At 41.8% G+C, this 432,415-nt stretch overlaps 3 protein-coding genes across 11 annotated transcripts; 1 reads left to right on the forward strand and 2 right to left on the reverse strand.

Moving 5' to 3' along the window:
* The first annotated feature begins 342 nt into the window (after window positions 1-342).
* RAP1GDS1 (Rap1 GTPase-GDP dissociation stimulator 1) lies at window positions 343-160,266 on the forward strand. 8 transcript variants are annotated; one of them, XM_077815042.1, is made up of 15 exons: window positions 343-373; window positions 50,535-50,645; window positions 92,055-92,177; window positions 100,171-100,296; window positions 121,795-121,941; window positions 131,871-131,999; window positions 136,289-136,414; window positions 145,143-145,286; window positions 145,563-145,694; window positions 146,222-146,356; window positions 147,928-148,053; window positions 150,468-150,607; window positions 154,917-155,043; window positions 156,543-156,671; window positions 159,585-160,266. In XM_077815042.1, exons 1-15 carry the CDS (start codon window positions 358-360, stop codon window positions 159,710-159,712), a joined length of 1,839 nt encoding a protein of 612 aa, XP_077671168.1. In that variant the 5' UTR covers window positions 343-357; the 3' UTR covers window positions 159,713-160,266. The 8 variants fall into 8 exon arrangements, with proteins under 8 accessions (XP_077671168.1, XP_077671169.1, XP_077671170.1 ...); XM_077815043.1 differs by having other exon boundaries at window positions 150,471-150,607; XM_077815044.1 differs by lacking the exon at window positions 343-373 and adding an exon at window positions 624-937.
* A 6,428-nt stretch (window positions 160,267-166,694) lies between these two features.
* TSPAN5 (tetraspanin 5) lies at window positions 166,695-282,788 on the reverse strand. Of its 2 annotated transcripts, XM_077815051.1 has the most exons (10): window positions 282,361-282,788; window positions 248,003-248,167; window positions 247,858-247,911; window positions 193,273-193,323; window positions 181,639-181,785; window positions 179,559-179,729; window positions 177,280-177,405; window positions 173,237-173,284; window positions 172,969-173,085; window positions 166,695-172,232 (listed from the first exon to the last, which is right to left on the reverse strand). In XM_077815051.1, exons 2-10 carry the CDS (start codon window positions 248,093-248,095, stop codon window positions 172,167-172,169), a joined length of 873 nt encoding a protein of 290 aa, XP_077671177.1. In that variant the 5' UTR covers window positions 248,096-248,167; window positions 282,361-282,788; the 3' UTR covers window positions 166,695-172,166. The 2 variants fall into 2 exon arrangements, with proteins under 2 accessions (XP_077671177.1, XP_077671178.1); XM_077815052.1 differs by lacking the exons at window positions 247,858-247,911; window positions 248,003-248,167.
* A 65,948-nt stretch (window positions 282,789-348,736) lies between these two features.
* EIF4E (eukaryotic translation initiation factor 4E) lies at window positions 348,737-392,887 on the reverse strand. Its single transcript, XM_077815053.1, has 7 exons — window positions 392,847-392,887; window positions 379,005-379,111; window positions 375,924-376,019; window positions 366,096-366,159; window positions 364,019-364,132; window positions 356,413-356,552; window positions 348,737-349,799 (listed from the first exon to the last, which is right to left on the reverse strand). The coding sequence occupies exons 1-7, from the start codon at window positions 392,862-392,864 to the stop codon at window positions 349,685-349,687; spliced, it is 654 nt and encodes a 217-aa protein (XP_077671179.1). The 5' UTR covers window positions 392,865-392,887; the 3' UTR covers window positions 348,737-349,684.
* Window positions 392,888-432,415: the final 39,528 nt, after the last annotated feature.

Consider the following 432,415-nt stretch of genomic DNA (forward strand, 5'->3'; position numbering starts at 1 on the left):
TCTAAAACAGAGCTAATTACCTGGCTCGATGGGCCTTCATGGCTCTGCCTAGCTACGTCCTACAATGCAAGCGCTAAACGTTATAGGAGGACATATAGGATAGCATGGCCAAATGTTATATGCAAATCTCTTCCCCACACATTTTCTCTGGCGGCCTTAACATATCTGTCAATATGATTTGCAAATGATAAGACACTAATAAATAATAACGCATACAACATGACAACTGCTCCATGACTGAGGCTATGGGTGAGGAGCTCTGCACAGGGACTGGGCTGGGCCGGGCCGGGCCGGAAAACTCCTGGCGCCGTAGGGATCTCTGGCCAGGAAGAGCTGAGTTTGCCTGCAAAGCCCCCTATGGGTTCCTACCCAGGTATTCATGCTAAACAGCAGCCGGCGCGGATTGACACGGCACGGGCACGGAGTGAAACCCGATCGTCCACGGGGCGGGAGCAAAAGCCGGAGAAGCAGCGACTTCTGTGTATCCGTGCGGCTGCCGCGGCCTCGGCAGCTCCTCCTCCCGGGTCTCTGGGTGCCGCTGGGCCGGGTGTCTCCAGAGGAGGGCCTTGCCCGGATGTACTACACACTGACTCATAATCCAATCGACACCGCCGCGGCAGGCAGCGAGACACACACACACACACACAGAGCCGGGCTCCCGCTTCGCTCTCCGCCTCCCCTCCCCGACAGCAGGGGCCGGCCTGGAACGCACGTAGCCCCCCGCCCCTGCCGCCGCGCGCACCCCGAGGCGCCGGGGACGGGCACTTGCTGCCGGGCTGCTCCCGCCGCCGCCGCCGCCCCGCGCTAGCCGCCGCCCCGCCCCGCCCCGCCGGGTCCCCGCTGCTCCCGCGTGTCCCTCCCCGGCCGCTGGCTAGAGGCGCAGGCAGCTGCCCTGAGCAGGACCCAGAGAGCGGCTCTCCTCCGGGCAGGAACATGGGTAAGTCCCCTTCTCCCGCGCGGTCTAGCCCGGCTCCAGGCAGCTGTCCCCCAAAGTTATCGCCCTTTCGCGCGCCTGCCTCTGCCCCCGCCCTCTCTGGCATTGCTCTGCCGCACCGCGGGGCCGGGGAGACGCTCGCTCCTCTCCAGGCAGGAGGGACGGGGCCATGATGCCGAAACAGGTCCGCTGCTCCTCTTCCCCTCCCCCCCGCCCCCCCTCCGTGGCTTCTGTGCGGCTCCCTGTTTTGCATCCTCTTCCCCGTCGCACTGTCCCTTTGCCTCCCGAGGCCGGCCCCTTGCTTCCCTCCTCCCTCTGTGTCGGACGGGCAGGAGGAGGAGGAGGAAGACGACTTCATGCAACTTCCTCAGTAGCTTCTGTTGTCTCCCCTGACGAGGCTCCGGGTGCAGATTGCTTTTGCCAGGGCTGTGCAGGGAATGGGGGGGTGTCTCCACCCAGCCCCGGGGTAAAGAGCACAGCTGTGGCCACGGGGAGTGTAAAACCAGAGACCAGTCCATGAAATAGGCGAGCAGGGACTTGCTCCGTACTGGACTAGCGGGGTGTTTACAGGGTGTGTTGTGACTGGGCTGAGCTCGGTACCTTGGTCACGTAAGGGCTGGGAACAGGGGTGAGACAGCAGGAAGCTGAACATAGTAATGGCACCTTTTTTCTGAACTTAAAGGGTTTCCTTATTTTCTAAAATCACCCTGCAAAGTTTCTGGGGGCTCCTGTGATATTGCCAGTTAATCCGTCAGGCTGGCCTTAGGTAGGCTGAATGTCAATTTAATAAACTGAATGTACTCCTCAAATATAATTTGTTTTACAGTATTTTAATACAGATTTCTTAAGTAGAAATCAAATTCTGTAAGTATTAAAGGAGAATTGGAGCAAGTGGCCATGTAGGTCATTCAACAGACTACATTTCCCCCACTTTTGTTTATGTAATAGACAGTTGGGATCATGCGTTACAAAGATTATTTGATGTTTCATTCTCACCTATGGTGTTCCTCTGCATACTTTTTGGAACCCCAAAGATCTTCATATTGGGCCCACCCTACTATTTTTAAGTCACCATGTGTCTAGTGAAGAACTGCAGTCATATTATCTGTCTGCTAACTCCCAAAGCTTGTAGGCTGATGGAGACCTCCAAAAGAAAACCCACACTGATCTGGAAAGTAGTGCTGCCTTACGGCCCAATGGTGCAAGTGCTGAGGACACTGTATCTCCTTGGAAAAAGAAAAGGAGTACTAGTGGCACCTTAGAGACTAACCAATTTATTTGAGCATAAGCTTTCGTGAGCTACAGCTCACTTCATCGGATGCATTCAGTGTATCTCCTTGGGCTGCACCAGGAATTGAGGATAGTGTACCTCTGCCAGAGAGGCAGTTATACTGTAGTCTAATACAGTGATTCTCAACTGGGGGTCTGGGAACAGGTTTCAGGGCGTCTGCCAAGCAGGGCCAGTGTTAGACTCTCTTGGGCCCAAGGCAGAAAGCTAAAGCCCCAGCGAATGGGGCTGAAGCCAAAGGCTGAGCAGTGTAGCTTTACAGGGCCCCAGACAGTTGCCCTGCTTGCTACCCCCTAATGCCAGCCATTTTATATGCCATTTGTTGTGGTACAGGTGAGCCATGGAGATTTTATAGCATGTTGGGTGGACCTCTAAAAGAAAAAGATTGAGAGCTACTGATCTAATAGTCTAAACACAGGATAAGGAGTCAGCAATTCCTGAATTCATAATCCTAGATTTGACACTGGACTCCTGCTGTTGCTGCCTTAGATAAGTAACTGGTTTCTTTTGAGACCATATAAATCTTTTGCCTTTTACTAGACAAAGATTTTCATGTTTAGAAACAACCTCTATACCTTAGTTTCCCTGTCTGTAAAATGGGGATAATGGTTACTTACCTTTCAGGGCTGTTGTGGAGATTATTTCACTTTTATAAAGTGCTTGGAAGAGGAAAAACTCTATGTAACTGTTAAGTATAATTAATTCTTTTCTCAGAGGCTGATACTGAACCTCTGCCTTGACATTGTGGTAAGGTTCTGGATGTCTCATTTAGCTGAGATGAAAGGCCAACTCCTTGACTACTTACTAGGTGATTTTTAATGACACTGATCACAAGAGTAGGGATATTTATCCCAGTATCATGACCAAAGTGCTAGTGCAGAATAAATGCTACATTCTACTCTAGAAAAGGCTCCATTCCAGTTGTGAGTGAAGTTGTAAATTGCTTGTATAATCTTTCTAGCCAAAGATTGTTGCATAATTATGCCTTTATTAGCAGTGATAAAATGACCAAAAGGGTTTCCCTTCAGAGTCTGTCAAGGATGCTCCTTAATTGTCCAAAGGGGTTGCTGTTGAGCAACAGAAGGAACCCACTTCACTTATTTTTTCCCACCCCTCCACACATCTGGATCTGATTCTGCTGCTTTTCAGGTCAATGGCAAACTTACAGCCTCCTCTACAGCAGCTCGTGGTGTTCTGAGGAGCCAATGACCAAGATGGAAATCAAAATTGCGTCTCTCCTCTGGTTAGCCAGCTATCTGTTTTCTGTTACATTTTTTAGGGCAAATGATGACTTTGGATGTTTACGGTCTCGTGATTAAACTCACAAAATCAGTACAGTAGCTTCCATTGCTCGATTCCAGTGTGCTCTCCTGTTTTTACTTGTGCATTGCGTAACTGTTGGAAATACTCAGAAAGTAAGTATTGAGGATGACTTTTTGCAGCACTAGATCTCTTCCTCAAGCTTCTGTTAACTTGGTAAATCATACTTGAGAATCAAGTATTTGTGGCAAAGAGTACTAAATCTGTTTTATGATTAAACATACTGAATATTCTACACTTAAGCAGGTTAGAATGGGATTAGTAGATTCATACACTAATGATGTAAAATGGAAGCCCTGGAAAACATTCATATTCCAGTCAAAAGATTTGTGCCATTAAAGAGATTCATGTGTACATGTGAGACTGTGGGAGCTCTGCTGTTAGAATGCCTTTCCTATCTCAGAGGCACCAACTGATTATTCCTCTGGCAATGATTTGCTTCTGCAGGATTGAAGTAATACTTGTCCTTCCCAAAATTGTGCTTTTGTCCTTTGGATTTATATTTAAAATGATTAATTCAGACATTATTTTAAAAAATGTTTGATTTTTAGCATTAAGCATTCCTTTTGCATGGTAGGTTTCTTTAGCTGTTCTTGGAAGTACAGTACAGCACTTCGAGTATTTTGGATGACACTCACTGCTATTGTTTTCTGTGCCTTTCTAATGAACATTACTTGTGCATTTTTACCATAGTATCTCTGGTTTGCAAGGCATTTTGTACCCAACTGTTTCTCTTTATCTTATTTCCTGTACTGCAACTTTATGTTGTCTCTATCTTGCATAGAGACTGTATTCTAAAAGACTTTACTATAAAACTTTATATGGTATTTTATATGGGTACAATTTTATTTTTATCATGTATATTAATTTCTACCTGCAGATTAGGCATTCTAGATTGTAGACTTCAGCTGCAAGTGGGGGTCTGCATCTACATTTCTTAAGTCTTTCTACAGCACTCAAAACAATAGCATCTGTATGTCTCTTAAAAAACATACACACAAAACATCAATTCTCCTGTCTAGATGGCTGGCTTAATTAAAATATTGCTTATTTATCTGTTCTCCTTTTGTTACCTACCCTAATCCAATGCTAAAGAGAGACCTGAGTGAATAGAGATTTATAGTGCCAATTTCAGGGCCCAGTTCTTCCCTGCCTAGTCTGTACTCATTAATTCAGTGTGTGTGTTTCCTTGCAAAAATGTACAATGTGCTAAATATGTTCAGGAAGTGTCAAGCTTCAGGTCAGCCTGGTGGTTGAGCTATAACATATGAGATCCAGATTGTGGATGGCACAGATTGGCAAAGATAGAGTCCCTGTTTTCAGGAGGTTGGTTTTGTGAAAGCTTCCTTCTGTTCACCCTGTAGAGGGAGCTGAAGTGTGTTTCAGGTGAGGCTGTAACAGTGTGACTTTGGGGAAGAAAGGGGAATGGGACAAACTTTTTTTTTTTTTAAAACACATTTAATATAGTGGCAGGAGGGTGGAAGTAGATGAAAATATTCTTCCATCCTGAGAAGGTTCTTTTTGCTACTCCTCTCAGTACTTGCACATGCTATAGTGGTGATAATTGGTGTTGCCAGGCTGGAAAAGCAAAATATTTGCACTGCATTCATAATAGAGCTAAGAGGGTTAGCAGCCAAACTCTTCTACAGCTGCCAATGGATTTAACTCCACAGGTTTGTCCACTGTCCGATGACTATGGTCGGTATCCCCCTCCTTCGCAAAAACAAACATTATTTTACATTAATAGTTAAGAGAAGTGCTCACAATTCACCACGAATTAACCAACTTTACTCAAGAAAGGTTGAAAACTTGTGTATAGGATTCCCAGGTTACACTCAAAATACACTGAGAATTAGAGGGGGAAAATCCTCATGTCTTACTTTTTCTGCTTTTCTGGTTTATTTTCTTAACTTTTTTCTATGATGTTCCCAAGTCCCTCTTGTCTTCATAATTACACTTTGCTTTTCCTAGTTCTCCCTCTATATGCACTTCCCCCAAAGGGTTTTTGTTCTTTTCTATTTTTGTTTCTCTTCTTCGTAGCATGCTCATTTCTATTATTATTGCTTTGTTTTCTTCAGATTTCATCTGATCTTTTGCTCCCTTTTTTTTTTCTCTCTCGGTTTTTATTTCGATTTTGTAGATAGACATGCATTCCTTGCTGACTTCTTCTTAAACTACTTCTGTATATTCTGTTCTCAGGACACATAATTTTTGAATGAAACCTTTAACCTAATGGTATAGACAAAACTATTAGGCGTCTTTAAGAACAAAAGAATGTAAACAGTGGTTTCAACACAGGAACAGTCCTGATTAGGGAAGATTAGTCAGAACTAATCTAACCTCTTTGGCTTCTTCAGAAGTTCAGAACTGCAGGCTTCCATGAAATTTTGTTGAAAGGGGGGAAAAAAAAAAGATACAGTCTAGAACTAGTTATTTCAGTGTCAGCATTTTAAAGATTCACATTTTTTTTGCTGCAACTGGTCTTTGCTTTGGGAAATGACAGTACAGCCTACTATACTGGTTGATGCACTCTGACTAGAATAAATACGCTGATTTTCTTCACATCTAATTGTTTTAGCAAAATATTTTACAAGGAAAAAATATTTTTTGTGTTACTTGTATGAGTTTGTGCATTAACCAGAGATAGCAAATGCTGACCCCATTTTATAGATAATAGAAGACTCACTGTCCACCATAGACTAGCCTATGCATGCTATGCCTTAAGGAAGTGAGAGCCCTTGCTATCTATAACTTTGGAGGCATTCATTACCTTTTAGGTTGTCGCTTGTTTTCTGTTGTAAGCATGATTACGAACCTCTAAGTTCCTAGAAAATAAAACAAAGTAATTTTTCTTGAAATGTTGATGTGTGTTCTCTAGCTAAGTCAGAACTTTTTAATGACAATTCGAGAGTTACTCAGAAAAGGCATTTTTTCCCAATAAGGGATTTTGAAAGTGCTATCTTTCTCTTTAAGTAGTCTGATGATTTTCTGTTAAACCCCCTTTCTAAAACAGCATCATCTAGAAATTTTAGATTTGTTTCAATCACTGTTTCTGTAAACTGTTTCACTGTTTCTGAGCTTTATTCCATGGGTTTATTTTTGGCAAGTACGTGAATTTGGTAGCGCGCTGTCACGGACCATGAAATCTGGTCTCCTCCTGTGAAATCTATATAGTGTAGGGTAAAGCACACAAAAGACCAGATTTCACAGGGGAGACCAGCATTTCTCAAATTTGGGGGTCCTGACCCAAAAGGAAGTTGCAGGGGGGTCACAATGTTGTTTTAGGGGAGTTGTGGTATTGCCATTCTTACTTCTGCGCTGACTTTAGAGCTGGGTGGCTGGAGAGCAGCAGTTTCAGGCTGGGAGCCCAACTCTGAAGGCAAAGCCACTGCCAGCAGCAGCACAGAAGTAAGGACGGCATGGTATGGTATTGCCACCCTTACTTCTGCACTGCTGCCTTCAGAACTGGGTGGCCGGACAGTGGTGGCTGCTGAGTGAGGGCCCAGATCTGTGGGCCGCAGTAAGGGTGGCAATACCATCCCATGCCGTCCTTAGTTCTGTGCTGCTGCTGGTGGTGGCTCTCCATTCAGACCTGGACTCCCAGCCTGAAGCCACTACTCTCCAGCTGCCCAGCTCTAAAGGCAGCACTGCCGCCAGCAGCAGTGTAGAAGAAAGGATGGCAGTACCACAACCCCCCCCTACAATAACCTTGCAAACCCCCCCCCCACACACACACACACACCCCTCCTTTTTGTGTCAGGACCCCTTACAATTACAACACCATGAAATTTCAGATTTAAATAGCTGAAATCATGAAATTTATTATTTAAAAAATCCTATGACCTTGAAATTGACCAAAATGGACCATGGATATGCTCAGGTCCTATTGATAAGGTAGAAATTTAAAAAAAAAAATGGAGTTACACTCTTTGGAAAGTTGAACTTTGGACCAAAAGGAGTTGATTTGTTTTACAGAATTTACAAGTGCCATAGATTTGCCCATTAGAACTTGTAAACACTGTAAAACAAATGGCTGTAGTTCAAGGAGGCTTCAGAGCTTTACAGACATCCTGTAAAATCTGTGAGCCAAGTAGCTCTGGTTTAGGGAACTTTTACATAAACCCCTGGTGATCTTCTAAAACTCCTTAAGACAAATAGCTGTGGTTCAACTAGATTATGTGCTTGGCAGACACCCAGAAGATCTGGTTAACTTCATAAACCAGGTAATTCTCATTCATACTACTCCAGCCTGGACAGAGGACTCCAGTTCAAGATACTTCTAAGATCTTCTGGCAAAGCCAGGATATATTGTCAACTTCACCATTCGGGTCCAGTTGAAGAAATGTGAAAGGTGGGCAGACAAAGAAAGCATACCTTACATGTCTCAGACTTGAATCCCTTTGCAGACTCCGTTGTTTGTAATCCCTGCAGTGAAATGGATAGGAACCAAAGAAACTGTAAAGGAGTATTTGAACATCCAACTCTCAAAGTATATCACAAATAATTAATTTTGGAGGCATCAGAAATACTGTTACAGTTAAAATTGAATTGAGATTTGCACTTAAAAGTAGTTATTAAAATCCCTCTATTTCCCAGTTTCCTAGTCTCCAAATTTGGCACAAGAACTCTTCATACAGCAATTGAATTTTCAGTGAATATTGAGGAAAATATTTGCTAACTTTTGTGGAGGAAACATTTAAAAATGCCCCATTTTTGAGATTGCCCTGTTTTCCTCATATTTCTTCATAACCACAGTCCTTGCAAGCTCCAAATTTCTCCAACACGGTCTAACAATATCTTCAACATAGGCCAATTCTGAACTTCTATTAAAATACAGAGAGTTATTTCCCAGGTCAGTGATAACGTAATTGAGATTCACCAAGATCTGACAATGAAAACTTTTCAGTTCCATCTGCTACTTCCATTTTCTAACACCACCAGTCTGCCTTCTTGACTAGCTGCGTCACTTTGAAGAAAAAATAAAATTTTTGAAAGTTTTCATTTCCATTATTGGTTGAAGTTTTTCTAGTGGCTCTGTGTCAGATTCAGCAAATCACTTAAATGCATGCTTAAATTCAGTTAAGTCTTAAAGTATGTGCTTTGTTGAATTGTGGCTTCTATCTTTGACTCACCAGTTTTCTGCTGCACATATCTGGGAACCACGTTGCGCAGCAGGGAGTATGAAGTTGAAATGAGAGAGAGGTGGCTCTGAGGGATGAGCATCAGAGCATGGATGTATTGGAGGGAACAGCTTGAGGGAAAGGTCTATGGGAAACAATGACATTTGAGCTGGCTTTTGAGGAGACAGGTGGGATTTATCAGGGTTGCTTGGAGACCGGAGAGGAACAGGCTTATGTGTGGGGAAAAGGGATCTCAGAGGATGAGAGTTCAATATGTCTGTTAAGGCATGGGAACGCGAAAGGCTCCCCTGGCAGGAGATGTGGTCTGAACCCAAAGCTGATGAAGTTTTTTTGTTTTATTTGAAGATTATGGTGGAATTGTTTATTTTATAAATAATTATGATAGTGTGTTGTCATGATAGTTCAGCAAAACTTGAAAAGACTAAAAATTCTGAAACTTCATTAGTTAAGGTTGTGAATGAATGAATATATATATATATATGTATAACCACATTTGATATGTATTCGCACACCATGCCTGGAACAAACGGGACCTAATTAGAATATTGTAGATACAACAAAAAACTCCTAAATATTTGAAAGTCAGGGAACTTAGAGATCAGGTTTCTCAAACAGCCTTAACTCTTCTTTGCTTTCCCACCTTATCCCTGACCACACAAGATCTGTCCCTAAGATTCCCTTACATCCACATACCATGCCTCTTCTACATCTGCATTTCCAGTATAAGCTTCATACTCCATTGTCTTGTTGCATTGTCTACATACTAATATTGGAACTAATACATAAGAGCCACCAATCAATAAGCAGACCCTCCAATTCCTTTTCTCTTTTCCATCTACACCTACAGTACCTACCTGCCAGAATAACCAGTTACAGCAAAATAAGTTGTCCCTGTCCCACCCCATATTCCTTAGAGTAAAGAGACCCCTATTTTCACATCTTATGCTTCATATTCAGTTTGGAAACAACATTTTTTCCTATCCACCATTCCATTATCTGCCACAGTGAAACTACCTCATCTGCCCTTCGTAACCAGACTGAAAACTGTACTGCACTCAGGACCTGTAGAATTACACAGTAATTAGGGACAGATTCTGCAACAGACACAGTTGAACTATGTAGCAGGAAACTGCAAATTTTGCAGTCTCTTTTCAGTTAGGTTTGCCAAAACAGCAGCAAAATAAATACAAGCAAAAATTAATTGAACAAGTAAAAAAATGTCGTCTTCCCTTCCCATTCTTCAGCCTCTTTCTTTTGGAGCCTGTCCCCCCCGTCCGTCTCCCTCCAACATACTTAAACTCCATGGCTTACCTATGCCACATCTGTTTTTCCACATATAAAAGCCAGGGCCAGTGTTAGGGGGTGGGAAACAGGGCAATTGCCCAGGGCCCCATTCCACAGAGGGCACCGCAAAGCTAAGTTGCTTAGGCAATAACTTCAGCCCCTGGTGGCAGGGCTTCAGCCCCATGCGGTGTGGCTTTGGCTTTTGGCTCTGGGCCCCAGCAAGTCTAATGCCAGCCCTGCTTGGCGGACCCCTTGAAACCTGCTTGTGGCCCCCTGGTTGAAAACCACTGCTTTAGATCAAAAGGAATGTTTTGTCATGCAGGCATGTCGTGTGTGTCCTACTTTCCAGCTGCCACCCCCTATTGAGAGCATGTCTAGCGATGCTTCCTGTCTCTATGACATGGGCAGCACCTGATTATCGCTTCTGACCTGTCACATTACAAGTCACAGGGAATATTTTAAATTAGTGGGGAAACAGAGTTTCTAACCTTAGAAATGAACTAAAGCATGTCTGTCAGCACTAGCTGCACCCTGACCCTGTCTGTGGTCTCTCTGACTTCACCCCCAAAGGTGTTAGCTTATGCCCTTGCCTTTTCTGTGGCATGGAATCCTGCAGTTCTCCCTTTCTTATACCAAGTGCCAGGCTACAGCATGCTGTGGATCGACTATGCTTCCCCAGTAGCCCAACTGGGTTCCGCACCTGCAAGTTTTCCCTTCGGGAGCTGTGACCAGTGGTAAATACAGTGACCCAAAGCAGTTTTCTTAAACCAATGTGGTGTTTAATCTTAACAGTAGGAACAAAGAATAAGAGAAAAAGGAATTTAAAACAATAAAAGGGCTAAGTGTATGTCTATCTTTTCTAAAGCTTACTGCCCCACCCCCCACCCCAGAAGTTTAGGAAGACCTAACTTCTCCAGATCCCCAACCCCATTTCTGTGTCTGTGGTAGTCTGTTCTCTGGGAACAGCTCCCTCACACCTCTGGACAGAGTGCCTGTTTAACTGTTTCAAGTCCGTTTGATCAGTTGGCTCCCAAAACTGGGAAAACAAGTCTTGTAATTTGGCTGGCACTTGAAAGTAGCATCTTTGCAGCTTAAAGCTCAGGCATTGGCTATTATGACCCCTGACAATTTTACTGAGCAAGGGCTTTCTCTGGGGTCATTGTGCTGCCCTCCTGTCAGTTCCCCAAAAAGCTTTGCGATGAAACTAAACCAACATATGCACATACTGTTGTAAACATTCCAGTAATCCAATATACCCATGCAAGAACTATCCTAATAACCAGAGCACACCCAATACTCAAATTATTACAGATCAGCCCCACATCCTTCACAATGTATTTATAAAAAAATGCTCCATTCCTATTATGTGCTATAAAGAACAATAAAGACTGCAATTAGTATCCGGGCGCCATTGTGTTAGGCACTGTACATATTTATTAGAAGACATACCCTATAGAGCTTACGATAGAGTTTAAGAGAAGACCGTTCGTGTGACCAACAAGAGGAGAGAAGTGGGAAGGAGGCTGAGGACAACAGTAACAAGATTATGCACTAACAGGCCAACAGTGTCCCAAACTGCTGCCTCTTTTTCTTAGATAATTGCTGCTGCTTGCTATTTTTTTCCATTCTGATGTGGGGAGCTGTTTATAAGGTCAGGGTGTAATTCTACCACCATTGCCATAAAGCTGCAAAGTACCATGGCTTTGACTGTTCTTACAATATTCTTCTACCAGTGCCTCGGAGCTCTAGATGAGATTAGCGCTCCAGTGTGGTAGGCTTTTCACAAACACAGGGCTCTGATCCTGATCCATAGCTTTAGATTGCAGTAGCACCCAAAATACACTTTTCAAAACACATAGGAAGACAGTCCCTTCTCCAGACAGAGTACTGTACTCACGTTCTCCAAAACAGAGACAACAGTCATAACTATTTCACATAGAGGATGTGGGGAAGCTGACATGTGCATAGTGTATTTTTTCATTGTTAATTTCATACATTTGAAAAATGGCTGAAATACTTGTATAACTATGTCCACTTTATTGTGGCTGCTTCACAGTGTTGTGAATGTGTCCAGAGTCAAAGATGTTTGTGTTGAGACAAGTTTATTTAACAGCCTGCCTTGATTTTTCACTCTGCTCTTTTCCTTTTAACATTTTTCTTTTCTCTTACCTTTTTCCCCCTCCTGTTAACTCTTCCCACCTTTCATCCCTGTTTCTCCTGTTCCTTCATATCTCCAGCTCCATTCCTCATGGCCCAGTGTTCTCCTTTTAGGTTCTCCCCACGTTCTACCTCCTCCCAGTGGTCTTTCTATCCCCCTCCTCCCAGATGTCTCCCACTCTCTTTTCTTTCCCTACGTCTACCCCCTCTTTCCTTCTCAGGGTTCCCTTTCCCATTCCTGTGGGTGGGTTTCCCACCTCTCATTCTACCCTGAACCTCTTAACATCTGACCCTTCCCTTTCCCTGCAGTCTCCTCTTTGTCTTCACCTGACATTTTTTCAGTTTTCAAACACTGAAAAGAAACCAAAACTTTCTGATTTAAAACAAAATTTTTAATTTCGTTTTGACAGCAAACCCCAGAAAACTTCCTTCAGCTCTAAGCAATATTAACTCATGTTTCAGTTTTGCCTCCTTGGATTAACCTAATATACTAATATATCAGGCGGGAATATGTGAGGATATACTTTATATGAAAGTAACTATACAAAATTAGGTCCCAGTCCTACAGTTGATGCTACATCGCAGACCCTTGTGGCCACATGGAGCCCTCTCTGAGTTCCACTGAAGTAACTGGGATTTTGCCCATACTGACTTAGTTGTGGGAACAGAGCCTTAAATTGTGTTCTGCTGATGATATCATGCAGAATGCTACATCTCTAATTTCTTCCAAGATATAGCTCAGAACTGTGGAATCTTTTGGTCACAATAATGAAAATTTGAACCCTGGGCCAATTTTGACCATCAGGAGCATATTATTGTTATTACATTTCCTTATTGATAAGTGAAGGAAGCTAATCAAAATCAGTATAGTACAGGAAATAGGGTCAGATTTAGATTGTCATAACATGACATTAAAAAAAAACCAAAAAACCCAAACCAAAAAAACAAACAAGAAGTTCCATAAAGTTCGAGGGGGAGTTTTGCTTAAAAATTGATGGAATGATCTGGTTTATAGCAATTTGTTACATCTATTTAACATTCAATTTAACATAGAAGAATATTCAGATTGTTAGAAGATATCCTGGAAAAGGAAAGAGGTGGCATAGTATCAAATTATTAATATACACACAGTGACCTTTGTTCTATCTTGTAGTGGCATAAGGAGAAAAGAAAAATCAACTTTTCAGGAGTCGGTGTTTCAGCATCCCTTTTCATGTCCATGTAGATAGATAGTGGCTTTTGATGTCTGATAATAGTAAGGTCACATATGCCCACAAGGTTTCAGGGACTTCTCTCCAGGGCTGCTACGCATAATATTTCCAACAACACATATCTAAAGAATGTAGATATAAGGCTCCGAAGGCAGGAGACTTTGAGAAGGGCAAAAAGTGACTCTGTCCACTTAATTAGAATACATTTTGATCCTCAAAGTTACTGATATACTTGTCTGTCTTTCCCAAGACAACAGAAGTCCCCTTTGCAATGGAAGAGTAAGAATCTTGGCAATTGAGGGTGGGGGAAGCATGCTGAGAAGCATTGAAAGAGTTCTCCTTTGATTATACATTTTGTCCATAAGTTTGAGTTCAGCATCCATGCCCAACATGAAACAGATGGTTAGATAGATAAATGGCTTAGATAACAAAGCACTTTATGCTAACAAGGGGTGGATCTGTTGTTGTTGTTTTAATGTATTTGCAATTAAATAGGCCTGTTGATATACATCTATGGATGTGAGTTGTACTGTTGTTCTAGCATGCTCTGGTACTTCAAATTCTAAAAAAGCTTGCAGTAATTCAAAGATGACATATTTTAGGAATCATGTAAGCTTAAAATTGCCAACCTTTCCAAGGTCAGAATCGGAAACCTATATAATTTTAAAAAACCAAACAAAACATTTTTTGGCTTCACAAAGAGAACTGGTTAATTTCTTGAAGACTGTTATGGGCTGTATGTTTCATAAATTGATCATTTTTTGGCAGCTTCTCTGAAACACACTGCTGTTTGACTTATATTATTTTTTAATACTGTTTCTCAAAATTTATTCTCTTTAAAAGGACCTTTAGCAAATCTGTCTTGAAATCAGAGGTACGTTGATGAGTCTTTGTTCAGATTAGGTTTAGGCTGGGCTTGGAGTTACAGATTTAATGACTAGGTGAAAGGTTTGGTATCAGATTTGACAACTGGAAATCTTGTAAACTGTTCTTATGAGATTTTTGCATTAATGCCAGAAATCTTGAAAAAGCAGCCAAAATCTTAAGATTTTTAGACACATCTAAAGTGGAACTAGAAAAATAAGCAAAAAAAAAACAAAACAAAAAACCAGGCCTCCTCTGGTTTTGGCCATAACCTGGACACAAAACGTGAAGTAGTTCTGGTTTTTGAACCCCTGGCCTAGACATTCAAAGGTATTGAGATTATGAGAGGTTCTGGTTTTTGCCTTTCTCAGAATTTTATATTGTTTTTAGAGATCATCTTAAATAATGGAAGTGCTTAAAAATAAAATCTGAGTGGGATCTCAGTGGGATCTAAGCACTTATTTAAAGTTAAGTATATTAAGTGACTTCAGTGTAATTACTTATGTGCTTAAAATTAAGGATGTATTTAGGTGCTTTGCTGGATCCATGACCAAGACCTGTGTTTAGGCCTTTGGTATCCTGTATTTCCCCTTTGAAGGCCTGAACTCATGTCTTGGCAGTTATGTGAAGGAGAAACTGACTTGAAGCAATTGATTTAAAATGTAAAAGTGGCAAATATATGATCAACTGAATTTTAAACCATTTTGCCTAAAATAATAATTATAATATTTAAATCTATGGTGATCTTCTGTAAGTGAAGGAGGATATCTGTTTTTTTCTTTAAACATTAATTTAAACTGATTAAATTTAGAAATTAAATTAGTTAAATTAATTTAGAAATATCAGTTAATCTTTAATACTGGATAAGAATCAGTTTCTTCCCAATGGCTGTTTACTGGAAACAGTACAATAGTTCCTGTTTAAAATTTTTCATTTTCTCTTTACTGAAAGCTGCTATAGTTTCTAACTGAAGCTGGTTGTTAGTAGCACAAGATAATGCTGGTATTACTTCCATGTGTGTTGTATAATTTAACTGTATATAAACAGTGCAGTCATTAAAGCATTACTATAATAGTAAAGTGTTCAATTTAATCTGCATTAACTGATGCACAAATTAAACATGCAAAAAAAAATCACATTTGCCTGTTCTTGGTATATAATATCGACTACATGCAAAAGGGTCCATTAACCTAGCAGTCAATTCGTTGGCTGCATGTTGTCTTCACACAGAATTAATTAAAGTTCTCTTCAACTAGTTTCCCAGTTCAAAAAGCAGATAGAATTTTATCCAACCATATCTATTGGGCACAGACAACACACTGGGTAGGTTTTTGATGTTCAGAGATATGTGTTCATATTACAGCAAAAGGGTGCCACACTTAAATAACCCTGATCCTGTAAAGTGTTCCATGTGGGTCGCCTTTTATGCCTATACTAACCCTTTGCTGGATCAGGATTGTGGTTTGTGCTCCAAATTCTGCTTGGTTACTTAACATCAGTATAAAGAAAAGGAGTACTTGTGGCACCTTAGAGACTAACCAATTTATTTGAGCATAAGCTTTCGTGAGCTACAGCTCACTTCATCGGATGCATACCGTGGAAACTGCAGAAGACATTATATACACAGAGACCATGAAACAATACCTCCTCCCACCCCACTCTCCTGCTTGTAAGAGAGTGATCGCTTTAGATAAGCTATTACCAGCAGGAGAGTGGGGTGGGAGGAGGTATTGTTTCATGGTCTCTGTGTATATAATGTCTTCTGCAGTTTCCACAGTATGCATCCAATGAAGTGAGCTGTAGCTCACGAAAGCTTATGCTCAAATAAATTGGTTAGTCTCTAAGGTGCCACAAGTACTCCTTTTCTTTTTGCAAATACAGACTAACATGGCTGTTACTCTGAAACTTAACATCAGTATAACTCCACTAAACCCAGTAAAGCTACCCTGCCTTTATGCTGGTGGAAATAATTTAGCCTTTGTATGCTTCCATCTGAGACATTCTTGCTGGGTGATCTAGAACAATCTGAGGGTAATGTAAAACTGTCAAACAGGAGGGGGTCCGATTAATTTGTCATGGAAGATCTCTCGTAGTCAACACAGCTAATAAATAAAAGCCAAGCTTCTTTTGACACAGAGACATTTATCTTTATTTACCTCTCTCTTTTGGCATAAAAATATATATCAAATGAAAGTTTTACTTGTGCTTCATAATTTAAAACTTTTACATATTGCAGCACTTCAATGCTCTGAAGCCAGATCAGTTTTTAAAAGTTTATTTTGTCATATTTGAAGGAACAGAGAGCCCGCAACTAAAAATTGCTTTCTGTTCATTAAGCTGTCATAACCCCCCCCCTCAAAAAAAACAACAACAAACAACCCCTACTTAGATTATTTGAAGAATATTTCAACATTTATGAACTGAAATACAAATGGTTGTTAACTCAGATTTGGTTCAAAGCCTATTTGCTGCTTCTAACTTAAGCAAAAGCTATGGGCCTAATTCCAGTCTCAGTTCACTTTTGTTACTTGTGATTTACCCCAGTATAAGGGTGATTAGAATCAGGCCCCAATTCACTGTTGGCCTGGATCACCCTTAATCATTTAGGTTCATGTAAAGTGATGTAAAACTCTAACCAAGTCAGAATGGTAGTGTTTTACAATCACATTGCAGTGGTGTAACTGACTACTCAAAGTGCAAGGTAGTGGAATAAAGCCCACAACGTTTTCATGATATCTGAGATGGATTGAATCAGTTTGGAAAAGTTTGGTTCCGGATACTCACTCTTGTTTAGTAGCATTAGGATTTGTGGGCACCATCTTGAGTGCTACCAAAGACCCTCATCTCCCACTGAAGTAATTGAAAGTTGCAAGTGCTCTGAATGTCAAGGAATCAGCATTACTGTGGAATCAGGCCTTGTATTCTTAAAAGCTGTGGTCTCTGCAGTGCATCATGGTGTCAAACACATATATGAGTAGGGCTGACACTCCATGCATTAGGGAAAAAGGGTACACGTACTTACTGTGGGTGACAGACACACAAACAGGGCCCTTTTATATAGAAGATGTAATACTGATCTCTACCATACATAGCACTTTCCTCTTTACAGTGCCTTATAAACATTAAAACACCTTCTGAGGCAAGTGAACAAAATATTATAAGGAGGACTTGTGGCACCTTAGAGACTTACCAATTTATTTGAGCATAAGCTTTCGTGAGCTACAGCTCACTTCATAGTTTTCTTTTTGTGAATACAGACTAACATGGCTGCTACTCTGAAACCTGTCAAAATATTATACTCATTTTACATATAGGGTAACTGAGGGAGAGGGGTTAAAGGGACCAAATCAAATTTAACCCAAAATGTAGGTTTTGTAAAGACATGTTCTTACAAAATATCAGAACAATACAGCCAATTAAAATAATAAATAGGAGATTTTTGTAAATGCAAAAAACTGAAATCACCCCCTGCAGTGTTTGCAATTTAAAGGACTGCAACATCCTGTTAGCACTGGAGAGCCATAAAGAGAAACTGTCAGAAATAAAAGTGTAAATTGACTAATTTTTTTGTCTTAAACTTTGATGTGCACAAAAACAAACAGCATAACTAGTGAATAACATAGCATAACTCTTAATGTTTTAATAACCTACCCTAAGGTGTTATCAGTTCCATAGTTAAGGAAATTCGCTTCTAAGATTTCAGTGTTTAACCTGATACTGCCTCTTTAAGTGGCTTGCTGAACATGCCGGGGAAGTCCAAGTCTGAGCCAGAATCAAAAATAGGAGTTTGGCTCCCATTCCTATGTTCAGACGACAACTCTCTGCCTAAAAATGTGAAGGTATCTGCTGATTTCTATAGTTATTTCATTATATGCATATCACCAAGCACCTGGGATGTTTTTAACCTGTTTTCATGTGAATTTGGGGAGTTGCTAAAGGTTAATCAGCTTTGTTTATAAACAGTTTACTTCTGTGTGATACAAACATTCCATGCCATCTGTGTCATGTACCTCATTGTCTCATATAATATTTTGACTGTAGATTCTTACCATAAAGCCTACAGTTAAAAATCTGTTGTAACCTCTTCTTCCAAATTTTAAGTTGTGCTAAAGCTTTTTTTAGCTCTGTCCAGTGGGATATGGGACACATTCCAAGTTACCAGTATGTTGGAGATGCTTCCTTTGGCTAAGAAATGTCTTCTCAGGCAGGTGTATGTATGGAGATATTAATGCATCATGCTGACATTTGAAAGTGTGAACTTAATTGTAACTTTCAGTGTTTATTTTTCATCTGACGACTATAATGCAGAGTGTTCTCTGTGCTCCTGTTCTGCTCATCATGGCTTCCCACGGGGTCATAGGGTTTGAGCCAGAGGACTTGTTAATGTTAAGAATCTTCCATCACACTCAACAGAATTTGCTATTCCCCAATGGCAAGATATTAGCTTCCATGGTTTTTCTAATCTGATTGTCCTTTCCTGTACATGAATTCCAGTAGCAGTGGAGAATGACCTTGAGCAAATGCAGGACAAGAATCTCACAATAATAAAAATAAATATATTTAAAGTAACCAGGGGATAAAATTCTTGATTTTTAGATGCACAATGGAATCCTCTTCTCGTAAAGCACTGGGGATTTTTCTCTCTCAACCCTAAACTTACTACAGATTTAACTAGAACAGAATAATGTTTACTTGGTAAAATAGCCCTTGCTCCTACTCACCACTGCAGGAGTGGTAGCAGAACACACGCAACTGTGGGTGTGGGGCTTGTGTATATGTTTGATTATCCACTATTATGCACCTTGCATACTCATTTGGCTCTATGCAAAGTGGCTGTCAAGCACTATCTTTCCAGCATGGTAGAGTTTGCACTCACTCTGCACAGGTGACTGTACAAGGTAGTGAAAATCAAGCCCTACATCTTCAATTCCCAATAATAGAAGCAAGACCAGCTTGTCTCCTCTTCATCCTGTGCCAAGATCACTTTTATGAAAGCCAGAGCAGATAAGCTCCTATTCCTTCCCTCTCAAGAGCACATTCAGTCAGTCTGACCTTGTCTACAGTGGGGATTTACCCCAGTTAGAGTCACTGACGCTAACACTTGTAGGAATAGGCAAACCTATAGACTGCAATTGGAACAGGTACAGTTGGTCAATTCCAAAAGTAAGCTGTATCATTGATTATAACAGTTGTGCCTGTCTATACTGAGGGGAGACTAGAGTTTGTGGTCTTTTAAAGTGTAAACTGATTGCCAGTTAGCTCACATTAACAGAATTGTAAATGCTAGTGTGAACATTCCACAACATTTTCTCTGTGACTCTAGGCTGAGCTCTAGGGTTACTCACAAAAAATTGTGTCCTGAACAAATGTATGTTGAGTATCCAGGCTAGCATTTACAATTGTGCTAGCAAACATGAGTTAATTGTGTCCTGATTTCACTTGGGTTAAATGACTGCCAAACTCTGGTTTAGACACACTCTAGCAGTTTACTTCTGGATAATTGCAAGATGGTTGAAATCTGATGTATTCAAGGCCTGAGAGGCAAGCTTTCCCCTTATCCCATTCCCTCACAGGAAAAGAGAAATTTCTGCTCTACTAGATCAGAGGATAACAACAATTTCCTTTGAATACAGCATTTAGCACCACCGGTGAAAGAAAACTCCAGTACCCCAACGGGATTAGCACAGTGGAACCTGAAGAGTTACTTTGAATATAAGCAAAGGAGTACTTGTGGCACCTTAGAGACTAACCAATTTATTTGAGCATAAGCTTTCGTGCATCCGATGAAGTGGGTTCTAGCTCACGAAAGCTTATGCTCAAATAAGTTGGTTAGTCTCTAAGGTGCCACAAGTACTCCTTTTCTTTTTGTGAATACAGAATAACACGGCTGCTACTCTGAAACCTTTGAATATAAGGGGACTGAAAGTCCATTGAAATACAAGCACTTTGAGATTTTTCATTCTGCATTATAAATGGCATTTCACCAGCCCTGATCCCTAAAGATATGTAGGCACTTGAGTACTTTTGGAATCTGAGCCAGTATAACAAGTTTCTTTCTTTCTCTGTGTACATTTTTTTGAATTACTGTAACTATGTAGTCTAGTCACAAGTGTGGAATTTGTGCACTAAAAAAGAATAGGAGAATTATCAGTCTGGATATATAAAGTGCCCAGCCTCAAATCTGACATCATGATCAGTGCTTCTTGAGAAGTTGCTTTATAATGGAGCTATGGATGATCTATCCTCAACTGCAGTTAAAGGGAACTTTAAATCATCAGCTATTAATACCAAATTATTCATCATTGTGGCCATACATACATATTTTAAATGATGCATATCAGGGGAGAGGGACGATTCTAGATTACTTGTGCTTGTAGTCCAATATTAACAGATTTTTAGGCTTTTCTGATAAATTTTACTCTCAGGATCAATATCTGATTGCATTAATTAGCATTACCTCAACCACCTTCAGTGGGATGCTTTTATGAATTAATAAAATGGAGAGGAATATTAAGATCTCACCAACGCAATTTTTCCCTTCTTATATGCAGCTGCTGGAAGTAAATGAATCACAGCAGGCAACGACGCTGCATTGACTTATGCCTGCTGAAACAGAAGCATCCTGGTCTTTTCCCATAGATTCATCAGACCTCTAACATGTCAAGAGTAGTTATAATTGACATCAGTGTCTGCCCCATGCTTTACAAGAGTCCGTCTTTTTATTCAAATCGTGTCTTATAAGCTCTCTGTTGTAATATGTGACAACTTCTAAGGCTCTCCCTTCCTTCCATTTTCAGTGCACCAGTTATAACTGAGAACAGAAGTTTTGAGAAAAATAATGAGAAAATTAAAGTTTGTAGGAGGGATTGTATGATTTTTTCCACTGAATGCATCCGATGAAGTGAGCTGTAGCTCACGAAAGCTTATGCTCAAATAAATTTGTTAGTCTCCAAGGTGCCACAAGTCCTCCTTTTCTCCTTCCCCGAACTGTGGCTCCTTTATGCCACTCCAGCAGCATATATGGGTTGTGAAAGCCCCACAGCTGACAGAGGCACTGGGTAGGGCTGCCGTAAACAACCTTCTAAATCTCTCGCAAGCCCTGGTGCAGAGGGCATATGAGGGGTGGGGCCGGGGACCTGTTGGGTTCGTCTTCAGACTGTTAATTGATACAAAGATTTCTGTGCTGCTCTGGGTGGTGGAGTAGCACAAAGGCAGCTCCTAGGAGTCTGAAGTAAATTAAAGTAGTCTCTTGGTTCTTTCCTAAGTTTTACCCCAACCCTCACTCCCATCCACACAGAAAATTATCTGACGGAAGTTCTTTAATCCTTACCCAGCTGCGGGTATAAATTAGAACCCAAGTTCTGGTTTTACTCTGGCTGGGAACCTGCCTATTTTGCAGTGAGTGATTTTTGCCTACCTCCTCAAGTGCTGATAGACCTCCAATGCCCTTCCTACAATTCTTCCTGAAGACAGCAAGTTCTTGCATAACTGACAGGGGAAAGACACGTAGAGTGTCTCAGCACAAAGAGCCATGAGATAGGCTACCAGGCACACATGGGCTAGTACAGAAAGAGTAAGAACACAATAATGCAGATAGGGGCTTGCTGTGGAACACTTGCACCCGACCTAGGCTAATCCATGTGCCAATCACTTGGGCTAACTGCAGTGTAGAGAGAGCCTAATTTATGGTATGGGCTGCAATAGCCCCTGTGACAGTCCAGAATTGGGCTTACGGTCACCTTTGTCCTCCCCCTTCTGAACTGTGAATTCTATGATCAGTACAGAAGCTCAGCCCTAACTATACAAAGGATTGTCAATAGATTAGTAACATCCCTTTTTGGGGTAGTCGACAGAGAAACGTCCTGGCATAATTATACCTGTATAACTATATTGTCATACTTATATCAATATAACTTTTCTTATTTGTGAAGTAGGGTGCCTTTTTCCAGTTTAACTTGTATTGTTTTGGAAGCAATTTAAGCTAACCCGTATACATACACAATTATGTCAGTAAATTTCCTTGCGTAGACAAGCCTTAAGTAAACAGCTAATACCAGGACTTGGAACCATCGAAAATCTGTTGCTCCCAGACATATGCCCTGATCCTGCAAACACTTATGAAAATTAATTCAATATTTTCATTAATGACTTGGATAATGGAGTGAAGAGTACGTTGATAATATTTTCAGATGACACCAAGATGGGTGGTGTTACTAGTGCTTTGGAGGACAGGATTAGACAAATTTCAGAATTGCTCTGAAAACAAGATGAAACGCAACAAAAGATGTGCAGAGTTCTATGCTTAAGAAGGAGAAACCAAATGCATAAATATGAAACGGGGAATAACTGGGTAGACTGTAGTTCTGATGAAAAGGATCTGGCCATTGTAGCGAATCACAAATTGAATGAGCCAACAAGGTGATGTAGTTGCAAAAAAGGCTAATATTCTGGAGTGTATTAACAGGGGTGTCATATGAAATTCTCCTGCTCTGCTCAGCACTGGAGAGGCCTCAGCTGGACTGCTATGTTCAGTTTTGGATGCCACACGTTAAGAAAGATGTAGAGAAATTGGAGAGGATCTAGAGGAGAGTAACAAAAATGATAAAAAGGTTTAGAAAACCTGACCTATGAGGAAAGGTTAAAAAAACCTTTCAGTATGCATAGTTTTGAGAAAGAAAAAGGATAGGGGACCAGTTAAGTCTTCAAATAGATTAAGGGCTGTTATAAAGAGGACAGTGTTCGATTGTTCTCCATATTCACCTGTCCGAATTCACTTACTGCTGGTGGCATCTCCGGCTGGTTGTCCTGGGGATTTGCTCCAGCCAGGCATTGCGCCATCCCCTGGCAGTGCCTCTCCCATTGTCCTCCCGCCTTGCGGACGCCTCTCAGTCTGGGAACTTCAGCCTCCTCTTCATGACTCGGCCCTCCAGCTGGGTCCCATCAATGTTACCTCTAATTTTCCCCACACGTGTGCGGAATGAATTTTGTTATGTGCACCAATATGGTGGGTCCAAGGGGTTCAGAGTGTGAGGGGGGCTCAGGGCTAGGGCAGAGGGTTGGGGTGGGGTGGGGGTGGGGTGAGAGCTCCCTCTGGTGTTGCAGGCTCAGCCAGGGATGAAGGATTTGGGGTTATCATGTCCCCTGTCAGTCTTTTCTTCTCCAAACTAAACAAACCCAGTTTTTTCAATCTTTCCTCATAGGTCAAGTTTTCTAGACTTTAATCTTTTTTGCTGCTCTCCTCTGGACTTTCTCCAGTTTGTCCACGTTTCCCAAAATATAGTGCCCAGATCTGGACACAATAATCCAGCTGAGGTCGTATCAGTGCTGACTAGAGTGGAAGAATTACTTCTCATATTTGACTTACAACACTCCTGCTAATACATGTTTTGCTTTTTTTTGCAACAAAATTATATTGTTGACTACATATTTAGTTGGTGATCCACTATAACCTCCACATCCTTTTCTGCAACACTGATTCCTAGGCAGTCATTTCCCATTTTGTATTTGTGGACTTGATTGTTTCTTCCTGAGTGGAGCACTTTGCATTTGTCCTTATTGAGGTTTGTCCTTGATGGTGAGGTTTTTAAGTTTTTGTTTTTTAAAGGTGTAAATGTATAGTTTTCTTTTATGGGGTTGTATTTTTTTTTCCTGTTTGGTTTGCAAGATTTTCCTCTTACAAAATACTATACATTTGCAATGGTTATATACTTCATCTTATTCAGTCAAACATTCATCCAAAGTGGTCTTCAGTAATACTTGAGTCCTGCAGCACTGGGATTATGATTTACCCAGCAGTTCATGTGGACTGAAATGTGTTGTCTGAAAACATCAGTGTCCCGTTTATTGCACTGACATAATTCTAAGTAAATAAAATTCTAAATGCATCCTAAAGGTTAATGATCACTTAGAATTTCAGTCGTTATACAGAATACCAGAGACTTTTTTGGTTTAAAAGTATGGTTACTATGGAGCGTTGAGGACCATTTTAATTTCATCATCTGATTAGACTGCAGCTTTGAGTCAGTCTTGTATGTAAGCTTGGTAGAATTCTTATCCTCAGGAGAGCGTCTAAGATGATCATAACAATACAGTATATCCATGGTGAAGTGGTATATCCTATGCATTCCTAAGTGAGAACAAATAACTGGATTAATAGATAAATCTTTTTAATAATAAATATTTGCCAAAGATGGGCACTAATCTCTGTAACACCAGATTTAAAAGGTATTTGTAAGAATTCTAGAGTTCCTTTTTTTTGCCCTAAAAGCTTCTAGATTTGTGTTACTGAGACTTGGCAGGAATTTTAAACATCCCAGGCCGGTTGTAAATGACTCAGACACCGATTTCTAGAGTTTACAACATGGGGCATAGCAGTCTGCCCAGACGGTACAAGTTGCTGGATTGGGGCCACAGTATTCAGTACTGTCACTGCTAAACTGAAGGATTGATGGCATTAGGTGAACAGGTATGGTCTTACTTGCCAAGAACTCGTATCATACAGGGTTGACTTACTCCTTCATACCCTTCATTGCCACCGGAGAACTTTATCTCCCTTTTCTCCAGGCATGAGGAGATTCTCACTTTTCCATCAGTCCTTCCTTGGTTAAAGGAAACTGTTGAATTGCAGATTGTAAAAAATATTTTTCAGTCGATGGAAAAACAATTCTGATATTCCGTTGCCTTTGCATTCCCTCTGTTCCTTGGATGGAAATATTTCACTCACCGTAAGTTTGTAAACAAATATACACAAATTCATCATCATTACCATAGATCACATGAATATGGCAACTAAAGGATCTTTGTGATTCCAGTACACATTGCTAACCATCTTTTTATAACAGGTTTTTCTCTGGAAGCTGGAAACAAAAGTATGAGTACAAGTTGCAAATGATTTCCATTATAATTTCGTGTTTTCAGGCACGCACAGATTTCTAAAAAGATATTTCTTTTGGGCTGAAACTTTCCATGTTTAGTCTCAGCCCACGGGTGCATTTTTCTTATTGAAAATTTGAGATACCTGGGTAAGCTTTTTGCTTATCAGAAAAATATTTTTCCATTAATTTTTTAGACAGGAGAATAGCAGAACCACAAAATTTTGACCGATGAAACTTTGCATGCACACAAATAATCTGCAATTAGGACTAGTGCTTGTGCCAGGTTTGATGGGGGAAGTTAAAAAATAAGAAATTAAATACAAATGAAAAATCACATCAGAGAAATCGGCATGAGCAGCAGCTAGGATTTTAAGTCTGATGAAACCCTGCCTCCTTTGTGACATCATTGCAGTCTCTCTGCATGTTTCAGTGAAAATCTTCCCAAAAACCTGCCTTATTATCAAGGACAAGAGACTGGAATGGGAAAAAAGTAGTGTATGAGCTGATTTTAGGGTGGTAATTTTGTTGGTGGGTGGGAGAATGGAATTGCACCTTTTTTCTTCTTTTTTTAAAGTAAAGTATAAGTGTTAGTGATTTTGTGATCTGGAGAAATGTCCACTGGACAGTGAACTGATACCATGAACGTCACTCATGGCTGAAGCAGAATTTTCTAACAATCCTGATTCACAGAAGGGAGAGCGCCACGAGGTGCTTAGTACCAGGTTTCTGTGGTGTACACCAAGTCAATTAAACTACTCCATGTAGATAATGAAAGTGATCTAATTTTTAATGAGATATTTGTGAGCTTATTCTTTAAAGTGTTCATTTGCTTTTCATTGCTCCATTGTATATTTTCTTTGTGTGCTGAAGAGAGGGAAAAAAATGGAGCATATACCACTCCTTCTGTGTACATTTTATTCTCTTTCTCTCTTGAGGTTCGCCAGAGGTATGGGGGTACTAGCAGAGCTCTCGGCTTGTGAATGTCTACGTGTTTCTCACTTCCTTGACTAAGTGGAGGATAGGTTTTTTTTCATGGTGGTAACAAGGCAACTGTGCTAACTCAGACACCATGATGATATCTGCCATATAAAAACCGACATAAACTGGATGTAGGGGTATAGGGGATTGCTTGTTTGAGTGAATTGATTGATCTTGGGTAGCCATGGAACAAAACTTATGCTAGCCTTGGAGGAATCTGTTTTCTTATCCTCCTGTCTGGCAAATCAGTGCCGTGTGTTGTAAGATATTTAGAAGAGTCAGAGTTCAAAAAGGAACTAAAGGTTTAAGAGCCTAGGTGCTTTTCAAAATCCCAGTAGGTGCCTAAGTACCTTTAAAAATCTGGCCATAAGTGCATAATTATGGAGCCTGCACTGAATCATCATCATGCTCTGGCATTAGGTAAGTCTTTTCTTGACGTTTTTAAAGTTCAGGAGCTTTTCATAGCTTAGATGATGTTTTTCCATTGCTCTGTCTGCTTTGCGATCTGTGTTAGATTGCTCTTTGGGTCCTAATCATATATGTTATGACTTTAAAAAAGATTATAGTAGTTTATTTTAATTAAGACCTTAGAAAGGATCTGTCGGTTTATTTGAAAAGATTGTCAAACAGTGGGTGACAAAGTTAAGCCCCTCTTTTTATTCAGATCCCTCCTAAAAACTCAATTCTTTTGTAATGTCCACAGGTTGTGAATTCATAACCGCTGAATATATATATTTTTAAAATTATTTTCTTTGGTGTCCTTTTTACAAGCCAGAACTCGCAAACACTTACACACATGAGTACCTTTACTCACAAGAGCAGTCCATTAGGATTGCTAAAGTACTTGCAGAATCAGGCCCTAAGTCTGTCTTTTAGGCTCTGACCCTGCAAAGACTTAAGTATGTGTGTAATCCCATTGACTTTTACAATTGACACTTGATGCCATTGGAAGGTGCAGGGAGGGAAAGGCAGCCCTAACCAAACTTTAGATTCCGCTTATCCATATCTGAAACGGCTCTGAGAGTGCTGCTCTGTTACCCCAGCACCAGCCAGACACTGCACCAGCTGCGGATCTGGCAGGACACTGGGTGCTCCTCCCTGGACCCTGGTGTGCCCACTCTCTGCTGCTTGCCCAACACGCGCCCTACTCAGGGCAGGGGTGAGTGGCAGAGAGATAGCTATACCAGTTTTGCACTACTTAAGGATTCCCGTGTCAGAGGGAATCCTCTGCCTCTTTTGAGCACTTTACTGGCTGCCTTGCACTGGGTGGGGGCGGGCTGAGGACGGAGCCAAACTTTTCAGTGCTACATAAATGAAACATACAGTTCACCATCACCGTCACAGATGTTGTTTTTTGGCAGGTGAGATACCTTAACACTCAAAACAGTTCTGAGATGATTTTTTTTGTGTCATTTAAAAGTTCTTTGATTTGCTGTCTAGTGTGACATTAATTGACTGTTGCAAGTCCATTTTCATTGGCCTGGAAAACAGATTCTTACTCTATATGCTAATTTTTTTCATTTTTACTTTTTATTTGCCTAATAAGGACATTAGACAGCAGTAGACTGCACAGTCTGAAACAAGTTTTGGGTGGTGGTTGTGTTTTTTGGTTTTTTTTAAACAAAAAAAACAACAACCCAGTAGTTTTGTTTCAAGGATGGTTTCAAGTTTACTTACGTGTAAACTTGCTAGAACCCTGCCATCTGTACAATATTAGATGCATATTTGACACACACACACACAAATCTGCCAAATGGTCTTGAATACTAAAACAGTTCAAAGGCTCTTTGTGTGGTAATGTTGGCACAGTTCCTAAATGACCAGATGGAATTTTATTAACACTTAACAGGACAGGGGCCTGAGAGCTTGTTTCTTAACATTTACATCTGAAAAAGCTTTTATAAATGTGTCAGAAAGCGAATACTTTTTTCCTAATATGCAAAACTATATAACTATTTTTCCGTCCATACTAACACAGATATAAATGCTTTTTAGACAACAATTTTTGGTTATATAAGGTCAAAAATGAGGAGATTTATGAGCAGGTTTCCTCTAGGTAACTGAAATCACTGGCATTAATGAGGAAGCAAATAAGTTTATGGAAAAAATGGCAAATGTTCATTATTATAATTTTGATCATGGTAATTCTGCAAATATCGCAGCTTCTTAGCAAATTTAACAGCTTTTTTACACACACAATTAGTGAAGATGTTAAAAGTAATCTTTAAGGGTTAAAAATAGCCTTTCCAATAAATACATATAATGGATCTTTCATTTTGATTTCTGTAAGACAAGTGACATGAAATATCAGTAATTAAGCATGAAAATAATCTTGTTGTTTTCCTGACATGGGTATATCCATAACCCATTCTCACGGCTGGCAGTGTGCGATTTTTAAGGTTCTAATAAACATGCATCTTGATCTTGGAAGATACAGGATTTTCTAATTTGTAATATGGCTCCTGCAACATGAACCTACACTAACGCCTAGTACCATGACATGACCACGTCAACCTCAAACATTCAAAAATCATTAGTCTGATCACTCCAAAATCATGGGATTGGCTTTAAAATCATGAGACTTAAAAAAATAAAAAAATAGATAAAAATTGTGTGGGTTTTTTTTTAATCTGCCTTTTTGCTTTTGACCCTTTAGGGCATAGGTGGGCAAACTATGGCCCGGGGGCCGCATCCGGCCCTCCAGAAGTTTTAATCCAGCCTTTGAGCTCGAGCTGGGGAGCGGGGTTCAGGGCTTGCCCCACTCTGGCGCTCCATCTGGGGAGCAGGATCAGGGGCTTGCTGCACTCCACACGGCTCCCAGAAGTAGCAGCATGCCCCCCTCCAGCTCCTACGCATAGGGGTAACCAGGGGGCTCTGCACACTGCTCCTGCCCCAAGTGCTGCCCCCGCAGCTCCCATTGGCCAGGAACTGCAGCGAATGGGAGCTGTGGCCTGGTGCCTGCGGACAGGGTGGCGCCTGCAGACAGGGCAGCGCACAGAGCCGGAGGGGGGACATGCCGCTGCTTCTGGGAGCTGCTTGAGGTAAGGGCCACCCAGAGCCTGCACGCTCCTGACTCCCTCCCATGCCCCAACCCCTTGCCCCAACCCTGATCCCCCTCCTGCCCTCAGAACCCCTCGGTTCCAGCCTGGAGCACCTTCCTGCACTCCCAACCCCTCATCCCCAGCCCCACTCCAGAGCCCTCACCTCCCCCCCTGCATCCCAACCCCCTGCCTCAGTCTGGCGCTCCCTCCTGCACCCTGAACACCTCATTTCTGGCCCCACCCCAGAGCCTGCACCCCTAGTTGGAATCGTCACCCCATCCCGCACCCCAGCCACCAATTTTGTGAGCATTCATGGCCCACCATACAATTTCCATACCTGGAAATTTGCTCACCCCTGCTTTAGAGAGGTCTTGTGTTAGCTGTTCAAGCTTTTCTCTGCAACCATAGGGACTAGAAATGTGCTTTTGAAAAATGAAAACTGAGACATGCATGCAATATCTTGATTACAGCAACTGGGTCTTTATGAAAAACAATAAAAATCGCAAGACTTGTAAAAAAAATTATAAGAATTGGTGGCACTGGATCTTATCTGGCACATCCTATGAGGAGTCAGGATCCAGCCCCATATTTGAACAAAGCACACTTAGTTAAACTGATAGCCTACAATCAGCAAATGTGGCTATGCGAGGTATTGTGTAGAGTACCTGTACATTTATATAATTTCTACACTAAAAGTTTTTTTAAGAATACATTAAGGGCCTGATCCAAAGTCAATGAGTGTGCTTCCAAATGAAAAAACAGTATTGCCAACCCTCACAATTTTACCATGAGCCTTACAATATATGGTGTATTTCTTTGAAGCCCCAGTTCCTGGAGTTTGAGAATATGTCAGAATCATAGAAATGTAGGGATCCTGAGAGGTTGTCTAGTCCATCCCTTGTCTACACTTGAAACAGTACATCTGCAGCACTGCAGTTGCGCCACTGTAGTGCTTCAGTGTAGATGCTATCTATGCCGACAGGAGGGGTTCTCCCTTCGGTGTTGGTAATCTACCTCCCCAAGATGAGGTAGTGAGGTCTATAGAAGAATTTTTCCTGTTGACCTACAGCTGTCTACAGGGGGACTTAAGTCAGCTTAACTGCGTTGTTCAAGGGTGTCGATTTTTCACTGAGGGTACAGGCCTCAGTATTAACCTCCCACAGATTCCCTAGTAATAGCCAGGTTTGGGGATAAGCCCTGGAGCCTATACTAGAGAGACGCAAACCCAGAACCCCTCATAGTCCTTAATAGTTTTCTGTGGGCTAATCTTTACAAAGCAATCTTACAGCGATTTTTCTGTAACAAGTCCCCTCCTGTGGCTTTTCACACAGTGGGGGTGACTAAGCCTAATACACTACATACGGAAGAAAATAATTTTACATTAGATAATTAAAAAAACAACAACTCTGGATTGACCTTGTTATGCAGAATACTTATTTCTTTGGCATGTCACTCATAGTGCTGTGTTATAACATTCTTCAAAAGTCAGTTCAAACCTAGCTTCTTTTGTTACTTACGTATCATGTTGCTATTTTATAGTAAAAGGCAATATCTTAACTTCATTTGGACAGGACTTTGAAAAATTACAGGGAATGAACTTGGTGCTGCTTTAAATTCAATTGAAAGTAAGGTCTGCAAGAAAAACATTCAAGCAAATGTCAGGCACTTGTTACAGCATATAATTTGGAGGCAAATTCAGGAGATTTTATATACCATAGCTTGGGGGGAAAAGTTTTCCCTTTATTTGGAGACCTTAGGCCTTTTTAGAACAGTGTTTTCATAGGTGTTGGCTCCATCTGCCTGAGATAGGGTTATGTATTTGTAAAATTTTGTTTCAAACGATGCAAGTAAATATTTAATTTAATCATAGAATCTAGTTTTGAGTTGTATGACTAAAACAACACTCTATGGCCACCATCTTCACACAGAGGCTATACCTAGATTACAATTTTAGTTGTGTTGTACATCAGGTTAACAAACATGATAGTATATAAATATTGATGTGGACAAATCATCACAATTTGTTTCTGTTGGTGCTTCACAATAGGGCTCAGTTTAGGCCAAGAACAAACATATTGTCCTTTAACAAACATTCACAAAAATATTTGTGTAGTGCTTAGATTAGCATTTGCAGCCCTGTTAAGTAACCCCAGTTAATTGGCAGCCAATTAACCCAAGTTACAACAGGTGCAAAACACTTAGGGGAGGCCTACACTACAAATTTACCTTAGCACAGCTGCAGCGCAACTGGTAAAGACACTCTAAGCCAGGGCTCAGTAACCTGAGGCACGCATGCCAAAGGCGGCACGTGAGCTGATTTTTACTGGCACGCTGCTGCCAGCTGGGGTCCCAGCCACCGGCCCCGCTCAGCCCACTGCCGGTCTCATGTTCTGTCCGCCGGCCCCAATCAGCCCGTTGACGGTCTGGAGTTCCCGGCGCCAGCCCCTTGCCAGCCAGGGTCTCAGCCGCTGGCCCCGCTCAGCCCGCTGCTGGCCTGAGTGAATGGAACCCCAGGCCAGCAGCGGGCTGAGCGGGGCCGGCGGCCAGGACCCTGGCTGGCAGGAGCCGGCGGATGGAACCCCAGACCTGCAGCGGGTGAGCTGCTGCCGGTCCGGGGTCCCAGCCACCAGCCTCTTGCCGGTCTTGTGTCCTGGTCACCGGCCCCGCTCACCTCGCTGCTGGTCTGGGATTCTGGCCACCCAGCCCCCTGCCATCTGGGGTCCTCACCGCCGGCCCCACTCAGCCCACTGCCAGTCTGGGGTTCCGTTGGGGACCCTGTAAATGTAAAATATATTACTGGCACGCAAAACCTTAAATTAATGAAGACTTGGCACGCCACTTCTGAAAGGTTGCCGACCCCTACTCTAAGCCAACGGGAGAGAGCTCTGCCATTAATTTAATAATCCTACCTCCCACGGGAGACAGTAGCTATGTTGGTGGGAGAGCTCTCCCGTTGACATAATGCTGTCTACACAGTGGGTTACGGTCAGTATAACTACGTCGCTCAGGGGTGAGTCAGACCCCTAAGTGACTTAGTTATATCAAAGTAAGCATGTAGTGTAGTAGACCAAGCCTTAGGCTAGACAAAGCTAGACAGAGACCATATGGAACAGAACTGAAGGTGTTTCCAGAGAAGAGAAACGCAAGAAATAGAAGAAAACAGATCCAGCCTAAAGAAAAAATCAACTCTTAAATATTTTGTATTTAAGCAGTACTATTTTTTCCCTAAAATACTCCTTTTCTTGTTACTTTCTTTCCTCAGACTTGTTCACTGCTTCTCTCACCCCTCTTGACTTGATACAATGTCTTCCTGCTTCCAAGATTAAAATGCTTGAGGCAGAGAGAGGTTTGGAGAGGAAGGGAGAAGTGAAAGGAAAGAAACAAAAGAATGAAAAGAAAACTCAGCCCAGAGAGATAGTAGTCTTGCTTAGAAATGCAGTATTTTCTGTTCTGTCCAGTGCCCAAGTCCCTGCTCCACAGGGTGTTCTGTTCCTCAGTGTGATATTGAATAAACTTATCCAATGTCAATCTATCTTTAAATATTTGTACTACACCAATTGGTAGTACAGGCAAGGTTGGTAGAACCACATATTTTCCAAGCTACCCAACACTTCCCATTTTAAGACCCTGTTTTCAGTTGCTTATAACTTTGCCAAACTTTAATGAAATTATCCATGCCAGGTGTGTGCCTCAGGCAGATTGTTGTTGTTTGGAAATTTCAGCAAACTTCAGTTCAGACAATGCAGTCCTTAATTATATAATCACATACTATTTTTTCCCATAGGACTCCTGCCTCATTCAGTGCATAGAATGTATCGCTCTACAGATGTATCAGAGTTGTGTAGTGAAGGAGATTGTCTATAGGATCCCTGTCTTTTGCAGAAGTTGGAAGGTGTGTGGTGAATGAGGCAGGGGATTGCAGGAAGAGAAAGGATGATCTCATGGTTAATATAGTTGAAAGTTGTCCTGGAGAATTTGATTCTATTCCTGTCTCTGTCACAGAGTTCCTGTGATGCTAGTCAAGTCACTTAAACCACACTTGTGACAGGTGGTAACTGATTGTGTGTTACTCATTTTCTGAGTGTCCAGTTTGAGACCCTGAAGTCTCATTTTCAGAAGTGCTGAGCACTCGTAGCTGCAACTGAAGTCAATGGAAGTTTGGGCTTTGAACGAACCAGGTGCTATATAATGCTAAGTACTCTTTATTTAAAAAAAAAAAAAGAAAAAAATCAGGTCCTACACATCTTAAATTGGGCAACCAAAATTAATGGAAAATTTTGACCTTAATACCTCTGTACCACAGTTCCTTATGTGTGTGAAATGGGGATAATGCTACCCCCTCATCTCAAAGGGGTGTTGTGAAAATTAATTGATTCATGTTTGTGAAGTATTTAAATACTATAGTGATGAAAATGCCATAAAAAACCTATAAGGAAACTAATAATTCTAACTTCAGAGCAGGGTGCAGTGATTAGTGTGCAGTAAATAAGGCTTGGGGCTGCATATTGGACAAGGACTTCGAAGCTTTAATAATGTTCTTTTAATTTAGCGTGTGTGTGTGTGTGTGTGTGTGTAAAATAGTATCTGTAGTATCAGTGGGTCATATAATAGCTATGTCCTGGTCTACACATGGATTTTGTACCAATGTAACATTTTTTAGTTAGGGGTGTGATTTTTACCAGAATAGTTAAATTGATACAATCCCTAATGTGGACATAGTTACATCAATATAACTTATTCCCCTACATTTATAGGAATAAGTAATACCTTTATACTGGTATAATTGGATCCATGTTGGGGGGGTTTGAGCCTCATGGGTTCAAAAATCATAAGATGGGTTTAAACATCATGATTTAAAAAAATACATTTGTGGCTCTCTGTTTGCCTTCTGGTTTTGTACGTTGATATGTGTTTTCAAGCTTTTCTCTGCATCTGTGAAGGCTGGAAACTTACTTTTAAAAAAATGCGATATGAGATTGTCAGATATTCACATGACTATGAGCTGGGTCTTTAAAACTAACACTAAATATCATGAGACTCATGGTGGAATTGTGATAATTGGCAACACTGGTTTCACTATAGCAGTTCAAACCATTGGAAGCCAGTATGAGGGCTACCATTTTGTCCAACACCTGCTGGGAGTGAATGGAGAGGCCTGAGAGGTAAAAGGATGAATTTCTCCAGCTTCAGGTAAAGAACTTGTAGCTGGGGCTGGAACAGATTTATATCCTCTGTGGATTGGGCACAAATGGGGAACACATAGCATGTATTGATCAGTGAGTTACATACTTCCACTGGACAGATGTAGCAGCATCGATTCTGAGGCCTACAGCAATTTAAATCCTGGAAGAATTCCTACTTTTAAAAGTGCAATTTTGCCAGTATAACTGTGTCTACAGCAAGGGCTTCTGCCAGCACAGCTATTTTGGTCAGAGATCACACCTCATCACATCCCTCATTGACATAGCTATGCTGGCAGAGTTCATAGTGTAGACATAGCAGGGTGGATAAAAATCAATGATTTTTTTTTTTAATAAAAAAAATTGGATTTTTTTATTTAAATCAGATTTTTTTGGTAAAATGCTTTTTGAGGAAAAACCCTATCTAAAGATAGATTTAATTAAGATGCATTATAGCTCAAAGATATTTCATCATGAAATAGAGATTATAAATTCTAATTCTATAGTATGAGACAATATATTCATGTAATGTTTAAGAAAAGTCTTATAAATGAATTCCAATAGTTCATGGATTAGGGACCCAGTCTTATGGGATTCCAGGGGCTTTTGTACAGGTTATTTAGGTTAATCTTTCTATCTACCCAGTGGGACTCAGTGCTCAGTCTAGAAGATACCATCAGAAATGCTTAGTTTTGCAGTTCTCAAACTGTGGATTTGTCTCTCCAGAGATAACATGCTTGTTAGCAGCAAAAATGTTTTAAAATAAATATATAGAGGTGAGAAATAATAGACCTCAGCCCTATTGTCCCTCTGCAAATTTGTGTACACATAGTCAATCCCTTACCTCCCTCTAAAAGTGCAAAGTTTCAAAAAGTTCAGTGAATAGAGGATTTTTAGGGTGGAATAGATCTGGACAAGGAGAAGAAGTCTGGAGATAAATGTGAGAAGGGTGGGACAGGCAGTAGAAACAAAAGTGAAACTATTTGAGCAGCATATTCCAGAAGTCTTGAGGTCTTTCTGAGTGTAGCCTTCATTGATTTGAGATCTATCATACCATTCTCTCACTGGAAGGGAAAAACCTATAATGGCAGCAGGCTGGAAAGGGGCCCAGTCTGGGAAGAAGAACCATTCAAGAAATATATGTTTGCTGATGATGTTTTAAAGAAAGTCACACCAGTGAACTGGAAGTCACTTAAGCACCTGGATTCAGAGACTGTTGAAGTGGTAATCTCACTTTTAACACCAGTAGCTCCTTCTGCCAGTGTAGAAAGAATATCATCTTCCTTTGGACTAATTCATTCCAAATTGAGAAATCGTTTGGGACCTGAAAAAGCAGGAAAGCTTGCTTTTCTCTTCCAGATTATGAACAAACAGGAAAATGAAGGTGAAGACGACCGAGTTAGCTGCAGAAGCCAATATTTTAAATTTCTCATGTTGACCTGGATGACAAAAACCTGCTTGTTTTGTTAAAATATTATATGTTTGCTGTTGAAGAAAAAATCCAGAATACATAACGTTGTTGTTCTAGTTAAATAAAACAATTTAAATGTCTGTCTGGTGGTGATCTCCTCCTAATACAGCACGGCAAGAAAATCCTCCAAATATTAATGATTAATTTGTTGAATTGGAGATCGTTCACCTCCCAATGACTTCATAAATATCTGCTTCAATTAAATGAAATGGCAAATGAAATAACCAAACAATCATTCATTTTTTGATATAGCTGTAAAACTAATCTGAAAAGTTTTCAAAATAAATCACTTTAAAAATGTATAGTGTGTACCTTCTAAAAATGAAACCTACAGCTATCTCTGAGTTGTGAAGAATATGTATTATGGTTATAACAACCAACAAGAATGCACTTTTATGTAGAAATCCATGATTAAATCGAGGCTTCCTGACTAATGATTTAAATTAATTTGATTTAAATCAAATCCACCCTGAGACATACCCTCAGACTCCAAATATATCAGAAAAGTCTCTTTTGTCTGCAGCAGGCTGCATAGCAGCTAGGCATTTCATGTTAGTGCCTGCACTCACTGAAGTGTTACAGTACGTCTTTATTATGGCAAGACAGTGTGGGTTCCCTGCCCAGACTTTGTTCCCAAGAGGAAAAGAAATTGCTGTAAGGAGCTTCTGTTTTGCTGGCTCTTCAAAATTCTGGAGATGCTTCCCAGAAATGGAAGGACACTGAGAAGTGTAAGGGGGCTGATAATTTCAAGAGTCTCTTTAAAAAAAGGAAAAAAGTAATAGATGATCTAAGTATTTTCTGCAGAGGACGAGAAAAAAGACAGGGTGACAATAATAAGAAATTATTGCAATTGTAAGAACCACCGTAGCCTTAAGTCTCAGAATTGTTTTAAGGAGGTATCAGAGATAGTCACTTTTTACTGAAAATAAGGGGGACAATGTATTCGCCCTTCACTCAGCGCTTGAATCCTCCTTCTTGGAAATGTTGACTAGTCCTGTTTCAATGCGTTCTGTTCCACGTCTCGTGGATAAACCATAGAAACTACCGGTGATGCTGTTTTCTTATGTGGCATTTCTCCTGCAGTGGATGTAGTTGTTTTCTGAAATCACATTAGATCTTCCTTATCCACTGAAGACAACGTTATTCCCAATGGGCAATTAAGAAGCCTTTTCATCTAGAAGAAGCCCCAATTAGTTATTTTCTGTTTATGCACTCTACTCCTTCAGGGCTATATTAGTATGGCTCGGTGAAGATCAGGCAGCTAAAAAAACAATTAAAAAAAATTGTGTACTAGATCTGTTCATGAAATTTAATCTAGGACTCATGGCAACTAAATATGAAAGAGCAAGATATCTTTCCACACACCAGTAAGAGAGCTATATCTGTTGATCACTTCTCAGTTGAAATTAGGATTTTTTTTCTGTTATTCTGTACCTTTTAAGTCAGACTGGTTCTTTGAGACTCTCTTGGTCAATCAAGTCTTAAAGCAGTTTGCAGAGCCTCTGCCTCCTTTTTCATTTAAATAAAAAAATCATACGATAATTCTTCTAAGGCTTGCTGCAAAGCTTTTGAAATCAATAAAAGTTGTTCCATTGGTTTCACTGAGCTTTGGTCAAAGTTTCTAGACAGTTTCCTTAGGACAATTCCAGATATACATTGCTTCACTTTAAAATGTAAAGAGGATAAGTATCAGGTCTTTCATAACTTCTATGGAAGAAGTAAATGCTTCAAGGTTATACAAAATCTTTCGCAGCTCATTCTGATTCTCTGAGAGACAGGGTAGGCGAGGTAATATCTGTGATAGCCTGGGACCGACACTGTGGCAACTATGTGGCATATTCTAATATTTGACCTTTCCAATCCAGGACTAAATGGAAAGAAAAAGGCTGCTAAAATTTGAAATAATTGCATTATGTGAACCACAGATCAAAGGGACCTGTTGATAGTATTTGGGGTTGGTATTTTTATTATCTTAGTTTTATTACTTGATTTTGACTACATTAAAAGTCAAATTAACACAAAGAATTAGAGGAAAAGGCCTTCCCCAATTCATCATAGTCAAGTATCTCTATTCCCACTCATAAAAGAAGTCCATCATTTTCACTACTGTCTCTCTCCAGTCATCAATAGGAACTACCAAGTCAGTTCTACTTAAATACTCCTTGATTTGTGTCTGTGTCTTCTAATCCAGTGTTTTTCAAAGTTCGGGTTGCAACCCAGTATGCATGTCAGGCACTGGGTCACTGTGGTCAGCACCGCCGACAGGGACGTTTAAAGTCCCATCGGCGGTGCTGACCAGCTAAGGCAGGCTAGTGCCTTCCTGCTCCGACACTGCGCTGCGCCCCGGAAGCAGCCAGAAGTGGGTCCGGCTTCTAGGCAGGGGGGCCACGGGGCTCCATGCGCTTTCCCCACCCCGAGCACTGGCTCTGCACCCAGTCAATGGGAGCTGGGGGGGGAGGAGGGAGAGGTGCGTGCGTGCGAGCGAGAGCCGTGCGGAGCTGCTTACACACCTCCCCCTAAGAGCTGGACCTGCTGCTGGCTGCTTCCAGGACTCAGTGCAGACCGTGGTTCCAGGACAGACGGGAAGCCTGACTCTGCACCCAGGCTGTGCTGCTGATCGGGAGCCACCAGAAGTAAGTCCATGCCCCAATCCCGTGCCCCAGCCCTGAGCACCTCTAAACCCAGAACCTCTTCGTACACCCCAAACCCGTCATCCCCAGCCCCACCCCAGAGCCTGCACCCCCAGCCCAGAGCCCTGACCCCCTTCCATGCCGCACCCGCCCCCTGCCTCAGCCCTGAGCCCCCCTCACACTCAGAGCCCCTCCTGCACCCCAAACTCCTCATCCCCAGCCCACCTCAGAGCCTGCACCCCCAGCCCAGAGCCCTACCCCTTCCACACCCCAATCCCCTGCATCAGCCCAGAGCCCCCTCCCACACCCTGAACCCCTCATTCCTGGTCCCACCCCGCAGCCCTCACCCCCGCACCCCAACCCTCTGCCTCAGCCCTGAGCCCCTCCCACACCCCAAACTCCTCATCCCCAGCTCTGTTGGATCACGGGCATCAACAATTTTCTTCAACTGGGTCCCCTGAAAAAAAGTTTGAAAACCACTGTTCTAATCCACTGTTCTTAAAATAGAGAGGGTACAAAGCCACAGTGGTAGAACTAATTAGTAGTAATATATGTATATATCATATGGAATAAAGCAAAACCAGAATTCTAGAACAAAGAGGAAATTCTGCAGCAAAAAAGATACACACATAGCAACATTCCAGATTAACGGTAAATGTGCAGGTTTGGTTCTGTCTAGTTTTCTGTTTTGGTTTTGAACAGAAACTGACTATACAAATGTTAACATGTTTGGGAATGGCTGAATAACAACCAAAATAATTAGACAGCTCACTGCTCAAATAGCAGTGAGCCATTGAATGTCATTATTTTGGGGTAATAAAGGTGAGGTTCTGTGGGTGATTAAGGTGTCAGAAGAACAGGTGCTGAACCAAACAGATAAATGAAAGAGGAACAAGTCACCAGGACCAGACGGTATACATCTAAACATTCCGAAAGTATTTAGGAATGAAGTGGCTCAACTGCTAATGATAATATGCAATCTCATTAAAATTAGCTACTGGAGGACTAGAGCAAGCATTGTACCTACTTTAAAAACAAGTGCAAGGGGTAACCCTGCAATTATAATTCAATAAACTTTTCTTCATGCCCATCTAAGTTGGTTAAAATGGTAAGTAAAAATAGAACTATAAAACCACCTAGATGAACACGATATGACAGGGACAAACCAGCATGGTTTCTGTTGAAAAGTCGTCTCTCTGAAACAGACATCAGTGGGATTACTCATGTGCTTAAATTAAGCATGGATTTAAGTGCTTTGTTGGTTGGGGGCCAATATGCTCAGAACATTGCAGGGTCAAGCCCTTTAGAGAAGTGATGAATGAGAGGGACATGCAAGAGGAATACCAAATAACGAATGGTACGGTGAAGGTAAATTGGACATTTTTATTTGCCCTCTGGGACTTCCAATTAAACTGAAAAACAGCAAATTTAAAATTGATAAAAGGAAAGTTTTTACACAGTGCATAATTAACCTGTGGAAGTCATTGCTGCCAAGGTACCATTACGTCCAAAAACCTAGTCAGATCAAAAAGGGATTAAAAACATTTATGTAGATAATGAGAGCATCCACACTTATATCAAATAGAATAAAAAAAATAAGAAATATAAGCTCTTCTGTTTCAGGGCATAAACTATCCACTCACTCCCTGAGGTTAGAAGGAAAATTCCCCTATTGTACATTAATCCCTAATTTTCAGATAACGTTTTATTTATCTTCCTCTGAAGTATCTGGAGCTGTTAGTAAGAGACAGGATACTGGTTGAGATGGACCACTTTTCTGATCCATTATATCAGTTCTAATGTTCTTGAGTAGTCTGACCACAATGATATACTTTTTCTCAAAAACAACAGTGGTGAATCAATCCTGAATTTTCTATATAACTTGATTTGTATTGAGTTACTTGCAAGTAAAAATAAAAAACAGAGTCCATGCACAAAATTACATAATTCCCAAGAGAGAGAAGGCAGGTGATATCTTTTATTGGAACAACTTCTGTTGGTGAAAGAGACAAGCCTTCGAGCACACACAGAGCTCTTCTTCCTGTCTGGGATAGGTATTCAGAATGTCACAGCTAAATACAAGGGAGGAACTGATAAGGAGTTATCACAAGATATCATTTAGAGTGAAGTGGGCAATTTACAATAATAGAATAAAGAAGAGTTAATAGGATACAGTTTGTTGTAATGAGTCATAAATCCAGTGACTAAAGTCCATATTTTTTAGCGTCTAGCAGAATTATGAATGTAAGTTCCCAGGCTCGTCTTTTGAAGGTGTTGTGCAGGTTTCCTTTGAGGAGGAGGACTGAGAGGACACATATGGCGTGATCATTTTGTGAAAATAGTTTTTGTCTGTTATCATGTTTCTATGTGAGTTGGAGAGTGTAGTGATTGCTTTCCCCTTCAAAAAACAAGCCTGAGAACTTACATTCATAATTCTGTTAGACACTAAAAATCATGGACTTAATAAAAACACTGGATTTTGAAAGGTGTGTTGTGGGGTGTATTTATCATCTTAGCAGTGGCACATATGTCTGCAGGTTTTGCACCTCTTATTATGGCAGCGGCTAGTGCTGCTTTGAGTTGATGTGTCCTGGTTTGTGGGGAGTTTGCTTCTGTTGATGAGCTTTCGAGGTTAGAGGATTGTTTGGAGACTAGAAGAGGCTGTTCAGGAAAAACTTATTCCAGGATGTGGTCCCCATCAAGTATGGGTTGTAATTGTTTAATGATTCTCCATGTGGGCTCCAGTGTGGGGTGGTAGGTGACAACTAGGGGTGTACGGTCAGAGGGCTTTTTTTTTCTTCCTGCATTGAAGCAGGTTCTCCCGACATATTTGGGGGTCCTGCTCCATGATGTGATCTATTTTGCTGGTGGAGTGTCCTTGTTTTGGTGAAGGCGTTTTAAAGTGCATTAAGGTGTATATCCTGGACTTTCTCCTTGGAACTTGTGGTATGTGAGTGCCTGATAACCGATTTCTTGTTAAAAACAACGAGGAATCTTTGTGGCACCTTAGAGACTAACAAATTTATTTGGGCATAAGCTTTCGTGGGCTAAAACCCACTTCGTCAGATGAAAGCTTATGCCCAAATAAATTTGTTAGTCTCTAAGGTGCCAAAAAGACTCCTCATTGTTTTTGCTGATACAGACTAACATGGCTACCCCTCTGAAACCTGTCACCATGCAAGATTTCTTGGTGTGTTTGAGGTGGCTGCTAGACCTGTGAAGGTAAGTATGGCGATCTGTGGTTTTCTTATATACAGTTATCTATAGGGTTGCACTGTTGAAGCTGATCATGGTGTCCAGGAAGTTCATGCCAGTGTGGGATGTTCTAGAGAGAGTTTGATTGATGGGTGATGGTGGTGGTTGAAGTTGTGGTGCACTCTCCTGCTAACAAAGCTAATGCCGCTCATGGGGCAAAAGTGCCGACAAAATACTGACAGAGAGCGTTTACACGCCTTGTCACTAAAAGCTGTGTAGTGTAGACAAGCCCCCAGGCCAGGTCTACACTATAAACTTATTTCAGTACAGCTACGTTGCTCAGGGGTGTGAAAAATCCACTCTCCCTCAGGGACATAGTTATACCAACCTAATGCCAGCAGTAAACGGTGCTATGTCGATGGGGGAACCTCTGCTATCGACATAGCTACTGCTTCTCTGGGAGGTGGATTAAGTATGCCGACCGGAGAAGCTGTCTCATCCTAATGGCATCTTTACTAAAGCGCTGTACATGAAGACAAGCCCTGAGTACATTCACCGGACCTGAAGAAGAGCTCTGTGAAAGCTCAAAAGCTTGTCTGTTTCACCAACAGAAGTTGGTCCAATAAAAGATATTACCTTGTCTCTCCAATATCCTGGTACCAGCATGGCTACAACACTGCAAACATTCGCAGAAAGAAAAGGAGTACTTGTGGCACCTTAGAGACTAACCAATTTATTTGAGCATAAGCTTTCGTGAGCTACAGCTCACTTCATCGGATGCATGCTGTGGAAAGTGTAGAAGATCTTTTTATACACACAAAGCATGAAAAAATACCAAACATTATTACCAAGCATGAGAAATGAAAAAAAGGCAAACGTTATTACCAAGGGCTAATCCCTTAAACATCTATTTCTTCATTTCCTAGCTGGCAGTACAGCTGTATAACATACACTGAATATATGGTTTACTACTTACTGGTTTGGTTTGTACCATCAGACAAACATCTTTAAAGTGGTCTTTTATGACATAACTTAAAGGAAAAACAGCCCCACTGCCCTTTGATGTCCTACTGTTTCCTAAAACATGAATCACTGCATGTTGATAGGAAAGTCTAACCACCAAGCCTGCAAAAAGAGAAAAACTGGCTTGAGTCTCATTTCCATCTGATTTGGCTTCAGTACATGTGAGACTGCTGAAGTCTCACTGATTAATTTATGAATTTCTTATCACAGTTAGGTTACACTTAAGCAGACTGTAATAGACCCATTAACTTCAGCAATGTAGAGTACCAGCCAGGAAATACATGAAATGCATTAGAGATATGTTCAAACAGAGTATGTCTTTGATTATTTTAATATTTAATATACAACAGTCACCACAATTACAAATAACTGTGGGCTTAACATATAAGGGAGAAATAACTCGGAAAGCTCGCTTGTAATAACAGAAAGTGCTGCCTTGATACGTTACTCCTAGCACTTAGTTTTAAAAGGAGATAAACATTTTTTTAAAAAGAGGCAGACCATATTTTTGAAGCAGGTTAGTTTCTGGAAAGAAGGCATGACATAAAAACAAACTGTCATACCCCTAAAATAATATTAGGAATTAATGAAATTTCACTGTTACGGAATGGCAGATGCTGAACTGCTTTGAAACCACTTCATGCCCTGACTTTCTTTCTGGTTTGTGTGGGGCACCTGTGAGATCAAGGGATAAATGACAAGAATCTTCTTTATAAACAGAATCTGCAGCTTCATACGAAGATGTGCTAATGGCTGCTTCCTGAGTGCATAGGTAGGAAACTCAGTGTGTTTTTACGGCCCTTGACCATATATCAGAGATGGTCATCCGCTACCAAAGTTTAAAGGACAAAAGGGCAATTCAGCACAGAACAAATTAGTGACTGGTAATAGGAGTAGGTCAAAAAGCAAGATGTACTGAAATGGAATGGGATATAATAGTGCTGATTTGTGTTTTTCAGTTTTTGAATATTTTCTCCATAATTGCCTAATTTCCAGTTTGCAACAGGAATCATTAATGCCAACCTGCTAAAATTAATTGGGTTTGCTGCAGAATTCAGGGCAGCCCCTCTTACTGACTGCTGGGGGAGAGGGTGGAGCAGTAGTGGGTGTGAGTGGAAAACAAAGCAGGATACTGACTCTGGGAGCAAGTAGCTGTGGGTGGAGTCAGGAATGTGAAAGTTGGGTTTGCCATAAAGACAGCTCTTGGCATGTTCAACTTCCAGCCTTTTATCTTGAGGACATGAGGAGTGACAGCCTGTGAGATTCAGGGCTCAAGGTCCGGATGACTGTTCTAATTGCACGGGCAGCAATACTGGGGCTCGGGGTGACTATATATCCCTGAGAACGGTGTACCTCTGTTTTCAGGACCTGTCCTAGTTAGGTTTTTTTTAAAAACAAAATAAAACAAAAAAGGTGGTTGGCACTGTTCTTTCGTAAACTGTGTGCCTGATGCACCTGCAGGCCAGCTCAGTCGATGAAATTGATGACAGGCTAGCTGAGCGCATTTGTACCACAAGGACCAGTCCCTCACGGTTTATTGCATATTGCCCTCTTGCCTTGCCCTGCCCTGCCCTCCTTGGCCCCACATGTCCTCCCAGCCAATACAAGCTTGCCTGCCCCATCAATTGCCAAAACTGTCCTGTGCACATTTCTCTGATATCTTACCACAACCATTCCCTATGCTGCCCTTTTCCAGGGGATAGCTTTCCTTATTTTCTTAGTGTGAGGATCTGTTCATCCTACTCAGGGCAAGCCCACTACAAACAGATAGAACTCCTCCTTTTGACAAACAGAATATCAGAGATGCAGGCAGGAAAACATGAGGACAGTTGATTATAGAAAAATAACAGGGTTTTTGCAGGAGAATATCTGCAGCTGCTTCCGTAAATGGCAGATTCCAAAGCCAGTACAGCCGCTGTAGAATTGCAGAATTCGGGTCCCTGCATAAAGGTAAGGTGGTTGGCCCTTTGGATAGAACCATCTTTTCTCGCTAAAATGTCTCCCTCATTGTGATTTGAAACCAGGCACTCAATTGACCTAGATCAATGTAAGGACTTTCAGTTCTCTGAACACAATTTTTGTCCTCCTAGGAAGGACCAAAAAGAGGGATAAAATCTCTAATACGATTTTAGACGTATTTATGTACTTCTGAGACTTGCAGAAGTGAAGCTGATTCTGTTTAAGAATTTAAATCCATTTAATAAGAGGCATGATTCTGTCTTTGGAAGAAAGAGATTTGCAGATCTATACTTTGGTCATCTTTGCATTGTTTTTTCTAAACGTTTCATGTAGGGAACCTTTTTGTCTGTAAATATGGCCTTTTGACGTTATGTCCTGAGAGCTGTGGTTCCTTCCTAATTCTCACTTTCTCTTTTGTGTGTGTTTGTGGGGCTGGGGTTGGGTAGGAGGAAGGACTGCTAAGAAAAAGTCTTCATTTTAGACCAGTGGACTTTTTACAGGAAATCAGATGATTGTATCCAGTATTTTAGACACTCTATTACATTGTACATACAGTTTCTTAGTAGTAATCTAATTTTGATGAGTTATTTACACGATACCTATCATTGTGGTATCTTAGCCTATCCAGTAGAAAGCACTTTCATCACATATTGCAATGTAGCCACATAAACACTTTTTTTAAAAATAAATCCATGTGATGTACTCTGATGCTTCCTGCAGCACCCAGGGCTGTGACTCACCTTGTTGCTACCTGCCTCCAGGGTGAGGGAGTCTTGCCTGTGCTGGCAGGGTGTTAGCTCCCTAACACAACCAGCCTGTCAGCCACTTAAGCACTCTCCTCTGGGCTATACAAGCCCTGCCTTTGCCCTGAACATTTACAGTAAATGCGTCCCAGCCCCGGAATCCCTCCAGCCCCGATCACTAGATATCCACAGAAATCCCAGATCCTCTTCCCAAAGGAAAAGTGTACCCCAGTTAACCAGTGTTATCTTAGCCCACCCAGCATTTGAGTTCAGTGATAAGTAAATTTCCCTTTCTTTTACTAAGAAAGAAAAGAGATTCAAACAGAATTAGGTGTGAGTGATAGAAACAAAACGTTACATGTAAAACAAAATCATAAGATATTAACTGGGGCATACACTTACCAGAAGTTACCTTTCCTATCCAATTAGAGAGATTCTCACCCCAAAGTTCAGTCTTTTGCAGCAGATGCTGGCCCCAAGGAGCCAGGACCATATCTTTCATGAAGCATCCCTGCTCATCAAGGTGCCTCCTCAATGAATGGGTACAGAGTCTTTCTCCACCCTCCATACTAAATTGGTCTTTTGTCTTTATTCACAGACAGGGCTATCCCTTTGCTGTCCAATCATTTCTTTTCACTGCCAGGTGGTTTTGATGTTTATAGTTTATTTTTGATGATTTTCCATTGATTTTTCTGGGTTGTTGCAACAATGAACAATTGAGCAATTAGATAATTGGCTAGCCGGGGAGAAGTGACAGCTCTCTCACACTTGAATGGGCCATTACAGAGACACATGGTTCTCTGGTGACTCATTTTCACTCTAAGACCAGAAGGGCATAATTGTCAATACATTTATATTATTCCTTAAATATTATCTGTACACACATCAATGATTATGAGAATCAATAAGTTCCAAGCTTTCAGTGAAGACCTCACATGCTAATCTTTAGGGATAAATACCATGAAAAGGGTGAATTAGGTGTAGTAAGTTTGTCAATTGTGTGATAGGCGAACCCTTTGCCAGTTGACAACAATTTGCCACTGTGTCACATTTACCAATCCGCACTTTAAAGACAAAAGCCAACGTTTTCAGAAGCATGTGTCTAAAGTCAGATACCAAAGGACCCATAGGCTAATTTTCAGTAGTGTTGAGCACCCTCAACTTCCACTGAAGTCAGAGAGAGCTGCGGATGCTCAGCATTGCTGAAAATTAGGCTGCTTGTGTTTAAGTCCTTAAATATTGATTCAGATGCTAACTTTGGGTACCCAGATTTGAAAATTTTTGCCAAAATGCATAATTTCTATATATAATTGTCTTGATAATGAAGTATATGAAACAGCAAACCACATGAAAATCTACTTACTTTGTCTCTTACTCCTCTGTCTTTAAATTACATCAGAAATGAACTGAGGCAGAATCCTTCCTTCCCTTTCCAATTTTTCTTCTTCATTTACCTGGGTATAACAGGAACAAGCAGCAACATTTTCCTAGTCCCACAAGGTCCAATGCTCCAGTTCTTCAATGCATTGTAGTGCATAGTGCAGAAAGCATAAAAATGTCTCTGAAACTAAGCACTTTTGAGGTGTGGGGGATATTTCATTGCTTTCAGATGTGCTTGGAATCCCCTTTTAATGCTCCCTGAGGTATCAGAGCATATTTTTATAAAGACAGGGTTGTTTTTCATGTTTAATTGCATAGTGGTTAGTTTATTTATTTCCCTCCTCCCAGACTCTAACAACTCCAGTGTCTTTTCTACTTACAAGAACCTCTAGAACTAGAGCTGGTTAAACATGTCAAATTCTGAACAATTGAGAGGAATAAAAGACAATTTCTGTGAAATATTTTCACATTTTTTGACCAGCTCTATCTAGAATACAAATATTTTTGCCCTCCACAGTTTTCTACTTATATGACTTGCAAATTATGAGATGACTGACATTTGTTTATAATGTCTTTATATTTATACAAAGAATAAAAAGAGTTGTCTAATTAATGCTCTAGGCATCCTTGCCACAAACTACAAAACCAAATAAAATTAAACTGTCTGCAAAACACCAGACTCCCTTCCCCCACCCACAAATCTGACTGATCTTTATAACTGAAGATTCCTTGAGATGCGCAGTATCTGAACCAGAATTTTGACGAGGCAGAATCCCTCCTACTTGCCTCATTATGTTTAAGGAGGACCATGTAGCAGGGACTCAAGATTATTATTAGAAGCAGCCTCAAATATACTGTCAACGGAAGATAGTGTTTTGCAATTGATTCTCCTTTGAATGGAGGGGATTGCAGATTGTATTTGTTCCTACTCTATATCAGTGGTGAAAAGGTGACTCTCGTGGTAAAGTGAAGTAGGTTGGTTGCTTAAAGTAAATTTTCAAGAAGAGACTGTGGACATTTGTATCCAATAAAGAGCAAAATATGTGCAATTCATTAAATACTATTGGGGCACTATCGCTATGGGAAGTTGGTTATCCAGCTAGCTTCTTTCGCAAGTTTATGCACAGTTCATGCTGTTTTTCTCTTCAGTGTAGCCAGTTGCTGGGTACAGTTAGAGAAGGGATAGATTCTGATCTCAGCTGTGTGTGCAATTTGATTGTTACTTGAGACTAGTGTAACTGAGATCAAAATCTATCCTGGAGGGTGTTGTCAGCAGTGAAAGTGGAGTGTGTGGTTTGTGTGTGTGGTTTGTTTGTTTGGGGTTTTTTTGGTTGGTTAATTGATCATTTTACAGTCTACTTAATCGGAGCTTTAAACTCTACTTGCTCATGGGAAGCAGGAGGCCATCAATTTCTGCAGAATCGAAGTTTTCATTTTATATATATTTAACCCTTAGGGACATAAAGATAACTTTCCAAACATGAACCAAATATAGCTGATGCACTACCCTCTTCCAAAGTCTACAGGTAGAAAACTCCAGTGCCACAGTTGCTGCTCACAGCTTTTACATTTGCAGCAGGTAGAAAGCTGGGGGATGGGTACAGTAGCTGAGAGACATCCCCAATTCCCATTGGAGGTTCTGGGGTGGGAGAGAACCAGTGAGAGAGAACACTCCTATCTTCAAGCAGTGTGGGGAGGTTTAAGTGTAAAGCTTCAAATTTATCAGGCACCTTCTAGAGGGAGACCTCTATAAAATATGAAGCCCCTGAGCGGAGTCCAGGAGTGGCACCCAGTTACCAGTTTCAGCAGCCTCCTCTTTTCCCAGCTGCGCAGAAACTGGGATGGAGGCAGACTTTTGACTTAGGTGTTGCCTCCAGACAGTGGGGCTCCCAATTTTTGTATCTATGTCTAGTAGATTTAGTCCTCCCACTCTAAGTGTTTGCTGAAGTTTCCAAGCTGTGTGTGTCAGTATCTGGATGGGCTGTGAGTAGGTGCCTGTAGGTAGGTGGGAGAGAGGAGATGCATTAAAAAACAGAACCACAGTATAGAGAGAAATTTTCAGGGAGGTGGGAAAAGAAAGAGAAAATGGATAGGAGGAGGTAGAGAACACAATGTTAGGATGTAGTAAGAACAGCAGATCAAATATTACTCTGTGAAAGTATCTTTTGACAAATTTCACTGGTCACTGAACAGTTTATCTAATAAATACATTTTTTTTGTGGTTGTGAATGAGCCAGCTGCCTACAAGCACCTCACCCCCTCCATGGCCTGACATCATTCTTCAGGCACTTCAGTTTCCCTCTTCTTCAGCTCAAGGCTCCTTAAACTATCCTTAAATCAAACGATCAGATGAGCTCTTCCCTGGTTCATCAACACCTCACCGTGGGGGGTTAGTTTATTAACATCAAACCATTCCCAAAATAAAGTTTTCAGAATCCCCCTCAAGTCCATACTTCCAGTCTTTCCCACAGGTGGGCTCCCAAGCCTTCCCTGACTGAAGTTTTTTCCCAAAAAAGTCAGGGTTCCTTGTGGCACTTACTTTCCCCAAAAGTATCTCACTCCCTCTTACTCTTCCTAAGCGTGCCCCTCTCTCTGTAACTTTCTGCTGCTCTTTATAGAGGAATCAGCTCCTCCATCCCCAGCTGGTTCTATTAATATAACCCCACACCCCATCCCAGATGTTGTAGGTAGGGCTAATTGGACAGGCCTGGCTAGGTCGTCACCTACTACACACCTTTCCTGCCTTGAAACCTTGCTTGGATCCTAGATAAGTTCTACAATGTTTGTTTCTTCTTTTGCCCCTTGCTAGTCTGTTGTTCAAGCGTGAATGATGGGGGGGTGGAGGGGGAGGTAGGACAAAGCAGCTGTACCACACTGTACCTCATGATTCAGGTCAGGACCGTTAGAGTGGAGAATTGTAGAGAACTACACAGTTTTTAATATTACTTATTTTGAGTAACTGTCTCTGATTGCTTATTGAGTTGGCATGGAAACTGAAGTACCACTCATGTTTTTTAAAAGGATAGTCCATTCAGACTGAGGTTAGTCATCAGCTGGCAAAGTGAAAAGACTTATATTGCAGCTGTTAACACTTATACCTTGCCTCTGAATAAACAGAATACTTGAGATGCTAGCACTGGTAGCCTCAATCACTTCTATGAGAATAAGTGTTCCTCCACAGAAAACAACACTGTGTGTTTTGGGGGAAAATGTTATTTCATAATCTGACATAGACCGTAGGACTCGTTTCCAGAAGCTTCCTTATGGATCAGTTGAATGCAAATAGTTACAGTTTGTGTAATCAACACAAACAGTGCTTATGCTATTTGATAATGTCCTTCTTGAAAAAGGCTTTTAGCCTAGCCCTTGTTTTTAACTGGGGCTTTGCGTGTGCACAATCAAGATGGAACCCTCTGGTATATGCAGAGAAAATGGCATCTGCAATTACTTTTTCTCTCCTCTGCCCCTCCCCTCTCTTGTGAATGAAAACATTCAAGAGGAGTTCACTTTCATCATTTTCTTTTTCTAAGAAGCAAAATGGAAGCAGAGATACTGCTGCTGGTTTTCCAAACCAGCTAAACTGAGGGAATACTGATGTTAAAAAAGTTGTTCAGTGACATTTTATAAATGTGGCATCTCATTCTCAGACGCAGAATGGGAAATGTATATTTAAATTAAGAAAAGCTTGATTCTATCCAAAACCTTTGACTCTAGGCTTCTCTAAATCCTCAGCACACAGACACAGCTTCCTTCCTTGTTAAACTAGGAGCCCTTTACTTTAGGGTACGTACTTGTGTTCTAAGCATATTAGCTATCAGATCGAGGAGGGCACTAATATTTCTCTTCTTCATGTTAATCAAGCAGATAATCTAAGTGACGCCTTGAAGAAGCTGAAGATAACAGCCATTGACAGCACAGCAGATAGCTTGGATGGATGCTTGGATTGCCTGCTTCAAGCCCTGGCTCAAAACAGTAAGTTTTATTGTTCCTTCAAATTTTGCGCCATATGATCAGATCAGTAAATGATGGAGGTAGTACTGTGATGTGAAGCAATGCAAGTAACGCAATCAATAGAATTGCTGGATTGGCTGTTCTATTAAAAAGAAAGTCCCATATAACTTGTGTGAGAATCAGACAGTAACGAAAAGATAAAGAAAATTATGTCCATGGACATTCACAACAGGCATAGCACAGAGCTAGTCCCTGGCATGTGGAGTAAGTTACTTTTCCAATTGAAGTCTACATTCAGAGAGCAAAGGGCAAGGTATTTCTCTTTCAGGTCAAAACCTTGTGCTTGAGTAGCATGAGCATGGCAATCAGCACTTTCAGTTACTCTGAGTAAAGGTGGCACAGGTTGCCAATCCAACCATATAGCCCATTATTTTCCTTACGTGTCTGATCACACATTCATTTCCACGATGTTTCCATTAGAAGGGAAAGATTGGCTTTCTAAGTACAGTGCAATCTTAAGTATACTGGATGATGACAGAACTAACATTGTCAAGAAGAAAATGAGATGGCTTTTGTTCCCGAAGCTCTACAGGGTCCTGTTCCACAAACAGAAAGGTTATAGGGAAAATGGAGACAGCAGTCTATAGAACTTTTCCATCTCTAACTTTCTGATCATGGGACGCTGGCAGAAGATGTGGAAGAAAGACCTATACAAGGTTTCAACTTCACATACTTTGTTAGGGCCAATATAAATAATTTGATTACATGTATTAGGTAAAATGAAGCTTCTGATTAGAATTTTTCTTTTTTTAATTTTTAAACAAAATAAACCTCTTCTATATCTGATCTCTGTAACATATCAATACTCTTCTCAAAAGCCCATATTAATCAGCTGATCTGATTTCTCTTCCAAGATGCCATTCTACAAGTCATAATTTCATGGCTGTGTAAGTGTAAGATATTTTGTGAAATTTTAACACTAGAAGCTAAACACTGCTCGAGATGCCTTATGGATTGTAACAATGTCTGCCATTCAAGAGGTAACATTGGTGCATTTTTTTCATCTTGAGTAGTTCACAGGGAGATCTTAGCCAGGAAAGTGTCAGGCGTGGGTTTTTGTTGTTGTTTGTTTTTCATCAAACTTCTCTTCAAGGAAGAGAATCCATGCTGTTCTAGAGTCCTTTGTAAGGTATCTGCAACATTTACCACCATTGAACACCTTCATGTTTAAAGAGTATGGGATAGGAAGAAGAGTTTGTGATATGAAAACATCCAAGGGCTTGGAGTTAAATGAATTGTGTACCATTACCTGTGGGGGTAATAAGTAAATCCTAGTACCCAGCTGGTAGGTGCAAAATGGTTCAGGCTGTAGATTTTGACCACTCCACAACACATCGATATTTCCTCTCAACCAGACAACCCCAGCGCTCTTTGTTTTGCCTCAGCCTGGTGCCCAGCTTCTCCTCTCAACTACCTTCTCTTCTTCTGGTCACATTCCTCTCAAGCTGGAGGGGCAGATGGAACCATTCTGAGCAGTATCTTTTGTATAGTTTACAAAATTTTACTCTAACTCCCCTCAGTTTATGAGGGCTCTTTGTGTATGGGTGCAGGTATAGATTATGAAGATAATACATGGTGATGGAGATAAATTATATGCAAATGGCTCTAATAAATTGCAGAGGGCTAAGGTAGAATTTATGGGTCACTGCAACATGGGGACTGTGTCTGTTAGCTCCCCCTTACACTGCTGCACTCAATTCGGTGTTGGTCAAGTCCTTATTATGACCCAGCCTCTGTCCCCTTCAGGGTAATGGAGAGATGGAAGCCCCATAGTGCTAGTGGAAGCTAGACAACCCTAGGTCTCCTGGGTTTTGAGCCGCCTCTCCAAAGCCCAGCCCCAGCCCCATCCTCTCCACTGGGTTGTTCGGAACAGCCAAAACCAATCCTTCTCAGTCCCTTGTTGCAGCCCGTTCCACTTCCTACCTCTCCTCCTCTGTGGGCTTCCCCAGCCTCTTGCCTTGCTTCTCCCATTTTGGCTTCTGAGGCAGCTTCTCATCAGTCTGCTGGTGTGATCCTGTCCAACAGCTTCCTTTCCCCTCTTTCTTTCCCTCTGAGATCTGTAGTCTTTTATGGTGCCCAGAGGATTCCCTGCCTAATTAACTGAATCCCAGTTACTCAGTGAGGTAACTACTCCCAGGTGAATCTGAGCTGCCTCATTTCCCCTTGTGGAGCCTGTCAGAGGTAGGCTGGGCCCCAGACCCTTTCAGAGGGCCATCTTCCTTCTGACAGTCACTTAAAGATTCTGTACTACAGTCACATTTTGACCCTAAACATTAGTAAATACAAATATTTAAGTAGCTTACTTTGTCTCTCTTCCTCTTTTTCCTCTTTCTGTTGTGTCATTCTAGTTTTTCTTACCTGATGCTGTATGTAGTATCTCTTCTTCAGTGTCTGCTTTCCTTCAATATATTTTTTTCTGTCCTCCCGCCTCCCTCTTATTTCTTTTCTTTAATTTCTTCAGATCTTCTTCTTACTTGTTTCCTCTGTATTCCCCCTGCTTCACCCTGTCTTCATCTCTTAAATCACTTGGGGCTTGTCTACACTTAACATGCTTCAGCAGTGCAGCTGCACCAATGTCGCTGAGCTGCTGTAGCATTTCAGTGCAGATACTACCTATGCCAACGGGATAGCTTCTCCTGTCAGCATAGGTAATCCACCTCTCCAAGAGGCGGTAGCTATGTTCCATCGACATAGCGCAGTCTACACCAGGAGTTAGGTTGGTACAACTGCGTCTCTCAGGGTGTGGATTTTCCACACTCCTAAGCGACATAGTTATACCAACATAGGTTGCTAGTGTAGACCAAGCCTCTCACACAGAGGCACTGCTTGCCAACACACACACACACACACGGCCCACCACTTCTCACCTAACTGTTCTAGAAGGAAGAGGAGAATTAATCCCCTGTGTCCATTCAATCCTTCTTCTCTCTACTGAAACAGCAAACTCGGTTGCCAGGAAATTAGTGCCAGTTATGGATATTTTCCCAGGGGAACCAACAAACACCCAACGGCCTTCAGATTATATCTTCCAATCCTGGGCTGGATTTGAACCAGCCACTAGGAGAAGAAGGTCACTGTACCTCATTTCTAATTCCTCAAGCCATCCAACTCCCTGAGTGTACACTGAATGTTTCTGAAAGAAAAATCACTGGATAGGTTTTAAGATTACATCATTAAAAGACAGAATAATGTTTTCCTTTTCAAAAAACCTAATATCACCCTTAATGAAATATGAAGAGTAATATAACCCATCCTGGTATCTTGGTATATTACTGAGAAACACTCAGAAATTCTAGGGATTCTTCAAATTCTCAAAACCTTACTTCAAAGCATATATGAGATAACAAGCTGCCCATCCTAATAAAGAAAAAGGTTCCAGTTTAGAATAATTACTCTGTTTTAGTGTAATTAATTTTCTAACTTGACAGTACCCCAAAGGAGCTGATAAGTTCCATTAATTTGGAAATGGAGAATTATGGGTTTGTGACACAAAGATTAATGCTTCCAACCACAAAGTGGTTTATGTGCCACTCTGTTTATAGTTATACCTGTGATGTGTGGAGAAAAGTATCTTTGCCAATGGCTAAGTATCAAAAGCATACAAGATATTCTTGCCTAGTCCAAAAGGATGTTATAAAATTTCCCATTGTATAGAGATCATCTCAGTGGAGGCCTTAAAGATACTATACATAACACTAATCCATTTTAGGTTGGAAGAAAGCAAAACCAAAATAACATAAGAGTTTGAATGTAAAATCAAACAGCAGTTTAGCAACAATGGAGAAAGCTTTCAAAAAAGACCGTGTCATTGAAAGACCATTGGACTTAGGTTCCTAAGTACCTAAATCAGTTCTGAAAATGTGGTGTAGGCACCTAAGACATTTGGGCGCTGTTGAAAAATTGACCAAATGTCAATAAAAACAATTTCTGATTTGCTTTAAACTGTGAGAAGCAACATACATTTAAAAAAAAATCCTCTTAAATTATTTGCTGGGTTGCATCTGTTAATAAGTTTGGTCTAACAGATTGCTGTAAGAGATCAAGTTTCCTAAATTTGCAGCCAGTGGTCAGTTATTAATGATCTAGTAATATATTATGACCATCCTTCTCCCTTGACCCTGTGCCTTCTAAACTTCCTCTCCAATTCAATGTCCTTCCAGGTCATCTTGGTGTATAGATTATTTGTGCAGGCGGAATGTGTGTCAAAGAGATGAGAGTGCCAGTGGTGATTAAAGTATTCACAGGCTCAGTAATTGCTGTGTAAAGAGTTTTTAAAGCTGACTGTTGTGGAGGATAAAAAAATCTCTTCCAGTGGGACAGTCTGGTGGAACGCAGGCAGCTGCCACCTAGAAAGCGGTTTGAAAATGGGACTGTTTTCATTATCAAAATGTACAGTGCCTAACAGCAGACCCCTGATCCCAGACTGTGGCCTCTAGGTACTACTACAATACAATTAATTTCTTTGTAGAGGAATTTTCTTTCTTCAAGAATAAGACTGATTGGACTTGTATTGGAGTAGATGTAAATGTGGGGCCAGATCTATGTCCAGAAGAGTCAAATCCCATGGGCCTGATTCCCCACTACCTGGCGCTTTGGGTAGTCATTTATACCGGTGCAAAGTGGATGTAAAATGCTACCATTCTCATTTAGTGAGTGCTTTACACCCATTTTACAACTGCCCTTGCTCGGCAAGTCTCCCTCATCTCCCTGCCAGCTCATTACCTCCTGTCTCCTTCTAATGCTTTCTGTACCCAAAAAATCTTCCTGAGGAAGTCTCACTCTTCCCTGACCTCTAGGAATCTTCCAGGGAACAGCAGAAGGGGGTACTACTAGTAGAGACAGAAGTGAAATGCCAAAAATATTGTTTAATACAATCTGAACACGCAAAAAGTACAAAATTAAACAGAGGGAAAAGATGGTTGAGGCAAACTCTTTTATTGGACTAACTTCTGTTAGTAAGAGAGGAGAGCTCTGTGTAAGCTCAAAAGCTTGTTTCTCTCAGCAATAGAAGTTGGTCCAATAAAAGATATTACCTCACCCACCGTGTCTCTTTAATATCCTGGGACTGACAAGGCTACAACAACACTGCATACAATAATGGCAGATCTGACAGGAGTGCCAGTGCATTGTTGTGCTCACTGCTTTTGGGATTTGACAGCTATGTGCATGTGTCCCACAAACAGACACATGAACACAATCTCAAGAGTTGCCCTGCTGGTGGAGAAGGGGAGAAAGAGAGACTGAAGCAAGTAAGGTATATCTTAAAAACTATTAAAGGTTATTAAAATAAAGCTCCAGAATAAAACTGTGGAAAGGAACAAAAAGAGTACTTATATCTTAAGCTAAAACAAGTAGGCAGTGTCTCTCTTTAAATAATAAAACTTAGACAGCAAACAAATTTAAGGATGGAATAATAGCAAATTTTGTGTACCATTAACATAAGTAGTAAGTTCCATTGTTTCATTAGTGCTTCTCTCACAGACATAGCAGAAGGAACATTTTACCTTAATAGACAATAACTGGAATGCATTAGTGTCCTCATATAAGGTCACTGATAAAACAAGAGAATATGGCCTAGTTGGGTGAGAGGAGAGGGAAGTTCCATTCTCCTCACAGAGCAGAATTGAAGTAGGTTCAAGTCAAACATCTCATCTGAGATCTAAAAATGTGATCCTCTATTTTGTGAAGGAAAGGTTTTGATACTACATCTTCATTTTAGGTCATTTTTCTTTTTATCTAGATATTTACTTATGCTTTAAAATCATGATAGCAAGTCCTTGCCTGAAGCAGGAAGTGCAGTTGGAGAACTAGTGAGCTGTACTGCAACAATATACTGTGCTTAAATAGCTCTCAGATTTGTCACATTTGGAAGCCATAGATTTGAAACTGTATCCTGGTTAAAATCTATTTTAAAGGATTAAACCTTTCCAGACCATATCATGATTTTTTTTTTTTTTTTTGGAAGTTTAGAGGAAATTTTCCAGTACTGCTCCAAAGTCTGCTCATGTTGTACAGACTGTCCCCAGAGAATAAGGCCATAATGACAGTTTCACAGCTAGTCTGTTCTTTTGAAGGTGGAATTAAATAATGTCTAGGTAGGTAGTTCAGAATATGGCTTACATAGGAAAAGTCCTATCTCATCTCCATCTAGCAAGGTCAGAGGTTTAAACAAAAATATCAATGTTTGTGCCAAAGGAGCGAGCCCCTGAATGTAAAAGGTTAGATTCGTTTCTCAATTTAGTAGTTGTATAATACATAGGAGCCTATAACAGGCTTATATAAATGAAAATTAAACTGCTATTATAGTTCAGTAATACTATGTGGCGTAGAAAGGGTCATTTTTAATGGTTGGGGGCCGAGTAATTTTATTTTTAAAACGACTAAAAATATTTAGTTTTGAGAAACAGCAAATGGGAGGCAACTCTTATTAATTGTTCCTTGTACTGCCAACTCAGAGATGTGACTCCCATTATTTTAGCTACATACCTTAAGGGAAACTCTGATTACAGCCAAGCAAAATAATCATAGTTATTAACACTGGCTATTTTATTATTAAAGAAAGGAAAATAAAACCTCAAACAAAACAATACAGCACAAACAATAAACTGGTTATGTCTGTTACAATCTCTTCTGTATGCCTCTCTGTAGAGACCTTTTAGCAGAGATTACACCTTTGAGAGTGGGCTGCATCTGGGGACTTTTCTTTAGTAAGTGAGTATATTTAGGCTTGACAGAATTCAATTTTTTTTTTTTTTTTATAATTTTGATGGATGAGATCAATGTTTATTTTTAAGTTTTTTGTTTTTATCACTTTAAATTTTCATAGCTGTGAGAAATTATGGCGTGGTCAGGCAATAGCGGGGAGTCAGGCAACAATTATGTAAGGACAGTAGACATTGAAATTCAAAAAGTTAAAACATTAGAATTTAAAACACAAATTGTCAGCTGCACATGTCAAAATATACAATGTAAGTATCCTAAATCAAGCTCTAAGTTCTCAAGCAGGAATTTTCTCTCTTTGCCTATCTGTAAATTTTGCTGATCGCAGATAAAAATATCTTTTCATTGGGTTGTGTGTGTACCATGAAATTGATATTTACTAATGTTTATGGATAAATCTAATTCTTCTAAGCCTAAGTATATTGCCTCTAAGAGGCAATATACATAATTAAGCTGTTGATAATCGGGCAACAGAACTTGTTAAAGGGAAGATGGCTCCTGTTGGTTATTATTAATAATCAAGCAGTTTATAACTGGGCAAAGTAAGCAATCTAGCTAAATCCTATGAAATGGAAAAAAATATTGAAATAGAAGAAGCCATTTAAGGAGCTTTCTTAAGTCAGGTCAATTACAAATATTAGGAATCTTAAATCCAATTAAATCCCACTACTTTGCTGTTTACCAGTGTTTAGCCCCGTCTCCTTTTCAAGAATACATGGTCTAACCATTGGTAATTAACAGGAGAAACTGTTGTCATCTTAAAAACAACAGGATTTCCATATCCCAGTGAAATCGTTACTAGAGTTTAAATCTAATCCTTGTCCGTGTCTTAGTTAACTTCTCTCACCAATCCATTTTGAAATCTTGGGGTGGTTTCCTTTGGCTGGTTTTTTCTTGAGTCTTCTCTGTTTTTCTTATCTGTCTGTGGCAGCCTGCTTGAAAAGTTTGACAGGATAAGCTGATGAGTGCTTGCTGTTAGTCAGAGTAGCAGAGGGTGTGTGAATGGGAGGGATGCTCACTTCTGAGGGTTTTTTTATATTCTTCTCTTTCCTATTTCCATGAAATGATTAGAAAAAACACTGATTTTGGGCTTGTTTAGATTCAGATTGGCTTAGTACCTCCATGGGTTGTCCTTAGGAGCCTCTTCATCTGTGTAGTTTGTTAATGTATATGTGCATTAAAGTTAAATTATTTATTGACAGATGTATTTCCTTTGTCTTTGTCACTGGAGATTCTCAAGAATATCTTTAAAGTTAGAGTTTTATCTCTGTTTATTCAATTTCTGAGAAATTTCTGTAGTTTGATTAGAGTTCAACAGGAAATGAAATACTGTTTTAAAGAGTCCAAACATTTCTGTTTTTTATAGAAAGTTTTTTAGTTCTCAAAAACAATCTTTATAAAATTAATGATTTCTTCAAGAGTCCTTAGCTTAAATAGTTATTAAAGCAGTTGTTTATTCTTTAAAACAATTTTTAGAGAGATCATTGTTCTTGTCTTCCTGACTTGAGAGAGGGAGTAGCTTGAGTACTGCTAGTAATAATTAATTCCCCATTAGTATAACTATTCGAAACTTAAATGGCTTCTTACATTAGTAATTATTTTATCAAGATCATTAGGCTCCACGCTGGTACATAAAGTATTTTACGATTTACACAGCAATGATATTAGGAAATTACAAAATACACTTTGTATTTAATTAAAATATTTGCAAATGTGCCATTCTAAATGCTTTGGCATTTCAACATTTAAGAAATAAACAAAGGTTAAATCATTTCCAGCTTCATATGTTTTTCCTAGAGGTCTTTCTGAATGAAGCATTTAGAGTAATCATAAAATTAATTTCAGCAAGGATATATCTAAAATTCTTTACTTATAAGTTTTTTCTTGGGAGCATGAAAAAAGCTCACTTTGCTTCAAGACATTGCTCTAATAACACAACCCTACAGTCCTGTCACAATCAAGTCTTTTCCTAAATCATGAATTTGTTTCTTTTCGTGAATAAGGATTAAGTTTATACCAAACTGATATTTTATATAAACGGAGGTGTCTTAGCTTTGATCAGACATTCTTATGGGTAATAAACATAGTTTTATGGCCAAGGTATACTATTTTCCTGACATTTGTTTGTCTTCAGGGTGAAACTGCAGAATTCCTTTGGTTAGCCTGAATATTTAATAAAATTAAATAAACAAAAAATATATGCATGGGCGGAAGGAAGTACTTTTCTCCAAGAACCATATGTATGAAAGGAATGACCAATATATATCCTAAGCATCAGTAAAAGCACAGGCAAGCTTAATATCCTAACAAAAATTATAATAACTTTATTAGTATCATTTTGCATTAGTATTAAGGTCTGTCCACCACAGTTGTCATAATAAAATGACCCTGGACAAGTATGTAATAGAGAAAAACCATAACTGTAGTGGTCCCTCTGTCTCAGGCTTGGAAGAAGGCCACTGTGCCTCACCACAATATCCTTTAACAGTACATAATAAGGCAGTAATTCCATTGGAAGTTTCTAGTGACATCTTAAACCACAAGACTTGATATTTTTAATAGGTTGTTCACATCATCATAACTCAGAGATGGAAGTATTACTTTATATACACTTTGGGGGTATATTTTTAAATAATAGATGCAACCCCGTACCCTACTACCATGTGAATGCAACGTTAGGGTTAACATTTTAAACAAAGGAAATACAAATTTGTCATTCTCACAGCAGCTGTAACTTGGCCATATTGCATGTACGTATGATTATCTTACAGAATATGGTGTTCTCGAACTGATTTCTGCATATGTTCGATGTGATTGAGTTATGAGTTGCTGTGGAAACAAATTAATTTCCTTACTTTCTGGTGTTTAACTGTTTAGTGTCTGACAATTTCTATTTCATTTACTTGACATGCAATGTTTAACCTTTAAGTGTGTTAAAACGTATTACAATTGCTTTTCTTATATTACCCACAATGTGTCCCATATTTAATGGGTTGGCAAGTTCTGGTGGATGTCAGAGCTCTTAAGTTCTTTACTCAACCTGCAGCTTTTTCTTCTATGCCTTTCAGTCCTTCTCTACTGGTCTTTTGATACTCACAGCCTGGCTGGAGTTGCTATGTCTTGTCTAGCCTTATGATTTATCCTGCCATTTGTTATACAAACTAACTAAAACATATACACCCACTTACTATACCAGACATGGGTGAACCAAATAGTTTGCTAAACCTAATAAATACTAGCAAACATTTGGCAAGCCAAATTTAACCAAATATTGTTAGTTGGTATTTGGCTAGGTCCCCCTATCTAGCCAATTCCATCTGAGGCCCAGAAGTGAAAAGCCTCCACAGATGGTATCTTTAGGGAACGTATTATCCACCCTCTCCCTACCATTTATAAAGAATATTCATGTAGAAAGAGATCTTTGTCTGAAGGGGTGTTTATTCATTTTTATGCATATATTGTAGTTAGTATCTGTCTCCAGCACTCGTGACTAATGCCAGTCACTCCTGGTCACTTGGCTTGGCTAGAAGCACAAAATAAAATTTAGAAGCTTAGATGCCAGGAGACTACAGGTTGAACCTCTCTAGCCTCGCTGCCACCTGTGGTCCCAGCTGCCGGCCCCGGATCCTCCCCCTCCCTACCGGAGCTTGAATGCCACAAATCAGCTGATTCGCAGCACTCCGGAGGTGCTGGGAGGGAGGAGGAGGAGTTGGTAAGTGTGGGGCCACCGGCCTGCGAGAGGCGAGGGAGGCATAGTGGGGAGCGTGGCACCGGTGGATGCTCCGCACCCACTAAATTTTCACCTGGGTACTCCAGCCCCGGAGCACCGACAGAGTCAGCGCCTCTGCCGGACCATGGATGTTGCCGGAACAGGCAGTGTCGGATTAGAGAGGTTCAACCTGTACTAATGGAAGGAGCAGAAGAGATAACACTTATTAGAAATTATTTAAAATAACAAACACATGCTACATGTCTTACTCAGGGTCAACTCTGTATTCAGTGAGACTTGTTCCACACCCTCAACGAAGCCAACTGGCATCAGTTGGAGTTTTACCTGAGTACAGCCTTCAGGGTTTATCTCAATATAATTAAGGAATAGCAGTATGGGGTCAAGTTCTCCTCAGCTGGCGTAAATCGGCATAGCACCATTGATCTCGGAGCCACGTGCATTCAAACAAGCTAAGAATCTGGCCCATTGTTTCTAGAAGAAGAATATGAATGCTTGCATTTTCCCCAACCTCCACCAAGAACTGTCTATAAATTGCTAAGCTTTTCCTAGTTTAGATTTTTATAAGATGACTGTGGTGCATGAGTCGTAGGTGACATCAGCTGCAGAGAAATAGAATCTGTCATGCACCATATAAAATGTTGGATTTTATAGAACCAGCCACAGGAATTAAACTTTATATATATAAACATTTACATGTTTTTCAGTGTTTGATATATGACTTCACTGTCAATTCTTGGATTAATTAGGTGTATGCAGAGACTAGTATGTTGTGGTCAAGAGTGAATTTTATTGATGTAGAAAAAGGCAGCTGTAAGTTATATGCCTTGCAGCTTTGTCATAGCAATCAAAAAATGGATGAGGAATTGCTGTGCCACAGAAGTTGACTCCCATGTGCTGCAGAATTATTGTGGCTCTATAAAGAAAAGCTGCCAGTAAGATTAACTTCACCTCCTAAGCTCCTAGTTGATTTTGTGTTTACTATTACTAAATTTAATTTGCGGCTGGTTTACTAACGTTAAGCCATTTTTCTGCGTAATGAGCTAGAGAAACAAGCAGCTTATCTGGTGGCTACTTTATATAACTTGGTAAAAGAAAGAAACTAAATTGTCCTCTCCTGAAGAAAAATACATCAGAGGAAACCTGGGTGGAAAGAAAACCCATTTTGTAGATTTTCAGGGCAGTTTGGTTTTGTCCTTCCACCTTACTCCCTGAAGAATGGGCAGTGAGTTCATTCCCTACAATCTGCAGGTCACTCAAGACCACTCCGATGTTAGGAAACCTGTCTGAGGCCCAGGGTCATCTCTGCGCAAGTCCTGTGCTATCTACCTACCGCATGTATCTCTCTACCATGGACCTATTTATCTATCTGTGTACTCACTTGTTCATGTGACCTCCATCATTGTAGTATTTGAGCACCTCACAAACTTCAATTGATATATCCTCACAACATCCATGAGAATCCGGTAACACCATGACAATAGAACTTTCCTAACTGCACATTAGCTCTGGAATCCATCTTTAAATGTGTTTTCACAACATGGAGGGTGTGATGCTGACAGACCAGCTCAAGTCAAAGCCACAGGACAATTCACTTGTATGTGAATATCAAAAAAGTGTTAGTGTGTGTTCAGACTAATTCACTCCTATGCTAATATAGATTAAAGGAGGTGTTGATTATATTGTTTTCATCTGTATGAATCCTGTGGGTTGCTATTACATTACTTCTACATTATGTATACCCTGTGGTTAAATAACCCTAGGTCAAAGGTGTGTTAATAAAGAGTGTATTCAGATGTTAGAACTTCATGAAAACTAATGGGATGTTACTAGTATTGTTCTCACTTATCTATTCCTAGGTAATGGCAGGCATTTGCATTATGTATATCTTTATAGCTAAGTTGCAGAGTAGCAGCCATGTTAGTCTGTATTCACAAAAAGAAAAGGAGTACTTGTGGCACCTTAGAGACTAACAAATTTATTTGAGCATAAGCTTTCGTGAACTGCAGCTTCATCGGATGTAGCTCACGAAAGCTTATGCTCAAATAAATTTGTTAGTCTCTAAGGTGCCACAGGTACTCCTTTTCTTTATACCTAAATTACTCATTAAAGACAAGTGCTAACTTCAAAGCAAGGGCCATTGAGTTCACAATGGGAATTCAGACTCAGTCTGCATTCCTCATGCACAGCCAACAGGGGTCCATGTGGGTACAGAAACTGTCAGTTAGCTGGCTGTATGACGAAGATATAAAAGATGTATTCAAGGAAAGATCCTCATCTCTGAACTGTTTGGGCACTTACAGGGAAGCATTCCAGATGCAAGGCGGAGATCCCCAGAGTTATTCTGGGTAGCCCTGAGAGACTTTTGGAAAGCTAGCAGATTACTACATCTCTGCTATCATTTGGATTTACAAACTTTGACTCACATGTTAATGTATTTTACCTGCTTTAAACTCTCAATAGCTCTCTCATTTCTTTTTCTTAGCCAACAGATCTTTAGGTAGTTTACTAGAGAATTGGCTACCAGTGTTGTTTTTGGTGTAAGATCCAGAATACCAACTGATTTGCAGTAAGTGACTGATCCTTTGGGATTGGGAGTAACCTAATGTGATGTAACTTTTGGTTTATATAACCTTTTATCACAAAGTCTAGTTTGTCTGGGTGGCAAAAGAGACTGGAGAGCCTAAGGCGACTGTCTGTGACTCCATGGTAATACTGGTATAGTGATCCAGGAGTGCACAATTTGTTACTGGCTTGGTGAAATCTAATTATAAAACAGTTGTTCTCAACCAGGAGTACGTGTACCCCAGAGGGTACATCAACTCATCTAGGTATTTGCCTAGTTTTACAACAGGCTACATAAAAAGCACAAGCAAAGTCAATGCATACTAAAATTTCTTACAGGCAGTGACCTATTTAAACTGCTCTGTATACTATGCACTGAAATGTAAGTATAATATTTATATTACAATTGATTTATTTTATAATATGGTAAAAATGAGAAAGTAAGCCATTTTTCAGCAATAGTGTTGTGCTATGACACTTTTATATTTTTATGTCTGATTTTGTAAGCAAATAGTTTTTAGGTAAGGTGTAACTTGGCGATACGCAAGACAAATCAGACTCCTTAAAGGGGTAGAGTAATCTGAAAAGGTTGAGAGCCACTGATATAGACTATACGATCAGTTTGGGGTGTCTGCCTTACTTTTTGACAGTCTGACCTGAGATTGGCGCACTCAGTTGTGAGCCATTCCAGACAGCATGATAGAGGGTCTCAGTCTATAGATCAGTGGTAGGCAACCTGCGGCCCATCAGGGTAATCCTCTGGCGGGCCACGAGACAGTTTGGTTACACTGACCGTCTGCAGGCACGGCCTCCCGCAGCTCCCAGTGGTCGCAGTTCATCATTCCCGGCCAATGGGAGCTGCGGGAAGCGGCTCAGGCTGCAGGGACGTACTGGCCACCGCTTCCCGCAGGAACAGTGAACCGCGACCACTGTGAGCTGCAGGCGGCCGTACCTGCAGACAGTCAGTATAAACAAACTGTCTGACTGATTACCCTGATGGGTCACAGGTTGCCCACCACTGGTATAGATAATAGAACCTGAGACTGTACTAGCTTTTGAGTGAATTCCTGTGGTGGGAGGGATGCTGCATGTGAACATTTCTGAAAAGTTATCAGAATTACAGTTGTGAGGGGGGTTTGCTTTTTTATATCATGTTGGAGATTTCAGTTAAAAAAAAAAAGAGAGAGAATGAAAAAATACAGAAAACAAGCAAGCAATAGCCTGCTGCAAGTCATTTTACTCACAAGAGAAGCACCCTAGTTTAGGCAATAATACTCTGATTGGTGTGCTTTTGTCTCATAGCTCTCCTGTGGCTGGCCAACAAAATACAAATGTATCTGCAAAAAACTTACGTTAACACAAAGTTATGGCCGAATGGTTAGGTGCTGAGAAATCAGGAAACACAAAAGATAAGGTTGAATGCCCAACCATAACTCTTCCCACATGCTCAGATGCATTATGATATAGTCTTTAGTTAAATGGTAATGTACTAATTTTCCAAATATAGTATGATTTAATGTTATTTTCTGCAGCCTTAGATATACATGTATCTGAAATAATCCGTAAACATAGACAAACATAAATTTCAGATGAACTGCAAACCTTGTCTGTTCAGCCCAATCAGGACACACACAATTTTGGGTAGGTTCGGTGTCTGCTTTTATTTGTATGTTTAGAAAAATATGAGGTTTGGCTCCACATTTAAACTGGATTTCTGCACATACAATAGCCTTGTAGCCAGAGGCTTTGGTTAATGGGAACTTCTCTCTAAGGGTCTTACTCTGCTCTCATTTACTCCAGATTTAACCCAGTGTATATGACAGCAGAATTTGGCTGTAACTTTAAAAAAAAAAAAAAAAAAAAGGCAGGTATATCATCTTTGTTTTAGCCATTGAGCAACTAACAAGGTTGATTAGAGTAAATATTGTATTGAAATTACAGGGTTATGGTAAAGTCAATGGCAAAACTCCCATTGACTTGAATCTGGCTAGAATTTCACCCACAAAGCTTTTATTAAAGAACATAAAATATATGTATCAGATTGTAATAAATCTAGATTTGATATAGTTATTTACTAAACCCCTAACATTGGTTCCAGGGTAATTCTGAGATTAGAAAGGTTCATTCCGTGCTAAAATACATATTTAATCTACAAAATACAGAAGTAATCCCAATAGGACAATCAAATGGTGACTGTACTTTTAGTATTTCTGTATCTTCACGGTAATTAGAAACCCAGATTACCAATAACTTTGTAGATGTTTGTAAAACAGATTTACTGGACCTCCTTCCAGAACTCCAAACTGAGGTCCAAACTTCAAATACATTGTAAAGTGGTTGGAGAGAAGAAGCACAAAACAAACGAAATGTCAGCCTTGTATTATGTTTTGAAATTTTCTATTCAGGTATCAAACATTTTACATAATAAGAATTTATATAGCCTGTCAAGGTTCCTCCCCCACTCTGAACTCTAGGGTACAGATGTGGGGACCTGCATGAAAAACCTCCTAAGCTTATCTTTACCAGCTTAGGTCAAAACTTCCCCAAGGTACAAAGTATTCCACCCGTGGTCCTTGGAATGGCCGCTACCACCACCAAACTAATACTGGTTACTGGGGAAGAGCTGTTTGGACGCGTCTTTCCCCCCAAAATACTTCCCAAAACCCTGCACCCCACTTCCTGGACAAGGTTTGGTAAAAAGCCTCACCAATTTGCCTAGGTGACTACAGACCCAGACCCTTGGATCTTAAGAACAATGAACAATCCTCCCAACACTTGCACCCCCCCCTTTCCTGGGAAATGTTGGATAAAAAGCCTCACCAATTTGCATAGGTGACCACAGACCCAAACCCTTGGATCTGAGAACAATGAAAAAACATTCAGTTTTTTACAAGAAGACTTTTAATAGAAAATAGAAGTAAATAGAAATGAAGAAATCCCCCCTGTAAAATCAGGATGGTAGATATCTTACAGGGTAATTAGATTCAAAAACATAGAGAACCCCTCTAGGCAAAACCTTAAGTTACAAAAAAGATACACAGACAGAAATAGTTATTCTATTCAGCACAATTCTTTTCTCAGCCATTTAAAGAAATCATAATCTAACACATACCTAGCTAGATTACTTACTAAAAGTTCTAAGACTCCATTCCTGGTCTATCCCTGGCCAAGCACAGCATACAGACAGACACAGACCCTTTGTTTCTCTCCCTCCTCCCAGCTTTTGAAAGTATCTTGTCCCCTCATTGGTCATTTTGGTCAGGTGCCAGCGAGGTTACCTTTAGCTTCTTAACCCTTTACAGGTGAGAGGAGCTTTCCCCTGGCCAGGAGGGATTTCAAAGGGGTTTACCCTTCCCTTTATATTTATGACACGCCCCCCAAATCTCAGCTAGGGTGAAACACTGGCTGGGATTTCTTACTGGAGCTCTAGGAAAAACAGAGTTAATAAGACACATGCATCTCTAAATATACTACCAAGTACATAAAGACTAACAATATTTTCCACATCTCAAGGACGATTTTAACCAGTTGACTCTGGGAAACTTTCACGGGAGAGTGCATCAGCCACTTTGTTAGAAGCTCCTGAGATGTGTTGGATGTCGAAATCAAAATCTTGGAGAGCTAAACTCCACCGAAGAAGTTTTTTGTTAGTTTCCTTGACGGTGTGAAGCCACTTCAGTGCAGCATGGTCGGTTTCCAGGTGGAAACGCCGTCCCCAAACATATGGGCGTAGCTTTTCCAGAGCGTAGACAATGGCATAACATTCTTTTTCAGTGACTGACCAGTTGCTTTCCCTCTCAGACAGTTTTTTGCTGAGAAACACTACAGGGTGGAATTCTTGATCAGATGCTTTCTGCATTAAAACTGCTCCCACACCACGCTCGGATGCATCTGTGGTTACTAGGAACGGTTTGTCAAAGTCTGGGGCCCTTAGTACAGGGTCAGACATGAGTGTCGCTTTAAGCTTGTTAAAGGCCTTCTGACACTTTCCGGTCCACTGAACAGCATTTGGCTGTTTCTTTTTGGTTAGGTCTGTCAGTGGGGCAGCGATTTGGCTGTAGTGCGGTACAAATCGTCTGTAATAACCGGCCAAGCCTAAGAAGGATTGAACCTGTTTCTTTGACTTTGGGACAGGCCACTTTTGGATAGCATCCACTTTGGCCTGTAGGGGGCTGATAGTTCCTTGACCCACCTGGTGTCCAAGGTAAGTCACTCTGTTTAGGCCTATTTGACACTTCTTAGCCTTAACAGTTAGTCCTGCCTCCCTTATGCGCTCAAGGACTTTTTGTAGATGTTCCAGGTGGTCTGCCCAGGAATCCGAAAATATGGCCACATCGTCAAGGTAGGCGACTGCATATTCTCCTAATCCCGCTAGGAGACCATCTACAAGTCTTTGGAAAGTGGCGGGTGCATTTCGCAGCCCGAAAGGGAGTACATTAAATTCATACAGCCCGAGATGTGTGATGAAGGCTGACCTTTCCTTGGCAGATTCATCTAGCGGTACCTGCCAGTACCCCTTTGTTAAGTCCAAGGTAGAGATGAACTGGGCCCGTCCCAGTTTCTCTAACAGTTCATCTGTGCGTGGCATTGGATAGTTGTCTGGGCGAGTTACAGCATTTAGCTTACGGTAGTCCACGCAAAAACGTATTTCCCCATCTGGTTTGGGAACTAGAACCACTGGAGATGCCCATGCACTTTCAGAGGGGCGGATTACACCCATCTGTAACATATCCTGGATCTCCCGTTCTATAGCAGTTTTAGCTTGAGGAGACACCCGGTAAGGTTGGACCCTAATTGGGTGAGCATTACCTGTGTCAATGGAGTGGTATGCCCGTTCAGTCAGTCCTGGGGTGGCTGAGAACGTTGGCGCGTAGCTAGTGCACAGCTCCTGGATCTGCTGTCGCTGCATACGCCCAAGGGTCATGGAGAGGTTCACCTCTTCCACACCACCAGCACATTTCCCTTCGTAGTAGACACCTTCAGGCCACTCAGCATCATCTTCTCCCTGGGCTGTAAACTGACAAACCTTTAATTCTCTGGAATAAAAGGGCTTTAGAGAATTAATATGGTACACCTTAGGCTTTCGGTTGGAGGTGGGGAATGCTATGAGATAATTAACAGCTCCCAGGCGCTCCTGGACCATGAATGGCCCTTCCCACGATGCTTCCATTGTATGGGCCTGGAGCGCCCTTAAGACCATGACCTGGTCTCCTACTCTGAAGGAACGCTCTCTGGCATGTTTATCATACCAGGCTTTTTGCTCTTTTTGAGCATCCTGTAAGTTTTCTTTAGCAAGGGCTAAAGAGGTTCGGAGGGTGTTTTGTAGGTTGGTTACAAAGTCCAGAATGTTAGTTCCTGGAGAAGGTGTAAATCCCTCCCATTGCTGCTTCACCAACTGCAATGGCCCCTTAACCTCACGGCCATATACAAGTTCAAATGGGGAAACCCCTAAACTGGGATGTGGTACAGCTCTGTAGGCAAAGAGCAACTGCTGCAACACTAGGTCCCAATCATTGGAGTGCTCATTTACGAATTTACGTATCATGGCCCCCAAAGTTCCATTAAACTTCTCCACCATGCCATTTGTTTGATGGTGGTAAGGAGTGGCAACCAAGTGATTTACCCCATGAGCTTCCCAAAGGTTTTTCATAGTTCCTGCCAGGAAATTAGTCCCTGCATCTGCGAGGATGTCGGAGGGCCAACCTACCCTGGCAAAAATGTCTGCTAGTGCCTGGCATACACTTTTAGCCCTGGTGTTGCTTAGAGCTACTGCTTCCGGCCATCGGGTGGCAAAATCCATGAAAGTCAGTATGTACTGCTTTCCTCTGGCTGTCTTTTTCGGAAAAGGACCCAGAATATCCACAGCTACTCGCTGAAATGGAACTTCAATGATGGGGAGTGGTTGTAGAGGGGCTTTGACGTGGTCTTGGGGTTTTCCCACTCTTTGGCACACCTCACAAGACTGGACATAGGTAGAAACATCCTTGCCCATTCCCTCCCAGTGGAATGACCCCCCCAAACGGTCTTTGGTCCTGTTCACCCCAGCATGGCCACTAGGGTGATCGTGGGCTAAGCTCAAGAGCTTGGCCCGGTATTTAGTTGGAACTACCAACTGTCTCTGAGGATGCCAGTCTTCCTGGTGTCCACCAGAAAGAGTTTCCTTGTATAAAAGTCCTCTTTCTACAACAAACCTGGATCGATTAGAAGAGCTGAGAGGCGGTGGGTTGCTCCGTGCCGCCGTCCAAGCTCTCTGGAGGCTTTCATCTGCTTCCTGTTCGGTCTGGAACTGTTCCCTTGATGCTGGGGACATCAGTTCCTCATTGGATTGTGGACCTAGGCTTGGTCCCTCTGGAAGCGATATAGGGGATGGAGCTGTTTCTGTTGACTGTGAACCGCTCTCCGCTGGTGCACTAGGTTGGGATTCAGGCTCCGGCTGAGCCTCTTGTGTAGGGTTATCGGCTGCTGCCAGTTCAGGTTCGGTGGGGCCCTCTGGTGTTGAGGTTGCAAGTACTGGATTCAGTGCTGGCACGGGGTCTGGTGTTGGTTGTTCGGCTGGTTCCGGTTCTGGGACTGGTTCCGTCTGGGTCTCTGGGACTGGATCCACTACTGCTGTTGCAGACATTGGCCTGGGGTCTGGGTCCATCACCTCTGACTGGGTCCTGATAGAAGTTTCCGGAACAGAGCTAGGCCTCACGGCTTGTTTAGCCTGGCTGCGGGTGACCATTCCCACCCTCTTGGCCTGCTTCACATGATTGGCCAAGTCTTCCCCCAACAGCATGGGGATGGGATAATCATCATAGACTGCAAAAGTCCACATTCCTGACCAGCCCTTGTACTGGACAGGCAACTTGGCTGTAGGCAAATTGAAAGAGTTGGACTTGAAGGGTTGAATCGTCACTTGGATCTCTGGGTTGATTAAATTGGGGTCCACTAAGGAAGCATGGATAGCTGACACTTGTGCTCCGGTGTCCCTCCACGCGGTGACCTTCTTCCCGCCCACACTCACAGTTTCCCTCCGCTCCAAGGGTATCTGGGAGGTATCTGGGCCTGTGGACCTCTGGTGTGATTCCGGTGCAATGAACTGTAATCTGTTGGGGTTCCTGGGGCAGTTGGCCTTTACATGCCCCAGCTCGTTACATTTAAAACATCGTCCAGCTGACGGGTCACTGGGGCGAGGAGGGTTGCTGGAGAACGGGGTGGCAGGACGATAAGGGGTCTGGAGGGTTCTTTGGGAGGTAGGTGGGGCCTTGGGCGGCCCCCGGTAATAGGGTGTGGTCTGGGGTGGTCCCTTCTGGTCTCCGCTCCAACTGCGACCAGTTTTCTTCTTCTCTGCCACCTCCACCCATCTGGCTCCAATCTCTCCTGCCTCGATTACAGTTTTGGGTTTCCCATCTAGGATGTATCTTTCTATTTCCTCAGGAACACCCTCTAAGAATTGTTCCATTTGCATTAGGAAGGGCAAATTTACTGGAGATTCAACACTTGCTCCTGATATCCAGGCATCCCAATGTTTCACAATGTGGTAGGCATGTCGGGTAAATGACATGTCTGGTTTCCACCTTAGGGCTCTGAACCTCCGACGAGACTGCTCGGGTGTTATCCCCATTCTGACTCTCGCCTTGGATTTAAACAGTTCATACTTGTTCATGTGTTCTTTAGGCATTTCAGCTGCCACCTCAGCTAAGGGTCCACTGAGCTGCGGCCTCAGCTCTACCATGTATTGGTCAGTAGAGATGTTGTACCCAAGGCAGGCCCTTTCGAAGTTTTCTAGGAAGGCCTCAGTATCATCGCCTGCCTTGTAGGTGGGGAACTTTCTGGGATGGGAAGTGGTACTTGGAGAAGGATTACTAGGGTTTGTTGGGATATTCTGCTGAGCCTTTATCTTCTCCATCTCCTCCACATACTTCCTCTCTTTTTCCTTCTCCTCCAGTTCTTTGTCCCTCGCTTCCATAGCTCTCCTGTGAGCAGCCGCTTGGTGTTGTTCTGCTTCTCTCGCTGCCTCCCTTTCTTGTTCCTTCTTCAGCCGCATGAGTTCTATCTGTCTTTCATGTTCCCTTTGTCTTTCCTCAGCCTGAAATTTGGCTAATTCGAGCTGTAGTCGAGCCGCGGATTTTGCCATTCTAACCTCTCTGTTTTTAACTAACTTTACACCCGAGGTTTAGAAATAAACAAACAAAACTTGGCTGTAAAATTTTGCTGTGCTGGAATAGAATACCTATTCTCTGATAGTGATTGTCAGCCTACAGAAAAAGACAATTCCCTTGTCTCTGCTCTGGGCCCAAATTAAAGCAAAAAACCTCCAACTACTTGGAAACCTGCTTACCCAGCCCAAAGAAAAAAAAATTCCCTTTCAAACCTGTGCTCCTTGTAAAACAAAAAAAATCAAAATCCTAAAAAAAACACCCTGCCACTTTTGTCTCCAGGCAAATGGGTAGAGCACACCCCCCCTATTTACTTTTCGGAAGAAAAGAAAACAAAAACAAAAAAACTCTGGGTTGGAAGACTGTGAATTTCCCTGCAGGAGTTAAGTACCCTGCCTCCAGGCAAAGAAAACCTGCAATTCACAAAGATAATCCCCTTTTGTCTCTGCTTGGCCACAAAGCAGGGAAAACCCAAGCTGCTTTCAGTTTCAAAGCTGCTTCAAAGCCACAGGAAAAAAAAATTCCTTTTTAAAATCTGTATTTCTAGTTCAAAAAATCTCAACTGGATCTCAAAATGATTTCAGGTTAATCCCACCACTATGCCACCATGTCAAGGTTCCTCCCCCACTCTGAACTCTAGGGTACAGATGTGGGGACCTGCATGAAAAACCTCCTAAGCTTATCTTTACCAGCTTAGGTCAAAACTTCCCCAAGGTACAAAGTATTCCACCCGTGGTCCTTGGAATGGCCGCTACCACCACCAAACTAATACTGGTTACTGGGGAAGAGCTGTTTGGACGCGTCTTTCCCCCCAAAATACTTCCCAAAACCCTGCACCCCACTTCCTGGACAAGGTTTGGTAAAAAGCCTCACCAATTTGCCTAGGTGACTACAGACCCAGACCCTTGGATCTTAAGAACAATGAACAATCCTCCCAACACTTGCACCCCCCCCTTTCCTGGGAAATGTTGGATAAAAAGCCTCACCAATTTGCATAGGTGACCACAGACCCAAACCCTTGGATCTGAGAACAATGAAAAAACATTCAGTTTTTTACAAGAAGACTTTTAATAGAAAATAGAAGTAAATAGAAATGAAGAAATCCCCCCTGTAAAATCAGGATGGTAGATATCTTACAGGGTAATTAGATTCAAAAACATAGAGAACCCCTCTAGGCAAAACCTTAAGTTACAAAAAAGATACACAGACAGAAATAGTTATTCTATTCAGCACAATTCTTTTCTCAGCCATTTAAAGAAATCATAATCTAACACATACCTAGCTAGATTACTTACTAAAAGTTCTAAGACTCCATTCCTGGTCTATCCCTGGCCAAGCACAGCATACAGACAGACACAGACCCTTTGTTTCTCTCCCTCCTCCCAGCTTTTGAAAGTATCTTGTCCCCTCATTGGTCATTTTGGTCAGGTGCCAGCGAGGTTACCTTTAGCTTCTTAACCCTTTACAGGTGAGAGGAGCTTTCCCCTGGCCAGGAGGGATTTCAAAGGGGTTTACCCTTCCCTTTATATTTATGACATAGCCATAATGAAATTTCTTTGGGTTTTGAAGTGGCCTAACGGATTTAAAAGGATGTGTTACAAATACCATTTGAAGCTTTAGGCTGTGTTTATATAATCTAATCTAATCCTATGCCCACTGGAGCGCATAGGAGCCGGAGCGGGGTTACGCCACTGCTTCCAGGAGCTGCGCGCGTGGTGCAGCCCCCAACCTGGTGCCCCAGCCAAAGTGGAGCCGAGCCGCGTTGTGCAGCTCGCAGGCCAGCTTAAAACAGCTCATGGGCTGGATCCAGCCCCCTGGCCATAGTTTGCCCACCCCGCCTTAATCGATGGAAGATTAAACAAATGGAGGAAAATAGGATAGCGCATAAACAATTAGTTTGTAATGTGGAATGCCTCCTTGCTTTGATAAGAGGCATGTCTAGACTTAAAAACATTCCTTTGCACTCCTGATCCCTGAATAAACGTTTTCAACAGAAAGAAAGAATAAAACATTTATACTCTGGAATGTCAGTGGTCTAAGAACCTACGTTATTTCAAATTGTGTCCAAATATATTTACAGGTAAAATATGCAAAACAATAGATTTTTAATCTTACTCAGAGTATTTCATGACCAGATGGAGGTAGTTTTAAATGTTATTTTGGAACATGTTGACCTTCTGTCTGAGCTTGGGTGCACTAGGAGTAATTCTATTACTTGTAACTACATGGAGGAGGTACGCTATAAGATATACGGGTCAGTATCTCAGTTGTAAATCATCATATGAATTCAGTTGAGCTATGCCAATTTGCACCAGTTGAAGATCAATCCCATAAATTTTATTCTGCCTGTCTAAAAACAAAGGGTCTTGAAGATGTCCATAAAAAAGACTGCTGGAGAAACTATAAACAAGAGGGGAACACAGAATATAGGTTTTCTACAATACTAGAGGCCTTCTGGAATATACAGTAATCAAAAAGATTATTGTTATTACAGACAGCCAGTGGTATTTCAGACACAAGAGGTTATAACATAAATAAATAACCCAGATTGACAGATAAGAACTTTGAAAATCTGTTGAGAATGTTAGTTATTTCTGGCTGTGGAATAGTCAGTATAAGGTCCTAGAAATGCCTTCATTCCTCAGCTGTGCATCAGAACAGTCTCCAAGCCTGCCAGTGAACAGGAATCAGCACGTAACTCCATAGAGCAGTGGCTCTCAACGTTTCCAGGCTACTCTACCCCTTTCAGGAATCTGATTTGTTTTGCATACCCCCAAATTTCACCTCAGTTAAAAACTACTTGCTTACAAAATCAGACATAAAAAATACAAGTGTGTCACAGCAAACCCTATTACTGAAAAATTGCTTCCCTTCTCGTTTTTACTACATAATTATACAATAAATCAATTGGAATATAAATATTGTACTTACATTTCAGTGGATGGGGGCGTCCTCAGACTTACGACACAATTCGTTCCTCAGAATTGCATTGTAAGTCGAAATTGCTTTTCCCCCAGGAATCAGTGGTATAAAGGTCAGAGATTGGTTCCTGAATTTTCACCACAGTAACGCAGATTTTTGTACTAAATTAATTATAGATAACTAATGAAGCAACATCAATGTATTTATTTGGTAAACAGCGTTCAAATAAACATATAAAATCACATATGCTTTGACTTTCCAGAACTTTTTGAAGGGCTCTGGGCTGGGGGCTTCTCTGAATTCTGGGCTGATTTCACGAGTGCTTTTTATGTAGCCTGTTGTAAAACTAGGTAAATACCCAGATGAGTTGATGACCTGTTGGAAGACCTCTACATACTCCCAGGGATACACATACTTCTGGTTGAGAACCACTGCCATAGGGGGCCTTGAAGTGATTTTTCACTCTGGTGCTCCTAATTACCTCAATTTGGACTCAGACCTCTAGTTTGGATAACTGATTTGCAGAAAGAAATGATCATTAGGATTAAGTAGAAATAGTGCAACTCATCTTTTTGGCTGTGATTATGGCATTTTTTTATTATTTTTATTTTTTAAATAAAAAAGGTGGAGAAAATAGCAAATGGCATATGGGGCTAAATTTGGTGAATGGTGGAATTGAAAAATGGTGAATATCTGTGTGATTAAATTTTCAAAAGTGGCATCTAAATTTGAGCCTGCAATTTTGCATGGTGATGCTGTGTAGGGATGTCCAATGATGCTGATACTGTGCTAGATATCGAGCAAGAAGGATCAAAAGCAGCAACCAACTTTCATAAACCCAAAAGATTTGGAGAAGTAGCATGATTGGGACTGACACAAAAATACAAATTTTAACATCAGTATCATGTCTGTCCTCAAAGTCATGGAAATCTACAAGAGAAATTAAGAAGATCAAGTCATTCCAAACTAAATGCCTGTGAAATATCTTCTGAGTCCATTGGAAAGAATTTCTTGCAACATCAGAAATTCTAAATAGAGCAAATCAATCTAAAGCATCAAATATGGCAAGAGGATGACGATGATGGACATATTTAGAACATACTTTAAGGTTTAAGGTAACACTGTAGAACAATAGAGAAAAGCCAGATGCATCAACATGACACTCAAAAGCCTGAACAGACCAGCATAAGACTAAAATAAATGGCAAACACTGGTGTATGCCCTAAACTCCTGAGAATGTGGGAGGATAAAGAAAATAATTTTGTATATGTTGGCCTAAAACTTTGAATTTGCACATGTGATGTTATCAGTTGTGTGCACACAAATGCTGTTTGCATCCACAAATGATTTGGGGTAAAATTTTCATAAGCACGTAAGTCACATTTTCAAAAGTGACTTAGGCACTTAGTCATTGAAAGCTCATTAGTCACTTTTGAAAATAGGACTTAAGCTCCTAATTCTCTTGTAACGCTTATGAAAAGGTTACCCTTTGTGCTCAAAATGGCAGAAGGAAATTTAGAGAGCAGATGGACATTCTTTTAACATTTAATAATAGCATTTTTCTAAGTGTTCATCAGTTACTTTGAGCATATCTACACTACACCTGTAAGTTGACCTATGTAAGGTTGACTTACAGCCACCACAGGAATTACCGTGGTGGTTCATGTCTACAGTACCCTCCTTCTGTCAGTGATGCTTGTCCTCACCAGGAACGCTTCCACCGACTTGAGAGGCATTGTGTGTGTGTGTGTGTGTGTGTGTGGTGGCGCAGGGGAGCCCTGAGAGCCCAGGCTCTCAGCTCCACATGGAGCTCCCCACCAGGAGCCTGACTCCTCCTCCAACTCCCTGAGCTCTTGGCTCCACATTCCCCGCTGGGAGCCCGGCAGCCATCTGGGCTCCCGGCAGCAAGCTCTGTGCCCAGGCTGCCGGGCTCCAAGCGGGGAGCCAGGGCTATGAGCAGGAAGCCAGGAGCCCAGGCAGCTGCCAGGCTCTGAGCTGGGAGCCTGGGTGCAGCTAGGCTCCGAGCAGGGAGCCAGGAGCATGGGTGGCAGTGAGGCTCTAGCGGGATGACAGCCCGAGCTGAGTGTCGAGCTTTCTTGTCAATGTCCTGGCTCCAGCAGGGAACCGTGAAATTGACAAGAATAACAGCCAGCAACCCATGTAAGTAACACAATGTCTGCAGGGACACTGTGTTGCCCTGACTACACCAACATAAGCCCTACGCCTCTCCTGGAGGTGGAGTTGTTATGTCGGTGTAGTAGGGCACTTACATCGGCAGGAACAAGGCTGTAGCGTGGACACTGACGTTATTAGGTTGACATAATCTGCCTTACGTCAACCTACTTCTGTAGTGTAGACCGGGCCGTTGTTTTGCTTGTATATACAGTGAAGCCTGTACTAATGGTGGCCAGCTAGTTGCTGTCACCTGTAGTAATGGCTAGGAAAGTCTCAGTCCCAGGAGGATTCTTTCATGTTAATTGTGCTGTGTTATGGGGTCTCTCTTGGTAAAACAGCCATAAAAATTTAGATCCCTTTGCTGTCTGCTGTCAAGTTTCACTTAATGATCACCAATAAGCCCTATTTTAAGAATCAGTTAAAGGAATTTTAAGATCAGAAAACAGCTGCGTATGTGCAGGATTAGCAAGGACTTTGGTTGTAAGAGAAACAAATATTTTGACATTGTTTACAGCTCAATGGCCAATATAGCAAACTCTTTAAACAGGTGAATAATGCACACCAAACACCGTTCTTCCATTAATACTGCACCATTTTAACTCTACAGTACTGAAACCTAATTTCTAACAAAAGAAAACTATGTTCAGTGTTTAAAAAATTAAACTACGGTGACTTAAGTTTGCTGCACCAGACATCCTGTGAGACCTGCGTGAGGTGATCAGAGGTTCGCTTAATCGTTTTGAGAGGGAATAGAGGTTAATGGTGACAGAACCTGCTTTTTTTTTTTTTTTTAAATGAAAGCTTTGCGAAGATTAATTTGTTTAGTGATCTTTGCCCCGTCCCCTATTGATTGCAAGTCCACATTACAAAAAGTAACATTTTCAATTCCTTATAATGGTTAAAGTGGGAGTATACTCCCAGGATTAAGCAAAAACAGAGCACAGATTTTCTTTAGGCAAGAAAGGTGGCATTCCTTCCATCTCAGTATAACAGTGTTAGGGAGAAACTAGACATGGCTCACTGTACCACACTTCAGTGCATACTTATTTATTTTATTATCAGGGCCAGATCTCCTGCTTCCATGGTAAAACCTGACCGGGGGGAGCGGGGAAGACGGACTAAGGGAAAGGAATTCTCTGTGGGGACCTTATTGCAGAGTCCCTGCCTCTTTGTTCTCTCTGTTCGGGAAGGGAAGGATTTGCCTCCCCAAGGATTGAGCTGCAGAGCCCAGCACGAAGCCCTGCATATCCCAAAAGAAATGCAAGAAGCCAGAGCCATCTGTAGAAAAGCCCTGTGCTCCATCTAGGCCAGCTCTGTGCCCTCAGCAGACCCTCAACTCACTTCCTGGCAGTGTGGCTCAACTGTTACTGTGCAAAAAGGGACTGCCTCTGGGCTTAGATGCTCCTGGGAACCACTTAAAGGGAAATTCCCACCATGAAGGGGGCTTTTTGGAACGCATAATACAGCTACAGGGAATCTCCATGAGGCTGGTCAGGGAGACGGCATACATCGCCCATGCCCATGTCCTTTCTTCCTTGTCACAGAGTTTAAGGCCAGAAGGGAACCCCAAATCATCAAGTCTGACCTACTGCGTATCCCAGACTACCAGTACCACCCAGGACCTGCACACAAAACCCAACAACTAAAATTGGACCAAAGTATTACAGCCCACAGGAGACTGAACTATTACATGCCACAGGTGGAGAATCAGAAGGACCAAGTGCATCAATGCCTGAGGTCCCTGCAATGGCAGGAAAGTGATTAAGATATACCCAGATAATCCAAGCAAGAGACCTTCACAGTGCATCATGCTGCAGAGAAAGGCAATCTGACCTGGGGCAAAATTCCCTCCCAACCTCACATATGATGCTCGATTAGACCCTGAGCATGTGAGCAAGAACCAGCCGGCTAAGCGAGCATACACAGCCACCACTACCTGTGCAGGTTCTCACCCCATGGAGAACCTTCTTTATGGTCCTAGGAATTAAGGATGGTGCCACAGAGGTGGGTAATGGTCCCTGTTGCATGGGTTGGGTGAGATATGGAGGATTTGGAGGATCCCCTCAGTGAAGGATTTACGGGCATAATCTGCCTCTAGTTTTTTTGGTTTTTTTTAAATGTACCCATCCTATTGTCTCATAGCAAATGTACATACCTTTAAAAAAGTTCAAATCAGATTAGTGAAGTCTGCTAAAACAACTCTCAACCTTGTGTTAAAAAATCAGCGTTTTCTCTCAAATGTTTTACTTACTATTATTGCAAGTCACACCTACAGTTATTACTGAAAGAGATCAGAGAGGGGAGCACTTTTGTTTCTGTTTGTTTGTTTCCTCTGTAGATTTTTGACCGTTCTCTACAATAGTCATTTTAACTTTCCAGAGTCAGGCAGGCCCTGGTCCTCCAAATACTGATATGCTTAAAGTTAACTTTAAAGTCTTGATAGTGGATATTTAAAAGCAGGATTAAGCCCTATGGCCCTCAGTGGTGTAGGACAATGCCTTTAAATGAGTCTATTCAGAAGGAGGAGGAGATGGAAGTGGAAAGGGACAGGAGAGCTAGCAAAGGAGAAAAAGAATGAGTAAGGAGAATAAAGCTGAAGAAGAAATGAGAGAGCAGAAGGAATGATATAAAAAAATTTTTGAATGGAAAACTAATACACGGTATGTAATTATTGAATTGATAGGGGTGCTGAGCCTCTAATTCCTGTTGACTTCAGCAGAAATTGCTGGTACTGGTGATTTGGCTCAGCATGTACAATACTGTTACGTATTTTGTAAACTGTTACATACTGTGTGTTCTATAGTACAGAAAGGAAAATGAACAATATAAACAAAGGCCTTGATCCTGCAAACATTTTTCTTCACTTTAAGGAGGATACAAGTAGGGTTTATGCACCTGTGTATACTGTGCACGTGGTGAAGCATTTTCAGGTTCAGGGCCAAAAGGCATACAGCCTGTTTTGTAGTCTCTGTGGATCACCATCAGTTCCAGTTCTTATATAACAATGAGTCACAGTGAGCTGAGGAGAGATACAGAGCGAGTGTATGTCTTTAGTGGTTATGTTTTCATTTTATTCCCGAGTGCAGTGCCTCTGCTGAGGGTCATCTAAACCTGGGCTTCCTGATGGAGAGTGAAATGAGTGAGGAAGTTAAAAGGACAGCGTAGAGTAACCGAATATGAATATTTAGATTTTTGTAATCAAAATAGTTTTACAAAATCTATATAGATAAAAATATTTATACTCGCAGTATATTTTTTAAATGTAATGGGAACAGTTTTTGATTTGAACATAACTATTCAGCCTGCCCACCCCATTCCTTGCAACCCAAGCATTGCAGCCTTTTGCTAGCACGTGAGAACTGACTAAATATAAAAGTTAAAATTACTGTGCATTCTTTGTCCGTGTGAAGGCAATGCAAACAATAAACACCTTAAAGAGGGGGAAATGTATGTGATTTTAAATGATCATTTTTAATCATTTAAGATAGATAGGATTAGTAACAGAACATTTTGAATGTAAAAAAATTTTTTTTGTTTCATTTTGGAGGAAACTTCCTGGATTTACTCAGCCAGCAATAATAAAATAATTCCTTTTATTAATTTCTAGCCCAAAAAAAGTCTGCCAAAGATTGATAATTTAAGAGTTGCTTGGAACCGAGATTTGATTTAGAAAAAAAAATCAAGTAATCACAGTTCTCTCTGACCTACAGCAATACAATTGTATCTAATGATAAAAAAGCAACTATAGACCTGAGACTATGGTTTATTCACCAACAGACACTTTTTTGAACATACTGGTTCCCACATAAACTAATGGTAGTGGGCCTCATAAACGCTGACTGCTTCTGGAAATGTAACTCCCTTGGTGCTACATTGGCTCGTATTTTTGGGAGTACCTCTGTATCAAGAATTTCTGATATGAGCTGGGTCAAAGGACCAGTTTGATGATGGATGCTAAGTTGGAGCCCTCCGGCTTAAGTTTTGTTCTTGGAAATATTTCTGATACCTGGAAACAAGGCGGCATGGTTCCAAAATGCAGCTTTGGTCACTAAAAAAAATTAATCCTGCAAAATGTGGAAAAGTTGATCTCCACCAAACATTGATGCCTGGTCAGTGATATGGCTGACCTCACAGCTACAGACAACATGGATTCCACAGAAGGAGAATGCTCAAAAAATTCAAAGCAATTTGGGCTGACGTTTTAAGAGGGCTGTGATTAATATAGATCCTGCAGCTATGTCGCTTCCCCTCTCCCTCCCTTGATCCTAAACTTACTTTGTGTATTATGATGAATCTGCTATTTTTAGTATATTTGTTGTATTTGGAAAAACTAATACAAATTATAAATATAACAATATTTTAACCAGATATTGCTTTTTAATGAAACATGAATCATGCCCATGAAATCAAAGTCTGCTATCCTTCCATAAACAAAATGGATAGTGGGAGCGGGAGTGCTTGAGCAAAGCATTTTTGTAGTGAAATATTTTTTTAAAAAAGAAAAGGAAAGAAAATACACAAAACATTGATGGAACTTTTAGCCTCTGCTGGAGGGGAAGGCTTAGATTTAGTCTGCATTAGACAAGGTTTACCGATATAGCTGTTCTGGCAAACCTTCCTAGTGTAGGACCCACTTTTTTCTGGCAAAAATATTATTTTGATGGTATAACTTCTACCAGTTTCTCAAGCAAAATAAACCACACTAGTAAAAGCACTTTTTTTGTTGGTATAACTGCCAGGAAAAAAAAGTAGTAAAAATTCACAACCTTAATCGATCCTACTATACCAGCAAAAGTTTCTAATATACACCTGCCTTTAGTAACCTATGCTTCCTGGAGCTACAGGTTAAAATCAAACAGCTTGACTCAGCAAGGTAGAGTTCCATTGGTTTTACTATGCAGATTTTTCAGCCAAGTGTTTTATGTGGAAGATAAAGAGCCCAAGATACATGTTTCTAGAATAGAGGTTTTCCCGAATAGCACTGTATAACATGTTCCTCCTCCACCGCATGGGGTATGCTTATTTCAGTGGTACTATAGATGTATAATTTGGGAAGTACTTTGGGATGAAAGTGCTATATAAGGCTTGTAGGGTGTGCTACCAGGATATGGCCAGCAGAGTAAGTGCAGCCTGGGGCAGTCAAATCAAGGTGTCTGTTATGTGACCTTTGTGAGTCTTCATATGTATTAGATGGGACTCCTGGCCTGAAGTACACAGGCCTCAGAAGCTTGCTTAGGGTTATCATTCATATGAAAGGTACCTGTTTACCTAACAGTGGCTCATGGTCTGTATTAATTGGTTACGTTGTTCACCTAAGATCAATTTGCCTGGCTCTGTATTGATCAATTATATGTTGTTACCAGTTCTTTGGAGCTATCTGCTGGTCAAGTTACGTCACTTGACTCTGCCTGATCTGCGTTCCAAGTAGACAGTACCTGGCCAAACCAGGAGGGCATCAGGCGGAACCCAAGGGGATTACTACCACCCAGACTGGAGGAAGGATAGTGCGGAAGCTAGATGGATAGAACCCAACAAATGTAAAATATTGTCATAGTACATTCTGTGTAATTTGATCGCACAGTGGGCTTGTCTACACTTAAAACACTACAGTGGCACAGCTGGAGGTGCACCCGAAGTGTTTCAGTGTAGACACTATTTTTGCCGATAGAAGATGTTCTCCTGTTGGTGTAGTTAATCCACCTCCCTGAGAGGCGGTGGCTAGATCAACAGAAGAATTCTTCTGTCGACCTATTGCTGTCTACACAGGGACTAAGATCAGCTTAACAATGCTGTTCAGGGTTGTGGATTTTTCACACTCTTGACTGACAGTGAAACAGACCTAATTTTCTAGTGTAGACCAGGCCTAAATCAGGATGACTGCTTTATTGAAATGTCTCCCAGGAAACTGGCTTAACCTAATGATACCGAATGGTAATCACTGCTGCTTAGTGAGGTAGTATTTAACAAATTCCACTTAACGGTAATGAATTTAACTAGTGCCAAGTAGTTAAATGGTGTTTATCCAACTGTTAAATTCCAATGCAATTCCTTGAATACACAATTTGCCAAATAAAGACTGTGTTTATATTTTCTCCTCAAGAGGTATAGGTCATTAATATTCCAGATAATGAAAGTTACAAGTTCCACTGGCAAAACTTTCTTCTTAAATTATTATTTTTAACACATGTATAAAAGCAAAGCAAAAACTTCTTTGCCAAAACTAGTGTTCAGAAATCAATGCAGAGTGGTTTGAAAGCTCATCCGTAACACGGCCCGATGTGCTTATGACGTTAAATATTATCTCTTTGTGTCATTAGACTTGTATTTAATCAATGCAAGTAGTGAAACTTGTCTTAAGTAATCGCACAAGGGACTGACAAAAATTGTTTGGTTTATAAAGATATTCTCCCAATATTGTACTCTTCATTTTGGGATATTTTGAAGCAGACTCGAGATAGCAGGTTGCTTAATAGAAATTTAGTAAATCACAGTACGTTTTAACAGCCTTCAGACTTGACTTGATTTTTACTCTAAACCAGATCTGAAGAAAGCAGTTTACAAAACGGACATCATATTCCCATTTTACAGAGGGGGAAACTGATCTGCAGGGAGATTGAGTGTCTTGCCCAAGGTCACACAAGTTAGATTGGTAGAAACGAGGCAGAGGGCAGACTTAGACTTTCACTCAAGTTTAGCATAGAGTAAAATTGCCAACAGTTTGATCCAATAAGTTGTATTTTCAGAGCGATATAGGTGGATAACTGGCCCAATTGCTTTCATTAGCAATTTTTCATTAGCTTTCATTCCTTGTGAAGTATGCCAAGTACTCATGTGCGTGTTTCCCCACAGAGAACCAAACAAGAGTGTGAAATTACTGAGACAGTTTATGCACACGATAGACTATTTAAAGGGTGGTTCTCACCCCCAATTCACTTTTCATCTTTGGGTAGAGTTTTTAGAGTATTAGCCCAATCTGGGTTGGTTTGTCTTTCATTTTTTAAAAATCTTGAATCTGATATTTCACTTAGGCTATGTCTACGCTATAGCTTAAACCACTCCCCTGAGCGACGTAAATTATGCCGGCATAAGCGCCCGGGTGCACTGCAGTCTCCTGCTGACATGACTTCTGCCGTTCATGGAGGTGGTTTTATTATAACGCATAGAGTGTCTTCACCAGCTGTGCTGCTGCAGCACTATACACATAGGCATGGCCTTAGAAATCTCCACTTCTCTGTTAGAAATAGGGGTGACCTCTCTCGGCTGCTGCTGAACAGAAAGCAGAACAGAAAGCAGACACTGTCTTAGCAACAGTCATTCTGGAAACACGCAGCTAACAGAAAATTCCCCCTTCCCTCCCTTTTAAGGATCCAGTTTGTAAGGGAGATGGAGAAACAAATTCCCAACAAATAATGTGTGTTTGTGGGGCGCACAGTAGCTAATGGGGGAGGACATGCTAGTGGGAACTCAGATATTTATATTTATCTCTGCATACAAAGAGGGATGATTATTTTATGGGGCAGTATTCTGTAAAAATGGATCTCTATAAGCAGGATGATCTTTTAGGTTCAGTCATGGCAAGGCTAAGTCTTCCCTTACGAGCAATATGCATTTCCAGATGAGATCCCATAATTTGTTTTATTGATGTTCTTTATGATCCACTTTTAATGTTTCTTTAGTCAGACTAGGAGCTAGATTTGGATGCACAGAGAATAAGTCAGGAGGTTAATGAAAGACAAACATGCACGGTGCTCCTTGTGGTAGGCAATGAACTGTAAATACATGTTTTTGGTTGCGTGCATCTGTGTCTGTAGTTTTATGAGGATGTGCCAGGCAATAAAATTTTCCTTGTCCCCTTCCCTCACCCAGCTTGCTAAAAGAGCAAATTGAACGCTTTCTGTCGTGTTGCATGTGGCTCATTGTAGCTTATTTAGTCATTCATCCTCCTCTCCCTCTGAGGAGTTCATGTGGGAGTGACATTATGAAGTCAAGGTAATTTTCTACGGTGATTGCAGAAGGTTTATAAAATGTCCTTGCAGAAACAATATGTACGTTTTTCAAAACAATAAATCACGAACATGGTTGGTTTAATAAAGAAGGCAATAGTGAAGTTGCTTGAGTTGCTTGTTTATAATTCTGTGGTGCACTCCCTCCTCCCTGTAAAGTTCTGTGGTGTGGGAATTATTCCATCTCTAGCCGTCTGTACTGAAGTTTATTCTAAACTCTTTCTACTAAAATACAAAACACCTTACACCAAAATAATGGTGTAACAAACTAATTTTTCGAGGGAGCAGGGACTGAATTTCAGTATTTTTCTCCTATGAGCAAGTGGCAAGTAGCAGCATTTCTTCTGAATTATCCCTCCCCCTTGCCCCTCTTTTTACACTCAAGGATGGAAGAAAGGATGCGGAGATGTAAAGAATGAAACACAATGTGAACAGAAAATACAGCTGAAAGAGAGTGAACAGCTTCGTTTGAGGGTCTCTGGTTCTTTTCTGTGGTGATTTTGCTACTTAATTAACCAGTCATGCTCTACTCTGCCATTTAGATCTGCAGCCTTAAAGACGTTGCTACTCACCCACACCCTTCATTCTTCCCACTGCAGGCACTGCGTGAAGCATGAAAAGCAGGGAAATTCACATTTTAATCACTCTGCTATGTCATTAAGAGGGTTTTGGTCCTGTGTGATCAAACATACTCTTTGTGCTGGTACGTAGCAACTACAGGGAAGTCTATGGCAGAAGGCTTAGCCTTACTTCTATTTCTCCATTTTTGCCACTTCGGTTTTTTAATATACTATTGTTGCCCCTTTTCAACCCAAGTGGCTAGTCAGAGTTTGGGGCTCTGGCGATGTTGCAGTAGGAAGTAGAAATTGATGGGAGTCTGGTATTTTCTTTGATGCAATCTTGTTTATTTACAAGGAATGTATAAAGTTCAGAAGGAACCAAGAATAAAAGGGGCAATTTCTTAGCTTACAGCTCCCAAATCTCTTGGCTTTCTTGCCTCTCCTCCTCTTTGTTCTTGTCTGTCTAGCGTTTCAGTGTAATCTCTCTTCACAGACACCCCAACTCCCAAAAGAACCCCAACCCCATCCAAAAACCCCAGAGTGGGTTCACACACACTTTTTTGTCCTTGATTGGAGTTTATGGTTACAGTTCTGTTAATTCAAGGGGGAGCTCACACCCAGCAATCTGAGGTTTTAACTCAACCCATAACAACATTTCCCCCAGCTCATAACACTATGTTGCATGCAATGGGCTCGATTTTCAAAGAAACTGTTGCATGTACATAGTAGCAACAATAGATAGGCATTTTTCTGCACTCAGCGATTGGTGCCAGTTTTCAGAAGCACTGTGCATACAGTGCATGCATACAGGTTGAAAATTAGGCCTTCAAAGAAAGCTTCTCAAGTCCGTTTACAGCAAAGGGATTTTGCAGAGTGGCTTTGGAATGCCAGGCTGGCCACAGTGTCAGATTTTTAAAGCCAGGGTTAAATAGCTTGAAGGGAACTATCTATTCGGTCTAGGCAAGATGGTAAAAAATGTTTAGCACTGGCCCTGCAGGATCTCCCTCTTCCTCAGATTTGCCTGAGAATAGGAAGAGCTGGTGTTGGATCTGCCCAGTTCTCCTTCCCCCAGCAGACCTAAGAGCAGCAGGAATGTGATCCAGCTGGATGTTGGCTCTGCCAGAGATAGTACATTGTAACGCAATAGAACCTTAATAAAATTTTACACTAGAAACATTAAAAGTCAACAAGTTTGGAAAGAGCCTAGCACATAGTTGTAAACGTGCAGGCAGTCTCTGAGCACCCCCTTGTGGCCCAGTGTGGCACTGCAAGTCCACTCCACCTTAATTTCTCCAAGTGGAGCAGCAGTAGATTCCATTTTAACAGCCCAAAGCAAGGAGAAGACAACACAGAATAACCAGATGCCATGTCCTCTTTTAATAAGGTTTCAGGCCAAGAATCCTTACAATAGACAGTTCATCACGCCCAGGGTTCAAGCCTCCCAAACTTACAGTCCACACCCAAGTCTCTGAGTCAATTTAGGCTGGTCTCCTGGGGTCTGAGAGGAGCTGCAGCCAGCCTGACTTCTGCTCTTCTCTTTCCCTTGCTCTGTTTTCTGTTCCTGTTTATATAACTCCATCCCCAGGGCAGGACAGGGCCTCCTGGATCATTCCCCAGGTGGCAGGCAGTACATTCACGGTAACCAAATAATAATTGCTTCAACATAGAAAACCAGGCTGGTCTTCTCCAACGCCTGCCAAAGGAACAAATAAGAAAGGGGGAGGTTATTACATATGTTTAAACTGTTAGCATTTTTACAGTTCTCAAATAATACGAAATATTCTTCTTAGGATTGATCTTCACTACAGGGAGATCAATGCTGCTGCAATCGATGCAGCAGGGGTCGATTTAGCGGGTCTAGTGAAGACCCACTAAATCAATGGCAGAGGTCGGCTCCGGTACTCCACCTCTCCGAGAAGAGTAAAGGAAGTCAAATGGAGAGCATCTTCCGTCGACACAGTGCAGTGAAGACACCGCAGTAAGTCGACCTAAGCTACGTCGACTCCAGCTACGTTATTCACGTAGCTGGAGTAGCGTAACTTAGGTTGACTTACCCCAGTAGGTGAAGACAGGCCTTTACTCTTCATGGCCCTGTGGGGATATCAGCCTCCGCTAGCTGTGAGAGCATCATTTCCCAAAGGCTGAGACTCTGCAAGAGGAAAAAAAAATCCAAACCTTTAGCAGCATTTAAAATCACCCTGGCAATACCACTACATAAATACGTATAATAGGCTATATGACCCCAGAACAAATAAAACAATCCAACTTATCCTTTTAGGACTCTCAGATGTCATTCATCATGTCTGACTCCCTTCCACTCTTCTGCAGATGTCTGCTGCCATATCAATCTTGGGAGGCCATAAGGCATCGATTCGGTTGGTGAGATTCATCAGCCACTCACTCCATGCTTCCTGAGGTCCCTAGCCCTCACCACATCAGCCGCTGGTTATTAGAGGGAAACCCAAGAGGGAAGGAAAACTATGTATGTTGATTTTTTTTAATTTAGCCTGCAGCTGCAGTCCTCTACAGCTCAGACCAAAGTTACAGTGCATCCCACAGGCTAGGCGGGGCCTACAACAGCAACCAATAATAAGAATCTTAACACATCTTCGAAAGTTAAGCCATGAGCTAACTTGCCTCGTTGAAGCGCTACATCACAAATTTTTCCTCCTTTCCCTGACAGCTCCTCCTGTCTGACACTTGCATCTAAAGCCACCCCTCAGAAAAGCCCTTCTTGTCTCTTTCTCCCACAGCTATTTACTGCCAGTTCCCCCACCAGCTGCTGCCTCTTCTGAGGTGGGATACCTTGCCCAGCAGACAAGTAAGAGCTGATTGGAGACCTTCTCCATTGGCACCTCCGTCTCCTGTCTGCCAGAACCATGTTGTAACTTACACGTGGCTTAATCCTTCTTTCTGAGGAACAAAAGGAATAGTAAAGCCTGGAGTAGGAGTACTGGAAATAAGCAGGCATTTTCAGGGTTATAAATAAACCACCTTTTTACGTGAGGTCAGACAATTTCCCATAGTATTTCAAAGCCCTACCAAAAGTTGTTGTTCTTTTAACAGCTGAAGTATCTTTCCAATTCCAAATGTTTTAAGAAAGCAATTTAATTTTAAAAATTAGTCCCATGCTGCAGTCCATTGATATTTTCCCTTAAATGTTTATATTAGAATGTGAATCTGATGAACTCTAAATCTCTGAAAAACTGAGCTTATTATGAAGGTGTAAAAAGGACTCTTTACTCTCGAGATATGTGCGTGATGTGATATGCATTTGACCTACCATTTGGGGATTCCTTATACAGAGGGTGCACAATAAACACGTCTGCCATTTTTCTAGATCAATATGTTTTCTGCTTAAAGTTCACTGTCCCAATACAGTGGACTCTACTCGTCTTCAGATGAGTTGATATACTCTGTACAACGGGCTAAATTATGGGGAGGACTGAGGGTGGGGTCTGCTGAGAGCTGCAGTGGATGCGTGGAGATGCTCTGTGCTTTCTATACGCACAGTGCAGCTGCAGGCCAAGTGCCACAGGGAGTGCTGTAAGTCGTGTGTGTTATATAGCTTTCCTTCCGCTCGGTGATGAAAGTAGAGCATGCATTTCCCACAGCGCTTGGTGGCAGGTACTAGCAAAGTGGGGGTGGATTGGTAGGCATGGCCATGCCGCCTGGTAGCTTGGAAGTGCTGCTGGGCATGATAACTAGCCTCTACTGTTGCCTTTGTGCTTGAGAAATTGTAGTGTCAGTACTCTACCTGGGTCATGGGAGCTAGTGCATGTGGGGATGAAGGCATTTTGTTTGGTGTTTTTTGTTTTTGAAAGGGAGAGGAGATGCAGTGGTGGCTTCAATAACGCTCCATAGCAAGAGAAGGACTAAGGTGCTATTTCTGTTTGCATTCTCTGCAGCTGATATTCAGATTTCCAGCAGAAGTCTAGTAAGCTGAGGAGTGTATTTTTATTGGTACTCACTTGCTTATCTCAATCAAATAAATCAGAGCGTATTTGCTGCATACAACTTGCCTGAAGCACCATTTAATTTTATTTCCCCACTTCTTGCAGGTCACAGGACATATTTTATTCTATGTATGTAATTTATACATTGCACAGTAATGAGTCCTTCAAACGGAAGGCCATAAAAATAAGACTGGATACTGTATATCTCAGCAATGTGTCAGGTGAAACCACATTAATGCCTCCTGCCTACTAATTGTGGCTCACATTGTACGGATCAGTAGAACTCCACATTTCCAGATATGTTTTACTGTACTTTAGCAGCTGAAATCAAAGGGGTCTGTTATCCTGTGCATACAAATGAAACTACTATCTGGAACTCTTTTCATCATTGACGTGCATTGTGTGTGTAAATCGTCTCTTTCATCCATGCATCCATTCAAGAACTTACCTGCAAAATGTGTGCAGAATTGGCCTATTTGTAACATCTTCCAAATGGATCATTAATTTTCTTGTGATGACATAAGGTTCCACATATCTGAAAACTCGCAACTAATGTGTAAACTTGTAAATAGATGAATAATAATAATTAGCACTTATGTTATGTGTTGCTGTTGAAAGTGCTGTATAAATATTAGTTAATTAATCCCTGTTCAGTAGTAATCAGATGTTATCACCATTTTAAAGATGAGAAGTCACTCTTTGGACACCAGGTGGGTCAAGGAACTATCAACCCCCTACAGGCCAAAACGAATGCTATCCAGCCCTGGAGCACCCATGGAAAAAAAATGAGTGGGTGCTTAGCACCCTCCCGCAGCCAGGCTCGCCCCAGTGCCTGCCTCCCACTGGCTTCCCCGCCAATCAACTCCTCCCCGCGCCTCCCACCCCCTACAGATCAGCTGTTTTGCAGTGTGCAGAAGGCACTTGGGGGGGAGGAGGAGGAGTGGGGATGGAGCATGCTCGGGGGAGGGGTGGAACTGGATGGGAAGAGGCGGGGCGGAGGTGGGGGCTTGGAGGAAGGGGTGGAGTAGGGGCAGGGCCTGGGGCTGAGCAGGGGTTGAGCACCCCTGTGGGAAAGTTGGAAGCTGGCACCTGTGGTTGCATATCTTGTAGTATTTGCAAGACACCCATGAGAGAGGGAGAGATTTAAAACAGCAGATTGAGTTCAGATGGATTTGTTCTGCTTTGCACAAGAACATCAATTACTGCATCTCATCTGATATTCTTAAAGAATGCAGTAACTTTTAGCATGAATGATAAAATACAACAGAAGTCCCATTGCATTTATAAAATGACAAAATAACAATTGCCATCTAATCATGTGTGTGTGGCACTCATGTTAATCTGAAATGTAAAAACATTTGACAGTAGGAAATAAACTCACATACTTAGTATGTAGTACCTCTTGCTTTAATCCCTGTGAGAATTACCACTGTTTTTCAATAGGTTATTATCCAAGGATGGAAGGTGGTCCTTGTCAGTATACAGATGTCCCTCGACAACTGGAAGGAAGGGGAAGAGAGTCCTCCTTGAAACACTTGATCCCCAACTAGGCTGACCAGACAGCAAGTGTGAAAAATTGGGATGAGGGTAGGGGGTAATATGAGCCTATATAAGAAAAAGCCCCAAATATCAGGACTGTCCCTATGAAATGGGAACATCTGGTCACCCTATCCCCAACTCAGCACAGAGAACCCAATTTCATTTCTTCTGTCCCTGCCACTGGGGCTGAAGAGGAGTTACTGCTGCCTTAGCACAGTAATTCTCAGCACACCAATGTGTATGGAGAGTGGGAGAGAAGACCAACGTCTGCATAATTCTCTCTCTCCTTACCCCACACTTTCAGATGTGTGCACTGACTACATAGCTTTCTGCTGCCCCAAGAGGAATGTATCTCCTCCACCTGTATTTCTGTACTAAGTGGACCTGCCCCATGATTGGTCAGCTCAGTGTACCACCTGTTTGTTGTTACATAGAGCAGTCTACACTAGAAGTGCTACATCAGTGTGAAAATGAGAGAGAGCTCTCCCGTCAGCATAATTACTCCACCTCTGCGGGAGGCAGAAGCTATGTCAGCGGGAGAGCATCTGCTGTCAACATAGTGCTGGTGTGGACAGTGCTTGGGTCGCTGTAACTTGTGTTGCTCCAGGGAGTGTCTTTTTCACACTCTATAGCGATGTAAACTAGATCGACTTAACCAGTAGTCTAGACTTGCCTGTTGATATTGGACTTCCACAGACCTTTTTGTCCCCTAAACTTTCATCAGGATTTTCTTATCGCTCTCTGCGTTAGTTTCCCTATCTGTTTGTAAAATGAGGATAATCCTACATTTTTAGTTACCACATAGTTGCTTTGTAAGGATTAACTGATATTAAGTGATTTGAAACATTTTGTTAGATAAACACTGTTAGATGAACACTAAAACATCAAGCTCTGCCTTGTATATAGCACGGTAGTTGCCATGAGACTTACCTTTAAGCAAGGTCTAGATTTAAGTTAAATTTTTATGTGTGCACATTTTCAAAATTTACTCTCCCCTCTTTTTTAAAAAAGAGGCTGTAATTTATTATGCAAGTGATTTTTTTGTTTTGATGTGTTTTTCAGATACCGAGACAAGTGAAAAAATCCAAAAAAGTGGGATTCTTCAGGTGTTTGCAAGTCTGTTGACTCCACAGTCTTCCTGCACGGCAAAAGTAGCTAACATCATAGCAGAAGTAGCCAAAAATGGTGAGGTTTTCCACAAGAACTTTTCTGCTGGAACATCTTCAGTTTTGCACCTCACTTGTCAGTATGTTTTATTTCATTTATGTTTTCATTTTGTAGATTAGAGATTTTTCATCTGTCTCTCTTTCACCCTTTCTGTTTTTGTCTTGTCAATATTTTGTTGCCACTAGATTTGTTTAGAGTGCATTTATCCCCTTTCTAATCCATCAGAACAGCATTTGTTTTCAGGAGTTTTCAGTCTTTACTTTTGTGTTATATGTAATTTTTAAAAATCTATTGTGTATTTTTAATAGGCAAAAAAATATTAAGGCTTTAAGATTTTCAGAAATGCATGTACAGAAATGTTTGTGTACACAATTACCGCAATAGATTGTACAAGTGTGGTAAATGAACATACGAATGACCTCTTAGGACTGGGACCAGTGACAACATTATTACCCCTTTCAAGTCCTGTGACAAAATAGTAGGATCAGTCACTCTGAAAATAGAGATAATTATTTCTGTTACAGTAGCAGCCAAAGGCCCTCACTCAGGATCAGGGATCTTTGTGGTAGGTGCCATACAACATACATATATTTGAAAAATAATCTAGAAATTCTTCTAAAATTATATTTTCTTTATAAAGAATAGTTCTCTAACCATTCCAACATGGGTGAAATTGATCCGGAGCAGAGGGCCCCTGTAAGCCCCTCCACATTCTTTCAGCTCCACTTCAACTCAGTGCTGTTCGATTTGTACTGTAGGGATGGGAAACTTTTTATAATGATTTTTTGGATCCAAGGTGATGCAAGAAGTGACAGATCTACAAACAAGCACATTATTTAGCCAGGTCATTATAGAATTTTGTATTGTTATTTATTTAAATATATAAATATATACAAATATATGCATCTGGATGGACAAGGCACCTTGCTCTGTGTAACCCTGTGGACTCCCTCAGCTGGGGAGGAAGTGGAATGAGTGCTGGAGGTCTGCAGGCAGCAGCCACTGCCAAGACTCTCTAGAAGGAATAGTAAAGGAGACGCAATTGACCGCCCTCAACCCCTGAAAATTGCTCCACTCCCATCCAAGGAGGTTCACTGGTGAGACGCTATCGACTGCAAATCATCCCATCCTTTCTGCAGATCTCTCACGCAGATTCCTCTTTCGGAAGACACTGGATTGTGAGTCTATCTCCCTCTTCTATTTTTCCTTTGGAAGGGAAGTTGCTGAAGGGAGCTGACTCAACATAGTCCATCCTCTGCCCTCTTAGGTGGATCCTGGATGGCAGTGGGACCAGGGGAATAGGTAAAGATTGACAGTGGCCCTGTCTGGATACATTTAATCCAGGTACTGAAGGAGTCAGCAGTCCCAGTTCCTGCATAGCTCCCCCGTGACCGAATCTGATGTGTGAGGCTAGAAGAGGACTTCTAGTAGATAATAGGCTCTTTCAGATCCAGCTTTTTCTGGAGCTCAGGTGGGGAATTAACAATTTGATGAACTGGTTTCTTGTGTGGAGACAGGTTGTTGATTTGCTCGTTTTGCCCAATTTGAATTGTAACGGTTCGCATTCTGTTAATGTTCATACTTTGGAAGAGAAATAAATCTGGCTGTCTCCAAGTCACTCTTTACTGTATTTGTTTAACGTCAGGATCCATAGCAAGTTTGACCAAATTGTTGTATTTTCTGTGGTAATCCCAAACATTTAACTTCTTTTCCGCTCAGTTAAAATTCCATTTAGAAAAAATGTGCTCTATACAATCAAGTTGTGCCAATTTATTTTATTAAAGCTGTCAATTAGATCTAATATTCTAAGCATGCTGTTGTTATCTGGATATATACCAGAAATAATCTGTGTCACAGTTACTGCTGCCCCTTCTCAGGGTCTCACTGAATGCACTTCGACAGGTATCAGGCCTTGGGCCTTTATCTCTCCTGGGGTTGAATTCTGCAATTCACCCACTCTTAGACCGGGAAACCATGACTGTTTGCATTTAGAACCTGCAAGCCCTTTTTCTCTTAGAGTCTGTGACAGCTTGTGTTTGCAGTGATACAGCTTCTTCAAAACAAAGCATGATTTATTCATCACCCAAACCTGCCAAGCAGGTAGAGCAAAACAAACAAACCCCCCCAAACACAATGAAAGGCCTACTCACATGCGTACTACTTACATCTTGATAAGTTTCTCATCATCTTGGCGAACTTACCTCTCTGGCATGCAGAAACAACCTGTACTGAAGCATTGTCAGCCTTTTCACTGATGCATCCTGGTCAGTATATCTCAGCTCACACAAAAAAACCTCTCCCCTTTTCTAGGGTATTTGAGCTGTGTGGTACCCTGTGATCCTAGGCTTAGCCTTGGGAGTAGTGGAATATTCTAGCTTGGCTGGAGCCAGGTAAGTAACTTCTTTCCCCAACTGATGGCCCAGTCATTGTTATCTTAACTCCTTTGAAGCTGGGTACCTGAGAAGCTCTTTTATCTGTCACCGTTTTACCTTTTCTGGGTTCTCAAACAATCCCTTTACAGCCTCCTTTGAGTTAATGCTATGCATTCAGGTAGGCAGCAATACGAAATTGAACAAGGAAATTGAGTCATACATAATACTCATAAAAATAATACAAACATTTCCCCAGTTTGTCACAATCTGTATACACCATCCTTTTAAACTCCACAACAGTAATTCCTGTTATTTCTGCTGCTTTGAATTAATATGACATCTGAAGGTTCAGAGACAGCATTTAAAAAAAGGCAAACAGGTAAAGTATTTTGTACCTTGAGAGATTGAAAAATTATTTATATATTACCTAATCTGTAAATAGTTTAAGCCTCCAAAAATCTGCATATAGCAATCTAACTATATTGCAAAATTATTTCCCAAAATAAAAATGTTCCAAACCATATAGATAAATCCACCAAACCCTATTGCATACCTTTTCTGCCTTTAATATGTTAACTGAAAAATTTATAGTCAGTGAAATAATTGACAAAATACCGTATGAACTCCCCCCTCCCTCAATTTGCCTTCCTTTCCCCCTTCCCATCCTACAACTCTCTCCTCTTTCTTCTCTGTCACAGACACCCAAGTTTCTTATCTGCTTTTCTCCTCCAAACACTCCACTGAGCCCATGCCACTCACATCCAATTCCTTACTGTTCTCCTTACCTTCTTATTCTCCTCTGGCTCTTTTTCCTCAAAATGCGAGCATGGTTTAGTTCTCCCATCTTAAAAAAAAACTCTACCCTTGACCTCACTTGCCTCTACAATTACAATTCCATCTCCTTTCTCCCTTTCTTCTCTAAGCTCATTGAATGCACTGTTTACATTCACTGTCTGGAGTCCTCTCCTCCAGTCCTAGACCCTCTCCAGTTTGCTTGCATCCCATGCACTCAACTGAAACCGCTCTCGCCAAAGTCTCCAATGACCTCTATCTAGCCAACACCCAGAACTCAGTCTTCACCCTCCTTGACCTGTCAGCTGCCTTTGATGCCATCAGCCATGCTCTTCTTGAGATCTTGTCCCCGCTTAGCTTCCAGGACTCTGTTATGTTATCTCTCTAATTGCTCCTTCAGTGTGTCCTTTGGAGGATCCTCCTCAACGCCCCCTCCAGCTTTCTGTGAAGGTTCCACAAGACTCTACCCAGGACCCCTGTAGCAGGGTGGTCATCCAGCTCTGGCCCTGAATGGGTTAAAACAGCCCTGGGAGAGCCAATAGTAAAAGCAGCCCTGGAGAGAGCTGCAGCTGGGAAAAGGTGGGAAAAGGGATTAAGAACCTCTGGGGGAAGCTGACTATATAGCTGACCACAGGAGTGGCTTTCTTAATCAGGCCTGGCAGGCCCTGATAAGAGGGCTGTGGGCCAGAAGCTGGAGGAGTCTCACTCCTGCCCTCGGGGGAGAAGGCTGGCTGCCTGAGAGCGATGTACCTTAAGTGGAGCAGTGCTGGGGAAGGGCAAAGGGAGCTGGAAGCTCCAGCCTGGTAAACTCCTAGACTGCAGGCCTTGTTAAAGGCGCAGAAAGGTACTGGGGCTGCAGAGGGGCAGCCTGGGAATAGGCAGAGGCAGCTGGTGCTAACCCCTTGCCAACGATGAGTGGCCATTACACTGCAGTCTGCCCCAGTGAGTGGGGGTGAGCTGATGACTGACAGTAGCCACTGAGGCAAGGTGGGTTTAGTGGGTTGGGGGTTCCCCAGGAGGAGAGACCCAGAGTGAGGGGGTACTGCTGGGGCAGAACCCCGAGGTAAAGGACACCAGGGTCCAGGAGGGACACGGGACCAGCGGCAGGTGAGACACCAGCCTGCAGAGTGTGCTCCATATGCTGGAGAGCTAATTCCCTGGACGACCAGCAGGAGGCGCCGCACCAGTGAGTCCTTGTCTTGCTACAGCCCCCTACTCTTCTCCCTCTGCACCTTATCCCTGGGTAGTCTCATCTGCGAACACAAATTCAGCCTCCAACTCTATGCTGACGTCTCTCAGATCTGCCTCTCTCTGCCAGACCTGTTTTCTGCCCAAGCTAAAATCTCAGCCTGTCTGTCTGACATCTTGTTGTGGATGTCTTGCCATGAGCTCAAGCTCAGCTTGGATAAAATAGAGCTCTTAATCTTTCCCACCAAGCCCCGCCTACCACCTGCTTTCTCTATCACTATGGACAACACTGCCATCCTGCCTGAGATGCAGGCTCATAACCCAGGTGTCATCTCTGACTTGTACCTCTCTTTAGATCCTCGCATCCAGGCTGCGTCTAAGTCCTTGCCATTTCTTTCTGCATAATATCTTGAAAATATCGCCTCTCCTGTTCTTCCACGCAGCTAAAACTCTTATCCAGGCTGTCATCATCTCACAGTCTTTCCTCACTCATATCCAGTCAGAATGCTGCTTCAGAAACTGTTCTCTTAGACCATCACTTTGACCACATCACCCCTCTCCTATCAAACATAAGCTGCTTGTCTTCACTTTTAAGGACCTTCAGACTCCACCTCCATCCTACGTATCGTCTCTCATTTGCTATTGAATAGTCAAAGCTCACCTTTGATCAACCTATGTTGCCAGCCATTTGTTATATTTTCAATCAAGAACTTTCATACCCCTCTTACGTTACCCCACGCATTGGGGAGAAGTCCCTGTAAACATCCACAAAGCTACCTAGTTATCCTCCTTCAAATCCCTCCTTAAAACTCTCCTTTGCTTTGTTACCTAGAAAAAACTTGACAGCAGTTCAGATGCTGGTGTGCTGATACCACTGCATATCATGCTGACCAATATTATCTCATTGTTTCCTTGTACTTCTCCATCTACCTGTCTGTATCCATCTATGGTCTCTTGTCTTATATTAGATTCTAAGTTCTGTGGGGTAGGGACCATCTTTTTGTCTTGTGTTTGTGCAGCGCCTAGCACAGTGGAGTCCTGGTCAATGACTAGCGCTCCTAGAGGCTGTGGTAATACAAATAATAAATAACCACTAGCACTTTCTTCCTCTTCAACAGTCAAGTCACATTGTCAACTGTGGTATGAAAGCTCCAGAATGAGCTTTTGGTCTCCTCCTCTGCAATCGTAAAATCAGTGTTTCAAAGGGGCGCATGTGTGCGCTCTTCATGGATTTCACAACGGCTGTGCTTTACCTCAAGATGGAATTTACTGAAAATATTTTTTCAGAAAGGTTTGTAGAATTGGGGATTGCACAATAAGCTTACTCCGTTACCTCCCTAAAAGAAACAAACTATAAAGCCAACCTGTTTGGCTTCAACTGCTGGGATCTTCATAGTCAGGGCACGTCTACATTACAAACGTAAGTTGACCTATGTTAACCACTGTTGATGTCCACACTATCCTCCTTCTGTCAGCGATGTGTGTCCTCACCAGGAGCACTTCCACCACCTGAAGAGGGGCAGGGTGGGGGCTCGCAGTTCCCTGGCAGGAAGGGGTGGCTGGCTCCTGGGGCTTCTCGCCACCTGGGGCTTCTCGCTTCCTTGCGTAGGGAGCCTCTGGGCAGCAGCCTGGCTAGAAGCTGGGGCAGCTCACATGGAGCCCTGAAATAGACAAGACAGCCAATTTCAGGGGGACAAGACTGGAACGTGTATGCCGACATAATTAGGTCAATGAAAGAGGCCTCAGTCTCTGGTCAACTATGTAACATGGCAGCTATGTTCTGTTAGGTATTTTAATGTGATTCAAGGCCTCCAGGGGACCTGCTTCATCTTCTAGTGGGGTTGCACACCAGTAGTACTGCTGCCAGCAGCTCCTTCCACCCCACGCCTCACTACATTTGTTCAGTTGAAGTGAAGTCTATTCCTCACTACAACTGGGGGGCCATGAATTCTGTTTGTCTTCCCTTCTCACATGAGTGGGGAGTGACAGTGAAATCTACTCCTCTTCCGTAGGAAGGGGTGAAGAATGAAATACTATTCCTCCCACCCCCAAACACAATGTGTGAAGCTAAGAGAGAAAACCTTCCCTTCAGTGGAGAGGAGACAGCAATTGGTTTTGTGGAGGTAAAACAGATGGGGAGGGAGAAGTTGAGGAGGAGAGAGGATGGGGTATGCAATGGAAGGGAGAAGAAGAGAGAGGGAGGATCTACCAAAGGGCGAAGCAGAGGAAGGGGAAAGAAAACAATAGATCCAATAAAGAAAAACTGGGATGAAAACGAACATGGGAGACTGAAGGAGGAAAAGAGAGAAGTGAATTAAAATGGCATGAGAAATAGCAAAAGCAAGAAAAGATAGATAAATGTCAGGGACTGACGGATGTGATCTCGGATCTTGTACATGACAGTGCACTGTGCTGACATTAGACTCCTTAGCATAGCATTTATTTACAGCTTTGCCAGATTATGTTTTAGGGTTTTTTTGTGCTGGCCATTGGTCTTCCACCTGACCTATACAAGTCTGTTTTCATCTGTTTATCGACACATGACAGTCAAAGTCTGTAAGGACATACGGACAGGTTAAATCTGCACTAATGTCATTTTCATAGGAAAAAAAGATATTGCAAGATTAGTAAACATGGATAGCTGGTGCCTACATTTCTCAGTTGTTTATAGGTAAATCCGGACCCCAGGCTAGCCAGGGAATTCTGCCTGGAAGCAGAACCATTGTAGTTCTTATGTACAAGGAAAGGGACTGAATTTGCAGGAGCCCTGCAAATGGGGTGTGCATCCTGTGCAACCCAACTCCTAGGACCAGTTCTTACCTCACAGACATCAGTGTAATTCCGTTGGCTCCAGTGGAATTACTCCTGATTGACACTGTTGTAAGTAAGATTATAGCCTGGCCCCCTGTGAGCTGGGTACATGGCAGGAGAAGGAGTATAGGGGTAAGAGAATCTGCCACTGGTTGGATCATCTGGTTTTCCCCCCATTGTGGGGCCGTATGGACTGTGAAAAGTTACTTTGGCCTCTTAAACTTCTCTAATTCCCCCCCTACTGTAGAGATATCCAGTACCCAGCTTGCTACTCAGTGTTAGTTCCCTGCGTTTATCCTTTGTAGCAACTGTTTTTCAGGTAATTGGAAATTTAGCTTCCATTTCTGCTTATATTTAATTTAGATAATCTAGTAAAACAGATAAGGCTGTTCATTTTGGAGGAGGAATGCTGCAGTCTTAAATCTGCTTAATAGAGGAGTTAACATTTTGTTTAATTTGCAAATGTGGAGAACAAATGTTGCCGATAGTCTGTTCTTTTCTCCTTGTATTTATTACTCTCAAAACATGCTCAGTGATTATTTGGAGGATGTTAAATTAGTTTCCATGAAAGTCAATTAAAACACTCCTGATTTCTGATGAATCAATGAGCAATGGAAAAAGCGTAGCCAGAATTCTGAATTTGACCATCTTGTCTGGAATCTTTTTTGATAACTAGATTGTTTTGCCAGACATACATTTATTTTCATAGAGTGAGGCAGCTACAATGCCTGCGTAAGATGGGAATCTGGAAAGGAAAACCTTTTGCCAAAGATGAATTTTTGTGTTAACTAGAAAAGATCAAACCAATATAACTCGACTTTAATTAAATATCTCTCTGTTGTTTGCAGAATTTATGCGGAACTCATGTGTGGATGCTGGGTTGATCCCTCCACTGGTGCAGCTCTTAAACTGCAAAGACCAGGAAGTGTTGCTTCAGACAGGACGTGCCCTGGGCAATATATGCTATGATAGCCGTAAGTGTGGAAATGTAACATTTTTTGTTGTTGATGGTGGTTTGGGGGGTTTTTTGTTTTGTTTTTTACTGTGTCATACAGTTATAAACTGGGAGTCATTTTTCCTCACCCCCCTCCCCCGCTTTATGTTCATTGCACCGATTAGTCTGATTTTATGGGACAGTTGAAATGTATCATAGGTGTGACAACTGTACTCTGTTTGTGTGACAGACTGGTTAAAAAAAAATACCATTTCAATATCATAATATTTCTGGACATGAGACTAAAAGAGGTTTTTTCTCTTTAACATAATGGGTAAGATTTTCTAAGAGCATATACTAAGCATGCAATTTGAGACTTAAATAGCCACAAAACTAGAATTATTTTAAATTGTGCTCACCTTTGGACCACATTGGAGGAGTAGGAAGGGAACATGTACTTCTCTCCAAGCCTCAAACAACAAAAGATATGAGTTAAAGAGGAGACTACATATGTGGATGAAAGGTATGCCCTAACTATGTTGCAAATGCTGTTGTATTCTTAAATGGATGGCCATGGTACCAGGACCATGCACGTATCTTTTTCATTTTTTTGTGGGCACAATAGGTTTTGCATGCCCAAATGTTATTGGGCTGAAATGTAATTGTGAGTTCAGTTGCAAATTATGTACATAGTGAGAGGATTTGCACAACCGAATCAGGTGCAATGTTTTGAAAATGTAGTCCCATCTTTCTTCAATCTAAATATTTTGATCATTATGGAAAATGTAATTCTACTAGTTTAACAACATTTTTTCCCATGAGATTAGATACAGCTAGGGGCCTGGGCTCCCTATTGATAAGTGCAGTGACTCCTGCTAGTGTTTGTAGATCCTATGAGTATATCTCAAGAGAGAATAAGCTACTTAAACTTGCATGAAGAGTATAGTGAAGAAGCAGAGTCCTTGGGAATGTGTTTATATTATAGAAATTATTCATACAGAATAACTAGAAGGCTATGAATGTCTGCAGATGGCAAGTGAAATGAAAACGTGAAAGCATTTTACTAGCTTGAGTTACTGTACCTTATTACTTGTATCAGGAATGTAGGAATTGTGGTTTATGTCACCTTCACTAAACTGTCTGGTATTCTGACTAATGTCTGTTCAGTTCGATTGTATTAGTAGTTTCTTCATTACATTTGTTTCTCACGCTAGTTTGGAATTTTACATTTTATGTTGCTGTACATTGCTTTATATGTGAACTCCATGAAATTAATCAGATTTGCCAATCTGGCAGTTGCATTTACAGACATCTGCTGCTTGAGGATGATAACATTTCATTCCCTTGTTTAGGCTTTTCTATAGGCTGACTGATCAACTGAACAGCTGCTTCCCAGTGGAAACTTCAGCAAGAAACTGTTGAGCTTTCTATTATGTTACTTATTTGTCAAATTGCATTTCAGGGTCAAATGTGATCAGAAAGCTCACTCCATGGATGATTTATTTCATATGAATAGACTCTGTGAGACTATTCATGTCACCTTTGTTTCCCGTACATTACTGCTTGAAAAATAATTAGGACACCAAAATGGTTCCATGCTGTAAAGTACTGTATAACTGCCCCTACATTTTGCATTGTCTGCAGCATTTGTTCAATATAGAGAGTCTTTATTAACAGTTTTGTGTTGCTCTTTTGTTGAGCAAAATTGGCACTGGTAAAATCTACAGTAGGCAGTGATGTGTTCTGTATACCAAGTGTAGCTGTTTTCCCATAGATAGTAACAGTCTTGCCTGTGTACTCAGGGAAGAGCAATGAATAATGTGTAATAAAATGTCATGTAAATCAAGATTAGTATCTTTGATTAAATTAGACTAGACTACTACAGGGCTTATTTATCACATCCATCCTGCCACAACTTATTTTATATGTGTTATCATAGCCTTTACGGGCTCTGTGTTTACATATACCAGTAGGATATTAAGTTAAGGACAAATACATTGTGTTCATCACAATAAATATTTGATACAAATATTTTCCCTTATGGTCATAATTGTTCATATTGGGAAACTATTTTCTCTCACAGTGAGTTCTAAGGTGTAACGAAGACAGAATATGCAGTCAAATATTTGTAAGTGTATCATGCACAGACAAAGTGGTTCTTTTTCCTTATATTTGAAACAAAGATAGCTGTTACCCGTTTGGTAAAAGTAATCAGTATTAGAAAGTTGTAGCACCTCTTTAATTCTACTTAATAATCTAAAGGAGTATTACATGTATTAATCTTCAGATTGAATTTTGGTGACTTTCCTAGCTAATTCCATGTAATGGCAAGTGAACTCCAGAAACTGTGATTACAGGGTTCCCTCATCACTCATGAGGAGTGAAGCTATGAGTAAGATCTGCAAGTCATCCCAAATGAGGACTGTACAGGCCCGTTATACAAAATCAAGCCCCTTCCTACTGATATCTATATATATTCCCACATATATCTATTCTAGATTGAAACCAATGAACCCTGTGCACCCTGGTGAGTTTGCAATTTATGCTTAGAGGTTTTCTTGCATGGCACAAAGTGAATCAGGCTCCCTGTGTTTTAGAGGGGAAGCAATCGTGGTGCTCTAGAAGGAAATTGTCAAGGGATTTTCATCATTTAAAAAATAAAACTTTGTTGCTCACTCCTGTGGGAAAAGCCCAGAGAAAGGGGCCCTGAGGAGAAGAGTTCCCCACATCTTTCCATTGGCATAGGAAGGGTTCCGTTTCCCCCCTACCCCTCCAGTAGAAAGAAGAGGGGAACTGCGCCCCAGAATGTGCAGTTCCCAGGGGATCTACATGAAGGCAGAGCCATCTGCACAGAACTCCTGGTTGGACAATCTATGGAGAGGTGCTGCGGAAAAATTAATGTACCATTTGTTCTTGGTAGATGAAGAGGTTTAGTGCTTCTCCAAAACCAAAGAGTGAGAGCTGTGCCTGATGGGATGGAGGAGTAACTTCTGAAAATGGATCTTGTGGGGGGGCAATCTGGCCTCTTTATTGAAAGCCTGAAACTGAACCTTGTTTCCTTTCTGATATTCCTTCCTCTCCCTCAGATAGGCACATACTGTTCCTATGGGGTTGCTTGTCAGTGCTGAGTCTTTAAAAGAACATTGAAACATTTGTTTGAGAAAAAACACAGAGGGAGAATTAAATGCATTTTACAAATACAGAGAAGGAGGGAAAGTAGGTCAAATTTTGGAGCAAGCAGCCTTGACAGTGTCCCTTTTAAGTACTTGTTATTGGCTTTGAGGAGATCTGCTTTATGTAATTCTCCTAACATCAAGGCAGCAAGCAGGGATAACTACAAAGTCGAGTGGAAGGAAGCTTTGTTAGTTCTGATGAGATATATATATATATAGTTCCAGTCTCCCTCTCACATGCAGAGATGAAAGAACAACTGAGACTGCCAAAAGTTTTGATCAAAGAAAGGGTTATTTGTTTTCAGAGAGCTTTTGAGGAATTAAAGTTTCCTGTACACTGTGTGTAAACCATTCAGTGCTGTCCTGCAGTTTAAAAACAATTGCATTATTGTTTATTTCTATAATGCTTATAAATGTACTAGTGCTTCACAGGTATAGACCGTTATAAGGCAGGTCCCTGCCCCAAAAAGCTAACAATCTAAAGAGAGAAAATGGGGAGATGAGTGGTGTGTCTCTCTCTCACACACACCTCTACCTACCTACCTCTAGCCAATTAGCCCAAATGATATTCTCACTCAGACCTACCATTTTGTCTGATCTATATTACTAACACTAAATACCCATACCCTCATCCAGTTATTTAATGCTTCTAACCTGTAATTATTTTTAGCTTATAATTAACCTCCCTACATTTCTACACCTAGTCAATTCAAACCACCAAACCTATCTTCCTGCCAATTCTGTCTTCACAGTGCTTTCTCTACACAGCAAGTCCTAGACTCTTTTCTGCTGCCCTCCTGGATTTGAATGTAACATGTAGACCCTGTCTGCACTGCCCAGGAACACCATGTTAAATATAGCTTATGCTAGAAAGGAGCAAAGATGATTTCCCTGGCCAGTGCAGAGAGCTGTCTAAGAATAGACTAGAACCTAAAAGTGATCTTCCACCATTAACTCTAGCAATCAATGGTATTAAGTTACATATTGTGCTACTGCACACTTTCTTCAGTTTCTTTCAGTAGCTTTCAAAGTCAAAAATAGATAAATTATCATATGTATAGGGACTAACCAATTTATTTGAGCATAAGCTTTCATGAGGTACAGCTCACTTGCATCCGATGAAGTGAGCTGTAGCTCACGAAAGCTTATGCTCAAATAAATTGGTTAGTCTCTAAGGTGCCACAAGTACTCCTTTTCTTTTTGCGAATACAGACTAACACGGCTGCTACTCTGAAACCTATCATACGTATAAAATTCCAGGCATCATAGGTTGCCTGACAAAAGGCAGACAGGCAGCAAACAAGAAATGTGGAGTCACTGGTGTGTTTCTGTTAGATCATTTCACTATTGGTTTTGCTTCACTAGATGAAGGTTTGCAGAAACGCAAGAGTTACTCATCAACATTCCCCATGGCAATGATCCATTAAGATGTATACATACTCCTGAACAAGTATGTTCTAATGGTTGTACGGGGAACTTGAAGCTAGAAAATCTGGGTTCTGCACTTTGCTTTGCCATAGACGACTTGTATGACCTTGTGCAAGCAAGAATTCACCTGGAGATACCACAGTAATATCTAGCACCACATTCAGGGAATACCGGCAGGGATTGGGGGTCTGTGGGTGGGAAATGAAGGAAAACTAATGATCTCCTCACAAGAGTATGTACGTGTGCCGGAGCGGAGGAGGGACAGCTGGCATCACTATGGCATGGGCTATGGTTCTGCTCTAGAATCCAGCAGATACTGAGGCACAGGGATATCCATGGGAAGCCCCTGTGTCTGTACTTCAGCTCTGGGCCTTCTTTATCCCCTTCCCCATTCTCAGTGATCACACAACCAAAACCTTGACACAACTGTCTCCGGACCCTCCTTAAAGCGGGGTCTTGGAAAAGGTAGAACATTCAGTAGGCTATATTATCTTCTCTGAATAACCTCCTACAGGTTAGCAGATACAGTGTGTCAGTATCTCCAGTGTTATGAAATGAGAATCAATATGTTAGATGAATTCACACCAACCTTTGGTTAGGCTTACGTTGTCTCTCTGAAGCTAGCCTTCAGAAGGATAATTCACTCAGTTCTTGAGTGTCTCTCCTTCCTCCTGATCCATGGAGACTAGACGGGTTGGGATAAGAAGGTGGGGAAAAGTAAAATCAATTAACAGTGTTAAAAAATGCACTAATGAACCAAGTTGGCTTCCACAGTTGTCGGGTTGTCTCTAACCTCAGCAAAGGCAGGTTGGAAACTGGAGGGAGAAAGAGCAGGGTGCATAGGCAACTTGGTGAAGTGCCTGTAAAAGGATCAGACTATTCTCATGGTTGCTATAATTACTTTAGAGCCTACAAGTTGAAGCATGAAGGGGCATATGAATGTCTAGCATATCCGGCAGGTAAATACCTTGCAACGCCAGCTATAGCAGTGCCAAGCGAACACCTGTTCTCACTTTCAGGTGACATTGTAAATAAGAAGCGGGCAGCATTATCTCCTGCAAATGTAAACAACCTTGTTCGTCTTAGCGATTGGCTGAACAAGAAGTAGGACTGAGTGGACTTGTAGGCACTAACATTTTATATTTTTATTTTTGAGTGCAGTTATGTAAAAAAAATTGTACATTTGTAAGTTGCATTTTCACGATAAAGGGATTGCACCACAGTACTTGTATGAGGTGAGTTGAAAAATACTATTTATTTTCTTTTTTAGTCAAATTTATAATTAAAATAATAATATAAAGTGAGCAATGTACACTTTTTGTGTTCTGTTGTAATTGAAATCAATATATTTGAAAATGTAGAAAAACTTACAAAAATATTTATAATTTAAATTGGTATTCTATTATTGTTCAACGGTACAATTAAAACTGCGATTAATCGCAACTGTTTTTTTTAATCTCACGATTAATTGCAATTTTTTTTTAATTGTTTGACAGCCCTATTTGAAAAATAAAAATTAGAGCACTGGCTTATGTGAAATAGAGAGAGCTGCAAAACTCATGCCAGGCGTCTTTCTTTAGCATGACTCATACCAGGAGTCTTGAGTCTTCCTCGCTCAAGCTTTTAGCTTTCATTTTTAAATGTGTCTGAAACATCCAGCTGTACTGATAAATTATATAAAGTCAGAAATACTTGCTCAGCTTCTAGCTTTTAAAACTTAAATTAAAAGAAATGTAATCCTTGTAGCAGGTGTCAGAGTGAAAGCCATGGAACTTGAAATACTCTCTCCAGGAGATAGATACGGAAAATGAAAAATTCCCCACCCTCCCACACCATAATAGGTTTCAATAGTGCTTTTCCGGGACCATCTCTGGGGGTTAGAGAGGAATTCACTCTCTGTGCCGTCTAATCCTTGGCTTCTTTATGGAGTGCTAGGGTGAATATTATCAACTGTAAGAGGTGGTTTTGGGGACATGGACCCCTGCCTAATTAATCACCGCAAACCATCAACTCATTTCACATAGGCTGTCGTCTAACAGCTGTTTGGTAGCTCATCTACTGACCTGGATGGGAAATTAACTGGTTCTCATTACTCATTTCGCAAGTCATCCATTCTTTCACTTTTGGTCGCCCTAGACCTACTCTATAGAATTCAAGACTCCTGGCTGAATTTCATATATGTGCTCTGGCACACAGTTCCCTTCCTTTTACACCCTGTGTGACCACCATCACTATGCCACTTCTTGTTAAGCTCCTCCTGCTTCTGCTACAAATTCTATGTGTTCATCTGCCTCTCTTTTGGGTATATAGCACAGCTCCATTGCCAGAAAGAGCCAAAGGACAGGAAATAAGAAATTCTTCACACCTATAATTAGACATGGAAAAATATTCCACAGATCAGGAGATGAAATTAATTTTAGGATCTGAAGCAGAGAGAGAGAGTCTTAAGAAGTATAACATATTGGAGACAGTGTACAAATTAAATTTACTACGGAAAATGGCATAACCTCTCTCAGTATCATGTGGAAAACCAGCAGAATCCTAGAACATGACCTGTGTTGACAGTCTTAGGCTACTTGTCAAATCATCTTCATGAAGGTCACCCTCTTACATGTCAGCAGGGCGCATCCTGTGGCAATGTTTGCTTTCCAGTTTTGTACTGAATCTTATAAAGTACAAATATCACCCACTAATCTATTTCTCAAGGAAATTATGAAACTGAGACCTGTTAATGAGCTTTTAACTCTTTGCTGTGAACAACTGATAGTTTTTAGGAGTTGCTCGCAGAGCTTGCCTTGCAGTTTCACTTTGTATTCTACAAGACCATGTTACTGTTAGCTCTAACTTTTCTTACGTGTACCGGATGCTAGAAGATTGTAGGTTTGTTATGATTATAAGGGAAATAACTACAGTATTTTTCCCATACATCTGCAACAGAAATGTTGCATCAGCAAGAGATAGAGATGCCCTATACATGCCAAAATGCATCTACATAGTAGTACTTAGCAATCATTAATTCATTAACCCTGAACAGTCTTGTGGGGCAGGTAAATATTATCCTCATTTTACAATTGAGAAAACTAAGGCAGAGTGATGAAGTGACTCTCCAAAGCTACAGAAGGAGCTAGTGTTGGAGCTAGTGGTACAATTCAGGAGTTCCCAGCTTGCAGTCCTGTGTACACTCTACTAGTCAGGCCTCTATATTATTTTCAGAATCTAAGAAAGAAATCCTGGCCCCACTGGCAAAACTCCTATTGACTTCAGTGGGGCCAAAACTTCTGCTAGTGATGGTATCCCTTAACAGTGACCTTCAAAGAGGAAAACACTGATCAAAAAAAATCCCCCACAGGTTTGTACCCCCTTGCTTCTTTAAAATTCATGTAGAAGGCCCAAAAATGTTTTCTGATGATTTTTTTTTTTTAAGGCAAGGACTGGGTTCTGCTTGCTTTTTACTGTAGAACTACTGGTCTTTCCTATCCTGTTTTTCCAGGAAATATGGATAACTGGAAAACTCAGATTTATGACAACCCTGATACCAAGAAAATAAAATCTGATTAAGTGAGATGGGAAGGGATTTTTTTTCTGAAAGTTTTACAATTTTTTGTGTGTCAACAGTTAACTCTCATGCTGTAAAATCAGTTGGAATTTTTTTTATTTTTAAAAATTCTTAATATTCATTGTATGCATTACAGTAGTGCCTAGAGACACCAACGAAGATCGAGGGACCTGTTATGCTAGGAGCTGTACAAACATATAGTAATAAGACACAGTTCCTGCCTCAAAGAACTTACAATCTAAATAGACATTATGGAGAAAGGATGAGAAGGGAAATGAAGGCACAGAGAGATTAAAACACTTGCCTAAGGTCATGCAGCAAGTCAGTAGCAGTGTTGGAAATAAAATTCAAATCTCCTGACTCCCAGCCTGGTGATCTATCCACCAGATCTTGCAGCCTCTCTAAAAGAAGGTTACACATTTAACACCTTCACCCCTTTAGTTAAAGACTAAAGTCTACCTACACTCTCTAAAGAAGACCTCTGAAAAAGCAAGGGAGACAAGACTTGACATTCCTGCTATTTATAAAAGGTTAAAATAAAAAAACAGGAAAAAAAATTAGGCCTTCATTAATCCTAAAGTAGCACAAAAAGAGGCACAAACTTCTCTCACCCCTCCATTTGCAATAACACTTTTCAGGTCTTGTTTTGGTCCCATTGACATAGCATTATTAGGCACTTCAATAAAACTGTCCTGATTGCCCATTCCATAGGAAAACATGGAGGATGAAGAATATACAAGCTCTCTTCGCAGTTTTCCCTGAATCATTCCATTAAGGAGGCAGGTTTGTCTCCTTGTTAAACTTGCAACCCTAAATCTTTCCCCTTGTACATTTCCATTTTATTTAGCATAATTACATGACCATAGACTGTTTTTCAAATAATACAATATAATATTTTTTTCTACAAACTTAGATACAGTTATTCAGCATCTTAAAGTTCTGTGTATTATGTGTAAACCAGACAGACCGAGTCCATTAGTCATTTATATGACAGGTGTACAATTATCCAGTTTTACACAACATATCACACTATGGAGTAGTTTGCTCTCAGACAGGCCACCTAAGTTTGCAGCTAAGTGAAATGCATGAGCTGAATTGTACCTGAGTTGCAGCTGTTAGAAAAAAATAGAAAACAAAAGAATAGTACATGGCTACTGACTTTATTAAAATATATCTCTTTTGAGAGGGGAAAATGCGTCTCATTATTATTATCTGTCTCTATTGCAGGAGCACATAGAGGCTCCAGCCAGGGATCAAAACTCTAGTGTGTTAGGCACTGTGTGTACACACACACACGAAAAGACAGTGCCTGTCTCAAAGAACTTGCAGTCTGCGTATATGACAAAAGATAATAAGTGGATGCACAAATAGATTGGGAGAGCACAAGCTAACAATGAGGGCATTATGATTTGCAGAATACGCAGTGGTCATATCATATAAAATCCCAGATCCTCAGGTACAGGTGAGAAGCACAGCTTGTGAGTATGTGCCTGTATAAAGGTGGCCTTTGAGCTCCCCTGATCCTGAGCCAGCTGTATGTCTGGCTAGTTCCCCAGCATAACTCACAGCAGTCTGAATAGTCAGAAACCTGGTCACGTCCCTTACAACAGCAGTAGGATGGTATCTTCCTGTACAGATGTCATTTACCTGGTACAGATCAGGTCAGTTTCCCTTCTCTCTGTACTGCGTTACTCCTCACATGTCAGCAATCTCCCTCTTGGTGATTGGGTGGTTTGAGGCTCTGGTGAGTTGATATTTGGCCCTCCAACAAACCCCATCCATCCTCCCCTTCTTGGGCCACCAAAATGTTCCTAAACAAAAAACACATCCCTGACCTTTCCCAGCCAACCGCTTTCACCCCTGTTGATGCAGGACTGCTTTTGCCATTCATTCTCCCCAGGCTGAATGCTTCCTTCCTTTGCCCCTTTCCCATGGTTAACCAGTCCCTTCTCCTTTGTAGTAGAGTTCCCAAACACCCACCACTACTTGGGATCGCTGTAGGGGAGCGCAGGCCCTCCTTCTATTCCAGGATGCAAGCCCTGGAGCTTACACCCTTGAGAGCAGTCTGCCCTATACCCAAGACTTCCCTGCTTCACACATGCCAGGACCACTCTCTGCTACTTTCTTCCCTGCTTGTCTGAATCCTCACTGTTTTCTCTGGGGCTTACCAAACAGTTCTGCCCCCAAACCATTCTTTACCCCTCCCTGGAGTTCCTTCTTCGTCTTCCTGTCTCCAAGCTTCCTCCTGGCTTTGAGGGGCCTCTCTTGCCACATGTCCTCCTGGGCTGCCTCCCCCACTCTCTTGGTAGAGAACCCTATTTGCATCTTGTCTGGGTCTTGATCTCCCTAGACCGAGCACAGAGTTTCCTTTATATAGTCCTGCTGTCTCATAATACTGGACTGTGCCTCCCACCAGTTCCTCTAGACTACATCCACCAGACTGCCCATGTTCTGTGTTAAACTTTGACCAGGTTATGCTTGACCTTTAGCCTCCCTTAAATGCCAGTTCACACCATTTTAGTCCATCCGTTTCCCTCCCCCCCGGTTTCCCCACTGGGATGATTCTTACACGACCGAGTACGCCAGTTCCATAACCCCAATCCTCTAGGCAGTGTGGAACAAAGTGGTCAAATGGCACCCCAGGATAAGGACCAAAATTTCCCAAAGTTATACTGGACCATTTTTACAATGTTACAAGATACTATACACGCATCTGAAGTTATGGGAAAATACCGTATCTATCATATTGTGTATATATAAAAGAATCCTAGGACAGGAAAGGACTCCGAGAGGTCATCTAGTCCAGTCCCTGCACTCATGGCAGGACTTAATATTATCTGGACCATCCCTGACAGGTGTTTGTCCAACCTGCTCTTAAAAATATCCAATGATGGAGATTCCACAACCTCCCTAGGCAATTTATTCCAGTGCTTAACCATCCTGACAGTTAAGTTTTTCCTAATGTCCAACCTAAACCGCTCCTTGCTTCTTGTCCTATCCTCAGAGGTTAAGGAGAACAATTTTTCTCCCTCCTCCTTGTAACAACTTTTTATATACTTGAAAGCGGTTATCATGTCCTCTCTCGGTCTTCTCTTTTTCCAGACTAAACAAACCCAATTTTTTCAATCTTCCCTCACAGGTCATGTTTTCTAGACTTTCAATCATTTTTGTTGCTCCTCTCTGGACTTTCTTCAATTTCTCCACATCTTTCCTGAAAATGTGGCGCCCAGAACTGGACACAATACTCCAGTTGAGGCCTAATCAGTGTGGATAGAGCAGAAGAATTACTTCTTGTGTCTTGCTTACAACACTCTTGCTAATACGTCTGAGAATGATGTTCAGTTTTTTTCAATTGTGTTACACTGTTGACTCATTTAGTTTGGGATACACTATACTCCCAGATCCCTTTCTGCAGTACGCTTTCCTAGGTAGTCATTTCCCTTTTTGTATGTGTGCAACTGATTGTTCCTTCCTAAATGGAGTACTTTGCATTTGTCCTTATTGAATTTCATCCTATTTACTTCAGACCATTTCCCCCGTTTGTCCAGATCATTTTGAATTTTAATCCTATCCTCCAAAGCACATGCAATCCCTCCCAGTTTGGTGTCATTCATAAAATTTATAAATGTACTCTCTATGCCATTATCGAAATCATTGATGAAAATACTGAACAGAACTGGACCCAGAACCGATCTCTGTGGGAACCCACTTGATAAGCCCCTCCAATTTGACTGTGAACCACTGATAACTACTCTCTGGAAACAGTTTTCCAGCCAGTTATGCACCCACCTTATAGTAGCTCCATGTAGGTTGTATTTCTAGTTGTTTATGAGAAGGTCATGCGAGACCGTACCAAAAGCCTTGCTAAAGTCAAGAGATATCACATCTACCGCTCCCCCACACCCCGCAATCCACAAGGCAGAATTAAGGTTCCATACACAAACTTAAGTGTTACTTTCTGACTTCTGAATTCTTAGCTTAACATTTTCTTAATGTAGGTTTGTAAATGTTTTAAATAGAATTAGTTCATAATCAAAACAAAATTTAGGAAACTATACACTTAGAAAATTAAAGTCTTCTGGGAATTCATGACACAGTCACGTCACTGGTTCATACTTTATCTTCAAAATTTAGACCTATTAGTAGAATCTGAAAAAGCTTTTACTAAATGGAAGTGTGATACTGAAAAAAGTCTATGATAGTAAACCCACATAATCCTTACTCTTCTGTCTTAAATCAAAGTAAAGGATTTCCTTCTTTCTCCCTGACAGAAATGGAGCATGTCTGAAATCAGCAAGTTTTAAAATATGGTTTGCACTTGACAGTTGCCCTTGCCTATTGTGGAGGGCCCTGAGGTGTTGGAGTTTCTGTCAGTCAGTTCTAATGCAAAACCAAAGTCCTGACTATTAATGGACACAGGAAATCCTGATATACTGGACACATTCCAACTGGGGGATACATTCTATCTATCAAAAATTAGCCCTAACATTCCAACTGAATGTAAAATTCTTTAAATTCTGTCTTAAATTGTTGTGTGGAGATTTTTTTAAGAGCTGCCATGTGTCATCCTGGATGGTTGCTCTTCAGTGGTGGGTGAAAAGATCCCTGTATTAAGGAGGCACTGGTCATAGTTAAGTTTGAGTTGTGTTTTGTACTTAAAACAGGGAATTGATCTGGGGAATACAGTGTAACAGCTCCAAAATTACAACCCTTACTCTGAGTACAGAACTAATTTGCTGAGAGTTTATAAGTAAATTTGTTTAGTCTGAGTTAAAATTTATTTTAAATTGGTCTTTCAAGAAATTTAGCACTCTGTCAGACTTTTTTGTCCTGAATTATTTTGCTATCAGAATAATGCAGACTCTTCAAACTTTCCTTATAGTTAAAACTCCTTGAAATCTCATGCATACATTTGAAAAAGTTACACAGCAATTAATTTAAGGTATTAACAATTGTTATAAGTACGTAGACTTATGGTGGGGCGGGGTCAGTAGCTCAGGGCACTCATAACTGGGGCCATTGTGACATCAGAGGAAACTCAACCAACCATCACCCTTCTTTTACAGCTAATTTGCATGCTGTAATTCTATTTGTTCTAATGTGGTATAAGAGAGACTGGTTCAATGTCAAGAGCTCCCACGGATAAATTCCTGGCCACCAGCTGTCATTGCAGTGTCTCCAACTTAGCTGTTTTTAAAAGTTTCATGCTTGTGTGCTAGCAAATTAAGAGCCAGTTCACCAGGACACTTCGTAAGCTTTGATTTGCTCCATGGCATAAAGTAGCCAATATGTACCAGTGAATCTGGCCTTAAAAGTTAAAATTAAAAAGCTATGTAAGGTTGATACTACATAACTTCAACTCATTAGAGGTAGTGTGTCACAAGCATAGCATTCTCTTTGGGCTACTTGTTTACTGTTTATGTATGAAACGTTTAATATTTATATGTTGTTGTTTTTTTAAGAAATCAGTTTAACTTAAGGTTTTTGTCTGATGGAGTTAAGGTTGAGGTCTCATATCAGTAACTTAAGAGTAAACACATTACAAGAATGTTGGAATTATACCAAAAAATAGCATTACAAATCAAGATTAACATTAGCTTTTCCTTAAAACCAAAAGTGTCAAAGACTGTATTGATTGATTTACTCGATAGGCAAATCAAACAAAATTATACCACCATGATCAGATCCTCACCATTCCTGAAGGGATCAAATAAAGAGAAAGGGAATTCAATACATACAGACAAAAGCCATCCCAAAAATCATTTCTCAAGTCATTAGAAAAATACTAGCCCAAACATCATAAGCTTCAGTAAGAGCTCAGACTCTATTGCACATCAGAGAATACACACAGGTGAGAAACGCTATAAATGCCTCCCTGATCTGGGGTGGGATAGGCTGGGATCTGAGATACTATAGAGAATTCTTTCCTGGGTATCTGGCTGGTGAATCTTGCCCAGACGCTCAGGATTCAGCTGATCGCCATATTTGGAGCCGGGAAGGAATTTTCCTCCAGGGCAGATTGGAAGAGGCCCTGGGGTTTTTTCGCCTTCCTCTGTAGCATGGGGCACGGGTCACTTGCTGGAGGATTCTCTGCACCTTGAAGTCTTTAAACCAGGATTGGAGGACTTCAATAGCTCAGACATAGGTGAGAAGTTTATTGCAGGAGTGGGTGGGTGAGATTCTGTGGCCTGCATTGTGCAGGAGGTCAGACTAGATGATCATAATGGTCCCTTCTGACCTTAATATCTATGAATCTATGAATCTATGAATCATGATGATACCTCTCATCCCCAGAAAAGGAGAGGAAAGAACTGCAGCACGCATTGTAAAGCTTTATGAGATCATCAGATGAAAAGCACTGTGTTAGAACTAGGAATTTTATATTATTATCAATTCAGAATAATAAAACAGCTAGTTTCTGAAGCTTGACATCTTTATAAAAAAGTGAAACTTCTGTCTACTGCATAGTTCTGTAGCAAGGTTGAATTTTGTAGCATTGAAATCACAGAATACATGAGGCCCAGAATACAAAGGTTTAAAATTACAGAGTTTTAATTTGAAATGGAATGTTAAAAAAAAACTGCAACCGTCTATCTTCTTATAATCTCATGGGAAACATAGGAGTCTAAAATAAATCAATTAAAGTCAGTGAAGCTATGACAATTTACAGCAGCTGAGGATCTGCCCCATACATTTAACAACAGCATTTTCTGAACCTTTCTTCCTTTTTAAAAAAAAATATGAGGTATTTGCATGAGAACAGAATCTTTGTTCCTTCAGAGTTGTTCTACTCCTGCTGTTTGTTTCCCATATATAGTCATAATCTTCTGTATGTCACATCATAATTATCTCCACAGCAGCCAGTTTTGATGTCACAGAGGGTTATAACTTCAGCTGAGGAGTAAGCAGCAGGAGCAGATGAATGCCTCAGGAGAAAGATCATGCAAATATGTCCCTACTAATAAAAGATAGGAAAGAGACAATAAAGAAAAAACAGTTTACGTAAGAAGAATTCTATCTTATCTAATTTAGTCTCTCTCTCTTTCTTGCTCCCTATAATCTATTGGGATTTCTAATTTGGTCATCACTGTAGTATCTCAATGGCAGTTCATGTTGAACATTTTAAAAAGCTTTTCATGATGCAATGGTAAATATCCAAAAATAGATAGGTTTTTATTCAGTGTTCCTTCAGTGGGAGGTGAGATCATAAGGAAAGAAGAATGGGGTCATAGGAAGGAAAAACTGAAGACTTAAAGGAAAACAACAGTATGTAATTTAAGATATATTCTACTCATTAACATCTGATGACAGAGTAAATGAATTTAAAAGTAAGTGTAATAAATATACTAAAATCATAATTTGCATTTCTACAGGAAGCTGCCTTCTTGGCAACTGGACAAAGCATTTGCTTTAAGCATGTGAACAGTCCCATTTAAATCAGTGCTATTACTCACATGAATAAAATTTTGTAGGATATGAATCAAGGACAGAGAAGATCAGATTTTCCATTAGAAGGTGTGGAAATCAGAAATTTTTATAACCGTAAGGGAATTCATACCATAAAAAGATTATTTTAAGGGACCCTGTCAAATTAAAAATTATATATTTATAACTAATTGTCTTATCTGTGCCAAGAACGTTTTAGAATATTTAAACCAAAAGAATATTTAAAATGTAAAATACTTTGTGGTCACAGTGCTTACTTTTGCACCTGGCAGTAATCCAGTAAAGCTCGTAAGCACATGCTTAAATGGGAGTATTCACATGCTTAAAGTTAAGGAAATGTCTTGCTGGATTGATGCCTTGGAAGATGAAGTTAAATTAGCCAGTTTCATTGTTTTTAATCCAATTGTATACTACCATATTTCTGCCCAGTTTGGATTGCAAATTCTGCAGTGGAACGTTTGAATCCAAACAGAATGCCATTTTCAGTGTTTTATTGTTGAATATTGAAAATATTTCTACTAATATTAGATTTTGTAAAGTATGGTTGTATTGTTGATTTTTTTATAAACAAATACAAAAAGTTGGGCCTAAATTATCTGTGTTCCTTTAAACAGCTTTTAAATGTGACACACACATATATATTTTTTTAAATTATGGAATTTATACTAACAACTTTATAAGTTTGTTTTACAAAGACAAATCTGTTCCGTGCATTAGTCTGTATCATCAAACTGAGTCGGTGCTGAGAAGCATCATTAAAATGTCATCCCCCACTGAGAGAGACAACAGTCCAATTCACTGAATGAAAATATTGAATCAATTATGGGGTTTTCAAAAAATCTGCTTTGAAAATGTCTTTAACGAAATGTTTGCCACATAGAAATATTGAATCAGCTAAGGTCCTCATCCTGCAAAAATGTACACGCACTGAAGCTTATACGCTGTGGGACTGACTATGCGCAAAGTTAACTATGCATATAAGTCTGCAGGATCAGGGCCTAAGATATCATAACCAGTAACTGGAGTTTGCCATTAAACATTGAAGACTAAGAAGGTAAAACCTTAGAGCAACAAAAGAACTGGGACAATGTATTCAAATGCCTCAATAAAGTCACAAACTGGAGGATCTCTCAGAGCTATCTCGAACTGAGCTATCCTTCAGCCTCTGAAGGCCTAGATTTAATATCCTTACAGGGACACTAATAAGAAATGGTTTTGTTCCATTCTATGACAGATGGGTATGTCCGCATCTTCAAACATCATTCCTATTTGCATAGCTCAAACCCCATGTTAAAGAAAGGCCCAGGGCTGGTGTTAGCAAAACTAAGACAAGCTGGGATTAAGCTGCATTGGATGAACTGCTTTAGGAACTCTTTCCCAACACCTGCCTATATTGGCTGGATCTCTGTTCTGTTGTAACCTTGTTTTCACAGGCAGTAAACTCACCCTGATGTCAATAAGCAAAATATTAGCACAAATATTTCAAACACAATAACGCTGGTATCCTGCCTTCATAGTTTGACCCAGGGCTTTAACTTCATCTCGTTCTGTCATGTCTTACGAACCATAGGCATGGCTGGTTGGATTGCACAGTTTAGCAAGTGGGGGCAGGAAGCTCAGGAGAGAATGATATAAGCAGACTCTGGGGAAGGCAAAGTGGAGCAGTTTAATTCCAAGTCTTCATGTTACTGACCTTCTTGGATTATGAGTTTCGGGATTCATTTTGGAAAGGTGAATTGTACCTGGATTTTCATTTCCACTATGTATCAAATATCTGAAAATATATTAAACCCCCTAGAAAATGAGTGACATATTTTCTAATCTTCATACATAACTCATAGTTAGTTATGCATATTTAAGGTCGATGAGAGTATACTGTCATTCCTTGTTTTTTTCTCTTGGTTAAACTCTTCCTTTGAATCAAATGCTCCTTTCTACCTCCATGAATGAAGAGGAGCAGAAAGCAGCTGATCTGGGCAGAGAGAGAAGGTTGGAAATGCAAGCTCTTTATCATTCTCTCCCCTTCCCTTTGAAGTCCCTCTTCAAGAATTGGGCTTTAGAGGCCCAGGTCAGAGGCGAAGGATAGCTGCACCAACCTCCTCTGCCTGGCAAGGATTTTTGCCATCAATTAATACTAACTCTTACGTTTAATTTATATCAGTCCCCCACCGCTAAACAGAATCCCCAGCTAAAGGATGGTCCTTTAAAGGTGGGAGTACCCCAAAAGCTGTTCAGAGGCACGAAACAGCTGTACAGGGCCTACAGCCTCTGACAGCTTCACAGAAATTCCCACGCCCTCCCCTTCCCCATCTCAGTGGAAAAATTTGGCAGAAACAGTTGCCAAGTTTCCTGTTCCATACAAGTGGATTGTTTGGCCCTTTCTTCTAATACAGCTTGAGAATTGTGCTAATCCCATGATCTGTGACAATTTCGCTTTGTACCTGGGGCTCCCTGGTTGGAGAATCATTATTATGAACTGCCATGAGCTCAGGCGAGAGTGAACTGAAGGGGGATTTTGAGGGGGCTGTCCTTTTGTGGGAAATAGGTAAGTATGCATAGTATGTCTGAGATCCACATGAAAACCTAATCCACACTAAAGCTCTATGAGCAACTCAGCAGTGAGGCCAGGCATTTAGCAGGAAGACTGAAGTATTCGCTCACCCTTTCAGATGGTCCCTTAGGGTTAGGATTGATGAAGCAATTACTGTACTGTATTAGGTCTGTGCTATTCACATTCTTGGGAGAAATAATTCTCCAGTCTCCCAAGCTGTCAGTCTGGCATCTTTAAACAGCACTAAACTTCCTTTAAAAAAAATAGTATAAAACCCTCTGTAAGCTACAGTGATGCATATTCAGCAGAGATGTGAATTCACTCATTATGCTGTTCGCTCATTAAGCTCACAGGAATAGCAAATGTTTATTTGAAAAAGTCACATAAGAAAAAAAATTCAGCACCAAGCTACTGGAGGACTGGAAGCTCCTCAAGTGTGGGAGTGCTAAACTATGAAGTAGCAGTCAGATTGAGAACAAGACATTGCCTCATGCTATAATCTTGTGTTGATGGTAAATGGCTTGGGATCTAGTGAGCATGCGTACATGCAAAGTCTGTGGCTTAGATACTGAGTGGGGAAGAGGGAAGGGAATTTGTAGTGAGCACCAAAACAGCATGCTGAATCTGGAGTATGCTATTTTTCTTTGCATTTTGAGATGTAATGTGTTGTAGTGATCTGATAGCAAGGAACTTCAGAGTTCACTCCCAGTTTTGATACAGGTTTCTTTTGTGGCCTTGGGCAAATCACTTTGGGCCAGTCCTCCTGAGCATGGAAAGGGAGCAAGAGGCAGGAGGTCCTAATTACAATTCCACCATGGTTCTTCTGCTCAGTAGGGGGTGGAGAAGCAGCTGCACCTGGTTATTTCTGGAGTGACCTCCAAAGCTGGTCACTGGTGTGGAGGAGGGATGTGGCCAGTGGATATGTGACTACACAGGTCTACCAGCCAAAACCTGCATGTAGGGGCTGCAGAGATGCACTGCATCCTGCCTCCCAAATGAAGATTCTCTCCTTGTGACCTACTACCACCACCTAAACTCCCTGCGTAGTTCCCCTCATTTACTTGAGCTGTGACATGCAGGGAGCAGTGAAACCAAGATCCTATCTGTAAAATAGGGGTAATTATTTACTACCTAATTAGAGTGTTGGGAGATTTAGATAATGTCAAGCATTTGAAGTGGAAGAGTGCTAAATATTTTAAAGTATGGTAGTGTTCAGTACTTAATTTCTGTTACAAATCAGAGGAAGAATGGAATAGAAGGATTTATGGGGCCAGATCCTCATCTGGTGTACATTGGCAGAGCTCCATTCTTTCAGTGGAGCTATGCCAGTTTACACCAGTAGAGGATCTGGCCCATGATTATTTTAGCAGGGACCAAAAATAAATGAAGCCATCCTACTTTTTTCATGTTTCTGTCTTCAAGTTTTGTATGTAAATTGATACACAAGGTATGGAACCAGATTTTCGGCCTAATTTTTATGTCAAGGGAGTTTTATACTGGTTAACTCTACTCACTTCAATTGTATTACACCCGTTTGAGATCAGAATTCTGACTTTTTAATCTGAACACAGATGAAACCCTAACATTTTATACACTCACTTCAATTAAAAATGCTCATGTAAAATATGTGAGTCGTTTTGTTGTTGGAAAGACACTGTCTAAGGAATTGGGTATATAAAGAAAAAATGTTTGAATCGTACAGCCAAGTGTTTTCCCTGCTGGCTCAGTAAATGTGGCCACCTATCTGGCACCTAATAAAGCCTGTTTTATCTTATCTTATTACATTGGACAGGGATTTCATTACTGTTTCAGTCCTCCATTCATCACTTCAACAGGGTTTGGGGATTGTTTGTTTTACATAGTCTTTTTTCTGTGTTCCTTGCTTGTCATTTATCCCTGCAAGCACACTTGGTTTGACCCCCAAACAGATTAAATTTCTCAGTTTTCCAAGAGAATTTCCATGGTTGGTTTGAGTCATTCCTCCAAAGGCATTAATCAGACAGAAGAAGCTCATAGTGGCGTTACTCTTCTTCTTTTGTTACTGTGCCTGTATCCAGTGTGACTGTATTGTTGTTCAGCAAAACACCATATATGTGGTGCTAAAATGAAAACCTGAGATGACCAGCTGTTCTGTTGCCCACCACCAAGAGTTCTTTCTCTCATCTTCAGCCTTCTCCTCTTTACTTTACTGAGCACCCTGTCGAAAGACCAAAGCAAGCTTTTATAGAATTCATGTCAACAAGAACTAAATGATTTAAAACCTCTTTTACAGAAGATTGAAGTATTTGCAGCAGTGGAAATCCATTCTCAGAATCTGAGCAATCTCATTTCATATTGAGTGTATGGAGGAGGAGATACTGGAGAGGACCTTGCAGCCTGGCTCTCAAGAACTCAGTGGGGTGGAAGAATGGGGAGAGAGAGCCCAAGAAATGAATTACAATTGAAAGGGAAAATGCTACTAAACCATTAAAAAAAATGTTTTTTCTGTGTGCAAAACTTCATTTTTGCTTTTTCATCAGGATTTTGTTTTCATTAAAATTTTCCGACAGGCTCGAATTATAACCCATCTTGACATGCCTGCTTTTGGGAACCAACTATTCAGAATATCAAATGCTGTATGCCACTGGTTACCAACCTGAGAAAAAATGTGTTAGGGTTGCACATGAATAAAGCGCCCTTTTTCTTTGCTTCCTACACTAGAGCTCTAAAAGCTGATTAGTTAGAGAGAGAGTTTGATATGAAGAATTTGACATGTTACACAGGAAGGCCCAGAGCATTTCAGCCTATTAGAAATTCAGAGTAAATCTTCATAGTGATTTTAAACTTAGGGTGGAAAAGCAAAAAGAATATGGAGGGAGGCAGTGGGATCTCGTGAACAGAGTTGGTGACTGGGAAACAAGATCCTCCCTATATCCCCTGTCATGTGTTTGGATCTGTTCTTCATTTGCTGTGTAGAACTGAGCAAGTTACTTTATTCTCTGTGCCTGAATTTATTAATCTTAATAGTGGCTAGAACAAGTTTCCTCCCAATGGTGTACACATTAGTGTTTGTAAAGTGAGATCCTTCAATAGAAAAATGCTACATATGTTCAAAGTATTATTAATTATTACCTCCTGTGGCTCTGACTCAAACACTGAACTTGTTATTTATAAAAGTATTAGTACCAGCTGATTAATCCTTTTATTGTAGGATGGTTTCTCTTTCCTAGCACTGGTCCTCTAAAATCTGGCCCACAAGTGGCCTTGAAAATGAATTTGACATCACTGAAGGGATTACACTTAACTCTGTTTAAGAACGTCTCCTTTTGTATGCTTATGGTTATGTTTGGAACGCTAAGGTGTTTTTTTATTTTATTTTTTTAAATTTAACTCTTTGTTTTACAGATGAGGGCAGGAGTGCAGTTGACCATGCAGGTGGTGCACAGATTGTAGTAGACCATTTAAGGTCACTGTGCAGTAAAACAGATCCAGCCAATGAGAAGCTCTTGACTGTCTTTTGTGGCATGCTGATGAACTATAGCAATGAGAATGGTAAACACCACTGAAAATTTGCTTTATGTCTGCCAGAAGAACCCCAAACCTAAAAATCAACCAAATATCTCAATTCCATATGTAAACTTGATATTTTTATTCAAACTAAATGTTCCCAAAATATTAGTTTCTCCTGCTGTGCAGATTCACAATACCATAAAAATAGCAGCATACTGTATAAAGTTTGTATAAGCACCTTGAATTATGTATTTACTTACCTGTTTAAAAGGGGTACACGTTGATATAGGATACTGTACTGGAAAAAATGCCTTTCCAGAGAAAAATCAGGTTGCATTAAGTCAAAAAAGGGTACTACAATTTTAAATGTGAAAATTATCCCTGTCATCTAACTTTGCCTTTTTTTAAAACATGATTACTTAAATATAAGTATAGACCAGACAGTTTTCTCTTTCATTACTTTTACATTTACATTACATTACAGTGAAATTATATATAAAAGCACTTATGTTATTCTATTTCATATAATTGGGGAGTAATTTAGATACATGTATAACACTCTTAATATCTGCAAATAGTAAATAAGTGTCTATTCTTTCTATTCAATAATAATAAATTGAGGGACTTAGATGGGGTAGGACGGTGAGGTTTAGGAAAAATGGTACATTACTGGACGTTTTTTAACATGTAAAAACATTTGATTACTGAATCTAAGCAAATATAGTCTTCTAAGAAGAGGAGTTATACACGCAAATCGGTATCTGAGTGCACATTTTGTTTGTGCATGCAAGTGAGGCAATTTACTGATTCATATTTTCACATGTTGTGCCAGCTTTTGAAAGTTGTACCCATTAAGGGAGGAAAAAAAGGCAAAAATGAGTAGAGCTAAGTAGTTCCAGGATGTGCACATGTCCCCATAATGCCATGAATTGGAAATTTAGCCAATCAAATTGCTCCCTCAAGTCCAGCACATTTCCTCAATTGAAACGTTCCAACATGGGAATATCTAGCTTCCTTACTGTAACATTCTCAGAGTGCCTGAGATGAAGCTCTTTATGTCTTTAGATAACTCTCACACTTTCCAAACTGATGCCAAAATTGTCGTACTTTTCAGGAGGTCCCCTGGACTTAAGCGCTCAATCTTTTATCCACCTACTCCTCTGACCACTGTTCTTTCATCTTAAAATCTTCTCTGTAATTTCTTTCTGGTTGGGAATAGTTTGCCTGCTTTTTGCAGTCCCATCTACCTGGAACTCTCTCCTTTGAGAGTCATCCATGTAACTAACCTCCTACCTCTTCTCCCCTTTGCTTGTTCTTGCCACCTTTATCTCTACTCTTAGCCTAATATTATGCAAGAATATCTATTTACAGTACCTCCTTGCTGCTCTTAAATTACACATTTTGCTCTTTCTACTCCACACAGTTTCTCTGCAGTGTTTTGCTCTGCTGTCTGAGAGTCATACTGTATCCAGTTCTGTGAAGTGTTATCTCATTATTTTCTCTCTCTCTGTAAAGTGTCTTGAGATGAATAGATTTTCCTACCTAGAAATTGAATTTCTGGATTCCCCTGCATTAACTGGGACTAATGGGGCATCCATTATTTCTGATAGCTAGGGAGATAGACCAATCCAAAAGCAGAGCTTTTTGCTGTCTAGAGGTATTTCATTGGTTTTGCTTCAGTGACCAGGCTCCACTGAGTTCTTCTCTGGGTAAACTAATTACAAAAAACCATTACCTATCTTTTCATAATTGTTGTTCTTTGAGATGTGTTGCTCATGTTCATTCCATTCTAGGGGTGTGCGTACCCATGTGCACAGTTGTTGGAGACTTTTGCCTGAGTGGTATCCATAGGGTCGGCTGTGGCACCCTCTGGAGTGCCGCGCTCATGTGTTGGTATATCAGGCTCTGCCGGCCCTATTCCCTCTCAGTTCTTTCTTGCCGGCAACTCCGACAGAGGGGCAAAGAGGGCGGGTAATGGAACGGACATGAGCCACACATCTCAAAGAATAACAGTTACAAAAATTAACCGTTTTTTCCTTTTTCGAGTGCTTGCTCATGTCGATTCCACTCTAGGTGACTCACAAGCAGTATCCCTGGAGGTGGGCTCGGAGTTCACAGACATGTGGCTTGTACTACTGCTCTACCGATGCCAGCGTTATCTCAGGCTTGCTGGGTAAGCTCAAAGTGAGATGTGAACGTGTGAATGGACGACCAGGTGGTGGCCGTGGAGAGATCTGGAATTGGCACATGAGCTGGGAAGGCTGCCGCCGAAGCTTGCGCCCTAGTCGAGTGGGCAGTTACAACTGCGGTTGGAGGTACCTTCGCCCAATCATAGCAAAATCAGATGCAGGTGGTGATCCAAGATGAAATTCTCTGGGTGGATACTGGACAACCTTTTCATCCTATCTGCCACTGCGACAAACAACTGTGTCGACTTGCAAAATGGCTTGGTCTTCTCAATATAGAATGCTAGCTCTCTTCTGATGTCCAGAAAGTGCAATCTACGTTCCTCCTCAGACTTACGAGGCTTTGGAAAGAAGACTGGCAAAAATATATCCTGGCTCGTGTGAAATTGTAAAACCACCTTGGCTAGGAAAGTTGGATGCAGCCGCAGCTGGACCTTAGCCTTGAAAAAACACCATATAGGGCGGCTCCGAGGTAAGTGCCCTAATCTCAGAGACCCTCTGGGCAGAAGTTATCAACAGCAGGAATGACACCTTCCAGGAGTGCAGAAGAAGGGAACAGGACACCAAGGGCTCAAAGAGAGCTCTCATGAGCCGCGTGAGCACCAGATGTCCCACGGAGAGACTGGGTCCTGGGGGTTGCTCCAGACCTTTCAAGAACTGGACATGTTATCAGTGAAGACCGACCTGCCCTGGAACGGGTGGTGAAAGGTTGATATGGCAGCCAAGTGTACCTTAATTGATGAAAGGGAGAAGCTCTGGAGCTTGATAATGCATAAGGTAGTCCAGGATTGAGAGGCCTCACTGCAGTCAGGCCTAACCCCTTGGGTCGAGGCCCAGCACATGAATTGTTTCCATTTGACAAGGTAGTTTGCTCTAGTGGAAGGCTTTCTTCTACCCAGTAGGACCTGCTGGATGTGGGCCGAGCCTGTAACGCACAAAATAGAAAGGGAAAGAACCGCTGACCACTTGTGAAGCAAAGAGGAGAGGTGCTCCGACCAACCACCATGGGTGGTAAGAAGGAACTGAGAGGGCGTATGACCGTCGCGCCTGATATACCGACGCATGTGCGTGGCACTCCAGAAGGCGCCACAGCCAACCCTACAGATACCAATAAGGCAAAAGTCTCCGATAACTGTGCACATGGACACGTACACACCTAGAATGGAATTGACATGAGCAAGCACTCGAAAAAGAGTGTAAGATCTAAGATAAACAGCGTTTAATAGTTAAACAATTATAAATACGGAATGAATTACTTCTATCCAGAAAGAAAATCGGTTCTGTAACTGGACGCAGTCAATAAACTTGACATGTATTCCCGTGAGAACAATGAGTGTCCACTAGCCACACTATTCTTGGCTTTAGCCAGTACTAATAGAGCTTTAATCTTGACATGAGCCTAAGGGCCTGATCCAACACCAGTTGAAACCAGTTGGAGTCTGTCCATTGACTTCAGTGGATATTGGATTGGGCCCTAAATAATTTGCCAAATTAACATGAAGAAATGACTTAAAGGACCAAATTTTCCGATTAGAAGTAAATACTGTGGCCTATATAACCTTTCATTGACGTTCACACAGATATTTGCATGTATAAATGGGTAGTTGGCCTGTTTCGCTCTCACAAAATTCCTGTTTGCTTGTGGACACATTTTGTTTTGTGGAGAACAACAGGTACATGTGCATTTTTCTAGGTGTCCCATGTGACCTACTTTGAAAATTTGGTCCAAAGACTATAAAGTGTTATTTTCAGAAGGGTGGGGGTTTCCTTTTGTGGGAGCGCAATTTCAGCCCAAAAAACGTACAGCTGTATTTTTGCACCGTATGTTGAACTCTGGGCACAGATCTGAGGACTTGCACTTCTTAGCTGCCCAACTGCAGGTGAAAAGGAGGAAGTTCGAAGGGCACTTACTCAGATTGCATACACATTTTCATTCTGTGCCTGCACAAATTGTGCCCACAAAAGGAGGGATATCCTTCTTAACATTTACTCATAAATGTCTGATCCTACATTGCTTGTGTGTAGCTATTTAAAAAAAAAAACTAGACAAAGCTAAAAGAAAAGAATATGGGAAAATAATTAGAAAGCAAATTCCCAGCCTTGGAAAGAGCAGTTCTGCCTGTTGTTGTATTCTTTCCTTTACCATTTCCTACTTAGCTTGCTGTGCTACAAAATTACAGGTTGGAACTGTGACGTTCCCTTCATGTTTTTAATCACTCGCACTCCTTTACGTTCTACTATCTGTCCAACAAAGAATAATTACAAAACATATGGGTCTGAGCTGCATTTGACTACCTGTGAATATCTCAACAAGGTTTTTTATAATGATTTGCATTTTATGGGTTAAAAACCATGCAAATTATTTTGATTATTTTGTTTTAAACCTTTTGTTAAAATATGCAACATTCTCAGTTCGCTAATATTCTCAGTTTCAAATAGCTTCTAAACCAAAACTACATTATTTTTTGCATACGAGAGACTCATTGCTGAAGTTATCTAAAGCGGAGTTTATCTCAAGTTGTTGGACTAAGGTATTTACCACATACGGATTTTTCAAAGCAAGTAACTGGAGACTTGCGACATACAGTTAATTTTTCTATTTTAGAAAAAGTAAAATAATCTACAATTTTTATGCATTGTGCTTATTTAGAACGGTCTAATTTGACCAGATGGACTGGTTTAGCTTGCAGCTGTAACTCCATTCATAACATTGTTCTGTAAGTTCACAAGCTAAGGATCTTGTATATGGTCCTTGTTTATTATAAAAGGAATGTGGCTTGCTTGTGTTTAGGCACGCTGTTTCTCAAATATTTCTTTGTATCCCTCTCAGTATCTCATTCTTTCATGTGTCACAGGGACATGCAAGGGTTGCCATCTCTCATAGCACTTTCAAATGTATCCTAGAAACTAAAACTATTTTGCTATTAACCCTTTGGTGCTAGAAGTCAGAGTTTTCTGTTGATGGGAGACTTCGCTTTCTACCAGCACTTGAAAATCTTGACTCCCTCTGCCGCAGTCTTATTTTACTATCTGAACTGATCTGACATAAACTGCTCCCCTCTTCACCTTGCATCTTAAGACTAATAGTGCAAGATATGTTCCATGTACAACTAGAAATAAAATGAACATGTCATATGTGTTTGTAGAGCTTTTCCTTCATGACATGACAAAGAATGGGCTGAAATCTGACGTTTATAAATCACAGAAACTCCAGTGGGGGTCCAGAGTAGCTGGGCTGCAGCAGCAGCAGTTCTGGCACCTTTTAATGAGTTCAGCATTTTCCCCCACCCCACCCCATCAGATCTGCTGTCATTATATATCTTTCTGTGTATATGTATGGGGGCGGAAGGAGGAATGGCAAAACACGGTCCAGATCCTGCGAACTCTTACTCATGTGAATAGCTCTCGCTAATGCAAGTAGTCCTGTTAGCCGCATACTCCTGTGAGCTGAGACTACTCATGGAAGTAAGGGTTTGCAGGATCAGACTGCAAACTGGGTAATTAATTTTAATTATGGTTCTGAGATTTATAAAGCACTCTCCAGATGCTTTTAGTAAAATTTGCATGTACAGTTGTTGAAGGAACCACCCCAATTGTACTTTGTTTCCTAGGCAATGAAGTTATAGGTAAGAAATGAAGTGGATACAGTGTGTGTGTGTGTACGTGCGCATAAATCTATATATAAAATCTTTTTCGTGTATAGATTAATTTCTCATTTAATTTCAGATTAAACTTTAATCCGTCAAATTTGTCTTTCATTCAGTGCCTTTGTAAAATATGTAGACGTTGTGTTATACAACAGCTAAGCCTCTCTTAATCTTGCAAACTCTCAGTCAGTATGTGATTGGAATCAATTCTTTGGGTTGATTTATGTTCGGCTTTTTAAAAAACATGTCTTGTCCTTCTCTAGAAACTGTAACTATACTAGGAATGAAGGGGAGATCGATGGTATAATCATTATGGCACCTAATAGTAATCAATATTCGAGTAATGCTTCTCTCTAAGACTTACCTTTTGCTAATTCTCTTGCCTGCTGTGGTTTGTGTTTCATTTGCATCACAGCTAAAAATGTTAATTGTGCCTGCAGCTGTAAAGATACTTAAATATAGTCAAAAACAATGTTGTCGTGTTTTTATACAAAATGAAAAGTAGCTCAGTGAATTTAAAAGTAGGTGAAATATATTTTCTATAATAGTGGAACAATAATTATCACTTAAATTTTATATCATTTAATTTTTAAGTATATTATCTAAAAATTAATATTGACATGTTGAATACCAGCAGCTGTTTGCTGGGGATTAAATTAATTTGTCACAGTCTTGCATGAGACAAATTTTCCGTTTAGGGTTCCATCAGTAACATTGATTAGATCTTTAAGATTGTTGGAAATCCTATCCAGAATCCTGGCCTAACCTAAATTAATATTTTAATCTCAAATTCACAAAATAAAGTTCTTCAATTTGGGATATTCTCCCCAGATCCCATTCTTTGGCGTTACCATGTGTGTCATGTGAAGGACACGGAGCCATTGAAATTCAAGTTTTAGGTAGGTAATTGTTTACACTGGCGCATGTATTGATTGCCGTATATCTCCTTGTATCTGCATCTGTACCACACACGACTGTGCTTTTCCTCCTCATAGAACACATAGGACTTGCTGTCACTGTGACTTCATGTAATACTGTCATACTTGAGTTGGTATGTGCTGTGGATAAATGTTAAGAGTAAGAAAAAGCCTTCAGGCTTTAAAAATTGTACTTCCTGTTAAGACAGATGGTTCAAATTTAATTCTGATGTAAGCCAACAGAACTTCAGCAGAAGTCAGGTTGCCTTACTCTATGGCTGAATTTAGCCCTGTATCTGTCACACATTGACAGAGTGTCTATTATTCTGGATCACACACTGGTGGAACTTTGGGTTGATGTTTCTGAATTATCCAGTCTGTGTTCATCAGCAGAAGAGCCTCAGTGTTGCTGTTAGTTGCTTGGCATTATTGCGCTTAATTACTGATCTGAAGACTGAACCACTTTTAGGTTTCAAAAGTCTCTGGAACTAAGAAGTGATCCAGGGCTTTTGTCAAAGGAGAAGTTGAGCGTTCTTTTCTTCAGCTATTGTACCTCTCCCTCATCATCCCAGAGCATCAACTAGAGACTTAAATTCAGTTAAGAGAATCTTCTTCTCAAAGGTATCCCCTGAACATGAGCATCAACAACTCGCCTTCAATTTCATTTTCTTCAGGGATCCCACTCACAAATTCAAGAAAAAGCATTTTCCTAAATTTAGGCACATTAGAGCCTGGCCTTCTAGTGCCAGCAGGGACAACTTCATATTCTTAACAGTCACAGAACTAAATGGAATCTCAGAAAATTAGAGATTCTACAGCAGGCCCAGCCTTTATTACAAGCAAGGCAAGGGAGATGCTTGAATCCCATGCACTCTCTGCAATTCACAAGCTAATCCTATATTGCTCTGTGGCAAAGGAGAAAACCCTCTGCACAAATTCCAGCTGAGAACAACATCTATGCTTGAATTTCCTCCCTACTGACAGTTTAGGGCCACATAAATTATAAGGACATCCCTGTTTTTAGTTGAGCCAGCCTCCTACTCCGCGGGAGCAGAATTTGGTACTGAATCAGATACAAGGCCTACTTTTTCAGTCCATACGTAAGTAGTGTCTTTGGTCCCATGCTCTTATTGTGTTTCCTTACTGGTCATCCCAACTGCCGATAATGTCAGTCAGCTGCAAGGCCTGCTGAAAGATGTATGGCTTAGTCTTCCATAAAAATAAATTAGTCCTCAGGATGCCCATTTCCTCGCAAAGGATTTATCCAGTCCTTTCCACTTTGTCTTTTTTTCCTCAGACACTGAGTACCCAGGGGAGAATAGATTGTCACTTTTCCCCCTGTTCTTCAACCCTTCCTTCCTTCAGGGATAATGATTTAGAATCTTCAAAGAGTAGGAATCTGTGGAGGATAATCCCAAATTAAGGAGAACAACAGGTTATTTACCAGTAACAGGAGTTCTCCTATTGGCTCATTTCCCCCACAGATCCATTCTGTCCCACCTGCCTCTCTATTGAGAACTACAGTCAGCTTGCAGTGGAACCGAAGGAGGGTGTGATAGTGACACACTCGTAGTCTGGAGGTAAAATTACATTCAATGCATGCGCTAGTGCATATGTTTACTTACCTGAAATTTGACAATTTCAACAGCTCTATAATGTCTGAGGTGGTGCTCTCACATATGCCTAAAGAGAACCCGGCTCTTTGGAACAGATAACCCAATAAAAGAAATTCAGTTACTGGTAAGTAACACAATTTTATTTGATTTAAGATGCTGAGCCACAATTATAATGATTCCTGATCACCTTCATTAATCTGTAACAGTTGAAGTGGCCATCTGCTTATTTTGTGCACATGATTATTGATTATTATAATTAACAAACTAATATTTTATCCTGAAGAGAGAAACTGTGAATGCAAATTCCAGGAAATTAATTAATAACTTTTGTTATGTGAGAATTATAAATAGCTTTTCTTTTAAAGATTGTGCTGATTTTCAAATTCTAACTCAGAATGTGAGAGAAAGCACCACATCTGCTAGGCTCAAAATTTGACCAATATTTTTGAGCTGTTTGTAAAATCTATGCAATTCTTTATGTACTTCATTCTGCTCTTGTAGAAATAAAATCTCCAACTGATTTTGGTTGTGCAGAATCAGGTCCAAATTAAAGAGAAACCTAATTCACTTCAGTGGGCTTTGAATCAAGCCCTTTAAAAAAACAGTCCATTATATACCTAAATGTCTTAGAAATCAAAAGTTTCAGGGAAATTGCCAACTAGCATATGGTATGTTCATGTTTACTTCATTCTATTCAACTGTGAAACAAATATGTTTTTCTCTTCTTTGCTGTGTGATAAAACATTTAACTGAAAAAAATGTTATAAATAATCAGTTTTTTAATTTAAAAAGTCATGTTCTTCCTAACTATCATAAAGCATCTTTCTGTTTGCAGACATCTAGAAGTATTAACTTCCTTATCTGTAAATACTGTAAACTTCCATTCTTGGAAAGGGATTTTATTGCTATGGCTTTAAAGGACTTTTCTCCAACTTCCATGTTTTTGTCTGTATTAAACTTTCTTTTTTCTCAAGCTCCTCATAGTCTACATTGTGACTTCATGTATTTATATAGCTTTTCATGTATATTTCAATGGCTATGTATATTCATTCTTCCCCCCCCACACACACACACATTTTAAGAGAGAGTGCTATTTAGAAACATTGGCCTGATTCTGATTTCAGATTTTACACTTAGGTAACTCTGTTGACTTCAGTGAAATAAACTTCTGATATACACTGGTGTAAGTGGGCTCCAAATCAAGCCTAATATATATTTAGAGTCTTCTGAACTGTGTGAACTCATACTATTTTGTTTATTCAACTAAATTATTTTGGTCCCATTCCTGCCATGGGAGATGCATACAAAACTTTCAATAATTTGACATGTAGGGCATACCCTCTGGCCAGATCAAAGAGGGAATTTTGGGGAGTGTATCCCGTGCCCAGATAAAGAAGGTGTTGGATCTATATCCCATGGTTGGATCAGCCCTAAAACAGAAGAGTAGATAGGATAGGTATTTAAATTTTGCTAAGCTTAGAAGTTGTGTGTGTGATATTTTAATGACTTTTCCAGCATTAATGTGAAAAATATGTTTGTGTTTCAAAGGAGATCAGTACTGCAAACAGAAATGCTAACTTGTCATTGTATTTTCTTTTTGTATAGATACCCTGCAATCTCAACTTATCAATATGGGCGTTATCCCTACGTTAGTGAAATTGTTGGGCGTTCATTGCCAAAATGCAGCTCTGACTGAAATGTGCCTTGTTGCATTTGGCAATTTAGCAGAACTTGGTAAGTCCAGGATCGTAACCCCAAACTACTGTCAAATTGTTTAACAAAGATGTTTTGTTGTTTTAAGATTAAACCAATTAATTTTAACTGCATTTTTCAGTCCTCTAAATGTATGTAAAATAAAAAGCTTGGGAGCTCTGCTTATTGTCTCTTTAGAATTTATAGCTGGTTGTCTGCCTTTGTAAACCAACTTAAATTCATCTGGGTACTTACTACAACTAACAGTTTATGTTAAAGGTATTTAATGGAACGATGTGTATTTTAAATTATCTAGGTTTCTCTCCTTGAATATTGTTACTTAGTGTGAACCTGTGGCAAAGGGCCAAATTCAGACCCTGATTAATTCCACTTAAAGTTAAATGAGGGATGAATTTGGCTCAAGGAAACGGGAATGGGAATGGGGACAGACTCGATTCATAAACTTGTCTCTCACCAGTAAGAGTATATACCATTAAAAATGTCCTAGGCTACATACTTGCATTTATAAATAATTACAAATGAGAAGAAAGAGTTGATGTCAGCTTGGCAGGTGAAATCACAACTGCATTTTAGAAAACGCATGTAAAATTTGATCAGATCACATTTTGGTCAGCTCTGTGGCCCAAATTCTGCTCTGATTCACCTGTACAATACCATCGCTTTCAATAGCATTGCATGGAGTGTAAACCAGCACAGCATTTGGCTCTATATTTTATTATTCATTCATTGTCTGTTGGTGATATTGTAGAATATCAGTTGAGTTCCAGGCATTTTAAGAACTGGTGCCCAAATTCTGTCCTGATGCAAAAAAAATCACCTGCACATGTAGCCCTGTGATTTGTGTTTGCGAAGGGATATAGCAGTATTCCAAGAAACCGTTATAAAATTGCAACGCTGAAAAGCTGGATGGTTTGAGATATTAACAATAGATTATATGGGGGGTTTTATTTTCAGACCAAGGCAAAATAATTGGAAGTTGCTAGTATCTGATAGCCATTTGGTGGCCTGAAATTATTAGATAGCTCATAGATTCATAGGGTTGAAGGCAAGAGAGACCATTATGATCAGCTAGTCTAACCATGTATATAACACAGGCCATAATGTGTCACCCAGTAATTCCTGCATCAAGCCCAGTGTATTAGTTTCAGAACTGCTTCTGGTGGACAAGTTTCCATATAACAACAAAAGAGCTATCATACTTGACACTAACGGCAAATATTAAATTGTAAATTCTTCAGGCAGGAATTATGTCTTTATATGAGTGTACGTTACACAGCCCACATGGGCCCCAATTTTTACTGAGGACTTTCAGTACTAGCCCAATACAGATAAATAAATAATAGCATTAATTATTAATAATCTTTGCTAGTCTCTCCACTGATGTCCCCAGGGCTGAATGAACAAAGAGACTGAACTATTCTCCCATCCTCAGAGGTGGTCTAGGTTTTTCAGATAAGGGTTGAGACACTGTGGCAGAACCATACAAAGGAAACTTGCTTGAGTTCTACTCTTGCTGTACCTGCACAATGAATGAATATGTTGAGTACAATCTTCAGGTCTTTATAGGTATTTATACACTGCAATAAAAGATCCCACGGTAAGGCCATAGACATTCAGGCTTGTGTTGGAACCCGTGAGGTGGGTGAGCATCTCAGAGCCCGGGTTCCAGCCCACGCCTGAATGTCTACACTGCAATTTTTAGCCCTGCAGCCCAAGCAATGTGAGCCAGAGTCAGCTGGCCCAGGCTCTGGGACTCAGTGACACAGGTTTTCTATCATAATGTAGACATACCCTCACAGTTTGGCAATAAATTAATGTAACTTTTAATAATTTAATCCCATATCAGAATTGCACTAGAAAGTCTTATGATAACTTTAATACTTCAGTTTTGCTTTGTAACCATAGGATCTTATTCTTTGGTCCTTACCTCTCAATAATATAAAGGAGACCCTGCATAATACAATTAACTCCCTTGTTTAGCATTATGTAAAACTCCCATTCTGCTGTGTTAAAGTAGAGCACAAGCCTAGTAAAAAAGGGTGGAGATAGGGTAAAAATAGGTGTTACTAATTTACCAATTTATTTGTAGGCATAAGTGGGGTGGTGGGAGTGGTACAGTGGTTCACTGAACTCAGGTAAGTTAGGCTGCCTCAGAATTAGGCAGCTCGCTCGTTTCCTCATGGAATGAGAGGCATTAAACTTGCCCTACTCTAAGAAAAGCACACCCGAATTCTAAAGTGCCACACTTTTTTAAAACAACCTCTCTCTTTGTCAGATGTGTAAATACTATCATTTTCATTTAAAAAGCTGAGGCTGGTTTTGTGGCCTTTATGGAAATTTAGCTCTAAATGAGTAATTGTGAAGCTATAAGCCCTAAAATGTTTTTCCTCTTAAAATTCCTCAACATGAGCAAAGGGAAAAGGAGACAGTGTCAAGAACTGGGAAGTAGCTCCCTTTTCTGTGGACACATGGAAAATCCTGTTGAGGGGAATTGCTGCAATACTGCAGCATGGACCTGATCCAAAGCCCACTGAAGTCAATGAGCCATATGGCTTCTTACGTAGCTGCAGCTGCACATCTAGAGACTGGAAGAAAGCTGCTTGAGACAGTCGTCCAAGTGGAAGCATTTTAGATTGGGGCACCTTTCACTGCAAAACCCAAATATGGCTATCAGAAAACACCTTCTGTTCTTACAAAGAGTCAGAGAGTAACCCCAAGAGAGTATTTCACTCAGGTCAGATACAAAACCTATGCAGTAGAATTAGTCTCTAGGATAGTTTTAAAAATGAAGAAGCCAGATTAAAGAATTAGGGAAATATACTTAAATGACAAATCATGCTGAGTTATAATTAATGAAGTTAAGGAGTTAAAAACCAGGCAAGCGAATACATGTTTTTATTTATTTATATTTTTGCAAGCATATGTGAGATATAGCCTTGGCCCAGACAGTACTGTTTTGCTTCTTCAGTGTTGGGATTTCTAAAAACTATTCTTGTGTACTTGATGACCCCATTAGAAGCCTCACAAGACGTTTGGAGGCAGAAATTGCTATTTCAGCACAGGAGATTTTGGAATCTAGAGTTTAGCGTGGTTTGGAAGGATCACACAATCCTGCAGCTCGTCTTTTAAGTATTTGTGCTCTCAAGGTTCTGATCATGCTTCCATTGAAGTCAATGGCAAAACTCTTACTGATTTCAGTGGAACATGAATGACCTCAAGAAATTCAATTTATGCTACTCTTTAGAGATATGAAGATACAGATCAATAGACAGAACTAACAGAGAAGTCGGTGTTTTCCTCTCCCCAGATTATAGATTGTGGAGTCAGGTTCTGATCACAATTAAATGGATATAAATCCAGAATAATGTCATTGGCGTCAATGGAGTTATTCCAGATTTACACTGGTGTAACTAAGGTCAAAATCTGACCTTCCCCTTTTAAAATACTAAGATTGAAATCCATTGTAGAAGCCATTCTGTACCCAGGCATTTTAAGTGAAAAAAATATATAATTTGCATGCTGAGGCCCAGATCTTCATTTGAGAGTGCACAGCACAGTGTTGGGCAGAGGGTGCTTTCCAAATCCTAGGACAACAGTGTGCTAATTAGAGCAGCCTGAAAGCTGCTGTAAATTATCCCATCTGCCAGTGGCCTCAGGGGATCATTACAGTAGCTGGGGATTGCTGGGACTCTGGTCAACACCAGCCACGTCCCCTTTACTAGTGGACGCTGCAGCCAGAGGGCAGGAGTCACTATGTTGACTCTACACCACTGGGTGATCCTCCTGTGGCCAACTATGGTCCCTTTAGAACTGTGATATGCAGGGGGTGTGGCTTAAAGCAGCCATAGCACAAGAGAGAATCTGACTTTGTGGCTTCAGCTGTGTAGATATTCCAAAGTAAACGCTACCAGCATGCAACCATGTAAATATTAATAATGTCCATACGACCCTTTATCTCGGCAATAGAAAATTCAGTACATGACGTATAATTTTTCTTTTTGGTCTGAAGGCAAACTCTCAGTTTATATCTTTGTAATTTTACTGTTGCTATGGATACCTTTATATTCTGCTGGTGCAAAAGTTTTAATAGCCTTGGACATAATTAATAATTCAGGTCAGTGCATTTTTCTTAAAGTCTTAGACATTTTTCTTTTCATTTAATGACAAGTGTAAGTATTGAAGTGTATTGCTCTTGTCTGTGAAGAGCAGTTAGCCCAATTAATCATTGTGTTGAATAAATCTGGTAATAAAGAGGAAAGAAAAGTTTGATTTGGTTTGTTTACACTCTGTTTGCCCTTTTTATTCCACAGAATCAAGCAAAGAGCAGTTTGCCTACACAAACATTGCTGAAGAGATTGTAAAACTATTCAAGAAACAAATAGAACATGACAAAAAAGAGATGATTTTTGAAGTTTTGGCTCCTCTGGCAGAAAATGGTGAGAAGTTGATCATCTTTTATTGCCATACAGTAATTTTCATTTTTTGCTTATTTGTACACCAGCTTTTCAAAAATAGCCAACTTGTCAGTAATTATTTCATACTTTACCTTGCTCAGCAATTTAACCTTTTCTGTGGAAGTCATATTAATTGAGCCATCTGATAGCAACTGGAGATGAAGAGTAATGTGAATATTGCCTAGCAGCCTAAGCATACAACTGGGTGTCACCAATTCCTGGGACATGGTCCCACCTCTATCATCAAGTCCTTCTGTGTCTTTCTTGCCTCAGTTTCTCTGTATTTCAAACTGGAATATTAATACCAACTTTTGTATGTTACAGGGCTTTATGAGGATTATTAGGTTTGTGAAATGATTTGAATATAAATTTTTTCCTATAGTGGATTTATAAGTATTTCAATGTATAATTACATTTGTTCGAATATAGTATTATTGTCATACTTATTTTAATTATTTGATAAAATTATAAATATCATGATCTAGTTACTACTAAGTAACTATTTAAATTGTGGCACTTTTTCAGGGTGTTACCCTCTTTACTTTACTCTTGGCCCTCTGCTTTAAACACCATCTTTTGATTCAGGAGATTTGGATGAGACTTCTTTGGGAGCTTGTTATTGTCACCCCTTCGGTTAGCTGAAAGGATTTTCCTAAGCAACATAAGAGACTCCATTTCCCCCTCAAGGGCTACATGACCTTCTTTCATAGTTGTGTAATCCTTGAGGAATGAAAGAACAGGACTGATAACCAAAGCAGCTCTCCTAGATCATTACAACACAAGCAGGTGATTTCTTTTTCTTTTTCTTTTTTTTTTTAAACAACTGACATTTTGGTCATATTTATTATGAACATTTTCTTGTATAAGGATATTTAAATTGTACAGCCAAAGATCAGGGCAGTCCATGAGATATAAAGTCTGGAAATGGCAGTGTAATAGTTTAATCATAGAAAGCATAAAAAGGTAGGGCTGCAGAAGACCTTTGAGAGGTTATCTAGTCCAGTCCCCTGTGCTAAGGCAGGACCAAGTGTATCTAGACTGTCACTGGCAGCTGTTTGTTTAACCTGTGCTTAAAACCTACAATGATGGATTCCACAACCTCCTGGGAAGGCTATTACAGTGTTTAACTATCCACATAGTTAGAAAGTTTTTCCTAAAATCTAACCTAAATCTTCCTTGCCGCAGATTAGGCCCAGTATTTCTTGTCCTACCTCCAGTGAACATGGAGTATAATTAATCACCATCGTCTTTATTACAGCTATTAACACATTTGAAGACTTATCAGTTCCCCCCCCTTAGTCTTCTTTTATCAAGACTATCAGTTTTTTTAACCTTTCCTCATAGGTCAGATTTTTGAACTTTTTATCATTTTTGTTTCTCTCCTCTGCAATTTCTTCAGTTTGTCCACATCTTTCCTGAAGTGTGGCGCCTAGAACTGGACACAGCACGCCAGCTGATGCCTCACCAGTGCCGAGTAGAATGAAACAATTATCTCCCATGCCTTAATACACCCCAGAATGATATTAGCCTTTTTAGTAACTGAATCACATTATTCATTCATATTTACTTTGTGATCCACTATCACTCTCTTATCCTTTTCAGCAGTACTGCTGCCTAGCCAGTTATTCCCCATTTTGTAGTTGTGCATTTGATAGTTTCTTCCTAAGCATATGTGTTGCACTTGTCTTTATTGAATTGCATCTTGTTGAATTTGTCAAGGCCATTTTGAATTCTAATGCTGTCTTCTTACAAAGTTCTTACAACCTCTCCCAGTTTGAAATCATCTGCAGATTTTATAAGCATGCTTTTACTCCATTATCCACATAATTAATGGAAATATTGAATAGTACCAGACCCAAAACAGACCCCTTTGGGACCTCAGTAGTATGTCCCCCCAATTTGACAGCAAACCATCCATAACTACTCCTTGAATATGGTCTTTCAACCAGTTTTGAACCCACTTTATAGTAATTTAATCTAGATCACATTTCCCTAGTTTGCTTGTGAGAATGGCACGTGGGACTGTGTCAAAAACTTTACTGAACTCCAGATATATCAAATCTACAGCTGCCCCCCATACCCCATCCAGTAGGCCAGTAACCCTATTGAAGAAAATTGGGTTGGTTTGACAAGAATTGTTCTGTATAAATCCAGATTGGCTATTATTTATTAGCACCTATTATCCTCTAGGTGCTTACAAATTGATTGCTTAGTAATTTGTTCCAGTATCTTTTCAGGTATCAAAATTAAGCTGACTAGGCTGTAATTCCTGGGGTCGTCTTTTTTTTCTTTTTAAAGATGGGTACGGTGTTTGCCCTTCTCCACTCCCCCGGGATCTCACCCATCCTCCAGCAGTTCTAAAAGAGAATCGCTAACAAACAGTTCTGAGATTGCTTCAGCCAGTTCCTTAAGTTCCCTTGGGTGCATTTCATCAGCCGTGCTGACTTGAATACTTATCTAAATATTCTTTAACTTGTTGTTTTCCTATTTTGGCTTGTGTTCTTTCCCCCTTGTAGTTAATATTCCTTATGTTAATACATTCGTCTCAGGAGACTTGAGTTCAAATTCTGTTTTGGTTGTAAATGCAAAAGAGTTGTTCAGGATCAGCTTACTCCCTTCTGAACATACCTGCATCTCTAGGAAAATTTAGCACAGTTTGTATGATTTAACATCTATGCTTGAGTGGAGCCTAGGGATGAGGTATCAGGTGGAGTAGGTGAGGACCGAGCTGTGAGGCAGATCTGTGTTCGGAGGATCACTCAGTACCTGCCCACTGCATGCATAGCTCTAGCCAGTGCTACTATTCATGAGTGACAAATGTATGCCCCCACACACTTCTTGTTTAGAAAGGAAAAAAATCTTGAGAGAATCCTGTGCTCTTTCCCATGTTTGGGGACAACTTCTTTCCCAGATTACACCCTGTGCCACCCTGTTTACTAGTGGGTTTCACAGGATGTAAATCAAAGCAAAATGTGGGTCTTTATTTTCCAAACATTAAGAAATGTGCATTTTTGCCAGAGACTGTCTTTTTTGTTACAAGCAATGGTTGAAATTTTTTTTTCCCTTTTTCAGTCTGACAGCAGAATTTGGTCTGCTGTTTTCATAAATGATACTTGTAATGCAGATACTTTAGTTTTTGTTCAAAGGCTGTGTTTTGCAGTCACAGTAAGACAGAGCAGGCTCTGTGCTGTTGAAAATAACATCCCTTCATGCATGTTAGGAGGTAGTGTGCTAAACATTTATGCCCCTCACTGTTAATTCAAGACACACTGATGTCTGTCACAACAGTGAGTCTGCCATCCTTGTATTGCTTAGCCGCATCTAAATGTGGTGGTGGGTAGTATGTCAGCGAGCTGAAACATTTAAATTAAGTACTTGCACAGTCAATCCATTTATTGAAAGGACCTGTGCAGTGGTTTCCAATTCTAATCACAACACACCTGCAACCTAGTATTCTGTATCCACGGAAACACCCTACTTTTTAAAGTAGCTCAGTACAAAAGTACCAATTTAAAACACTCCCAGGCCTGTCACATAAAGTTCACGCAAAGGTCAGTAGCTCCGCCAGAAACATTGAATTTTCACTCATGTAGCAAAACCTAGTGACTAAAGTAGAAGCATTACCTGGGGAGAGTCAGACCACTGATTCTTCAAGATAGGTGAAGCTGGCAGCTCCAGTCACCACCCCATGCCACAGTCCATTTCCAAATCTTATGAAAAGCAACCTCCAAAATTCCCAGAGCTTTAAAAAGACCTAAAACAATGGGCCAAGGTCATCACTGGTGTAACTCGTGATCTCAATTATTTATTTATTAATGTTCAGACTTTCCCATGGCACCAATGACTGTATTTTCCGAGCACCACAAAAACACTAACTGAAATATCCTCACAACACCTGTGAGACAGGAAAGTACTTGTTACCCCTGTTTTACCCATGGGAATGGAGAGTGACTGACTTCCCTGAGGTCACATTAGGAAGACTTGTAGAGCTAGGAGCAGACCCCAGATCCCACTTCAATGCCTTAACAAGATCATCCTTCCTCTCCCTTAAGCCTCATTGATTTCAATAAGAGAGCAGAATTCAGCCTAGTAATTTCTGCAAAAAGAACAGGCGTACTTGTGGCACCTTGGAGGCTAACAAATTTATTGGAGCATAAACTTTTGAAGGATTCTGCGTGGACTCCTCCTGAAGGTCGAAACAACAGATTAGACTTCTATGTAGATTGCTTCCGGCGACGTGCACGGGCTGAAATTGTGGAAAATCAGCATCACTTGCCCCATAACCTCAGCCGTGCTGAACACAACACCATCAACAGCCTCAGCCGATGAAGTGAGCTGTAGCTCACAAAAGCTGATGCTCAAATAAATTTGTTAGTCTCTAAGGTGCCACAAGTCCTCCTTTTCTTTTTGAGGAACAACTCTGACATCATAATCAAAAAGGCTGACAAAGGAGGTGCTGTCATCATCGTGAATAAGTTGGAATATGAACAAGAGGCTGCTATGCAGCTCTCTAACTCCATATTCTACAGGCCATTAAGCTCTGATCCCACTGATGGTTTCCAAAAGAAACTACACTATCTGCTCAAGAAACTCCCTGAAAAAGCACAGGAACAGATCTGTGCAGACACATGCCTAGAACCCCAACCAGGGGTATTCTATCTGCTACCCAAGATCCATAAACCTGGAAAACCTGGACACCCCATCATCTCAGGCCTTGGCACCCTGATAGCAGGATTGTCCGGCTATACGGACTCTCTCCTCAGGCCCTACGCTACCAGCACTTCCAGCTATCTTTGAGACACCACTGACTTCCTGAGGAAACTACAATCCATCGGTGATCTTCCTGAAAACACCATCCTGGCCACTCTGGATGTAGAAGCCCTCTACACCAACATTCCACACAAAGATGGACTACAGGCTGTCAGGAACAGTATCCCCAATAATGTCACAGCAAACCTGGTGGCTGACCTTTGTGACTTTGTCCTCACCCACAATTATTTCACATTTGAGGACAATGTATACCTTCAAATCAGCGGCACTGCTATCGGTACCCGCATGGCCCCAGAGTAATGCGAACATTTTTATGGCTGACTTAGAACAACACTTCCTTAGCTCTCGTCCCCCAACGCCCCTACTCTACTTGCGTTACATTGATGAAATCTTCATCATCTGGACCCATGGAAAAGAAGCCCTTGAGGAATTCCACCATGATTTCAACAATTTCCATCCCACCATCAACTTCAGCCTAGACCAATCCACACAAGCGGTCCATTTGCTGGACACTAATAAGCGATGGTCACATAACCACCACCCTATAACGGAAACCTACTGACCACTATACTTACCTACATGCCTCCAGCTTCCATTCAGGCCACGCCACACGATCCACTGTCTACAGCCAAGCTCTAAGATACAACCGCCTTTGCTCCAATCCCTCAGACAGAGACAAACACCTACAAGATCTCTATTAAGCATTCTTAAAACTACAATACCCACCTGCTGAAGTGAAAAAACAGAGTGACAGAGCCAGAAGAGTACCCAGAAGTCACCTACTACAGGACAGGCCCAACAAAGAAAATAACAGAACGCCACTAGCTGTCACCTTCAGCCCCCAAATAAAACCTCTCCAGCGCATCATCAAAGATTTACAACCAATCCTGAAAAATGATCCCTCACTCTCACAGATCTTGGGAGACAGACCAGTCCTCGCTTCCAGACAGCCCCCCAACCTGAAGCAAATACTCTCCAGCAACCACACAACAAAAACACTTACCTAGGAACCTATCCTTGCAACAAAGCCTGATGCCAACTCTGTCCACATATTTATTCAAGTGACACCATCATAGGATCTAATCACATTAGCCACGCCATCAGGGGATCGTTTACCTGCACATCTATCAATGTGATCTATGCCATCATGTGCCAGCAGTGCCCCTCTTCCATGTATATTGGCCAAACCGGACAGTATCTACACAAAAGAATAAATGGACACAAATCTGACATCAGGAATCATAACATTCAAAAACGGGTAGGAGAACACTTCAACCTCTCTGGCCACTCAGTAAAAGATTTAAGGGTGGCAATTTTGCAACAGAAAAGCTTCAGAAACAGATTCCAACGAGAAACTGCTGAGGTTGAAGTAATATGCAAACTAGATACCATTAACTTGGGTTTGAATTGAGACTGGGAGTGGCTGGGTCATTACACATATTGAATCTATTTCCCTAAGTTAAGTATCCTCACACACCTTCTTGTCAACTGTCTAAATGGGCCATCTTGATTATCACGACAAAAGTTTTTTTGCTCCTGCTGATAATAGCTCATCTTAACCTCTTACACTTTGTATGGAAACTTCAAACGTCTCTGTATGTGTGTGTTATATATCTTCTTACTATATGTTCCATTCTATGTATCTGATGAAGTGGACTGTAGCCCACGAAAGCTTAAGCTCTAATAAATTTGTTAGTCTCTAAGGTGCCACAAGTACTCCTGTTCTTTTTGCGGATACAGACTAATACGGCTGATACTCAAACTAGTAATTTCTGATTATCCATGAGCAAGGAACAAAACTCTCTCCCAATTCAACAACCAGAAGTTGGCCTTGGCCCTGCTCTTGCTGCAGTCAAATACCCTTAGATGTAATAGGCAAAATCCTGGCTCCACCAAAGTCAATGAGAGTTTTGCCATTGACTACAGTGGAGCCAGGATTTCACCCTGTGATATTATATACACACGCACGCACCTACCTCCCATTAAAGTCAGTGGGGTTTCTGCATTGAAAGACAACAACAGAGCCTCACGTTTTGTTCTGAAATTTTAGCACTGAAACTTGCTGTCCAAGGCCCATGGGAAGCCTAATGCAGCATAACCTGTGTGATTCTGCCCCCTGAGGTGGGAGGTCAGCATGCAAGGATCCTCCACAGGGGATTCATACCCTTGAAAATCATGGTGTACAGTTCCAAGGGGGCTCCAGTGCCAATGTGGTGAGAAGATTTGAGGGCAAGCCAGAGCAACAGCAGAGCTGGTGGATCTGTGACTACATAGATCTGCTGAGCCAAGTATACCTGCTGTTAGGGGGTGAAGGCAGTCACAGCAGCTTGAGCACTGCAGCCCTGAGTCTGGAGAAGTAGCCCGGTGGGATTAACTTCTTCTGCAGACATCCCCGCACACAGCCTTGGATTCTGACACAGAGACAGAAGCAAGCAAATTCCAAAGTAAGAGGTTTAACCGCAGCTCACTCTGTTGTGCCTGGCTATGGGAAGGGATCTCAGTACATTTTAGTAATTATTATTTATTATTTGTATTGCAATAGCATTTAGGAGCCCCAGTCATAGATCAGAATCCGACCGTGCGAGGGGTTGCCCCAAAGAGCTTACTTACACTCACATATGGAGTACTGCATACAGTGTAAGATGGGACCTGAGGAGAGTGCAATGAGCAGGACTTCCAGCTTCCTCACTTTTCCTGGATGACGCTCAGAAAGCTACAGTTTAGTGAGTCTCTTCCCTTCCTTGTTAGTCAGGACGTCTTCAGAATTTTAAAATATCTTCCAAGCTCTTTTCATAAAGACAGATTATGCCTTGGACTCTGCACCCAAACAAGGGAGTAAGAACTCCCCTTACATTCCTACATGGTCTGCTCAGACCTTGTGTCTGGGCACATAGGAGTGAGCTGCATGTCTACTTACTCCCCACCCATGGAGAAGGTGCACAGGAAGCAGGCGAAATTAGCTAGCCAGCACTGCTGAGCTGACCTGGTGGTATTGGCTAGTGGCAAACTACTGCCCCGTGGAGTGCAAGGAGAAACATGGGGCATAGCTGTAATTCAGGTGTCTCCAAGTCACAAAGCCTACTGATGCAATGTAGACACCACCCTTTACTTAGAACTGTGCCTAAAAGCCACAAATCTAGCCTTTACATAGTAAATGCTTGGGGTCAGGGACAGACTGCAGTGTTATCTAGTGTCTGGCACAACAGCCTGGCCTTTGGGTGTAACTCTAACATAAATATTAACTAATCATAGAAGAGAATAGTAGACGATTGCTAGAGAAAGATATGATGATGCCTTGCAGAGCTTGCGAGCATCCCTTGAAAATACAGTTGGTGGACCACATCGAACCAAATAGATCTTTTAGTGTGTGGCTGCAAGTTATTTACATTGTGTTGATCTGATTGTCTTATTTATCATTCAATATTTGTCTGTGGTTGGTATGAAATGCAGGGGGCATCTGCCACTGCTTTTCAAGTGTTTTTCACATCCCCAGATGAATTCAATCTTTTTTAAAGCACTTTATATTTTTCTTTCTTACAAATTATCATGTTATTGAGAATACGGGCAGCAACATTATTATTTACCTATAAGGCAGAGCAGAAAATGCTTTTGGACACTGGGATCCCAGCTCTGCTCTCAGTTATATGAGTGCCACTAATTTGGCATCTGTAGAGTCTCTCTGATGTAACAAACAGAATTTGGCCCTGGCAATTAACGTAACTTGAAACAAGAAAATAAATCTATAGTGTTTAGTCCTTTCAAGATCAGATTATTTTTACTGTGGCTGAGGCAGATGCTAAAGTAGATGACATATGAAAGTCTGCTCCCCTTACTCCATATTTACGCAATATAGCGTGTGTGTGTGTGTGTGTGTGTGTGAGAGAGAGAGACACCGTACTTCTATCATGCTCATGACTATTGTATTTGTGATATTTTTTAGATATCATTAAACTGCAGCTGGTTGAAGCGGGCCTGGTTGAGTGTCTACTTGAGATTGTCCAGAAGACTGTAGACAGTGACAAAGAGGATGACATAGCTGAGCTTAAAACAGCCTCTGATCTTATGGTTTTACTACTACTCGGAGGTGAGTACAGTATCTTTGTATATTTTGCAAAGCAGAAGAGGGTACCTATGTCACATTTTACCGTTTAATTTTATTTTTAATCTATAAAACACATTTTAAAAATTATTTTAAGGACTTGCTAGCTAGTTATTCAGTGGGCTAGATTTTGCACTCTTATACCACTGTAAATCTAGAGTAATTCTAGTGAAGTCAATAGAGTTACACAGATATAACAGAGGGAAGAATTTGAACTAACATTTCTTTTGCGTGTTGATTTTCTACACTTTTTGCCTCAAGATGAATCCATGCAAAAGTTATTTGAAGGAGGAAAAGGCAGCGTCTTCCAAAGGGTGCTTTCATGGATTCCTTCCAATAACCATCAGCTACAGCTTGCAGGAGCACTGGCTATTGCAAATTTTGCAAGAAATGGTAAGAATATGCTATCACAGCTTATGTTTGCCTTTTTGTACCCTTTCAATGTGCTGTTTCTACATAGCTATGAATCAAGCCTGTGTTGTGGTGGGATTTTTTAATTTGGTTTAGGATAGCATCGGTAGTTTTGAACACCTTTGCAGGATTTCTGAAAGATGTTAACCCTGCTTTTAGAATTCTGTTTTTTCAACATTGAAGATTCAAACACATTACTAAAGAATCATTATCACTTTTTTAGGAATTTTTCAACTCTATAAATCCTACCTCAATCAGCACTTTTCAAATATATATTTGTATTACGCTATTGGAGTTTTCAATTTTTACCTTCTTCTCTATTTCCCATTCCTTTATTGTAAATGCGTAATTGTTCCTGTAATTGAAGTTGACAATGGTGGTCAGATGCTACACTTTACCTGAACTGTAAAATTTGGAAGAGGGGGAAATTACACTTTCGTAGTGAGAAGCTCTTGTACGCATTTAAGATTGATTGTGAGCATACAAGTGACTCATCTTATCTTGTGCAGATGGAAACTGCATCCATATGGTGGATAATGGGATAGTTCAAAAGCTGATGGATCTACTAGACAGACATGTGGAAGATGGAAATGTAACTGTGCAGCATGCAGCATTGAGTGCACTCAGAAACCTGGCTATTCCTGGTAAGGCTTATGTCGCACTGCTAATCTCTCAGGGTGAATTCTGGCTCCCACTGCAAAGCCCAGAGGAAACAATGTGCGGGATGACATTGTCCCCAGCCAACCTGGAGGCAGGCTAGGGAGCATCTGTGCAGCTAGGCCACAGCCACTTCTTCATCTTTTGGGAGGGTTTGGTGGCCAGGTCGCAGACCCACTGCCTATGTTTCTGCCGCTGTTGTCCCGCAATACATCCACCCTGCGCTCCCACGGAGAGAGCTGCTGTGCTGCCTGGCTCTGCAATATGCAGGAGGAGGCTGTGGAGACCTCAATGTCACTTCCCTTTGCTCTGCAACTGTTCTGCATCATTTTGGGCTCTCTCTGGCTTATGAGGGATCCTACCTAGGATTTCCATCGTAGCAGAGAGAGCTGTTCACTTCTCTGATATACCATATCTTGCTGTAATTTCTCAGAGCTTGCGTTAGAGAAGGCCTATCAGGACATTTGATCCATTAGGATTAGTTAACGTTTGTAATAGTCTTTGAAGGTAGTGGGCCAGCCAAGTCCTAAATACTGTCATTTTTAATCGTTTGTATCAATTTTTGATTGCCTGAACATAAAAATTCACATAAAAGCCAAAGGAAATATATAATGAGTATATATATAAAACCTATACTTTCCAATGACCTGAGCCAAAAATCGTTCTCTTTGATCAGTTTACTCTTTTTATTGCATACATTTTTACTGCATACATTTAATTTTGAAAAATATTAACTTCCTGAGACTGAACATTAATACCTACTAAATTTGCATACCTTTAAAAATGCTAGAGAGCCATCTCCTGCTCACCTTATCCAGTCGAGTCGTCCCACTGACTTCAGTGGGCCAGCCTCCCATGAATATGTGCAGGATTGGTCTCAAACCAATATATAGAACCTTGGGAACCAAGGAATATCTGCCACAGCAGGGTACTTCCTGTTAAGTATTATTTAGAATATGAACTAATGTATCACTTTCATTGAGCATAGTATGGGACAAACCCTGCCCCCTCCTCACCACTTGTGGAGAGCCTCATGGAGGTGGAATCAGTGTAGTCTCACCACATGGGATGAGAGAGGATTTAGGAGGCTGCATAAGGAATGCTCACTCCCTGCAGGATATCCCACACTGCTGTTTGCACAGTGTACTGCGGCAGGGCAAGAGGTTCCCCCCATTAACCTGATCCTTCAGTACACAGCGTCTGTTCCAAACCTTTAGGGTGGAATTGTCTCTCCAGAAGGTCTCTAACTCCTGCTCTCATAGTTATTGTCCATGTAGAGGACTCTGGCATTCAGCTGAGATAGTCAGGCTGAGCACTGGAAATTAGATTTATGCATAAGAACAAAACATTCAAATTCACAGTGTCTAGGTAACCATAAAATAATGTATATAAAGTGTGTGTGTGCGTGCGTGTGTGCTCACAATGTACACATTAGTATGCTATTTTTTGGTGTGCATAGAAAAGCTGCTCCTGGACTGTCTTGGAAATGACAGTCTCCAACTTTAAATGTATCATCAAAAATGATTTGTGAGATAATTTCTGTTCTTTATTTGTGTAGTTGTAAATAAGGCTAAGATGCTATCAGCTGGCGTTGCAGAAGCAGTACTTAAATTTCTCAGATCGGAGATGCCCCCGGTTCAATTCAAGCTGCTGGGAACGTTAAGAATGTTAATAGATGCACAAGGTAAAAATAAGCAGTTCTTCATGTTCTATGATTCTCTCTCTGGTATAATCTGTTAAGGCTCTTCTAGAAGAAAAATAGTTCTTTTTTTACTTAAGTGTTAGCACAATGAGAGAAACTTGATGGTAACACCCATTGTTTCATGTTCTCTATGTATATAAATCTCCCCACTGTATTTTCCACTGAATGCATCTGATGAAGTGAGCTGTAGCTCACGAAAGCTTATGCTCAAATAAATTTGTTAGTCTCTAAGGTGCCACAAGTCCTCCTTTTCTTTTTATGAGCTGATTTTAAAATTCTGGATTGACTACCATGGACAATCGGAACACGTTTCAGACACTTACTTACTTTTCTACTTCAGCATTCTTCTAAACTGGCACATTATGAATATGTATCTAACTGCAGGTGTTTTGACCTCATGTTGTGCTACTCAGTTCCCACTTTTCTGTACCTTCTCTGTATCTAGCACTCTTAAATGGGCTGATCCATTTAATAATTGATAAATTGCCATTTCAAACTGGATAAATGTCATGTAATTTGCAGCTATCACGTAGTGGCTAGAACTGTCAAATAAAGTGGCAAACCACAGAAGGCTATAAAGAGTCTCTGTGACTCTTTGGTGTTTTCTTTAAATTCCAAGCATCTTTTTAAATTGCTATATCAAATAGCTTCCACAACCCTCCGCCACAGTTTCTGAATACTAGCCCTTGTAAAATTCACAAGGGTTTGTAAGTACAGTAGATGTCTGGTTTCCATTGTTGAATATTTACATCCTTTTACCCAATAGCAATGGATGATATAGTGGTATATTTATGAGTATACCACAGCAAATCTGTATAGGACAGCCTTACTAAACTGTACAATGGTAAACTACAATTCTGCCCTGAGTGTGGACTTGCTGATTTGCTCCTCGCTGCAGCACAGATTGGCAAGCTCTGGAAATCAGGTCATTAAGAGGGACATCAAACTACTTTGTGACAGTGCTACATCACCTCTGCACCCATCCGTGGTACTCAGCACCATCCTGAGACAGGACAAGGGCACATAATGTGCTTCCCCATCTCTCTTCTAGCTGGCTCCTGCTCCCACTGATGCTGTTGGGGGACCAGGTTGTCCACTGTTCCCCAGGCCTTGTTAAAGGCTGCCATCTAATTTCTTCACTCCTGCAGAGATGAACAGAACATGGAAGCCATTAGACCAATGCCACCTTCCCTTCAGAGGCAGCCCCACTTCCTCTGTACTTGTGTGTCCTGAGAACAGCCATCGAGGTGACAGCAGTGAAGGTAAAGATGGCTATCGTGTTCTGTGCTGAGGGGAGATAGGACAGCTGCCAGTTCTGTTGCTCCTTTTTTTCCTTCCAGTGAAGGAGGGGCACGGCCCTATCATCTTCAGAACAGAGCCAGTGGTACCCACCTTTATTTTCACTTGTTCCCCTCAAAGGAGTGATGCAGCACTCTACATACTGAGAATATCAAATAGGAGAGGAGAGGCTATATTATCTTTGTATTTGGCATTTGTTTCAACACTACTGGAATACTGTGTCCAGTTCTAGTGTCCATGTTTCAAGAAGAATGTTGAAAAATTGGAGTGGGTGCAGAGAAGAGCCACAAGAATGATTAAGGGATGGGAAAACATGCCTTAGAGAGAGAGAGAGAGAGATTCAAGGAGCTCAATCTATTTAACTTGGCAGTGAAAAGGTTAAAGGGTGACTTGATCACAGTCTGTAAGTGGAACAGAAATCTGATGATAGAGGATTCTTCATTCCCGTAGACAACAAGATCCAATGGCTGGAATTTGAAGCTATGCAACTTCAGACTGGAAATAAAGGTGCATATTTTTAACAGTGAGGGAAGTTAGCTATTGGAACAACTTACCGATGATTGTGGTGTATTCGCCGTCACTGGAAATTTTTAAATCAAGATTGGATGTTTTTCTCAAGAGATCTGCTCTAGTTCAGTCACAGCTATTGGATTTGAAGAAAGAATTAATTCAGGAAAGTCCTAGGGCCTGTTTAATGCAGGAGGTCAGCTAAATGATCACAATGGTCCTTCTGGCCTTAAAAATCTATAGATCTATGAATTGGCTTACTGGGAATGTGTCACCTTTTTTGTCTCTAGTATTCAATAATCCATAAACCACAATGGTCAAAATATTTCAAATTTTAAAGTTTCATCCAGGAAAAAAGAAAAAAAAATGTACCAGGAAAATATGTTGTGAAACTTTTATGCAATTCACTCCCATCCCGATTTTTTACCAGTTTTACTCACTGATGCAAACTGGGACTTTCCCTCTATTAGCACAGAGTAACAAGATTCTTATTTACAATTTTTCTTCCTCTTAGAAACTTTCATGCATATATTTCTGACACATGCTGAAAAATGACAACCTTGTTTTATTTTGGCTTGTATCATATGTAGCAGAAGCTGCTGAACAGCTGGGAAAGAATGTGAAATTGGTTGAACGATTGGTGGAATGGTGTGAAGCCAAGGATCATGCAGGTGTGATGGGGGAGTCAAACAGACTGCTTTCTGCACTTATACGACATAGCAAATCAAAAGTAAGTTACTGGTGAAAAAATTCAGTTCATGTGGAGAGTCTTTAAAAGAAAGTCATGCCATGCTCTATTTTCAGTTTAGAATACAGGCCTTGACCCCCTGCAATGAGATCTGCGTGAATGGAATCTCTGCCTATGGTGAGCCCCCGTTACATCAAGGAGAGTCCAACCAAGCAAATTAGCTTGCAGAATTATGGCCATATTTTGTAATGGGACTGGATGTCTCAGAAGATTGACAAATGGAGATTGACAGCCTCCGGGTCATCTATATGAATCCCATTCGGACCCATGTTGATTTAAAAGTCCCCTTCTGATGAGTGTTTGAAATAAGCCAGTGGCTTGTCTCCAGTTTCTATTGGACAGGCATTAAGCAGCTTTGTTGATATTCTCAGAAGAAAGGCCAAAGATTGATTGGACATGGAGACTTACCTGTCATCTCCTAGAAATGATCCATCTAGTTAGGATTGAGCCATGTTGGTGGGAAAGAGTGACAAGGAAATTGTATGACTAATTCCTGTGCTGTACCTCTAGCGTGTAAGAATACGGGACTTCTGGCTCCAGGGAGCCTGTCAATCAGACATTAGCACCAAGTTGAATATAAATGCCAATTATTTGATTAAAAAATGATTTGTTTCATAAATAGGAAGCCTGTTAAAGGGACACTGTCTAGGTTAGTAGGCCCAAATTTTGACCTACATATATTTATACTGTAACTTATAAATGCCAGTGGGGTAAATTTTGCTCTGAATTACACTAGTGTAAATCCATTCATGATCAATGACTTTACTCCAGATTTGCACCTGCATAAAAGGGATAAGAGAATCTTGGCCCGTTTTTTATAAAAAGTGTTTCAGTGCTATTCTTTCAGTTTCAGGCTTTCAATGAGTTGTTCAATTACAAACATTTTCTTACAAAGGTATCCTTGTGTATACTGTATAAAGATAATACTAGCTGTCTGTCAATGCACTTCTAGTCACTCCTCACCATCTTAGCTACACTATACAGAGTTTATACAAAATACATGAAAGACCAGAACCTGCAGTCCTTGCTTAGCTGTGTAGTCATATTGGACCAAAGAAAGCTCTGGGATTAGCAGGTGTGACCCCTGTTGCCAGGGACGGCTCCAGGCACCAGCGAAGGAAGCAGGTGCCCGGGGCGGCCAATAGAAAGGGGCGGCACGTCCTTCATTCCCTCTCTTCCTCTTCGGCAGCAGCTCAATTGGATTTTTCTTCTTTTTTTTTTTTTTTTCCTTCCCCTCCACCGCTTGGGGTGGCAAAAAAGCTGGAGCCTGTTGCAACCACTGAGAATTGTTCCTCCTTTTGCCAGGCCTATATTTTACCCATTGATTCAATGTGGTTCCTTGTATAAGTATGCACTGCAGGATCAAGCCTGATATTGGGAAACGCTATTTGAGAAATGTGTTCACAAGTTAAGAATGACCTGATTCACGAATGGCACTGCAAAGCAGAAACAGATGCGTGCTGTGGGCCTGATCCTGCATGATGCTGAGATTACTCAGCTCCCATTTAAGTCAGTGGGATCTGTGGGTAGTTACCCCTTTACATGGTCAGTTCTTATGCAAGGGGTATTCTCATATTTCTCCTGCCCATCATATGGTTTGTATTCAGCCTCTAAAATTAGTCAGTATTAATTTTTTCCTAGAATTCTGAATACCTTTTTTTCTCACAGTCCGCGAGTCACGTGCATTTGGTGAATTCTGCTGCTATTTTAAGAAACCATGGGAGCAGAGATGTGAGTTTTTACCAGTCTGGGTCAGAGTGACTGCATTCAAAAATGTAAAGCAAAGATACTAACACTGGCATGGAACAGCTAATGTTTGTATTAAACACAGAATTTAGCAAAAATCACTCAGTGCAGAAGAATCTCTGAGCTTTTAGAGGCTCGAAGACTGCCCTTCAACACAGTGGAAAAATGAGTTCACTCTCTTAATTTTATACTTGCACTGCCCTCTAGGTTTGGATGTTGGCATAGCTGCATGGCTCTTTACTGTACTTTCACTAATATTTTAAATTCATGCACCTACAAAAGATAAGGTGACATTTTCAAAAGTGCCTCAGTGATTTAGATGTTTAGGCCACACTGACTTTCAAAGAGACTTAGGCCCCTAACTATCTGAGTTACCTTTGAAAATGGGACTTGGGCTCCAAGCTACTTAAGGCCCTTCTGTAGAAAATTATAGTGAGAGGTTCTTTGTCTCAATTCCCAGTGACTGCAGCAGAAGCTGAAGGCACTCAGAGCTTTGCAGGAGGTCCTCAGCACTTAGTAGAGAGGAGTCTAATGAGAAGGGACTTGTTGCAAGTAAAAGAAAAATAAGTTTTTACATATGTATGTGCATTAGGTAATTCAACATTAAGTGAAGAGCTTTTTGGCTGTGAATTTCTTAGGCAGTAAGCTGAGAGCCTAACCTAGTCCCAAGTGTTTCCATTCAGTTGTTGTGTTAAGAAATGTGAAGCTTCAGCATGATTAGCTGAAGACATTTCGAGGTTCCAGGCTCATGCTTGCATTTTTTGTTTCCTTGCGCACAAAATCTGATTGCAATAATCTGGGCAAGTGCTGGAACATAAATCATTCTAAGCCCTTGGCTCAGTTTGTGGTCTTTGGTTTGTCGCTGCAGGTAGAAAGGGGAGCATTGAAGGATATATTTTATTGCATGTCCTTGTCATTGCATTTCACTTTAATCATCTTACTGATTGTAAGTAACTGAAGTAACAAATCAAATTTTCATTTAAAAGGCAGGCCACCTTTTCAAACTTCGGTGCTTAAGATGCACCTGCGAGACACAAATGCATTTGCCTGTGCAAGTACCCTGCAGTACACACAGTTACCTGATTTTGGGGCATGTATTTTGCAGCTGCGACTTACACTCAGATGTGAGAATAACTGACACACAATGTAGTATCTCCTTTAAACAGCTTCTTTCCTCCCCTTACTCTCATTTGTAACAACATCGCAGAAGCTTGAAAATAAATTGATTGGTGTTAGCTCCAGGAGAAGCACTTAACAGTGTGAGGTTTGTAGGTCCTATGAAAAAGACTAGTTAAAAAAAATAACGAAAAATAAATAGATAAAGAACTCAGAGACCGTCATCTATCATTTTATTACAAATACAAGTAAAATTTTGGACCTAAAAACATTGACAGAGTCCTTTAAATGTCTATGATAACTACTCCAAGAGCATTTAATCCAGTTAAAATTTTTGTTTCCTAGGTCTTGGGCAACAGGAAAAGTACTGTAATTCTGGTTTTAGAACAAAAAGTAATACATCGGTATTCTGTAACTTATGGTCTCATATTTATTACCAGTTTCGAGAGAACACTATTCACTTCCTGCCTATGTACTTTGTTTTTCACATTTTGCATTATTAAATAAATTGGAATACAAAACAACCTCCCTTCTCTAAAGGTCTTTGGGGTCATCCCCCAAGGACAAGAGGCATTTTGGATGATGGGGGATTGAAAACCAAGATTACAAAAGAGTCGTTCTGGGTCTCCATACCCAGAGCATAGCAAAGGGATGCTGGGTTTCAACACTACAGGATAATGAGAAGAAAGCTAGTTGACTTTGCAGATTGGCTGATTTTAAATGGGGCTCAGGGTTAGCTGGAGGGCAGTCCCTTTTAGAGCAAATTGGTCTGCAAAACACAACAGCAATGTCATCCAGTATAACCTGGAAGAGGGGTGGGGAACAGACTTAACCAAATATTGCTTAATTCAAACTTTTGGTTAACCCAACAATTACATATTATAACACACATCTGGTTAAATTATGTATAAATACATATACCAGTGGCTCTCAACTTTTCCAGACTACTGTACCCCTTTCAGGAGTCGGATTTGTCTTGCATGCCCCCAAGTTTCACCTCACTTAAAAACAACTTGCTTACAAAATCAGGCATAAAAATACAAAAGTGGCACAGGACAGTATTACTGAAAAATTGCTCACTTTCTCATTTTAACCATATAAAATAAATCAACTGGAATATAAATATTTCAGTGTGTAGTATATAGAGCAGTATAAGCAAGTCGTCTGTATGAAATTTTAGTTTGTACTGACTTCACTAGTGCTTTTTATGTAGCCTGTTTTAAAACTAGGTAAATATCTAGATGAGTTGATGTACCCCTTGGAAGACCTCTGTGTACCCCTCGTTGAGAATCACTGGCCTATACACACACACACGTGTGTGTGTGTATTACGTAACTGTACTTACAGCATACATCACAGCTAAATTATTCAATTCTGTTAATGTGTAATGCAAACTTTTTTTCAGTCCTGTTACTTTTATTTATTTTAGGATGTAATTAGGACCATTGTTCAGAGCGGTGGCATCAAGCATTTAGCTACCATGGCAACTAGTGAACACGTAATAATGCAAAACGAAGCTCTTGTCGCTTTGGCACTAATAGCAGCGTTAGAATTAGGTGAGTATCCTGATGGTTAGTTCTTCTTATTTTCCCTTTAGTCTGTGCTCAAGAGAGGCCCAGGGCTGGAAAATCCAAGCAGAAGGGAGTTTCGTGGGTAGAGTTGTATGGGATCCTGCAGAAATTTACCAGTTTGACACGATATTTGCTGTCATGAGCATGGGAATCTATGTTAACATATCCACATACAGGCAAAAACGGGGTTGCACAGATCAAGTTTGCCTTGCAGAATCTATATTACAGGAGGTGATGTGTGAACAAGAAAGGCCCAAGAATGACTTTCAGATCCTAGATAGAGTTAGCAATGACTTAATAGTTAGAAAAATCATCTTTTTACATTATAACAATGCTGTGGAGACTCAGAGATGATAAGCATGGAACCCCAGGATGTCATATTTATAATTACATTTCAGACTGGAGACACTAGGCTAGAACAATTTTTTTAAAATCACATAGTTGATAGTCGGGAGGCTAATTAAGAAAAAGGTTTTTAATAGGACCTGGTTCTGGCTACACTTGAATGTAGACATCCTAAACCAGTTTAGTGAGATCTGCTAAGATAAGACATCGACTAGCTGCTGATGCAGTCATGGGGAAGCTAGTAAAATGGTGGGTACTGCTCAGATAATGGCTGTTACTGGTTTTGTTAAATTTCTCAGCTATAAAAATCATGTATTTTTAAATTCTATGTCCTGTGTTGCTAACACCTTAAAGTTTGCTAAAGTTGAAAGAATTTTAAAAAATGGATTTTCCCTTCCACCATTTATCCTGCTTACTTGCTCTTTGTACTTCCCTCATCTTGGACAATAGAATTAGATGATTCAACATTACTTACTTTTGCCGTCAGTTTAATTTCTTGTTCTCATGTACTAGCAGAATGCTGTTGTGTTCTCCTTCCAAAACACTGCAAAGAAGCATTAGATATAAAAATAAATTTATCACATTGAAAGAGAAAATATTTTTATTCATTTTGATCTTTTACTCCCTTCCCATTTGTCTTCAAACAATTACATTTTGGGCCTAAACTAAGTTGACGGTGTCCCAATAAAACTTCGCCCAAATCATATACTCCTTAGTCAAGGCCTGATCCTACTAAGTATTGAGCACTCTCCAAAGGTGCTGAGCGCCCTCCGTTCCTTTTGATTTCAAAGATCACACCCTCAGTTTTTATTCCCTTTTAAGTCTGGAAAGCATTTAGTCAATGTGAGTTTTGACTGAGGAAGGCTAGCAGGAGTTGGCTTCTCAGTATTTAGAATGCAGAGTGGATTTGCCATCAGGATTTTAGTTAAAATATGAAACTATTTCACAAGGACTTAACATTGTAACATTAATATATATATATATATAAAAAATGAAACATATATCAGGCAACTCTTAAAGACTTCACAGCACCACTTTTACAGTGCAAGAGATAAATATTTCAGTACATGGCCAAACACTGCATCAAAAATGACTGATGATATTCTTGGATTTACAACTTTCACTTATTTGTATTGCAGTCACTGCTGAGAAGGATCTCGAAAATGCTAAACTAGTCCAGATTCTACACAGACTGCTCTCAGATGAGAGGAGTGCTCCAGAAATCAAATACAACTCCATGGTGTTGATCTGTGCTCTTATGGGATCTGGTGAGTATTTACAAGGTGCTGTTTTATTCTGCTCCTTACTCCCCCCCCCCCTTTAAAAACTAAACTTATTTTTCAGCTTGGACGTTGGGCCTCTACTAGATACACTGGGCCTAATTCTCCACTCACACTGGTTTTACATGGACATAACTCCACTGACTATGGTGAAGTCCCTCCTAATTTATAGTGTTGAGAGAGAAGGAAATCAGCTCTACCATGTGTACAGAAGGCTGTATAACAACTCAGTGCTGGATAATATTAGAGTATTTGCATCAGGGGTTTGCATCAGTTTAGCTAAATTGATTTAAATGGGTGCAACTTGTGTGTGTAAACAAGGCATGAGTCTTTACTGTAGTGGTTACTGATGATGACTGCTATATTACTGCAAGGTTCCAGGGGTGGTGGGTGATCTTTAGAGCAATATGCACAAGGCAGGATATAGAGGGACTTTGTAAAGTGCAGAATTTAGAGTCAGTGAAGGGAGACCCACGTATCACGAGCGTTAGTGCTGAAATTCACACTAGTGTGTTGCACTCCCAACATTTTTAATCCCTTTGGCATTAGTGGTTCTCTGAGTCCCTCTCCATATGAATGTCTTGGGAGCAATTCTCAGGAGCTTCTTCTACCTGTCTGTTGAGCTTCCACTTGCCCCTTTTGTGTCTGTGCATTCCTTAAGCTACCTGATTCATGGAGCATGCCCCAGAGTTTTTGCTGCATTTTTCATTCCCATGATTCTTATCACCAGGAAGAGGTGACTGTTTCTGCAGCTCTCGCCTGCTCTAAAATAAGGAAACGTGATGTTTTAGTCTTAACTAATACTTAAAGGGATGCCCCACTTTGGGACTTCAAGCCTGCTATTAACTGCAAATGTATCTTCTTCCCCACCCTACCAAGTCCTTCCCTTTTATGTCACCAATCCCGATATAGATAGGATATTTATGCTTGTAAGTTTTGATGTTTTCTCTGCCAGTGAGTGAAGAGGTTCTTGAAGTTATTTTAAAATAATAGCTGCAGAGATTTTCTGCATGGCTAAGAACTCTGTAGCTTCTAAGACCTGTGGTTTTATAGGGTATGTCTACACTGCACCTGCAGGAGTGCCCTCCAGCACGGGTAGACAGACAGAGGTGCTAGCTCTGCTCAACCTAGTGTGCTAAAAATAGCAGCATGGATTTTATGGCATGGGTAGCACTCGGGCTGGCCACCCAAGTAGAGACCATGGGGATAGGGTGGCTGGCCTGTGTAACCACCCATGCCTCAGCATCACACGGCTGTTCTTAGGGTGCTTTCGCTTGAGCAGAGCTAGCAGCATGTCTGCCGCCGCAGGCTGGGAAGCGCACTCCTAGCTGCAGTGACCACAGAGACCAAGTAGTGGAGTGACACTCTAAATGGTTTTGCCGACAGACACTGTTCTTTGTTACAGTGATGTGATATAATATTACATTTCACATCTTTGTGCTGGCAGTTACATATATATTTCTTGCCAGCTGGGAACTGGTGGTGCAATGGAGTCAGTGTGTTAAAAGAGAAGAGAATGATGACAATGGGAAATGTAAACAGTGTAACTTAAAGGATCAGAAAAAAACCCAGGGCATTCAAACCTAACACAGTCACTGTGAATGAAGGTCCTGAAGCGCCTAGGAGTCTGGCTAAACAGCGCTTTTCTGCCATTGTAACTCTGTAAGCTCCTGGAAGTTGATTTGGTAACACCTGCTTAAACATGGTGTTATCCTGGAAGTAGGAGGATAGGAAATACTTACACAGTAGAATAACTCCAGAACTGAAAACAGCTTAATTGAAATTGTTCACAGTCTACAAAAGTTGTCAGATGCATGGCCCTGGCTCTGGCTCTGCTGTCACACAGTAGGGGGGTAAAACATGCAAGATAATTGGAAGCAGGTGAACAGGAAACAAATGTCACAGAAAATTTGCTACAAGGAAAAGGAGCACGTAACCTTTGTGCGAAAAGTAGCTAATTCGAAACAGAGGTTCATATTTCTCATGAGCAGCCCAGGTCTCGGTTTAATTGGCAGCACCTGGGGAAGGAGAAATATATTTGGATCTTGTTGCTGATTTGGAGTCTACTAGAATTTCCTACCCTGCATATAAATAAAGCCTGAAGCACGTTTTTTCAAAAATGCAGTGCCTACAATTGTTTCAACAGAACTCCTGATGTACTTGCGTTACTTTTTTCCCCACCCTAAATTATGTATACAATAATGTACAAAGCAATCCATGCTAATTTCTTAAAGCAGAAGAAAACAAATGCTCACCATTTTAGAGGGACCAGGCCATGCATCAGTCAAAATGAACACACTTATAAGCAGATTAACAATAACCAAGTGATGCAATGTCTGGTAGACAACTACCCTACACACTCACCCCTAACCATACAACCTCTTAGGCAAGAGCTGTTTTTCAACAGATGAGCCCTGGCTTTGTAAGACAAGTTTAGGGAATGAGTTCTAAAGGTGAGGTTCTGGCTATAGAGTCTTCTACTAGTAACCATATTGAAAGGCATTGGGGGGTGGAATTTCATAAAGGCTGAGCATCCCACCACTCCAGCTGACGTCAGTGGGAATTGTGGATTCTCAACACATTACAAAATTAGGCCCTAGAGTTGACATCATTGCACTCAAAAGTGGTGCTGTCTGTGTGTGTGTCACTTCTGGGTGATTGCTAAAATAGGCACTCTTACCTCTCTGCCACCCACCCAGGCTTTTCTGTGCTCTGCGACATGAGTGTCCCTCCTTTTTATGGGTGGGCACCATTAACTCTATCACCTCAATTAGTGTCAAGTACAAGAGTAGAACACAAGGAAAGTGTGTCTCATTAGCAGCCCCCAGAAAATTGAGATATGTGCATAGACACATGGTCTGAGACAGCAGCGTGTGAACCCTTCGTGCTTCTGTCTTCCAGAACCCCTTCACAAGGAAGTGCAGAACCTGGCATTTCTGGAAGTCGTATCAAAACTCCGCAGCCATGAGAACAACACTGTCGCCCAGCAGGCCTCACTCACAGAGCAGAGACTCGCAGTAGAAAGCTGAGGAAGGTCTCCCGTTTCCATACAGCATCCCATCATGGATTTCACCTTTGTCCTCTGGCCTGCTGCTGCTCCTGCTGTGTTTTCCACTGTATCACTTGTGCACGCATGTCATGTTCCCACACACAGTGATGAACTGCTGTAGGTATCTGTCCAATAAGGGTTCTAAAATCCATAGGCGGTGTTAACATAAATCTGTCAGAAACAAGTCTCCACCCATAAATGTTCTATGTGTATTCTTGTTGCTTGGGCCACGCCGTAGAATGTGCATGTTGTAGGCCGATGATGATGTAAAAGTGGTACTACATGATGACTCTTTCCTCACACCCCTAACTGCCTAATGACGTTCTGCTAAATTAGGGACAATACAGGAAGCAGCAAGTCCAACCTAGAGTATTGATTATAGGATTAAATAGTAAATCTAGCTCCATTTTTGGTGCTTTGGAAACACAGGTATGAATGGAATGTATCGCTGCTCATTCACTGGTCTTGCCTAGTAATGTCAAACCCATGGTACCTAGAGGTAACAAATAAAAAATCCAGTGCTCTCACCCGTAACCCTCTGTCTTGCCCTTTTTGTATTTAAATGCAGCATTAATGCATGATGAGAAGCCCTGTCTTCAGTTTAAAGAAGAAATACAAAGGAAACCACTGAACTCCATTTTCCGCCCCTTGTCATTAGTATGTACTCTGGAGGGGGTGTCATGTGGTTTTGGGCTTTGGCCCTAGCATTTATCCCAAGGTACAATCCCTTGCTGCAGCCCAGCATCTCCCACAATTCTGCTGTGCATGCGCCCTTCACCTCCTGTGTGCACTTCCAGAGGCAATTCAAGCCTTTTCTCCAGCTTCCCACCAGATCTTCTACCTCTGCAGCAGCTCTCAGTCACCGTTCTCTGCTCCCAGCCTGTCCATTGCCCTTTTTCATTTTCAGGTAGTTGCAAGTAGCTTTGTTTTCTCCTCCTGGACTGGGTATTCAGAAGCGCTGTGGCGGCTCCCTGCTGAGCCCCTCGGCCCTCTTTTAGGGGGATGGCAGAGCAGGGCTAAGCCCAAATAGTAATCCCTCTGCGAGACATTTTTAACAGGATCCACAGAAGGCAAATTATGCCATGCCTGTTCTCAACCAGCTGACCCTCGTGCTGCCAGGGCCTGGAGATTTTAATCCAACAGGCACTTTGGGACCCCTAGCCCCCAACAAGCTGACACTCCACCACAGGAAAGCCCGACCAGGAATCAGAGCCAAACTGGGAGAGGCTCTAAGGATGAGGAGGACCTCAGTCAGCCTGCCTAGGGTGTACGTCCTGGGGCAATTCAAGACCATAAGGATAAGTCCCTAGCAGGGCACCTGGTCCTGGCCCAAAGCCCTGAAGTTGATTGTAAGTGCTCTGGGGAAAGAAACAGGGCTCAGGATCAGCTTCCCTCCCACTCCCCCTTCCTTCCAGCTTGAGTTAGGAAACTCTGGCAGTGAGTCCCCATCCTCCACCCTGGGAGGAGTGGGAGCCTATGGGAGAGGACTCCAAGGGAGAAATTTCCAGAAGGCTCCAGGTCCTGTACAAGACTAGCCACAAAAGGCCCTGCTCATGGCATAGCCGGGCAGCCAGGCTTGCAAAACATGCAAAAAAATCCAAACTGGAAAAAAAAGGCTAAGAAAAAGCCTTAAAGATATCAGTCCTCCGACTCAAGACACCTCCTCCTCTGCTGAGGGAGGAGAGCTGTCAGACTCTGATTCTGAGAAGGACATGGACAAAACGTAACAAGGTTTGATTACCCTGAGGTCCAAGGGATGGATGCTGTGATTCCTTTCTCCGGGGCTCCAGATACCCTGTGCCATTCTGGGTTGCAGATGTATTCACCATCCCATCAAGATGGTGGTGGTGGTGATGAGAACCTGTCTGGCAAGCATATGGAAAGACCCGTACAAACATCTTCCTGGGCTGTTCACCATTTCAGGGAGTTAAGGACCTGTTTCGGGACATGTCCTTGAAGTTGCATGCACACTGGGGAATGCTCTCATGCTTTCAGAAGAAAAGCCAGAAGGCACCTGATGTGTGATCCCACCTATGAGGTGACCCCTGCACACTAGACCAGGAGGCCCAGTAGCTGAAGGCACTGAGCAGTGGTTGGGCTCCTGTATTTGACCAATGTGGATACCAGATTCTGAATCTTCTGGAATCTGTCTCCTGATGGTCAGATCTCTGAGGAAGATGGCTGGAAGGAGGCGGAGCATCACTGTTTGGTAATGCTCTAAGACAAGACTAGAAACCACTACCTGGAAAGCGGAGGGACTGTTTGGCCACGTTTTTAGCCACTACCTTATCCAATGTCTCTCTGACTAGGAGAAATGTGAATTTAGAGGAGCACATGTCTTGTTTGAAGTGTCTACTTCCCAGGGATAAAGGCCATGTGTGTCCCTGGGCCACTGAACTGGATGCCCTGGCCCTGACAGAAAACGGCATAGCATCATTTGAAGCATCTTCCACAAATGCTGTTGCAAGGGAGATTTTCTTAAGTATAGACTTACTTGGTTTGTTTTCTGCCCTCAGGGACTTCAAATTCCTCTAGCCCTGACACTGTCTCAAGCAAAACAACTGGCTGCCAGAGATGCTCTGAGAGGAGCCGGAGTCAAACTGATGATATAAGAACATGTAAATTCTCATACAAAATCAGGTCAGTGATCCAGGTAGTCCGATTTCTGGTCTCAAACACTAGCAGCCAATACGAGATGCTTCAGTGGAAGATGCTAGAAACCCTGACGTGGGTACCTGTACAACATGCCCATTAAAAAGAAGGAGTTTCATCCCAATCCCAGTCAGTTATTGATTTTTTTGTGCTTCGGTAGCGCCCGGGAGCCATTGCGCTAGGTTCTGAACACACACAGACCACGCAGACAGGTCCTGCCCCAAAGAGCTCGCTCTCTAAGTAAGCAGTTAGCAAGTCACTTATGCCCAGGAGTATTTATATCCCTTAGGGCCTGGTGTAACCGTAGCTGTCATCATCCAGCTTACTGGGAGATGGTCTATAGCACTGATGATAACCATGTCAAAAAGGGAGAGCTTCCTGTACACAGAAATGGATGTCGGAGTGAACCCTCTGCTGTTTTGACTGGATCGAAGTTTATCACATTTCTGCATACCCCAGTACTTGTTGTTGCTATCGAATCATTTAGTCGAAGAGCCTCCGCTAATGAGGAAAACAATATTTCTTGCACAGATCTAAGGACTGTATTGTCTGAAATGCATTTGACTATCCATTTCGCTGAAGTCAAGTGAGTTCAAACTGCTGGAGTGAAGTTTGATTTAGGAATAGCTGTTCAGTCGATAGATAACACTGTAACCTGTACTGCTCGAGTTATTTTTATGCCTGTAGTGTCAGACATCTCACTGTTTACCGCCTACTGCAAACTAAGCTGAAAGGAGTTGGAGCTGCCATACTGTCTGCTCCTCCTAACCCTATCAAGCTACTGCATTTGACTTGTAACAGTCATACTAGATTTACTGTCTCTCAAATCATCAGCCTCTCCAAAAACACATCTGTTAGCATTTGAACAAAAAGTGTTTCATGTATCTTATCAGCCTGGCTTCGTACAAGATATTTCACTGGGAAGAACTCAGCCCCCTAAGTTTTTCCTGGTGGCAGATATTTAAGGTTAAAAAAAAGGGAGCACTTGATTTTTTCGCAAATTAAATTTCTGTATAAAGCATTGCATTAAACCACAGACTCTACTGGATATAATTTGTTTAAATAAAAATAGAACCTCCTGGGGAGTTTCATTCAGACCATGAAGGCTGCAACATCCAGCAATATGGACATAGGAACTTCGAAATGCCATCCCAAATACAATTAATAATCATGCAGAAAATGGATAATTATTAGCCACAGCCATCAACCAGAAACAGCATGTAAGCTTTTTAAATGTATAATTTAACAGTTATCAAAGGAGCTCAATCATGAAACAGTAAAGAATACACATAATACCAATAGCTCCATTAGTCAGGAATAAAGCAAGTTGTGCTGCGACCACACATCCCTCAGATGTTAAAGACCGTATGTTTTTCTAAAAAGATACACTTCAGTTGAACCACAAGTTGACGCAGGAATTGTTGGGTGAAGTTCTATGGCCTGTGTTATGCAGGAGGTCAGATTAGATGATTGTAATTGTCCCTTCTGGCCTTAAAAAGAAATCTATAAATCTGTGTTTGAATAGGTCCCATGATTAATAGAAAGGGCCCAATAAAACAGGTAAATCCTTCATGCAGCAACAGTGCTCTGAAATCAGTAGTTTATCTTCATGTCCATGTGCCTCGTCACCTACCTGACACTATCAAGGCACCTTCCTGGTCCATACTGCTGCAAGTCTCTGGTCCATGATGAAAAGCTGGTCCCTGACTAACGGTGAAATGTCATCACACAAGGGCAAATGGCAGCAACCAATTGCACCTCCACTATCGATGACAGTCTGCTCTGAAAACAAGGAAATTTAAAATGTTTGTTTTAAAAAAAACCCTGCAATGGTTTACCTACATTTTGACAAAGTCAGGATGTCAGATGAACTTTCTTCCACCTCAACGTGTCCTGCACCAGAGGCCTCATCAGTATTAAGTTAGAAATAACAGCACCCATCAGAACTTAATTAGCCAAGTCTTGTCCTAGGTCTACAGCTTTAACTTACCTGGGTTTATTATAATATGTCTACAGTACTATAGATACATGATGATGCTTTACAGAGAACACACACACAGGGAAGCTTGTGGTCTCCTAGAAGAGAGTCTAATTTAGATGAAAGTTGCATCATGGGATGAAACATGGGATGTTTTTTCTATTGAATAAAACTTAAAAGGGGGAAAGCACCCTCACCCAAATCTCTCACCAAAATCTTAGTACTATATATATTGAAATGGTCTCAACATTTGAATTTACCATTTGGCAAGCACAACTATTTGCATGTGTGAAGACAACTGTGTACACAAATGGCATTTGACAGAGGATTGCTGAACAAATGGTGGACCACAGATGTGGAGGCTGGGTTAAAATATGGCCCTTGGGGTCCCAGCTTAGCAGTGAAATTGGCTGTAAACGACAATGCTCTAGCCTGTGTTTCAAAAATAGGCATTGTCATCTCTGAATTGGAAGAATTAAATACAAACACAAGTCACAGGAAGCAATGGGGTTTACTGGGTGTCCAAAGATTTTTAAGACTCAAAGGTAAAGGAAATGAGACTAATATATATCCTTCATACATCCCCAATGGCTGAGGAACAATCTAAAGTAGGCTCAATATAAACATAGATTTCTACAACCTGAAGTGTCGGTCGCAGATATTCCAGGCAGAAAAAACTTTCCTTGTATGCTCGTACTACAATCAGAAAAGGTCATTAATACCTCCATTGTAACTTGTCACCTGTACAAGCCAAAGGTTGTTGCAACATTACAGTCACTGTAACTTGGCATTACTCACCTTGATCCTCTGTTCAGGCAGAATTCATCCTCTTCAGGGAGTTTCAGAAATTGGATTTCTTGGTATTGCCATTTCTTGATGAACCTGGAAATAAACCTTCCCCCAGCCCTCACTGGCCGCACCTAAACTTCATACTTAACTAGTACTGTGTATGCCAGTGGTTTCAAAACTTTTTGCCAGCACAACCACATTTTACTGAATTATTTCCTCCCGGGACCCCAGAAATCATGGAGTATGCCATTTTGAAGGACAAAATGGCATCCTCCCCATGGCCTGACCTTACATGCACCAGACCTGCAAGGTCACACTGCATGGAGGACACCATTTTGTAGAATAAAATGGCATCCACTGCACAGCATGACCGCGCACAAACAGTATATGTGAGGTCATACTGCATAGAGGACACCCACTGGTCTACAAAATGGCATTCTTTGCACGGTGTAACCTCATACACATGGTTCGTGTGAGGTCAGGCTGTCCAGAGCAAAATGGAATTTGCCACATACTAGGGATGACCGTGACCCCATCTGCTGATGGCGTGACCCCATTTGGGATCGCGACCCACAGTTTGGGAATCGCTGGTGTATGCACTACTGACAAAGACAGACACAAATGCTGCCAAGATGGACATAAGCATTTTTTCCGCTCTAATGGAAAACAGTTCAATTTATCTGCAAGTGATAACGACCAGGGCTATAATGGGAGAACACTAACAACTGCAGTTGTTTGAAATCCTCCCCCCCTCCTCGCCACCATGTTTTAAACTATTATACTCTTCAAAATTACTGGGATTACTTATACTCGGGATCAGTTGTGAAATTAATGCAGCGTTTGATTAGATCATAGATTTTAGGGATTTTGCACTGGACAGTATTTCACAAATCTGTACGTAAAATTTTTTTTTAATCTGAAATTTATATGGAAATATTCACAAGAAGAACAATGAAAACAATCAAGAATTTAGCACAGCTGTAAACTTAACTCATTTACATTTTAGCACGAAAACTAGCCATTCTGTATGGTTGTCCGTGAAGCATTAAAGATTTAATTGCTACCCTCAGAAAGGCCAGGGTATCCACCGGCCCTCTACCAAAATTGTCATGGTGAATCATTAGGTTCCCTCCATGCTCCGAACTACCAGATAAGTGACTTTTGAACACTAAAAGATCACTAAAATAATTAGGCTGAAGTTCCAACAGCTGTGCTAAATTGTGTCCTCTGGGATTTGAAGAGTAACAGATCATAGTTGGAAATAGGTAAAACAAGTAGACTCACGTCCTCAACACAGCTAAGTTATTTAGCTACCAGTTTCCTACCACAGTTCACATCAGAGTAGATGTGGGGGTTCCTGGTGTTTGAATGATCTTTGCTTACACCAGCCATTATTTCATTTAACAGCCTGTTCCGGCAGAATGAAAACGTAATCTTCTATGTACACTTTAGGATGAAATGTCCTAGTGATGACAGATAGGTTTGGGGGCTAAAAGTGTATTTGTACCTTTAGAGTGAAAGAAAAGTAAACATTCACCAGTAATACTTCACACAATTTTATTTATAAAATTGTAATTATCTAACAAATTGCATATAAAATGATTTACTTCAAGTAAATACAGAATACTGCACAACTATTAAAACTATTGTCCATCATTAATGTATTAAAACATTCCTAAAAATGCACCTATTAAAAAACACAAATAGCATGATCAAGACCACTTTCAATAGCTTAAAATGAATTACCAAGAAGTTGTGTTAACTTCCAAAGTATAGTCCAGTTACATCCTTTGAAATCACCACATTCTAATGCTAAAGATGACAAATATAAGCAATACATATGCACCTGAACTAGGCATTTCTTCCAGACTGAAGATGACCAGTTGGAAAACAGACAACTAAAGCTCAAGTCAAACTCTACCAGCATGCAGTTCTGTTATAGCAATACTTTCAATCAATAAGTGTAATTGGCTTTTACAATCAATTTTGCAACTCACAGATTTAAAAACAAAAAAGCAACACAAGAGAATACATTCAGATAAAAAGAAACGTTACACAAAGGTAAATACAACGAATAACCTTCATTGTACCCTATGATGATTTGAGGAGAGAGATTCTCCATGAACTAGATTGGTGTTACATACCAGAGACAGGACTGAGTCACAAATTTTGGGTCCAGATCCCAATCTCCCCAAAGCTTGGGATGATCAGATCATGGTTTTGGTTCAGGCCCATCTCTACTATGCACACAGAATGCATATGGAGACACATGGATGGAGCTTGTTGCTGACATTCGTACTGCAAAACAAAAAAGACTAATGATGCTATACTGTTGATCACCAGGTTGGTGTATAATACAAGTCACAATGACTATTTTTACACTGCATATTATTAGAGATGTGAACTCTTCTTTCTAAGCATTAAAAGTTGACAGCTAAATGGCTTTTAGGAAACAAAACTTACCAGCAGTGGCCTAGTTTAGACAACTTCAGCCTACTGGGTTAATGAGACTCAAATTAATATTTGCAATAATTTTGGCAGACAAAAAGGAGGATATGAGGGTTGGGAACCTGGATTGTGCCTTAAACAGACAAGGATCAATTCTCCTTTCAATGCAATATGAATTGGATGTGTCATTAGCATTACTCCAAAAAAGTATACGCCTAGCAAGGAGGGGGAACGGACCCCAACATTTGCATTCAGAGTCTCTCTTATTTGTCTTTGGTAATGGGAACCAATTCTATCCAGGACATTTCTGAAGAAGTGAAAACGCAGGTTCATTTTAGGACCACGCCAAGTCAAGACCGAGCACCAAATTTAGTCCTGGCATGAGGGGTGTCAACTCCCCGTGAGTTCAGCCAGGGTTGAATTTCACCCCTAGATTTTACAGTCAATACCTTTTCAGATCCTAAGCAGGCAGCACAGGGAAACGGTTCCTCAACTACCCAAAGCAAAAATGGAAAGCTGCTCCACCTTCACAACACACAGGACAGCTGTAGTTCTACATGGCAGACACTAGATGGCAGGCAATTAAAGCATTTCTGGCTCAAACCAATTGATATGTAAAGCTTAAGTGACCATTCTCCTTAATTTTGATCAGCAAACTCTCACATTGTATATCTGTCATGAGTATAAATACATATTTACGATGAATAGCAGCCATGTGCAAGAACCATTTCATTTGCATGCTACTATTTACACACCAGAACCTACCAAACCAGGTTCTGTCTCCTGATTCACTACAATTAGCATCTCTCGGAAAGGAAAGGAAAGGAAAGGAAAGGAAAGGAAAGGAAAGGAAAGGAAGGTGAAGGTGAAGGTTTAGAGGACAGAGAACATGTAAGCAACAATCTCCACCACTTCAAACTCTAAGAGCCACAGTCGATATTATGGGTCTCAAACCAACAAGAGAAAAGTGCAGGCTGAAACACAGAAATTTGGTCATGTAAGACATCGCAAATTATTATTTTTTAAAAGAGGGTATTCAACGACAAAAGGGTCTAAGAATCTGGGCAGAGTGATTAGAGGTTAGATCAGCCAGAGTGAGTGTGTGTATCTGAACTCTGAAATGGCTTTAGAACTCTGGACACAGCTGAAGCTTTCAGACCAGCTGTCAGCTAATGCCATAGCCAGCACATAACACCTCGCACATGCAAACATTTCACTCCGTAAGAGGCTACCAGAAAGCTGACTGGCGACGTATTCTGGAGCAGCTACTGCACTTTGTGGCTGGTTAAAATGGCCCTCAGACTTGCACCTAATACTACCACCTGAGGCATACTAGAAATTGCCCAGAAATATAATACCTACTGTATCTTATTGCTTTAACAAGACCCTGCTGGAAGTTAAGCCTATTTTGCCAGCATCCATGGTCTGTTTGTGACCCACCTGAAGTTTTAATGGAACTTTCCAGGAGAAATATGGTTTGCATTTGGTCAGTTCTGTGTCAAATAGATCAGGTGCCAAGGCCTCGCATGGTTTTCCAAACTGCCCTCCTAAATTCCACATGGAAGTGGGCACTCTTAGGCTATGTCTCCACGAAAGCTGTGGGAGGGGGGATTCCCCGATCATGTAGACATGCTTGCACTAGCTATCATCCAGCTAGAAGGAGTAGAAATACCAGCGTAGCTGCAGTAGCTGTCACCTGTGCTATTACAGCTATGCTGCTGTTTATAGTCGCACTAACTGGGCGATCGCACAAGCAGGGATATCACATTCACACCCCAATCTCAGAGTGTAGCTGTAGCCACTATTACACATTCCCTGCATACACATGTGGGCTTTGAACATGCAGCACAGGCAGCTGGTTCTGAACATTCAATGTGGCTTGACCACAAATGACTGCAAAAATGGGAAGGGAAAACACAACAAGAAAACCATCTTAAACAGCAGGATTAGTATTCGCAGCAACAAAGGGTTGTAGAAAAATAAAGATTGTTCTTTAGTGGTTCTTAAAACAGCAGTCACTCGGGGACCTAGAGGAAGCTTTGTACATTTTCTGCATATGCACCTGAAAGTCACGAGAACAAAGTCTCCCCCTTTTGAAGAGCAATTCCCTTCCTATCAGCACAATACTCTGCTGCTGGCATTTCCCAGAACTGTGACTTTGCAATAGGAGAAGGAAACTACGAGAACCGGCAGGAGAAGACAAAAGTCAATTACAGTACGACTGTGGAAATTCAAGTAGAAGAATGGAAGTTGTCTTCAGAAGCCTATAGCAGCAGAAGCAGCAGCAGCATTAAAGATCAATGGCAACCAGGATTCTGTAATGTGGACTTTTAAAATCAAAGCGCTGGTTCGTAATCAATGCTCTCACTAGGGCGAGAGGGGTGTATTTCCTGAATGCTGCTTCTCTGATCTCTCCACACCGCACCATTCTACAAAACAAAGTGGTAGCATCTTTAGCTCAATAAACTTTCCATTCTGTTGCCATCAGGCAAAATATTGTGCTCCCTTGAGGGTAAAGGAACAATAGCTCCCCAAGTTAAGAGGAGTGGCAAAGAAAAACGTAACACTCTGATGAGATTGAACCACCTTTATTAAGGATAATGTATTATAAACACTTTCAAAGTTTAAAAAAGTCCTTTGAAGTTGCCGTTGGTCTTTAACTGCACACGCCAAAGGGTGTGGATGCTGCTGGCTACAGGCCAGGTGGAGCTCACTGGAGATTGAGGTAACACCAAATAAAAGACAAGAGTGCAACTGCACTGCTCAGCTCTTCCAAGCCACTGAATAATGGTGCATATTGCCAGCCTTTGTGGGCAGAAACGCAGGTTGTCTCCACACAACCAGAATGCAGAAAGAGCGTGTGTAAGTGTATAGACACTCGTGTATTGCATCTCTCACAAGGGAGGTTAGTATACTGATTTGAAAGAAAATGGCATCCAAGTGTGTTCACTTTTTCTGCTCTTAAGGGACACATTGGGCCAGTCCTGAATGCTGCTAACGCACCTCCTGATAGATGCCCAGCACCCGCAACTACTTCTTGAGGGAAGCGAGAGATGAGGGCAGTCAGCCCCAGCACGACTGGGCCCACAGACACTATGCAGGGCCATAAAACAAGCTAAATGTACATGAAGTGCCCTGGCTACCCAAGTTATCATCAGGTGCACGATCACACCATTACTGAAATAAAAGCTGATCACAGACATCTAGCTGGAGTTTGATCTACCTTCCCTTCCAATACTTGTGCTATAGTCCAAACTCTATCGCTTCTTCCATTTCTTAAGGACCAAAAGTCTCGCTGTTGGTCCCAATACACTCTTCTTAGTTAAAAATATCCTTTTATTCTATTGGTTCAAGAAAGCATTTTGTTGTATTCAGACAGAGTGAGGCAGGATGGGAAACACACACAGATAAGCAAATGAAAAAAATTGCGGACTCTCGGGAAGCATTTACTATAGCAAAGCTGTCCTCCTTTCCCCCTTCCAAGCCAAGGGGATAGGAACATTCCATAATCAAGTGCATCGACCAATAAATAAGTACATTTGGATTAGAAGCCTACTGAAACACATGCAGGGATTTAAAAACAAAGTCTCTCCGATTCTAATTCCATAGCTCATGCAGGTCAGAATGAAAGAACGAACAAAAGAATGAAAATCAAAACTTCAGCTAGAAAAGGATCAAGGAACCACCTTAGAAGAAATTTTGTACAATTATAACAAAGCATTAATATTAGTGACAGCCCCAAATACATCAGGTTATGCCAAATTCCAAAGAATCAATGGATATAGCCAGGGTATTTGGGTACCTACTTCATGACTTTTTTTTTTTTTTTTTTTAAGTTAACATATATTTCATTCTCTTTTTAACATTATACACCTGAGCCCCCCCAAACCTCATGCTTGCTCAAAGAAAGATGCTGGAAAATTTAGATAATTATCCCTTCAATCTTGCTGATTCCAACCACAGATTGTTACAGACAGAAAGTCTGGAAGCGCTTGTATAAAAGTTTTTCCTAGTTTTTAAAACAATTTCTTGAAACGTACAATTGATGAGTGGAAAGTTGTTTCCTGTTTGATGGGTTTAGTTTCAGAAAGATCTGCAGCTATGTTTAGCTGTGAAAAACAAGAAGATGGTTCCTTCAGCATGTACTGAAGAAAGAAACCCTCTCAGGAACATTTGGCAGCTATCAAAGAGCTCATGACATGGAGAATAAACAGCATATCCACACACCACAATGCAACTCTGTCCCATTGACACACACCAATTAAAAAAAGAGAGTGTCCACCTGTTATTCAGAAGCAAGGATACAGTAGAGATTCATGGCTCAACAGCTTGTTGGTGATTTAAAAAAAAAAAAATTATCAGTGAGCGCAGATTTTAAACAGCCCACCCATTAGCCAACCCCAAGAAGCGAGGGTTCACTGCAGTACCAGCAGCGTAGACTTGAGACCGCTTGGGAAAGAAGGCTTCCCTGTCACCCATGTCCATATAGCTTGGTGTCGGAGTGACACACTGGAGATTTTGGAGGTTTTCAGTTGTCCAGTGTCTTGTGGCGGTTATTTCAGCAGTTTTACCAGCTGGCTCTGACAGCCTCAATGTCACTAACCAAGTTCTGGGCTAAGCATATCCCGAATATCTGGAAAAAGACGACAGTTCATTTACTGGGTGTACTTGACAGTCCTTTGGGTACAGTTTCCCTGGGTGGTGTGGAACTTTGACAAAGCAACAGGAGAAAGAAATTTGAGAAATGCAATGGCAAAAACATTATAGAAGTTGGCAGAGGGGGCATAGGAGCAAATGTAAAAACTGAAACTCCTTTAAATTCATTTTTTGTCTAAACTGACTGGCTTCCAAATCAACAGCGTGCCTTTAATCTGAAGTCAGAGACTACTAGAATTTCTTCCCACTAGCAATTTAAAAAGTGATGTTTTTGGCAGCTTGTCTAGATAAGGTCAGAAATAAGACCACCCTACAATCTTTGAAATCCACCCCAAACCCACCCCCTCCGCCCTCACCTAAGATTGCCAATTTTCATTGGACATGCTCCTGGAGGTTTCATCACATGACAGTGTTTAATTCCTGGAGATTCCAGGACAATCCTGGAGGGTTGGCAACCCTATGCCCACCCCAAATCTGACGAAGTGCAGAGTTGGGTTGAGGGCAGTCGGATAAACATCCCTCTATGGATAAACATAAAATATCCTTTAACACAATGAAGCCTCAGCTATTAACTCACCAGTTAGCTCTTATTGAAAACCACTAATTCAAGGTTATTAAACAATGAAACAGCCTCATTTCCAGTTCTCTTGTTGAGTGTTTCCCTGTTCTGCTTTTTTCCTCTGTAACTTCCTTATGAGGAATGTGTGCTTTACCTGCAACAACGCAATCCCAATGAAGATGCCAGCAACTATAGTAAGATTGTCCTGCAGCCATTTCTCAAATTGGGGGACGCATCCTTTAGTGTAGATAACAATCTGCTGGTCAACCTCCTGCAAAGGAGAAGAGGGATGAAAACACACATAATTAGCTCAACCTTCACTTCCAATTCTATAACTTGCTTCCCCAAAGTTACTCAGATCCTTACAAAATCAGGTATGATTTAAAAAAAGAAAAAAACACTAAAAAAAAACCCCCACTTACAGGTTTTTGCCTGGCATCGTAGCCACACTGAGTGTTAATGACATCCTCCTAAGGGAGAAAAAAAGAAAGACAGTGAGGAGAAGTGCTTCCAGTAATAATGGACTCCCACAACATTTTCTCCCCCTCAGCCTGTGATAAACCCCACATCCCGGACACAGACATTCTATGCAGAGGAAAGGAGGAACTGGGGAACGAGCCTTCTATTCAAATAAAATAACTTCCTGCAAGAAATGTTCATGCTTTGTCCCTGAAAAATACACCAAGGATAGGGCAAGTTTAGTTCAGAATTCATCGTGGGCCATGTGAATAGGGGATGAAGTGAAGTCACTTTGGGAGGAGCGGTGACTGTGTGTGAAAATACCTGTCACTTGGCACAATCTGGTCCATTCCAAAGGAAACATGTTAGTTTTGTAGAGCAATTTTATAAGCCCAGGACACAGGTTGTGCTTCTCCCTCAAAGGCAAGGGGAAGAGGAGAGAGAGAAGCTGTGTTTTTCTGTCACCTACCCCTTTCACAGGAGGTTATGATACCCATGAGAAGGAGTCACTTGCTATTCTCCTACTGTACTGTCCCTCACTTTAGAGCTCTGGAATGCACAGAAGGGAGTACAAACTATTCCAAAGGGCATTTCTCAGTGAGTAGTATTCCAGGGCACCACATCTAGCCTTTTTTTCTGAGTCTGTCTTGACTCCACGTACACAGATCTACTGGCGCAATGAGGAGACCACCACCGACGGAGCAAAGCCTGCCCCATCCCACGCAACCCAATCACTGCACACACTCTAGCCCTTTAGTAAGTTAATCTGAAGAGAAACATCACCCTAATAAGAAAGCTTACAATGCAGCAGCCATTCTGGGACTCTCTACTGCCAGTGTCACCTCTGGAATGCAGCCACAGGTTTCTCAATACCAAAACCCAATCATGACTGCCACTACCAGGAACGAGAAGGAACATTTAGCAGTGAGACCCTCAAGAGGTCCAGTGGCAGCCTCCCCAGCTTGCTGTAGGTGTAACCCACTCAGCACACATTACATTTCCCATTCTGTGCCCAATCCACAGAGGATATGGGTCTGTTATAGCTCCCAGGTACACAGCCTGGCTCTGCAGCTCCAGCTGTACAGATTCATGCTTTTGACTCTGAAACCTCCAGTTCAGTCCTCCGAGTCAGCCAAGATGGCACACAGAGACAGAGCTAGTGAAACACTCCCTCTCCCTACAACAATAATGTGCGGAAAGGTGATCTGCTAAGCTAACCTGGAAACTCAGCTAAGGCCAGTTATAGGTCCCAGCAGGGGTGGCATCCAGCACATTTAAAAAAAATAATAATAATAATCTCACCCTGGCCCACAACCAGTAAATTATGCCTCTTGGTATTTTCTAGTTTGTTGAAGGCACCATTCAATAAAGTCACCAGTTTCCTCAGATGCAGTGAGATCCCTGGGGCTGAGCTTTCCCCACCCAAGGTGCACATGACTCTCACCCTGCGGGGGATGGAGAATTGCTCTCCCGACCCCAGTAACTGTTGTATGAGAGAACAATGCATCGCAGTGTATTTTCAACAGAGGAGAAAGCATCACGAGAATTTGACACAGGTGGATTGTAAGCTCCTTCCGGCTCTGAATGCCTTCTGCCCTGCTTAAGTGGGACCTTCGCCACCTAAACTTGGGATTCATTCAGTCTTGCAGATTACTTGTAACTCTTGCAGATTACTTTTAACTTGTAACTTGTAAGTCTAAACAGCCCCAGTGCTTCCCTTGACCTTCATGAAGTTTCTTAAAGAGTCTGGAGGCACAAGGCAATTGTCAAGCAAAACAATGGAAGGTAAAACTTGGGGAACTGACCCTCCTCAGGAGATGACACTTCACTCCTATTTGCAAGCAGAGAGAACCCCTGCCCTATTCTTTTCAGTATATGTTGATTACACCATTTTACTAGGGCTTCTTGAATGACCGATGCAGGAATTAAACATTAGCGTTTATAAGAATTAAGTACAATATGGAAATAAATTCACCTCTTATTACTTTCTAGTGTTCAGAAGACCTATCCAACACAATGGCATAGGATGGTAATCCCCGATACGTGGGAGCTCGTTTCACATCCAGGGGTGGGGGTGTGGGGGTGTGGGGGAAACCCATCATACAGACTTTATTTGTAGACCTTTCATTCTAAAATTACAAGATTTCTTTGACTGTGCATTCCCCTTAGGATCTGGTCATATTTTGAGACACTGGATATACAGATTGCTTCCTGAAGTTATGGGAAGCTGGCAAGACATCCAAAAAACAGAGCACACCACACAGTGGCTTGTGTCTGGAAAGGGGGGATATCAGAGTTGTTAAACCTAGGCATCCTGCTACAACTGCAGGACTTGTAGCTTTGTTACAAGATGACTCTGAACACTTGTGGACACAATCTATGGAATGGAGAGATCAGTTATTTCACTGATCAATCGTGCTGCTTCTTTACAGTGAACAGGACTGAAATTTTATTTTTTAATTCTACAGTTATTGTACATCTTCCCCAGATGCCCGCCACACACACACACACACACACACACACACACAAAGATGTTGGGACAATTTTTGCATGGATTAGGTATTTATAGGGATATCGTTGGTTTTGTTTTCTAACAAGTATATTTTAAAAACTGGGTTATGACAAGCAGTTTGTGTGTATGTAAGGGGTAGTGTCCAAGTGGTACAGAAATGTAACACATTTGCATAATCTATTTTCCAGTTTGCTTGAATATGTTCAAAAAATAAGGTGACTGGTTGGATGGTGGCTTCAGATTATTGTGAATGCTTGTTCACATCACAGAGCAACTAGGACAGCATTGTGCAAATGGCAGTCACCTCTCAGGAGAGGAGGAGGACAAGAATAGCAAATGATGTTGCAAAGTGAAGTCTGAGATGGATTAGCAGGAGCGGAAAGCTTCTGTGGGACCTATGGGCCCCTGCCTAGCTTCAGGCAATGCTACAGTACTCAAAGTGAGGAAGTAAAATTCACTCATCATGGAAAGAAAGCCATTACTGACAAACTAGATGACACTAGAAAAGGTAGGTTGGTTTTTAATCAACAGAAAGACTACATAATATGTAACATTAGTCACAAAATAATCTATAGGTGCACTAATGTATCCCTATACCAAATCCTGGACAGTCAGTAACCTGTCTCCCATATTATCGATCATATCTCACAGGTAAAAATGCACCCTGAGCTTGTTTGCGCATTATAAGTGAAGCGACAACATGGAATTGTATCCATCATAAAATGCTACATAAAGTGTCATTAAACAAGCATCTCCCTCAAACAGATCATCTTCACTTCAGCTGACTGCATGATAAAGGTGCCCACCACCCAGCACACAGGCCTAGTTATCGTTAAAGCAAAGTCAGTCACACAACAAATCTGTGAGGGAAGAGAGAGAAGAAGGATTTCCAATCCTGTCTCAAATTCAATAGTAAAACACATCTAAGTTCTTTGAGGCTTTGACTGTAATGTATTCTAGATTCGCCTAGCACACTGGGACCCAACCTCGTGGTGGCCTACCACAATATAAAAGGTAAGTAAAGCAAATAATAACCAATAGACATGTCTGTTAAAAAATATTATTTCTTCTTCTAAGTGTTCAGCCTTAGAGCCTCTGGGAATAGGGGAGGGAGTGAAACAGCCTGGTACTAAACTGAAAGCAACCATCATCTAACCAAGGCCAGGCTATGACCCTTAGCTGTGCTAAAAACAACACATGCACCCAGCCAAGACAGTGATTTCCTCATTCCAATGAAAAACAGCAAGTACAAAGCCTAAGATGGAGACTTCTGAAGTCATCTCTCAGGACTGGAGATCAAACTGATGTTGACTGCACAAGGTTGAGCTGCTAGTTAAACCTTGAAGTGGACAGGAAAAGCAAGGGCTAAAATAAACAGACATCTCACTCACACACACACACACACAACTCCCCTAACAGAAGGCACCATATCGTGTGGCAGTGATTTAAGTCAGGAGCAGAAGAACCACACCACCCTCTTGGCAACGCACTCACGGCAGGATCTTTAGTACAGCATGAAAACGGCACACCACAGCGCTCTCGACTCGCGTTGGAATCCGTGCAATTGAAGTAAATATTGAGGTTCCAGTCGTCAGCTCCGAAGGCGCCACAGCACTGCCACTAGAGGAAACACACAAGCATGAGAACACTCTGACTCTGCACGTGAAGGAATGTCACCACCAACACCACACACCGGGAGATTAGAGGGTATCTGGCAATGAAGAAAAATCAAAATTCACTCCCAGTCCCATCCTGGAAAGCGGGTCTTAAATTACTGTTACAATAACTCCCTGTTAAGGATTGTATGCGGACAGAACCCACCCACGAAGGGCCAAATGTCTCAAGTAACTGAATCTTCAGTACGATACACCAATGAGCCGGACAATCAGTTGCTGTATGTGGACATGTCTCCACTGGAAGCCAACAGAGCGGCTTTGATTTACACCGGTTGAGGATCTGGTCCAGTGTTAATCTATATTAATTTTAAATTGAACTAAGCATGTATAGAAAGCGTTTGACAGTGCCAGTCAACGTCCCTTTTTCACATATATGGCACAGCACATACAGCAGCAGAGCGAGGTTCCTCCACAGGGCCTTCAGCTGTTACCTCCTCTAGGGCTGAGAAGGCAGTTTGGTTTCCATGCTCAGTTCACCTTCGGTATCTCTGCGGAGATTGTTTGCTAACAAGGAATTCAGTTATGATGGCAGTTTTTAATTACGTGGACACCCCGTTCACTAGAAATTGCACTGAGACCCTTTCATTTCACACCAGACAAAGATTTGTGGCCACCACCAAGCTAGGTCAGATCCAACACAATGTGTAAGGCTCTGCGCATCCCGTCACTTATTCACTCTCTCGAGGGGAAAAAACAAAATTATGACCTATTCAAACATGAACATAAATGAATTCATTTTGGTGGGTGGATATCCCTTGGATGGCAGTCAGCTAGCACTCAGGCCCTTAGACACACAGGGCCAAATTCAAAGGTGATGTGTAAGGATGCAGGCTCATAAGTTGAAGTGCCAGGAGAGAGGAGTGTAGCAAGAAAGAGCTAAAGAGCATAAGAATGGGGTGCTCAGCATAGGCCATTCCCTGCTTCGTTTACTTCTTCAGACAGCTCCTTGGTGTGTAACTTACACCCACTTTGATTCCCTTGCATGTCGGTAAGTGGATACATGTAGGTTTAAACTTAACTTGTACCACCTCACACACCACACTCTAAATTTTACCAACTCTCTCTAAGACAGAGAGATAGGAGCCACTTGCAGATTTCTCATGAGGAGAACTTCAATAGTGGCCCAATTCCAACTAGGCTAATTACATTCAATAGACTTTAGAATTTCCCCAGCAGTGTCACTTAGATAAGTAATTCTCCTCCTCCTATCCTGAAGCGTGGCATAGAATTCTAGCCCTGCTAACTGGATGTCAAGTCCCATCACAGAACTGACTGTATTTTCAATCAGTCTCAATAAAATAAAAAGCATTGTACGGGTGCTACAACTAGAGATGGGCAAAAATCTTTTCAGTGAATAAAGTAAGTTTGCCCAAAAAATGCATTTTGGGGGCACCAAAATTATTTGCAAATTTGGATATAATTCAGTTAGTTTCTGTCCCCAGGCCCAATAAACAATAATTCCAAAAATGCCATTTTGAATTGAGATTTTGTTTTGAAATGTTTTGTTTCAATTTGAACTCAATTTTTTTGGCTTTTCATTTTGTCAAAAACAAAAACAAAACAAAAAAACAGGAAAAAAAATCAGTTTCCATTCAAAACTAACTGAATTTTCTTTTGGGTTTTTCATTTCGGCCACTGAACTGAAAAATCACTTAGCTCTAGTTGCAACTCTTACAGTAATGAAATAGTTTAAATCTCCATGAACAATGGAGAAGTCTTCAGAAACTTCTTGTTAGGAAAGCTATGTGGTCTAGTGGCCTAGAGCACAAGAATGGACATCAGGAACTTGCAATTTCTAATTCTGGATCTACCACAGACTTCCTCAGTGACTTTTAGACAATTCACCTAGCCTTTTACTTCACTTCTCCCATCTATAAAATGGGGTTAATAACTAGCCTGACCTCAAATGTGTCTGTTGTGAGGATTCAGATCTGTCTATAAAAGTGCCATTAAGTAATTGCTACATATATGTGCGAAGTATTCTATTCTCGAGCATTTTTGTGGCTACTTGCAAAAGCCAACAGACGAGAAGTAAAAGTAGAAAAAGTCTTCCTTTAAAGTGTGAACTTTGTTTTAAAGTGACAGAGTCCAACTTACATATTCCTGTGTGAAGTCTATAAGGTTTTGCAAATCAATGTCATCTCTGTATGCTCTGATGTTATTGTTTATAAAGAAATACAGCTGGTCTTTGATCCAGTCTTTGAAAACAAATGCCAGAACACCAGCAGTGAGCTCCAGGAAGAAAATAATTCCCAGGAATACAGAAAACTATGAGGAAGAAGAGAAAAAAAATTAGAAGAAAAGGACTATTTTGCCTCTGTGGCTAAAGGCTTATTTTCCAAGGCTTACAAATAATCAGAATTTGAATGACCTGAAACTGGATGTTTTGTCAGTTTCAGCAGGCTTATTAACACATGCTCAATGTACTCCTACCCACAGGAAACTATTTTAAAAACATTATTCATAACCAGCTGATAGTACAGTTCTGTCTGGCCCTTAAAGACCAACATTTTCAAAGTTGGGTGCCGAAAGTTGGACACCTCAGCCGGGATTTTCAAAAGGACCCAAGGCAGTTAGGTGTGAATGTAAATGGGACTCCCTTAGGCCCTCCCCTCTGATAATACGATAATAAATCCATATTTAGGTACCTACATTTTCAAAGTTGTTGTGCAGCCAATGGTACCACTGAAAATCAGTTCACTTCTTTGGGTGCCAAAAATTAGGTGCAGAAATCAATCTACTGGCACCTAGGTCTGTATAGTTTGGCCTAAGGAAGCATTTAAAGCAAACACTGATAACAGCAGAAATTAATTAATGACTAAGTTACAAAGGAATGTCTGTGGAATTACTCATTATAATCACATTAAAACCAAGTAAGTTCATTACGATTAATGCAAATGCAAATGCAGTGAATGCCACAGGCATTACTAATGACATGCCACTTTCTCTGGAGTTTAAAAAATTCCACATGATCTGGATATATTACAACCCTCTCCATTTTGCAACTGTGCCTGTGATTCTCATTTTAGTATTTTTTTTTTTTTTTGTTCATTCAGATGCATTTTTAATTTTTCCTGCAGCTACTGACTAGGAAGCTATTGGCAGATGTGTTCATTTTAGAGGAGTTCAGAGAAGCAAAGGAAGGAAGGAACAAGAAAGTTACTTTAATTTTCTAGCAACACACAAGTAAATTGGAACTAGCTCAGGCTACTTTATAGAAAGGCCTTGAGAACAGTAACTAAGAACCACCTCCTCCCTCTATACAGCACTTCCACCCCAGGAGCCAAACATGGCACTGGGAAGTAGTTGTTTAGCAGGAAGCTTTTTCATGTACATTTAACAGTTTATGGTGGTGATGGCGTAGATTAGACGACAGCTTGCCAGGAGCCAAAAGGGTGAATTGGGATCACACTAAACTTGTGTAAAACAGACTAGCCTGCAGTCACACATCTTTAACTTGAAGATATGCCCCACAGGGAGCGTGGTTTCCAAAAGACAGACAAACCAGGCTGCTCAGCTCAAGATGGCGCATTGGCTGCTGGGACCTGCCTGCAGTCCCTTTCATGACTAATAGTCCAGGCCAAGGGAGACTCTGAGCAGTGCCGTCATTAAGCAGTACAGGGCTGTGTTGAATTAGTCTGGGTTGTACAGAGCCAAGGACATCTACAGGGTCCCAGGACCTCAATAAATAATCCCCTATATAACTCAATATTGTCTCTTCTGTACCATGAGCAACACCATGGGGCCTGCACTCCCACACCAACGATCACGTGGGCCACATTTGCTAGAGTATTCACAGCCCCCCACGTTATACAGGCATCTCATTATGGGCTTTCAAAGCTCAATACGTACACTATTAAAGTAGGTTCTCTCCTTTAGTGAGAGAAAGGCCACGCATTAGATTGGATCCTTATAAAAGGCATATGCTTTGCATTATGGCTCTTAACAGGATTGCATCACACAAGTTAAAGCCCAAAAACATAAGCAATTTGAATTACAGCTCTCTAATAGCTTCATTGTTTAAAGATAGGGAAAAACTGACTTAGTAGAGAAATACAACACACTTGTGTCAAATATCCCCAAAAGCATTTTACGAGACCGCCACAGTTAAGCAACAACTTAGGACATGGTTTAACTTATGTAATTGATGAATCCAGAAATTGCCAAGGTTACTTACAAACTTGAGAAGGAAGGTATTTTCTCGCAAAGCTCCAATGCATCCTGCAAATCCCAAAATGAACATGACTCCTCCTACCACAAGGAAGAGCCAAACTGGATCAAAGCCTCCCAGGTCAGTAATGGACGAGATATTGGACAGCACTCCCTGGGAAAAAAAACAATGCCAAGGAATAACAGATGTGTCTGGCCTTTTATTGTGCAATGAGTCTGCTTTTGCTTTTCCTTTAAAATACAGAGAACAACATCAAATGAATGTTCTTTGGCATGTATCAAAGAGCAAAATTAATAAGCTCTTGGATGCACAGCGGATGAAAAGATGGACATTTCCTTTCAATGCACTGTATGCACTGAAACAATAAGATACAGTGTGAACAACAAAATGTGCAGAGTGTACCATGCCGCATACAGCTATGTGGGATTAATTTGCCAGGAGGTCAAAGTAGCTAATGGGGTGGGAGGAAGATTAGTCTATTTTTGTTAGCTATTGTGAACAACATTTATGTGCTTTATATTTTGGAGTAGCAAGTTAAGTTCTTACATAAACAACACAATTACAAATGTTATGGTCTAAAAAGCCATCAAAGGCAACAGCTGACATTTCTTTAATTTGATTTTAAATGCAGAAAGTGGATACTACTCAGACATAGGAAGCAAGTTCCTCAGTTGTGGGCAGTAGTTATTATGGACCCTTCCTCCTAAAGATTTTAGGTTATATCTTGGACAGACTAGATAGCCGGCCAATTCAGACCTCAGTTAGTAGTAGTGACAAAACCTCTGCTGAGTAAGCGGAGAGCAGCTGGTGACTCAATAGTTAGCAATAAAACTTGGCAATTAATTTAGAATCTCTTAGGGATTTTAAATCAGGGGTGATGTGTCACATTATTCAAACGTAAGAGCTGTGATATGGCTCGTTGAAAACAGGATATGCAGCGTTCCTGACAGAACAACCAGAAATAACCAGCCTGCATGCCATCTCCAGCTATGGAGCAGAACTCAGGTGGATTGTGATGACAGCAGCATTCCTGAGAAGGTATTATTTTGTTTTTTCTTAAATGCTCTGGGACAGATTCTGGCTGATCTTGAGATGTGCAAGGATGAGGAGAGAATGCAGGGAGCCCTTTCCCTATTCTTGCAAGCCTGAACTAAGACTATCAGTTTTCTGGTGCTGACTTAGAGACCATAAGATGGCCGGAAAAGTGCTATGGTCTCGTACCATTCCTCCTTTCACACCACCTGGAAAAAGACTGCATATTAGAGGACAGGAACAACAACAACAAAGACATGATGCAACCCAGGGCTGGAGTACATGCTAGAACCCAATAGCATGGATGTCATCCTCCTGGAACAGATCTTTCTCTTTCCTACCATCCTCCTGCCTGGACACAGACATTATTGCCTGTCCCTTTATATATATATATATATATATATATATATATATATATACACATACACACACACACACACACACACACACACACACACACACACACACACAGAGACAGACATAGGGTAGGGCTACGTTTGGAGCTGGGGGAATGCTGCCCAGGTCAAGTACACATACTCACTGTGACCTAGGCACCCCTGTGTTCACACCATACCCCCTACTGCAATGGTACTTGTATACAATGTGTTTTTTGAAATATTATTTGAAAACAAATGACACACTGGTTAGTAATATGATTGTGAAATGTATGTGACAATGCTGCGTGTGGAATTATGGACACTCACTTTGAAGGGCTTTAAAGTCTGTGACTAAAAGGTGTTTAAACCAGTTATGTCAGGGGGAGTTGATAAACTGGTCTTCTCAAGACAAAGGGAAGAGGCCAACACCTCAAACCATGCGTGGCCAAATTCAATGGGCTGTTCATTCATAGTGGAGGTTGCAGGAAGAGAACATTTACATTGTAAAATTGCAGCAGGATGCATCACACTGGAATACACCAACAGACACCTTAATCAGGATGGAGTCGATCCCCTGGAAGAGACAGGAGACTGACCCCCAGGGGATCAATTTGACCCTTGAAATGAAATGCAAACTTTGATATGTAAGGACACACAGAAAGACTCCAGATCATCCTTCAGCTGAGGAGACAAGGACTCTGTGGTGATCCTGGCTAAGAATCAGTCGGCTATTGCTGGAAAAGGAAGATTAGTGATGAAACTATCTTGAATAAAGACTGTAGCATGTTAAGTTACGTCATAGCCATCAGAAAGTGTATTTTTACTTTTATTTGTTTGTAACCATCTCTATCTTTGTTCCTACTACTTGGTGTCATTTAACCTAAGTCATTGTATTAATAAAACAAGTTTATTTTTATTATAAACCAACTCGGTCCTATGTTTGAAGGGAAGGGTGTGTTTACCACTTATGTTACTAATAAGCTGTAATCCACTGATTCTTTTTAAAAGAGCAGCAAACTTAATATCTTCTGTGAGTGTCCTGTGGCGGGGCTGTGCCTTGCCAAGAAACATCTCTGTGGAGCATGGGTGCTAGAGTTTGAAGATCATTGCCTGCTAAGCAAGGTTTGGCGTGGGAGAGCCTTGGGCTGTTTACTGGTGAGGAAGACAGACCGGTGTGGCAGGGAGCAGACAGTCTCTAATCTCCTGCCTAGCTCACTCTTGCCAAGGCAGAATGTAACAGTGGCTCACAGCACTGGGTACCCCTCAGCAGAATGTTATACTTGCACTAGGTCTCATCAAGCAAGCGTGCTAAAAGTACTAGCATAGCCATGGTAGAACAGGCAGCAGCAAGCGGCAGCATGGTCTGGCTGCCCTGAGCACAAACCCACCGGGACTCTATGGGTAGGTTCACGGGGCAGGTAGCCCATGCCACCACTCACTACTCCCCATGCTACCACAGCTACACTAGTATTTTTAGCTAAACTAGCTTGAGACTGTCTACTCGAGCTGGGAATCACCCCCCCAGCTCCAAGTGAAGTTGTAGCCATAGTGCTAGTCTTTTTGTCAGTCACTAGGAAGACCAAAATAGACTTAATGGCGTAATATTACAGAATAATGCCAACAGTCGTCCTGGTCTGAAACAGGCTGGTTGGTGTGCGAGCTGAAACAATCATCGTCCCTTGGCATTTCCAGCAAGTTATAGAAAGCATACCACTAGGCTTGCTTCTAACTCTTATTATGTATATCCTACAAAGGAGGCACTGCAACAGCTCTCTGGATATGCCTGAAATGTAACAAGAAAACAGACAGATCCATGAAAAAGTCTAGCCTTGGAGGTACATGTGACGTTGCACTCTATATGATTTTATGAAAATATGCCGATGAGTGTGACTCTAATGTAACTGGAATATGCTTCATGCAAAAGGTCTCTGGTAAAGTATCATTACAAAGCTTATAGTCTACTGAGTGTGGTCATCCAATTTGTATAAATGTATCACTCTTGTATCTAAAACTAGAAATATGAAATATAATGCGGAGGTCCTATTGTAATTATGCAAAGTGTGAGCCATTAATGATGGCTTGGAATCTTGATGGCTCCCATTAACCAGGACAATTGGCTGTAAATGGCTCTGGTTACTTGTAAGTCTTCCTGTATACCTGTGTGCTGGCAAGTGGGTAATGAAGTCTTACAGTGACATATGATCATGTCACCTGAACTGGAATCCATTTTTAACCTGGTGCTTTTCCATTTAGAAGGAGGGGTGGGAACCCAAAGAGGGACAAAGGATTCCCGCCTCGTGCAAAAGATATAAGGGGGTGGAACAGATCAAAGGAGACGGCAGTCATGAGAAATCCCCTAGCTACCACTTGAGCTGGAACAAGGGCTGTACCAGGGGAAAGGTCTGGGCCCAGACTAGAAAGGAGTCTAGTCTGTGAAAGAAGCTTATGGGAACATCTCTGAGGATGAGGTTTCATCTGTAATCAGTTTCTTACTGTATTAGGCTTAGACTTGCACGTTTTTGTTTTATTTTGCTTGGTAATTTACTTTGTTCTTTCGGTTATTACTTGGAACCACTTAAATCCTACTTTTTATATTTAATAAAATCACTTTTTGCTTATTAATTAACCCAGAGCAAGTATTAATACCTGTGGGAGCAAACAGCTGTGCATCTCTCTCTATCACAGATTTAATTGGGGTTTGGATCCCATTGGGAACTGGGTATCTGGGTGCTAGAGACAGGAGCACTTCTTAAGCTGTTTTCAGTTAAGCCTGCAGCTTTTGGGGAACATGGTTCAGACCTGGGTCTGTGTTTGCAGCAGGCTAGCGTGTCTGGCTCAACAAGGCAGGGTACAGAAGTACCAAGATGCCAAGGAAAACAGGCTCAGAGGTAGTCTCAGCACATCAGGTGGCAGTCCCAAGGGGGTCTCTTGTGACCCAACCAGCCATAGGTCAGGAATCAGACCCTTTGCTCTAGGAATAAAAGGAAAGTTCTGCATGATAAAACAATGACCTACCCAAGTTCTGCACATACACAGTTTCCTTAAGGACCTATAGTAACTAGAGTGTTAAAGGAAACTCTGCCTTAAGAAGAAAAACTACATATAGTCTTGTGTTACAATAGCTCTTTATGTATATATATATATATATATATACACACACACACACACACACACACACACATATATACATATACACACACAGATCCCAGATGACATCTTAACACACACTAGTTCTGGGGAGGGCTAACGTGGAAGATGGAGCAGGGGTGTTCTCAACATTTTCTTTTTTAAATAAAAACTATCATCGAAAGGGTGAACATTGTTATTTAATAGCACATACTTTTTTTAATCTGATGTCGTAAGAGACTTTGGGCTTATTTAAAATCAAACCACCACAACATTCAAATCCTATGGAGATGGTCTCAGCCAAATTCTACTCTGACTTACAATATGTAAATTGGGAGTATTTCTAGTGACTTCAGTGGAGTTACTCCGGATTTACACTCACAGAAGTGAGAACAAGATATACCTCTCTGCGATCATTTTATAGCATACAAGGCTCAGTCATGCCCCCACTAAAGGCAACGGAAACAGAACCCAGCTAAATAAAGCTCATATGTATTTGCATTCTTTTCATAATCTGTACTGACCCCTAAGGACACAAAGCTAGATGCCTTTCTGGATCTTCTGGTTTAGCAGGGTTCATAAGAGGCCAGAGCTCAAAATGCTGGTCACCTAAGATCTATAATACTGTAGCTCTAATTTGCCCTAGTCTCTGTTCTTTTCCTCGCCTGTTATAGAAGGAGAGCATATACAAGGGGAGACTCCTCAGTAACTAATTTCTAACCTGTACTGAGCCAAAGACAGAAGCAGCATTACCTGCTAATATATATTGTCCCTTTACACACCAGTTTTGCCTGCCCACTTTTGGTCATCACCAGCCTTGAATGGGTGACATTGAGCTATGCCTCAGGACAGAGGAGCTCTGTGGAGCACATGCTATATAATTTGCTCTCATGTTCTTCTGTATGGTTGGATCATTTTCTCTCTCGCTGTACACAGAAGCTCCAGTTACCAACATCCTGGAGATACACAACTCACGATATACAACACAGAAAGAGGTTTTGGCAATAAAACAACAGCTTTTAGTCTGAATGATAAACATGGTTTATAAATGATAAACAAGAGGTTTGTTGTTAAACCTAAAGATATTCTCAGGTACTTTGACAGCAGACTCCTTAATGATGAAATATGGTGTAGGCTATCTTACAGCCCTCTCCTTTCCTGGACAGTTTGAAATAAGCTCTTAAGATCGTTAGTGGTACATTATTTACAAGTATATTTTGTTTGAAATAGTGGGGCAATGACTGGAGCATATTATTCCATTTTAAATCACTGAAAAGGATTGGAAGGACCATCTCATAGGAATGTCGATATATCTTTTCTATCCACACATCTGCCTGTCTGTTTTACGGTTTTCGACAGTGCCTGTCACCATAACATTCAAGCACTTCTGTGGATTTAATGGGTTATTTATGAGAGAAATTGGGAAGAGCTGTGAAGAGCCTAGCACTGACCAGCACTGTCTTCACCATATCTTTAGCTGAATGTTGGACGAGGAGTGGTGGTGTTTTTTTAAGAGGGTAGAGCAGAGGACAGAGAATCAATGAGTACTGTGTTCTAATCCTAGCTCTTTACTGATTTGCTGTGCGACCTTGAACCAGTCACTTAATATTCTCCACTTATTCAATAAATCTACCTCACAGGGGAGACAAACATTTGTAAAGAGCTTTAAACCCTTGTATTATGTAAATATGAAGTATCCTTTCCAGCAGCATGAGTAACAATAATCTACTCTGTTCTTTTTATTTCTGGCTGGTCAAGTCAGTACTATTGATATCTTAGATGTGAAAAGAAGGGGATGCACTTTTTCTCCTGACAATGCTATTGTATTTCTATCCTGCACGTGCACTGTTCAGATGTTTGCATAATATTTGCCAGGAACCAGTTCATTTCTGCAAAATCACATTTTTTAATATTTTCCCCCTCTCACAATGCCTTTGGTCCAGGGATATGTTGTAGTCCCGAAGGAGACTGAACAGGATATGTTCCCTGGCTGATCTTCAACTCAGCTGTTCGCAATATTCATCCACCCTCTTAATGGTCTGCAGTAGGTTAGAGTTCCTGGTTAACTACTTAACATCTACATGTGCCCCTGAGCCAATTCCGGTCCAAATTTGCTTCTGCTGCTGAGGTGAGGTGGAGATGGGGGAAGAGAAGAGAAAATAAGAAACTGGAGTCAAATCAACATAATGAAGTTATGAAGTTTATTTCTCACTATGCATTCAATTTCAGAGCACGAGGGTACAGGGGATGTACGCATGCAATGGGAAGACTGAGCTCATCCCTACACCACTCCAAATGGAAAAACTAAGCACTAATTCCATGGAGAGGCAGCAGAAAGAAACAGAAGGAGCCATCCCCTTCCACAAACATGGGGGAGAAATGCGTAAGGCGGCAATACATGCAGAAAAGGTTCTGGTGGTGCATCCCTCAAGGCTGAGAGGTATCAGGTTCCCAAGGCGGCCAAGCACTTCTGCAGCACTGGAGTGCCCTTACTGGGTCACTTTCACCCCTATGGTACTAGAGCAGAGGACTCCTAGATGGTGAGTCAATCTGGGAAGGGAGGCTTCGGATCTGTCCCAGACCTGCCAGTTGTCTTGCAGCTCCTTTTAATGTCTCTCTCTCCAGCCCAGCACTGTAATCTCAAACACAGCTCGGGGGAGAGAAAATCTGGCCTTTTAAGCAGGAGTTAAAAGGGTTCTTCACCACACTGCACAAGCACTGTTTGCCTGCTCCTTTCCCAGCCAGAAGGGAGCAAGGAGGAAATAGATGCTCAAGAGCCCAGGGAGGGCCCATCCCCACCCATCACTCCTCCCAACCCCAGGCCTCCAACCCCCACTGATTTAACTGTCCCTGTGACACAGTACAGAGAAGAATGCAGAGACCAGTGAGAAGGGACATCCAAGGGGAAGACAGAGGGAAATAAAACTACATCCCATGCCTTGCGGGCTTCACAGGAAAAGATTTGGAGGAGGAACCACCCTCTCGCACTGCATCAGAGGGAAAATTTTAGGGGTGGTCTGACAGATCCCCTCTCTGGGAAAAGAGAAGAACTAGAGCAGTGATGCTCAGACTGAGACTCGGGAGCCGTAAGTGGCTCTTTAACGTGTCTCCTGCGGCGCTTTGCAGCACATGATCATTAAAACGCTGTGTGATTTAATTATTAACCAATCTAAGTTATTAACCAGTCAGGATGCCTTTACTACGTTATTAACCTATTGTATGTAGTTGACAAAATAATAATACTTGGTCAGTCATTTTGCGGTGAAAATAATATATATTAAAAAAATAGCAAATGAACCAATGAATTCACTCTACTTTGGCTCTTTTGGGTAATGTTGATCACTAATTTGGCTCCTGCATCACTGAAGTCTGAGTATCACTGAACCAGGGGAAGTGGTAGTGGAGGTGGTCAGAGGAAAAGAAAAAGATTAAAATACAGAATCATCTGGAGCATAGTCTCCTTTGCAAACTGTGGACTGATCTCTCATACCCTGCCCATGCAAATGACTAGGAATCTCTGACTAACACATATATTTGGAGGGTGACGAGAAATGAAAGTATTTTCAACCACATTATTGCTTTATAATGGGGAAAATGCGTGTATTTTGATACACATATAAATCATTAAAAATTTCACATTCTTGTGCATTTGAGTAAGCGTAGGGGAGAGAACAACAGTAATTTAAATGTGCCAAATCTGTTTCATTCCAAAATTTAGGCTCTGAAAACCGGAGCACATGTGGGGGGTGTTTGCACAATTTACGTTTCCATAATTTTTGTTACATTCACGTTGGAAACACAAAAACAACAGTAACAGCAGCAGCATTTCACTAGTTACTTGGAACGGGAGGGAAACAAATGGGAGTTTAGTCTAGTTTCCTTGTCATAAAGGAGTGGAGTTCACAAAGTAAACTAACAGCACAAACAGAGAAAAGTACAATGAGATTTTTAAAATCCATTCAGATTGAAAAGCTTCAGGTGTTCTAACACGAGCTTGGACATTAAAAATTATTTTGACAGTGCCCTTTTAGGCACCAAACTCTAAATGATGAGTCACATAATTGAAATTATTCACACCACTACCCCTGATATAAAATCCAGAAATGTGCAAGAGCAGAGAGTGCGCTTTGTGTTTTGCCCAATTTGCATGCAGCGCCAGGGATAGGCACAAGATTCAAATTTCCAAACAAGGATTCAAACAAGCACTTGCTGAAAGTGAGTATCTACACAATTAACGCATCTTTCCTTCCTCATCTTTTATCTTCACTGGGATAAAGCAAAGGAAGGAAAGACCTTTCCTCAAAAATCTCCAAGAGAAAAATTCAGCAGTAAAACCGGGGTGACCGGGTGGAGAGAGGTGAACTTAGTCTTTAAGAATTCTCTCTCTCTTTCGGGTTCATTGCCTCCTTATTTCTCACAGCTCTCTTTCAGGTTCATGATTTAGGATGCTAATTTTTCCACTTTTTGTTTAGGCCTCGCCGACTGCCTGTCAAACCAGTTAACATTCACTGTCTGACAAGTGAGTTCCATTACTCCCCTAAAGGCTGCAAGGAAGGTATTGAGACTATGTAGGGAATTATTTTCTTTAAAAATGTTGTTTGTCTTCAAGTCTCCTTTAGAAACAACTGGGGGCTTAGGAAGGGATGTGAAACCACAATGCGTTCCTCACACCCACACCGCATTTGGAATCCACATAGGGACCATCACTAGAAAAACTACAGTGCATTCCTCACACCTGGCAGTAAATAAGGCTGCAATTAAATGTGCATTATTTTATTACAGCCAACCTTGGCTAGTGATATCACCCAACTTTTGGTACACTATCTGGTACTCTACTTCTTGTCATTCTGAAAAGGCTTTGAGATGTGGCAAGTTTGACTAGAGAAATGATCAGAGTGTGTGTAAAGATAATATTTAACTGGAAAGAAATTCAAATGACCACAGAAGGAAGAGTTGGATTTGCATCCCCAAAATCACAACTTACAGCAGCACAGTGATTTCTTAAACTCCAACTGTGCAAAAACTTAAGTCCGTACATAACGGTACACAGGAGCAGTGCCGTGGAAATCCGTGTCAGCGCAGACTGTAAACTCTGTGGGAAAGATACTCTCGCACTAGGTGCCTATACTGCACCCCGAACAACAAGGCCTCAGCCCTAGCTGGGGCCTTTACATGATACCACATTAAACATAAGAAACAGTCTTTCTAAAGCACAAGGTGGGTGAGGCAATATCTTTTATTGGATCAATTTCTGTATAGAAGATATTGCCTCATCTCTCTCTAATACCCTGGGACCAACAAGGCTACAACACACCGCAAACGATTCCTGAAGCACTACGCTTTCCCAAGCATGCACTCATAATGCCTGCTGAAGTCGGTGGTTTCCAGTGCACGTGTCTGAGCGAAGAATCTGGTCCCAGGACAGCAACATTTTTATTTATTCGTTTATGGAAACAAGTCCTACAGCCAAGACTGTCCAAACTGGCACGTACCTCATCTCGCTTTGCTTTTATGGTTTTGTTTTTGTTTTTTTAAACTCGGTTCTTCAAATCTATTGGTTGTTTTAAAATGAATTCATGACATTAAGTTTCTGCATCTCAAGTAAAATGTTTGCTGCAGTTTCTGACTATTCATAATTTTTAATTGGATACATTTCTCCATGAAGAGACTAATCCAGTCTCACACTAATGATCAATATTGAAGACCTAATGAATTCTTATTCTGACAGAACAACCCTTTTACGTTAGGACTCTAGGCTAAGGCCACAATTATAATAATGGAAAAATCATTTTTGCTGCTTCATGAAATGCTAAAAGAACTTTATAAAAAAAAAGCTTAACTGGGAAGCCATTTCAAAATTAAGCAAATACTACTAATTTATGCCTCAAACCCACAAAGACAAAAGGACATACTTTGCTTAACACACAGAGTAGCTCAATTTAATTCAATTAGAATACTAGTAGTAGGTAAAGCTAAGCATGTGATTACATCTTTGCAGGCTCGGGGCCCTAGCACAATACAGACTTTCATAATGCACTTCAATGCCCGTTCAAAGCCATCTAAAATGAGATCCTGTTTTAAATTGTCTGTATTCAGCAGGAAAACACATGGAATGATTAGAAGGCTCCAACTGACTGACTTGCTTCCAAGATAGGCAAATTCATTCTGAATATTTAGTGCAAAAGCTGAGCCTGGATTTCCAATGTATTATTTCTGTGTTTGTTCAGCCCCACCTATGAGCTTAGTAGTGAACATAATATCAATACTTAACACTAACATGGTGCTTTTCCTCCTCAATGCACTTTACAAACATTATCTAATTAATTCTCACAATATTCTTGTTGTCATAGGTATTCATTATTAATAAGAACAAAAGGGGAAGAAAACAGTTTTAATTATTTTGGTCTTTTACCTTGTTGCGAACCGACCTCTTTACTTAGGATTCTGACACACATTGATTTGTTTTGTACCTTCTAGTCTGGCACTGCCTTTCCTTCTCACTTTCCATCCCCAAGCAGTCTCCCAAATTTGGGCCCAGTCCTGCAAACCTTTAATCACATGAGTTAATAGGCCTATCTCTGAGAGGATAAGAGTTACCGCATCAGTTGCGCAATTCTAGTGCACATTCTAATTTTTTTATTTTTATTTATTTACTTATTTTTAAAGATAACTGAAGGGACACTATAGCTCAGTCTTGTGCTTATTTTTTTGTAAGCGTGTAAACTAATTTAAGCCACAGCTACCAGCAGTGTTGTAAATTCAGAGGCAAAAACAGAAAAACTCATTTTCATTTGGTTTGCCTCCTTTTATGAGAGTACACTATCATACCAACATTGCGTACCATTGAGAGCTCTGTGCTGTACTTTCCATGTATGCGCTGCAGTGGCTATTCTGTGTGCATCTGTCAGTTGAGCTTTCTCGCCAAAGCAGCCTCCCGAAAGATGCCAAGGTCTCCTTCTAGGTGAGGCAAGCTAAAGTTTCATTTGACAATGGGTCTGATTTTCTCTCCAGTATGGAAAGTGTGTGAATGGGTAGCGTGTGTAATATATAGCTCGTCAATTGGTCACTAACAAAAAAAACTGAGTTTATGTTATATTCAACTTACTTTTTCATTCCATGCCCACAATCCAATTCCAAGAAATGCTATGCCCAGAAACTGAAAGAAACAAGAGGAAATTCGGGTAAGAACTGTGAATTGACTGTTACAAACATTTCATATATCAATTGCCCCTTCATCTTCACCCCTCTGTCTGGGAACCTCTGTACCTCTGACAGTCACGTCAAGATTTTTCCTGTGCTGTCGGCATCCGAATACAACAGCTTCTCCTACAATTCCACAGTTAGAGAATTAACGGCTGTTTTCCTGGCACAGCAAACAGCCAGAGAACAGCAGGATAAGGGGGAAGATCCCTAAAGCAGCACAGCCAGCTTAATGCTTTCCCACATACACATCTCAGACGCCATGAACGTCACCTCCCCAACCACTCCACAAACCAACTCAAAGAAATATCTCCCAAGCCTCACATAAGCCAAGATCTGCAGCAGGACAACACAACATACCATCCTCGTTTTGCCAGTCAGCTGTAAAGAGTTGCTTTCCTTGCAACGCACAATAAGAGAAATTTGGCTAGAAGGAAGAAGCACTAAAATCCATAGTCATTACCAGATATAGTTATGTTGCCCACATAATGGCCTATCAATGGGTACATTTTTAGATGAGAACTGTCATCAGAAAAAACTACTAAAAATAATCCTAAAATAAACCTAAAACAAACATAATTTTATAGCTTTCTATTTATTGGTTGCTTTCATATTTCATGACAAACAAGCTACTTCAGTAGGCCATGCAGCCAATAAGACACCATATCTTTGCATATCTCAGAATGGCACAGCATATTTTAAAACTATTGATCTCTCTCTCTCTCTCTGCATTCAGAAAACATTCAATAAATTAAATTAATAAATGACTCAATCTTGCATTCCCAAAATATGCACGTTTCCTTTCTCAAGTAGAACTTGCAGAGTTGAGCTATACTTGTGGTTTTGGTTCAAAGAGATTTGCAAAAACTTTCTTCCAGTCTTGCTTCACATGATTTAAACACCTTTGAAGTTCTGGGTTTGTACTAACGCCAGAACTAAAGTCTATTGAGACGGATGAGGTTTTATAGAATACTAACTCAAACCACAAAATTGGTCCAAATTAATGGAAACTGAGTCAAGACTGACAAATTTTGAGTTACTATTTACCACTGATTACATCACAATCTTCATGACTTCAGGGGACAGTTGCCCATCTAAGGAATTCCTTATTCCATGGCTTATCTTCAGTACTGTATATGCCCATAAGATTAACAAGTGCCATGCTGCTTTAGGATTGTGTAACAGTCAAAAAGTTGAGGCTTTAATATAAACAAACACACACAAAATAACAGCCAATAACCAATGAGCAGAAGAACTACTTAGAAATAACAATTCCAGGGACAATGAGTTGTAATCACTACAATCACTCCTCTCTGGCAATAGGAAAATGTTGTTTTACTCATGTTCTATGGTTTCCAGGCATATTACTAGTTCAGCTGAAGTGTATGTTTGGCTGCTATGGCCTAGTGATACATGCATACCAGCTTCTTTGGTCATCCAGGAGACTCCAGAATGACCCTGAAGCCCGCACCACTTCTCACATATCCCATTGGCTGGGAACGGCGAACTGCGGCCACTGGGAGCTGCAGGAGGCTGAGCCTGCAGACGGTCAATGAAAAAGAAATGTCTCGTGGTCCACCAGCAGATTACCCTGAGGCCGCGTGCCAAAGGTTGCCAACCCCTGCATTAAAGTTATTGATATAACTCCCTCACATGACAGCTATTAAACTCTTACGCTATTATTTATTTGCAAATGTAATTCTCATGCTAGGAGTCAGTCTATTTGACCTCTGTGCAATGGCTGGAGGCAGACGTCAGGAGATCTTTGTAAATGTGGGTGGGGCCCCAAAGGGAATTCACCCATAAGAAACACACACAGCTACCCCTCAACAAAAGTAAGGAAGGGGAAGGCTACAATAAAAGCAAAACAGAACAAAAACCGCAAGGATCAACTAATTACAGTTGCAATACAGAATGAAAACAGGAAGGAAGTATACGTCCAAGTTAAAATGAGGGAACCAGAGGGCACACAGAGACTTCTCAGAGAAAGCACCTGAGCAATCAGGGGACGCTAGCTGGATATATGGTCTAAGGGGCGAAAGGAAATAGGTGTCACAGTCACAGAGAAATCCCATCACCACCACTGGTCAACCTCCTCAATAGAAGGAGCCAGACAGACAAATTTGGAGACTGAAGTCCTCTGTTTCTCCACAGAACTGATACAACAGACAGCAGTATAGCAAGCTTTCTCCACACCTGGTCAGCATGACTGGATTTGTCCTATAGGGGTCACTCTAGTAGCATTTCGGGTTATACACTTCAGGCCAGATCCTCAAATGGTATAAGTCAATGTGGCTCCACTGAAGCCCATGGAGCTATGCCAATTTACACCAGAGGAGGTGCTGCTCCTTCAAGTACATTTTAGTCCTTGGCCTCTCTGTCGAGACTGCCAACAAGGGTTCCAGTTAGTGACATGGGTGGTAGATTTTTTTGCAATATTAGAGACCTGCCCACTGGTCAAATTCAAAGCCAGTTTGAATTGGGTGGGTTACAAATCAATAACCCAGACACAAAAGGCTCTATATACCAATTCCCTGATCCACCAAGTCCCCCAACCCTACTAAACTTTAACTACTTTCCTATGCCCCTGAATAAAAAGGGAAAATGGCTGTGTACTACGACATAATACCCTGAAACTTTGCCATTTTGTGTACATATACCTGCGAAGTTACTTTTAAGAAGACATCGAGTATCAAGCTCTAAAGATAAGTAATCCTGACAATGTTTTCCTGCCATGAAGCAAAGATGAAGGGGCAGCTGGGACTCCATGCAACATCCACTGTAAAATCTATTTCAATGAGTAAATGTCATGGTAGGAATTGACTTTGTGAATTAAATGAAGTGTGCTGTAACCCAAAAGATATTGTAGGGTTCAGAGTTGAAACTCCTGTAAATGATCCATCAGGTAACCAGAATGGGCATATTAAACATCTCCTCTCTCCACGCTGCCTGCTTACTAAATGGTACCATGGAGCAGGATTAACTGCAATGTAAGATAATGCTTGTCAAATGATTAAATCTACAACTCACTAATATACACCATTCCAGCATGCCGTGAGAGAGCACTTTTTAAATACCTAACAAACATCTTTAGGGCAGAGAGATCTACAGCATTGCAATGTAACCAAGCAGAGCCTCTAATATAGAAAGAAAGGGGGGGACGGGGACGCACAAGTGTGCACACATGTGAGAGATTTTCTCCTCTGGCTTTAAAAAGAGTTCAGCTACAGAGCCAACTATATAGGCACTGGTTTGGGGCCACATAACAGTATGTTGCTTGAATGGCAAATTGATTTTCTTTGCAGTTTCTCTGCAATAAACTGATCCTGTTCATAGATTTTTTTTTTTTTTTTGGCGTTCAGTATATTTTCTCTTAAGAGCTGTGTAAACAACTTAGTATACTAATGATTTTTCTTTCCAAAACCATGCCAAGAAACTACATTTATCTATCTGGGAAAAGGGGAGAGGGGAAATGGAGGGGATTCCCCAGCACTGAAATCAACAGCTTCGTAGTGAGTTCACTTCTTACTTCTATGCATTTTCGAAAGAGGCTATTTTAGTTATGTGCCACGAGAATTTCTATAAAATGTTAACTTAATATTAACCAAAACACTCAAAACTTAGCCATGTTTTCAGAAAGACACACTGTCAAGTATTTCAGGCCCAAAATTTTACATACCATTAAAGTTGAATCATTAGCAAATGTCCTCCTGATTATATCCATAGGTTTGGTTTTAAAAATCAGTATCCCTTGCCCTAAAGGTCTAGCGATCTTGCCCTTATACGTGCTTGACACCAGTTAAAGTCAGAGAGAGCTTCGTGTGTAGGGCTGCAGAATCAGGTCCGACTGGTCCGTAATTACTATCAAGAGACATGGACACTAGCACCACACTTTACTTATGTTCCATGCGAACACGAGAAGTTGGTACTATGCCCTATGTTTGTATAAGGGGCACATGGAAAGCTTGATTTACATGGGCACCTACAGTAAACAAAAAAATCTCTCTCTCCTCTCTCTTTTTTTTTTTTTTTTTTTAAAGTACCTACCTACTTGGGAACGGAGAGATCAAGTCTTAATTCCAGGTAGATAACCAGAGAGACGTTAGCTAACAGAATTTAAGTTACCTGACAACTTTTAGATATACGGCTCACATTTCAAGCCGTGATGGGACACAATACATCAGGCCTTAAACCTGCCTTGGCCCAATGACAAGAACATTACCCCCAAGAATTCTGGAACCCAACAGAATCCATTAATCAATCACACCACTTCCAGTGCCCTGACAGGCAAGAGGGAAAGCCCTGTCTTCCATCTGGAAGAGACAATGATTAGACCATAACTAATTGTCTGCTGTCTACACCCCACCACCACACACACTAAGTGTTAGATCAGATTCAAAGTGTCACCTCCTCAGCTGTAAGCAGAGCTAGGAACCATCTGGGATGATCATATTTACCACAGTGGCTGTGACTAACCCGGGAGAGCTGTCATTCACATGGATGTTGAAATTCCCCAAGACAGCCCGCCCTAGCCTCTGCAACAACAGGCTCCAAAAGACCACTCTGGTAGCCGTGACAGGAAGTTTGGGGGAATGGCATGGCGGTCTGTACTCCACAAGGACACCCTCTGCCCTCCCACAACCCGGTCAGCCTCCTCCTAGCACCTGCCTATCAGATAGACAAACTCCTTTGAGAGCAATAGGGCCCTTTCTACATCTCAGACCAGATGCACACCCAGTACTGACTCCAAAGCTGACTTTCTTCCTCATATGGATTTTTTTTAACTTCTTTCCATATGGAGGAAGGGGCCTTCTCTGCATCAGCGTCTAGAACTTCACCTACTGACTTGCTAAAAGCCACTGGGTCTCTTCCCTTTCTGGCTCTTTCCCCTTGCCAAGCCAAAGCACCCTTAAATTCCTTACTGTTACACGGTGCTCTTTCACATATTCTTCCAATAACAATATGTGCTTTAATAATCTTATATTTAAAAAAAAAGATTCCCTCATTTTCTTCACTGTAACTTTTAAGTTCATCAAGTTCTCGGAGCACCCTACCTGTTTTGTCAGTCCTCTTTTGTTGTCATATGTTTCTACTTCATCTTCCACAGACAAACAATCCATTTTTTTTTTTTCATTTCCTCTATTTCAACAGGGAGAGAATCCACTATGTCTTATAATCCGTGTCATACAGGGCCACTACTGCTGCTGATTAATATCATGTGGAACCATACAGAGATACTGAGGCCCTGAGCTTCAAGGTATCCAATCTTTGGTTACTCCCTCCAATACTCCCTTTTTGTTCTTGTGTTTTTGTCTGTACCATATTATCTGCAATCCAAATCAGGGCCTAAGTATGCATGCAGCTTTGTGGCCAGAAAGCTCTATCCCCAGGGGCATAAGTACAAAACAAAGATTCGTCTCGTGATTTCTTTTTCTATTTATTTTTCCAATTTAAAATTTTCCTTACACTGTTGGAAACACAAAACACAACAGCATTGCCTGAATGCAGGAGAACAAGGAACTGAAGCTGCCTGGGAGCACAGCATGAAATTGATCAGCTTAGTTGCAGAATCCAACCTGTGTAACATACAAAAGTGAACATTAATAGTGAGAAATAAGTTTACATTTTTAAAATTACTTCAATGTTAAGCTCAGCTGTTAATAACTCAGAGTAAGGGGGGGGTGTTTATATATATATATAAATTATTTTTATTTTAACAATGAGCCTTCAAGTTTTGAAGGATGTTACACTCTTTCCAGACCTGGGCCAAACAATATAATCACACAGGAAGGAGTTAGTAGAAATTAAATTGATCTTTTTTGGACTGAAGTGTTGAGACTACAATTCTAACCTATGTTAAATCTGGGATGTGCCATTTGCTAGATAACATCAAGGTAGAAATTGGAACTGTAGACCAAGAATCAGATGTTTCAGCAGTATGACCTGGATATAATTATTAAACAGGGGTTTGAATCGAAACCCTAGATCCAAACACTGGATCTGTCTCAGAGGCAGAACCAAGACACCAGCTACAAGTGTTTCTAAACATGGAGTTTCAAATTCCAGATCCAAATCTGAACTTTCCCAAAGTTCAGGGTGTTTGGATTTGTCCCATTATGGAGATTGGTTCAAGCTGTGAACTCTGATCTGAAACCAGATCTTGGATTTTGGTTTGGGCTCCATCTCTAATAAGAACAGATTATGTTTAAGCATTCTAAATCAAACCAGAATATGAAATACCAATTGCTCAGAGTATAATCTCCTCTGTGATGCTTCTACTAAAGAGCCAAAAAGTACATATGAGTTACAACTAACTCTGCTGTTTTTTTAACTTTATACAGTTTGCATAAGAAAGTTGTACTAAGTCCTTGTGGTTTAAACTGGCTTTCTTTGAAACTTGAAGGGATAAAACTGCACAATGAGCACTCAGATGATGTTTACAAATACATCACTTTTGGAAAGGCAAGGAAGGAGGGAAAGACCCCATTCTTGCAAGGAGAATTAAAGAGTAGAAAAACAAACAAGATGGCTAAAGTATAAAACTATTCATAAAAAAAATCCGTATTATGGCATTTGGAAATGGCAAAAATCTTTGAAAAGCTTTGGTAAATGCTGTATTTTGTGTGCAGTTCAATGTTGCTCTGTACAGAAGTGTGAAACGGTAAATATAAATACAATAGTTTAATAAGCAGTATGTACATGCGTATTTTGGGCCAGAACCGCAGCAGTAAATTACCATAGATCCATAGACTTTAATTAGATTTACACCACTTGAGATATTGACCCTTTGACTGGAGTTGAGGCTTATTATGGTAAAATATTGTCATTAGTTGCAAAAAGTGACTAACAGAAGGATATATATCACTTGAGTCAAAGGAAACCCATCCCATACTGTAGCCTGGAACATCACAACCCCCAGCCTATAGTAAGAGTTATGAGTTGGACATTAGGAAAAACTTCCTAATTGTCAGGGTGGTTAAGCACTGGTATAAATTGCCTAGAGAGGTTGTGGAATCTCTGTCATTGGATGTTTTAAAGAATAGATCTGACAAACACTTGTCAGGAATGATCTAGTTATTATGCAGTCCTGCCTTGAGTGCAGGGGACTCGCCAAGTTGACCTACTGAGGTCCCTTCCAGACCTTCACTTCTATAATTCTATGAGTAGAGGTGGCAGGACGACTGGAACAGCATTCCCAGTTCTGCTGCCATCCAACTTGTTGGTAGGAAAAGACAAGCGCAGCCTATTCGTTGAAGATCCTTACAGAGGATCAAAATATGTATATATTGATCCTCCCCTCCAGTCCCCAAAACAGAAATCTCTGTCCCCTTCCCTCTCAAAGGCAAATGAAACGAGAGCAGGGGCCTACCAGAGAAAAGGATCAATGCCCAGACTACCCCAAGGACAGAGATACTATGGTGATGAACTACACAAGGATGCTAAAAATAAAATGAAAGCCTGTGGTAGAAGAATGGGGTTTCATCATGAAACCAGTGAGTTTCTCCAGGGATCATTTTGGGATTGGTTTGGAGTTTTCAGTTCACAACTACAAAACCAAAACTTCCAGCAAAGAGATGTGAACGTATACACAAAACACTCTAGTCACAATAAACATGCCAACCAAAAACCAGTGTATTTCCCACAACTCTTACACAAATATCCCCCACCTTGTGTGACCAATTCTGCCTTAATTTACATCCAAGCCAGTCAGCAGAATTCTCTCCACTCACATTTGAGAAAGAGAAATATTCTGCTTTCAGTCAAGCGTCAACCAACTTCACTTCAGTCACAAGAACTACTCCGGATCCATACCAGCCTAAAAGAGCAGAATTTTACCCTCTGTCTTCAAATTACTCTAGATATTTTAGAGAAAAAAGGCCCAATTTTCTCTTGCCTTGTATCTTGTATAGCCATTTAGACCTGTGCAAAATGACTACAGAAGGCGCATGGTGGCAGAGAATCAGACCCAATGTGTCTTCAATATTCCTTGTTTGGAGGCAGACCCTCTGAAAACCTTATTGTCAAATCTTTAAAGAGCAGGTTAAGGAGAACAAATATTTAGAAAGGTTTCAGAGTAGCAGCCGTGTTAGTCTGTATTCGCAAAAAGAAAAGGAGTACTTGTGGCACCTTAGAGACTAACAAATTTATTTGAGCATAAGCTTTCGTGAGCTGTAAGTCTTTAGTAAATTTGTTAGTCTCTAAGGTGCCACAAGTACTCCTTTTCTTTTTGCAAATATTTAGAAAGTCCTTTAAAATATAATATTTGGCATTATACAACAGTGGTGCAACACTTTCTACAAGATAAACTTTACAACCCTCCGCCTTCCACTCATTAATGTCAATGTAAAGCAAAAACTACATTCAAATTTCTCTCTAGCAAATCAATTACTTGAGAATAATCAGACAGCATGTAACAATACTTTATCATTTCACTGTCCTTAACTGTTTACATGCAATGAACAAAATTAACACAATAAAGACTATTGCTGTATACTTTATTCTATAATCTCTCTATTCTTCTCTCAGTATTAATTCACATGTTTAGCTACATTCATAAGCAATAATCCCTTTCCTAGCACTTCAGTATTTTCAGAGGTGGGTTGAACAATAAACATCTGAAGTTACATACATCCTTCTCTAAGTGTTATTAATCTTGTTAGCTAGCAGAGGAAACAAAGCACTCAGGTATGATCATTTCTTTGTTGTGAGGGGTACAGCACTTTACAAAACTGCATATATAGTTTAAAAAGTAACATGGTAAATAACGGTACAAAACTAAAACAGTTGTACATTGTAAGCACAAATGCAGATTGATCACCTCCTACTTCACACACAATTTTTTAAAAATTTCAGTTGACACTCTTATTAAAACAAAGGATTTAAAACAGACTACCACCAAAAGCATCACAGCTGCAGACTAAGTAGTAAAGGGGTTAGGTAATATACCACTGTCACATACCACCGAATGCCAATATGTCCTGCGTGAGGAAGATTTATAAAAATAAAACAGGCTGGACAAATCATTCCTGTACGCAGTTGCTTCATTTTACACCCTTACAATAACAATAGAATGCGCACATTCCTATACAATAGGAACAAACCAGAGCTGTAAAGTTTTGACTCAGATTAAAACTTCCTCAAAATTCAGGGGGTTTTTTTGGATCCATCTCTACTATGCATGCATGAACTTCTTTGCTATGAGTACTGACAAAAACTTATTACAGCCTTTTAAAGCAAAACTGTTGGGGCTAGTAGGCCCAAAATTGTCACTATGTCAGCCAAGTTTGTGTCACTCAGGGCTGTGAATATTCCACCCCTCTGATTCACACGAGTAACACCGACATAAGCTCTAGTGTGCACAGCACTATGACAGGGGGAGAAACTCTCCCGCCAGCATAGCTTATGCCACTTGCAGGAGTGGGTTTTTTATGCCAACGAAAGAGCTCTCTCCCGTCAGCACAGAGCATCTTCACCAGACACGCTGCAGCAGTGCAGCTATATCGGTACAGCCGCGCCGCTGTCGCGCTGTACATGTAGACACGGTCATAAACCCAGCATTTTAGACTGCCTTCATGCACACTGGGTTCTCTCTTTCCATGACTGTGTACGATATACTCTAAGCCCTCCAGAGAGCACGATTTCACTCTATATCCTGGGCACATGAATGAAACAGGCATAGAATGAGTAAGAGCAATGTACATAGTTGCATCTTAAAACACTCAGTCCTCTAGGTTTTTGTACAGTCACTTTACAGACTGTGGCATTGCTTGGTGGGATTGGTTTGTTCTAAGAAAAAAAATGTTTTTCACGGCTCATGGCTGCATGAAGGAGAATATGCAACTTTTTGAAGTACCATCAGTAAAACATGGGCCTTCTGAACCTTGGCAGTGTCCCTTTAAGTTGTTACAAGTCACTAAACTGACTCTAAAATATACTACTGCTCTAAGACAATCCTTCCCAAAGCAATATTTCTCTCGCCTGTGCTATAGCATTCATAGCTACAATACACAAGAGAAATATTTAAAAGGTGGGACACTGATTAAATTCTTCCTATAATTTTTTTCCAAGAATAATTTTTTTTTTTTTTTTGGTCAATCTTGAACTGATATGAAGCACGGGCATTCATTTCAGGTTTCTTTTAATCATTCTCCAAGAGGAAGACTATTTTGACTAAACCTGAATTGAAATACAATTTGCAATTTAGAAAACTCAGTTCATTATTCATAGACCTTCGCAAAATTTGACTTTTATTTTATAATTTTGACAGATAAGCTTTTTTTTTTTTTCATTTTTAAGCTTCCCTCCCCTTCCTCCCCCCAATTTTTATTGATTTAAATTTCCAATTGTGGGAAATTTTGGGGTCAGCCAACAAAGTGAAAAGCACAGCTTGAAAGATGACTGAGAAGGCAGCTCACCTGCCTATCCAATCAGTATAGCAGCTTTCATCTGGGCTAAAACACCACATAAAGGGAATAAGCGGGGTTAGAGCCAAGAACCTGCCTCCCTCCTTTCCCATAACTTTTCCACTCTCAGCACCAGCCGGCACAGGATTTCATTTAAAGCTGGTTAACCACAGAGGGTCACCATGGGAAAGCAAACTGCTGAGAGCATACATTATATGTTCATATAAATTTACAGATGTACTGTAATACTTATGAAAAATATGTTGGCCTAGAGCCCATTAATTGTTTTCCCTTGAGCCACTGCCAGCAGGAAAACTCCAAGCAATATGATTAGTGAAGGAAGATACCAGGGTGATTGCTACCTGATTTGATTCACATCAGAGGCAGCCATCTAAAGATGTAAAACAGGCTTTCAGATGTTAAATCTATTCTCTATTTTCATTTTAAATATACATTTTTAAAGATTTATATTTTACAAATAATTATTTCCGTGATACTTTTGATGGATTCTCCCCCAGATGCAGCCGATAAGAATCGCTCTACTCAATTTTTCACACATTTTTCGTTCAGCTGAATCAAAAGGCACAGCTGACATTGTACAGTAACCCAAACTAGAAAAACATATCTGAAAATGCTCTGAGAAAGCTGTGCAACTTCTCCCACGGGACTATATTTTTGTTTGATCCACCCAAATGAAAAATTAATTAGACCTGGATGAGACCAGTTTTAATGTAAAACTCTGTGGCTGTTCATTTATTCTTCTTCTATTATTTTTTGTTAATCTTGGAGTAGGTTGTAGATAGAGTGGGCAGCCGAACATAATTTTGAGTGCAAAGTCAGTTGTCGCTACTCTTATTGCTTTTTGAAGTTATTTAATTCAGATTGGTCGTGCAGGACATCTGTTTTCTGTTACAGATGTTACATGTATTTAATTTTATTGCTCATTGGTGGTGCAATCAATGCTGTGTTGTATGCAATACTAACTATAGGTTAGTGATGCCCTAAAGGCTCAAATCCCTGTCTTCTTGGCCATAACACAAACTAATGCATTGGAAACCAGAACGAGGAGGGTGCATTTCTGGATGAGTCCAATTTTTTTCCACTCAGACATATGAACAACAGTTTAAAACATAGTTAAAATGAGTCTAACTCTTTCCAAGCTCACAGCATTAGAATCACTTTCCAAATTCAAGTCCTAGTACTGAAACACGTACTTTATTTGAAGCCAAGATATTACAGATCTTTTTCTAGAAAACATATAGTATTCACGCACACACCTCTCTGCAGAATACAAGCAGGAAAGTTAAAAAAACATGCTTTCATGCAGTCCAAACTCCCTAACAGCACTATCGTTCTTACTGTACAAAAAACCCAGACTCCTTTTAAAAAACCCAAACGAAAAAAAACCTGGACATCAAACGTTTAAAGTATCTAACTCCCTCTCTCAAGCACTCCGCCGAAAATACACCACTTACCCAACCTTAACTTTCACCCCTTCCAGGCCCCACGCTACGCTCCCCCAGCCTTTTGTCCCTCCTCCTATCCCACCAGTCTCCTGCTCCTTCAGGGCCCCTGCATCCGGAGACTTGGGAGCGCTGCTCCACCTATCACTACTCCATGGGCTCCTACCCAAAAGCCAAACTCTGCCCTGCTACATTTCCTATCCAGTCTCTTTCCCTCATCCATGCCAGCCCACCTCTGGCACAATGCCTGAAATCAGTTTATATTTTTACAAACATTTGAAAATAATTGTAAGTTGCCCGGTATATGCAGGAAAACAGCTCTGTATGAGCGCAGCCCAAGCCATGGCCAAGAGTGGTAGGAAAGAGGGAAGAAAAAGGAAAAACGAAGAAAAAGATATGGCATTCTGTATTGCTCAACTTACAGCATTTCTCTGCAACTAGTCCAACACACAGGGAAGGGCGGTGGTCAGGACCAGGACTTTTCATTCTGTCCCCAAAAAGGAAACAGAAGAAGAAGGCAAACAAAGGAGGGCCTCTGGCGGGCCATATTGCAAGACAGGCATTTTCCCAGGTCCTTCTTCCTGCTGGTGCCTGGGAGCTTCCTGCCTTGAGGGAGAGACTTCCTCCGACTACTCTTTATGTTCTTGTTCTTCTGTCTAATGAGCACATAGTTAATTCCTTCCCTACCTGCCTCAGTGAGGGCTATTTATGTGCACCCCAATCACAAGCTCTCTTTATGGGGCCACTGTCAACTCTATATAAAGCTGCAAACTGTGATGGGAGTCAGATCCCACAAAAAAATTTCACTCCAATTTACAAAGCTCCTGCACAATGTCTCAATCTGGAACAGAGGTGGAAGCAAGCTCCATCCTCTAATTAAGGCATTTGGTACACCAAGGTCTTAGCTGGCAGGAACTGGTAGTAGTCCTATTTCTTGCCAATGAATATGCACTTACATTACTGCATTAGCTATGACATAGGTGTAAGTGGTTGCGGCCTGACACAGAGTGTAGGATCATGAAACCACTAGCAGTTATAGAGGTACTGTATCGACACTAAAGTGTGCTGAAAAGAATGCGCAGCAACTTCACTGCAGGGAACTTGGCTCAGCATAACTCAGTCATTTTGCTATTAGCCAGTGCCACATCCCACCCACCTCCGTCACCACAGACTGGGTCATTTCAACTGACAAGGCTCAGCACTCCATTTATTAGGACTGGTAAGCAAGTGCGTGGGAGGAGGAAAGCAGGGACTGAGTCACGCTAAATGAACAGGCCCACTGTAAGTGAACAACTCCACTTTCATAAACAGACCTGGACCATGACAGTTTTGTCTTGTTCTTGTCTCGTTTGAAAGAAAAATGGCTCTAAAGGTCTAGAAGAAACGTCAGTAAACAAAAATCAGAGATCACACAGGAACCTTCCCTCCAGCAAAAACATATTATCTACAGTGATATTACTGATTCACTGGGTGTTTTGTTTCCATCATCACTGGATATTAATACTAATCATACCTAGTTCTTATAAAGCACTTTTCCTCAGGAGATCTCAAAGCGCTTTACAAAGGGGTATCAGTATCACTATTGACATTTTACAGATGGGGAAACTGCGACACAGAGGCAAAATGACTCGCCCAAGGTCACTCCAGGGGCCAGTGGCAGAACCAGGAACAGAACTCAGGTCTCCTGAGTCCTTGTCTAGTGCCTTAGTAACTAGACAGGGAGGCCCAACTTTATTACACAGGAGGGCCACAAACAGAAGCACAACCTTGAGGGGGGAAGAAACAGAAACAGATTCTACATATTTTAATAAGATTTAAAGTCACCTGTATTGATTTATATTATAAGTTCAGCTTGATTCGTATGTATGTTGTTTCTGTGTACAGTATTGTCAGTTTACACCCGGGGTCTCAAACATGCAGCCGCAGTCTGCAGAGTTATTTCCTGCGGCCCACCATAGGCGCCAACTCCATCGGCAGCCAAGTGTGAAGTGATGTTGGAAAGGGGGTGAACTGGATGGCTACAAATTTTTTCACCTGATGGTCTCTGGACAAAACCAACCGAAGTTGACAGTGAATAAAAGCAGCTATCCAACAGCTGTTTGTTGGCTTAGTTGAAAGAGGCTGCTGATCACAGTGAACATGTGTCCACATCAGAAGCACCACACATCTGTCGTTCTGAGCAGAGGGGCCAAGGTTTGTCTAACCGTGGAGACAAGAGTCCCTGTTCTTCCCTTACAGAGCCCCTGGCCAAAGTTGCTCAATTCAACAAGGCATTATGGGAAGCTTGTACTGCTGCCATCTGTGTTGGAACAGTTGCAGGAATAGAAAACTAGTTTCAATAGTGTCAATTTAAATTGTGAGCATTAAACTTGCTTTAAGAAAAAGATGCATAAGAGTAATAGAATTATACAATATTAAAGATTTCTAATCCACTGCCATACAGTCAGTGAGCCTGGAATAAACTTTTTTGTTATATAAATGTTTAGGTTGACTGTCAATATGGACACTATCTGCTGGCTGAGCTAACAATTCATACTGAATTTAGACACCGTTTGCAAATTATTTTGCTAACTGTGTTTATTCCTAGTTCTAAATATGTCATCTCTATAAATTGTAATTCCTTATGGTTGCATTTACATTACCTCCTACATAACATTATATTTTTCTAGCTTGCATGAGCGCTGGCAGCTAACCCCTCCTGCTGATGCATATCAGTGAGGCAAGCGTATGAGAAAATCTCGGAGACACAAGGAGATGGCATTGTAATAAGTACAAAATGGCTTAGTGAATGGAGCAAAGCCAGAAAGGGACTGACACTGCCTTGCTAAGAACCTTCTGCTACACGGCTGCACTCGGCCTGCCTTATTCTTCCACTCCTACAGAATTGAGGAGGCGTTCTGAGGTTACACAGCTTACTTACTGGAAGAGGTGCAGACGCCAGCCAGACAACAACCTATTTCTCTGCACTACCAGCAACTGCTTTGCATTTACAGGTAAGCTCCTATTTCATTTACACAGATGGAGATATTAGCACATTAACACAAGACCTTCACTTTAGAAAGCCCTGTAGCCCCTGAAATGTTGGCATTATCTTTACATAGAGAGGAGAGAAGGAAGTGTCTTGTCTCTATCAGCTTGTGGCTAAAAAATAGAATATGTTTAACCAGTTAATGGTGCTTCCTATGTAATGACCCTTGACCTGGACAACGGATCTGAATTGGAAAGCCACAACTTCATTGAACTTAACCTAAGAAAGAGGCACTCCCTGTCACCCAGACTCTCCCATACCAGGTATTCTACAGGGCTCCAATGCAGGAGTTACACAACTCCTACCATATAACCCATAACACAGGGTACACTCTTCTCAGCCTTCCTCTTAGGACTCAGCTCGCTCTTCCAAGTCCGATCACCCACCCCTCCCCACCCACACAAGGGGGACAGAGGGTACAGGAGGGTGAGGACCTCCACCCGTGAAGGCCACAAGGTTTTCCCCTATCTCCTGAGCACAAGGCCCATCAGCAAAATCCCAGGTCTTTCACTCCTGGGAACGGTGCTTTTTAGCCTGTTAACTGCACTGGAAATGGCCAGCAGTTGCAAGAAATTAACACCCCTTACGAGTACTATCTCCGACAATTAACTCTTATTCCTTTTTTTAACATAATTGTGCCTCCAGGGTACTGCAAAGAAGATGAAAAAATCCACCGGGCCTCTGCCAATTTGGCCCCTATGGGAAGAAAAAATTTCTTCCTGACCGCAACACAGGCAACTGGTCAGACCTGCAGCATCCGCAAAACACAGCTTCAAAGCTACCAATATGGGGTGGGGAGGTGGGGTGGCTGAAACAGAGTAAAAAAAGGTTTCAGAGTAGCAGCCGTGTCAGTCTCTATCCGCAAAAAGAAAAAGGAGCACTTGTGGCACCTTACAGACGAACAAATTTATTTGAGCATAAGCTTTCGTGAGCTACAGCTCACTTCATCAGATGCATTCAGTGGAAAATACAGTGGGGAGATTTATATACACAGAGAACATGAAACAATGGGTGTTACCATACACACTGTACCCAGAGTGATCAGGTAAGGTAAGCTATTACCAGCAAGAGAGCGTGGGGGGGCAGGGAACCTTTTGTAGTGATAATCAAGGTGGGCCATTTCCAGCAGTTGACAAGAACTTGTGAGGAACAGTGCGGGGGGGGGGGGGGGGGGGGAGAATAAACATGAGGAAATAGTTTTACTTTGTGTAATGACACATCCATTCCGAGTCTTTATTCAAGCCTAAGTTAATTGTATCCAGTTTGCAAATTAATTCCAATTCAGCACTCTCTTGTTGGACTTTGTTTTTGAAGTTTTTTTGTTGAAGAATTGCCACTTTTAGGTCTGTGATCGAGTGACCAAAGAGACTGAAGCATTCTCCGACTGGTTTTTTAACGTTATAATTCTTAACGCCTGATTTGTGTCCATTTATTCTTTTATGTAGAGACTGTCCGGTTTGGCCAATGTACATGGCAGAGGAGCATTGCTGGCACATGATGGCATATATCACATTGGTAGATGTGCAGGTGAACGAGCCTCTGATAGTGTGGCTGACGTGATTGGGCCCTATGATGGTGTCTCTTGAATAGATATGTGGACACAGAGGATCCACATGGGTTGGGCTAGGATTTAAATCTATGGAAGTAGTGAGTGAGGGATCCTTATTCCTAGTTTCAAACATCTAATGTTGGTGAATGGTGGCCAGCCTAAGGAAAAATAGTTACCCCTGCCGTCTTGTAGGAATAGCTAGAGAGCTGAACATATGTACCTGAAATGGTCAGCTGTGATAAGGATGAGAGGTAACGGCTGCCACCTGCAGAAGTGCATATCTTTCTCTTCCAAACCCACACATTCCTGACAGGTTTTGACAATTGCAGGATGCTGCTCTTTATATGCAATACCACTTTCCCAGTCCCACATTGGGGAAAAAACACCTGTTGGCAGTAGGCATTGAAACTAGGACCGCTAGTTCTTAATGCACGAGCCTCTGCTGCTGTTAGTTATGGCTATAGCAGACTCAGCAACTTCAGGTGGCCTAGCCACCACCAGAAGGGTACAGAGCACCTCACCAAGCTAACGTGGGTTACACATACAAAGAACGATTCCACTCCAGGCCAGCTCAGCTGGGCAACCAATTTGTGTCAATACATTAAGTTAAGGTTTCACTGTACTCCCATATGTACTGAGTATGTGACAAATGAATGTTCTTGGCACTTGCAGTACATATGTAGGTGTTTTATTTATCATTACCAGTAATTTTTTTCATTTGTATTACTTCCAGTCTGCATCCAATTTATTCAGTACTGGAAATGCATCTTGTAAATTTCACACAGGCAGCAGAGTTTTATGCTATTGAGCCCTCAGCTATCTGACTGCCTTAAAGAGAGACAGACAATTAACTTTTGGACACTCTAGCATTTATGAGGATCTTCAATTTACCATCTGCTGCACTTACTGAAACCACAATGCCCTGTGTTGTCAGCTTTGGGTGGTTTTTTTTGAGTGTGTGCTGTGTGAACAGGTTTCCATAAGATCACAAATCTAATTCCATGACATTTGGTAAAGTACTAATCCCTATTCATAGAGAAAGCATGAAAGGACCCCAGTGTAATGTGACTTTGCATTCTTGGCATTGACATTCAATGCTGGCTGCACTCACATGACCTCAGCTTGATTTCTGTCGCTGCCAAACGGGCAGAGAAGAAACAACTGCAGGACGGTGTGTCCGTTTCCATATCTTGATGCACCAAGTGAGGCCCATTACAGTGGATAGCAGTTGCCCTCAAACCCACTTAAAAAAAAAAAAAAAGGAGGGGGGGACGACAGGGAGAAGAGGTTTTACTGATCATTTTTAGTTTCCGCCTCAGGTGATACAATGTTTAGCATCCCAAGCCTGGGCGGAGGAGAGAGAGAGAAGCAATAGGCATGAGATTGAGGGAAGAAGCGGTTTCGCTGGCCTGACACAGCATTTACTATATGGTGGCTATGTGGGAATGCAGGGCAGCAGATCTATCACACAGCTTCCAAAGCATCAGCTCTGTCCTGACACTGGCTTGGTGTTCAGCCCTACCGGCTCTCTCTCTCCTATGCACACAAACATCATGTTATGTGTCAGGAGCTATTAGAAGGGATGCGAGACAGGAACTTATGAGCCCCATTTTCTAGAATAAGTGCCAATGTCTCTCGGCCACCATAATTGCTTATATGCACAGACATGGCATTTACCAGGGGTGGGGAGAAGCAGAATGATGGAGGAGAGGAAGGAGGAGGAACACACACAAACACAGAAAATACTATGTCCCCAATGGCGAAAAGGAAGAGACATTGGAACTGATGGCAGGAGAAGTTGACTTGATCGGCCATTCCTTTAAGAAGTTGCATCATTTCTCTAGCAAGAGAGAGAGGATAAAACTAGGACTCAAGTACATATCTGGAGAGAAAACAAATGTTTGCAAACTGAAAATAAAAAAAGGTTTGTCTCAGTAGATTATGGGAAAGGATTTTCACAAACACTCCACATTGGCTTAACTCTGCTCTCACTGCAACCAATGGGAGTTTTACCACTGACTTCAATGAAAGAAGAGTTAAGACAATGCCAAACAATTCCACGCTAAACGTTGAACACTTACGAAGTTTATTGACTTTTAAATGTATGGTTGCCAGGTGTTCACTTTTCTACCAGAAAATCCAATCAAAAAGGAACCTGTACAGTGTCAGGTCATCTGGTTACCGTGGGAGAGTGGCACTGGGTCATCAATCCGTGACAGTCCCTGCTCAGCCAGGACCACCTCCTACCTGCAACTCATGGGCAGATAGGCTCCGTGTAAGCAGTTGCAGCTCCTGTCCCAGCCCCAGAGCAGAGGGAGGCCAGCTGGTGAGGGGAGGGATGTAGAGAGGACCAAGTGATGAAGAAGGGGGACAGGGGAGAGCAGTGAGCGACAGGCAAGGGGAGGGGGAAGAGAAGTGAGCAGGGGGCGGGGCCTCAGAAGAAGAGGCGGATCGAGGGGAAGTTCTGATGCTCCTGATGTCGTGTCCAGTTTTCAGAAATTAGAAAGCTGGCAACCCTATTTAAATGTAAGAGTAGTAATTTGTCTGCTCTAACATGGTTATGCCGAGGGGAGAAGAGGGATAAATTCTGGTAACAAACAGGATTTTTTTCTTCATTCTTAAACCATCAGTTTACACCACAAAAACCACTTGCACAGGAATAACAGCAGCACATTTGAAGCTTGTATCCCCTCTTATGCTTCTGGATAAGATGGCTTTGAAAAGAAATGTCACCAAGCAACCAAGACTTCTGCAAAATCAAGAGCACTGGAAATTTATTTGAAACAACAGAACAGTTTTTTAAATAAAATATATGCAAGAACTATCCAAACAAACAGGTTTCAGAGTAACAGCCGTGTTAGTCTGTATTGCAAAAACAAAAGGAGTACTTGTGGCACCTTAGAGACTAACCAATTTATTTGAGCATAAGCTTTCGTGAGCTACAGCTCACTTCATCGGAGCTGTAGCTCACAAAAGCTTATGCTCAAATAAATTGGTTAGTCTCTAAGGTGCCACAAGTACTCCCTTTCTTCTTTCAGACAAACAGGGAATGCATAAACCTGGTGAAAAAAAATCATCATGTAGATTTTTAGAGATTTAAGTCTTCCCAAATATTTAAACTGTAGCTAAAGTCACAATAAACTCATCATTATGCTACGATGAGCCTGCAACTGGCTCAGCTCAAAGGGCCCCTTTGCAGTTATTTTAAATGGGTTGTGTTTGTTATTCTGAACACTTATTCACAGCATGCAGCATTCAGGTGAGTTCCTAATAGCAACAGTGCTCATTTAATCACTGGAGTACATGTAAATGAGACTCTGCTGTATTATACGTTCATCAATACAATATGTGCAATAAAAATTGTGACGAATCACTGTGGACTAATAACCTGCACATTTTAATTAAATATCACCACCACAAACCTGGTGTGAATTATCATCGATTCACTGGCATCTACATTTGAAAGCCTCTGGGTTCCTTAAAAGACAAACACCTTCGAACAAGCAAATTAATTTAAAAATTATAAAAATATTTTTTTCTGGAGACTACTAGGGGCCCACGCCTCATGAGGCACAGGTGTGGGAATAGAACTCCAAAGGCACAGGCCCTAAATCTTACTCTCACAAGCTTTTCTCTCTGTATTTGGACACCGGAACTGGACACCATGTTCCAGCAGCTGTAGCACCACTGCAAAATCCAGAGGTAAAATAACCTCGCTACTCCTACCGAAGATCCCCCTGCTTATACGTTCCAGAATTGCACTGGACATTTCGGCCACAGTGGCAACTAAGAGCTCACGTTCAGCTGATTACAGAACACAGAATCATAGGACTGGAAGGGACCTCGAGAGGTTATCTAGTCTAGTCCCCTGTACTCAAGGCAGGACTAAGAGGTGGGCAAACTACGGCCCGTGGGCCACATCCAGCGAGCGGGACCACCCTGGCTAGCCCCCGGCCCCTCCCCTGCTATCCCTCCTCCCCCGCAGCCTCAGCGTGCCGCGCCACCAGCGAGGGAGGGGGCTGCACTGTGGAGGCAGGGGGGAGCAGGCAGGGGGGCTCACCTGCAGCCTCAGGGGAGCAGGCGGGCGGTGCGAACGCAGGCAGAGGACTCAGGAGGAGCACCAGGTGGCCGCGCAGCCGGCTGGAGAGAAGCGGAGCTCTGAAGGGGAAACTGCCACTTCTCTCCGGCTGCACGCCTGCCCCTGCTCCTCCTGAGTCCTCTGCCCGTGTTCGCAGGGCCGCATTCTGAAAGGGGCTTTAGAGGGGGGGTTGGATTGGGGGTGGGGTCCTGGGGGGTGGATAGGGGCTGGGTCCCAGGAGTGGGTGATCAGGGGGACAAGGAGCGTTGGATGGGTCAGGGGTTCTGAGGGGGGGGGGAGGGGGCAGGGGCCAGGCTCTTTGGGGAGGTACAGCCTTCCCTCTCCAGCGCTCCACACAGTTTCGCAATGCCGATGTGGCCCTCTGGCCAAAAAGTTTTCCCACCCCTGATCTAGACCATCCCTGACAGGTGTTTGTCCAACCTCCTCTTAAAAATCCCCAATGATGGAGATTCCACAGCCTCCCTAGGCAACTTATTCCAGTGCTTAACCACTCTGACAGTTCGGAAGTTTTTCCTAATGTCCAACATAAATTGTCGTTGCTGCAATTTAAGCCCATTGCTTCTTGTCCTATCCTCAGAGGTTAAGAAGAACAATTTTTTCCCTCCTCCGTGTAACAACCTTTTACGTATTGAAAACTGATACGTCCCCTCTCAGTCTTCTCTTCTCCAGACTAAACAAACCCAAAAGCAATCCCACCTACTCCAGCCAGTCCATGTGCTCAAATAAGCAACAATTCAGTTAAAAAGAGCCCCAAACAGCTGACAGAACCAACAATATTATAAGCAAGGTGAGTTGTCTCAGATCCATTGTTCAAAGATCATCCATAACACGAACTCCATGACACGTTCAAGGCCCAAACCACAGTAAGAAGAAATCAGATAATCCCACTTTGATCCAAGGTTTCAGAGTAGCAGCCGTGTTAGTCTGTATCCGCAAAAAGAAAAGGAGTACTTGTGGCACCTTAGAGACTAACAAAGTAGTCCATTATTCAATCCTATTCCCCAAAAAGGAAAGCTATAGACTGGCACAAGCAAGGCTTATTGATTCAGCAGGTAGCATTCGTCTCTCCGAGTTACTACTGAACCAAAGCATCATGACATTAGGGAACACCGCTGAACAGAGCCACCACCTTTCAAATCAGATGTCTTCTGGTTTTAAAATCCCAGTGTTTTTCACAAGATACAGGATTAGGACCAGTATCCCAGCCAAATTACCGCTGTAGTCTTTTTACTGTTTCTTTTGCTCTATGATCATTTGAAAAGATATTAGAAAAAGCAGTGTCCTATAAAACCATTGTGAAATAAAATATCTTCCGTGATAAGTATCTTTAAAAACAGTGGAAACCCCAATTCTAGCAAAATTAATTCTTCAAAAATAGAGAGAGAGAGAGAGAGAGAGAGAGAGCCTTTATGAAAAATACTGAGGATTATTTGTTACCTATTGGTATTAATTTGCAATCCTATTAATATTACTAAATTATAAGTGTACTATACAAAACTAATCATAAGAGATTAGGCCCTGAAATTGTACATGTATATCCCTTCAATTTTTGTATGTTTCGTAGCCCACCATTGTTACAAGCACCACCTAATATTAGCATTAGTGACAGAACTGGACGGGGAGGGGGGTTATTTTGCATTTCCTTTGTGCATTTAACACCACTATGTGTACAGTCAGTTAAGCTCTGCCTATAGATTGTCAGGACTGGGGCCTTGTTCACTTTCTGCTGTTCATGTGAATCTCTCACTAGCAATAGGAAATAAAAACACTTTAAAAGTAAGAAAATAGATTGCAGTGGGAATTCAGAGCCAGACTTAGAATCTGAAGTTACTTTTAACTCTACTCTTGTATAAAGGTTCTTATATCACATCATCACCATCGTGTCCGAGTGCCTTCCAGTTGTGCATTATGTCTAACATAATGCACTAACGTCTGTCATGCATGGTTCATTCTTTCTCTCATCCTGTTCCCAGGAGAGTTTTGTGTGGGCAATATTGTATTTTGGTAGGGATTTTTTAAGTATACATGTTATGTGTTTATATTAGAGAAGGAAAATTCAAAGGAAAGAATCTTGCAATTAAAGAAGAAGGTGGTGAGGTTTGTGATGGTCCTTAGTTCCTTTCAGGGTTCATTCCACAATCTCATTCAACTCATTAAAAGGATACGGTCACCTTGAAATCTAGTCACAATTTCAAACAGTACTATGTACATACACACACACACACACGCTCACATATTTATATAGCTATTAGTAGGTGCAGAATTTATATACATAATTCTTATATGGACATTATATTATCCTTTGAACACCAGCACTTTTCCAATCTACAGAATGCTTGGAAGATATATAACTGTACCTATCCATAGGAGGTTACACAGACTTTAAATCATTTGAAAGATAAACCTCAATGAAGGAAAAAGAAAGAGATTGTAACATCTGGAAATTGCAGTTTGCTATTCAGATTAAATACTGGCAGTGATCCAACTGCTACAGTCCCTGATAAAAGCTTTGAGGCTGAAAGACAGGGTATACGATTTTCTTCACCTCTAACTGACCTTAAAATAAAATACTTGTAAGAACAAAATATACGAGCAACTTTTGAACAAGCTTTTTATTAATCTGGATCAGGTACTTGTCAACTGCTGGAAATGGCCCACCTTGATCATCACTACAAAAGGTTTTTTTCTCTCCTGCTGGTTATAGCTCACCTTACCTGATCACTCTCCTTACAGTGTGTACGGTAACACCCATTGTTTCATGTTCTCTGTGTATATAAAATCTCCCTACTGTATTTTCCGCCACATGCATCCGATGAAGTGAGCTGTAGCTCACGAAAGCTCATGCTCAGATAAATTTGTTAGTCTCTAAGGTGCCACAAGTACTCCTTTTCTTTTTGCGTATACAAACTAACAAGGCTGCTATTCTGAAACCAGGTACTTTTATTAGCATTTGTTAAGGTCATGAACTTTTGCTGACACAGTAGACTGCCAGCTGATTAAGGGTCTCTATTAATCCCCACAGACATGACAGACCATGACGGCTCAATGACCTGCTGATTGTAATTTGGTGCAAGACACTTGTAGAATCAACTTGTCCCCATTTCAAACGAGACGCCTTTATTAAGAAAATGAAATAAAAGAGAGGACTCATATAAACAACTGTGGTGAAGTTGCATGATGGGCCTGACAAATCCCCACAATTTAGAACATTTTGACTAAAGAATAGTATAGTCTCGGTAAAGCCAACACAAAGAAGCATAAAGAGCAGCAGGTAAACTCTAAATTGGATGTTAAAAGGGCCTGAAAAGCAGATAGCCAAAAATGATGGTTGCGTCGTGCACAGGGCACTGGACTGGCAATCAGAAGATTGGGGTTCTCCTCCCAGCTCTGTCACTCAATGGTTGAGTGTCCTCCGACACGTCATGCATGTTCTCTCTCTGTACCTCCCTGTCACCTACCATCCTTTGTCTTGTCTAAATGGACTAAACTCTTCAGGACAGGGCTGACTCACAGGTGCTGTCTTTAATATATCACCATCTTTACTGCTCATCCAAAGGGGGTATGCTCAGGCCCAACAAGGAAGAAGATGTTAATGAAACCCTTGTTTATTGCTACATCATTAAACAATTAAGTGTGGTCCAGGATTTTGTGTCAAGTTATCACTGACTTAATCCCATTGTAATAACATTTATTAAAGATACAGAAAAAGAGGGGGAGAAGTTAAAACCTTTGAAATGTAAAATATTAAGTACGGCTTACATTTTATCAGTATCTTTTATTCCTTTTCATTTTAGCTGTAGATAATTATTATAAGGAAAACCCCCTGTTTGACAGTCTTTTAGATAGTATTAACTGTCTTTGGGGGGGAGGGGGAGGAGAGAAGAGCGGAAGTTATGAGAGACTGTCTGGAGCTCTTGTTGTTGCTGTTGCCGTTAAAGTTCATGCTTCTTCCCTGGAAGACAAAACCAAGACAAACTTGCACACAAAGGGACAGAAAAGAATAGCAAAGACAGAAAATGCAGTTTGTGTGTCTGGCATCGGCTCTCACTTGCCTCCTTGCTACTGGAGAAAAACAGGCCCAGCACACAGCGTTATCAGCCATTCAAGAGTTGGCCAACTTTTATCAGCTTCAGATAGTTTAAGGCATTCCTTTTACCTGCCTGACTGGTCCTAGGCTTACAGCAGGGTTGCAAAAGATGGAATTGCCTTGGCCAGCTAAGCCAGACTCTCATTAAAAAAGAAGTAAAGAGAGAGAGATAAGGAGGAGAAGAAATAAGGTGGGGAAGGAAAAGGAAACACAAGGGAGAGCGTGAGAGCAGGCACCGAAAGCACATATTCCAGGTGGTGTTCACTGGTTTCAGCTAAATCAGTGAAGATGTCATCGGGTCCCCTTCTCCAGCCTGATCTAGGCGGTATGCTTTTCAAGATCAAGGCAATGAAGCCCCAATGGTGTCATGGTAGTCCATGCACCACAAGTGTCCAGATCCCCAGACAAACAATGTCCAAGAAGGGAACAGCCTCATCCCCATCAAACTAACCAATCACGACACATTTCACTGGTTTCAATTGTAAATATTCCCTCCCATTTCAGCTCCTTATCATGCCATCCCGGGACTTTACCAGGTGAAGACCACTTCACACAGTTCTTTTAATGTAAACAATCCAGTCCGTGCCAATCTATTTGTCTTCAACCTTTGTTGACTTTTAAAAACAACTGTACGTAACAGGCTGCATGGGACTTTTGTTACCTTGGACAACTTAAGCACAAAACCCTTTATACAACAGTGTGGTTTCCAGTTGAGTTAGCGTACCTCAACCAAGCACAATATCCGCCTAATGCTCAAACAGACACATCTGAAACACTTTTAAAGTCATTTGAGCGAGTCATGTTGAAGCCTAGGCACTCACAAACATTTGTTCCAGGACATTAAATTTGTGGTGTGTCCTAGGGCATGAGAGGGAGTCCTAAGGTGAAAACGTTTGTGGAGTTGTCTAGATTAGCACTTACCATCGTGTTAACTCAAGTTAACTTACTGCCAATTAACCCAAGTTACAGCAGGCGCAGAAACTGTACTCTAGACAAAGCCTTTCTATGAATATATGCAATGCCTAGCAAAATGGGGCCCTGATCTCAGTTTGGACCTCAAAAGCACTGTCATACAAACAGCAATTAACAAGAAATTATTTCAGAATATTAGAAATAGGAAGCCAGTGACAGATGTAGTAGATCTAATGGACAAGCAAGGAGTAAAGGGAGCAACTGAGGGTAAAGCAATTGTAGAGAAGTTAAATTTTTTTCTTCCATCAGTCTTCACAAGAGATTATTCAGAAGATGCCCCTACTCTGAACTGACTCTTTTCAGGTTATAATGAGGAGGTATTGTCAGGATGGAAGCATCAAAAGGTAAAGAGTTGAAACAAATTGATTAATTAAACGAGCAACAAGTCACTAACACCAGATGAGGTATATCCAACAGTATTAAAAGGAATTTAAGAGTGAACCATTTGCTAATAAAAATATGCAATCTCTCTTCAAAATCAACTAATACACCGTTAGGATTACAGAATAAGGTTTACTTCAACTGAAATAATTACAAATAAAATGATAAAACATCTATATGAAAACACCACAACAGGCACAAACCCACATAGCATCTGCGATCAAATGTTATGGCTTTCTGACCTCCTAGAATTCTATGACAGTGTTAGCAAAACAATGGCTAAAGGAAAACTGGATCATTATTTATTTGAACCATCAAACCCCCTTTGATAAATTTCCTTAAAAGAGACTCTTATGGAAATTAAGGCGTCATAGGGTGAGATGTAAAGGGCTGTCATGGACCAAGCACTGGCTAAGAGACAAAAAGAAGGAGGAACAAAATGGTCAAATTTCAACATGCCAAAAAGCTAACACTGTGACTCTAAAAGGTCCTGTAGTAGGATAGATGCTGTTTAATATATTTATAAGTGATATGGACAAGGGAATGAATAAGATGATGATAAACTTTGCAGATGACACAAAATTATTTAGGTTAGTCAAGATTAGAGAAGACCGTGAAGAGTTTCAGAAAAGCTATGCAAATAGGCAACATGACGGCAGATGAAATTCAGTATTGATGAATGCAAGGTAATGCAGTTTGGAAAGAACAACTTGAACTACTCCTACACAGTGCTGGTTTCTAGATCAAGTTATAATCTACTCCAGGAAGAGACATGTGGGGTTTCACTGTAGCCAGCTCAACGAAAACCTCTGTTCAGTATTCTGCTGCTTGGGGAGGGGGGGAAGAGAGAGGAACAAAACAATAGAATGCATAAATAATGGAACAGAAAAATACAGAAAATATTACAATGCCATTATATAAACTAATGGTATACCCTCGTTTGCAATCTTGTACGCAGTTCTGGTAACTCCATCTCAAAAAAGAAATAGAAGTAATCCAAAGAGAGAGAACAAAAATAATTAGATGCATGTTAAATTTCCATGTGAGGAGAGACTATTTAGTTAAAGACAACAGAAATAAGAGGTTACATGATACAACAACAAATGGTGTAGAGAATGTAAATCAGGCACTGCTATTTACCTACATAATACAAGAACAAGGGAATATTAAGTAAAATCAAAAGGCAGTAAATTTAAAATTGGTACACTGAAATACTATTATGCACAATACATCATTTAACTTCAGAACTTATTGCAGTCAAGAACTTAGTGAGATTCAAAAAGGGACTAGACATTTATATAGAAAATGGTAACAACCACTGCATACCAAACTGAGGATTGATTCCAGACTCACTTGCAACAGGGTATGTTATAAGTAACACCATTGACTTCAGTGGAGCCAGACTGGTGTGGCAGAGGTCAAAATCAGGTCCACTGCACGTCAGTAGACATTACCCCAACAAGAACCATCACAAACTGAAAACATGCAGTAACTTTTGTTAACGCTTTTCCTCAGCATCAATATTGACTAGCTACAATAGATTTCAATCTGTCATATGTACTGTTCAAGTCTGTATGAAGTTCACAACTTCAGATTCCCACCCAATTCACAGAAAAGGAAAAAAAGAAACCAACACTTATTGGGAAATAAATTTCACAAGGAAACTCTTACAGTGGGCAGTCACTCTCTGAATAGGACCGTAGTTCTTTTCTGTTATTTTTATTTTCTATTCCAGAACATATTAACAGCAATGGAGATTTTAAAAATAGAAGCTTATTTTGATATCCCCTTTAGACACCAGCTAGTTTTAATCAGTTTCTCAACAGAGACCAAGAAGGCATTTAATGGCTGTCTCTATGTCCGGTAACATGACATTCTGCAAAATTTACTGTTCCATGAAAAACTCTTCTTTCTTCACTTTTCCCTTTGACATTATTATTAGCAATGAAGGCAAGGGGGGAAAAGCTTTTTTGCTACAAAGTTTTCCATATAAATTACAAAGTGCTTTAAGTTGCCATTACTTTCCTATCATTCTAACAATACACACACTGTACACTCCTGGCTGATAATAGGGAGCTTAAAGGAACACCATTTATTTAAACCCACACACACCCCTGCCTGAACATTTACTATAGTTACAAATAACCCCTCCAAAAATAAATCAAAAAATGGAGAAAAAATGTTTTTCCCCAAAACGTTATTTACCTTGTTCATTTGATAACACAGTTACTTTCATGGTTTCCCCTTCATAATCAGTAGGCAATTTTGATTATAAAATCACAAAAGTTGGCAAGAGACTTAAGAGCATGTTTGGTATCTGAAGCTACTTTCTACTTTTTAAAAAACTGATTGGATTTCTAGTGGACAGTGTCTCTCTAAATCTCAAACTTTTTCTTTAGAATTCTTTGAAGGGTTTTTGTTTGTATTGGTAACAATAGTAAAAAAACAAAATAAAAAACCATTCAGAGAGAAGTGTGATTTTAAGTTCACCATGTCTTTTACATACAAAGTGCTCCTGGATCAAAAGTGCCAACTCCTGATGACTAGCCCCACTGCATGTTGTTTTGCTCAACACTAAAAAGAAATGTGATAATTTTTTAACGTTTTCAACTGATGGGTTTCATTTTCCAATGTAGTTAGGGCTCTGAAAAATAATAAATAAATGAAAGTTTCCCAAATAAAAGTGCTTTTAAATACAGTAGACAAAGTAAGGAGGAATAAAATAATCGTAAGTGTGAATAAACATTCATTGGAAGGCTACTTTCCCCATGCATTCTTCTGTATAAACATAGAATTTCTCTAACCTACACTTGCCATATACACAAGACACCTACAGCATAGTAGGCACAAAAACAAAACAAGGTTTCTTTGATTCTCTGAGAATGTGCTCAATACAGCTGAAGGCAGTTTAGTTAGTGCAAACATACAAGTTAAAGTCTTAATCTTGCAAAGGGATTTAGCTGCACAGACCTATAAAGCCTCAGTCAGGGCCCCATTAACTTCAGACAGGATTCCACAGAGGCAGGAACCCTTTTCAGGAATGGGGTCCATGGAAAAACATTCTGTCAACATCCAATTGTCTATGTAGGAAGAGTCCCACTTCTACACAGCGGGACTCCTGCTCACCAGCATTCATCTAGCCAATAGTTTGCTGTATTCCCAACATAAAACTAACATAAAGGCACAGAAAAGCAGCAGCATCTCTTATTAATATAGCCTTTTGTTCACTCCCCTTCCAATACAATCAAAGCCAGGTATCTATTTCCATAGGCACAAACAATTCAGCAAATCCAAAGGAATTGCAATAGTTGGTCTAACAATGCCAGCCAAAGAGTTTTTAATAAAAACATTAAACAGCAGGAAAATGGAAAAGAAAAAAGAGGAACATTTGTTTCAAAATTCTCTTTTTCATGTCTGTGAGGTTTCACACGATACAAAAACAAAACAAAGGGTCTAGGGATAACAAGGCAAACTTTTGCACGTACAAAAATCAGAGCACAAGTTAGATATGGGCCACAGCAAGTCTTACTTGCAAGCCATCATTATAATTATTTTCCCATCTCTCGCCCCATCTCCCACGCCTTCGATGAATAGACATTCTTTGCTTTGGGGCTGAAAGCGCTTTTTCTTACAGCAAGAGCAAGTTGCATGTAATAAAAAGTTTTGTGAATGAGATAGTCTGTTCAATTTGCTTTGTTTTAATGTGATCCCAAGAATTTTTGTGCACGCAGCTCTTTTATGTCTCATGCTTACAGCATTTGACAGTTTTTTTAAAGGTTGTACTTTTTTTCTCATTAGAATAACTAAGTGAAAGAGACACAAGTTTGCTACGTTGTAAATGACCACATTAAGAATGCTGACAATCCTACTTTTGTCTGTAGACTGGAAAGGGGGCCAGTACTCTACTATCCTGAGCCAGTGTTATCTCTACAATGCAAGTGCCTTTGTCCTCAAACTGTGACAGACAATGGATCTGTTATAGAGTCACATGCACTAAAGACCCAACAATTGTTGAATGGATTTTCATGGCATGTAAATCACATTCTGCCTGCCTGACACTTATAAACTTTTCTCTCATGAACCTTGTATCTTTGCACAATACAACAGCTAAGAATGGAAGAAGTGTTAGCATAACTTGTCCTGTCATGACATTGTCTATTTTTTAGATATCTGACTCTTGGGGAGGAAGCAGGCAAGGGAGAAAGCATTTGCATCTGTGGGTGAAATCAGAGATATATTGGCTATTATAAAACACTCAGAACTATCACACTCATCACAAGTTACAGAAACATTCTAACAACGGTTCTCCCCCCCCACCCTCAAAAGAAAAAGAGAGATGCCGTCTCCAATGCAGCAAAATCTTCATTTTCAAACTGAGTTGCAGATGTTCAAAAAATAAATTTTACTATCAAATTTTGCGCTGGTCTTCATGTCAGTGGTTTATCCAATATTTCCCTTCTTCCTAAACTGTATTCTCTGTTCAATCTATGAATGTCACATTATTTGACATTGTCCACACAAGTCAATAAGTCACATTTATAATACCAGAGAAAGAGATGAGAAATATTAGGACAAATACCCACTACTGTTAAGGTTACATCAGAACTTTCAGTATCATTCCCCCCTTTTTTACATGCTCAAAATAACTTTCAGAAAAATTTATCCTTCCTGAAAGAAATGTTCCATGCTTATTCCAAGCCCAGAAGTGAATCTTGTTGGATAATCTGAGGAAAATCCCTTGTGACATTTTTAGCTATTTTTAGGAGAGAAGTACAAAGAAATATATTTATACATGGTCTACCCTTTTAGAGAAAATGTTAAGGCATTTTATTACCTGCAAAACACAAAAACATTCAAAATGTAAAACTTAATGTTTTCAGTTACGAGCTTGTGTGATTATACTGGAGCTTCCATAAAAACTATCTAAAATATTCACAGGGCCCCCATCACAACAGCATCTTTTAGCAGGCATACTCATGGCCATCTCATTTCCTATTGGGGCTATTCCAACAAAGGGAACAGGAAGTTCCATAAGTTTGCACTTACAGAGTCTGAGACACTTTTCTTGAGAGGTAAGTTTACCTCCCCACTCAATGCAGAAGTCTCAAAGCGCTCACCCTCCAAAAAACTAGATAATCCTTGGAGACTGCGTGCCTCCAAGCCAGCTCCCAATACCGGCTCCGCGCCCCTGCTCCCCACCCCAGCCTCTACAATCCCATGGCAGCATGACTCCTTGTCAGTCTACTGTCCTAGAAACCCTCTCCCCAGAGACAGTCAACAGTGTAGTGGGAGACAGCAACTATATTAATAGAGAATGAAAATCTTGTACACAGCAGCTCCTAGAAATCCAGAGATATCAGTTCTTGCAATTTTATCATGAATCTCACAGTATTCGGTGTTCTTCTTAAAGCTCCAGCTGCTGAAATTACATTATCATCATAGAAGTCTTATGACTGATGGGATGGTCTAGATAATAGTTAGTACTGCCTCAGTGCAGAAGATTGGACTAGGTGAACTATCAAGGTCCCTTACAATCCTATATTTCTATGAATCTCTTTCCCTTAAAAAGTTCCTAGCCTTTGCGGTTGCAGAGAAAACCTGGAAAATGTGAACCTTAATAGTTCAACCTTAAAAGATAAATAAAAAGAGAACACTTATTATTTCATGATTTTTTAAGACCATCTCAGAAAATCAAGGGGTCTGAGTCATGATTTTTCAGTGCTTGGGAATCACGTGGCTATGTCCACTTTGCCCCATCCCCAGAATAAATTCACTCAGGAGTAGAGGAGCTATGCTTGCCTTTATCCCCAGTTAAGGAAGCATACCAGTAACCTATAATGGTATACATCAGGGTTCAAGCCTTCTCTTAGGTGACAGGGATGTCTGCACTTTAAGGGCACAGCTTAAAAAGACACAACAGCAGCACAGATAATCCCTGTCTCAACATGGCAAAGCTCTTTACAAAACATACAATATTTAAAGACTAGCCAGTGTACAATGCTAGACATAACTTGACAAAGAAGAAAACATGCACGATTTCAATTCTGGCTTTAAAAATTAAAAAAGCATTAACGCAGCTGAGATTTCAGGGCAGGAATTTCTAGGGAGAGGTCGCTAACAGAGGATACAGCTACACTGCAATAAAAAAAAAAAAAAAAAAAACCTACAGCACTGAGTCTCAGCATCCAGGTCAATTGATGCAGACTTGCAGGGCTTAGGCAGCAGGACTAAAAATTGCAATGTGGATGTTCAGGCTTGGGCTGAAGTCTGAAGAACATCTACGCTGTGGTTTTTAGCCCCGCAGCCCAAGTCAGCTGACCCAGGCCAGCCGTAGCTATCCCATTAGCCTTTTATTCCAGCATAGATGTACCCTGGCTGACCTATATAAAAAGAGAGGCTATATCATTCTGTAGTAATAGTCCCTAACTATTGTAGTTCACAAACACTGTAGAGCTACATTTTGTAACAGTAGCGTATAACTGTGTGCACAAGTTTGTTTTACTTGCACTTCAGTAGCTCACAGAGTGTGCTAAAAGTTGTCCATACATACACAAGAAGACATGGTGCCTGCTACAAAGAGCTGACAAACCAATACATAATAAATATTAGACAAGGTACAGTAATTGAACTGGTAACATTACCAGATTATTTCATACTGCCCAGTATTTAGATATTAATATGTAAAAGCTCTTTGGAGGAGCGAACATGTATTCCTGTGTACATTGATACAAAAACAGATCAAATATTTATACGCAAATAAAAACATTGTAAGTGTACACACACAAATATATATGATGTATGCATGAATATTACATAGCTACATTAAAAAATAGTAATCTCTGTGTGTGCATATTATATATTCAAACCAGTGATGAACTGACCAGCAGGGATAATTTAAGCTGGTTCCAGGGAGGAAGGAGTAGGTGGAAAGGATTAGGAGCATAGTTTGGAACTAAATTCCACAGGGCTTTTTACAACAAGATATGTTCCTTTAAAAGGATTTTACTATCAATATTATTGAATGAAACCAGAATTTATGTGCCCGGTCCATCAGGCACCTGCCAGGACTCCAGTAGCAACAGCTGAAGCCTGTTGACCTGTATACAGGGAGGCCAGGACCCAGGGGATTACAATAATCTTAACAGGATGAAACAAAGTAGAAGATTGATTAAAAAAAGTGGGGGTGGAGGGGAATAAGAGGAGCAGCTTTGCATCAGAAAGGGAAATGCAGCCCACTCTTGTTGTGTGGAAATTTCTCTTTGTCCAACTTGGAACATCACTGATGACATTCAATTCAAACGCTTGACCAGGCAAAAACGTGGGCGAAAGATTCTAGAAGTAAAAGAACCACGAAGAGAGTGTGTTGGATGAGTGAGAGAAATCGGTATATAGATCCCAGAACAGTAGCTGTTTTGATTTTTAAGACTTTGAAGTTTTGATATGAGTGAGGGAGCATAGGTCTTCATTCATTAGTAATACTGTATATATTAAAACTTCAAAAAAAAAAACTAGTCAATCATATTGCCTCTACTAAAAAGCATGTAGAAATTTTAAAAAACACAGGACCAAGAGTCACAATGCATTCAGAAAAACAGATTCACAGAGGAGCTGAAGTCACCATCTGATACAAACTGTGGCTGGATGGCCAGGAGCTCTGAACCAAGACAGAATTTTATTCAAGCCAAAAAATGTTTCAAGGGCTTCAAGGATAATCAAGTGGTCAATTGTATCAAAAGCAGCTGTGTTGTCTTATATGAAAAAGTGCAGAAGGCAACCCTCTGTTATCATTTTATATGAGATTGCTGGCAACGCTGATTCAGTTCTGTACTGCAGTTGAAAACCATGCTGGATACATTCAGAGAGACTGTGAGAAACGAGTAGGCTATTTAATGAGAAGAAAGATAGTGTAAAAATAATAGATAAACTTTAAAGCAATAAAAATTAACATATGAAACTGGAAAGATCCTCAGACCCTTATGATAAATTGGTAATCTGCATATAAATATTTTCATTTATTAAAAAGCCTTTCTTGTCCCAGAACACACAAGAAGACAGACAAGATGTGAGGGATGTGGTTTAATTAAGGCACAACTTTATTGACTCATCTGGGAACTAATCGGCAATAACTTACGCATTGTAGGTCAGATTCCTTCCTTCATCATTTCTACCAGGTGTTGGGCTGCCACCAGTCTCCCAGGTCCCCAGTGCTTTGCTGAGATCCCACCACACGCACTTCCTATGAGGATTGAGGGGCTGAGGAAAGGGGGAGTTTTCTCCTCACGGTCATTTAGGGGATGCTTTCCCCTAAATCCACTTCTAATCCCAGTTTATCAGGAAACTAGACCCCCTACGGAACAAGAACCTGCACTGGGCACCTGCCACCTACTAAACTGAGACACCTGGAATGGTGCCTTCTGACATACCCAATTAAGTCCCTGAGCTGCTCTGGGGAAGGCAGGAAAAAACCCAACCCTGCCCCAGCCAATCTGGTGGTGAAGGAAAAATTCCTTTCTATTCCAAGAAAAGGTGTCAAACTGTAATGCCCATTCCTATACTAATCCTAAAGGTGGGAGCTGCTACTTGGGCATGCCAAGGGGCTAAGGCTAGAGGCACAGGCCTTATGTTACCTCCTTCTGAAGGGCAGAGCCATTGGGTTACTTTAACCTAAGTGGCCTGCCTATCAATTCAGGTGATGCTTCCACCCCTCCCAATTGTTCCCTCCCCATCTTGAAGCTGTTGGGGTTACATTCCCAAAAAAACCGAAAGGTATTTCACAGACTATGTACATCTTCCCCCATCTGTGCTCTTCCCAGTAGATGTATGGATTCTAGGAGACATATGATGATGGATACAACACTGGTAGATAGAATTCTTGTGCAATGCCCAATTGACTGCTACAAGATTTTTTTTTTTTTTTTTAAATGCCATGGCTGTGCAGGAGATGAAGAAAGATTACTCTCTCTTCACCACAGCATCCATTAAGGCTCACAGAAATAGTCTTGTTCCTACTGGTTGATAGCGTGATCAAGCCGAGCTGCCCCTATTCATTTATAGCACTGAGTTTCTCTTGCTATGAGGAATTTTTCCGTTATTTTCTAGATAAAATCACTTGAAACCAGGCTGAACCATCTGGTTCCATGGATACAGAGTGGTATCTTGAGGGGACAAATGCTACATTTTCTGTGGTTGAGTTTACACCAGAAGAGATTAGTGAGGTACTATAGAAGTTGAGAGTCAAGTGCCCTGTAATTAGTTCTTTGGATCCAAGTCCTTCTAGGTTATTGTAGGTTCACAGGTAGCGTGGAGACTGTCAACACCTCCCTGAAGGAGAACAGGGAGCCAGCATCATTTCAGGAATCTGTTGCATGGCCTTTATCCACCAAACTAACACAAACGATCCCTGGGTATTATCTATTTTTGCTTAATGTTACCAAAAACATTCCATTACAGGAATTCTCATGGCACCTCAACGGCTCAGGATCTTCTTGATCCTTGTGAACCCAAATACTAAGACTACTAGTAGCATCCCACATACTATCTGCTCTGCAAACAATCCTGTTTAGAAATGCTGAGGTAGGTTGGAAGTGAACACGGCAGAAATAAAATGCCTAGAAAAGGTTTCTCATTAGCTCTGCCACCTTTATTAGAACGTGCAAGTCTGGGAGGGACCCGAGGCTTTAAGGGAACTATCCAGTCTTGGCTCCCACACAGGCACAGACAAATACTTCCCTTCCCTTTAACAATCAGATTAGAGGCAGTTAATGAGTTACCAGTCCAGCACAGAAAGTACATAGAATCATAGAATATCAGGGTTGGAAGGGACCTCAGGAGGTCATAGAATCATAGAATATCAGGGTTGGAAGGGATCTCAGGAGGTCATCTAGTCCAACCCCCTGCTCAAAGCAGGACCGATCCCCAATTAAATCATCCCAGCCAGGGCTTTGTCAAGCCTTTGACCTTAAAATCTTCTAAGGAAGGAGATTCCACCACCCCCCTACGTAATGCATTCCAGTGTTTCACTACCCTTCTAGTGAAAAAGTTTTTCCTAATATCCAACCTAAATCTCCCCCACTACAACTTGAGACCATTACTCCTTGTTCTGTCATCTGCTACCACTGAGAATAGTCTAGAACCATCCTCTTTGGAACCCCCTTTCAGGTAGTTGAAAGCAGCTATCAAATCCCCCCTCATTCTTCTCTTCCGCAGACTAGACATCCCCAGTTCCCTCAGCCTCTCCTCATAAGTCATGTGTTCCAGTCCCCTAATCATTTTTGTTGCCCTCCGCTGGACTCTTCCCAATTTTTCCACATCCTTCTTGTAGTATGGGGCCCAAAACTGGACACAGTACTCCAGATGAGGCCTCACCAGTGTCGAATAGAGGGGAACGATCACGTCCCTCGATCTGCTCGCTATGCCCCTACTTATACATCCCAAAATGCCATTGGCCTTCTTGGCAACAAGGGCACACTGTTGACTCATAACCAGCTTCTCATCCACTGTAACCCCTAGGTCCTTTTCTGCGTAAGTGCTGCCTAGCCATTCGGTCCCTAGTCTGTAGTGGTGCATGGGATTCTTCCGTCCTAAGTGCAGGACTCTGCACTTGTCCTTGTTGAACCTCATCAGATTTCTTTTGGCCCAATCCTCCAATTTGTCTAGGTCCCTCTGTATCCTATCCCTACCCTCCAGCGTATCTACCTCTCTTAGGTCATCTAGTCCAACTCCCTGCTCATGAAGTGCAAGTGTGACTGTCCCTGGATATTGAGAGGGGTAGGTATAGTCTAGAGGAGAGAATGGATACTGGTGCTAAAGAATGGATGGAGAATGGATACTGGTGCCTTCACTGAAGCCCTTGGGAAACTTTATTCACTGGCAGGCATTGCATCTTGATGCTGGTTCAGACTGGGGAGCAGACTGTCAGTGCTGGTTCAAAAACTGCTCTTCTGCTGTCTCACGGGCTGACTGGCCAACGGTCAGGTGCCAAGAATTGTCTTGTAGAATCTGCTGGAACATCCCAAGCCCATTGGGCAGCAAAGTCATTAGCTGAAGGAGTGGGTGAGGTGCTGGTGTAAATATTGGATGAAAGCCTCTGCTGTCAGGAGAGTAGAACCCAATTACTGCACTCCATTCCAAGTGCAAATTCCTGGAAAATAATACAGGGAAACTCATTTTCCAGAGGAAACGAATCCCTTGTGAAAAGGTCCTACACAGAGAGCGGAAGAGAAGGAACACCTGCTTTCCTCCATGGAGGGAGGGAGAGTGGAGAGCGTGAACATGCTAGCAAGTGACTGGCTACTTATGAGACAATCAAAAATATTTGTTCAGAAAATCTTGGCAGTTGCATAATTAGCCTATGGGTCTCCATCCATCTGTAAATCCTCAAAAAACAAAACATACTCTGTTTTCATTAACTGGTGCAGTAGATTCACATACACTTGTCCAGCTTACGTGCTACAACATCTATATTACATTTTCCCAATGACATGAACAGAAGAATTAAGTGTCAGACTTCAAGAGTGCTCAGCATCCATATTGTGACCAGATTTTCAAAAGCACTCAACACCCAGGAGTTTCCTTTGAAAATCTGACCACTCATCTAGAAGCTCGTGGGTGCAGACCTCTTTTGATAATCTGGTCCCCACATTCTATGCCTAACACTTCACTGCAGCTTTCCTCTAATGAACAGTTATGATCTGAAGTGTCAGTTGTTCTTCAATTTGAATTTCTGTTTATATTTAACACCTTCCGAGCGGTTGGTGGGTAAAGGGATTGTCAGACAGAAAGGCAGTCTGATCTATTCACTGCCTCAGCAGAAAGATGACAGAACCAATCAAGTATAAGGTTACATTGCATGTACCCATATATTGAACTCTGATCTTGAGATCAAGAAATGTAATTTGGAAGTAGGAGTAAATTGTAACTGTCTCATGAGGCAGTTCTTGTGAAACATGCCTATTGCAGAGTTTAGAGGTAATGTTACAATAAGAATATCCAGATCACTATTGTAGTTATGACTAAAAAATAATGATGTTAAAGAGTTCAGTACATAGCTGGTGATTGGGAGACAGGTCCTGGAGGGGAAAGGGGACAGATCTGGATAATGGGAGAGGGAGAAGTGGAACAGAACTGACCAGAGAAAAACAAGGGGGAAGGGGTGCTAAGCAAGAGGCATGGATTCATGCGGGAACAGAGCAGAAATTCCAAGGTTTGTTTTATTCTACTCAAGTCTGAAGCTACCATTTGCCTTGTTTTTTCATCATCACACAGCAAGGAGCTTTATTAAGAAAAGTTAATAGTTTAAATACACCATTAACATAAACCTGCACTGAACACAAAACTCACATCAAAGGACTTGCTAAGCCCACCAAAAAATAGAAAATTAACAATAATCCACCTCTGCATGTAACGTATAGTTCAACAGTCCTCGACATGAACAATACTATTTAGCCTATCTACTGTGATTTTTTTTTTTTTTTTTTTTTGCATAATCCAGTTGATAAGAATGGAATTTCAGCCCAAACTCTGTGTTTTCTGTCTTGTCAGGTTATACCAAACTTTCATCATTTGTAAGTAAGTTTATACTTTTAGAACAAAAATTGAAGAAAACCTATTTTAGGAAGAAAAGCAACTTTAAGGGCATGACAGTTGATGTGATAGAGCATAACTACCAAGATGCTTTAAAGGTAATTTTTTTAAATGTCATTTTTAGCAAGTGTCTTTAGAAAGCAGAATTTCTAGAAACAGTTATTTTTTGTGCACAGTAAACACATTTTGAAGTAAATAAACTCAATTTAGTTTCATTTTAAAATAAACTATTTTTGCATCAAACCCATTTTTAATTATGAATACAAAATACCTTGAACTTTTTAAAAAATAAAATCCTATAAACTAAGCAGACTGTCATCATAACAAACAGAATTAATTGTTTTGGAAAAAATGCTTCTGCGCAAAAACGTTGGATGCTATATTTCAGCCCCTAACACACATTAAAAGCATTTATAAACCCTGGGAATTAGAGGGTTACAGTGGAAACACTTGTAGGCCCTTAATATTATAATGTAGAACAGGTATAGCTATCCCTATTTAATATAGGTTGATACAATGTAGCACATCCTATTTCAGTCCCAACCCGAAAACTGCCTCCAGGACTGACTAATACCTAATGCTTCAGAAGAAAGCAAACCACCACCATTCCTTCCCTTTTTTGTGCAATATTTTACTTAAGGGAGTGGGGAGAAGGTTGAGGGGCAATATCCTTTTTGACCCTGCAGGAGATCAGCATAAGCCCTGGCAATTTGATTATGCTTAGTTAATGCAATTACAAATGTTACTAATGATCAAAACACACAGGGTTCCAACTGCATGTGGACAGAGGGAGCCAGGATGTCAGGAAATACACACCGTGGGAACTCTGCTCCCAACATACGGTGGGGGGAACATGAGTTGTGGATGGGCAAACCGGGGGAGGAACAGGAGTTGACAGGTCCACAGAATTACTTGGATCCATTGCTCAGGAAGTGGGGAAAAGAGGCCCCGGAACCTCTGGGGCGGCTGCAGCTCTGAGGCGGCAGAAGGAGCAGCAGAGTGACCCTCCTACAGCTCTGTGTCTTGAGCTGTGTGGATGCCTTCCCCCAGGGAATTCCCCAGACATCAACCCAATTAATTCAGGCTGTGCTCGGAGTAGAGAGATTTGGCCACAAGAGACCCTTTGTTCTCATACTATAGGGCAGTGTGAAATGGAGTGACTGATCAGTTTTCTTGTGAACCCTTCCTAGTACCCCACACTACACTTTCATCTCTAATTCTTCCTCTTTTTCCAGGTACAGTAAACCGAGGGTAGGTTTTTAGTTTTGGTTGTTTTTTTGTTTTGTTTTTTTTGGGGGCAGAGTAAGTGGTTAGTTTCAAATCCTCTCCCTGCCTTTAACTTTCTGCATTGCAAACCTCCAGACTGCTTCAATCTCTGTTAAAAGGTGAAGTCCCAAAAAGGGACTCTGCATTCAACATAACAGTGGATGTACCAGTCATGAATGTTACAGAAAAACAAAGCTTTTTAGGTATTTGCTATTCCGTTTGTAACGCACCCAATGCTGAGCTGCTGCTGCACAGTGCAAAGACATCTTACAAGTTCAGAGTCAATCAAAGTATCTTACTAGGTTTTAACCTGTGTATTATCTAGGGTGACGAGATGTCCCGATTTTATAGGGATAGCCCTGATATTTGGGGCTTTTTCTTATATAGGCTCCTATTTCCCCCCACCCTGTCCTGATTTTTCACACTTTCTATCCGGTCACCCTAGAATTATCTTATTCTCAATTAAATTTCATCTGAAATTATACTGCCCAATCCTGCTGAGGGATTTAAATCTGATCATTTTCATAATTCTTCTTACTGTTTACTAATCAAACCCAGCAGCTTGCTATCCCTTCCTCTAAATTAGTAAATATACTAAACACTGATGCCAAAACAAAACCATGTGGCACCAAAGTATTCACCTCTCCCACCTCCCTGGAGAAGCCATTTACCAGGCTTCTATATCCATTTACAGAATGAGATTTTAAAGCAAGCTTTTGTTCCTCACACCATGATTCATTATTTTCTTTAACAGCAATTTGCAGAAAGACTTTGTCAAAAGCTTTCTGAGAATCCAAGTAAACTATGTTCACCAGGTTGCCTTTAGATAATATTTTATTAGCTTCCCCACCCTTGACACATCAGAGCAGAAGCTATGGTGATCTGACCAATTACGTTCTCCCCCCCCCCCCCCCTTTAAACCAGGCCTTCATTTTCGCACCCACAATTTTAGTGGCTTGGATTTCTAAGGTATTTGATTTGTCGGTGCAGTGACACTATAATAAAATGCTAACTGTACCTTCTTTACGTCGCAGGTAGTTGGCACATAAGTGATACCAAAGTTTAAAATACCTCCCTTTGACTGGATCCCAGGGCCAAAGTGAGACTACACTGTGGTGAGCCTCAGCATGTCCCTTGATTCCTATTTTAAAGAGAGGAACCACTGTAGTGGCTTTCCACTCCTTGAGAGCAGTAGCTGTTTAAGGGCCTAATGCATTTCTCATCAGAATTTACACTGTTTCTATACGTTATTTCCTTCAGTTAAGCATCCAGTGCTGGTGATTTACTGATCTTGAGTTTTTCAATTTGTGCCCCAACTTGCTCCTTGAACACTTCAATCTCTGCCAAAGACAATCTGATTTCCCACTAAAAAATGCCTCTGGAATAAAAATGAATGGAAAAAAAATCATTTCAAAACTTCTCTTCTCTTACCCTCATCCTCCTTAATTCCGCCCTGTCTGTTTGATGGCACATGGGGATCAACTGTCACATATGCAGTCTTCTAGCTTTTAACTTTCTAAAAATATTTACCTTTATTTGTTCTTCACGTCAACCTTTGACTTCAAATTTGCACTTTACCTAACATAGTTTAGATTTCAATCTATATTCTTCAGGTGTGGGATTTCCATTCACTTAACCTGCCTTTCTACCCTTTCCTTCAGCAGGCATTAACCCAACTCTCTCAGAAATTTCAAAGTTCATCCTCCCTGTGCTGCCCTAGAAGATTCACCCTTTATTAAGATAATATGCTTAGCACATGCTCATGTAATGAGGTGATGGGGCCATATAAGTACAGTACCTAATAAGAAAGTTACATTTGTAGCGCTCACTGTTTACCCATTAGTGCTCCTAAACCCACTTTGTATTAATCCTGCATATTAAGAGTAAATTGAAAGATGCCTTCTCCCTTTTTAAGACTCCCAAACAAGTTGACCAATAAACAATTTGTTTATGACATCGAACAGTTTCTCCACATCCTGCCCTAATGAGTCACTCAAGTACTGCTGAGGTAATTAAAATAATTACTACAGAAGCTACTAGATCGCACGCCCTGGTTCTCATGGGTGACTTTATTCTTCCTGATATCTGCTGGGAGAGCAATACAGCGGTGCATAGACAATCCAAGAAGTTTTTGGAAAGCGTAGGGGACAATTTCCTGGTGCAAGTGCTAGAGGAGCCAACTGGGGGGGGAGCTTTTCTTGACCTGCTGCTCACAAACCGGGAAGAATTAGTTGGGGAAGCAAAAGTGGATGGGAATCTGGGAGGCAGTGACCATGAATTGGTTCAGTTCAGGATCCTGACACAGGGAAGAAAGGTAAGCAGCAGGATACGGACCCTGGACTTCAGGAAAGCAGACTTCGACTCCCTCAGGGAACGGATGGCTAGGATCCCCTGAGGGACTAACATGAAGGGGAAAGGAGTCCAGGAGAGCTGGCTGTATTTCAAGGAATCCCTGTTGAGGTTACAAGGACAAACCATCCCGATGAGTCGAAAGAATAGTAAATATGGCAGGTGACCAGCTTGGCTTAACGGTGAAATCCTAGCGGATCTTAAACATAAAAAAGAAGCTCACAAGAAGTGGAAGGTTGGACATATGACCAGGGAAGAATATAAAAATATTGCTCGGGCATGTAGGAATGAAATCAGGAGGGCCAAATCGCACCTGGAGCTGCAGCTAGCAAGAGATGTCAAGAGTAACAAGAAGGGTTTCTTCAGGTATGTTGGCAACAAGAAGAAAGCCAAGGAAAGTGTGGGCCCCTTACTGAATGAGGGAGGCAACCTAGTGACAGAGGATGTGGAAAAAGCTAATGTACTCAATGCTTTTTTTGCCTCTGTCTTCACTAACAAGGTCAGCTCCCAGACTGCTGCGCTGGGCATCACAGCATGGGGAGTAGGTGGCCAGCCCTCTGTGGAGAAAGAGGTGGTTAGGGATTATTTAGAAAAGCTGGACGTGCACAAGTCCATGGGGCCGGACGAGTTGCATCCGAGAGTGCTAAAGGAATTGGCGGCTGTGATTGCAGAGCCATTGGCCATTATCTTTGAAAACTCGTGGCGAACGGGGGAAGTCCCAGATGACTGGAAAAAGGCTAATGTAGTGCCAATCTTTAAAAAAGGGAAGGAGGAGGATCCTGGGAACTACAGGCCAGTCAGCCTCACCTCAGTCCCCAGAAAAATCATGGAGCAGGTCTTCAAAGAATCAATCCTGAAGCACTTACATGAGAGGAAAGTGATCAGGAACAGTCATCATGGATTCACCAAGGGAAGGTCATGCCTGACTAATCTAATCGCCTTCTATGATGAGATTACTGGTTCTGTGGATGAAGGGAAAGCAGTGGATGTATTGTTTCTTGACTTTAGCAAAGCTTTTGACATGGTCTCCCACAGTATTCTTGTCAGCAAGTTAAAGAAGTATGGGCTGGATGAATGCACTATAAGGTGGGTAGAAAGTTGGCTAGATTGTCAGGCTCAACGTCTAGTTGGCAGCCAGTGTCAAGTGGAGTGCCCCAGGGGTCGGTCCTGGGGCTGGTTTTGTTCAATATCTTCATAAATGATCTGGAGGATGGTGTGGATTGCACTCTCAGCAAATTTGCGGATGATACTAAACTAGGAGGAGTGGTAGATACGCTGGAGGGCAGGGATAGGATACAGAGGGACCTAGACAAATTGGAGGATTGGGCCAAAAGAAATCTGATGAGGTTCAACAAGGACAAGTGCAGGGTCCTGCACTTAGGACGGAAGAATCCCATGCACCGCTACAGACTAGGGACCGAATGGCTAGGCAGCACTTACGCAGAAAAGGACCTAGGGGTTACAGTGGATGAGAAGCTAGATATAAGTCAGCAGTGTGCCCTTGTTGCCAGGAAGGCCAATGGCATTTTGGGATGTATAAGTAGGGGCATAGCGAGCAGATCGAGGGACGTGATCGTTCCCTTCTATTCGACACTGGTGAGGCCTCATCTGGAGTACTGTGTCCAGTTTTGGGCCCCACACTACAAGAACGATGTGGAAAAATTGGGAAGAGTCCAGCGGAGGGCAACAAAAATGATTAGGGGACTGGAACACATGACTTATGAGGAGAGGCTGAGGGAACTGGGATTGTTTAGTTTGCAGAAGAGAAGAATGAGGGGGGATTTGATAGCTGCTTTCAACTACCTGAAAGGGGGTTCCAGAGAGGATGGTTCTAGACTATTCTCAGTGGTAGAAGAGGACAGGACAAGGAGTAATGGTCTCAAGTTGCAGTGGGGGAGATTTAGGTTGGATATTAGGAAAAACTTTTTCACTAGGAGGGTGGTGAAACACTGGAATGAGTTACCTAGGGAGGTGGTGGAATCTCCTTCCTTAGAAGTTTTTAAGGTCAGGCTTGACAAAGCCCTGGCTGGGATGATTTAATTGGGGATTGGTCCTGCTTTGAGCAGAGGGTTGGACTAGATGACCTCCTGAGATCCCTTCCAACCCTGATATTCTATGATTCTATACTGTACCAAATAGATGTGTAACTTACTTAACCCTCATTCACCTTAGAAAAGGTTCCTATATACATATACAACCAAAAAAAAAAAAAAAAAAAAAAACCAGACATTCTAGGATGGGATTTGCAAAAACACCTAAGAGATTCAGAAGCATAAATCACATTGAAAGTCAAGGCTAAATTAGGCTCTTTTGAAACTCCCCCACCCTAAACGCTGGTATAAACAATGCACCTCGTTCAATAAAACTGAAGGCTGGGGGGGGGGGGGCCACTGAAGCAAGCCTATGCAAAATCTTTACAAAGTAGTAATGAGTTTAAGCAATGCACTCTTCAAAAGGATTGTTTTCATTCCACTAGGGTGTGCCCAAGTAGGGAAAAGTTAGCCTGTGTATCCAACAGCATTGTCAAAATAACAAGTCTGACAAGATTCAGAGTAACAGCCGTGTTAGTCTGTATTCGCAAAAAGAAAAGGAGTATTTGTGGCACGTTAGAGACTATCGTATCAGAGAAAGGTGGGCGAGCTTTAACCTGAATTCCTTTCTTGCCCCTTGACATTATTTCACCGTCTATTTTAATAGTGTGTAAGTTATACCAGCATCTGTCTGCTGAACTCCCAATGGCTCTCTCTCTCTAAGGGTGGTATAATTGAGGGTGGAGTGTATTTCTCCTTGACATGGAACATCCCAAGCCAAAAAATGACTACTTTGGCTCTCAGCCCTCCCAATAGGGTTTAAAAAGCACTCATACCCAGATTTACTGATAGATTTCATTTAAAAATGTGGAGGTTTTAATATTACATAAGAACAGCCATACTAGGTCAGACCAAGGATCCACCTTAACTCAGAGGGAATGAACAGAACAGGGCAATTATCGAGTGAGCAACCCCCTATCACCCAGTCCCAGCTTCTGACAGTGAGAAGAACATGTGGAGCATGGGGTTGTGCCCCCGATGGTGTTGGCTAATAGCCATTGATGGTCCTATCCTCCATGAACTTATCTAAATATTTTTTTAGCCTGGTTATACTTCTGGCCTTCACAACATCCTCTGGCAACGCTTTCTACAATTCAATAGACTGTGCATTGTGTGAGGAAGTAATTCCTTGTGTTTAAAACCTGCTGTCTATACATTTCAACAAGTGACCCCTGCTTGCTGTGTAATGCGTAGGGATAAATAACACTTCCCTATTCACTTTCTCCCTACCATTCATGATTGTAGAGACCTCTATCACATCCCCCCTTAGTCACCTCTTTTCCAAGCTGCACATGTCCCAGTCTTTTTAATCTCACCTAATATGGAAGCTGTTCCATGCCCTTAATCACTTTTGTTGCCCTTCTCTGTACTTTTTTCCAATTCTTTCTAATACATCTTGTCTGAGATGCAGTGACCAGAACTGCATGCAGTATTCAAGGTGCGAATGTACCATGGATTTATATAGCAGCATTAGGATATTTTCCGTCTTATTATCTGTCCCTTTCCTAATGCATAGCTAAAAACAACTTTAGGAGACATGCTAGCACTGAAATACGGTATTACCTGTCAACATCAAACATACCAGAAGTCCTGCTTTTGTGCGCATACGTAAACCCACAAAGAGCCCACACCTCAAATCAGAACAACTAACTCTTTGGGAATGAAAATAAAATGATACCCTCCCCACAACTCTCCCAAGTAGTGCTCTTTACTCTAATTATACATGGCTTTGGAAAAGATTACAAAGGACAGCATGAGGGCTACAGAGTGGGAGATGAGCAATCATACTGCACGTGGGGCCATCTGCCCCATATCTAGAGAGGCAACCAGGTCACAGATGAATTCGCATTGGAAGAATCTTTCCAACACACCCTTACATCTCCCACTTCTTGAACATGCCAAAATCTCACAGCTGGAGACAAGCCACTAAAAAGGGGACAGGAGACATGGAGTAGAGTTGATCAAGCAAGTGCTGAAACGGATGAACCCAGAAAGAATACTTACAAAACAAAACCCACTATGTATCAGTTTATTCTTGTAGCACTGTTAGAAGAAAGCCTTTTAGATTAATAAACTCAGATGCAGTATTCTCTCAAGCATTAGTAAGTTTTCTGTACACCATGTCATAGAGATAATCTGTACCTCTAAGTTACCTTCCTCTCAGCTTTCCCATGTAAAGGACATATGTTACATGCATCATGCATGTTTATAAAATAGGAGATGGTTTGAGAACAGTGCTGATGCTCAGAAACCCACCTTAGACCTTCAAGTGACTAACAGAGTCAATATATTAAATTACTGGAAACCGACTATGGTCTAATACGGTATCAGTTTGATATTGCCTGTGTGTGTCTGGGGGCTATATTTTACTTGGGGGGGGGTTGACTCAAATTATCTCACCTTTTTGTGTGTACATGCAGGGCAAGTTATTCTCAACAACTGTAATCAAGATTTTTTTTTAAACTAAATTATAGAAACCTATGCTTTTAAAAACACCGGTTCACCTAGTCATTTATCTCTTTGATTCAGAGGAGGAAAAACCACACTACCCTGCTCCCCATTAATACAGCTGGCCAAGCACAATGCTGTATGGAGACTTTTTCTTCCTGACCATCTTTAGGTTCATATCCCCTTAAGCAAGAAGTTCAACTGCCCTTATTTTATGTTGCACAGCTACCAACGTTATTAACTATCAGAAATGATGCGGCCCTTTAAAAAAGTTTTCTAGAGAATTACAGAAAAGGAAAGACACATGCTGCTCTGAAGGTCAGCCATTCAACTCCCCTAGTTATATTTAGTGTACAACAATAAAAAACTGCAAGTCCTAAAGCAACTGTGTGCGAGAAGCTCAAAAACAGGTTGTAGAACAATGCTGAATGACAGAGGTTTACATGGTGCTTAGAACTGCAGATCTATGGAAACAAAACATGCAACAATGAAAGGAAGCCAATGGTATAATTATAGTGACTGTACAAGCAATTTACTAAAGAGGAAAAAAAATATACAATCCTGCAGCAAGTAACCTAGCATTTAAATGGGAGATGATGGGAGAGGAGTGAAGACAAGTTAACACTAAGCAGTTAAGCCACAAATACACGTAAAAGGAAATAGATGTAATGCTTTGATTCAAATAGTGTCAACCAGGTAAGTCTGCCAAACATTCACCAAATTATCACCTTGTTGAAGAAGAGAACCCCTTTTTAATTTAAGAAGTTGGCTATTTTGAATTAGCATTATTATTAATTTAGCCAGCAAGAAGTAATAGTTGACAATGGCTAGCCAACTGCTTTATAACAATGGCAGGCTTCCACCATTACAGTCATTACAGCTGATCATTATTTTCCATTAAAAAAGCCTTCTACCCCATCCTCACCCCCTAAAAAGTTTAGTCACTCAGCCATTCCACATCAGGCTGAAGTTTGCCGTAAGCCCAGTGAATGTATGGATGTTCCTATAAATTGATCGAAATTGATTAAAGAGCAAATTCTCTCACCTTAGTCCCACAAATTTCAACACTGAGCACTTCTGAAAATCCCACCCATGTGTTATTTCTACATGAAGAATTCAGTTAAGATTGTGCACTTCAGCGCAATGTACCGTTCAATGACATAAATACCGTGCAGAGACACTCCAGTCCCCACCACAAAGACAATCCCATACCACAAATCACTCAGGAATTTAAGGATATCATCAAATCCTTCCCCATTCTCCTCCAACAGGAACTCTACATCCTCATTCCCCACAAACCTGGCCCCAGGACCTTTTACGTGCTTTGCAAGAGACACAAATAAGGGAACCTAGGTAGGCCCATCATATCTGGCTACGGCACGCTTACTAAAGGAATATTGGGAATCACGGAAAGCATCCTCAAACCCCTCACCAGACAAAGGACCAGTCTCCTCCAGGACATAACCGACTGCCACCAGAAACTCCACAACATTAACAACCTCCCGCAGAACACCATCCTTGCCACCATGGATGTCCTTATACACAGACATCCCTCACCATGAGGATATGACTGCCTGCCTCAAAATACCCACCCCAAACTCATCCATTTCATCCTCACTCATAACAACTTTACATTCAATCCAAAAAAATGGGAACAGCCAAAGATATTAGGATGGCTCCCCAATATGACAACTTTCTCATGGCCACCTTAAGGAAGAATTTTTGGGCAAATGCAGCACAAAACCAACAGTATAGCTACATACATCAATGATATTTTCATCCTCTGGACAGACGACCTAAACTCCCACAGATTTCCACCACATCTTCAACCACCACCACCACCCCCCGTACAGCAAACTCTCTCTGGAACATCCCATACCAGCATCAGCTTCCTGGACATCATGGTCAGCATCAGCAATGGAACCCTAAAGAAGACAATGGATCACCACACTTACCTTCACAGAACCAATAACCACCCTGAAACACCAATAAATCCATTATCTACACTACGGCCAGCCACTCTCATACCATAGATCATGCTCTGAGGAGAAAGTCCAGGATACAGATCTTAACATACTTAAAACTGCCTTCACCAAACAAGAGCACTCCTTCAATGAAGTAGATTGCATCATAGAACGGGACCACCCAAATACCACCAGAGAACCTGATTCAATACAGAGAAAAACAAAACCAAAAAACCCGCCTACCACATACCTTTAAGTTGTCACCTACCACCTCATACTGAAACCTATAAGGGGTATCATTAAACAATTAAAACCCGTACTCGATTGGGACCACATCCTGAAAGAAATCTTTCCTTGAACCCCCTTTTCTGGCCTTCAAACAACATCTCCCTCCCCCTCCCCAACCTCATCATCAGAAGCAAGCGCCCCACAGACCAGGACCCACCTACTCAAAATGATAGCACACCCTGCCAGAACAGCAGACAAAACTAGCAGGCGTATCTCCCCACTGCTATGAGGATCAATTCCCCTCCCACCCCCACCTCCGCAAACACCCTTTTAAGATCCATGTGTCCTTCATGCCTATCATAACATGCAGTGTGGCTCATTCAGTGCACTTAAATACTTGTATAACAACTATGTGGGTGAAACAAGACAATCACTACACTCTCAAACAAACTCACATAGAAAAAGACAAATACACCATATCACCCTTGTGTATGTGAAGCAGAACTGGGGTTCAGGTATGCAGAGTAGCAACATGATCACATGGAACTATCCAGCAGAACTTGACAATTCTGTTGGCTTTTCCTTGCTGAGATAAAACAGTTTAGAAGAAAACAGGGAAAAAACTGTGTTTAGATTATAACTTTAAGATGTGGCCTTTATCTAGAAGAAGCTGTGGGAATTAATGTGTCAGGGAAGTCTGAAGTGAAGTGGCCCCCCCCCCAAAAAACACCCTACAACCACCTCCAGAGAAATTTCAAAAAGGGCTCATTTTGATATGGTTTGATATATGACACCAAACATGTATTGGGCCATTAAATGTGTTAAGTTTGGAAACTAGTTTCAAATCATTAATGAGTAAAATGTGGGGAATTTTAATACTGCCTTAGTACAAATCTCAATGCAACCTCAACTATGGAGCTCCGAGGGTACCTCCTTAACACACACAGCATCTAGATTTTGGCAGCAGCTCCTCTGCAAGTTTTTGGCTTTTACTAGAAAAGCTGGTTCTCATGAAAATAACCAGATGTTCTATTTATGTAGTAATCTGTTTAAACAAAACACCAACACATTTCAATGGATGTTTCCATAGTGATACAAATTTTGCCCGAAGTGATTAATCCAGCGTTCCATAACATGTACGGTGAGCCTAGAGTCTGTGCATTATTGTATGTGCAATCAAATGCTTCTTTACACAAGTAACGTAAATATACTATAAACTACTGAGATTCTACACTGGCTACTGTCTGCTAATAACTGGATGGTGTAAATGGCAGGCACCATAAAAAAAAAAAAGAAGTAGCTCATGGGTAATAACTGGATGAACTCTACCCTCTCATTCACTCAGGCTGGAGCAATTGTAAAACTAAGTCAGTAAGCCAGAGAATAGGGTGCTTCACTTGGAGTTGGGAGACAGGTTCTAGTCACAATTCTACCCGACTTCTTATGTGAACTTGGTTAAATTAAAACCTCCTTGTAGATTTGTTTGGGGGTGACAGGGCAGAAACAGTTTCAAACTATTTTTTTTTGGGGGGGGGGGGAGGGAGGAATACAGTTGCTTGTAACAATGTAAGTTACTGTACCCTTGGTACAGTAAGTTACTGTTGACATGCCACAAAATTTGCTATGGTCACTATTCATGCTGGTTAAAATTAATCTAGTTTGGAAGAGCAACCTAGATCTTCCCTGCCAGATGCTCAGCTACCCTTTTTCTACTGTGCAGATATCCATGGCTGTTAATAACTGAATACAATATTCTCATTTCAAGGAAGAAAATTCTCACTCCCACCCACCCCCCTTTTTTGGGGGGGAGGGGTGAAGAAGCAGTAGAGGGGAGCGGATACACACTGACTTAATCTCCAGCTTTTCATGAATGGCTCATTCATTCACAAGCGGAATATCTATTACACCACTAGACAGCCCAGCACCATCCAACTGGCTGAGGCAATGTAACAAACATTTTATACTATTTTACCTACCTAGGTTTTCATATAGTGGCCATCATGCTGGTAACCACGCTCCTGACACGTGCAGTAACGTGAACATACACAGATCTATTGCTTTCCTGCTCTCTAACCCCAGACACTGGGATTTTGGGGAGTGGTATTGTATGAAAGCGGGGCCAAAGGCACTGAAGTTTGTGGTTATTCTGGTCTCTTCTGGTAGCACGTTGTACAATGTAAGCTAGCTGCTGAGAGGGCTTTGTCTCCTGCTCTCAAAAGTCTTGCCCTTGAGCTTGACAGTTCCATTGTTCCAATGGAATGCAGCTGTCATGGGAGGTCATATGGAGGGAGGCTGCCCCTTTCACAACTTGAACCAGTCCCTTGGAGGGCTTTTCAGAGGAGACCAGATTTGGTCTCCTTAAATTTGATTTCTGCATTTTATGGAAGCCACTGAAGGGAGGCACTGGGGTGATGTGCTCTAAGCACAGAAAGGTTGCTGCATAAACAATTAGAAATGTGTAGTGTTTCATTTCAATACACAGTATTGACTGAACATGAGATAGTCTGCAAGGCAAGCATAGGTAGAAATGGGAGCCTTTTTTTTTTCCTTTCTTTTTTCTCTCTCTCTCTTTCTGCACATCCCTGGCTACTGGAGTACGCAGGAGCAATGGAAGAGTCCAATCTATTGCCTCTCTCTCTCTCTCTCTCTCTCTGGCAAAAACTACTGGCCAATTAACAAATGGCTGAGAAAGTCACATGACCACATGGCCGAGAAATAAAGCAGCCTCAGCACAGGCTAACTACAAAATTCACACTGCATCTACCACATCATTTATTTCCACACCTATTTTATAGGATCTGACATCACTTAGAATTTATCATTTGGGTTAAACGATTTCAAAATCCACTTTCCCTCATGAGACACACACTACTCTAGGAAAAATAAACAAGTGGGCAATATCTGATATATTGACTTGACAAAGCAGCACAGAGAAGTTTGCATTGTCACTACCCACACTGTATTTGTTCTGTGGATAAATAAAGGAATTCAGCACCCTAGGCTGTCAATCCATGGCCTTTGACAAGTGTTAGATAAAACTAAAGATTAAGTAGAGAGGGTTACTAATCACCTTAGACTCACTTAGTAACTTTTACTTTAAAACTAAAAATACACACACACAAAATACACAAGTGATTTAGGGAAATGTACCGCAAGACCTAATATTATGGCATTTACCACAAGAAACATGTAGAATAATAATAGCACACAGACCCAAGCACTCACGGAGGAGAAAGCAGTGCAATAAACTGATAATATCTCTTTCACTGAGAGGCTGTGTGGTCTAGCAACGAAGTACACTGAACTAAAATTCAAGAGATAGGGGTTTTATTCCTCGCTTTGCCACTGACACTCTGTGCGATCCCCAATAAGTCACTTCAGTTCTCTGTGCGTCTGTTCCCTCTCCTTCCATCCATTGTCTATTTAGGCTGTTTCTCACTATGAATTTGTACAGTAGCTAGCACAATGCCCTCCCACCCCATCTCCTTTGGGGCCTCTGAAAAATACCCTAATATAAATTATTAATAAACATGGGTTTGAAGCCTGGATAAGAGACCAGATTTTGGTCCATGCTGTCATAAATATAAAGGGAAGGGTAAACCCCTTTGAAATCCCTCCTGGCCAGGGGAAAGCTCCTCTCACCTGTAAAGGGTTAAGAAGCTAAAGGTAACCTCGCTGGCACCTGACCAAAATGACCAATGAGGGGACAAGATACTTTCAAAAGCTGGGAGGAGGGAGAGAAACAAAGGGTCTGTGTCTGTCTGCATGCTGCTTGGCCAGGGATAGACCAGGAATGGAGTCTTAGAACTTTTAGTAAGTAATCTAGCTAGGTATGTGTTAGATTATGATTTCTTTAAATGGCTGAGAAAAGAATTGTGCTGAATAGAATAACTATTTCTGTCTGTGTATCTTTTTTGTAACTTAAGGTTTTGCCTAGAGGGGTTCTCTATGTTTTTGAATCTAATTACCCTGTAAGATATCTACCATCCTGATTTTACAGGGGGGATTTCTTCATTTCTATTTACTTCTATTTTCTATTAAAAGTCTTCTTGTAAAAAACTGAATGTTTTTTCATTGTTCTCAGATCCAAGGGTTTGGGTCTGTGGTCACCTATGCAAATTGGTGAGGCTTTTTATCCAACATTTCCCAGGAAAGGGGGGGGTGCAAGTGTTGGGAGGATTGTTCATTGTTCTTAAGATCCAAGGGTCTGGGTCTGTAGTCACCTAGGCAAATTGGTGAGGCTTTTTACCAAACCTTGTCCAGGAAGTGGGGTGCAGGGTTTTGGGAAGTATTTTGGGGGGAAAGACGCGTCCAAACAGCTCTTCCCCAGTAACCAGTATTAGTTTGGTGGTGGTAGCGGCCATTCCAAGGACCACGGGTGGAATACTTTGTACCTTGGGGAAGTTTTGACCTAAGCTGGTAAAGATAAGCTTAGGAGGTTTTTCATGCAGGTCCCCACATCTGTACCCTAGAGTTCAGAGTGGGGGAGGAACCTTGACACATGCTCTAACAAAAAGAACAGGGGGAAAAAAAAAAAAAAAAATCACTACACAGTTTCAGCGGGTCTTTATTCAGAAGTCAAACAGGATAGGAACAGCATGGGCAACGACGCATTGGGATGGAGATAGAGCTACGATGATGACACTTGAATGGCAGCTGCTCAGGGTTTTGCATTCTTGAGAACTAAACACAAATACAAAGAAAAATTTCATTTCTAACATTTTATGGACTCCAAAGCCTTGGAGAGTGAAAAACTAAAATAAATTAATTACCTTTAACTCTGGAGAAAAGTAAGCCTCATATTTGCTTAAGAGGCTTTGCTGTGTTGCTAATGGCAAATAAATTAAAGCTTTGTATCCTGTTAATTTTCCCCACCACGATTTCCATCAATTATAGTCACAGAACTGTTGTGCAAAAATCCCTATAGCTTAACGGCTCTCAAGCCTTGCCTGCTGCACAGCTGTAAGGCATTTTAAGCACCACTGCAAGCTCTTGGAATGTCTGCAACTCAACACACATCCATGCACATGCACCACACTCACATGCTTGCATTAGCACACAGGCATTCACACGACGGTTGTTACTGTGCTTGCTCTGAGCAAAGCTAAACACCACGCTGTTCACCACCTTTTCACCTTACACCACACTGTGCTAGTCAGCAAGTGCTGGTGCAGCTGCTCCAACAGAGTATATGGTCCTCTTAGCATAGTCCTATAATGCTCCTGCTCAGCCTTCAGTGACACCTAATGGCTGTGTCACCTGTAAAACCATGCAGCTGTTACGTCAACACAGGCACAAGTGCATACAAGGTAGTTCTAGGCTGACCTCTGCTCTGCCCTGTGCTTCCCTCCACCCCAATATTCAAGACATGGAGTCCTTTTACATGCAAATTAAAATTTATTTCAAAGCCTTAGAATTGTTATTATATATTACAAATAAAACTTTCTGAAATTTTACTTCATTATAAAAATGTTTTTAAATATACATATGTTTCTGTAGACCTATTTTAGCACCACTAGGTCTTCAGCTCCTGAGAAATACCAGCCTTAGAGAAAGGACAGTAAACATTATACACAAATACCTTATGGTGACCTGAAGTCTGCATCAGAGTGAGACAATTGCCTCTCCCAGATTCCTGAAAACACAAAAAGTAATATCATTAACAACCAACAATGAAACTTAACGGGATTAACCCATTCCCAGGTACATCCTCTAGTTCTACTTACCTCCCCATGCCTGCCCATAACCCAGTGGGGCTCTTGACTGTCTGTAATTCCCACAGGGCCATCAGTGAAGGAGGTGGGGGAAGAAATTGGCATGATTTTGTGGAGCTACCTGGCTTGGATCTTATCCCTCCAAACTTGGGCCCACACCATTCTGTTCTCAGTACACTGCATGGGATGAGAAGAAGGAGGGGAAAAAGCTATGTCAGCGAAACAGCCAAGAACAACAACAACAACATATCAAGTAAAAGACATATCAATAAAGCGCCTTACCTCCTCGAGCACCGCTTCCCCCCAGGAGCAGTGCTCTTCACAATAACCTCCAGCCCTAGAATCATTCAGGTAGTGGCTTGCAACTCTTCACCATGGCATCTTCAGTGCAAGCAAGAGGGCTTAGCAGAAGCTCCTGAATCTCACAATGTATGCCTGGCTCTTCATGCAGGTCAAAGCATCCATTGGAACAAACCAAGAACAAGAACAGGTGCAGTCATATGTTCTCTATACCATAGGTATTAAGCACTTGCTCCAGGAAACTGCACCAAGACTTGTGCAACAGGCTCTGCAGCACTTTTATCACGTCCTCACACATTACTACATGCAAGCCCCAATGGTAAAATTCTGTAGTACAGGCAAAGCTAAGAGGTCGCTTTTAAATGAGTTGCACAGCACAGTTACAAAGCAGGCCTCTCTCCTGCCCTTCTCCTCCTCTCCCTTTCCGCCCCCCACCACTAGCTGAAGGGTCACAACTGTTTTATTCTCTCCCTAAATGTACTTAATTCTCTTGAAATCTCCACTTTTCTCTCCCGAGATTTACCACTAATTTAATTTCTATTTCCATCTAGTTTCCCTCTCCTACTTACATGCTCAGTCTTCTGACAACATTCTCCATTTCATTATGTCTAATTCACCCACTAACAAATACCACTGTTGTTGCACGCGTTCGGCAAGGACAACGAAAACAGACTAGCCAGCTTCATGTTCATTTGCGTTCAGTTTCTTTAGTAGTGCCTTGAAATGACCCTTTGTACAAGTCATACCCAAATGACCTACTACATTATAAATATTCCTGTTTGATATTTGGAGCATTTTTGTACAAAATGTTGGAAACTTAGTTCATTAGCATAAAATATGTACACCCTTGTCCTGTTTTTTGTTAAAGATATTCTTAAAATTCCAGCCCTTTCCCCTTTTATAGCCTCCTACCTACAAAAGAACAAAGCTTCAGACATGCAGCACCCTCCATGCAATTACTGTTCTCTACTATACCCCAGCATTGGTTTCCTAGGAAACAAGAAAAAAAACCATAAAAATGTCTAGCACATTTAATATGCAAATGAAGTAGGTCACACCAGTCATATTTCACTCACTGCCGTGCAGGATCATTCATGATGATTTGTGGCTTGCATTTGCTGCAGGCAATTAGATTTGGGGCAGTTATGGCAGAAACAATTATCTTCCTCGACAATGCTGTTGCACAGCTTACTGCTGGCTTAGAATAGGTTAAAAGATCAGGTTACGAGTGTGGAAATGGAAGATTGTTTTAATACTAAAATAATATATTAATGACTAATGTTTCTGCTATCTAGCTAGATAGTTATATAACCCCTCATATCTCTGTAGTGTTTGAGAGAAGGGTTACAACACAAATGGTGAAGTACAGCAAATAATAAAAACCCTGATTCTTTTTGTCAAATACCCCATCAAATATTCAGCTCCAGTTCCCACTGTGCTCATCTACTCCGTCTGTAGAATCCATAGGAGCAACTGACTTCTAAAAGCACAGAGGAGGCCAAGTAGTTAGCCCTACTGCAGTGCTCTATCTCAGAGCAAAGCACCAAGGAGTGGAAATGAAAGAGACCAGAATACTCTGAGCAATAAATACCCTCCGATGACCGGGATGTAACATTGCCATCAAATACACAAGCAGTTGCTTATCAGCCTGCATGAAAAATGGAAAGGGGCCAAGTAAGGGCGAGCGGGTTTCAGTCTACAATAAAAAACAAATGTGTCTCCAAATTCTCACAGACTGGTATAAGAGAGGAGTAATTCCACTGACTACAGTGGAGTTACATGGGTGTAAGAGAGGAGAATTGGGCTGTATCAATGCAAGAGATGATTGTTAACTGCTGGTTCTTCATTTTTATACTTGGCCTGAAGTTAGAACAATAGGCCAGGGAGAAAAGCGTAAGTATTTATGCCACAGAGTGCTAATTTAATGTAATACCTGCATCACGGATGTTAAGAGGCATACGACATCAGCTACCAAATCAAGGCACCCTGAGTTCTAAATTCAGTAGCACTGCTGTCAGGAAGGCAAAGAAAAATCCCACAATTAGTCTGTTTTGAAGTTATAGGAGAGAGTGTTTAACACTACAGAGAAGGAGGGGAAAAACCCAAGGTTTTAAAAAGGATACACTCAAATCAGGCTGACAACGTTAACAATCAACCTAAATATACTAGTATAATTTTACATATTAGTTACACGATGTAGTGATGTTCTCTCTCTCTCTGGCTCTGAACTGCTATACAAGTACTGCATTCACTTTGGTGTACACGAATTAGAGAGAGAGAGTAATGACAAAACACTGCAACCATGCTTGGGAGTGGGAATGCAGATTCCCTGAAGCTCAGACTACTTATTGCACTGTTTTTACACCAGACAGAGGAACAATCTTTGCCCACTGCCACACTGATGTTTACAATTACAGCTCACCAAGCATTTCTTGTGTTTGAATGTTTTCACTTGCTGGTTCTCTAACCTGCAAAAAAGGCTTTGAACCTGGAAGACCGACAGACAGACAGTCCCTCCTGAACTCTGGGATTTTGTTTAAAACATGAATACAGGAAGAACAAGAGGATACAGATATATATGTCTGTTTCCTCCACCCCACTCCCACATAATAACACAAGCGTGAAGTATGCCAAAAGTTCAGAAGGACACATTGTTAAGATACGCACTTCTGATTGTCCCTAAGGACAGGAGGAAATGAAATCATCCAGCAAAAGATCTGCACAAAACTTATGACCCCCACAATGAAAGCTAAAAGGTGACGTTTATTAAAACTGCATGTAAATATAATTCAATTTCAAAACAAATATTTATGTCAGCTCACAAATATTGGGTATATCAACTTCTCATTGCTTTCTAAAAGGTGCTCTTATCCTGTTCTTGATCAGTCCCCACCCCACATCCACCCCCCAACCTTAAAGTTTAGTTTACTAGTTCTTAACATATTTCCAGACACACCACAGCTGCCTACATTTCCACAGAAGTGTGAACTATAAAATTCCAGAGGGTTTCTATGTTGCTTTGTCAATTTCACCAACATTTCAGAGATCACCTCTATATGGCCCCCTAGTTTCTGTCTTAAGATACTTTATATTTGTGGTGATCTGTATTTATCAGAATCTTATCCTCTCCACTGCACCCAGAACCCCAGCATACAACACCTTTTTTGGTTTTTGCTTGTTTTCTAGCAAGAGACAGTCCTCACTACAGAGCCCAACACATACTTGTCGCAAAACATTTTGTGGACTCTTTCTGTGCATCCTTGTCAGTTACAACTTTTTAAGTGTGCATGAAGTTTTAGTAAATACCAAACTAAGAAGAGAATAATTACACAGACACCAAGGCTTCCTTGGTTAGTGGTAACATTCTTTTAATCCCACTGGAGAAGAGGTAAGTTCTTTCAGGGTTCACACACCAAAGTCCAGGTAAGAATTCCAAAAATTAAACTTCTGCTCAACTTCAGGCTAAGAAAAAGACTGAAGCTCAAATTCTGCTCTTACTTGCAACAGTGACTATCCAGAGGAGTTTTAGTTCAAACGAGTTACTCTCCCTCTCTCCACACCTTAGGGAAAGTCCAGTTCAGAGAATTACCACAAGTGGTACTGACTGGTATTTGTTACCAGGGAAGAGGTGCCAAAGATTGAATAGAAATGAAGACAGAAATACCCTCCCACTGCTTAAAGGCATTTCCTCCAGAACAGGGCGAAGGCACACCTGAAGGGCACTGTGGGGAAGCTGAGTCTCCTGTTGCCTATGCTGTGTGTGTTCTGTGGATAGAGAGAGGACTTCGGCTTCCAGAATTGTCAATCTCGCTCCATTCGCCAGAGCTACCAACTTACTGAAGCAAAAACACACTATACATTTTTCATGATGTTCTTTTCTGCATAACCATTTACTTACATAACACTATCCTCCTGACGCCACACATAGATAATGCTGATGCTTGGATAGCTCTGTCTGTATGGCTCAAGTCACAAGACCCCCAACCAGAAAGAAATTAAAGTAAATTATTAGCAAGAATATCTTTTGTGTAAGCATTTACTTACAGTGAAGTCTTTCTTCAGTGTTAAGCTACAGTTTAAAGTGTAGGGGGTGGGGGGAGATAAAAAAAATTTTTTTTTCCTTAATCCCAATTACACTCCTTTGTAAATCTATGAAGATGGAGAAAGGTTTCATCTAAGATTATATTAATTAGGTTTTATTTTTAGGCTTTCACAAAGTAGAAACTATTATGAGCTACGACCTAAATAGGTGAGAGCTCGCATAGTTAATACACAGGTGCCTACTGGAAACACTGCTAAAGCCGGCCTTCCTTGATTCCAGACGCTTAGAAATTAGCTGCAGTAAGAAACATAAAAATGTTTAGTACTGGAAGCTGCTCATACCCACTTGGTGAATTCTCTTGCCTTCTTGAGAACATGAATTCCCCAACGTCATTACTATTTGCCCCAACTTCTCAAGCAATAAAATAATTCATTTTCTAATTTTTTTTACCCTAATTATGGATTTTCCTCAGGCAAATTTTTTTTTAAAGAGTAAAGGCTGTCAGAGCAGATTTCTAAGTCTTGTATCAAAACTGGAAGTTTAAGTCGGAATAAAGGTCTGCCGGTTGTAGTACATTCTAACGAAGTGTCGTTGATGGGGTAGGAAAAAAACCAGCAACTTTTCTATGGGACTTTTGAAAATAACCCTGTCAACTTAAATTGAAAAAGGTGGACTTGTCTGAACATCTGCCTACTATTATTACAACCACCACCAAAGAAAACTATAGCTGAAGTTCAGTTGAGGTTCACTCCCAATACTATTGCATTCACTTGAAGTTTACATCCTTCAGCAAAACAGGAGAGCACTCTTCAGAGCTGACCAATGTATCAGGTACAAGGGGCAAAATGCACCCCCAATGGTGTCCCATGTAGCTGGTAACAACCTATGAAAATACTGTTGTTTCAAAAACAGCAAGGAAGCAGTTAAAGCATATTTGTAGTTGACTCCTGAAGCATTTTCCACAAGATATTAAAATAAATCTGATTACGAAGGCAGGAACGGCATTTTGTTCTTGTTAAATCACACTGGCAGTGTGCATTTACTTAACTGGCTACTTTCTTTTTTAAAAAATCCAGGGCTAACCTCATATGAATATTTAAAAATATTACTACATAACGGTCTCATTTATTATACAAACTAGCTTGGGTGGCTAGACTAGTTCTGTTCACCTCCTAAAGGAAAGGGGGAGAAAACTGATTTTTGTTTGTTTGCTTTAAAGAGAGTTACTAAAAATATTAAAGCCCTTTTGATGGAAGTTGGGATCTGCACAAGTCCCACACAGATGAGCTAGATAAACAATAGGTCTTCTCCATCTTTAAAAGCTATAAGTCTATAACCCCATCCTCAAGTTAAATATTTCCCTGTGCCCAGCCCAGTGTTTCTCCAACTTCTCTGCCTCATCCACAGCACAGCTCTTCTGGGATTCAAAACAGGTAACAGAAGTCAGAGCTCATAGCTACAGAAAAGGTACAGCAGTATTCCTTCTTCCCACCAAGAATTGTTCCTACCCAACAGGGAAGACCACCACCTTTCCACTCAGAACATCTCCTCTTCCCTTGTTTGGGGACATGAACCAGGCTCCCACTGAGAACCCCAAACTGGCTCAGAAGGACTGCCAAGGTAGCAGCCCAAAACTCCCATTCTCTTCATCTATCCCCATCCCCCCCAATAAGACATTCCTACTTAAGGAGAGGAAAACATGACAAGATGCTAAGTCATTAACTATGAAGCCACCCAAGCATATTTTGGGAAATATCTAAAATGAATGATCCTTCCACCCAGTTGTCCATAGAAGTTGACTGCACATTATATGCATTCAGGCCCTCTAAGAGCTTTTCCAGTATTATATATTCTCCTTGCTACTGACTTCTAAACTTCTGAAGAAGGCAGCGATCAGTGTCACATTTGAAGTTTACAGAACTACTTCACGGTCTATGCCTCATTGAAAGTCTATATGAGACTTAGGAACCTAATAGCCAGATTTTTACAGGTATTTAGGTGCCAAACTCCTATTGGTTGTGAGATTTAGGTGCTTTTGAAAATTTCACCGTTTTCTCACCTGATATTACAATCCACTCTTAATCTGAGGTGCTATTGTACATATTAAGCCTCCATTGCAAGGAGTAGCAGCACGTGAGCAGTCCCACTGACATCCATAGGCCCCAATTTAGCAGTTGTAAACCATCAATTTTTTGAAGCTATCCTATTTGTCATACTGTTCGGTTTTGGGGTTGATACTGAAGGAGTTCAGTGGCCTTATTTAGCCTCATCAAAGAGCCACTGAGCAAGATTATGAATTGGCACGATTATTACAACAGGATCTACTCAGAAAATGCCCAAGACTGAGCTACAATTCATATTGATTATGGAACTGGTCTATCCTGACAGCAGGCTTGGAGCTCACTGGTGAACCTCGGAGTGGGGGAGGAGGGGAGACTGACTGACCAAAAGAACATTTTCATGTCATCAAGGAAATGAAACAACTAGAAGTGAGTTTGTGGCTTTGTGTGTCTCTTGAAACTGAAGACAGGAAACGAAATTCACAAGCACAGTCCCAGGACACTTTAACCCAAAGCCTGACTTTTAAATTTTGGATTTTTAGAATATTTTTAGGCAGCTACTATTAAATCAGAAAAATTGATGCTCCAGTGCAATTCTTCACCAACTCTAAAGAAAGGCCATCATTTAAAACCTACATATTCAAATTCCAAATGGCATCCATCGTTGAAGGAGAGGTCACTAGGCTAGACAAAGTCCTGTGGTAAAAGCAGCTGACATCATAGCAGCAATAAATACAGATCGACCCCCACAGACCACCATAGAGCATCAGCAAGAATCACCGATACACTCATAGACCTCTAACAGTACCCATGGTTCCCCCACCCCCAACATGCACATTTGTCCAGAAGATTTAGAATCAACAACCTTGTCCCCACCATCCCACAGTCCACCAGCCCCTTGTACACCAGTGACAGTGGGTACCACCAAGGAGCAATACTTCACAACACACAGAGATGGTGGAAACTTACGACCACCACTACCTGCAGACTCCGCAGCCTATGCCCCACCCACCAGGAACACTATGGAACTACAGTGGTTCTGCTGCTTCCTCATCCTTGCACGTCTGTGCAAGCCATAAACACATGCTTTAGCTCTGTATTTTGAGCAGCCATTTGGCCCCAAAGAACAGGAAAATAGTAAATCCCTCTTCCCCTGACAGCTATAAGATTTAGGACTGGCCGTTAAAGCTCACATTGCTACTCTTGGCTAATTCTCTTCATCTACAACCTGTTAAATCATTAGAGTACATAAAACATTTGGAGTGACTGGACCAGGGCTTTTGCTCAGCCAGAAGACAAAAGACAGCGACTGATGGAAATGCAGAAGAAACACTTCAAAAGCGGAGTCAAAATGACATAAAAGTCAGATCCTCCACTGTTGCACCAGCCAAGCGGGGCTATGGAAGACTTGTGTGTTTTCATTTATGCCCGCTCTTTCCGTCAGGCTCAGGAGCAGCAACTGCAGAAGCAGTAAGAGCAGAGAATGTATGGCTGTCAGCAGAGCAGACTGTGGGACATTTCCTGGGCCATGTTTCATAGAGGAGAAAAGAAAGACAGTAAGAAGGAGGAGTTCTCCAGCAGGGATCAACTCATTGTGAATACAGAGTCTGGCTGGCAGTGGCAAAAAAAATACCCCCTCAGGTGTCATGTAAGTTATTGGTATGAAGGAGAAGTGGAAAACAAAAAAAAAAAAATACAGCTAAAGCACAATTTAGGTTACGATACCAGATGCCTGATCCTGCAAACAACTTACTACTGTGGAGTAATCCTACTGAAATCTGTCGGATTACACCTAGTAGTAAGCACTAAACCGTGGAGAATAGGGCCCGTCTGCAGAATAGGACCCTCTTTCAGTAATTTGATATCACCAACTCTAGTCCATGGAAACTCAGGGTATCTTGCAGAACAGAATTACATAAGCCTCCCACAATGGGTAGCACTGGAAAAAATTAGGTCTTTCTCACTGCCAGGAAAACATCAATAAACCAAATTCTCTAAAATCAAACAAACATAAGAAAATACAAGCTATCAGCTAAAAGCTAAACAAAATAAACATGCTTTGAGACCTCAAAGCATTAGTTCCATTGTTCAAAATTCCACTGAAGTGCTTTTAAAATAGATCCCCATATAGTGAAACAAATGGTTTTCAAGATGAAGGGCCACTCAATCTGTTTTCTCTTGCCTTTTGTTCTGGGGTACTATACACACACACCTTTTCTAAAATTTCCTATCTGAACAGGAATTTAGATAAGCAAGTTGTTTTCCTGGAAATCTGATTCCCAGGAGACAAGACCCTGGAACCAGGGCCTTAAAGTGCGGTCAATGTAATGCTAAGTCTATCATACTTTAATGATGACATTTGATTAGTTTAGCAAAGTTTTAGGACCCTGAAAGCTTAAATATAAAAGTTAATTACAAGTTTAATAATATGTTAAAGTTACAGTAGACGCAGTGCCCACTCACAGATGACCAACCCATATCAAATAGTCTAATTTTTTTGGCCAGATGTGCAACCCCAAGCAACCCAGCCCATTTTAGATCTTGCCTTCAATAATTCCATCTTGCCAGGGCGACGCAGCTAGCAAAAAGTCATCCATGCTACTTGGGCTCTCCCCCTTCATGTGCTCAGAATCCTCAAGTGATTGATAATCCAGGTAGAAAGGGGAGTGGGAATTCTGACCACTTATTAAGGCAGAAGAATAAGTGCTGGAGAAAAATGTAAAGGTGGCCTAAACATGTTCTGTGAACTTGTCTTCATTAGAAAATTAGGCAGTGTAGGAGCATGATGTTAAGGAGTAGTGTAAACTAACCGGATGTTAAACATCAGTTTCCCCTGATGGGTGAGCTAATATCTTCCGTTGGTCCAATAAAAGGTTACCTCACCCACCGTCTCTCTCTACTATCCTGGGACCAACAAGGCTACAACTACACTACAGACGTGAGTTCCCCCTGTCAACAATGATTCAAAAGTCATGTTCAAACATCATGTTATTTAATACGACCACAAGGTCACATTCTAACATGACCTAATTTTCTCATGAGGACAAGCCCATGAATAGTGTTCTCCCAAAAGTCATAAGAGAGTTTCTCAGAGTGGCAAACTTCGCAGTGAGCCTTTGCCCATCTCTCTTAGCAGCAAAACAGCTGCAACGTTCTAAACATCAGGGTTCCAGGTAAAGCTACCCACATGTTATAAGACATTAACTGTTTAAAATTTGGGTATAGTGATACCATACTGCTTAGAAAACAGAAAGGACAAGTATCAGCAGGTGGTCACCTGGGAATGGTGCAGCTGTTTTGCTGTTGAGCAATACCCTCTGCACTCTGGAAAATTTGCTGACACACAAATAATTTCCACCTGGAATTACCGCTATAAAAAGGTAGAAGTAACCCAAACTAAAAATGGATTTTCGTGTCTTGAATTGTACCAATTTGCACATTAAGCACTACTGCATAACAGATGCATTCAAAAACAATGCACAAGAAAGGGAATTGGTGCTACTCTAACAAGACTGCAACCCAGATGCTACCGCATCTGTGAAACCGCGAGAGGCCTTAACTGAACTGAATCCATAAAAAAGTGTTCCTTTTCCCACTCCCACAAGTCTCTTCTGAACTCTACAGGAATGATGGATGAATACTGCAGTGAGCCCTAACTAACTTCCTAAAAAAGCTTTAACAAGGAAAAGTTGTACTTGCCTGAGGGTTTTTCCTCAGAATAGTCTGTTAAACATAAAGAAAAATGTCCTCTCAACTCCTGTTCACCAAACCTCACATTGAGGATCTTACCACAGTTGACAATAGAGAGGGAGTGTAAAGAGGGGGCGGGGGGAATTGGGGAGAATAGAAACTATGGACAACATCAGTCTAGTCTCCTGGAAACTGTCTGAATGAAATTTGTACTATTGAGATGCAACAGCAGGCATATCACACTTCTACCAAAGGTGGAATGGTCTTCTAGAGACTAGTCAGTTTGTAATATCTGGAAACTTTTGGAAACCTAGCCAGGTCTCTGTCATATATTCCTCAGAGGAGGCATATGACCATTGTGCCCAGGTATCAACTGCAAACTTTGATTCCTTTTGGCAGGCATATTCATTTAGCTTTGCATACCTCTGAAATGCACAATTCACTAATCCCAACTACTGAAGGGAAAGAAAGCATCTGAGACTTATTTCTTGGGGACATATTATGGAAAGAGATAACTATGTGAAAAACCTTATCTCAATTGCACATGCAGGGTAGAATTTTTAAAAATAATTCACACTAGTCTAACTCTTCTCCCATTGACATGAATGCCAATTGACTTCAGTGGGAAAAGAGGCCAGCACTGCATACTTTTAAAAATCTCATCTCTTACAGCGCATGGGCCTGACGAAGCAGACTGCTGCTACAGCCACACTGGCTCACACGTTTGGGACACCCCATCTCCAGCTCATGGCAAGCTTGATTCTCTAGCACAGCACTTGTAGCCAAACAACATAGATTGCTTCGATGGAACTGCAGATTGCCTTCAAGGATATGACTTGGCTGATGTAACATTTCAAAGAAAAGAGACCTCAGACATATTTGAAAAAAGATTTGATCTGACTTTTTAGAAATCTGATTAATTCCCAGAGGATGGAAACCAAGATGTTGCTCTCCTTTCCCCTCCCTGCCCTCCCTTTACTTTTTTATTCTTCCGTCTTTTTGTTTGTTTCTTCTCCCCCCCCCCTTTTTTCTGGGGGGAGGAGAGAAATCATAAAATACAAATTTAAAAAATGCCACCCCTTAAAGTGTAACCATAAAGTAACAGAACTATAGTCACTCCTACGTGACAACAAATAAAAAGGAGCTCTGACTTTCAACATGGGACCACTGTTAAAGTACTGTAAGTTCCTGTCTAGGTTATTTTTCTCCCCTAACATTCATTATACATACATACATACAAACATGCGTACACACAAACCTTTTAGTTCAAAAATTAATAGTTGTATAAGGGGAAATATGAGCTAAATAGGAACTTTAACAAGGAACCATATATAAGTTTCACAAAACTAATGTTTCCCTTCAATCCTGTAGAAATTGTCACAAAAATCTCATCTTTATAATACATGAAGATTCAAGACGGAGGTTTTATTTTATTAGTTTAAAACATAAGGAATATCTTTATAAAGATAGAAAAAGTCACCAATTAATAACAAAACTAAAATAAAACAGTTAAAAATAATAAATATTACTTCTTTACACACTTAAATCCAAATAAGGTAACCGTATCATCTTGAAAACTTCTCATTGACCTCTAGTGAGAAACGTTACTTTCTCTCTAATGAAATTCTCAATATAATTTGTTTTCAACATCCATTTTGAAGCTGTAGCTACAACAACAGATAACTTAGACACACAGACAACGTCTTGATTAATATAATCTGAATCATGAACATAGTCTGTTAGAAACGTATAAATTTTCTAGTAATTTCTCATCTTGTTTTCCACTCCTAATAACGAGGAGCCAATCCAAGTTTTTGGAACCATTTACAGAGATCCAACAGACTGATCTTTATGACACCATCTCATGTTTAAATGTAAAAAATGCCTCAATTTGATTTTTTCTGCCTAGCTTATTCAGAGCTCCCTGTAAACATCTGACAAATGGACAGAACAAACTCTCTCCACTGTCTCTTGAATGACAGAAATACTGCCCAAGGCAAGTCGATGCTGTATAATCCTATGCACCTATTACCTGTGGAAAGTATTTGGTTTCTAGACTGAAAAGTTTAAAATGTTTGCAGTAACTTGCATGTCAATAGTTTTGAAAACTGGCTTGTTACACATCTCACCAACCAGGATTTTTCCAAGTATGACTAGTGCAGATGAAAGGTGTTGTACATCATGACAGCCCTGGACAGCAAAGTCTTCTAAATGTCCACAGAACACCAGGACAATAGCTACTTAAGTTTTCCTTCCCATCACCCTGTCCAAGTATCTCCTCCTTCACCAAGACAAAACATCATCAAAGGATGAGAAGATAGTTCAGTCTGCATGACTCCTTCGAGCATCGGCCTCTACAAAAACAGCCAAAGATACCAGTTATAAGGCTGGCATTTGCAAGTTGGACACTTGTCCATATGAAGTTACCCTGAGACTAATATCAAAGACACCAGATTGACACTTACTGGCAATGACTGTTTCCAATGTTTCTAAGTTGGACTCCACATGGGAGTACACAGAGAAAGACTTATTTGCCTTTTATCTGCCCTCCTGAGCTAATCAGTTCACAACTGATTGCAGTTTAAAACACCCACTCCAAGCAGATCAAGCACAAAGGGCATGACCCTCACAAAAGTATTCTTCCAGTCTCTTATCATAATTATGCTAAGGATCAAGTAAGAGATATGCAATAGTGAAGACATGCCACTGTACAGGCCCTACTTCCACACAGTTGCAGGAGTCTAGGCTGATGTAGCAGAAGCCTTGATGCTGCCTCCATGCCATGCCATGCAATCCTCTGCATTGAACCCCACTATGCTGGACTGATGCAAGGGGCAGCATTTAGCCCTTGATGAAATGGAAGCATGATACTTCCAGAGCCCTGGAATGGAGTACTGCAGCTACATCACAGCTAATCCTTAATTATTCCATATGAACGTAAGCATGGCCATACTGGTCCATCTAGTCCACACTCCAGTCTTCTGACAGCGGCCAATGCCAGATGTTTCAGAGAGAATGAAAACAACAGGGCGATTTATTGAGCGATCCATCCCGTTGTTCAGTCTCAGCTTCTGGCAGTAAGAGGTTTAGGGACACCCAGAGCAAGGGATCGTGTCCCTGACCCTTCTGGCTAATAGCCATTGATGGAACTATCCTCCATGAACTTACCTAGTTCCATTTTGAACCCTGTTATTCTTTTTGGCCTTCCCAACATCCCCCAGCACAGAGTTCCACAGGTTGACTGTGCATTGTGTGAAGAAGTACTTCCTTATGTTTGTTTTAGATGTGCTGCCTATTAATTTAACTGGGTGACGCCTGGTTCTTGTGTTATGTGAAGGGGTAAATGTCCTTATTACTTTCTCCGAACCAGCTTTTTTGAGTGTCACAGCACACTGAGAGGTTTCAGAAAGAGAACTATCCACCATTATGCCAAGATCTCTTTCTTGAGTGGTAACAGCTAATTTAGACCCAGTCATTTTTTATGTATGGTTGGGATTATGTTTTCCAATGTGCATTACTTTGCATCTATCAACACTAAATTTCATTTGCCCGTCACACACAGTTTTGTGAGATCCCTTTGTAACTCTTTACAGGCAGCTTTGGACTTAATTGTCTTGAGTAACTTTGTATCCTCTGCAAACTTAGCCACCTCACTGTTAACCCTTTTTTCCAGATCATATGAGTATGCTGAACAGAACTGGTTCCAGTACAGATCTTTGAAGGACCCTATTTACCCCCTCTACTGCTAAAATTGACTGTTTATTCTATCTTTTGTTTCCTATCTTTTAATCCATGAGAGGACCTTCCCTCTTATCCCATGACTGCCTACTTTACTTACAAGCCTTTGTAAGTAAAGGATCTTGTGAGGGATCTTCTCAAAGGCTTTCTGAAAGTCCAAGTACACTATCCACTGGGTCATTTTTGACCCCCTCAAAGAATTCTAAAAGACTGGTAAGGCATGATTTCCCTTTACAAAAGCCATGTTGACTCTTCCCCAACAAGTCGTGTTCATCTATGTGACTGAAAACTTTACTATAGTTTCAATCAATTTGCCTGGTACTCAAGTTAGGCTTATTGGCCTGTAATTGCGAGGATGAGCTCTGGAGCCTTTTTTAAAATTTGATATTACTTTAGCTATCCGCCAGACACCTGGTACAAAGACTGATTTAACCAACAGGTTACATATCACAGTTAGGAGTTCTGAAATTTCATATCTGAGTTCCTTCAGAAGTCTTGGGTGAATACCATCCAGTCCTTATTACTGTTTAATTTATCAATTTGTTTCAAAACCTCCTGTACTGACACCTCAGTCTAAGTCAGTTCCTCAGATCTGTCACCTAAAAAGAACGGCTCAAGTGTGGGAAGCTCCCTACAGCCTTTACAGTGAAGACCAATGCAAAGAATTCATTTAGCTTCTCTGCAATGGTCTTGTTTTGAGTGCTCCTTTAACACTTTGATCATTCAGTGGCCGCACCGATTGGCAGGTTGCCTGCTTCTGCTGTACTTTAAAAAAAAAAAAAAAGTTAGTTTTTAATGTCTTTTGCTAGTTGCTCTTCACAGTCTTTTCTGGCCTGCCTAATTATACTTTTACACCTAATTTGCCAGAGTTTATGCTCCCTTCTATTTTCCTCAAATCAGATTTGGCTTCCAATTTTTAAGAAATGTATTTTGGTCTCTGACCACCTCTTTTACTCTGTCATTTACCCGTGGTGGCATTTTTTGCTCCTCTTACTGTTTTGTTTTAATTTGGGGTACTCGTATAATTTGAGCCTCTATTATGGTGTTTTTTAAAAGTTTCCATGCCACTTGCAGGCATTTTATTCTTGTGACTGTTCCTTCTAATTTCCATTTAGCTATCCTCCTTATTTTGTGTAGTGCCCCTGTCAAGGTTCCTTCCCCACTCTGAACTCTAGGGTACAGATGTGGGGACCTGCATGAAGACCTCCTAAGCTTACTTTTACCAGCTTAGGTTAAAACTTCCCCAAGGTACAAATTAATTTTACCCTTTGCCCTTGGAATTTCCACTGCCACCACCAAACTTTAACTGGGTTAACTGGGAAACATGGTTTGGACACATCCTTCCCCCCAAAATCCTCCCAACCCTTGCATCCCACTTCCTGGGGAAGGTTTGGTAAAAATCCTCACCAATTTGCATAAGTGACCACAGACCCAAACCCTTGGATCTTAGAACAATGAAAAAACATTCAGTTTCCTTACAAGAAGACTTTTAACAGAAATAAAGGAATCACCTCTGTAAAATCAGGATGTAGATACCTTACAGGGTAATTAGATTCAAAACATAGAGAATCCCTCTAGGCAAAACCTTAAGTTACAAAAAAGACACACAGACAGGGATAGTCATTCTATTCAGCACAGTTCTTTTCTCAGACATTTAAAGAAATCATAATCAACACATACCTAGCTAGATTACTTACTAAAAGTTTTAAGACTCCATTCCTGTTCTGTCCCTGGCAAAAGCATCACACAGACAGACACAGACCCTTTGTTTCTCTCCCTCCTCCCAGCTTTTGAAAGTATCTTGTCTCCTCATTGGTCATTTTGGTCAGGTGCCAGCGAGGTTACCTTTAGCTTCTTAACCCTTTACAGGTGAGAGGATTTTTCCTCTGGCCAGGAGGAATTTTAAAAGGGGCTTACCCTTCCCTTTATATTTATGACAGCCCCTTTTTGAAGTTAAATGCTACTGTGGTGGGTTTCTTTAAATTTAACATCCTTACAGGAGGGAAAATACCAATTACTTTATGGTCGCTGTTACCAAGCAGTTCAGCTATATTCACCTCTTGGACCAGATCCTGTGTGCCATTTAGAACTAAATCGAGAATTGCCACTTCCCCTTGTCGGTTCCAAGACTAGCTACTCCAAGAAGCAGTCATTAATGGTGTCTAGAAATTTTATCTCTGCATCCTATCCTGAGGTGACATAGTCCCAAGTCAACATGGTGATAGCTGAAATCTCCTATTATTGTTGTATTTGTTTTTGTAACCTCTCTAATCTCCCTGAGCATTTCACAATCACTGTCCTCACCCTGGTCAGGTGGTCAATAGTATATTCCTACTGCTATACTCTTACTACTCAAGCATGGAATTTCCATCCATAGATATTCTATGACACTGTTTGATTCTTTTAAGTTTTTACTATATTTGACTCTGCTTTCTTTCACATATAGTGCCACTCCCTCAGCAACGAAGTGAGCTGTAGCTCACAAAAGCTCATGCTCAAATAAATTGGTTAGTCTCTAAGGTGCCACAAGTACTCCTTTTCTTTCTGTCATTCCTGTGTATCATACCCTGATATTATCGGGTCTAATTGGTTATGATCATTCCACCAAAGTTTCTGTGATCCCGATTATATCAATATCTTCTTTTAATTCCAGGCACTCAAGTTCACGCTTCTTATCATTTAAACTTCTTGTATCTGCGTACAAGCATTTACAGAATTTGTCAATACTTAGTTGTCTGCCTTCATGTGACGTAACTCAACGGGACTCATTCTCATTTGACTCTTTCCCTTCAGTTCCTACACGTACTTTATCAACTTCTATCCTGCCCTCTTTACGAGGATATAGAGCAGGGGTGGGCAAACTTTTTGGCCTGAGGGCTACATTGGGGTTGCAAAACTGTTATGGAGGGCCGGGTAGGGAAGGCTGAGCCTCCCCAAACAGCCTGGCCCCCACCCCCTATTTGCCCCCTCCCACTTCCTGCCCCCCAACTGCCCCCCTCAGAACCCCCAACCCATCCAACCCCCCCTGCTCCTTGTCCCCTAACCACCCCCTCCCGGGACCCCCTTCCCCTAACCACCCCCCCAACTCCACCCCCTATCTAACCCGTTCCTTGTCCCCTAACTGTCCCCTCCCGGTACCCCCCCGCCCCAACCACCCCCCAGGACCCCACCCCCTATCCAACCCCCCTGCTCCCAGTCCCCCCGGACCCCTATCCACACCCACGCCCCCAGCAGGCTCCCCGGGACCCCACGCCTATCCAACTCCCCTTGTTCCCTGACCCCTATCCACAGCCCTGCCCCCTGATAGGCCCCCTGTGACCTCAAACCTATCCAACCCCCCCGTTCCCCGTCCCCTGACACACACCCCCAGCAGAATCTCCACCCCATCCTCTCTGTCCCCTAGAACCCTCCACCCCTTATCCAACCCCCCCCCGCCCTTACCATGCCGCTGAGAGCAGCACATCGGGCAGCTGCGCCGCCCAGCCAGAGCTACACACGCTGCTGCTCTGCAGGAGCTCACAGCCCCACCACTCAGAGAACTGCCCGCAGGGAGGCGGCGCTGCAGGATAGGGGGACAGCAGGGGAGGGCCCGGGGGCTAGCCTCCCCAGCAGGGAGCTCAGGGGCCGGGCAGGACGGTCCCGCTGGCCGGATGTGGCCCGCAGGCCGTAGTTTGCCCACCTCTGATACACAGTATCTCCCTTAAGAAATCCTCCCCAAGGAATGTCTCTTTCCACACCCGTTGGCTTTCCCCCAGCCCTTAGTTTAAAAACTCCTGTACTACCTTTTTAATTTTACATGCCAGCAATCCGTTTCCTTTTTAGTTTAGGTAGATCCCATCCTTCCTGCATAGGGTCATCATTTTCTCCGTTCCTAATAAACCTAAATCCCTCCTCTCAACACTATCATCTCATCCACACATTGAGACCCTGAAGTTCTGCCTAACTGACCCTGGGAGTGGGGCTGGAAGCACTTCAGAGAATGCTACCTTGGAGGTCCCAGACTTCAATCCCTTACTGAGCAGCCGAAATTTGGCCTCCAGGACCTATCTCCTATCCTTCCCTATGTCACTGGTACCTACATGTACCATGACCACTAGCTCGTCCTCAGCACTGCATATAAGTCTGTTTAGCGGTCTCAAGAAATCTGCAACCTTTGCACTCGGCAGGCAAGTCACCATGCGGTTCTCCTGGTCATTGCAAACCCAACTATCTATATTTCTAATAATCAACGCCCCCATTACTATTGCCTGTCTTTTGCCAATAACAGTGGTCCCTTCCTCTGGAAAGGTGATCTCAGTGGGAGAGGATACCATGACATAATATGGAAGGAGGGTTCCAACTATGGGATCGTTTCCCTTAACTCAAACTGCATCTTCTCCTTCCCCCTAGACTTTCATCTTCCTCAGCAACACAGAAGATGTCAAACTGGGGGTGGAACCACTTCAGGGTGTCCCAGAAAGTCTCATCTAGGTACCTCCTCTGTCTCCCTTACATCCTCCAGCTCAGCCACTCTGGTCTCAAGCGCCCATACTCAGTATCTAAGGGCCAGGAGCTGATTGCACCAAATGCACACATATACCACTTGCCCATAAGACAGGTAATCATACATGCTGGATTCAATATAACAAACTGGATAGCCCCCACTCTACTGCTGGACTTCTGCCTATTTTTATTCTTGCAGGGCCGTTTGTTCTTTGTGTGTGGTGGGGAGGAGGGGGCGATTGGGTTGTTGTTGTTGTTTTTTGAGGGAGGGGTTATTGTTCAAAGTTTAGAGAATGTTTATTAGGTTTATCAGGCTTTCACGCTGCTTCTCTAAACTCCCTCATAAAACTCCCTTGTTTCCTAGCTCCTCCGGTCACTTGGAGCTGTCTTTTTAAACCCCTTTTCTCCCTGAGTTAGCCCCACCCCCTGGTCATAGGACCCTAAATAGATTAGGGATCAAAGGATGGCAGGCTAGAGCCTCATTAGGAAGCTCTCAGCCTTGCCTAGTAGGCCACTAGGCTCAGCACACAGCCCCCCCAAACAGACCACACTATAAACTTCAGTCAAGTGGGCACACAGTAAGCATAACTAACAACTCACCCCAAGGGTCACAGTCGCTCCTCCTTCCCCTGGAGAACTCCCTTGCAAAACTCTCCTGTTTGCTACTCCTGCTCCATTTAAAGATTATCTATTTCTTTCATGACTATAGCAGTGCTGCTTAGCATAATATAAATTAGTTGCAGATGTTAAGACAATTTGCTCATTTTCTCTGAAGATGGTCTGCACTTCCGAGCCAAAATACTGAGCAGCTTTTAAAAAGGCAAAATTAATAGTTCTTCAATGAAAGTTTACATTTTTTAAAAGACCTGAAGGCCAAAAAAAAAAAAAAAGTTACCCTTCAGTGTTATCAGATAATAACCACACACACTCACAACTTGTAACTGAAAACTGCTGTAAGAGCAATACAACCAGAGACAGCATGAGTGCACTAGTTAGTTTAATGCAAGTTTCAGTCAAGTTCTTCAGTTAAAACACAAACACACACACGCACGCACGGAGTTCCAGGAAATCCATATCCATTCCAAGCCCTCCACTTCACATGCTAAGTATAAACTGATTTATGGATTTGATTTTCAGACATAACTTCGCTATACTTTGTTTACTGAAATATACTTATGGGTTTTGCTAGCTTACCGAATAAAACACTATGTCAGTTGTAATGGAATGTACTTTGTGTGAAGGTCATTATCTTTAACCCAAGATACTGTTAAAGTTCAGAAGCAATTAATAAAACGTGGCCATTTTTTATGTGGCTTATGGTAGACCACATAAGAAGAGGTATCTACTAGATAAGCATTAATAGTGTCCATGTCCTGAAGATTCATCAAAACATTTGACTGTCTCATAGAATTTATCCAAGTCAGTGCCTGGCAGAGGCAGGACCCAGCACTCAGTAGTAACACAATGTTATGAATGGCTGATTATAAAATGCTGGCATTCTCCAGATTGCTGGCCAAATTGGTGCTGAGGAGGCACATGTATATTTATACAGATCAACTATGGCTTTTCACACACTCCCACTAAAAAAGAAAAAGAACGTAATCAAATTCTATATAGTCTCTAGTGGATTAACTCTGTATGCACTGACTATTGTATTCTCTCAGTGCCAGATGCATTAGATTCACATGATGCTGCTACAACTTACAGGAGAGACTTCACCTCCATTGAACAAAAACATTTAAATATATTAATTTCTTATCCCAAGAAATGAAAAAGGGAAAAGTGGGAAAATAAGAACATTGTGCAGTCCACTTTTTCTCAGCAAGAGCTTGTCAGCTGCATCTACACATCCTTCTCCTCCATATCAGCTCTTTGCTACTTAGACATACTAAAAGTAATAGCTCTGGCTCTTTTGAAGTCTTTTTGCATCTTTTTCACATTGTTTTTTAACCAAGGGCCTGATTATACAGCTGCTGCACCAAGCAACTCCCTTCAAAGTCAATGGGAGCTGCTCATACGAAGAGGCTGCATAACGAGGCCCCAAACGTTACCAACTCTGAAGCAGTCTTTGTGCTGCGTATGCTAAATGGAGGAACTCTACAACAGCAGAGCATTTGATGTGAGGCAGCAATGCGCAGGGCTCATTTAAAATTAATATTACTCTGAGGGCAAAGGAGGAAGGAGTTTAATTGATCTTGGGCAAGTGTATTATTATTGAGAACCCTCGATGTGTTTGACAGTTTGATTTCTGTGAGCTTTGAGATGCCTTTTGTGTGTGTTTGTTTAGTTTTCCGAAAGATGTGGATTTTTCAGTTTTTACCTAAAAGGAGCTCTACAGACAAATGGCACGTCAGAGCACACTCTACGGGTCACTACGATACCAGCAACTGGAAATAATCATGCAAGTCACTCTGGGAGGCAAGAACAGAAAACAAAGCTCGTTTGCTGTAGCCAAGCATCATTTATTTTGAGTTTCAGAAGAGGTCTCCCTAAAACTAAGGTACCTTGTGCTCTTTGGATGAGAAGCACTTAGCTCCACTCCCTGCCCTTCTTAGAGGAAAGGCTTATGCCCTTCTTCTCACCACTTACCCACAGCACTCAACATACAAGCCCAAGCCCACCCTTCCTATAGGGGGGCCTGTCTAAATCCTTCCAACACAGCAACTTTTCCAGACAGCTCAGACCAAGGGCCAAATTCCACTCACAAGAACAGGCTTTGACTCCAAGGGATTGGTTCTCATTGACAGTACAACCAGTTTACATCACTCAGTGTAAATGTAATACACCCCCATTTTAAGGCCCCTTTATACTGGCAGAGTGGGGGTAAAAGCAGCTTTAGTGTAATTGAGAATTTAGGCCCCAAGACTCCAAAGCATCAGACTGGAAAAAATAATAAGCAGCAATTGTCTCCCAGACTAACTCTCACCTGAGGAGACGTGCCATGAGTAGAAGGAAAAGCCGTCCTGACAATTCCCACTTTAAGTACTGGAGGTTTCCCACACCAAGCTCCTGAAGTGTACGTCAGAGGCACTCTCCTCCATGCCCAGTGGTCTGCTACCACACTGCAACCCCTGTAACACCACTAAATACATAAAGAATCAGAACAACTCTTCCCAGCTGCAACTTGTTCAAGAACAGATTCTGATGTAAAGAATATCTAATCACTGTAGCAGCTTATTTATAAACCTAAACAGGATGAAACTACCTACAGTGAGTAGTAGGGTTTTTTCCCCAACTCTTGATGGGTGTGTTAGGGGAAGATACACAAGTCTAAAAAGTAGAAGAGGCTATGCTTCTTCTCCTATGGCTTCCCTCTGCATTGAGAGAGTAGGACAAACAAGTTGTAGGTGCAGATACCACACAAGTTCGGAAGCAGGTAATTATCCCTACTAGAGTTTATGAGATTACCTTTGTGAGGTAAAGAATGAAGGGTAAATATAGGCACAACACCAGCTTGTTTCCTGGAATTTAAGTCTTCCCACCTTCTGTAACTGCTTAATTTCCTACCCCTTAGCCTCATGAGAACAATGTCTGGGCTTCAGGAATTAAATCTAATTCACCTCCATCAATCCAAAAATATCCTTTAAACTTAAAAAACAGAAAAAAGGGGGGGGGGGGAGATACTAGACACCCTGTAACACAGAGGTGGAAAATAAAAGTGCAGACTAGTATCTTCCCAGCCCTTTTCCCACACCAAAAGGGACAAATGAGTGGGTTCAAACACAAAATGAGCATAAGCACACAGTGAAGTTTGACTAGACAAAGAAGGATCTCTCTTCTACCTTCTCTCCAAACCCTTAGGCTGCTTCCAAGTTTTTTTCTTAACCTTTCCTGCCATAGTGGTAGGAACAGTGGGAGCTCTAGCACAGACAAGTTACTAGCATTTTTAGACCACCATGTCACCCAGCGCTGCTCAAAGCAAGCCTCGACACCATGGTGGTAGAGACAGCTAGAGTTCCCACCAACGGGAATGCAACAGTAGGAAATTTTAAGAGAAACGACACCCTAGGCAGGCAGCTACCCCAGGGTTTGGATCTGGTTGCCCACTGAACGGTCAGGCATTGGATTTCCATTGTCCAGCAGCCTTCCCTCTTCAGAACCCTGTGGGTCTCAGAAGCTGCTCCTGCACTAATAACTCCTTTCCCAGAGCCAAACCCATGTGACCCAGACGCACCCCACACACACACACACTCCTCTCCCCCATCTGCCCTAGCAACTGAGCCCCCTCTGCAAGGGAGGGGCCCTGGAACTAACTGGTCACATGGGAATTTCCCCCTTCTTCCCCCTCATGGGCTCTGAACTCTGCACCACCTGGGTCCCCCGCTTTCCCCTGCACTGAGGGGGGCCACTGACAGGACATGACTCTCCGAAGAGAAGCACAGCAAAGTGTGTGAACCTCTGATGTAAGTATTCCCCTCCCTTTCACCCTCAACTTTTCACCTAGATGGAGCAAACAGCAGCCTGCAGCGGGTTAGCACTTGTGGGCCGGGTGGAAGAAGTGGGTCTTTACAGTGGATTTGAATAAAAAGAGGATTGAATGTGCTTTTCATGCTTTGACCAAGTGAGCAGGAGAATGGGGTAAGAAAGAGCATGGATAAAGGCAGAAGGTGGGAGGGAGGAGGACATGCTGAAGAGAGAAATACAATAAAGAGATCTGAGATGTAAGCCAGTGGGCTTGTGCGAGGACTTAAAATACAAAAGAAGGCGACTGAACTCGATCTATTGGGCAAGAAGGAGCCAGTTGAGAAGTTCAATAAGGTACCTATGTTCCATATGGATGGGTGAGGAAAATTATTATAGCACCTGAATTCTGGACAGACTGGAAGGGAGCGATATACTGATAGGTATCAAGGAGATCAAGAGGAGGAAGTTGAAGTAAGCAAGGTAGGAGATGACCTGGATATGGAAATATATTTCTTTTCAGTCATCAGCGCACAAAGAAATAGGTCAGCTGACCTAGCAGCTAAAGAGTGGGTAACTTTTCAGTGAAGAAGGACCTCAGACAAATTTGTAAAGATTTGGTCTAACTTTTTAGACATCTTGATTAATTCCTAGCAGATGGAAACAGATGTCGCTCTCTTTTCCCAGCCCTGTCCTCTTCCTTCCTTCTCTTTCACTCACTTCCCATTCCTTTACTTTTTGTTCTTTTGTCTTCTTTTCAGTTCTCCCCTTATTTTTGGTAGGGAAAAAAATGAAGGAAGGAAGCAGCATGACTTTATAACACCCTGGATGTATGTGGAGAAAGAAGCAAAGCCCAGTGAGCAGGAAGGATGGGGGGGTGACATGTAGTGACACTGGCATACTACATCCTGTATTAGTGACTAATTATCCTTCCGCCTGAAAGCCTTTATCTGGCTGTGTTTTAATGCAGAAAGTGATACCATTCCTTGGAGAACTGCATTTCTAATTTTGTAAAGAAATTATTTTCTTCCTTTACAGTAAATATTATGGGCCTGATTCTGGTCTCATACCAGTGTAAAACTAATGGCTTCACTAGACTTAGTCACTCCTGATTTACATTGGTGTAAGTCAGGTCAACATCTACTTGGAGTGCATAATGACTGATGCCCTAGAAGATCACATATGCACAGTAAGCATTGAGGGGCGAACAATCTGAAACCTTCGATTCGCTGATGACACTGACTGCCTGGAAGGCAGCGATGATGAACTTGCCAACCTTGTGAAACGATTGGATGAAACCTCCACAAAATATGGCATGGAAATCAGTGCAGAAAAACCAAGCGGATGACAAACAAACATGATCAGCTCACATATCACTGTGAGTAGACAAGAGCTGGAGACAGTGAAACAGTTCATCAGTGACAATTGCCCCCAAATACTTGAAGAATCCAAGGCAGAAATTCGGGCAAGAACTGCGCAAACAACAGCAGCAATAGCAAAGCTAAAGCCAATTTGGAGGAATAAGAACATCTCCCTGGAATCCAAACTGAAACTGCTGCACACATTGGTCATCTCCATTTTTCTGTATGTGTGCGAGACATGGACCCTTACAGCAGAACTTGAACGGAAAATACAGGTAGCAGAGAGGAGATGCTTCCGTAAAATCCTGGGCATCTCCTACTTCAACCATGTCACTAATGAAGAGGTCCACAACACCATCACCCAATGCACTGGGTCATATGAAGACCTCCTGACAACCGTGAAGAAGCGCAAGCTGAAGTGATACGGCCATGTAACAAGATCATCCTCCAAGAGACAGAACAGGAGAAAAGAAGAGGAGGTAGACAGAAGAAGAGATGGACTGACAACATAAAAGAGTGGACAGGAATGGACTTTGCGGAGACTCAAGGACTGACACACAATCGTCAGGGGTGGAGACAATTGGTTGATTGCTAATCAGTCATGGTGCCCCAACAACCAATGCGGTTACAGGAATGATGATCATGATGAAGTCAGGTCAGAGTCAGGCCCTATTGATGCAGACATAATTTCCATGTCATTTCATTTTTGGCACGGGGGAAGAGGTTTTCCAATTTTGAAAAAACTGTTTTCCTACCTTGAACAGATTCTTGGTTAGATTTCCTACTTACTTTGCCCATTCTAGCATAGGCCAGATACAATCAACATCTGGAATCAATCTAGCAGGCCTTCCTTCCTTCTGTACTGTTCTAGTTGGCAAGCATGCATTTGTGCCTTCATGACAGCCACCCCCTTCCACCACCATCCTCTAAGACGGACAAAAATGTTAATCACATATATTCACCTAATATTTCAAAGAGTACATGTATCTATGGGGGGCGATGGAAGGGTTATTTGTTTTCACAAAAGGCAGTCTGACAGCATATGCACCATGTGATAGAACAAAACCCCTGTCAGAGAAGATGCATGATTTTTTTTTGAGCTTTATGTCCCCAGTTTGTCAGAGGAAGAACATTTTCTACACATAAGGGATAGTAGGGATCCTGTGGTAGTGGAAAAGACCATTCAGAGGGAGGAGAATGCAGTTATGGAGAACCCACACTTGCCAGGACCCCCACACACAGTGAACAACATGTATGTGGAGAGAGGAGGGTACCCATCGTTAGCAGTGTGGAGAGGAGCTTTGATGTGGGCTGTGAACAACAGATCTGATACTAGGTGAATCCTCTAGCCAAGACACCTCCTTCTATGCCTCTGTCTTTGCTGGTGCTCCACTGCTTGGACGGACAAGTCCCTCCCTACTGGCCCATGCCAAGAACCCCTGCACAAAGATTGCTTCTTTGAGCTCTGTGCAGGGAGGGTAGATTTGCCCTAAGTTAAACAGGCTATGTAAGTCCATGGTATTTTTATTAATGTCCAAATCTTGGTCCCACCCTCTCTGCAGGCACAGAGGATGAAAATGAAGCAGAATTGCTGCATTTCCACTGTGTGAGGGTGGGGAATATCCAGGATGTTGAGAGACTACACGAGGGGACTTTAATTTTATCTAAGCATTTATATTATATCAATTTAATACGGACAGTGCTGATCAGTAGACCCAGGCCAAATGCGTCCACTGACCCCCAAAATCCCACAACAGAGGGGAAGCTGTGACACAGACAGAATACCCAACTCCCCACGGAGAGCAGTAAGCCCAACTTGAAGGCTGGAGAGAACAGTTTATTCCTGTTAGAATCCTAACATACTTTTTTTTTTTTTTTGGGGGGGGGGGGGGCAGCAACGTCTTTTTACTTGGACTTGATCAAGAGGGACCAGGATTTAGCTCATTAGCACCTTGTTCTGGGAGACGAAGATATGGGGATATCAATTTCAATACACCCCTTCTACTTGCAATGCTAACCCACCTCACCCCAACCACCTTTTTTTGATTTTTTTGCTCAAGTGAACGCTCCATGGAAGGGTCTCTTCACCAGCTACTTCTTAAACTTTTTTTTTATTGAGTTAGTGTGTAACAAAAACCAAGAAAGAGCTTTTCCCTAAAATAAATACCTATGATTCAAGATGAATACACTCACTGCAGAATCACAGAGCGCTAGAACGTCTCCATTGTATTTCTTGGCCCTGCTACTGAAAAAGACACCACACATCTTGAACTTTGCTTGAAGTGGTTTTCAGTATTATTTGATGTTAAGGAGTCTTCAGTGGGAGCAAGGGGATTTTCAAATCCCTGGAAGAGGCATATTGATTCTTCCCAGTTGTGTGAAATTGACAATGCATTAATAAGACACTCTCTGTGTGTGTACTGAAATACATTTCTAAATGCTGTCCAGAGAAAAGTGATTGGAAAGTTGAAATATTATCTGCAGAACCTGATGTGAAAATGGATGTCCTTTAAAACAAACAAACAAAAGTTACCTAGCTGTCATTCACCTCATGTATTATTATGCCCCAGTGGCACAGAGACTGTAGATGCTCAGCATCTTTGAAAGTCGAGACATAAGTGAGTTATTCAAGGTCATGCTCAATCAGAGCCAAAGAGCCTGTTAGTCCCAGGTTTTATCCCCTGGGCAACATTTCATGTAGGAACATGCTTTAATATAAACCAAGAAAAGAGATGGGATTACTGAGCAACCCTGTATATTTTATAGAACCAACAAACTTAATTGGGCACTGATTCAGCAATGGGATCCATCCTCAGACTCCTACACCCGTGCAAAGTCCCAATCAAGTCCCTAGATTCCATACAGGCACACAGGTCTAGACAGGCAGATCCTTTTGCAGGTTCAGTGCAGATGTCAGCAAATCTGACTCTGAAAATGGGAATTTTCAAACCTGTAGAATAGACCTATGTAGACCAATGGAAGAGAAATGATTATGTCTCAAGCCAACGAAGAACAGGCTTTCTGCTGTCTAAGATGTAGAACAGTAATGGAACTGAATACAATGCAGTTAATTAATAAGAAAGGACAACATTAGTCTGTTTTGGTGGGGGGTGGGGGTTTAAACAAGTTATGTGGGCAAAGCACGTTTCTTTTTTAAAGCAGAATCTGATGGGGAGGAAGAGAAGCTGGTAAAACAGGATTTAGACATAAAAAAACCACACTGTTTGACTAAGAAAAATTATAAGATTTTTAAAATGTACTGCTGTCTTGGCTGGCACTTCAAGAGTTAATACCGAGGGTCACTTCTGGATCACTACTAATAAAGCTCTGTTACCACATGTGCCTTTCAGCTCCTTGTTCCTGCCTACACCATAACAAAACCCATTACAATTTATTGACAGGCAAACACGCACTTATATGAGAAGTACACTGCGTATTTTGGGGAATCAGAATATAAAAGCAGACTCTACCCTACAGCACTATATTGTTATTCTGAGGCTGGACTCTTCTATTTGGCAGAATTAGGTTTCAAAGTTTTGGGGGGGGAAATTATTTTTATTTTTTTTTCAGTTTTAGTTGGAGACAAAACATTACACTTAAATGCTTGAGGCAAATCTTCTTGTTTTATTGGGACTAGTTAACTGACTATAGAGTATTAAACATGGCTAGATTTAATGTTTATTAACACACCAGCTGCTCCTTCCAGGTTTATAGAAGTTGTAATCTTGGTGCCAAATATAATTTATAAGACATTTTCAGCAAGAGACAACTTGTCGTCACCCCTTTCTTCTCCCTCTTCTCCTCAATTCATTTAAAGCCACAAGTCAGCAAACGAATGCACCAGTGCAGACCCTTACATATAAAGGGAATCCTATTTAAGGCAATGGGATTCTGCATGGATAAACATGAGGGTCTACAGCAGTGATCTATTTCCAGGATCAGTGCCTAACGGAGCCCGGGGCAGGACGAGGGGGGGACGGGACACTTCTGAAGAATTTTGTGTATTTTTCACTGACTGCAAGCTCAGGTTTCCAATCACCTATCCACCATTTACTACTACTGTCTTATAGAGTTTAAGAATAATCCAAGGTTGCTGATTATATTTCAGCACTAGTATTATTTAAGGGCCTAGAACCACAGAGTCTTCCACTCGCAAAGAACAAATATTTGATTTTTGGTTTAAAACATATTGAGAAGAAAAATATTAGTACTTCAAGGAAAGTTCTCTCTCTTCCACCTTGCATTCACCTAGTCCCAAAACAGAAAGCTTCTACTAGTAATAGTAATGTGCTAATTACACTTCATGGTTGGAAGATTATTTTTTTAAACTGCTTTCTTGGATTTCCACTTAAAAAAATATTTCTTTCCTTCCACTACCTGTCATGTATTCGCTTTCTCTATGTGCCCATGCATACAACGCGCAAATGTGTTTGTATGTATGCCCATAAACACAAATATGCTCTCTTTTGCTCAATTTGAGTTGTGTGTTTTGTCCAAATGAGCTGTTCTAGAATGTGGACATAGTTTATAGTTAAAAATGTTTGTTACTACAAAAGTAGATAGGGTTTTTTGGAGGCAGGAGGAAAGAAGCTCATGACAATTTATCGAGTATATCAATATGCATTCACCAACTTTCAGAGTTACAAAGCAGTTATTATATATATTTTCCAAGACAAGGTTTTTTCTATTTCTGGTATCTATTATGAAATATTCTCCGATGTTCCAAAATGGCGGAATTAACAACAGACGTAAATGGATTGAATCTAGAGTGGAAGCAGGGGGGTGGGAGAAGGGGAAGCACCCTGACCATCTATTTTTGTCCTGAAATGCATTCATCCTTAACTGGATGGTTATCTTCCAAGAGTACTTTCTATGGATAAAACATTACAGCTGTTTAAAGATCACGCTAAAACAATCTCTCATTAAAATTTTCATTTTTGGAGGAGAAAAAAATTGTATTTCCAAATTTCATTTTTCGATTTCTGAAAACACAGTGTCATGGGGAAATGATTCTATGTCACCTTGAGAACACACTACCAATGATCTACAGAATCCAAGCAAGCAGTCAATTACTTGTTCCTCGCATGTCAATGCGCTTTTCAACTCTTTTCTTGTAGGACACTTACAGCACCATATTTAGCTTTCTTTTTACTATCTTCCTGTAATTCAAAAGACAATTTAGACTCCCATATGGTTACTATCAAAACTAACAGATGCCTAGCAAATTAAAACACAAATTATGACTTGTAATATGCTGATGTATCATCATCCCACTACATCTTGCAATTTACGGTGAATCATAAGAAAAAATACAGGCTTCTGTTTGATGTGCTAAAGTTCTCTTTACCTCCCTTCTCTATTAGTTTAGGGTCACTGGAACCAGAGTATGGTCCCAATTCTGCCATGAGACATACATATGCAGTTTCCATTGATTGCAACAAAGGACAGAATGTGGCCTTAATTTACTTGGAAATAAGATAACAGCTTAAACCTGATTTGCAGAGGGGAAAGCCAGTCTTGTGCCTTTTTGGGTTCATTCTGACATATAAAGAAGGCCTGACAGAGTTTTTGGTAATTAAAAAATAAACAGAAGCTATTTTTCTTCCCTGTTGATTTTTATGTTAGGAATTCAGGTCCTTCATAGGCTGGAAGACACTGGTTTTGTCTAGACTAGGATTTAAAGGTTGCTAAAACAGGGGTGGGCAAACTTTTTCGCCTGGGGGCCACATAGGGGTTACAAAACTGTATGGAGGGCCGGGTAGGGAAGACTGTGCCTCCCCAAACAGTCTGGCCCCTACCCCCTATTTCCCCCCTCCCACTTCCTTCCCCCTCTCTGAACCCCCAACCAATCCAACCCCCTCCCTGATCCTTGTCCCCTGACCACCCCTTCCTGGGACTCCTGCCCCTAACCGCCCCCCGGGACCCCGCCCCCATCCAACCCCCCCCCCCCCCGCTCTCTGTCGCAAACCCTATCCACACTCCTGCCCTCTGACAGGCCCCCCAAGGACCCCCATGATTTAACTGGGGATTGGTCCTGCTTTTAAGCAGGGAGTTGGATTAGATGACCTCCTGAGGTCCCTTCCAACCCTGATATTCTATGATTCTATGACTCCCACGCCTATCCAACCCACTCTGCTCCCTAACCACCCTGCCCCGAACCTCCACCCCATCCAACCACCCCCTGCTCCCTGTCCCCTGACTGCCCCCCATGACTCCTTGCCCCTTATCCAACCCCCGGCCTCAGCCCCCTTACCATGCCGCTCAGAGCGGCACATCTGGCAGCCCCTCCGCCCAGCTGGAGCCAAACACTCTGCCGCACGGCCTGGCAGGAGCATGCAACCCTGCTGCCCAAAGCGTTGGCAGTGCTGCGGTGAGGCAGCAGGGGCGGGGTACAGCGCGGGAAGGACTGGGGGCTAGCCTCCCCGGCCGGGAGCTCAAGGACCGGGCAGGACAGTCCCGCTGGCCGGATGTGGCCCACGGGCCGTAGTTTGTGTTAGGTAACATACACTCTAGAAGTGTAGTGCAGAAACCGCAGAGCATGTCTTAACACACATTAAACCAATCAAGTTAAAGCCTGGGGCAGTGCTCTAGTCAACAGGGCCTGGAAAGGGAAAGCTGAGCAACAGATAAATATCCCTTTCCCGTATTTAAATCTTTGTTTTGTTTGGTTTATATTTTGTTTCAGTGTTCAAGTAATGTTTTGGAGAAAGGACATTTGTTAGTTTTAAACATCCCTGCCTCTTCTATTAAGCAAAAAGAAAAGGAGTACTTGTGGCACCTTAGAGACTAACAATGCATCCGATGAAGTGAGCTGTAGCTCACGAAAGCTTATGCTCAAATAAATTGGTTAGTCTCTAAGATGCCACAAGTACTCCTTTTCTTTTTGCCAATACAGACTAACACGGCTGCTCTTCTATTAAGGTGTTGCAAGCTCACATAATAAGTTCTCCAAAGACTTCAAAGTCTTGTTTTGCTGAAGGATTACTTGGGCATTCCCAGTATCTGACACAAGCAAGGGGAAAAAACCCAAAACAAACTTTCTTTATACATCATAAAGCGTGCTCCTTCATCCCCTCCTACCCTACCCCCCCAAAAGGGGGGCAGGAAATGATCCTGAATTTTATAAAATCTTTTGCAGGTCACCTCTAGCATATTAAATGTAATGTCTTTAACTCTGGGTTTTCAAAAAGACTTAACCTAAAATTACAAATGTATCTAAAGTTGTGATTTATACTGCATGTACAAACAGGGAAACATTCTGTTCGGTTACGAACCCATCCCTCCCCCATGCAGCTCTACTGAAGTAAGTGTAGTTGGATGAACATAACAGAGTGCAGAATTTGGGCCATGTTATCCAAGGCAATAAAAGATTAAGCGGTGTCACCTGAACAGCACAATTCTGCCTTCAAACACACAGGTGCAACTTCCACTAACTGGGTACAAATCTGTTGTTGCTGTTGGGTTCTGGTTTGTTTGGGTTTTTTTTTTTCCCCATGTAAAAGCACAAAGCTGAACAAAAAGGTAATTTTGCCTTTTATTCCAAACATTAAAAGTGTGAAGTTATGTACATTTTGTTCTATATTATAAAGTTAAGATGGTATATCTCTTTAGATTATGTGCCAATATCCCAACTGTTATTAAAATACTTGCACAACATTCCTCTGTTGAAGGCTCCATCACTTTTCATGGTTAGAAATGGTGCTGCTCTTAACTCACTTCACTCCATTTTCACTCTGCTATTTTATGATGCAGAAATGGAAGGTAAGTTTTCTCTTCATTTTTTAAAAATGGTTGATACAAAGAGCACATACTAGTCTTTGCTAGATGTTTCTGGAAAGGTACTATATACTTTTGAAGGGTTTATGCAAGATGTTTGAAAGAGAATGTTTTACACAATAACTTTCTCAGTAAAAAGAAAAGGAGTACTTGTGGCACCTTAGAGACTAACAAATTTATTTAGTCTTTAAGGTGCCACAAGTACTCCTATTCTCAGTAAAAGATCTGAGCTTTCTTAAAACAACTAAAGGTGCAGTTATCCTCAAGTACTGCTCTCCTTGTACAGGCAACTGAAATTATTTTTTCCTTTACATGAGCTCTGGCTCAGCTGAGTGATTGAACACTGAGCAAGTTGCTATCAAGTCAAGAAAACTACATTAAACATACTCTGGAAGATGACTGCCTATTATTTGGAACTGTGGTACATGGGGCCTCTCTTCACAAAAAGCCAGTACTGTTTTGAGGAAGTAACTAAGACAATAAAAACACATAACTCCTCTATAGATGAAAAGCGCTGTATATCTCAAGGGGCTTTGTAAAGGAGGGCAAGTATCATGGACTGCATTTTGCCAATAGGGAAATTCAGATATCGAGGCCACACAACAAGCCAACAGCAGAGTTGGAAATAAACTCAAGCCTCCTGATTCCCAGTCCAGCGGCCGCCTCTCCCACTGCACCATACGGCCCAAGGACCTTCCCTCAGAAATCTGGTATCCACCAATTCAACTGTGACACATGGAACTCTGCTATTCATTTTGATAGCTAAACTGAGTGAGTCTCAGCCAACCAACATGAAAAGTAGTAAATAATCTGTTAGCCTCCTGTGTCCCTTTCATGCAAACATATAAGCCGACATAAGAAAAAAGACACTGATCCAACTGCCATTGTCCACATACTTAGTATTTATAGGTCGAGGCAAGCACAGTTAAATAGGGAGAAGCATAGTATCTCACTCATTGAAAATGACTGGTTGGCCAAGAAACACACCACATTTATTCTATATATAATTTATTAGGGTATCAAAATAATCCTTCTCCCGGTTGATCCTGAGGGCCACTGGAATGGTATACAGGTATTCTGCAAGTGCAAACCCTTCTGTTTTTTTTGCCAGAAAACATCTGTGTTCATTGCATCAGACATGTAGAGGAATTAAACACACACACACCCCTTTAAAACTGGAGCAAACAAAACAATTCATGCGGCTGTTGAAAGACACCGTGTGACGCTTTAAAGTACCATGTATGATAGGAGGTAAGGAAGGGGACAAGTAAACATTAATATAAAATGAGTGAACTATTTTAAGATTATGTTAAAAAAATAAATCAAGTTTCGTTTTTGTTTGTTCAAAATAACCACTTTAAAAAACTATGACAGTCTTCCAGAGATCTTTACTTTCTAGGAAAAGAGACATCACATCATCACTAAACACTTGTTATCACCTGGTCCTTATCTATTTTTTCCATGGGTGCTGAAGGTAATCAGAAGCTCTGTACTGGTGATGAGATGAGAAAGGAAAAGTAACAGTTTTCCCCGTCTGTAATAATGGAGTTCAGAATCTTTTATTGCCAATCTTTAAATTCCTGCATTCTGAGTCTGTGTTCACACATGCTTTCACAGTCATCCCCCCCCCAGCACATAAGTCTGTCTTCATCATTGCTAATTGGTATAAATTACAGTGAGATGTGCTTTATAAATACAAGAGCCCCCCTCCTGCTATAATGAACGATATATACATGGATGAGGCCATATTTTATTGTTTCCAATAATGTATAAACCCATCTGCTGTATTGACCCTGACTTTATAGATTATGCATCACGTTAAACGCGGATCTCATTCAAAACAGGCATGTAAAAAACCTGCTAGAATTATTATTATATGCAAGTTACACTCCAATACACAGCTCTGACTACTCCATACACAATGCTACAGATGGTGCCACAGGACACAGTACAACCAAGACAAGACCAGCAACACAGCCGCTGTCAAGCAAATGCTCAACCGAACCATTGTAAGAGCCTGGGCTTCAGAGAGGGGAAACACAGTTTCGTCGCTCGCATTATTAATTATTATTATTAAACAATATCGAATCACAGCAAACCACCTGCATAACCCTACAAGTCGCTGTGTAACCATCCTCCCAAACTGCATTGCTCCTCGAACTTGATCTACGATTTTCCTCGGGGACATCACAATAACACATGCAGATCAACCCATTCTCCAGGCCTGGGTGTCTCGTCAATTCCCTACTTCTTCCATGACAAAGGGGGAGGGGAGGGACACTCTTCACACCTACAACAAAAGCAATTCAGAGGGAGGAGGGAAGCGGGAGAAAGCTTTGTTTCAAGAGGCAGGCAGCAGCCAACGTGCGAACCTGTGTGATCACAGCGGCGGGGGATGGATGTGGCTTATCTGGGAGGCTGCGGAGGAGGAGGAGGAGGAGGAACACACACCGCTCTCGGGTTTGTATTTTTCACACGCTCCTGACGGTCCTTTCCGTGCGTTGCACCGGTGGCACTTACCCAGAAAATGACATTGAAGCCAAAGATAAAATATTTGATACAGCAGCTGACTTCGGGCCCTTTGTAATGCTTCCCGGACATCCTCTGGGCTCATGAAGACGCGGTGCTGGCAGCCAGAGTGGAAGCAAACGGCGCGGGTCCGGCAGCGCGGCAGGGAGGCGAGCAGCAGCCGGCCGGGAGGGAGCGGGGCGGGCCGGGGAGGGGAGGGGAGATTAGCGGCTGCAGCAGGAGCGGGCTTGGCGGCGGCTCGGCTCAGCGATGCATGGAGCGGGCGCCGAGTCCCGGGGATGGCCGGCGAGCAGCTCCCACCTCCTCTCGCACATCGAGGAGGCTCCCGCGGCTGCTGGGGAGAGAGAGGCGCCGCCGCGCTGCCCGGGCAGATGCTGCCAGCGCCGGACCGTCCCCGCGGGAGCAGCGAGACGCTCGAGCCCCCCCCTTGGCCACGCTGCGCCTTCCTGCTGCCGACCTCCCTCCCACCCTGGCTGGCTGAGCCCGCCCCCCGCCTCCGGAGCGCGGCGGGCGGAGGGGGCGGAGCCGCGCACACATCGCAGGGCCGGGCCGGGGCGGGGCGAGGCGAGGCGGGAGGGCGGGCTGCGGCCGCGGGGCTGGGGGGCGCTGGCCCCTGGCAGCCTGTGCCCCGCGCGGGGAGGCGAGACCGTGCTGACGCCGCAGGAGCGGGAGCGGTCCCCTGGCCCCCCTGCTGGCCGGGGGCCTGATCCTGCCCTCAGGCTGAACGCCCATGCTCGGGGGGGGGGGGGGGCGCTGCAAGAGCGGGCACTTGAGCCTCTGGGCTGTTCGCGGGGGGGGGGGGTGTCTCTTGAAACGGCTTCTCCGGCTGGCAGCAGAGAACCCAGCCCTGGGGGAGCGGGAGCCCCAGCCTGCCCCTGTGCCACTTGGCCTGCGGCGATGGATGCGCAGGAGAGGAGCGCGCTGCCTTAAGCCATGGCTAAATTACATCCTCGGGTGGAGCAGTGGCTCCTGGCGGGGTGGGGAGAGCCGCTTTCTCCGCAGTCTGGAATATTAAATAGCTTTGAAGGTGATCCAAAATAAAGATGCCACCTTGGGATCTTGTCCATGGCAGCACTGCCAACCCCAAGCTGTCATCAGGCACGTCCCTTTCTGTAAAGCATGAGATTGGTTTAAACATTTGTAAAAATGATAAATGGTGGTGGGCTGTTTTGTTGGTTTTTTTTTTAAAATTGACTTCAGTTGTTTGTTCAATTTGTTTTTGATCCTTTAGGGAGAAGCTGCCCACTCCCTAAAGTGGGGGTGATCATTACAGGTTCAAAATTCAAACTGTATTCCACTGTAAAAATGTAGATATGTAGAAATATAGATAGTTGGTTTCAGAGCAGCAGCCGTGTTAGTCTGTATTGGCAAAAAGAAAAGGAGTCCTTGTGGCACCTTAGAGACTAACCAATTTATTTGAGCATGAGCTTTCGTGAGCTACAGCTCACTTCATCGGATGTATTCAGTGGAAAATACAGTGGGTAGATTTATATACACAGAGAACATGAAACAATGGGTGTTATCATACACACTGTAAGGAGAGTGATCATTAAGATGAGCTATGACCAGCAGGGGAGAGGGAGAAGGGAGAAAAGAAAATCTTTTGTAGTAATAATCAAGGTGGGCCATTTCCAGCAGTTGACAAGAACGTCTGAGGAACAGTGGAGGGGGAAGGGAGGGGAATAAACATGGGGAAATAGTTTTACTTTGTGCTGCAGAGGAGCCAGTAGTTATGGTACATGTAGGTACCAATAACAGAGGGGAAGGTAGGAGAGCAGTCCTACAGGCCAAATTGAGGCTGGTAGGTAAAAGATTGAAGTCCAGGACCTCCATGGCAGCTTTCTCTGAAATTTTTTCAGTTCCACAGTCAGGGCCAGTTAGACAGGCAGAACTGAATAGTTTCAATCCCTGGATGAGATGACTGTGTTTAGAGGAGGGATTTAGGTTTGTTCGGAATTGGGACACCTTTTGGGAAAGGAAGAGCCTATACAGGAAAGATGGGTTCCACCTGAAGTAAAACAGAACCAGATTGCTGGCATGTAAAATTAAAATTAAAAATTCCTCTACAACCTTTTTAAACTAAGAGCTGGGGGAAAGCCAGGAGGTGCAGAGAATCACACTGTTCGGTCAGAAACATCCCTTACATTCATTAAAGTGTATACTCTATATCCTAGTAAAAAGGAGAGGATAAAAGTTGATAAGTTACAAGTAGGAACTGAAGAAAAACAGTCACATGAAAAAGTCCCATGCAATTACATCACATGAAGGCAGAGAACTAAATAGTGACAAATTTTATAAGTGCTTGTACACAAATGCAAGAAGTCTAAATACTAAGAAGGTGAAACAGAGTGTCTGGTATTACATCGATATCTTCTTTTAACAGGCATCACAGAAACTCGGTGGAACAACAATAATAAGACACAGTAATGCCAGGGTATGAAATATATAGGAATGACGGAGTAGGTCACACTGGTGGGGGAGTGACACTATGTCAAAAAAGTATCCAGTCAAATATAGTAGATATCTTAAATGAATCAAACAGTATCATAGCATCTCTATGCATAGAAATTCCATATATAGGAATAGGAATATTATTACCAACCACCTGACCAGGATGGTGACAGTAATTGTGAAATGCTCGAGGCTCAGAAACAGAAAACCCAATGACTATGGGGGATTTCAACTTTCCCCATACGGACAGACAGCATGTCACCTCAGGATGGGATGCAGAGATAAAATTTCTAGACACCATTAATGACTGCTTCCAGGAGCAGCTAGTTCTGGAACCCACAAAGAAATTCTTAGAAATTTAGTCTTAAGTGGAACACAGAATCTGGTTCAAGAGGTGAATATAGCTGAACTGCTCTGTAACAGCAACCATTATGTAATTACATTTAACATCCTTATGGGGGGGGGGGGGGGGGAATACCAAAGAAACCCACCACGGTAGCATTTAACTTCAAAAAGGGACACTACATAAAAAATGAGGCGGCTAGTTAAATGGAAATTAAAAGGAACAGTCACAAGAATAAAATGCCTGCACGCGGCATAGAAACTTTTAAAAAAACACCATAATAGAGCCTCAAACTATATGTAAACCACCCCCCCACCCCCCTGTACCAAGAAATAAACAGTAAGAGGAGTGAAAAAATGCCACCATGGCTAAATGACAGAGTAAAACAGGTGGTCAGAGACAAAAAGACATCTTTTAAAAATTGGAAGTCAAATCCTACTGCGGAAAATAGAAAGGAGCATAAACTCCAGCAAGTTAGGTATAAAACCATAATTAGCCAGGACAAAAAAGAATGTGAAGAGCAACTAGGAAAAGACACAAAAACTAAAAAACAATTTTTTAAGTGCAGCAGAGGCAAGAAACCTGCCAAACAGTCAGTGGGGCTACTGGACAAGAGAGGTGCTAAAGGAGCACCAAAGGAAAACAAGGTCATTGCAGAGAAGCTAAATTAATTCCTTGCATTGGTTTTCACTGCAAAGGATGTGAGGGAGATTCCCACTCCTGAGTCATTCTTTTTAGGTGACAAATCTGAGGAACTGCCCCAGATTGGGGTGTCAGCAGGGCAGGTTTTGAAACAAATTGATAAACAGTAATAAGTCACGTAAGAGTTCTGAAGGAACTCAAATATGAAATTGCAGAACTCCTAACTTGGTACGTAACCTATCACTTAAATCAGCCTCTACTAGGTGATTGGCGGATAGCTAATGTGACACCAGTTTTTTAAAAAGTCTCCAGAGGGAATCCTGGAAAATACAGGCCAGTAAGCCTAACCTGAGTACCAGATAATTCTGTTCTTCACTATAGTCTCAACCAAGTTATCAGACACATAAATAAATAAACATACTTTCTTGAGGAAAAGTCAACATGGCTTTTGTAAAGGGAAATCATGCCTCACCAATCTATTAGAATTCTTTGAGGGGGGTCAACAAACATATAGAAAAGGCTAATCCCAGTGGATATAGTCTAGTTGCATTTTCATAAAGCGTTTGACAAGTTCCCTCACCAAAGTCTCTTATGAAAACTAAGTAGTCGTGGGATAAGAGGAACCATCCTCCTCTCATGGATCAGTAACTGGTGAAAAGATAATAAACAAAGGGTAGGAATAAATGGAGGGGGTTAATAGCACCTCCCAAGGATCTGTTCTGAGACCAGTGCTGTTCAACATATTCATACATGATCTGGGGAAAAAAAAGGGTAAACAGTGAGATAGCAAAGTCTGCAGAGGGTATAAAATTACTCAAGATAGTTAAGTCTAAAGCTAACTGCAAAGAGTTATAAGGGGATCTCCCAAAACTGGGTGAAGTGGGCAAGAAAATGGCAGATGAAATTCATTGTTGATAAATACGAAGTAGCGCACATTGAAAAACATTATCCCAACTATACAAAATGATGGGGTCTACATTAGCGGTTACCAATCAAGAAAGATCTTGGAATCATTGTGGATAGTTCTCTGAAACCATCTGTTCAATATGCAGTGTCAGTCAAAAATAAAAAACAAAACCACCCACACACACCCCCAAAACCAACCCTGTTAGGAACCATTAGGAAAGGGATAACAAATAAGACAGTACATATCATAATGCCACTATATAAATCCATGGTACACCCAGACCTTGAATACTGCATGCTGTTCTGGTCGCCCCATCTCAAAAAAGATATATTAGAATTGGAAGAAGTACAGAGAAGGGCAACAAAAATGATTAGTGGTATGGGACAGCTTCCATATGAGGAGAAATTAAAGACCAGGACTGTTCAGCTTAGAAAAGAGACAACGAAGTGGTGATATGATAGAGATCTATTAAATCATAGAATCATAGAATATCAGGGTTGGAAGGGACCTCAGGAGGTCATCTAGTCCAATCCCCTCCTCAAAGCAGGACCAATCCCCAATTAAATCATCCCAACCAGGACTTTGTCAAGCCTGACCTTAAAAACTTCTAAGGAAGGAGATTCTACCACCTCCCTAGGTAACGCATTCCAGTGTTTCACCACCCTCCTAGTGAAAAAGTTTTTCCTAATATCCAACCTAAACCTCCCCCACTGCAACTTGAGACAATTACTCCTTGTCCTGTCCTCTTCTACCACTGAGAATAGTCTAGAACCATCCTCTCTGGAACCACCTCTCAGGTAGTTGAAAGCAGCTATCAAATCCCCCCTCATTCTTCTCTTCTGCAGACTAAACAATCCCAGTTCCCTCAGCCTCTCTTCATAAGTCATGTGTTCCAGACCCCTAATCATTTTTGTTGCCCTTCGTTGGACTCTCTCCAATTTATCCACATCCTTCTTGTAGTGTGGGGCCCAAAACTGGACACAGTACTCCAGATGAGGCCTCACCAATGTCGAATAGAGGGGAACGATCACATCCCTCGATCTGCTCGCTATGCCCCTACTTATACATCCCAAAATGCCATTGGCCTTCTTGGCAACAAGGGTACATTGCTGATTCATATCCAGCTTCTCGTCCACTGTCACCCCTAGGTCCTTTTCCGCAGAACCGCTGCCTAGCCATTCGGTCCCTAGTCTGTAGCGGTGCATTGGGTTCTTCCGTCCTAAGTGCAGGACCCTGCACTTATCCTTATTGAACCTCATCAGATTTCTTTTGGCCCAATCCTCCAATTTATCTAGGTCCCTCTGTATCCTATCCCTGCCCTCCAGCGTATCTACCACTCCTCCCAGTTTAGTATCATCCGCAAATTTGCTGAGAGTGCAATCCACACCATCCTCCAGATCATTTATGAAGATATTGAACAAAACTGGCCCCAGGACCGACCCCTGGGGCACTCCACTTGACACCGGCTGCCAACTAGACATGGAGCCATTGATCACCTACCCGTTGAGCCCGACAATCTAGCCAACTTTCTACCCACCTTATAGTGCATTCATCCAGCTCATACTTCTTTAACTTGCTGACAAGAATACTGTGGGAGACAGTGTCAAAAGCTTTGCTAAAGTCAAGAAACAATACATCCACTGCTTTCCCTTCATCCACAGAACCAGTAATCTCATCATAGAAGGCGATTAGATTAGTCAGGCATGACCTTCCCTTGGTGAATCCATGATGACTGTTCCTGATCACTTTCCTCTCACGTAAGTGCTTCAGGATTGATTCTTTGAGGACCTGCTCCATGATTTTTCCGGGGACTGAGGTGAGGCTGACTGGCCTGTAGTTCCCAGGATCCTCCTCCTTCCCTTTTTTAAAGATTGGCACTATATTAGCCTTTTTCCAGTCATCTGGGACTTCCCCCGTTCGCCACGAGTTTTCAAAGATAATGGCCAATGGCTCCGCAATCACAGCCGCCAATTCCTTTAGCACTCTCGGATGCAACTCGTCCGGCCCCATGGACTTGTGCACGTCCAGCTTTTCTAAATAATCCCTAATCACCTCTTTCTCCCACAGAGGGCTGGCCATCTACTCCCCATGTTGTGATGCCCAGCGCAGCAGTCTGGGAGCTGACCTTGTTAGTGAAGACAGAGGCAAAAAAAGCATTGAGTACATTAGCTTTTTCCACATCCTCTGTCGCTAGGTTGCCTCCCTCATTCAGTAAGGGGCCCACACTTTCCTTGGCTTTCTTCTTGTTGCCAACATACCTGAAGAAACCCTTCTTGTTACTCTTGACATCTCTTGCTAGCTGCAACTCCAGGTGCGATTTGGCCCTCCTGATTTCATTCCTAGATGCCCAAGCAATATTTTTATACTCTTCCCTGGTCATATGTTCAACCTTCCACTTCTTGTAAGCTTCTTTTTTATGTTTAAGAGCCGCTAGGATTTCACCGTTAAGCCAAGCTGGTCACCTGCCATATTTACTATTCTTTCGACTCATCGGGATGGTTTGTCCCTGTAACCTCAACAGGGATTCCTTGAAATACAACCAGCTCTCCTGGACTCCTTTCCCCTTCATGTTAGTCCCCCAGAGGATCCTAGCCATCCATTCCCTGAGGGAGTCGAAGTCTGCTTTCCTGAAGTCCAGGGTCCATATCCTGCTGCTTTCCTTTCTTCCCTGTGTCAGGATCCTGAACTGAACCAACTCATGGTCACTGCCTCCCAGATTCCCATCCACTTTTGCTTCCCCCACTAATTCTTCCCGGTTTGTGAGCAGCAGGTCAAGAAAAGCTCCCCCCCAGTTGGCTCCTCTAGCACTTGCACCAGGAAATTGTCCCCTACGCTTTCCAAAAACTTCCTGGATTGTCTATGCACTGCTGTATTGCTCTCCCAGCAGATATCAGGAAGATTAAAGTCACCCATGAGAACCAGGGCGTGCAATCTAGTAGCTTCTGCGAGTTGCCAGAAGAAAGCCTCATCCACCTCATCCCCCTGGTCCGGTGGTCTATAGCAGACTCCCACCACTACATCACTCTTGTTGCTCACACTTCTAAACTTAATCCAGAGACACTCAGGTTTTTCTGCAGTTTCATAGCGGAGCTCTGAGCAGTCATACTGCTCCCTTACATACAGTGCTACTCCCCCACCTTTTCTGCCCTTCCTGTCCTTCCTGAACAGCTTATATCCATCCATGACAGTACTCCAGTCATGTGAGTTACCCCACCAAGTCTCTGTTATTCCAATCACGTCATAATTCCTTGACATCACCAGGACCTCCAGTTCTCCCTGCTTGTTTCCAAGGCTTTGTGCATTCGTATATAAGCACTTGAGATAACCTGCTGATCGCCCCTCATTTTCAGTATGAGGCAGGAGCCCTCCCCTCACAGACGTTCCTGCCTGTGATTCCTCCCGGTATCCCGCTTTCCCACTTACCTCAGGGCTTTGGTCTCCTTCCCCCGGTGAACCTAGTTTAAAGCCCTCCTCACTAGGTTAGCCAGCCTGCTCGCAAAGATGCTCTTCCCTCTCTTCGTAAGATGGAGCCCATCTCTGCCCAGCACTCCTCCTTCATGGAACACATCCCATGGTCAAAGAATCCAAAGCCTTCTCTCCGACACCACCTGCGTAGCCATTCGTTGACTTCCACAATTCGACGGTCCCTACCCAGGCCTTTTCCTTCCATGGGGAGGATGGACGAGAACACCACCAATCATTAATGGTGTGGAGAAAGTGAATAAGGAAGGGTTACTTACCCCTTCACATAACACAAAAAACAGGGGTTACTCAATTAAGAACATAAGAACACAAATTAAATTGAAACAGACATAAGGAGGAAATACTTCTTCACACAATGCACAATCAACCTATAGAACTCACTGCCAGGAGATGCTGTGAAGACCAAAAGCATAACTGGGTTCAAAAAAAGAGTTAGATGCCTTCATGGAGGATAGGTCAATCAATGGCTATTAGCCAAGATGGCAGGGATGCAAACCCATGCTCCCAGTGTCCTTAAACCTCTGACTGCCAGAAGTTGGGACTGGACAACAGGGGCTGGATCACAGATAAATTGCCCTGTTCTGTTCATTCCTTCTGAAGTAGCTGACACCAGCCACTCTTGGAAGACAGGATACTGGGCTAGAAGGACCATTGGTCTAACCCAGAGTGGCCATTCTTATGTAAACCTCCCCATTGATGGCCCGTACCCCTTTCTAGCCCTTAGGGTGGGAAGAGCTGCCATTCTATACTTCTCTATTCCCTTCCCTTATTACTATCATATCTCACTCTCTCCCTGCTCTATCCAGTCTTCTGCCTCACTCACATTCTTCCTCCACTCTCCCTGAGTATCTCCTGTCCCATAACTGCATCCCATATTTTCCTTCCTTTCCCCTTCACAGTTTCCTTCCATCACATTTTCCCCTTCTGTCATCCCCTATTCCAGTATTGCCAACCCCAAATATTCTAACATCATGTGTCAGGTCTACCAAAAATCAGGGGATTTTTAAACCAATCATGAGATTTCAAAAATCATACATTTTGTCTTATTGTCAGTTGCCTGCTGGTGTGGGATCTTTTAGGGTTCACATTTTAAAGCTTTTCTCTCAACCATGAGGGCTAGAAACTTTCTTTTTATACGAAAGCTGAGATTCACAGTTAAGCATGATTCCAGAAGCTGAGGCCTTAAGAAAAAAAAACACCAAATATTCAGAAACTCACAATAAAATTGTGAGCATTAGCAATACTGCAATCCCACTGATACCATCTCAGTCTCCTGCACCTCTTCAGTCTACTTCCAGTTCCTCATATTCCTAGGTATCCCTCAGTCTCGCTCTTGCTTTCCTCGCATTCACCTACACCCTATTCTCCCTTCTGCATCCCCCCACATTTCCCAGTTGCTGCTCTGCTCCCCTCATTCCCCTGCACATCTCAGTTTCTTTTCTGCACCCTACATTCCCTTGTCTATTCATAGGTTCCTAGCCCTAACGCACAAAGGAAATATGGAATCCATGTTGGTGTGGTACAATAGAAAGATTGTATCCGTATAAACTTGGGTTGGCCTGAGTAATCAAAAGCAGTAAAGCCATGATTGCATTATGCAGGTTATTCCAAATGGGTATCAGTCCAACTTTATACCACATCCCACTGCAATCTATTCTGCATATACCTCACATATTAGAGAAAAACTATTTTAGAAATGTTTTACATAATTTATTAATAATATATTGGGACTATTTTTTGTATCCCTTTATTGATAAAAATAGGTCCTTTTGTTACCATAAATCCAATAGGTCTCATATAGAGCAATACATTTTTCTAAAATAGCCTTCAAGAGCATATTGAAAAATGTCAATTTAAATGTCTAATATCTTGAGACTTTCCAGGTCTAGAAGTGAACACTGTGTTTCTCATTGCAAAGATGAGAAACTCCTCTTTTTGGTAGTAAAACTCTTCCGTATCTGTTCCACCAAGCTTGCAAGATAACAGGCTTTAATAGAGATATGGCATTTTAGGTACAGAAGAATCTATCACTGTTTCTTGCCTGTCCTGAAGTCCTGAGCAGGTGTCACTTTTTTGATGAGAGTATGTGGGAAGGGGGAGACAATAGGGAAATATCACATTTGGGGGAGAACAAAAACATTTCTCTGGCCAGTGGATTTTTTTTAATGGCAGCTCTTTGGAATGTCTGAATAAGTGCTTGTGAAGATGGATTAGTGGGCAGAGAATGGGTGATGTGGTCAAAGGTGCATGATACATTAATTTATCAAATGGCTATACAATTTGCCACATGGATATCAACTTTATATGTGTTCTTAATAAGACCTGCTGAGACCAGCAGTAAGAACAGAGCAAAAAAGAGTGTGCAATACATCCTGCAAATTGTATGTACCAAGAGGTAAAAATGTGTCACAATACGCTTGACTGTATGCAGTAGTAATATTAGTGAACAGCTTTTGCAAAACACTATAAATACAGATAAGTCAAGTCACAAAAGTTTAAATATACTACTGTCACAGCATTCTACTAACACCACCTATTGGCACACATTAGTATTTTTTAATGCTTCGTAGCCAACATGGATGTAAACCGGAATAATGATTACCATAATCTATGTAATGATTATCCCTAACAGTTTATCCATTTGAATGGAAATTAATTAGGGCTGTCGATTAATCGCAGGTAACTCACCTGATTAACTCAAAAAAATTAATCGTAATTTAAAAAATTACCTGCAATTAATCACAGTTTTAATCGCACTGTTAAACAATAGAATCCCCATCGAAATTTATTAAATATTTTTGGTTGTTTTTTCCTACATTTTCAAATATATTGACTTCAATTACAACACAGAATATAAAGTGTACACTGCTCACTTTATATTTGTTTTATTACAAATATTTGCACTGTAAAAATGATAAACAAAATAAATAGTATTTTTCAGTTCACCTCGTAAAAGTACTGTAGTGCAATCTCTTTATCATTAAAGTGCAACTTACAAATGTAGGAGTTTTTTTGTTACATAACTGCACTCAAAAACAAAATAGTGTAAAACTTTAGAGCCTACAAGTCCACTCAGTCCTACTTCTTGTTCAGCCACCTGCTAAGACTCACAAGTTTGTTTACATTTATGGGAGATAATGCTGCCCGCTTCGTATTTACAATGTCACCTGAAAGTGAGAACAGGCATTCGCATGGCACTTTTGTAGTTGGCATTGTAAGGTATTTACGTGCCAGATATGCTAAACATTCATATGCCCTTTCATGCTTCTGCCACCATTCCAGAGGACATGCATCCATGCTGATGATGCTCGTTAAAAGAATTGAGCGTTAACTAAATTTGTGATTGAACTCCTTGGGGGAGAATTTTATGTCTCCTGCTCTGTTTTACCCGCATTCTGCCATATATTTCATGTTTTCGCAGTCTCAGATGATGATGTTCATTTTAAGAACACTTTCACTGTAGATTTGACAAAACGCAAAGAAGGTACCTATGGTGAGATTTCTAAGGATAGATATAGCACTCGACCCAAGGTTTAAGAATCTGAAGTGCCTTTCAAAATCTGAGAGGGACGAGGTGTGGAGCATGCTTTTAGACATCTTAAAAGAGCAACACTCCGTGCAGAAACTACAGAACCCAAACCACCAAAAAAGAAAATCAATCTTCTGCTGGTGGCAGACTCAGAGTCAGACATCATCTGACTCAGATGATGAAAATGAACATGCATTGGTCTGCACTGTTTTGAATCATTATTGAGCAGAATCCGTCAATTCACCGGCATGGACGCATGTCCTCTGGAATGGTGGCTGAAGCAAGAAGGGACATATGAATCTTTAGCGCATCTGGCACATAAATATCTTGCGATGCCGGCTATGACAGTGCCATGAGAATGCCTGTTCTTACTTTCAGGTGACACTGTAAACAAGAAGCAGGCAGCATTATCTCGTGCAAAAGTAAACAAACATTTGTCTGAGCGATTAGCTGAACTAAAAGTAGGACTGAGTGGACTTGTAGGCTCTAAAGTTTTACATTGTTTTATTTTTGAATGCAGGGGTTTTGTACATAATTCTACATTTGTAAGTTCAACTTTCATGATAAAGAGATTGCACTACAGTACTCGTAATGGGGGACTGAAAAATACTATTTCTTTTTACAATGCAAATATTTGTAATAAAAATAAATATAAAGTGAGTACTGTACATTTTGTATTCTGTGTTGTAATTGAAATCAATATATTTGAAAATGTTGAAAACATCCAAAAATATTTAAATAAATGGTATTCTATTATTGTTTAACAGCGCGATTAATCACGATTAATTTTTTTAATCGCTTGACAGCCCTAAAATTAATCAAACTTTTAAAAGATAAACATTTTACCAATTTCAGTGACAGGCTCATATTACAATATTTCATTTGCTTTCTAAGTCTGGAATAGTGTTATAAGCAACTGTACTTTTAAATTAACTAAAACATTTTATATTATCCCAGAATCAGAGAGGTTAAAGAAGAGTTTGGGATTATTATAGTGGGTTGATTCCTCACACACCAAAAAATGGACAGGTGCGAACTTAAGATGCCTTTTACAATATGTACACAATTTCTGTTCAGCCTGAACAGAGGGATCAGACTGCAAAAACTGCAGAACAACAGCTTCTACATGGGTAATTCAGCTTTCAGAATGCCAGCTGGAAGCACAGTTCTCAGCACCAGCTTCATCTGTTTTACAAACACATTTTGTCACCTGTTCCAAATGCACACTAAAACTCCTTCACCTTTGGGCCATCCCTTGTAGCTCACTATTCCCACATGGCCTTGGCCACTTGGTTCTGGGAGCTGAGCAAGATGACTCTGGAAAGCACTCAGGGGTCACTGTAGATAAGCAACTAAACATGAGCTCTCAGTGCGATACTGTGACAAAATGGGCTAAACACAATACTTGGATGTATTAACAGGAAAATACTGAGCAGGAACAAGGAAGTGATATTACCTTAGTGAGGCAGTTATTGGAATATTATGTCCCTTTTAACATCTGGAAAATATGGCTTACAGTAAAAGGCTAAAGTAAAGTAAAGCTCAATCTGTTTAGTTTATCAAGGAAAGGTTAAGAGCTGGTTTGATCGGTATCTATATTCACTCACACAGAGACAAGATATCCAGCAATAAGACACTCGTTGATCTAGCAGACTAGACCAGAAGAAACCATATGCGATCCTTTAGTCTGACCTCCTGTATGTCAGAGGCCATTAAATTTCACCCAGTTACCCCTTTATTGAGCTCAATAACTTGGGTTTATCTAAAGCATAACTTTTTGGTTTTGGCTAAAACATATCTTCCAGAAAGGCATCCACTAATGATCCGAAGACAAGAAGAGATGGAGAATTGTCCCGGCTCTTAGTGGTTTGTTCTAATGGTTAATCACCCTAATTGTTGAAATTGTTTGACTCATTTCTAACTTTAATTTGTCTGGCTTCAGCTTTCAGCTTTGTTATGCCTTTCTCTGCTAGATTAAAGAGCCCTTTAGTACCCAGTATTTCTTCCTTGTGAAGGTATGACGAAGTGGGAACTGTTGCAGTTCTTGTATGAATGACATACGAGACAGGAACTTGCTTGATTTGGGATTGCTACTCCAGTGGTGCAAAAGAGTTAAGAAGCTGTTCTTGGGGCAGAACAGATCACAGTGAAGTGCTTGTGTCACATAACTGTCTGGAGTGCTATGCATGGCTTGTTAAAAGGAGGGCTGAAACCCACCCATATCAATGGGAGCCCCAAGGACTGGAACAAGGAGATATACTGGCAGGCAGAACATGTGAACTCAGCATGGCCCTGCAGGAGGACAATGATGTCAGGTGGCTGGGATAAGAGCTGGCCTTCAGAGAGCCTCAGCAATTCTCACGCGGGACTGACAAAGAGATGGGTGTGGGGTAGGGTTGCCAACTTTCTGATTGCAGAAAACTGAACACTCTTGCCCTGCCCCCTGCTCCAAGGCCTTGCCCACATTCACTCCATCCTCCCTCCCTCCATCACTTGCTCATTTTCACCTAGCTAGGGCAAGGGATTGGGGGTGTATGCTCTAGGGAGGGGCTGGGGGATGAGGGATATGGGGTGCAGGAGGGTGTTCAGGCTGGGGCCGAGGGATTCGGAGTGTGGAGAGAACTTTGGGCTGGGACAGGGGGTTGGGTGTGTGTGTGTTGGGGGGGGTGAGTGAGAGCTCCAGAATGGGGCCAGAAATGAGGGGTTCAAGATGTGGGAGGGGACTCCGTGTTGGGGATTGGAGTATGGGAGGGGGTGAGGGGATCCAGCTGGGGTGCAGGTTCTGGGGTGGGGCTGAGGATGAGGGGTTTGGGATAGAGGAGGGGGCTCTGGGCTGGGGCCAAAGGGTTCGGAGTGGGGAAGGGGGTGCAGGATGCAGGCTCTGGGAAGGAGTTTGGGTGCAGGAAGGGGCCAAGGGCTGGGGGTTTGGGGTGTGAGCTCTGGGTGGCGCTTTCCTCAGGCACCTCCTGGAAGTGGCCAGTATGACTCTGTGGCCCCTACATGAGGCACAGCCAGGGGGTTCTGCATGCTGCCCTTGCCTGCAGGCCCCACCCCCGCAGCTCCCATTGTCTGCAATTTCCAGACAAAGGGAGCTGTGGAGCCAGCACTCGGGGCAGGGGCAGTGCACGAAGCCCCAGTAGCCACCCCTGCACCTAGGAGACAGAGGGACATGCCAGCTGCTTCTGGGAGCCACGCGGAGCCAGGGAGCCTGTCTTAGCACTGCAGCTCTAGTGTGGGGTGAGAAAGAGCCAACAAGAGGACTCCACAGCACTTGTTTATATGGCGTGCTGGCTAACCCAAGAACTTCCCAATCATGGGTGGCGGGTGAAGTCCCCCTTCAGGGAGGCTAGCCCCACCCGTTCTGCCCGAGGGCCCCCCATGGCCAGAGGAGCCCCGGGCTGGCCAGAGCCACCCCAGTCATGCCGCGCCTCTCTTCTTGAGACCCCAAGCCGCCACATGGGAAAAGCTCTTGTCTCTTCCTAAAGAACCTGAGCTTTTTGTACATGCCATGCATGTTCTGAGGCGGCTGAGGAGGCGGTAGGTGCTACTCAGCTTCCCGGGTTCATCAGTAATCATCCTGGAGTCTAGGGAGATTACAAATGAATCCAGGCAGCTGAGTAGCACGTACCGCCTCCTCAGCCGCCCTGGAACCTGTCTGGGGCCTAAGAAGAAGCAAAAGCTTCCCCTGTGCGAACTGCCAAAACCCACAACTGCGTGTCCGGCAGCAGCAGGGGAGGCTAAGCCTTCCCTGGCCAATTATACCCACCACCTATGTTCCCAATGCTGTGTTCCAATTGACTAATAAACCCTCCTCCGTTTAGAAAAGGCTTCCTGGTGTCACTGCAAATAGTTGCAAAGGTGCATTGGTCCCTGCAGAGTATAAAAGTCTCAGACCCGGAGTCTGTCTCGGTTGGGCTCTCTGTGAAGAGTTCATGGTGTGAAATAGGAGTGCTGGAGCCCAGGGCTCACTTTTGGAGCCACTGAGGCTGCTTGGCCTACCCTTAAGGAAGAGTGGGACCCCTTGGGGCTCTGGCACACTGAAGGGGCTCTTCTAAGAGACTGCTTACAAGCAGAGGCGTAACACAGATCTTGTGAATCTATGACAGAAGGTAATTTATACACTGCAATCAAGTCATCTCTCAGTCTTCTTTTTGATGAGATAAACCAATTGTGTTCTTTAAGTCTCTCAATTAAGGTTTTGTGGTTTTAAGTTGTCAAACCATGTTTGTGGCTCTTTTCTTCACTCTTGCTAAGTGTTTCAATATCCTTTCTAAAATGTGGACACTAGAACTGAATGCAGTATTCTAGTCACAGTGTCACCAGTGCCATATACAGAGGTAAAATCACCTCCCGAGCCTTACTAACTTCTCCCATTTGTACATCCGAGGATCACATTAGCCATTTGTGGCACAGCATCGCACTGGGTGCTCATGTTCAGTAGCTTGTCCACTAGGACCCCGAAATTCTTTCCAGAGTCACTGCTTTCCAGGATACAGTTCCATCCCCACCCCCACGTCTGGAGAGATGGCCTGCATTCTTTGTTCCGAGCTGTATACTGCATGTGGCTGTATTAAAATGCATTTTGTTTTTATGGGCTTGTGATGAAGCTGAGAAACCCCCCCATCAGCATGAAAAGGGTTAAAGAGAGCCTAGGGGACCAGCTAGGCATGCCTCGCTATACCTGCGGCCAATGCCAGGCCAGGACAGAGAAGAAAAGGAAGGACCTGGCTCAATTCAGGGCTGACTGGTGAAGAGGCAGGAGCTAGTTGCATCCCTAAACTGGGGAAGCATCACTAGGAGCCGGGACAGCCACTGGAGAAGAAGCACTGCATCCCTGACCACGAGAGACTGCTGAGGAGACCGAGGAGCACCCAGCAGAGAGTGAACTGTGATACTGAACAAGAGACAGGTTGTGGGGTTAGTCCCCTCCAATCTTACTTATGCAGCCCTGCCCACAAGGACCTGCAGGATGCCCCAAAAGGTCCATAATGGGACGCTGTTGAGTTAAGCCACTACAGCCTGTTTGAACTATAGCAGCCATACCCCAAACTGAAGAGATCGAGATAGGAAATAGCCCGGGACAGTGGATTTAGGCCTGGTCCACCCTACAGCATTAGGTCACCATTTATGTCAGTGTAACCACTTTCTAAACAAGCTGGTAATATCACCTGTTTTTAATTAGGTACACCTATAATCCTGAGAAGTATTTAGTTTTCTAGAGTGGCCACTGATGTGGAGCCAGATTCACTGTTGAAGTAAATAGGTGCAGCTCTATTGACCTCAGTGAAGTTATGTCCAGTTGTTATCCCAATGGCAAAATTTGACAAAGCTTTCCAGCAGAGGAACTCAAGTTTCTCTACCCACTTGGCAGATACCGTTTCTATTTAATGTTCTTGCCGATACTTGTTAGTGAGTTTCTAGAGGGTGTAGGAAGTATTTTTCTAGCGTGCTGCTAAGATCTCTGACACACTCGACCCTAGCCTCTTTCTGCTCTTACAGTGCTGTATAATAGTGTTTTCTCTTAAGGCTACCCCATGAAGCCATAACCTGAGAATCCCAGCTTGCAGAATCAATCAGCACTACATAAGCTATTAATGAAGTTCTGGGGCTCTGAGAATACATAATACCAGACCTGTTCCTAGGTGTGCCTTGTTTTGCTTCCTCTGAGAGAATACACACCCCGAGCTCTCAGTTTCTCTGCATAAAGTGGAAACTGTGGCTTTTCTTTGGTTACTGAATACTCTGTTTTGACATAGGTATCTGTTTTGTCTTTTGCCCTTTAAACCACAGTAATAGTAGGAAGGAACCATCTGGGTACAGAGGGGTCTGGAATAACCATGTTTAATAAATATATACCACATTCAAGCCTTAGCTACCCACATACACTACTGCTCTGGCAGTGGCCTGGTTTCTGGAACACAGAAGACAGTGAGGGCCACTAGGGGGTTCACAAACTATTTAAAGAGATACTACTTTAACTCCACAAATAATACCACTTACACACTGCATACTCCTCTCTTTTTAATGAGAAGGACACTTTTTTCAAATTAAATATACTGCAGGCTACCAATTATGACTGAGAGGTGGTTAACTATTTCTCTCTGGATAATATCAGATAGGGATCACAACAACATCTGGAAGAGTATCTGTACTTTCTGGTGTGGCTGTATCAGCAACATCCTCCAGTTGTTTAGTGTTAGGGTCATTTGTAGTGCCTCATGTCCCTGTTTCTACTATCACACATCACTGTCTGCAACTGTACTGTCGGCTTGGTATTTTCCCTAGGCATCACTGGTATATCCCACTGAACTTGTGTTCGAACGCTGATGACCTCCTGAGGTCTCCTCCAACCCTAATCTTCTATGTCTTCTCCATGGCATGTTGGGTACCATTTCTATCCTATAAGATAGAGGACCAGCCTGTGATGTAATCACTTCAGGTTTCTGTGCATTTTCTCAGTAATCTCCTTCCTAAGACATTTTGCTCCCAAATGAAAACTGCACTGTCAAGTGTGACTCTTGTGGTCATTTGATCACACTGTTTCTTCAGAACATCACTAAGTAAATCAGGCTCTAATGAGGGCAGGCTAGACCTTAAATTACATCCTAATAGCAGCACTGATGATGGCATCTAACAAGTAGCAAATATGTAGGCCAATAGAAAATTCTCTGTCTTGTATTGTAAGTTACTTTGCTCTGGAGCTATAGCTCAAATTGGTCATTTTAATGTCAAGATAAAGCTCTCCCCTAGTCCATTTGTGAGAAGTTGGTATGGAGATGTGAAATGTTTGATACCATTTCTTTTGTCAAAAGAATCGACATTTTTCAGATGTGAACTGAGCTCCAACATCACTTACTCAGATTGTAACTGCCATCTGTGAAAACAATAGTCTTAACACTTCCATTCTCTGCACTAAATTAGTTGAATTCATACACAACTTAATTTAGAATGGACATAGACTACAATAAAAAACATATGTCCCATAAATGGCCCAGCATGGTCTGTAGATTCATTGCCATGGAATAAATGAACACTCCCAAGGACGCAACAGAGCCTGTTAAGGCACGTGTTGTGTTTGACAGCCTGGAGATTGTTTTGCCATTTCCTTTTATTTGTGTATCAATCCCAGGCCTCCACTCAACTCCTGGCCAGGACTTTGATATTTACAATTCCCAAATGGCCTTTATGTAATTCTTGGTGTACGTGTGACTTGACCTTCCTAGTAATCACCAGTCTCATACCACACATTTCTCAACCTTGATATACACTTAAGTTCGCTTCAAGCACAGAAAACCGGAAACAGTTGTTTATGTACATTAGCCTATCCGCTCATTGTAGCATCACACACTTTAGCTAGTACTAGATAATTTTTAGTTTCATGTTGTACCTAGGGATGCCATCCCTCCAGGATTGTCATGGCATTAATCTCCAGGCATTTATCTTTAATTAAAGATAATGGCATGTAAGGAAACCTCCAGGAATACATCCAACCAAAATTAGCAACACTAGAACTTGTACCATGACTTCTGTCACTGTCAAGGGTTCAGTTTCCCATAAAGAACATACTGTGTCTCTGGTTCCCATGCCGTATTCTTACTTGCCATTGGAAGTGGCAGGAGTGAACTCAAACTATAATGGTGAGTACCTAGGATTATCACCAGCCTCTGTAACCATACTGCAGCCACTACCAGCGATCTTTTCTTCCAGTTAAAGAATTGATGATCATTAACCACAGTAAATTTTTTTCACCATACAGATACTGGTGAAACATTTTACCTCTCTTTTTAGTTCCTCTAGTAATCTGAGCATCGTTACGTTCTGCAGAGGTAAGAAATCTAGAATTAGGCCATGGTTATTTCAGGATGATCTTCTATCACAAGTGAAAGTACTGCTCTTATTCCATCCGATGAAGTGAGCTGTAGCTCACGAAAGCTTATGCTCAAATAAATTTGTTAGTCTCTAAGGTGCCACAAGTCCTCCTTTTCTTTATTCTCATCTGGGGAAGTGTCGCAAATTACCTTTACAGGAAAAGATGCACTGTAGTGTGTAAGGACCCTTTCAGATGCTGTTAGCGTCTTGGCCACATCAAAAGCTTTGGTGAACTCTGTGGATCAACACCATTTCTGTCCATTGTGTTCATTTAGAAATTCTGGCACTTTAAAAAAAAAAAAAAATCTATGAAGGGACCATTAGATCATCTAACCTGACCTCCTGTATGTATCACAGGCCGTAGAATTTCAGCAGAGTTCCCCCTGTATTGAGCCCAATAACTTGTACTTGATTAAAGCACATCCTCCAGGAAAGCATCAAGTCTTGACCTGAAGACATCAAGAGACAGAAGTCAACACTTCCCTTGGTAATTTATTCCAATGGTAAATCACTCTCACTGGTTTTAAAAGAAAATTGTACCTTATTTCTAACTGGAATTTGTCTGGCTTCAACTCCCACCCATTGGTTCTTTTTATGCCTTTCTCCATTAGATAAAGGGGCCTTTTCTCCCCATGAAGGTACTTACACACTGTAAGGAAGTCACTTGTCAAAATTCTTTTTGATAATCTAAACAGATGGCGTTCTTTAAGTCTTTCCCTGTAAGACACTTTCTCCAGCTGTCAAATAACTTTTCTGGCTCTTCTCTGCATCCCCTCCAATATTTCCACATCCTGTTTAAAATGTGGACACCAGAACTGGACACTGTATTCCAGTATTAAACAGTATAGGATGAGATGTGGGGAGGGGGAAAAAAGAAAAAAAAAAAAAAAAGGAATTGCTCCCTCTTCAAGCACAATTTTGTTTATGTTTTAAGATTCTGATGCCACCCTGACAAAATAAATTACCTTGTCCAAAAGTTCAGCTAATTATTGAGAGACAGAGTTCATTTGTTTTTTTGAAAACCTGTAGGCGTGTTCAGCTTTGCCAGTGCACATAGGTGTTGGTACTAGGGGTGCTGCTGCACCCCCTCGCTTGACGTAGTAACAACCACCTAAATATACGGTTCACGCCTTCCGCACGCCCGCTAGAAAATTGTTCCCGCGCCACTGCCTGTGCGGCTGTATCTCTCTCAGCCTCCCTCTTCCAAAAATGCAGGACACGCTGACTTCACTACACAGCGGTTTAGCATACGCTGTTTACATTGGTTACCTTCGCTCTAACACAACCCAGCAGAGTGAGGATTTCCTTTGTATGCATGTTTAGTAACACTGGCTGGTCTTCCGCAACTTTTCCTCTTTAAGTAGTCTGATAATCCTGCTGTGAAATAACAGAACAACAGACTCTGTACGCAGCTCCATTTTAAGTCTTGCTCCTTCGGTTTGTAAAGAAATCCAAACAATTTAGAAGACAAACAAAGCGTTAAGTGATTGCAGAAATGAATGCTGTAACGTTCTCAGTGGGCTCCATCTTGCCATGTGAAAGCTGATGAATCTGAAATCCTGTTATTGCCCTCATGAAGTGGGGATTGTGCTTTTTGCACTGAACTGCACGTTTTATGGACATGCCCCAATTTATTACATTTTCTGCAGGTTGAACCAATGCACGCTTGCATTGTGAGATTTTCCCACTGTGGAAGCACACAGCCTTTTGCATGTTGTCAATGTTGTGCTTTCTGCTTGACCTCCCAGTTTGTTGCACAGATTCCATCTTTAGTAGAGGTTTCCACAGATACAGGAATTTCTAATGTACATTTTAGAGTCCAAAACAGCCTCAGTTAAGAACTATGTTTTTTTAATTGGTTCATTTTGCATATCACACACTAACCAGTCCATTAATGAATCATTTAAAACATTTTCCAAACTGGCAATGCTCTGCTAATTTCTATAATTCAGCCACACATTCAGAAATAGTTTCATTGTCTTTTTGATTCCATTTACAAAGGTGGAAATGCATTGGAGTCACCAATGGCTTTCAAGATGCATGATTTTTGTAGAATTTCCATGATCTCAGCAAACATTTTGCTGGTTTAACAAGACACTGGCTGGATTTCCACTCAGCCATGGTTGTGGAGGATGGGGACAAGGTGCCCCTTGTCATGCAACAATAGTCTGTCAATTAAGAAACAATGTTGAAAGAACCACCATTTTGGTCATTCTTACTTGGAAGGATCTGGGGAGATGGAGCAGTTTAAAGTGGTAAGGAAAGAGATATCCTCAATGCTATATTAAAGAAGCTAGGGAAAAATAAAAAAAATCACATATTTATATTTTATGTCTAGCCAGTTTAAAATTATATGCTGCATATCCACAAGCAATCAGTATAAGAGGGACATACTACATCAGTAGACTAAAAATTGCCCCCTTGTTTTAAATTTCCATTGTCCAGTCCTACAATAGATTGTTTCATCCTTGTCTTGTGGTGCCCCAATATGCACTTTACAGCACAGCAGCAGGTATACATGTAGTTTGGTGCCCCCTGGAGGTGGAGCAAGAGGTACTTGCTAGCAAATGTAGACTTCATAACAGCAACAACAAATAAAACCACTTGTATAACCACTGCAGAATTTTGCTACAGACTGGAGCTGCCTTAGAAGGACAAGGTAAATAAGGAGATTTGCAAAAACATGCATATTAGGGCATGAAATAGCAACAACAACTACTTTACAAAATTATGCAATACTGTTAAATGTTTACTTGTCCTTCTAATATGATCCATTTATCTACTGAAGCAGTGGTGGGCAACTTGTGGCCCACACGGAGCCCATCAGGGTAATCCACTGGCAGGCCGCGAGACAGCTGGTTTACATTGACTGTCCGCACGCATGGCTGCCCGTAGCTCTCAGGGGCTGTGGTTCACCATTCCTGGCCAAAGGAAGCTGCGGGAAGCCATGGGCCACAGGTTGCCCACCACTGTACTGGAGTGTGGAGATTGTAACATGCTTGCATACAGTTCTCTGGCTCTCCACACACAGCAGAAGCCAGTAATCTGTAGCACGTCTAGTCATCAGGCTCTAAACTATGGAAGCGGAAAGATAAGTTTCAAGTCAGTAATGTGATAAATGTCACTTTCTCTAGGTATCTGGGCCCTTCAGCACACTCTTGTGCAGTTTCTGGTTTTAAAAACACTGAGCAGCAAGCACGGGCCAAAGCTGCAAAATTTGGATCCTGATTTAGATTTTGAACAGCCCAAAGGTCAGATTGCTTGGCTCCAGCATTCGGCTTGGGGACTATTTCTAATCGAAAAGTTATTATATTAACTACACTTGTTTTATTAACAACAGGCAGGCCACCCTTCAAAATAACTTGGGGAGGAACAGCACTTTAGGAATTCTTATACTTGCCTATAAGCAAAGTGGATTTGCCAAGCGAGGCCCATGGTTGAGTTCTCACTGTGGTTTTGTACGCATGGCACCACAAACCCCCCCTGCAGGCCAAGACCCGAGGAGCTGCCAATTCTCAAGTGTGGTGCTGGCACAGTTATTCCTGAGCTGTTCTCTCAGAGACTCGCAGCTTTCTGGTTCCATTGGCACCATTGCTCCGCTGTGAACATGGGGCCTTTCACTTTAACTTCCTGCGCCTCTTCTGCTGCACAAACTGAACACCATATAATCAGCATTCATTGCTGCTACCGCCCTTGGAACTATGAGAGGCTGTTTTCATGCCAATTTTTGGAATGCCCTCCCCAGACCTGCTCAGTGAGCCACCTTCTTTGCACTTTGCTTACAGAAGGTTTAAATCAAACCAATTTAACGGCACCATTAAAATGGGTATATGCCTTACTGAGTAATCAAGTGCAATTACTAGCATTTCCTTCCTCTCCTCTTCCATAGCCCTCTGTTTGGGCCTCCCTTGTTATGTCAAGCCTGATCTTTCAAGAGCTTATGAATTAGATCTTTAGGCATACGAGTAAGTCACGCTCACATAAATAACAAACTACTCACCCACCCAAGTACTTGCAGGTTTGAGGCCTTACTTAGACTGCAATCCCTTTGGGCAGGGACGGCCTTTACTTGTTTCTGGGAACGGTCTAGCACACTTCTGGGAACAACCAAAATATGCTAATTTTGTTTTTTATTTTAAAATTTTCTTTTCTGCTCCCCTCAATCTAGCTGTTCAAAAACTATTCCAGTGTATATCTAACACATAAGAATATATGCACACCCACAAGATGTAAAAAATGGGACCAGAAACAGCAAAAACAAATTAAAAATACAGTAATCATGTACTTCAAGGAACAGACCTAGTCTTTGTGCACTCCTTTTGTCAGCTAACCTGATAGAATGTTTTCCTTGTGAAATATGATCAATTGCTCAGTATAGTGTACCAGCCTGAAATAATCAGGCACTCAGGTTTTCCCACCTTTGAAATATTAGACTTATTGGCTGATAAGCCAGCTGTTAATAAAACAAAACGTATTAGACCTATTTAAATTTGCCATTTTGGCAAAGCCACCTAACAGGGACCGCTAATTATACTCAAGAGGGACATCTCTGTTCAAAATGATGACAATGTGTGCCAGCTTCTCACAGATACCTGTTTATGTCTCTGCCACGAAACCAAGCTAGCTGGCTACATTGTTTTAATTTCTTAAAACTTTGCTGTGTTTTGACACTTAGATTTTAAGCTCTTTGGGCCAGGGACTGTATTTTTGTTCACTGTTTGTATAGCGCCAGGCTCAATAGGGTCCTAGTCGCTACTATACCAGCAATAATAATAAAACAATTGAGGGGCAAGTTGTCAGTTTTGCAACTCGTGCATAAGCCTACAAAATAAGAGCTTTGAAGACGGCCAAATTGGCACATGTGTGTGATGAATGTAAAGAAAGCAAAAATAGTGTTAAGGAATTGGAAGCTGACAAATTCTGATTAGGTGGATTGTGCATTTATATTTCCCCTCCCTCCAAAACATGCATACTGTTGCCAAAAGGTTAGCATTGCTATTTCTAGTGTGGAGAGAGTCTGTGAAGATAATCAGGGTTTCGTAAAACTTACTAGCAAGTAGGTTAAAAATATGAGCCATTTTTTAAAATGTCAATCTATAAAGAGGGGAGTGAGACAGCTTAGACTGAGCATGTTCATTGTTCTGTACTAAGTAGTGTCACACTGAGCCAGGAACAGAAATTAAAGGAGGACAGAGTGGAGGTCCAGCCATCCAGTGGCAGATTACACTGAAATGCAAGACGATTGAGCTCTGCTCTGCATTCATGAGTTTAGAGGGACTGAGCACTTGATGGAAGTGAGGAAAGGAGCATTTCACATAGTTCTTCCCCAACCTCTCCACTTGCCAGCATTGGGATGGGCTGCAGTGGGAATTTCTTCTAACTGTTAGCTAGAAGTTCTCAGAGCTCCTGATTAAACAGAGAGAAGAACAAGAGGGGAAATGGGTGTGTGATCACATGGGAACCCTTCTGCTGAAATCGGAGAGGCTGTCAGCAATAGTAACAGCACCAAACGGTTTCAGAGTGGTAGCCGTGTTAGACTCTATCAGCAAAAAGAATGAGGAGTCCTTGTGGCACCTTAGAGATTAACTAATTTATTTGGGCATAAGCTTTCATGGGCTAAAACCCACTTCATCAGATGTATGCAGTGGAAAATACAGTAGAAAGATATACACACACACACACACACAGAGAAAGCATGAAAAAAGGGGGGTAGTAACTTTTACTAGGATATGACAAAATTAAGACTCAGGAGACCAAACTCAGGTCACCAACCCCCTTGAACTTTACAATCACTAAACATTTAAGCACATGGATAGCATCTTTGCCGACTATGTAGTCAGGGTCGCTAGCCCCCGATGCACTCTATTTTTGTGCACTAGCTCAATTAAAGCTAGCGTGGGCATGTCTCCTCAAGCTGGAATTTACACTAGACGTACCTGATGTCCGTGAGCCTGTACCTGGTACACTGCCTCTTTTAGTGTAATTGCATTCTGGGAAAATCTGGGCAGTTGTCCTATAGTTCCTTTGCAGAAAATAGCATGCCCAATATATTCTTAGGCTTTCCTCCACGCAGTCAAAAGGGAAAGATGAGTACATGGTAAATTGGTTGCAACAGGAGTCCTGTCAAGACTGCAGCAGCAACAGCAGCAAATAGTGGTAAAGCTGTTGTAGAAGGAAAACCATGTAGCCAGCCTGGGCCTCTGGCCAGGGTGAAATACTTAGATGACATACTTACTGAGAGCCACATTGTGCGTGGACACATGCCAACTGTTTAGCCAACCGTGCCAGTAACGGATTACAAATTCATTTAAAAGTTGTAATATTGGCAGCCCCTTAAAAGAATGGTAACATTTTTGAAAGCACCTAAGTCTCATTTTCAAAAGTGAGTTAGGCACTTCAGAGACTAAGTCTTATTGAAAATCAATAGGACAGACTCCTCAGGGCCAGATTTTCAAATATATTTAGGTGCCCAACACTGCAGATAAGTACCTAGTGGAATTTTCAAAACTCCCATAGATTTAAATGGGACTTGAACGGTCAGCACCAATTAAAATAAAACCAGTTATCTAGGTAATAAATGTGCCTCACTTTAGACATCAAAAGTTTTAAAATATTGTCCCTTGTGCAGAGTGGCCAGCAATTGATTTCAATATATTTTTGTATACTTAAGATAGAATGGGCATATTAAACTCCTTGTTGCATTCCACTCCAGCTCAATGCAGACTCTGTTCTTTTCCACATACGTTTTTATACCACGCTTATCGCTGTAGCATCTGAGCACCTTGCAGTGGTGCATTAAACAATGTGACTACACATTTGTCACGTGGTGTTTGTTCTCTCATCCTCTCCCCAGAGGATGAGTTTTAGCAGCATGTAGGGGGTAGGTGGTTTTTTTAAAAATACAAATATATACCTGTTGCTCGGTGTTTGTATTAGAGAAGGCAAGGTCAAATAAACGTGCCTTGCACTTGGAGTGGAAAACGTGTTCTTGGAAGTGACGTGTCAAAATGTTGTGCAATGGGTAACATCTGAGGTGCATTTTGTCCTCAGACTAGATCTATCCAGCAGCATTCCAAAAGCTGTACTGAGGGCCAACTGTCAAGGGCCAAATTCTGCTCTTGGTTACACTAGTGTAAATATGGAATAACTCTACTAAAATGGATGTGATTACTCTCGATTTACACTGATATAACTGAGAGCAGGATCTGGCTCCAAATAGTTAAGACAATATGTAAAGTGTGGCACATGGACAAACTTCCTGTCCTTGAACGCAACAAAAGTGGTACATATTTGCTCCATTATCAGAAGCCATCAGCCCAGGAGAGAGCACAAAGGCTGACACTTCTAGGGAGGTATGGGATGTCTAAAGACCGTTCAGTCAGAGCGTTGCTTGCTGATGGCCACTGCTCATGGATAAGAAACACAGCTGTCTCTTGCTTGAAGTAACATCGGCTAACATACGCCGTTGGTGATTTAAATACAGTTCTGTCTGCCAGTCTGCAGAGCAGTTATCACATGTCGTCTTTTTGCCTCATGGACCCTTAGACTCCTCCACTTGCCTAATTTGTAGTAGCAGGGGTAGCTAGGTAGAATTTGTTCAGCTTCTTGCTTCTTTTGAGTGGCACTTACCATTAAAATAAAACCTGATCCCAACTGTAATTTCAGAAAGACAGAGTCTACCATAGTACCAAAGGAGGATTTCACTGAAGAAAACAACTGTATGAAGTGGGACTGGATGTGTGTATGGAACCTGCTCTAGACAGCTCCAGTCACGCCAAGCGGTGGGGGTAGGATATCATAAGGGAATTTGAGCCTCAATCCTCATTACAGATGGCAAAATGATGTCTAATTTCCTGCTCATCATGCTGAAAAGGCACCTATAAACATTGCATGAAAGAAAGGTCACCTCACAGGTGCTGCGTTCCACAGAGTTATTTATTAGGAAGCAGGCCAACGTGTAGGCCACTGTTTTAGCTTATTCCATGGGCCTGGGGACTTAGAGCAAAGCTCCTATTAGATATGGGGCTTATTGCAGAAATAGGGCAGAAGACTTCCTACCTTTTACTCTTTCCCCTATTCCACCTAAATCAAAACAGGCCAAGTGTTTCCTTTATCTTGTAGCAAAAGCTATGCTCATTTTAATTTCTGAAAGTAACTGCTACATAAAGCTGGATTAGTGATGATAGCACATGCCCATGCAGCCTTACTCAGAGGCATACAGGCTTCAGACAGTGGGTAAAAGATTAGTAGCTGGGAATACTGCCCTCTGCAGAGTCACTTGATGCACAAGCATTTCCTCTTGGCTGCCTACACTCAGGCCAAGGGCTATGATTTTGGTTATGGCAGTTTTTAAGCTATCAGTGGGTGGCCTTGGTGAAAAGGGCAAAAAATCCTAGAAACAGTTTTAAAAACATCACGTGGCTTTTTTTTTTTTTAAACTCAAAATAACCTTTTCCTCCTCTCTCTTTTCGTGCAAGTTACAATGGTGCTGCAAGAACAGTGTGGAACAAGGAAATCATGTACCAGAGCCCCCTGTGTAGCCCTAGCCTGTCTCTCTAAATGCAGATGAAAAAGGATGTGGTTTTTCCCCCACCCTGCTGAGTAGATAGGGCTTTGGGGGTGGGGAGGGAAGCAACAAAGGAGGCAAGTCCTATTAAGTATTTTTGAGAAATTAGAGTTCTTGCTGAGAGCTGTCTGATCCTTTTTCCTACAGTCTATTAGCCACCAATGTTAGGCAGCCTGGAGTTTAAACTTTACAGCACTTAAAGCTCTCAATGAAGATTTTTCAGCTGTGTATCATCATCAGCCAAGCCACCCATGCACCCATCCACCCATGTAAAAAAAAGAATTAAAAAAATCCCAGCATGCCAAAAGTAATAGATTCTCCCAACAACCCCAGCGGCATGAAAATCATGGAATCCAGGACTTCCATGACAGTGGGGACAAGGGTCCAGCCTTGCATGTCATGCCTACTGCACCAAAACATTAGCAACCCGACCCATGTGCTCGGACAGCAACCCTTATTTCCTCACCATGAGATACATTAGCCACTCAGCGAATGGCTTCCTCCCAAAGCTCTATTTTCTGTCCCCACTGTTGAATGGCATTCTGCCATGTAGAGAGAGCAATGTTTGTTCACCTCCTTGGGCACCTCACAGTTACAGGATCGTCACCCCACAACAACACTGTAGTGCATGGAGAACACACTGACCGAAAATGGTTCGGATGCACTAAGTGCCAGAGTGACCCTGTTCCCAAGTGAAACTGGCAGTTTGTTTTCTCTTGTGGAAATGACACAAGAGGCAGCGGGATAAAAAACTCTTCCGCACTTGTGTAGAGATTTCCATGCAAAGATCAGAGAGGGACTGAAATACAAGCAAAGCAAGTAGAGGCTTGAGCTGTCTACATCCTGTACAGCCTCTACAACCCACAGGTCAGGCCGGTCTTACTTTCCAGCAAAGGGAGAAGAGAGGGGGAAAACAATTTACAGCCTGATTTGTGCTTTGACCCCCTGGCCTGCCTCAGCCAGGGATGATGGTGGGGCGCACCTTCACTGCTATTGATTGGTTTGCTAATTTCACATATCATCAGGCCTGTGTATTATGACCCCCACTCTGGTATAAAGGTGAATGGGACCTTTAAACAGCACCAAAGAGGATGCCCCATGGAGACAGGAGCGATCCCCTACAGCTTCTGAGCACCCTCCTCCCAGGTCACAGCACCAAATATAGCAGCATGCTCTTCCACAAACAGGCTTCTCTGCAAAGACCCACACTAGGGTCCCCCACCCTGAGGAACCAGCAGCCTTGCCCAGCACCGCATTAGGGATCTGTCCTTCAGAGCACCATGTGCTGGGACTCAGTATGGGGCTGCATCTCCTCCCCCCCCCCCTCCGCCCCGATAGAGCCCCTCTGAGTGTGAACCCAAAGTGCACCATAGGGCAAAGGGAGAGCTGCACTAGGCTTGTGGGGGCGGGGGGGAAGGGGGTCAAGGCCATGCAATACATGGATGGAACGATGCAGGGGAGAATACAGAGGCATTAGAGTCTGGATACTGGGATCAGGACCTAGAGGAAGACCAGGACACAAGGGACAGATGGGGTGGGTTCAAGATGCCACAGGGACAAATGGGGTGGGGAGGACTAGGACATGGGGAACAGGTGGGGAGAGCTAGGAAAATGGGGGGGGGCAGCGTGGGAGGATAGGACATGAGGGCAGATAGGGCAGTATGCTGGAGGATGGGACGAATATCATGGGGCATGACCCCGGGGCATACAGGTGGAGGGGACAGGACATGGTGATGCAGGACCCTGGAAGTTAGGATGACTGGGGAAGGGGCAGACCTCGATGGGTCAGATGAGGTGGAGACAGATGGTGGGACAAGACCCTGGGTAACAGATGGACCAGAACATGGCGGAAAGAGATGGAGGAGAGGAAGCTTAGGGCATAGAGCCTAGGACATGGGGGAAAATAGGGGACAGGACCCCCTGGGGGGCAAGAGCAAATGTGGTAGGAGAAGGACATGGGGTGAAGAGGGGCAGGAAACTGGGATGGAGGTAGGATATGGGGGGCAGAGGAGCAGGAGGACTAGGGCAGAGGTCAGATGGGGCCAGGGGTACCACTTACCCAGTTATTGTCCACTCCAGGGGTCCCCTCATCTGCAGGCTTGTCTAGGGAGAGGCCCTTAGAGGCCAGGATGTGGGCTTCCCAGGAGATGCATGCAGGACCTTCTGCTGCCTGGTCTGTGTGGAGGCCTCTGCACATGTGTTAATGCATGCAGAGTACACAGTGTGCACCCTGCTGATACACATCAACAGTGCGTTAGCGCACTTTGATGTAGTCCTCTTTGAACCAGAACTAGATCAAAGCACATTAAGGAACGGTTAGAGAGTGTCAAGGGGCACAGATAGTCCACACCACAGCAAGATAGTGATCACACCCCAACTTGCCAAGAGTCTGCCATGCTAGGCAGCTGCCTTGCTTTCCTATATGCCTGGAGTGGCCTCTGTGCATAATACACTTGGAAAGGAACCACACGTACACCCAAAGCCACCAAGGGAGGCAGCCACCCTCCATGAGCTCCGCCACTGGTCTCAACCCTCTGACGACAGGACAGGAGGGGGGAGGTGGCCACAGGTGGCCTGAATTCCCCTATGCCTTTCTTCTGGAAGTTTGGGACTCCTGAAATTGTAAGACTGACCGTGGTCTCTGACTCTGGTGTGTATAATTCACCCAAGATTTTTGCAGGACATCCAGCAATTCCCCTTTTCACTTCCTGTTCTGAGCTCTCCCCTGCTCAGATCCGGGTCCCTCTAAAATCAGCACTACCAGCTCCTGCTGCGGGTTAGTCCCCTAATGTTTCTTCCTTCACCTCCCTCTCAGAGGTATGGCCTGCTCCAAAGTTTCTGTAGCCACAGCCTGTCCAGTCCAGTCCTCTGACTGCACTAAGGTTCTCTCCTTCTCCTCAGCCCTTTTACCACAGGTTCACACACAACATTTAATAATCACAAGTTAGGCCTTGTCCACACAGGGTTAAATAGTGGTAAAAATGCCTGAGCCTCTCTGAGCCTTGTCTACATTACAGCTTCCAAAAAGCGTTAGGGCCATTTGGGAGCCCTGGCTCCAAACAATCTCTAGATTAAAAATGTTAAATTAATTCTGCAATGTTTAATCACAATTCCTGAAATGGGACGGACCATAGGTTCAGCTACATCCATTGCTTGCTATTGCCGATTGTAAGCAATAGATAAATGACACAAGCCTTGTCTGCACTAGGACAGCAGCCCTTTGAAAGGGCATAACCCAGCTTGATCTAGAAGATGGTGCTGGATTTTGTGTGTGTGTTGCAAAGGCAAACAACAGATTTTTGCATGCTTGTTTCACTGGAAGTGCCTCTGAAGGGGAGGGGACATTGTGAAAGATAAAGTATCATGCCGCAGGGCACATACTTTTATCCATTTCATTAAGGCTGGCCATTTCTGGAGAAGATTACACAGCTGGATACAGCGATCAGGATTCAGAGCCGGAACATGTTTATCAGTGCAGTAGAGGCAGACCAGGGGCTTGTCTGTTTTTCTTTAAAAGTAATCTGATGCCGAGCTGGTGTTAGTCTGCCTCTGAGAGTCTTGGCCAAATACAGATGTCAACATCCTCTCTGATCATCCCTAGTTCAGTCATTTTACTCTTATCAATACAGCTTGCAGGGCATCTGTAGTGCTCAGAGCCATCTGATCATCCAGCTACATTACAGCTGTCCCTTGAAGAAAAAAATCCCTTTGTGCTGCTCTAGCTGTGAACTAACCCTTTACTCTCAAAAGCAAAACAAAATCAATCATATAAATAAAGGAAAGGAAAGGTAAAGCCTGGCTGTGTATTCCAGCATCACACAGGCAGGTGAGTTCCAGACCTCCGGCCTGATCTTCAGCTGGCATTCATCAGCATAGCACATTGACTTCAGCTGGTATAAACTGACATTGTTCCATTGAAGGCTGGGCCCCTTATCTGTTGCACAGACTGATAAAAACCTTGAGCATTGTAGAAGCAGCATATGTCGGCCTTGTCTTTGCTAGGAAAAAGTTGTGCTCTTAACTTGTTAGCTAGCCTGTGAGTAACTAACATAAGATAAAATCCTCATCAAGACAAGACAGTTTGCAGTTGTTGACAGTCTACACACTGAGAAATTAGATAAAGACAAATATTCTTGCTGGAAGATTGCAATGTAACACTACTTTACTTCTTACAATTCAGACCACCACCACACAGGAACCCAAAATCAGAGAGAGCCCAGCAGGCCACTCCCTAAAACAGAGAAGCACTCCCAACCTTACTTTAGGCTGGCTATTTGGTTACAGACTGACTGCCAGTAGACCCAGTTCTCACACAGAGGCCCCCCCCAACCTGCAAGAAAGACCAGGAAAAGCCTCTGAGCATTTAAAGTGATAGCGCTATAATTTCAGTACAGCTTTCAATACACCACCGTAGTTTTAACATGAGTTAATAGGTCGAGGTAAACACTAGACTCCCCCACAGTCTTTACCTCCGTAACCCTTCTGCCAGGTGGAGCCAGCAGCAACAAGGGCCGGGTTCAGTATCTAGAGGTTCCTTTTCAACAATACAACACAAAACCGGCTTGAGCCCCCACCCAGTGACCTAGGACAATTACACACCACCCCCTGGTCGCCTCTAAGATGCAATACTTCCCCTCTCGCAAGCACAGAGTCTGAGTGTAGCAAACACTTTTTTAAAAAGGAGGGAATTAACTCAGCATTAATTTGGGAAAACACCACAACACATACCATGAGCAAAAGACCCAGCCCCAAGTAAGTTGGGCAGTGTCCTTTTCCCCTCAGGGTCTTAAGTCCAAGCAACCCAAAAGTCCCTTTAACACGTCAATCCCTTCTCTGTACCCCACTCACAGTTGTTATCCTTGGCAAGTGCAGCCCCAGAGTTCAGAGGTTGATCTACAGAGTTCACCCCACACCCTGTGTAGAAGGCAGGGGTGGGTAAGGAGACAACTTACATGCTGCACTGCTCGGGCACTCGCTCATCAGCCCAAGGGCCGATTGCCACACCTCTGTGGGGCTCCACTCTGGCCCTCTCCACCAGCCGTTTGCCACACCTCTCCGCTAGCCACCCTACTGGCTGCTTGCCACGCCTCTCCACCAGCCTCCTGCTGGCTGCTTGCCACGCCTCCCCACCAGCTGCCCACTCACCAAGATGTCTTCAGGGCCCACCCCTACACTTAACACAGCTCTCAGTGATTTCAGCTGCTAATGGGGGAGCCTCACTGCTGGTGCACACTGGGCAGTCTCTCGCAATAGAGACACTGTCCCAAAGTAGGTCTAATACTTAGACCTAGGTATCAGTAATTGCAGCTCTGCAGCATGTAACAAGACTCTCAGCTGAGTCTAAATTAGCTCTTTTATTTTACCATGGAGAGAGGAAGGGTCAAACAGTATCTAGGACCCTTAAACAGTTTTCTAAAATTCTCTACTCCTGTTTGTCTGCTACCTCTCTCTGAAAGATTACTTTGGGGATATAAATAATTTGTACAAAACACCAGAACAAGCTTTATAAGGTATGTTGGATGCCCACTTCAGACTTTGAGTGTGTGTGTTTGTATAACTTTAAGGACACTTTTTGTTTAAGAGATCATGGGATAGGCATTTGAAAAAGAACTGGGTTAGCTTTTTGGAGACAAAAATATGAAATATTCATTGCACTTCATTGTTAGTAAAACCCAGGCCCCAATAAAGTTAAGGTGAATAGTCCTCCTGGAAGTATTTACGTGTTAAATCAGTATCTGGGAAGGTGTAAGCCCAGAGTCATGCTGATATATCCAGGTACACCATCCCATTTCTTAGTTGGAGATAATAAAGCAGTGATTAAGAGAATATGCAAAGAGAAAGAAGGAAGTGTCTAAATCTCTCAACCTTGACTGGTTTCAGAGTAACAGCCGTGTTAGTCTGTATTCGCAAAAAGAAAAGGAGTACTTGTGGCACCTTAGAGACTAACGAATTTATTTGAGCATGAGCTTTCGTGAGCTACAGCTCACTTCATCAGACGCATACCGTGGAAACTGCAGCAGACTTTATATATACACAGAGAATATGAAACAATACCTCCTCCCACCCCACTGTCCTGCTGGTAATAGCTTATCTAAAAGCCATTTCCAGCACAAATCCAGGTTTTCTCACCCTCCACCCCCCCACACAAATTCACTCTCCTGCTGGTGATAGCCCATCCAAAGTGACAACTCTTTACACAATGTGCATGATAATGAAGTTAGCCTATTTCCTCTTGTTTTTTCCTACCCCCCCCCCCCCCGATGTTCTGGTTTAACTTGGATTTAAACTTGGAGAGTGGCCAGTTTGGATGAGCTATTACCAGCAGGAGAGTGAGTTTTTGTGTGTATGGGGGTGGGTTTTTGGAGGGGGGTGAGGGAGTGAGAGAACCTGGATTTGTGCAGGAAATGGCCTAACTTCATTATCATGCACATTGTGTAAAGAGTTGTCACTTTGGATGGGCTATCACCAGCAGGAGAGTGAATTTGTGTGGGGGGGTGGAGGGTGAGAAAACCTGGATTTGTGCTGGAAATGGCTTTTAGATAAGCTATTACCAGCAGGACAGTGGGGTGGGAGGAGGTATTGTTTCATATTCTCTGTGTATATATAAAGTCTGCTGCAGTTTCCACGGTATGCGTCTGATGAAGTGAGCTGTAGCTCACGAAAGCTCATGCTCAAATAAATTCGTTAGTCTCTAAGGTGCCACAAGTACTCCTTTTCAACCTTGACTAACACTCTGGGATTGCATGTGCACTAAGAAAATTAGGACCTGTTAATTAGTCACCAAGGCAGCTCCATTAATGGTAGCAATAGCGTAAACAGGATTCACATATTTTTACCACCATGTCATCTAACCCTACTCAGATCAGAAATTACCCTGTAAACTCATTATCCTGCTCAGGGTCTTCAGAGAGCTTTGGCTTCCCAAAATGGAAATTCTACCAACCTGAAATTCAGGCTCACAGATGCAGATCAGGCTTCCTGTGAAGTAGGATGAATACCTTGGGGGGGGTGGATCCCCTACACATTGACATTTATTTTTAACAGCGCTGCCTTCCTGTCTTCAACCTGTGCTATAAATTAGTAGGCATTTAAAGTGGTTAGGGATGACTCTTTTCCTTAAGGGATATTCATTGCCTGAGCCTCTGATAATCCAGGCAGCAACTGACACCTTGTATGTATATATAACAAAAATTAGGACCCATAATTTTCCATCAGTGGTAGCAATGATGAAGGCTGTAGTCTAGATAGAAAGTAAGCATTTTCACCACTGTATCTTATAGCCCTGCTCAGGGGGTGTGAAATCTTCAGCAAAGATGTTCTTTTCTCCAAAATGTTCATTCGTCATTGAAGTAAAGTAGGCATCAATCAAAACAAACAAAAAGAATACTAAGTGGCCTGATGAAAAATCCCTTCCCTGTTCAGGTGTTCCATTTTTCACTCTCTTGAACTCTTGTGATGTCACGCTCACGAGCTCTCCAGTCACCATATGGGAGGGTAGACAAAACCTGATTTTCTCATGTAAAAAACACACAGAAAAATAAATTAAAAACCAAAACATACACAGCCACCAGCACCTTTTCTGACCTCGTTTATATATAATCATAAAAAGCCAAAAAGCGATCCCGCCCAATTTCATTATTCCTTTGCAGGTCGCTTTTAAAGGAAAGAGTCATCGGTATCTGCCTCACATCCTTGTAAAGTTTTTATGGGGGAGAGGTTAAGCTCAGGAAGAAAGCACTGTTAAAAGTCTGTATGAATACACCCACAAAGGCATTCATCCTGCCTCAAAGGAAACCTGACCTACATCTAGGAGCCTGACATTCGGGTTGGTAGAGTTTCCAGATCGAGAAGCCAAAGAACAGAGCTACAGCTGGTTTCAGAGAGCTATAGCTGAAGCTTGCTGGAAGGGTCAGAGCATCATAATTCGTTTACAGGGTAATTTCTGTCTCATCTAATATTTTCCTCTGAGTTTGGTAACAAAGTTGAGCTGGTTAGCATTGATTTTTCAGAGCTAAATGCGTGGCATTAAGAAGTTTAATTTGCTCTTCTTTCATGGCTGCACTCACTTAATTTGTCATGATGCTATCATAGTAATGCTCCCAATGTCAGAGCTCAGAGTGAGAAAGCCAGAGACAGGGGGAGACAATCATTGGAGAAGGTCAAACACAGAATTGACAGAGAAAGAGATGGAACAAATTCAAGCCCTTAAACTAACTAAAAGTGTATTTACACTTACAAAATAATAAAAAAAACCCTTACAAATAAATAAATAAAAAGATATAAAGTGAGGATCCAAGTTCCCACCTCCTTCTATAAAGTTTCATGTCAACATCCTAGAACTGCAGTGCTTTGGGTGATCCTGCCCATGCTGCATGATATTACCGCCTGAGAAGTATAATATCATCAGAGGATGATATTATACCGTGTGCCTGGCACAGAATGTCTACAGGTAACCCAGAAATAGAACGCAGACGTCCTGAGTCCCAGTTCCATACCAGATCTACAAGGTTTCTCCCCTTAATATTCCTTGTAATAAAAGATTGTTTTTCTAGAAATATTAGCAGTATCAGCAGTAGCTGTTTTGTTTTGTTTTTTTTTTTCAAAGTACTTTGTCCTCTGAGAAGGCAATCTAGGGACTGTTGGAGAAGGAGTGAAAGCGCAGGTTCATTGTCCTCAGAAAAGCCACTGTGGAATCTAAGGCTGTGTAGACTATGGATCCAGTGGGAGAAAATACCTATCACCAGGGTCCACTGGAATATATTTAAATATAATGTATTTAGCCCAGCTGGACTACAGCCAATAGCAGTTGTTAATAATTAATTAGTGACATGACCAAAGCGATTTCACTTTTGCCCTCCTAACACAATAGAATTATATGATCACAACAGGCATGGAATAAACTCTTCTAGCTATGGCATTCCTCACCTGCTTTGGACGCTTTGACAATAAATGGGAATAGGAACATTTTCCATGTTGTGGGTAATGATGTTTCTCTTGAACTGTATTACACACCTCAGGTGAATATATAAAAAGTAGGGGACTGTTGGCAGGCAATTTTCTGGAAGGGCCCCTTTCCTTAGGAATTTATTGGCTTTTAGGGCATTCTGCAAAATCCATCTAGTTAAGTCAGATGAAGATAGGGTTTGTCTAGTGGAGAAGTGTGATGGCATTTTAAAATTGTACTGGGCACATGACTAGTGAACAAATGATGTATGATCAGGTGGGAGGAAGACGAGCTGCTGCATTAGTTGTTTTTTACTTTGTATCTCCAGCGTTCTTCTCATTTGCACTTGGGGGCAGAATCTGTGTAAAACTGAAACCTTAATAAATAATAAATAGTGCCTTTTACTGTAGAATTTCATCCTCTGTGTTTGTAACTTTAAACCTCTTAGTAACATTTAACTAAAATGAAAGTTGTGTACAGAGGCCAGGAACAGGGAAAATGTGTTCCCATGATATTATTTCTGTAAGAATCTGTACATTTAGGCCAGGAAGTGGGTGGGAACTGGGTCCAGCTGTTAAGTCTTTTCAGAATATATCTGGAAGTGTTATATGCACCTGGTGAAGTTCTCAAATACTCCTTTAACATGTGGTCCAAGGCATGCTGCACAGAAATGTAGGGCCAGATCCTCTCCTACATTTCAGCTGTGCTTAGTGCAGGGAAAGAAAAGTGCCAGACTCTGCTATGGCTCTCTTATCCTACTGTCAGACAGTGCCAGCCTAGCTGCAGCTGCACAAGGGCTGCTCTAACTCATGCCAGTTTCACTGAGTCTCTAATGGACGCAGTGCCAATGGATAAGGGTTGCTCCACCCTGCCCCACCAGCACATATCTCTGGCCTCTGCCAGCTTTACACTAATGAAGAGTTTCCTTATGCAAGGGAAATTCCCTATTTTCCACTTACGGCCAGAATCAAGGCCCTTTGCCTTGCTTGGGAACCACAAAAAGTCTGGATCTCAGGAGAGATCTGGCCCATATTGTTCAATAATGCAATAGCATTATTGAACAGCATGAGGGACTCCTCCCCAGAAGTGTTGTGATCAGCAGCCAAATTTATTAGGTTGGTTAAGAAAACAGCAGGAAGACTGGATAGAGCTTGAAAAGCTGCTCCATGTGGATGGTGCCTGGGAATTGTTTAATAATTACTACTAAGCTGAAAGAAAAACAAATATCAATCTACCATACTTCAGCAGAAAGAGGAGCAGGCATAGACAAGGTGGACTTAAGCCAGTGGATAGAACTGTTTGAAAAATAAAAGACACTTGTCTCAGTTCTAATACTGAGCTCTTACTATTGATAGTTGCAATGAGAGAATACCCATTTGTGTTTTGCTCATCTATTGGGACCTGTTATGTACCTAAGAAGAAACTTGTCCTGATTTATTTTGATCCTGCATAACACAATCTTCAAAATCCTCACAGAATTCTTTCACTACGACTACCAGTAGTAAACAGATCAGAGTTAGGGAAGGAACCAATGGGCTGTTTCTCTCACTGCTCGGCCGCCGAACAGGCATGCAGCATGTGAAGGGCTTGACCAGCCTTTTGCCAGGCCTCTGGAGAGAGTAGACCCTTACATCTCCTTGTTTTCCCTCCCTCCGTCTCAACCGATATCCCTCTGGCAACCTCTGATGAGCAGATTATAGTGCTAGCTTGCGACCGGGAATGGGAGTGCAGATGGAGCATTGCCCCTTTGCGTTCTGGCTGTGTGCTGGTATTCCTTGGTATAACAGGCCGCAAAAAGGGCATCTTTCTGTTGACCTACCTGATTCAAGCACTGTTCATCTTAGACATGCGAGCCCTTTTCAGTTTTCAGCCCTTCATGTTCAGTAGCTGTGGGAAATCACGATACATAAATGTCCTCAGATGAAGGAGGAGCTCCGACTACTAATTATGGACCGACTGCAAACGATGGCATAGGCTACTTCACAAAAGCCAACAGAACAGCTTCTTGGGCAGGCCACTCAATAGGGTGGGGGGGCTGTGGGGGGGGGCGGAGATCATCAGGAAAACTGAGAATGCTGCCAGAGGATAAAATGAGTGACAAGATTGTGTTTTGTTAAACGGAGTAATCAGTGGTCAGACATTATTTGAGACAGTTCAATAATAAAAAGCTTCGCAACACTTGAATCTTTATCATTCTTAAGTTCAGGGTCAGCATCTCCACAACACTCAGGGAAACACTTTGGCTCAACTGCCTTTTTCACCCCATTAACAATGATTTCCTCACCGGGGCTATCATTAGGCTTATAGTCATTTTCTGAATGCCCTGGCACAGACTCATTCTATGAGTCATACCCTAATGCCTTTACAAGGTCTGGAACAGTGACAGCACTGATATGCCTGTGAGCCATTTTGAAATTTTACTCCCCATAAAGAGCTACCTATTACTTACAGCCTAGCAACCATAATTTAACAAATAACTTAATCTACTGAATTATGCTCTGTAACTAGAGAGAAGAGAGCATACACATTGGGATTGCAGGGACAGAGCTGCGAGTTCGTACTAGAGAAGTTGGTACTAATGCAGGAGGAGTTGGCATTCATTCATGATTCATACAGAATTCCCTTCATGCACCAGAGGACACTTCCACGGTATCCACTGTCAAACATCAACGAGCTGTTTCCCTGCTTTAGCAAAATGGGGGCTATCACAAAAGCACAGCTAGCACGGTCTCAGAAGCACACAGCGCAAGCGGTGAGAGAGAGATTAGACAACAAAGCATAGTTCTGTGGGTCTCAGATATTTAGTGAGACAGCAGGAGGAAAGTATGATATTTGAAATAGCATTGCAAGTTACGGATCATTTTGCTTTCTCTATCAGCCTTTTGGTATGAATTAATAAATCCTGCAGATGTTCTGCCGTTCAGGCTATTCACTTAGTGCTGAGTCACAGTTTCATATTGCTCTGGCACGCTCCTGCATGCCTCTCTGCTTCTGGAATATCTGCTGCTTTTCTGTCACTCCTAAGATTCACTCAAGCCTGGACATAGTTAAAAAAACAACAACCTTGCCATTGTTTCAGGTTTAATTGAAATAGTGCTTTAAAGCATCAACTTTAGTGCTCAGTGTTGTCAACACAGATGGAGTGGGATCAGATTTGAGGTGGTGGGAAATGCTTGCAAAATTCCCTTAATATAGACAAGAGCAAAACATCGCTTTCTTAAGATTAAAGGTTGTTATACAGGATGGAAAGAAGGGTGATTCTGTGGTTGAGACGCACAATTTGCATTCTGGAGACCGGGGTTTGGAATAATATTTGTTATTTTTAATACCTTGATCCTGCAAAAGATTTACCTGTGTGTGTAATTTCACTGAGTTAAGTCTTTGCAGAATCAGGGCCCAATGTTGTAAGGCATTCCATCCAGCCAATAACTCAGGCAACCAATGAGTGACTTCAGAGCACAGAAGCAACAAATACTCACATTGGCTGCCAGAGCTTTTAAATCTTTCCCAGCACACACTTAATTCTGCTGCAAAATCAGGGGTTGACCTTCCCTTCTGAACAGAAAAGCAGAACTCCTCTCTGTGGATGCAGGAGACAATAATCTAGGCCATAGTTAGGTTTCAACTACTTTGCAATATAGACAGTGATAAGGTCTTATTTGTTTCAGGGAAACCAAGTTACAGCTGGGCCCCGCAGTGTAAAGAAGCTGTAAGGATCTACTGCTGTTATGCAAAGTGGCAGAATTGACACCTGTAGTTTGTCCAAACTCCATCTGTGCTGAGCTAGAGAAGGCCTTAAAACGTAAAGTTTTAAAACATGCTATTGGCTTAATAAATTTTATCATGCATTCCACAATCATGCAAGCGTGGAAGGGGTAGAGGGGTCAGGGGCTATGTTTTCCCAGAATATGGTTAATAATGAACATAGTATGTCCTACAATCCAGAAAGCACATTTATGTCAAGATTCTAAAAAACCTGCAAAGAATTGAGTACATTTACTAATGTACACAATATATTGGACCTGAAAAATAGGGTTTTACTCTGCAATACAGATACAGTTAGCAGGTATGGTTTTTTGGTTGTAGAGAACAAAAGGAAACCTAATGTTTCAATCCTGAAGCTTAATGTAAGAGGGCACAGCAGTGCAGAGCATCCAGAAAATGAGCTTACAAAAAGGACTTCAGCTCACAGCTGCAGCCAGCTGATGTCTTAATCAGAGCAATCCCTCTGCTATCCAGCATTGAGTCACAGCACACACTGCTGCAGAACAGCTGAACAAAAGTAAGCACAGTGCTACACAAACACAAGCAAGTTCAAAAACACAAGCAAACACAAAGTTCAAAAACACAAGCGAAGACAAAACCCCAAAACTCCCCGTTCCCACTTCTCCCTCCAGATCCTCTCACTATTCACATACAAATGACATCAAAAGATTTTGAATCTGCTACTTAGAACATTTCCCAGTTTAAAAAAACCCAAATATTTAATATTACCTGATATACAGTATAGCTTGGGTTCTTAACCTTTTTCTTTCTGAGGCCCCCCCAACATGCTATAAAAACTCCACGGCCCATCTGTGCCACAGACAACTGTTTTTCTGTCTATAAAAGCCAGGGCTGGCATTAGGGGATAGCAAGCAGGGTAATTACCTGGGGCCTCACTCCAGAGGAGTCCCCGTGAAGCTAAGCTCCTTAGGCTTCAGCTTCAGCCCCTGGTGGCGGGCTTGGGACCCTGGGCTTCAATCCCATGCGGTGGGGCTTTGGCTTTCTGCCCTGGGCCCGAGCAAATCTAATGCCGGGAGCTTAGCGGACCCCTGAAATCTGCTCGCAGACCCCCAGGGTCCCTTGTTGAGAACCACTGCAGTACAGCATGCTATACTTTATAACAAGTTACCTTTTTGCTTTTTTTACTACAACATCCTAGTAAGTAAAATATATATCCAGTGGTCATCTGGATGCTACAGAGGAGGGCATAAACCCCACACCATGGCCAATTATACAGTACCATGCTGATGGGAGAAATAGCTTCCTAGCCCTGGGCAGTTAATATGTATGGACTTAGTATGGGCCAAATTCTTCTCTCAAAAAGAAAAGGAGGACTTGTGGCACCTTAGAGACTAACCAATTTATTTGAGCATGAGCTTTCGTGAGCTACAGCTCACTTCATCAGATGCATACTGTGGAAACTGCAGCAGACTTTATATATACACAGAGAATATGAAACAATACCTCCTCCCACCCCACTGTCCTGCTGGTAATAGCTTATCTAAAGTGAGCATCAGGTTAGGCCATTTCCAGCACAAATCCAGGTTTTCTCACCCTCCACCCCCCCCACAAATTCACTCTCCTGCTGGTGATAGCCCATCCAAAGTGACAACTCTTTACACAATGTGCATGATAATGAAGTTAGGCCATTTCCTGCACAAATCCAGGTTCTCTCACTCCCTCACCCCCCTCCAAAAACCCACCCCCATACACACACAGACTCACTCTCCTGCTGGTAATAGCTCATCCAAACTGACCACTCTCCAAGTTTAAAACCAAGTTAAACCAGAACATCTGGGGGGGGGGGGGTAGGAAAAAACAAGAGGAAATAGGCTACCTTGCATAATGACTTAGCCACTCCCAGTCTCTATTTAAGCCTAAATTAATAGTATCCAATTTGCAAATGAATTCCAATTCAGCAGTTTCTCGCTGGAGTCTGGATTTGAAGTTTCTTTGTTTTAAGATAGCGACCTTCATGTCTGTGATTGCGTGACCAGAGAGATTGAAGTGTTCTCCGACTGGTTTATGAATGTTATAATTCTTGACATCTCACAAACCTTACAAATCTTGGGAGACAGGCCAGTCCTTGCCTACAGACAGCCCCGCAACCTGAAGCAAATACTCACCAACAACCACATACCACACAACAGAACCACTAACCCAGGAACTTATCCTTGCAGCAAAGCCCGTTGCCAATTGTGCCCACATATCTATTCAGGGGACACCATCACAGGGCCTAATAACATCAGCCACACTATCAGAGGCTCGTTCACCTGCACATCCACCAATGTGATTTATGCCATCATGTGCCAGCAATGCCCCTCTGCCATGTACATTGGTCAAACTGGACAGTCTCTACGTAAAAGAATAAATGGACACAAATCAGATGTCAAGAATTATAACATTCATAAACCAGTCGGAGAACACTTCAATCTCTCTGGTCACGCAATCACAGACATGAAGGTCGCTATCTTAAAACAAAGAAACTTCAAATCCAGACTCCAGCGAGAAACTGCTGAATTGGAATTCATTTGCAAATTGGATACTATTAATTTAGGCTTAAATAGAGACTGGGAGTGGCTAAGTCATTATGCAAGGTAGCCTATTTCCTCTTGTTTTTTCCTACCCCCCCCCCCCCCCAGATGTTCTGGTTTAACTTGGTTTTAAACTTGGAGAGTGGTCAGTTTGGATGAGCTATTACCAGCAGGAGAGTGAGTCTGTGTGTGTATGGGGGTGGGTTTTTGGAGGGGGGTGAGGGAGTGAGAGAACCTGGATTTGTGCAGGAAATGGCCTAACTTCATTATCATGCACATTGTGTAAAGAGTTGTCACTTTGGATGGGCTATCACCAGCAGGAGAGTGAATTTGTGGGGGGGGTGGAGGGTGAGAAAACCTGGATTTGTGCTGGAAATGGCCTAACCTGATGCTCACTTTAGATAAGCTATTACCAGCAGGACAGTGGGGTGGGAGGAGGTATTGTTTCATATTCTCTGTGTATATATAAAGTCTGCTGCAGTTTCCACGGTATGCATCTGATGAAGTGAGCTGTAGCTCACGAAAGCTCATGCTCAAATAAATTGGTTAGTCTCTAAGGTGCCACAAGTCCTCCTTTTCTTTTTGCGAATACAGACTAACACGGCTGTTACTCTGAAACCATTCTTCTCTCAGTTAAACCTGTGTAGCCATAGTGATTCCAGCTGTTTGATGTCAATCGGGCAGCACTTAGGCCCTTGGCTTTTATTTTTACTATTGTTTTGAACAATAAGACCATGTCACAATTAACATTTCTCTTCAACAGACTGTGATGACGACTCACTTTCTAGTGCCAGCTGTGCAGCGAGGGAAGAGGCTGACCCCGATTAAGAAGTCAGCTGCAAGCAGCTGTGAACTGATTCCATGTTTGCAAGCATGCCTGGTCCTTGTGTGTAAGTGACCTTTTTTTTGGCCAAAAATTTCTCTGTTGGCAGCAGTGCAGCTCCACCAGTGAGAGCAATGGTCAGAGCACTAGTGTAAAGAATATATCAGCAGCCACTGGTGTTTTGTATGTTGTGTAGACATTGTTCTCAGCAGGGCTAGATGGAGCAGTGATAAAAATGTTGCCAGCTACATTTCACCTTGGACATTAGGATCTGCTTTATTTAGAGCATGATTGCTGACCAGGGCATTGGGAAAGTGCCAGCAGATCTTTAAATATCAACAAGACGCACGGCTGAGCAGAAGTGACCAGAGTTTAAAGTCTTATAGGAGGAAGCAGCAGGAGCAATAATAGCTCAAGAGGGATTTCAGAAGGAAAACCCCTCCTTGTCTGACAGTGTCTTAGATGGTATCAAAGATACTAGTAACTGCCCTTTTCTGGAAAAGGGAAGAAGTTGGTTGAAATGAGCTGGAGCGGCTGCTGTGGAAGTCCAGGCTTGTTTCATGTTAGGTGGTGGTTGGCATTTAGCTGGAGCTGGTGGGAGGGTGATGATACTATCTTGATCCCTTTCTCTGGCCTGATCAGGACATCCCTTGGGATCGAATGACGAAGGCCCAGGATACCAGGAAATGTGGGGGTCGCATCCTTGATGGCACAGCTCACTTCAGTAGCCTCTGTCTGTTCTTCTTTATTCCACCTCCCCCGCCAAAGTTTCTTTAAGGATCCACAAAGGGAACGGTGGGTGGAATAGCCCATCCCCTCATTATTTTGTCCACCAGTTAGGCCTGATATCCGACATGCCAGTTTAGGTTCACTAATTTCCAGTTCCACATCTTCTGTTTTTAATCAAGCATGATTTCAACATAGTCCTTGAATTATAGCAGTGTGGCCTTTTTGTTTGGACTAATTTAGTTTCTGCCTGGTTTTCTTGCACCTGTTTTTAACAGTTATTGAAAACAACTTGACCAATTTTCCAAAACATTTGTAATTACAGGTTAGGTTTGCCAACCCTCCCGGTTTTGCCGGGAGTCTCCCAGAATCGGGCTCTATCTCCCGAAGGCTGCTGAAGCCAATCCGGGAGATTTTAGCTGCTTAAAGTCCGGTGGTGCAGTAGTGCTAAGGCAGGCTCCCTACCTGCCCTGGCCCCATGCCACTTGGGGAAGTGGCCAGCACATCCCTGCGGCCTCTGAGGGTGGGGGCAGGGGGTCTCTGTGCGCTGCCCCATACCCGTGCCTGCAAGGACCACCCCGCAGTTCCCATTGGCTGGGAACCGCGGGCAGTAGGAGCTGCAGGGGTGGTGCTTGCAGGCAGGGGCAGCACACAGGGCCTCCCTGCCCTCCCTCCCCTGCAGGGACATGCCAGCTGTTTCCGGGAGCAGCGCAGGGCCAGGCAGGCAGTGAGCCTGTCTTAGCCCTGCTGTGCCATTGCCCGGGAGCTGCCTGAGGTAAGCGCTGCCAGGCTGGAGCCTGCACCACAACCCCAGCCCCCTCCTGCACCCAAACTCCCTCCCAGAGCCTGCACCCCACACCCCCTGCCCCAGCCCTGAGCCCCCTCCTACATCCAAACTTCCTCCCAGAGCCAACACCCCAACCCCCTACCCCAGCCCTGAGCTCACTCCTGCACCCAAACTCCCTCACAGAGCCCGCACCCCTTCCTCCCCGCTCTGCACCTTGATCCCCTGCCCCAGGTTCCCTCCCACACTCTCAACCCCAGCCCAGAGCCCGCACACCCCCTCCTGCAACCCAACCCTCTGCCCCAGCCCGGTGAAAGAGAGTGAGGGTGGTGGAGAGTGAGCAACGGAGGGAGGGGGGATGGAGTGAGCAGGGCGGGGCCTCAGGGAAGGGGTCGGGCAAGAGTGTTTGGGTTTGTGTGATTAGACAGTTGGCAACCCTATTACAGGTTATTATATCATTTTATATATTTTGTCAGCCCAATCATCACAACACAACTCAAACAGCAGAGATTGAGGAAGATCCCTCTTCAAATCCTTTCAACCATCAGGCAACGGAGGGAACTGAACCAAGGTCTCTCACATCCCAGGTGAGTGACCTAACTCTTGGGCTAAAAGTTATAAGGTGAGCATCACTACCTCCTCCTTCTCTGATTTATGTGAATGAGGCAGGTGCCTAAGTCTCCTTGACTCCAGTGGTGAACCACTAGCAAAGATAGGCACCTTCCTGTGGCCTGGTTTTAGGGCCCTAACTCCACAATGGGGGCAGGACTTACGACACGCCCATCTCATTGGGATCTCCCATTGGCTACGTTAGGCAGCTTGCCACCTAGCATACTAGCTTTTGTGAATCACATTTTAAGGTGCTGTCTCTCCCCATTTGTTTTATAGGGGGCCTAGCCCCGTAACTTAGGCTTTGTGAATCACAATGCTGTTCTTGTGATTTCCTAGGCATTACCATGCCGAGCACCGCAGTGCCTAAGTCTGTTTGCGGATCTGGGCCCACACTACTAATGATGCGGAATCCTCCCTCACTTGCTTCACTGCAGTGTCAGTACTGAATATATAGGAAACCACAACTTCCCAACCCAAAGACAAGAGTTTTACCCAGTCAGCTACATATACAAACTGTTCTGCCCAGGAGGAGAAAAAGGGAATAAAGCACCTGCTCCAATGCAACTTCAACAGCCTTGGATTAATAACAAGGCCAGGAAATTAGCTTTTGATAGGAACTGGACCAGACACATTGGCCTCAATGGAGTGATGCTGATTTCCATCAGCTGGGAATCCGGCCTCTTGCTTTGTAGCTCCAAAGCAATAATTAAAATCGGTTTTAAATTGCTTTCTTGCTTTTGGTTTGCCTGTCTTCAAATCTGGATTGGTGCCTGGGACTTTTGGTATAAAGAAAATATACCTAAAAGGAAACGAAATTCAGATAAACAATATTTTTGCTACAATATCTCAGACCACAAGCCATCTTGCCAGACATCAAAAGTAATATATGCTGCAGTCAGCCCTAAGTGTTCATCTTGAAGCTTATTCAAATATAGCCACTCAAAACTCAATAAATTGCAGGCACCAGTGACTCCTGTTGAAAACAAAGTAGAGAACATGAACTAACATCAAAAGCATCTAAAATCTGAGTCAGTAGGCAAAGCAGACTGAGAACGACATGGATTTAACTGAAGCTTAAGTGCAGCTGTAATTTAGTCTCCCCAAAAATGCAGGAGGGACTTAAATATTTTGTGAAATATAGTCCTGCATTTAGTGCTTGAAGTGGTCTGAAAAAAGTGGCCGGTCTATCGTAATCTGGGAGCAGCAGTTTGGGTAAAACTTAGAGCGGCCCCTCAGCAGCACAGCTCATTTTTGTCCTGTGTCTGTGAACACTTGTGATATCCCCTCCCCAAACATGCACACACACGCCCGCTTGAAAAGGGACCCTGGTGGCTCCAGTCAGCACTGCTCAGTATGTTTCTGATCTAAGCCTTGCCACGCTGGTCTGAGACACTCAAATGAAGCAGATGTGCAGTAGGAAAAGATGCCCCTGGGACAGAATATTAAGCATTGTGTAGTCTGGATTCCTGGGGTCTATAGCATTTATGGGATTGTCTGTTATGTGATCTCTGCTCTGGGCTTTATCTCCCTTTCTCTTCCTCATGGGTGATAATGTTCCGACATTTACGTTGCGATGGATATGCTCCCTGAAGCTGCTTCTTGTATGTATGCTTGAGAGCAGAAATGTGTTTCTGCTATGTTCTGTTGCTGTTTTTTGTTCTGTGGCGTTTTAAACGTTTAAACAAAGAAGAGAGTTCAAATGCCTGTTACATTTTTATTGTACTTCATTTTGTTCAGGCTCACTAAAATAAGGCAGCACTATGTTTTACACTGGATAACAATTTAGATGCATGTAATGTTTGGAAGTGATGTCTAAATGCATTTAATACTTTTAATTAAGGCTGACTGAGGAATTCAGAAGCAATTTTAAACTTAAAAAATGTTTTATTACTTTTCTCCTTTTAGAGTTTATATGGCTGTTTTATTGATTAGATGCTGCAGAGCCAGCTATCAAAGACTTCGGTTGACCAGTAATGGACTTTTGGGGGTATATTACCCTTTTTTAATTGTCAATTTTAGTTATATATGGTTAGGAGCCCAGAGCCCTTTCACTATACATAAATTATATCTACAGCAGTGCAGTACTGGGGGGAAAAAAATTGTCCTCCAGCTATGTGCTCTTTGTCATCCTCCCCCACCTGCTCATATAGTGGACACACATACACATATATGCCCCAAATTTTCAAACAGCTTCTGCCTAAGTGCACACATACTTTCGCCCATACCGACTTAGCCATGTACCCGGGGCAAAGGGACAGCGATCTGTAACCTTGACTTGCAAACCCAAAACAGATACAATGAGTATGTAGCCAGGCATGTTGCCAACTGAAAATATGGGACAGCGTGACATGCTTTAGTTTCTTCACCCATTGCTGTTCATACACCCAGTTATAGTAACTTATCTTTGGAATTAATTTACATGAATTAGAAGTATGCCCAAGAAACATACTGGAGCTCTCGCTCTGAACTTTCCCGAAGTTCAGAGGTGCTCAGCGTGACAAACTGACACGATCCTGAACAAACTTTATTGAATTAAATTAAACCTTATTGAATATGGGCTAATAGTTTTGGGGTACATTGTATTAAAATGCAATTGTGTATGTGTTATTGGGCCATTGTATGTACATTTTCTAGTAAGGGGGCAGATGCTAACATACCTCCTCTGTTATCAGCCCCTTGAAGCCAACCCCCAGAGAGGTATGTATGTATTAGTTCCAAGTTGATTGTCCAGGCACCAACAGACTAGTTTTTTAAAAAATAGCCTCATTTTAAATAGACTCAGGGCCTTATTCCTGAGCTGAGAAACAGACATAGGCCCTGGTCTGCAGAAGGCCCCAATCCTTTGGGAAGGGTTGGAACAAGTAAGCCTACTGAGGTCCCAAGAGCCTGTGCTCGCTCTGAGCTGAAGCTGTGATAAACTAGCTCCTGCTAGAGCCCCTGTTGGAGTTGGGATGGCATTGGGTAAGCTTAGTAACATGCACGTCGATTTCTATTGTTTTTAATATTTTTTTTGCAGTGCTTTTTAACCTTAAGAATAAAATAGGCTTCAATGGAAAGAACTGTGTGGTATTAACTGTTGACAACCACTCTGTTATCAGTCTCTGAAGAGAAAAGCGAGCGTGCTCTTTGCCAGGAACAACACAGTGAAGGCAAAGAATCGTGCAGCCGGGAAATACCATCACCAGAAGGGAATGAAACATGCATCTCCACCCAAGAAAGGCAATGGATGGGGAGCCAAAACCTGAGAATAAGTGCCCTTGCTGGACCACTGACTGCGGGGGGGAGGGCGGGGTGCAGTTGTCCTGCAGTGTGACATTTAGCACCAGGATTGTGATTCAGGCCTCTGTAGAGACAGACCAAACACTGATGCAGCTGTGCTGCTGTAAGCTCTCTAGTGTAGCCGGCAGCAACATAATAAATCCACCCCCAAAGAGTGGGGGTAGTTATGCAAGCGAGAGAAGCTCTCTCACTGACATAGCACAGTCCACCCTGGCGCTTAGGTGGGTGTAACTTATGACGCTCAGGGGATGGCTTTTTCATACCCCTGCAAGGCATAAGTTATACTCAACATAAGTGGTAGTGTAGACATAGCCTAAGTTACAATTTCTTTATTTCACCCTTTTAAAACCCAAATGCCAAACTACTTCTCTCCCACCAAAAACTGCCCTTCTTTATAAGTCGTTATTCTGAGGCACAGTGGCATTCTCAATTACTATAACTAGTGATGTATGGCTTACTAGCTCTTGCCACCATTTGTATGCCAGGTGGTTGTCTCAAGTTACAGAGCAGCTAGGTGCTACTATAATAGAAGCCTATTATTATTATTCTATTATAATTGAAGCCTGTATTATGTTCTTCCTTTCTCTCTTTTATTTGGTATGTTACTTAAGATTTTTAGTTTTTAAGTGATCCAGCTATAGAATTAACGTTTCGTTGCAAGTTTTCCCCCTACTTAGCCTTTTGCAAATGACAATCATTTATAGCCTTGATGCTTCAGTCAAGGTTTTAGAATGAGGATACTGCTGATATTTATTTTGCTATTTTAAAATAAATTTATTATGCACATAGTCCCATTGAGATGAGTTAGACTACCTCCAGAGCAATGTAATACTCAATGTGAATAAGAGTAGCAGAATTTGGACTCTAATGAGAAGCCAGTTTGGGCACCACTAGCCATTAATATAACTCTATTACTTTAACTTTTAAGGTCTAGAAATCTTTAGAACTTGGGGCGTTCTAACGGAGTTGAGACCCAGGAATTAGAATCGTGCACAGATGGTATCGTCAGCAAATAAAATATTTTCATAAATTCAATTTGATAAATAATTTTATATTATGATGAACTAACAGGGCTGCAGGACTGAAACAATAAGAAAGAAATATGAGGGTAATGAATCATGAGAACAGTTTAAACCTTGGAGATTAGTTAGTTATCTTCATGTAGGTATGGTAAGAACATTCAGTAAAACTGATGGTATCAAATGGTACTTATATAGGTGTAATCAGCAGCATCTGCCCTGTGCATCATCTCTCTGTTTGAGCAATTCCCTTGCTTCAAAACCACTTACAGAATTTCGACTGCAGTAGCAAGTGCCAGATGGATGTAGTATTATTAGCAAAGCAGATAAGTGTGGGGGAGAGAAGTTAACACTACAGACATGTATAGACAGTGTTAAATGGCATAGGAGCTATTCTCTCCCCATCTCATGTTATATAATACAGCCATGCAGACCAACTACTGGTAGCTTTTCTGTCCAAGAGCCAATAACTGCATGTATCTTTGCAGATGGAACTGGCCTGTATTTTACATGGGTTTCTTTAAAATCCCTTTTGCAGCTACCTTAATGTAGCATAAGCTCATACATACAATAGCACTCAGAAGTGTGCAATCTTTTGAAACAAGATTTCATAATCAGCTACTTCATCCTATCAGGTGGGTATTCAAACTGCATTAGCAGAAGACAAGCCCTAACAAGGCAGAGTTATGAAAAAATTTGAAAGGGAGGATGAGTTTAAACGATATGCAATTCAAGACTCCACTCTTGCAAGCCCTCTTCACATTGAGCTTACTGGGAATTTGACGCAGGGAGGGCTTGCAGAATAAGGGATGATTAGAAAGCCATTCTTTCTGAACCAAATCCAAAATCTTTCAATCAAATCTTGCTTTTCCATCTATTCTTCCTGAGACCATTCTCCCTCCTCCCATCCCCAATAAATTGGAGACCAAACCCCACATGGAATGAAAAGTGAAAAGAAAAACAGGGAATTAAAATATTGAAAGGAAGGCATATCAATTACTTTCATCATCAAATCAAGTTAGTTTACTCCTCTAAGCCTTGAAGGACACGCAGGTGTTTCCAGAAGAGGCTTTAACAACATTAAGCATTGGTTATAATTGTTCTTGAAGGATTTCAGAAATTCCCCACTATTTACTATCTGAACCATAACCAGCACTGAAAATGTGAATTACTGACCTTCTGGATGAACAGTGGTGCAATGTCACCAGCAAACAGGATAAGCTAAAGAAACCAGATTTGGCCACAACGGGGAAGTGTTTCAACATTTTTCATTCAGGTTTAATTTAACTTTAATTTTGAAATCCAGGTCTTAGGGAAGGATAGAAATCAGGGTTTTCAGCTTTAACCCTAAAACCCGATCCCTTAGTTTCAGAACTAGTCCTCCACATAAAGTACGTACAGTAATAGCACTTAGAGCTGTAAAGAACGTTTGTGTACTTTAATATTTAAAAAGTGTCCATTTACTCACCAGAGAAAAAACAATTACTTAGTATTGCAATTGGAGAAAAATCACATCATTATGTTCACAGCAAGTGCAATGTTATCTGGGCTCCTTATAAATATGTGAACACAAAAAGATTTCCTGCAAGAAATATTTATTCCAACAGAAGGAAGTTGAATAAATAGCTCCCCAGGAGCAATTAAATGGTGGAAGTTAATTGCTCTTCTGAGATAAAATCAGAACTGACCTGAAATTCATCCCTTCACCTGTTTAAGTCAAGCCTTTAAAATTCAGCTGTTCTTTCTCACCCAGGAAGAGGATCCAATAAAATATAAACCACCCACTTCCATACAGGATTCATTCTCCTTTCCTCCCATACAGCTGTGTTGCCTTTCCCTTCCCATTGGATATCTAGTGCCAGCTGCTCAAGCCCACCACCATCACTGCCATGAGACCTTGGATCACCTCTATATATCTGTGTAATGCAAGTAAGTGCAGCACCCTGGTGCTCAGCAAATGAAGAAGCTGAGTAGAGAAAAGAAAAGGGAAGCTGAAGTAGACTAAAGCAGTTTTCAGAGTAACAGCCGTGTTAGTCTGTATTTGCAAAAAGAAAAGAAGTACTTGTGGCACTTTAGAGACTAACCAATTTATTTGAGCATAAAGCTTTCATGAGATACTGCATCCGATGAAGTGAGCTGTAGCTCACGAAAGCTTATGCTCAAATAAATTGGTTAGTCTTTAAGGTGCCACAAGTACTCCTTTTCTTTTTACTAAAAGCAGTGTCATCTCTTTCTCCACTCACTAAAAACAAAACATCCATTTTGAGGTCATAAAATGAACCCAACACATCCTCTGTGGGGATAAACAAAAACAGTCCATTTCCCTGAGAAAAGTGATGGGTCCTCCATTATGCCATACAGATGGACTTCTGTTTCTATGTGACCAGTGCGGGGAGAAGAAAACCGAAGAGTAGAGAGCTCTCCACTGAGAACACTGTCCTCCAAACGTTTAGAGCACTAGGCTCAAGTGCCCTAAGTGATCTCAACTGACATGGCTGTTTAGATTCTTAGGTAACCAGAACGCAAACCATACAGGCCTCGATAGAGCAACATTACTGATCTGAATAGAAGGAAGGCTTTTCAGTCTTGCTGGCAAAGGCATAATGAGATCCAACAGGTGGAAGATGAAGTTAAGACAAAGCTAACCTTGAAATAAAAAGCAGCTTCCAGAAGCGAGGGCATTTAAACATTTAAACAGTTTACCAGGGGAGGTGGTGGACTCAGCATTACTTGGAGTCTTTGAAATAAGACTAGATATCTTTCCATCCAGCTTCAAAGAGAAATGCCACAGCCTGGGAGAGCAGAGGTCAAGCGGAATGGTCCTGGTGGTCTCTTCTGGCCTTGGGATCTGTGAAGGACGTGGGGGATTCACGGGCCACAGGGAGAACGGGGTTGCTTGCATTGCCCTCAACACATTAACAAACACTTGCATCTCTGCATTAAGACATTAACAACAATCATATCTCGTGCTTCAGAGCTTTAACTAGTTGCCTGCAGGAGTCAGGAAGAAAACCACCTGCCCACCCCCCCCTTCCAATGCACAATTGGCAAAATGTATTATGGGTTTGTTTGTTTTCTTTCCACCTTCCTCTGAAGCATCAGATAGCGGGCACAGCTGGAGATGGGACACCAGGAGATGAGTATGTGAGCAAGTCAGGCATCTAAGAAAGCGGACCAGTGATCTGAGGAGGTACAGATCTTTCTTAGATGCCTGACTTGCTCAGGGTCAAACTGATGGCCAGTTTGGGATTGGGAAGGAATTTTCCTTGAGGTCACACTGGCAGTGACCTGGGTTTTTTCTTCATCATCCTCTGCAGTGTAAGGCATGAATTCCCTGGGCATATTTTACCTAATCAGTTCCCAGTCATTGCAGCAACCTGTGGCACCTTGGTCTCTCCTGTTCTTTGCCTATGGCAAACAGCAGTTTATAGTCTAAGGACTGAAATGCTTTAATCAAATCAGTCACCGGGCTTAACAGAGTGGTATCTGGATGACATGTAATGGCCTGTGATATACAGGAAGTCACAATAGATTATCTAAGGGGTCCTTCTAGTCTTCAAGGCTATGAAAGTATGCATTAACAAGGAAGCAGGTGTTGAAGGACTGGGTAGTATGCTCCATGCAGCTGGATTCTACACAAACTAATTTCCAAATGGTCTCTAAAAAAAAAAAAAATGTAACCTACCCCTGCATCGTAAAGCTCACTTCAGTAATTCAATTTAAAGGTGTCTCTTACATGCTCCCACCCTCTTTGGCAAGGTCAGAGCTGAAGAAGATTGCAGTCGTCTGCTAGGTTCTAAAAGGGGTGAGGGAAATACAGTGCTTTTGGTAACCACTGTCACCTGAGAATCCAGGAACAAATCAGACCTCCAAAAGCTCCGCCATCCCCCGACACACACACACACACACACACACACACACACACACACACAGAGTAAACCTCAAAGGAAACACTACACTGAAGGCCATGCATCTGCCCTGCATATCTCAGACACTAGAATGGTTTTGAGAAACACTGTAGAAGTTGCTTGTGAACTGGAAGAGTGCTATAATCCTTTGGGGAGGCAAAGAACCAGCTGCATCATAACAAGCAGTAATACACCAGCGATCCATCTCAGCAATTTCTGTGAAGAGACTGTTGACCTGTTTGATCTTTCTGTGATGGAGACAAAGTCCAGGTGATTTTTGAAATTGCTTGGCCCTATCCACATAGAAGGTCAATGCCATCATACATCTAACATATGAAGGGAAGTCCCCTGCTGAGATTTATGTGGTTTAGGAAAAAACTACCAGGAGATGAATAGACTGGTTAAAATGGAAATCCAGTAGCACTTTAGGTAAAAGCTTGGGTTTGCGGGCATCAGGAAACCTTGTCCTTGAAAAGCATTGTAAATAGGAGGTCTGCCATCAATACTCCAATTTCTAAAAGTGATTATCTATTAAGGCATCCTTTCTAATAGCTAAGTGAAAGAGCAGGTTGCCATAGATTCAAATGGAGGTCCCGTAAGGCATCCAAGTACCAGGTCGAAATGCCAAATTGCAGCAGAATCCTTTACCCCCAAGTTAAGATTCCCCAGACCCTTAAAAATTCTTGAGGGCACAGGGTGTGCAAAACAGAAAGCCCCTCTAGTGGGGAATGAAAAGCTGATATCACAGCAAGATTCATAGATATTAAAGTCAGAAAGGACCATTATGATCTAGTCCGACCTCCTGCACAACGCAGGCCACAGAATCTCACCCACACACTCCTGCGAAAAACCTCTCACCTATGTCTGAGCTATTGAAGTCCTCAAATCGTGGTTTAAAGACTCGAAGGAGCAGAGAATCCTCCAGCAAGTGACCCGGGCCCCATGCTACAGAGGAAGGCGAAAAACCTTCAGGGCCTCTTCCAATCTGCCCTGGAGGAAAATTCCTTCCCGACCCCAAATATGGCCATCAGCTAAACCCTGAGCATATGGGCAAGATTCACCAGCCAGATACCCAGGAAAGAATTTTCTGTAGTAACTCAGATCCCACCCCATCTAACATCCCATCACAGGCCATTGGGCCTGTCAAGGTTCCTTCCCCACTCTGAACTCTAGGGTACAGATGTGGGGACCTGCATGAAAACCCCCTCAGCTTATTTTTACCAGCTTAGGTTAAAAGTTACCCAAGGTACAAACTATTTTACCTTTTGCCCTTGTACTTAATCACTGCCACCACCAAACGTCTAACAGATATATAGCCGGGAAAGAGCCCGTTTGGAAACGTCTTTCCCCCCCAAAATCCTCCTAAACCCTACACCCCCTTTCCTGGGGAAAGTTAGATAAAAATCCTCACCAATTTGCATAGGTGAACACAGACCCAAACCCTTGGATCTTAAGAACAATGAAAAAGCAATCAGGTTCTTAAAAGAAGAATTTTAATAGAAGTAAAAAGAATCACCTCTGTAAGATCAGGATGGTTAATACCTTACAGGGTAATCAAATTCAAAACACAGAGAATCCCTCTAGGCAAAACCTTAAGTTACAAAAAGACACAAAAACAGGAATCTACATTCCATTCAGCACAGTTAATTTTATCAGCCATTTAAAGAAAACAGACTCTAACGCATATCTAACTAGATTACTTACTAAGTTCTAAGACTCCATTCCTGTTCTGTCCCCGGCAAAAGCATCACACAGACAGAGAGAGCCTTTGTTTCTCCCCCCATCCATCTTTGAAAGTATCTTGTCTCCTCATTGGTCATTTTGCTCAGGTCCCAGCGAGGTTATCCTAACTTCTTAACCCTTTATAGGTGAAAGGGTTTTTCACTCTGGCCAGGAGGGATTTTAAAGGTGTTTACCCTTCCCTTTATATTTATGACAGGGCCTATTTACCATGAATATTTAAAGATCAATTAATTGCCAAAATCATGTTATCCCATCATACCTTCTCCTTCATAAACTTAGCGAGTGTAATCTTAAAGCCAGATAGGTCTTTTGTCCCCACTGCTTCCCTTGGAGGGCTATTCCAAAACTTCAGTCCTCTGACGGTTAGAAACCTTCGTCTAATTTCAAGTCGAAACTTCCCAATGATCAGTTCATATCCATTTGTTCTTGTGTCCACATTGGTACTGAGCTTAAATAATTCCTCTCACTCTCCGGTATTTATCTCTCTGATGTATTTATAGAGAGCAATCATATCTCCCCTCAACCTTCTTTTGGTTAGGCTAAACAAGCCAAGCTCCTTGAGTCTCCTTTCAAAAGACAGGTTTTCCATTCCTCGGATCATCCTAGTAGCCCTTCTCTGTACCTGTTCCAGTTTGAATTCATCCTTCTTAAACGTGGGAGACCAGAACTGCACACAGTATTCCAGGTGAGGTCTCACCAGTGCCTTGTACAATGGTACTAACACCTCCTTATCTCTACTGGAAATACCTCACCTGATGCATCCCAAGACCGCATTAACTTTTTTCACGGCCATATCACATTGGTGGCTCATAGTCATCCTATGCTCAACCAATACTCTAAGGTCCTTTTCCTCCACCGTTACTTCTAATTGATGTGTCCCCAGCTTATAACTAAAATTCTTGTTATTAATCCCTAAATGCATTACCTTACACTTCTCATTATTAAATTTCACCCTATTACTATTACTCCAGTTTACAAGGTCATCCAAATCTTCCTGTATGATATCCCGGTCTCTCTAAATTGGCAATACCTCCCAGCTTTGTATCAGCCGCAAACTTTATTAGCACAGTCCCACTTTTTGTGCCAAGGTCAGTAATAAAAAGATTAAATAAGATTGGTCCCAAAACTGATTCCTGAGGAACTCCACTGGTAACCTCCCACCAACCTGACAGATGAGCCTCAATGGAGCTAAATTAATAAACCCCTTTTTTAAATCCAGCAATTAATCCAGGATGGCTGATGACAGAAAAGATTCAGGCACAAGGTGCTGCCGGAGACACCAGTGGTTGAACCTCTTCACAATTTCTGAAGCTAAGCAATTCAAATTGACTCCTTTTTACTGTCTAATAATAGCTGTGCTCCTGTCGAGCAGGTGGATTGTAATCCTGTGAATGATCTAGGAGCCATGTTAAGAAATGGAGGACCCCTACGTTGAGGTGAAGCATGCAACCTGCATCTTGGGAAAGGAGATGAGGGATGGTTGGAAGCTTGAGCACTGGTTGGGGACACAGGTGAGGTAGGTAAGGACACCAAGCTCACCTCTGCCAGGTCAGTACTATAAGGATAACCCTGGCCTTGTCCTGCCTGATCTTGTTCATCGCTCTGAAAATCAGTGGTGTTGGAAGGAATACATAGAACAGGCTCCTTGTCCAAGAAAGGAGAAAGGCATCTCGCAAAAAGAGGTGACCTAGGCCTCCTCTTGAGCAGAATAAGAGGCACTTCCTGTTGCTGGATGTAGTGAATAGTTCCCCCTGTGAAAGTTTCCACCTCTACAATATCCCATGAAGGATCTGAGATTCCAATGGTCATTCACAGTCCTATGAGCAGTGCCTGCTGAGCATGTTGACTGACATTCTGGACTTGAGGAAAGTTAATGGCTGAGATCTGAACCTGATGGGCCATACATCAGTTCCAAAACGTTACAGCTTTGGTAGACAGAGAGGCGGGATCTTGCTCCTCCCTCTCTGTTGATACAGAACACACAAGCTACTTTGTCCATCAGGATTTCTGATTGATTTGCCCGTGATGAGGGGTAGAAACTGAAGGCAGCATTCCTGACTTCCCTCAGTTGTAACAAATTGATATGAAGACCAGTTTCCTAGCTGAAGGAGGGTGGGAGTTCTTTTCTTCTGGAATCTGTCCTCCTTTTCATTTTTTAGAAAAAAAGACTTCTGGCACCTTAGAGACTAAAATTTATTTGAGCATAAGCTTTCGTGAGCTATAGCTCACTTCATCAGATGCTGTAGCTCACGAAAGCTTAGGCTCAAATAAATTTGTTAGTCTCTAAGGTGCCACAAGTCCTCCTTTTCTTTTTGTGGATACAGACTAACACGGCTGGTACTCTGAAACCTGTCTTTTTTGAGTGGGTTTGGTGGTTCAGTGACAGCCATAGAACTGAGCCAGGTGGGATCTCTGGGTAGTTTGAGACTTGTTAAATCTCCTCATGTTTGTAGGGTTGTATATATCCAGAGACCGCAACGTGGCCCTGGAGTAGGGTGACCACATGTCCTGATTTTATAGGGACAGTCCAAATTTTTGGAGCTTTTCCTTACATAGGCTCCTATTACCCCCTACCCCCGTCCTGATTTTTCACACTTGCTATCTGGTCACCCTACCCTGGAGTCCTTCAGCTCGTGCAGAGACTAGTCTGTAGTTCCAGAGAAGAGCTTCTGACCATCAAATGGGAGGTGCTCAGCCATATTCTGAATCTCTCTCAGGAATCCTGACAACTGCCGCCTCAATGTCCTGAGCATGACAACTGCTGTGTGTTAGGATATAGATATTCAGGTCTGCCTGTAAAGGCCTATACTCTAAGAATTTAGGTGTGTTCTTATCACTTGGCTAGTTACAGAGGTATAAAAGAAAGAATCAAAATCACTGTCTGCCAGTGTAAGGTCCTTCTCTTACTGTGACAGTCTGAGGCCCTGTTCTTAGGCTAAGGCCTTTGGCTAAGCAACCGAGGCAGCCATAAGCTGGGAAGTGAACGGTCACATCCTCACATTCCAAACTAGTCACACTGAAATAAGGTGCTATTGGGCTGTTAGGAATACAATCCTGTCCTGAAAATGCCTATCACCTCCAGAGAAAGGGAAGTGCCTAGAAAATGTAAAAGGAAACTTAGTTTGATAGCATCCTGTCTGGCAAGAACTCACTTATCAATAGCTGGGATGTGAAATCCTCACTTCTGTATTGTCTTGTCATTATAGTTCCCACTTTCCTATTAGAAAAGGAGTACTTGTGGCACCTTAGAGACTAACCAATTTATTTGAGCATAAGCTTTCGTGAGCTACAGCTCACTTCATGCTCAAATAAATTGGTTAGTCTAGAGACTAACCAATTTATTTGAGCATGAAGTGAGCTGTAGCTCACGAAAGCTTATGCTCAAATAAATTGGTTAGTCTCTAAGGTGCCACAAGTACTCCTTTTCTTTTTGCGAATACAGACTAACTGCTGTTACTCTGAAACCTGTCACTTTGCTATTGTTTGTCTGTATAATCTCTGTCTGGTTCTGTGATTGTTTCTGTCTGCTTATAATTAATTTTGCTGGGTGTAAACTAATTAATGTGGTAGGATATAATTGGTTACATAATCATGTTACAATATGTTAGGATTGGTTAGTTAAATTTCAGGAAAATGATTGGTTAAGGTATAGCTAAGCAGAACTCAAGTTTTGCTATATAGTCTGCAGTCAATCAGCAAGTGAGTGGGTGGGAATGGGGGTGGGGAAATTGGAATCATGTTTTGCTAAGGGCAGGAATGGGAACAGAGACACAGGTGTAAGGCTCTGTGGTGTCAGAGCTGGGAAGAGGGACACTAAGGAAGGAAACTGGAATCATGCTTGCTGGAAGTTCACCCCAATAAACATCGAATTGTTTGCACCTTTGGACTTTGGGTATTGTTGCTCTCTGTTCATGCGAGGACCAGGGAAGTAAGTGGGTGAAGGAATAAGCCCCCTAACACTATGGAGACAGATCTAGCAGCAGTGACTGAGGCTTTCAAGGAGCTTGGAAAGAGGTTCTGGCTAATAATTGACTCTCAACTATGATTGGGAAGTGTTATTTATGCTCCTGTGAAAGATGTTCAATACAGGATGCAAACTTGTAAATCATGTAGATAGCTACATGACCATGATCGCCTGATCGTTTATAATCTGAAATTGGCAGGGTCACAGATGGGTAGGCCTTCTCTCCTAAAAGATCTAACCTTGTCATAAGGAGTAGACCTAGAGTAATGCTGTCTACCCTGCTCCTTTATGGCATTCACCAACAGGGAATTAGGTTGGGGTGATCACTGCATAAACAGTCGAAAAAAATTCATAACACTTGACACTTGTTGCCATTTTCATAGCAGCTTAAAAAAAAACATGCACATTTGTATGCCAGCTTCTCCAGCAAGAACTCTAACTACACCTTGTTTCTCAAGCACATTGGACTGCCATCTAAAACTGTGCTCTGCTTTTAAACCCTGACACATGATCAATGCAAGCACAATATTTTGGTCAGATCTGATTTTTTTTTAACTCCATGTAACAGGGTGGGGGCACCCCGTCCAGTGAGGGGTGAGTACACCCTGTCCTCTGAGCCATCCTCTATCTCAGGGTGGTGAGGCGAAATGGCTAGAATCGATATAATTGCCTTCACCTCTGGGACGATATGGCCTAGTGGTCAGAATCGATACTGTCACCTTGAGTGAGGGGTGGCAGCCACAGTAGGGTACCCAAGCCCATTCTGCTCCACCAGGTCCCAGCCCAGGGCCTTAACACACTATCACTGAGTAAGCAGGGCTCCAACCGAAACATGCCCACTACCCACAGGGCCATAGCTAGCTCTCCTCCCTCACCCCCCGACCACTTCCTACCATGTCTCTCAGAGAAGTAGTTGGGGCATCGTCTATGTCTCTGGGTTTCTTGGCATGTGCAGTTCCTAGTGACTCCGATCCCTCTTGGGTGTCTGTAGGTACCTGAGCATCTGTCTGGATCTCGGCACCTCTGGCTTCTGTGTTCAGGTGTTCCAGCTGCTCCCAGGCTGGGCCTGTGAAGTGCATCCTTCCTCCTTGGCGGTCAACTCGGGAGTTGGGGTGCTCCCTTTTATAGTAGGGTTACACTTGCAGCGTGTCCTGTAGGGATGTGGGGGCGTGGGTTCTTCAGCCCACAATGAGGAGTTAACTTTCCCGGTCCAGTGTGGGGTGAGTGCACCCCGTCACACTCCATCAATAAGTACTCAAAACTAGTTAATTACATTAGGAAATTGTTTACAGAGGTTTTTTTTTGACTCAAGGAAAAAGTCTTTTCACTCCACAACTGACAAAGCAGCATAGTCCCCAACTACTTTGTCAGGCTGAGAAAAATAGGTAATATTTTATGGATAGTTCTTGTTAGTGTACTTTCATTAACTACTCAAAGTTACACATTCAGAGGCCAGTAATGCAATAAAACTATGTTTTGTCTCTGAAATAGTCAGGTGACCTGCTAGCACCAAAAGGAGTGAGAGCCGGTATCCATATCTTTTTCCAAATTGTTGTTTGGAAATGTTGATCTATACGTAATCTATCTATATCTATGTTTTTAAATTCCAAGTTCATGAAAGTACCTGAGGATGAGAGATATAGCACTATTTCAAATCATACAATTGAGTCCTGAATTGGGATGCGACAGGCACATGTTGCATACACCTCCGAAGCATTCATTTTGCTGGCTGCCTGGAATAATGCCAGTATTAGTCCAAAGAGTAAAGTTAATCTTTTTTAAAAAAGAACCAAACATGTGCTGCACAAGAGATCGTGCATTTTTCAACACGAAGGGAAACTACTCGTCAGCGACAGAACGTGACGCAGCAGCCCATGCTCTGGATTTTATCAAGCACCTTGTGCAAACTTTTTTTCAACTAATCAACTCCAGAGACTGCCAAGAAGATTAAACCATATTATATTTTGCTATGTTGACCTGTAGGCAGAGCGGCCAGCCTACTTTAAGATCAGGAACCAGACTTAGGTGAGAGTCAGATAGGTCCAAGAGGCAGAAATTACCTCCAACTAAGAAATCTCAGCAATAAGCCTTTTGGATCATTTGGGGTGGATCACAGGCCAGCTCTTAATTCAAATTATAGCAAGTCAAATAGCAGATACTTCCCCCCCGTCTTGGTACAAGCTGCAAATCTCACCTCTTCATCATACCCATCATCCTCAGTCCCCATGCCACTGAGAATAGGAATGCCCTTCACAACAAGAAGAAAATCTTAAGATTTAGGAGTGTCTGGACAGTTGATTTCTTATCCACACCTCGAGGTTCAACCATGTCAGAAGATCTTTTAAAATGACTCTTCAATATTAACACTTATTTAACAATTCACAAAAGCAAATACATGCTCCAGGGAGACTGCAATAAATATCACATATTAGTGAATAGTCAGAACAGAGACCCTCTTTTTTGCAGCACACATGAAGACTTAGCTGTCAAATGCTGACATTTGCAAACAGCCTCTTTCAAAAAGACAAAGCGCTCCTCCCATGAGGAAGGAGAGAGTTTTAGAATCTCTTCCAATCTAACATACAATTTCAGTTGTAGTTCCCTCAAACAATCCTGACATTTGGTGACGAGGGACAATTTTACTGTTTACTTTAAGCAAGCTGTTTTCAGTGAGTTGAATGCTCTTGATACTTTCGTATATTGACTGCTTTTCCAACATAACTGAACGCACATTTTAAACAAAACGCAAGTCATGTCATACGGGTAAGGCAGAATCCAAGTTATGGACCTGTATTTTCTCTGTGCATAGAATAGGATGAACACTTTTTAAAAAGAAGTCATTCAACTCTGTAAGGTAAGATAATGAAAATTCAACATTCCCACCATGCACCTTGCCTCTCCCCTTCTCTTTTAAATGGAGACCTCCAAGCACCGTACGTATCCTCCTGTGATTCTCTCTCCCTCCCCTGCCCCCCATGCTCACTTTTTAAGGTCATCTTAATCACCTCTCCCCATCAATGACAGCTTTTCTGTGGAGACACTCGGTTTATGTTGTGACTGGCTTTCCTAGGTAAGAGTTGCAATCCCCAAAATTATTTTCCCCCACAAAAGGTTTCATGATGGGAAGCGGAAGACTGGAGAAGCTACTTTTTTTTAAGGGACATGTTGCAGGAAGCCTACAAAGAAGGAAGCAATGTTTAAATGCTGGTTTTTAAACAATGTTTCGGAAGTACTCTGCTGCTCTTAAAGACGGTGAAAAGCTAGAGTAGTGGGCATTGTTCGTCTTAAATTACAGTTCTGGAAAGTAAGTAAGGGACAGACAGCAACATTTTTCATTGCTTGTAGTTTAAAGGTCTTTTTTTTCCCCCAAATGAAAGTTAAAGTCAGATTTACTTTACAATGAAAGGCGACTTAAGTTTTTAATGACTCACACCTTTTGGTTCACAAAACACCAGGATATTTGACAAACTTGACATGTTACAGAAATACTTAAAATAAAAAATTGTTATTGAAGAATGGCCCAGTTAAATAGTCAGACTAAATTCCTTGGGGCAGGGACTGCTCCCTTATGTCTGGAAAGCATGTACATATCACAGGTATTAACAGGAAATAAAAGGAAGAATTTTACATTCCCAGTTGGAGATAACAAGGCTCACGGTCACTTGTTTCTTCTGGCAGTGACTTCAACTCATAGAACAGTTGAGAAAAAAACCCATTTCTTGCATTCCCAAGTTTCATTCTTGAGGAGGAAGTTAAATTCATCTGGAACAACTGAACAGTTGTGCAACGTTATGATCACAGAATGAAGCAGAGCCTTAGAATGTCATGAAAATTTCACTGAGGTGTTTCAAAGACTAGGATGCAAATCTTAACTTGACTACTCAACCTGCTAGAACAATGCTGAAGGTGTGGCACATAAAAACTGCTGGTAATATTTAAGACCCAATAAGTTTCAGTGAGGACTTGTAATTAAATTTTGGGCCTTACCTATCTCATTTACTGACTAATCCTAACCAACATTAAGGATTTATGAGATAGCTATTGCTCAACTATTGCCAAAGCAGCATAGATATTTATGCATCTTACTTAGAAAGGTATGCTTTACTCATCCTTTAAGCAATCTTGAAAGATTCCCAAAGTAACACAGTCCACGCTGCTACAGCGATACAATCTTTCGGTACTCCCCTGTCCCTTTCCCCATCCAACCACCAAATTAGAAATTTTTACAGTCTATTTTGAATAAAAACAGTAAATTGTCACACTGTCCTGGGCTGCGCACCATAACATCACAAGTTTTAGTTTAGAAGCTTTTAAAGCATTTATAAACAAGTAACACTAGCCAACTCTTGTACAGCACTTATCGGTAGACCTCAAAGCACTCTACAAAGGCAGTACAGATTATCTACACTTTCACATTTACCTTCCTCACTTTAGTAAACCCGGCCCTGACACCTCACACTTAACAGCATGTTTTCTAAACTAAAACCCAATACTGTATATTTCTACCTAGGGAAGGGTACAGTGGGGTGGCGAACTTTTAAGTTGAACTATTCCCTAAGTATATGATTTACTAGGTACAGAGTGCATATTTAGAATGACAAAGCACATTTAGTAAAAAGCTCCATGAACCATCTAAGACAGATTATGGTCAAACTAGCATTAAACAGCATCCATTCTGAATATAAATAAAGGAAACAAAGGAGCAGCAAACTAATAAGCAGACCTGAATAACTGAGCAGAGAAATTGAATATGAAGCGGCATGTACTACAGTGAAACTTCGTCAACGGAATGACAACTTAAATGCAAGTAGTTCCACAAAAGAGGGCTAATATTAGCCCCCCCTTAACACTTGTACTATAAAATCAAATTACAAATGTGTAGTCACACTACAGTCCTGCACAAATGTGAGGGGACAGTCCTCTCCACTCAAGACATCTCCCCCCTGCTTAGTGAAATTATAGGTAGAATGTCACTACACTGACAGTTCACAACTTCATGAGAGTTGTGTCTGTTCTGTTAAAGGTACGTTAGTTTTTATTGCCATAACACTAAAATAAATCATGTTGTTTCCAGTCATTATTGATTTTAATGTAAGTAGTGATTGTATAATTTCCATTTAAGGGAAAAATGGTCCAGATTATGAAGACGACCCCATTTCTTGGGAATTATGTAGAGTTTGAGTTCACCCTAACTAGTGCTATACTGGCGAAATGCGAGTGTGGGTAAGCATTGTTCCCCATTCTGATAGCATTTTGCCAGAAGGAGGCAGATTTCAGTCTTAATTCACAAGTTCCACAATGAGACAAAAATGCAGAGAACACCTTAGTGAGAACATGAGACGGACAAATGACAGACTAAGATTTCAGAGTGGGTTTTAGCCCACAAAAGCTTATGCTCAAATAAATTTGTTAGTCTCTAAGGTGCCACAAGTACTCCTCGTTGTTTCTGCAGAGTAAGTTTGCACCTCATTTTCAATTTACTTACAAAGACCACATACATAACTCTGCAGGATCTCCACATACATTTATTAAATGGTAAGAATTTAAGGGGCTAGTCTGAACTGCACAGCACTCATTAGCCTTAAGATATTATGTTGTATTTTGGGAATGATAAAAAGAGAAGTTTGTTAGGAAGTACTCCTTTAAATGGTTGTACAACTGTATATACTAGCCTCCTCTAAGATGTTCTCCCATTGGCCATATGAAGTCAGTTCAACCTCCAGTGCTGCTGCCCAGACATTTGCATCAACTGCCACAGCCAGAAGGAAATTTGTCATTGGTAGGGAAGACACGATAGCAGATTGTTAACATTTTACTCCCTTATCGCATTTCTTCTGTGGGTTTTGTTGGTACTTCATACAGTAGCTACATGATTTTACGCAGAATCATTCACTTCAGTGCTCGAGATGCACAACATGGCCTAGTAAATACAACACTCGAGTGGGACTCTGGAGACCTAGGATCTATTCTTGGCTCTGCCACTGGCCTGCTGAGTGACCTTTGACAAGTCACCCCCCACCCCCGAGCTCATTTTGCCCCCGCCCCCCAAATCTGTGAAATGTGGAAAATACCACCATCCTTTGGTAATGTGCTCTGAGATCTACTGATGAAAAGTGCTATAGCAGAGGTAGGTATGTTGCTGTAGCTGCCACCTGAATCCAGATGGCTTTTACCTTGTGTTCCTTCCAACTTTTCCCTTGAATTCTGGGTACGCTGATCAAGAAGCTGCACAACACACTATGATCAGTTGACTGACCATTTTAAGAAAAACAATAGCCAAATCAGTGTAGTCCCACTTTGGAACATGGTGCTATCTATTAGATTTATTAAAATGTTTAATAACCATAGTAGTAAACTAGAGTTCCAGATTAATCTCTCTCGGAAGACACACTACAATAGAAGCCACAGTAGAGACTGCCTTGTCACAAGTACAAATATTTGCTGTAAAGATGGAGGAAATAAAAGGACAAATCTAGTTGTCTAAAAGACAATTCACTGTACACATTTTATTTACAGTTTTGTACACTGTCTTAATATGAATGGGACTGCTTGTCTACTTGAGCCATTTTTAACCAAAGAATATAACCTAAGTAATACAAAGTGTTAAAATACAGCATAAGATACAAAAACAGACATACTATTTCTAGTAAGGAATGTAAATTATGGTGTTACATTTAAAAAAATCCACAATTATGTTTAGGAAATCACACAAACATAGATCACTGATTTGACTGAAATGCATAAATCTGTAGAAAAGCTTTGATGTTACAAAAAACAAAAAGTTACCAAAGAATGCACAAAATTAATGTTTATTCCACCTTTGTCATATTCCCAGATCCTTCACCAATGTTACATGAGCAAAAACAACTGAAATCAGAGTATCACTAATGTTATCAATTAGGGAAACAAATAAATTAAGTCTAGCAGCCATCAGCATAGGTTACAGCAAAGACAATGCTGTATTAAGAAAATTGCTAGAAAATTCTATGCACCATACTTTTTTTCCAAACCAGCAAAATATGTTACTGCATACAATGCAAATATAAAACAGAAGTAAATTTTTCTGTAAGGTATAGAGATGCAGTTTCTTTTCTGAATATTGTGGATAAACAAATGTTTTTGTAATAGTAATGTCCTACTAAGCTATTACAGAGTGGGCCAGGAAAATGTTTATGGATTCTGGGGGTAATGTGTACTGAAATCCTTTGATCGAACAATGGTTACTTCAGCCAAAATAGAAAAAAAAATTGAACACAGAAGTACAAGACAAAGGCGAATGAGACTTCTCACAAATCTTAGCAACATTTAGATGGAAATCAAATTTAAATGCAGTCCACTCTGCTTTTGAAGAGGCTTTGGTTCAGCTCCCAATTCTCGATTGCTTGACGCAGTCTCCTATGAAAGAATATGCAGAAGGTGTCTTCTTAAACAACAAACCTATTTTTAGTGGTGGAGCCGCTCTTAGTAGCTGTGTCTGCATGGGACTGGTAGCCAAGCACTATCTTTGGAGGAAGTCCTAATCTTTCCTTGTATACTCTCCTGAAGAAACAAAAACAACACCAAGCGTTTTTAAGTAACACTCTTTAGAAGGGGATAGTATGTCATTTCCTTTCAGGCCTGCTGACATCTTGATGCACAAAGACAAATTTCTATTTAGAAACAATTCTGCTTAGATATTTCTGTATTTATGTATACTTTTTAAAACAATATTCTGTTTTTGTACAAAGCTCAACTGCTCCTGCTACTTCTATTTCTCACTTCAAGTCAAATCTAAAATCATATCGTTTATTGCAGAGAGGAGTTGTCTTAGCTAGTATAAGGAGAACTTGGAAAAGTAAGCAGTAAGCCCAGATACATTTCAGAGATCAAAGATCCACCCTATCATGCTGATATACAGGCAAAAGTGTGTGTGTGTGTAAATAAAAAATAAAAAAGCAGGGTGGGGTTTTTTGTTTTTTTTAAAGTTCAAGATTTCTATGAAGTACATATCAGAATTTCTGTTACTAGTTTCAGAATGGGTAGAATATTTGATTTGATATAATCTGAACTTGATTAAAATATTGATCAGAATGGGATCAAAAGCTCAAGAAAGAAATTGTATTAACTTGTTCACTGCCACAGGAACTTTGTGTATTTTCCTTTGAACAGGTTTTCTAAAAGCTACAATGTTATGGCAAAACTAGTCAATGAGCCCACTGACAACAGCTTTGGGGGCACAAGGGAAGACATTGATCCTAGAACTTTGGTTCAGTTCTAGCCAAGAGGGATGACTACTGCCTAAATACACACCCCTAAATATTCCTTGACAGGAAGTACCCAATTCAAATACTAACTGCCTTTAACTTGTGAGCTCTGACCAGATCATAGAACAAAGTAATATAACTGCTGGATCTTATCAGAAAGTATATGAAATTCTATTGGTACTGACTGCAACTTGAACTGATATTTAGAATAAGTGATTAATGGAATCATAATTAGCCAATTTCATTCTGACTCCTTTACAATGAAGAGTTAAATACATTTTCAGTGGCAACAACAGGGGCAGTATAATGATGTTACACTGTTACTGGATGGGAAATACAGGCAATATAAATGAGGTCACATAAAATCACTGGGGTACTTTGTGCCATCTTCACTGCTACCCTGTGGCTAGTTTTATATTTTGGTGATCTAAAATTTTAAAAAAGTCTAACTTAGGTCCTGTATATACTGGCAAGTGTCTGTGCAGTAAAGCAGCTTTCTGCATTGTAACTCCCGAGGTGTACATACTGCCAAGCCTCTTAGTGCGCATGAAACTGTGGAGTTGCAGCACTGAAGAAAAGAAACACCCTGACGAGAGGCGTACAACGCTGCGGTGCCAGTGTAGACACCCTGGTCGATTACAGTGCTGCGATTAACCTCCAGGACAGGAGGTGTCCCACAATGCCTGTTCTCACCCCCCTAGACATCAATTTGAACTCTACTGCCCTGCCCTCAAGTGACCAGGCGTCATACCCACTCCGTAAATTCCTTTGGAATTTTAGAAGTCCCCTTCCTGTTTGCTCAGTGACACATGCAGTGGTCTCAGCGCATCTTTCCAGGTGACCATGCCTGCTCCACGCACCAAGCGATCCCCCGTTTGGAGCAATACCGAGCTGCTGGACCTCTTCTGCATTTGGGAAGAGGAGGCTGTCCAGTCCCAGATGCGCTCCAACCATAGGAAGCTTACCACCTACGGACAGATTTCACAATACATGACAAAAAGGGGCCATGACCGGGACACACTGCAGTGCAGAGTCAAAGTGAAGGAGCTGCAGAACGCCTACCACAAGGTGCAGGAGGCAAAGCGCCGCTTCAGTGCCGCACCCACGAACTGCTGGTTCTACAAAGAGCTGGACACGATACTCGGCAGCGACCCCACTTCCACTGGGGAGATCACTGTGGATACTTTGATGGCTCGCGTGCCAGTCAAGAGTGCACTGAGCCAGGAGAAGGAAGCCTTGGACGAGAACGTGGAGCGGGAGGGGGACCCAGAGGCAAAGGAAAACTCGGAGGTTAGAGATGCATGCAGCCAGGAGCTCATTTCTACCCCAGAGGAGGCTAGCCAGTCACAGCTGTTGGAACTTGGTGAAGCACAAACAGAAGGGGAGGCCCCTGGTAAGTGGATTTGATTTTGGGAATTGCTGAAGTAAGTTGTTGGGGGCAGGAGGGTTGCAAAAGCAGGCTTGTGTCTGTATGATGCACATACCACCAAGTGCCTAGTCTGAGCGGTGCAACAGGCTGGGAATCTGCCTCAGATCTCCAGGAAACACTCATGCAGATACTGGGTAATCCGCCACCACAGGTTCCTTAGCAGAGCTGCTTTGTTTCTTGCCCCATTAACGGTAAACTTTCCTGTGCCACTCTGCCATCACAGGTGTGTGTGTGTGTGTGTGTGTGGGGTGCGCATTCCTGAACACAGGCGAGCCGCGTAAGGGCCAGGGCCGAAGCCGCAGTCTTGGAGAAGACCCTCCCTTGATTCCCTGCTCAGATATCTTCCATAATGAACACAGACTGTGGAAAATGTGGGGACAGGAATGATTATCAGGCCCCCCTACAGTGCTGGCCCTCCCCAAGAGCCACGTGCCAATGTGTATACTGATTTACCCTGCCCCTGCGGCTACTCACCATTTTGGAGGTCTTGTAGTTCATGTGTGCTTGCCTGGGGTCAGCCAGTGACAGATATGTGAATACTGGCTGTGTTTTAAATCACAGAATCAGTGGTCTCTGTGTCGCAAACAATACTGCTTCTGTAAAATGCAGTGTTTTTGGCTTCACAGAGATGACCGTAGGAGCCCAGCCTCCCCCTTTGTTATCACCGGCTGAACAGCTGCGCAGAATTAGAAAGCAGCCAGGAAGCACTAAAGAGGACTTTCTGCGTGACGTTAGGATACACTCCACGGCTGAAAAACAGGAACTGAAGGACTGGTGGGACAGCGGGAACAGGGACCGAAGGAGAATGCCAGATGAAGCCAGAGAATGGCTCTTAAACGTTATGGAGCACCAAATGGATACGCTCCAGACAATATGAGCACTGCAACCCGATTAGCTCTGTTCCTGCCCTTCCCTGCAGCCGCTGCCGCAAAACTCTTTCCCACCGCCGACACACTCTTATCAACCTCCTGACTCTGGTCCATACCTGTGGCATTCCACTCCTCCCCAGTCACAGTTCAACACTGCAGACTCCCAGTACCCACTGCACTCAACACCGGTCCCTCTGCAGTTCGGCCATGCTGAAATACAGTACCCGCTGCACTGTACTCCAAGGGAGAAGGCTGGATATGATCCCTGGACATACACAAATTTTTAACCATCCTGGGAGCCCACCTCCTCCTGGGACCTTCCCTTCCCCCTCAGTGCTGATGTGTTTTTGTGTTTGACTCTCCTCTGGTGGTTGTTTTTTAATAAAAGAATTGTGTTGGTTTGAAAGCAATCTTTATTTTATTAATTGAAAGCAAACAGAGCCCTGCAAAGCAACAGACAATTACCTTAAACCTTCATATTACATTGTCTGCACCAATCACAATCACCTGCTAGCATGACAAGCACTGCACTCTGAGCACTGCAACAAATTAGTGGCTTTCAGCTTCAAAGTGCTGCCTCAAGGCATCCCTGATCCTTATGGCCCCGCGCTGTGCCCCTCTAATAGCCCTGGTCTCTGGCTGTTCAAATTCAGCCTCCAGGCACTGAGCCTCAGCAGTGCAGCCCTGAGTGAAGCTTTCACCCTTCCCTTCACAAATATTATGGAGTGTACAGCATGCAGCTATACGCATAGGAATACTGTCATCAGCCAGGTCCAGCTTCCCATATAGGTAGCACCAGCAGGTCTTTAAATGGCCAAAAAGCACAATCAACAGTCATTCTGCACTTCTTCAGCCTGTTGAACCACTCCTTGCTGCTGTCAAGGTGCCCCATGCGTGGCTTCATAAGCCACGGCATTAAGGGGTAGGCAGGGTCTCCAGGAGCACAATGGGCATTTCGACTTCCCCTACCATGATCTTCTGGTCCAGGAAGAAAGTCCCTGCTTGCAGCTTCCTGAACAGGCCAGTTTTCTGAAAGATGCATGCGTCATGTACCTTTCCGGACCAGCCTGCGTTAATGTCTATGAAACACGCAGGGTGATCCACAAGCGCCTGGAGAACCATTGAGAAATACCCCTTGCGATTAATGTACTTGGTGGATAGGTGGTCTGGTGCCAAAATTGGAATGCGTGTGCCATCTATCTCCCTTCCACAGTTAGGGAAGCCCATTTGTGCAAAGCCATCCACAATGGCACGCACGTTGCCCAGAGTCACAGTCTTTTGGAGCGGGATGCGATTAATGGCCCTGCACACTTCCATCAACACAAGTCCAACGGTCAACTTTCCCACTCCAATCTGGTTAGCGACCGATCGGTAGCAGTCTGGAGTAGCCAGCTTCCACAGTGCAACTGCCACATGCTTCAACGACAGGGCAACTCCCATTCTAGTGTCCTTGCGCCGCAGGGCTGGGGCAAGCTCACCACACAGTCCCATAAATGTGGCTTTCCTAATCCAAAAGTTCTGCAGCCACTGCTCGTCATCCCAGACGTGCATGATGACGTGACCCCACTACTCAGTGCTTGTTTCCTGAACCCAAAAGCGGCGTTCCACTGTGGTCAGCACCTCCGTAAATGCCACAAACCATCTCGGTTTGTAGCTAGTACGTATGGCAAGATCAACGTCGCACTCCCCTTACCTTCATAGTTTAAGGAAAAACTTCACTGCCACTCGTGACATGTTAGTCAGAGCGAGCAGCATACTGGTCAACAGTCCTGCAGACTGAAGAGGCAGAGCATGCAGTACACAAACTGTTAAAGATGGCGCCAAATGTGGACAGAAGCACAGGGACTGCTGGGATGCAAAGCAATGCATCCCAAGGCACTGGGACAGGACCCAGGATGCAGCACGACCCCCTCCACCTTCCCACAACTCTTAGCGGCAGAAGAGGATGAGATGCTCTCTGGGATAGCTGCCCAGAGTGCACTGCTCTGAATACCGCTGCAAGTGCCGCAAGTGTGAACACCCTACTGCTCAGGCAGCTGACAGTGTGAACACAACAGGTTTCCCTTCAGCGCTATCAGAGCAGCGGTGTAACGGTTGGTGCTGTAACTCTGCCAGTGTAGATATACCCTTAGTTAATACCATTCTGATGGTACTCCAGGACACCATCCCAAGTATCAAAACATCTGCACCAAAGTTCAGTAACTCACTCTGCCTATCACTGAAGGCTTGCCCCCAACCTTAGTGAAAGAGATAGCATAGTAATGAAGTGACTGCTACAAGTAAGACAGATCTCACTGGACTTAATATAGTAAACTGCTCTGCTGGTCACAGAACAGGCAGCCAAAATGCAAAATTGAACAGAAGTCAACATGCAACCATGCACCACCATTTGCAGTTAGAAAAATCTAGCCAAGAAAAAAAAATGCTTGTCCATCAAGGCAACAAACGTAGATCATGGAAATATTCACGTAGCCTCAATTATTTTGACTTCAGCAAAAAAAGAGTCAGTTCTATTATTCTAAGATCATCACTCCACTTGAATTTTCTTGAGTCCTCGAAAGAAAAGAGTATCTAACCAGGCTGGAAAAACATGCAATTTCCCTGTCTGAAAATACGGCAATTAGTTTTCTTTCAGGAGAGAAGACCATTTTAATCAATTGTAGTTTTTTTTTTTTTTTTTTAAGCTGACCAGTGATAAAACAATTTGTACTTTAAATGTAAACTGCAAGCAGTTGTAAGAATTCCACCCACTTCACCAATATTTGCTAATAAGATGAGGCAACATTCAGCATATTACCTAAAAGTCAACTCTTGAGCTCCAGGACATGTATTCCTGCCATGACTTTAGCTCCCAGCCTGCTGGTATGTCCCTTGCCCAGAATGATGCAAGGTAGAGGACATTACTGAAACACACAGCTAGTTTTCTCTTTTGAGGTTATATAAAAGGGTGAGAGGATGGGGAAGCAGCTCTAAAGTAACAGAATATATGTAGTTTTTCAGAGTGTGTTTTGTTTTGTGTTTTTAAAAAGCACACACTCCCCCCAGAGGTCATCAGATATGTTTATACTTGTTTTATTGAAAGTGACCCGTAGACCCTTGCTTTAGGATAGGCTTACTCCATGTTCTGTGATGGCCAGGACATCATCAGCCTAGTGCACGCTGGTGTACTGCAGTGGAGTTTGAGTTAGCTAGCTACAATGCCCCACTCAGAAGAGCCAATGAAGCTTTCACCACCGATCTGCTTCCCATTTATTAATATGTTTTATTTCCAAAAGATATAAGGAGGGACACTCAAGTAGTTCAGACAACCTACTGTAGGTCTATCCTTCAAATACGCGCAAGATTCATAGTTTAAATGCACGTGACAATGTGTGCACAACTTATTTTGTACAAATTTTTTAAAAACTTAAGACATATTTATCAGTACCACAGAAGACTTTTCTTTTCCCCCCCCAAAATACATTTTCCAGACTGTACCCACTGATCTTAAAATGAAGATCAGCACTAGCATGATCTCCAACTGAATTATCCAAATTTAAAAAGGCATTTAGTATTAAAGAATATGATCATGTGTATCAAGTCTAAGGCACTGAACAGCAAACATCACTTACCCTATATGTGTAACAGCATCCCTGTTTTCACATTCAGTTGTCCATATTGCTATTTTATCACCCTTAGCTCTAACATTAACAACAGCTCCACATACATCATCACTGTAGTCATCAAAGGACTCTCCGATAAGGCACAGCAGCTATAAAATAAAGACTAACTATTAAAGGGAGGTAAACAATATGAAATAACATTGTGTTTTATAGTGGAATCTTCCATTTTTATAAAACAGTTTTATATTAGACATGATTGTATTTATTTTTTGGTGTACTGAAAACCTCTTACACATGGAGATGAACCATTTTCATTCTGAATTATCAAAGCACTAAATATCAATTACCAAATGTATGCTAAAAGTAGAAGAAGAAAGGTTTAGCTGCATAGCAGTGGAGTTTCCTCATTTCTTTTTAGGCGGGATGTTTTGTTTCAGGTTTTCCATTTATCTACAGGCTTCATAGCTAAAACCTTTATAGTACAATCTCTTTCATTAAAAGAGACGTTCTCTCCTCTACCAAGACCTCCACCCATGCCACAGTCATGCCCTCCATCTCCTCCCAAATCTCCAGAATGGTTTCTCTGCATAGCCTGTCAGCATTTGGGAAAATGATGGGAATTTCAAGATGTTTCTGCGTCTTCTCTATACATCTTTTCAGGTATTTGGAGGATCCCTTTTGCTCCATGCAGCCCCACCAACTATACATCTTAGAAGCGTTCTGGCTAGGGATTCATGTGCGGTTGCTAAGGAGATATGCAACATATTGTATTCTTTCCCCAGGGGCTGAATGCATCACCTTTGCTGTACACAGCTTCAATGCACGAGGAACAACGGATTAAGCTTGGATACAAACTTCAAGGCACTGCAAACAGCTCACTGTGCCAACCCCATGCTGTGACTGTACCCTGAACCACGAGTGCACATGATAATGCTCTCTGTGCACAATATTTACACAAATGCAGGTACTGCACAGGGATGTCTACTTGCTATGATTGACCAACATGGAGACCCCTCAGAGGTGGAATGGAAAGGTTAAATCTCTTCTCTTGGTGTAGGAAGAGGAAGCTGATAGTAATGAATATAAAATCAGAAGCTAGGAATTGTAGAAAACTAATAAGGGAAGCAAAGGGACATAAGCAAAAAAAACTATGACCAGCAGAGCTAAGGACAATAAAGAGTTTTCTTAAGTATACTAGGAACAAAGAATCCTGACAATGGTACTGGTCCATTACTAGATGAAAACGGTAAAAGTATCAATAATAATGTAGAAAAGACACAAGTGTTTAATATTTCTGTTCTGTATTCGGGGGGGGAAAAAACAGATGAAATAACCTCATGATACTTTCCACTAGTATCTCTGGAAGATGTTACTACAGCAGCTACTAAAATTAGACATTTTTAAATCAGCAGGTCTGGATAATTGACATCCAAGAGTTTTAAAAGAGCTGTGTGATGAGTTCGCTGGACCATTCATGTCAATTTTCTTGAAGTCTTGGAACACGGAGGAAGTTCTAGAAGACCGGAAGAAAGCTAATGATGTACCCATATTTAAAAAGAGTAAACAGGATGACCTGGGTAATGATACATCTGTCAGTCTGAAACTGGTCCCAGGCAAGACAGTGGCACAGCTGATACGGGACTCAATTAATAAAGAATTAAAAGGAGGGTGATAAAATTAGTGGCAATCAACATGGGTTTATAGAAAACAGATCCCGTCAAAATAACTTTTTTTTTTGGAGAAAATTACAAGTTTGGCTGATAAAGGTAATAGTGTTGATATAATATGCTTAGACTTTGAGGCATGTGTCTTGGTACTAACACAACGTTCTGATTAAAACTAGAATGATAAAATTAACATGGCACACATTAAATGGATTAAAAGCTGGCTAATTGATAGGTCTCAAAATGAAACTGTAAACGGGGAATCATCATCAACATCAAGTGGGTGTTGCTAGTGGAGCCCGCAAGGATCGCTTCTTGGCCTACCGTAACATTTTAATGGATGACCTGGAACAAAACAAAATCACCGAAAGTTTGTAAATAAAGATTGGGCAGGGAGGGATAAATAACTAAGAGGACAGGTCACTGAGTTAGACTGATCTGGATTGTTTGGTAAGCTGGGCTCAAGCAAACAATATGCACTTTAATATTGCTAAATGTAAACGTGTACTTCTAGGAACAAAAAAGAAGGCCATGCTTACATGATGGAGGACCCTCTCTGAAACAGACACACTGAAAAAGATTTGGTGGTCATGGTGGATAATCAACTAAACATGAGCTCCCAGTACAATGCTATGGCCAAAAGGGCTGAAGCTATCCTTGGATGTTTAAACATGAGAATGTGAAGTAGGAGTAGAGAGGTTATTTTACCTCTGTATTTGGCACTGAAGCAACAACTGCTGAAATACTAAGTTCAGTTCTGGCGTCCATACTCAAAAAGGGCAAAGAAAAATTGGAGAGAGTTCAGAGAAGAGCCACAAGAATGATTAAAGGATTAGAATCAGAGTATCAGGGTTGGAAGGGACCTCAGGTGGTCATCTAGTCCAACCCCCTGCTCAAAGCAGGACCAATCCCCAATTTTTGCCCCAGATCCCTAAATGGCCTCCTCAAGGATTGAACTCACAACCCTGGGCTTAGCAGGCCAATGCTCAAACCACTGAGCTATCCCTTTATAGTTACATAAGCAAGGAACTCAATATATTTAGCTTAACAAAAAGAAGGTTAAGGGGTGACTTGATTACAGGCAGTAAGTACATACATGGGGAACAAATATTTAATAATGGGCTCTTCAATCCAGCACAGAAAGGTGTAACAAGACCCAATGGCTGGAAGTTGAAGCTAGCCAAGTTCAGGCTGGAAATAAGGCATAAATTTTTAACGGTGATCATAATTAACTACTGAAACAATTTACCAATGCTCGTGGTAATTCTCCTTCACTGAGAATTTTAAAATCAAGACTGGCTGTTTTTCTGAAAGATAAGTTCTAGGAATTATTTTGGGGAAGTTCTATGGCCTGTGTTATATTACAAATTGGCTGGAGAAGTTCATCTGTGCAGATGAATAGAGCCCATCAATGGAAGTTGGTTTGCTTCATTTGCATCTTAGACATTATGTACTGATCATTATCTTTAATAAAAAATTTCAAAATCATTTAAAAGTTTTAGGCTTAAAAACCACTCTGTTCAAAGCAGTGAGAGAACTAAACCAAGTCTTAAAGATTAATGGGCAACTGCAAAGGAAATCCAGCAGCCATAACGTGCTAGTAAATAAATCAAAACCCCTACGTTTTATAGAAGCTACACACAACTGCAAGGGCAACATGTTATATTCACTTGAGTAGCGGAAGCTCTAAACTTTTAGGCTCATGCGACACAAAACATCCCAAGTATTATTTGACCAACAGCATAGCCTTTTAGTATTAGGCCATAAAATGCTACCATGCTACTTAAGCAACAAAAGCACAGATAAGCTGTGACAAGTATATTATTTATAGATGTTATTCCTATTAGACAAGGAAAAAAATTAAACACTGTTGTATCTCTTTCTCAAGTAAAATAATTTATAGTTATATTCCAAACTTGGCCAACCTAACAGAAGTCTCTGTAATATGCTGACATCAAGAGGACAGAAGGAAAAGGAAAGGGTTCTGATTTTGTTGATTGAGCTAGTTGTGAAAAATTATTGAAATGATTAATGGAGCTGCTCCCTGATGTGTGACTGCACAATGACCCATATGCCTGTGCTTAGGACATGTTCAGTAAGTTACTAGCAACCGAATAGTTCACTTTCCTAACCTTTGTTTTTATGTTGAAACAGGAAGGTTAAATATTTTGTATTTTCTGTTTATAAAATGTTTGAAAGCAATGTCATGTTTCTTGGATTTTTCATAATGTTTAGGTAGCAAAGACATAAACAAAGTGTAGTTTAGGCTGATCAGGATGTTAAGATTACATTGAGAAACAGTATACTACCTCCCTGTAGTTTTTAAACTGTAACTCTTGGGACTGGAAAGTTTCTCTCACGCGATATTTACTATGGCATATGAGAAATAGCAATTAGCCTGAAGATACTCATCTTGTGAATCTGCAACTCCATATCGTCTTTGGGACACATCACAAGGCTTTTGTGGTGCCCATGGATCTGATATATGTGACACCTGCTCCACCCGCCCCCCTTTGAGTTTCACTCAAAGCTGCATGCAAAATGGAGTATATGCACCAAAGCCACTTCGATCTCTTAGTGTCCTTCCAAGCAGTCAGAAGATGGAGAAATAAGTGACAGCAACAGATTCTGGGGTGTGGTGAGGCTGCCTTGTGTTGGCAGCCATATCACACCCGAAAGCAGAGGTAGTCCATAGGCAGGCCGGGGGCCAAATCCAGACCGCCAGAGGCTTTTGAATGGACTGAACTTTTTATTTACTTATCATTGTTATTTTTGTATTATTTTCTCTGGAGTCTGGACTTTGATCAAGAAATCTGGACCTTAAAAAATAATGGATTACCCCCTGCTCTAAAGCCAAAGCTGGTCACCAGATCCCAGTGTAGGACAGTCCAGCAGAAGAGCTGGTATAAACAATTCTTATGCAAACCCCTGCTTTGCTGCTGGTGCACAGCCAAGGCTCCCCCTCTGCTCCATCTGATGCCAAGCAGCGGTATCATCCCTTGAGCCATAGACAATCAGCATAATTTAGCCTTTAGATTGCCCTAAATTATACTGGGCACTGGCCCCTCACCAAGTTGCACTGTGTTCTCCTCAGCTGTAGCAGGGAATATGGCATTATTGTATTTTCAATCACAAAATAATTCTGACATGCCAATTTGGTGTTGTGTTAAGATTTACAGTTATATGATTGCTCATGCAGTCTTGCAATATATTAACCACAATTTAATGCCAGGACATTCCATCAAGCATCTGACTCCACTAGATGCTGAAGAATCTATTCAGTTCTTAGGAGACAGTAAACTTTAGCCTTTTCCATGTGATACATTTTGTGAATATACATACATTAGCCTACAATTTTCTAGGAGTATTTGGCAGCTACAGCTTTTTGCATTGAAGGTTCTAAAATAGTTTACAAAAAAATAGGAGAATCTGGAGAGAGGAAAATAAAATCTTTTGTGTAATGCACCAGACAACTGTACTATCCCAGCACCGTTTCTGAACGCATAATATTCAGTATCCACTGCATGAAATGAAAGAAGGTAAGTATAAAGGGATCTTATTAACAATGCTTACGTCAATTCCATTGTATTTATGAACTATTAAGAATATAAAACAAACTTAAACAAACATATCTGTTTTATTTATAAGAGTAATGTTAGAGACAACATGCAAATAATTAAAACTTCACCAGTAGCTGAAACGTATGACAAATACTCTACATCATTAAGGTAAAAAGGCTAATTAGTTGTGTACAGAATTACCTCTGTCACGGGCACTGAACAGACAACTACCAGTTGGCTTTTTAACAAACATTTGCAAGTCACCTTTAAACTAGGGCTGTCAATTAATTGCAGTTAACTCAAGCAATTAACTGTTAAACAGAATACCAACTGAATTTTATTAAATATTTTCGGATGTTTTTCTACATTTTCGAAGATATTGATTTCAATTACAACACAGTATACAAAGTTGACCGTGCTCATTATTTTTCTTTACAAATATTTGCACTATAAAAAATGGCAAACAAAAGAAATAGTATTTTTCAGTTCACCTCATACAATAGTGCAATCTCTATAGTCTAAGTGCAACTCACAAATTTACGGTTTTTTTGGTTACATAACTGCATTCAAAAACAAAACAACGTAAAACTTTACAACCTACAAGTCCATTCAGTTTGACCTCTTGTTCAGCCAATCGCTAAGACAAACAAGTTGGAGATAAAAAGAATGGCCCTACTGCGTCAGACCAAAGGTCCCTCTAGCCCAGTATCCTGTCTTTTGACAGTGGCCAGTGCCAGGTGCCCCAGAGGGAATGAACAGAACACGTAATTACCATGTGATCCATCCCCTGTTGCTCATTCCCAGCTTCTGCCCACTTCTTATTTACGATGTCATCTGAAAGAGAGAACAGGCGTTCGCATGGCACTTTTGTAGCCAGTATTGCAAGATATCTACGTGTCAGTTATGTTAAACATTCATATGCCCCTTTATGCTTCGGCCACCATTCCAGAGGACATGCTTCCATGCTGATGATGCTCGTTAAAAAAATTATGCATTAATTAAATTTGTGACTGAACTCCTTGGGGGAGAATTGTATGTCTCTTGTTCTGTTTTACCCACATTATGCCATATATTTCATGTTATAGCAGTCTCAGATGATGACCCAGCACATGTTGTTCATTTTAAGAACACTTTCACTGCATATCTGACAAAACACAAAGAAGATACCAATGTAAGATTTCTACAGATAGCTTCATCACTCAACTCAATGTTTAAGAATCTGAAGTGTTTTCCAAAATCTGAGCGCGACGAGGCGTGGAGCATGCTTTCATAAGTCTTAAAAGAGCAATGCTCCAATGCAGAAACTACAGAACCCGAACCACCAAAAAAGAAAATCAACTTTCTGCTGGTGACATCTGACTCTGATGATGAAAATGAACATGTGGCCGTCTGCACTGCTCTGGATGGTTATCGAGCAGAACCCATTATCAGCATGGACACGTCCTCTGGAACGGTGGTTGAAGCATGAAGGGGCATATGAATCTTTAGTGCATCTAGCACATAAATATCTTGCAGTGCCAGCTATAAGCGTGCCGTGCGAACGCCTGTTCTCACTGTCCAGGTGATATTGTGAACAAGAAGCAGGCAGCATCGGGGGGGAGGGGGGGAAGGGGAGCGATATGAGCATTGGCCTGCTAAACCCAGGGTTGAGAGTTCAATCCTTGAGGGGGCCATTTAGGGATCTGGGGCAGAAATTGGGGATTGGTCCTGCTTTGAGCAGGGGGTTGGACTAGATGACCTCCTGAGGTCCCTTCCAACCCTGATATTCTAGGATTATCTCCTGCAAATGCACACAAACTTGTTTGTCTGAGCAACTGGCTGAACAAGAAGTAGGACTGGGTAGACTGGTAGGCCCTGAAGTTTTACATTGTTTTATTTTTGAATGCAGGTTTTTTGTACATAATTCTACATTTGTAAGTTCAACTTACATGATAAAGAGATTGCAGTACTCTTATTAGGTGAATTGAAAAATACAAATATTTGCACTGTAGAAAACAAAAGAAATAGTCATAAAAAATAACGTGAGCACTGTACACTTTGTATTCTGTGTCTCAGTTGAAATCAATATATTTGAAAATGTAGAAAATATCCAGAACTATTTAAATGGTATTCTATTATTGTTTAACAGAACGATTAATCACACAATTAATTTTTTTTTTAATAGTTTGACAGCCCTCCTTTAAATGTAATATGTAGCCTAATATTTGAATGCTTGTCTTACTTCAAATGACATGTTTGAGCATCATTAGTGTACCTCGTGTTTCACAACAATCTATTTTTGTAAGGAAAAAGTCATGAAAGATTTTAGTACTGCCAAAGAGAAAACCCCTTTGTAGTTAGCTATTAAATGTAAGAATCTTAAGTTATAACATTCAATGTCATAGAGCTTACTGTCTCTAGCCAGAAGCGATCAAGATCATTTCGTCTCTGCTGCTTAGTTAGTGTAATTAGCCATCGTCCTCCTCGTTTATTTTTCTCATCTTCCCACATAGGTTCAATCCCATCCTACAAAACGTACAGTAAGACAGTAAATGGCAAAATGCCTCACCTGTATTTTATTATACAACATAAAAGGGGAAGTAACATTTACATCGCAACACAAGAACAGAATTTACAGTTTAAGAATAGTAATAATTTTTCTCCACAGAGTACCTTATTGTAGGGCTGGAACACTGAACACTAAGAGCAACACCAGTTTCATGGTAAATAGTAATGGAGAAATTTAGGAACTAAAAATGGAATATTTCTCAGGACAGTTGAATTCTTATTTGTATGGCAAAGTCATGAATAAGTAACTCAGTCTGCTCTCAAATGCTCCTTTTAAACTGGTTCAAATACAGCCCAGGTGAGACATTTGTTTGGTCCTGTTTGAAACTACCAATAATTAAAACAAGTGGGGGTATGCCTACCACTGCAATACAACCTGTGGCACTGAGTCCCAGATCCAGGTCAACTGACTATGGCTTGCGGGCGGGGGGTGCCTGGTTCAGGCTGCAGAGCTAAAAATACCAGTGTATATGTTCCGGCTTGGGCTGGAGCCCAGACTGAAACCTGGCAAGGAAAGAGGGTACTGTGGCCAGCCCCCATCCCAAGGAGGAACATCCACATAGCTATTTTTAGCCCCACAGTCAGAGCCTGAGTCAATTGACCCCAAGATCTGAGACTTAATACCATGGCTTTTTCTTTTCAACAAGGACTCCTGAGTTATATTCTTCAGTTTGGCCACCAAGATGGTGTGATTTTGGCCAGGTTACTGAATCTGTGTGTTTCAGTTTACTCAGGTGCGAAGTGGGAAAGTTGCTTCCTGTCAAAAAGTGACTTAGTCAAAGTGGCATCATGGCAGTCACTATTTACTGCCTCAATGAATTCCAGAGCAAAATATGCAGGGTTTACAAATATTTTTTTTTTAAACTGCTATCCTTGCAAAAAAAACAAAAACACAAAACAAAAAAAACCACACAAGAACAAAAACATCCCAAAACAAAAACCCTCAAAAAACCCAAAAAGTCAGCCTACCATTTAAAAAGCAAACTGTTTTCTGATTCGTGCATCGCCAGCAATGAAGGCTTTGCAATCGGAACTTACTTAACACTTGCTGCATTAGTCAGAAAAGAACCCAGCTCCCACTCCCATAGTGCTGTCAGTGTTGGATATATAAAAGAATATCTTTAATAGTAAGTTTTCAGAGAAAAGCTACAATTCAATATCCGTGCTTCACAGAACTTTGGATGAAAGCTGAAAGTGGAAAGGCAGTTAATGATGTTGGGTCACTTTCCCACATTTGGCACTCTTATTGGTAGCCAGAGAGATTAAACTACTTCATCGCCCTGAGTGGCGATTCCTCTAGGTCAAGATTGACGGCCACTGGAAGGATCACATGGGAAAGCTTACAAAGCTGTTGCCAGTGATGTACCTGTTGCCAGCAAGCTTTAAATCATCAAACAAAGCCCGTCTTATAAAGAACTTTCATAAAAACACATGGGAGGTGCCTAGTAGTTTTATTACGTAGAACATACTAGTTAAACAGCCATGTCAACCACTTTGTTGAATCCCAAAATCACATTATATACAGTAATGAATGGAAGATCTTTTCCACGATTAAAAACAACTTTGAAACTTGATATGATCAAGTACTTGGGCACATATCTTGTAAAATTCTTTCAATGCAGGCACCTACAAGATACAGGGTGATGAAAAACAAATCAGTAGGGTCATGGGCCTCAATTTTCAAAGCAACCAGTAACTCTGAGTGCCCAACTTGAGTCACCTTAAAAGAGCCTGATTTTCAGAGGGCAGGTGCTCAGCACTTTCTGAAAGTTAGGCCCCTTTAGCACATCTCCACCAGCTGGGCTGCCAATATCAGTAGTCACTTTAAAAATTATGATCATGGTATCTTTACTTATTCAAGAAAACAGTTATATAAGATCGTGATTTACATTAATAATTTTAAAAAGCTTATGGGGCATACCTTAAAAAGCGAGTAGTCACAGCCAGGCATTAAATTACTAGAGAGCTGGATATGGTTGTATAAACTATTTGAAAACAAAGAAACACATAATTATAAGAAATACATTTAAAAAGTTCAGCAGCTTCTGAAGGTACAATATTGTTCTTGAAAGATTTAAGAAAGCCAAATCCATACAGCTTGGAGTTTGACTGACAAAACATGCTTAAATCAAATTGAATGGTACATTAAAATCAAGTTATTAAAACTTATTTCTGAAGCTACCCGAACTTCAGCAGTATAGAAACCCAACATAAAAATGCATATGAACTTATATTCTGATGTCAAAACAGTTTTTAGTAGAGATGTTACTTATTTAGATCTTTAAAAAGTACTGAGCTCTATCAAACAGGATAGAAACTAGTTTACATCCTCTCACTGGGCTCCATGCTACCAACTATCATTTTTCAAAAATATTGCCATTTTCACTACCTACACCCAAGTCTTGACTAAGATAATGCGAGTTAATATTTCATACAAGTTAATCACATTAACATTCGGGACAACCCACTGAACAAAATTAATTTGTTTTGTATATTGTAATAGAAAGATAAAGGCTTAGGCTTCTGTGGCTCTTTCTATCCAGATGATGTGTTTTAAGAGTCATATTCTACCTCATGAACATCTATTACATTACTCCAAGGGTGGAGATGGTAGGCAGAATATTTGACATCCAAATAAGGATGGAAGAGAGACAAGCGTGCAAGACTCAGAAGTGAAGTGTATACTGAGCCAAAAGGAAGTGTTCACCACCAAGCAATGTAGAGGAAAACACAAATTTTGAAAATGGAGTGGCGTGGGGCTTAATGCACTAAATTGGACAAGTGTGGGGAGGAAAGGATGCTGTTGTAACAGATATTGCAATCACATGCAGTATCTTTGGGGATCATAAATATATAAATTGTTTATGTATGACTGATTTACTCCATGGTGGAGAATTACTGCAGCTCCTACACGAACTAAAAAGAGTGGGGTGGGGGAGGAGGTGATTCAGGCAAATCACTCTTGACAGGTACCATACCCTGGAGTGGTTGGGCATATACTGATTCAAGCTAGGTTTTCCAGAGACTAGGAGACAAAAAGGGTTTTTGGTATAAAAAGGATGAGCTTAACTGACACAGCGTTCTTTTTCTGATCCAGCAATCCTTGCAGAAGGGTTTGAAAGACTTTGGCTTACTCGGGCCCCATAAGACTGACAGGTGACCTCTAATAAGCTGTTAGCATGCATGTATGAAAAAATGGTTACTAACCTCTCGTAACTGTTGTTCTTTGAAATGTGTTGCTCATGTCCATTCCATTATAGGTGTGTGCATTTGCCGCACGCACCGGTGCCAGAAGTTTTCCCTCAGTGGTATCTGTAGAGGACCAGCTCTGGTGCCCTCTGGAGTGGTGCGCATACGTGCTGGTATGAGAGGCGCCACCTGTGTCCCCCTCCCTCAGTTCCTTCTTGCTGGAACTCCAACAGGGGGTCACGGAATGGACATGAGCAACACATCTTGAAGAACAACAGTTATGAAAGGTAACTGTTTTTCCTTCGAGTGCTTGCTCATATCCATTCCATTGTAGGTGACTCCCAAGTAACACCTCCGAAGGCAAGTAGGAGTTCATGGACGTGTTGTGATTGCAACGCAGCTCTGCCAAAACCAGCATCACCTCTTGCCTGCTGAGCGATGGCATGCTGCGTCGTGAATGTGTGTACTGAAGACCACGTTGCAGTCCTGCAGATGTCCTGAATAGGGGACATGCGCTAGGAAAGCACCTGAACACGCCCAAGCCCTTGTCGAATGAGCCTTTACTATTGGCGGAGGCACAGCCTGCGCTGTCTTGTAACAAGTACAGATGCAGGAGGTGATACAAGTCTAAATCCTCTGAGAAGATACAGGAAGGCCCCTTCATTCTGTTAGCTATCACAACAAAGCTGAGTCGATCTGTGGAAGGGCTTGGTGTGCTCCAAGTAGAAAGCCAGGACATGTCTGACATCTAGAGTATGCAGATGCCTCTCCTTGTTGGTTGTGTGAGGCTTTGGGCAAAACACTGGGAGGAAGATATCCCGATGGACATGGAAATGCGACATCACCTTTCGCAGGAAGGCTGGATGGGGCTGCAGCTGAACCTTGTCCTTGCAGAACACCATGTACGGGGGCTCCAAAGTAAGGGCTTTAATCTTGGAGATTCATCTCACCGAGGTAATAGCTACAAGGAATGCCACCTTCCACGTCATGTGGGAAAGGGAAAAAGAAGACATACATTCAAAGGGCAGGCCCGTGAACCTGGTGAGGACCAGGTTGAGGTCCCATGGGGTGGGGGGTCGTGGGGGGGAGGACCGGGTTACAGACCGGTGGAAACAGTCTTTCAAGGCCTTTCAGAGGAACCTGATCATCACCATCTCATAAGAGAATACCGATCTACCCTGGATGCAAGGCCAATATGGCTGCCCAGTGTACTTTGATCAAAGAGAAGGCAATGCCCCGGTGTTTTAAGGGAAGCAGGTAATGCAGAATGGACTGCAGACACAATTGGGTCTATCAGATATTCCACTCCACTTTGCACGGTAAGTTGCTCTGGTGGAGGGCTTTCTGCTCTCCAAGAGCACCTGCTGTACCTGACTTTAAAGCAGGCATGTTCCTCTGTGTTCAGCTATGCAGCACCCAAGCTGTGAGGAGGAGAGAGGCGAGGTTCAGGTGCAACAACCGACCGCCATCCTAAAAGAGTAAGTTCAGGCAGCTGGGAAGCGTCCACAGGGCTGCTATGGCTAGATCCAATGTTGGAGAGGCCAAGTTGGGGCGATCATAATGACTCGTACCTTGTCCCTCTTGATTTTTAGAAGGGCCTTGCTGATGAGCAGAGTTGGTGGGAAGGTGTGCATTACAGGGTGGATAAAAATCAATGATTTTTTTTTTAAAATCAGATTTTTTATTTAAATAGGTTTCTTCCTCAAAAAGCTTTTTATCAAAAAATCTGATCTAAAGATCATTTTAATTAAGATATCTTTGAGCTATAATGCATCTCATCACAGAACAGGGATTATAAATTCTAATTCTATAGTATGAGACAATATATTCATGTAAATGTTTAAGAAAAGTTCTGTAAATGAGTTCTAATAGTTCATGGATTAGGGACCCAATCTTACTAGGGACCCAATCCAGGGGCTTCTGTATAGATTATTTAATTAAATGTTTCCATCTACCCAACGGGACTCAGTCTAGAAGGTATCAGAGATGCTTAGTTTTGCAGTTCTCAAACTGTGGATTTGTCTCTCCAGAGATAACATGCTTGTTAACAACAAAAATGTTACGAAGGAAGGAAGGAAAGGTGAGAAATAACAGACCTCAACCCTACTGTCCCCCTGCAAATTTTGTGTATACAGAGTCAATCCCTTTCCTCTCTCTAAAAGGCCAAAGTTTCCAGAAGTTAAATGAATTGAAGATTGTTGGGGCGGAATAGATCTGGACAAGAAGAAGGCTGAATGTGAGAAGGAAGGGACAGGCAGTAGAAACAAAAGTGAAACTGTTTGAACAGCATATTCCAGACGTCTTGAGATCTGAGTGTAGCCTTCATTGATTTGAGATCTACCATACCATTCTCTCACTAGAAGAGAAAACCTATAATGACAGCAGGCCGTAGAAGAGACCCAGTTTGGAAAGAAGAACCATTCAAGAAATATGTTTGCTCATGATGCTTTAAAGATCAGACCAGTGAACTGGTGGAAGTCATTTAAGCACTTGGATTCAGAGACTGTTGAAGTGATTTAACTTAACAGCAGTAACAACTTCTGCTAGTTTAGAAAGAATATCTTCTTCCTTTGGACTAATTCATTCCAAATTGAGAAATAGTTTGGGACCTGAAAAAGCAGGAAAGCTTGTTTTTTTGTTTTTTTTTTCCAAGATTATGAACAGGAAAATGAAGGTGAAGAGGAGTTAGCTGCAGAAGCCAATATTTTTAGTTTCTCATGTTGACCTGGCTGACAGTCAATTTAATTTGTGTGTGTGTTTTTGTTTTTTTTTAAATATTTCGTTTAACTATTTTAATTAGAAAACAATTTTAACAGAAACAAATCTGATCTTAAAAAACTTGAATGTTTAAATTCAAAAATTCATACGCTTGTTATGTTAAAATATTATGTTTGCTGTTGAAGAAAAAAAACCTGGAATACATGTTATTGTTTTAGTTAAATAAAACAATTTAAATATCTGTCTGGTGATGTTCTCCTCCTAATATAGCATGGCAAGAAAATCCTCCAAATATTAATGATTAACCTGTTGAATTGGAGATAGTTCACCTCCCAAGGACTTCATAAATATCTGTTTCAATTACCTTTGGTAAATGAAATAACCAAACATTCATTTTCTGATATAGCTGTAAAACTAATCTGAAAAGCTTCCAAAATAAATCACTTTAAAAATGTACAGTGTGTACCTTCTAAAAATGAAATCTACATCTATCTGAGTTGTGAAGAGTATGTATTAAGGTTTTAACAACCATCAAGAATGCACTTATGTAGAAACCCATGATTAAATCAAGTCTTCCTGACTAGTGATTTAAATCATGATTTAAATCAAATCCATCCTGAGACATTAGGTCTCCTGACCAAGACAGGAAAAAATCATCAGAAAGTGAGCCTTTGCTGAGACCTTGCAGAGAGCAGAACTGATGACACTTGGTTCTGTCTGGTGGTGAACTAGTCCATCTGGGGAGCTCCCCACTTCTGGAAGAGCATCTTGACTACCTCCAAGCGGAGGGACCACTCATGGTGAAAGAAGGACCTGCTGAGGCGATCCACTAGCTTGTTCCAGACATCAGGGAGATGCAAGGCTTCCAGGTGGATTGCATGCTGGATGCAGAAGTCCCACAGATGAAGGGCTTCCTGGGACAGAGCTGAAGAATGAGCTCCCCCTTGCGTGTTGACATAGAACATGGAGGCCGTGTTGTCAGTCGACATCTGCACCACTCAACCGAACAGGTGGGGAAGGAACACTGTGCAAGCTAAACGGATGGCTCTAAGCTCCCTGACATTTATAAGTTAGCACGAGCTCCTCTTGCAACCAATACCCCTGCGTTCGCAGCATACTGAGATGCTGCGGTGCTTGGAGCGGAGTCCAATCGAGCTGGTACTGAAGGCTGACTCCATAAGGAGCGCTCTAAGGCAAATGGCCCGCTCCTTTTTGGTTTGCAGCTTGAAACTCTTAAAAATGCGATACTTGCTGCTCGTGTGGGTTTCCACCAAGCACTTCAGACAGCTTTGAAGGAGATCACTGACTGGTATAGGGGTTTTTCGCAGCAGTAAAAAGGCTTGAAGCCCTGGGATTGGGGCATGCCCCATGCCTAGGCTAAGTCCCGTAGGGGACTAAATATTACTAAGGGAACAAAAACTATAAACTATATACACAAGAGATTCACAACTAGGCACAGTTGAGAAAGGTAAGCTTGCTGAGGCAAGGAGACATTCCAGCACTGTCACTGGCAGTAAGAAGGAACTGAGGGAGGGAAAAGCCGGTGGTGCCCCTTATATTGATGCATACACGTGCCACTCAAGAGGGCGCCAGAGCTGGTCCCCTACGGATATCACTGAGGGAAAAACTTCCGGCACCAGTGCATGTGACAAGGACACCCCCCTACAATGGAACTGACATGAGCAAGCACTTGAATTTTTATTTCTTTGAATGTTTCCTCTAATGTTTTTACCTTAATAAAGGTGCTTGCTTAGAAAGAGCTGTGGAGTAACTTTTAACTGCTCGCAATACACTGTTCATAGCCCCAAGAGAAAGCAAGAAACTGGCCCTGGCCTTTAGGCAGACTGGTTTGCTGAGGATATCAGTGTAAGACAGGCAGCTGTGTAGCCTTAAAACCCCTGGTGGAAGGGAGTGGGACAAGAGTTCCTATCCAGAAACAGGTGATGGTTGGAGACCTGACTGGGAACCCCTGCATGCAGCTTGAGGGAGAAATCCCTGAAACTGTGACAGCTGTCTCCACATTCTCTGCTGTACAGAGGTTTGAACAAGGAATGAAGACTTCACTAATTTTTAGTCCATGACTACCTATACTGAGTCCTGGTTCAGCACCAAAAAGCTAGATTGCACTCTCCACCTGCTGCTTCAATTGGACCTTTATTTTAGTAGCTGCTCTCAAACTACCAGTGAGTTTGAGCAGGTTCATACAGTGGGTGAAGAGCGCAAAATACCTTTCAGTTTAATACCCTGTAACTGATGCTGTACCCAAATTCTTGATTGGGCCCATCTGGGCTGGTAAGTGTTCTGCTAGTTCATGCAACCAGGTCTTGGTAACATTGTGTCGTTATTGACATAATCTGGGACCATATAGATCATTGTTGCAAACAAGGTCCTGTAGTGGTACCAAATCTTGTACAAAGGGGGTCAAATCAGGTCTCTAAGACAAGGTTATGGTTTGCTGCTTATGTATCATTTTTGTAGTTAAAGTTATAAATATTGGCTCTATACTGTCTGTATTTCAAACTTATGCTATGCTTCTGGGTGACACCCCAGACAAGTTGGTGTCAGCTCTGCCTAGCGTGCTTGATGACCCATTAAGAACCATCAGCTATACAACCGAGAGGAGGCAGATACGCCTTGTGACTCAAAGTATGCAGGGACTTACCCATGTGATTCCAAACTCCATTTTGCTGTAATTTTCCACAGGAAGAACAAAGAAGTGTTCTTACAGCTGGAAAAGATGATAAAAGGCTGATGCCTCATCTCCATCTTGTCTTCAATCCTGCTTGATTTGAACCTGCAGTTTATTCTATGACTGCTACAAGCCTGAACCAAGAACTTTGCCATTATTGCATGTAATTGATTCCATTTAACCAATTCTAGCTCTCATCTATATCTTTTTTCTTTTATGAATAAATATTTAGATTTTAGATTCTAAAGGATTGGCAACACCGTGATTTGTGGGTAAGATCTGATTCTTATATTGACCTGGGTCTGGGGCTTGGCCTGGTCCTTTGGGATCGAGAGAACCTTTTTTCTTTTACTGGGGTATTTGTTTTCCCTAACCATTTGTCCCCATAATGAGTGGCACTGGTGGTGGTACTGGGAAACTGGAGCGTCCAAGGGAATTGCTTGGTGTGACTTGTGATTAGCCAGTGGGGTGAGAACAAAGTCTGCTCTGTTTGGATGGTTTGATTTGCCTTAGAGGTGGAAAAATCCCAGCCTTGGGCTGTAATTGCCCAGCTTGAAGCAATTTGTCCTGAATTGGCACTCTCAGTTGGGTCCCGCCAGAACCAGCATCATTACAGTGGCGTAGTCGGCAGGATACTGTAATGATACCCCAGACCAGGCTTGTAGCAGTGATCAAATAAACTGCAGATTCAAATCAAGCAGGACTGAAGACAAGATGGAAATGAGGCATCAACATTTTATAGTCTTTTCCAGCTGTAATAACACCTCTTTGTTCTTACTGTGGAAAATTACAGCAAAATGGAGTTTGGAGTCACACGAGCAAGTCCCTGCATACTTTGCTGAGTCACAAGGCATATCTGCCTCCTTTCAGTTGTATAGCTGATGGTTCTTAATGGGTCCTCAAGCAGGCTAGGCAGAGCTGATACCAACTTGTCTGGGTTGTCACTCAGAAGCAAGCATAAGTTTGAAATACAGACAGTATAGAGCCAATATTCATAACTTTAACTACAAAAATGAGATACATATAGACAGCATAATCATAATCAGCAAACCATAACCTTGTCTTAGACACCTGATTTGACCCCCTTTATACAAGATTTGGTGCCACTACAGGACCTTGTTTGCAACAATGAGCTCTATGGTGCCAGATTATATCAATAACGTCACAAACACGCATGCCCAAACTTATCCATGATCAACTTTATTAGCATACAACCACACATTAACAGCACGAATCAGGATGGGGCGGAGGGATAGCTCAGTGGTTTGAGCATTGGCCTGCTAAACCCAGGGTTGTGAGTTCAATCCTTGAGGGGGCCATTTAGGGCTCTGGGGCAAAAATTGGGGGATTGGCCCTACTTTGAGGAAGGGGTTGGCCTAGATGACCTCCTGAGGTCACTTCCAACCCTGATATTCTGTGATAAGGTTTACATCTGCCAAAAACGGCTTCCCCAGAAATGGTGAGACCAATGGGATCATGGTAATGGGATCATGGTCTCTCTGTCCACCGCAACAGTGCTGAGAAGCCAAAGCTCACACAACTGACCCCACACATCATCCAAGATCTCCACGTTCCAAGCTTGTTTTCTCAACCTTGACAACCATCCTATGATGCAACTGCCAAAGCTGACTGCCTGAACAAACTCCAGAGTAAGCCACCTGTGCACACTCATTTTTCTCACACTATCCACATAAAAACTCTCCTGTCCAACGATCATGTTATAATGCAATCCCTCTAGCATCCCAGTAACTGTTATTTCCACTTGTTATTCCCATGAGTTTCCCACATCAACAAAGAACACCTTTTCCACCTCATGTTATCACTTTCCAGTTTTCCCAGCTCTCACACCCAGAGGGCAGAAGCCAACAAAATCCTCAGTGACCGGGCTACTCAGTAGGTGGAGAGTCAGTGTTTTAAAAAGGTTAAGCACCAATATGTCTTCCCCTCCTTCAACCACATCCCCCCCTCAAAGCACATACTCTTTTCCTCCGTTTTCCCAATGCACTGTCCCCGTTTACATAACAATATGCAAGACACTTAAAGACAGCCTCTTTAATTTCACTAAAATCAACCAATAGGAACCAAAATCATTACAGAGCTCATGTCTATGGCTCAGGAGCTGCTGTTGGAGCCTGGCCACTAACAGACTTTGGGGTCATTCCGTATAGAAATGATTTTCCCTCTACCCTCTTCTGAAATGCTCTGAAACTTCCTGTTTTGCTTAATTCCTATGGGATTCATGGTACCAATCATGTGACAGAATATATATCCTTGGATGGCCAAGACAATTTCACAAGGGAGGGGAAATGTGGCACAGTGGGGAGGTTTTAGTTGGCTTCCAAATGTCTGGTTTTCCAGGATCATTGAGATCTACGGTACTCTGCCCAGTATCAGTCTGTTATACAAATAAGAGCTTTAACATATCTTCAATACACCAATATCACTCATACATACAACTTGCTTGCTTTCTACTCACTCTGCTTGAAGGTGTTTTCAAAATCTGCATAACAAGGCCAAGATATTCAGAAGTGACTAGTGATTTTTGGGTGTCCAACCTGAGGCACTTTAAAGGGGTCCTGTTTTTCAGAAAACAACAAGCACCTGACCTCTGAAAAACAGACCCCTCTTAAGGTGCCTCAAGTTGGGCACCAAAAGTCACCAATAACTTCTAGCCAAAGTTTTCAGGTACAGGATATTGTGCACATTACACCAAAGCAGAGTTCAGGCTTCAATTTAATTCTGTTTATGACCCTGAAAATCTAGTCTAAAACCTAGTCTACATGTAATAAGCCAATGTTCGAACCTTAAGACCTATATACATTGCAATATCAGACTTCAAGGCAGAACAAATATGTTTATCAATACAATTACAATTCCATCCCATCCATGCACGCAGTAATATAATATCTGATGGGTTTTTTGGTGGTTTAAACCTAAGAAATAGTTTATATACAAGTTTGTTTTTTTGAAAAAAAGCTTCTCATTCTGAAGATTAAGGCGTCCACCCCAAACAGCTGAGACAAATTCCAATTTACGCTCCAGAAACTAACAGTTAGTAGCTAATGAGTACCTTTTTGCTAATACAGAGACAAATATCAAGCTACTTCCCCAATATTCCACAGGATTAGTAGGTAGATTAGAAGTTTTACTTACGCCCAAAAATCTTCAACAGTATCAAACTTTGAGATCAGACGAAGGTTTGCTTGCCAGGTTTTGCTTTTGTCATTTTTGAAGAACCAGAGTGCCCACCTAAAGATAAAATGATATACTGTACATTAAAAATAAGTCAGTACTGAAGAGGTTTGAGTACACTTATTGGATAACAAGTACAGAGAAGATGACCCACTGCCACTGAGATAACAGCATGAACCTCAGTACCAGTTCCTAGGTGGCAGGAGAAATTCAGAAGAGAAACAGGCTTGAATTCTAATTCTGGATCTTGGGAAAGTGACAGCCTCTGAGTCTCAACATAGAGGAGTGTTAGGAGGCCTAACCAACGTACAGCTATTTAAAATCCTTTTTGAAAGGTTTTATATAAGTTTTGAAAGGCTTTATATTCATGACTGAATGACCATGTGCTTGAGCTTCACGACAAGGTTTTAGTTGCGCTTATAGGTAAACTGCAGCCTTGTACATCCAAGTGGACTCTTGGTTGTAATCTGCGAAAGACTGCTGACGGTTCACATTAGGAGTACACTATGTCCATGGTTCCCAAACTTTACAGGTTCACGTACCACCTTCTTTTAAAACTGCCATGAAGTGATGGAATATCGAGGTCAGATATAGTTTGGGAACCTCTTCTCTATGTGATTACAGTCCTTTGTCCCCTTCACCTAGGCATCTCTTTCAGATAGATTCTGATGGAAGATTAGAAGAAAAATGATTTAGTCTCAGCACACATGCCAAGAAGCACTTCCCCCATCATGGATATATTGTAATGATTAGAGATTAAAAAATGAAGCTGACATTTAAGATTACTGATGACAAGCTTTAATGAGAAATCTTAAAGGTAATCTGTAAATGTTTGCCTTATCTTATTGTACTTCAAATTCTCATTTGTTTGCACTTCCTGTACTCTTCAGGATTAAAATTTAAAGGCACACTAACATGAAACATTTCATCACAGCTCTACTCGGGTGAGTGCAATCTCACAACTAGAAAGGAGCAACACTGGTGTCTAAGCAAGACACTGTGGGAAGAAGAGAACACTCTTCAGAGTCCAGCCTTAAGGTGATTTCAACACCCAGGAACTGGAGGGGGGAAAATTGCCATGGCTAAGGGTCACAAAAAGACCCTATTCGGGAATATTTTCAAAAAATTCCTATATCTCTGGGTAAAACAAACACAAACATGTGCCATATGTAAAAGTGCAACAAAGATGTAGTGCCTAGTTAGACTGAAACCTGAAAAATGCACCTCAGAAGGCAGTGACTTTGAACAGGATGTGGACATGTCTGAGAAATCTGGATCAACTGGTTAGCTAACTTATTGCTGCACCATCCTTATGGACTTCCTACCATGTTTTACGATGCTAGGAAATGACAACTTAGATTGTCAAATTTGTGTTTTGGGAAGATTTCTTAGGAATTTCAAAATTTTTGTATTCAAAATATAATTGGTATGTTTGTTGTGAGAGTATTTATCAATTACATTTTTACAATTACTACTGTACTGAATTTCTGACTGTACTGAATTTAATGACTGAAAGTCATTAGCTAAATCCTGGGAACCAGAGTTTGTTGAAGTGCTAAGCCAACTTTTGACAACAGTAGCCTCTTCTGCAAGCACAGAAGGAATATTTTCTTCATTTGAACTAATTCATTCAAAGTCAAGAAACTAATTGGGAATTGAAAAAGCATGAACACTTCTCTTTTCTAGTCTACGAATACAAATAAGGAGAGAGATGAGATCTACTAGTTCTAAAAGTTTGAAGGACAGCCTAACTCCAGTTATTTTCACTTTTGCATATTTGAAAGATTTCCCATGATGATCTGAAATAATCAGTTTAATTCACTGTCTACAGTTAACCCCTCTATTCTGTTAATAAATCGTTTAGTTGTAAATGTTACTTACCTGGTAAATAAATTTATGATTCAACATTTTCTAACAGTAAAAGGTATAATTAAGAAGAACCTGAAAATTTTAAGCTATATAATTGCTTAAATATATATACATTGTTATAGTGCACCCTCCTAGGTAGCAAAAAGATACACCAAATTTAGTTAAATGCTCTATTTAATTGTAAATCAACATGTTTTAATGGTTACATCAACCAGTGAGAATGAACCTCTCTTTTAAAAATAACTGTAGTATAAATGGAAAAGTTGACTAAAAATCGATGATTTAAATCAGTTCCTCTGGCTTCCTATCCTAGGCTCTCACTATTTTACTCAAAACTAACATTTTCGTAAGTGGTCTTGTGAATATAGCTTTAAAATAACTACAAAACAGCATTGTAATTGTTGCTCACAGTGCTTGATAAATTTAGCCAAAGAAAACACCTATACTACGTTTTTCTTAGAATTCTGCACCATTGCATTGCCACTGGTAATAGCAAAATGGGAACACTAACAGACTGGCCAGTAGAGTTTTACCAACTTTGTCCAACCCTGATGAAAACAACTCATCAGTTGGTCTACCGCTACTGCTTCCACCAGTGGTAGTACAACCATCAAAATGTTCAAAAAAAACACAAGAAAGATGAGGGTGTAGAACTCCCTAATGACATCTAGGGCTAACATCCCATGTGATGCCAACATCCTTAGCACTTCGTTGCTGGGATCAAATAGTGCACTATGATTTCTACCAGGGTGCACTTCTGGACCCTGCTTGGGAGGGGCTATTTTTGATGTTGACACTATCAGATATCCGATACATGTGAAGCGCCACCTGCCTCTGACTGACAGAAGGAAGAACTTTGCCTCTCCCCACCACCTTCAGAGCCTCCTGGCTGCAATAAGAAAATATACAGAGGGAAGAGCTCTCAGCTACTCCATCACTATCATTAATACAAATAAAAGGTTTCAATTATAATGGAAGATTAACTCAGAATCAGTATAACTGGGTTTTTATTTCTTCATGAGGTCACTGAAAAAACTTGTTAGAAGAAAAAGTGAAAAAAATGAAGCTTTTCTCTGTAAAAAACAATTTGACAAAATAGCAACTCTGAGAATTTTGAGGTGGCATATTTACCGGTAGAATTACAAAGCCTGGTGGCAGAAGAACATGGCTCACCTGTTTTGTAGTGGATGCTTAATGTACTGTTCAGGGCTGGCAACCTCCTGAGTTGGTGCTGTTTCAGTTTTCTCTTCTTCTGAAGTCTGAGGATTGGGAGTGGTTTCCTGTATAAAGAAAAGCAAAATTGTTAACGTGCGTCTTCAACTGTATTCTGCAACACTTAGCTTCCACCCTCTTAAGTTTACTTCAGAGAATTAGCTTCCCCTACCTTTTTTCTGTAGCAGTCCCGGATCACAGCATAGAAACCACATATGGTCCTGCAAGTATTTGCGCCCATCTAGTCAACATGCTCGTAAACCCTAGCAGGTCACAAGATATTGGTCCACAAAAATTCATGTAATTTTGCTTGTTGTTTTGCTTCCCCCAGCTCCACTTGGATTTCAATGTGGTTTATGCAGCTTATTTTACAAACTACCAGAAGACAAAAAAGCCTGCTATCTTTAAGAATTGGGAGTTCCAGGAATGAGCTTGATGCCCTGTAGTTTTAGAACCATTAGCATACAACACTGATTTCCATAACCTCAGAATTGCAAGGAGGAAAAGGATAATTAAAATGATTTGATTTTAAGATCTGGAATCTAATGAACTATCCCTGGAAAGTAGAGATTGCCAGCCTTTCAATGCAGTTGCGTAACTTGTTTCTAGCCCTAAGGGTTTGAGAGATACTTGATTCCAAAACTACTGCAGCCGGGACTAAACACTACAAGTATTGAACTTCAAACAGGGTAATTTCCAATGCCTGTACTCCCAAAGTAAGTAAGTATGAGCTGAACTGTGTGCCCTAAATAGCAGTGTAGTGTTAACTAAAAGTAATTCTCAGATTTGAAGTTTACCTTTCCCAATGAGTTTAAGTTAACCATTAGCACCTGTTACTACAATAGACACCTTGATTCAAAATATCATCCTACACTGGCTTTAGAGAAAGTGCTACAGACTTCAAATATACACTGAATTTATTAAATTTAAAACAGAATATGGAAAAAACATGAGTAGAGAAGAAAGAATTCAGGATGTGTGTTGCTCTTCGAGCTTATTTGTCATTTAATTCTAAAATTTCAAACATGAGATTGTGGCTATTAAAGTCATTCCCTCAGAACTTTAGGAAGCATAATAAAGCATTTCCAGCAGCTACTGCCATCTCTCCATCCCACCCCAATTTGCAATCCTTGCTGTAACATTCAAGAGACGGGATGAAAGACCGCTCATTCTACATTTAGGGCAAACAAAGCTGTGTACAGCGGATTCTGCACAATAACGAGCACTTTAGTTACACTCCACACACAAAACAAACCCTACCCACAATGTCAAAATATTCTAGACATTCCTAAATCTAGTGACACAAAAAGAGGATTTAAAAAATAGGTAAAATTTTAGACTTTGTGGTCTTGATCAAAGAGAAGCAGTGCAGAAGTAGTAGTAGTTCAGCCACGACAAGTCCAAAGGACTTTGGCACCTGAAGTGGGAGTTACGCACCACCGAGATCCTCAAAATCCCCGCTAAGTGTAACCCTGAAGGCACGTATAATCCCTAGGTGCCTAAATTTTCACTGTAAAAGTCCCCTATGACCCTAAATTTCTGCCTCTGGGTATGTACACAATGCCTAAGCCCCACCACAATCCCCAAAGCATGTGAAAGTAGGTGTTCCATTCCATTGCCAACTTGCCTGTGGGGGACAGACCCTGTATGTGTTCTCAAAGCACGACTTCCACACTCCGGGAGGCTGTTTTGTGTGAGGAGGCGGCGGCAACAGCCTTCATTATAACCTTTAGCCCAGTGGTTATGGTACTCACTCAGGATGAGACACCTTGGTTCAATCCCTCCACCCTACCTGAAGGGAAGTGATTTGAACATGGATTTCCCACCTCTCAAAGTTATTCATAGCCCAGCAGCTTCTGAACTACTGGAACACTGAGGAGAAGTGGAGTGGATCTGAAGGGATAACATGAAGCGGCAGCGTTTTGTGATGTTTAAAGCAGTATGAGATTATGTTAGTACCATATTTTACCTAGAATGCTCTTTGAACAACACGGATTACACAGAAAATCACTGTTGGGGCACTGATATTTAGGACTTCACTGCTGATTCAAATACAACACAGACAGATAGCACAGTCTCCTGCCTTAATTTAGAAAATATTTTACTAAGAAATTAGTCATAGACTAATAGACTTCACTACAAAATCCAAAAGTAGCGTTCTATTTTAGATTCTGTTGCAGGATCTGGTTCACATGACAATTTCTTTTAAAAAGGGGCACTCCATTAAATCATGTCAAAATTCGAGCGTTAGTAGTTTCAGGAACTACACCTTGCTACCTCCCACCTCCCCCATTAGCCTCTTGATCATTTTGTAGTTTACAAATCACATTTAATTTTTTTAAAAATTAAACTCTTCCTCCTGAAGCCATGTGAAAGACCCCACAGAGTGAAAAAAAATCAATGAAATGGCCAACACACAAATGCTGTCAAATACACAAAGTAAACAAGCTTAAAAAAATAAATGTTCTCTCATAAACTGATATAATCTTAAGTTTTATACTTTAGCAATAAAATCTTTTCTAACATCTAGAAGCAGGGGTGAGGGGTTCATATTTTGAAATAATGCTGGCTTTTGTTCACAGTACTTCACTGCTGTTTTATTACACATAAATTATGACCACCCAGAATTCTGCAAACACTAATGAAGTCTTCATCAAGACTGTTTTAATACTTATTGTATAACGGGAAGCTTTGAAAACTTGCTGTTTTTCCTGTAGCTATTTCTACTGAGCAGTCTACTCAGATCCACTAAGCAATCAGCTCTTTAAACAGCTAAAGAATAAGATCTAAGAATTTTTTTTTAAACCCACTAGACTAGTCACCTACTTTTCTAGTTGTCCAGTGCAACCTAGGCTAGAAGGATGAATACAAGACGAACTAGGAATGGAATAGGAAAGTGGTAACAAGCAACTTCAAGTTTTAAATAGCTTTAGAAAAATGTATTATGTATGCATGTGCTAGAAATCTTACTTGCTTGTTGTATTTATGGATACCACATGTATGGACCAAAACTGAATAAGACATCCCACTCCACCCAACAGCCCATCAAATTATATACTTTTAGTTAGAGCAATTGTGATACCAAGTAACTTATGTGAATATTTAAGGAGTTCACTTTCGTGATAATGCAGCCCAGCCCATCTCAACATGTCATTCACAAGTGTCCTAATGACTGACTCACTTCAAAGGCCCTGCAATAGCCAACTATGAACCTTTTGGCACAGGATGACATGACTCCCTCAAAAACTAACCAAGCTATGAGATAGTTATGCAACACAAGACATGCCATCAGGTCTAAGCACTGCTGTGTATGCTATCACTTGCAAAAGTTAATCTATTCCGTGAAACTGGAAGCAGAGTTTCTGCTTCAAAGCAGAGTTGAGGATAAATTTCAGGTACACAAGTTAAACTCTCAACTAGAGCAGTTTATGCTCAGTACAAATGCTATCAAGTTGAGCAATACAGTGTGAGCTACTCTGGGGTAAAACATTTTAGTTTTTGCTTGTTAATGCTACTTGTTACAGTTTCTTTTGATCTTTCACATTCCACCCTTTGCTCAGACCATCAGACTGAATGTTTACACAGTGAAGCATTTCTCATTATTAATCAAACCTGTAGTGTATTAAATCCAATTATAATTGGCATTCCAAATCTATTTCTGGCAACAGACATCTTACAAAAACTGGAATTCTATGGCAAATTGCAAATCTGCTTTAATACAGATTTTAAAAACTATTTCGTAAAAGTTGCTTAGAGCTTTCAGCTCGATTGTTAAAGCCAGTTATTGATTAGTATAAACTCCTATAATCCCCATCTGCTAGCATCCTAAAATATTTTGTTAGTAAAGTTACCATGAGCAGTAGTAGTTTTTAAAATACCATATTTAAAATGGGATTTTCTAAACATTTTACTGTTATCAATTACTAAATGCATTTCTCAAACCTGAAATTTGTTTTAGGATCAGCAAGTGGGTATAAAGATCTTGTTTTTAAAGATCTGCCTTCTCTAGTTCTTAGTTTTTTCCACAGATATATGGATAAGGTAGTGTAGTACATCCAAACCTGGTTATTAGCTAAATTGGAAGCCTTTGTAGGGTCAACCCTGTTCCTCTTATATGCACTGTAGTAGACAGCTCAATGTACTCACTACGTATATTACAGTTTCTGAACAGACAATCAGATATATCGACATCTCCTACAAAACTTGGCAGAACGATCCCATTCACAGTTTTAAAAAGATATCAAGTACATATACATGACAGGTTTCAGAGTAACAGCCGTGTTAGTCTGTATTCGCAAAAAGAAAAGGAGTACTTGTGGCACCTTAGAGACTAACCAATTTATTTGAGCATGAGCTTTCGTGAGCTACAGCTCACTTCATCAGATGCATACCGTGGAAACTGCAGCAGACTCTATATATACACAGAGAATATGAAACAATACCTCCTCCCACCCCACTGTCCTGCTGGTAATAGCTTATCTAAAAGCCATTTCCAGCACAAATCCAGGTTTTCTCACCCTCCACCCCATATACATGGTAATTGGATTCTGTATCTTGGGAGTTTCTTCTGCATCTTCTACTCTTCGTAGTACAGATATCACAAAGATTCACAGGAACCACACTCTGGTAATTAAGAGCGCCATAGCAGAAGAGAAATCCACTGGATATTCACCTGTAACTTTTATCCCAAGAGGACATAATTACAGTCCCTATTACACATGTCTGGGAAAAAACAGGTGGCCTAGGCGTTTCCTACATTAAGTGGATTTTCTAGTTAAGTGTAAAGCATCTGATTAAAACAGGCTTTGTCTATTGGATTCCATCATCTTCATCAGGGCTGCTACCATCACTTGCAAAACCTACAGGTGTGTCCACACGGCCCTCTGACCCAAGGAACAGCTGCTGACTAGTTTCCAATGTAATGAGACGCATATTAGAACATGGACATCAGCAAAAGCTTTTACCGTAACAAAACGGGAAGACAAACAAGATTTGTAAGATAGTTTGAAAGAGTCAGAATTACTATTGTCACAATTACCAACTCCCAAAAAGTACAGTTAAAAACTACTTAGCTCGAAAAAGAAAAAAACCCTTTGAACATAAAGAATTCACTTAAACACACACACAGCAAAAGGCACTATGCTGAGGTTAAAAGAACGAAGGTTCAACTATGTATTCATTGGATTAGAGCAGGTGTCAGTACTAGATTTTTAAGTATAGGTGAAGCATGACGAAGCAGACAAAGCGACATATTTAAGTTACCATTTTAAGTACTTCTTGGGGCCTCCTTCCTGGGAAAAAACAAAACAAAAAACACCACACCAAGACTGGCAGACAAGACATATAACCAGTATTTTAGGATGTCGTGTTTAGTGTTAGAATACTTTAATTTTAAAGGATCAGAACTTTCAGAAATGGAATTCTTCTATTTTAAAGCTAGCTGTTCATTAGAATCACTGGTTCTGATCTAATTATATTATATGTTCATTCATCATCTTTCTGTAGATGTTCGTTTGGACACTAAAGCTTGAACTAATACCATCACAGGCAAAATTTTATTAAAACGCTTAAATTAATTGGATAGTCTAGGAGTTTAACCGTCATACACTAAAAAAATAATAATAAAGAAAAGCTGTGCAATTATTCAAGCACTAGGAAGAAAAGAGGAAGCGACTTGAGGCTACTGAACTATGTGTATAAGGGAATGGCTATCCTAACCATATACATTTTCTTAACCAAATATCTTAGGAAAGCGACTTGCAGTAACAACAGGAATATGATGTTACCTGAAGCCCAAGTGAAATGTTACAAGAGGTTATGTAGCAAGGAAGCACATGAACAGAAAGGCGGCCTTTAGTATACCTTCCAGGAATAAATAAAGAGTCTAAATGAAGATTAACACATTTCCCTCAAGAAGTTAAGAAACCAACTATTTTTCGCTTCCATCCAGCAACAGTTATAACAGCTTTCATATTTTAAAAAGGGATTATGTCTACTTGAGAGTGAGCAGCACTTTTTCCAATACTGAAGTTGCAATCTTCATAGGGCTAAAAGATGCAAGTTACAAAGTATTTAGAATTGTTTTAAAGTTAATACCTTTGTGGATGTTTCTAGTTGCACAAAGTGGTTGCCCTGTGATACCAAACTTCCTGCTTACACGAGATGTGCCAGCATGTGATGTGCTGGTCCCTTTAATACTGGAACATGGAATCTGCATATGGGGATAAGGTAAGTTTCTTCAATAGTCAATAGGTAAGAGGGTTCCAAATGATCTTGTTTACTAGTCCCAACATCGCCACTAGTGTTTGCTGGAAGTCTCATGAGTTGGAGGACCAGGATTACAGAGGGCTTCACTTTAGATATTATAGATTTGAGCCACTGCCAACATAATGGTATTTCATGTCGTGAACTTCTGATGAGTTTCCAAATGGATGTTAAATGAATTATTTAATTATTAAAGCTAGCAAACAATTAGATAATGATTCCAACCAATACCCAAAAATGTCATCCACATGTTAAATCTCTTTGTTGACTCACTAGTCTAAAGTTACCAAGAACAGTTAAAACATTAAAGTAAAAATCAAGGCTCTTGAAACAGAAATTTTCAAATTGATTCTAATCATGAACATATATCATATTTCAAAATTAAGCCAATATCTGAGCCAACATTATAATCAGAAAATTTAGTACTTCTAAGGAAGAGGGTACTGTAGTTAAAGCACAGGATAGTCTGTCACCCAGTTCTTTCACGCTACATCTAAGACACATAATTATCTGTTTAATTCAAGTAAGGTTGGGAAAATCAAGTATCTCTAATTATCATAAGGCTGAAATATTTAAATAGAACTAATACATGGAAGTGATACTACATTTTCACCACACGAAAATGAAGTCAGCACACTGTTTACTAACATCATAATGTTATTAGTTTAACGTTAAAAACAAAAAAAAGCTCTATATTTATACATAAAAGACAATTTTACATTTTTATAACTGCATATGAAAGTTACCTATTAGATGCTAAATTGGTCATCTGTATCTAATTTCCATAATGCATCCAATTTGTGCAAACTATGCATGAGCACAATTATGAAAAGTTGAGCCCTAGGAAGCAGTGATTAAATAATGTGACTTAAAGTAAGTTTTAAACATTGTTATGTCTATGTGATACCAAAAGTTGTTCAAACGTTAAGCATTTAAAAAAAAATTCCACCTCCTGTGCCTTTGTATAACTTTACAGTATACATACTATATAAAATTTAAGACTGCAGCCATTTGTAAGTGCCTTGGAATAAGAACTATTTAACCGCTTTTAAGCTCTGCAAGACCTAAGGAACGTTATCAACTGTGCAGAGACCATATGCAACTTCAAATTCTTACCAAGCATCTCTAAAGGTAGAAACTCAAACTTAAAAACAAATAGTTCTATGCACTAGGATTTGACAAGAGATGAATAATGCATATTTTGAATTTCTAAAACAATAATGTCTGTATTAGTAGGTTTAAAAAGTTCAAAGTTCCAAGAAATGAAAAGTCAATTTAGAAGTTTTTCCTTTCTAAGAGAGAAATTATTCAGGAATAAAAAGAGGTTTTTGTTTATATGTGTAAGCAGAAAATCTTAAAATAGCTAGGGCATGAAAGTAAGGTGATATTTCTCTCACAGTGTAATCCTCTCTACACTTAAATTTCTTACAACTTTCACTACATCTCTTCCAGAGCGGATGTTGTTTAGGGAGACATTCATGAAGCTCTGCAGACGTCCCTACTTTTTTATCTAATAACTTCAAAGTTTTGCACTCAATGTTTACAATAGCACTTACATTACATGTAAAGTGCTGTTAAAACCCAACATAGACATGTGGTCCTATGCTTCTCACTGAGAATTAATGGATATTTAAAGTTTTAGACCACGCTGTCTGGGACACCCTTTTACAAAACTCTTTAGAAGACTTAACATTAAAAACATCACAATTCTTTCCAAGGTTCTATAACTAACTCAAAGCACTTGGGTGATGATCTAAAATGGACCAGAACTTTTCCTCTGGTCTAAAAGAAAAGTAATACATAAGTTTCTGACTAAACTTTTTCAGTAAGTTAGCATGGAATTTTTAAGTGAGCTTATGATAGAAACTGTAACAGGGTTCAAAAAAGAACTAGGTAAGTTCATGGAGAATAGGTCCATCAATGGCTATTTGTCAGGATGAGCGGGGATGGTGTCCCTAACCTCTGTTTGACAGAAGCTGGGAATGGATCACTAGATTATTACCTATTCTGTTCATTCCCCCTGGGGCACCTGGCATTGGCCACTGTCAGAAAACAGGATACTGGCTAGATGGACCTTTGGTCTGACCCAGTATGGCCGTTCCTATGTTCTTAAACTCTTTTACAACTATACCTCTCCATTATTAAACAACTGCACTTGAGACTGATCCCCAGCTGATACCCCCAGACTGATCCCCAGCAATACATTTAAGCAAAATATAATGAACAAAACTGCTTAATTCAGCGGCTCTCAACCTTTCAACACCATTGTACTCATTTCAGGCATCTGATTTGTCTTGCGTACCCCCCAAGTTCCATTTCACTTAAAAACTACCTGCTTACAAAAATCAGACATTAAAAAAGTGTCATAGCACATTATTACTCAAAAATTGCTTACTTTCTCATTATTACCATATAATTATAAAATAAATCAACTGGAAAATAAATATTGTATTTACATTTCAGGATATAGTATATAGAGCAGAATAAACAAGTTATTGTTGGTATGAAATTTTAGTTTGTACTGATTTTAGTAGTGCATTTTATCTAGGCAAATATCTAAATGAGTTGATGTACCCCATGAAAAAACTGCATATACCCCTGATTGAGAACCACTGGCCTAATTCATCACATTATGCCTGAATACTGTGGGAATCTCCCAGTAGCAGGTCACTGATCACAATGACACTAGAAATACCTAGTCACAGAGAGATTAAGGCCAATTTCTGTCCTAAAGCAGTTCAGGTTTAATAACAAAAGCCAGAGCTTTTTTTTGCCATTTAATTTTCTTTTCCATAGAATAAAAGGAGTGTCAAAATTACGAAAAAGCTTTAAATATATCCTTAAATTAGAAGCTGTTTTGATATCTGTGCATATATTAACAAACTCCAAGCCTTAATTCAGCTGCATATTTTTTAATTTATGTAAATCATGACAAGGTTTGCCATTTCCATAGAGCTGGAAGGAACCTCAAAAAGTCATCAAGTCCACCCTGCTGAGCTGAAGTAGGACAAAATAAGCCTAAACCATCCCTAGCAGATATTTGTCCAACCTGTTTTTAAAAACCTCCAATGACAGGGATTCTCCCCAACCTCTCTTGGAAGCCTATTCCAGGGAACTTTACCAATGCTGACTCATAGCACGTGACTAGCCAACTTAAAAATGGCAGAAGAGATACGAAAGTTTCAACTAAGGCACAGTTTCAGGTCAAGATCGGATCTTTTAAATGTGGAATTAGTTAACTATACAAATGCAACTGTTAAGAATATATATATATATTTAAGTGCACTGAAGAAGAACAAAATTATAAAAGAAAAATCCCACACTGAAACCTGCTTGCAATTTGAGAGATGGAAGGGTACAAGGTTATGTAAGTTATCTTCTTATGTTATTTATCCAAACCATTCACAGGTTTGGAATGGCAGAATTTTATTTTTAAAGTTATTTTCTGTAGGCTGTTGTTGAAACCCCTGAAATATTGCCAAAGCATTAACATGGGGACTTTTCTTTTTCTTTCGTGTTTTGTACAAACAGTCCTTTTCTTATTAAAAATAACATTCAGAGACAATGAGGGTCCATACAGCCGAACGTCCATTACAGGCGACTAAAAGTGCCACTGGGTTACTACTGCAGATGATCACGTGGCTGCCGGCAGTCCATGGCCAGGCAATGATTCCTGCTGATCTTAAATCCAATCTTCAGGACTTCATGTGTGTGGACTTCATCTCTGAGGCAGGCTATATGACCATAAAGAGCCAGCCAGAGGTGACCAAGGAGGACTTCAATCCTCTAAGTCAATTCTCAATAATACATCCCCTATTACTGATTAAAAAAACAAACAAACAAACCAAACTCTCTTATGCCCAAAAGTAGCTGGTAACAATGCACATGAAGTGCCTTCAGCCTCCTGATGTCCTGTTTAAGTTATGCCCATGTTTCAGATCCACATAAGATGATCAAAAGTATGTAGGTTTAATAGACCCATATTTTTCTTATAGATACAATTTAACTTTAAGTCCAAAACAGGACTACATTTTCTTGAGATGCTTGAGGGACATACCAAAACAGTCTTTCTACATTTTCAGAGATGCAATATATTGCCCTTGTTTGATATTTAAGTTACCATTAAATTCAATGGATTTTGGAGCAAGAAGAGCAAGGTAAATGAAAAATCACCTATATCAGTATGAAACCAAGTACACACGCTAGGGTTTGAATCTTTAGTACAACTCTATGAACTTACAATGCTTGTAAAATGAATACAAATTCATATACGCTGACTAACCCAAAAATAAAATGTACAAGTGCACAACTCTAAAATAAATATACTAATTTCCATGACAAAATGTAACTTGCATGGATGCACGCAGCTTTGAAATTATCTTTAGCAAGAAAAGCATTTTATGCATTGTATTAAGCTCTTTAGATATTTCCAGAGAAATCTACATCAATCAAAGTACTTGTGTTTTAATGTCTAGTATAACAGGCTGATAATAAGGGGGGAGATCTGTACTGAAAAGTGAGTTTCTAGAAGTTTGAAAACGTATAAACAAAAATGTTTTTGTAATTAGTTGTTTCAACACTAACATTACAGATGTTATTTCATAGAATTATACTTGCATTGGTAACAGATGTTTTCACTGAATAAGCTTTAATGTTTTGCATTGTACCTCAAATGCTTTCAACCTGAAGAAACATGCCCAATGGTGTTTTTGGTTTTTTTTTTTTTTTTTAAATGAAATAGCAACAATTGCTTTAGCTTTGATTGGATTCTCCTTGAACACCCTTTCCCCTGACAGGGCATCACCCTTCCCTGTCTCAAAAGGCTTCTCTACCTCAACTGCAGAAGGCTCTCGGAGAAAGTAAGGTGGTTCTGCCAGCTCCATAAAATGTTCTGTGCTACATTAGAAAGGGAGATACAGGAACTACAGAAAAATGAAGGATTTATATGCCTGTAGTCCTGACTTTGAAATCTCAATGCCAGAAGTGCCTTCTATCTGCTCAACAAGCAGTTTCCCCTCTTTTTAACTGTACAACAGTAAACAGTATTTTAATTCTGTACAAATAGCCAAGTATCACCCTAGAAAGTCAAGGTAGGTGAAATAATATCTTTTACGGGCCAACTTCTGTTGGTGAGACAAGCTTACACAGGCACAGACCTGAAGAAGAGCTTGAAAGCTTCTCTCTCCCCAACAGAAGTCAGTCCAATAGAAGATATTACCTCATCCACCTGGTCTCTAATATCCTTGGACCAACACAACTACATACAAGTGTCACCCTAGTCATTTTATAAACTTTATGTATTATGTACAGAAATATGCTGGTCAGGTTTAGCAAATAGAAAAAATCTGAGGACAGGCAGGAAGAGTGATGATGAGGCAATGGAACCTTTAATTTTAAAATTACCTTCAAGTTCAGTTGTAACCAAGAGTGGTTACCATTTGATAGCTATTTGGTTCCTTCAGTAAAGCTTTTAGTGTCAGTTCAGCCACTACTGGAGAGCTGCCCACATCACAGCAATTAGTGATCTTGGTGGCCCTCACAAAAAAGTGAACAAACATGGAGACACTGATCCTCTCACCCTAGAAATGGTTCCTCCCAAACTCAAGTCATGAGGAAACTGCGTGAACAAGGGGAAACTGATGCTGTTGCTGCTTAGTCTGTTCCTGTTCTGTGGATAAGTCACTGACCTCTTTTTCTAGGGCTATAAAACACTGTTTACAAACATTAAATTCACTCATGTTTTCTTATATTTAAAGTAGTTTGTGTCTTTGCAGAGAGCCATTAATTGGAAATGGATGTCTATAATGTTTTCAGCTACATTTACTTCACCATAAAACAGTAAGAAAAGTTCAGCGATTAGTTTTACGCAGTAGTATTTCTGTTTCTCTATGAAAATCAGTTAAGCTTATTTACAATTAGGTCAAATGAGACAGTAAACTGATTCTTATACTTTAAAAAAAACATTTGATTTTTAAGAGGTAATGGGTAAACTTAGCAACTTTCAAATTATATTTTCAATACTTCATAGAATAAATCACATCTTTAAAAAAAAAAAAAGATTTATTTACCTCTTCCCCACCTTCTTTTCCAGACCCCAATACCCAATCTTGCAGATGACCATCCCCTGAGATACATCAGCATGTATATCAAAGATGGCATCACATGAATCATGGAGAATGGCTGGAGGTGGCACACAGAAATAAAGAAAGGGCACACTGAAAGAATATCTAAAAAATAATATTCCGTGGAGTTCTATTAATTACTTAAAATTGAAACAAGGATATCAAAAATATTTACTAAATATGCACAAAGCCACATGATGTCGCAAGAGGAGTGGAGAGTTCACCCTCGTAATGTGGCAGCAGCACGGTAAGTGAAACGAACTTGCCTACCGTGCCAGGGTTTGTCAGGGAACAAGCCCTATTAAGTTTGGATGCTTCAAACCCGAAAGGGAACAGTGATTACTTTACAAGCCTAACTTCAAGGCGGCGGATGGCTCAGCACTCTTTCCCTGCCCTACATCTGAATGCTGTCAATCCAGGGCGAAACTCTACCAAACTGCTCTGACATTGGGGGAGACAGAGAAATCGATGGAGGAAGTAGGGAGCCTGTTAGCCTCACACCTCCGTGGCCAGGAAGTGTATTTCCTACCTGGCCGCTCCAGGGTAGTCAGCAATACGGACATTTCGCCGGACGGCAACTCTCCCTCCGCCGCCAGCGGCTAGTCTGGCCAGCTGCAGGCGGGGCGGGCGCAGTCACGATGGCACTAGGCTCTTCCGTGGGTCACCTTCCGGCGCCGCGGCCCCGGCCCGCACCACTCGGGTCCGGTCCCCGTCCCCCCGACTACGAGAGCGCAGACCGGGAGAGGGTCGCCAAGATCACTCGCACGGGGCCCGCCAAAAGCTCCCACTCGGCCCGCCCGTGCGGATCACGACCCCGCCGGGAAGCAGCGGCCAAACACGCGGGGGGGCTCTATCCGTTTCCTCTGTGCCCGCCGGGGCGGAAGCGCACGTGGGAGACGCGCGGGCCTCCACCGCACGCACCGTGCAACTGCTGGCACAATAGGAACCGCAGCCACCCGGTGTTTAGCCCCAGCACAGGAACGCCCCCCGCCCGCCCGCCCGCCCCAAGGCCAGTCCGCGTGCGCCCCTTCTTCATCACGCGCCGGCTTCCCCCTCTTCCCTCCCACCTCACGCACGCGCCGCCCCTCGCGTCCGTTCCCCCCCCCCCCGCTGCTTTGCAGGCCTCGCGCCGGGCGGGCCCCAGCTGGTGACGGCACAATCCCCACCACGCGCCTAACTCACGAGCTCGGAATCCACCCATCCCCTCCCCAGCTACACAGGCCGGCGCGTCCCCCTACACGCGCGTGCGCTACTCAAAGCTTTGCCGACCCACTCTCACCCCGTCCCACCCCAGCGGGAATCACCCCTCTCCGGCCCCCCCTTGGGGTGCGCTCCCTCCTTCCCCGCCGCCTCCCCCCCTGCCCGTGCTCAGGGGAGTGGGGACCAGGGCGCGGGGGAGAGGGAATGAAACACTCACCGGTTCCACAGTCGCCATCTTAGATCGATCTGATCGCACACAAGCGCTGCGGGGAGGGGAGGGGGCGGATAAAAAATCAGATTCAAACCCGATTGGCTACCAGCGGGTCACGTGAGGCTCACGGCCGTTTGAGGAGGCTCGGCGCCTGCGCAAGGCGGGGGAAAGGTGAGAGAGCGCCGCCTTCTGGGAACTGTAGTCGCTGGGGTGGGGGATGAGAGTGGAGGAGGCCAGTGCCCCACCCCTCCCTGCCTTCCTCTCACGGGAGAGAGACAGTCACGTGGGGGAGGGGGAGGCAGACAGGGGCGTGCCAGGCTGTGTCTGAAGGGAAGGGACCCCTCGCGGCCAGACCCAGGCACTGCAGGAGCTTGGAAGCCGCCTCAGTCCGCATCCCTGTTAGGGGCTGCGATGCTGTCTGGCTTGACGCTGCCCCCTGTCAGGGGGATGTCTGCACTCACAATGCATGATGCAACCCCCCCCCCCCGCACCACAGGCACCCTCAGCCCCAGGGAGACTGAGACTCCCTCCTCAAGGGGCACTTGGTCCATCTGTTTTACACCCAGAGTCAGTCTAAGCTAACAGGCGCGCCAGGTTAGGCCTGGTCTACATTAGAAACTAAAGTCAGATTAACTGTGTCGCTCAGGGGTGTGAAAAATCTGTGGGAGGGGAATTACCTGTGCTGAGGGGAGAACCCCTCCCATTGGTGTGGGTCGTGTCTGTATGGAAGCACAGCAGTAGCGTTTTAAGTGTAGACGTCCCCAAGGGAGACAAGGTGGGTCAGGTAATATCTGTTACTGCAGCAACTCCTGTTGGTGAGAGAGACAAGCTTCTGAGCCACACCAAGCTCTTCTTCAGGCCTGGAGAGGCTGCTCCTAGCCTCACAGCAAAATGCAAGTGGAACAGATTGTTTAGCATAAATAGTTGTAAGGGACCATTCCTAGACCTGTCTCTCTCATCAATAGAAGTTGGTCCAATAAAAGATATTACCTCACCTACCTTGTCTCTCTCATATCCTGCGTCTGACACGGCTACAATTATATTGCATACCCTTGGACAGACAGACTATCTAACCCAGTGGCTCTCAACCTGTCCAGACTATTGTACCCCTTTCAGGAGTCTGACTTGTCTTGTGTACCCCCAAGGTTCACCTCACTTAAAAACTACTTGCTCACAAAATCAGACATAACCATACAAAAGTGACACAGTACACTCTTACTGATCTGATTAAGTGAGCTATAGCTCACGAAAGCTTATGCTCAAATAAATTGGTTAGTCTCTAAGGTGCCACAAGTACTCCTTTTCTTTTCACTTTCTTATTTTTACCATGTAATAATAAAATTAATCAATTGGAATATAAATATTGTACTTACATTTCAATGTTTTGTATAAAGAGCAGTATAAACAAGTCATGGTCTGCATGAAATTTTCGTTTGTACTGACTTTGCTAGTGCTTTTTATGTAGCCTGTTGTAAAACTAGGCAGATATCTAGGTGAGTTGATGTACCCTCTTCAACAAAAAAACTTCAGAAACAAACTCCAACGAGAAACTGCAGAATTGGAATTAATTTCCAAACTGGACACCGTTACATTAGGCTTGAATAAAGACTGGGAGCGAATGGGTCATTACACAAAGTAAAAACTATTTCCCCATGCTAATTTTCCCCCCTACTGTTACTCACACCTTCTTGGCAACTGTTTGAAATGAGCCATCCTGATTATCACTACAAAAGGTTTTTTTTCTCCTGCTGATAATAGCCCACCTTAATTAATTGGTCTCGTTACAGTTGGTATGGCAACACCCATTTTTTCATGTTCTCTCTGTGTATACATATCTTCCTACTGTATTTTCCACTGCATGCATCCGATGAAGTGGGTATTAGCCCACGAAAGCTTATGCCCAAATAAATTGGTTAGTCTCTAAGGTGCCACTAGTACTCGTCGTTTTTTTTTATCTAATACTATTTATGTAAAATCAGATAGACAATATATGTGTAAATTTAGACAGTCTATCATATCTGTCTGTCTCACTTTCTGTCTACCCAACTATGATATTTCTAAGGTGTTTGTCACCAATAGAAGGAAATAATCTCCTCTCAGTGTGTTAGTTTCTCTTCTCTCTGGGATTTGGAAAGATTTTGCTTTCTGTGCTTCAGTGGGAAATACTTAGAAGCTAGCTCAGAATTTGATTTTTTTAAATCTCTTCACATATATATTGTTGCTGTGGCTAGTGATACAAGATCCCTGCCCCACAAAAAATCCCTGTTTTCAAGGATTACATAGTGGCTGGCTGTGTAAGAATTTGGTTGAGGCTAAACCATCACCCTTTATGTCTCAAAGTTTTCTACATTTCCCTCATCACCCCCTAACTAGGCCTATGAGGATTTGGGTAAAATATTGTGCTATTGAGCTCCTGCTGAAGGGGTATATCTGGGACCAGCAGCACAGAGGATTACCAGACAGCATGGCTTTTGTGGATGAAGCAAGAGGGTGGGGAGGCTTGCACAGAGCCAGGAAGAGCCTGGAGTGAGTGAGTGGGGAGAGGAGACATTGTGTTGTGGCATAGATAGTCCTGGCTTCTGACAAATGTGTAGATTTTGGGGGAGAATCTCCTCGTTATCTCACAGGTGGACAAACCCCACCTTCCTCACACAAATAATCCAGTGGAAACTCAACAAGGAGAATGCTTAAACAGAAATTAAAGGGTACAATTAGTGACCATGAGTTGGTTGAGTTCAGGATCCTGACACAGGGAAGAAAGGTAAGCAGCAGGATACGGACCCTGGACTTCAGGAAAGCAGACTTCGACTCCCTCAGGGAACGGATGGCTAGGATCCCCTGGGGGACTAACATGAAGGGGAAAGGAGTCCAGGAGAGCTGGCTGTATTTCAAGGAATCCCTGTTGAGGTTACAGGGACAAACCATCCCGATGTGTCGAAAGAATAGTAAATATGGCAGGCGACCAGCTTGGCTTAACGGTGAAATCCTAGCGGATCTTAAGCATAAAAAAGAAGCTTACAAGAAGTGGAAGGTTGGACATATGACCAGGGAAGAGTATAAAAATATTGCTCGGGCATGTAGGAATGAAATTAGGAGGGCCAAATCGCACCTGGAGCTGCAGCTAGCGAGAGATGTTAAGAGTAACAAGAAGGGTTTCTTCAGGTATGTTGACAACAAGAAGAAAGCCAAGGAAAGTGTGGGCCCCTTAATGAATGAGGGAGGCAACCTAGTGACGGAGGATGTAGAAAAAGCTAATGTACTCAATGATTTTTTTGCCTCTGTCTTCACGAACAAGGTCAGCTCCCAGACTGCTGTGCTGGGCATCACAACATGGGGAATAGATGGCCAGCCCTCTGTGGAGAAAGAGGTGGTTAGGGACTATTTAGAAAAACTGGACGTGCACAAGTCCATGGGGCCAGATGAGTTGCATCCGAGAGTGCTAAAGGAACTGGCGGCTGTGATTGCAAAGCCATTGGCCATTATCTTTGAAAACTCGTAGCGAACGGGGGAAGTCCCAGATGACTGGAAAAAGGCTAATGTAGTGCCAATCTTTAAAAAAGGGAAGAAGGAGGATCCTGGGAACTACAGGCCAGTCAGCCTCACCTCAGTCCCCGGAAAAATCATGGAGCAGGTCCTCAAAGAATCAATCCTGAAGCACTTACATGAGGGGAAAGTGATCAGGAACAGTCAGCATGGATTCACCAAGGGAAGGTCATGCCTGACTAATCTAATCGCCTTCTATGATGAGATTACTGGTTCTGTGGATGAAGGGAAAGCAGTGGATGTATTGTATCTTGACTTTAGCAAAGCTTTTGACATGGTCTCCCACAGTATTCTTGTCAGCAAGTTAAGGAAGTGTGGGCTGGATGAATGCACCATAAGGTGGGTAGAAAGTTGGCTAGACTGTCGGGCTCAACGGGTAGTGATCAATGGCTCCATGTCTAGTTGGCAGCCGGTGTCAAGTGGAGTGCCCCAGGGGTTGGTCCTGGGGCCGGTTTTGTTCAATATCTTCATAAATGATCTGGAGGATGGTGTGGATTGCACTCTCAGCAAATTTGCGGATGATACTAAACTGGGAGAAGTGGTAGATACACTGGAGGGCAGGGACAGGATACAGAGGGACCTAGACAAATTGGAGGATTGGGCCAAAAGAAATCTGATGAGGTTCAATAAGGATAAGTGCAGGGTCCTGCACTTAGGACGGAAGAACCCAATGCACAGCTACAGACTAGGGACCGAATGGCTAGGCAGCAGTTCTGCGGAAAAGGACCTAGGGGTGACAGTGGACGAGAAGCTGGATATGAGCCAGCAGTGTGCCCTTGTTGCCAAGAAGGCCAATGGCATTTTGGGATGTATAAGTATGGGCATAGCGAGCAGATCGAGGGACGTGATCGTCCCCCTCTATTCGACATTGGTGAGGCCTCATCTGGAGTACTGTGTCCAGTTTTGGGCCCCACACTACAAGAAGGATGTGGATAAATTGGAGAGAGTCCAGCGAAGGGCAACAAAAATGATTAGGGGTCTGGAACACATGAGTTATGAGGAGAGGCTGAGGGAACTGGGATTGTTTAGTCTGCAGAAAAGAAGAATGAGGGGGGATTTGATAGCTGCTTTCAACTACCTGAGAGGTAGTTCCAGAGAGGATGATTCTAGACTATTCTCAGTGGTGGAAGAGGACAGGACAAGGAGTAATGGTCTCAAGTTGCAGTGGGGGAGGTTCAGGTTGGATATTAGGAAAAACTTTTTCACTAGGAGGGTGGTGAAACACTGGAATGCGTTACCTAGGGAGGTGGTGGAATCTCCTTCCTTAGACGTTTTTAAGGTCAGGCTTGACAAAGCCCTGGCTGGGATGATTTAATTGGGTATGGGTCCTGCTTTTGAGCAGGGGGTTGGACTAGATGGCCTCCTGAGGTCCCTTCCAACCCTGATATTCTATGATTCTGTGATTGATTGATTCAATGCCAAAAGTGAAATCTCTGCAAGTTGCGTAGAAACTTTTTAAAGACACCATAAAAGAGGCTCAACTTAAATGTATACCCCAAATTAAAAAAAAAAGTAAGAGAACCAAAAAAGAGCCACCGTGGCTAAACAACAAAGTAAAAGAAGCAGTGAGAAGCTAAAAGACATCCTTTAAAAAGTGGAAGTTAAATCCTACGAGGAAAATAGAAAGGAGCATAAACACCGGCAAATGAAGTGTAAAAATATAATTAGGAAGGCCAAAAAAGAATTTGAAGAACAGTTAGCCAAAGACTCAAAAAGTAATAGCAAATTTTTTTTTAAGTACATCAGGAGCAGGAAGCCTGCTAAATAACCAGTGGGGCCACTGGACGATCGAGGTGCTAAAGAAGTACTCAAGGACAATGAGGCAATTGCAGAGAAACTAAATGAATTCTTTGCATCGGTCCTCACGGCCTGAGGATCTGAGGGAGAGTCCCAAACCCGAGCCATTCTTTTTAGGTGACAGATCTGAAGAACTGCCATGGGATAAGAGGGAAGGTGCTCTCATGGATTGGTAACTGGTTAAAACATAGGAAAGAAAGGGTAGGAATAAATGGTCAGTTTATTTTCAGAATGGAGAGAGGTAATAGTGGTGTCCCCCAGTGGTCTGTTCTGGGACCAGTCCTATTCAACATATTCATAAATGAACTGGAAAAAGGGGCAAACAGTGAGGTGGCAAAATTTGCAGATGATACAAAATTACTAAAGATAGTTAAGACCCAGGCAGACTGCTAAGAGCTACAAAAAGATCTCTCAAAACTGGGTGACTGGGCAACAAAATGGCAGATGACATTTAATGTTGATAAATGCAAAGTAATGCACATTGGAAAGGATAATCCCAACTATACATATAAAATGATGGGGTCTAAATTAGCTGTTACCACTCAAGAAAGAGATCTCAGAGTCATTGTGGATAGTTCTCTGAAATCATGCACTCAGGTGAACAGAATGCTGGGAATAATTAAGAAAGGGATAGATAATAGGACAGAAAATATCGTGTTGCCTCTATATAAATCCATGGTACGCCCACACCTTGAATACTGTGTGCGGATGTGGTCACCCCATCTCAAAAAAGATCTATCTATTGGAATTGGAAAAGGTTCAGAAAAGGGCAACAAAAATTACTAGGGGTATGGCATGGCTTCCATACGAGGAGAGATTAATCAGACTGGGACTTTGCAGCTTGGAAAAGGACGACTAAGGGGAGATATAGTTGAGGTCTATAACATCGTGACTGGTGTACAGAAAGTAGATAAGGAAGTGTTGTTTACTACTTTTCATAACACAAGAACCTCAGGGCCTCCTTCCTTGTACCTGATATGGTGTGTACTACTCAGTCTCTCCAACAGCGCAACTTCCTCCCACAGCTCCTGACATGCACAGCCACCTCACTGACTGGGAGGCTTTTAACTAGTTTCAGCCAGCCCCTGATTGGCTTCAGGTGTCCCAATCAACCTAGCCTTCTCCCTGCTTTCTGGAAAGTTCTTAATTGGCCCCAGGTGTCTTAATTGACCTGGAGCAGCTGCCATTTCACTTTTCCTGGTACCAGGGATTTGTTTAGCCTGGAGCTAATATATCTATCTCCCACTACTTTTCTATAGCCATCTGGCCTTGCCCCGTCACAATATATACAGAAAACATGAAAAAATGGGAGTTGCCATACACACTATAACGAGACTAATCGATTAAGGTGGGCTATTATCATCAGGAAAAAAACCTCTTTTGTAGTGATAATCAGGATGGCCCATTTCAAACAGTTGACAAGAAGGTGTGAGTCACAGTTCGGGGAAAATTAGCATGGGGAAATAGTTTTTAGATTCATCCACTCCCAGTCTTTATTCAAGCCTAATTGATGTCTGATTTGTATCCATTTATTCTTTTGCATAGAGACTGTCTGGTTTGGCTAATGTACATAGCAGAGAGGCATTTATGGCACATGATGGCATATATCACATTGGTAGATGTGCAGGTGAATGAGCCACTGATACTGTGGCTGATGTGATTAGGTCCTATGTGCTAATGTTTTTTATGTGCTCATGTGTTTATGTGCTAATAAGCGATGGTCACATAATCACCAACCTATACTGGAATCCTACTGGCCGCTACACTTACTTACATGCCTCCAGCTTCCATCCAGACCACACCACACGATCCATTGTCTACTAAGATACAACCGCATTTGCAACCCCTCAGACAGAGACAGACAGCTACAAGATCTCTATCAAGCGTACTTACAACTACAATACCCACCTGCTGAAGTGAAGAAACAGATTGACAGAGCCAGAAGAGTACCCAGAAGTCACCTACTACAGGACAGGCCCAACAAAGAAAGTAACAGAATGCCACTAGCCGTTACCTTCAGCCCCTAACTAAAACCGCTCCAGTGTGTCATCAAGGATCTACAGCCTACCCTGAAGGATGACCATCATTCTCACAGATCTTGGGAGACAGGCCAGTCCTCGCTTACAGACGGCCCCCCAACCTGAAGCAAATACTCACCAGCAACCACACACCACACAACAAAAACACTAACCCAGGAACCTATCCTTGCAACGAACCCCATTGCCAACTGTGTCCACATATCTATTCAAGGGACACCATCATAGGACCTAATCACGTCAGCCACACTATCAGGGGCTCGTTCACCTGCACATCTACTAATGTGATATATGCCATCATGTGCCAGCAATGCCCCTCTGCCATGTACATTGACCAAACCGGAAAGTCTCTACACAAAAGAACAAATGGACGCAAATCAGACATCAAGAATTATAACATTCAAAAACCAGTTGGAGAACACTTCAACCTCCCTGGACACTCAATTACAGACCTAAAAGTGGCAATTATTCAACAAAAAAAACTTCAAAAACAGACTCCAATGAGAAACTGCAGAACTGGAATTAATTTGCAAACTGGACATCATTAAATTAGGCTTGAATAAAGACTGGGAATTGATGAGTCATTACACAAACTAAAAACTATTTCCCCATGCTAATTTCCTCCCTACTGTTACTCACAAAAGGTTTTTTTTCTCCTGCTGAAAATAGCCCACCTTAATTGATCAGTCTCGTTAGAGTTGGTATGGCAACCCCCATTTTTTCATGTTCTCTGTATATATATATATATATATATATATATATATATCTTCCTACTGTATTTTCCACTGCATACATCTAGTGAAGTGGGTTTTAGCCCACGAATCCTTATGCTCAAATAAATTTGTTAGTCTCTAAGGTGTCACAAGTGCTCCTCGTTCTTTTTGCTGATACAGACTAACACGACTACCATTCTGAAACCTGAAAAAAAAAAAGTCCACTTTTGACATCTATCATGCCCTTGAGACGGGGCATGAACAAATCACTTCAGTAAAAACAACATTTTTCAGTGGAGAATTGGACAAATGAGAATGGTATTATGAGGAGATTCTTTCACCAGAAAAAGCCATATTTCCAGATATTATTCAATTCTTTCCAAACAAAGGTTTGGCAACAAATGATATGGCAGCCAAAAAAAGCCAATGAAATTTTAGATTAAATACACAGTGTCCTCATGTCACCAGAAACATCCTTCTTTATATAGCACAGATGAGACTGCACCTAGAATACTACACACAGTTCTGAGTACCAGAAAGATGTTGACAAATTGGAAGCAATACAGAATAGACCAACAAAAAGAAAGATGGGGTTGGAAGTACCAATTTTTTAGGAAAGATTAAAATAATTAAATCTGTATATGTTAACATGATGACAAAAGAAGTTTTGACAAATATCACAGAAGGTTCCTACAGACACAAATGAATAGGCTACCAGTATATAACTCTTATGTTATTTTTATCAGTTCTCAGGACTAAGATTTGTCTCTCTGAGCCATACCTGATGGGGACAGTAGCATGCTTTGAGGGAAGTGACATTAGGTGTCCTCTCTCCATATTTAATTACAGTTCCTTAGGGCTGGTTTACATACAATATGAGCCCTGATTTAAGTAAGTCAGTGCTGCCTGTTGGCACGAACACTTATTTTGGATTGCATGTCCTATTTCAATTTTATTTAAGTTGATTTCTTATTGATTCTAAATTGATTTAGTTAACTTGGTGCTCAAACTCTCGGTAGTTAAGAGTTATGTTCAGCAGGTGCAAGGCGAGGGGAAAATTAGAAGCATGTTTCTCCTTAAATCTAACATAAAAGCTACAGTCTAAGAACACACAAGAAAGACAGAGAATTGTAAACTGGAGTTGAACTAACAATAAAACAAGGGGAAAGTATTTTTATTTTTAGGAAAACTACTCCAAAAGCAGCTTTTATAAATATAATATTATCATTAGTCTTTATGTGTGTCTGCTGTTACTAGCAACCTTTTTTTGAGATTCACCGTGCCCTGGAGACAGTTTCTAGATAACTCCTTTAGCCTATCAGGAAGGAGAGAAATTTGGTAAGGACTCCACCCTTGAATAAAGTTCAGGATATTCTAACTTCCTTTTTCTCCTACCTCTATTTCAGTGAGACAGAGTAAACAAATACCTTTCAGTGTGGCATTCAGCTCTGGATTCCCAACACAGTGAGTGAAAACCACCCATCAATCGGTCACTCTGACTTCTAGCTGTAAATGCCTAACTAGCAAGTGAGCAAATACACATCTGTCCATTGTAGTTTTCACCTTCAGTATAACTTTGGAAACATTATGATTCCAAACAAAAGTTGTCTAGAATGTACAGATAGCACCTGGACTGCCTTGGAGATGCCATGTGTTACGTTACACCCTATATTCTTTATGGAAATATGCTTATGGTATGGATATGGCATAACTGAGATATATTTTATGCAAGATGAGTGTTGTAAAGTATCATCGGAAAGGTTATAATTTACTGAAAGTGATTATCCAATTTGTATGCATGTATCATTTCTGTATCTGAAGTTAGGAATATTGATTATATAACTATTACAACTGTGTGTGTACTTGGGGAAACGCCCACCAGACAGTAAGCAAATCATCCTAAATGGGCCACTTAAGAAGTACAATAGAACTCTGAAGGTACTAATCTCTCACTTTCTTGAGGAGCTACCTGGGATGCTGCATTGACATTACAAGGGCAAGTGAAAATGTCACCTGATGCAGAATACCACCTTGGACACTGCTGGTACTTTCCCCACTGGAAACAAAGGCTTCCCGCTTTATGTACATTCTATTTAAGGCTGGGAGACAAGGCCATCAGGTCTCTCCTCCATTGCCTACCCAATAAGAAAGACTTCTGAAAGTACCTGAAGAGACAAAGGAACTATCCTGAGGGGAAAGGCAGGGGTGAGTCCAGACTGAGATGGGTCCAGTGTGTAAGAAGAAATAACTGGAACTCTAAGCTACGGAAACTCTGCAACTTGCCTAAAACATTTAGGGTGAGAAATTACTTCTTGAAACCAAAAAGAAGAAAAGGAGTACTTGTGGCACCTTAGAGACTAACCAATTTATTTGAGCATAAGCTTTCGTAGAGCTCCAGCTCACTTCATCGGATGCATGCAGTGGAAAATACAGTAGGGGGATTTTATACACACAGAGAACATGAAACAATGGGTATTACCATACACACTGTAATGAGAGTGATCAGGTAAGGTGAGCTATGACCAGCAGGAGAGAAAAAAGTCTCTTTCAGATCTTAAGCTATGGGCAGAGAAGATTGAGCCTGGCTCTTGTAGTGGAGACACATGTAGAGCCAGATCCTCTGAAGCAGTGTAGCCACTCTGTACACCACCACCCATCTGGTCTAAAATTGATTTAAATGGCCCAGGGAAGGTGATTCTCCAGTAGTGCAGAAGACAACATAGGAATTTTACACCCTTCACTCCCTGTTGGTGGTGTAGCAAAAGAAAGGGGGAGAGAAGGAGGGATTCTGAAGGAAAGAATATGTGACTGAGATACCCTTGTGCAATACAGTCCTCTGCTGATTTTAGTGCTCCTCTCACATTCAGTGTAAATTAGAGTAGCCATTAGAGAAAATTGAGAAGCACCAGAATCAGGGGCATGCAAAGATGAGCTTTAAATCAATTTGTGCATTGCCAGATCTGGCTGCTAACTACAGTTAGCAACAGTAAATCATAACATCAGTGAGTTTATAGACCCCATTTGGATCAGAGTATTTCTATGTGTTTAATTTTACAACTAGTTCTAATTTTAGAACTAAAATCTGTTAATATCAGTTCTATCTAGTACCATCCTGTTTTAAAAACAAATTACAAGAAAATAAACTGTTCAACTTTAAAATATTGACAATTTATCTTTCCACAGCTTTATCTGTTATCTCTCAGGTAGAGTGAAAAGGGGATATAGTTAATATGGTGCTATGGTTAAGGCTGTATGTTTGTCATGGATACAAATTTAAAGACAAAAATGATGCCTGAAATCCTGGCTCCACTAAAATCAATGACAAAACTCCCATTGAGTTCAAAAGAGCCAGGATTTTTCACCCCCTGACTTCTAGGGCATATTAATAAAATAATCATGATTTTTCTCATCCAGGCCACCATACCCTGGCAGAGACTAATCCATTAATTCTTACAAATGCATAGTCCTGTGCAGGGAAGTTTGTATCTTTTAATATTTTTAACCTGTCAGTTAAATATTCATAAATAGTTTAAAACACTTTTATTGTAAAATGGGGTCTTGCACATTGTTTCCGTTAGGAGAGAACTGATGATAGAGTCAGGTATTTCTTCTAGATGCAATTCTGGGTATTTAGAAAGAATGTTTCCCTGAACACAACAGGAGACAGTTTCTGTGTTCACAGTTCCAAGCCTCTTTCCAGCCAGTGCTCTACCCAAAAGCCCTCTTTCTTAGCTTTTTCTCAGGGTCACGCTACAAGTGTCTGGCATCTCTGGGGCTTCCTTGCTCCATTCTGTCACTCTGTGTGCTTCTGTGGTATTTTGGCTGCTTCTTTGTCTCACACTCAGAGCTCCAATTAGATCAATCCCCCACCTCTGCATTTGTTATCAAACCCTTGGAAAACGCCTTGGATTGCATACCTCACCCACTACCCAGACTTGCATGCAGTTTAGATTTTAGGCAGAAGTTTTCCATTGTTTCATCTATCACTGAACAAAGGGCATTTAATTGTTCCTTCAGTTAACCTGAAATGAAGGCAGCTGTCATGCCCAACAATTTCAACAAGGTGGCATGATTGCTGAGCTTCCAAGCATAACAATATATAGCTGCATAGGACATGAACGTTTAAGGAGCTCTCTTGAAAAAGTACCATCGTGTTTATAGTGGCCTTTTTCATTGTATCCAGAAGCTGTCTTGGCTGCCAGCTCTGCTGGCCTTTCCCACAGCAGTTTACTGACCTCTGATACACAGATGATCCCCCCCCTTCAGGCCTTTTTTTGCTAATCTCATTCCCACCTCCTGCATTGCTTTAGAGAAACTGGGAGCAGAGCAGGAATGGAGCATTGACATAAATCAGGGACCATGAACGAACTATAAAGTTTCTGATTAATATCTGCCTCTGTGAGTGTTTGTCTATGTGACAGGAGGCCGGCCAGCTAGAGAGTGACAAGAAAAGCATGATAGAGAACAAGAGATCTGCTCAGGGAAGGTCACAGCAAAGGTCAATGAACTTCCTCTGTGAGACTGAGTGTGCCACCAGATAATGGGCAACAGCAGTAGATGGACATTCAAGAGGTTTGATTCATTTCACTTATTAAATAAGAACACAAGAAAACAAAACCTTTTAAAGCTCACACAATCCTAATTTTTACTGTGAACATGTTGTAGGATTGTGCTAAAAAGCCCTCTGTCAAGTCTTACACAATTTATGGTAATAGGTTGTTCTGCACACATAAAACTCTTCTAATCATTACTAAATATGACTCAGAAGTATAGATGGCTGTGTTTAATTTTGGAGCTTTTATTAATTGATTAGTTAATTATTATACCCCTTGGCTTCTTCATGTATAAACAGTGAAATCACATGTTATGTTTTGCACTTCAGGATGTAGCAACCAACAAATAAAATTGAGTAACAGAGAAGGGGAGCATAGTTTAATAGTTAGAATGGGGGGCTAGGAATCCTCAGTTTCTTCAATCCTGTCTCCTTTTCATCCTGTAAAATAGGCATAATAATGTTCAGTGTTACTGCACCTCACTGGGATGTTTCAAGATTTAATTCATTCCTGTCAATGAGGCTGGAAGATATTAAAGAACTGCAGGATATTATTGTTATATTGAAAGTTCTGCAAAAAGCTGCGGACAGCATTCAAATCTGAGAACTTTGGACTAGATTAACCAGTGTATTTTGTGCTTTTGCAGCACTCCAGCAATACAAAGAAGTTGTAAACCTAATTTAAAGAGATCAGTACTTTAGATTTAGTGTGCCTGAAGAGGCACAAAGGAACCAGAAAGTACTGGTGAATCTGACCTACAGTATAATAATTTGATTTGTTGGCTGTGTATTAAGGAGCACTGTGCTTGCACATGGCACAGTTATGGTACCTGTAAGCAACATGGACCAGTTGAAAATTATTCTACATTCAAGAGCGGCTTGTTTTAGAAACACAAAAAAATGAATGAAGTTATAGGTTAGACTTTTGTGAGGGCAGAATCTCATTCTGAGACTGCGTCCCTTAAGCTACTTTATTATATGAATTGGTAGCCTTTTGAAAGTCAAAGGAATTTTTGGATTTCAATGCTATGAAAATACGAACTGACTAAATCAGTAAACATATATTTTTATCTGATGAAGATTATATATATATATATATATATATATATATATAAAAGGCTCTTTACATTTTAAAAGCATTGCGGTAGCGTTGACTAATGAACCCTCACAACACTCCAGTAAGGTAGGTGGGTAAGTACTATTATTCCTAGGGGATAGATGAAGACACTAGCCTACAGAGGCTGGGATTTTCAAAGGAGACTATGAGAGTCAGGTGCCCACCTCCAATTAAATTTTAATGGGATTTGGGTACCTAATTCCTGTAGGTTCCTTTGAAAATCCCAGTCAGAGTTTAAGTGACTTGCTCAAGAACACAAAGCAATACCTTGTAAAAGCCATCATTAGAATTATTATCAATCACGTTTGTGACAATAGTGCCTAAGGGCCAACCAAGAATAATGCTCCGTTGTGCTGGGTGTTGGACAAACTTTATAGCAGACTGTCTCTATCCCAAAGAGCTTATAAGCTAAATCGACTAGACAGAGACTGAGTAGGGGAAGAGGTATAACATACAAGCAGGGTGAACAATGTGACAAGAGCAAATGTCATGTTAGTTTCACTTTACATGGAAACAGATAGATGGCTAAACATTTCTTGTTTGACAGAAACCTAATTTTTCACCTTTTACTGGTGACCAACCCCCATACACAGAGTTCAAGAACACAGTATCTGTCATAGTCTCTGCACTCCCTTGCCAGTTGGCATTAAGAGATTCTTGGGTCCCAGAGTCCTAACCTTGAAGCCCCATATTCAGTCCTCTGGAGGATATTCAGAACCTTTCTAATCTACTAGTTTAGCATGAAGAAAAGGAGTACTTGTGGCACCTTAGAGACTAACCAATTTATTTGAGCATGAGCTTTCGTGAGCTACAGCTCACTTCATCAGATGCATACCGTGGAAACTGCAGCAGACTTTATATATACACAGAGAATATGAAACAATACCTCCTCCCATCCCACTGTCCTGCTGGTAATAGCTTATCTAAAGTGATCATCAGGTTAGGCCATTTCCAGCACAAATCCAGGTTTTCTCACCCTCCACCCCCCCACACAAATTCACTCTCCTGCTGGTGATAGCCCATCCAAAGTGACAACTCTTTACACAATGTGCATGATAATCAAGTTAGGCCATTTCCTGCACAAATCCAGGTTCTCTCACTCCCTCACCCCCCTCCAAAAACCCACCCCCATACACACACAAACTCACTCTCCTGCTGGTAATAGCTCATCCAAACTGACCACTCTCCAAGTTTAAATCCAAGTTAAACCAGAACATCTGGGGGGGGAGGGGGTAGGAAAAAACAAGAGGAAATAGGCTACCTTGCATAATGACTTAGCCACTCCCAGTCTCTATTTAAGCCTAAATTAATAGTATCCAATTTGCAAATGAATTCCAATTCAGCAGTTTCTCGCTGGAGTCTGGATTTGAAGTTTTTTTGTTTTAAGATAGCGACCTTCATGTCTGTGATTGCGTGACCAGAGAGATTGAAGTGTTCTCCGACTGGTTTATGAATGTTATAATTCTTGACATCTGATTTGTGTCCATTTATTCTTTTACGTAGAGACTGTCCAGTTTGACCAATGTACATGGCAGAGGGGCATTGCTGGCACATGATGGCATATATCACATTGGTGGATGTGCAGGTGAACGAGCCTCTGATAGTGTGGCTGATGTTATTAGGCCCTGTGATGGTGTCCCCTGAATAGATATGTGGGCACAATTGGCAACGGGCTTTGTTGCAAGGATAAGTTCCTGGGTTAGTGGTTCTGTTGTGTGGTATGTGGTTGTTGGTGAGTATTTGCTTCAGGTTGCGGGGCTGTCTGTAGGCAAGGACTGGCCTGTCTCCCAAGATTTATGAGAGTGTTGGGTCATCCTTTAGGATAGGTTGTAGATCCTTAATAATGCATTGGAGGGGTTTTAGTTGGGGGCTGAAGGTGACGGCTAGTGGCGTTCTGTTATTTTCTTTGTTAGGCCTGTCCTGTAGTAGGTAACTTCTGGGAACTCTTCTGGCTCTATCAATCTGTTTCTTTACTTCTGCAGGTGGGTATTGTAGTTGTAAGAAAGCTTGATAGAGATCTTGTAGGTGTTTGTCTCTGTCTGAGGGGTTGGAGCAAATGCGGTTGTATCACAGAGCTTGGCTGTAGACGATGGATCGTGTGGTGTGGTCAGGGTGAAAGCTGGAGGCATGCAGGTAGGAATAGCGGTCAGTAGGTTTCCGGTATAGGGTGGTGTTTATGTGACCATTGTTTATTAGCACTGTAGTGTCCAGGAAGTGGATCTCTTGTGTGGACTGGACCAGGCTGAGGTTGGTGGTGGGATGGAAATTGTTGAAATCATGGTGGAATTCCTCAAGGGCTTCTTTTCCATGGGTCCAGATGATTTCCAAAATACCTCTGAACAACATACTAATCCACAGAGGTCTCCCTACCAACACTACAGAAAGAAGGATTCTAGGTGGACTCCTCCTGAAGGTCGAAACAGCAGACTGGACTTCTACATAGAGTGCTTCCGCCGACATGCACGGGCTGAAATTGTGGAAAAGCAGCATCACTTGCCCCATAACCTCAGCCATGCGGAACGCAATGCCATCCACAGCCTCAGAAACAACTCTGACATCATAATCAAAAAGGCTGACAAAGGAGGTGCTGTTGTCATCATGAATAGGTCGGAATATGAACAAGAGGCTGCTCGGCAGCTCTCCAACACGAGTTTCTACAAGCCATTACCCTATGATCCCACTGAGAGTTACCAAAAGCAACTACAGCATTTGCTCAAGAAACTTCCTGAAAAAGCACAAGATCAAATCCGCAAAGACACACCCCTGGAACCCCGACCTGGGATATTCTATCTACTACCCAAGATCCATAAACCTGGAAATCCTGGGCGCCCCATCATTTCAGGCATTGGCACCCTGACAGCAGGATTGTCTGGCTATGTAGACTCCCTCCTCAGGCCCTATGCTACCAGCACTCCCAGCTACCTTCGAGACACCACTGACTTCCTGAGGAAACTTCAATCCATCGGTGATCTTCCTGATAACACCATCCTGGCCACTATGGATGTAGAAGCCCTCTACACCAACATTCCACACAAAGATGGACTACAAGCCGTCAGGAACACTATCCCCGATAATGTCACGGCTAACCTGGTGGCTGAACTTTGTGACTTTGTCCTTACCCATAACTATTTCACATTTGGGGACAATGTATACCTTCAGATCAGCGGCACTGCTATGGGTACCCGCATGGCCCCACAGTATGCCAACATTTTTATGGCTGATTTACAACAACGCTTCCTCAGCTCTCGTCCCCTAAAGCCCCTACTCTACTTGCGCTATATTGATGACATCTTCATCATCTGGACCCATGGAAAAGAAGCCCTTGAGGAATTCCACCATGATTTCAACAATTTCCATCCCACCACCAACCTCAGCCTGGTCCAGTCCACACAAGAGATCCACTTCCTGGACACTACAGTGCTAATAAACAATGGTCACATAAACACCACCCTATACCGGAAACCTACTGACCGCTATTCCTACCTGCATGCCTCCAGCTTTCACCCTGACCACACCACACGATCCATCGTCTACAGCCAAGCTCTGCGATACAACCGCATTTGCTCCAACCCCTCAGACAGAGACAAACACCTACAAGATCTCTATCAAGCTTTCTTACAACTACAATACCCACCTGCGGAAGTAAAGAAACAGATTGATAGAGCCAGAAGAGTTCCCAGAAGTTACCTACTACAGGACAGGCCTAACAAAGAAAATAACAGAACGCCACTAGCCGTCACCTTCAGCCCCCAACTAAAACCCCTCCAATGCATTATTAAGGATCTACAACCTATCCTAAAGGATGACCCAACACTCTCATAAATCTTGGGAGACAGGCCAGTCCTTGCCTACAGACAGCCCCGCAACCTGAAGCAAATACTCACCAACAACCACATACCACACAACAGAACCACTAACCCAGGAACTTATCCTTGCAACAAAGCCCGTTGCCAATTGTGCCCACATATCTATTCAGGGGACACCATCACAGGGCCTAATAACATCAGCCACACTATCAGAGGCTCGTTCACCTGCACATCCACCAATGTGATATATGCCATCATGTGCCAGCAATGCCCCTCTGCCATGTACATTGGTCAAACTGGACAGTCTCTACGTAAAAGAATAAATGGACACAAATCAGATGTCAAGAATTATAACATTCATAAACCAGTCGGAGAACACTTCAATCTCTCTGGTCACGCAATCACAGACATGAAGGTTGCTATCTTAAAACAAAAAAACTTCAAATCCAGACTCCAGCGAGAAACTGCTGAATTGGAATTCATTTGCAAATTGGATACTATTAATTTAGGCTTAAATAGAGACTGGGAGTGGCTAAGTCATTATGCAAGGTAGCCTATTTCCTCTTGTTTTTTCCTACCCCCTCCCCCCCCAGATGTTCTGGTTTAACTTGGATTTAAACTTGGAGAGTGGTCAGTTTGGATGAGCTATTACCAGCAGGAGAGTGAGTTTGTGTGTGTATGGGGGTGGGTTTTTGGAGGGGGGTGAGGGAGTGAGAGAACCTGGATTTGTGCAGGAAATGGCCTAACTTGATTATCATGCACATTGTGTAAAGAGTTGTCACTTTGGATGGGCTATCACCAGCAGGAGAGTGAATTTGTGTGGGGGGGTGGAGGGTGAGAAAACCTGGATTTGTGCTGGAAATGGCCTAACCTGATGATCACTTTAGATAAGCTATTTCCAGCAGGACAGTGGGATGGGAGGAGGTATTGTTTCATATTCTCTGTGTATATATAAAGTCTGCTGCAGTTTCCACGGTATGCATCTGATGAAGTGAGCTGTAGCTCATGAAAGCTCATGCTCAAATAAATTGGTTAGTCTCTAAGGTGCCACAAGTACTCCTTTTCTTTTTGCGAATACAGACTAACACGGCTGTTACTCTGAAACCTAGTTTAGCATGCATCATCTTAGTATATAACCTGAGGATTCAGGCTGGTTTCTTATATAGGGTTGAGTTAAAATTCTAGGCTGAGTAGATGCTAATATGTAGTTGCAGGGAGCACTGAAGTGGCATGTTACATTTTGATTTAGGGAGCCATCTGGACGTAAGAGGCTAAGGATGACACAGGTACTGAGATCAGCAGCTGGTGTAAATTGGAATAGCTCCACTGACGTCAATAGAGCTGCACTGATTTACACTAACTGGGAATCTGGCCCAGGAAAAATTTTAGTCCATTGGACATTGGAAAAAATATACAGTGACTGCCAGGTGGTGGCAATGCAGTAGAGCAGTGGTTCTCAAACTTTTTGTATTTGTGATCCCTTTCACATGGCAAGTCTCTGAATATAAATTAAAAATGGGGCGGGTGGGTAATTTAATTTAATGGGGGCTGGGGTTTTCAGCCCCTCACATAGCTGACAGAGCTTGCGATCCCCACATAATAACCCCCAGTTTAAGAACCCCTTTGTTAGGTCATGTTGATTTTTATATGATGGGTACAGATTACACCCATTACTTCTTGTCTTACCTTGAGGTGACATAATGAACAATCGAACACTGTCCTTTTTTATAACAGCCTTTAATATATCTGAAGACTGTTATCAGGTCCCCCTCAGTCTTCTTTTCTCAAGACTAAACATTCCAGTTTTTTTTAACACTTCCTCATAGGTCAGGTTTTCTAAACTGTTTATTCTTTTGTTGCATTCCTCGGACTTTCTCCAGTTGATCCACATCTTTCCTAAAGAGTGGTACCCAGAACGGGACACAGTACTCCAACGCAGGCCTCACCAGTACCAGCTGGAGCAGAACAGTTACCTCTTGTGTCTTATATACAACACACCTGTTAATACACCCTAGAATATTAGCGTTTTTTGCAACTGAATCACATTGACTCATGTTCAGTTTGTTTGTAATCCACTATAATTCCTAGATCCCAGCAGTAGTACTAGCCAGTTATTCTCCATTTTTATTTTTGCATTTGATGTTGCCTTCCAAAGTGTAGTATTTTTCACTTGACTTTATTGAATTGCATCTTGTTGATTTCAGACCAAGTCTCCAATTTGTCCAGATTGTTTTGAACTCTACTCCTGTCCTCCAAAGTGCTTAAGAACATAAGAACGGACATAATGGGTCAGACCAAAGGTCCATCAAGCCCAGTTTCCTGTCCTCTGACCATAGCCAATGGCAGGTGCCCCAAAGGGAATGAACATACAGGTTATCATCAAATCATCCATGCCCTGTCACCCAGTCCCAGCTTCTGGGAAACAGAGGCTAGGGACACCATTCTTGCCCTAATAGCCAATAGCTAATAGCCATTGATGGACCTGGAGTACTTGTGGCACCTTAGAGACTAACCAATTTATTCTCTAAGGTGCCACAAGTACTCCTTTTCTTTTTGCGAATACAGACTAACACGGCTGCTACTCTGAAACCTGTAATTGATGGACCTATCTAACTACCTTTTGAACTCTGTTATAGTATTGGCCTTCACAACACCCTCTGGCAAGGAGTTCCAGAGGTTGACAGTGCGTTGCATGAAAAAATATTTTCTTGTGTTTGTTTTAAACCTGCTACCTATTAATTTCATTTGGTGGCCCTTTATTCTTGTATTATGAGAAGGAGTAAATAACACCTCTATACCACTCATGATTTTATAGACCTCTATCATATCCCCCCTAAGTCACCTCTTTTCAAAGCTGAAAAGTCTCAGTCTTATTAATCTCTCCTCATATGGAAGCTGTTCCATACCCCTAATCATTTTTGTTGCCCTTTTCTGAACCTTTTCCAATTCCAATATATCTTTTTTGAGATGGGGCAACCACATCCGCACACAGTATTCAAGGTGTGGGCGTACCATGGATTTATATAGAGGCAACATGATATTTTCTGTCCTATTATCTATCCCTTTCTTAATTATTCCCAGCATTCTGTTCACTTGAGTGGATGATTTCAGAGAACTATCCACAATGACTCCAAGATCTCTTTCTTGAGTGGTAACAGCTAATTTAGACCCCATCATTTTATATGTATAATTGGGATTATCCTTTCCAATGTGCATTACTTTGCATTTATCAACATTAAATGTCATCTGCCATTTTGTTGCCCAGTCACCCAGTTTTGAGAGATCCTTTTGTAGCTCTTCGCAGTCTGCCTGGGTCTTAACTAACTTTAGTAATTTTGTATCATATGCAAATTTTGCCACCTCACTGTTTACCCCTTTTCCCAGTTCATTTATGAATATGTTGAATAGGACTGGTCCCAGAACAGACCACTGGGGGACACCACTATTTACCTCTCTCCATTCTGAAAATAAACTGACCATTTATTCCTACCCTTTCTTTCCTATGTTTTAACCAGTTACCAATCCATGAGAGCACCTTCCCTCTTATCCCGTGGCAGATTACTTAGCGTAAGAGCCTTTGGTGAGGGACCTTGTCAAAGGCTTTCTGAAAATCTAAGTACACCATATCCACTGAATCCCGTTGGTCCACATGCTTGTTGACCACCTCAAAGAATTCTAGTAGATTGGTGAGGCATGATTTCCCTTTACTAAAACCATGTTGACTCTTCCTTTTATATCCTCTGCCATGTGGAAGGATCCATTTGTTCTTATTGTGGAAAATCACAGCAGCAAGATGGAGTTTGGAGTCACATGGGCAAGTCACATGACCATGCATGACTCAGTTTGCAGGCGGCAGCCACTGCTCACATGCTACCTTCAACATTCCCAGGAAAGCTGCTCAGATGTGGATTGGAGTCTCCCAAGGTCCATGGTCACTTAAGTGTTTCTTGATTGGGCACTTACTCAGAATAGTGCTTTCTCAAGAAGCTGACCAAATGCTTCACGGATGCTACTTAGATTCAAACACATTGAGGTACAATTACATAGCCAGTATTTATAACTTCAAATACAAAAATGATACACATATACAAACAGCATAATCGTAACCAGCAAATTACAACCTTTCCATAGACACCTTACTTGATCTCCTTTTGTACAAGATTTGGTGCCATTATAGGACCTTGGTTGCAACAATGATCGATATAGTCATAGTTCATGTCAATAATGTCACACCCCCAACGCATAATTGATGTGGGAAGGGATGACACAAACATTGCTCACTGTATCCCAAGAGCTCCCCATCCTTGGTTCTGTCTTACTACAGTCAGTATTGGGTTAGAAGCCATATCCGTGTGTAACAGAAATGGTTTATTCAAGTCATGTTCAATAACATGACTGAATCTTTTTACAAACTGAAGGTAAAACTTGGTTAGAACAATAGTGGATTGGATCTGCTCTTGCAGCATGGTTCCTCTAGGTCTTATGTGATCTTGCCAAGAGCTAAAGAACGTAGCTACTTTATCCATACAAGCTCTGGCAAATGTTTGGAACCCAATTAATATCAAGTCAATGTAGATATTAATGTTGTCCATAGGACAGGAATCTTGGCATTTTGCCATGGAAGCAATATAGTAGTGTGCCTCAGTTTCCCTTTTCACACAGCACATCAGGTCTGGAATCTCTTTTCTCCTGTGAAAAGTTTCAAGATGGTTTACAGGCACTAACTGTGCAACATCAGCATTACAAGGCCTTTTAATATAAAAAGTGTGTTTTTATGTATCACTTTTAACATGTTAAAGGGTTTCCCCAAAGAATTTAGGCACACTGTACATTTTTACAGTTCTTGGTACCAGCAACACATTAGTTACAAAAATTACCATTAGCAATAACAACAAATTCATGGCAAGTGTCAATCATTTTTGTTATGTCACACCTTTGGCTCAATACCTTTGGCATTTTAGGGCTACCCTGTGGCTTCCCTTTTCAAAATTAAGTTTGCTTTTTCCTCCTTGTCCTGTAGGATCAAACCCTGATTTCTCTTGCTTAACAGAATTCACTGGCTGATTGGGTGTGCCCTCTGTGCTAATAGCTATTAGCAAGTCTTTTTACCCTCTGTCAGCCAGATAATTTGCATCAACACAGACACTAGCTTGTTTACTAGTTTTCAGATCCTCAACTGTTACCAGTTCCAAGGCTGGACTCTGTTTTAAAGAGATACCATCCATTTTTACTAACAAGTTAGACTCAAAGTTTTGTTGTCCTTCCCTTACCAACTTCTGCTGCCACATGGAATCAGATGTTAAGTCCACTGAGAGACTACAAGTCATGTCCAAAGTGTCTAGAGCTGAGAGTATACCTGCCATCCCCTGCATTCTCAAGAGATTAACTGCACAGCTCAGGTTCAGAGGGAAGACTGGGTAGCTGAGACACAGACTATTCACTCACAAGATCTACATAGAGACATTTCTGTCCCAACAACATTGTTTTCCCAACAAACTGGTCAAGCACAATCACTTGGTTATAGGACTGTTCAACTCTTTTAACAGCTTTCACTCCATCAGAGACCTTCTCAAAGCTATACACACTGGATCTTTCAAAAGGAAAGTCAGCGAATCCATTTGCAAGAGAAAAATTCTGTCTGTTAGGAACAGAGGTGAAAGTCAGCCGGTACGGTCCGCTACAGCGTACCGGCTTCCCCAGGCTGGCAATTTAAAGGACCCGGGGCTCCCTGCAGTGGCTGGAGCCCTGGGCCCTTTAAAGTGCTGCCCAAGCCCCGCTGCTAGAGCCCTGGAATAGCAGCAGCAGGGCTCTGACGGTGATTTAAAAGGCCAGGGGCTCTGGCCGCGGAGAGCCCCGGGCCCTTTAAATAATCACCCCTGATCCCCAGGGCTCCCAGCCGCCTCTGCAGATGGTAGCTCCGGGGTGATTTAAAGGCCCCAGGGCTCCCAACCGCAGCCAGAGCCCCGGGGCCTTTAAATCTTGATTTAAAGGGCCCGGGTATTTAAAGGCCCGGCTTCTTCTGGTTGAGGCCACGCCCCCTGCTCAGGACTCTGGCGTACCGGTAAGTCATAGATGCATAGATTCATAGATATTTAGGTCAGAAGGGACCATTATGATCATCTAGTCTGACCTCCTGCACAACGCAGGCCACAAAATTTCACCCACCACTCCTACAAAAAAACCCCTCACACCTATATCTGTGCTATTGAAGTCCTCAAATCGTAGTTTAAAGACTTCAAGGAGCAGAGAATCCTCCAGCAAGTGACCCGTGCCCCATGCTACAGAGGAAGGCGAAAATCCAATCTGCCCTGGAGGAAAATTCCTTCCCGACCCCAAATATGGCAATTAGCTAAACCCTGAGCATATTGGCAAGATTCATCAGCCAGATACTACAGAAAATTCTTTCCTGGGTAACTCGGATCTCACCCCATCTAATAGCCATCACAGGCCATTGGGCCTATTTACCATGAATATTTAATTACCAAAACCATGTTATCCCATCATAACATCTCCTCCATAAACTTATCGAGTTCAATCTTAAAGCCAGATAGATCTTTTGCCCCCACTACTTCCCTCGTAAGGCTATTCCAAAACTTCACTCCTCTGATGGTTAAAAACCTTTGTCTAATTTCTAGTCTAAATTTCCTAGTGGCCAGTTTATATCCATTTGTTCTTGTGTCCACATTGGTACTGATCTTAAATAATTCCTCTCCCTCTCCGGTATTTATCCCTCTGATATATTTATAGAGAGCAATCATATCTCCCCTCAAACTTCTTTTAGTTAGGCTAAACAAGCCAAGCTCCCTGAGTCTCCTTTCATAAGACAAGTTTTCCATTCCTCGGATCATCCTAGTAGCCCTTCTCTGTACCTGTTCCAGTTTGAATTCATCCTTCTTAAACATGGGAGACCAGAACTGCACACAGTATTCCAGGTGAGGTCTCACCAGTGCCTTGTATAATGGTACTAAAACCTCCTTATCCCTACTGGAAATACCTCACCTGATGCATCCCAAGACCACATTAGCTTTTTTCACGGCCATATCACATTGGCGGCTCATAGTCATCCTATGATCAACCAATACAAGTCCTTTAAGTTAGTTTCACCCCTGGTTAGGAACTGAAACGTCCTTGATCAAATCACTTCCATGCTGCTTGCAAAGACTACCCTGAAAATTTCTCTCTTCAGGAAGCTTTCTAAGCACCAATTCACCTTTACCTTGCTCTATAGAATCATTGCTCTGCGAGCCACTACCAACTCCTGAGTTTCACTTACATCCAGATTCACCTTTGGCCCATCAGGCGGATTTCTACACAATCCCCTTTCAGGCAAACTGCTATATTTCATTGTCAAAAGGTCAGAAGCATTCTCCTTCCCTTTGCCACACACATAAGTTCAGGAATCGTTTCCTTCCTGCTACAAGTTTCCAAACTGTCAGTAGGTAACAATCAAATCACCGTTCTGCTCTCCTTGTGGTCTGGCTAGGATATCAATCTGATCAGAAAGAGTTGGTACACCCTTTCCCAGCAACACACTAGCAACAGGCAAAAGCAACAGTACCCGAATCATTTGGTCTTTGGGATTTTGCTAGGACACTAACTAGATGCAACCTAGTTCCAGTGTCATTCTCCCTAGCAGACACAAACTTAGGACCAATCCCTTCCTGGGCTTTAGTCAAATCCAGAATTAACTCTGTAATCACTGATAAATTGTCAAGTAGCATAAATTGAGAAGCACTTTCTGTCTGCTTCACAGACAAAGAAGAACTGGAGAAACCTTCCCCTTTAACAGACACACAGCTTGGGATTTCATTTCCCTTGTCCCAGCACACAGGGCTGTTCACAGACAACTGCTTGGAGACTGGGGTAGCTCCCTCCATGGGCAAGTCATTATCCCTAACAGACATATGCACATTTCCTTCACTTTCACAATTCTCCACACAGGTAACAGGTAAGGTATAGGGACACTTATCTTCCACTATCCTTGCCTTCCCAGACTGCTGACTAGACAAAGCCATCAGCTCACAAGGCTGCCTAAGCCCACCCAAACTTCCTTGCCTTTTCCTCTAACTTGTCCCAGCACACTGTGCTGCTTACAGACAAATACTGGGAGAGTGGGGCAGCTTCCTTACCAGGCAAAGTGACACTCCCAACAGATAAACTGCTGCTCTTTACACTCCACTGACCTACTTCCAGCAAATCAGTTATCTTTTTCATGTTCACTTTTACAAGCTGTACTAGGCAACAATCCATCACCCATCAAAAATCTACCCTTTCCTTCCTCAGCTAGGGCTTTAACCTGACCATTCATTTTAACCTGCTCCAGAGTAACATTTTCCTGACCAATGAGTTCTTTCTATGCTTGATCTAATTCCAGATTCACTTCTGAGACATTAGACAGACATTCAGACACTTCATTCAGAGACAAACTGTTTTGTTGCACAGACAAAAATCTATTTCCCACCAGCTTAGAATACCCCTGCCCCGGGTTATAGCACAATGGGTTAAACACAGAAAACTGCTCAGAGTCATACACCCCGCCCCCGCTTCACAAATCTCCCTGTTAGTTACAGATAACACAGAAGGGTCACATTCCTACTTGTTTTGGGACTGGGTTACAACATTAACCTGACTGAACATATCTGTCAGGGCATTATCAAACCACAGACCAACGTTGTTATAAAGTGGGCTTCCAAGAGGGTATAGTTTCTGCTGTTCTTCCAATACTCATAGCTGAAGTCTGGCCGTCTCCTGTTGCATGTGGTGAGCTTTCTCCTCAGCAGCCCGCAGTTCCATACGCCTTCTGTAAGCTTCGTTTTCCAGCGGGACCAAGGCTTGCTTCTCTCTTATTTGAATTTCTGCCAGTTTTTGATTATGTTCAAATTGCAGGTTGTCTCTCAGGGCTTGCCGTTTCATTGCTTCTGCTGATGCTTTTTGGCTCCTGGTCACTCATCTTTAACCCAACAAAGCTCTCATTCCCAAAATTCAAATTTGGATAGCGTGGGGTTCTGATCCAAAGCTTAATTGAGCTGGTTCTTTGGATGCTAGCACGACTACACCACTGTAACAAGGCGGCCTTTGGCAGGACACTACTGAGAGTATCAATTCAGGACAAATTGCTTAGAGCAGGGCAGTCACAGCCCAAGACTTGGGTTCCTTCACTACTAAGGCACACCACACCAGTGAAACAGAGAGGACTTTGGTTTTACCCGGGGTGAAAGTAAAATTTCTCTCTTACTGGTACGGGGAGGGGGGGCAGCTTTGCCCCTCCCGGAAGGGGAAGGGCCTCGGGCAGAAGGGGAGGGGCTGTGGGGTCAGCATCCCCCAGCCAGCCTGCCTGCGCTGCCAGGGCTCCAGCAGTGATTTAAAGGGCCCGGGGCGGCCAGAGCCCTGGGCCCTTTTAAATTGCCGGCCCCCGAGGTAGCTGCTCCTGTTTCCCCCCATCGGTGGCAGTTAAAGTGCTTACTTTCACCCCTGGTTTTACTCCCCTGGCTAACCAGAAGCCACACAAGCAATTTCCTCAGATACTCCAGTTTTCCAGTATCACCACTAGTATCTCCTTATGGGGATGAACAGTTAGGAAAACCACTACCCAAGAAAAAGAAAGAAAAGGTTCTCCCGATCCCAAAGGATCAAGCCCCAGACCCAGGTCAATATACAAGTGAGATCTTACTCACAAATCACACTGTTGTCAATCCTTTAGAATTTTAGGTTTATTCATAAAAAGAAAGAAATTTAGATGAGAGTTAAAATTGGTTAAATGGAATTAAATACATACAACAATTGCAAAATTCTTAGTTCAGGCTTGTTTCAGGCTTGATGAGATTACTGCTGATTTTAAACCAATCAAGTCTCTGAAGTAAAAACATCCCAGCTTGGATGGGTCATTCGATCCTTTATTCAGAGCTTCAGTTTCAAGCAAACTTCCTCCAGAGGTCAGAAGCAGGATTGAAGACAAAAGGGGGCGGTTTCCAGGGCTTTTTATATCCTCTGCCATGTGGAAGGACCCCTTTGTTCTTACTGTGGAAAATCACAGCAGCAAGATGGAGTTTGGAGTCACATGGGCAAGTCACACGTCCATGCATGACTCAGTTTGCAGGCGGCAGCCATTGCTCACATGCTACTTTGAACGTTCCCAGGAAGGCTCCTCAGATGCGGATTGGAGTCTCCCAAGGTCCATGGTCACTTAAGTGTTTCTTGATTGGGCACTTAGTCAGAATAGTCCTTTCTCAAGAAGCTGACCAAATGCTTCACGGATGCTACTTAGATTCAAACACATTGACGTACAATTACATAGCCAGTATTTATAACTTCAAATACAAAAATGATACACACATACAGACAGCATAATCATAACCAGCAAATTACAACCTTTCCATAGACACCTTACTTGATCTCCTTTTGTACAAGATTTGGTGCCACTATAGGACTTTGGTTGCAACAATGATCTATACAGTCATAGTTATGTCAATAATGTCACACCCCCAATGCATAATTGATGTGGGAAGGGATGACACAAACATTGCTGACTGTATCCCAAGTCACAGTCCATGTCAATAACTTCACATCAGGGCATGGTGTTGTGCCCCAACCGCCTTGGCTGACAGCCATTTATGGACCCATCCTGCATGAACTTATTTAATTCTTTTTTGAATGCAGTTATACTTTTGGCCTTTACAACACCCCCTGGCAAGAGTTCCACAGGTTGACACTGTGTTCTGTGAAGAGGCACTTCCTTATGTTTGTTTTTTTTAAACCTGTTTCCTATTAATTTCATTGAGTGACCCTGGTTCTTGTGTTATGTGAAGGGGTAAATAACACCACACTCCGAGCATCTGTGTATAGCTGCAGTCTGCCAGCCACACTCCAGTCACATTCTGGATTCCATCAGTTTCTGTTACCATTTGTAGTGTGAAGCCAACACACTCCCATTCTCGAATGTCCCAGAGATGTGTGTTCTGCACTGGCCGGTCCTCTCTTGGACAGTTCAGATATTACAGGTCTGTTGGGGTCAATGAATGACTGCTTGCTCCTTTAATTGGCATTACCAAACAATTCAGTTTAAGCACAATACTGGATTAGTTTTGATTAAAAGAATAAAACAAGTTTATTTAACTACAGAGAGAGGTTTTAAGTGAGTACAAGTACAATGTATTTAAGTCAGAAATGGTTTCAAGAGAAATAAAGATAAAAAGCTTCCTAGTAGCTAAGACTTACCAAACTAGACTTGGTCCAAGGTAAAATCCCTTATCACAGCTATATCACTGACCAAATTTCAGGTCAGGATCTCTCCCAGAGTCCAAGGGCTGGTTTCTTTGTCATCTTAGCTGAAAGGGAGAGCGAGAGAGAGATGGGCAAAAACACCCCTGCGTCTCTCCCTCTCACTTTTATCGTCCAGTCACCCTTTGAAAGGCATTTTCCTGACATTTACTCCTAGATAAAGTTCCTTTCAGCTGTGAGAATGGAGACAAGGAGTTTCCTGGTAAAAGAGATTCCATGTTATTATTTGTTAAAATGCAGATCAATCTGTTCCTGCCCCCCCTTTGCTGACAAAGAATAGCCACTTGATACGTGATTGACAATTAACTTTGACACCTGGCTAGAGGCATCAGTTTGTCCTTTGTCTTTGAGGAACAGGTTGATCCCCTCCAAAGACTTGTCTGGTAAACCCATTTAAGTAATTATTTCAGCTTATGTTCATAACTGTACATATAGTGGTGTTACATACATTTCACTATGATATCATTGACCAGGGAGTTATTAGTTTTCAGGTGATAGTTTTCAAGGCATATTTTGTACAAAGATTATTACAGTAGAGTGTAGGGTGTGAATACAGGGGTGCATTCGGTCACAGGGTGTCTTCTCCTTACAAGCAAGCTGCTTGATTACACTCCCACACAGCAGCGAGAACTGCCAATCAGTTCTCCCACAGCTGCAACCAACAGAGTAAACAAGACCTGCTGTAAAGGTGAGAGTACAGAGATGGAGAGGGAGGCAAAAAGGCCTGAGATATCAAAGGAGTAACAGTCCTGCACCAGGCTGCCTCCAAGAAAACCACCAGGAGACTGCAAGCCCAAAAATGTAACAGCTGATAGACTTAATTGGAGTTGAGGGTCCAGGAACTGAGACCAAACTAAGGATGGTCAGTCAAGAGAGACCCCTCGGAAGACCACACCAAGAGATGGTGAAAGCCCCCTTAGTCATCTCTTTTCTAAGCTGAACAGTTCCATTCTTTTTAATCTCTCCTCATATGGAAGCTGTTCCCTAACTCAATCATCTTTGTTGCCCTTCTCTCTACCTCTTCTAATTCTAATACCATTTTTGAGATGCGGTGACCAGAACTGCATGTGGTATTCCAGGTGCAGGAGTCCCATGGGTTTATATAGTGATATGATATTTTCTGCCTTATTATCTATCCCAGGGGTTCCCAAACTTCATTGCACTGCAACCCCCTTCTGACAACAAAGTTACTACGTGGCCCTGGGAGAACAAGCCTCGCTGCCTCGGGGGGATGGGGGCTGCAGTCTGAGCCCCGCCACCCTGGCTTGGGGGTGGAGTTCGGGCTTCAGCTTCAGCCCTGTGTACCAGCAAGTCTAATGCTGGTCCTGGCGACCCCATTAAAATGGGTTTGTGACCCACTTTGGGGTCCCAACCCTCAGTTTGAGAATCACTGATGTACCCCTTTCTTAATGGTTCCTAACATTCTGTTAGCTTTTTTGACTGCCAGTGCATGTTGAGCATATCTTTAGAGAGAACCATCCACAATGATTCCAAGATCTTTCTTGAGTGGTAGCGGCTAATTTAGAACCAATCTTTTTGTATGTATAGCTGGGGATTATTTTTTCCAATGTGCATTATTTTGCACCTATCGATATTGAATTTCATGTGCCATTGTGTTGCCCAGTCACACAGTTTTGTCCGATCCCTTTGTAACTCTTTGCAGTTTGCTTTGGACTTAGCTATCTTGAGTAATTAAGTATCATCTTTAAACTTTGCCACCTCACTCTTTACCCCCTTTTCCTGATCACTTACGAACATGTTGAACAGCACAGGTCCCAGTACAGATCCTTGGGGGACCTTGCTACTTACTGCTCTAGTATGAAAAATGACCATTTTATATTTATCCTTTTGTTTCCTATTTTTTTACCAGTTACTGATCCATGAAAGGACCTTCCTTCTTATCCTATGATTGCCTACTTTGCTTAAGAGCCTTTGGCGAGGGACTTTGTCAAAGGCTTTCTGAAAGTTCCAGGACACTGTATCCTCTGGATCAACCTCGTCCATGTCTGTTGACGCCCTCAAAGAATTTGAATAGACTGGTGAAGCATGATTTCCCTTTACAAAGCCATGTTGGGTTTTACCTAACATATCATATTAATTTGTTTCTGATAATTCTGTTCCTTACTATAGTTTCAACCAATTTGCCTAGTGCTGATTTCAGGTTTACCAGCCTTTAATTGCCAGGATCACCTCTGGAGCCTTTACTAAAAATCAGTGTCATGTTAGCTATTCACTAGTCATCTGGTACAGAGGCTGATTTAAGCAATAGGTTACATACCACAGTTAGTGGTTCTGCAATTTCATATTTCAGTTCCTTCAGAAACTTGGTGAATGGGTCCTGGTGACTTATTACTATTTAATATATCAATTTGTTCCAAAACCTCCTTCATTAAAACCTCCATCTGGGACACTTTCTCAGATTTGTCACCTAAAAAGAATGGCTCAGGTGTAGGAATTTCTCTCATACTCTGCAGTGAAGATAGCTGCAAAAAATTCATTTAGCATCTCTGCAATGGCCTTATCTTCCTTGAGCGCTCCTTTAGCATCCTGATCGTTCAGTGGCCCTACTGATTGTTTGGAAGGATTCCCGCTTCTGATGTACTTATATATGTGTCAAGGTTCCTCCCCCACTCTGAACTCTAGGGTACAGATGTGGGGACCTGCATGAAAAACCTCCTAAGCTTATCTTTACCAGCTTAGGTCAAAACTTCCCCAAGGTACAAAATATTCCACCCGTTGTCCTTGGACTGGCCGCTACCACCACCAAACTAATACTGGTTACTGGGGAAGAGCTGTTTGGACGTGTCCTTCCCCCCAAAATACTTCCCAAAACCTTGCACCCCACTTCCTGGACAAGGTTTGGTAAAAAGCCTCACCAATTTGCCTAGGTGACTACAGACCCAGACCCTTGGATCTTAAGAACAATGAACAATCCTCCCAACACTTGCACCCCCCTTTCCTGGGAAATGTTGGATAAAAAGCCTCACCAATTTGCATAGGTGACCACAGACCCAAACCCTTGGATCTGAGAACAATGAAAAAGCATTCAGTTTCTTACAAGAAGACTTTTAATAAAAACAGAAGTAAATAGAAATGAAGAAATCCCCCCTGTAAAATCAGGATGGTAGATATCTTACAGGGTAATTAGATTCAAAAACATAGAGAACCCCTCTAGGCAAAACCTTAAGTTACAAAAAAGATACACAGACAGAAATAGTTATTCTATTCAGCACAATCCTTTTCTCAGCCATTTAAAGAAATCATAATCTAACACATACCTAGCTAGATTACTTACTAAAAGTTCTAAGACTCCATTCCTGGTCTATCCCCGACAAAGACCAGCATATAGACAGACACAGACCCTTTGTTTCTCTCCCTCCTCCCAGCTTTTGAAAGTATCTTGTCTCCTCATTGGTCATTTTGGTCAGGTGCCAGCGAGGTTACCTTTAGCTTCTTAACCCTTTACAGGTGAGAGGAGCTTTCCCCTGGCCAGGAGGGATTTCAAAGGGGTTTACCCTTCCCTTTATATTTATGACAATATGTAATTTGCTATTTTTTATGTCTTGCTGCTCTTCAAATACTTTTTTGGTCTGCCTAATTATACTTGACTTGTCAGTAGGATTTGACTTCCTATTATTAAAGAATGCATTTTTGCCTTTTACTGTCTCTTTTACTCTGCTTTTTAGCCATGCAACACCTCCTTTCCACCCCCTCCCCGCCTGTCCTTCCTGAACAAGCGATGGTCCATAGGCAGCGCGTGATTCTTGCATTTGGGGAGGCTGGGTGTGAGCACCAGAATCTCCCTAGAAGTGAGGGGGCCCCGGACTGTGGCCCTGTACCCTGCCCCACCCCTGCTGTGCCTCTTCCCCAGAGGCCCTCACTCACCCGCTGCTCGTTCCTCTCTCCCCTCCCCTGAGGTGCCTCTGCCCGTGCCTCTCCATAGGGTGACCAGGTGTCCTGGTTTTTGACTGGAACACCCAGTCGAAAAGAGACCCTGGAGGCTCTGGTCAACACCACTGACCGTGCTGTTAAAAGTCTGTTGGTGGTGCTGCTAGGCTAAGGCAGGCTAGTTCCTACCTGTTCTGGCATCGTGCTGCGCCCCGTAAGCGACCAGCAGGTCCGGGTCCTAGGCGGGGGGCCATAGGGTGCTCAGTTTTGTGTGGTTAAAAAGTTGGCAACCCTACCTCTCCGCCCCCTCCTCTCCGAGCGGCAGGTGAGGGGCGGCCTGGGGGAAAGAGATGGAGCATGTGCATAAAGAGGCAGTGGAAGGGCAGGGCCTCGCAGAGGTGGGGAAGAGGCCACATGGGAGCAGGGCCTCGGAGCGGAGTGCAGATGGGATGCTGGTGGCCCCTCATTTCTTGGGAGCTTCTGGCGATGGTGCTCCAAAAGCAGTGAGGCTTTGGAGGTGCGCTGCATCCAGCATTTCTTGCCCCGTTTGGGGAGGCCTGCTTCCTCAAGCCTCTTATGCCCACTGCCCATGCTATGGTCCTCTATACCAATATTACAGTCTTGAGATTTATCCCACCAAGTCTCTGTGATACCCATTAAGTAATAACTTAACTTATGTACTAATTCTTGTTGCATTTGTTTATAGACATCAGATGTTGAGCAGATTCCCCCACTGTTTTCCTGGTTGTTGCTCCTGTGACCTTACTGTAATTTTCCATTTTCTCATAACATCTAGCATTCTTAGTCCCCCCGCCCCTTTTATTTTAATACCTACCCGTAGGCTTTTGTTGTCTGCCCTCTTTGAGCCTAGTTTAAAGCTCTCTTCACTAGGTTGGTGAGTAGGTGTGTGAAGATGCTCTTCCCCTCCTTGGTCAGGTGGACCCCATCTCTTCCCAGCATTCCTCCTTCCCAGAACAGAATCCCATGGTCAAGGAAGCCAAAATCCTCCCATTGACACAATCGGCACAGACATATATTCATCTCCAGGATGTGCATGTCCCTGCCTGGGCCCTTAACCTCAACTGATAGGATGGATGAGAACACCACTTGTGTCCCTGACTCTTTCACCCTCACTCCCAGAACCACGTAATCACTGATGATTTTCTCCGATTATCCCTGGCAATATCATTGGTGCCCACGTGGATGAGCAGCATGAGGTAGCAGTCAGAGGGATAGATGAGTCTTGACAACCTTTCTGTGACATCTCAGATTTGGGTTCTAGGCAGGCAGCACTTCTCCCAGGAGATGTCAGGTTAGCAGATGGATGCCTCTGCCCCGCTCAGATAGGAATTCCTGACCACCTACGTTTCCTCCTCTGGGATGTGGTGGCTGTGAGCCTCCCAGCCTTGGAGGCAGGTGACTCCTCTTCCTCAGCCACTGGGGTCTGCTCTTCTCCTTCTGTTGTCAGTACAGTGTACCAGTTCTTGACCTAGGTGCGGGATCGAGCACTGTCTACTACCCAAGGTGACCAGCAACCAGTCTTCTCCCCGCAGAGCAGCTGGTTCTCATGCCTCCTTTGGTTCTGCTGTAGTCTTTTCTAGCTAGCTAGCATCCATTCTGGACATCTCTATGTGCATCCCATCAAAGTTCATAGCTTCCAGAAACTCTGCAGACAAGCCACCTCCTCCTACGGCTCTTACCTGCTTTCTGGGGGACCCACCCAACAGACACCTCTCACACCAGATGGTTTCACTTACCTGTGTTTCTTCAGCAGGGACACGCAGGCTACATTCCTAGCAAGTCAAGACCAGGACCTGGGTAGAAGCGTCCAGCGTCAAGTTGCCTGTTTGGCCAGAGGCCCCACACATTGAGGCAGGGGAAGAGTTAGAATGGTGCTGGCAACATGCATTTTCCTCCCATTGAGGGTTCCTCCATGTAGAGTATCTGCAAGTTATGAGTCAAAAAACAACCCCTATGTCCCAGCCTTCCTTTGCTGGCAAGTCACCTAGCTAATTCCCTGTGGGAATGGCTACCTGGGGAGTTTAGTGCGGTGTGAAAATGTCTGCATACACTTGACACGGTTCATTACAGTGCACTAATTTTGCATCTAATTTGTACTTGGGAATCCTCTTTCCAAGTGTATTACGTTTGATGCAAATGGAGTTAATTTGGTCTATTGTTTGTGTGCTTTTCAGGCTGCTGCACAATACTTTAGCAGTCCTCCATCTGCTATCCCACACCGCTTTGTAGGTGTCCATTACTGACCCATCTGTTTACCTGTGCCCTCCACTGCACTGGGGTCAAGTTCACCAGATATCCCCTTCCTGTTTAAAAACTGGCATGAGGCTAGAATTTGCCCATTTGCTCCTGGCTTGGAATATATCAGCATTGCTATATTACTCGAGCAGCCTTACAACATTACTCCATACAGCTTGGAGCCATGCTGAGACCCTAGGCCTCCTCACCATCTGGGAAGATGTGTTAGTGCAGCAAGCTGCTGGGGTGAGCCACTGGACTAAAGATCTTTTTGTGGACATTGCTAGTCAGATATCTACAAGGGGCCTCAATCAGGACTCTGACCAGTGCCAGATAAAGAGTAAACAGTTCTGGAGGACTTACTTTTAAACCAAGGATTACAAGCAAAAAGGGTTTGGCAGTGGACTGTAACCTCTCCATTTTTCTTTTTTTTTGAGGATCTGGATGGGATTTTGAGCAATTATACTACTACTGACCCAAGGAGGCTGTTGACTCTGCTTCCCCCCGCTCCCCCGCCCCCGTGCCCATCCCAAAAAATGATCAGCAAGAATCATCAGAGGAGGAACACGAGGAAGTCAGTGAAAGAACCATCCTGGGAAAGCCAGGATCACTTTGAGACTCAGGACCCTGACGTTGGCTGTGTAGAAGTGAGTCCAATTCCTAGTCAGAAACCCAGGCCCGGACTGAGGAGGCAGATACTATGGAAGGAACCTCAACATGTAAGTATCTGTCTTTACTGTCTATTATTATGCTATACTGCCATGCTACTTTCTGTTCTTGGTAGCCGATGGCCTCCACCATTTTTGGCAGATGAGAGCTGGGAGCCTTTTGGAATCTTCAGCTCCCATCTCCCTACCTTGGCCTACACTGTCTATTTGCCGCCTCCCCTATATAGGATTTCAAATGGTGGCTATGGCTGGACAAACTGCTTCTGTGTCATGCTAAAGGCCAGCCAGTGACTGTTTTCAAGCTCACAGTACTACACATACCACCACACCCATCTATCTATTTTCTTTTCCTCTCCCAGCATCTGTCCTGCCTGATGAAATCCCAGTTGCATTTGTCAGCTAAAAATGGTGTCTGCCAGTATGGTGCAGTTGCAGCGTCGACCCCACCTCCCCTCCCACAGCATATCTGAATCATGAAAACATTTAATTGTGCAAACTTCAACTGTTTATTGAGACAATGTTTACAGGAAAAGTAATGTAGTAAGTATTTTCAGTTTACATGAGGTAGACGTGGGCATTACATGCCCACACAGGTACTAAGACTACAGCTGTCTGCTGAGGTATAAATGACCTGGAACATGTATTCCTACAATACAAGAAATGTACCTTAAGTAGCAAAGTTCATAATGGCTTTACACAGGCTTACATAGAGAAACTGTGAACCATAAATGCATCAAACAATCCATGCAGAACCCTATATTTTTCTCTGCATTTTCACCATGTCAGCAGGGGAGATAAAGCAGAATTGAAGGCATGGGCTACATCTAAAACTTAGGTTGACCCAGCTACAATGCTTAAGGCTGTGAGAAATTTTATGCCCTGTGTGATGTAGTTAGGCTGACCTAACCCACACTGCAGATGCAGCTAGGCTAACAGAAAAATTCTTCCATCGACCTAGCTACCACCTCTCAAGAGGGTGGGTATATTAGAGTGACAGAAAAACCCTTCTATAGCTGTAGTAAGCATCTACACCAGGGGTTCTCAACCTTTTTCTTTCCAAGGCGTGTTCCCCCTCCCCCCATGCTATAAAAATCCCATGGCCCATCTGTGCTACAAAAACTATTTTTCTGCATATAAAAACCACGGCTAGCATTAGGGGGTAGCAAGCAGGGCAATTGCCTGGGCCCCATGCCACAGGGAGCCCCATAAAGCTAAGTTGCTCAGGCTTCAGCTTCAGCACCGTGTGGCAGGACATCAGGCCCTGTGCTTCAGCCCCATGCAGTGGGGCTTTGGCTTTCTGCCCAGGGCCCCAGCAAGTCTAATGCAGGCCCTGCTTGGCGGCCCCCCTGAAACTTGCTTTCAGCCCCCTGAAGGGCCCCGGACCCCTGGTTGAGAACCACTGGTCTACACTACAATGCTGCATTTGTGCTGCTGTAGTGCTTGTAATGTAGACATACCTGAGGCTGAGAAATTGCTCAATTTTGTTCCAGCCATTATTTGGGATAACTGCATAGTCATTCTCCCCAACCCAATATAGATCACAATTCCCTTCTGCTCCTACAGCACTTCTGGGGGAACTGTCTTGGTGAATAACTTCAGTGTATCTCACTGCCTCTTTGAATAAGGCCATTCTATGCCTCCTAGTCACCTGCCTCAGTGTAATGTCATTGAGGACAGCCTAAAGGGGATGTAGAAGGGATTACTATTCAGCTTGCTCCCAGCGGTCCCCTGCTAACTCCTCCAACACTCTCTATAAGCACCTCCAAGGCACAGCAAAACTGCAAAGCCAAACTGGGAATACAATTCCCAGCGTCCCCAGTCTCCAAGGCACAATGGCAAACCTAAACAGCATGAACTGCAGAGACAAAATTCCCAATCTAACTCTCCTCATGTACATACCATCTGTGAGGTTCCCCCAAGACTGGGATGAATCTCATGGAGGAGAAATCAGAAATACACATAAAGTGTTATCATAACTTCTCTGGACTATGACCAATTACTGTTTGTTTTTTTCTCCCAGTTCCCCAGCCATGGCACCTGCAGCAGCCAGACCCTCAAGGACAAGGCCTCTGTCAAAGGCTAAGCAGCTGGTTAACCTGAGGGGGAAGAAACACAAAACTCAGGATAACATGTTTGCAGACTTCATTGTAGCCTCCCCATACAACTCCAAAGACAATGGAGAGGTGGAGGTTGTATCTGAGGTTGGAGAGGGAAAAAGAAATGGCCAGCACTACAATGGCAAAAGACATGTGGAGAAAGACAGGGATATGCACAAGCAACTCTTGGAGGCAATATAGAAGCAGAATGCTCTGTTGCAGAGCATGCTGCTACTGGGCCCACAGATAATCCTGTGTCCGAAACCAGGACCGAGCCAGGTTCTGCAGCCCCTGACAGTACAGGGTACTGGGAACACCAGCATCTGCTCCCTGCTGTACCCCTGCAGCTATACTCCCAGAGGCCATTCTCTTCCCAGGCTGAAGGTGAGGCTAATAAGACACATGCATCTCTAAATATACTACCAAGTACATAAAGACTAACAATATTTTCCACATCTCAAGGACGATTTTAACCAGTTGATTCCGGGAAACTTTCACGGGAGAATGCATCAGCCACTTTGTTAGAAGCTCCTGAGATGTGTTGGATGTCGAAATCAAAATCTTGGAGAGCTAAACTCCACCGAAGAAGTTTTTTGTTAGTTTCCTTGACGGTGTGAAGCCACTTCAGTGCAGCATGGTCGGTTTGCAGGTGGAAACGCCGTCCCCAAACATATGGGCGTAGCTTTTCCAGAGCGTAGACAATGGCATAACATTCTTTTTCAGTGACTGACCAGTTGCTTTCCCTCTCAGACAGTTTTTTGCTGAGAAACACTACAGGGTGGAATTCTTGATCAGGTCCTTTCTGCATTAAAACTGCTCCAACACCACGCTCGGATGCATCTGTGGTTACTAGGAACGGTTTGTCAAAGTCTGGGGCCCTTAGTACAGGGTCAGACATGAGTGTCGCTTTAAGCTTGTTAAAGGCCTTCTGACACTTTCCGGTCCACTGAACAGCATTTGGCTGTTTCTTTTTGGTTAGGTCTGTCAGTGGGGCAGCGATTTGGCTGTAGTGCGGTACAAATCGTCTGTAATAACCGGCCAAGCCTAAGAAGGATTGAACCTGTTTCTTTGACTTTGGGACAGGCCACTTTTGGATAGCATCCACTTTGGCCTGTAGGGGGCTGCTAGTTCCTTGACCCACCTGGTGTCCAAGGTAAGTCACTCTGTTTAGGCCTATTTGACACTTCTTAGCCTTAACAGTTAGTCCTGCCTCCCTTATGCGCTCAAGGACTTTGTGTAGATGTTCCAGGTGGTCTGCCCAGGAATCCGAAAATATGGCCACATCGTCAAGGTAGGCGACTGCATATTCTCCTAATCCCGCTAGGAGACCATCTACAAGTCTTTGGAAAGTGGCGGGTGCATTTCGCAGCCCGAAAGGGAGTACATTAAATTCATACAGCCCGAGATGTGTGATGAAGGCTGACCTTTCCTTGGCAGATTCATCTAGCGGTACCTGCCAGTACCCCTTGGTTAAGTCCAAGGTAGAGATGAACTGGGCCCGTCCCAGTTTCTCTAATAGTTCATCTGTGCGTGGCATTGGATAGTTGTCTGGGCGAGTTACAGCATTTAGCTTACGGTAGTCCACGCAAAAATGTATTTCCCCATCTGGTTTGGGAACTAGAACCACTGGAGATGCCCATGCACTTTCAGAGGGGCGGATTACACCCATCTGTAACATATCCTGGATCTCCCGTTCTATAGCAGTTTTAGCTTGAGGAGACACCCGGTAAGGGTGGACCCTAATTGGGTGAGCATTACCTGTGTCAATGGAGTGGTATGCCCGTTCAGTCAGTCCTGGGGTGGCTGAGAACGTTGGCGCGTAGCTA

Source organism: Eretmochelys imbricata, chromosome 4 (assembly GCF_965152235.1).
Source record: "Eretmochelys imbricata isolate rEreImb1 chromosome 4, rEreImb1.hap1, whole genome shotgun sequence".
Lineage (NCBI taxonomy): Eukaryota > Metazoa > Chordata > Testudines > Cheloniidae > Eretmochelys > Eretmochelys imbricata.

Coding starts and splice junctions, on each gene's coding strand:
- RAP1GDS1 (XM_077815042.1), top strand. Junction 100,297..121,794: donor CAATATATGCTATGATAGCC/GTAAGTGTGGAA, acceptor TTTGTTTTACAG/ATGAGGGCAGGAGTGCAGTT. Junction 145,695..146,221: donor TGCAAATTTTGCAAGAAATG/GTAAGAATATGC, acceptor TATCTTGTGCAG/ATGGAAACTGCATCCATATG.
- TSPAN5 (XM_077815051.1), bottom strand. CDS start 248,095: ATGCCAATTTCTTCCCCCACCTCCTTCACTGATGGCCCTGTGGGAATT. Junction 247,912..248,002: donor TTATGGGCAGGCATGGGGAG/GTAAGTAGAACT, acceptor TTGTGTTTTCAG/GAATCTGGGAGAGGCAATTG. Junction 173,285..177,279: donor GCTGTACTAAAGATCCTGCC/GTGAGTGCGTTG, acceptor TTTCTCCCTTAG/GAGGATGTCATTAACACTCA.
- EIF4E (XM_077815053.1), bottom strand. Junction 376,020..379,004: donor AAGCATCCACTACAAAACAG/GTGAGCCATGTT, acceptor TTTTATCTTTAG/GTGGGCACTCTGGTTCTTCA. Junction 356,553..364,018: donor ATCGCTTCTGGCTAGAGACA/GTAAGCTCTATG, acceptor TTTATTTTATAG/CTGCTGTGCCTTATCGGAGA.